This window comes from Trachypithecus francoisi, unplaced genomic scaffold (genome assembly GCF_009764315.1).
Source record: "Trachypithecus francoisi isolate TF-2019V2 unplaced genomic scaffold, Tfra_2.0 Lachesis_group21, whole genome shotgun sequence".
Classification (NCBI taxonomy): Eukaryota; Metazoa; Chordata; class Mammalia; order Primates; family Cercopithecidae; genus Trachypithecus; species Trachypithecus francoisi.
Window position 1 is genome coordinate 31,295,727 of NW_022681467.1, and position 572,803 is coordinate 31,868,529.

At 46.9% G+C, this 572,803-nt stretch overlaps 6 protein-coding genes, 1 long non-coding RNA gene, 3 other non-coding genes and 3 pseudogenes across 36 annotated transcripts; 8 read left to right on the plus strand and 5 right to left on the minus strand.

The window, feature by feature from the left end:
- Positions 1 to 11,590: 11,590 nt before the first annotated feature.
- Positions 11,591 to 11,679, minus strand: LOC117069211 (annotated as a pseudogene).
- Positions 11,680 to 13,815: 2,136 nt separating this feature from the next.
- PHF20 (PHD finger protein 20) lies at positions 13,816 to 199,674 on the plus strand. 3 transcript variants are annotated; one of them, XM_033186275.1, is made up of 18 exons: positions 13,816 to 13,935; positions 49,824 to 49,938; positions 84,562 to 84,733; positions 88,754 to 88,838; positions 101,254 to 101,333; positions 105,986 to 106,373; positions 112,350 to 112,463; positions 113,843 to 114,022; positions 114,538 to 114,717; positions 144,719 to 144,997; positions 157,767 to 157,865; positions 158,548 to 158,712; positions 162,317 to 162,495; positions 172,192 to 172,321; positions 175,704 to 175,899; positions 183,061 to 183,472; positions 185,201 to 185,384; positions 196,792 to 199,674. In XM_033186275.1, exons 2-18 carry the CDS (start codon positions 49,856 to 49,858, stop codon positions 196,932 to 196,934), a joined length of 3,069 nt encoding a protein of 1,022 aa, XP_033042166.1. In that variant the 5' UTR covers positions 13,816 to 13,935; positions 49,824 to 49,855; the 3' UTR covers positions 196,935 to 199,674. The 3 variants fall into 3 exon arrangements, with proteins under 3 accessions (XP_033042166.1, XP_033042167.1, XP_033042168.1); XM_033186276.1 differs by having other exon boundaries at positions 172,192 to 172,291; XM_033186277.1 differs by lacking the exons at positions 13,816 to 13,935; positions 49,824 to 49,938; positions 84,562 to 84,733; positions 88,754 to 88,838 and adding an exon at positions 90,918 to 91,238.
- Positions 119,024 to 124,033, plus strand: LOC117068719. The gene is made up of 2 exons (XR_004431217.1): positions 119,024 to 119,091; positions 123,908 to 124,033. It is a non-coding gene; the product is annotated as an uncharacterized LOC117068719 (long non-coding RNA).
- On the plus strand, positions 122,507 to 123,858 carry LOC117068717 (annotated as a pseudogene).
- On the plus strand, positions 132,605 to 132,747 carry LOC117069181. Its single transcript, XR_004431426.1, has one exon. It is a non-coding gene; the product is annotated as a U4 spliceosomal RNA (small nuclear RNA).
- Positions 172,993 to 173,098, minus strand: LOC117069190. The gene has a single exon (XR_004431435.1). It is a non-coding gene; the product is annotated as a U6 spliceosomal RNA (small nuclear RNA).
- A 3,477-nt stretch (positions 199,675 to 203,151) lies between the features above and the next one.
- On the minus strand, positions 203,152 to 204,140 carry SCAND1 (SCAN domain containing 1). Its single transcript, XM_033186283.1, is given in 3 exon segments — positions 203,152 to 203,870; positions 203,979 to 204,016; positions 204,018 to 204,140. Coding segments are annotated over 3 exon segments (729 nt in total). The 5' UTR covers positions 204,114 to 204,140; the 3' UTR covers positions 203,152 to 203,275.
- On the plus strand, positions 204,079 to 276,505 carry CNBD2 (cyclic nucleotide binding domain containing 2). Of its 4 annotated transcripts, XM_033186278.1 has the most exons (13): positions 204,079 to 204,237; positions 207,251 to 207,301; positions 217,869 to 218,006; positions 220,856 to 220,909; positions 225,682 to 225,845; positions 232,017 to 232,173; positions 232,669 to 232,820; positions 235,420 to 235,558; positions 244,023 to 244,137; positions 256,094 to 256,271; positions 258,601 to 258,721; positions 268,819 to 268,988; positions 276,163 to 276,505. In XM_033186278.1, exons 1-13 carry the CDS (start codon positions 204,112 to 204,114, stop codon positions 276,479 to 276,481), a joined length of 1,884 nt encoding a protein of 627 aa, XP_033042169.1. In that variant the 5' UTR covers positions 204,079 to 204,111; the 3' UTR covers positions 276,482 to 276,505. The 4 variants fall into 4 exon arrangements, with proteins under 4 accessions (XP_033042169.1, XP_033042171.1, XP_033042170.1 ...); XM_033186280.1 differs by lacking the exon at positions 217,869 to 218,006; XM_033186279.1 differs by lacking the exons at positions 204,079 to 204,237; positions 207,251 to 207,301 and adding an exon at positions 213,238 to 213,603.
- Positions 276,506 to 295,223: 18,718 nt separating this feature from the next.
- LOC117068722 lies at positions 295,224 to 296,429 on the minus strand. The gene has a single exon (XM_033186284.1). It carries the CDS (start codon positions 296,177 to 296,179, stop codon positions 295,844 to 295,846), a length of 336 nt encoding a protein of 111 aa, XP_033042175.1. The 5' UTR covers positions 296,180 to 296,429; the 3' UTR covers positions 295,224 to 295,843.
- Positions 296,430 to 322,434: 26,005 nt separating this feature from the next.
- On the minus strand, positions 322,435 to 323,096 carry LOC117068725 (annotated as a pseudogene).
- Positions 323,097 to 337,191: 14,095 nt separating this feature from the next.
- Positions 337,192 to 478,608, plus strand: EPB41L1 (erythrocyte membrane protein band 4.1 like 1). 21 transcript variants are annotated; one of them, XM_033186289.1, is made up of 25 exons: positions 337,193 to 337,837; positions 357,045 to 357,099; positions 418,333 to 418,523; positions 420,450 to 420,614; positions 422,834 to 422,938; positions 423,509 to 423,551; positions 427,107 to 427,182; positions 429,844 to 430,062; positions 432,390 to 432,477; positions 433,060 to 433,212; positions 435,307 to 435,404; positions 435,648 to 435,823; positions 439,448 to 439,593; positions 440,553 to 440,588; positions 443,102 to 443,284; positions 446,150 to 446,254; positions 450,888 to 452,831; positions 454,538 to 454,948; positions 457,341 to 457,445; positions 459,404 to 459,487; positions 463,918 to 464,004; positions 465,140 to 465,223; positions 467,241 to 467,321; positions 467,653 to 467,769; positions 475,149 to 478,608. In XM_033186289.1, exons 3-25 carry the CDS (start codon positions 418,347 to 418,349, stop codon positions 475,155 to 475,157), a joined length of 4,692 nt encoding a protein of 1,563 aa, XP_033042180.1. In that variant the 5' UTR covers positions 337,193 to 337,837; positions 357,045 to 357,099; positions 418,333 to 418,346; the 3' UTR covers positions 475,158 to 478,608. The 21 variants fall into 21 exon arrangements, with proteins under 21 accessions (XP_033042183.1, XP_033042180.1, XP_033042176.1 ...); XM_033186285.1 differs by having other exon boundaries at positions 337,194 to 337,837; positions 439,445 to 439,593; XM_033186288.1 differs by having other exon boundaries at positions 337,194 to 337,837; positions 439,445 to 439,593; positions 459,407 to 459,487.
- Positions 365,898 to 366,001, plus strand: LOC117069166. Its single transcript, XR_004431414.1, has one exon. It is a non-coding gene; the product is annotated as a small nucleolar RNA U13 (small nucleolar RNA).
- A 3,345-nt stretch (positions 478,609 to 481,953) lies between the features above and the next one.
- Positions 481,954 to 503,419, plus strand: AAR2 (AAR2 splicing factor). Of its 2 annotated transcripts, none has more exons than XM_033186308.1 (4): positions 481,954 to 481,986; positions 485,587 to 486,396; positions 490,442 to 490,671; positions 502,064 to 503,419. In XM_033186308.1, exons 2-4 carry the CDS (start codon positions 485,640 to 485,642, stop codon positions 502,229 to 502,231), a joined length of 1,155 nt encoding a protein of 384 aa, XP_033042199.1. In that variant the 5' UTR covers positions 481,954 to 481,986; positions 485,587 to 485,639; the 3' UTR covers positions 502,232 to 503,419. The 2 variants fall into 2 exon arrangements, with proteins under 2 accessions (XP_033042199.1, XP_033042200.1); XM_033186309.1 differs by lacking the exon at positions 481,954 to 481,986 and adding an exon at positions 482,087 to 482,281 and having other exon boundaries at positions 502,064 to 502,411.
- Positions 503,420 to 572,803: the final 69,384 nt, after the last annotated feature.

Genomic DNA, 572,803 nt, shown 5'->3' on the forward strand with positions numbered 1-572,803 from the left:
ATAATAATAGAATCTATTTTACAAAATTGTGGCAGAAGTCAAATGAGTTAATACAAGAAAAGCACATAAATCAAAGGCTGACAGTGTTTTATTATATGTATTTTAATTGTATTTATATATTGTGTATACTTCGTACTTTTCTTCATATTCTACAAATATTATTACCAATTATTTTTGCTACATATTCCAGTGTTTGTACTGATTGAAATAGGCCTATCAAGTTCATTGCAGAATTGTTTGATCAATCAACAGAATACCTAGTTTGTTGGTTATGGTTTTCTGATAATCAAGAGGTATAAAATTTTGGCAAACATTTTTCTTTTTCTTTTTTGAGACAGGGTCTGGCCTTGTCACTTAGGCTGAAGTGCAGTAGTGTGTTCACAGCTCACTGCAGCCTCAACCTCCTGGGCTCAAGTGATCCTTTTACCTCCTCCTCCCAAGTAGCTAGGACCACAAGTATACAGCACCATTCCTGGCTAATATTTTTATTTTTAATAGAAATGGGGTCTCACTATGTTGCCGAGGCTCAAACTCCTGGGCTCAAGTGATCTTCCAACCACATCTTCTCAAAGTGCTAGAATTACAGGTGTGAGCCGCCACCATACCCATCCAGACATTTCTTAAGATACTGATGTTGTATTTCCCCCGTGTTCATTATCTAGTCATAGATTTGACCACTTACGCATTGAAGATTTTGCTATAATGTAATGCAATAGAGTTTCCTAGTGTGGATTTTGCTAACACAGAGGAGACAATATCTCCATTCCAGGAGTCAGAAAGCCTTATCATCCCTCCCTCCCTTCCTTCCTATTTCTTTTTTTACACTCAAGGTCTCAGTTTGTCACCCAGGCTGGAGTGCACTGGTGTCGTGTAATCATAGCTAACTGCAGCCTTAAAATCCTGGACTCGAGTGATCCTCCTGCCACAGCCTCCCAAGTAGCTGGGAACACAGAAACATGCCTAAGTTTTTTTTTTTTTAGAGACAGTCTTGCTGTGTTGCCCCAGGCTGTTCTCAAACTCCTGGCTTCAAGAAAACTTTGGGCCTCAAATGATTCTACCACCTCAGCCCCACAAAAGTTGCTGGGATTACAGGTATGAGTCACTGCGTCAGGCTTCCCACCCAAATTTCTTATTCCATTCCAGATGTCTCAAATTGCCTCTGATCTTCCTGTCTAAAGAATATTATCCTTAAAGATGTTTATGTTTTACTTCCTCTGGGAAGTCAACCTTGATCCTGCTCACCTTGTTATACTCAATCAGTCTCTCATTATTGCTCTTGCTAGACTATAATTTGACTTATTTCTTTTTTTTTTTTTTTGAGATGGAGTCTCGCTCTGTCATCTAGGCTGGAGTGCAGTGACACAATCTCAGCTCACTGCAAGCTCCCCCTCCCGAGTTCATGCCATTCTCCCGCCTCAGCCTCCCGAGTAGCTGGGACTACAGGCACCTGCCACCAGGCCCGACCAACTTTTTGCATTTTTAGTAGAGACGAGGTTTCACCATGTTAGCCAGGATGGTCGCAAGCTCCTGACCTCGTGATGCACCCACCTCGGCCTCCCAAAGTGCTGCAATTACAGGCATGAGCCACTGCCTAATTTGATTTATTTTCTTAGACAACTGTATTTGCTATTACCATCAGATTGTGAACTTCTCTGGGAACATGAACTGCTTCTTGTTTATCTCGATCCCCCCAGCTCCTAGCATTTTGCCTAGAATGTGCTGGTTGTTTAACAACTATTTGTTGAATTGATTGGAGTTGCTTTGGAGATGCATCAGTGGAGAGCCAGAGGAAGGAAGGATGAAAGTATTTCCAGAAATAGAGCATGTTACTCGCTGAAAATAAAATATAGACAGGGGCATGCTTTTTTTTTCTATTTTCCTTTTTTTTAACATAGAGACAGGGTCTCCCTATGTGGCCCAGACTGATCTCAAACTCCTGGGCTCAAGCAGTTCTCCTGCCTCGGCCTCCCAAAATGCTGGGATTATAGGTGTGAACCACCACACCCAACCAAGGGCATTTTGTTTGTTTTTTTATTTTTATTTTATTTTATTTTTGAGACAGAGTCTCACTCTATTGCCCAGGCTGGAGTGCAGTGGCGAGGTCTCAGCTCACAGCAACTTCTGCCTCCTAGGTTCAAGCGATTCTCCTGCCTCAGCCTCCGGAGTAGCTGGGATTACAGGTGAGCACCACCACACCTGGCTAATTTTCATATTTTTAGTAGAGGCAGGGTTTCACCATTTTGGCCAGACTGGTTTCAAGTGATCTGTTGGCCTCAGTCTTATGAGCCACCGCACCTGGCTGGGCATGTTTTCATGCATACAGGAATTCTGTATGAAAGTGGGTTGCATGGGTGGGGTAGAGAGTTGAGCAGATTCCATTAGAATGGCAGATAAGAGGCGGGGCACGGTGACTGACACCTGTAATCCCAGCACTTTGGGAGGCCGAGGTGGGTGGATCATTGAGGTCAGGAGCTCGAGACCAGTCCGGCCAACATGGTGAAATCCCATCTTTACTAAAATACAAAAATTAGTTGGGTGTGGCCGGGCATGGTGGCTCACGCCTGTAATCCCAGCACTTTGGGAGACAGACGTGGACGAATCACGAGGTCAGGAGTTTGAGACCAGCCTGGCTAACATGGTGAAACCCCATGTCTACTAAAAGTACAAATATTAGCCTAGTGTGGTGGTGGTACATGCCTGTAATCCCAGGTACTCAGGAGGCTGAGGCAGGAGAATGGCTTGAACCCTGGAGGCAGAGGTTGTGGCAAGCCGAGATCGTGTCACTGCATCCCAGCCTGTGGGACAGAGCGAGACTCTGTCTCAAAAAAAGAAGAAAAAAGGAAAACAAAAATGGCAGATAAGAGCTAATCCGTGAAAGGACATGATGAAAGGATTTTTTTTTTTTTTTTTGACACGAAGTTTCGCTCTTTTTGCCCAAGCTGGAGTGCAATGGCATGACCTCGGCTCACTGCAACCTGTGCCTGCCTGGTTCAAGTGATTTGCCTGACTCAGTCTCTGAAGTAGCTGGGATTATAGGCACCTGCTACAACACCTGGCTAATTTTTAAATTATTTTATTTTATTTTATTTTTTATTTATTTATTTATTTTTTGAGACGGAGTCTCGCTCTGTCGCCCAGGCTGGAGTGCAGTGGCCGAATCTCAGCTCACTGCAAGCTCCGCCTCCCGGGTTCACGCCATTCTCCTGGCTCAGCCTCCCATGTAGCTGGGACTACAGGCGCCCGCCCGCCACCGCACCCAGCTAATTTTTTTTTTGTATTTTTAGTAGAGACAGGGTTTCACCGTGTTAGCCAGGATGGTCTCGATCTCCTGACCTCGTGATCCGCTCGTCTCGGCCTCCTAAAGTGCTGGGATTACAGGCTTGAGCCACCGCGCCCGGCTATTTTATTTTATTCGAGACACAGTTTCTCTCTTCTTGCCCAGGCTGGAGTGCAATGGTATGATCTTGGCTCACCACAACCTCCGCCTCCTGGGTTCAAGTGATTCCCCTGCCTTAGCCTCCGGAGTAGCTGGGATTACAGGCGTGTGCCACCATGCCCGGCTAATTTTGTATTTTTAGTAGAGATGTGGTTTTTCCACATGGGTCAGGCTGGTCTTGAACTCCTCACCTCAGGTGATCCACCTGCCTCAGCCTCCCAAAGTGCTGGAATTACAGGCATGAGCCACTGCGCCCAGACTGTGTTTTTTGTTTTTTGTTTTTTTAAAGAAATGTTGGCTGGGCGCAGTGGCTCACGCCTGTAATCCGAGCACTTTGGGAGGCCGAGGCGGGAGAATCACAAAGTCAAGAGATGGAGATCATCCTGGCCAACATGGTGAAACCCCATCTCTACTAAAAATACAAAAAGTAGCTGGGTGTGGTGGCGTGCGCCTGTAGTCCCAGCTACTCTCAGGAGGCTGAGGCAGGAGAATCACTTGAACCCTTGGAGGCGGAGGTTGCAGTGATCATGCCACTGCACTCCATCCTGGTGACAGAGCGAGACTCCATCAAAAAAAAAAAAAAAAGTAAGGTTTTGGTGTTTTTTAAATAAAATTTTATTTATTTATTTATTTATTTATTTTTTAATTATTATTTTTTTTTATTTTTATTTTTTTTTGTTGAGACGGAGTCTCGCTCTGTCGCCCAGGCTGGAGTGCAGTGGCCGGATCTCAGCTCACTGCAAGCTCCGCCTCCCGGGTTTACGCCATTCTCTCGCCTCAGCCTCCCGAGTAGCTGGGACTACAGGCGCCCGCCATCCCGCCCGGCTAATTTTTTGTATTTTTTTTTAGTAGAGACGGGGTTTCACCGTGTTAGCCAGGATGGTCTCGATCTCCTGACCTCGTGATCCGCCCGTCTCGGCCTCCCAAAGTGCTGGGATTACAGGCTTGAGCCACCGCGCCCGGCCTATTTATTTATTATTAATGAATGAATTAATTAATTTTTGAGACGGAGTTTCACTCTGTTGCCCAGGCTGGAGTGCAGTGGTGCGGTCTTGGCTCACTGCAACCTCCGTCTCCCGGGTTCATGTGATTCTCCTGCCTCCGCCTCTGGAGTAGCTGGGATTACAAGTATGCACTACCACATCTGGCTAATTTTTGTATTTTTAGTAGAGGTGGGGTTTCACCATGTTGGCCAGGCTAGTCTGGACTTCTGACCTCAGGTGATCTGCCTGCCTCGGTGTCCCAAAGTGCTGGGATTACAGGTGTGAGCCACTGCACCAGGCAGTACCTTTAATTTTTATTTTAGCCAGGTATTTGAAGATTTCTGCCTCTGGTTTACTTTCTCTAATAAATAGGCTCCCCCGAAAATGAAAGGAGATAGGGAGGAGGAGCAGGGGCAATGATGTAGCTTGTAGGATAAATAACTGTGAAAAGAATAAAGAATGAAGGCTGAATGCAGTGGCTCATGTTTCTAATCCCAGCACTTTGGGAGGACAAGGCAAGTGGATCACGAGGTCAGGAGTTTGAGACCAGCTTGGCCAACGTGGTGAAACCTCATCTCTACTAAAGATACAAAAAATTAGCCGGGCGTGGTGGTGGTGGTGCATGCCTGTAATTCCAGCTACTCGGGAGGCTGAGTCAGGAGCTTCTGCTTGAAGCCAGGAGGCAGAGGTTGCAGTGAGCCGAGATGTTGCCATTGCACTCCAGCCTGGGTGACAGGGCAAGACTCTGTCTCAAAAAAAAAAAAAAAAAAAAAGAATGAAGGCTGAAAAGTGTTTGGTGCTTGTGAAGTAGTCGTGGGTTGGGGTGAGGGGACAGGACAATGACATAGTCAAGGAAAGCAGGGAAAATTGAATAAGGCATGACAGTACCTGTCAGTGACTGTTTTTCCATAATTGTTCCTCCAGTGACTTTCTTTAGTGGTGCTATTTACAGCATGGAATTTGGAATTCAGATTGGACTTCAGATACATTTTTAGGGTCAAGGGAAGTATGGGCTAGGCTGGGGAGGGTGAAATGACGGAAGCAGATTTCAAACCTGTAGGGTGACAGTGAAGGGAGAGAGAGCCTTAGGGTCTTGGTGAGTCAGTAAGCAGACAAGAAGGGATTCACAGAGGTCCAGGTGGCAGAGCATTAATTATCAACATTTCCTTTTTTTTTTTTTTTTTTAGGCTGGAGTGCAATGGCACTATCTCAGCTCACCGCAATCTCCACCTTCCAGTTTTAAGCGATTCTCCTGCCTCAGCCTCCCAAGTAGCTGGAATTACAAGCATGCGCCACCATGCCCAGCTAATTTTATATTTTTACTAGAGACAGGGCTTCTCCATGTTGGTCAGGCTGGTCTCAAACTTTCGACCTCAGGTGATCCACCCTCCTCGGCCTCCCAAAGTGCTGGGATTACAGGCGTGAGCCATTGTGCCTGGCAATTATCAACATTTCTACCGTCCCCTTTTAAAAACCTCAAATGCACATAATTACACAGATACACTCAATCATGCTTTTGTTTCTTGGCACCCAATTCCCACTAAGCCAGAAACAGCCCCACTTTTTCTTTTTCCCTTTCTTTTTGGTTTTTGTCTTGTTTTTTGAATATAAAAAGATGTTTACTGAAGCATGGTTTTTAACAATGAAAAGGTTGTGATTGACCATCAGTAGGGGAATTATTTATTGCAACACTGTTTATAAACATTGGAAACAAAGTAAATGAGTGGCTCTTCTTTGTTACTTTTTTTTTTTTTTTTTTGAGACGGAGCCTCTCTCTGTTGCCCAGGCTGGAGTGCAGTGGCATCCTGCCTCAGCCTCCCCAGTAGCTGGGACTACAGGCACATTTCACCATGCCAGGCTAATTTTTTTTTTTTCTTTTTTTAAACGGAGTCACACTGTTTCACCAGGCTGGAGTGCAGTGGCGTAATCTTGGCTCACTGCAACCTCCGCCTCCCTCCTATCTCAGCCTCCTGAGTAGCTGGGAGTACAGGTGAATGCCACCATACGCAGCTAATTTTTGTATAGACACAGGGTTTCACCATATTTCACCATATTGGCCAGGATGGTCTAGATCTGTTGACCTTGTGATCCTCCTGCCTTGGCCTCCCAAAGTGCTGGGATTACAGACGTGAGTCACCATGCCCAGCCTGTTACTCTTTTTTTTTTTTTTTTTTTTTTTGAGGTGGAGTCTCGCTCTGTCACCCAGGCTGGAGTGCAGTGGCATGATCTGGGCTCACTGCAAACCCCGCCTCCCGGGTTCACGCCATTCTCCTGCCTCAGCCTCCCGAGTAGCTGGGACTACAGGCACCCGCCACCATGCCCGGCTAATTTTTTTTTTTTTTTTAGTAGAGACGGGGTTTCACCGTGTTAGTCAGGATGGTCTCGATCTCCTGACCTTGTGATCCTCCCGTCTCGGCCTCCCAAAGTGTTGGGATTACAGGTGTGAGCCACCGCGCCCGGCCTGTTACTCTTCTTTAGCTTCCATTCTGTCTCACTTCTGAGACTACCTATGTGTATATGTATATCCATGAATAAATATAAATATTTCATGTACTTGAATTTATAATATTTTCTTTAATGTCTTGTCCTTTTTATGTGTTCAGAATATTTTCCACACAAGATCATCACGATAATTTCCAAGACTTCTCTTTTTATTTTATGTATTTATTTAAAAGACAAAGTATGGCTTTTTAGCCCTAGCTGGAGTGCAGCGGCATGATCATAACTCACTGCAGCCTCAACCTTTCCTGCCCAAGCGATCCTCCCATCTCAGCCTCCCGAGTGGCTGGAACTACAGATGCACACCAATATGCCTGGCTAACTTTAATTTTTAAATTTTTAAATTATTTTTATTATTTAAAATGTTTATTTATTTACATATTTTTTGAGGTGGAGTCTTGCTTTGTTGCTCAGACTGGAGTGCTGTGGTGCGATCTTGGCTCACCGCAACCTCCATCTCCTGGGTTCAAGAGATCCTCCCATCTAAGCTTCCCAAGTAGCTGGGACTACAGGTGTGAGCCACCACATCTGGCTAATTTTTGTATTTTTTTTTGTGGACAAGGAGTTTCACCATGTTGGCCAGGCTGGTCTTGAACTGCTGGGCTCTAGTGATCTGCCTGCCTCAGCCTCCCAAAGTTCTGGGATTATAGGCATGAGACACCACACCTGGACTTTTTAATTTTTTTGTAGAAACAGGGTCTCAACATGTTGTCCATGCTGGTCTTGAACTCCTGGGCTCAAGTGATCCTCCAGCCTTGGCTTCCCAAACTGCTGAGCTCATAGGCAGAAAATTGAAAATCACCCACATGGCCATCAATAGGGGACAGATTAAGCAAATTATAGTATGTCCACACAAGGAATACTATGCAGCAGTAAAATAAAACAAAATAAAAAGGACATTATGTTTATTCCATTGTATAAAATATATTGTTGCGCTGGGCATGGTGTCTCATGCCTGTAATTCTAGCACTTTGGGAGGCCGAGGCAGGTGGTCAGGGGTTTGAGACCAGCCTGGTCAACATGGTGAAACCCCGTCTCTACTTAAAAAATACAAAAAAAAATTAGCTGGGTGTGGTGGCACACACCTGTAATCCCAGCTACTCAGGAGGCTAAAGCAGGAGAATCACTTGAACCCAGGATCCAGGGTTTGCAGTGAGCTGAGATCATGCCAGTACACTCTGGTTTCAGCAAGAGAGCAAGACTCTGCCTCAAAAAACAGACAAACAAAAATTTATGAAGTAGCCAGGTGTGATGGCAAGTGCCTGTAGTCCCAACTACTTGGGAAGCTGAGGTGGGAGAATTGCTTGAGTCCAGGAGTTTGAGGCTGCAGTGAGCCATGATTGTGCCCCTGCACTCCACTGGGTGACAGAGCCAGACTGTCTCAAAATAACTAAGTAACTAAATAAATATAAGAAAAGGTAGAGTATCTTTTTTTTTCTTTTGAGACAGAGTTTCTTTCCTGTTGCCCAGGCTGGAGTGCAATGGCGTGACCTCGGCTCACAGCAACCTCCACCCCTCCGATTCCAGCGATTCTCCTGCCTCAGCCTGTGGAGTAGCTGGGATTACAGGTATGCGCCACCATGCCCAGCTAATTTTGTATTTTTAGTAGAGATGAGGTTTTTCCATGTTGGTCAGGCTAGTCTTGAACTCCCAACCTCAGTTGATCTGCCCGCCTTGTCCTCCCAAAGCACTGGGATTACAGGCGTGAGCCACTGTGCCCAGCTTAGAGTACCTTAAAAGTTTTGTCCAATGAGGCCAGGCACAGTGGTTCACGCCTGTAATCCCAGCACTTTGGGAGGCTGAGGCAGGCGGATCACGAGGTCAGGAGATCAAGACCATCCCAGCTAATACAGTGAAACCCCGTCTCTACTAAAAATACAAAAATTAGCTGGGCGTGGTGGTGGGCACCTGTAGTCCCAGCTACTTGGGAGGCTGAGCCAGAAGAATGGCATGAACCCAGGAGGCGGATCACCCCACTGTACTCCAGCCTGGGCAACAGAGCGAGACTTTGTCTCTAAAAAAAAAAAGAAAAGTTTTGTTTAATGAAAAAAATAAGCTGAACAACAACATGAATAAGTGTTCCTTTTATGTTAAAGGATCGATATAAGAACTGTATTGAAGTTTGCTTATATATATGTAAAGAAATACTGATGGTGTGCACCTGTAGTCCCAGCTACTTGGGAGGCTGAGGCAGGAGAATGGTGTGAACACGGGAGGTGAAGCTTTGCAGTGAGCCGAGATCGCCCCACTGCACTCCAGCCTGGGCAACACAGCAAGATCCTGACACAAAGAATTCATTAAAAAAGTAAGTGTCATGTTTACCAATTGGAACTGGACCAATGAGGGACAAGAATTTCAGGGAGACTTTGTATTGTACAACGTTTATGTAATATCCGGTATTTGAACCATGTGACAGCATTAACCGTTTAAAATTAAATTACAAGAAGTTTGGAGACTGAAGTGGATTACCTGGATATTCCAAGACTGTTTGTTTAATTTACCTCTTTATAACCTCCATTCCCTTAGTCCCTGAGGCTAAAATCCTCCCCTTCTCCCTTTATCTCTAGGCTTGTAAGAATTTTAACCCATAAGAAATATTTATTAGGTATGTTTAAGTTACAGGTAACAGTGACTGGAGTGCAATGGCGCGATCCCAGCTCATTGCAACGTCTGCCTCCTGGGTTCAAGCGATTCTCCTGCCTCAGCCTCCTGAGTTGCTGGGATTACAGGATGTGCCACCACGCCTGGCAATTTTTGTATTTTAGTAGAGATAGGGTTTCACCATGTTGGCCAGGCTGGTCTCGAACTCCTATCCTCAGGTGATCTGCTGGCCTCGGCCTCCCAAAGTGCTGAAAGTACAGGAGTGAGCCACCAAGCCCGACCCCCTTTTTTTTTTTGAGACAGAGCCTGGCTCTGTCGCCCAGGCTAGAGTGCAGTGGCATGATGATCTCAGTTCACTACAACCTCTTCCTCCCGGGTTCAAGCAATTCTCCTGCCTCAGCCTCCCTAGTAGCTGGGATTACAGGCATGTACCACCACGCCCAGCTAATTTTTGTATTTAAGTAGAGATAGGGTTTCACCATTTTGGCCAGGCTGGTCTCGAACTCCTGCCCTCAAGTGATCCGGCTGCCTTGGCCTCTCAGAGTGCTGGGATTACAGGCGTGAGCTTCTGTGCCTGGCCTTATCAGCCTTTTTAGTGACTAGGACAAGAATACAAAATGCTTTCCTCTCCTTCCTACTGCTCCCTCCCTCCTTGTAATCTTGCAAAATGCCAGAAGTAATTTGGAATTCCTAGTTAATTCTCCTCCCCCTCACTTGGAGAGCAGTTAAGGCCTGAGGAGTTCAGCAACTTTCCATGGAGCCCAGACTGGAGAGACCTAAGGCCAGGGCCAAGACAACCTGCTTCCCTTGGGCCTCTGGTGCCTTGTTGAGGTCTTAGACCTTTCAGATGCTACTGTGACTGTGGTTTCCGGCTTCCTGAGTTCTCACACTCAGCTTGGTGCTGCAGAGATCACACCCCAGTTCCTGCTTTTGGGGACTGACATGCTCAAGTTTGGTGATAACTCAGTACATGGGGTCTGTGAGATCTAGAGGGCTTACTTTTCTGTTTAAGTTTCCCTCTTTTCCCTTAACAGGCTCACTGTAAGTGCTTGAGGGTTGCATAATGATAGAGTATAGAGGTTTGCTGGGTAGAGGTTGAGAAAGATCAGTTTCCTAATTGAATATTTCATCTCATGTTGGATCTTTAATTCTGCTTCTCTTTCTCTAGGAACATTTTGAATATGCTGAACCTAGTAAGAAAGAAAGTAGAAATGAATTTGTATAGAACTTTGTAGTTTAGTACATTTTCTCACATATTATTGAACTTAAACGTGACAATTCTGTGTTGGTAGATATACATTATCCCATTGAGTGAAAAAATTTCTGAAAATTTTTCCATCAGAAAGAGCTTAACTCCCAAGGTACTTTTTTCATATCTGTATTCAGTTATTTTTCCCTGATCAGTGTCAGTCTCCTTCCAACTCCCACTTCCCATCTTGGGGAGTACCCTTAGGAGCAGATCATTCCTCTCTTCTTTCCCTGGCAGGCTGAACTCATCCATGTGACCTGAGATTGGCCAATCGACAGTGGCTGCTGGCCAAGACTTTGCCTCTTGAGCGAGTGACTCAAAGACAAAGGGATACTAAGATTGAATCGCAGCAGTGGTGTGCAGTGCTGCTGGGGGCAGCAGCTGTCGCTCTTTCTTGGTGGAGCTGTCCTTGTGCCTGTTTGTTTTCCAAGCCTGCACTCCTGTTGTAGCTCAGGGGCCCTTGTAACGTATTTCTCTTTTGCTTGCCATGATTACTTCACTAGTCTGTGAGCTCCTTGAGAGCAGGGCCTAAGTCTCATTGTGCTCTGGGTGTTTGCTGCCCATCTTGAATTTGACTCTAAAGTAAATGCTGGTTGAATAAGTAAAGAAACATGCTATATGTATACGGGTCTACAGAGTCTGGAGTTCTTGGCATTATTGTGGTTGTGGGGCAAAAAGTTCTTTGTCTGCTACCATAGCCACTGACATCTGAGCAATTTCATATTAATAAACATAAACCCAGAGGATCTTGGGAAGGCCCTTCCTGTATGCGAGCACTTACTTGACTGAGTGGCACTGATTCTCAAATTGCTGATTTTTTAAAAAAGTATGAAATGTATCATGAATTTGCATGCTTATCCTTGTGCAGGGGTCATGTGAATCTTTTCTGTATTGTTGCAATTTTATTTTATTTTATTATTATTTTTTGAGATGGAATCTTGCTCTGTTGCCCATGCTTGAGTGCAGTGGTGCTATCTCTGCTCACTGCAACCTCTGCCTCCAGGGTTCAAGTCATTCTCCTGCCTCAGCCTCTCAAGTAGCCAGGACTACGGGCATGCAACACCACGCCTGGCTAATTTTCGTATTTTTAGTAGAGAGAGGGTTTCACCATGTTGGCTAGGCTGGTCTCGAACTCCTGACCTCAGGTAATCTGCCCGTCTTGGCCTCCCAAAGTGCTGGGATTACAGGCGTGAGCCACCATGCCCAGCCATGTTACAATTTTAATAGAAGACATGTATTGCCCTAGCAAGTATAGCTGAAGCTTTTGTTCCTGGTTCCACAGTATCTCTACCTAAGGGCTGCTCTTTGCCCTGACTACCTCCACTGAGGCAATACCCTCCTTAGTCTCCAGCCCTGGTTTAAAAAGCACTTCTCAAGCTGGATTTGCTGGCTGAGGCCTGTAATTCCAGCATTTCTGGAGGCTGAGGCAGGAGGATCACTTGAGCCAAGGAGTTTGAGACCAGCCTGGGCAACAAAGTGAAACCCTGTCTCTAAAACAAAAACAAAAACAAAAACAAAAAACTGGGTCGGGCGCGGTGGCTCACACCTGTAATCCCAGCACTTTAGGAGGCTGAGGTGGGCGGATTATGAGGTCAGGAGTTCAAAACCAGCCTGGCCAAGACGGTGAAACCCCGTCTCTACAAAAAAAAAAAAAAAAAAAAAAAAAAAAAAATTAGCTGGGTGTGGCAGCGTGCACCTATAATCCCAGCTACTCGTGAGGCTGAGGCAGAGAATTGCTTGAACCCGGGAGGCAGAGGTTGCAGTGAGCCAAGATTGTGCCACTGCACTCCAGCCTGGGCTACAGAGTGAGACTCCGTCTCAAAAAAAAAAAAAAAAAAAAAAAAAAAAAATTGGCTGAGCACGATGTTAATTCCAGCACTCTAGGAGGCTGAGGTGGGTGGACTGCTTGAGCCCAGGAATTCAAGACCAGCCTGGGCAACATGGTGAAAGTGCGTCTCTACAAAAAAATGCAAAAATTAGCCAGGCTTGGTGGTGCACACCCGTGGTCCCAGCTATCAGGGAGACTGAGGTGGGAGAATTGCTTGGGCCTAGGAGGTGGAGGTTATGATGAGCCGAGACTGAGCCACTGCACTCCAGCCTGGGTGACACAGTGAGACCGTGTCTAAAAAAAAAAAAAAAAATTAGCCAGGCATGGTGGCATAGGCCTGCAGTCCCAGCTACTCAGAAGGTTGAGCTGGGGCCATAGGTGCGCACGTTCACGCCTGGCTAATTGTTGTATTTCTTGGAGAGACATGGGGGGGGGTCTGGCTATGTTGCCCAGGCTGGACTTGAACTCGTGAGCTCAAGTGATCTACCCATCTCAGCCTCTCAAAGTGTTGGAATTACAGGCGTGAGCCACTGCTCCTGGCCTCATATTCTTTCGGGATGGCTTCAACTCCGACCTTCGTCCCCAGGCAAAATATAGCTCCTTATCCTTACCAGCAATTGGAAACCTTTCTAGGTGTTAATGATAAAGTGGGGGAGAAAAAGAGTGCAAAGGCTCTGAGGTGAGAAGAACCTGGATTGCTGGCGGAGTTGAAGGACGCTGAGAATGTGGGGGAGCTGGATGTGTGAGGACAAGAAAGCGGCAGGTCAGGTCCAGACTTTGAAGAGCCTGGTAGATAGTCTAGGTGAAGAGTTAGATCTTAATTCGGAGTAGGGAGGGAAACGGGCTTTGAGCAGGGGATGGCGTTTTGAAAAGACCTCTCTGCCCATGTACGAAGAATGGATTAGAACGGCGAAGAGTAATAGGGGGGAGACCAACATCAACTTGGAGAGATGGTGATCGCTTCGATGGAGAAGTGGGAAGCTTTGAGACACATTTAGGTGGCAAAATTAACGGGTGATGGATAGCGTCCATTCCCCGGCTTCCGAGATCTCAGTGATTACGAGTGAGTAGGGGCTTCGTGTTCCTGATAGGGCGCGGGCCTGTTTCCCGCGCGTCAGGGCAGTGGGCGTGGCCTGCGCAGGCGGTTGCCACGGTGATCGGGTGGACGGGGCAGGGGGCGGGGCCGCTGGGACCTTACGTCACTCGGTGGTGGCGATGATGCGTCTGTGTGGGGGGCGGGGGAAACGCTGGGCGCGTCCCGGGGGTCACGTGGTGTAGAGCACGCAGAGTCCTTCTGTCGGTTGGTCCTGGAGCGGCGCAGCCGGAGTGGGGCCGTGAGGTGAGCTCGCGGCGAGGCTCGGCGAGGCGAGGCCGGCTGGCAGGGGCCGGGTCGGGCCGGGCCCGCGCTGCGCGCGCGCCGTGCGGGCGGGGACGGCGACGGACGCCACGGCTGCTCCGGTCCCCTGCTCGGCCCCGCTCCCCGCCTGGCCCCGCTCGCCCAGCCTGGAGGGAGGCCCTGGGACTGCTGCTGAGAGCGTGGCGGGCGTGCGAGCGGTGCCCAATCCCCGGGGCTACCCGCAAGAGTGACGGCGGCTGCCGCCAATCAGCGCCGCCCGAGGGGGCTGGGCCGTGGGGTGCGGGCCCGGGGCGCGGAGCGGGCCGTGTTGGGGGTGAGGGTGAGCGCTAGGGATCAAGCCTGAGCTGTGTGGGCCCCTAGAGCCTCATCAGCAGCCTCTGCTGTTGCCCTGTGCTTTGGGAATACGTTTTTTAAAATTGGCTTTTTTATGCTATTCCGGGGAGCACATTCCTTTCTCAAGACCCCAAATATGGGAGTGTCCCTTTTCTCTCTAGTTTTGAAAACTGGGCGGCACACCCCCTTTCTTAAGCTCTAGCTCTGGAATTTTATCTAAATTTCTAAAGCCCCCCCGAATTGAGGGTGTACCCTCTTCCCTCAGCCCCCAAAGTGGAAGCACACTCCTTTTTTCGGGCCTCCAATCTGATTCTGCTTTTCCGTTCCAATTTAGAGGTTCACCCTGTTATCGGGTCTTCAGATCTGGGGTCCATTAGCCAAAGTTTTGGGATACTTTCTTGTATCCCCATCACTCCAAAGAAGAATCCCCCTTTTCCAGGTCCCAAATCTGACAGCATGGCTTCAGGAATTTCTTACATTTAGGGGCCACTTCCTTTCCTCAGCCCTTCAAATCTGAGGTTGGGCCGAAAACGATGTCCAAATTCTGAAGTTTATGGGTACTTATTTCCAGTTTCACAAATAAGGGAATTCACTGCCTTCTCCCGAGACTATATTCTTGGGATTACACACTTTTCACGTGTTCCCCAAAACAAACTACCTTATTTCCTGAGGGAGACTCATTTTCATATCTGGGAGTATATTTATTTATTGTGCCCCCCAAATGTACGAGTTAGTTCTACAACTCTCAGAGTGCAGCCACTTTCCAGATGCTTCTTAAATTTGGGGGGCACACCTTTTTCTGAGTCCTCTCATTTCCAGGTGGCGAATGGTCTGTGGTTTTGAGCATGGCTTCCTACCCTTTTTAGCTTTATCTGTCATCCAAGACATTTTCATTCCTCAGTTTCCTTCCATTTTTGGAGCCACATTCCCCTTGAGGTGCTCTCCCAGTCTGGTCAGCGTACCCATTTCCTCTTCCTTCCTCTGGCGAGTGCGTATCTTTGTTCAGCACGGCACTTTTCTCTCTGCTTCTGCGGCCTTTTTTTCAGAGCACACTTCCCAGAGTCAAGCCTCCTGAATTCTCCTCTCCCTCCAGGGAAGGATTCCTCTCCTAAAGGGCTACCTGCACATTGTTTTTCATAGGCCTATCTTTTATCTTTCCGCTAACAGGATCTCTTCTCTCTTGGCTTGCCCAATCCCCAAACATTTTTCTGGTTTCTGTCTTTCTCTGGAACTGTTCTGTTTATGTAGTGGCTATACAGATTTTCCTTGTGCTGGAGGTGGTCTCAAGTCTAGGACTGCCTCAGCCCCCAGCACTGGATTCAAAGTGGAAACCATTTCTTTGGTTAATCACAGGACTCTGAATCCTCCTGGTGGTTTACTTCATAGAAGACCTAAGGTTCTGTTTGGGTGCATACTGTTTTCTCCTTTGCTTTATCTCCTTGTGCTGGAAAACAAAAACAAACAAAACTCTCAGATTTTTCCAGCACTGCTTCTAGCCTATAAGCTTCTTCCCTACATTGGCTTTATTACTATCTTTTATGAAGAAAATATGTCATTTGGAGGAATTCCTTGGATACTCTTTTTGTTCTTGTCCCCAGGGTGTCGGTGGGGAAATGGATATTTTTCTCTCCCAATCATCCTCTTGTCAGTCTTCACCCGCAATCCTGACTTTAAAATCTGCAAATATCTGGGACCTCCTGTCTCTTAAGAGCCTCAATAGTTCTTTCTTTTGTGTTTCCCTCTGCCTTTACAGATCTTATTCAGGGCTTCTCAGCCTGAACCCCCAACCAGATTAATTTCTCCACAGCTGGAATTCCAAGTGCTTGGGGATAATGATACCTCTGACCTTTCTTCCTTTTGGGAAGTACTTGAGTGTGCAACTGCCTGAGGCCTCAGCAGGAGAGAGATTTTTAGGTCCAAGAAGCTATACCAGTAGGACAAGGCAGGAAAATACTACACTTTCAGGATCAAGCCCCTCTGACTCTCATTTGGAAACTGGATGTTTGCTAAGCACCTGCTTCTTAAGGATGCCGAGGGATTTAATGATATTCCCAGAAACCTGGAGAGATTAATGGGGCCTATGGAGAAGTGCTCTGAACTCAGTGTTGGGACTTGAATAAAATTAATCATTATCATGTTTTCAGAACAACTAAACTGTTTTATATTTCATGTGCATGAAAGCCCTAGAACTAAGTTGTGTTATTTCCAGAAATGAAATAGATCCCACAGTTAGATCATGTGACCATTAGTAAGTACCAAATTTATAAAAAACACTGGAGTTCTGTCTGAGCAGTAGCTAATAAAATATAGTATACTGAAAGTGAACAGGTACTTTGTCTCTTTCTTTGGCTGTTTGATACTTTATCTGTGTACTGCTGTACAGTGCACCCTTAAAGTATTCTATACCAGTGCTTCTCAAACTTGAATGTGCACATAAGTCACCCAGGGGTCTTGTTGAAATGCTGATTCTGATTTGGTAGATCTAGGATGGGACCTGGATGCATTTCTGATTTGCAGGTGATGCTGATGTTACTGAACTACACTTTTAGTAGTGAGGTTTCATACACAAAGACAAAGATTTCTCTGTGAAAATAGGAAGGTGGTGGTTAGCCTTATATATTTTTTTATTTTATCTTTATCCAGACACACATCCCTTAAAAGTTTGTACAAGGCCATAGTCCCCTCTATTAATTATACTCAATTAGTTATTCTAGCACATAGCTTTTTAAATAATGGCCAAAACTGGCTGGGTACAGTGGCTCATGCCTGTAATCCCAGCACTTTGGGAGCTGAGGCGGGCAGATCACGAGGTCAGGAATTCGAGACCAGTCTGGCCAACACAGTGAAACCCCGTCTCTACTAAAAATACAAAAATTAGCTGGGCGTGGTGGCAGGTGACTGTAATCCCAGCTACATGGGAGGCTGAGGCAGGAGACTAGCTTGAAGCCGGGAGGTGGAGGTTGCAGTGAGCCAAGATCATACCACTGCACTCTAGCCTGGGCCACAGAGCGAGATTCTGTCTCAAAAAAAAAAAAAAAAAAAAAAGGCTGAAACTTCTCCAGGAGTTTTGTTTCTGTATATAAATATATATTTTTTGGGTGGGGGTGAGGGCTGGGGACAGGGTCTCATTCTGTCACCCAAGCTGGAGTGCAGTGGTGTGATCACCGCTTACTGCAGCCTCAACCTTCTGAGCTCAAGCCATCCTCCCCTCAGCCTCTTGAGTTTCAGGGACCACAGGCACGTGCCATCACACCTGGCTAATTTTAAATGTTTTGTAGAGATGAGAGCTTGCCATTTTGCCCAGGTTGGTCTTGAACTTGTGGGATCAAACAGTCCTCCACCTTAGCCTCCCAATGTGTTGGGATTATAGGTGTGAGCTGCCATTCCTGGCTATTGCCAAATTTAAATGGTTATGTATTTCTTACTTGAACTTGAACATTATTATTGATATAGAATCATTCTAATAAATGCTGCATAGCCAGCTTGTCTCTCTGGTTCCTTACCTTTCATCCTACCATGAGTAGGGAGTCTGTGACACACTAGATCAGCAGGGTCACAGGTGTTGGAATTTCCAAAGAGTCCTTCTTGGTTTTCTGGGTTCTGGAAATGGGCCAGGAAAAGCCAGGATAAAGGTAGGTGCCCCAACCTTGAGTGGAAGCTTCTGGCTTTCTCTAAATGGGTGCTTTAGAAAGGCAAATGCTGGGGAGAAGATGATATTCTTTGATGGTGATCATGCTTTATGATGATCTTTCTCCTTTTGTACCCACATGTCTAATCTATTCTAAGTCTCAAGTGGGTTTTTCCTTTTTTCAAAAAAAAATTTTTTTGGAGACAAAGACTACCTCTGAAAGCGTTTTTCGTTTCTAAGTGTGTTGGAGCATCTGTACCTATTTCCCTGGCTGTCACCTGTCTGGCCCTCTTCCACATGATCCTGTTGCCAGCCCTAATCAGGGCAAACCTGAATGACTAGACTGTTTTGTGTCCCTGTCCTCCCCCAACCCCTATTCCTCACATGAATGTCAGATCCTATTCAGTAACGGATTTGATCTGGATTTGGCTCAAGTCCCGGCTCTTCCACTCACTGTGAGACCTCAGGCAAGTCACTTAATGCTATGGGCCTGCTCTTCCCCATGTGTAAAATGAGGGGCTGATGATCTGCAATGTCCACTCTGGCTGAATCTTGGTCACTACCTCGCTTAGAAACCCAGTTGCCTGTGGAAGCTTGTTGCAGCAGATCTGATTTCTTTCATGTGTTCCCTTGGGCAGCCTGCCAGTTAGTCCCTTGTCCGAGTCACTTCCACTATCTTTTTTCTAGCCGAGGCAGCCAGCTTGTTCTTAACCCAACTTCAACATTCTTCTTGCCTCCATGTCTTCTTCCAGTTCCATGCTGTATTTCATTCAAAACTACCTGAAGTCCTCAAAGAAATCTTCCTGAGTTCTCCATTCAATGTTAGTGACTTCCCTGCCTTACCAAGATGGAGTCTATACCTTAAATACCCCGTATTTACTTGTCAGTTCTCTTATCTAATGTATACTTAAAAAGGGACTTCATTTCCTCCATACCACAGCTTTGTTTTTTGGTTTGAATTAGCAGGGCAGGTGGCATGAAATTTAAAGAGGAAGCAAGCAGGTTGTTTGCCTTTGGCTGGGATTTGGGGAAAGTGAGATGTAATGTTTTTAGTCCTGTTCCCCAAGATCTCCTGTATCTGTGGGAATCAGTTGCCTGGTACATCTTCCTGGATTGTAAAGGTACTTAAACTCCCTTTCTGAAGTTTGAAAGTGTATCCTAAGTGCAAATACCATTTGACAATTACTTGTGGTTGGGTGGGTGCAGTGGCTTACGCCTGTAATCCCAACACTTTGGGAGGCCAAAGTGGGAGGATTGCTTGAATCCAGGAGTTCAAGACCAGCCTGGGCAACGAAGTGAGATTCCTGTCTCTACCAAAAAAGAAAAACAAAAAGTAGTCAGGCATGGTGGTGCGTGCTTGTAGTCCCAGCTCCTTGGGAGGCTGACCTGGGAGTTCAGAGGCTGCAGTGAGCTAGGATTGTACCACTGCACTACAGCTGGGTGAGAGCGCGAGACCCCGTTGCTTCCAAGTGCTCTTCTAGGAACACACAGCCACAAAACCCAGACAAAGAATTATTAAGGATAATGATAAGAAATCTGTATTTCAAATAACTTAACAAATGAATAAAACTAACAGTACTTTGAGAGCACCTGATTATTGCCAAAGACAGGTGCTGAGGGGGCTTGGAAGTCAGGATTTAAAGGTATATTTAACCTCTGGAGTTTTCTTCCTTCATCATCTTCCTAAGAAATAATAGAGAGGATGTTTACATTTTTCTTGATAAACAGTCTTTTTATTAATTTTATTTATCTATTTATTTTGAGACAGGGTCTTGCTGTGTCGCCCAGGCTGGAGTGTAGTGGCGCAGTCTCAGCTCACTGCAACCTCTGCATCCTGAATTCAAGCAATTCTTGTGCCTTAGCCTCCTGAGTAGCTGGGGTTATAGGTGTGCACCACCATGCCCAACTAATTTTTTGTAGTTTTAGTAGAGACATGGTTTCACTATGTTGGTTAAGCTGGGACATTTTTCTTGATAAACATTCTTTTTTTTTTTTTTGAGACGGAGTCTCTCTCTGTCGCCCAGGCTGGAGTGCAGTGACCGGATCTCAGCTCACTGCAAGCTCCGCCTCCTGGGTTTATGCCATTCTCCCGCCTCAGCCTCCTGAGTAGCTGGGACTACAGGCGCCCGCCACCTCGCCCGGCTAGTTTTTTGTATTTTTTAGTAGAGACGGGGTTTCACCGTGTTTGCCAGGATGGTCTCGATCTCCTGACCTCGTGATCTGCCCGTCTCGGCCTCCCAAAGTGCTGGGATTACAGGCTTGAGCCACCGCGCCCGGCCGATAAACATTCTTTAAACCAAAATGTATGCTTAGTCAAGCTCCTTCATTGGATTATGAGCCTAAAGAAAAGGAGGGTGATGTCTTTGTCTTATCCATCTTTGTCAGTGACTGCCCCTTACAGGCTATTGACTGTAGGGTAACCTAATGAAAATTGAGACGGGTGCTGTGGCTCATGCCTATAATCCCAGCACTTTGGGAGGCTAAGTTGGATAGATCACCTGAGGTCAGGAGTTCAAGACCAGCCTGGCCAAGACATGATGAAACTCTGTCTCTACTAAAAATACAAAAAATTAGCCAGGTGTGTGGCAGGTGCTTGTCATCCCAGCTACTCGGGAAGCTGAGGCAGGAGAATGACTTGAACCTGGGAGGCAGCGGTTGCAGTGAGCTAAGATCGCGCCACTGTGCTCCAGCCTGGGTAACGAGTGAAACTGTGTCTCAAAAAAAAAAAAAAATTAAAACTTTTGTAATAATGCTTTATTATTATAATAATTATTATAATGTAATAATTATTATATATTATATTATATATTTTATATATAATGCATAATTATTATAGTTATTTATTATTATAATGTAATAATTTGTAATGATGCTTTGACAATTTTGCTAGATCTTGGGCTAGGTCCTCCCTGGACCTTGCTCTCTTTTGCCAAATAATGGAACTAATGAGCTGGCAGAAATCCTGTACAATTTTAGAAGCCTAATACGAGTGACTAAATGTAAATAGAACGGTTTTAGGAAAGAGTGGTGGAGCTTGAATCAGTGCACTTTGGGGAATGAGCAAGAGGAGGGGCTGGGGATTTCAACAAAGGGTTTTTTTTTTTTTTTTTTGAAGTGGAGTCTCACTTTGTTGCCCAGGCTGGAGTGCAATAATGGCACAATCTTGGCTCACTGCAACCTCTGCCTCCCAGGTTCAAGTCATTCTCCTGCCTCAGCCTCCCGAGTAGCTGGGACTACAGGTGTGTGCCACCTCACCTGGCTAATTTTTTATATTTTTAGTAGAGACGGGCTTTCACCATATTGGCCAGGCTGGTCTCGAACTCCCGACCTCATGATCCACCCAGCAGGGACTCCAAAAGTACTGGGATTACAGGTGTGAGCCACTGCACCTGGCCTAAACCAAGGTTTTTATTCAATGACAGTTTATTCCATGTCAGGAGCATAATTCTAGGATTTTAAAGGCTGACTTCCAGGAATCTTAGATGGGTATTTGGGGTCTCTGTCCTAGTAGAGACCTGATTCTCAAGAGGTCTCTTTCTCATATGGAAAAAGTCCATGGCTGGTGGATTGACATTCCTTTCTTTCCTTTTTTTTGTTGTTGAGACAGAGTCTAGCTCTGTCGCCCAGGAGTGCAGTGGTACAATCTCGGCTCACTGCAACCTCCGCCTCCTGGGTTCAAGCAATTCTCCTGCCTCAGTCTCCTGAGTAGCTGGGATTACAGGTGCCTGTCACCATGCCTGGCTAATTTTTTGTATTTTTATTAGAGATGGAGTTTCACCACATTCGCCAGGCTAGTCTTGAACTCCTGACCTCAAGTGATGCACTTGCCTTGGCCTCCCAAAGTGCTGGGATTACAGGCATGAGCCACCATGCCCGGCCAATGCCTTTCTTGCTTCTACTGGTACACAGGTGTTGGGATTTCTAGGTTGTGGAAACTTGGTATGGAAATGTGGGCATTTTACAATAATGATAACTATTGCTAGCATTTTTGGAGCACTCTCTTTTTTTTTTTTTTTTGAGACAGAGTCTCGCTCTGTCGCCCAGGCTGGAGTGCAGTGGCGCGATCTTGGCTCACTGCAAACTCCGTCTCCCGGGTTTATGCCATTCTCCTGCCTCAGCCTCCCGAGTAGCTGGGACTACAGGCGTCCGCCACCTTGCCCGGCTAGTTTTTTGTATTTTTTTAGTAGAGACGGGGTTTCACCGTGTTCGCCAGGATGGTCTCGATCTCCTGACCTCGTGATCCGCCCGTCTCGGCCTCCCAAAGTGCTGGGATTACAGGCTTGAGCCACCACGCCCCGCCATGGAGCACTCTCTTAAATGTCATTGAATCCTTACATCTGACCTGCTATCCTCTCCTAACAGAGGAGGAAACTGAGATGAGTAATTTGTCCAAGGTCATTTGACTAATAAGCAGGTCTTGGATTGGAGTCCAGGTTTCTTTGCCTCCTGTCCCAGTGCTCTTACATCCCTCTGTCTGTAGCTATCGTGCTTTTCCCTCTAGAAGTTTGAATGAGTCATTTTAACTACAAATCAAACAGGTGGCAGCCTGCACTTTGCCACCCTCACCCGAGATTTCATTCTTTTTTTTTTTTTTTTTTTTGAGACAGAGTCTTGCACTTTCGCCCAGGCTGGAGTGCAGTGGTGCAATCTCAGCTCACTGCAAGCTCCTCCTCCCGGGTTCACACCATTCTCCTGCCTCAGCCTTCCGAGTAGCTGGGACTACAGGTGCCCTCCACGACGCCTGGCTAATTTTTTGTAGTTTTAGTAGAGATGGGGTTTCACCATGTTAGCCAGGATGGCCTCGATCTCCTAACCTCGTGGTCCACCCACCTCTGCCTCCCAAAGTGTTGGGATTACAGGCGTGAGTCACCATGCCCGGCCCATTTTTTTTTTTTTTTTTTGAGACAGAGTCTGACTCTGTCTCCCAGGCTGGAATTCTGTGACATGATCTTGGCTCACTGCAGCCTCCACCTCCCAAGTTCAAGTGATTCTCCTGACTCAGCCTTGTTTGTAGCTGGGATTACAGGCAAGCACTACCACACCAGGCTAATCTTTCATATTTTTAGTAGAGACAGGGTTTTACCATGTTGCCCAGGCTGGTCTTGAACTCCTGACCTCAGGTGATCCACCAGCCTCGGCCTCCCAAAGTGCTGGGATTACAGATGTGAGTCACTGGCACCCGGCCTTTTTTTTTTTTTTTTTGAGATGGAGTTTCGCTTTGTAACCCAGGGTGGAGTGCAATGGCTTGATCTTGGCTCACTGCAACCTCCCCCTCCCAAGTTCAAGTGATTCTTCTGCCTCAGCCTCCCAAGTAGCTGGGATTACAGGCATGTGCCAACATGCCTGTCTTATTTTCTGTTGTTAGTAGAGATGGAGTTTTACCATATTGGTTAGTCTGGTCTTGAACTCCTGACCGCAGGTGCTCCACCTACCTTGGCCTCCTAAAGTGCTGGGATTACAGGTGTGAGCAAGATTTTCTTCTTCTTCTTCTTCTTTTTTTTTTTTTTTGAGACGTCTTGCTCTGTCACCCAGGCCGGAGTGCAGTGGTGCGATCTCAGCTCACTGCAACCTCCTCCTCTGGGGTTCAAGCAATTCTCATGCCTCAGCCTCCTGAGTAGCTGGGATTATAGGTGTGCGCCACCACGTCTGGCTCATTTGCATGTTTTTTTTTTTTTTTGAGACGGAGTCTCGCTCTGTCGCCTAGGCTGGAGTGCAGTGGCCGGATCTCAGCTCACTGCAAGTTCTGCCTCCCGGGTTCACACCATTCTCCTGCCTCAGCCTCCCGAGCAGCTGGGACTACAGGCGCCCGCCACCTCGCCTGGCTAGTTTTTTGTATTTTTTAGTAGAGACGGGGTTTCACTGTGTTAGCCAGGATGGTCTCGATCTCCTGACCTCGTGATCCACCCGTCTCGGCCTCCCAAAGTGCTGGGATTACAGGCTTGAGCCACCGCGCCCGGCCTGCATGTTTTTAATAAAGATGGGTTTCACCACATTTCCAGGTTGGTCTCTGCCTGCTTTGGCCTCCCAAAGTGCTGGGATTACAGGCGTGAGCCACCATGCCTGGCCTTCATTCTTGACAATGCAAAACATCCTTTAATTTTAGAAGCCCAGTTCTCCCAGCTCAGGCTGCCTTTCTACGTTTTTCTTTCTTCTTCAATTTTTGTTGTTGTTGTTGTTGTGGTCAGATACACATAATATAAAATTTGCCATCTTAACCATTTTTAAATATATAGTTTACTGGTAATATAATATATATAATGTTGTGCAACCATCACCAGTATCCATCTCCGTAGCTCTTCAAAATTGAAACTCTGGGCTGGGTCCAGTAGCTCATGCCTGTAATCCCAGCACTTTGGGAGGCTGAGACGGGTAGATCACTTGAGGTCAGGAGTTCGAGGCCAGCCTGGCCAACATGGCAAAACCCCATCTCTACTAAAAATACGAAAATTAACTGGGCATGGTAGCACATGCCTGTAATCCCAGCCACTAGGGAGCCTGAAGCAGGAGAATTGTTTGAACCCGGGGGGCGGGTAGAGGTTGCACTGAGTCAGAATTGCTGCACTGCACTCCAACCTAGGTAACAGAGCAAGACTCCATCTCAAATAAATAAATAAATAAATAAAAATTGTAATTCTGTACCCATTAAACACTGACTCCCTCTTTCATGAACCTCCTCCCAGCCCCGGCAGCCACCATTCTACTTTCTGTCTCCATGTTTTTGAATACTTTTCTGCCTTTTTTGAGGCTCCTGGGCATGACTGGTTTGGGTTGCTTGACTGTCCATTGGTTCCATGGAGTATTGAATTCTGTCTAATGTGCTTTGATGAGTAGGAAATTGGTCATGCTGTGACCTATATGATAATTAGACATCTGCAGTTTTTAAAGGCAAGGTAATTAAAGAGGCCACTTTTCTTTTTCTTGGTTTTTTTTTTTTTTGGAGACAGAGTCTTGCTCTGTTGCCCAGGCTGGAGTGCAGTGGCCGGATCTCAGCTCACTGCAAGCTCCGCATCATGGGTTTACGCCATTCTCCTGCCTCAGTCTCCCAAGTAGCTGGGACTACAGGCGCCCGCTACCTCGCCCGGCTAGTTTTTTGTATTTTTTAGTAGAGATGGGGTTTCACCGTGTTAGCCAGGATGGTCACCATCTCCTGACCTTGTGATCTGCCCGTCTTGGCCTCCCAAAGTGCTGGGATTACAGGCTTGAGCCACCGCGCCCGGCCTCTTGTTTTTTTTTTTTTTTTTCTTTTCTTTTTGAGACATTCTCACTCTGTTGTCCAGGCTGGAATGCAGTGACATGATCTCAGGGTTGACTGCAACCTCTGCCTCCTGGGTTCATGCGATTCTCCTGCCTCACTCTCCCGAATAGCTAGGATTACAGGCGCGTGCCACCATGCCCGGCTAATTTTTGTATTTTTGGAAGAGATGGGTTTTCACTGTATTGGCCAAGCTGGTCTTGAACTCCTGACCTCAAGTGATCCACCCTCCTCAGCCTCCCAAAGTGCTAGGATTACAGGCCATTGCACCTGACTAAGAGGCTGCTTTTCATGTCCAGGCTGCATGGTATGTGGTGGTGAGGTTGCAGGATTTGGAGGTGGAATGCCTGAGTTTGAGTGCCTGTATTTGCCACTCTCTTGGGGCCACATGTAATTTGGGCATATGGCTTAAACCTTGTGAACTTTTCATTGTGTTATGCACATTGGAGGCAGAACTTTCCAGCTTAGCAAGTTACCCAACCTGTATGAGCCTGTTTCCTCACCTAAGTATTATCATAACTGTCTGACATCAGTCATTGGAAATATCAGTAAATGTTATCCTTTCCCACCATTTCCTAATCTATAAAGGAAATTAAAGAAACCTGGTTTGACTGGGCACAGTGGTTCATGCCTGCAATCTCAGCACTTTGGGAGGCCAAGGCAGGAGGATTGCTTAAAGCCAGGAGTTTGAGACCAGTCCTGGCCACACAGTGAAACCTCATCTCTAAAAAAAAGATTAAAAAACATATTAGTCTGGCATGGTGGTGCACGCCTTGTAGTCCCAGCTCCTTGGGAAGCTGAGGTGGAAGGATTGCTTGAACCCAGGAGTGCAAGGCTGCAGTGAGCTATGATCCTGCCACTACTCCAGCGTGGGTTACAGCGAGAGCCTATGTTAAAAAAAAAAAAGAAAAGAAAAGAAAACGAAAACATACTTTATAGAGTTTTCCTGGCTGGATGATCTATGAAGAGTTGAGTATATGTTACCATTATTACTTTTGTTTTATTCCTCTCAGAAAATGTGTGTAAAATTCCTCCATAGGCCCTTCAGTGGGCCTTGTTAGTTTGTATTTCATCTATAACTTTATCAGTAGTGTATGCCAAAGAAAAAGACACTTGCATTTTTTTCTTCTTTGTGAAGGAGTCTCACTCTATTGCCCAGGCTGGAGTGCGGTGGCACAATCACAGCTCTCTTGCAGCTTCAACCTCCTGGATTCAAGGGATCCTCCTGCCTCATCCTCCTGAGTAGTTGGGACTACAGGTGTATGCCACCATGCTTGGCTAATTTTTTTTTTATTATTATTATTTGTAGAGACGAGGTCTTGCTGTGTTGCCCAGACTGGTCTCAAACTCTTGGGCTCAAGTGATTCTCCTGCCTCGGCCTTCCAAAGTACTGGGATTGGCCGGTCATGGTGGCTCATGCCTGTAATCCCAGCATTTTGGGAGGCCGAGGCGGGCGGATCACTTGAGGTCAGAACTTCGAGACCAGCCTGACCAACATGGAGAAACCCCATCTCTACTAAAAATACAAAAAATTAGCTGGGCATGGTGGTACATGCCTGTAATCTCAGCTACTCTTGGGAGGCTGAGGCAGGAGAATCGCTTGAACCCAGGAGGCAGAGGTTGTGGTGAGCTGAGATCCTGCCATTGCACTGTAGCCTGGCCAACAAGAGTGAAACTCCGTCTCAAAACAAAACAAAACCAAAGTACTGGGATTATAGGCATGAGCCACTGTCCCACCCTTACTTTTTTTTTGAGACGAAGTATCGCTCTGTCTGCAAAACTGGAGTGCAGTGGTAAGATCTCAGCTTACTACAATCTCTGTCTCCAGGGTTCAAGCGATTCTCCTGATTCTTCTGCCTCAGCCTCCTGAGTAGCTGTGACTACAGGTGCCTGCCACCACGCCCGGCTAATTTTTGTATTTTTAGTAGAGACGGGGTTTCACCCTATTGGCCAGGCTGGTCTTGAACTCCTGACCTTGTGATCCGCCTGCCTTGGCCTCCCAAAGTGCTGGGATTACAGGCGTGAGTCACTGCGCCCAGCCACATTTTTTTTCCCTCATTTTCACACACACAAAACAGTAATCCCTTAACGTTATTAATGTTGAAATATCCCAAAGGCTTTGGGTTTTTTGTTTGTTTGTTTGTTTTTTGCTTTTTTTTTGAAATGGAGTTTCACTATGTCTACCAGGCTGGAGTGTAGTGGCATGATCCCTGCTTACTGCAACCTCCGCCTTCCGGGCTCAAGAGATTGTCCTGCGTCAGCCTGCCAATCCAGCTGGGAATACAGGTGCGTGCCACTGTGCCCAGCTAATTTTTGTGTTTTTAACAGAGACGGGGTTTCACCGTGTTGGCCAGGCTGGTCTTGAACTCCTGACCTCAGGTGGTCTGCCCACCTCAGCATCCCAAAGTATTGGGATTACAGGCATGAGCCACTGCACTCAGCCCCTTGTTTTTAAAAGTAATAAAGATTAGTGGGGGCCGGGCGCGGTGGCTCACACCTGTAATTCCAGCACTTTGGGAAGCTTAGGTGGGCAGATCACTTGAGCTGAGGAGTTCGAGACTAGCCTCGGCAACATGGCAAAACCCCGCCTCTATAAAAAGTACAAAAATGAGCAAGGTGTGGTGGCACGTTCCTGTAGTTCCAGCACTGGGAGAGCTGAGGTGGGGAGGATGATTTAAGCCTGGGAGGCAGAGGTTGCAGTGAGCCAGTATCATGCCACTGCATTCCAGCCTGGGCCACAGAGCCAGACACTGTCTTAAAAACAAAAAACAAAACAAAAAAAAAACGGTAGTGGGTTTTGGAGGAAGGAAGTCTTGCTTCTGAATTCCCAGCTCTTCTATCTAGCCAGGTGACTTTGGGCAAATTGTTTATTGCTCTAAGCCTCTTAATCCTCCTTTGTAAAATGGAATAATACTGCTGACTTCTCTGCATTGTTGGGAATGAGATGTTTGTCAAGGATTTGGCATGTGGTAATAAATCAGTAAATGTTAAGTATTTCCTGGTATTAATAATAAAGGCTAGGAATAAAAGTTAATATTTAAAGGATAAGGGAATTTTATTTATTTATTTATTTATTTATTTATTTATTTTTGAGACTGAGTTTTGCTCTTGTCACCCAGGTTGGAGTGCAGTGGCGCGATCTTGGCTCACTGCAACTTCTGCCTCCTGGGTTCAAGCGATTCTCCTGCCTTAGCCTCCTGAGTAGCTGGTACTATGGACTCCTGCGACCATGCCTGGTTAACTTTTGTATTTTTAGTAGAGATGGGGTTTCAACATGTTGGCCAGGCTGGTCTCGAACTCCTGACCTCAGGTGATCCTCCCACCTCAGCCTCCCAATGTGCTGGGATTACAGGTGTGAGCCACCATGCCCTGCCAGGATAAGGGAACTAACAAATTGTCTCATAAATAACTTAGGTATTTAAAACTCCATAGGCGTGAAAATGTCTCTCGAGGCCCTGTTGAGTAATAATTTCATCTCCAAATTATTTTCCTTCGTAATATAGTGATATTTCAATTAAGAAACTCTGTAAGAATAGGCTGGGCATGGTGGCTCACACTTGTAATCCCAGCACTTTGGGAGACCGAGACCAGCCTGGCCAACACAGTGAAATCCCGTCTCTACTAAAAATACAAAAAAACTAGCTGGGCATGGTGGCAGGTGCCTGTCATCCCAGCTACTTGGGAGGCTGAGGCAGGAGAATTGCTTGAACCCAGGAGGTGGACGTTGCAGTGAGCTGAGATTGCACCACTGCACTCCAGCCTGGGTGACACAGTGCAACTCCATCTCAAAAAAAAAAAAAAAAAGAAATCTTGTAAGGTTAGCTACTCAGGTGTGTTTAAAGAAAGATTTCCCAGCCGGTCGCAGTGGCTCACGCCTGTAATCCCAGCACTTTGGGAGGCCGAGGTGGGCGGATCATGAGGTCAGGAGATCAAGACCATCCTGGCCAACATGGTAGAACCCCCGTCTCTACTAAAAATACAAAAAAAATTAGCAGAGCATGGTGGTGCATGCCTGTAATCGCAGCTACTCGGGAGGCTGAGGCAGGAGAATCATCGCTTGAACTAGGGAGTTGGAGGTTCCAGTGAGCCAAGATTGCGCCACTGCATTCCAGCCTGGTGACAGAGCGCGACTCCGTCTCAATAAATAAATAAATAAATAAATAAATAAATAAATAAATAAGACTTCCCCTCGGCTGTGCGCAGTGGCTCACGCCTGTAATCCCAGCACTTTGGGAGGCTGAGGTGGGTGGTTCACAAGGCCAGGAGATCGAGACTATGCTGGCCAACATGGTGAAACCCCGTCTCTACTAAAATACAAAAAATTAGCCCAGTGTGTTGCTGCACGCCTGTAGTTTCAGCTACTCGGGAGGCTGAGGCAGGAGAATCGCTTGAACCAGGGAGGCGGAGGTTGCAGTGAGCCGAGATTGAGCCACTGCACTCTAGCTTGGCGACAGAGCAAGACTCCGTCTCAAAACTCACTCCAGAGCTATAGACTGTATCATTCAGAGAGTACAGAGTATTGATAGATTGGAGCCCTCAGTGCCTAAAGAAGTGGATACAACTTTTCTTAAGCCCCAGGGATAAAATTGTGGTCTGTCTTCAGTTACTTCATTCCGCGTGCTTTGCCTTCCTCTGTACGCAAGGAGTAGTAATAGTTTCTGTGTTTACCTGTGGATAACACCCTTCAAAGAACCTCCGTATGATTATCTCCTTGAATCTCTACACCCATTGAGATGGATGATATTGATCTCTTTCCTATTTTTTTTTTTTTTCTTTTGAGACAGGGTCTCTTGCTCTGTTGCCCAAGCTGGAGTATAGTGGTGTAGTCATAGTTCACTGTAGCCTTGAATCCCTGGGCTCAAGTGATTCTCCTGCCTCAGCGTCCTGAGTAGCTAGGACCACAGGCGTGTATCAACGTGCCTGGGTATTTGTTTATTTATTTGAGACAGAGTTTCACTCTTGTTGCCCAGGCTGGAGTCCAATGACGCGATCTCGGCTCACTGCAACCTCTGCCTCCCAGGTTCAAGCGATTCTCCTGCCTTAGCCTCCGGAGTAGCTGGGGTTACAGGGATGTACCACCATGCCCAGTTAATTTTGTATTTTTAGTCTAGATGAGGTTTCACCATGTTGGTCAGGCTGGTCTCTGACTCCCGATCTCAGGTGATCCGCCTGCCTCGGTCTGTCAAAATGCTAGGATTACAGCCGTGAGCCACCGTACCCAGCCTATTTTTGTATTTTTATTTTTACTTTTTGAGAGAGTTTTGCTCTGTCTCCCTGGCTGGAGTGCAGTGGTGCAATGTCTGCTCACTGCAACCTCCGCCTGGGTTCAAGTGATTCTCCTGCCTCCCTAGTAGTTGGGATTACAGGTGCTTGCCATCATACCTGGCTAATTTTTGTATTTTTAGTAGAGACAGGGTTTCATCATTTTGGCCAGGCTGGTCTCGAACTCCTGACTTTAAGTGATCCACCTGCCTTGGCCTCCCAAAGTGCTGGGATTACAGGCGTGAGCTACCTAGCGCAGCTCCATATTTTTATTTTTTGTAAAGATGAGATCTCACTATGTTGCCCAGGCTGGCTTCAAACTCCTGGCCTCACTCAAATGATCCTCTCACCTTGGCCTTCCAAAGTACTGGGATTACAGGTGTGAGCCATTGCACCTGGCCTCTTTTCTGTTTTTATTTCCATTTTGCCAGTGAGAAGGCTGAGGTTATCTCTTTTTTTTTTTTTTTTTTTTTTTTTTTTTGAGATGTAGTCTCTCTCTGTTGCCCAGGTGGGAGTGCAATGGCACAATCTCAGCTCACTGCCACCTCCACCTCTCGTGTTCAAGCCTTTCTCCTGCCTCAGCCTCCTGAGTAGCTGGGATTACCAGTGCACACCACCACGCCTGGCTAATTTTTGTATTTTTACTAGAGGTGGGGGTTTGCCATTTTGGCCAGGGTATTCTGGAATTGACCTCAGGTGATCCACTCACCTTGGCCTCCCAAAGTGCTGGGATTACTGGTGTGAACCGCCGCGCCTGGCCAGGTTGTATCATTTAACAAGCATTTGACCACCATATTAAGGGCACTGCTTGTTAGATGCTGGGGATGCCTATGAGGAGTTCATTGCCTTCTGGGAGAAATCTACTTAGATAGGCAGTTTCAGTGTAGAGTGATGAATGCTGTGACCCATAGGATAAGTTAGGTTGCCATGAGAGAATACAGGTGTGAAGGAGGTGCCAATGGCTAAGCCTGGTCATGAAGGATCAGGAAGAGAAAGCAGCTTATTTGGCTGGGTGCAGTGGCTCATGCCTATAATGCCAGCACTTTGGGAGGCTGAGGCGGGTAGATCACCTGAGGTCAGAAGTTCGAGACCACCCTGGCCAACATGGTGAAACCCCGTCACTAGTAAAACTATAAAAATTAGCCAGGTACGGTGGTGCGCTCTTATAATCCAAGCTACTCGGGAGGCTGAGGCAGGAGAATCGCTTGAACCTGGGAGACAGAAGTTGCAGTGAGCCAAGATCGTGCCATTGTACTGCAGCCTGGGTGACAGTGTAAGATTGTCAAAAAACAAAACAAAACAGAAAAACCAGCTTGTTTATACAAAGGCCCTGGAGGTTGGAACTGCAGGGAGTTTGGATGTGGCAGGAGTATGGGTAGTAAGAACAGTAATAACCTTTTTTTTCTCTTTCTTTTTCGTGTTTTTTTTTTTTTTTTTTTTTTTTTTTGTGACACAGTCTCATTCTGTCGCCCAGGCTGGAGTGCAGTGGTGGGATCTCGGCTCACTGCAACCTCCACCTGCCGGGTTCAAGCAATTCTCCTGCCGCAGCCTCCTGAGCAGCTAGAACTACAGGCGTGCACCAACATGCCCGGCTAATTTTTTGTATTTTTAGTAGAGACAGGGTTTCACCATGTTGGCTAGGCTGGTCTTGAACTCCTGACCTCGTGAACCACCCGCCTCTGCCTCCCAAAGTGGTGGGATTACAGGCGTGAGCCACGGCGCCCAGCATCCCCGCTTTTTTTTTTTTTTTTTTTTTTAAATATACACAGTTTTGCTCTTGTTGCCCAGTCTGGAGTGCAGTGGATTGATTTCAGCTCACTGCAAACTTCGCCTCCCGGGTTCAGGCAATTCTCCTGCCTCAGCCTCCTGAGTAGCTGGGATTACAGGCGTCTGCCACCATGCTCAGCTAATTTTTTGTGTTATTAGTAGAGATGGGTTTTCATCACATTGGCCAGGCTGGTCTCGAATTCCTGACATCAGATGATCCGCCCGCCTCTGCCTCCCAAAATGCTAGAATTACAGGTTTAAGCCACCATGCCCAGCAAGAACAGTAATAACCTTGCAAGCTTATTGTATGCCAGGCTCTGCTAAATAACTTTTTTTTTTTTTTTTTTGACGGAGTCTCGCTCTGTCATCCTGGCTGGAGTGCAATGGTGTGATCCCGGCTCACTGCAACCTCTGACTTTCGGGTTCAAGCGATTCTCCTTCCTCAGCCTTCCCTGTAGGTGGGATTACAGGTGCATGCCACCACGCCTGGCTAATTTTTGTATTTTTAGTAGAGGCAGGATTTCGTCATGTTGACAAGGCTGGTCTCAAACTCTTGACCTCAGGTGATCAGCCTGCCTTGGCCTCCCAAAGTGCTGAGATTACAGGTGTGAGCCACCAGGCCTGGCCTGTGCTAAGTAACTTTTATCTTCACAACACCTGTATGATGGTTTGAAGTGGGTGCTAGTGATATCCTTATTTTACAGATGGGGAGCCTGAAGCTCAAAGAGGAAATGACTTGTGCAAGTTTATCTGGAAAGTGGTGGTGCTGGGGTCCAAACTCAGGCACTCTTATTTCAGAGTTCTGGCTCATAACCACTGTGTCCCACAGCCCGTCTGCTAGAGCTTGCCTGCTTCTGTCCTTTTAAGCTCCGATCTTTAGAGTTTCTTTTGGCTTGGTTATAATGGCTAACTCATTAACGGCCCAAATGCTGCACTGAGTACCTTGATTATGGTTCTGTGGAGGAGCCACTGAACTGTTTTTTCTGTTTTTTGTTTTTGTTTTTTTTTTGAGATGGAGCCTTGCTCTATTGCCCCGGCTGGACTGCAGTGGCGTGATCTCGGCTCACTGCAACTCTGCCCCCTGGGTTTGAGTCATTCTCCTGCCTCAGTCTCCTGAGTAGCTGGAATTACAGGCATGGGCCACCATGCCCGGCTAATTTTTGTAATTTTTTTTTTTTTTTTAGACAGAGTCTTGCTCTGTCACCCAGGCTGGAGTGCAGTGGCCGGATCTCAGCTAACTACGGGCTCCGCCTCCTGGGTTTACGCCATTCTACTGCCTCAGCCTCACAAGTAGCTGGGACTATAGGTGCCCGCCACCTCGCCTGGCTAGTTTTTTGTATTTTTTTTTTTTGAGACAGAGTCTCGTTCTGTCGCCCAGGCTGGAGTGCAGTGGCCGGATCTCAGCTCACTGCAAGCTCCGCCTCCTGGGTTCACGCCATTCTCCTGCCTCAGCCTCCCGAGTAGCTGGGACTACAGGTGCCTGCCACCTCGCCTGGCTAGTTTTTTTTTTTTTTTTTGTATTTTTTAGTAGAGACAGGGTTTCACCATGTTAGCCAGGATGGAACCCGGCTAGTTTTTTGTATTTTTTAGTAGAGACGGAGTTTCACTGTGTTAGCCAGGATGGTCTCCATCTCCTGACCTCGTGATCCGCCCGTCTCCGCCTCCCAAAGTGCTGGGATTACAGGCCTGAGCCACCATGCCCAACTAATTTTTGTATTTTTAGTAGAGGTTAGGTTTCACCATGTTGGCCAGGCTGGTCTTGAACTCCTGACCTTGAGATCCGCCTGCCTCGGCCTCCCAAAGTGGTGGGATTGCAGGCGTGAGCCACCGTGCCCGGCCTGAACTGTTTTAAAATAGAAGTCTTAAGATCAGACTTAGATTTTAGAAATATCACTGTGGTAGCAGTGATGAAGATTAGCAGCAGTGTAGTTAACTGGAGTCAGCCTTACCTCGGTTCAATTCCTTGTCCCAATACCTGGCTAGCTTTGGTATTTGGGAAACTTACTTTGTGAACCTTAGTTTTCTCATCTGTAAAATGGGAATAATGCTCATTACAAATCTAAGAGGTAGACACTAAATGGGCTGATATATGTATCAGAATAGTATATATGTATCTTAGTAGATATAGACCTTAGAGTAGTATATATCTTAGAGTAGTATGTATATATGTGTGTGTGTGTATGTATATATATATATATCTCTATCTTAGAATAGTATTTGTCATAAAATAACCACTGAGAAGATGTCATCTCATGAGACAGTATTGATTTGGATCTGGGGAAGGTGTAGCTGGAGGCTTGGAGCTCTGTCAAGAGCTGTTGGAGTAATCAAGATTAGAACTGATGCAGGGCTGATACTGGGCATCCACTTGGCAATGGGCGAGACTTAGAAGCAGGTCCAACAAAATGGTGTCCAAGTGTGGGAGGGAGAAGGACGTAAGGGAAGTGCCCATGTTTCTAGTTTGTCACACTTGCCAATCTTGAGGCCTTAAACTTTGATGGGGACAAAAGGAGAAGGAACTTATAAGGGTAAGATGATTAGCTCAGTGAAATTGAGTAATATGCCAAAGGTCATACAACAGATACATTGTAGGGCCAACCGTGGCCCAGGCCCTTTCCATTGCTTCTGGGAAAATCCACTGATTTAATCAACTCATTCTCAGTAGTTTGGAATGAGTAAACTCAACTCATGTTTGCTGTCTCTTTGCATTTTAATTATGGAAGGAAATGCTTGACTCTTGGAGAAAGCATTTCAAGTATCTGGGAAGAGAGTGGGGAAGTTTTGAGGCCTATTTCTTTCTTTACTCTTTTATTTTGAGACAGAGTCTTGCTCTATCGCCGGCCTGGAGTGCAGTGGCTGGATCTCGGCTCACTGCAACCTCCATCTCCTGGGCTCAAGCAATTCTCCTGCCTCAGCCTCTTGAGTAACTGGGATTACAGGCACATGCCACCATGCCCGGCTAATTTTTTGTATTTTTAGTACAGGTGGAGTTTCACCATGTTGGCCAGACTGGTCTCAAACTACTGAACTCTGGTGATCTGCCCTCCTCGACTTCCCAAAGTGCTGGGATTACAGGCGTGAGCCATCGTGTCTGGCGTCTTCCCTCTTTTCATTCTTGCCTTCCCTTCCTTCCTTCCTTTATTTTTCTTCCTCCTTCCCTCTTCTGCCTTTCCTCCCTCCTTCCCTACCTTGTCAAGTAAAAGGAACTAATTCCCTTTCTTCTAATGTGACGTGGGAAGAGGTCCTACTTGAACCAATTTGTCACTTCCCTAGGACTAAAGATGTGCTCTTTATGCACTTTAATATATTGGATACTGTTTGTTAATTTTTAATAATGTTGACTATAATTCTTTGTGTCTTATGTCCTTTTTGCTAGTATATCACCATTGCCATCACCAGTACCATTTAGAGTTTGCTATGCTAAGCACTTGATATCCATTAGCTCACTTATTCTTCACAACGCTAGGAAATTGGGGCCGTTGATCCCATTTGATATCTGGGCAAACAGGCCCAGTGATTTTTCTTGTTGTTTCTCAGCCAACCATGACTGGAGCCACAATTGGTCAAAATCTGAGTCTAAAACCTGTCTGTGCAACCATCCCTAGGCACTCCCTGGCCTTCCTCCAAGGCAGAACTTTGGCAGAAAGTCTTCTTGAAGGCTTCTTCCTGGGAGACCTAGGTATCACTGGACCGGCTAAAATTGTTTATGTTTTCCTGGGACAGCAGCATGGGCTGCGGGAAGTCTCAACCTTCTAGGCTCAGGCTGTGTGTGGGAAAAGCTCGTTTCTCCCAGAGGCTCTTTGCCTCTAGTAGTTCCCTTTGCTTAGAAGTCACTTTCCTTAGATCATCACATGGCTGTCTCCTTCTTGTCACCTAGGTCTCTGCTTAGACCTCAGTTCCTCGCGGAGTCCTTTTTTTCCTTTTTCTTTTTTTCTTTTCTTTTTTTTTTTTTTGAGGCAGAGTCTTGCTTTGTCACCCAGACTGGAGATCTCGGCTCACTGCAACCTCCACCTCCTGGGTTCAAGTAATTCTGCCTCAGCCTCCTGAGTAGCTGGAACTATAGATGCCTGCCACCGTGCCCGGCTAATTTTTGTATTTTTAGTAGAGATGGGGTTTCACCATATTGGCTAGGCTGGTCTCGAACTCCTGACCTCAGGTGATCTGCCCGCCTCGGCCTCCCAAAGTGCTGGGATTACAGGTGTGAGCCACTGCACCCATCTTCGGAGAGTCCTTTCTAACAGCCGTATCTAAAATAGTCCTTTCCATGCCGCTGGTTCACATTATTTTGTTGTTTTTCCTGCAATTACTTATCTCTGTCAGAAATGATCTTTATATGCTCGCGTGGCGCAGTGGCTCATGCCTGTAATCCCAGCACTTTGGGAGGCCAAGGTGGGCGGATCACCAGAGATCAGGAGTTCGAGACCAGCTTGGGTAACATGGTGAAACCCTGTCTCTACTAAAAATACAAAGATTAGCCGGGCATGGTGGCGCACGCCTGTAATCCCAGCTACTGGGGAGGCTGAGGCAGGAGGATTGCTTGAACCTGGGAGGCGGAGGTTGCAGAGAGCCGAGATCACACGTTGTACTCCAGGCTGAGCGACAAGAGCTGTACTCTGTCTCAAAAAAAAAAAAAAAAAAAAGGCCAGGCGCGGTGGCTCACACCTGTAATCCCAGCACTTTGAGAGGCTGAGGTGGGTGGATCACCTGAGGTCAGGAGTTCGGGACCAGCCTGACCATCATGGAGACACTCTGTCTCTTCTAAAAATACAAAAATTAGCCGGGCGTGGTGGCGCATGCCTGTAATCCCAGCTACCGGGAGGCTGAGGCAGGAGAATTGCTTGAACCTGGGAGGTGGAGGTTGCAGTGAGCCGAGATTGCGCCACTGCACTCCAGCCTGGGCAGCAAGAGCGAAACTCCGCCTAAAAAAAGAAAAAAAAAAAAGACCATTATGTATGTGCTTATCTTGTTTCTTAGCTGCCTTCCTCACTAGAGAACGGGGTCTGGGGTGCCTTGTCCTCCCATTATCTATCTCCAGTACCTGGCACACAGCAGGCACTCAATATTTCTTGAATGAAGGGGGCATGAAGATTTAAGCTGGTCTTTCACCTGAAGTGTCCCTCAATTTAAAGTGGTTGTATTGAGTTAAAAGGCACTGTCACCCTTGAATGGAGGTTGAATCCAAGCCTTGTGGTAAGCACCATTAGATTATCCCAAAGCCTGTTCTGTAGTTTCTGGTGATTGGCATTTTATTACTTGAGAGTCCCAGAGATTTTTTTCCTTGAAAGTGCCAGAGTTTATTTCCCTCTACCCCTGTCCCAGAGCTGATTCACTGAAAGGTCTTGTTCCATACCCATCTATCACTTTTAATTCTTTGTTGTTCCTCTTTTCCCTGAGCACAAAGGGATTGCTGAGGGCAAGACTTCCAGTTACCATAGTGACAGTACTCTTTTGCCTCTCCCAAAATAAAACCCAGAGTCTTTGTCAGTACAACATTAACTGTAAATGTGATATGAATTCAGAAAATGTGGGCGTGGTGGCTCACGCCTGTAATCTCAGCACTTTGGGAGGCTGAGGCGGGCGAATCACTGAGGTCATGAGTTTGAGACCAGCCTGGCCAACATGGCAGTATCCCGTCTCCACTAAAAATACAAAAATTAGCTGGGTGTGGTGGTGCCTTCCTGTAATCCCAGCTACTTGGGACGCTGAGGCAGGAGAATTGCTTGAACCCAGGAGGAGGAGGTTGCAGTAAGCTGAGATTCCACCATTGCACTCCAGTCTGGGGACAGAGCGAGACTCCGTCTTAGAAAAAAGAAAAATCGGCCGGGCGCGGTGGCTCAAGCCTGTAATCCCAGCACTTTGGGAGGCCGAGACGGGCGGATCACGAGGTCAGGAGATCGAGACCATCCTGGCTAACACGGTGAAACCCCGTCTCTACTAAAAAATACAAAAAAAACTAGCCGGGCGAGGTGGCGGGCGCCTGTAGTCCCAGCTACTCGGGAGGCTGAGGCAGGAGAATGGCGTGAACCCGGGAGGCGGAGCTTGTAGTGAGCTGAGATCCGGCCACTGCACTCCAGCCTGGGCGACAGAGCGAGACTCCGTCTCAAAAAAAAAAAAAAAAAAAAAAAAAAAAAGAAAAAAGAAAAATCTACTACCATTTATTGAGTACCTACCTTCCCTCCCTTCCTTCCTTCCTTCCTCCCTCCCTCCCTCCCTCCCTCCCTCCTCCCTCCCTCCCTCCCTCCCTCCCTCCTCCCTCCCTTCCTTCCTTCCTTCCTTCTTTCTTTCTTTCTTCTTTCTCAAATCTCACTCTGATGCCTGAGGTGGAGTGCAGTGGCACCATCTTGGCTCACTGCAACCTTCATCTCTGGGTTCAAGCAATTCTTCTGCCTCACCCTCCTGAGTAGCTAGGATATAGGTGTGTGCCATGACACCTGGCTAATTTTTGTATTTTTTTAATAGAGACAAGGTTTTACCACATTGGCCAGGCTGGTCTCGAATTCCTGACCTCAAGTGATCTGCCCACTTTGCCCTCCCAAAGTGCTGGGATTATAGGTGTGAGCCACAGCACCCAGCTGACTACCTAGTTTGTGTTAGACATTTTAATAGGGGTTTTGCAGACCTTTCTCATTTAATTATCATAGCACCCATGATAGGGGCCATTATCCCCATATCATAAGTGAAGAAACAGAGTTCAACAATGTAGCTTGTAAATAAACTTGGGGTAAGAATCTGAACTCAGGAGCTACTGGGCTGAGGTTCGGATGCTGGCTTAGCTCCTTACTATATTAGTATCCTTAACTTTCTTTTTCCTCATTTTTATAATGGGGATTAATATAGTACTTCTGTGATTTTTGTAAGGATTAAATTAGTTAATACATGTAAGGTTAGTTATTATATATATATATATTTTTTGAGACACAGTCTCACTCTATTGCCCTGGCTGGAGTGCAGTCGTGCAATCTCAGCTCACTGCAACCTCCACCTCTCGGGTTCAAGCTATTGTTCTGCCTCAGCCTCCTGAGTAGCTGGGATTACAGGCACACACCACCGTGCCCAGCTAATTTTTGTATTTTTTAGTAGAGATGGGGTTTCACTATGTTTACCTGGATGGTCTCGATCTCTTGACCTCATGATCTGCCTGCCTTGGCCTGCCAAAGTGCTGGAATTGCAGGCGTGAGCCACCGTGCCCGGACTATAAATTTTTTTTTATGTGGGTCTCGTTAGTTTGCATAAGGGTATTTTATATCTACTCTCTTTTTGTAAGGTTAGTTTACATCTTTATCATAGTAGTAGCTTAATAGCATTCTTTATTTAATTTATTAGATATCTGTTGAGTTTATAATGTAGTCCTACTGTATTGAATTTTGATTAAATATTCTCTTGTTTTTTTTTTTCTTTTTTTTTTGAGACAGAGTCTCGCTCTGTCTCCCAGGCTGGAGTCCAGTGGCCGGATCTCAGCTCACTGCAAGCTCCGCCTCCCGGGCTTACGCCATTCTCCTGCCTCAGCCTCCCGAGTAGCTGGGACTACAGGCGCCCGCCACCTCGCCCGGCTAGTTTTTTGTATTTTTTAATAGAGACGGGGTTTCACCGTGTTAGCCAGGATGGTCTGGATCTCCTGACCTCGTGATCCGCCCGCCTCGGCCTCCCAAAGTGCTGGGATTACAGGCTTGAGCCACCGCGCCCGGCCTATTCTCTTGTTTTTTAATGGATGAACTACATCCAGCTTCCCCAGAATCTTATGTAAAGAGCTATTGGTTTTTCTCATTTTCACAAATGATTTATTTTTATCCTGGACTGTATTCTTCAGCTTGAAATGGCTGAATGAGTCTAAGAGTATAAGCAGTTTCACAGCTTGTTCTTTGTTCTTTGCTTCTAGATTGAGGTATAAAAAGATGGCTATAGTCAGGACCCCAGGAGGTGTTCTAGTGTACCTGTTTCCCCGTGTCTGGACCACTGTTAGGTTTTGTCTTTTCTAAAAAATTAAGTATTTCTGCTTGTTATATAATGGTGTGATAATTCTGACACAACATTTGAAAAGCACCCAGTTGCTTTATCTTCCTGTATTCAAGTTATGTTTATATCTAAAGACATGAATGTAAGCATAGCAACGACTTTGGTCAGAGAAAGAGGAAGGACCTTTGATAAGCAGTTTTTCTACTTCTGTAGACATCCTGTTACTTTTGATAAGAGGAAATTCTGCCTCAGAGGACCTTGAAATTTGCTAGCACCTCTGCATGTCAGTTTCCTCCCTGTAACTTAATTTTACTTCTATACCATGGTAACATTACATTAGTCCTAATTGTGTCATCTGGCAGTTGTGAAGATCTAGTAAATAGTAAAATAGTGTAAGAATTCTTGCATTTAAAAAATTTGCAGTTGTTTTTTTTTTTTTGTATTTTTTGTAGAGATGAGATTTCACCAAGTTGCCCAGGGTGGTCTTGAACTCCTAGACTCAAGCTATCTGTCCCTTGGCCTCCCAAAATGCTGGGATTACAGGCATGAGCCTATACTCAGCCTCCCAAAGTGCTGGGATTATAGGTGTGAGCCAGTGTACCTGGTGAAAAATTTGCATATTTAAATAACATTTTTAAAATGGGCTGGGCGTGGTGGCTTATGCCTGTAATCCCAGCACTTTGGGAGGCCAAGGTGGGTGGATCATTTGAGGTCAGGAGTTCAAGACCAACCTGGCCAACATGGTGAAACCCTGTCTCTACTAAAAATACAAAAAGTAGCTGGGCAATAGTGGCTTATGTCTGTAATCGTAGCTACTCAGGAGGCTGAGGCAGGATAATTGCTTGAGCCTAGGAGGTGAAGGTTACAGTGAGCTGAGATCGTACCACTGCATTCCAGTCTGGGTGACAGTGAGACCCTATCTCAAAAAAAAAAAAAAAAAAGAAAAATGAAGAAACATAAAGAAGCAACCCTACCACCAGAATAAAATAAAATCATACCATCTAGGTAATTCCTGCTGACAATTACTTCTTTGGTAGTTTTTTTTTTTTCAGATGGAATCTTGCTGTCACCCAGATTGGAGTGCAGTGGCATGATGTCAACTCACTGCAGCCTCTGCCTCCTGGTTCAAGCGATTCTCCTACCTCAGCCTCTTGAGTAGCTGGGATTACAGGCATGTGCCACCACGCCCGGCTAATTTTTGTATTTTTAGTAGAGATGGGGTTTCACCATGTTGCCCTGGCTGGTCTTGAACACCTGACCTCAGGTGATCCACCTGCCTCGGTCTCTCAAAGTGCTGGGATTACAGGTGTGAGCCACCACACTTGGCCTTTGTTTTTTTTTTTGAGACAGGTCTGGCTGTGTTGCCCCGGCTAGAGTGCTGTGGTACAATCTCCGCTCACTGCAACCTCTTCCTCCTGGGCTCAAACCATCCTCCTACCTTAGCCTCCCAAGTAGTTGGGACTACAGACACGCACTACCATGCCTGGCTAATTTTTTTGTATTTTTTGTAGAGATGGGATTTCACCATGTTGTCCAGGCTGATCTTGAACTCCTGAGCTCAAGCAATCCACCTACCATATCCTCCCAAAGTGCTGGGATTACAGGCGTGAGCCAGTGTTCCTGGCCCATTTTTCCTTTTAATAGCTGTAGTGGCGTGATTGTAGCTTATTGCAGCCTCAAACTCCTGGGCTAAAGCAATCCTCCCACCTCAGCCTCCTGAGTGGCTGAGACATAGTCCTCTTTTGATGTATGTTTTGGTTGCAGAAATTGCAAAGCTCTATTGATTATTGCTATGGATAATCTGATAGGCTTTGAGGGTATGTCTTCATTATAAGTTACTGGCCATGGGATTGTTGGGCAGAGATTATGTGTTTGTAGGTGGTGCCAAATTGCCTCTAGAAAGCTTTTCTAGTTAATGCTTTGGATAGAAGCATTTGAGCATGGTCTCTTCTCATCCCTGCTAACACTACCTTTAAATTTTTGCCAATTTGAGAAGTGAAATTTTGTTATTTTAATTTGCATTTCCTTTAATTTAGGGTGATGTTATGTGTATATATTATCACGTGTTCATTAGACCTTTGTATCTGTACTCGACCTCCAAATATGGCATTTCTTAGTGTTTGCGCATTTTGTTTTGTTTTGTTTTGTTTTTTTGAGATGGAGTCTCACTCTTGTTGCCCAGGCTGGAGGGCAATGGTATGGTGCAATCTCACCTCACTGCAACCTCCGCCTCCCGGATTCAAGTGATTCTCCTGCCTCAGCCTCCCTAGTAGCTGGGATTACAGGTGTGTGCCACCACGCCCGGCTAATTTTATATTTTTAGTAGTGACAGGGTTTCTACATGTTGGTCAGGCTGGTCTTGAACTCCTGACCTCAGGTGATCCACCCGCCTCAGCCTCCCAAACTGCTGGGATTACAGGCGTGAGCCATCGCACCTGGCCCACTTTGCACATTTTAAAGTAAGTTGTGACCAGGCATGGTGGCTCACGCCTGTAATTAGCCGGGCATGGTGGTGCACACCTGTAATCCCAGCTACTTGGGAGGCTGAGGCAGGAGAATCGCTTGAACCCAGTAGGCGGAGGTTGCAGTGAGCCGAGATCGTGCCATTGCACTCCAGCCTGGGCGACAGAGCAAGTTTCCGTCTCAAAAAAAAAAAAAGAGTAAGTTGTTTGAACTTTTTTGTCCTTGGTTTGTATGCACTCTTTTTTAATAATGGAAGTTAGCTCTTTGTCATATGAGTTGCAGTTATTTTCTTCCAGTTTGTCATTTGTGAAAGTGCCCTTTAAACTGTGCTACACAGTGTGCATTTAAAGCTTTCATTATCATTGATGCAGGGGACACTGACCGAATACTGTATTTAAGGAAATAAACTAGGCCCTGTGTCTCCTGTGTAGCAGTGAGTTCCCATTGTAGGGAAATTCGAATGTAAAGGAGTAATTTGAAATCCTGCCAAGGTCTTTTAAAATGGAATCCTATGTGAATACAGATTGCATGAGTTTTTAAAATTCTCTCCATGTCCATATTGAACATGTTCCCTTTTTCTCTTTTTCTGGAAGCTGGTGATTTTTGGAAGAAAAAGCTAAGGCCCTGAAGAGAAGTTAAAAGCTACAGAATCTTAGCCCTATTGCATCTTCAGAAAAATTGTGTTTAAAACTAAATGAAAGAAGTAAAAATGTACTACTTATGTAATTTTTTTGAAATTCCTGCTTCTCTATTGAACTCTTTGTTATTCTTTAGTAGATGTTGTCAATTTAAATAGATACTTTCAGATGATTTCCCCTCTGCCCCTCCCCTCACCCTTTGCTAGAACTCATTCATGCCTTCTCAGTGTTTGCGTTTGTCTTGCTGGGTGGACTAGAGCTGGGACTGAGTTGGATTCCTAATTTTCAGCATTTCCAGCATAGTGACTTACTGATAATACTTGGTGGTGGTTTGTTGGGTGAATTAATGTGAATTTAAAAACAAACTCTGCCACCTCAGAGGGGTGGAGGGGAAATTGGTAATGGGATGGGAAAGCCAGATTAGTTTTGTGTTCTGTGTGATACCAGAGAGTGAAACTTCAAACACGTGGGTCAGAGTTACAATGAAACAGGTTCATAAATAGCAGGAATTCTGAGGATTCAGCCTCAAGAGGAATTGGTTTTATTGAGCTTTTGGGAATAATTTGCTCATCTTCATTCATTCACTGCCTCCCTCCCTCACTCCTACATTTTAATGGAAGGCCTCCTGGGGTGCCTGGGGGACAGTAATGTGGTAGAAACAATTAATTCAGAAGTCAGGCCAACCTGGACTTTTGTTCTGGGGCCTGTCACTTAGCGCCTGAACTTTTTTTTTCTTTTTTGAGATGGAGTCTCGCTCTGTCGCCCAGGCTGGAGTGCAGTGGCCAGATCTCAGCTCACTGCAAGCTCCGCCTCCCGGGTTTACGCCATTCTCCTGTCTCAGCCTCCCGAGTAGCTGGGACTACAGGCGCCCGCCACCTCGCCCGGCTAGTTTTTTGTATTTTTTAGTAGAGACGTCGTTTCGCCGTGTTAGCCAGGATGGTCTGGATCTCCTGACCTCGTGATCCTCCCGTCTCAGCCTCCCAAAGTGCTGGGATTACAGGCTTGAGCCACCGCGCCCGGCCAAAAACTAACTTTTTTTTTTTTTTTTTGTGAGACGGAGTTGCTTTGCCGCCCAGGCTGGAGTGCAGTGGCCGGATCTCAGCTCACTGCAAGCTCCGCCTCCGGGTTTACGCCATCTCCTGCCTCAGCCTCCCGAGTAGCTGGGACTACAGGCGCCCGCCACCTCGCCCGGCTAGTTTTTTGTATTCTTTTTAGTAGAGACGAGGTTTCACCGTGTTAGCCAGGATGGTCTCGATCTCCTGACCTCGTGATCCGCCCGTCTCGGCCTCCCAAAGTGCTGGGATTACAGGCTTGAGCCACTGCGCCCGGCAGCGCCTGAACTTTAACCAAGTTACTTTAAACCGAATTTCCTCATTTGTGCTAACATAGTTATTAACAGCTACTAACTGTGTAGTTCTTACTTTGTGTCAGTCCTGAGCTCTTTAAATGGATTATATATTTTAATCCTTACATCCACTGCTTGGAGATATTATTATCACCATCCCTATTTTACAGAGAGGAAAATAATTTACACAAATTCATTCAGCTAATAAGGGGTTAAATAATTTATATTTAATTAACTGGGGATTCAAGGCCAAGCATTTAACCCCATTACATTAAATTCCGTTACTTTGGTAAAAGAAGACTGTTAGCCTACACAGAGCCTGACAAATAATAGCAGCTCAGTGAGTATTAAGTTTCATCCTGCCTTTCTGGTTGGACATCACCTTTTTATATAATCTAGGAGGGGAAATTAATAATCAGAATATTGCTTGGTATGAATTAAGTCAGAGAACAAGATAATTTGGTGTGGTATTTCAGGCAAGCCAAAATGAAGACCTTTCTACTGATTGGATTATACCTGTATGTCAGATTTTTTTTTTTTTTTTTTTTTTTTTGAGACAGTCTTGCTCTGTCACCCAGGCAGGAGTGCAGTGGCATGATCTCGGCTCACTGAAACCCCCACCTCCTGGGTTCAAGCAATTCTCATGCCTCAGCCTCCTGAGTATCTGGGATTACAGGCATGCACCACCATGCCCGGCTAATTTTTGTAATTTTAGTAGAGACAGGATTTTACCATGTTGGCCAGGCTGGTCTGGAACTCCTGACCTCGAGTGATCAGCCGCCTTGGCCTCCCAAAGTTCTGGCGTGAGCTACCATGCCCGTCCATGTGTATGTCAGATTTGATATCTCATTTTCTTAGAGAATGTTTGGTAAAGGCTGTCAAACCTCTGACACTTCTTTCCTAGGGTCCAAATAGTTAGAACCTCTTGCCAACACAGCTTTTCAGCTTAAGTTTCAACTTCTTTAATTACAGCTGTCAACCATTTCTGCCTTGGTTTGCTTTGCTTTATGTGTTTCCCAATATCAGCCCTTTGGAATTTGTTTTTTTTTTTTTTTTTTTTTTTTAGACGGAGTCTTACTCTGTTGCCAGGCTGGAATGCAGTGGTGCGATCTCGGCTCACTGCAACCTCTGCCTCCCAGGTTCAAGCGATTATCTTGCCTCAGCCTCCTGAGTAGCTGGGACTATAGGCACGCGCCACCACGCCCAGCTAAATTTTGTATTTTTAGTAGAGACGGGGTTTCACCATGTGGGCTAGGATTGTCTCGATCTCTTGACCTTGTGATCCTCCCTCCTCGGCCTCCCAAAGTTCTGGGATTACAGGCATGAGCCACTGTGCCCGGCCTGGAATGGGTTGTTTAATAGATAGCTTATTGTCCTTCACATGTATAATCCCTCACATTATGCACTTATGAAAAATTTTCATTGCAAAAAACTAAAATTTAGGAAATTATTTAAGAAAAAAGGAACAATCACCAATAATCTATAACTTATTTTTTTCTTACGGTCTTTACAAAAATAATCAGTGGCTGGGTACCATGGCTCATGTCTCTAATTCCAGCACTTTGGGAGGCCGAGTCAGGAGGATCACTTGAACCTGGGAGTTCGAGACCAGCCTAGACAAACATAACAAGACCCTGTCTCTACCGAAGAACAAATTAGCTGGGTGTGGTGGCTTGCACCTGTACTCCCAGGTGCTTGGGAGGCTGAGTAGGCAGGATCACATGAGCCGAGGAAGTCGAGGCTACAGTGATCCAGGTTTGTGCCACTGTAGACCAGCCTGAGTGACAGAGTGAGCAAGACCTTGTCTCCAAAAAAAAAAAATAATAATTAATGAGTTTCTTTTTTCTTTTTTTTTTTACCTTTTTCTTTGAGACACAGTTTCACTCTTGTTGCCCAGGCTGGAGTTTAATGGCGCGATCTTGGCTCACTGGAACCTCCACCTCCTGGGTTCAAGTGATTCTCCTGCCTCAGCCTCCCGAGTAGCTGGAATTACTGGCATGCGCCACCACACCTGGCTAATTTTGTATTTTTAGTAGAGGCAGGATTTCTCCATGTTGATTAGGCTGGTCTCAAACTCCCAACCTCAAGTGATCCAGCAGCCTCAGCCTCCCAAAGTTCTGGGATTATAGGCATGAGCCACTACGCCTGGCCTTTTTTTTTTTTTTTTTTTTTTTAAAGAGACAGGTTCTTGCTCTGTCACTTAGGCTGGAGTACAATGGCAGAATCATAGCTCACTGCAGTCTTGACCTCCTGGGCTCAAGTGATACTCCTGCCTCAGCCTTTTCAGTAGCTGGGATTATAAGCCTAAGCCACCTCATCTGGCTGTGTATGAGTTGTAATGTGAGCTCCATGTGGTACAATTTTGTATCCCGCCTTTTTATGTAATATATTGCAAGCAAATCTTCATAAAATGTGCTGCTATTACACATTAGATATGAGTATCGCTTCTGTGATTTTTTTCCATATTCATTTATTGCAAAGAAAATGTTCCTGGTAGGAGGCAGGCATTGCTGTGGCAGTGCTCTGGCATTGCTTGGGCAGTGTGGGCTGTCAAAAGCCAATGTATCAGGCTGGATGCAGTGGCTTGTGCCTGTAATCCTGTAATCCCAGTACTTTGGGAGGCCCAGGCAGGAGGATTGCTTGAACTCAGGAGTTTGAGACTAGCCTGGGTAATGTAAATGCTGTCTCTGCAAAAACAAAACAAAACAAAACAAAAACCTGGGTGTGCTGATGCATGCTTTTGATTCCAGCTACTCAGGAGGCTGAGGCAGGAGTATCGCATGAGCCCAGGAGTTTGAGGCTGTAGTGAGCTATGATAGCGCCACTGCATTCCAGCCTGGACAACAGAATGAGACCCTGTCTTAAAAATTTTTTAAAAAGTCCAGAGTTTAGTGGGAGGAAGGAGTTAGGCTGGAGTTAGTCTGCTGTAGGGAGGTGGTCTGTTCAAGTGCCCTTAGAGCTCAGAGTAGCTGCATGTCCATCAGAACCACCACTAGCTTCTCTGATAGTGTTTAGGACTCTGCATATTAGTAGATTAATTACCTCAGTGATGCCAAGAAGTGTTCTTCTTTTTTTTTTTTCTTTTTCAAGACGGAGTCTTGCTCTGTCACCTAGGCTGGAGTACAGTGGCGTGATCTCAGCTCACTCCAACCTCTGCCTCCCGGGTTCAAGCTATTCTCCTGCCTCAGCCTCCCAAGTAGCTGGAATTACAGGCACCCACCACCACACCCGGCTAATTTTGTATTTTAGTAGAGATGGGGTTTCACTATGTTGGCCAGGCTGGTCTCGAACTCCTGACCCCGTGATCCGCCCGCCTTGGCCTCCCAAAGTGTTGGGATTACAGGCGTGAGCCACCGTGCCTGGCCAGAAGTGTTCTTTCATGGGGGCCACTTTTCTTGTAAATGGCCTAATCCAGTACACCGTTTTTCCCCTCAAAAGGAAATTGGCTTTACTGTTTGATTCTCTGATCATAAATATACATTTTATTCTTTAGAGCACAAGTACACAAGACAGGATTGAGAAAGGAGAGATTCAAATTGTGACTTCAGATTCGAAGGCAATTAAAGGAATTAAACGATAATATTTTGTACTGTTTTATTGTTTTATGATAAAGAAAATCTGGGTAAGGGCCGGGCGCGGTGGCTCAAGCCTGTAATCCCAGCACTTTGGGAGGCCGAGATGGGCGGATCACGAGGTCAGGAGATCGAGACCATCCTGGCTAACACGTTGAAACCCCGTCTCTACTAAAAAAAAATACAAAAAACTAGCCAAACGACATGGCGGGCACCTGTAATCCCAGCTACCCAGGAGGCTGAGGCAGGAGAATGGCATAAATCCGGGAGGCGGAGCTTGCAGTGAGCTGAGATCCGGCCACTGCACTCCAGCCCGGGAAACAGAGCCAGACTCCGTCTCAAAAAATAAAAAAAAGAAAATCTGGGTAAAACTTATAGGAAAATACAAATGATCAGAAGGGACTCAAGAAGTAGGAAATATAGCTGGGCATGGTGGCAGGTGCCTGTAATCCCAGCTACTTGGGAGGCTGAGGCAGGAGAATCACTTAAACCCAAGAAGTGGAGGTTGCAGTGAGCCGAAATCGTGCCATTGCACTCTAGCCTGGGCGACAAGAGCGAGACTCCTTCTCAAAAAACAAACTAACAAACAAAAAAAGAAGTGAAAATATACATAGATCAAAGAAAGTATAAACAATTCCGGTCACAGTGGCTCATGCCTGTAATACCATCACTTTGGGAGGCTTATGTGGGTGGATCACTTGAGGTCAGGTGTTTGAGACCAGCCTGGCCAACATGGTGAAACCCCATCTCTGCTAAAAATACAAAAATAAGCTGGGCAGGGTGGCGTGCACCTGTAGTCCCAGCTACTCAGGAAGCCAAGGCTCCAGAATTGCTTGAACCTGGGAGGCAGAGGATGCAGTGAGCCGAGATGGTGCCACCACATTCAGCCTGGGTGACAGAGTATGACTCCGTCTCAAAAAAAAAAAAAAAAGAGAAGAAAATATAAACAGACCTTGTACAGCCTTCCAAAAGTAGGACCAAGTATTAGTATCTCAGCTTTTGTTTGCTTCCTTTGTTTTTTATTTGTTTTGTCTTTAAGAGGCGAGGGTTCGCTGTATTTCCCAGGCTGGTCTCGAACTCCCGGGCTCAAAGAAACAACCTGGTTCTGCCTTCCAAGTAGCTGGGACTATAGGCATATATTACTGTGCCTGGTGTTTGTTTGCTTCCTTTGTAACTCTTAAATTTCATTGCAATTACAGTTTGCAGTTATTTTATTCATCAGTTTACTGGCTAAATTTTTGTGTTTCCCTGGTAGACTGAAGGGTTCTTGAGGGCAGGAACTGTGTCTCTTTTGGTCTTGGCTGTTTCCTTAAATAGTCGCTGAGCAAATATTTGTTGAATAATGCATCAGCAGATGACTGAATTTAACTGCGAAAGCAGTTTTTTTTTGTAGTTCTGAGGGGTGGCCCTTGTAGGTGAGTCTTTGGTAAGCAGTGTTGAGGGAGGGTCTTCTCAGTTCCGGAAACCACAGGAAGCTGCACGATGGAGGAGTAGGAACCAGTAGAAGGCACACCTGTGTTAGAATGAGAGCACCAACAGGGTTTCATGGAGCTTTGTGTTTTGAATAATGTCTGTTTGTTTTTTATGTGTAGTGAATGATGCTACACTCTGGGCAGACTTTGCCTAAGTTTCATAAATATTTAATTGGCTTTTTCAGGAGAATAAAGGCAGCCCCGTTGATGACTGAAAATGACAAAGCATCCACCTAACAGACGAGGAATCAGCTTTGAAGTGGGAGCCCAGTTGGAAGCCCGGGACCGTTTAAAAAACTGGTACTTTTACATTTTTCTGTTAATTAAAGCCCTCCAGTAAAGGATTTTTGCCAGCACTGATAGAGTGGTAGCTTAGGGTTTTTTTGTGGTGTTTTTCTACTTCCTGACTCTTGGAAGATGGGAGGAAACTTCAGTCTTTTCTCTTTGGTGTAGGGATCCTGGTGTCAGGGTGACTGTCCTGTAATCCCCTGTTCGTATTTGTTTCCCCCTTTTGCCTGTTCATCTGAAAGAGTTCTGGGAAAAAGAAGCATGAATGGCTACAGGGAAGGGAAGGGTTAATAGTGGCAGCTCTCTTGCTCTTGGCTGTCTGTCTGAAAAAAGAGGAGAGAAAGATCAGGGATGGAATAGTGAAGAAAAAGGGGTTCGATTGGAGCAGCTCATGTGTTGTGAACACCCCATCCTGTTTTCTGGGCATGATGGCTGTATGTTGAAATAGAGTCATCACATAAGGGCACACTGTCAGGGTGATTAGGTTCAGAAGCTGAGGCGTTGTAGTCCCAGCTGTGTCATTGACTTGTGACCTCTGGCTGGTAATTAGCTGCTTTGTGCATTGGCTTATCTATAAATGTGGGTATTGGTAATATTGACCTCATAGGGTTATTCTGAGAATCAAATGATAGAATATGTAGGGAAAGACCTTATAGACTGTGAAGTGATTGTTGTGGTTGAGGGCATCCTGGAATTTGCTCGTTTGTTGGTGCTCAAGTCGGAACCTACACCTCTCTAAGGGATTTTTTTTTTTTTTTTTGAAACGGAGTCTCGCTCTGTCACCAGGCAGATCTTGGCTTACTGCAACCTCTGCCTCCCAGGTTCAAGCATTTCTCATGCCTATGCCTGCCGAGTAGTTGGTATTGCAGATGTGTGCCATCATGCCTTGCTAGTTCCTTTTTGAGTTAAAGAAGGAAGAGTTTAACCCTTTTTGAGATTCTTTCAAAATAGATTGACCAGCTCTTCAGGTGTAGGAAGATAAGACAGGAGAAGAGAGGAATGGAAGCAGTTGGTGCAGAAAACTGTCTTTGCTATTAGAATTAGGTACACTTGGCCGGGCATGGTGGCTCACGCTTGTAGTCTCAGCACTTTGGGAGGCTGAGGTGGGCGGATCATGAGGTCAGGAGTTCAAGACCAGCCTGGCCAACATAGTGAAACCCTGTCTTTACTAAAAATATAAAAATTAGCCGGGCATGGTGGCGCATGCATGTAGTCCTAGCTACTTGGGAGGCTGAAGCAAGAGAATCACTTGAACCTGGGAGGTGGAGGCTGCAGTGCGCCAAGATCACGCCACTGCACTCTAGCCTAGGTGGACTGAGCGAGACTCCATCTCAAAAAAAAGAAAAAATAATTAGGTAGTTAGGTACACTTTCAACACAGTTGTTTTTGGGCTATTTTTTTTTTTGTTCGAGACAAGAGTCTTGCTCTTTCATTCAGGCTGGAGTGCAGTGGTGTGATCTCGGCTCACTGCAGCCTTCGCCTCCTGGGTTCAAGCAATTCTCCTGCCTCAGCTTCCTGAGTAGCTGAGATTACAGGCGCGCACCACAACGCCCGGCCAATTTTTTGTATTTTTAGTAAAGACAGGGTTTCACCATGTTGGCCAGGCTGGTCTCCTTACCTCAGATGATTTGCCCACCTTGGCCTCCCAAAGTGCTGGGATTACAGGCGTGAGCCACCAAGCCTGGCCTGTTTTTGGGCTGTTTGTATTATCTATAATTAGTTCCTTTTTTGGTTTCAGTATATATGTATGTGTGTGTGTATATATATTATATACTGTGTGTATGTATATATTATGTAAGTAGTATCATACAGCTTGCTTTTTTTCTGTGTCTTTGTTTTTTATATTCAGTATATTTTTGTGATTTACCCATACTTAACTCCGCACCCACCCCCCCGACCCCTGAGATAGGGTCTTACTCTATTGCGCAAGCTGGAGTGTAATGGCACAATCATAGTTCACTGTGGCCTCCAACTTCTGGGCTCAAGTGATCCTCCTGCCTTAGCCCTCCATGTAGCTGGTATAGAGTTTTATTGTATGAATATACCACAGTTTGTTTATCTAGTCCTTTACTAATGGGTGTTTATCTGTTTGTTTATTTATTTATTTATTTATTTATGATGGAATCTAGCTCTGTCACCCAGGCTGGAGTGTGGTGGCACAGTCTTGGCTCATTGCAACATCCGCCTCCTGGGTTCAAGCAGTTCTCCTGCCTCAGCCTCCCAAGTAGCTGAGATTACAGGTGCCCACCACCTTGTCTGACTAATTTATGTATTTTTAGTAGAGACGGGGTTTCGCCATATTAGCCAGACTGGTCTCAAATTTGTGACCTCAGGTGATCCACCCACCTTGGCCTCCCAAAGTGCTGGGATTACAGGTGTGAGCCACTGCTCCTGGACCGTTTACTTATTTTTTATTTTTATTGTATTTTTTAAAATTTTAAATGGATGCTTAAATTCCAGTTTTTCACCTGAGACACAGTGCTGCTGTGAATGTCTCTTTGTGCCCATACACAGACTTTTACTTGGGCAGTGGCTTTTGACCACAACCTACAGTAAGAAATGTATTTTAAATCATGTTTGGTACTCACCCATATGTACATAAAAATTTATTTATTTTTTTATTATTTTTTTGAAACGGTGTTGAGATAGCATCTCACTTTGTTGCCCAGGCTGTAGTGCAGAGGTGTGATGTTTGCTCACTGCAAACTCCACCTCCCAGGTTCAAGTGATTCTTGTGCCTCAGCCTCCTGAGTATGTGGGATTACAGGTGTGCGCCACCATGCCTATTTTTTTTTTTTTTTTTTTTGAGGCAGAGTCTCGCTCTGTCGCTCGGACTGGAGTGCAGTGGCCGGATCTCAGCTCACTGCAAGCTCCACCTCCCGGGTTTACACCATTCTCCTGCCTCAGCCTCCCAAGTAGCTGGGACTACAGGTGCCCGCCACCTCGCCCGGCTAGTTTTTGTATTTTTTTTAGTAGAGACGGGGTTTCACCGTGTTAGCCAGGATGGTCTGGATCTCCTGACCTCGTGATCCGCCCGTCTCGGCCTCCCAAAGTGCTGGGATTACAGGCTTGAGCCACCGCGCCCGGCCTTTTTTTTTTTTTTTTTTGGTAGAGCCGGGGTTTCACCATGTTGGCCAAGGCTGGTCTTGAATTCCTGACCTCAGACGATCCGCCCAACTTGGCCTCCCAAAGTGCTGGGACCACAGACCAGAGCCACTGCGCCTGGCCTATTTTTATTTTTTGAGACAAGGTCTCACTCTGTTGCTCAGGTTGGAGTGTGGTCGTGGGAACACAGCTCATTGCAGCTTTGACCACCCTTGGCTTAAGCAGTCCTCCTGCTTCAACTGGGACCACAGGCACGTGCCACCATGCCTGATTAATTTTTAAATTTTTAGTAGAGATGAGGTCTCACTATGTTGCCAAGGCTAGTCTCGAATTCCTGGGCTCAGGTGATCTTCCTGGGGTTATAGGCATGAGTCACTATACCTGACCTATATACATTTAACTGAAATACAAAGTTTATGAAGTAGTATTTAACCTTAATACATGCATTATACTCTGGTATTTTTTTCTGTTCTTTTTTTTTTTTGGTTTGGGACGGAGTCTTGCTCTGTCGCCCAGTCTGGAGTGCAGTGGCTCACTGCACTCACTCACGATCTCGGCTCACTGCAACGTCTGCCTCCCGGGTTCAAGCAATTCTCTTGCCTCAGCCTCCCCAGTAACTGGGATTACAGGCGCCTGCCACCATACCAGCTAATTTTTGTATTTTTAGCAGAGATGGGGTTTCACTGTGTTGGCCAGGCTGGTCTCGAACTCCTGACCTTGTGATCTGCCCCCCTTGGCCCCCCAAAGTGCTGGGATTACAAGCGTGAGCCACCATGCCTGGCCTTTTTTTTTTTTTTTTTTTGATATAGTGTCTCACTCTGTTGCCTAGGCTGGAGTTTAGTGGTGCAGTTACAACTCATTGCAGCCTTGACTTCCAGGCTCAGGTGATCCTTTCACTTAGCCTTTGAACAGATGGGACTACCAGCACATACCATCATGCTAGGCTAATTTTTTGTATCTTTAGTAGAGATGAGGTTTCACTATGTTGGCCAAGCTGGTCTTGAATTCCTGACCTCAAGTGTTCCACCTGCCTTGGCTTCCCAAAGTGCTGGGATTACAAGCATGAGTCACCATGCCTGGCGCGTATTTAGGTTTTTAATCCACCTGGAATTCATTTTATGTATGGTATGAACTTGTATCTAATTATTATTTTTTAATTCAGTGAATAACCAGTTGTCCCAATATCATGTTTAGAATAGTCCATCCTTTCCCCACTGATCTGCAATATCACTTGTATGTATTAAGCTTCATATATACATAGGCCTGTTCTCAGCTCTTTAGTCTATTCCATTGATTTATGTTTACTCCTGTGCTTATAATAACACATTATTTAATTGGTATTGCTTTATCATTACTCTTGATATCTGGTAAGACAGGTTTTATTTTATTTGTTGTATTCTTAGACCTTTAATATGAATTTTTGTAGTATTGTTGAGTTTCTTGAAAAGTGTTTTTGGAGTTTTGAAATAAATTGTATTTAAGTGGTATCTTGATAAAAAGTTTTCATTCATGAAAATGTATCTTTATAGTTATTCATGTTTTACTTTATGAACTTTAGTGATGTTTTGTAACTGCCATAAAGATTTTGTATATTATCTGTTAGATTTATTCCTAAGTATTGTCTAGTTTTTGTTACTTCTATGAATGGATCTTTCTTTTTTTTTTTGAGATGGAGTCTTGCTTTGTTGCCCAGGCTGAAGTGCAGTAAAGCGATTTGGGCTCACTACAACCTCTGCCTCCCAAATTCAAGCAGTTCTCCCTGCCTCAGCCTCCCGAGTAGCTGGGATTACAGACACCTGCCACCACGCCTGGCTAATTTTTGTATGTTTTAGTAGAGACGGGGTTTCGCCATTTTGGCCAGGCTGGTCATGAACTCCCGACCTCAGATGATCTGCTCACCTCAGCCTCCCAAAGTGCTGGGATAACAGGCGTGAGCCGCTGCGCCCGGCCAGATCTTTTTGTATTATGTTTTTTCTCTTTGGTTATTGCTGGCCTGAAGGAATATTGTTGTTAATTCAGTGTTGAATTCAGTGTGTGGATTTTATACAGTTCGAAAACAAAAACAGACTGCTTAAAAAAGATTTATGACATTTATGAGATTGTTGAAAGTTTGATCATTGATTGGTTATTTGATATTAAAGAATCATTGTTAATATCATTAACATAATCATTGTTAACATTTTTTTTTTTTTTTTTTTGAGACGGAGTCTCGCTCTGTAGCCCAGGCTGGAGTGCAGTGGCCGGATCTCAGCTCACTGCAAGCTCCGCCCTCCGGGTTTACGCCATTCTCCTGCCTCAGCCTACCAAGTAGCTGGGACTACAGGCGCCCGCCATCTCGCCTGGCCAGTTTTTTGTATTTTTTTAGTAGAGACGGGGTTTCACCGTATTAGCCAGGATGGTCTCGATCTCCTGACCTCGTGATCCGCCTGTCTTGGCCTCCCAAAGTGCTGGGATTACAGGCTTGAGCCACTGCGCCCGGCCCATTGTTAACATTTTAGATGTGGAAATGATATTGTAATTTTGTGTTGTAAGAGTTCTTGTTTCTTAGAAATTATATACCTACATTTATGAATAAAATGATATGTTGTGATTTGCTTCAAGATAATATGAAGATTCTGGATTATATAGGCAATAGGAAGGAAAAGGAGATAATATGAAGGGAGAAAAGGGTGGGAAGATAGAGGAAGCAAAAGTGGCCAAGCAGCCATGTGTAATGGGTACATGAGTCTTTATCGCTATTGAGTCTTGTATCTGGTCTTACACAGAAATCTTTCTCCATTTTCATGTTCATCTTAATGGTTCTTTTGGATTTTCTACATAGACCATCATGTATCTGCAAACAACTATTTTGCCTCTTCCTTTCTAAGCCTCTGCTTCTCATTTCTTTTCCTTCCTTCCTTACTTTTTTTCTTTCCTTCCCATTTTCCCTTCTGTGTTCATTGACCAGGATCATAGCAGCAAGATGTTAAATGGTCGTGATGATAGCAGCTTTCCATAGTTTGTTGTTTGACTTTAACGGGAACACATCCGAGATTTCACCATTAAGTATGATGTTTATCATAGGATCATGGTAGATGTGTTTAATCAGATTAAAGAAGTTCCTGCCTAATCCTTGTTTGCTGGAAGTGTTTTGTTTTTTTTTTTTTTCAGCCTGAGTAATGTTGAATTTAATGCTTTCGGACATCTAATTAATTGACCATGCCTATTTTCTCCTTTAATCTTTATTATTATTATTGTTTTTATTTTATTTTTTTGAGGTGGGGCCTCACCCTGTCGCCCAGGCTGGAATGCAGTGGCGCATCTCAGCTCACTGCAAGCTCCGCCTCCCGGATTCAGGCCGTTCTCCTGCCATTCTCTTGCCTCAACCTCCCGAGTAGCTGGGACTACAGGCACCTGCCACCATGCCCAGCTAAGTTTTTCTATTTTTAGTAGAGATGGGATTTCACCGAGTTAGCCAGGATGGTCTCGATCTCCTGACCTCGTCATCCACCTGCCTCGGCCTCTCAAAGTGCTGGGACCATAGGCATGAGCTATGTGCCCGGCCTAATCTTTATTTTTTAAAATTTTGCTTCCCCTTTATTAGTATGATATATGACATTAACAGATTTTGTAATGTTGAACAATTCTTGCTTATGTTCCTGGATAAGCCTTTTAGGTCATTTATATAATAAATTATTAGATTTAATTTACTAATCTTTTATTTGGGATTTTGATATCCATGTTCATTATACTTTTGGTTTTTGATCTCTTCTTATGTAGTCTGTATTCAGTTTTAGTGTAGTATTATTATACTAGTCTTAGAAAATGAGGAGGGTGGTTTTTTCCATTATTTTCTGGAACACTTTCTTTTTTTCTTTTCTTTTTTTTTTTTTGATACAGAGTCTTGCTCTGTCGCCCAGGCTGGAGTGCAGTGGCATGATCTTGGCTCACTGCAACCTCTGTCTCCCGGGTTCAAGTGATTCTCCTGCCTCAGCCTCCCGAGTTGCTGGGACTACGAGGGCCTGCTGCCATGCCTGGCTAATTTTTATATTTGTAGTAGAGACGAGGTTTTACCATATTGGCCAGGCTGGTCTCGAACTCCTGACCTCAGGTAATCTGCCTGCCTCGGCCTCCCAAAGTGCTGGGATTACAGGTGTGAGCCAGTGTGCCTGGCCCAATTTTTTTTTTTTTTTTTGAGACGGAGTCTGGCTCTGTCGCCCAGGCTAGAGTACAGTGGCCGGATCTCAGCTCACTGCAAGCTCCGTCTCCCGGGTTTATGCCATTCTCCTGCCTCAGCCTCCCAAGTAGCTGGGACTACAGGCACCTGCCACCTCGCCTGGCTAGTTTTTTGTATTTTTTAGTAGAGACAGGATTTCACCAGGTTAGCCAGGGTGGTCTCGATCTCCTGACCTCGTGATCCGCCCGACTCGGCCTCCCAAAGTGCTGGGATTACAGGCTTGAGCCACCGCGCCCGGCCCCAATTTTTTTTTTTTTTTTTTCTTAACCATGTCTTTACTGGAAAAGAGGAAAACATTATGGACATCTTGTACAAATTTCTAGGAACAAATTTTAAACTTAACATTTGGCCAGATGTGGTGGCTCACACCTGGAATCCCAGCATTTTGGGAGGCCAAGTCGGGCGGATCACCTGAGGTCACGAGTTTGAGACCAAACTGGCCAACATGATGAAACCCCGTCTCCACTAAAAATACAAAAATTAGCCGGGTGTGGTGGCAGATGCCTGTAATCCCAGCTGCTTGGGAGGTTGAGGCAGGGAAATCGCTTGAATCAAAGGAGGCAGAGGTTGCAGTGAGCCGATCCAGGCTGGGTGACAGAGGGAGACTCCGGCCCCCGTCCCCCAAAAAATAATAAATAGTAAATAAATAGATGAAACAGAAATAACTAACAAATAGAATATGCGTGGTGTAACTATGCTAAATGAAACTCAAAATATGGCCAGGCGTGGTGACTCATGCCTATAATCCCGGCACTTTGAGAGGCTGAGGTGGGCAGATCATTTGAGGTCAGGAGTTGGAGACCAGCCTGGCCATTATGGCGAAACCACGTCTCTACTTAAAATACAAAAAATTAGCTGGACATGGTGGCATGTGCCTGTAATTCTTGTTTTCTTTTTATTTTTTTGAGATGGAGTCTTGCTGTGTCGCCCAGGCTGGAGTGTAGCGTGAGCGTTCTGAGGTCACTGCAACCTCCACTTTCCTGGTTCAAGCAATTCTCCTGCCTCAGCCTCCTGAGTAGCTGGGACTACAGGCACATGCTACCACGCCTGGCTAATTTTTTGTATTTTTAGTAGAGTCAGTGTTTCACTGTGTTAGCCAGGGTGGTCTCAATCTCCTGACCGAATGATCCGCCGGCCTTGGCCTCCCAAAGTGCTGAGATTACATGACAAAACTCCATCTCTACAAAAAATATAAAAATTATATTTTTATAATTAAAGTGTACATTTAATTATAATTAAATTACAGGCATGGTGCCTCACGCTTGTAATCCCAGCACTTTGGGAGGCCATAGTGGGCAGATCACTTGAGTTCCAGAGTTCGAGACCAGCCTGGCCAACATGGTGAAACTTCGTCTCTACTAAAATTACAAAAAAATTAGCCAGGCATGGTGGCGCACACCTGTAATCCTAGTTACTCAGGAGGTTGAGGTGGGAAGCTTGCTTGAACCCAGGAGGTGGAGGTTGCAGTGAGCTGAAATTGAGGCACTGCACTTTAGCCTGGGTGACAGAGCAAGACTCTGTCTCAAAAAACAAAATAAAAAATTAGCCGAGGTGGGAGGATTGCTTGAGCCTTAGAGGTTGAGGCTGCATCGAGCTGTGATCCTCCTACTTCAACCTCCTGAGTAGCTGGGACTACAGACATGTGCTACCACCCCGGCCAAGTTTTGTATTTTTTATAGAAATGGGGTTTTGCCATGTTGCCCAGGCTGGTCTTAAACTTCTGGGCTCAAGCAATGCACCCACCTCGTCCTCCCAAAGTGCTGGGATTACAGGCGCGTGGCCTAGCATTTTTGAGACAGAGTTTTGCTGTCACCTAGGCTGGAGCACAGTGGTGTGATCATAACTATAGCCTTGAACTCTTGGGCTCAAGTGATCCTCCCACCTCAGCCTCCTGAGTAGGCTGGGACTACAGGTGCATGCCACTGCACCTGGCTCATTTTCGTATTTGTTATAGAGACTGAGTCTCGCTGTGTTGCTCGGGCTGGTCTCAAACTCCGGGCTCAAGTGATATTCCTACCTTGGGCTCCCAAAGTGTTGGGATTACAGGCATAAGCCACTGCACCTGGCCTATATTCTAATTTTTAATCTACCACTTTGGATTACTGATTACAGGCATGCATCACTACACCCAGCTAATTTTTGTATTTTTAGTAGAGACGTGGTTTCACCATGTTGGACAGACTGGTCTTGAACTCCTGCCTTCCCTGTTTACTTCCTGGGTTTTATAGATGAACTAAAATCTAAGAGGCTGCAGTTTCCTAGTAGTAATGCTTGGTGGATAGAATAGAATCTGCTTGCTCTGCTGCCTTCGCCTTCTTCCTGTCATCTGTCAGGCATGTGCCATCTGTTCCAAGCAGTAGGCTGGCCTTCCCTGTTCTTGCTCCAAACACAATGAAAAAGCTCCTTCTGTCTGTTGCTTTCCTGACACTCTGGTACCTTTCCACTACTGTGTTTCTATTTAAGTTGATCATAGTTTACTTCCATGTCTTGTACAGAGGATTTAAAGATTTGAGTTTCATAATGTCCTTAAATCATTTTTTGTTTCTTTTTCATTAGGATTATTTGTACTGATCACACCTGAGTTTCTGGTTCATACCTCTTTACTTCTTACACCATCTCTGTGTGTGTGTGTGTGTGTGTGTTTTGAGACGGAGTCTTGCTCTGTCACCCAGGCTGGAGTGCAGCGGCGCAATCTTGGCTCACTGCAAGCTCAGCCTCCCAGGTTCACGTCATTCTCCTGCCTCAGCCTCCCGAGTAGCTGGTACTACAGGCGCCCGCCACCACACCCGGCTAATTTTTTTGTATTTTTAGTAGAGACGGGGTTTCTTTTTTTTTTTTTTTTTTTTTTTGAGACGGAGTCTCGCTCTGTCGCCCGGGCTGGAGCGCAGTGGCTGGATCTCAGCTCACTGCAAGCTCCGCCTCCTGGGTTCACGCCATTCTCCCGCCTCAGCCTCTGGAGTAGCTGGGACTACAGGCGCCCGCCACCTCGCCCGGCTAGATTTTTGTATTTTTTTAGTAGAGACGGGGTTTCACCGTGTTAGCCAGGATGGTCTCGATCTCCTGACCTCGTGATCCGCCCATCTCGGCCTCCCAAAGTGCTGGGATTACAGGCTTGAGCCACCGCGCCCGGCCTAGAGACGGGGTTTCACCGTGTTAGCCAGGATGGTCTCGATCTCCTGACCTCGTGATCTGCCCGCCTTGGCCTCCCAAAGTGCTGGGATTACAGGTGTGAGGCACCACACCCGGCTTGTGTGTGTGTGTATGTGTTTTTTTTTTTTTTTTTTGAGATGGAGTCTGGCTCTGTTGCCCAGGCTGGAGTGCAGTGGCCGGATCTCAGCTCACTGCAAGCTCCGCCTCCCGGGTTTACGCCATTCTCCTGCCTCAGCCTCCCGAGTAGCTGGGACTACAGGCGCCCGCCACCTCGCCCGGCTAGTTTTTTTGTATTTTTAGTAGAGACGGGGTTTCACTGTGTTAGCCAGGATGGTCTCGATCTCCTGACCTCGTGATCCGCCCGTCTCGGCCTCCCAAAGTGCTGGGATTACAGGCTTGAGCCACCGTGCCCGGCCGTGTGTGTTTTTTTTTTAAAGCAATCTTTTCTGAGCTTTCCACAAACACGTATTGAGTGCTGTGAGTCAGGTGGTACACTAGGTGCTGTGAAATGAAGAAAAATAAGTACTTCAAGATGTTTAGAGACGAGTCAAGTATTTGGCTTTGGTTTTTAGTATAGATAGTCAAGGGTCATTAATCATGTATTCTAACTCATATGTGTTTGCTAGTGACTCACATTTATTGAGTGATTACACTGTGCCAGGCACAAATCCAAAGGCTTTATATGTTATACCTCCTTTAATCCTCAAGATGCTATGAAGGGGCTACTTCTGTTATTTTTATTTTATATATGAGGGGATAGAAGCAGAAAGCAGTCAAGTTTCCCAGTGCTATGTAGCAGTTAATGGTGCATTTAGGATTTGAGTCGAGCTAGTCTGGCTTCTGAGCATGCTCGGGTGTGGCTTTGATCCCCATACATGTGTTCTGTACCTAGAATAAAGTCCCTGAAATTAAATATATTATGAGGAGATATTTACCCTGTACAAAGTTCATTTACAAAAACCCCTGGGGGAGAACAGCTAATTTCATATGTGGAAATTTCGGAAGGCTTCAGAAAGATGACTTTTGATGCCAAGTCATGCATTCAATGCTAGATGCTATAGAAATAGTGGTGATTAGGACAGACATTGTCCCTGATCTTTAGGAACTGTCATTCCAGTGGAGGTGGATAGAACATAAAGCAGCAGACTGATATATACAGATAATGTTAGGTGGTGATAAATGCTAGAAAGTGGAATAAATACTTTTTTTTTTTGCTAGAAAGTGGAATAAGTACTTTTTTTTTTTTTTTTTTTTTTTTTTTTGAGACGGAGTTTCGCTCTGTCGCCCAGGCTGGAGTGCAGTGGCCAGATCTCAGCTCACTGCAGCTCCGCCTCCCGGGTTTACGCCATTCTCCTGCCTCAGCCTCCCAAGTAGCTGGGACTACAGGCGCCCGCCACCTCGCCCGGCTAGTTTTTTGTATTTTTTAGTAGAGACGGGGTTTCACCGTGTTAGCCAGGATGGTCTCGATCTCCTGACCTTGTGATCCGCCCGACTCGGCCTCCCAAAGTGCTGGGATTACAGGCTTGAGCCACCGCGCCCGGCCTCCTTTATTTGTTTGTTTGTGAGACGGAGTCTTGCCCTGTCACTCAGGCTGGAGTGCAGTGGCACGATCTCGGCTCACTGCAAGCTCTGCTTCCTGGGTTCACGCCATTCTCCTGCCTCAGCCTCCCGAGTAGCTGCGACTACAGGTGCCTGCCACCACGCCCGGCTAATTTTTTGTTTTTTTTTTTTGAGACGGAGTCTGGCTCTGTTGCCCAGGCTGGAGTGCAGTGGCCGGATCTCAGCTCACTGCAAGTTCCACCTCCCGGGTTCATGCCATTCTCCTGCCTCAGCCCCGTTTTTTTTTTTTTTTTTTTTTTTGAGACAGAGTCTCACTCTGTCGCCCAGGCTGGAGTGCAGTGGCGCGATCTCGGCTCACTGCAAGCTCTGCCTCCCTGGTTCACGCCATTCTCCTGCCTCAGCCTCCTGAGTAGCTGGGACTACAGGCGCCGCCACCACGCCGGCTAATTTTTTTATTTTTAGTAGAGACGGGGTTTCACCATGGTCTCGATCTCCTGACCTTGTGATCCGCCCGTCTCAGCCTCCCAAAGTGCTGGGATTACAAGCGTGAGAATTTTTTGTATTTTTTAGTAGAGACGGGGTTTTACTGTGTTAGTCAGGATAGTCTCCATCTCCTGACCTCGTGATCCACCCGCCTTGGCCTCCCAGAGTGTTGGAATTACAGGCGTAAGCCACTGCGCCCGGCCGGAATAAGTACTTTCAAGTGGGTAGAGAGTGCCTCAGTGTGTGTATGTGTTTTGCTTTTTTAATATACAGCGTGAACAGAGGAGATCTCTCTGACGGGGAGACATTTAAATAGAGTCCTAAAGTAAGTGAGGAAGTGAGTCATGTTAGTATCCAGGGGAGCGAGGGTTGCAGACAGAGGCAGCCAAGGCACAAGCCCTGGCGTAGGAGCAAGCAGGGCATTTAAGCAATAATGGGTAGGAACATGTGGCTGGGAGGGTAGAGAGTGAGAGGCCAGAGGTAGGAGGTGAGCCCAGAAAGGTCAGCAGGGGCCAGATTGGCCATAATAAGGAGTTTGAACTTTATTCTAAATGTGATAGTAAGTCATTGAAAGGTCTTAAACAGGGAATCGATGTTATCTGATTTCAGGTATTAAAAGTGGCTGTGCGCCAGGTACAGTGGCTCACGCCTGTAATACCAGCAGTTTGGGAGGCCAAGGTGGGTGGATCGCTTGAGGCCAGGAGTTTGAGACCAGCCTGGCCAACATTGCAAGACCCTGTCTCTACAAAAGATAAAACAAATTAGCTGGAGTAGGGGGTGGCTTGCACATGTAGTGCTAGCTACTAGGGAAACTGAGGTGGGAGGATTGCATGAGCCCAGGAGTTTGAGGCTTCCGTGAGCCATAATCATGCCATTGCATTCCAACTTGGGTGACAGAGCAAGACCCTGCTTCTAAAACAAAAAAAAAAGAATGGACCGAGTTCCCATATTCCTATGTTCTCCCTCCAGCCTCCCCCACTTTCAACATCCTGCACCAGAGTGGTGTGTTACAGTTGATGAACCTATGTTGACACCTCAGTACCGTCCAAAGACCATAGTTCACATTAGGGTCTGCTGCTGGTGTTGTATTGTTTATGGATTTTGACAAATGTATAACGTACATACATTTGTCAAAATCCATAAAAGGTACAAAAGTACAAGAAAAGTACAAAATTCATAAAAAGACAACTTGATGCTCAAAAAGTTTTGGATTTTAGATGTTTGGATTTGAGATGCTCAACCCATAGTAAAATTCACTCTTTTCAGAATACAGTTGAGTTTTGCCAAATTCAACAGTTCACGCAAGCCCCACCACAATCCAGGTATAGGCCAGGAATGGTGACTCATGCCTATAATCCCAGCACTTGGGAGGCCAAGGTGGGAGGATTGCTTGAGCCAGGAGTTTAAGGCAAGCCTAGGCAACATAATGGGACTTCGTCTCTCAAAAAAAAAAAAAAAAAAAAAACCATAATAAAAAAATAATAATAGCTGGGTGTGGTGGTGTGTGTCTATAGTTTTAGGTACTCAGGAGGCTGGGGTGGGAGGAAGATTGCTTGAGTCCAGGAGGTCAAGGCTGCAGCAAGCTGTGATTGCACCACTGCACTCCAACTCCAACCTGTGTGATAGAGCGAGACCCTGTCTCAAAAAAAAAGAAGGGGGAAGAAAGAAAAGAAACAATATAAAGCACTTCTGCTACCCACAGAATTTTCTCATGTCCCTTTGTAATCAGCCTCTCCTGGCACCTCCAGCTCCTGTCACCCACTGATCTGTCCTTTGTCTATACAGTTTTGCCTTTTCCATACTGTGTTATAATGGAATTATTCAGTACATAGCCTTTTGGATTGGCTTCTTAACTTAGCATAATGCATTTGAAACTCACCCATATGTTTGCATGAGCAAAATACTTGCTCATGCAAGGTTGCTTTTAGAACCAAGTAGTAAGTATTCCATTGGATGGATATACCACAGCTTATCTGTTTACGTGTTCAAAGATTGTTTCCAGTTTTGGGTTAATATGAATAAACATTTGTATATAGGTTTTGTGAGAATATAAGTTATAATTTCTCTTGGATAAATACCAGTGAGTTGGATTGCTGGTCATATAAGTGTATGTTTAACCACGTGAAAAACTGCCAAACTTTTTCAGAGTTGCTGTACCATTTTGCATTTCCACCAGCAATGTATGAGAGTTCCAGTTGCTCTGCATTGTTGCCAGCACTTGGTGGGATTCTTTTTTTTCCCTCCTTTTTAAAAAATTAATTGTTTTTAAAAATTGAAATTGAAATATGGTTTACATATTATAAAATTCACCCTTTTAGGATGAGTGCGGTGGCTTATGCCTGTAATCGCAGCACTTGGGAGGCCAAGGTGGGAGGATTGCTTGAGCCCAGGAGTTTAAGGCAAGCCTAGGCAACATAATGGGACTTCGTCTCTCAAAAAAAAAAAAAAAAAAAAAACCATAATAAAAAAATAATAATAGCTGGGTGTGGTGGTGTGTGTCTATAGTTTTAGGTACTCAGGAGGCTGGGGTGGGAGGAAGATTGCTTGAGTCCAGGAGGTCAAGGCTGCAGCAAGCTGTGATTGCACCACTGCACTCCAACTCCAACCTGTGTGATAGAGCGAGACCCTGTCTCAAAAAAAAGAAGGGGAAGAAAGAAAAGAAACAATATAAAGCACTTCTGCTACCCACAGAATTTTCTCATGTCCCTTTGTAATCAGCCTCTCCTGGCACCTCCAGCTCCTGTCACCCACTGATCTGTCCTTTGTCTATACAGTTTTGCCTTTTCCATACTGTGTTATAATGGAATTATTCAGTACATAGCCTTTTGGATTTGGCTTCTTAAACTTAGCATAATGCATTTGAAACTCACCCATATGTTTGCATGAGCAAAATACTTGCTCATGCAAGGTTGCTTTTAGAACCAAGTAGTAAGTATTCCATTGGATGGATATACCACAGCTTATCTGTTTACGTGTTCAAAGATTGTTTCCAGTTTTGGGTTAATATGAATAAACATTTGTATATAGGTTTTGTGAGAATATAAGTTATAATTTCTCTTGGATAAATACCAGTGAGTTGGATTGCTGGGTCATATAAGTGTATGTTTAACCACGTGAAAAACTGCCAAACTTTTTCAGAGTTGCTGTACCATTTTGCATTTCCACCAGCAATGTATAAGAATTCCAGTTGCTCTGCATTGTTGCCAGCACTTGGTGGGATTCTTTTTTTTTCCCTCCTTTTTAAAAAATTAATTGTTTTTAAAAATTGAAATTGAAATATGGTTTACATATTATAAAATTCACCCTTTTAGGATGAGTGCGGTGGCTTATGCCTGTAATCGCAGCACTTTGGGAGGCTGAGGCAGTCAGATCACGAGGTCAAGAGATCAAGATCATCCTGGCCAACATGGTGAAACCCCATCTCTACTAAAAATACAACAATTAGCCGGGCATGGTGGCACTTGCTTGTAGTCCCAGCTACTTGGGAGGCTGAGGCAGGAGAATCGCTTGAACCCAGGAGGCAGAGGTTGCAGTGAGCCAAGATCGCGCCATTGCACTCCAACCTGGTGACAGAGTGAGACTCTGTCTCCAAAAAAAAAAAAAAAAAAATTAACATTTCAAAGCATACAATTCAATAATTCAATGGTTTTCAGTGTATTTACAAAGTTGTACAATTGTGACCACTATCTAATTCCAGAATTCTCATTATGCCAAAAAGAAACCTCATATACATTAGCAGTCAGACCTTATTTCCTCCCTACCCTTCCAGCCCTAGGCAAACACGAATTTACTTTCCCTCTCTATATATTCCTATTCTGGACATTTCATAGATATGGAGTCATACAGTAGGTGACTAGCTTCTTTCACTTAGGATGCTATTTTCAAGATTCACCTATGTTGTAGAACATATCAGTACTTTATTCCTTTTTGTGGATGAATAACTCCATTATATGAATATACCATATTTTGTTTTTCCATTCATCAGTTGATGGGTATTTACAATGTTTCCTCTTTTTTGGGTATTATGAGTACACATTAGTGTATAAGCTTTTTTGTGGACATATGATTTTACATTATATGTGTATATACCTAAGACAGAATTGTTGGATCATATGGTAATTCTGTTTAACCTTTTGAGGAACTGCTAAATTGCTTTTTGTAGTAGCTGCACCATTTTACACTCCAACCAGTAATGGGAATCCTGTTTGTTTGTATTTTGAAGAGATGGGAGTGTTGGTATTTGCCCAGACTGGATTCAAACTCCTGGGCTCAAGTGATTGTCCTGCTTCAGGCCTCCTGGGTAGTTGGGACTGCAGGTGCATACCACTGTGCCCAGCTATTTTTTACATTCAATAAGAAGTAAAATTCTCAGCTGATACTGAGATCAGGATGAGAAGGGCTTAGGTTTGAGGAAAGAAGATAAGGTATGAAATATTTAGGAGTTTGCACACCCTCCTCAGGCTATGCTCTACTCAGTAGCTAATGATAGGCCTCAAACTCCTGGTCTCAAGTTATCCTTCTGCCTCGGCCTCCCAAAGCATTGGGGTTACAGATGTAAGCTGCCATGCCTGGCTAAAAACTTTTTTGAAATTAATTTTTCTAGCTTCTTACAAATGTAGGACATTGAATTAAGAAGAGTGCAAAATTGCTACTCTACAATTAGGTTAATTATTTTTAGAGAGGGGGTCTTGCTTTGTTGCCCAGGCTGGAGAACAGTGGCTATTTACGAGTGCAATGAAAGCACACTATAGCCTTCAATTCTTTGGCTCAAGGAGCTCTCTTGCCTCAGCCTCCTGTGTAGTTGGGACTATAGGCATGCACTATAGCACCCAGTTCTTACACTTTTATTTTAAAAATATTTTTTATTGAGTTTTAATTTATAGTAGAGTGTATAAATCTTTTTTTTTCTTTTTTTTTTTTTGAGATGGAGTCTCGCTCTGTCGCCCAGGCTGGAGTGCAGTGGCGCCATCTCGGCTCACTGCAAGCTCTGCCTCCCGGGTTCACGCTATTCTCCTGCCTCAGCCTCCCAAGTAGCTGGAACCACAGATGCCCGCCACCACGCCCAGCTAATTTTTTTTTGTATTTTTAGTAGAGACGGGGTTTCACTGTGTTAGCCAGGATGGTCTTGATCTCCTGACCTCGTGATCCGCCCGCCTGGACCTCCCAAAATGCTGGGATTACAGGCGTGAGCCACCACGCCCGGCCAAGTGTATAAATCTTAAGTGTGTAGCTTGATGAACTTTTACACATGTATACACTTCTGTAACCACCACCCAAATCAAGAACATGAACCCTTATGGGTGCTCAAGAAGCTTTTTTGTCCCTCTCCTACCCCCAAAGACAATTACTATTTAATTCCTGTTTGCAGATATGCATTTTATGTATGTATGTATGTATGTTTGAGACAGACTTTTGCTCTTGTCCCCCACACTGGATGACAGTGGCACGATCTCGGCTCACTGCAACCTCCGCCTCCTGGGTTCAAGTGATTCTCCTTTCTCAGCCTCCTGAGTAGCTGGGATTACAGGTGCGATCTCGGCTCACTGCAACCTCCGCCTCCTGGGTTCAAGTGATTCTCCTTTCTCAGCCTCCTGAGTAGCTGGGATTACAGGTGCCCGCCACCACACTCGACTAATTTTTGTATTTTTGGTAGAGATGAGGTTTCGCCATGTTGGCCAGGCTGGTCTCGAACTCTTGACCACAGGTGATCCGCCTGCCTCAGCCTCCCAAAGTGCTGGGACTACAGGCGTGAGCCACTGCACCTGGCCTAGACATGCATTTAAAGTGAGACCCATCAGCATGTTGAGTTTTTTCTCTAGCCACATTTAGCTGTCTGGGTACAGAAATGGAGAATGTGCAGTTATGATGAGGAAGACAGTTGCCAGTAATTTGAGGGCATATGCAAGGAAGTGAAATTAGAGAATGAGAAGATTTCCAGGAAGAGAGTGGCAGGGGAAGAAGGCAGAAGGAATAACATCAGCAAAAATATTTAGGGCTTGAAAGAACTTGGTGTGTTCTGAGAATCCAGAGAGAGAACAGGAGTGGTGGGAGATTGAACTAATGAGTGAGAATTTAAGCAGGGGAGAGACATGTTTTGATCCTTCTTAGTAACAGAAAAGTGGCAGTGTTCATTCTGTCATAAGATATTTGCTGAGTGGCTCTGTGTCAGACATTCTGCTGGGTTCTGATAGAGGGGTTTAGGGGTCATTTGTATATACTGACTGTTCAGTTGTTGCTGGTAAGAAATGATTGAGATAGAGAGGAAAGATGCATTTAAGACCTTTTATCAGATGTTGATTAATGGAAGTGGTGAAGGAGTAGGGAAAGAGTTAAGGCATTCAAAACAGCAGTTTTTCTGCAGTTTAATAGTCAGTCTTTTGTTTTTTACTAAATATATCTTCCATCCCCATCTCCTCTCCAGCAAAGGCTGGTGATGGCTTAAAATGTTACTTTTGTGCATAGAAGTATTTTGCTTCCGGTGTGTGCCCTAGGCCAGGAATAGAGGCAAGCTCTGATTTTTTTTTTTTTTTTTTTTTTGAGACAGAGTTTTGCTCTTGTCGCCCAGGCGGGAGTGCAATGGTACAATTTTGGCTCACCGCAACCTCTGCCTCCTGGGTTCAAGCGATTCTCCTGCCTCAGCCTCCCAAGTAACTGGGATTACAGGCATGTATCATGTCTGAGTAATTTTCTGATTCTTGAAGTAAAATGAGTGCTGTATGTCTGCAGACACACTGTTTATATAGCAAAGAATCTGGAAGCAGTCTGAATGCTCAACCTCTGGGGGAAAGTTTAGTCAAACTCTGGGCTAGCCACCAGTTAGGTAGACTATTAGGTGGCTAAGACAAAAGACACCCATGTGGATGTGGTCACTACAGGAATGTTTACATGTGGAGTCCAGTTAAGAGCAGAAGGCTCATAGTCCGGCACAGTGGCTTGCGCCTGTAATCCCAGCACTTTGGGAGGCTGAGTTGGGCGGTTCATGAGGTCAGGAGATCGAGACCATCCTGGCTAACACGGTGAAACCCCGTCTCTACTAAAAATACAAAAAATTAGCCAGGCGCGGTGGTGGGCACCTGTAGTCCAGCTACTTGGGAGGCTGAGGCAGGAGAATGGTGTGAACCTGGGAGGTGGAGCTTGCAGTGAGCCGAGATCACGCCACTGCACTCCATCCTGGGCGACAGAGCTAGACTCCGTCTCAGAAAAAAGAGCAGAAGGTTCTTCACTGGGTTTAGAGTTAGATGTAGATATTGATCTTGACCGTGCCTCTTCCTAGTCACTCTCTTTGAGGCTCCATTTCCACAAATGTAAAAAGGGGGCAGTAATAATAATGACTCCTTAAGTCTTCATGGCATAATCAAGTGAGATACCTTAGATAAAGGTAGTTTACAAACCCTAGAGTAAGCTGCACTCATTAGTTTTATTTATTTATTTATTTATATTTTATTTCTGAGACAGAGTTTTGCTCTTGTTGCCCAGGCTGGAGTGCAATGGCATGATCTCGGCCCACTGCAACCTCCACCTCCTAGGTTCAAGCAATTCTCCTGCCTCAGCCTCCCGAGTAGCTGGGATTACAGGCATGCGCCACCACGCCCGGCTAATTTTGTTTTTTTGTTTTTTGTTTTGTTTTTTTTTTGTTGTTGTTGAGATGGGGTCTCACTCTGTCGCCCAGGCTGGAGTGCAGTGGCCAGATCTCAGCTCACTGCTAGCTCCGCCTCCCGGGTTTACGCCATTCTCCTGCCTCAGCCTCCCGAGTAGCTGGGACTACAGGTGCCCGCCACCTTGCCCGGCTAGTTTTTTTTTTTTTTTTTTTTTTTTAGTAGAGACGGGGTTTCACCGTGTTAGCCAGGATGGTCTCGATCTGCTGACCTCGTGATCCGCCCGTCTCGGCCTCCCAAAGTTCTGGGATTACAGGCTTGAGCCACCGCGCCCGGCCAATTTTGTATTTCTAGTAGAGACGGGGTTTCTCCATGTTTGTCAGGCTGGTCTCAAACTCCAGGCTTCAGGTGATCCACCCGCCTCGGCCTCTCAAAGTGCTGGGATTACAGGCGTGAGCCACTGCACCCAACCTCATTAGTTATTAATAGCTATGTGGATGAACGCTGATGAGTTGTAGTGGGAATTCAGAAGGAAATTGTCATCCTTTCGTTTTTTTTCTCCCCTGCCCCATGATGTTTCTTTAGTTAGTATTTCTGGTATGTAGCAGGGAACAAAACAGATTCCTGCCAAGCACTGTCTGGCTGCTCTAGTTTAAGCACCTGCACGGTGTGTAGTATAAGGCAGCTTAATTTTACACAGATTCAGCAAGACTCTGAGCGGCAAGCCTTCCTGGGGCTTAAGGTCATATAGTGCAGGCATGTCAACACTGTTTCCCTGAATTAGACCTACACTGTTCTCTGCTTCTGGCCATGCACATGGGGTCATGCCACCAGTGGCAGTGCTTTACTGTCTTACAGCCCTCTCCTTCCCTTGGTGGAGCCCTAGGACATATTGGCTTATCTTGTAGCTTAGAGCAGTGTTTCTCAAACCTGAAAACATGAGGACTGGCACCTCTAACCTATAAACTATTGATAGACTCCATTTCTAGACACCAAAGCAGTGTAGCAAAATGCTACTTTGTTAGCTACTTAGTGCTGTGTAACACATTTTCTCAACATTTAGTTGGTGGCCTAAAACAATAAACATTTATTATTCTCTAGATGTCTGTGGGCCAGAAATTCAGGAGCGGTGGAATGGGGGGTCAGAGGGGCTTCTGGCCCAGGGTCTCATAAAGGCTGCATCCAAGGGGGCTCACTCACGAGGCTGACAAGTTGATGCTTGTTCCTGACAGGTGGCTTCAGTTCCTTGTCATGTGAACCTCCCCATAGACATCTAGAATGTTCTCATGATGTAGCACTTGACTTACCCTAGAACAGGGAATCTGAGAGTGTGAGGCAGAAGCAGCAGTGCTTTGTGTATATATACTTGTGGTAAAAATACATATAACATAAGATTTAGTATTTTAATCATTTTTAGGTGTACAGTACAGTTCTGTAGCATTAAATACATTCACACTGTTCTGCAACCGTTACTACCATCCTTCTCCAAAACATTTTCTTTCTTTCTTTTTTTGGTGACAGGTTCTCACTCTGTTGCCAGGCTGGAGTGCAGTGGTGTGATCTCGGCTCACTGCAACTTCTGCCTCCCGGCGAAGTTGCCTCAGCCTCCTGAGTAGCTGGGATTATAGGCTTGTGCCACCACGCCTGGCTAATTTTTGTATTTTTAGTAGAGATGATGTTTCACCGTGTTGGCCATGGCTGGTCTCAAACTTCTGACCTCAGGTGATCTGCCGGCCTCAGCCTCCCAAAGTGCTGGGATTACAGGCATGAGCCACTGAGCCCAACCTAAAATTTTTCATAGTGAGAGAAAGTCTCACTATGTTATGTTGGTCTCAGACTCCTGGCCTTAGCCATGCGCCATGGCTCATGCCTATAATCCCAGCACTTTGGGAGGCTGAGGCAGGCATATTGCATGAGCCCAGGAGTTTGAGACCAGCCTGGGTAACATGGTGAAACCCTGTCTCTCCTGACCTCAAGCAGTCTTCCTCCCTTGGCCTCTCAAAGTATTGGGATTACAGGTGTAAGCCACCATGCCCAGCCCAAGATTTTTTCTTTTTTTCTTTTTTTTTTGAGACGGAGTCTCGCTCTGTCACCTAGGCTGGAGTGCAGTGGCGTGATCTCAGCTCACTGCAACCTCCGCCTCCTGGGTTCAAGCAATTCTCCTGCCTCAGCCTCCTGAGTAGCTGGGACTACAGGCGCACGCTGCCATGCCCGGCTAACTTTTTGTGTTTTAATAGAGACGGAGTTTCACTGTGTTGCCCAGGCTGGTCTCGAACTCCTGAGTTCAGGCAGTCCACCTGCCTCTGCCTCCCAGAATGCTGGGATTACAGGTGTGAGCCACCGTGCCTGGCCCAATTTTTTCATCTCTCCAAACTGAAACCCTGTATCTATTAATCAACAACTGCCCCCTCCCTTTTCCCCTTAGCTCCTGGTAACCTCTATTCTGCTTTCATTAATCTGGCTACTCTACATAGCTCATATGAATGGAATCATGCAGTATTTGTCCTTCAAATGGCTTATTTCACTTAGTATAAGTCCTCAAGGTTCATCTGTGTTGTAGCATGTATTAGAGTTTTATTCCTTTTTAAGGGTGAATACTATTCCATTATATGGATATACCACATTTTATCTATTCATATGTTAGACACTTGGGTGGCTTTTTGACTATTGGGATGTCTTTTGACTATTGTGAATAATGCTGTGTGGATTCTGGAGTACAGACATCTGTTTGAGTCCTTGTGTTCAGTGTTTTTGGATATATACCCAGAAGTGGAATGGCTGCATTGCTTTTTTTCTTTTTCACATCAACTTTGTAGTTAGATAATCCATCACTTTATTAATTCAAAAGATTGCTTTTTTTTTTTTTTGCCTTCCACTTTATTTTAAGTTCTGGGTTACATGTGCGAGATTTGCAGGTTTGTTACATAGGTAAATGTGTGCCACGGTAGTTTACTGCACAGATCATCCCATCACCTAGGTATTAAGCCCAGCATCCATTAGCTCTTCTTCCTGATATTCTCTCTCCCCCGTCCTGCTGCAGTGCTTTTTATAACCCAGCTTTGGAAGTCCCACACTATCAGTTTTGCCACATTCTGCTTGTTAGAAATGAGGCCATATTCAAGGATAAAACAATTAAAACCTACCTTTTGAAGGAATGAGTGCCAAATTTGCAGACATGTAAAGTTGTTCTAGCTACTATTTGGGAGTGATTTTATAATGCCAGGTTAGTTACAAATATACACACTAAAGTTATTCCCTCCCTCCCTCCCTCTCTTCTTTCCTCCCTCCCTCCCTCCCTCCCTTCCTTCCTTCCTTCCCATTTATTTATTTTGGGTCTCACTGTATCACCCAGGGTGGAGTTCAGTAGTGTGATCATGGCTCACCACAGCCTCAACCTTCTGGGCTCCAGTGATCCTCTCACCTCAGCCTCTTGAGTAGCTGGGACTACAGGCGAGCATCACCACATCCGGCTAAGTAAAAATTCTTTTTTTGTCCAGAGAGATGGGGTCTCCCTATGTTTCCCATGCTGATCTCAAACTCCTGGGCTCAGGGGATCCTCCTCCTTCAGCCATCCAAAGTGCTGGGATTATAGGCATAAGCTATTGTGCTGGGCTGATTAAATTTTTTTAAAAATAAGGTCTCACTCTCTTGCCCAGGCTGGAGTGCAGTGGTGTTGTGATCATAGCTCACTGCAGCCTCTCACTCCTGGGCTCAAGTGATTCCCCAACTCCAGCCTCTTAAGTAGCTAGGACTACAGGCCTGGCTAATTTTAAAATATATTTTTGTAGAGACAGGGTCTTCCTCCGTTGCCCAGGCTGGTCTTGAACTCCTGGCCTCCTGCCTTGGTCTCGGAAAGCACTGGGATTACAAGAATGGGCCACTGCGTCCAGCCTCACACACTAAAATTTTCTAGTAGTTCTTGATTATATAGTGGTTTTCTGGCATCTCAACGTTCTTCATGTCATTGCCTACTGGTAACCCATTTGTGGTACCTCAGCTGGGAAGCTTTGATAAAGAGGGTCCAGATTACTGAAAAGCACAATATAATATTCTTCATTCCTCATGGAGACCTTGTGGACCAGCAGCTCTGTGTTCACCAGCACGGAGTTGGTGTGTTGGTTGCCACACGTGGACTGCTCTTGGCAAACCTTCATTTAGGGCTCAGCAGTCCATCCATAAGATCCTCCATGGCCCCTCAAACGGAGTTGTTGTTTCCTCCATCCCCTTGAATTTCCTTGTCCTCTTTTTTGCTTTCTTTCCTCTGTACTGTGCTGGTTTACTCCTATTACATCCTCTCCCAGAAACTCTCCCCAGCTTCACTGCCTCCTTGATCAGCTGGAAAATGCCTACTCATCTTTCAGAATAGAGATCAAGTGCCTCCTTTTCCCCAGGGTTGTCTTGGGCCCTCCTCTCACTCGATCCCCTTCCTCTCCCTCTCCCCTTTTGCTCCTCTGTATCTTACTCTACCTTAAGGAGTCGTCTGTTGTTGCACCTGGTATACTTTGTTACAATTATTTGTACCTATAGACATACTTACATACTTTTATTCCCCCAGATGATACTGTAGTGATTAAGAGACAGATGCCTCTAGCAGTGCCTGTTGTCTCTTGGCGAAGCAGGCCATAAACACAAACAAATGAAATAATAATGGATTGGGGTAAATGCTATGAAGGAAACATTTAGGAAACTGACACAGACTGGAAGGAAATGGGGGCTGCTTGAGGTAGTGTAGTCAGAGATTCTGAGGCTATAGGAGGATAAGGATATTCCCTGGGAAGAGTGGTCAGGGGTTGTTGTTTCAGGTAAAGAGAGTATACTTGGTATGGGAAGGTGTGTGGTGTGTCTGAGGAATTGAAAGTCTACTGTGTCTTGTAACATAGGGCCTGTCATCCTCTGCCAGTTGCTGTGATCACACATCTTAATAGATTTGGTTCTGGCCAGACGTGGTGGCTCATACCTGTAATCTCAGCACTTTGGGAGGCCGAGGCGGGTGGATCACGAGGTCAGGAGTTCGAGACCAGCCTGGCCAATATAGTGAAACCCTGTCTCTACTAAAAATACAAAAAATGTTAGCTAGGCGTGGTGGTGGGTACCTGTAGTCCCAGCTACTTGGGAGGCTGAGGCAGGAGAAACACTTGAACCCGGGAGGTGGAGGTTGTGGTGAGCTGAGATTGCACCACTGTACTCCAGCCTGGGTAACAGAGTGAGACTCCGTCTCAAAAAAGAAAAAAATTTTGGTTCTGTATTTCTAAACCCTAGTATACTTCCTGGCCCAGAGTAGGTACTCAGAAAATGTTTGTGGAATTATCGTTTAATGAATTTTTCTTCTGCTAATTTCTGTTCATTCTCCTTGTCCTTTTCCATTTGACATTGGCTATACTGGTCTTCTGTGGCTTCTTGGTTGGCTTAGTGACTAGTTATACAACTTGCTTAAATTAAGCTCATTATGGTAACCTTGTTTATTATGAAGTTTTGCTTATCTGTCCTTTCCAAGTTGAATTTTAGATAAGAGTTTTTGATACTTTTTGGCCTTTGGAAAACAGTTTTGTGACTAATTTTGTCATGGTGACCACCATGTGCATATATCCCCTCCAAATTAACAGTTCCCATGCTGGGATATGTTTGTCCTCCTGACATCTACAACATGGATATCATTGGTTTATTTTGATGATTCATCTTGGTTTGTTTATATATTCCTATTGCTGTTTTGTGGCTCCAAATCTTTTTAAAAAGTACATCTGGTGGACCTTTATTGAAAGTCTAATATATGCAGGATACCCTGCAGATTCAGACTCGATCTCTGAAGGTTTGATCCAAAGGCTAATTCTTCTCTGAAACCTTTCCCAACCCTCTAGTTAGAAAAAATGGGACTCTGATGAAAAAGTTTATTGTGGGCTCTAGAATGAAGAGTTTAAAAAAAATAAAAAAATAGTCCCGGTTCAGTGGCTCACGCCTGTAATCCCAGCACTTGGGAGGCTGAGGCGGGCAGATCACGAAGTCAGGAGTTCAAGACCAGCCTGGCCAACATGCAAAAAGATCAGGGACACTCTGGATCTCAGGAAGAAAGGAGAGAAAAAGAAGCATAGTTGGCCAGGTGCAGTGGCTCATACCTGTAATCCCAGCACTTTGGGAGGCCGAGGCGGGCAGATCACCCAAGGTTGGAAGTTCGAGACCAGCCTGACCAACATGGAGAAACCCCCATCTCTACTAAAAATGCAAAATTAGCTGGGTGTGGTGGCACATGCCTGTAATCCCAGCTACTCAGGAGGCTGAGGCAGGAGACTTGCTTGAACCGGGGAGGCAGAGGTTGCAGTGAGCCGAGATCGCACCACTGCACTCCAGCCTGGGTGACAGAGTGAGACTCCGTCTCAAAAAAAATAAAAATAAAAATAAAAATAAAAAGAGGGGAGGGTTTATTCAAGTGCTTTAGAAGGGGGCAGTGAAGAGCAGCAGAAACCCAGACTGTCCAGCCTGGGCTGGACATGGAGGAGAGATAATGCCTCTCTTTCCTCTAGTCCTGGTTATGGGATATAGGCAGCCTGGTTCATTCTAGAGCTATGCTTCTTTTTTTGTTTGTTTGTTTTTTGTTTTTTTACATGGAGTTTTGCTCTTGTTGCCTAGGCTGGAGTGCAATGGTGTGATCTCGGCTCACCACAACCTCCACCTCCCGGGTAAAGTGATTCTCCTGCCTCAGCCTCTCAAGTAGCTGGGATTACAGGCATGTGCCACCACACCCAGCTAATTTTGTATTTTTAGTAGAGATGGGGGTTTCTCCATGTTGGTCAGGCTGGTCTCGAACTTCCAACCTTGGGTGATCTGCCCGCCTCGGCCTCGGCCTCCCAAAGTGCTGGGATTACAGGTATGAGCCACTGCGCCTGGCCAGCTATGCTTCTTTTTCTCTCCTTTCTTCCTGAGATCCAGAGTGTTCCTGATCTTTTTGCTTGTGGAGAGGAATGGGAAATCCCATGGGCTTACCAAATTTCTCTTTGGGCTCTTGCCACCCTAGGGGCTCTGATGATTGGTCATCTATTCTGTGTCTCCAGGACCTAGCAGTTTGTTTGTCTCATAATACAAACTCAGGAGTGTTTGTTGAATAATGAAGTTCATAGGGCATAGTTCCTGCCCTGTAAAGTGCTTAGCAGCCTTGTGTTTGTATTAGCCATTTAAAAATCTTGTTTGTGACTTGAGTTTGAAACATTTCTGTTGACTCTTGAACTCTTTCTTCCAAGGAAAACTATTGATTTTTGAACATTTAAGTGGTACCTGATTATCATTTCAAACTCTCTTATCAGTGTAGGAAAAATTGACTCAAATTAACTCAAGAAGAGGTAGGAGGCTGGGTGCGATGGCTCATGCCTGTAATCCCAGCACTTTGGGAGGCTGAGGGAGATGGATCACTAGGTAAAGAGATCGAGATCATCCTGGCCAACATGCTGAAACCCTGTCTCTATTAAAAATATAAAAATTAGCAGGGCATGGTGGCGGGCGCCTGTAATCCCAGCTACTCGGGAGGCTGAGGCGGGATAATCACTTGAACCCAGGAGGCGGAGGTTGCAGTGAGCTGAGATCGAGCTACTGCCCTCCAGCCTGAGCGACAGAGCAAGATGCTGTCTCAAAAAAAAAAAAGAGGTAGGAAACTTGATCAGACTAGTGACCATAGAAGTGATGGGAAAGGTAAAGAACTACCTTCTGGGAAGGCCCTCAGAGTAGGTGGTTTCATAGAAAATGAAATAAAGCATTCTAGTTTGTCTGTGATATTATCATAACCTAATAAACTGGGCAGGAAGGGCATAATACAAGGAAACTTGGACAGATCGCATTTATAAAAGAGGTACAATTCTTGTCAATAAAATCCTGAAACACCAAGTAGAGACTTATTAAATGAATGTGCATGAAACCAAATATGATTTATTCTAGCAGAGTAATGATAACTTAAATTTAAGAAATCTATGAGTTCATTATATTTACAGAATAGAAGAGGCTGGGTGCAGTGGCTCACACCTGTAATCCCAGCACTTTGAGAAGCCGAGGCAGGTAGATCACTTGAGGTCAGGAGTTTGAGACCAGCCTGGCCACCATGATGAAACCTACCTCTACTAAAAATACAAAAAATTAGCAGGTGTGGTGGCATGCGCCTGTAGTCCCAGCTACTTGGGAGGCTGAGGTGGGAGAATCACTGGAACTTGGGAGGCAGAGGTTGCAGTGAGCCGAGATCACACCACTGCACTCCAGCCTGGGCGACAGTGTGAGACTTCATCTCAAAAAAAAAAAAGATAAAATAGAAAAGTTTCATAATCTTCTTGACAAAGGCTGAAAATTCTAAAAATGTATTATTATTATCTGTTTTTTAGATGGGGTTGCACTCTGTCCCCAGGGTAGAGTGCAGTGGCACAATTATAGCTCACTGCAGCTTTGAACTCTTGGGCTCAAGTGATCCTCCCACCTCAGCCTTCTGAGTGGCTGGCACGCACCCCTACTCCTCGCGAATTTTTTTTAAACTTTTTTTTTTTTAAGAGATGAGGTCTTGCTGTGTTGCTCAGGCTGGTCTCAAACTCCTGGCTTCAAAGTGATCCTCTCATCTTGGCCTCCCAAAGTACTGGGATTATAGACATGAGCCACCATGTCCAGCCAATATTCTTATTTTCCTCTTCTATAACACAAAAGATGTCATAAGATACACACTATTCTGTAATCTGTTTTTGAAAAACTTAATGTGTCATGGAAATCTTTCCATATCAGTTCATAGAGTGTGTCTTCATTCTTTCTTATGGCTGTATAATATGCCATTTTGTGGGTATGCCATAGCGGTACATAAACATAATATTCATGAAGCTATCGGTTGATGTCTTTAAAAAAGTTTTTTAAACTTTTAATTTAAAAGTATTTATTTTTGGCTGGGTGCTGTGGCTCACACCTGTAATCCTAGCACTTTCAGAGGCCAAGGCCAGTGATCACTTGAGGCCAAGAATTCGAGACCAGCCTGAGCAACATGGCAAAACCCCGTCTCTACAAAAAATACCAAAAAAGTAACTTAGCCAAGCGTAGTGTCATGAGCCTGTAGTTCCAGTTACTCAGGAGGCTGAGGTGGATCACCTGAGCGTGGTAGGTCAAGGCTGCAGTGAGTGGAGATTGCACCACTGTACTCCATCCTGGGTGACAGAGTAAGACCCTGTCTCAAAAACAAAACAAAAACCAAACAAACAAAAAACAAAACCCAAAACCCCAAAAAGTACTTAATTTAACTAAATTTTTAAAAAAATTCACACTAAAGCAAAAATCTCTTGGCTATTCCTAATCCCTGTCCCCTCCTAAGAGCTAATTTTTGTTATTAATTTGATTATCTGCCCCTTTCTGGCTAATATTCCCATTGATTGGAAATGTAACTCCCAGCTGCAATGTTAGTTTGGAAACTAGAGTCTCATCAATGGCTCTTAGTTACACATGGAAGCTAGAAATTCTCTCTTCCTTTTTCTGTCTGTACAAATTCCATTCATATCTCTTTTGTTAACTTTGTCTCATCATCTTCAGCCTGCTTTATGGTTGTCCAAATATTTAGATTGAACCAGATAAAATTGCTATTTTGGTAGGTAAAAAGCAGTTGATTATCAGCAATTAAATGTGGTTCAACCTAATAGTTTTAAAGTCTAATCCATTTAAGTGTCTAGTTCTCCTCAAGGGCAGGGGCCAGAACACATGTTTGTATAATCCCTTTCAAGACCTAGAATTGTCAGATCAAAAGCACTTAGTAAATTCCTGTTGACTGATGAAGCTAAGCTGTCCCCAAGGCAGGCAGAGTTGTGATCTACTAAGTCTTACCAGGTTGTTCTCTAAGATGGTTTTTGTAGCCTCCCTCTTCTCTGAAATGTAATTGGGTCCCCACCACCATAAATGACTTGCATCTTGGTCACACTTTAGGGAAGTGGGGAGGACCACTTAATCTTTGGAAAATTTTGCCCCTTGGCTACTATTGAGCCTCTTGGAGGGGTTTGTTTAGGTCTGCAGAGAGTGCGATACGTGTGCCCAGTAAAGTTTTTTTGAATGAGGGAGAAGCTTTATATTAGCCGAGGACACAAAGACCCTTCAGAGCAAGTGGAGTTGGTGGCCTAGGAGTTCACACTTGATTCTATGAATCCTGACTTCCAACCAGTGCATATCCAAAATAATTTAAGATTTGCCCTGAGGTTGCCAACTTTTAATTTTGCCAAATAAGTACATTTAAAATAAGTATGTAATTATGTACTTTTAATAGTTAATATGTGTTCATGGTACAGTATTTAAAATGTCCAAAAGGATATACAGCAAATGAAATGAGTCTCATACTTCCTCTCTAGTTGCTTAAAACTATTCAGTTCCCCTTCCAGGAGGCAAACCGGGTTACTTGATCCTCCTTCCCGAGATAGAGATAGCTCACGCATTTAAAAACAGGTATGACTGTATTGGCTCTCTCCCTTCCCCCACATAAATGGTAGTGCATTCAAATACTGTTTGACATCTTGAGTTTACTCCTACATTTCTTAGAGATCTTTAAAAATCAATACATTAAAAAAATTAAAATCAATACATAAAGCTGCCTTCTTCTTTTTGAAGGCTGTGTAATATTAGGAAGGGTATTAAAAACAAACAGTTGTTACCGGTTTAACTTAAAAGGTATATTTAAATAGTAAAAGAAAGAATGCGATTTCAAGCGGGGCGTGGTGGCTCATGCTTGTAATCCCAGCAATTTGAGAGGCTGAGGCAGGAGGATACTTGAGCCCAGGTGTTCAAGACCAGCGTGGGCAACATAGTGAGACTCCACCTCTACAAAAAAAATGACAAAAGATTAGCTGGGCCTGGTGGTATGAGCCTGCAGTCCCAGCAACTCTGGTGGCTGAGGTGAGGGATCACTTGAGGTAAGGAGTTCAAAGCTGTAGTGTGCCATGGTGGTACCACCGTACTCCAGCCTGGGCAACAGAGCGAGGCCCTGTCTCAAAAAAAAAAAAAAAAAGTGATTTCCGTGTAAAGAAGATTTCCTGCCTTAGTCCAAGGACCCTGTGTGAGAAAACTGTTGCTAGAGATAGTAAACCATTAAAGAAAGTGGTTTAAGGCCAGGCGCAGTGGCTCACGCCTGTAATCCCAGCACTTTGGGAGGCCGAGGTGGGCAGATCACGAGGTCAGGAGATCGAGATCATCCTGGCTAACACGGTGAAACCCCGTCTTTACTAAAAATACAAAAAAATTAGCCGGGCATGGTGGTGGGCGCCTGTGGGCCTAGCTACTTGGGAGGCTGAGGCAGGAGAATGGCATGAACCCAGGAGGCGGAGCTTGCAGTGAGCTGAGATCAGGCCACTGCACTTCATCCTGGGCGACAGAGCGAGACTCCGTCTCAAAAAAAAAGTGGTTTGAATAGGAATGTGTTAGGACAGATTGTGTTGTTTTAGAGAGGTTTACTAGCTTCAGGTAGGCTGAATGAATGAGAGGGTAAGAGATACATAATTGCCATATTGATATCCTTCTCCCCATTTTGCAGAGAGAAGTGGATTTAGGGAATCCTCACTTGTCTCCTACAGTTGTACTATTTCATTTGTCAGATCAGACAATTAGCCAGTCTGCTGTCAAGATGTCTTGTATTTATAGCAGCTGTCAGTTGGATTGGAGTAGGAAGACTAGTTCCAGGGCTGTTTATGTCTTTTGTTAATATTTTTGAGCAATTAAGGTATGCATAGTAGCAATTAGGAATTATGGAAAACATACCTTTCCAGTCCTCTGTGAGGAATACACACATGAAGTGATGGGGGCCTGAACTTGAGGAGTGAAATTGGAATAGGTTGCTGAAGTCTGAGAATGTTGGAATTAAAAAACTGACAGAATACATGACCTTTGGGAAGAATAAGAAGAGTGGAATTCATTTGCTAAACATTTATTGAGTACCTAGTATGTGCAAAGTACTGTGATACATTACTAACGCCAAGCAAACTGCCTTAGAGGGTGCTAGTGTAGGGCTGAAAAGTACACAGTATACAGACACAAGAAAGCAGGCCTGTTCATTTAGGTAGCATGTGTTTATTAGGACAGCACTGTACTAGGTGCTGGCTATAAGAAAGGAAGGAAATGGTACAAACCAGGTTGCAGGGAGAAAATACGGATAGATTGTAAACTTTGTCAGTCTCGAATAGCTATTTGATTAATATAAGTGTTTTCAGAGAAAAACTCCATATAATATTTTTATTTATTTTTAACCATTTATTTTTTGGAATGAGCAGTACCTTTATATAGTTGAAATAAAAAAGTATTATAAGGTATACTGCAAAAAGTCTCCCTCCTATTTTTGCCCCTCCCCGCCTCTTATCCAGATATCTCTCTTGTATCAGGAATAAATGCTGGAAAAATAAACCAGCCTGAGTATTTTAACCACAGAAGGATTTAAGGTAGGGAATTGGGTACTATGTTGCTGGAAGGGCTAGAAGAGTGGGACTCAAGGAGGCTGCCCTTAGGGTATCATCTTGAAAGGCCCACAATTGTAGCTGTGATCTGGAGGTCAGGAAATCACTACTGGCACTGCCATCTGCACCACTGCTGCCTGACATGCATGAAGCTGATGATTAGACATTAGGCTCTGACTATTGCAGAGCAGCAGCAGCAGCAGCAGCAGCAGCAGCAACAACAACAACATCTGGGAGCTTGTGAGAGCTCTTAGGCCCCAGCTTGGCATATTGAATCAGAATCTTCATTTCAACAAGATACCCTGATGATTTACATGTATGTGGAAGCTTGATAGGCCTTGTGCTGGACCTGGCCACTAACCCAAGGGTTTTTACGACCTTGGCCACCAGTTGTAAGGAAGTCAGGGAAATGTAGTTGTTGATTTTCCCAACTCTCAGTCTAGAAAGAAGGTTAAATGGAGGTTGAAAGAAACCATCTACTGAGCTGGCCACACTTTTCCACAAGCAACCTTTGTTGTTTCTTGGGCATCCTTCCAAATACTTTATGCATATATAAGCATATGTGAATACATATCCTTCTTTCTCTTCTTTAAAAAAATAAGTCAGGTGTGGTGCTCATGCCTATAATTCCAGCATTTGGGGAGGCTGAAGTGGGCAGATAGCTTGAGCCCAGGAGTTTGAGACCAGCCTGGGCAACATAACAGAACTCCATCTCTACAATAAATACAAAAATTAGCCCTGTATGGTGGTGTGTGCCTGTAGTTTCAACTACTTGGGAGGCTAAGGCTGGAGGGACACTTGAGCTGGGGAGAGGGAGGTTGCAGTGAGCTGAGATCATGCCACTGCACATCAGCCTGGGTGACAGAGTGAGACCCTGTCTCAATCAATCAATCAATCAATCAATCAATAAAACAAAGCAATAGCTTAGCATATACAGTGTTCTGCATCATATAACTGTATATCTTAGAAGAGCTTTCCATATCTTGACAGACAAAATCATCTTGTTCTTTTTAATAACTGTGTAGTATAAGGCCAGGCGCGGTGGCTCATGCCTGTAATGCTAGCGCTTTGGGAGGCTGAGGTGGGCAGATCATGAGGTCAAGAGATCGAGACCATCCTGGCCAACATGTCTACCCCATCTACTAAAAATATAAAAATTAGCCAGGCGTGGTGGCGGGCGCCTGTAATCCCAGATACTCGGGAAGCTGAAGCAGGAGAATCTCTTGAACCAGGGAAGTGGAGGTTGCAGTGAGCGGAGATCACGCCACTGTACTCCAGCCTAGCGACAGAGCGAGACCCTGTCTCAAACAAACAAACAAAAAAACCCCTGCATAGTATTCCATTATATTGCTTACAAAATGCTTAAAATTGAGACTGTCTGATACAGTCTGGGTTGCATGGTCATTCTGATTTATTGGCACACGTAAAATCTGATCTAGTTGTTAAATGTTTTCTTCTTGCCTCTTGTGTGCTCATGTCTTTTGTGTATGTCATCTTGTTTAATCCACACTACAACCCAGTGTGCTTCTTCCACTTTATATGAGGGAACTCAGGCTCTGAAAGTTTAATTTAATAGTTTATAAACTGGCCGGGCATGGTGGTTCACCATTGTAATCTCAGCATTTTGGGAGGCTAAGGTGGGCAGATCACCTAAGGCCAGGAGTTTGAGACCAGCCTGGTCAACATGGTGAAACTCCATCTCTACTAAACATACAAAAATTAGCCGGGCATGGTGGCAGGCGCCTATAATCCCCGCTACCCAGAAGGCTGAGGCAGGGAGAGTCACTTGAACCCAGGAGGTTACAGTGAGCCAAGATCACACCACTGCATTCTAGCCAGGGTGACAGAGCGAGACTCTGTCTCAAAAATAAAATAAAATAAAATAGTTCATAAAATAAGGAATATGCAGGTTGGGATTTGGAGCTCAGGTCTATTACCCTCCCTAATTTGTGATTTGACCCAATTACACGGAGTCTCTAAACGGTAGGCCTGGTAACCTTCTCCTTTGGGAATAGGTTTGGAAATGTACCATTATGGATATTTGGATATTTGGGGTGGGTATTAAAGGAATGCCAATTTTTTTTTTTTTTTTTTTTTTCTGACTCAGGTATCCAGCTCACATAGAAGACATTGACTACGAGGAAGGAAAAGTACTCATCCATTTCAAGCGCTGGAACCATCGTTATGATGAGTGGTTCTGCTGGGACAGTCCTTATTTACGCCCTTTAGAGAAAATACAGCTGAGGAAAGAGGGCTTGCATGAAGAGGATGGATCTTCTGTGAGTAAGAAATCTGGGAAGTTCTGTAGTATGCAAGGTCAGCCATTGGGCTGTTTGTGTTTCAATCTTTGATGTTCAGTAGCAGCTGGGGACCAGTTCTTATTTAGGCCTATAGTTATAACCCTGAGATCTCAATGACACCTGGGGCTCTTGAAGAATCCCAATTTTTTTGTTTGTTTGTCTGTTTGTTTTTGGAGACAGAGTCTCGCTCTGTTGCCCAGGCTAGAGTGTAGTGGTGCAATCTCTGCTCACTGCAACCTCCACCTCTTGGGTTCAAGCGATTCTCATGCTTCAGCCTCCCTAGTAGCTGGGATTACAGGTGCCCACCATGGCTAATTTTTGTATTTTTAGTAGATACAAAAATATCTACTAACCCAAGGGTTTTTACTACATTGGGTTTTGCTACATTGGCCAGGCTGGTCTCAAACTCCTGACCAATTTTACAGCACTGTATCCCTAACTTCTAGAACACCGCCTGGCACATAGTAGATCTTCTGATCTTTTGTTAAGCTGTCTGATCTTTTGTTAAGTGATCATTTCGGCCAGGTGCGGTGGCTCATACCTGTAATCCCAGCACTTTGGGAGGCGGAGGCGGAGGCGGGTGAATCACAAGATCAGGAGTTTGAGACCAGCCTGGCCAACATGGTGAAACCCCGCCTCTACTAAAAACATGAAAAATTAGCTGGGTGTAGTGGAGGGTGCCTGTAATCCCAGCTACTCGGGAGGCTGAGGCAGGAGAATCGCTTGAACCCAGTAGGCAGAGATTGCAGTGAGCCAAGATGATCACGCCACTGCACTGCAGCCCAGGTGACAGAGTGAGACTCCATCTCAAAAAGAAAAGAAAGTGATCATTCCATGTAGAGCATTATGCTAGTCTCATATGCAAGGTCTTTCTTTTTCTTTTGAGACAGGGTCTTGCTCTGTTGCCCAGACTGGAATGCAGTGGTGCAATCATGGCTCACTGCAGCCTCAATCTCAGGCTGAAGCGATCTTTCCACTTCACCTTCCCGAGTAGCTGGGACCATAGGCCCACCGCACCCGGCTAATTTTTAAATTTTTTTATACAGACAGTGTCTCACATTGTTGCCCAGGCTGGTCTTGAACTCCTGGGCTCAAGCAGTCCTCCCACCTTGGTCTCCCAAAGTGCTGGGATTATAGGGGTAAGCTCGTCATGCAAAGTCTTTTATAAGCCCTCAAAGGACTTGGAATTGATTGGACTGTATTCCATTTTTCTCAATTTTATCTCTATGCCTGGAGCTTTTACTGACTTCAAAACGCAGTATGAAGTATTAGTTTTAAGATTTTTTTGTTTTGTTTTGTTTTAAGCAATGAAAACACACATTTACTGAAATGAAAGTACACTCCATAGAGTGGGAGCGGGCTCGAGTAAGTAGCTCAAGAGCCATGTTTTTGTTTGTTTTTGAGACGGAGTCTTGCTCTGTCGCTCAGGCTGGAGTGCAGTGGCTCGATCTCAGCTCACTGCAACCTCCATCTCCTGGGTTTAAGCGATTCCCCTGCCTCAGCCTCCCGAATAGCTGGGACTACAGGTGCGTGCCAGCATACCTGGCTAATTTTTTGTAGTTTTAGTAGAGACAGGTTTCATTGTTAGCTACGATGGTCTTGATCTCCTGACCTCATGATCTGCCTGCCTCGGCCTCCCAAAGTACTGGGATTACAGGTGTGATCCACTGTGCCTGGCCTGTTTTTTTGTTTTTTTAAAGAGACGTTTTCTTGCTCTGTCGCCCAGTCTGTAGTGCAGTGGTGCAGTCTTTGCTCAATGTAGCCTTGACCTCTTGGGCTCAAGCAATCCTCCTTCCTCAGCCTCCTGAATACCTGGGACTATAGGCATGTACCACTATGCCTGGCTAATTAAATTTTTTTTTTTTTGTAGAGACAAGGTCTTATTATGTTGCCCAGGCTAGTCTTGAACTCCTGGCCTTAAGGGATTTTTCTGTCAAAGAAGGAAGATCCTTTGTACCTCCCAAAGTCCTGGGATTTTAGGCACGTGCCCTTGTGCTTGGCCAGTTTTAAGGTTTTTTTGTTGTTGTTGTTGAGACGGAGTCTCGCTCTGTCACCCAGGCTGGAGTGCAGTGGCCTGATCGCAGCTCACTGCAAGCTCCGCCTCCCGGGTTTACGCCATTCTCCTGCCTCAGCCTCCCGAGTAGCTGGGACTACAGGCGCCCGCCACCTCGCCCAGCTAGTTTTTTGTATTTTTAGTAGAGACGGGGTTTCAGCATGTTAGCCAGGATGGTCTCGATCTCCTGACCTCGTGATCCGCCCGTCTCGGCCTCCCAAAGTGCTGGGATTACAGGCTTGAGCCACCGCGCCCGGCCAGTTTTAAGGTTTTTAAACAGGCATTGAGACATCTATAATGGTCCTGCCACTTTTAGATCTGACTCAGCCCTGCCTTCTATTTTCTTTTTCTTATCTTTTTTTTTTTTGAGACAGTCTCACTCTATTGCCAAGGCTAGAGTGCAGTGGCATGATCTTGGCTCACTGCAACCTCTGTCTTCCAGGTTCAAGCGATTCTCGAGTCTTAGCCTTCTGAGTAGCTGGGACTACAGGTTCATCCAACCACACCTGGCTAATTTTTGTATTTTTAGTGGAGGTGGGATTTCATCATGTTGGCCAGACTCCTGACCTCAGGTGATCCACCTGCCCCAGCCTCCCAAAGTGCTGGGATTATAGGCACAAGCCACTGTGTCTGGCTTATTTTCTATTTTAACCCTATTAGGGAACTTGAACTCTTGCTGGCCTTTTTTTTCTTTTTCCCAATTAAGGATTATTCAGTATTGTTCCATTTTACTTTTCAGTGTTCATTCTACAATTTTTTTTTTTTTTTTTTTTTGAGACAGAGTCTCACTGTGTTACCCAGCCTGGAGTGCAATGGCATGATCTCAGCTCACTGCAACCTCTACCTCCTGGGTTCAAGTGATTCTCCTACCTCAGCCTTCTGAGAAGCTGGGATTACAGGCAGCTGCCACCACACCGGCTAATTTTTGTATTTTTGGTAGAGAAGGGATTTCACCATGTTGGCCAGGCTGTTCTCTACCTCCTGATCTCAGGTGATCCGCCCACCTCGACCTCCCAGAGTGCTGGGATTACAGGTGTGAGCCACTGTGCCTGGCCCATTGTGCAAAATTTATCAGTGCAAACTGTGTGCTGGGAAAAGTGTATAAAATATTAAAGGTGAATGGTTGCTTTCCTTGGCTAAAGTCCCTTTAGAAGTGTAGGTGGCATTACATGCTGCTTCCCTGAGTATGAAGTAGCCTCATAATCTTCTAACTCCTATACTGGATGTATATCCTAGTAGTCCTGGCCTCTTAGACTCATTTTCAGAATGTATGTTGATTAGGGTGGAATTATCATCAGTGCTGGGCCGTGCCTGCCCAGACCTCTTGGGCTTATTGAGGTCTTGTGTCCCAGCCCTTTTGTTTTGACTCTTGTCTTAGTCTTTTTTGTGTTGCTATAATAGAATATCTGAGACTAGGTAATTTATAAAGAAAAGAGGTTTGTTTAGTTCACAATTCTGCAGGCCGGGAAGTACAAGTGCATGTTACTGTCTTCTAGCATTGGCTTTCATGCTGTGTCATACATGGTGGAAGGTCAAAGAGAGAGACAAGTGTGAAGAGAGGGACCAAACAGGGGGAGGAGCCTTGCTTTATAACAACTTGCTTTCTTGGGAATGAATCCATTCCCAGGAGAGCGAGAAGTCACTCCTGTGAGACAGCATTAATCTGTTCATGAGGGATTTGCCACCATGACCCAAACACCTCTCATAGGCCCCATCTCCAACTCTGCTGCCCTGAAAACATTAACTTTCAGCAAGGACAAATGACACTGAAATTATAGCAACTCCTGGTGTTGAACAACAGAAATGTCTTCCTCCATCCCAATAGCTACTTTCCTTTCTCACTCTCTTATCAATCCCAGCCTCTTTTATGAGATCTGGTACAGTGTATGTCCTGTGAAATTAGGTTGGTAACAGGATTTTTTTTTTTTTTTTTTTATGTTTTTTAGGAATTTCAAATAAATGAGCAGGTCCTTGCTTGCTGGTCTGATTGTCGTTTTTACCCGGCCAAAGTCACTGCTGTTAACAAGGATGGTAAGGCATTTGAGTTGTAGTTGTTTTTACTCATGACTTAGGTGGTGGTGGGGGGGGGGGGATGTTTGTAATGTTAGAGCTTGATAGTATATTTTCAGTGTTTCTTTACTGCCTAGGTATCTGCTTTATTCAAGTTAATCACTATGTCAGGAGTTGGGAAGAAATTATAAGTGTAAAGAAAACTGGACAAAAAAGGTAGTTTGACTTTTTACCCCCTAATTTTCAGTCATTGTTTTCTAAAACAGTCACAGTTCATCTATCACTCTTCCTGGAAGTATGCAGGTACTTGCTGTCTAGGAGTTCCTAATATAATTGATGAGATAGCCCTGAATATTTGTGAATAGCCTAGAAATTAAATGAACACTAACAAACTTTTAAAAATGTGCTTTCTTGATGCAAGGTGATTGAGGTGGTCTGTAACATTGGAGTTGGCTAGTGGAAACTGGGATGCCGGAAGTTAGAGCACTGAGTTGGTTTTCTTTTGCCAGAGCTCTGAGTTGGTTTTCTTTTGAACGTGTGAAGAGACAGAATGGGAAACTTGACTAATAGAGGCTCATTTTGCTAGTAAAAGGGCAGGCAAAGAGTTTTGAGGATAATATATATGGTCAGAATCCTGGCACCTGGAGAATAGAGTCTAGGTCCCAGTGATACCATTGTAAGCACATTCCACCAGGGTATGTGTGGTCTCCATGATCTCTGAAGTGAATGTTTAGGGAAGTCAGGCCTCTTGATGCCACTGTAGGGTTGACTCTTAGGCCAGTCTGAATTTTCATTTGATGAAGTTATTCAGGTATTTATTGATATTCTGCTAACTGCTGGGCCTCAGGCTGACCAAGTTTTGTCTGAGAATTTTTTTTTCTTGTTCTTTTTTGAGACAGGGTCTTGCTCTGTTGCCCAGGCTGGAGTGCAGTGGTGCCAGCTCAGCTGACTGCAGCCTCCATCTCCTGGGTTCAAGCAGTTCTTGAAAAAGGATCTTCCTGCCTCAGCCTCCCGAGTAGCTGGGATTACCGATGTACACCATGGTCAGCTAAATTTTGTATCTTTAGTAGAGACGGGGTTTTGCTAGGTTGCCCAGGCTGGTCTCATGTGATCTACCCACCTCAGCCTCCAAAGTATTGGGATTATAGGTGTGAGCCACCATATCCAGCCGCAACTTTTTTTTTTTTTTTTTTTTTTTTTTTTTTGAGACGGAGTCTCGCTCTGTCGCCCAGGCTGGAGTGCAGTGGCGGATCTCAGCTCACTGCAAGCTCCGCCTCCGGGTTTACGCCATTCTCTCGCCTCAGCCTCCGGAGTAGCTGGGACTACAGGCGCCCGCCATCTCGCCCGGCTAATTTTTTGTATATTTTAGTAGAGACGGGGTTTCACCGTGTTAGCCAGGATGGTCTCGATCTCCTGACCTCGTGATCCGCCCGTCTCGGCCTCCCAAAGTGCTGGGATTACAGGCTTGAGCCACCGCGCCCGGCCTCAGCCGCAACTTTTTAGAGAAGTATTTTTCAGGCCAAACACCATGGCTCGTGCCTGTAATCCCAGCAGTTTGGGAGGCTGTGGTGGGAGGATCAGTTGAGGCCAGGAATTTGAGACCAGCCTGGGCAACACAGTGAGACCTCATCTCACTATGAAAAAATTAGATGAGGGTGGTGGCATGTTCCTGTAGTCCTAGCTACTTGCATGGCTGAGGTGGGAAGATCCTTTGAGCCCAGGAGTTTGAGGCTGCAGCAGGCTATGAGAGTGTCATTGTACTCCAGCCTGGGCAGCAGAATGAGACTGTCTCTTTAAAAAAAAAAAAAAAAAAGTATTTTCAGTTGTGCTTCCTCCATAAGCTAAAATTATAGGAGGGAGAGTCTCGAGGCTATGGTAGTTCCTAAAATGGTCATTTGCAATGCTAATATATTATTTCTGAGGCTCCATATTCTGTCCAGTGAAATTTAGTTAATTGAAGGACATGAAAATGAATGGAAATTTTTGCCAAAACCTGTTTTCCTGAGGTTCTTGGGTCTGAAGTCCTGTATTACGCTGACACACTGCCTGGTTTTTGGGACTAACTGGAAGAGGGAGGAGAGGATATGGGAGAGGGGCAATCCTGAAACAGGAAGTTAGTGGGACAGGCCGGGTGGTACTATTGGCCACCCAGATTGTGAAGGAAAGCTAGCCTTTGTAGGAGCTCAGATCTATGTCTGATTTGGAGATGAAGATAATTAATGCCTCTAAGAGGGGTGGGAAGATGTGTTGGTGGAGGCAATGAAGGCTTAGTAATCTACTGTTTAGATCTAATACCTACAGAGCCCAGAGCTTGGCATCATGGAGTAAAACAAAAGAAGACCTGCTTCAAGGTAGAATGAAGTAGGTGCTGAAATAGAGCTACCAGGAGAAGGCAGGGCAGGATGGTGCAGGTTAATCATGGTAGGCACCTGTCTCTATAAGGTTTTGTGTGTGTGTGGGATGGGTCAGAAACCCTTTGAAATAATTATTTCAAAAATGTTAGGTTTGGATTAGTGCTAATGATCAGTTTCTGCTTCATCACAATTCACTGTGGGATTACTTATGGGATTGGGAGCGACAATGCTAGTCTCTCTTTTCTCTCTTTCCCTGGTCTTTTCTGCTGTGCCACAGGTTCATCCGTAGCAGTGACCACCAGCTTAATGGCTCTGTGAGGAGCTGCTCTGCTGGCAAGGCAGCAAGTTTATTTCCTGTAAATGTCACTTATGTCTTGTTGGTGCTGCCAGGAGGAGGCAGGGGATATAGTGAAGTCACGCCTTGTAGATTTATGTTTAGAAGGCTTGGTGTGATTTTCTTGCCACTCTTAATCTCCTTGGATGTTTTGCTAAGGCTGATTGTTGATCTGGCTGGTGGGTGGGGACTAGCCAGAGTGGAAGTGGCAGCTGCTGGCACTGAGGAGTCTGGCATGATTGAATCAGAACTAAATAACAACTTTAGTTTCTTAAGGGAGTCTGTTAGCACTTGGAAAATAGGGCATTTAATGCCATATTATTTAGCTTTTTTCACTTGGAATGGTTCTTCAGCAGTGGAGATTAAGCATTATTTAGTGTGAAGGCAGTGGCAGTTGGTAGTCTTGTTAGACTCTCAGTCTATGTTGTTGTAAAAGACAGTAAAAGATGGGTTTCTACTTTCAGGGAATCTTTGTTTGGAAGCCATCTCTGGTGAGCTGACCTCACCTCTTTGCTGGGGCTGCTTAGCTTCCCCCTCCCTTTTTTTTTTTGTTTGTGACAGAATCTTGCTCTGTTGCCCAGGCTGGAGTGCAGTGGCGCAATCTCTGCTCACCGCAACCTCTGCCTCCTGGGTTCAGGCGATTCTTCTGCCTCAGCCTCCTGAGCATCTGGGACTACAGGCACACGCCACACCACACTTGGCTAATTTATGTGCATTTAAGGTTTCAAATGTACTTTATTTCTTCAGTAATGGCATATCTTAATGGGTACAAGTGCTTTAACTTGGCATCAATTATGAGCTGCTGTTTGAACAATTCATTATTACACCAGCTGGTGTGATTACTGTTCTCTCCATTTTGGGGGGTGACTCTGCCAACAGGGGACAGGCTCCATTCTATTCTGATTTGTGTTGTTACATATGTCCATAGAGCAATACAGAAAGTGGCTCCACTAGCTAATACAGTATTACCATATTTGTCATGAAAATCAGGTGTACGTTTCTGGTGGCTCTGCTATCATTGTTTGCTGAATGCTTCGAACTTGGAGACGACTTAGTTTGTTTTTGACCAAGGGAAACGTCCTGAAGGTGAAGATAGAACTGCAGCAATGAAGCTGCTGCTTTAAATTTTGCATTTTTAGTAGAGACGAAGTTTCACCATATTGGCCAGGCTGGTCTGGAACTCCTGACCTCAAATGATCCACCTGCTTCAGCCTCCCGAAGCTCCCCTTTTTTTCACAGGGGGAATAGCAGAGTCAATTGTCTGTCAGGGCTTTCTGCTCCCAGTAGTGTACAACTCTGCTCTGTAAGTGATTTTCTTTAAGGAAACTACTTTTTAGGTTAGCATTTATGACAAAATGGGGAATTGTTCCTTTCTGTTGATCTGTGGTTCTTTAATTTGAAAGAGCAGGTAAATCAGTTCCTTCTTCCTAAAAACTATGCATATTTTTGGGTCATGTCCCCTACCTACCCCACCAGTTCAGTCTCTGGGGCAGTGACTGAAGTCTGCATTTATAACAGGAGATGCTATGGAAATGATCTTGTTTCTAGAGTCTCTGGCTGAAGCAGCTCTTATTTTTTGTTTTCTTCATGCTGTAACTGATTCTACATTTGAAATGTGGGGAGGTTGATACTATGTGAACAGCTTTGTAGAAAGAGAAAAGGAAGATTTAGGCCCACACATGCAGGTGCTAACTTGGCTGTTTTCTTTTTCTGGGGGAAGAGGGATTGTGCTTCCTGCCCCCCGCCCCCCCCTTTTCCCCCGCCCCCCCCTTTTCCCCCGCCCCCCCCTTTTTTTTTTTTTTGCCTAGATAGCCTTTAAAGATGTCAATGTCTGGCCAGGCGCAGTGGCTCATGCCTGTAATCCCAGCACTTTGTGGGGCCAGGGCAGTGGATCACCTGAGGTCAGGAGTTGGAGACCAGCCTGGCCAACATGGTGAAACCTAATTTCTACTAAAAATACGAAAATTAGCCAGGCGTGGTGACACACGCCTGTAGTCCTAGCTACTCAGGAGGCTGAGACAGGAGAATCACTTGAACTTAGGAGGCGGAAGTTCCAGTGAGCCGAGATAGCGCTATACTGCACTCTAGCTTGGGCAACAGAGCGAGACTTGTCTCCAAACAAAAAAGAAAAAAAAAGGTTGTCAATGTGCTGTGCTTCCCTTTTAAGGTGACTTGGTGGTATTGATCCCTTGGTCTGTGACAGGCCCTGTGCTAGGTTATTTCCGTATCTTATCATATTTAGTCTTTACACAAACATAGAAAGGTTATTGCCATTAACCCCATTCTTTTTTTTTTTTTGAGGCGGAGTCTCGCTCTGTCGCCCGGGCTGGAGTGCAGTGGCCGGATCTCAGCTCACTGCAAGCTCCGCCTCCTGGGTTTATGCCATTCTCCTGCCTCAGCCTCCCGAGTAGCTGGGACTACAGGCGCCCGCCAACTCACCCGGCTAGTTTTTTGTATTTTTTAGTAGAGACGGGGTTTCACCGTGTTAGCCAGGATGGTCTTGATCTCCTGACCTCGTGATCCACCCGTCTCGGCCTCCCAAAGTGCTGGGATTACAGGCTTGAGCCACCGCACCCGGCCCAACCCCATTCTTATTTTGCAGATGAGGAACTAAGCTCACAGGGGGAAACTGCTTTAGGTTATAAAGCACTTGGATGGTAGAGCTGAGATCTGCATGGAGGTCTGTGGTTCTCCAGAGTCCCTAAACTGTGGTTCCCACGGTACCAGGCTGCCTCTTTGGAGCAGGGTTGGCCTAAGAGGGCAGGTGTTGTCAATTAGGTCCAAGTGTTCCCTGATAGAATGTGAGAGTGGATGTAGTGGTCTGCACTTTCTGGAGCCTAGTGTTGTCTTGAGAACCATGGTTAGGAGACAGGGTCTGGTCCCAGTTCCTGCTCAGTGATTATGGGTGTTCACTGCCTTTGCTCTGGACTCTTTTGAGCAGTTAGAAGTCAAAGAGGGAATGGAAATAGATGAGTGTTGTGTTGGCCACAGAACCTAAACCCAATATGTAAAATTGCTAAGAAGAAAATACTTAGAGGGAGGGGAAGGCGTGCCCGCAGACATATGCACATCCTCAGTCCTCAACAATCTGTGGAAGCCTAAGGACTTCAAGAAAATTTTTGTTGTTGTTGTTGTTTTCTGAGATGGAGTCTCGCTGTGTCACCCAGGCTGGAGTACAGTGGCTTGATCTCAGCTCACTGCAACCTCTGCCTCCTGGGTTCAAGTGATTCTCCTGCCCTAGCCTCCCGAGTAGCTGGGATTACAGGTGCATGCCACCACGCCTGGCTGATTTTTATATTTTTAGTAGAGCTGGGGTTTCATCATGTTGGTCAGGCTGGTCTTGAACTCCTGACCTCATGATCTGCCTACCTCAGCCTCCCAAAGTGTTGGGATTACAGGCATGAGCCACTGTACCCGACCTGACTAGTTTTTTTTTTTAAAGGGCCGATCTGGGCGTGGTGGCTGATGCCTGTAATCCTAGCACTTTGGGAGGTCGAGGCGGGTGGATCACCTGAGGTCAGGAGTTCAAGACCAGTCTGACCAACATGGTGAAAGCTATCTCTACTAAAAATACAAAAAATTAGCCAGGCGAGGTGGTGTGCACCTGTAATCCCAGCTACTCGGGAGGCTGAGGCAGGAGAATCACTTGAACCCAGGAGGTGGAGATTGCAGTGAGCCGAAATCATGCCACTGCCAACTGGACTCCAGCCTGGGTGACAGAGTGAGACTCATCTCCAAAAAAAAAAAAAGACTAGTCAAAAGCAGTCGTGAGGAGGAGGGAAAGAGTAGAATAAGAAGTTTGATCTGTAACTGACTGTGAACAATCAATTGAGATAACTCACTACTTTCAGACCAGCCTGAGAAAACATGTTTGAAAACCCTGTTTTCCTTCCGTGGCATTCTGGAATAATCTGACTTCCGAAGAGTGAATGAGATAGAAAAGAAGCCCTGGACGCTGGGCATGATGGCTCACATCTGTAATTCCAGTGCTTTTGGAAGTCGAGGTGGCAGGATTGTTTGAGGCCAGGAGTTTGAGACCAGCCTGGGTAACATAGACCCCCATGCCCTGCTATCTCTACTAAAAATTAAAAAATAAAAAATTGGCTGGACATGTTGGTGCATGCCTATAGTCCCAGCCACTTGTGAGGCAGAGACAGTAGGATTGCTTGAGCCCAGGAGTTTGAGGCTGCAGTGAGCTAGGATCATACCACTACACTTCAGATGGGTGACGAAGACCCTGTCTTTTTTTTTTTTTTTTTGAGACAGTCTTGCTCTGTCGCCCAGGCTGGAGTACAGTGGCACAATCTTGGCTCACTACAACCTTTGCCTCCCAGGTTCAAGTGATTCTCCTGCCTCAGCCTCTCGAGTAGCTGGGATTACAGGCACCCACCATCATGCCCGGCTAATTTTTATATTTTTGTAGAGATGGATTTCACCACATTGGCCAGGCTGGTCTTGAACTCCTGACCTCAGGTGATCCACCGGCCTTGGCCTCCCAAAGTGCTGGGATTACAGGCGTGAGCCACCACGCCCGGCCAATGAAGACCCTGTTTCTAAGAAAAAAAGTGGCCCTGGAATATTAGTTGTGGTAGATTTCACGAGCAACAGAAATCTGTCCAATCCAAAATCACCCTTGTATTATCCCTATGTCTTTGGTCCTAGAGAACATGAGCTTGTTATGCATCTCTAGTTTTGTTCTTAGAACCCTCTACTATTACTGACTGCTATAGGATTGTCTGCAATGCTGAGTCCTTAACCCTCAGAGGGGCAAGGCCAGGAAGCTTTGTTTCATCTTAAAGTCTAAGGACAAAAGCTTCTCAAGGGAATCTGAGGCAGGTAGCCCTTCTGTCAAGTTAGAGCAGATAGAACAGCATACACTTACTTTGAGTTCCTTCATTTACATGTTTGTTAGGTAGTGTTTGTGGTCACAGGAGAACAACTAGTCACCTATGGGAGGATTCCATGGGAAGACAATCTTTTAGTAATATACCTGAAACCATTAAAGCAAAATTTTGCCCTCTTTGTTGTTCATTATTGTCTCTGAATTATTGAAGCCCAAGTTGGGCTGTGTTTAGCATGATTAAAGGGGAAAGTTTCAAGGTGATCCTTGGTAATCCTTTGGAAGTTAAAAGGATCAAAGACCGAGATATAGCTAAGGATAGTCGTCCCTAGCACCTTTGGCCGTAGTTTGGGTCATTTCAGAGTGGCTGGTGCTACTCTGGGTCTGTGGTTTGGAATTAGGTTGAGGAGCCTGAGCAACAGGCAGTGTGGGGTGCTGGGAAAAAATTGGTCAGAGGTCAGTAGACAGGCTTGGATTCCAATGATAGCTGTCTCAGACTTAATCGTGGAACTCAGGTTCCTTTTATGTAAGTCCTCCTTCTGGAATCTGCCATCAGGAGTAAGCTTCAAAATTAACTCCAAATAGCTGAAAATGTTGGACTGTTAGGTAACGTTACTTAATATTGACTTTCGGATGTTGGAAATGCCTGTAAAAACGACAATTTTCATTTTGATGTAACTGATGCTGAACTAACTTTGTTAATAAAATAGTTGAAAATATAGTCTTGGGTGACTTGTCGGCACACATAATATTTAAGATTTCAAGATAACCGGAGTCTTAAAACTCCCATCCCCCCATCTCTGTCCCCGGACTTGCGAGAGTTGCACCATGGTTGAGAAGGGTCTGTTTAGAATTCCATAGCATTGTTTATCATAACTCCTTTGCTTGCCAACACCCTCACAATATAGGCAGGGAAAAACAGGAACCCAGACCTTTGTTGTAAGTACTTGTAAGTCATTGCTGAGCTGCCTGTGTAGATAATTGTTTATGCTCTTATCCTTTTATGCTCTAATCCTTTTATCATAGCCTGTTCATCTAATTGGTGGTGTCATGTAATTGCTGATGTTTTAACCCAACCAGGCATAACTATATATCCTTTTATCTTGTTTGCTAGCCAGTTTCTTTTTTTATATGTTTTTAATTTTTTTAATTTTTAATTTTTGTGGGTACATAAGTAGGTGTATGTATTTATGAGTTACATGAGATATCTTGATACAGGTATGCAATGTGTAATAATCACATCAGGGTAAGTGGGAGTATATATCACTCCAAGCATTTATCCTTTGTTATGAACAATCCAATTATGTAGTTATTTTATTTTTATTTTTTATTTTTTTTAGACAGAGTTTCCCTCTGTCACCCAGGCTGGAGTGCAGTGGTATGATCTTGGCTCACTGCAACCTCCACTTCCTGGGTTCAGGCGATTCTCTTGCCTCAGCCTCCTGAGTAGCTGGGATAACAGGTGCCCACTACCGTACCTGCCTGATGTTTTTTGCATTTTTTCAGTAGAGACAGGGTTTCACCATATTGGACAGAGTGGTCTTGAACTCCTGACCTCAAGTGATCCACCTGCCTCGGCTTCCCAAAATGCTGGGATTACAGGTGTGAGCCACCACGCCTGGCCAAGTTATTTTAAAATGTACAATTATTTTTTACTATAGTCACCTTGTTGTGCTAGCAACCTAGGTCTTATTCATTCTTTCTAACATTTTTGTACCCCTTAACCATCGACATTTTCCCCCACCCCTACCTACTACCTTTCCTAGCCTCTGGTAACCATCCTTCTACTGTCTATTTCCATGAGTTCAATTGTTTTAATTTTTAGCTCCTACAAATAAGTGAGAACATCGAATTTTGTCTATGTCTTGCTAGTTTCTTTATGTATTGGTGACACCTGTGACAAATAATCACCTTTATTTTGTAATTACCAGGAATAAAGGTCAGTAGGTAATTACTAATTGTCTATGGCAGTGGTTCTCAGACTTTGGTGTACATCAGAATCACCTGGAGGACTTGTTAAAAACGCGTATTCCTGTCCCCCGTTCCCAGTTGCTGATTCAGTGTATCTGAGATGGGACTGGTAACTTGCATTTCTAATGAGTTCCCAGGAGTTACTCATGCTTCTGCTGTGGGACCACACTTTGAGAAGCACTGGTCTACTCTGAGGCAGGTACTGTGTGTGGAAGAAAGTGGTCTAAGATGTGGTCTCTGGCCTTGAAAAGCCTGCTTTTGAGTTGCGATCTGTACTTATATGAAGGTAGACCTAAGTTTGAAGCTCTGTAGGCTGGTGCCAAATGAGCCTAAGAAGTTCAGATCAGGAGGTAATCATTAGTAGCTGAAAAGCCAGGAAGCTGTTACAGAACTGTTGTGGGTATTTGAGCCGGGCACTTAAAGATCACGGAATGGCACATTCCCAGAAGGAAAACAGTTTAATACAGATATGGAGATAGAAGTGTCACTGGCAGTTTCAGTGGGTAGCTTGTCACTTTGAGTTGGTGGGTATTGGATGGTGGTAATGAGAAATAAGGTTTGGAAAATTATTGGGCTCAGATTGTGTTGGACATTGAATACTTTTGGACTTCATTTGGTACCCGTGATTAGCCATTGACTAGGCCCTGTTGAGGACTGGCGGTGGAGGGATGTGGGAAGAGAATGTACCAGAAGGAGAAAACCAGGCCTTAACTTTGTTGTTGCATTCTTTGGCTCCCAGACCTCAGGGCTTTTTGCAGGGGTTGGGGGAATTGGTTCTAAACAGAGAAAAACCTGTTTACTAGTGGAAACCATTATGTGATTACCAATGGTTTACTGAATCTTGACAAGATTAACTGTGATTATTATTTTAAATCCCTGGGGCAAAAATGGGTGGGGCATGAATTGGTTCTAAGATGCAAAATTTGAAAGTGTTGTTTGGGTGTGACTAATGAGAACTTCTGTAGTTGGACACCTTATTTGGGAAGATAAGATTATTTGGGTTTCTAGCTTAAGGTTTTTAGCAGGGAGGGATCTTTATTGAATAATTTTTTTTCTATTGGGAAAAAACTAACAGTGTAACAAAAAAAAACTAACAATGTAGCAGCAAGCATTTTGTGTTTTGGCCAAGTCTCTATTTTTTTTTTTTTGAGACGGAGTCTCGCTCTGTCACCCAGGCTGGAGTGCAGTGGCCGGATCTCAGCTCACTGCAAGCTCCGCCTCCCGGGTTCACGCCATTCTCCTGCTTCAGCCTCCCGAGTAGCTGGGACTACAGGCGCCCGCCACCTCGCCCGGCTAGTTTTTGTATTTTTAGTAGAGACGGGGTTTCACTGTGTTAGCCAGGATGGTCTCGATCTCCTGACCTCATGATCCGCCCGTCTCAGCCTCCCAAAGTGCTGGGATTACAGGCTTGAGCCACCGTGCCCGGCCCCAAGTCTCTATTTTAAAACATTGTATCATGAAGATAATTCAAATGGATTTTGAGATGTGGAAATAGAACACATCTCTAGAAACACAATACCTTTAGCAGAATGATGTGGCTTTTTTTGTTGTTGTTGGAGACGGAGTCTTGCTCTGTTGTCCAGGCTGGAGTGCAATGGCAGGATCTCGGCTCACCACAACCTCTGCCTCCCCGGTTCAAGTGAATCTCCTGCCTTAGCCTCCCAAGTAGCTGGGATTACAGGCGCCTGCCACCAAGCGTGACTAATTTTTGGGGTTTTTTTTTGTTTTTTTTTTGAGACGGAGTCTCGCTCTGTTGCCCAGGCTGGAGTACAGTGGCGCGATCTTGGCTCACTGCAAGCTCCGCCTCCTGGGTTTACGCCATTCTCCTGCCTCAGCCTCCCGAGTAGCTGGGACTACAGGCGCCCGCCATCGTGCCCGGCTAGTTTTTTGTATTTTTTAGTAGAGATGGGGTTTCACCGTGTAGGCCAGGATGGTCTCGAGCTCCTGACCTCGTGATCCACCCATCTCGGCCTCCCAAATTGCTGGGATTACAGGCTTGAGCCACTGCGCCCGGCCATTTTTTGTATTTTTAGTAGAGACAGGTTTCACTATGTTGGCCAGGCTGGTCTTGAACTCCTGACCTCGTGATCCGCCTGCCTCAGCCTCCAAAGTGCTGGGATTACAGGTGTGAGCCATGATGTTCCTTTTGAAACTTAAGAGCTGTTACTGCCCCCGATCCCAGAACATAAAGATTAAATTATAAAAGTGAAAAATTCACCAAGGAATAAGTCTGCATTTTCCTCACATTCTTAATTGTTTTACTGCTCTTTGTTCTTCACTTAAATTCAGTGCAATTTTTTTTTATTTTTTATTTTTTATTTATTTTTATTATTTTATTTTATTTTATTTTATTTTATTTATTTTATTTTTTTTATTTTTTTTGAGACGGAGTCTCACTCTGTCACCCAGGCTGGAGTGCTGTGGCCGGATCTCAGCTCACTGCAAGCTCCACCTCCCGGGTTTACGCCATTCTCCTGCCTCAGCCTCCCGAGTAGCTGGGACTACAGGCGCCGCCACCTCACCCGACTAGTTTTTTGTAGTTTTTTTAGTAGAGACGGGGTTTCACCGTGTTAGCCAGGATGGTCTCGATCTCCTGACCTCGTGATCCGCCCGTCTCGGCCTCCCAAAGTGCTGGGATTACAGGCTTGAGCCACCGCGCCCGGCAATTTTTTTTTTATTTTAATGAAGCATCTAAAAGTGAGTTTATTTTTTCTGATGGATTTCAATTTACATAGGTAGAAAACTGTGTAATCTTAACTAAGAAATGAAGACAAGCATACTGTTATCTTGGACATAAGTAAGACTGAATATGATTCTTAAACAGTTTTAAATGCCTATGAGATTAATGTAGTTGGAGATCCCTTGTGTTTATACTTTGAAAAGTTACCACTTTCATGAAATTGTGAGTTAAAATCATGATATCTTCTTGAATTTTAGGTACTTACACTGTGAAATTTTATGATGGAGTAGTTCAGACTGTCAAACATATTCATGTCAAAGCTTTTTCCAAAGATCAGGTGAGAAATGTGATTTTGTGCTTTGTGTTATGAATAATGCTAACATTGTAGTTTTGTTTCCTCAAATAAAGACATTACATTTGTTTATGATGGCAAGTGTTTATTTCCTCCATCTGACACAATTTCACCAGAAAATAATACACAGGTTTTCAGAAGTTGTAAATATTTGTCTCTTTGCTGTTTCCTATTTATTTATTTAGAGACAGAGTCCCGTTCTGTCACCCAGGCTGGAGTACAATGGTGCAATCTTGGTTCACTGCAACCTCCACCTCCTGGGTTCAAGCAATTCTCCTGTCTCAACTTCCTGAGTTGCTGGGATTATAGGCACATGCCACCAGGCCTGGCTGAATTTTTTTGTATTTTTAGTAGAGACGGGGTTTCACCATATTGGTCAGGCTGGTCTCGAACTCTTGACCTCAGGTGATCCACCCACCTCAGCCTCCCAAAGTGCTGGGATTACAGATGTGAGCCACTGTGTCCGGCCACTGTTTCCTTTTAACAGAGATTTTTTTTCAAAAGTGCCAAATACTTGGATACCATTGCCTATATTCTGTTTTCGTCATCTTTTTTCAACAGTGTCTAGTTATTCTTATCTTCTCTCTGTGCCCTGCCCCGCACAAGAGCTGTTAGCCATCACAGGGAACTTGTTGAATTGCTTGAGATAGACCTCCAGTATGTTTTCTCTCCATCTAGCTCTGTCTTTTAGCTTAGGACCATTACTTGGTTGTTTACAGAGCTATCATTTGGCACAGATTGGGCACTTGTGCTAGATGTGCCTGGTTTGTGAATTTGGTATCCTATCGTTCCAGTCACCATGCATGTATTTGCCTGAGCATGGGGCCTCAGTTTTGATACTGGAAATATGGTTTGCATAAATATGGGCCATCTAGAAGTGTTGCCTACTTTCTTCATGATTTTTCCCCTTTTGTCTTTTTTGTGTTTATGTATTAATAGTTGAGGAGAAAATAGAGATCAAAATTTGGATACTGGTGTTTTTAAAAATCCTGATTATTACTAATTTCAGCTGTTGAGACAGCTAATTTAGCAATTTAGTAAAAGATTTTACCACTGAGGCATCGTAACTGGTTACTCATCTGCTTGGATGGCAGTTGATGTGACAATATTTGATGATGCTATAACCTGTTGTGTCTTTGGTTTTTTTTTTTTTTTTTTTGAGACAGAGTCTTGTTCTGTCGCCCAGGCTGGAGTGCAGTGGTGCAATCTTGGCCTAGTGCAACTTCCCCGCCTCCCCAGTTCAAGTGATTCTGCTGCCTCAGCCTCCCAAATAACAGAGACTAGGTGCGTGCTACCATGCCCAGTTCATTTTTTGTATTTTAGTAGAGACAGAATTTCACCATGTTGTCCAGGCTGGTCTCAAACTCTTGAGCTCAGGCAATCTGCCCCCCTCGGCCTCCCAAAAGGCTAGGATTACAGGCGTGAGCCATTGCGCCTGGCCCTCTGTTGTGTCTTTGTGATGATGAAATGATTCTACTTATCACAGATTCTTAATGAATTCTTCTGTATGTATATTTGTAAGTTTTTTTTTTTTTTTTTTGAGACTGAGTCTCCCTCTGTCACCCAGGCTGGAGTGCAGTGGCCTGATCTCCACTCAGTGCAAACTCCGCCTCCCAAGTTAAAGTGATTCTCCAGTCTAAGCCTCTCAATTTGCTGGGATTACAGGCGTGTGCCCCCACACTTGGCTAATGTTTGTATTTTTAGTAGACGGGGTTTCACTGTGTTGGCCAGGCTGGTCCTGAACTCCTGACCTCAAGTGATCCGCCCACCTTGGATTCCCAAAGTGCTGGGATTACAGACATGAGCCTCTGTGCCCAGCCTAATCGTAAGTTTCTAAAGATTTTTTTTTGAGATGCAGTCTTGCTCTGTCACCCAGGCTGGAGTACAGTGGTGCAGTCTAGGCTCACTGTAACCTCCACCTCTCGGGTTCAAGTAATTCTCCTTCCTCAGCCTCCCGAGTAGCTGGGACTACAGGCATGTGCCACCATGCCCAGCTAATTTTTGTATTTTTAATAGAGACGGGGGTTTCACCATGTTGGCCAGGCTGGTCTTGAACTCCTCACCTCAGGCGATCTGCCTACCTTGGCCTCCCAAAGTGCTGAGATTACAGGGCATGAGCCACCATGCCTAGCTGCTTCAAAGGATTTTGATACATGATACCTTTGAGGTAACCTCAAAAGTTACCTTTTGCTGATTTGCCTTTTGCTGATTTTCCTCTTCAGAAAATTAACAACATTATTACATAAAGCTTTGGCCCTGATAATGCTTTTTCTTTGATCACTTGCCTCTCAGGCATGTAAGGAGCCATACAGTAGTCTAAAACATTATTTTGGTCTTAAATTTGGCAATATTTGTGTTAGGTTTGTGGAACGAGTTAATAGAGAGGACATAATTATAAACTTGTCCAGAATTGGCAGATTATATCCAGAACCTTCCCAAGTGGAAGTCCAGGGCTCCAGATAACAGTTGTTCATCTATTTACTCTGTGTTCTCAATAAATTGATGGAGAGCGTTCACAGTGCTTTGGCCTGGAGGTGGTGCCTTACCTGGTGAGGATTTTTGGGTGCCATGCTTCATTTCTCATTTCCCAGTGGCCTCTGAGTGTCTGACCTTAGCCCAGTAGGCCCTTAAGCACAGGCCCATGGCTCCTGGACTTGGCTTCTTTTCCAAGAGAGTACAGTGGTTTGGCTATAGTAATCTGTCATGGGCAATTTCAAAGGTTTTTTCATGGAGTTTTTTTTTTTTTTTTCTGTAGGACTGCACTGTCTTATAAATGTTTTGATAGTCTCTATATTAGTAACACTTATGTTTTTAGCTTACTGTAGAAAATTAGAAAAGTACAAAGCACAAAGAAAATAAAAACTCTATTATTCCATCAAACAGATATAATTGTTCTTAACGCTTTGGTGTATAACATGGCTTAACAATTTGGTGTATATATCTTTCTGTGTTTTTTATTAAACATATATATGTGTGTGTATCTATTTCTTTTCAAAATTGAAGTTGTGGTACATTAATATAGTACTGTTCTTTTAACTAACATTTCCTCAAGTTCCTTAATATCCTGAGAATATGATTTTTCACAGCTATGTAGTGTTCTGTAATATGTGTGGAACTGTACTTTGTGTAACCAATTCCCAAATGGTCATTAAGGATATTTGTCAACCAGGTACACAAGTCTGATTATTCTTTTAGCTAACTTTATTTATAGGGGTTTATTCTAGTTCAAAGGTATAACCTTTTTAGTTTTGACTCAAATTGCCAACTCCTCCCTGAACCCCCAACAAGAAGGGCAATTTCAATTTATATTTCTGCTGACCATTACCGGAATGCCTGTTCTCAAACCTGGCTGCTTTCAGAATAATTTGGGGGACTTGAAAAAATATTTCCTTGTTTATTATTTTTCCCTGTAGAACAAATTAAACTTTTATTTGTTGAGTATTTAGGTACTGCTTCCTGCTTCCAGTCAAAACCTATGTGCCTAGTGTGTGCTAGGTGCTGGGGATCCCATATGAACATAGTATGGTGGTCTCTGCTCTTTTGAGGTCCTAGAAGAGAGATATGTACACAAATAAACTTAATTATAGTTTTGGAATCTCTAGAGCTTTCAGACCTGGCATTATTATGAAACAGTCACAGTAGAGGACCCTAGATTTTTAGTGTGAATTTTAAAGAATGTAATGTAGGGAGAACGTAACTAAGAAGCAGTATTTCCTACCAATAGACAAAAACTCCAAGTAGCTCAGGAACCTGGTAGATGGTTTATTGAACTGAGAACAGCCTTTACCTGGTAGAGGAAGCAGAGACCCTGGTTCTGGGTTGGATAATCTTTATAGTTTTCCTGTTCAGCTTCCAGTTATCAGTTTTGTTATTTCTCTAAACAAGACATCAGCACATGCTGGCAAACTGATCAGTTTTGTTATTTCTCTACACAAGACATCAGCACATGCTGGCAAACTGAACCAGGCCTCTGAAAAGCTCTGGGTTAGTATAGTCATGCTGGGGATAAGGAGAGAGCATGAAGGCATTTTCTTCGAACACCTTTGTCAGAAAGATTGCTTTCCAGAATTTTAAGGCCAGGCATGGTGGCTCATGCCTACAATCCCAATACTTTAGGAGGCTGAGGCAGGAGGATTGCTTGTGCCCGGGAGTTTGAGACCAGCCTGGGCAACATAGGGAGACCCTATTGCTACAAAAAATAACAATAAAAAACTTAGCTGGGCATGGTGAAACATGCCTGTGGTCCCAGCTACTCAGAAGGCTGAGATGGGAGGATCACTTGGGCCTGGGAGGTCGAGGCTGCATGAACCATGATTGTGCCACTGCACTCCAGCGTGGGCAACAGAGAGAGACTCTGTCTCAGAAACAAAAACAAACAAAAGCCCAGAATTTTATTTTCTAGTGACTTATTCGTCATAATAAGGGAGATTGCACTGTCTCCAGAATAATTGAATTATTTTAAGGATTGGTTCTCAACTCTTAGTACAGGTGGATATTGTCAGTGGTGCTTTGTGTATGTGACCTGGCATATGTCCTGTTTTAATTTCTTTGTTTGTCTTCATACGTTTGTAAGAAATTCCTAATTTTGTATTTACAAGTAATCACGAAGTGTTTCATTGCTATTTTGCTCATTTTAGAATATTGTGGGTAATGCTAGGCCTAAAGAAACAGATCACAAAAGTCTTTCATCATCTCCTGATAAACGAGAAAAGTTTAAAGAACAGAGAAAAGCCACAGTGAATGTGAAGAAAGACAAAGAAGATAAACCCTTAAAGACAGAAAAGCGACCCAAGCAACCTGATAAAGAAGGAAAGTTAATCTGTTCTGAAAAGGGGAAAGTGTCAGAGAAAAGTCTTCCCAAGAACGAGAAGGAAGACAAGGAAAACATTTCAGAAAACGACAGGGAGTATTCTGGAGATGCCCAAGTGGATAAGAAACCTGAAAATGACATTGTGAAGAGTCCACAAGAAAACGTGAGGGAACCCAAAAGAAAACGAGGCAGACCCCCTTCCATAGCTCCTACTGGTGAGTTTTTCAAGTGGGCTCTGCAGTGGGCAATGCCAGAGTATTCTTCTGTGGCCCTTTGTGGTTCTTTGTAACTTGTATACTTCAATCCTTTGTTTTTGTGACTGATTTTGAGTTTTCTTATGATCTGGAAACAAGTTGTGTTCATGAAGCTGAATTTAAGTGAGGCAGATATCCAAGTGAATCTAAGTTGGGAAGTGTGTTCGTAACTGAGCTTCCTAAAGTAGTGGTTAACTGTTGACTGGATACTTCAGCTTATATGATAAACCTGATAAACCAAGGACTTTTGCTTGTGCTTTTTCAAATGATCTCAGTTTGAGTCAGCTTAATAGAACCTGGAATCAGGAAATAGAGTTCTAATGAGACAGACGTGAAAGAAAAGTAGTAAAAAGGTATGGGCTTCTGAAGGGGACGAGGACAAAGGAACACTGGAACTAGAAAAGCATGGGTGCATTTTGAAATTGAGCTCTTTGGAGAGTGATTATTGATTAGAAATTTTCACAGTCTAAATAAAAAGCCGAGATAGCTAATTTGTAAGAGTCAAGGTTAGAGGGTATAGATTTAGGGAAGAATGAAGTTATTAAAAAACTTAAAATTTGGACTTCTTCTAGAATAACCAAGAATGAAACAAGCCCTGATTCCTTCCTAAGTCAAACACTCGTTCTCCAAATCAATTCAGTGGCATGAAGAGTCCCCTGGGTCTCTAGACTGAGTGTGCCGTTGATTAAATATGTGCAGTGATCCTCAGACATTCTTGATTGTGTATTCTTTGTGTGTTCTGTTGAAACTGTGAATCCCCTAGCACGTTTTAAAGCAGTATTTATCTTTTTCTCACAAGTTTAAATAGCTGTAGTGGATATATTTAAAATACAAAACATGAAGGCTGAGTGCGTTGGTGCATGTTTGTTGTCCCAGCTACTCAGGAGGCTGAAGTGGGAGGATTGCTTGAGCCCGAGAATTTCAAACCAGCCTGGGCAATGTAGTGACACCCCATTTCAAAACACACACACACACACACACACACACACACACACACATATTTTCATCAAAACTGTGGAACTACAGATCAAGCCTTTTCATTATTCCCCAATGATGTAGAGAATGCAAAGCCACTCTTCCCTATCAAATCAGACTATCAGACTTAATTTCTGTGGAAAAAATTTTAACTTACGTCACATAAGGGTATTAGTACTCATTGTAAGATAGGAAATTATATAATAGGTTGCTTTGTCTGCATATGAAATAAGGGATCTTCCTCTCTAGTGCTTGTAACTGGGTTTTGCCCTCAAGAGCTGAGAGTGCTGCAACTGTCCCTAGGCCTAACTAGGGCCTATACCTCTGCTGTCTAGTATGGTAGCCACTAGCCGCATGGGGCTATTGACTACTTGAAATGTAACTAGTCTGAATTGAGATGTGCTGTAAGTATAAGTAAATGCTAGATTTCAAATAGTACAAAAAAGAATGTAACATACCTCAATTTTAAAATATTGATTATAGCCAGGCCTGTAATCCCAGCAGTTTGGGAGGTCGAGGCGGCTGGATTACTTGAGGTCAGGAGTTTGAGACTAGCCTAGCCAACATGGTGAAACCCCGTCTCTATTGAAAAATACAAGGAAAAATTAACCAGGCTTGGTGGTGGGTGTCTATAATCCCAGCTACTCAGGAGGCTGAGGCAAGAGAATTGCTTGAAACTCAGGAGGTGGAGGTTGCAGTGACTGAGATTGGGCCACTGCACTCCAGCTTGGGCAACAAAACAAACAAAAAAAATTGATTCCATGTTGAAATGTTTTTAGAAGCTGAAGCTGAGTGCAGTGCCTCATCCCTGTAATCATGCCAGCACTTTGGGAGGCTGTTGAGGGAGGATCACTTGAGCCCAGGAGTTCGAGACTAGCCTTGGCAACATAGTGAGACCTCATCTCTACAAAAAATGAAAAAATTGTCTGAGAGTGGTGGCACGTGCTTGTAGTCCCAGCTATTCCAGAGGCTGAGGCAGGAAGATTGCTGAGCCCAGTTTAAAAAAAAAAAAGAAAAAACAAATTTAGGAAAGGTATTGGATTAAATAAAATAGTATTTAAATTAACTTTTTAAGTTTTTTTTGACAGGGTCTCACTCTGTTACGTAGGCTGGAGTGCAGTGGCGTGATTGTGGCTAACTCCATTCTCCACCTCCTGGGCTCAAGTGATGCTCCTGTCTCAGCCTCCTGAGTAGCTGGGACTATAGGCACATGCCACAATGCCTGGCTAATTTATTTTTTGTAGAGTCAGAGTTTCACTATGTTGCTCAGGTTTGTCTAAATCTCCGGGCCTCAAGCAATCCTCCTGCCTTGGCCTCTGAAAGTGGTGAGATTACAGGCATGAGCCACCATGCCTGGCACTTAAAAACCAAACCCTCTTATGTGATGAGTAAAAAATTTAAAATTCGCTAGGCACGGTGGCTCAGAAATTTGAGACCAGGCTGGCCAACATGGTGAAACCCCATCTCTACTAAAAATACAAAAATTGGCTGGGCATGGTGGTTCAGGCCTGTAATCCCAGCATTCTGGGAGACCAAGGTGGGCGGATCACCTGAGGTCAGGAGTTCAAGACCAGCCTGGCCAACATGGTGAAACCCCATCTCTACTAAAAACACAAAAATTAGATGAGCCTGTAATCCCACCCACTTGGGAGGCTGAGGCAGGAGAATCTCTTGAACCCAGGAGGCAGAGGTTGCAGTGAGCCAAGATCACACCACTGCACTCCAGCTTGGGTGATGAAGTGAGACTCCATCTCAAAGAAAAAAGAAAATTGCATGTGGCTTGCACTCTTAGCATATTTCTGTTGGACAGCACTGGCTTTATGTTCACTGGCTTTCTCAACTGAGTTCTGGGAGAGAAGCCACAATACCCAAGGCATCCTTGATCTGTGATGGATTGACCTTAGTGCATTGAGAATGGTAATAGCTGTATACCACCCTTACAAAAACAGAGAAAATGTATCTCTGTTCAGATGAGGAAACCCAGTTGAGAAAATCTGGAAATTTTAAACCTCCAGGCAGAGCACCATGTTAAGATGTGGGATGAGTGAGAGGCAGGCCCTTTTATGTAAAGTGGGAGAAGGGTAGTTAAAGGCAGTTATTATACAAGGAGGGGTGGAAAATGTAAACTGGCAGAAATCTGACATGTCCTTAACTCAGTTTAGGAAAGAGTATGTGTGAGAACTGAGTGTTTTGAAACTGATTCTCCTTTAGCTATTCATGCCCTGGCTTTTACCCTCCAGAAAGTATGTACAGGAGTAGTTGTACCCCAATAAGCAGACTACTCCTTTGAAGCCACATGACTCCATTGAGATAAGAAAAAGGACATTGGGTTTTTATATTTTTATAAGTGTAGGATTTCATAACGAGTAGGATAAATTTAATATAGAAAGGATGTTTTCCAAGTTTACGGTTAATCCTTGCCCAAGGCATTTGTAAAAACAGATTCCAGCCATGTCTCAGTTCTTTCCCAGTCAGACTGTCTGGATGGGAACCTGGGAATATGAGTTGTTAACAAGCTTCCCATATGACTTATACTGTAAGAAGAGTTTGGGAAACACTCAAGTTCTGTGTAGTCAGCCCGTGTTTATATACAGTATCAAAGGGAAGAAGACTTGCCAAATATCCTATATATTGTTCAAATCCCCTTAAAACATTACTTGGAATAAGTTCATTGATTTGTAGAGCCTTCCTTGAGCACCCTAGATTGTATAGCCTTGATTGGGAACAGGATCTGAGCTATTTAGAGAGGATTGTTTGTATTTTTTTTTTTTTAATTTTTATGTTTTTGAGATGGAGTCTCTGTCTCCCAGGCTGGAGTACAGTGGCACAATCCTGGCTAACTGTAACCACTGCCTCCTGGGTTCAAGTGATTCTTGTGCCTCAGCCTCCCGAGTAGCTGGGGCTACAGAAGCGTGCCACCATGCCTGGCTAATTTTTTGTATGTTTAGTAGAGACAAGGTTTCACCATGTTGGCTATGCTGGTCTTGAACTCCTGAGCTCAGGTGATCTGCCTGCCTCCGCCTCCCAAAGTGCTGGGATTACAGGCACGAGCCACCACACCCAGCTGGCCTGTTTGTATTTATGTTTAATGTGGAATGTGTGGGATTTCCAAGTTCTGTCAGCTGGAACAAAATAATACTGGCACATTGAGAAGCTTGAACACAGGAAGAACCTTGGAGTTCAATGGTCTTCTGGTTTGCTTCCTCACACTTCAGGGCTGTGTCTTGTTGAGCCATTTGACCTACCTGAAGCTACAGGTCTTAGATGAGTCTTTTCTGTCCCTCTTCCCCCTTCTCATCTTTCTCCCTTCCCTTCCTCTTTTCCTCCCATTTACTTCTCTTCCTCCATCTTCCTTTCCTCCTTGCTCTTCTCTCTCCTCCTTTTACTCTTCCTGAGACCCCTTAGCCTTGCCTTCCTGCCCAACTTCCCAGTTCCTTCTGCCTGCCTTTTAAATTCTCATCTTTTCTGATTTGGGGAGAGCTTCTTAAGTGGTAGGTTTAAAACTAAATAGTAAGGGCCAGGCTCAGTGGCTCACGCCTGTAATCCCAGCACTTTGGGAGGCCGAGGTGGGCAGATCACCTGAGGTCAGGAGTTTGAGACCAACCTGACCAACATGGAGTAACCCTGTCTCTACTAAAAATACAAAATTAGCCAGGCGTGGTGGTGCATGCCTGTAAACCCAGCTACTTGGGAGGCTGAGGCAGGAGAATCACTTGAACCTGGGAGGCAGAGGTTGCAGTGAGCTGAGATCGCGCCATTGCAGTCTAGCCTGGGCAATGAGAGCGAAACTCCATCTCAAAAAAAAAATTAATAGTAAGTACTATGCCGGGCAGGTGGCTCATGCCTGTAATCTAAGCACTTTGGGAGGCCAAGGTGGGCAGATCACTTGAGGTCAAGAGTTCAAGACCAGCCTGGCGAACATGGTGAAACCCCATCTCTATTAAAAATACCAAAAAAAAAAAATTTGCCAGGTGTGCCAGGCACCTGTAATCCCAGCTACAGGGAAGGCTGAGGCAGGAGAATCACTTGAACTCAGGAAGCAGAGGTAGCATGGAAGCAGAGGTAGCATTGAGCCAAGATCGCACCACTGCACTCTAGCCTGGGCAGCGGACCAAGACTTCATCTCAAAAAAACAAGCAAGCAAGCAAACAAACAAACAAACAGAAAACTAAATAGTAAGTACTCTTCAAAGGCTTAGCGTCTGTACTGCTCAATTATGTCAGAGCTGGGTTTGCTGGGGACCAGCAGGCTTGCCTGGAACATTGACTATTAAGTAGCATAGTCTCCCAATAATTTTTTTAGGATTGTGTTTAAGAAAATACAGATTCTCGGCTGGATCTCATGGCTCATGCCTGTAATCCCAGAACTTCGGGAGGCCGAGGTGGCTGGATCACTTGAGGTCAAGAATTTGAGACCAGCCTGACCAACATGGGGAAACCGTGACTCTACTAAAATTACAAAAATTAGCCAGGTGTGGTGTTGGGTGCCTGTAATCCCAGCTACTCTGGAGGCTGAGGCAGGAGAATCGCTTGCACCTGGGAGGCGGAGGTTGCAGTGAGCAGAGAGCGCACCACTGCACTCCAGCTTGGGGGACAGAGCAAGACTCCGTCTCAAAAGAAAAAAAAACAAAACCAAATTCTCTTAGACATTTTTCTTGTACCCTCAAAACTAGGCCCAATGCTAAGGTAATTAATGTAGCAAGTAGAGGTTGAAAACTGGAGCTGGATCATAGATTCAGGAGGTCAATTTGCACGATAGATAGATAAGATACTTCCTTATCTCCTGTAAGGAAGTAATTTCTCACTCATTTTACTTTTTTTCTTTTATATTAAGTAAGAATGACATTTTGATGGTCCATTTATAATGCAGTGATTTCTGCATATATATGTTTTATTTGTATATAAAAATGACAGACACTAAGAAATTACGTATCTTTTTTGTGTGGTTTTATAAACATGGTAGCTGTGGATTCAAACTCTCAAACTTTGCAACCAATAACGTTGGAATTGAGAAGACGGAAAATATCAAAAGGATGTGAAGTCCCATTAAAACGTCCTCGGCTTGACAAACATTCATGTGAGTCTCCAGTTTGTTTATGTGTGGCTAGAATTTGACATTGTTTGGGCCAACCTCCTCTATATTCATCCTGTCCCCCATTCCCTATAGGCTCTAATGTTTGTCTCTGGTCACATGAGGTAATGTGAGTGGGACGCAGTTGGATCAGAAGGAGTTTTTGTTAGAAGAAAAATAAATCCCAAAGCACAAACTGTACTAATGCTGGGTTCTGTGGTATCATCTCCATATCCATAAATCACATTTGATTTGGATGCCACTGGAAATTTAATGGCTTAGGAAGGGATGGGTTTCTATGTAGAGTGAAACTTTAAAATTACTACTTATTGGCCGGGCGCAGTGGCTCATGCCTGTAATCCCAGTAGTTTGGGAGGCTGAGGTGGGTGGATCATCTGAGGTTAGGAGTTTGAGACCAGCCTGGCCAACATGGTGAAACCCTGTCTTTACTAAAAATATAAAAATTAGCTGGGTGTGGCTGGGCACGATGGCTCACACTTGTAATCCCAGCACTTTGGGAGGTGGAGGTGGGCAGATCATGAGGTAAGGAGATGGAGACCGTCTTGGCTAACACGGTCAAACCCTGTCTCTACTAAAAAATACAAAAAATTAGCCGGGCGTGTTGGCGGGTGCCTGTAGTCCCAGCTACTCGGGAGGCTGAGGCAGGAGAATGGTGTGAACCCAGGAGGCAGAGCTTGCAGTGAGCCGAGATCGCGCCACCACACTCCAGCCTGGGTGACAGCGAGACTCCGTCTCAAAAAAAGAAAAAAAAAAAAATTAGCCGGGTGTGGTGGCAGGTACCTGTAATCCCAGCTACTTGGGAGGCTGAGGCAGGAGAATTGTTTGAACCTAGGAGGCCGAGATTGTAGTGAGCCAAGGCTGTGCCACTGTCCTCCAGCCTGGGTGATAGAGTGAGACTCTGTCTTACAAAAAATAAAAATACAAAATAAAATACTATTTATTTATTTAAAAAAATACCCTCTGGAGTGAGTTGGCTCAAATATTTAAATAAATTAAAAAAAAAAGTATCCTGTTGGCTCCAAAAAGGATTTGTGATAGCTCGAAGTAAGGCTCTTATAAACCTTATTGACTTTGGAAGTTAGTACATTTGGGAAGCCCCAAAATAGAGCATAGTTGTCAAGATTGGGACATGACCTGGTACATGTTTTCAGACCATGAATCCTTAAAGAAGTGAAATTCTATCCTGGCAGGGATGCTTTGCCCTTACTTAAAACTGTAAAATTTGGTTTTATCACTATTCTAACATTCCAGGAGTCTCTCTGTAAAGTCCTTTTAGAGACATCCAGCCCAGAAATCTGTAGTATATTGCACAGTTATTTCTTCTTGTTGGTCTCTTGACTACAACTCTCTTAATGGTTTAATAGCCCAGGAAAAGTCAAAAAACTACTCGGAAAACACTGACAAAGACTTATCGAGGAGACGTTCCTCCAGGCTATCCACTAATGGGACCCATGAGATCCTAGATCCTGACTTGGTTGTATCAGATTTGGTTGATACGGATCCTTTGCAAGACACGTTGTCTAGTACCAAGGAATCTGAAGAAGGTAAGTCAGTCTGTTCAGGAATTGTCTTGCCAACCTGGTGCCTATTTAGTGAGAATCAATCTAAATCATTGTGTTCTGCCTTCCACAAGTATTAAATTGTCTTGAAATCAAACTATTGAATGGGCTGCAGTGTTTTTATAATGTATTGCTCTTCACTGATGATTTATTCAATAGACATACTTTCTGGATGCATTTGTGGTTGGTTTTGCTTATTTACCACTCAATGTTGGCCTGGAGGTACACTGTTTGAAGAGCCCTGCTTCTCTCTCTCTGCTGCCATCTCATTAGTGCCTTTGTGTTTATACTTCCAGCAATTTCTCCTTTCACTTTAACCTCTTTCTTTGAGAAGCTCACAGGCCAGCCTGTATGTACTGGAACCTGTGAATGTATACTTTTTTGTTTTAAATTAATTCCTTCCTCTAAAAAGTCCCTGGCTTTCTTAGACTGTTGTAGGACTTTCGGTTTCAGAATTGCATACATGTATATTTCCCCCAAACTTTCTTTTTTTCTTCTAGGTCAGTTGAAGTCTACTTTGGAAGCTGGCCAGGTCTCATCTGCACTGACTTGCCACTCCTTTGGGGATGGATCCGGGGCTGCAGGCTTGGAGTTGAACTGCCCGTCAATGGGAGAAAACACCATGAAAACAGAAACGACTTCTCCCCTTGTGGAATTACAAGAGATTTCGACTGTGGAAGGTTCATATTTAGAGTTAAATTAATCCTCTTTTTATATACACTTTTGCTTATGCTTTGTGAACTAAAAAAAAAAAAATGACTTTTCTGTTGATGATTTTCACCTTTTATTAATATTCCCTTATTTTAATGTTATGCTCTTTTCATTTCTGGTTTTCATAATTTGTGTTCCCTCTCTTAGTATGGCTAGGGCTCTATCTATTTTGTTTTCAAATAACTGAGCTTTTACTTCAATTTTCTCTATTGTTTATTTTTTAAAATATCATTGATTTCTGTTTTGATCTTGCTTTCTTCCTTCAGCTTTTTGTAGAACTTTACCTAATTGATTTTAGATCATGCTTCCTTTTTTTTTTTTCATTACCTGGTGAAAAGATCTTTCTTCCTAATATGAGCATTTAAAGTTATAAATTTCCGGCTGGGTGTGGTGGCTCATAATGCCAGCACTTTGGGAGGCCGAGGTGGGTGGATTGCCTGAGGTCGAGAGTTCGAGACCACCCTGCCCAGCATGGTGAAACCCCAACCCTACCAAAAATACAAAAATTAGCTGGGCATGGTGGCAGGCACCTGTAATCCCAGCTACTCAGGAAGCTGAGGAAGGAGAATTGCTTGAACCTAGGAGGTGGAGGTTGCGGTGAGCTAAGATCCCGCCATTGCACTCCAGCCTGGGCAACAGAGTGAGACTCAGTCTAAAAAATAAATAAATAAATAAATAAACAAATAAATAATAAAGTCATACATTTCCTACTGAGCACTGCTTTTGCAGCATCTTACAAATTTTGATAAATTGTGTTTCTATTTTTGTTCAATTTAATATATCTTGTGATTTATTTGTTGACCATGGGTTTCTTAGAAGTATGCTGTTTTAGTTTGAAGTATTTTATGTTTTTGTAGATACCTTATTGCTGTTGATTTCTAATATAGTTTTACTGTGGTCAGAGAACATACTTCGTAGGATTTCAATCTTTTTACATTTGTTGAGATTTAATCTGTGGTCCAGCATATGGTCTGTCCTGGTGAATGTTTCTTTTTTTTTTTTTTTTTTTTTTTTTTTTTTTTTTTTTTTTTGAGGCGGAGTCTCGCTCTGTCGCCCGGACTGGAGTGCAGTGGCCGGATCTCAGCTCACTGCAAGCTCCGCCTCCCGGGTTTACGCCATTCTCCTGCCTCAGCCTCCCGAGTAGCTGGGACTACAGGCGCCCGCCACCTCGCCCGGCTAGTTTTTGTATTTTTAGTAGAGACGGGGTTTCACCGTGTTAGCCAGGATGGTCTCGATCTCCTGACCTCGTGATCCGCCCGTCTCGGCCTCCCAAAGTGCTGGGATTACAGGCTTGAGCCACCGCGCCCGGCCCTGGTGAATGTTTCATATGCACTTGAGAACGTGTATTTTACCGTTGTTGTGTGTTTGTTCTAGATCTGTCAGTTAGATCAAGGTAGTTGATGGTGTTTCTCTGACACATTGATTTTTGTGTTTTTTTTTCCTTTTGGGCTAGTTCTGTCAATTTCTAAGAAAGTGTTGTTAAAATCTCTGTTATTGTAGATTTGTTAATTTCTCCCTTTAATTTTTTCTTTTTTTTTCTTTTTTTTTGAGGTGGAGTCTCGCTCTGTCGCTCAGGCTAGAGTGCAGTGGTGCGATCTCGGCTCACTTCAGGCTCCACCTCCCGGGTTCACACCACTCTCCTGTCTCAGCCTCCTGAGTAGCTGGGACTACAGGCACCCGCCACCACGCCCAGCTAATTTTTTTTGTATTTTTAGTAGAGACAGGGTTTCACCGTGTTAGCCAGGATGGTCTCGATCTCCTGACCTCGTGATCCGCCCGCCTTGGCCTCCCAAAGTGTTGGGATTACAGGCGTGAGCCACCACAACCGGCCTAATTTTGTCATTTTTGCTTTGTGTATTTTGAAGATCTTTTAGATGCATACACATTTATAATTTTTTTTTTTTTTTGGAGACAGAATCTTGCTTTGTCACCCAGGCTGGAGTGCAGTGGTGCAATCTCCATTCACTTCAACCTCTGCCTCCTGGGTTCAAGCAATTCTCATGTCTCAGCCTCCCGAGTAGCTAGGATTACAGGCATGTGCCACCACGTCCGGCTGATTTTTGTATTTTTAGTAGAGACAGGGTTTCTCCATATTGGCCAGGTTGGTCTTGAACTCCTGACTACAGATGATCTGCCCACCTTGGTTTCCCAAAGTACTGGGATTACAGATGTGAGCCACCGTGCCTGGCCTAAATGTAATTGTTGATATGGTTGGGTGTTGGTCTAACATTTGACTCTGTTTTGCCTTTTTTTTTTTTTTTTTAAAGACAGAGTCTTGCTCTATTGCCCAGGCTGGAGTGCAGTGGCACGATTTCTGCTCACTGCAACCTCTGCTTCCTGGGTTGAAGCGATTCACCTGCCTCAGCCTCCTGAGTAGCTGGGATTACAGGCACCTGCCACCACAATCGGCTAATTTTTGTATTTTTTAGTAGAGATGGGGTTTCACCATGTTGGCCAGGCTGGTTGTCTGTTTATCTTATTTGTGTTTTGTTCTTTTGTTTCTTGTTTTTTAGGTTAACTGATTTTTTAAGAATTTCATTTTAATTCATCTGTTAGCTTTTAGATGTATTTCTAGCATTTTTAAAGAAGTTACTCTATGGATTATGGTATGCATCCTTAACTTTTCACAGTTCACTTTAGAGTTAATATTGAACCACTTTATGTAAAAATGTTCCATTAACCTCCCCCATGTTGTAGTTGTCACATGAATTATATCTACATATCCTATAAATTCCTTTTTAAAAAAAGTTTTATTTATTTTTTTGAGATGGAGTTTCACTCTTGTTGCCCAGGTAGAGTGCAATGGCGTGATCTTGGCTCACTGCAACCTCCGCCTCCCGGATTCAAGCAATTCTCCTGCCTCAGCCTCCCAAGTAGCTGGGATTACAGGCATGTGCCACACGCCTGGCTAATTTTTTTTTTGTATTTTTAGTAGAGATGGAGTTTCACCATGTTGGTCAAGCTGGTCTGGAACTCCTGACTTCAAGTGATCTACCTGCCTTGGCCTCCCCAAAGTCCTGTGATTATAGGCATTAGCCACCACGCCTGGCCTATTATAAATTTCATAATGTAGTATTATAATTTTTGCTTTACACAATTATGTATGTTAAAGACAATAAGACAAAAGCAACAGTCGTATTTACACATGCCTATTTCCAATGTTCTTTATTTCTTCGAATATTTCTTTTAAGCATGAAGAATTTCCTTCAGATTTTCTTATAGGTTCCTGATGACAAATTCTTCTGGTTTTTGTTTAAACTTGAATTTTTTTTTTTAAAGATAGAGTCTCACTGTTTCCCAGGCTGGAGTGCGGTGGCACAATCACAGCTCAGAGTAGCCGGGACCGCCTGGACTCAAGTGATCCTCCTGCCTCAGTCACTTGAGTAGCTGGGTCTACAGGCATGTGCCATTATGCCCAGCTAATTTTTTTTCTTAACTTTTAGTTAAAAAACAAATAAGACTATGTGTCTTTAGAATTGCCTACTTTTTATTTGGATAACTTAAAAAAATATGTTTTGTTTTTGTTTTGAGATGGAGTCTCACTCTGTCGCCCAGGCTGGAGTGCAGTGGCCGGATCTCAGCTCACTGCAAGTTCCGCCTCCTGGGTTTACGCCATTCTCCCGCCTCAGCCTCCCGAGTAGCTGGGACTACAGGTGTCTGCTGCCACGCCCGGCTAGCTTTTTGTATTTTTTTAGTAGAGACGAGGTTTCACCGTGTTAGCCAGGATGGTCTCGATCTCCTGACCTCGTGATCCGCCCATCTCGGCCTCCCAAAGTGCTGAGATTACAGGCTTGAGCCACCGCACCCGGACTAAAAAAATTTTTGAATAGTTTTTTTTTTTTTCCCTTGGCCAGATGCTATATAGTTAACATAAATGTAGTCGAGCAGCTGTTTGAAAATAGTGAATCTCAGTACTCTGGGAGGTCGAGACGGGAGGATCACTTGAGGCCAGGAGTTCAAAACTCGCTATATTGAAGGTCTTGCATCAACATAGTGAGACCCTCTCTCTTCAAAAAATAAAAAAATTAGCCTGGCATGATGCTTCATGCCTATAGTCCCAGCTACTTGGGAGGCTAAGGTGGGAGGATCACTTAAACTGGGGAGGTCGAGGCTGCCGTGAGCTGCAATTGTACCACTGCCAGCCTGGGTGACAGAACAAGACTCTTAAAATTTTTTTAAAAATTGGCCGGGCGTGGTGGCTCACGCCTATAATCCCAGCACTCTCGGATGCCTAGGCGGGCAGATCACTTGAGGTCAGGAATTCGAGACCAGCCTGGCCAACATGGTGAAACCCCGTCTCTACTAAAAATACAAAAATTCACTGGGTGTGGTGGCGCGTGCCTGTAGTCCCAGCTACTCTGGAGATTGAGGCAGGAGAATCGCTTAAACCCAGAAGGCAGAGGTTGCAGTGAGCTGAGATCGCACCACTGTACTACTCCAGCCTGGGTGACAGAGTGAGATTCCGTCTCAAAAAAAAAAAAAAATTAAAAAATTAGAAGAGTACTGAAGTATTCATTCCTGGCTCATCTCTGCTGCTGTTCTGTTAGTCCTGTGTCTAGCTGAGTCCATAGTGTTGTGCTTCAGCCTTGAGGGCTTGTCAGGGCAAGGGATCTTCCTTTTTTTGCTCATCCTCCTCTCAGTGTTGGGGCTCTTCCCAGCCTGCTCTTCTGACAGGTGGGGCAAATTATTAAAGTTCATATATAAATGAGGTGGAAATTTAATCTTGGAATTTAGTTGTCTGTCGTGGCAGGGAGAGCTGTAGATGATCAGCCACATCCCTTGTGACTCAGCAGACTAAGCTTTTAATTATGTTGTCTTAAGGGTAGTGTTATGTTAGACATCACTTGAAATTTGTAGTTAATTGTTCCTATACCACTAGGAAATACGCCATGCATATAAGTGAGGAGACTAGATTGGAAGCTAACTCCAGTGCCTTTTGTAAAGTTTACATATTTTATGGGGTCTTGGGCTCTATTTTTTCCCAAAATATACACATACATAATTTCTGGCTTGCGTTAGCTAACTTAGCTATGTTTCTGGATTGTGGAGAGCACAGAATCAAGTATAGTTAAGGATGGGACGGGTAAGTCTAGGGGAAAGGATGATGGTGAGATTTCACGTTGTCTTTTGCATCCTTACAAAGGTCCTTTGTAAGGGAATAATTTTGAAACTATTGCAACGGATTGAAACACTTATCTATTTTCCAAGAGGGTTAATAGTAAGGGTGGAGGTCAAATTACTTTGAGCTTGAGCCAAGAGGAATAAATATAGCATGGAACCCATTACTGTATTTTTTTCTTTTTTTTTGAATGAGGTATTTGCTTTTTGCTTTAGTGACTTAAAAGCCAGAGTAGATGGCTGGGTCTGGTGGCTCATGCCTGTAATCTCAGCACTTTGGGGGGGTCGAGGTGGACAGATCACTTGAGGTCAGGAGTTCAAGACCAGCCTGGGCCGGGCGTGGTGGCTCAAGCCTGTAATCCCAGCACTTTGGGAGGCCGAGACGGGCGGATCATGAGGTCAGGAGATCGAGACCATCCTGGCTAACACGGTGAAACCCTGTCTCTACTAAAAAAAATACAAAAATCTAGCCGGGCGAGGTGGTGGGCACCTGTAGTCCCAACTACTCTGGAGGCTGAGGCAGGAGAATGGCGTAAACCCGGGAGGCGGAGCTTGCAGTGAGCTGAGATCCGGCCACTGCACTCCAGCCCGGGCGACAGAGTGAGACTCCGTCTCAAAAAAAAAAAAAAAAAAAAAAAAGACCAGCCTGGCCAACATGGTGACACCCCATCTCTATCAAAAATACAAAAATTAGCCAGGTATGGTGGCAGGCGCCTGTAATCCTAGCTACTCGGGAGGCTGAGGTGGGAGAGTTGCTTGAACCTGGGAGGTGGAGGTTGCGGTGAGCCGAGATCGTGCCACTGTACTCCAGCTTAGGCGACAGAGTGAGACTCTATCTCAAAAATAACAAAATAAAAAAGCCAGAGGAGAATGCAGTTGTGACTGTTGTAATTGGGCAAGCATTCATTTATGCAGTAAAACAGAAGTTAGTAATTCCCCTAGAAGTTTAGAGGTCTCGGGCTGGGTGCGGTGGCTCATTCCTGTAATCCCAGCACTTTGGGAGGCCAAGGTGGGCAGATCACCTGACATTAGGAGTTAGAGACCAGCCTGGCCAACGTGGTGAAACCTCATCTCTACTAAAGATACAAAAATTTGGCCCGGTGCGGTGGCTCACGCCTGTAATCCCAGCACTTTGGGAGGCTGAGGCGGGCGGATCACGAGGTCAGGAGATCAAGACCATCCTGGCTATCACAGTGAAACCCTGTCTCTACTAAAAATACAAAAAAATTAGCCGGGCATGGTGGCAGGCGCCTGTAGTCCCAGCTACTCGGGAGGCTGAGCCAGGAGAATGGCATGAACCTGGGAGGTGGAACTTGCAGTGAGCCAAGATTGTGCCACTGCACCCCAGCCTGGGTGACAGAACGAGACTCCGTCTCAAAAAAAAAAAAAAGATACAAAAATTTGCTGGGCATGGTGGTGGGCGCCTGCCCAGATACTTGAGAGGCTGAGACAGGAGAAGTGCTTGAACCTGGGAGGGAGAGGTTGCAGTTTGCCGAGATTGTGCCACTGCACTCCAGCCTGAGAGACAGCGTGAGACTCCATCTCAAAAAATAATAAAAAAAAAAAAGAAGTTTAGAGGTCATATTATTCTCTGAAAATGGGCTGCTGCAAATATTTAGCAAGTGCCTGGTAAGTGCCAGTGCCAGACCCTATTCTTTTCTTTCTTCTTTTTTTTTTTTTCGAGACAGAGTCTCACTGTGTTCCCCAGGCTGGAGTGCAGTGGTGCGATCTCGGCTCACTGCAACCTCCGCCTCCCAGGTTCAAGCAATTCCCCTGCCTCAGCCTCCCGCTTTCTTGTTTTGAAGGTGGGGTCTGACTCTTTCGCCCACGCTGTAGTGCAGTGGTATGATCTTAGATCACTGCAGCCTCTAACTCCTGTGCTCAAGTGATCCTCCTGCTTCAGCCTCAGACCCTATTCTAAGCTGTCTTATTGGTTAATATTCTACAAGAAGCATAGAATAAACAAGAAAGAAAACCAAATAGAAGTACAGGTCCATTCAGTTAAGTTATTTTTAGTAAATACTTGGTAGAAGTGGGACACTTTGCCACAGGATCCAGATCAGTGATTCTAACCCATGAAATCTTGCTGTGTTTGTTGTTAGTTATAAAATGAATGAATTGTCATTGAAGTATAAAAAATTAACAAATGACTTACGTCTAAATTAACTAGTTACGATTTAGCATGATGACTAAAATATTTTTTGCAAATGATTTACTTTTAAATTAACCGGTTGAGATTTAGTGTAATTCCTATAGTATTTCAGCTTTAATGAATCTGTGTTCTCTATGGTTTCTTGAGCAGGAGAGTCATAGATCTACAGCCATTTTAGTTTGGGAAGTTGTGGGTGTCTGTGGTTTTTCATATCATCAATTATGTATTGTGATGGAAAACTGATAGATAATTCATTATTCTGGGGGTTAGAGAGATGAATGTGACATCTGGTCTAGGCCCTTCCAGGTCTTTCTGTCCAGAGGAATGGATGAGACTTCAGATACCTATGGTACAAGAAAGATGATGTCATGACAAACTTAGAATAAAACTACAAGAATAGAGAGAAGAATGACAGTGATAATGTGTGCTACATAGAAATTGACCTCTTCGGGTTGGCCTGTGAGAGGTTTTCTTGCTCTAGGGAGATTCTTTAAGCAATCACTATGTCAACAAACACAGATGTTTCCCTTTCTGAATTCATATGATGAAGATCAGGGATCCAAACTTATTCAAAAAGCTAAAGAGGCACTATTCGTACCTGTTGGAATAGAAGGTTTTGCAGCAATTGTTGCATATTGGTTATGCAAATTGAAGAGCAGGGGAAATACTAAAATGTCCCTTCATCTGATCCACATGTGTGTGGCAGCCCAAGGCTTTGTTGTAGGATCAGTTACTGTTGTTATGGGCTATTCCATGTATCGAGAATTCTGGGCAAAACCTAAGCCTTAGAAGAAGAGATGCTGTCTTGGTCTTGTTGGAGGAGCTTGCTTTAGTTAGACATCTCATTATTGAAGTTATGTATTATCGTTAAAAATAAGCTAATTTGTATGGGTTTAGATGGTAACATGGCATTTTGAATATTGTCTTACTTTCTTACAGGCTTGATTTGCCTGGTGACCAAATTACTAGTGACTAGTTTACTAACTAGGTCATTCAAGGAAGTCAAGTTAACTTAAAAGAAACATGTCACCTAAATGCAGTTGATGGTGTCAAAATGTCCACCTTCTTAAATTGTTAAGATGAACTTAGTTCTAAAGAAGATAACGGGCCAACCCTGAAGTACTCCCAGTTTGCTGCAGAGTCTCATGTATTTTGGATGTTATAGAAGAGTCCTATTTGCCTCAGTTAATTTAACTATTTTTCTGCCTGTTTTGTGGGCTGGCTGGCTCTTTTAGAACTCTGTCCAAAAAGTGCTTGGAATATAACTTGTAAAGCTTCCCACAACTGACAATATGTATATGTGCGTATGTTTAAACCAAATCTAGAAAACTTATAGTAGAGCTGCATAATAGCAGTATTTATTAAAGAATCACAGCTGTAAACGTGAGAATAACTTATGGATTCTAGTTTATTTCTTTAGTAATGGCAAATTATATTTTTGCTGCTGTTTAATATTTTTTAAATGTCATCTTGAAATAGAAATAAGTATTTTAAGCACTCATGCAAAGGTAAATGAACACTTTTTAAATGTGTGCATTTCTTATTTTTTCCATAAGAATTATATACATTAAACTGAACAAATTACCTATAATGGTTTTGATTAATGGCTTAAGAGCAATCTGGTTAGGCCAGACAGTATACCCAAACTTTTATATACCATAGAATGTTATTACGCTTGTGAAATTCTCTTATCTAACTGAATTTACATTCCATGGTGGTAACATGGTATATGTATTGTTATTAAAGTGACCCATGTCAAAAAAAAAAAGAAAGAAACTGACCTTTCAAGACCAGCCTGGGCAACATGGTGAAACCCCATGTCTCCAGAAAAAAAAAAAAACCCAAAACAAAACCCCAAAAAACAAATTAGCCGGGTGTGGTGGCATGAGCCTGTAATCCCAGCTACTTGTGAGGCTGAGGTGGGAGGATTGATTGAGCCCTGGAGGTCAAAGCTGTAATAAGCCATGATCATGGCAACACTGTGCTCCAGAGCCGTGACAGAGTGAGACCGTGTGAAAGAAGGGAAGAAAGAGAGAAAGAGAAAGAAGAGAGAGAGAGAGAGAGAAAGAAATTAATTGACTTCAACTCACTTACTGAGCCTTTAACATATGCCTAGGACTGCTAACTGTTGAGTATGCAAAGATGACTGGGCACTCTTGGTCTTAGTGTTCATTAACTGCTATTTGGATTTGCTATTTGCCTCTTGGGGAGAGGTTGGTGCTTTAGGGGCAGGGATGGAAGAAGGTGGTACTTGCACAGGACCTTGAAGAATGGGTAGCAGTTAGGCATTTGAAGATGTAGGCAGAGCAGCTAGCATGGCATGACCACAGGGCCATTTCTGAGACTGTCAGGTATGTGTTTTGACTTGATTGCAGACTTCCTGAAGTGGATTAAGGTGGGGTAAGTTGCTGCCAAACTGAGGTTGGTTGCTTTGAGGAATTTATTGAGAAGCTGAAAAATGCTTCATTTTCAGGATAGGGAGATAGACTGTGTTAACAGGGTTGCTTTCCTTCCATTTAGCTATTTTGTGGCCATATGGTATTTTTTTCTGCATATATTTTAAAGAAGTTTTTATTTTGAAATAATTTGTTATTAAAAATGTTGTCAAAAATGGTACAAAGAATATACCTTTAACCAAATTCCCCGATTGCCAGCAATTTACCATATTTGCTTTATTATTCTATTTTTTTTCTTTTTTCTGAGACGGAGTCTTGCTCAGTCACCTAGGCTGGAGTGCAGTGACACAATCTTGGTTCACTGCAAGCTCCACCTCCCGGGTTCACGCCGTTCTGCTGCCTCAGCCTCCCGAGTAGCTAGGACTACAGGTGCCCACCAACATGCCTGGCTAATTTAAAAAATATTTTTAGTAGAGATGGGGTTTCACCATATTAGCCAGGATGGTCTTGATCTCCTGACCTCGTGATCCACCCGCCTCGGCCTCCCAAAGTGCTGGGATTACAGGAGTGAGCCACTGCGCCCGGCTCGGTAAAAAAATAGAATATTTTTTAAAAATAAAAATATACTATTTTTCAAAGTACTTTTTCTAGATGGGATGCAGTGGCTCACGCCTGTAATTCCAGCACTTTGGGAGCCTGAGGCGGGCAGATCACTTGAGGTCAGGAGTTTGAGACCAGCCTGGCCAACATAGTGAAACCCTGTCTCTACAAAAATAAAAAAATTAGTTGGGCATGATGGCACATGCTTGTAGTCCTAACTACTTGAGAGGCTGAGGCAGGAGAATCTCTTGAACTTGGGAGGTGGAGATTGCAGTGAGCCAAGATCGTGCCACTGTACTCCAGCCTAGATGACAGAGTGAGACTCTGTCTCAAAGAAAATAAAAATTTTTAATTTTTTTTAGAAAGTATTTTTTCTGAATTGTTTAAAAATAAGTTCCAGGCCGGGCGCGGTGGCTCAAGCCTGTAATCCCAGCACTTTGGGAGGCCGAGACGGGCGGATCACGAGGTCAGGAGATCGAGACCATCCTGGCTAATACGCTGAAACCCCGTCTCTACTAAAAATACAAAAACTAGCCGGGCGAGGTGGCTGGCGCCTGTAGTCCCAGCTACTTGGGAGGCTGAGGCAGGAGAATGGCATAAACCCAGGAGGCAGAGCTTGCAGTGAGCTGAGATCTGGCCACTGCACTCCAGTCCGGGCGACAGAGCAAGACTCCGTCTCAAAAAAAAAAAAAAAAAAAAAAAATAAGTTCCAGACCTTTATCCCTAAATACTTTTTTTTTTTTTTTTTGAGACAGAGTTTCTCGCTCTTGTCACCCAGGCTGGAATATAGTAGTGCGATTTCTACTCACTGCAACCTCTGCCTCCTGGGTTCAGGAGATTCTCTTGCCTCAGCTTCCCAAGTAGCTTGGATTACAGGCGCACGCTACCATGCCCGACTAATTTTTGTATGTTTAGTAGAGACTGGGTTTCACCATGTTGGCCAGGCTGGTCTTGAACTCCTGACCTCAGGTGATCCACCGACCTCAGCCTTGCAAAGTGCTGGGATTATAGGTGTGAGCCACCACCGCACCCGGCCTCCCTAAGTACTTTTTAGAAAATCCCCTATTTAATTAGCCAGGCGTGGTGGTGTGCACCTGTAATCCCAGCTACTCGGGAGGCTGAGGTCGGAGAATTGCTTGAACCCAGGAGGCGGAGGTTGCAGTGAGCCAAGATAGCACCACTGCACTCCAGCCTGGGTGACAGAGCAAGACTCTGTCAAAAAAAAGAAAATATGAAAAAGAAAAAAAAAATCCGTATTTCCTAAAGACAAGGACATTCTTCTACATTACCACAATATAATTTTCAAAATCAGGACTTTCTTCAGACTTTATCAGTCTGTGCCTTTCACCCCATTTATGGCAGTCATCTTGTCTTTATTCCGTATGCTTTTTCTGGGCAATTGAAAAAAATATTCGTAAATTTGAAAAGAACTCCAGAAATATACAAGGATAATTCAACTAACATTCTTGTCTCCCATAGTCCCATGGCCCACTACTGTTAGTATTTGGTCATGAGGGCCTCAGGACCATACACTGGCCTGCAGGGCCCAGCTTCTTCTGGCCACCTGTTGCCTCACCTTCCTGTTGATTCTGCTGCAGCCACATGGCCTCCTTGCTATGCTGCAGGTAGAGCAGATACACTCCTACCTCTGGGCCTTGTTCAAGCACACTTTTATTGAATACTTTTTATTCCCAGCCAGAGCAAGTAGGTCCATGGGGAAACATATCAGTAATGTGATGGTTAATATTTATTTATGTATTCATTCATTCATTTATTTGTTTGAGAAGGGTTTTGCTCTGTCATCCAGGCTGGAGTGTAGTGGCATGATCATAGCTCACTGCAGCCTCGACCTCCTGGGCTTAAGCCATCTTTCTGTATCAGCCTCCTGAGTAGCTAGGACTACAGACATGTGGCACCAAGCTTGGCTAATTTTTAAATTTTTTGTGGAGACAGGGTCTTGATTTATTGCCCATGCTGGTCTTGAACTCTGGGACCCCACCTTGGCCTCCCAAAGTGGTGGGATTGGAGGTGTGAGTCACTATGCCCAGCCCTATCTCCTTTCACAATTACATGTAATTAGGCCGGGCACAGTGGCTCAAGTCTGTAATCCCAGCACTTTGGGAGGCCAAGGCAGGCAGATCACCTGAGGTCAGGAGTTAAAGACCAGCTTGGACAACATGGCAAAACCCTGTTTCTACTAAAAATACAAAAATTTAGCCAGGTGCGGTGGTGTGTGCCTGTAGTCCCAGCTACTCTGGAGGCTGAGAGAGGAGAATTGCTTGAGCGTGGGAGGTGGAGGTTGCAGTGAGCCGAGATCACATTATTGCACTCCAGCCTGGGTGACAGAACGACACTCTGTCTCAAAAAAAAAGAAAAGGAAAAAAATGAAAAGAATATAATTAGCTAGGCATTGTGGCACACGGCTGTAGTCCCAGGTACTCGGGAGGCTGACGTGGGAGGATCGCTCTAAGCCCAGGCATTCAGTGTTGCAGTAAGCTATGATCCTACCACTGCACTCCAGCCTTGACAACAGAGTGAGACCCTGTCTCTGGAAAAACAGAAACAAAAACAATTACGTATAATTTATTTCATTGTATGGATGTTCCATAATTTATTTACCTAGCCCCTGCTGAAAGACGTTTAAGTTCTTTCTAACTTTTCCCTATTAATTCTCCTTGTTTTACAGACAAAGAGCCTAATATTTGGCATGAAGGAGTGACTTAGCTAGATTGGCACACTTCCTAATGGTCGGTATTGTAGAGGTTGGTAAAATTAAATTAAATTTTTGTTTGAGACAGGATCTCATTCTGTCATCCAGGCTGGAATGCAGTGGCACTGTCACGGCTCACTGCAGTCTTGACTTCCAGAACTTCAGTGATCCTCCCACTGTTCAGCCTCCTGAATCATTCTGACTGCAGGCACTCTCCATCACTCCTGGCTAATTTTTGTATTTTTTGTAGAGACAGGGTTTTGCCATTTTGCCCAGACAGGTCTCGAACTCCAGAGCTCAAGCAATCCACTTGCCTCGGCTTCCCAAAGTGCTGAAATTACAGGTGTGAGCCAGTGTGCCTTGGCCCAGAGTCTATAACTGTTGTTTTCCTGCTGAGTGCCTAATTCCATCTGATAAGATGCTGGGTGCTGTATAAATCAAGTGAAATGAACAGAGTCCCTGCCTTTAGGGGCATTGCACAGTATGTGATGCAAACTTCAGCTCTCGGGGCACTCATTAAAGCAGTGTGTACACTCAGAGTAAGAGACTTAGTAGGGTGGCTAGGTTTGGAGCGTAGTGTGTGGTACAAGTGATGTCAGTACTCCAGGACTGGATGGTGCCTTTTGAATTCTTTGAGTTGTGGAAGATGTCTTGATCTGGAAACTGAATGGTGTTTCTGGTGTTTCTTTTGGAACATAGGTTTAGTGGTATGAGTACAGAATGATCCAGAAAGATTGCTGGGTGAAAGGGAGGTTGTTGAGAACTCATTCACCAGGAATGTATTACGTAAGTAAGTAGGAAATAGGGCGGGACTATGACCATCTTCAGAAGCATCCAGCCAGGCCCCTGGAAGCTGGGATGCTGCGGTAGTCACTGTTTAGTGATTGCTGTCCTGAGCTGGTGCCACAGTCTTGCGTTTTTAAACTGAGATGGAGTCACAATCTGATAAATTGGTGTGAAGGGGGCTCGTGGGCAGCAGGAGGAGGAGGAGCTGGGAGGGCAACACATCTAGTCCAGAGCTAACTGTTCCAACCTAATTCTGGCACTTGGGGCAGCTCTGCCACCTTGTGGAATGAGTGCTCAGCGATTTTTGTGGGGGCTGAGTGCATACGTATGCATTCCAGGGGCCAGCCTTGAAATGTTCACCAGGACTGTATGTGGGTGTGGTTCCTTTCCTTCCACTTAGGTATTTATGGCTTCAAAGTATTCTTCCTATGTATATAGATGCATATTTTTTCCTGAATATATATTTTAGGAAGTTTTTATTTTGAAATAATTTAGATTTATACACCTATGTATTGTGGGTTAAAAAAATGACAAAAAATAATTTCAGATTTATAAAAAAGTTACAAAAATAGCAAAAAGATTTCCCTTATACCCTTCCCTATGTTGGAAAATATAGATTCCCCAATTGCTAGCAATTTACCATGTTAGCTTTATTATTCTCTCCCAGATTTTATTTTATTTTTTGAGATGGAGTCTTACTCGGTTGCCCAAGCTAGAGTACAGTGGCGAGATCTTGGCTCACTGCAACCTCAGCCTCCTGGGTTCAAGCAATTCTCCTGTCTCCGCCTCCCGAGTAGCTGAAATTACAGGCACACGCCGCCATGCTTGGCTAATTTTTTTTGTATTTTTAGTAGAGATGGAGTTTCACCATGTTGGTCAAGCTGGTCTTGAACTCCTGACCTCAAGTGATCTACCCACCTTGGCCTCCGAAAATGCTGGGATTACAGGCGTGAGCCACTGTGCCCAGCCCGCTCCCAGATTTTTTAATGTAGTTTTTTGAATTGTTTGAAAATAAATTGCCAACCTTTAGCTCTGAATATTTCAGTGTGTATTTCCTGAAAACAAGGACGTTCTCTTTCGTTCACACAATATAATCAAAATCAAGACCTTTTAAAAACTTTGCCATTTGTTCTAATAATGTTCTTTGTGGCAAAAATGGGGGTGAATTTTTTTTATTTCTGGTCAAGATCCAATCCAGGAACACATGTTGAATTCAGCTGTCATGTTTCTTTTGTCTCCTTTAATCTGAAACAGACCTTCAGTCTTCTACTTTTTTTTTTTTACTGGAGTGAGGGACAGGGGAATAAACTTTTTTTTTTTTTTTTTACTTTTTAAAAATGAGATCTTCAGTTTTTGTCTTTTATGACCTTCACATTACATTTTTGAAGAATATGATGTCCCTCAATTTGGGTTTTTCTGATGTATCTTCATAATTTGATTTGGGTTATTCACTTTTCACAGAAATACCACATAAGTGATGTGTCCTTTTCAGGTGCATTCTATCAGGAAGCACATGAAAACCTCTTTGTCCCACTTACTGGTGACATTAACTTTTGTCACTTACCTAAGGTAGTATCTACCAGCTTTTTCTACTATAAGGCTGTTATTACCCCTATATAATGAATACATTTCTTGTGAGAGAAACTTTGAGACTATGTAAATATCTTATTTCTTCATCAAACTTTCACCCATTATTTTAGCATCTACTGATATTTCTTTCCTGAAACCGTTTTTACTGTGATGGCTGCCAAATGGTGATATCTAACTTTCATCATTCCTTCAACAGGTATGAGTTTATATTCTGTCTTAGGGGGCTGTATCTCCCTTCTTTCCTTCCTTTCCTTGTTTGTTTATCCGCATGGGCTCATGGATTCTTATGTCGTTCTATGGGTTGTACTCTGTTTCTATCATTATTTTAATGCCAAAAAAATTATAATCTTGAGATCATATCAGTAAATACTTTTTTTTTTTTTTGAGACAGAGTCTCACTCTGTTGTCTAGGCTGAAGTGCAGTGATGAGATCTCTGCTCACTGCAACTTCCACCTCCTGGGATCAAGTGATTCTCCTGCCTCAGCCTCCCGAGTAGCTGGGATTATGGGTGCCCACCACCACACCCAGCCTTTTTTTTTTTTTTTTTTTTGTAGCTTTAGTAGACACTGATCCAGGCTGGTCTCAAACTCTTGACCTCAAGTGATCCACCCGCCTCACCCTCCCAAAGTGTTGGGATTACAGGTGTGAGCCACTGTGCCTGGCCTCAGCTAATCCTTTGATTGCTTTTTGATGCTTCAAGCTGAAAAAGTTATTCCTTCACAGACATGAACAATATTTTGTTCTTTATATTATGTTAAATATATATCAAAAAGGTATCAAACTCCTGGGCCACATGATGTCATTGCCGACAAGAATACCAACTGTGTTGGGCCTTGGTCCTGAGGGAACACATGACAATGAGAAGTGACTCTTTTCCCCTGGCTGGAGAAGTGACAAATAACAGGATCCAGGAGCAGATGTTAAGTGCTGATGATGAGGTACAGCAGATAGTCATTTCTGGCAGGAGTTGATGGAGTGTGGTCCCTGAGAGCCAGGGCCATCTGGATGTCTTCCTGTTTGTGGAGTGAGCTGGGTCTGGATGGAAGTGAAGACTTGGCTGAGCCAGGGAGGAATGGCAGGAAGAGGGCACAGGCCAAGCAGGGGTGTGAACTGCGAGAGCATGAAGCAGTTGTTGGAGTAGGAGCTGAGGCCTCCTTGTGGATGAATGGGAGGTACGTTTGGAAGCAAGATGCTGCTTGGGGTGACGTGGGCCTTGAATGCCAGACTGAGCATTGCCTGCCAGACTGAATATCACCATCATCGTAATCTAATCATAGTCATCCAGTTGTGAGGTCATCTGATGCTGGCAATGGGCATACAAAATATTACATAGGATATTTCTTTCTTTTTTTTTTTTTTTTTGAGACGGAGTCTCGCTCTGTCACCCAGCCTGGAGTGCAGTGGCCAGATCTCAGCTCACTACAAGCTCCGCCTCCCGGGTTTACACCATTCTCCTGCCTCAGCCTCCCGAGTAGCTGGGACTACAGGCGCCCGCCACCTCGCCCGGCTAGTTTTTTGTATTTTTTAATAGAGATGGGGTTTCACCGTATTAGCCAGGATGGTCTCGATCTCTTGACCTCGTGATCCGCCTGTCTCGGCCTCCCAAAGTGCTGGAATTACAGGCTTGAGCCACCGCGCCCGGCCTGGGATATTCATTTCTAAGCCAAGTTTCAGAAAACAATTTACAAACTTTTTTTAGTATAAACATAGTGTATGCTTACTATAAAAGGTAAAGTATATAACTACTCAAGTATATATAGATCCCACTCTATATTATCTGTTGCTGTGTGACAGTATTACCACAAATATAGTAGCTGAAACAACACATTTGTTTTCTCACAGTTTCTGTGGGTGAGGAGTTCAAGCATAGCTTAGCCAGGTCCTCTGCAAGCTTATAATCCAAGGGTTGGCTCGGGCTATATTCTCATCTGAGCACTCTACTGGGGAGGGTTCCAGGCTTACCTGATGGTTGGTGGCATTCAGTCCTTGTAGACTGTCAGACTGAGGGCCTTGGTTTTTTTTTTTTTTTTTTGAGACGGAGTCTCGCTCTGTCACCCAGGCTGGAGTGCAGTGGCCGGATCTCAGCTCACTGCAAGCTCCGCCTCCCGGGTTCACGCCATTCTCCTGTCTCAGCCTCCCGAGTAGCTGGGACTACAGGCGCCCGCCACGTCGCCCGGCTAGTTTTTTGTATTTTTAGTAGAGACGGGGTTTCACCATGTTAGCCAGGATGGTCTCGATCTCCTGACCTCGTGATCCGCCCGTCTCGGCCTCCCAAAGTGCTGGGATTACAGGCTTGAGCCACCGCGCCCGGCCGAGGGCCTTGGTTTTTGCTGGTGCACTCAGTTCCTTGCCTCATGTAGAGCAGCTCACAACGTAGCAGGTTGTCTCACTAAGACAGCGAGGAGGAGTGTTTCCTAGTAAGACAGACACTGTAGTCTTACCTAATACAATCATAAAAGTGACATACTGTCTCCTTTGCCATATTCTGTTAGAGACAGGTTACAGCTTTGCCCAGTGGCAGTATCCTAGCCAATGAGGTTTATCCGAGGTGTGATTATTAAAATAATTGAAAACTTTTCCCAATACACTGCAGTGACAACTTGCAGCATAGGTTGGCAATGGCAATTTTTGACATCTCTATGGAGACTGAATTAAAATAAAAAAAAAAAAAGAAGTTATAGGTTGTGCCCACACTCAAGAAGAAGAGATTATATAGGGCATGAATACCAGAAGGCAGGGATTATTAAGAAACATCTTAGGGTTTAACTCCATACCCTCCCTCGAAAATAGATAACGAAAACACTGCTTAGGGTTACCTTTTTTTTTTTTTTTGAGACAGAGTTTCGTTCTTGTTGCCCAGGCTGGAGTGCAATGGCATGATCTCGACTTACTGCAACCTCTGCCTCCCGGGTTCAAGCAAATCTCCTGCCTCCATCTCCTGAGTAGCTGGGATTACAGGCTTGCACCACCACGCCTGGCTAATTTTGTATTTTTTAGTAGAGATGGGGTTTCTCCATGTTGGTCAGGCTGGTCTCCAACTCCCGACCTCAGGTGATCCACCTACCTTGACCTCCCAAAGTGTTGGGATTACAGGCATGAGCCACCACACCTGGCCTAGGGTTACCATTATTAAAAGCAAAATTTGTGGACCATTTTTCTCTGCACATACCAAAGTATAGTAGTAATTTAGGAGCAACAAGAGCAAAGGGTGACTCTTGAGATTTTGAGCCTGGATGCCCAGGAGAGAGCTCTGTGCTTTTTCTTGATTCCTCCAAACAATAATTTGTTAAACAGGAGGGAGAGGACAGAGCATGTAAATGATGATGCCAGTAACTACTTGGAAATAGTGATTTTCATACTGCTTTTAGAAGAGGAATAAATTAGTTTCAGTAGATGACCTTACCCCAAGAGTAATTGAGTTCCCCCTCACATTTGAACCAGAACCTTTGAGGATTTAATTTACAATATTTTCTTCCAGGCATGGTGACTTATGCCTGTAATCCCAGCACTCTGGGAGGCTGAGGCAGGAGGATCACTACTTGAGCCAAGGAGTTAGAGATCAGCCCTGGGCAACATAGGGAGACCCTCATTGCGCTCTTTTTTTTTTTTTTTAATAATAATTTACATGTCTTCTGCCCTCTGTCTTTGAGTAACTGCTTCCATGTTGACAAGAACCGTGTTAATACGCTAAGAGTGGATGATGTCACTTAGCTGGCGTTACCAACTCCTGCCATGTATATTCTAAATGAACTGTCCTCCCATAGGGGAATACACACCTGTGTGTGTAGACTCTGCCCCAGCAGGCCCATTTGACAACCAGTGGCTCTCTTAGTTTCTTCTTTCTGTTTGTTTTTTTGAAATGGAGTCTCACTGTGTCACCTGGGCTGGAGTGCCCTGGCACAATCTCGGCTCACTACAACCTCTGCCTCTGGGCTCAAGCGATTCTCCTGCCTCAGCCTCCTGAGTAGCTGGGATTATAGGTGCACACCACTATGCCCAGCTAACTTTTGTATTTTTAGTAGAGACGGGGTTTCGCCATGTTAGCCAGGCTAGTCTCAAACTCCTGACCTCGTGATCTGCCCATCTCGTCCTTCCAGAGTGCTGAGATTATAGGCGTGAGCCACCATGCCCGGCCCTATACATAATTTTCTATTTTGCTGATAATATTTTGAGTTTTATTTTTTATTTTGAGAGAATCTCACTCTGTCACCCAGGCTGGAGTGCTGTGGCACAATCTCAGCTCACGGCAACCTCCACCTCCTGGGTTCAAGCAATTTTCGTGCCTCAGGCTCCTGAGTAGCTGGGACAACAGACACGCACCACCACGCCCGGATAAATTTTTGGATTTTTAGTAGAGACAGAGTTTCACCATGTTGGCCAGGCTGGTCTTCAACTCCTGACCTCAAGTGATCTGCCCGCCTCAGCCTCCCAGACTGCTGAAATTACACACATGAGCCACTGTGCTTGGCCATATTTTGAGTTTTATTTCACATAGTTATACCACACATATTCTGTTTCTTAATTTTTAAAATTTATTATTATTTTTTAATTATTTTTGAGACAGGGTCTCACTGTTGCTTAGGCTCTAGTCTCAGTGGTGCAATCTCGGCTCACTGCAACCTCCGTCCCCAGGTTCAAGTGATTCTCCCACCTCAGCCTCCTGAGTAGCTGGGACTACAAGCATTCACCACCATGCCTGGCTGATTTTTGTATTTTTTGGTAGAGACAGGCTTTCCTCATGTTGTCCAGGCTGGTCTTGAACTCCTGACCTCAAGTGATCCACCCACCTTGGCCTCCCAAAGTGCTGGGATTACAGGCATGAACCACCACCCCCAGCACTATTTATTTATTTTTTGAGACAGGTTCTGTCTCATGCTGTTGCCCAAGCTGGAGTGCAGTGGTGGGATCACGGCTTACTGCAGCATCGACCTTCTGGGTTCAGTCTATCCTTCTGCCTCAGTCTCCTGAGTAGCCGAGACTATGAGTACGTGCCACCACACCCAGCTACTTTTTATATTTTTTTGTAGAGATGGGGTCTCACTATGTTGCTCAGGCTGGTCTTGAACTCCTGGGCTCTAGTTATCCACCCACCTTGGCCTCCCAAAGTGCTGGAATTACAGGTGCGAGCCACTACGCCTGGTCTATTTTAAAATGTAGAATATTTTTGCTGAATGCATAATTTCAATGTTCCTATTGTGATTTTGTTAATTACCACTAATCCTTCATTGTTTGGTTAATAAAGTAGGGCAATTAGATGTTAGAATTTTGCAGATTATACCAGTGACACATGGCCCCTTGGCTAGGATTATGCATAACTTATGATTGTTTTGAGCAAAGAACTATGAGGTCAGTGACAACAATAATGACAAGTAATATTCAAGTAACCTCTTGCTGTTAATACTGGCTTTTGTGGCCAGGCACGGTGGCTCATGCCTTGTAATCCCAACACTTTGGGAAGCTGAAGTGGCGGATCACCTGGGGTCAGGAGTTCAAGACCAGCCTGGCCAAAAGGGTGAAACCCTGTCTCTACTAAAAATACAAAATAGGCCGGGCGCAGTGGCTCAAGCCTGTAATCCCAGCACTTTGGGAGGCCGAGTCAGGTGGATCACGAGGTCAGGAGATCGAGACCATCCTGCCTAACACGGTGAAACCCTGTCTCTATTAAAAAATACAAAAAACTCGCCGGGCAAGGTGGCGGGCGCCTCTAGTCCCAGCTACTTGGGAGGCTGAGGCAGGAGAATGGCGTGAACCCGGGAGGCGGAGCTTGCAGTGAGCTGAGATCTGGCCACTGCACCCCAGCCTGGGCAACAGAGCAAGACTCCATCTCAAAAAAAAAAAAACAACAAAATAATTAGCTGGGCATGGTGGCACACGCCTCTAATCGTAGCTACTCGGGAGGCTGAGGTAGGAGTATCGCTTGAACCCTGGAGGTGGAGGTTGCAGTGACCCAAGATTGCTCCACTGCACTTCAGCCTGGGTGACAGAGTGAGACTCTGTCTCAAAAACAAAACAAACAAACAACAGCAAAACAAAACTGGGTTTTGTCTTTGACTGCCTCATGGAAACATAAGAGACTTGTGAAATAAGTATTCTTATTTCCATTTAACAATGAGGAAACAGTCTTGGAGAGGCTAGCTCCCACGTTTGATGTGACAGTACACTAACATAAGTAAGAGAAGTAAAGAATGCAACACATTCCAGGCCAGGCACAGTGGCTCATGCTTGTAATCCCAGCACTTTGGGAGGCCAAGGTGGGTGGGTCACCTGCAGTCAGGAATTTGAGACCAGCCTGTCCTAAATGACGAAACCCGGTCTGTACTAAAAATACAAAAATTAGCTGGGTGTGATGGCAGACACCTGTAATCCCAGCTACTTGGGAGGCTGAGGCAGAAGAATCACTTGAACCCAGGAGGCGGAGGTTGCAGTGAGCTGAGATCATGCCACTGCACTCCAGCCCGGGCGACAGAGAGAGACTCCGTGTCAAAAAAAAAAAAAAAAAAAAAAAGCAGCACATTGGTTATTTCAATATTTTAGAAAAAGGAATGAACAAAACCAACTGTTATACAAATAGAAAGGGAAGGACTACAGGATCCATAAAGTACTTACAGGAATTCTTCAAGGCAGGACAGAATCTTTTCTGCTGAGAGACCGGGGTGAAGGCATTGTGCAAGGAGGTGGTATTTGAAGGATGAGCAAGACTTGGTTTGCAAGTGGGAACAACATGCCAAATAGAGGGAACCACATGGTCTAGACTGGCTGAACTGGCGGCCTTTATTGTGCATACAGAGGGCTCCTTTTGGCTGTAGTGTGCAAAAATTAGGATAAGGTTGTGAAGTCTGGAAAATATAATTTTTCATATCTCTAAAAATTTGGGTTCAAAAGTAAAATAGTCCACTTTGCAAAACCTTCATGAGAAAGGGACGATTGCTTAAGTCTTGGTGTTTATGTGTCTTTTTTGTTGTTCTATTTTTTAATATTATTTATTTATTTATTTACTGTTTGAGACAAAGTTTGTCACTTTGTTGCCCAGGCTGGAGTGCAATGGTGTAATCTCAGCCCACTGCAACCTCCGCCTACCAGGTTCAAGCGATTCACCTGCCTCAGCCTCCTGAGAAGCTGAGATTACAGGCATCCAGCTAATTTTTTTCTATTTTTTGTTTGTTTGTTTGTTTTTGGCAGTGGAGGGGGGCAGTCTCGCTCTCTTGCCCAGTCTCGAGTACAGTGGTGCGATCTCAGTTCACTGCAACCTTTGCTTCCCAGGTTCAAGCGATTCTCCTGCCTCGGCCTCCCAGGTAGCTGGGACTACAGGCATGCACCACCATGCCCAGCTGATTTTTTTTTTTTTTATTTTTAGTAGAGACAGGGTTTCACCATGTTGGCCAGGCTGGTCTCGAATTCCCGATCTCAAATGATCCGCCCGCCTCAGCCTCCCAAAGTGCTGGGATTCCAGGCGTGAGCCACCGGGCCCGGCCAATTTTGTATTTTTAGTAGAGACGGGGTTTCACCATGTTGGTCAGGCTGGTCTCGAACTCCTGACCTCAGGTGATCCACCCGCCTCAGCCTCCCGAAGCGCTGGGATTACAGGCATGAGCCACCACATCTGGCCTTTTTTGTTGTATTATAATTTAACATATCCTAAATATTTTCTCATCATTAAAAAGCATAAACATTTTATTCCTATATAATATTTTTATCTACTTTTTTTTCTTTAGAGCTCTATTTCTGGAAGAATCTACTTTTTGATTTGTGGTTCTGAAATTATAGCAAATTGTGTAATTTATCAGATTTTGTCACAGGCTATAATACATAACTGATTCATACCCTGTTTGCAGCTTTTCTCACTCTGATGCTTGTGTTGTTTTTTCCAGCAGTGCAGGGTAGATTATCAACTGGCTTATAATCAGAAGAGTTTGCTTGTATCACAGTGAGTTATACTTCACTGATTTCACTGGGAAATCTTACTTCCTGAGCTTCCATGGTTAAATATTTGTAATGCTCGAATCTTCTTTGATGTTTATTCCATCAGAGAAAAAGCAGCAACTACTTTGTCTTAGTGTTGCCAAATTGAAAAGAGCCTTTGGTTTGGCCAGGGTCTTTGTGATGGTGACACCTGGCAGTATCTTCCCTCCTGAGGAGCATCCCTGCTCACCTGAGCCTCTCTGATCCTAATACTGCCTGTCAGATGCAGCTGGTCCACCCGAGTGCCAAGCTTGCACTCCTTTGGAGTTTCAGCTGTACTAACTTTTGCTTAGCTGTGAGGAATCAAGGATTTTGCTTTTGTGGGGGGAGGAGTTTTTATCCTGTAAACTGAACTTGCTTCCTTTGAAGGGTTTACTGGATTGGCAGATTATTAGTCCAGTCATATCTATCTTTCAACATAGTTTGGCCATGTCTTTTTTTTTTTTTTTTTTTTTTGAGATGGAGTTTCGCTCTTGTCACCCAAGCTGGAGGTCAATGGTGTGATCTCGCCTCACTGCAACCTTTGCCTCCTGGGTTCAAGCAGTTCTCCTGCCTCAGCCTCCCAGGTAGCTGGAATTACAGGCACGCACCACCACACCTAGCTAATTTTTGTATTTTTAGTAGAGACGGGGTTTTGCCGTATTGGCCAGGTTTGTCTTGAACTCCTGACCTCAATTGATTCACCCACCTTGGTCTCCCAAAGTGCGGGGATTACAGGCGTGAGCCACCATTCCTGGCCAGCCATGTCTTTTTCTTTTTTCCTTTTGTTTTTGACAGAGTTTGGCTCTTGTTGCCCAGGCTGCAGTGCAGTGGTATCATTGCAGCTCATTGCAACCTCCGCCTAGCAGGTTCAAGCGATTCTCCTGCCTCAGCCCCCTGAGTAGCTGGGATTACAGGCACCTGCCACCACACCTGGCTAATTTTTTGTATTTTTTTTTTAGTAGAGATGGGGTTTCACCATGTTGGCCAGGCTGGTCTTGAACTCCTGACCTCAGGTGATCTGCCTGCCTTGGCCTCCCAAAATGCTGGGATTACAGGCGTGAGCCACCATGCCCCACCAACATGTACTGTTATTTATGTTTTAAAAAGATAAAACAATGTTCAGGATTTTGGTGGAACAAGCTTGGTACTATCCTGCATTATATAAAGTGAGTATTAAAAATGAAAATCTTTAGGTGTCATAGTAAAAGATGTCCCAAAAGGTGGAGATAATAATCCCACTGATATGTGAATAGTCATACTAGGAACCTTATAGTTGGTTTTGAATTTCACACTTTTCAGGAGGACGTAGACAAAATGAGGTGCTTACAGGGTGATATGTGTTCCAGCCAGGGCATATGAAGACTGGTTGAAGAAATATTTCACACTTGGTTGATAATTATAATAGCTGTCTCCAGCCATGTTCCAGAAATAACATAAGCCTGCTTATGATATATTTTATATTTGAAATGATAATGGCTTCCATGTGTTGATCACCTACTTTGTGCCAAGTATATACATTATCCATAACCTTTTCTCCAACTCTTTGAAATAGGTTGTATTCTTCCCTTAAGAATCTGGATAATTAGACTAGCTTGCACAGCTAATTTATGCTGCTAATGAAAGACCTGGGATTTAACGTTGTGCTTTTTGTATTATACCATACTGCCTCTGGCAGGAGCATGCAGTCAGGCTGTGGGTGGTGGGCACTTCCCCTCTTCTGCTTATGATTAGGTTAATTCCTGAAATTTAAAATGACATTGAATAGTCGTAGTAGATAGTATTAATTGAGCATTTATTATGTGCTCCTTTCTAGGCTCTTTGCATGTAATTTATTTAATTCTCACAACTCAGCGAAGTTGTTACCATTATCGTCTCCATCCTGCACATGAGGAAACTGAGTCTAGGGGTGTAGGTGGAAGAACTTGGGTTTGAAATAGGCTGTCCAGCTGCAGAACCCACACTTAGCCCCTGTGCTGTTTGCTTTATGTAGATGACCATTGTGTGTACACATGAGTGCAAAGTTTTTGTTTTTGAGACGGAGTGTCGCTCTTGTCACCCAGGCTAGAGTGCAATGGTACGATCTCGGCTCACTGCAGTCTCCACCTCCGGGTTCAAGTGAGTCTCCTGCCTCGATCTCCTGAGTAGCTGGGTCTACAGGTGTGCACCACCATGCCCAGCTAATTTTTCTTTTTGTTTTTTTTTGAGACAGAGTCTCACTCTGTTGCCCAGGCTGGGGTACAGTGGCGTGATCTTGACCCACTGCAACCTCTGCCTCCTGGGTTCAAGCAATTCTTCCACCTCAGCCTCCCAAGTAGCTGGGACTACAGGCACGTGCCACCATGCCTGGCTAATTTTTATATTTTTAGTAGAGACGGGGTTTTACCATGTTGGCCAGGCTGGTCTTGAACTCCGGACCGCAAGTGGTCTGCCTGCTTCAGCTTCCAAAAGTGCTGGAATTATAGTTGTGAGCCGCTGCACAGGGTTCCAGCCTTAGTCTTTTGTGACGTACAAAATGGCAAGTTTATATGATTTAACTTAATATGGATCAAGAGAAGGATATTCCAAATAAACTATTTTTTTGTTTTAGGAAACAATTGGATGTATTAAAGGTTTGTGTTTTGAACTTCTCCACTGACATACTTTTCCTGTCCAATTATTTGTCTGAGAAGTGTGTATTCTATTTCACATTGTGTCACTTTTGCTTCTCCCTTTTTTTTTTTTGAGACAGAGTTTCGCTCTTGTTGCCCAAGCCAAAATGCAATGGCGCGATCTCAGCTACTGCAACCTTTGCCTCCCGGGTTCAAGCGATTCTCTTGCCTCAGCCTCCCGAGTTGCTGGGATTATAGACACACACCACCACGCCCGACTAATTTTTTGTATTTTTAGTAGAAATGGGGTTTCACCATGTTAGCCAGGCTGGTCTGGAACTCCTGACCTCATATGATCCGCCCGCCTTGGTCTCCCAAAGTTCTGGGATTACAGGCGTGAGCCACCGCGCCTGGCCAACTTTTTCTTCTCTTACCTGCAGCTAACTGATCAGGCATCTTTTATATCTCTTGTTATAGGTAGAAAGTGATTTTAAGGTATTCTGCTTTGTGATGTGTGTGTATAGGTTTTTGTTGGTTTAAATTGGCTCTCTAATAGCATCCTTCAGACCACCAAACCTAATTTTGAAATGTAGAGTATAATTTAGATCAAATTTAAGAATTTTAAAATTACTTCTGATTATGGGATGACACTTGAAAAAATAATCATAATACTTACCAAAGGTTTAACAGGCTACCTGCTTTCAGTGGAAATTGTGTGACTATGTTTAAGAAAAATTTGATTAACTCAAGAAAGGTCCATTCATTGCACATGGAATTCTTAATTTTTTAAAAAAAGGTCCATTTGATATATTCTTGGGTGACCAAATCTGTAGCATAGGAGTGACTTAAGGTGATTGTTTTCGTTGGTGGGAAGACATTCTAAAGGCAGTCTTCAATAAACTGCATTTCTAACACACAAGAGGTTCTTGTGGCCCATGGGTGGTGACTCACACCTGTAATTCCAGCACTCTGGGAGGCCGAGGCAGGCGGATCACTTGAAGTCAGGCATTCGAGACCAACCTGGACCAGTCTCTCCTAAAGCAACAAACAAAACAAAACAAAACAAAAAAGGTGGACGTGGTGGTGGTGGGCGACTGTAATCCCATCTACTTGGGCGGCTGAGGCTGGAGAATCACTTGAACTGGGGAGGTAGAGGTTGCAGTGAGCTGAGATCTCACCATTGCATTCCAGCCTGGGAGACAAGAGTGAGATTCCGTCTCAAGGAAAAAAAAAAAAAAAAAAAAAAAGTCCTTGTGATGGGTTTAGTTTTTGTCATTGGTACCTGACTGACTATTGCCTTCTGCTTATTTGTTTTTTAGGGTCATGCTTTTATTGTCTCTTTGAAATTGATCATTGAGTCCTATGAGTCCTCCTTATGCCTTCTACCTCCATTTAGTTAGCTGGTTTTTCTTGTAGTCTCTGGGTCCTTTTTGTTGTTGTTTATTTTGCATTTATTATTATTATTGTTATTTTATTTATTCATTCTTGACACAGGATCTTGCTTTGTTGCCTAGGCTGAAGTGCAGTTGTGCAGTCATGGCTCACTGCAGCCTGAACCTGCTGAGCTCAAGGGATCCTCCCACCTGAGCCTCATGGGCAGCTGGGACTATATCATGCCTGGCTAATTAAAAAAAAATTATTTTGGCCGGGCGCGGTGGCTCAAGCCTGTAATCCCAGCACTTTGGGAGGCCGAGACGGGCGGATCACGAGGTCAGGAGATCGAGACCATCCTGGCTAACATGGTGAAACCCCGTCTCTACTAAAAAATACAAAAAAAACTAGCCGGGCGACATGGCAGGCGCCTGTAGTCCCAGCTGCTTGGGAGGCTGAGGCAGGAGAATGGCGTAAACCCAGGAGGCGGAGCTTGCAGTGAGCTGAGACCCGGCCACTGCACTCCAGCCTGGGCGGCAGAGCAAGACTCCGTCTCAAAAAAAAAAAAAAAAAAAAAAAAAAAAAAAAAAAAATTATTTTTGTAGAGATGAGGTCTTGCTGAGTTGCCTACACTGATCTTGAGGATCCTGGCCTCGAGTGATCCTCTTGCCTTGGCCTCATTTATTGTTATTTTTAATTGACATGTAATAATTTTACATATTCATGTGGTACACATTTCCTTACATGTATACAATGTATAATGATTAAATCAGGATAATTAGCAAATCCATCACCTTGAACATTTATTTCTTTGTGTTCAGAACATTCAAAATCTGCTTTTCTAGCTATTTGAAAATATATAATAAATTATTATTAACTATAGTCCCCCTATAGTGCTGTAGAATACTAGAACTTATTTCTCCTATTCTGGATCCTTTTTTTTTGAGGCAGAGTCTTGCTCTGTCGCCCAGGCTCAAGTGCAGTGGCACTGCAAACTCTGCCTCCCAGGTTCAAGCCATTCTCCTGCCTCAGCCTCCCGGGTAGCTGGAACTACAGGCGCCTGCCACCACGCCCAGCTAATTTTTTTGTATTTTTAGTAGAGACGGGGTTTCACCGTGTTAGCCAGGATGGTCTCGATCTCCTGACCTTGTGATCCACTCACCTTGGCCTCCCAAAGTGCTGGGATTACAGGCATGAGCCACCACGCCCGGCCTTTCTTTTTTTTTGAGACAGAGTCTTACTCTGTCACCCAAGCTGTAGTGCGGTGGTGTGATCTTGGCTTACTGCAACCTCCGCCTCCCAGGTTCAAGCAATTCTTCTGCCTCAGCCTCCTGAGTAGCTGGGATTACAGGCATGTGCTACCATGCCTAGCTAATTTTTGTATTTTTAGTAGAGACGGGGTTTCACCATGTTGTCCAGGCTGGTCTCGAACTCGTTACCTCAGGTGATCCACCCACCTCGGCCTCCCAAAGTGCTGGGATTACAGGTGTGAACCACTGCACCTGGCCAATTCTGGATCCCTTTGATCAGACAAAGTATATCATAAAACAAAGTACGTGTTGAAATCTCAAAGACTCAGTACTAAAACCTTTGTAACTGTTACACTTCCCTTGCACAAAAACTGGCGTAAAATCTCTTAGGTTTCACAGAGAGATACTGAGGAATATTCCCTATTTCCGTCCACAAGGATTGGTACCAGGATGGTAGTGAATGTAAGTCTGGTCCAACTCATAAGTACCAGCTTGAGATCCTTGATTTTTTAAATTTTTATTTTATTTTATTTATTTTATTATTATTATTATTTGAGACAGAGTCTGGCTCTGTTGCCCAGGGTGGCATGATCTCAGCTCACTGCAACTTCTGCCTTCGGGTTCAAGCAATTATCATGCCTCAGCCTCCTGAATAGCTAGAATTACAGGTGTGCTCCGCGATGCCTGGCTAATTTGTTTGTTTGTTTGTTTTTTGTTTGAGTCAAAGTCTTGCTCTTGTCTCCCAGGCTGGAGTGCAATGGCATGATCTTGACTCACTGCAGCCTCCGCCTCCCAGATTCAAACAATTCTCCTGCCTCAGCCTCCCAAGTGGCTGGGATTACAGGCACCTGCCACCCTGCCTGGCTAATTTTTGTATTTTTAGTAGAGACGGGGTTTCACCATATTGGCCAGGCTGGTCTCGAACTCCTGACCTCAGGTGATCCACCTCCCTTGGCCTCCCAGAGTGCTGGGATTACAGGTGTGAGCCACCATGCCCAGCCCATTTTTTTGTATTTTTAATAAAGATGGGGTTTCACCATGTTGGTCAGGCTGGTCATGAACTCCTGATCTCGAGTGATCCACCTGCCTTGGCCTCCCAAAGTGCTGGGATTACAAGTGTGAGCCGCTCTGCCTGGCCTGAGATCCTTGATGTTTTGTTTTGTTTTGTTTTGTTTTGTTTTTTAAGGATTTTTCCTTAAAGTATGTGAAACCCTGAAAACTTGTACGACTGTTGAAAATAAACATGTTGATTTCTTCTTCCTAAAGATGAATCACAGTTGAGTCTTATTTGACCTGAAGTTGTTTTCATTCTCTCTAAACAGTAATTTGAGGAGGTAATGGCAGTCTGATATCTCAGGCTACATATGCACGCTAGTCTTTCACCTTCAGTTGTCATGTGTTAGTGCATGTTTTGTAATAATTGGGATAAATACAAGGAACCTTTGCTTTTGTTTTTATTTTTTTCAGTAACAAATACTTTTAAGAAAACAGATGATTTTGTGTCATCTAATGCACCAGCTGTCGACCTAGACCATAAGTTTAGATGCAAGGTTGTGGACTGTTTAAAATTTTTCCGCAAAGCCAAACTGTTGCACTATCACATGAAGTATTTCCATGGAATGGAGAAGTCACTGGAGCCAGAGGAGAGCCCGGGAAAGAGGCATGTCCAAACCAGGGGCCCTTCAGCTTCAGACAAGCCCAGCCAGGAGACCCTGACCAGGAAGCGGGTCTCTGCCAGTTCCCCAAGTAAGTATCTTCATTCTTCATTGTGTCATGGATGGCTCGGTTGCTTGGCCACAGTGCTTGTGTTTTCTGACACACAATGCAGGCATTAGGTTTGTTCCAGTTGAATCCCACAGGATTAAACATACTAAGTGATCCTCCGGGCTGTACCATGGAGCTGTGGCCTTCCTGCAGGCCACAGTCGCTTAGCCTCTGAAGGCCTTGCTGCTTCCAGTATGAGTGGGGACAGTCAAGCAAAGGGACCTCATTCAGAAGCCAGCAGGAGAACTCGTGCTCAGAGCAGCATGGGTGCCATCGTGCCACTCTCCCAAACCTGTGTGTTTTCCTTGCCAGCAGTACAAAAGAGCACGATAACCAAAAGGTGATATGTGATTCTACTGCCAGGTCCAAATGTGAATACTGTTTCATCTTAAGTGCAACTGAAGATATTTATAATAGCACTGTTTATTTTGCATAGAAACCATAATAGTAGTAGTAGGGGTTACCATAAAATCTCATTTTATAACTTATTACAGAGAACCTTTTAGGAAATATCTTCTAAAGCTTACAGAAATTGAAAAATTACATGTTTCCAGGGGAATTTCAGAAGAATTAATGGATTTCCAATAAATTCTATAATCTTCCCAGCTTTTTACTTGCTATTGTAATATCACTATCTACTTCTTGGCTTAAAGGTTTTCTATTAAAACATGTAGGTATTAAATGGTGTATGGAACTCCTAGGACATCTGACAGTGTTCCCAGTAGAGTATACAATCAGGTTTCAGGATGGGCAGAGCCATGCAGACTAAGGTGAACTCTGACCCTCCGAGGGGTCAGCCTTCATTTATGCTGTCAAGACTTTGTATGTGCTGTATTATCCATTAGAAATATAATGTGAGGCCAAGCACAGTATCTCATGCCTATAATTCCAGTACTTTGGGAGTCCAAGGCGGGGGATCACCTGAGGTCAGGAGTTCGAGACCAGCCATACTAACATGGTGAAACCCTGTCTCTACTAAAAATACAAAAAAATTAGCTGGGCTTAGTGGTGCGTGCCTATAATCCCAGCTACTCTGGAGGTTGAGGCAGCAGAATCGCTTGAAGCCGGGAGGCAGAGGTTGCAGTGAACTGAGATTGTGCCACTGCACTCCAGCCTGGGCAACTGAGTGAGACTCCATCTCAAAACAACAACCAAATAAGCTAGCATAAACTGATACAGATTATATGGTTCTGCTTATATAAAGTTCAAAAATGAGTAAGAACTAATTTGTGGTATTTGAGGTCAGAACAGTAGTTACCTTTTGGAGGAGGTAGATAGGACTGGAAACTGGGCAGGAGGGAGACTTCTAGGGCTCCGGAAATGTTCTGTTTCCTGATCTGCATGGTGACTATACGGGTGTGTTCATTTATGAAAAAGTATTGACTTATATGTTTATTTGTTTTTTTTTTTTTTTTTTTTTTTGAGGCGGAGTCTCGCTCTGTCGCCCGGACTGGAGTGCAGTGGCCAGATCTCAGCTCACTGCAAGCTCCGCCTCCCGGGTTCCCGCCATTCTCCTGCCTCAGCCTCCCGAGTAGCTGGGACTACAGGCGCCCGCCACCTCGCCCGGCTAGTTTTTGTATTTTTAGTAGAGACGGGGTTTCACCGTATTAGCCAGGATGGTCTCGATCTCCTGACCTCGTGATCCGCCCGTCTCGGCCTCCCAAAGTGCTGGGATTTATATGTTTATTTGTGTATACTTTTCTGTGTATGTTTTATGCTTCAATAAAAAGCATGCTTAGGCGGGCATGGTGTTTCCTTTTATCTATTTGTTTCCTTTTATCTGACTTACCTCCAAATTAATCTTCTCCTTTTCAGTCCCATGGCACTAATCCAGGTTTCCCCTCTTGCCCTGGTTGTTGTGGTCATTTCTTAACCAGTTTTCCTCCCATCATTCTTTACTCACTGTGATTATCCATCATTTTGCCGTCAGATCAATCTTTGAAAGTACAAACCTGATTATATCACTGTCTTGCTAAATAATATGTAAGGACAGGATGATGCTTCTGAAAGCATAAGTTTTGGAGCTGGGCACAAGGGTTGTGAATCCCATCTGTTCCCTCAGTCACTGTTGGACTCTCTTCAGGTCTCCAGACCTCACTCTCTTTCTGAGTGTAAACCTGAGTTCTTGTAATTAGTTTGTGAGCTAATCTTTTTCATGAGCCTATTTCAAGGCCTGGTGTGGGGAAGTGGATTTCCTTCTTCTCCTTGCTTTCCATAATTTCATCCTTCTTATCCAGCCATATGTGGCTGAGGTGGGTGCATTTGTGTGAGCTCTCTAGCTGGATTCTGAGTGCTGTTGGGGAGGAATTATGTTGAGTCATCTTGAGTCACTGCAGTATCCCATGGGCTCTGAAGCGCTGTGGAAACAACCAGCACTGAAGGCTGGAGATTATGTTGAGTAAATGGAGATCATTGAGGTGTCAGAAGCCAGTAGAAATAGCAGGCACTGGATATCTTAATGGAGTGACATCTGGGCAGGATGAGGGTACAACACTGGAAGTAGGGTGCAGCCTACCCCAGACAGCACAAAGCTACCAGAGTCAGATTGTTCCAAAGACTAAGGCTTGACAGGCAAGAGGCCACTGAGGGACCCAGGGAAGTCCTGCTTGCCTGATCATCATGATGTGTGCTGTCTATGCTAGGACATAATGCCTCTCCCTCTCCCTGTTCATGGTAATTGTCTGAGGAGGGACTTTGCCCAGCATAATGCACCTCGGTGTAGGGCAGGTATCCCTGGCCAGATGCTGATCCACCACCTGGCTTTGGGATTCTTGGTTAACTGTACTTGCATGACTTGGTTTATGTTGAGTAATATGTGTCAGCTCACCTGAGTTTGAATACAGGCTCTACCACTTGCTTGCTCCAGGACCTTGGGCAGAGAACTTGCTAAACTTCAATTTTCCTATCTGTGAAATAGAGATAATAGTACTACCTACCTCATAACTTTGTTACAGTAAATGACCCAAGGGGAAATGCTTTGTAAAATGTCCGGCCTATCGTAAACTCTGAATATATAGTCTCTCTTTATCTCAGTGAAAGCATTTACCCAAGTAGTCAGAGATCTGAGTTCTGAACTCAGCCAACTACTGATGAGCTACGAAACCAGTAGACAAGACATTACCATTTTGGTATAATTAAGAAGCCTGAGTGATTGATTTTCTTTTATTTCGTCTTTCTTTTTTTTTTTTTTTGAGTAATTGATTTTCTACTTTCATGTCTCTCTCTTGGATCTCATGCATTATACTGACCTGGGATTTTAATCTCCTTAATACTGAAGGATCCTTTTCAATGGGATTTGGAAATTTCTTGGTGAACTGGAGATTTCTGTTTACCAGTTTTTAAAAATAAGACCTGCTGTATACTCACTAGACTAGTAGGGTAGACAATTATAAAATGCTTTAAGGGAAACCAGAGTCTTTTAAATCCCTATGCTTTAACTTGTTGCCAAAAGGTTTTTAAATCTTTATGTTTTAATTTATTTAAAGTGTTTCTTTGTAAAATTGATCAATTTGGCAGCAGAATGTGCCGCACAGACCACTCACCCACTGTCTGATCATTTCTGTACCCTCTCAGTGAGGGCACAGCCTGATCATATTTGTACCCTCTCAGTGAGGGCAGGATTTGTGCAGCCAGGAAGGAATGTACCCCCACCCACATGTCAGGTGGACACAGCCTCCTAGACAACATGGCGATTACCCAAATGTATCTCCCATGCCTCATTGCTGATACGTTTAGCAGTTACCAGATCGAAGGAACTAGACCATCCATCTTGCTATGATCTAGATGGAAAATTGAAAGCCTGGCCACCAGCCCTGACTGTGCCACTAACCAGCAAGAGCCTCGGTATTATCATATCTGGATGGGGCTCAGTAGACATGTTCAGCCTTTATCACGTAGCTGGCTATCAGTGAGAGTGAACATAGCAGTGTATGCTGAAGATTCTGTAGTGTGGCTGCCTCATTCTGCCCCAGCTCTCCAGAAGGCACCCCTCTTCCAGGCATCACCCCTTACCTTTCTCCCATCAAAGCCTTGCCCCAGTTTATCAGGGTTTTACTGGATACTTGACTAATCTGATAACTAAAAATTTGAAAGAATAGAACTAACTTAATAGTATCCTGGTTTCACCTCAGGCTTCTGAGAAAGCCCTTATCTCTAGAGTGGAATTTCAGACAGTGTGGGGAGTTTAGTTGGGGAGACGTTTCAGAGTGAGGCTCTGATACCAGGCAGCCTATGTTTTAGTTTACAGGCAGTGTGAACTTGACATTCTGCCTAAGTGAAAAACAGAATATTATAGGATTTGTGCTGCGTGTTGATAGTAACTGTAAAAAAGTACCCCCTTTATGCTGAATGCTCCGATTTTTTTTTTTAGACAGAATCTCACTGTGTTGCCCAACCTGGAGTGCAGTGGCATGATCTTGGCTCACTGCAACCTCCGCCTTCAGGGTTCATGCAGTTCTCCTGCCTCAGCCTCCCAAGTAGCTGGGATTACAGGCATGCACCACCACACCCAGCTAATTTTTGTATTTTTAATACAGATGGGGTTTTGCCATATTATCCAGGCTGGTCTTGAACTCTGGGCCTCAAGTGGTCCCAAACTTGGGTTCTAATGGATTTCTCTGATGAAGATTCCTGGGGCTTCTAGCAGAACCATTGGGACTCGAAAGTACCCTGCAGAAATTTCTTGGTTTTGGACTCCTCAATTTCTGGGCCAGTAAGTTTGAGCAGAAGTAGTAGTTTTGGTCTGAGAGCCCGTAGACTGATCTTAGTAGCAACCTGCCACTGTTCCCTTTGTGATCTCAGGCAGGTCTCTTCACAGATCTGATCTCCTCATTTCTTTTCTTTCTTTTTTTTTTCGCTCTTGTTGCCCAGGTTGGAGTGCAATAGTGCGATCTTGGCTCACTGCACTGCAACCTCCGCCTCCCGGGTTCAAGCGATTCTCCTGCCTCAGCCTCCCGAGTAGCCAGGATTACAGGCATGCACCACCATGCCTGGCTAATTTTGTGTTTTTAGTAGAGACGGGGTTTCTCCATGTTGGTCAGGCTGGTCTCAAACTCCTGACCTCAGGTCATCCGCCTGCCTTGGCCTCCCCAATTGCTGGGATTACAGGCGTGAGCCACCGTGCCTGGCTGATCTCCTCATTTCTAAAGTGATGATGTAGAATTAGGTGTGCCTGAGACCAGGCCCTTTCATGTGGGGAGAAAAGCTCATAAACAACATGAGAAGGCTAAGTTCTGTGTTAGGAACATCTAAAGTGCTGTGGGAACACAGATTCAGATTTTGCCTGTAGGGTAGGAGCTGGACTGTTGAGAGGAGAAAGACATTTGAGTTAGGCCTTGCTGTGAATTGAATTGTGTCCTGCCTTCCTCCCTAAAATTCATCTGTTGAAGTCCTAACCCTCAGTGTGATGGTATTTGGCAATAATTAAGTTTAAATGATGTCATGAGTGTGGAGCCTTCATGGTGGGATTAAGAGAACAGAAAGCTCCCCCTAGCCCCCCATATGAAGATGCAGCAAGAAGACAGCTCTCTGCAAGCTGGGAAAAGGGGCCTCACTGGGAACCAAATAGGCTGGCACCTTGATCTTGTACTTTCCAGCCTCCAGAACTGTGAGAAAGAAATATCTGTTGTTTAAGCCACCCAGTCTGTAATGTTTTGTTATGACAGCTTGAGCAGACTAACCCATGCCTTAAGGAGTGAGGCTAGATAGGAGTTGGACTAGAAGCCGGGGAAGAGGAAAAGCATCCCTGTGCCAGGAATAGGCATAGCAGGATTCAGAGGCATCAAGGGGAATAAACCAATCATCTGTCCCTAAGGTGTCCCTTCTGATGCCAGCCTTCTGTAATCCTGTCACTCATATGGTTCTTCTGCCCTCAGCCAAGCCTTTAGTTGTAAAGTGAATTTAGAAGGTCAGTTTAGATTTGCTTTTCCAAATGAGGTTTCTCAGTATACCAGCGTCACTTAATAAATTCTCTTCCAGGAGCCAGCTCAGGCTCCCTTGGATTTCTTTCTATTTAGGTGAGTTCAGTCCTGAATACAGGTTAGACTCAGAAAGAATTTTCTAGTGTCAAAGAGGGCCTCTTCTGTGCTTATTATTACTTATTGCTACATCTGTTTGGGTCATGTTCTCACCCTGGGTAAATCTGTTTTAGGCCAAAGTGAACCTCTCATGGGACTACACTGGCCTTATCGCAGGAACATGTCCTCCTCCCCTTAAACAAAGAGAGCAGTGTGAGCTTAATTAGAATATGGCTTATGGTGCCATAACAGAGATAACAACATAGCTGGCTAAAATCAGAGAAATTTATTTTCCTCTCAGGATGAACTGCAAGTTACCCATGGTGGCCCTGCTCAGACTCTGAAGGCTCCTGGGCCTTGCTTTCTCCCCATCGTTCCACCAGGCCCCAGGTGCTGCTCTTCTTTGGGGTCTAAAATGGCTCCCCCCGTTTGCTTATCTTTCAGCTGCTGGGAAGGGAAAGTATGCTCCTTTCTTTTAAGGGCACAACCCAGAAGTGCCACACATCGCTTCTTATATCCCATAGGCAGAACATCTGCCACCCCTCTCTCAAGGGAACCCGGAACATGAACTCTTCCTATGGAAGAAGTGGAGAAATGGTGTTGGGGAGGGCATTGCAACGTCTACCACATGAGCTAAGAAAAATGCAGGGCCTGGCCGGGTGCGGTGGCTCAAGCCTGTAATCCCAGCACTTTGGGAGGCCGAGACGGGCGGATCACGAGGTCAGGAGATCGAGACCATCCTGGCTAACACCGTGAAACCCCGTCTCTACTAAAAAATACAAAAAAAAAAAAAAAAAAACTAGCCGGGCGAGATGGCAGGCGTCTGTGGTCCCAGCTACTCGGGAGGCTGAGGCAGGAGAATGGCGTAAACCCGGGAGGTGGAGCTTGCAGTGAGCTGAGATCTGGCCACTGCACTCCAGCCTGGGCGACAGAGTGAGACTCCGTCTCAAAAAAAAAAAAAAAGTAAAAGAAAAATACAGGGCTTGAGGAGGGAGGGGTTATTGGAGGGTCGTCCTGGGTTGGTGTCTGGGTGGCACCCATGGTAGGGGACTGGTAGGAGATGAGGTTGGGAAGGTAGACATGGTGAAATGACACTGGCAGGCCCTGAGTACCGCTTCTCTGACAGGCAGAGAGAACCCCTCTAAGCCCATATCTGCTTCTGTTCTGCCCTTGAGCTGCCACCCCCTTGTGCAGATCAGAACATGCTCTGGTCATTGCTTGTCCCAGCCTCGTGGCTGAGCTCTGCTCTGTGGTGTACAAGCAGTTACCCCATAAGTAGTGGTGATGTTATTCTTTTCCCTCCTGGAAGCAGCGGTCTGATGACCGTTGTCCCTCTGCTCTCATAAGTCAGTGATTGGATGGAATACTCAAGAGTCAGCTGTATGGAAGAGCAAGAAGGCCTCTGGTATTTCTCCTGATGGACACCTGCAGCTTGGGGAGAGGACAAGTGGCCACCCTGGAGGAAAGTCTCGCCCTGCTTAGGCGACAAGCTGCTCTCCGATCCAGAGCCCTGGCAGGAAGTCACTCTTTGTCCAACCCAGTCAGGGCAGCCGGGAGGAAGCTGTACAGCCAGTACATGCTCTGTGGGTCATGGAACAATTGGTAAAGCTGTCCAGATAGAGAGCAGACAGCAGACCAGCGACCAGCACTGCTTTCCAGGGAAAGAGTATTGCAAGCAATATAATAACAACTGACATTTGAGTACCTCATGTGCTGGGCGCTGTTCCAAGTTCGTTACTTGTATTGTCTTGTTTAGTCATCAGAACTAAACCCTATGAGGTGGGTGCTGTTATGCCTAATTTATGCTGTTATTCCACTGTGGTCTGAGAGTATGGTTGATATGATTTCAGTGATTTGAATTCATTGATACTTGGTTTATGGCCAAGCACGTGGTCAATTTTAGGTTATTTGCCATTTGCAGATGGGTGGAATGTATAGTTTGTCGTTGCTGGATGGAGTACTCTGTAGATGTCTATTACATTCAGTTGGTCATGTGTAAAATTTAAGTCCAGTGTTTCTTTGTTTTTTGCCTCGATGATCTTTCTAATGCTGTGTCAGTGGGGTGTTGAAGTCCCCCACTAAAATTACGTGGCTAAGTATTTCTTTAGGTCTAGAAGTACTTGTTTTAAGAATTTGGATACTCTAATGTTGGCATATTAGGCATCTATAATGCCTAATTTATAGATTAGAAACTAAAGTGCAGATGAGATGGATTAATTTGAACCAGTATTTACCGCTCTAGCAGGTGGTGGAGCTATGATTTGAATCTGTTGTGAAGCCCATACTCCCACCTTGAGGCTCTGCTGTCTTTTATGATTCCAGGGAAGAGTGCCTGTCCCAGGCCCTGGAGTGGGAAATAGGAGTGCCTCCCTGCAGGAGACTTCCTGTGCACATGGCAGTCTAGGGATTTCTGCCTGTTGTCACCTTGTCTACCCTTGTTCCTCAGGGACTCGCCTGGCTTAGCTCAGTCCTTGCTGGGCAATTCTGTTTCTTCTCCAGGGCCTACAAGTTGTGCCACTGGAGTTTACAAATGACCACCATCTTTAGCCAGATAACCAGGCATGCCCTAGCATTGGGCAGTTTTCTTCTACATCTTGCCCTCTCTGTCTCAAGGATTTAGGACCTCGATTATGTTGCTGCTTCAGGCAGTTCTCCTACTGACAGGATAAATTCTGTTAGCATTTCACTAAGCTGATGGGTATAATTACTTTAGTTGGAGGTCACTAAAACCTGAATTTACAAATAAAAACTGGATCAGTGAGCAGTTTGTGTGTGTGTGGTGGGGGGTTGGGGGTGAAGGTACAACAGATAATATCCCTCCTTTGCTGAGATCCTCCAGTGGCTCCCTAAATCACTCATAGTAAAAGCCAACTTCCTCACAGGGCCCTTCATCATGATCTGCTTCTAGCCTCCATCTGCTTCTTTCCCTCACTCAACCTAATTCTAATTTCAATTCCTTTGGAGCCATACAGATCTCCTTGCTATTTCTTGATTTCAAATTCCAGTTGTTCATTGCTGGCATATAGAAAAGCAATAGGTTGTTGTATATTAACCTTGTATCTTGTAACCTTGCTATAAGTGCTGTTCTGGCAATTTTTGTTTTGATCAATTCTTTGGGATATTCTACATAGACAGTCAGATCATCTGCAAACAAAGATAGTGTTATTTCTTCCATTTCAGTCTGTAGAGCTTTTATTTCCTTTTCTGGCTTATTCCACTAGCTAAGATTTCCAGTAAAAGGAGTAGTGAGAGACGCATCTTGCTTTGTTCCTGATCTTAAGGGGAAAACATCCAATTTCTTACCATTAAGTATGAAGTTGGCTGGAAAGAAGTTCTTTATCCAGTTAAGGAAATTCCCTCTTATCCATAGTTTGCTGCCCCATCAGCTTTTTAGGTTGGTGCAAAAGTAATTGTGGTTTTTGCTCTGATTTTCAGTGGCAAAGACAGCAATTACTTTTGCACCAACTGAATAGAATATAGCTCTGTGAGGGACAGGGGGTGTCATCTGTCTTTGTTCATTGCCGTATCCCTCCTCCCTAGCATGTGCCTGGAACATAGTATATGCGTGGTATCTGTTGACTAAATGAATTGAAACCATGGCTAATAATACGGTGGTAGCCAAGAAACTGTAAAAATGAGTTTTGTTTTTATGTTTGGGGAAGACCCTGTTCCCAGGATCAATGAAAAGTAAAAATTATTGATAGCTTTTTTGAAATTCAGGAGGCATCTGACCATGTTTTACCCATCTACTTTCTTTGGGCCTTGGTTTCTTGGTTTTAAAAATGAGTGCTTTTACAAATTGGTCTAAGTTCTCTCCTAGCTTTCATGTTTGTTGACTTTCTTCTCTAGTTGCAGGGTATTTTAACAGTTAAGGAGCTCAAATACCCTTAAGTCCTATGTTCTCTAGCCAGTACATCAACTCTGCCTATAGCTTCCAGGCTTGCCAGTCAATAGGCACAGCCCACTGTTCCTTTCTGATGGTTCCCAAGTGCTCATTTGGGAGAGGGGCCTGGTTGCAGTGCAGACATGGTGCTGGAGAGTCACACCAATTTGCTTTTAAATACTTATGTGATGTCAGGTGGATGATTTCACCTCTCTGAGCTTCAGTTTCCCTGACTGTAAAATGGGAATGATATACACACCAATTAAAAGAGATATTTGTGATTTCCTTGCACACAAGTGCTTAGTTAAAATGGAATCTGATTGCCTACCCTGCCCCACACCTGCTTTGTGGAGATCTTGATTCCGTATCAGAATCACTTGGAAAGTGTTTTAAAAATCCTGATATTCTTGAAAAAATTATGCTAAATGAAAGAAACCAGACACAAAAGGTAATGTATTGTATGGTTCCATATTTATGAAATATCCAGAGTAGATAAACCCATGGAGTCAGATGCAGGTTGGTGGGGCTGAGGGGAGGAGTTTAGGGGAGGAGAAATATTGCTTAATGGTAAAGGGTTTTACTTTGGAGTGATGGAAGTGTTCTTAGAACTGTATCAAAGTGGTTATACAACATTGTGAATGTACTAAATGCAACTGAATTGATTGTTTTTCTTTATAGCTTTATTGAGACTTAATTGTACAATGAACTGCACATATTTAAATGGTATAATTGGTGAGATTTAACATATGTTTATACCCAACTATCACCACAATCAAGATAGTAAACATATTCCACTTCCTCCCAAACTTTCCTCATGCCCCTTTTTAGTTCCTCCTTCCCACCTCTCCCCTCCACCTGAGCTCCAGGCAACCACTATTCTGCTTACTGTTACTTATGGTTTGTTTTCTCTTTTTTTTTTTTTCCGAGACAGAGTTGCTGTGTCACCCAGGCTGGAGTGAAGTGGCGTGATCTCAGCTCACTACAACCTTCACCTCCTGGGCTCAAGCGATTCTCCTGCCTCAGCCTCCCAAGTAACTGGGGTTACAGGCGTGAGCCACCACACCCGGCTAATTTTTATATTTTTAGTAGGGACGGGGTTTTATCATGTTGGCCGTGCTAGTCTTGAGCTCCTGACCTCAGCTGATCTGCCTACCTTGGCCGCCCAAAGTGCTGGGATTACAGGTGTGAGCCACCCCAGCCGGTTTTTTTTCATTTTGTAGACTATTATAGAAATGGAATCCTGCAGTGTGCACTTGTTTTGTCTGGCTCCTTTCACTCAGCATACTTTGAGATTCACTTATGTTGCTGTTTGTACCTTTATTGCTGATAAGTTTTCCATTGTATGGATACATCATGAATTATTTGCACATTCACTTGTTGATGGACATTTGGGCAGTTTTCAGTGTGGGGCGATTACAACTAAAACTCTTTGTGTGGACATAAGTGATGCTTTCTCTTGAATGAAGATGTTGTAGTGGATGGCAAGGTCATAGGATACATGTACGTGTAAACTCATGTTGACATCTAAAAAGTAAGGCATGGTGAATTACTTGAAATCCTACAAGTATATTTGGTAAGAGAAGAAGAAACAACTGGATTTTTTTTGTTTGTTTTGGAGACAGATTTTCACTCTGTCGCCCAGGCTGGAGTGCAATGGTGCGATCTGGGCTCACTGCAACCTCTGCCTCCCAGGTTCGAGCAATTCTCCTGCCTCAGCCTCCCAAGTAGCTGAGATTACAGGTGTCTAGCACCACGCCTGACTAATTTTTATATTTTTAGTAGAGATGGGGTTTTGCCGTGTTGGCCAGGCTGATCTCAAACTCCTGACCTCAGGTGATTCGCCTGCATTGGCCTTGCAAAGTGCTGGGATTACAGGCATGAGCCACCATGCCTGGCTACGACTGGATTTTTCAATGGTGAGGCTATTAACTTTGAAAACTGATCTCAGTAGAGTGGTAGGTGGGAAGCTTTTTAGATTGTGATTAGGAAATACCCTGAAGGGAGAAGTTTGGACAGGGAGGATTGACATCTTAAGGAGTTTTGTTGTAGAGCAGAGAGGATGACGTTTTGGTATTTGGAAGGCATGAACTGTTCGTTTAAAAATAACTTTATGTTATATGAATGGTACCTCGATTTTTAAAAAAAGAGTGAAACAAGCAACAGAATCCTGGCTGGACGCGGTGGCTCACACCTATAATCCCAGCACTTTGGGAAGCTGAGGCGGCTGAATCACCTGAGGTCGGGAGTTCAAGACCAGTCTGGCCAACATAGTAAAACCCTGTCTCTACTAAAAATACAAAATTTAGCCAGGTGTGGTGGCATGTGTCTGTAGTCCCAGCTACCCTGGAGGCTGAGGCAGGAGAATCACTTGAACCCAGGAGGCGGAGGTTGCAGTGAGCTGAGATTGTGCCACTGGGTGACATGGCGACGAAAACAACAACAAAAAAATCAGATCCCCAGGTGATTCCAGTATGTAGCCAGGGTTGAGGAGCAGTGATCTAAGTAGAGTTTTGCAAACTTGTCTGTAAAGGGCCAGATAATAAATATTTTCAACCTTGGGGACCATAAGCTCTCTGTCCTCACTACTCAGCTCTGCTGTTGAAGTGTGAAAGACACGTAACCAGTGAGCATGGTGTGTTTCACTGAAATCCGTTTACAGTGACAGGCACTGGGCCAGAGTGTGCTGAGCTGGACTGAAAGGCTAAGTGATGGAGGCGTGGCTCTGCCACGGGCAGTCGGCTCCAGACTTCCCAGGTAGAACCAGGCCCCCTGGACATGCTTACTTGGGAAAATAATAAGCACCCCAGCATTGAAAACAAAATGTTAAAATGCCAACATTTGTGTTTAATTCTAGCTACAAAAGACAAGGAAAAGAATAAAGAGAAGAAATTCAAAGAGTTTGTGAGAGTGAAGCCAAAGAAGAAAAAGAAAAAGAAAAAGAAAACCAAACCTGGTAATTTTTTTTCCTGAGGGCTTCACTTAGGTTTCCTTACTATGAGTGGGGAGCGGTTGCTTTCTCCCATTATGGCCTCTGAACCTGTGCTGAGCAGAGGAAGGACCAATAGTCCCTTACCAGGGCTGTGGGCTCAATCTAGTATGGGCCCTGGAAGGGGAGGCACCCAGTCATCCAGGTGTTTCAAAGTCCTGCTGGCATTGAAAAGCCTTCTCACTTGCTGCATTGGCCAGTGTGCTCTGCTTCAGGATGGTACAGATGAAGGCATCGAAGTGTAAGCGGATGTGCAGGTGAATGACGGTATTTGTTCACACACACGACTCTGAAAACACATCTTTGAGCCCTCTTGAGAAAGGATTCCCTTCTTAAAAACTGTGTCTAGCCTTCACAAAAATGTTTAGAAAAATCTGTATTCTGACTTTGGGACTTAAAGGATGCCACGTTTTATTCTCAGTGTATCTTCTAGCTTAGAAAAACAATCTTATCAGGAAAAGAGGAGAGGGGCAATGCTGAAGGGGGGCGTTTGGGCCCCTGCATCTGCTCTCTACACCTCTTTTTGGTTGAATTGTCCCTGAGCCTTTGTGCTGCTTGAAAAGGAGACTTGTTGGTTGGATGAGATTGATTCTGGAATGCACCACTGTTATCTAGGGTTGTTCATTCTTTCCTGATCCTGTTCTTCCAGAATGCCCCTGCAGTGAGGAGATCAGTGACACCTCCCAGGAACCTTCTCCACCCAAGGCATTTGCCGTTACCAGGTGTGGGTCCTCACACAAGCCAGGGGTCCATATGAGCCCGCAGCTTCATGGCCCAGAATCTGGACACCACAAAGGGAAAGGGAAAGCACTGGGTAAGGAGGCTCTTCTGGCCTGATCATTTGCTGATCATTTATTGGAAAATACAAGCATACCTGGGAGATATTACCAGTTTGGTTCTAGGCCACTACAATAAAACAAATAAAACTAGTCACACATAATTTTTATTTTCCCAGTGTTTACAAAAGTTATGTTTATACTATATTGTAGTCTGTTAAGTATTCAGTAGCATATGTCTAAAACAATGCATATACCTTAATTGAAAAATATTGCTGTGCTGAAAAATGTCAAGTTTTTTGGAGTAAGTCCTCAAAAGCATAGACAACAAATACAGAAATGGACAAGTGGGATTGCATCAAGCTGAAAAGCTTATGCACAGCAAACTAAACGATTATTAGAGTGAACCGAAAACCTACTAAACGAAAGAAAATATTTGTAAACTATTCATTAACAAGAGATTAATAACCAGAATATATAAGAACTCAGCTCAATAGAAAAATTATTCAATGTAAAAATTGGTGGCCAGGCGCGGTGGTTCACGCCTGTAATCCCAGCACTTTGTGAGGTGAGGCTGGTAGGTCACTTGAGCCCAGAAGTTCGAGACCAGCCTGGCCAACATGGTGAAACCCCATCTCTACAAAAATACAAAAAATTAGCAGACGTGGTGGTGTCTGCCTTGTAATCCCAGCTACTTGGGAGGTTGAGGCAGGAGAATCACTTGAACCCGGGAGGCTGAGGTTGCAGTGAGCCGAGATCATGCCACTTCACTCCAGCCTGGGCGACAAAGCCAGACTCTGTCTCAAAAACAAAAACAAAACAAAACAGTAAAATATGTTATATATATACACACACACACATATATATAATGTATATATGTACAAAATCAGTAAAATGTTATATATATACATATATATACACACACACACATATACATATGTGCTCAACCTAATATGGGCCCTGGAAGGGGAGGCGCCCACTCACCCAGGTGTTACAAAGTCCTGCTGGCATTGAAAAGCCTTCTCACTTGCTGCATTGGCTGTTGTGCCCTGCTACATGATGGTACAGATGAAGGCATCGAAGTGTAAGTGAATATGCACATGAATGACGGTATTTGTTCACACACACGACTCTGAAAACATATCTTTGAGCCCTCTCGAGAAAGGCTTTATATATATAATACACACACACACACACACACACATATATATATATAGTTTTGTTTTGTTTTTGTTTTTGAGACAGAGTCTCTCTCTGTTGCCCAGGCTGGAGTGCAGTGGAGTGATCTCGGCTCACTGCAACCTCTGCCTCCCAGATTCAAGCGATTCTCCTGCCTCAACCTCCCAAGTAGCTGGGATTACAGGCGTGCGCCATCACACCTGACTAATTTTTTTGTATTTTTAGTACAGACAGTTTCACCATGTTGGTCAGGCTGATCTTGAACTCCTGACCTTGTGATCCACCCACCTCGAACTCCCAAAGTGCCGGGATTACAGGCATGAGCCACCGTTCCTGGCCTGTTACATTTCTTAAAACTTTCTTTGAGATAAAATTAGTTTAGCCGGGCGTGGTGGCTCAAGCCTGTAATCCCAGCACTTTGGGAGGCCGAGACGGGCGGATCACGACGTCAGGAGATCGAGACCATCCTGGCTAACACTGTGAAACCCCGTCTCTACTAAAAACACACACACAAAAAAAAAACTAGCCGGGCGAGGTGGCGGGCGCCTGTAGTGCCAGCTACTCGGGAGGCTGAGGCAGGAGAATGGCGTCAACCCGGGAGGCGGAGCTTGCAGTGAGCTGAGATCCAGCCACTGCACTCCAGTCCGGGCGACAGAGCGAGACTCCGCCTCAAAAAAAAAAAAAAAAGAGATAAAATTAGTTTAGTTCTTCCATATGTTCTGGGAAATGTGACATATGTGTTCATTAGATCAATCTTGTTTTGATGTAATGTTCAAAAATTTGAACTAGCAATACATTTCATTATGTTAACTGACAATGTAAAAAATGAAAGCTGCGTGCGGTGTCCACACCTGTAATCCCAACACTTTGGGAGGCTGAGGCGGGTGGATTGCTTGACCCCAGGAGTTCAAGACCAGCCTGGGCAACATGGCAAACCTTGTCTCTACAAAAAAATACAAAAAAAGTTAGCCGGGTGTTGTGGCATGCACCTGTAATCCCAGCTACTTGGGAGGCTGAGGTGGGAGGAACACCTGAGCCCAGGAGGTCAAGGCTGCAGTGAGCTGTGATCATGCCACTGCACTCTGGCACGGGTGACAGAATGAGACCCTGTCTCAAAAATAAATAAATAAAATATAATAAAAAATAAAAAAATATTTTATTGCTTAAAAATGCTGACAGACACAAAGTGAGTATTTGCTTTTGGAATAATGGTGTCAATAGACTTTCAGGGTTGCTGCCACACACCTTCAGTTTGTAAAAAAAATACATTATCTGTGAAGTGCAATAAAATATTAATAGTTATACCTGACTTAGAACAGTGTCTGGTTCAGAACAAGCGCTTAGTAAAAGTTAGCTGTGATTATAACTAATCAGGCCTCAAATGATTCTACCTCTGATTATCCCTGTAATCTTCCCCTTCCTCATTCCTCACTGTCTATAGAGTTTTTGTTTTTTATTTTTGTTTTTGAGACAGAGTCTCACTCTGTCACCCAAGCCAGAGTGCAGTGGCATGATCTTGGCTCACTGCAACCTCTGCCTCCTGGTTCAAGTGATTCTCCTGCCTCAGCCTCCCCAGTAGCTGGGATTACAGGCGCACCACCACATCTGGCTAATTTTTTGTATTTTTAGTAGAGACAGGGTTTCACCATGTTGACCAGGCTGGTCTCAAACTCCTGGGCTCAAGTGATCTGCCCACCTTGGCCTCCTAAAGTGCTGGGATTACAGGCATGAGCCACTGTGCCCAGCCTGTTTGTCTTTTGAGACAAAGTCTCATGCTGTCACCTAGGATGGAGTGCGGTGATGTGATCATAGCTCACTGCAGCCTCAAACTCGCAGGCTCAAGGGATCCTCCTGCCTCAGCCTCCTGAGTAGCTGGGACTATAGACATGCATCGCCGTGGCCAGCTAATTTTTTTTTTTCTTTTAGTGGAGACGGGGTTTTACCGTGTTGCCCAGGCTTAACTTGACCTCTTGAGCACAAGCAATCCTCCTCCTTCAGCCTCCCAAAATGATGGTATTAGAGGCATGAACCACCATGCTCAGCCTTTGTTTACAGAGTTTTAAAGGTAGCTCTGGATACAGACAGACTGTAAGCCAGGTCCTGACTGGATGGGGTGAAGCTGAAGAACATGTTAGAGTTGTCAGGGATGGTGGTCTGTGTGGTTCATGGGGAGTTGTAGCTCCTCTGCCACTGAGTTCTATGATCTTGAGTAGCCACTACCCTTGGGCTTCATTCTCTCAGTGAAATGTGGAAGTGGAGTTGAGTTCACTGCCTGGCATCATGCCTCCTTTGGGCTGTTACTAAATGACAGATCCAAGTACAGATCAGCATCCTCGTTTCCTTGCCCTATGAATATTCTTGCTTGGAGGAGTGGAACTATAAGGTCATTTTTCATTCTTGACAATCAAAGGGTTTTAATTTTATAACCTAAAATAATAGCTATTGTTTTCCCTTTCCTTGTAGAGGAGGATAATTTGAGTGAGTCCTCTTCTGAGAGCTTTCTCTGGAGCGATGATGAGTACGGCCAAGATGTGGATGTGACCACCAACCCAGACGAGGAACTTGATGGGGATGACCGCTATGACTTTGAGGTGGTCCGTTGCATCTGTGAGGTCCAGGAGGAAAATGACTTCATGATTCAGGTAGGGAGAACTTCCAGGAAACAGGTCTAGAGAAGCACAAACTGGTCCTTGGAGGGAATTTTGAGGCCAGCAACAATGGCAAGTCATACCAGAGCCCCAGATAGACAGCATGAACAGCAGCAGACTGAGCTTTGCTTTTTGGTTTGGCTTCCTCAGAGTTCCAGGCTGCCATACATAGTCCACTGATGGAGTAAGAGAGGACTTTAGGGATCACTGAGTCTAAACCTCTCATGCTCTGCTTGAAGCAGCTGGGACCCGCAAATGGGAAGGGCCTTGCCTGTGGTCACAAAGTGAGGAGTTGAGCAGCAGGGACTGAAATCTTTGGAGTGGCAGTTTAATCTTCCCATGGACTCTTATCTTCTCTTTGAGGTAAATTGTCTTTGTGATCATGCAGGCTGGCTTTATAACTTCTATGTTTCTTTTTCTTTATTTTCCTGACATTTGAGTCTGTCATCTCCATCTCTCAGATGTGCCTGTGGTGGGCGGGACCTCCTTACTTGCTTGGGGAAACCATGCCTGGCCAGCACCTGCCTGCCCTGGCCCTTGTCTATAAATCGCAGTTCTGGGAGAGGTGGCGCTGGCTGGCTGGCTCCTAAGGGTGTCACAGGTTCCCTGGGTGTCTTGACAGCTGCCCAACTGGCTTGGAAACCTGAATTTTTAAAAGTCATGGTTATATTGGTTAGGGTATTTTTTAGGGGCAAGTACAAATATCGTTGGGAAATAGACTGGGTCCCAGGACTCAGAGGCAGGGCTGCCTTCAGGCTCAGAACCTGGAATTCCATCTTGAGGGCCTTGGTCTGCCTTGTTTCCTGCTGCTCTGGAGTCCTTTTGGTTATTTTTGATTTTATTCCTTGCTTATTTTCTTGGAAAATGCAAAATGGTCACTTTTGGCCTTGCCCCAATTTTATATTTTTGTGTTCAAGAGACTAGGTAGACCAAGGTCAGAATCTTAGTCCCAATTCTAAATTTCTGAGTAAGGAATTCCAGCCAAATTTAGATCAGATATTAGTTTTTGGAACAGTCACCTGTGGCCAGAGGGGAAAGAGTTTGTTATGGGTCAAATGCTCTCCCCTGGTCTAGTTATCTGGTCTGATGGTAGTAGAGCTTACAGATTATTGACAGGGGTAAAAAGACTGCCTGGGGCCCCCCTGTGTTATATTATAACACGAATGGGGGTTCAGGGGTTGTTCCCAGTAAAGAGGGTGGCTGCCCATCGTCCAATAAGAATCTATATAGCCTACTGAGATTATGAGAAACAGGCCCAGCCCCTTTGGCTTGCTTTCTGTGATAGAATATTATTTCCTTGCCCTTTCAGTACTGTAGGTTGGCATGGCATGGATTTTTTTTTTTTGAGACGGAGTTTCGCTCTTGTTTCCCAGGCCGGAGTGCAATGGCGCGATCTCAGCTCACCACAACCTCTGCCTACCAGGTTCAAGTGATTCTCCTGCCTCTGCCACCCAAGTAGCTGGGATTACAGACATGCGCCACCTCTTCCAGCTAATTTTTGTATTTTCAGTAGAGAAGGGGTTTCTCCGTGTTGGTCAGGCTTGTCTGGAACTCCCAACGTCAGGTGATCCACTTGCCTTGGCCTCCCAAAGTGCTGGGATTACAGGCGTGAGCCACTGCGCCTGGCAAAATATTTTTGTTATGATAATTTTTTTTTTTTTTGAGACAAGTCTTGCTCTATCACCCAGGCTGGAGTGCAATGGCGCAATCTCGGCTCACTGCAACTTCCGCCTCCTGGGTTCAAGTGATTCTCCTGCCTCAGCCCCCTGAGTAGCTGGGACTACAGGTGCCTGCCACCACGCCCGACTAATTTTTGTATTTTTAGTAGAGACAGTGTTTCACCATATTGGCTAGGCTGGTCTCGAACTCCTGACCTTGTGATCTGCATGGCATGGAGTTTTGAAATTCACTTTTGGACCTTGACTTAATATACAGTTGCATTTTTTCCTCTCATTCTTTGAATTTGTTGTCTTTGTACTCAACAGTCCCCTTTCCTTTTATTTCTTGAAACATTGGGACTTTGCCATAGCTCTTTAAACTTTCAGAACAACTAGAGCTGAGTAGATGTATTTGCTTTTTTTTCTTTCATTTTCCTAGGGCTTTTAGAAAACACTTATTTTGAAATAATCATAGATTCACAGGCAGTTGCAAAGAAATGTACAGGAAAGTCCCATGAATTCCTCTGCTGGTCTTCCTCCCATGCCAACAGCCCATAAACCCACAGTAGGATATCGAAACTACAAAACCAGTTGACATTGGCACAATCACTAGAGCTTATTCAGATTTTACCAGTGATATACACGTACTCATTTGTGTGTGCATATAGCTCTGTGTGCTTTCATTACAAGTATAGCCTTATGTAATCACTCCCACAATCAAGGTACTCAGGTATACTAAGACCATGAGATTCCCTCCTGGTACCCTTTATAGCCATACTTATCCCTAACCCTGGAAACACTAAACTGTTTTAACTGTCTATATGTAATTTATGACTCTTGGTTAATGGAATCACATGGTATGTATCTTTCTCAGAGAGGCCCTTTTTACTCTGTGTAATATCCTTGAGATTCATCCATGTTGTTGTGTGTTTCAGTGGTCATTTATTCCTATTGTCCAGTAGTATTCCATGCTATGGATGTACCACAGTCGTGCTCTTTTTGTTAACAGAACTAAAGCAACTCTATGGAGCTAAGGTAACTGTGTCCAGCTGAGTAGTGATTTAAAGTTTCTGGAGTGTTTTCAGAAATACCATCGCACCTCTAACAACGCTATCTCAAGTCACTTGTTTGGGAAAACAAAATTACAAGATATGATTTTGTTCATCATTGTAGAACCATTAAATAAGTCATCAGATTATGATTTGAACCCAGGGCACCCAGTCAAGTGCTTTTTCCCTAAGGGGCCTTAGCTATGGGGATTTACATTTACAGTTGAGAAGTGAAACAAGAACAATTTGTTTTTGAAACATAATAGTACCATCTAGACTGGCTGACCAACCCTTCCGCAGCACCACCAGTGCACACACGCATATACATACACACATACATACACACACTTTAGGCTGAGGGAGAGTCTTGTCTTTTTGAATAGCCTTCATAGTCACCTCTGGGATTCAAGGGTACCTGATATTTAAGACCTTTAGTATACTTTCGTTCAGTGGTTTTCAAACATTTTTGAATATCAGAACCCCTTTTCAGAACCCCTTTTCCTAATGGACTGTTTCATAGAACCCCAAAATATGTAACAGGTAACAGCAATAGTTTTGAAAGTTCAAAATGGATGATCTTTACTTGTGAGGTCGGAGATGTGAATGGTGGGCATATTCCCATGATTCTGATGTGCTGTCAGAGCTCTGAGTGACAGACAGTTGCTGACTTGGAGCACTTCAATGGCTCATTTGTTTTTCTCCATTTGGTTACACAACAGGGAGACAAGCGTGATGCACATGGCCATTGTCAGGGTGACTTTTCCTGAACAGCATGCTGTGTAGTTACTTTGATTAATCAGAGATGGGAGGACAAGCTCCGTTTTGAGGTCAACATAATACTGAGCTATCCTAGCAATACAAAATTGTGTGTGGTGGCGGGCTTCATTGTCTTAACATTTGACTTGGAACATGTTTGAGTGCGCATCTTTTTTTTTTTTTTTTATTGTCCTATCTTAAAAACACACACATTTTGCAGACTCTCTGAAGCCCTGTGGACTACTATTAGATAATTGTTGGCTGGGCATGGTGTAATCCCAGCATTTTGGGAGGCTGAGGCGGGAGGATTGCTTGAGCCCAGGAGTTTGAGACTGCCCTGGAAACACAGCAAGACCCTATCTCTACAAAAAATAAAAAATAAAAAAACTAGATGAGTATGGTGATGCATGCCTGCAGACCCAACTACTCCGGAGGCTGAAGTGGGATGATCACTTGAGTCTGGGAGTTCAAGGCTGCAGCAAGTCCTGGTCGTTCTGTTGCACTCCAGCCTGGGTGACAGAATGAGACCCTGTCCCCCTCCCAAAAAAAGAAAAGAAAAGAAAAGAAAAGTTATATAACTCACACTATTATTTTTTAGTAGATTTTTTTTTTAAGTTTGTTTTTAAAAGGACGTTAAAGATCTTTAGTTTCTACTCTGTCATCCTTGAGCATATGCTCAGTTCTAGGCCTTGTTAGCCTGACAGATTTGCCCTTTATCTGCCTGTTAAAATCTTCAGTGGGTGAGGAATGAATGTCCCTCCTGGCAAGGCTATTCTGCCTAACGGTATGTAACCCATTTCTGATCCACTCTGGTACTTTCTCCATTGACTTTTCTATAAGTAGCAAGGATCTTGGGGTGTTTGAGGGTAGAGGTTAATGTGCCGTTATGTGCTATATGAAGAAACTAATTTCGGGGCAATCAGGGCCACCAGGAGCATGGCGGAGTCAGGAGCCAACTTGATCTCCCACTTCCCAGGCTCCACAAGACCTTGTGTCTCGAGCTCACTTCAGAGCTTCTTGGCTTTTGTTCCAGAGGACTTTTCTGTGCTGTCCACCTGAACCAAGAGTGTCCATCTGGCTTTGTGTTAAGGAGAGACAGTTTCTGACTGTCCTGTCACTGAGAGCAACGTATCTTTTCCACTCAATAACTTTAGCAAAAGGCATAAATTTAGAGGGAGCTAGCTAGAACAAACACAATTTAAACTTTTAAAATGTATTCACCATCTAATTAGGAAGACATGAATAAATTTTTCTTAAATCTTTACCTTAAATTGATATTTTGAATAACCCTAGAATACATTTAGAGTGTGTTTTCTAGAAGTGCATGTATTACTATAGAGAAATAACTTTTTGGATCATTTTCATTATATGAGTAGTATCAACATCGTTCTTCGTATTATCGCTATTTGATCTTATTTACCAGTGCTAATTTAAATCACTGGAAGGTTAAAATCCTACTTAATAATCATGGTATTTGAGGAATCTGGCTACCACATAAAAATGAACATCAGGAAATACATTTGATATTTAAATTATTTTAATTGCCGTAGAGCAGGTTTTGTTAAGCTTTTCCTTAAACGGCTAGATAATAAATTTTTAGGTCTTGTTGCACCTAATGGATTCTTCTTCGAGCAGCTGTAGGCAATATGTAAAACAAATTTTCACCTGTATGGTTGGGTGCAGTGGCTCACATCTGTAATACCAGCCCTTTGGGAGGCCGAGGTGGGCAGATCACTTTAGGCCAGGAGTTCAAGACCAGCCTGGGCAACATGGCAAACCCTGTCTCTACAAAAAATACAAAAATTAGTTAACTGTGATGGTACACACTTGTCGTCCCAGCTTCTCAGGAGGTGGGTGGACCACCTGAGCCTGGGCAGTCAAGGCTGCAGGGAGACGAGATTGTACCACTGCACTATAGCCTGGGGAATAGAGTGAGACCCTGTCTCATAAAACAAACAAACAAAAACTCCTAAACAAATGAGTATGGTTGTGTTCACGAAATACTTTATTTACAAAACAAGTCAAGCTGGCATTGGCACATGGGCTGTAGTTTGCTGACCTTTGCCCTACAACAACAAGTATTAATATGTATTAAGTGCCCAACTCCAGTAAAGATTATGTAGCAGTTTTAAAAAGAAGCCCATTTTAATGACCTAGCACTGTGGCTCACACCCATAATCCTAGCACTTTGGAAGGCTGAAGCGGAAGGATCGCTTGAGTCCAGGAGTTCAAAACCAGCCTGGGCAACATAGAGAGACCTTGTTTCTACAAGAAATTAAATAAAAATTAAGTAAATAAAAATTTAAACAAAGAAGCCCATTTGAAAGTTTTGGTTATTTTAAAATTCATATTATTTGTTGGTACCTAATGCACTGACATAATTCAAAGTCCAGAAAGCACACAGAGAAATAACTTATCACCAGAGAAATACCTTGTCACCAACTACCCATTCCCTAGAGTCAGCCCTTATCAGTTTCTTGTATATCCTTTCAGAAACATTCTATGGCTAAACAAACAATAGCAAATGTGTTTTCTCCTTTTAAAAATTTTTCGGTAAAATACACATAACATTAAAAGTTACCCTTTTTATTTTTATATTTTTCTTTTTTGAGACAGGGTCTTGCTTTGTCACCCAGGCTGGAGTACAGAGGCACAATCACAGCTCATGGCAGCCTCCAGCTCCTGGGCTCAAGTGATTGTCCCACCTCAGCCTCCTGAGTAGCTGGGACTACCTGCACACACCATCACACCTTCTAATTTCTTTAATTTTTTTTGTAGAGATGGAATCTCACTATGTTCCTCAGGCTGGTCTCAAACTCCTGGCCTCAAATGATCCTTCCTCCTGAGCCTCCTAAAGTGCTAGGATTACAGGTGTGAGCCACCCTGCCCTGCCTAAAAGTTACCATTATAACCATTTTTAAGCATATAAGTCAGTGATATTAAGTACGTTCACATTGCTTTGCAACCATCTCTTTTTTATCTAAATGCAAATGTTCGCATTTTATGTGTAGTATTTTATTTTATTTTATTTATTTATTTATTTTTTTTGAGACAGAGTTTTGCTCTTGTCGCCCAGGCTGGTATCCAATGGCGTGATCTCGGCTCACCGCAACCTCCACCTCCCGGGTTCAAGTGATTCTCCTGCCTCAGCCTTGCGAGTAGCTGGGGTTACAGGCATACACCACCATACTTGGCTAATTTTGTATTTTTAGTAGAGATGGGGGGGGTTTCACCACGTTAGTCAGGCTGGTCTTGAACTCCCAACCTCAGGTGATCCACCCGCCTTGGCCTCCCGAAGTTCTGGGATTACAGGCGTGAGTCACCGTGCCCGGCCACATGTATAGTATTTTTAACATCTTTTTTTATTTAGCAATATGTAAGTTAAAAACCATTTTATTTTCTGCATAATGGTTGAATCATACTTTATTTTATTTTATTTTATTTTTTTGACAGAGCCTCACTCTGTCACCCAGGCTGGACTGCAGTGGCATGATCTTGGCTCACTGCAACCTTCCTCTCCTGGGTTCAAGTGATCCTCCTGCCTCAGCCTCCTGTGTAGCTGGGACTACAGGTGTGTACCACCAGGCCTGGCTAATTTTTTGTGTTTTTAGTAGAGATGAGGTCTCACCATGTTGGCCAGGGTAACTTCAGGTGACCAACTCCTGACTTTAGGAGATCCTCCCGCCTCAGCCTCCCAAAGTGCGGGGATTATAGGCAAGAGCCACTGCGCCTGGCCCTTTTTTTTTTTTTTAAGTTATATAAATATTTGATCTACCTGCAATTTTGCCAGGTAATTAGTGAGAACTATAGCTCCCCATTGTACTAATATCATACCTCACTGTTTGAAATACCACCTTTATTTACTTCATTTCTAAATGTATTTGAATCTTTTTCTGGTTCTCTCTTCCATCGATTCATCTGTATATTTGCTCATACAATTCTATTTTAATTATTGTACCTTTATAATATTTTAAAAATATCTGGTATGGCTAGTGTCTCCTTATTGCTCTTTTTTCTAGTTCCAAAGCTATTAATTTATTATTTTATTGAGACTTTTTTTTTGAGATGGAGCCTCGCTCTGTCGCCCAGGCTGGAGTGTAGTAGCGTGATCTCGGCTCACTGCAACCTCCGCCTCCCAGGTTCACGAGATTCTGAACCTGCCTTAACCTCCCAAGTAGCTGGGATTACAGGCGCCTGCCACCATGCCTCCCTAGTTTTTGTATTTTTAGTGGAGACGGGGTTTCAAAAATATTGGCCAGGCTGGTCTTGAACTTCTGACCTCACGTGATCCACCCGCCTCGGCCTCCCAAAGTGCTGGGATTACAGGCATGAGCCTCTGCACCTGGCCAGGACTACATTCTTTTTATAAATTAACCCAAGGATAATTGATATCCATATGTTAACTCTTGCTGTCCAGGAACAGGGTGCACTGTACCATTGACTTATGTCTCTGTGTTCTTCAAGTAGTATTTATGTTTTTTGTTTTTTAGAGAGGGCTTACATGCTTATGGTTATTCTTAGGTATTTTATCTTTTAGTTTGTTTATTATTCTCATTCATTTCTTAATTTAAAGGAATAACGTGTTTTAGTTACATGCACATGAAAAAAGTTATCATTGGCCAGGCGTGGTGGCTCACGCCTATAATCCCAGCGATTTGGGAGGCTGAGGCAGGCGGATCATGAGGTGAGATCGAGAACATCCTGGCTAACACAGTAAAACCCCACGTCTACTAAAAATACAAAAAATTAGCTGGGCATGGTGGCATGCACCTATAGTCCTAGCCACTCAGGAGGCGGAGGCAGGAGAATGGCTTGAACCTGGGAGGCAGAGGTTGCAGTGAGCCAAGATTGTCCCACTGCACTCCAGCTTGGGTGACAGAGGGAGACTCCGTCTCAAAAAAAAAAAAAAGTTATCATTTGAAACTGAACTGTATTTGATTCATTTTTGGTGAATCCTGGTTTTCAAAACACAAAATCATTGGTGAGATAGACTTTCATTTTTAATTGTTAGTTTGTTTTCTGCTACTGACCGCCTTTTTGTCACTTTATATTTCTTCTCTGAGCCTTAGTTTCCTCATCTGTAAATTGAAGAATCTAAAACAGGTATCTAAAGCCTGTCTTTGCGCTCTGCCCACGTTGATTCTGATATGATTAACTTCCTAGAGACCTTATATCTGCTCAGGGAAGCCCTCTTGATGCTGGGACCTATGTGACTGCCAGTGGTTGAGGACCATCTTGAGCTCTGGATTTCTAGTCCCTTGTGGCCAGGCTGGTGGACCACCATCAAGGTCATGTCAGGAAGCTCACTGTCCACCTTCTAGGGCTAATTTGTTTGGTTGGGTAGTTAAAGGTTTAGGGTCCTGGTTTGGAATTGCTTGAAGTGGCCTGGTATCTCCTGGAGAGTTCGCCTTTCCTTTTCATTCCCTCCTCTGGACCCTTAGCTCTCAGACCTACTATCCTCAGGCTGTCCATATGTCTCCCAGTGCCACCCTCATTGTTAACTCCTTCCTTTCCCTCTCTGCCTTCTGGCCCTCTCCCCCATCCCCTCAATACTCAAAGAAGGAAGTAGAGCCTTGGGTTGAAAGAATTGGCTTAGCAACAAGCCAGGTTTATGTTCTCATCCACCTTTGCCTTTCAATAGCTGTGTGATCTTTGGTAAGGTTTAGAGAGAATAAATGCCAAGTACCAACCCATGATTACCCCAGCAGGGGTCTTGGGGAATTGACTTGCTCATTAGTGGTTAATAGTATTAATAGTAGCGTATTACATAAACCTGTGTGCTGGGCTCTATAATAGGAGCGTTTATAAATGACCCATTGAATCTTCACAAACAGCCCCAGGAGGAGGGTAGGAATTATGTGTCCCGTTTTGCAGATGGGGAAAATAAAGCCCAGGAGAACTGACCTATGCAAAGTCACACAGCTAATGAGTGTTTGGGCCATAATTCCAACTCAGCTTTAAGATGTCACTCATGGGACTGAGGAACTGAATTTTTAGCTTACCATATTAATTTCAATGTAGAGCCACATGTGGCTAGTGGCTACCATATTGGACAGTGCAGTTCCAGATGTGTGGCAGCAGCTCAGTTCCACGTTAGTCAGGAGGGAGTGCTCCTTCCTCCCCTCTCCTTCTATCTTCCCACGCCCCTCCCCTCAGCAGGTGGGTCTTACTTTTGGATGGAGAACACCTTCTGAGTTTAATTTTTGTTGCTTCTTTAATTCTAACAGTGTGAAGAGTGCCAGTGCTGGCAGCATGGGGTCTGCATGGGATTACTGGAAGAAAATGTGCCCGAGAAATACACCTGTTATGTTTGCCAAGACCCTCCAGGTAGAGATTTCTGGAGTCAGGGATATAACAGTATGTAGCCTTTTCCTTGGCACAGCTGGCTGTGTATGACACATTTTAAATGTCTGTGGTCTTGAGACTCATTTCTTCAGCATCGGCTAGACTCCAACTCCTCCTCGCCTCTGTTGCTATCCCGCCTGGTGGCCAGCTGTCCTGAACGTAGCAATAAGAGCACATGTGTGAAGGGGCCCACCTAGTGGAAGGCCTGGCCTTGAGCTAGAACTATTCCTTTTCTTTAATTATGGTTTTGAAAAAATGCATGAGGTTGGGCGCAGTGGCTCATGCCTGTAATCCCAACACTTTGGGAGGCTAAGGCTTGTGGATCAACTGAGATCAGGAGTTCGAGACCAGCCTGGCCAATGTGGTAAAACTCCATCTCTACTAAAAATACAAAAATTAGCTGGGCGTGGTGACAGGTGCCTGTAATCCCAGCTACTTGGGAGGCTGAGGCAGGAGAATCGCTTGAACCCAGGAGGTGGAGGTTGCAGTGAGCTGAGATTGTGCCATTGCACTCCAGCCTGGGCGACAAGAGCGAAACTTTGTCTCCAAAAAAAAAAAAAAACATGAGATCTACCCTCAACAAATTTTTAAGTGTACAATACAGTATTGTTGTTAATAACTGTAAGTACAATGTTGTACAGCAGATCTCTAGAACTTTCATCCTGTGTGATTGAAGCTCTGTAAAAAAATGTAGAAACTTCCCAAGTTTGAGTGTCATCCTTGTGTAGGGGCCATGCTAATCTTCTCTTTATTGTTCCTGTTTCAGTGCATGTGCTGCTGAAGTGGCACCTTTTCCTTTTCTTGAGGACTCATGAGGATGGGCATGTGGGCTCTGTCTTTGGCTTTTGGGGGTTGTTGGAGGGTTAGAAACCTGCCTTTGCCCCCTGTGGCAACATCTGCCCTTCATCACATCACTGCCGTCTTGAAGGGAGAAATGCCCTTGAGGGGAAGGAGGAAGGCATGGTTGGGTAGAGCCTGTTGCCACCCTGAGCAGTGACTTAATTCCTTAGCAGGATCAGTTAGTTCCATGGCTATAGAGGTCACCTGTGGCTGTTGGTTGCTCCTTTCTAGAAGGAATGGATTGTAAATATGCAGTTCATTGTCTTAGTTTCCATGGGATGGTGACATTGTCTCCCATTACCACCTGTAAGGTTCTCCCTCAGCTCTAGTCCCCTGATTCCTTTAGAGCTAGACAATGCTTGAGAGCCTCTGCTTCGGTTACTCCTTTCTGTCCGATGAGGTGGGCCTGGTTCTCCTACACCCAGTTTTGCTTATGAGGAAGAAATTGATCCTTGAGGATACAGTTGACTTTCCTCATAAAGCAAATTGGAATTAGAACTGGTTTGCAGAGCCAGGTCTGATTTTGTTGGTTGTCTAGGGAGGGACTGGCCACCAGTTCATTTAACAGCAAGCAGGTCCCCTCTGGGCCTGAAGGCCTCTGTTGTGACACTGTCTCCTTGTATTAAATGAGTCCATAGACCTAGAAACATCTGCCTCCACTTGTCCCTTTATCCGAAGGAAAGAATGTAGTCAGAAGATTTGACAGGTGAACAAACACAAATCCAGAAGGGACATGACTGGCCCAAGATCACACCACCAGCCAATGCCAGACAGGCGATGAGAACCAGTTATCTCATATCTTTGTCTTGTAAAACAGGTAGTGCAGCTCTGAATCCTGCTGCTCTAGGCACCGCCTGCAGCAGCTGCCTCTGAGCTTCCCCCATATAATCCTGAAGGCTCCTTAGCATACCTTTTAAAAATCTTTTTTTCCCTACCGTGTCTGTCTCTACTTTTCCTTCTTTAGAAGTCACACACACCCTCTTCATCAAATCCTGTGCACTCACTGAACTTCTATGACTTTAATCGCCAAGACTGTGAATAGACTCTTCCTTGAACTGAGCACAGCATGTCTGCCACAGGGTCTACATGTATAGACTGACTCTGCAGTGGGTTGGACCAAAAGTTTAACAGATTCAATTTTTAAAGGCTACTTAAAAATATTTTTAACAGAATCAAGGTGTATCCCTACCATGTATATTAGTAAAGCCAGAAGTAACTCAAAGACCTTAATAGGAATCACCTGGGTTTTTCGGGTTTTTATAGATATTGACAGTTTACAACAGTCTGGTTGAAAGCTTTTCTCTGGGACTTTGGAGCAGGTCGTGTTGATAAGTCACATGTGCTTATGTTTTCAGTCCTTCCTGAGGAGTCCTGTAACAAATAGGATGGCTAAAGCCATCCAGTTCCTATGTTGTTCTAATGAATGGGTAACAGGTGCAGAGAAGGGAAGGGGCCTGATCATCTGTTGAGTTAGGTGGTAGATGGTACATTTGCAGGGGGCCTCGAGGCATCTTTCCATTGATTTGGTAAGTCCATTCAAGATGCCTTTTGCCAGGCACTGGGGATACAACCATGAACAAGATCGTTCCTACTCTTTTGGCTCTTAGCCGGGTTGGGAGCCAGAAACAGAAGTTAGAACAAGTTAAGTAAATAAGACTGTGTAAGGTAGTGATGAATGCCATGACGGGAAAATTGATAAGATGACTATGAGGCACTGAGGATGCTCTCAATTTTGAGAAGTAGCAGAAGGCCGCAATCCTGGGCAACATGGCAACACCCCATCAAGAAAAAAAGAGAGAGAGAGAGAGAGAAAGAAAAATTAGCTAGGCATGGTGGTGCACACCTGTAGTCCCAAATACTTTTGGGAGGCTGAGGTGGGAAGATCACCTGAGCCCAGGGAGGTCGAAGCTGCAGTGAGCCATGATCATGCCTAACTAAACTAACTGTAGCCTGGACAAAAGAGTGAGACCCTGTCAACAAAAAAGGAAAAAAAAATAAAAGACTTCCTGAGGAGGTGGTAAGGAGCCAACCCTGCAAAGGCTTAGGGAATAGTGCTGCAGACAGAAGGGATGCGCAAGTGAAGGTCTTGAGGCTGCAAAGAGTTTGATGTGTTTCAGAAACTGAAACGAGGCCAGTGTAAGGGTATGGAGGGGAAGGCAGGAAGGAACTGGGTCCTGTGGGCCTCAGTAAGCCAGAGTTAGAGAGTTAGGGCTTTGGGTATTCTCCTTTGAGCAGTAGGAGGCAATGGAAGGTTTTAAGTAGGGGAGAGAATATTATGATTTAAATTTAGAGATAATCCAGGTGCCCAGCTTACCTCTGGCCAGTTCCAGGAAATCAGGAAGTACAGGCCTTATTCACTACCTTGTCCCCACTACCTAATAGAGAGCCCAGCATACTGTAGGTGCCAAGAAAAGGTACACTGGATGAATCAATGAACAAAATGAATATACTAATCTATTCTTCCAGTAGTTTGTACGATAATTGTATGATAGTGATGAAACGGCCTGGGTTTCCTTCAGGCCATGTTTTAACCCTCTTGTTGTCACTGCTGTAGGTCAGAGGCCTGGCTTCAAGTACTGGTATGACAAGGAGTGGCTGAGCAGGGGACATATGCATGGCCTGGCATTTCTAGAAGAGAACTACTCCCATCAGAATGCCAAGAAGATCGTGGCCACCCACCAGCTTCTTGGTGATGTGCAGAGAGTGATTGAGGTTCTGCATGGCCTGCAGCTCAAGATGAGCATCTTGCAGTAAGTGTGGCACCTGCAGTGTTGGGAGCAGTCTGGTTTGGCATGGTCTGGGGGCTGGGTCAATCTGAGAAACTGGAAAGCTACCAAAGCAATCAAATCATAAAACTGACTTTGAGACATTTACTAAAAATTACCAATTATGCGATAAACATTCTTAAAAAAAAAACTTTATTGAGTAATATCTTACGTATAATTAAGTTCATCCATTTTAAGAGTTCATTGAATTTTGACATTGTATGCAGCCATGAAGCCACCACCAGAATCAAGACATGGTGTGTGTATTTTGATTTGTTTTTTGTTTTGGTGTACAGTTCTGAGTTTTTGTTTTTGTTTTTGTTTTTTTAAATGGAGTCTCACTCTGTCACCCAGGCTGGAGTGCAGTGGCAAGATCTCAGCTCACCGCAGCCTCCACCTCCTGGGTTCAAGCGATTCTCCCACTTCAGCTTCCTGAGTAGTTGAGACTACAGGTACCTGCCACCACGCCTGGCTAGTTTTTTGTATTTTCTGTAGAGATGGGGTTTTACCATGTTGGCCAGGCTGGTCTTGGAACTCCTGACCTCAAGTGATCCACCCACCTCGGGCTCCCAAAGTGCTGGGATTACAGGCATGAGCCACTGCACCTGGCTGAGTTATTTGTTTTTAATTGCTGCAAGATATACATAATATAAAATTTACCATCTTAACCTTTTTTTTTTTTTTTTTTTGAGACAGTGTCTCGCTCTGTTGCCCAGGCTGGAGTGCAGTGGTGCGATCTTGGCTCACTGCAACTTCCGCCTCCCAGATTCAAGTGATTCTCCTGCCTCAGCCTCCTGAGTAACTGGAACTACAGGTGCATACCACCACACCTGGCTAATTTTTGTATTTTTAGTAGAGACAGGGTTTCACCATGTTGGCCAGGTTGGTCTTGAACTCCTGACCTCAGGTGATCCGCCCACCTTGGTCTCCCAGAGTTCTGGGATTCCAGGTGTGAGCCACTGCACCCAGCCCCATGTTAACCATTTTTAAGTGTACAGTTCTGCACAGTTGTCATTCACGTTGCTTTACAACCAGTCTCTAAAACCCTTGTGAAATTGAAGTTCTATACCCTTTAGCAACAGCTGTCCATTTCCCTTTCCCAAAAGCCCCTGGCAACCACTATCCTACTCTCTGCCTCTCTGAATTTGACTTCTCTAGAGACCTCATGTAAGTGGAGTCATATAGTGTTTGTCTTTTTGTGACTAGCTTATTTCACTTAGAATAGTGTCCTCAAAGTTCTTCCATGTTATAGCATATGTAAGAATTTCCTCCTGAGTAATAACTCATTTTATGTGTATGCCATATTTTGTTTATCCCTTTTATGCCAAATATTCTTTTTCTTTTTTTAATGACATGGGGTCTTGCTTTATTTCCCGGACTGGAGTGCAGTGGCTATTCACAGGTGTGATCATCTGCAGCCTCAAACTCCTGGGCTCAAGCAACTCAGCTCATTCTTTTTTTTTTTTTTCTGAGACAGAGCCTTGCTCTGTCACCCAGGCTGGAGTGCAGTGGCGTGATCTTGGCTCACTGCAACCTCTACCTCCTGGGTTCAAGCGATTCTCCCACCTCAGCCTCCTGGGTAGCTGAGATTACAAGTGCCCGCCACCATCCCCGGCTAATTTTTGTATTTTAAGTAGAGACGGGGTTTCACCATGTTGGCCAGGTGACCTCAAGTGATCCGCCCATCTTGGCCTCTCTAAGTGCTGGGATTACAGTCATGAGCCACCGTGCCCAGGCTTGCCTCAGCTCATTCTAAACGTTCTTGATTGGTAAGGAAGGTAAAATTGAAAAAGCTGCTAGAACAGATATTGTTGGCAGGCCTAAGCACAACGGTTGCTCAGTAAAAATGTCTCTTGGTGGTTTGCTGACACAGAAAAGCTTTAAACATTTGGAGCTGGCGTTTTGGCTTTTAGTGGCCAGAGAATGAAATTTAGTGTGAATTTCCTCCTGTGGTTGCATTCTGTATGTCAGATGACCCAATTTCACGTAAGCTGTGATAAACACATGTGGCTTTTATTGGGGTCTGTTGGCTTTTTGTTGTTGTTGTTGTTGAGACAGAGTCTCACTCAGTCACCCAGGTTGGAATGCAGTGGCATGATCTTGGCTCACTGCTACCTCCACCTCCTGGGTTCAAGCGATTCATCTGCCTCAAACTCCCGAGTAGCTGGGATTACAGGCACATGCCACCACACCTGGCTAATTTTTGTATAATTTTTGTATTTTTAGTAGAGATAGAGTTTCACCATGTTGGCCAGGCTGGTCCTGAACTCCTGGCCTCAAGTGATCCGCCCACCTTGGCCTCCCAAAGTGCTGGGATTACAGGCTTGAGCCACTGCGTCCGGCCAGTCTCTTGGCTTTTATAACCTACCCTACTTTACCCCATACAGCAACAGGGCCTTGAGTGGGGTAGTGCCTCTTCCATGGTTTCCATGGGTGGAGCCTGGACTAGAATCCAAATCCAGGCTCTGTCAGGTACTTTTCTAACTGTCTCTCTATGTGATACTGCATGACCTTGTGAGCTTTTTTTTTGGTTTTAGTATAGTCTGTGTCAGGGACTGCTTTTATTTAAGTTGTAAACAGTGACAGACTAGTCCCATGAGTGAGTTAAGACTTGATAGGCTGCTCCTGGGTAGGATTTCCTTTGTGCTGGTTAGTCCTAGAGGAGGCCTGGTGTCAGGCAGAGTGGAGCATCAGGGCCCTGAGATGGCGAGATGGGAATCTGCTTCCTCTTGTGCTCTCTGGCATACAGAGGCCTGGCTTCAAGATCTGTGTGACAAAGGTGGTTGAGGAGGGAATGTTCAACAAGGGTCTGCGTTGGTTTGGGTAAAAGCTGAGCTGCTATAACAAGGACCCCCCAAAAAGAGGCTCAAACAAAACAAGTTTCTTTCTCATATAAATGAATGGTTCAAGGCTAGGCAGGGATCTAGGCTAGGTAAGTGGCCTTTCTCCAGGATTCCATCTGTGGGGTTGGGAACTTTGTTTCCTTCTGTCTTATGGCTCCAGCATTCTCTTAGGGTTCCCCTTATCTTAGGTTCCTTTTGTCTTACTGTTCTGGCATTCTCTTGGGATTACCTCCATTTGCATGGTTGAAGCAGTTTCACCTGCACCTCAGCCTGCCCCAGTCCCCAGTAGGGGGAAAAGAGAAAAAGAAGAGGGAGGGCAAATAGTTTCTTGGACAGGCCTAATGGCAGGGCAGGCTAGGCAGGTGGCCATAGGCCCTGCTTATACTTAGGAGTAGGGGTGGGGGTAGGGATAAAAGGAAAAGGAGAGGTTGGATGCTGGGGCAATTAGCAGTTGCTGTGACAAAATCTGTTGAAGTAAACTGAATCAAATGACAGCTCTAGATAGGATGTCAGAGACAAGCTATTTCCTCACATTTCATAAAATAGGAAAACTTAACCCCATATAAACCAAATGAGTTTGTTTTTAATGAGATGGCAGCAATTAAATGAAGTAGGTGGATGGTGGTCCACGTGAGTGCCTGGGAAACCTTGGGCTACTCCTGATTGTAAACTTTGTTATATTTCTTTAAAAAAAAATGTGTGTGGTTTTTTTTTTTTTTTTTTTTTAGAGATGGGGTCTTGCTGTGTTGCCCAGGCTGGTCAAGTGATCTACCTGCCTTGCCCTCCCAACGTGCTAGGGTTATAGGTGTGAGCCACTGTGTCTGGCTCATATTTCTTTTATTTTTATTATTTTCTTTTCGACAGTCTTAATAGGGCTGAACTTTTTAAAAATAATAATTGATATCCTCCCACCTTAGCTTCCTGAGTAGCTGGGCCTACAGGCGCCTGCATTTCTTTTCATTTGAGGGTTCTGTCAGATGCTGTTCTCTTTTTTCCTTACTGAAATGTCAGTGTTCCTGGCCTTGGCCCGTATTCTGGAGGCTTGCCCCTTCTTTTGTTTTTGAGACAAGAATCTCACTCTGTCACCCAGGCTAGAGTGCAGTGGTACAATCTCGACTCACTGAAACTTCTGCCTCCCTAGTTCAAGTGATTCTTATGCCTCAGCCTCTCCAGTAGCTGGGATTATAGGCATGTACCACCATGCCTGGCTAGTTTTCATATTTTTAGTAGAGACTGAGTTTTGCCATGTTGCCCAGGCTGGTCTCAAACTCCTGGGCTCAAGTGCTTTGCCTGCCTCGGCCTCCTAAAGCGCTGGGATTACAGGTGTGAGCCACTGCACCCAGCCCCTTGTCCCTTCTGAATCCTTATCTAGATCCTCCATCTTTATAGAAATGGCTTTGTTTGTAGTAGAATTAAATCTGTCTTCTAGCAATTCAGAAGAAGGCATAGGAAGATCTTGGTACTTATTATGAATGGAGAAAAGATCCTGGGAAAGGGGAAGGTGGCCCCAGTGTGTCTCTATATTCATGGATGGTCTCCGTTGTCACGGGCTCTGGGTTTTTATTCTCAGAAATACTGTTCCCCAGTGACCCGGTGAATTTATTTTCAAAGACAAACAATAAAACTGGGACTAACTTCAGAGCATCTGTCACCATAAAGAACATGGCCTGGATGGCTGTGCTTACCTTCTTCATGATTGACAGGGCTTGCAGGGTCATGCTTGTGAGGAGTAGCACCTTCAGATCTCAGCTGGAACAATGAAAATTGTAGGTGGGGGGAAGCAAAGACTTTAATGGATTTTTTAATAAAGAGCAGGTCTGTACTCTGGCTTGTGTGTTCCATGTTAACCTGAAAAGTTAACCATGGACCTGAAAGTTAACCATGACTCCCATTTCCCCTGAGCAATTGTGATTTCAGTGGTATGTCTGGGTCCTGAGTAGGTTCCTGGGACAGGCTGATAACCTGTCTGGAGGTGTCCCAAATAATTGATGCCAATTGTTTCCCCCTCTTCCTCAGTGGCTAGCAGTGGTATGGGATTGCTGGAGTGGGAGAGCTGAGACGGGATAGTTGCAGGCCCTTGGGAGCAGAATTTTAGTTCTATAACATCACTCTGTGCCTTCATGTATATGGCCACTTCCACTTTCACAGGAAGGTACAGGGAGGCATCCACAACATTTTATGTGCACATACATGGAGGCACAGCTTTCAGTAGATGCTCACAGGAGTCTGTGGCCCTAAAAAGGGTAAGAATCTCTGTTCTTTTCTTCAATAACAAACTTCTTTCTTTGGAATGGTGAAAACAAAGTTTCAGAATAATTTTTAGAAGCTTTATCATTAATGGCCTATACATAAATGACAGTTGATTTTATTTTTTTAACCCCTGGGTAATCATTGCATTTTTGTAATTGAATGCCATTACATGCTGGGATCATTGTGACTGTTCATTAATAAGTTAAGCTTATTTTTAGTAAGTCACATTTGAAGAGCACTTTAGGCCACCATTAATTCATTTAATTGTTATGAAACTCAGTTGGCAAAAAGAGTCAAATTCTGTAAAATACTTAAAGAGATTTATTCTGAGCCAAATATGAGGACTTTGACTTGTGAGACAGCCTCAGGAGGTCCTGAGAACATGAGCCCAAGGTGGTCAGGCTACATACAGGCTACATACATTTTAGGGAGACATAAGACATCAATACATATAAGAAGTACATTGGATGGGTCCAGAAAGGCAGGACAACTTGAGGGGTGGGTTAGAGGTAGATTCAAAGATTTTCTGATTGGCAATTGATTGAAAGAATTAAGTTATTATCTAAAGGCCTGTCGTCAGGTGCAGTGGCTCATGCCTTTGGGCTCCCAGAACTTTGGGAGACTGAGGTGGATGGATCACCTGAGGTCGGGAGTTCGAGACCAACATGGAGAAACCACATCTCTACTAAAAATACAAAATTAGTTGGGCATGGTGGCGCATGCCTGTAATCCCAGCTACTTGGGAGACTGAGGCAGGAGAATTGCTTGAACCTGGAGGCAGAGGTTGCAGTGAGCCGAGATTGCACCATTGCACTCCAGCCTGGGTAACAAGAGCGAAACTCTGTCAAAAAAAAAAAAAAGAAGAAGAAGAAAGAGAGAGAGAGAAAAGGAAGGAAGGAAGGAAAAAGAAGAAAGAAAGAAAGAAGGAGGGAAGAGAGAGAAAGTGAAGGAAGGGGAGGGTAGGGAGAAAGAGAAAAGGAAGGGAAGGGAGGAAGAGAAAAGGAAGGGAAGAAAGGGGAAGGAAGGAAGAGAAAAGAAAGGGAAAGAATGAAGACAAAAGGAAGGAAGACAAAAGGAAGGAAAGGAAGGAAGAAAGAGAAAAGGAAGGAAGAAAGAAAGAGAAAGAAAGAAAAGAAAGGAAGGAAAGCAAGAAAACAAAGAAAAGAAAGAAAGGAAGGAAGAAAGGAAGAAAGGAGTGTCTGGGTTAAAATAAGGGGTCGTGGAGACCAGAGTTCTTACTATGTAGATGAAGCCTCCAGGTAGCAGGCTTCAGAGAGAATAGATGGTAAATGTTTCTTATCAGACCTAAAAAGGTGCCAGACTCTTACTTAGTTTTCTCCTGGCACAGGAAAAGACCTGGAAAGGAAAGGGGATTTCTATAGAATGTAGATTTCCCCACAAGAGACAGCTTTGCAGGGCTAGTTCAAAATATGTCAAAGAAATATATTTCGGGGTAAAATACTTTGATTAATTACAGTACCTGCTATCTGTTATTTGGTATCTTATTGCTACAAACAGTCTGTTTTGTCAGTCTTAGGGTCTCTGTTTTAATGTTAATGCTGGTCAGTTGTGCATGAGTTCCAAAGGTAGGAGGCTTGTCTGACTCCCTTCCCATCATGGCCTGAACTAGTTTTTCAGGTTAATGTTGGAATGCTCTTGGCTAAGAGGGGTCCATTCAAGTTGTTTGAGGGTCTTAGAATTTTATTTTTAGTTTACAGTAGCAGACAGATCAGACAGATAATTAGCCCAGTTTCACAGAGGAGGAAGTAGGAATGAGGCTGGTTGAGTGAGTTGTCCCAGAGTTGAAATCCATTCAGGTCTTCTGAGTGAGAGTCCAGTCCCACTCACTGCGTGTGACCACAGTGGGAGCTCACTAAGGAGTGGTCTCCTAGGAGACCACAGATTCACATTCCTTCTTGTTTAGCACATGGTAGTGTGTGGTCAGATGGTCTAGGTGGAGCTGCTGTCCCTACTGGGAGAGTATTTAGGAATTGGGAACCCCTGCAATCATCCAGTTACTCCAAAACCCATGCCCTCTTTGTCCTCTCAACAGAAGCCGGGAGCATCCTGATCTGCCACTGTGGTGCCAGCCTTGGAAACAGCACTCAGGGGAGGGGAGATCTCAATTCAAAAACATCCCTGTCACTGACACCAGGAACAAGGAGGAAGCCCCAAGCTATAGAACTTTGAACGGGGCAGTGGAGAAGCCCAGGCCCCTGGCCCTGCCCCTGCCGCGTTCTGTGGAGGAGTCCTATATCACCAGTGAGCACTGCTACCAGAAGCCCCGTGCCTACTACCCTGCCGTGGAGCAGAAGCTGGTGGTGGAGACGAGGGGCTCTGCCCTCGACGATGCGGTCAACCCCCTCCACGAGAACGGCGATGATTCCCTCTCCCCGCGCCTGGGCTGGCCTCTAGACCAAGACAGGAGCAAGGGGGACAGTGACCCCAAACCCAGCTCCCCAAAGGTATGTGGCTGGCTTGTACTTGTTCTTCATTCATTGCGTGAGTGCTTGTAAGTTCTCCTCCTAGGTTTGAATGTTCTATGGAAGATATTTATTAATAAAACTGTATTTAAATTTGCTTACCATAGATATTTTTTGGTTTGCCAAAATGGGTGCACAGTCAGGAGAGCCCACTTAAGCCAAAGATCCTAGGTTCCAGGAAGCACCCACATAATGGCATAGTCAAGAGTGGCGGGTCGTGGGGGCATGGGTGCAGAGGAAGGGAGAGGTGGGAAGTAGCAAGGAGAATTGGGTGAGGAAAACTCACTTTTTCTTTAAGGCAATTTGCATTATAATTGCACCTAGATGTTAATTCTTAGTATGAGCAAACAATGAGTCAAATGTTTTGTTAGGCAAAATTTTTTCAATCCAGTTGTATGATAGCTTTATTTTGACTTTTAACTTTGAAGCCCTGTGGTAAAAATGGTACACTTTGTCAAAATATTGCTGGTTTCATCAGTTTTCCCAAGGGCCACTTCTGGTGTTTTTGTTATTCAAGTCACTGTCTTCTAGAACCCCCTTGTGTCACCTCATTGCCAGTGTTTTCATCTCTAACTGCTCACTAGGCTCATTGTGCCCTGTCCTCAGTTGTCAGTGAGGCTTTGTATGATTTGAGAGTTCCTCTGCCTCATCATCCTTACTTCCCAGACTTTCTCCTGCAGGTTGGTGTCACCAGCGTTAAATACGTTGCTGCATAGTGCCAAGGGGATCCTAGATTACAAGCCCCTCAAGGGAGGGGATTGTACCTCATTCATCCTTGTGCCCTTGACTGTGTCTAAACAGTGTTGGGCAAGGTGGTAAGGACACAGTCTTGAGACAGACGCAGTTTCAGTTCTGGGCTCAGCCTCTTACTGTGATTCTGAGCGGGTTACTTCACCTTCCTGACCAGACCTGTTTTCTTGCCTGTAGAATGGGGCCAGTGAAGCCCCTCAGTTACTATGGAACGTATTTGTGAAAATCCCTCAGCACATTGTTTTGCACATAGTAAGTACTAAATAAATATTGGCTAGAATCTATTTCATTTCAAATGGATGAATGAAAGGATGACCAAATCCTAGAAAAGGTTTGTGGTCCTGTGGATCAGGCAGGTTTCCTAGAGGTATCTGGCACATAAAACAAAGTCAGGAAATACTGGGCCGCAGCAAAGCAACCAGGGTTAACAGTCTCTTGCATTGACGGTAAGCTGACCTTGCTTTTATGTGTCTTACCCTATATCATCCTTGTGAACCTTCCAAATAGGTTTTACTACCCCCATCCTTCCACCGAGGGAGCAGAGGCTCAGGGACATGAAGTAGTCCATATAGACTCGCACATTCAGCAGGAGATGGAGCTGAGACTTGAAACTCGTTGGTGTGACTCCCGTGTACTAACCCTCGTCTGCACTAGCCCTGCTCTAATCAGCTCTCAGGGCTCTGGAAGCCATTCTGTGAGGCTTACCATAGGCTAGGACATTGGCCCAGTCAGTAGGAAGCAGCTGTGGGTCCCCAAGCTAGAGTGCTACCTTGAGGTCGTTGGAATTGGTACAGTGGGCAAGCTTCTGCCCAGTTCCGAAGTAGGAAATAGGAAAGGGAGGTAGGGATTTGGAGTATTGAAACTGCAGCTAGTATTTCAGATGGCTGCAAACGCTGGCTGGTTGAAAAATGGGCCAGGGGTTATCTCCATTCAGTAATTTCCATGTCATTGCATCCCCAGGTGAAGGAATATGTCTCCAAAAAGGCCCTACCAGAGGAAGCCCCTGCTCGGAAGCTGCTGGACAGAGGCGGAGAGGGGCTGCTGAGCTCCCAGCACCAGTGGCAGTTTAACCTGCTGACCCACGTGGAATCTCTTCAGGATGAAGTGACGCACAGGATGGACTCCATTGAGAAGGAGCTGGATGGTAGGGCTCCCTCCTTGGCCCCCTGTGCATTGGCATGCACTCTGAGCACCCCCAGACGAGCTGCTTTCTGAACCCCCTAATCTGAGTTTACAGGGACCACTGTACTCTTTGCTTCTCTTCTTTTCAGCCTCTCCCCACCTCCATTCTCCCCTCAGGATGGACAAGCCTTACTTTTAGTATTTATCAGGTGCAAGATCTGCATGATGTTGGGTCCTGCCTCGCTTGTCTGCCTGACCCCTTCTGTGAAGTTGAGTATGCAGAGAGAGGGCAACTGGCAGTCCTGCTTGCAGGAAATGTGTGATCTAAGCGCATCTTTACAAACAAGTTCTGTGAGAAATTAAAATTTTGACTTGAGTTTTAGGGTATCTGAGGATTTAATCTGAAAAACCTTATTTCAATCTTTGATAAAATCTAAAATGAAGCTTTCTGCTCGTAAGCCAATAGAGATTTGAGAATTTGCCTGAGTCATTTGTGTAGCCCCAGGTATTCTTCCCAGATATTGGTGGTCACGGACAGGCCTGGAGGATCAAACCTGTAATGATGAACACGATCAAGTTCAGTCTCTCTCCAGGAAGTTGACGGGTTGGGTTGTTGAAATATTCCCTAATTATTTGTTTTCATGTTAAAAATGGAGCTGAGTTAAGAAAGAAATGTTTGAGGATTCTGGGTACAGTCCAGCTATGATTTTTTACTGTAACTGGGAATATAAAACATACATGAAATAACTCAGAAGAAAATGCCATCTGTTATACAAGTGAGGGCCATGAGGTGTGGCCAGGACACATGTGGCTGATGCCATGCCAGGGGAGGAGAGTGCTAACAGGAGGGCTTCCTAAAACTGCTGAGACTGAAGTTGAGCTTTAAGGAGAGTGATGGTTTTTCCTACTGGAGAGGACTCAGGGTAGATGATCTGGCTCGACTGGAGAAAAGGTTGCCCTGTTGGAGGACAGTGAGAGAGACAGCAAGACCTAGGCTGGGTGGGGTGGCTCACACCTATAATCTCAGTACTTTGGGAGGTCAAGGTGGGAGGATTGCTTCAGGCCAGCCTAGGCATCACAGTCTCTACAAAAAATAAAATTAGTCAAGTGCAGGGGTGGAGTCCCAGCTACTTGGGAGGCTGAGGTGGGAGGACTGCTTGAGTCCAGGAGTTGGAGGCTATAGTGAGCTGTGATTATGCCACTGTACTCCAGCCTGTGTAACACAGACCCTGTCTCTAAAAAAATAAACTAAAAAAAGGAATTGTAACTGATGCCACTGTCTGTGAAAAACATATTATTAGAGAGCTGAAGGAGGATATAACGCTAGACAAAAAAGTGTAGCTCTTGAGAGAATAGCAGTAGGAGTGGCTCCGAGCCCCTGAAAAAATAGGATTATCACCATGGAAACAGGGTGAATGTTCGGTTGTTGCCACAGGGACCTTCCCTGAGGGGAGAAGTTAAAGTCTACTCACATCTTACCTCCTTAATCCTCTCTTCAGCCAGGTTCAGCCTCTCTAGCCCTGGATGTGCCGAATGGGCAGTGTGGCAAGGATGGTAGGCCTGAACGCCCTTCTTTGGCCTCTTGTATGTCTCGCTGACTCAGAGTCACATATTCTGTACATTTCTAAGACTCTAGGCCCTGAGAGAGATACTAAGAAAGCATTAAAATAAATGATAAAGCTTAAAGATTTTATTTAGGTAAACAGACTTTTGCATAGTATTTAAGAGTAATCAGAATCCCTTTTTAGGGAATCAACTCTTTATTTAAACACCAAGATAAACTAAGCTTTCATAACCAAGTTTTTAAATAGGAATTTGGACGTAACATTCCTTTTTTAAAAAGCTGGCCTGCTTAGCCAGGTGTGGTGGTGCACAACTGTAATCCTAGCTACTCGGGAGGCTGAAGCAGGAGAATTACTTGAACCTAGGAGGCAGAGGTTGCAGTGAGCTGAGATCATATCACTGCACTCCAGACTGGGCAACAGAGCAAGACTTAGTCTAAAAAATAAAAAATTAAAAAAAATTTAAAAGCTGGCTTGGCGTGGTGGCTCACCCTTGTAATCCCAGTGCTTTGGGAGGCCAAGGCAAGAGGATCACTTGAGGCCAGGAGTTCAAGGTTACAGTGAGCTATGATCGTGTCACCGTACTCCAGCGTGGGTGACAGAGCAAGACCGCATTTCTTTAAAAAAAAAAAAAAAAAAGCCTAGTAAGCTATTAGATGAAATGTATATGTGTGTATATATATATATGCCATTGTTTTACAATTGGCCATTATTTAATTATTTATGTAGTTATGTGAACAGTACTTTATTTTGTAGCAGGATGAGTGGCAGACAAAACTCCTCAGACACCGAGTTAAAGAAGGAAGGGGTTTATTCGGCCCGGGGCATCAGCAAGACTTTTGTCTCAAGAGCCGAGCTCCCCGAGTGAGCAATTCCAGTCCCTTTTAAGGGCTCACAACTCTAAGGGGGTGCATGTGAGAGGGTCATGACTGATTGAGCAAGCAGGGGGTACATGACTGGAGGCTGCATGCACCGGTAATTAGATCGGAACAAAACAGGATAGGGATTTTCACAGTGCATTTCTATACAATGTCTGTAATCTATAGATAACAGAACCAATTAGGTTGGGGTCGATCTTTAACTACCAGGCCCAGGGTGCGGCGCCGGGCTGTCTGCCTGTGGATTTAATTTCTGCCTTTTAGTTTTTACTTCTTCTTTCTTTGGAAGCAGAAATTGGGCATAAGGCGATGTGAGGGGTAGTCTCCTCCCTTATTCCCCCCTTTTGAGACTCTCACTCATTTTATTAGTGGGAGTTCTCACTTGCATTTTCCCTACTCATGTCTTCTTGCAAGACAGATTGATAGTGATTCATATAGCACACTTATGCATTATGGTGAACTAAGGTAGCGATGAAACTTTTTATCATTCGAAGAAGTACAGGTAGCAAACAAGGGAGCAGTAGGTAGGTTCCTATTACTATTATAACTCTTATTATAAAGGTTTTAAATCCTTCTAGTGCTGGGAGTCATTTTCTAAACATGGCCCTAGAATCAAATCTATGCCACACTTGCACAGGCACATGTGCCAGTTTTGTCATATCTCTAACAATGTCTTGAACTACTTGCCCTTGATTATCTATGTGTAGGCAGCAATTAGTAAGGTTAAATTTCCTGGCTGGGCGCGGTGGTTCAAGCCTGTAATCCCAGCACTTGGGGAGGCTGAGGCGGGCGGATCACGAGGTCAGGAGATCGAGACCATCCTGGCTAACACAGTGAAACCCCGTCTCTACTAAAAAACTACAAAAAACTAGCCGGGCAAGGTGGCGGGCGCCTGTAGTCCCAGCTACTTGGGAGGCTGAGGCAGGAGAATGGCGTAAACCCGGGAGGCGGAGCTTACAGTGAGCTGAGATCCTGGGCAACAGAGCGAGACTCTGTCTCAACCAAAAAAAAAAAATTTCCTACAGATACCTCCTTCAGCTGCTAGCAAGCAGTCGAGAGCTAATCTATTTTGATAGATAGCATTTCTCATCTGAGTTTCTTTCCAGGCCAGAATAGTCAAGGCTCTGCGGTTTTATTAGTGATTATTTTTAAGACAGCTTGTAACCGTATGATTTGGTTGATCATGTAAATGGGGGTCTGGTATCCCCACGATCCATCTTGTGCCTAAGTAGCAGGCCTATAATATTGTATGATTCTCTCAGGGGGCCATTTATCTTTTTTTTGTTTTTTTCCCCAATTTCTTATAGCTATGCTTCTCTTTTCCCGGGAAGCATAGACAGGGAAGCTCAGGAGTTTGCCTCTTTTTAATGGGCAGTAGGAAGAAAGATCGTTTAATAGTGCCAATAACACAACTACCTGCCCACTGGTCAGGTAATTTGGTGTAAGCTCTATGCCCACATATCCAATATAATCCAATGGGGACTGTCCAGTCCCCGTGGGACTCTGGGTGGGTCCACATGGTTTGCAGTTTTGGGAATTATGACTGTTTTTGTGGTACCGTTGTATAGTTTCTGTCTCAGACAACTAAGTCGTCCTACGGGGTGAGTGAATTCTTTTCTTTCTCTAGCTATGCAATATTGTCCAATAATTGAGGCTTTTAGGACCCAGAAACTATTCAGGGTGATTCTTTTGAGCTGGGAATTCATCAGGATCTGGGTCTGTAGGTACTAATTCTTGGGCTTCCCATGGCTATTGATCTCTTATTACAGTTCCTCCACATACATAACATGAAGTGACATTGAGAGACTGTGCTGCATGCTTGGCTAATTGCAAAAACAAATTTCTTGTTTTTCCTGGAATTTCTGGTACTGGCACATTTAGTTCATCATAGAAAGTTCAAAACACTGGCTCAGGAGAGCATTTGTAAACTTCTCCTCAAACCAAGTCCACCCCTTTTTCCCCTTTTTTTTTTTTTTTTTTGAGACGGAGTCTCGCTTTGTCGCCCAGGCTGTAGTGCAGTGGCGCGATCTCGGCTCACTACAAGCTCCGCCTCCCGGGTTCACGCCATTCTCCTGCCTCAGCCTCCTAGTAGCTGGGACTACAGGTGCGCACCTCCACGCCCGGCTAATTTTTTGTATTTTTAGTAGAGACGGGGTTTCACCGTGTTAGCCAGGATGGTCTCGATCTCCTGACCTCGTGATCTGCCCGCCTCGGCCTCCCAAAGTGCTGGGATTACAGGCGTGAGCCACCGTGCCCGGCCCTTTTTTTTTTTTTTTTTTGGAAGATGATAACCATCCTTTTCCAAAGTGAACCTTTTTTTTTTTTTTTTTTGAGACAGAGTCTCGCTCTGTTGCCCGGGCTGGAGTGCAGTGGCCGGATCTCAGCTCACTGCAAGCTCCGCCTCCCGGGTTTATGCCATTCTCCTGCCTCAGCCTCCCTAGTAGCTGGGACTACAGGCACCTGCTACCTCGCCCGGCTAGTTTTTTTTTTTGTATTTTTTTGTATTTTTTTGGTAGAGACGGGGTTTCACCGTGTTCGCCAGGATGGTCTCGATCTCCTGACCTTGTGATCCGCCCATCTCGGCCTCCCAAAGTGCTGGGATTACAGGCTTGAGCCACCGCGCCCGGCCGCGAACCTTTTTTTATGTCTGTGGACTAGACTGTCTAAGGCTACAAGAATAGTATTACTATAATACATGTTACACTGTTAACTTTTAGCAAACTTTACTTTTGTTGAAAACCTTGTAAGTTTGGGATTTTAATTATCCTTTACTATTAATAAGACCTTGTTTTGTCCAAATTAGAATTGGTATAATGGCTTTTAAAGGAATAGGGTACACTTATTTTTTTTTTCTTAACTACTTGTATATCCTTATCTTTCTTTCTCTCTTTGACTTTATCCCTCTCTCTTTGACTTTCCTTTTGCCTCTGTCTCTTCCTCTCTCTCTCTGCCTCTGTCGTTCTCTCTCTCTCTCTCCTTGACTCCCTGTCTGTCTCTTCCTCTCCGTCTCTTTTTCTCTCTCTCTTTGCCTCTGCCAGCTGCTTATGCTGCTGTTCTCTCAACGACTGTGTGTTGGGGGCGGGGGAATCTAAAACAAGCTGGTCTGGGTTTCCTGGCTTACAGGTTACCTTGTGCCATACCTTTGAAACAAGGGACCTGTCCACGCTTCCTTCTAATGGCCAACCTACCTCTAATGCTGGCCAGTCTTATCTTACATAAAGTTTTAAATTTTCCTGGTGTCATAGTAGTCCATAGTCTCCCTTAAATCCTTTTTTTGAAAATTTTCAACATAGCTCCTAGTGGGGTGGGCTTACTTTGTGACTCACCCATGTTTCCTCTAGACAAAACACCACGCCCACACCACACGCACACCACAAAACAAAGAATGGGTAAAAAGGGCACACACACACTTTTGTAGTTTACACCAAACCAAAATCAAAACCAAAATCAGAGTATCCAGAAATCCAAGCCAGGTCAAAACTAAAACCAAAGTATCAAGCAATCCAAGCCAAGTCAAAAACAAAAACCAAAGTGCCAGTACAGGCACACCGTGGGTGATTAGGCCACGCTTCCACGCAAATGGAGTAGGCAAGTTCCCAAGACCAATCCTGTCAAGCAATTCAAACCAAGTCAACACCAAAACCAAAGTGCCGATAAAGGCACGCCGTGGGTGATCAGGCCACGCTTCCACTCAAATGGAGTGGGCAAGTTCCCAAGACCGGTCCTGTCAAGCAATTCAAACCAAATCAAAACCAAAACCAAAGTGCCGATAAAGGCACGCCGTGGGTGATAAGGCCACGCTTCCACTCAAACGGAGTGGGCAAATTTCAAAGACTAGTCTTACTAAGTTTTAGATGTCCAGACTCCAAGTGCCCGTTCCTTCCTGGTGTTCAGCCACTGCGTTGATCCTCCACTGGGGCCTGCCACACACTGCTCTGGCGAGGCGTCCCACCGGGGCAAATGCCTACCCGGGAGCGCTCTCAGGATCGGCTCAGGATGGGCGTCGCTCGGGCTGGTCGGAGTGCCCCACAGGGATATTCCACAGGGTAGGCTTAGGCCGCCTAAAGAGCTGCTTTGACCATCCACCATTCACCTCGCTTCCCAGTCAGGGAACCAAGAAATGTAGCAGGACGAGTGGCAGACAAAACTCCTCAGACACCGAGTTAAAGAAGGAAGGGGTTTCTTCGACCGGGGGCATCGGCAAGACTTTTGTCTCAAGAGCCGAGCTCCCCGAGTGAGCAATTCCTGTCCCTTTTAAGGGCTCACAACTCTAAGGGGGTGCATGTGAGAGGATCATGATTGATTGAGCAAGCAGGGGGTATGTGACTGGGGGCTGCATGCACCGGTAATTAGATCGGAACAAAACAGGATAGGGATTTTCACAGTGCATTTCTATACAATGTCTGTAATCTATAGATAACAGAACCAATTAGGTCGGGGTCCATCTTTAACTACCAGGCCCAGGGTGCGGCGCCGGGCTGTCTGCCTGTGGATTTCATTTCTGCCTTTTAGTTTTTGCTTCTTCTTTCTTTGGAGGCAGAAATTGGGCATAAGACAATATGGGGGTGGTCTCCTCCCTTATTTAATTAATTAATTAATTTTTGAGACGGAGTCTCAGTCTGCTGCCCAGGCTGGAGTGCAGTGGCATGATCTCAGCTCACCATAACCTCCACCTCCTGGTTCAAGCAGTTCTCCTGCCTCAGTCTCCCAAGTAACTGGGATTACAGGCGCATGCTGCCATGCCTGGCTAATTTTTGTAGTTTTAGTAGAGATAGGGTTTCACTATGTCGACCAGGCTTGTCTTGAAGTCCTGACCTCGTGATCCGCCTGCCTCGGCTTCCCAAAGTGCTGGGATTACAGGCGTGAGCCACTGCGCCCGGCCTGAACAGTACTTTAAAAGACAAAGGATATTTAATGACCATTAAAAGTAAAAAAGTCTTTTGGCATTAGAGATATTATTTTCTTAAATAAAAAATATTGCCTTGATGAGCAGTGGTATCTATACAGATGATCTTAGTGTATTTGAACAGAAATTTTTCCTCTGTAACCTTCTGTCTTGCTAGCAACCAGTATACTAGTTGGAGGCTGTTCTGCATCTTTAAAAGAGACACTTGGGATGGTGCAGCACATGGTGTGGACAGGCTGGCCTGCTGGATGCGGGGGTCCAGAGGAGATGCTGTTGACTTCCCACAGTCCTGGCTTTGTTCTTCAGCCCAGCAGACCTAGACAGACAGCTTCCATCCTAGGAATTCCACACACTCTTGTTAACCAAGCTCAGGCACTACTGAGTGACTTAGACTCTTCCAGTCTGAGCGTTGGTGCGCCTTCATACTGTGCATGCCTCCTGGGCCACTGTAGTATCGGGATGTCTTTGGTGAGCCTGGAACTAGATCTGAGGTAGTTAGGGTGACCTTAAGAGGGGCCTCTCAGCAACTGTAGGATCATAGGATCATCTTGCAGAAGATTGACTGACTCTCTTTGCTGTTGGAATGACCCATCCAGTCTTGACTGCCTTTTTTCCATTCATTTATTTATTTATTTACTTATTTATTTATTTAGACATGGGGTCTCACTCTTTCTCACCCAGGCAGGAGTACAGTGGCATCATCTTGGCTTACTGAAGCCTCTGCCTCCCAGGTTCAAGCAATTCTCCCTTCCTCAGTCTCCCAAATAGCAGGCAGATGCCTGCCACCACACCCGGCTAATTTTGTATTTTAAATAGAGACGGGTTTCACCATGTTGGGTAGGCTGGTCTTGAATTCCTGACCTCAGGTGATCCACCTCCCTCGACCTCCCAAAGTGTTGGGATTACAGGTGTGAGCCACCGCGCCTGGCCTCTCCATTTATTCTTGTGCCTGTTTGCTGAGCAGTCCCCTGTCTCCTTCTAGTTTTGTTTTTTTTTTTTTTTTTTTTTTTTTTTGAGACGGAGTCTCGCTCTGCCTCCCAGGCTGGAGTGCTGTGGCCAGATCTCAGCTCACTGCAAGCTCCGCCTCCCGGTTCACGCCATTCTCCTGCCTCAGCCTCCCGAGTAGCTGGGACTACAGGCGCCCGCCACCTCGCCCAGCTAATTTTTTTGTATTTTTTAGTAGAGACGGGGTTTCACCGTGTTAGCCAGGATGGTCTCGATCTCTTGACCTCGTGATCCGCCCGTCTCGGCCTCCCAAAGTGCTGGGATTACAGGCTGTTTTGTTTTTTTTTAAAGACTTACTGGTGTTCTGAAACTGGTCACTATGCAGTTTTCTTGCTCAGGAGGCCACTAGTTCCTCTCACGTGACTGATCTTTTACTCTTGGTTTTCAAGCTTAAGTCTGAGGAGGCAGTCTTATTTTTCTTATTTCCCAAGTCCTTGTACTTGCTGGAATTAGGAAGAGAGAGGGTTCCTCCTTCTTGGAACCCCCAAATACCAACAAGAAATATGATGGAGGAGGATAAGCTACACAGGGCCCAGAGCAATGGGTGGGGCATTTTGCTGGACCACACATTCCTTCTCTCGCTGTGTTTGTTGCAGGCTTGCCATGTTTCAGACACAGGTGAGTGTTAGGGACATAGTGGCAAGCAAGGCAGACTCAGCCTTTGCCCTCATGGAACTTGATCTAGTGGAAGAGACAGATATTAATCAAATCATCCCATTACCTGTAATTACAAACCATAGTAAATGCTCAAAGGAGAACACATGATACCATAGCACCTGTAACACAAGGACCAGATTCAGGGTATGGGGTTGGGGAAGGCTTCCCTAAAGAATAGCTCACAGGAAACAGAGGATTTAGAAAGGTGGAGAGGAAGGTAGGGCTGAGTCTTGAGGACAGGAGAGGATTGTGCAGTAGGTTGCAGGCTGCTTGATGAAGAAGTACTGGATGGGCCTTCCTTTTGCTGCACTCCAGGGTCCAGAAGGTGCTCAGTACAGGTTGGTGCATGGACTAGAAAGGCTTTAGGCAGGCTGGGAAAGCACAAGGGCTATCTGCAGGGGGTGGTTCTTGTCAAAGGTGCAGGGTTCCCATATGGTCTCTCCCGAAATGCCAGAGCTTTAGGGGGTAGCTTGGGGAAGAACAAACATCTTTCTTTTTTTTTTTTTTTTCCGAGACGGAGTCTCGCTCTGTCGCCCAGGCTGGAGTGCAGTGGCCGGATCTCAGCTCACTGCAAGCTCCGCCTCCCGGGTTCACGCCATTCTCCTGCCTCAGCCTCCCGAGTAGCTGGGACTACAGGCGCCCGCCACCTCGCCCGGCTAGTTTTTTGTATTTTTAGTAGAGACGGGGTTTCACCATGTTAGCCAGGATGGTCTTGATCTCCTGACCTCGTGATCCGCCCGTCTCGGCCTCCCAAAGTGCTGGGATTACAGGCTTGAGCCACCGCGCCCGGCCGAACAAACATCTTTCTGTAGAGAAATACGTGTTCTCGCAAGCGAGACAGCTTTCTAGATATTGAATCAATAATGATAATGTTAATTAATACCTGAAATCTTACATTAAATATTTAAAGGGGCTGGGCATGGTGGCTCATGCCTATAATGCTAGCACTTTAAGAGGCCAGGTGGGTGGATCACCTGAGGTCAGGAGTTTGAGACCAGCCTGGCCAACATGACGAAACCCCGTCTCTAATAAAAATACAAAAATTAGCCAGGCATGGTGGCCTGTGCCTATAATACCAGCTACTCAGGAGGCTGAGGCAGGAGAATCCAGGAGGTGAAGGTTGCAGTGAGTCAAGATCATGACATTGTACTCCAGCCCAGGCAACAAGAGCGAACGCTGTCTCAAAAGAGAAAAAAAAAGGCCATGCCTGTTCATGCCTGTAATCCTAGCACTTTGGGAGGCCAAAGTGGGTGGATCACCTGAGGTCGGGAGTTTGAGACCAAAATACAGAAATTCGCTGGGCGTGGTGGCACATGCCTGTAATCCCACCTACTCGGGAGGCTGAGGCAGGATAATCTCTTGAACCTAGGAGGCAGAGATTGCAGTGAACTGAGATTGCGCCACTGCACTCCAGCCTGGGTGACACAGTGAGACTCCATCTCAAAAAAAGAAAAAAAAATTAAAGGGAGAAAATAATATCAGAGTATTCTGTGCCACTGATGATTATGTATCAATCAGGAATTAATATGAAGCAAATCAGAGTTTATGATGATACAAATAGACCTTTTCAAGACCCTGTAGATTTTCATTTTTCTTGACAGGATGCTAAAACACCAGCCTCTCTGATTTTCAGCATGGGAAAGCTTTTTATTTTTTATTTTATTTATTTATTTATTTTTATTTTTTATTTTTTTGAGATGGAGTCTCGCTTTGTTGCCAGGCTGGAGTGCAGTGGCGTGATCTCGGCTCACTGCAACCTCTGCCTCCTGGGTTCAAGCAATTCTCCTGCCTCAGCCTCCCGAGTAGCTGGGACTACAGGCACGCGCCACCATGCCTGGCTAATTTTTGTATTTTTATTGGAGATGGGGTTTCACCACGTTGGCCAAGATACTCTTGATCTCTTGACCTTGTGATCTGCCCGCCTTGACCTCCCAAAGTGCTGGGATTATAGGCACGTGCCACCGCGCCCGACTGGGAAAGCTTTTTAAAGAGTGAGTAGTAACACTCAGAAAGGTGCTTCCTTCCGAGACTCCTAGACTCTGGTAACAGTGGCCTCTGGCAATGTGTGGCTGTTTAACCAAAATTGAATAAAATTTAAAATTCAGTTCCTCAGTTGCACTAGCAATTTTCCAGCGCTCAATAGCTGCATATGGCTAGTGGCTACTATATTGGATGACACAGACTTGCACCATTTCCATCATTGCAGAAAGTTCTTTTGGACTGTGTTGCTCTAAAGCATTTGAGTTTTGTCCTGGGAGTACCACTTTGTAGAGCAGGTGTTGACACAGTCTTGGCTGAAATGGCCCTTCCTCCCTTGCCCATGAATGGTCTGATGGAATAAGGTGCTGAAACGCTTGCTGATGTTCTTGCAAATCAAGTGTTGGGAGCTCACTGGGTCTCATTTCTCTCTTCTGCCGACAGTGTTGGAGAGCTGGCTGGACTACACTGGGGAACTGGAGCCCCCTGAGCCACTGGCCAGGCTTCCGCAGCTCAAGCATTGTATCAAGCAGCTGCTGACGGACCTGGGCAAGGTGCAGCAGATCGCCCTCTGTTGCTCAACATGAAACTGGGCACCCAAAACTCATGGGAGCACAATCCTGGGGCACCTGCAGGAGGAGCTTCGCATATTTAAATAAATAAACCTAGCATGCTGAATGCACGTGACACCGACTGACTTCAGGGATCTGGGCCAGGAGTGTGATGGACATTGGACAAAGAGGCCATTTTGGCTGTGGGAGGACACTCTGATCTCGAAGCCTACCATAAAGGTAGCAAATAGACTCGGGATTCCCTTCTTCTGTGCACATCATTGAATGAAGGGAGTCTTTTTGCACAAACTTCACTTGAAATCGTGCCACTGATGATAAATGGAATGAGAGCCAAAAAAGTTTAGTTGGAGACAGTTGTAAATTCAATTTGCAGTTTATTTAATTGACTTTTCTGTCAGGTTGGGGCACATGCCAACTCCCTGGTTTCTTCCTGGCATGGTGTTTGGGCAGCAGACATCATTTTCCTTTTCTAGCTTCATGGGAATGTTGTGAGCTCACCACGCTGTGGAGGTTGGGAAGGAGCAGAGTCTTGGCTGCCCTGCTTTCTCCTTAGGACTCTTCACTTTTCTCACCACATCTCTTGCATGACTTCATGGTACTGGGGACAAGTTTGTATGCTTTCACCCCAGAGCTGGCTGGGTCATGGCTTTTGTAGCAGAGCCCATACAGCCTATGGAAGAACTAGAATCTCACAGTAATAAGAATCTAGGAGGAATTCCAAACTGAAGCAGGCAGGGTCTGGAACCCAAAGGACAGCATTTTCTACCCATTTCTTAATATTGACAGCTTCCCCGTTCTATTTAATGTCCAAAAATTTTTCCCAAAATTTCAAACTCTTTCACTGTAAAGATTTGTTACAAAGAATGTGGTTTGGGGAATTACCTTATTTTATATTGTTGTAAACAAACTTTAAATTATACATGTGCCGCTTTTCTCCTTCCTGAAGGGTATGTTCAGTAGTCAGCGTTTTCAGAATTATTTTGTTACTATACTTTAACATTTTAAATTTCCTGTTTGTATTATTTTGTGAGATCAAGGTGATTATGCTGCTTACGGTCCAGGTACAACCTATTTGTACCTTTTGAGACAATATTTGTGTTACTTTTGCAAGTTACGGTTCCACATGTAATTGCTATATTTTGTTTTGTTTTTCCTTACTAGGCAAAGTTAAAATGTTCCATGCTTTGAGGAGTGACCCATTTCACTACTTTGTTTTCTTATCACTTATCACTAAAGGCAAAAATCAAAGCACAGTTGTCCATTAACTCTTATAATTATGGGTTTATGAGTCTGTAATGTTATATGCTGCAAACATTTACTATGTAAACGTGAAGTAGCCAGTGTAATATCTCAATAGTAGTAACAGTATCTTTAGCGACCTTTGGAATAGTTAAGCACAGGTCATTGTGGACATGAATTCAGGCCTCTGTACTAAAATCTATTTCAGGGAATGTTCTGTCTAGTGATTTGCTCACCATTTGATATATAATGAATTATAGGACAAGTATAAGCTGATCTGCTATAGCTGATCCATCAGAGAAAATACATGTGGCTATAACATCTATAACTGACGATTCCTCTACAAGAGGCTGTTTCTCACTGCTAACGTTGGTATTTCTGGCGTGGGAAGAAATGCACAGGCATGCATGGCATGTATGTTCAGACAGCTGCACTGTAAGAGTTCTGTTATGCAGTCTGAAAAGGGAAGAAACAGGATGGCTTTCTGTAGCCACAACTGTGAGGTGTGATGATTGTTGTATTATTAGATTACTGATATTTCTTTTCTGAAAATACATTTGAGTTTTAATCACATCTGTGGAAGCTGTAACTTTTAATGTAGTCAATTTCATGTCTTGTTCAACAATGGAAGCAGAAACTGAATTGCCCTAATTTTGCCGACTGGCCATTATTGGGTTTATTGTTTAAGTTTTTGGTAAAGGAAGTAATCTCATTTCATTCGTTGTGACTTTTGTTCTTAGGGAAGCAGAGAAGATTCCCCAAGTTCTTGTAACCTCAGTGTGCTTCCCTAATTTAAAGCCATGTTAAGGGGCTCCATTCCCAATTCCTGGGTCAAGGTGAATTAATCCTAAGTTGGAGCACTGGAAACCATTATTTGCAAACATTGCTGTTACCATTTAGAAATATGTGCACTACCAGCCGGGTGCGGTGGCTCACGCCTGTAATCCCAGCACTTTGGGAGGCCGAGGTGGGTGGATCACTTGAGGTCAGGAGTTTGAGACCAGCCTGGCCAACAGGGTGAAACCCCGTCTCTACTAAAAATACAAAAATTAGCCGGGCGTGGTGGCGGGCGCCTGTAATCTCAGCTACTCGGGAGGCTGAAGCAGGAGAACTGCTGGAACCTGGGAGGCGGAGGTTGCAGTGAGCCGCCGAGATCGTGCCTTTGCACTCCAGCCCGGGTGACAACTACAAGACTCCGTCTCAAAAAAAAAAAAAAGAAAAAGAAAAAAAAGAAGTATGTGCACTACCTAAGTTTTGTCTTTTGAGAAAAACTATCCACCTATAAAAAATTACCTTGACAAAAATAGTTCCGCTTTGACTAATCATTTTGAAGTGGTAAGTATATGCAAGGTGGATCCTTGATGAGCCAACATTGCACTGTGGATACATACCTATGTTTACGCGCTATTAGAACAGAAGGCGCTGTATATAGAAATGTTGCTTTGAAGCAATATTTGCAAAACACGCAAACTTCTGTATCTGTATTTGGAAAAAATAAAACAGGTTCTTGTTGCTATGTTTCAGTTACATATTGTTGAGTTACAGTCGTGCATCACATAATGTTTCTGTCAACCATGGACCCCATACACAGGGTGGTCCCATAAGATTATAATGGAGCCGAAAAATTCCTATCACTTAGTGATGTCCTGATGGTCCTACTGCATAGGCCTCGGCTAATGTGTGGATTTGTCTTAGTGTTTAACAAAAATCTAAAAAGTAAAATATATATTTAAAAAATTAAACTAGAAAAAAACTCACAGAATAAGGATATAAAGAAAATATATTTGTATAGTTGTACCATGTGTGTAAACACAAAGTGTTATTACAGAAGTCAAAGTTAAAATTTAAAAGCTTACAAAGTAAAAAAGTTGGTCACGCAGGGTGCCTCAGCTGTAATCCTACCACTTAGGGAGGCTGAGGCTGGAGACCCTGTCTCTTTTTTTTTTTTTTTTTTTTTTTTTTTTTTTTTTTTGAGGCGGAGTCTCGCTCTGTCGCCCGGACTGGAGTGCAGTGGCCGGATCTCAGCTCACTGCAAGCTCCGCCTCCCGGGTTTTACACCATTCTCCTGCCTCAGCCTCCCGAGTAGCTGGGACTACAGGCGCCCGCCACCTCGCCCGGCTAGTTTTTGTATTTTTAGTAGAGACGGGGTTTCACCGTGTTAGCCAGGATGGTCTCGATCTCCTGACCTCGTGATCCGCCCGTCTCGGCCTCCCAAAGTGCTGGGATTACAGGCTTGAGCCACCGCGCCCGGCCGAGACCCTGTCTCTAAATAAAAGGCTGGGTGCTGTCGCTCACGCTTGTAACCCCAGCACTTTGGGAGGCCAAGGTGGCCAGATCACCTGCGGTCAGGAGTTCAAGACTGGCCTGGCCAACATAGCAAAACCCCATCTCTACTAAGAATACAAAAATTAGCATGGTGGCGCATGCCTGTAGTCCCAGCTACTCGGGAGGCTGAGGTAGGAGAATCGCTTGAACCTGGGAGGAGGAGGTTGCAGTGAGCCGAGATCCTACCACTGCACTCCAGCCTGGGCAACAGAGTGAAACTCTGTCTCAACAAAACGAAAAACAAAAAGTTATCATGAACTAAGGCTAATTTATTATTGTAGAAAGAAAGTTTAAAAAAATCAGTTTAGTAGTGACCAGCCTGGGCAACATGGTGAAACCCCATCTCTACAAAAATTAGCTGGGCATGGTGGCAGGCGCCTGTATTCCTAGGTACTTGGGAGTCTGAGGCAGGAGGATCACCTGGGCCTGGGAGCCAGAAGTCACAATGAACCTAGATTGTGCCTCTGTACTCCAGCCTGGGCAACAAAGTGAGATCCTGTCTCAAAAAAAAAAAAAAAAATTTAGTCACTGTGTTCGGTGTTTATATAAATTCTGGAGTAGCATACAGTAACGTCCTAGATCTTCACATTCACTCATCACTTACCCAGCCAGAACAACGTCCAGTCCCGCAATCTCTACATACATACATATATATATACATATACACACACACACACACACACATTTTTTTTTGAGACGGAGCCTCACCTGTTGCCTAGACTGGTGTGCAATGGCGCGATCTCAGCTCACTGCAACCTTCGCCTCCCAGGTTCAAACAATTCTCCTGCCTCAGCCTCCCGAGTAGCTAGAATTACAGGTGCCCGCAACCACGCCCAGCTAATTTTTGTATTTTTAGTAGAGACGTGGTTTCACCATGATGGCCATGCTGGTCTCAAACTCCTGACCTTGTGATCCGCTCACCTCGGTCTCCCAAAGTGCTGGGATTACAGGCGTGAGCCACCGCGCCCAGCCTATTATATATTTTTACTGAAACTTTTCTATATATAGATACACAAATACCATTGTTACAACTGCCTATAGTGTTCAGTACAGTCACATGCTGTACATGCTTGTAGCCTAGGAGCAGCAGGCTCTATCACAATGCCTAGGTGTGTATAGGTTATACCATCTAGTTTACATAAGTGCACTCTATGAGGCTCACACAGTAAAACTGCCTAAGGGCTCATCTTTCAGAATGCATCCCCATTAAGGGACGCATGACTGTATAAAGTTCTTCATCTTTTTTTTTTTTTTTTTTTGAGATGGAGTTTCACTCTTGTTGCCCAGGCTGCAGTGCAATGGCACGATCACCGCTCACTGCAACCTCCGCCTCCCAGTTTCGAGTGATTCTCCTGCCCCAGCCTCCCAAGTAGCTGGGATTATAGGCATGTACCACCATGCCCGGCTAATTTTGTATTTTTAGTAGAGATGGGGGTTTCACCATGTTGGTCAGGCTGGTCTCAAGCTCCTGACCTCAAGTGATCCGCCCACCTTGGCCTCCCAAAGTGCTGGGATTACAGGCATGTGCCACTACACCCAGATAATTTTGTATTTTTAGTAGAGATGGGGGTTTCACTGTTGTTCAAGCTGGTCTCGAACTCCTGACCTCAAGTGATCCACCACCTCTGCCTTCCACAGTGCTGGGATTATAGGCGTGAGTCACCGCACTTGTCCTTCACCTATTCTTAATCTTCTTTAAACATTACCTTTTAAAGAAGCCTGTTCTTACCTTCTGAACAACTATCTTTTTCCAGGGAGGCAGGTGCAAACTCTGCCAAGAAATCCCAAGAATGCAAAGATACTTCTCAATTTGTCTTTAATATGCAAAAGCAAAATGCCCCTCACCAACTTGCCAGCCCAGTCTCACTCATGCTTTCTGGTGTAAACTACAGGCTGATTTTGATTGAGAGCAGTGCAAGGAAGACAAGTCTGGCCTTCCTTATATTAACAAATGGCACTCACTGCAATAGGACCTATCTGGGACCAATCCAAGCTGTCCATGGACCCCAACTAGCTCCTTCCTGGTTGGGCAGAAGCCTCTACAAACAGTAGGTTTAAGATTTCAGAACAGGTCCTCATTATTTGCCAAATTCTTTCTTTTGTAAACAATTATGCTAGTTTAAAAACCAAAAGGGAGCCAGCATTAAAATGAGTAGCTTCAGTAATGTAAATAATCCATTATTTCAACTAGTTCTGCTTAATTCCTACCACAGGCCTAAAATTTGGCAAGGAAGTTGAGCAAGTCTGGCGGCATAAGCCGGAGCTCACAGAAACTAGCCTATCTCTGTGAAGGTTTGCAGTAAACACTTCACATTAAAATGGCTCGGTAACTTGGACATTTTGGGAAGCCTGTACCCAAAGGGCAGGTGCAAGTTGGTGCCCATATTGGCATAGAGGTAGCCAGTTAAGTGAGCATTTAATAAAGCCAGCTATTTTGCGTGTAAGAAACCCAAGTGGGTCCTTGGGAGCCCAGGTGAAAAACTTCCCATATGTGGTAGAGGGAATAACCCAGTTTCAGACAACATCAAAAGATCCCACTATAGCCAACGAAGGCCTTATTGTTAGGGACTCCCAACTTCGTTTCGGCACCAGCCAGAAAGGCGGTGGTAAATAGGCTTGGTAAAATAAACCCAATAAAGAACGAATGAAAGAGACACACCAGACCACAGGCGCTGCCAAAACTCATTTTTCATTAACATGGCCAAGTGGGCTCCCAGGCTCAGGCCTCCGGACCCGATCATGGCCCTAGTCTACACAGAGCGCCCGGCCCTGGCCGCCCGCAGTTCCACCGCTCAACCAGTGATGCGCACATCCGTGCGGCGACGGATCCGCCGGGCCCGAGCCGCCTCGGGCAGGATGGCGAGCAGCTGCTCTTGCACCAGCATCTCCACGATCTGCTCCTTGGTGCGGATGTCAGGCCGCAGCCACTGACGGGACAGCTCCCGCAGCTGCCGGAAAGCCTCCCGGGGACCCGCCGCGTCCTGGTAGCGGAACTGCCGGAAACGCTGGCGGAACGTCTCGGGGCCGAGTCTAGAACCGCCTAGGCCTGGTGGGGAGCGCGCTTCGGCTTCGGCCTGAGGCGCGACGCTCACGGGTGCTGGCCCGAGGGGCAACTCCCGGGCCGCGGAGGCCGCAGCCCGGGGCGTAGGGATGGCTTCGGGGACCGCGGCGTTGGGGCTGGAGGGCTCCGGGGCAGGCGGTGAGGCCTTCGACAGCGAGGAGCCCACAGAGTTAAGCTCAGAGTCTGAGCTCGAACCCGCTCCTTCCGGTTTCTCCGGTGGCACCGCCGCGGGACTCCCAGTGGCCCCCAAGATCGGCTCCGTCGCCGCCATAACTCCAGCTCTGGGCGTCACTCTTTGTCCGGTAGCTGTGGGCTCAGCACTGCGTCTGCGCGCGGGCGGGGTGAGCAGGGAGACGTTTCCGGTTAAAGGGCAGAGCTCGCGCCACCCGCGAGGGAGGCAGACTCGGGACCGGCAGAGAGTGCGCGGAGCTTACCTGCACCAGCGAAGCGCCTGCGGCAGCCGGAAACGAAAAGTCTCTGGCTTCTTTGCGTCCAGGTCGGCGCGCGAGCCCCCGGAAGCCGCTTGCGGGCTCTCGGAAGCGGCGCCCTCTAGCGTTCTCGAGTCGCATGAGGCGGCTGCTGCCCTCGCAGTGCAGGAGGGCGAGCGGCGCGTGGCTTCGGCTCCTTGCGAATGGTGGCGTCTCTGAGCGCAAGTTCGAGGAGGAGTCGGAGGAGGAGCCTGAATGTTTCGAGGTAAACTTCAAGTTCCGGAACTTATTCTTGAGCCGCTTCGGCTTGCAGGTGACCTTTCCGTGCGCGCGCCCCTCCTGATTGACCCTGATGGGCTGTAACTGTGACGGCCCCTCCTTCGGGAATGATTAGGGTGACAGCTGGCCGGCGCTCGTCCTGGTGGCGCCCGGCGGTGATCCGAACAGGGGAGCGGGACGGCGTTCGTTCTCTCGGGAAGGGCCCGGCTGGAGAAAGTCCTATCGCTTGGTCAAACTAGGAGGGCGATAGCACCCGCCTTACTGCGAGGATGACAAACTACAACACACCGTCTGGCGCAAAGGAAATGCTCCAGAACTCTTTGCTATTGTTATTTTTCGCGTGTCCTCCGAAACCAAGGGAAGGGAGGCTCTGTGGGTTCTGTTAACTTCAGGATTTAATAAGTGAACTGTAAATGCGTTGCCCTTTATGGTGGCCGCTGGCCGCCTGAGTTGACTGAGCTCTTGCAACGGAGCTAGTTGATAACCCTCGAAATATAGCGAATTGAGATGTGCTTAACTGTAAAATACGGGACTTAATACCAAAAAACTAATGTAAAATGTCTCAATACTTTTTAATACTGATTACATGTTGTAATATGTTTTGCATACACTGGGTCAAATAAAATGTTATTAATTTCACCTGTTTTTACTTTTTAAATGCAGCTACTAAAAAACATTTAAATTGCATGTGCGGTTTACGTTATATTTCTGTTGAGCAGCCTTGGGTTAGAGGATTGGAGTGAGACTGCCTTTTGCCTTGGTGGAATCCCCTTTGATGGTACCCACCTCAGAGTTGCTGGGAGGATTAAATAAGTTAAGCCCTTGGAGAGAAAGGGCTTTTAAGAAGTTTGCTCTTGTTTTTATTAGGTAAACTGCTTGCTATCTCTGAGCTACTGTTTTCTTAACAGTAAAATGTGGATGTAACAGAACTTACCTCTCAGAGGTCATTGAGAATTCAATGAGATGATGCAGGTAGAAGCATGTGGCCCTGACAGCCCTCGGCCAGGTGGTTTTCTGTCTGATAGCTGACTCACACATAGTTGTTGTTGCTTTTTTCTTTTTTTTTGAGACTGAGTCCTCTGCCTACCGGGTTCAAGTGATTCTTCTGCCTCAGCCTCCCAAGTAGCTGGGATTACAGGCGCCCACCACCACACCCGGCTAATATTTTGTATTTTTGGTAGAGATGGGGGTTCACCATGTTGGCCAGGCTGGTCTCGAACTCTTGACCTCAGGTGATTCACCCGCCTCAGCCTCCCAAAGTGCTTGGGATTACAGGCGTGAGCCACCGCGCCTGGCCACAAATAGGGTTTGTATCCTCATTTTACAGAAGGGGAAACTGAGGCCCTGAAAGGCCAGGGGCCTCATATGAAAGGTTTTGTATGACACTTGTAGTCCTTTTGAGCTCTGTGCAGGATGGAGGAGCATGTTTAACAACCATTAACACGCCGTTAGCCCTGATTGTCCCTATCATAGGATGTTTCCTTTGGATGGGTAGAAGTGGACCCTCATGAAATCATTTCCATAGCCTGAAAACCTTGAAAGTCATTGCAATGGGCCTTTAATGCTTTTTAGTTGCTGACATGTAAAAATTGGGAGATTTCACATGCAAATCTGGTTTTTCCTGAAAAAATGGAAGAGCTGGCCACACTGGACTCAAATTCCTGCCAGTCAGTAATCAACTGACACTGAGTAGAGAAGACTTCCTTTAGATAAGATACTCTGTCCCATTTGGTCTCAATCTCCACCATTCCCTATGGTTCTCTGAAATAGAATGTTGTTTGCATTTACTGTTGCTCTCAGGTTGTTGCTTTATTTAGAGCTGATATTTTTCTCTATTTTCTATTTAGAGGTGAGAAAGCAGGGCCCTAGTGTTTGTTATGCCTACTGGCTTCAAACCTTGACTTCTGTCTGGCGCCTTGGTAGTTGGGTTTGTGCTCAGAGTGGCCAACAGTGCTATTACCTGTGTGGCAACAGGTACTCAGTTTCCAGGGCTAAAGGAGCACACTAAACCCTTCTGTGGAGGCAGGAGGTGCTAGAAGTCTTCACTGGGGAGGGGACTTCAAGCTGAGACTCAAGAAGAAAATGGGTGGGGCTCAGGGACATTCCAGGTAGAAGGTACTGCCTGTACAAAGGCACATAGTGAGTAGGAGCAAAACTGTAGAAACTGCAGGCTATATGGGAAGGTGATTGGGATCTGGAGAAGGGGTGAGAGAGGTTGGAACACTGGTGGAGTTTAAATCATAAATGTCCTAGAATTCCATGTTTAAAATTTAGTTCTTCTCATGAAAGGAAATGAACTTTTGTGGCACCTGGAATATCATGAAATGTTATGTTAGATCTCTAGTTTATTTCTTCCATCCCTATTGAAATCGTGAATTATTAGAGGTGGAAGGAGGGACCTGAGAGATCTATTAGAATCATTGAATGTTAGACTGGAAGGGGACTTAGAAATTGAATTTTAAAATCCAGCCCTTTATGGGCCAGTAAGCCTGCTTTAAAGTAATTCAGCAGTAAATAATAAATAATGTGGAGGGAATAAATGAAACAAGATTGGCTCAGTAGTTGGCCGGGTGCAGTGGCTCATGCCTGTAATCCCAGCACTTTGGGAGACCTAGGTAGGTGGATCACCTGAGCTCAGGAGTTCAAGACCAGCCTGGGCAACATGATGAAACCCCGTCTCTACTAAAAATACAAAAAAATTAGCCGGGCTTGGTGGCTCATGCCTGTAATCTCAGCACTTTGGAAGGCTGAAGTGGGCGGATCACTTGAAAGATTGGCAATATGTACACTCTACTTTTGTATGTGCTTGAAAATGTCCATGACAAAAGTTAAAACATTCAGATTCTCAGAGTCTGAAAAAAAAATATGTAATGCCTCTTCTTCGAAAAGGGATGCAGTTATCTACTTTCATGTGATTTACATATATCCTTGAACCCTCCCAGGGGTCCCAGATTAAGTTTAAAATATACATTTATATTTCATTCTTTTGAATTTTACAGATTGAGAGGCCAAGATGCCAGAAGATGGATTGGTCCAAAATAAGAAAGCTAGTAAGTGATTCCATGAGGACAGAAATCTTTTGACTTTTAGCCCAGATTCTTATTATGCCTTTTTATCCCTAGATTGGGTGTTCACTTGGGAAGGGATCATAACTCATTCATCTCCTATCACTTAGCTTCCAATACAAGGCCTGACTCCTAGCCAGCCTCAGTGTTGGTTAAAGGAAAGAGGACAAATGTGGATTGCAGACCATCCCTGGGAAGGCAGAGCTCTCATATGAGTCCCAGACTCTTTCAGAGACCTCAGTGCCTTTTGATGGCACTTTGTTGTTGAGGGTTGTGGAAAAGAAGCTTGAATACTTATTTTCTTCTTTATCAGAGCCATCGTACTGGAGAATACATCTTTTAAAAAGCTTTTTATTGGCCAAGCACAATGGTTCACGCCTGTAATCCCAGCACTTTGGGAGGCCAAGGCAGGTGGATCACGAGGTCAGGAGTTTGAGACCAGCCTGGCCAATATAGTGAAATCCCATCTCTACTGAAAATACAAAAAATTAGCTGTGCGTGGTGGCGGGTGCCTGTAATCCCAGCTACTTTGGAGGCTGAGGCAGGAGACTCACTTGAACCCGGGAGGCAGAGGTTGCAGTGAGCTGAGACCACGCCACTACACTCCAGCCCGGGTGGCAGTATGAGACTCCATCTCAAAAAAATAATAAGTTTTTTATTTGGAAATAATTACAGATTCATAGAAGGTTGCAAAAGTAGTTCAGAGAGGTTTCATGTACCCTTCACTCAGTTTTCTGTAATGGTAACATCTTGCATAGCTATAGTACAATATCAAAACCAGGAAATTGACATTGGTACAATCCACAGACTTTATTCACATTTTCCCAGTTTTACATACATGCATTTGTGTGTGTATGTGTGTGTGTAGGTCTATGCAATTTTATCATGTATGGATTCGTGCAACTACTACCACAATAGCTAGAACTGTCTGATCACCACAAAAAAATCCCTCGTGCTGTCTCTTTAGAATTGCATCCATTCATCTTCCCTTCCCCTATCCCTAACCACAGGCAACCACTGATCTATTCTCCATGCCTATAACTCTGTTATTTCAAAAATGTTACATACTTGGAATCATATAGTGTGTAATCATTTGGGCTTGGCTCTTTCCACTTGGCACAATTCCCTGGAGATTCACCCAAGTAGTTGCTTGTGTCAATAGTTTGTCCTTTTTATTGCTGAGTAGTAATCCATGGTATAGATGTACCATGGTATATTTAACCATCCGTTGAAGGACATTTGGGTTGTTTGCACCTTTGAGCTGTTACAAATAGAACTGCTATGAGTTATTTTATGATGTGGCCTTGGGTAATCATCTTTCTGAGCCTGGAAATAGTAACTACCACACAGGATGGCTCTGAAGAGTCGATGAGGAGAAATATATGCAAGGGAACTGGTGCAGGGTTTGGCACAGAGTATATACTTAGTATTTTTTTTAAAACAATGGTTATGAAGAGATAATACTTCCTTGAATGTGTAAGTTCTAGTATGTAGTATTTTTAAAAGGCATAAGCATTGATATTATTATTAGTGTAGTAGTCTGTTCTCACGCTGCTAATAAAGACATACCCAAGACTGGGTAATTTATGAAGGAAAAAGGTTTAATGAACTCACAGCTCCACATGGCTAGGGAGGCCTCACAATCATGGTGGAAGACAAGGAGGAGCAAGTCACATCTTACATGGATGGCGGCAGGCAGAGAGAATGAGAACAAAGTGAAAGGGGTTTCCCCTTATAAAACCATCAGATCTTGTGAGACTTATTTACTACCATGAGAACAGTATGAGGGAACCGCCCCCATGATTGAATTATCTTCCACTGGGTCCTTCCCACAACACGTGGAAATTATGAGAGCTACAATTCAAGATGAGATTTGGGTTCGGATACAGCCAAACCGTGTCAGTTAGTCATTCTTGAACATCTGTGTATGTGTGATACTTTATTTACAGATGAGAAATTAAGGTCTAGAGAGATTAATTAACTTTCCTAGGTTCAGCCAGTCCATGGCAAGATTGGGATTCAAACCCACGTTTAACATAGACAGTAGGAACCATGGAAGGACTTAAAGCAGGGGAGGGATGTGATCAGATTTGTGTTTTAGGAGACTTAGTCTGGATGCACTGTAAAGAATATTGCTTTATTGCTGAACACTTAGAGTATTTCTGATTTTTCATTAAAATAATATGATAATCATATAGTGCTTAAAGCTTTTTCTGATTTCGAATTTTAAGTGTCTTATTACTATCAAATCTATTTGGTTTCTGAGTTTGAAAAGGAAGCATTCTGATAGCAAGAGTTTGGATGGTAAGGGATACCAGTACTTCCTTAAGCTATAATCCCAGTAGAGGACTGATTGAAATATTTTGCTACATATTGCCACCTTTGTTTCTATAAATGTGTGTTTGATTCATAGAACCTTAGGACAACCCCTTTAGTTCACAGATTGGCAAACTAAAGTTCAGAAAGTAGAAGTACTAGCCAGGGTAGAATCCAGGGCCCAGCAATGAATGAGAGTTGTAGTTGCTCTACATCCTCACCAGCACTTAGTATTTCATTTGACAGAGGCTGTCACCCAGGCTCAATGTCATTAGTTATTCAGAAAATTCAGTGCAGTGTTGCAATCCTAGCTCACTGCAGCTTCAAACTCCTGGGTTCAAACTGTCCTGCCTCAGCTTCATGAGTAGCTGGGATGACAGGCACGTGCCACCATGCCTCACTAATTTTTTTTGTGTGTGTTTTCTTGTAGATACAGGGTCTCGCTATGTTGCCCAGGCTGGCCTCAAACTGCTGGGCCCAAACAATCCTCCTGCCTTAGCCACCCAAAGTGCTGGGATTACAGGTGTGAGCCGCCGTGCCTGGCCCTACCTCTCACTTTCTCTGTCTCTACACTGCCATATGCCTCTTCCCTTTCCTTCTTTTCCCTTCTCTTCCCTTCTCTTCCCTCCTCTTCCCTCCTCTTCCCTTCTATCTTCTCCTCTCCCCTCCCCTCCCCTCCCTTCCCCTTCCCGCCTCCCCTCCCTTCCCCTTCCCGCCTCCCCTCCCTTCCCCTTCTCCTCTCCCCTCCCCCACCTCCTCTCCGTCCCCCTCCCCTCCCCTTTTTCTTTCATCTTGCTCTGTCACCACCACCCCCGTTTTCTTTCCTCTTGCTCTGTCACCCAGCTGGAGTGTGGTGGCATGATCTTGGTTCACTGCAACCTCTGCCTCCCAGGTTCAAGCTATTCTCTTGCCTCAGCCTCTTGAGTAGCTGGGATTACAGGCGCCTGCCACCATACCTGGTTAATTTTTTGTATTTTTAGTAGAGACGGATTTTCACCATGTTGGCCAGGCTTGTCTCAAACTCCTGACCTCAGGTGATCCACCTGCCTCAGCCTCCCAATATGCTGGGATTACAGACATGAGCCACCATGCCTGGCCTCTTGGCTCTTTTTAAATCATTCCCAACTTCTTCATTTGCTTTTTGCAGTCCTATCTTCTGTTCTCAGCAAGACTAGCTTTTTGATGTTTCTGGAATGACCTTCCCTTCTGAGATGGTTATTTTTAAAATCCCTTCTTTCCTAAGCTCTGCCAGTGTCTTCTCTGGCTGTCTTGAGTGTCTTTTCTTTGAACGATTACATCTTTGCTTTGATTGCTTGTTTTAAATTCATTAAGCCCTTTGACTTCTTTGTTCATGATTATCATCTGTTTCGTGTTAGCTTTTTTTCTTTTTCTTTTTCTTTCTTTCTTTTTTTTTTTTTTTTGGTGATTGTCTTTCATCTGCCGTTTGTTTTTCCTGTTTCCTGCCTCCCTCTCCTGCTTTTTCGATAACATATTTGTATAAGTCTGGTGCTATTTCTTTTTTTTTTTTTTTTTTTTTTTTTTGAGGCGGAGTCTCGCTCTGTTGCCCGGACTGGAGTGCAGTGCCGGATCTCAGCTCACTGCAAGCTCCGCCTCCGGGTTTACGCCATTCTCCTGCCTCAGCCTCCCGAGTAGCTGGGACTGCAGGCGCCCGCCACCTCGCCCGGCTAGTTTTTGTATTTTTAGTAGAGACGGGGTTTCACTGTGTTAGCCAGGATGGTCTCGATCTCCTGACCTCGTGATCCGCCCGTCTCGCCTCCCAAAGTGCTGGGATTACAGGCTTGAGCCACCGCGCCCGGCCGAGTGGATATAATTTCAAGCGTATTGATTCATCTTGGGCCCTTTCAAAGCTCTCTAAACTTCCTGCCTCTTCTTCCCCAAAGCTGATCTGATTCCTAGAGAAATTGTACAACCACAGCTGGCAAGAGGTGAGGTTGGCAGTAACCATTTTCGGAGTCTCATCAGGTCTTAACTGGCATCATCTGAGGCCTCTTGTGAGCCTGGATACTTTCCTTTTCACTCTTGGATCCTCAGGCAGTTCAGAGGACTGACGGGACACCCCTCCTGCCTATAGCCATCTCCTACCATCTCTCTTGCCTTCTCCAGGTCCAGTTGTTTCTTTCAGAAGCCCCCTAAACTTTTGAAGGGGATCTTCTTATATTTCCTTCCTTAAAACTAGGTCTGCAGTGGGGGAGGCAAAAACTCCATACCTCATCTCTCTCTCTCTTTTTCTAAAACTTTCTCTTCTTTCTCTCCCTAAATTCTTTACCTCTTTTCTCAGGGTATGGGGAAAAACCCGTTCTGTCCCTTCTCACCTCTGTGTGTGATTACTGCCCCACCCCAAGAGTGGCCTTTGTCTTTCTTCTCAGTTGACCAGCTGTCTTTGCTGCACTCAGTGCCTTTCTGTCTACCTATCAGTTGGAAGAGGGTTGACAGATACACCCCACGAGATAGGAATGGCAGAGCAGGTGATGCTGGGAATCAAGAGTTTTCAGGCTGGGTGCAGTGGCTCACGCCTGTAAACCCAGCACTTTGGAAGGTCAAGGCAGGTGGATCACGAGGTCGGGAGATCGAGACCATCCTGGCTAACACGGTGAAATCCTGTCTCTACTAAAAATACAAAAAAAAATTAGCTGGGTGTGGTGGCGGGCGCCTGTAGTGCCAGCTACTCGGGAGGCCGAGGCAGGAGAATGGTGTGAACCCAGGAGGCGGAGCTTGCAGTGAGCTGAGATGGCGCCACTGCACTCCCGCCTGGGCAACAGAGCGAGACTCCATCTCAAAAACTGAAAAAAAAAAAAAAAAAAAGAAATCACAGTTTTCTACGGAGGATCCTGGTGAAAGAGCAAATTGAGATACTTGATTGTCATCTTTAATAGAAAAAACTGCTTTAGAGCCTATATTTTTCTGTACCTTTAGAAAGACCCCAGAGATTTGAGTTGTAGTCACCAAATTCCATTCAATATTTGATACTTGATTTGGGTGAGGTCTTCTGTTTTGCTGAGTTTTTTTAATTGTCCTGATTTAACCAGACTTATGGGGCAGTACTTTGCACTCACATTCCATGGCCTCCAAGTTGTAAGTCTCAGAGTGGTCACTGGCCTAAGGTGCTGGATGAATGAACCTACTCCCAGCCTAGAAGCCTCCCACTGTAACCAAGTACACCCATTTTTCTATGAGAGAGAGAATGAGTTATCTTTTTAAATCAACTTTTTCCTCTTCTTTCTCTTCATCTTTTTCTTCTGTTCCCCACTTCCTACTTAGCTGATTAGAAATGCAGTTATAGGCCGGGCGCAGTGGCTCAAGCCTGTAATCCCAGCACTTTGGGAGGCCGAGACGGGCGGATCATGAGGTCAGGAGATCGAGACCATCCTGGCTAACATGGTGAAACCCCGTCTCTACTAGAAAAATACAGAAAAAACTAGCCGGGCGAGGTGGCGGGCGCCTGTAGTCCCAGCTACTCGGGAGGCTGAGGCAGGAGAATGGCATAAACCCGGGAGGCGGGGCTTGCAGTGAGCTGAGATCCGGCTACTGCACTCCAGCCTGGGCGACAGAGCGAGACTCCGTCTAAAAAAAAAAAAAAAAAAAGTTTGGGTGGTTGTGAGGATTAGCTGAGATAATGCCTGTGAGTATCCAATAAATGTTAGACCCCCACATTCCAATCCCTGTGCCCCCTGCCAGGCTCCAGAATCTTTCATTGTGACCTTAGGAGATTCTAAGAATGATATTCTCAGAGCAGGGCTTCCAGCAGCTGATGGTATGGTGGGAGGAGTGGAGTGCAGCTCTTGCCTTGTGACTAAGGAAATCTATTTGTTTCTAGTATTATTGGATTCTTGGGGAAGATTTTGTACTCCTCCCCTTGAAAGGCAAATGGGCTAGTTGTGCCATTTGCCCTCCCAGGAACCATGAGGAGATACATGGTAACTTATGCCTGGCAGCTCCTGAAGAAGGAACTGGTGAGGAGGGGCAAGGGCCCTGGGAGGGAAGAGCAGAAAATTGAACAGACAGGTGTTTTGAGGAAGGTAGATGCAGGTATAGGAGGGGGTCTTGGATAAATGGTGGTTATCCTGTACCTTTTGGAGTCACAGCATGGCACAAAGGAGGGACTGGACCCCTGTCCTGTAGCCTACCAGCCCCCAACACTGAGCAAGCCATAGGCCACACTCAGAGCCACTGAGTCCTGTTCTGTGCCCACTCTTCCTGCTATTATGAGATCCAGAGAGAACAAGGCAGGGTAGCAACATAGAGTCGTAGGTTAAGCTTGTGAACTCTGGAGCCAGACCACCTGGGTTTAAATCCCCATCACCTATTAGTCATGTGACCCTAGGCAAGTTGCTTGGTTTGCTGTGCCTTTATTTTCTCCTCTAAAGTGAGATGATAATATTAGTACCTACTGCGTACATTGACTGATTAAATGATTTACATATTAGAATAATGCTTTGGATAATGCCTGACAATAGTAAATTGTACTCAATAAGTATTAATTTTATTCATAAAGTACCTTTCCCCATATTTCCATAGATACCTAATTTTTAAGAAATACAACATTACAGGTGCAGGGAAAGCTCTTTACCATCCCATGCCCCTTTATTTCTCTTTACTAGTAACCACTTTCCTGAAGTTGGTGTCACCCTATTTATATTTTTATATATTATCACATGTGTATATATCCATAAGCAATATGTAGTATGTGGCACACTTTTAAAAATGATAGCATAATAGCATCATAGTTCTTTTTTCCCCACTCAAATTCATTTCAGTTTTATCCACATTGACACACACAGACTTAGTGCTATGTTCAATTCTGTGGCTGTACCATAATGTATTGATCCCTTCAATCCCTACTAATGGACACTTGTTTTTAGCCATTCATTGTTACACACAATGTTGCCGTGATTACCCTCATGGCTATCCCCTTGTACATGTATGTTTCTCTGAAGAGGACACATAAAGTACATACAATTCCTCCATTGTGAAGTACACACGTCCTGAACTTTATGTAATGTTGCCAAATTGCTCTTCAACATGGTTGTACCATGTTTTCCAGTTCCCAGTGATAAGTGCAAAATAGTACCTTGTTATTACTCTAATTTCCATTTCCATTATTTCTAGCAGTGTTAAGAATGGTTTCACAATTTGGCTGGGGCATGGAGGCTCGCCTGTAATCCCAGCACTTTGGGAGGCTGAGGTGGAAGGATCACTTGAAGCCAGAGTTGGAAACCAGCCTGAGCAACAAAGTGAAATCCCCTTTTTACAAAAAATATAAATATAAATACAAATGAATAAAAACAATCTTTTCACAATTTATAGGTAATTTGAACTTTCCCTTTGAATTACCTTTGCTCATTTTGCTATTGGGTTATTTGTATTTTTCTTTTGATTTGTAGGATTACAAAAAATAGATTTTGGATCGTAATCCGTTGTTGATTATGCACATAGCAAGTATATTTTTCCAGTCTTCAGTTTGTCATCTCACTTTGTTTATGATATACTTTAAAAAGAATATTCTGTTTTTTCCTTTTTTTGTTTTTATTTATTTTTTATTTTATTTAGTTTTTTGAGACAGAGTCTCAATCTGTTGCCCAGGCTGGAGTGCAGTGGCACAATTTCAGCTCACTGCAACTTCCACCTCCCAGGTTCAAGCGATTCTGGTGCCTCAGCCTCCTGAGTAGCTGGGATTACAGGCACCCACCAGCACACCTGGCTAATTTTTGTTTTTTTAGTACAGATGGGATTTCACCATGTTGGCCAGGCTAGTCTCAAACTCCTGGTCTCAAGCGATCAGTCTACCTTGGCCTCCCAAAGTGCTAGGATTACAGGCATGAGCCATGGTGCCAGAGCTGGTTTTTTTGTTTTTTGTTTCTTTTTGTTGTTGTTGTTGTTGTTGTTGTAGGGTCTTGCTCTGTTACCCAGGCTGGAGTGCAGTGGTGCAATCATAGCTCATTGCAACCTTAAACTCCTGGGCTCAAGTAATCCTCCTGCCTCAGCCTCCCGAGTAGCTGGGATTACAGGGACCCACCACCACACCTGGCTAATTTTTGTTTTTTTTAGTACAGATGGGATTTTACCATGCTGGCCAGGCTAGTCTCAAACTCCTGATCTTAAGTGATCAGCCCACCTTGGCCTCCCAAAGTGCTGGGATTACAGGCATGAGCCATGGTGCCAGAGCTGTTTTTTTTGTTTTTTGTTTCTTTTTTGTTGTTGTTGTTGCAGGGTCTTGCTCTGTTACCCAGGCTGGAGTGCAGTGGCGCGATCATAGCTCATTGCAACCTTGAACTCCTGGGCTCAAGCAATCCTCCTGCCTCAGTCTCCCGAGTAGCTCTGACTACAGGCGAGTGCCGCTGTGCCTAGTTAACGATGTACTTTTCAACAGAAGTTAGTAAACAGAGACTTTTATGTATTTTTTGCATTTTTTTCTAACCCCTCCCCAAACTAAAGTTTTTGCACATTTTATTGGAAAATTTTCAAACATAAAAGTTGAAATATTTTACATATATATGTATATGTATCATCCTCTAGATCTGTCATTCACCATTTTGCTGTATTGGCTTTATGTATTTTTTTTTCTTTTTTTTTTTGTGGGGGGGCTCTTGTTGCCCGGGCTGGAGTGCAATGGCGTGATCTCAGCTCACTGCAACCTCCGCCTCCTGGGTTCAAGCGATTCTGCCACAGCCTCCCTGGTAGCTGGGATTACAGGCATGTGCCACCACACCTGGCTAATTTTTTATTTTTAGTGGAGGCGGGGTTTCTCCGTGTTGGTCAGGCTGGTCTCGAACTCCCAGCCTCAGGTGATCTGCCCACTTTGGCCTCCCAAAGTGCTGGGATTACAGGCATGAGTCACTGCGCCCGGCCTGGCTTTATGTATTTGTATATGTGTTTGCTGAATTGTTTGAAAGTAAGCTGTATACTTTATGACATATCTTTCTTAAAGATAATGACATTATCCATATAACCAAATACCACTATTATACTAAGAAAATCAGCACTGATTTCCTAATATTACCTAATGTGCAGTCATATTCAATTTCTTTATTTGTCCCTAGAGTGCCTTTGCTCTGTCACCTAGGCTGGAGTGCAGTGGCGCGATCTCAGCTCACTGCAACCTCCACCTTCCAGGTTCAAGCGATTCTCCTGCCTCAGCCTCCCAAGTAGCTGGGACTACAGGCACGTACCACCATGCCAGGCTAATTTTTGTATTTTTAGGAGAGACAGGGTTTCACTATGTTGGTCATGCTGGTCTCAAACTCCTGACCTCAAGTGATTCACCCGCCTTGGCCTCCCAAAATGCTGGGATTACAGGCGTGAGCCGCTGCACCTGGCCTAGAGTGCCTTTTATAGCTTGTTGTCATGAATCAGTATCTAGTCAAGAAGCATACCGTTGGTATATCTCTTGAATCTTTATTAATCTAGAGCAGCCCCCATGTCTTGTTTTTTCATCATTAAATTGACTTTTTGAAGAAACTGGGTTCATTGATTTATAGATTGTTCTACATCCTGGATTTTTCCCTATCCTCTGTATTCACTTGTTCGCAGTCCCAATTCCAAATTCCTGGGGAAAAGATAGGATGGCCCATCTTGGATTAGGTGTTTTGTTAATTTTCTATGGCTGCCATAACAAATTACCACAATTTCATGGCTTAAAACAGAGCAGATTTATTATATTACAGTACTGTAAGTGAGAAGTCTGACACAGATGTTCTTGTTCTAAAATCAAGGTGTGAGCATTCCTTTCTCAAGGCTCACAGCCTTTTCTGCTTCTAAAATCTACCCACATTCCTTGGCTTGTGGGCCCTTCATCTTGACAGCCAACTTGTTGCATTCCCTTACCATTATTCCCTCAGATCTATCTGGTTCTAAAATTCAGGCTTTGTACATCGTACCTATACTGCCTGCAATTAGTTGTGCCACTTACTTTGTGGATGGAAGTGAAGGATTTGACATTTAATTGGTTTGCTGGTACATAACGACTGGCTTCTGGGGAGAGGAGATGCCCTGACTAGTAGCTGCCAATTTCTGTAGCGTAAGTACTCCTACCGTGGCCAGTGTCAAGCTACCAACTTAATTTCAGGGGGCTTGCAAACTTCCTGAAAATGTAACCATCACTCCAGTACACTACTGCATTTAATCCTGGTAAATTTTACCTTGTTCAGCGCCATCCAGCCTGCTGTTGACTGTTGAGAACAGATTGTTTCTATTGATCTTGTTTGCTTTGTTTCCATAGGGACTGTACCAGTTTGCCACGGATATCATCATAATGATCCGAGTGTGTAAAATGTTCCGCCAAGGCCTCAGGGGATTCCGGGAATATCAAATCATTGAGAGTGCTCACTGGAAGCACCCTATCTTCTCCTTCTGGGATGTAAGCAGCTGGGCTCAGCAGGATTACGAGGGCTTAAAGAGGCCCAATAAATTTCACCCCACTTCCTGGCCCAAGCTCAGAACTGAGAAAGAAGACAAAAGGAAAAGCAGATGAGAGACCCAATGGTCACTTTTATTAATGACCAGACTTCTGTTGGAGAGGGTGACTTATATCATCAACCAAGAGGTTTATCTAATACTGAACCCCAGATTTAGACAGCCTTACATGCCTAGCCACAGGCAACGCTGGACCAAGGCAGTCGCCACTGCAACAGCAGGCCTGCTGCCGAAACTCATAGCAGGGAAAGGTGGAGCAAAATATGGGCTCAGAGGGAAGGAGACAATCATGCCTAGTTTTTCTTTTTCCAGATTCATCAAAGAGTTTAAGTCACTCCTCAGTGTAGAAGGAGAGAGGCCAGTAGTGTTCTACTAATACACCTCCCTCCATGTGGAAAGAAACCTTGGGAGTGGAGAAGTGGTCTCCATTTCAACAGTGATCAAAAGAGCCAGAAGCAATTCAGGAGTCACAATAACCAGGGTTTTCTGAATGCCCACATGCTGACTCTGTTCGTGTCTCTACTCTCTTTCCTACAGCCCTACTTTGGTGCAGGGGGCATTTTCAGGGCCTTGTTCACTGTGGTGACCGTGTTTCTTTTCTTTTTTTGAGACAGTCTTGCTCTGTCACCCAGGCTGGAGTGCAGTGGTGCATCTTGGCGCACTGCAAGATCCATCTCCCGGGTTCACGCCATGCTCCTGCCTCAGCCTCCCTAGTAGCTAGGACTACAGGTGCCCACCACCACGCCCGGCTAATTTTGTGTATTTTTAGTAGAGACGGGGTTTCACCTTGTTAGCCAGGATGGTCTCGATCTCCTGACCTCGTGATCCGCCCGCCTCGGCCTCCCAAAGTGCTGGTATTACAGGCGTGAGCCACCGCGCCCGGCCTGGTGATCATGTTTCTAGATTTTCTAAAAGGCCCCAATTTAAAATATTTTATCCCAGTGGTAGATCATGTGCCCTTCTTTAGCTCAGAAAAGTTGGTCACCCTTCTGCTAACTTGTTCTGGTTCCCCAGAGGTGTCTTCGTTGCTACTGGGTATGTTGCTCAGGGCTTCAGAGTTGCCCCAGCAATCACCTGGACAGATCCAGCCCATTTTTCTGTTGTTTCAGGAGTGACTGGAGCCGGTCCCCACCCCTTTTGTATCTAGTGATTCACTCCAAGAAATTTCCCTAAAGGGCTTCTGACAGATGGTAGCCAAAGAAAGGGGGATACGGGGCTGGTGATGGGGGAAGGTTAGGCAGCCTTAGAGTGGTTTCTAAGAGGCCAGCAGGTAATGTAACTTGTGTGTATGTAGCTGAGTTTAAGATAGATCAGGCCAGCTGGAGAGGAAAGATATGCCTCATCTAAAGACATTCAGATACAAAGACTGTATTTTAAGACCTTGTGCCGGCCAAACCAAACAAGGCTGCAGCCCTGTGGTTGGGCTGAGATGAAAAACGAATGGAGTAGAAGAACTGTAACCAAGAGACTCAGGTTAGCTCTCAGGAAGGACCTCCTGACTCTCAGGGTGGCATGCAGTGGTGACCCAATGGTCCCTGGAGATCAGAGGACTTTGGTTACTAGAAGATGTGGCCTGATGCTTGGGGCATTTGGAAGCTAAGATGCAGAGTCACTTGTCGGGGGAGTGGGAGGCTAAGCCTAACCACATTGGCAGCCAGAGTGGCTTGAGCAGAGCAGAAGCCTCTCAAGGGCAGCCTATAAGGGTCATAGGGTTGTCAGGTGGAGCACTGGGCAGCTGGAGTGCAGGATCAGGTGGGGAGCCCCAGACTGCTTCAGTAGATGTGTGAATCTGGATGTTTCTGAGCACTGCCTCTTTCCTTCAGTAGCCTCCCTGAGAAGCACCACATGGCTTTGCAAAAGATAAACAGGTGGTAGGGGTGAGACACGGGTCTGAGGGGCTCCAAGGAACAAATGACATGTGGCTTGAGGCCACACTCCAGACATGGCACTGGGTTTGCTGAAAGCCTTGAGTTGGGGTCTCAGCTGGACCATGACTTACTGTGTGATCCTTGGGCAAGTTCCTTCACAACCTCTGTCCCTCATGGGGCTTAGTAAGACCTGCTTTGTCCTGATGACTAAATGGAGTGACAGGGAAGATACACCGTGCTTGGCTCATTAAAGACACTTAACGAAGGCTGGCTTCATTGTTCCTTTTTTTTTTTTTTTTTTTGAGACGGAGTCTCGCTGTGTCGCCCAGGCTGGAGTGCAGTGGCGCCATCTCGGCTCACTGCAAGCTCCGCCTCCCGGGTTCCCGCCATTCTCCTGCCTCAGCCTCCCGAGCAGCTGGGACTACAGGCGCCCACCACCGCGCCCGGCTAGTTTTTTGTATTTTTAGTAGAGACGGGGTTTCACCGTGTTAGCCAGGATGGTCTCGATCTCCTGACCTCGTGATCTGCCTGCCTCGGCCTCCCAAAGTGCTGGGATTACAGGCATGAGCCACCGCGCCCGGCCTGTTTCTTTCTTTTTATCCTTCCTTTTCTTCCTTCTCTATACTTGTTTGTTTGCTGCTTTTTCCCCTTCCTTCTCTCCTTTCCTATTTCCTCTTTATCCTCCTTTCCTTCTCCCTGCCCCCATAGTTCTTTGCCTTCACCATCTATTGTCAATGCTGGACCCAAGCCTAGTGCTGAGTTGGGGCTTCCAAGCAGAGGCAGGCCTGAAAGGGCTAGCTGCAAGGAAGTTTCCCATGGCTTCCTGCCCACCATGGTGGTCCAGGTACACAGAAGGGCTCTAGATGCAAAGTTCTAGGGGCAGTCTTGCTGATTCTCCCTCTTCTCCCTGCCCTCTTTCTTTCAGAAAAAGATGCAAAGCCGAGTCACATTTGATACCATGGACTTCATTGCAGAGGAGGTATGCATAGCTTGAACCTTGCTGTCGGGGAGTTTTCTTTCTGCACCCTGGCTTGGAAGAAACCCTGGCTGGGCGTCAGCAGAGCTGGTTTCAGTCTAGGCTCTGCCACCAACTCAGCTTGTTACCCTGAGTTGGCCACTTCGTTTCTTCATTAATAAAGTGGCTGATCTCAGTGATTCCTTCCATCCCTGAAGCTCCAAGACTGAGCATCTAGGAACCAGCTGTCACTGCATAGTTGAGCAGAACCAGTGGGAGAGAGTCCCTGGGCTTGGACCCATGGGAAAACAGCAGGAAAAGAAAAAGCAGAGGATGTGAGAGTCCCAGAGAGAGGAAGAATTCGAGTGGTGGGAAAGGGCTGACTTGTGTGAATTCTGGTTCTGCGCTGAATTCTCTGAGAGATGCTGGGCACACCTCTCACACCTGGGTGTCAGATACCCTTCAAGAGTCTTATTCAGGTGCAGCACACCTGTTGACACTCGGAAGGCTGACATGGGAGGATCACTTGAGGCCAGGAGTTCAAGACTACAGTGAGCTATGGTCATATCACTGCATTCCAGTCTGGGTGAGAGAGCGAGGCCCCCTCTCTAAAAAAGAGTCCTCTCATTTTGATGAGGGAATGGTTTTATATCTGTGGGAGTTTTAGACTGTGTGACTTGTTCCCTGAATTTCAATCTCATCATTGTTATCTTCTTGGCTTCTCTCCATGATATCGTGGGTGTTAAATATTAAAGTCCAATTTAAAATTTAAAAGAGTCTACCTATTTATAGGGAAGATCTGAAATTCTCACCAGTGCAGACCTGACTTGACCCTGGCTTGAAGGAGCCATGTTGTTTTTTTTCCTCAGGGAAAGGGGAAAGAACAGAACTTTATAATGGGTATCAGGGCCACCTGTGCCCATCTCCTGCCCCTCCTCTTTCTCTTCTTGGAGCCCAGGTATGGCTTCTGTTGCCTGCCTCTCCTGGGCAGAGCCTTATTTTTTCGCGCACCCTTGTGTATGAAGCATACTCAGTTAAGTCATCCAAGCTCTGTGACTCTTTAGCTCTTCAGGCTGGCTAGTGTGTGACACTGGGTACTGAAGGTTAATCAGGCTCTATCCTTCAGGCAGGAGAAACTAGGGGCCTACGTGAGAGCCACAGCACTCTAGATATGAGGGCAAGTCTGTGCACCGCAGTAGAGGGAGGGAAGAGGCACAAAGGGAAAATTCTTTCTTATGGGCAAGGCCTATAGGTGGTCCTCAAATAAATCATGCCTGACTCTGGTTCCAACATAGAGAAGAGTAGAGAGCCAATTTATCCTCCCATCTCACCCTTCTGAGTAGCTGGCATTACAGGTGTGCACTACTGAGCCCAGCTGGAGACTCAATTTAAAAACCAGCCCTTTGGCCAGATGTGCTGGCTCACACTTGTAATCCCAGCACTTTGGGTGGCCTAGGCAGGAAGATTACCTGAGCCTAGGAGTTTTAGACTAATCTGAGCAACATACTGAGACCCTGTCTCTACTAAAAATCAAAAAATAAAAATAATCAGCTGGGCATGGTGGCTCACACCTGTAATCCCAGAATTTTGGGAGGCTGAAGTGGGAGGATTGGTTGAGCCTGGGAAATGGAGGTTGCAGTGAGCTATGACTGTGCCACTGCACTGCAGTCTGGGTGACAGAGTGAGAGTGTCCCCCCGCCCCCACCCCACCCCCAAAAAACAATGAGCCCAGCCCTTTGAGTGATGCTAATGAGTATGGGGTTTCTCTGGGGTGATGAAAAGCTTCCAAAATAGTGTGGTGATTGTTGTACAACTCTGTGAATACATTTAACACTGAATTGTACACTTTAAGTGGTGACTTACAGGGCATGTGAATTATATCTAAGTAAAAATTATATATAATATATAGTACACACACATACATAGTTATATAACCTGCCCCTCAGCACAGCATTTGGATTCTGATGGAAAACTAAGCCTCAGTATAGTCCATGTTGAGCCTCTAATAATGCTGAACTTCTCATAGAGAACCCTTAGTATTAGAGAGGCTTAGAATCATAGACTCAATTATTGCAGCAACTGTCAGACAGTGGAAACAATGGATACATTTTTAAAACATTGTTTAGAAAAACACTGAAGAAAGCAAGTTGCCCAAGTGATGTCTACAGTCTCACATTTATGTAAATTTTTTATTTTAGTTTTTGAGACAGAGTCTCGCTCTGTCATCCAGGCTGAAGTACAGTGATGCAATCACAGCTCACTGCAACCTCAACCTCTCTGGGCTCAAGCGGTCCTCCCATTTTAGTGCCCCTCAGTAGCTAGGACTACAGGTATGTGCCACTATGCCTGGCTAATTTTTTTTTTTTTTTTTTTGAGACAGAGTCTTGCTCTGTCACCCAGGCTGGAGTGCAGTGGAGTGATCTGGGCTCACTACAAGCGCCGCCTTCCGGGTTCACGCCATTCTCCTGCCTCAGCCTCCCGAGTAGGTGGGACTAAAGGTGCCCGCCACCACGACTGGCTAATGTTTTGTATTTTTAGTAGAGATGGGGCTTCACCGTGTTAGCCAGGGTAGTCTTGATCTCCTGACCTTGTGATCTGCCCGCCTCGGCCTCCCAAAGTGCTGGGATTACAGGCGTGAGCCACCGCGCCCAGCCCAATGCCCAGCTAATTTTTAAATTTTTTGTAGAGATGAGGGTCTTGCCATGTTGCCCAGGCTGGTTTCGAACTCTTGGGCTCAAGTGATCCTCCTGCCTTAGCCTCCCAAAGCACTGGGATTACGGGCATGAGCCACTATGCCCAGCAGTAAATTTTAAAATACAAAATAGTCTTATGTATTCTGTGGGTACATATATATGCCTACATAAAAGTGATAAACTCAGATGGTGGGGAGCAGATCTGGATTGGGGTGGTGTATATATTTAAGAGGATTTTAACTATCTGTGTTGTTCTGATTTCTAATGGAAAATATGTGTTATTTCCAAAAATTTTACTTATACCTAAGAAACAAGGAGGAAGTTAGTATACCAGATGTTAATGGCTAATTTTGGGTAGTGGGATTAAGGTCAGTCATTCTTTCTTGATCCTTCCTGTCTGCTGGAGGAACACAGTAGGGGTATGGCTGGCCTGCAGTGAGTGAAGGGAAAATGGTGAGAAATGGTGTCTGAGAAGCAGACAGGGGCCAAGTCTCCTAGGCCCTATTTGAAGTGTATTCCCTTTTCCCCATCCCAGACATTTTTTTGGCTCCTAAGGTAGGCCTAGGTCTGTGTGTGGTTGTGAGGAATACTAGGTTGTGTATTAGCTCCTCCTCCCATTGAGGAGCTAATTAGGAGTTATGATGAAACTTAACTAGTAAGTTACCCACTTTCGTGGTAATTACATTAATCAGTTCATTAAGGCAGAGTCCTCGTCAACTAACTACCTTTTTTTTTTTTTTTTTTTTTTTTTGAGACGGAGTCTTGCTCTGCCGCCCAGGCTGGAGTGCTGTGGCCGGATCTCAGCTCACTGGAAGCTCCACCTCCCGGGTTTACGCCATTCTCCTGCCTCAGCCTCCCGAGTTGCTGGGACTACAGGCGCCCGCCACCTTGCCCGGCTAATTTTTTGTATTTTTTTTTTAGTAGAGACGGGGTTTCACTGTGTTAGCCAGGATGGTCTCGATCTCCTGACCTCGTGATCCTCCCGTCTCGGCCTCCCAAAGTGCTGGGATTACAGGCTTGAGCCACTGCGCCCGGCCAGCTAACTACCTCTTAAATGTCCCACTTTTACAATTTTTTTATAGAAACAAGGTCTTGCTATGTTGCCTAGGCTGGTCTCAAACTCCTGGCCTCAAGTGATCCCCCTGCTTTGGCCTCCCAAGTGCTGGGATTATAGGCATGAGCCACTGTGCCCAGCATCCACTTCTTAATAATGTCAGAATGGCAATTATATTTCGACGCAAGTTTTGGAGGGGACGTTCACTCTTATAGCAAGAGCCTACTGAAGAAGGGGCTACTCTTTTAGCTAAGATGACCCAGTGGGGACTCACTGAGGGTGTGGCAGCATCTGAGCTGAGACCAGAATGATGAGTCAGCCATGTCCACGAGAAAACCCAGGGAGCAAATATTCCAGGCAGAAAAAACAGCCCAGGCAGATACCTCAAGACAGAGCCAAGCTTAGCATGTGCCAGGGACAAGTAGAAAATTCCAGAGTAGAGAACAAAGGGAAGAGGTAGGAGATGAGGTTAGAGAGAAGCCATTGAGGGGTTTTCACAACTCGCAGTGCCACTTCCTCAGCAGGTGGGAGTGGTAGGTGAATGTGCTGGTCCATGAGGCCTGGTTCACTGGAGAAGAAAAGGTTTAGCTAATAGTCTCTGGAAGGTTCTCTTTGCTCATTAGTCTCCTACAGCACGCTGAGGTCTGGGATGGGACACAGGCGAAGTTCTCCCCTGACTGCTCTGTGTGTGTGCTGAGCAGACTCTGCAGGACCACTGGAGCCCAGGGAAGCCTGTATTGCCTGGGAAGGTCAATGAATAACACAGGTCGGGGGATGTCAGCATTGATATGTGTCAGATCTATTCCTAATCCTGCCTGAGTTTCTTCATCTGTCAAATGGAATAACAGTTATTGGGCTGGCGAGGATGCAGTGAGATGGGCATGTAAAATGTTTATCCCAGTGCCTGACAGACAGTAAGCACTCATCACATATCAGCCACTGTGGTACAGGGAACGGGAAAGTGTACGAGCAGGACTATGGGGTGTTGCCCGCTGGCCCATGGGTGAAACTGCTGGGTCCCCTGTGTCACTCTGGTCCTCTCTCCCCAGGGTCACTTTCCTCCAAAGGCCATTCAGATCATGCAGAAGAAGCCTTCCTGGAGAACAGAGGATGAGATCCAGGCCGTCTGTAACATCTTGCAGGTTCTGGATAGCTATCGGAACTACGCGGAGCCCCTTCAGCTGCTCCTGGCCAAAGTCATGCGCTTTGAACGGTCAGTGAGGGGCATAGCCCTTGGCCACCGAGCTGAGGCTGAACTGAGCAAAAGAGCCTGGCCGAGAAGGTGTGGCAGGTCCTGCCCACCCCTCTGTATAGTGTTAGCCGTGAATGAAGTCTTCTGCCCATTCACTTTAGCACCCACTGCTATAGTTGCAGCACCCTTTATCTCACTCACTTATTGAGACTCTTAGAGAAGTAAAGGGCCATTAAATCTGGAGAGGATCTAGTAGGAACCTCAGAGAGGATCTGGTCCAATTCCCTCATTTTTCAGATGAGGAAACTGAGGCTCTGTGGGGGAAAATGCCTCCTCCTAGGTCACCCAGACCATAAGAAGCAGCACTGAAACTGGAATCTAGGCTCTAAAAGTCAGAATGGATCACAGTTGATTGTACCATATCTAGATAGGCACTAGCACAGGGTCTGTCAACCTGAATGAGAAATGTCTCTATTTTCATTAACCTCTAGATGAAATTTATTATTTCCTTCAATCATGAATATAGGCAACAAACCGCTATCATATTAGCCATCCCTGTGACTTTTTCACTGAAAGAAATCACGGATATTTTCACATCATATTCGAGTTGTTGCAGATTTCTCAAAAAATTTATGTTCATCACATCTTCAAAATAATGGTAGTTATTAGATCTGCTGCTAGATCTTGTTATTCAATGTCCTAATAAAGATACAAATATATTGCTTTATCACAAATTTGGTTTACAAAAATTTGTTAACTGTAATTATGTTGGATTTTATTTTATACACTTAAAACATTATTTAGATTAGCTGGGTGTGGTGGTGGGCGCCTGTAGTCCCAGCTACTCGGGAGACTGAGGCAGGATAATCGCTTGAACCCGGGAGCAGAGGTTGCAGTGAGCCGAGATTGTGCCACTATACTCCAGCCTGGGTGACAGAGTGAGATCCCGTCTCCAAAAAACAAAAAAACAAAACAAAACAAAGGAAAACATTCTGTGAATACTTTACCAGATTGTCTAAGGGTCCATAATACAAGAAGTGCCCTGTCCTAGAAAAGTCTAAGAGGTACATGTGGAAATACTGCCATTTCCAGGCCATCTCAGTGGCTTCAAGTGGATCAGCCTAGCAGAATATTTGGGTAAGGCTTGTCTTGAAAATACAAGATATGGCTGGGCACAGTGGCTCATTCCTATAATCCCAGCACTTAGAGAGGCCAAAGCAGGAGGATCCCTTGAGCCCAGGAATTTGACCAGCCTTGGCAACATGGTGAGACCCCATCACTACACAAAAAATATTTTAAAAAATAGGTGGGCATGGTGGTGGTGGCATGCATCTGTAATCCCAGCTACTTGGGAAGCTGAGGCTGGATTACTTGAGCCTGGGAGATTAAGGCTGCAGCGAGCTGTGATTGCAGCCTGGGCAACAGAGCAAGACTCTGCCTCAAAAAGAAAAAGAAAAAAAGGAAATCTAGAATTTAAATTGACCATAGATTTGTACCCTAATATTTTCCTCCATGGGAGTCATAGTCTAAGGAGTAAGCTCTGACTTGATTGTGGCTTGCTGTGACAACTAACTGCAGATTGAGACCCTTTGTGATCAGTGCAGATGCTCCAGGGGGAGATTATTACCCTTCAGCTGGCTTGGTCAAGAGTTTCCCAGAAGTTGTGTTTGAACAGGTAGCTTTGACAGGTGGAAGTGTAGATGAGGCAGAGAGGACCATTTGCTTTGTTCTAACCCAGTCAAGAAGAGTGTGTCACCACTGTCTATAAAGTAAGATTCTATGCCAGGCAGAGTGGTGTCATGGAAAGGAAAATAACTGTGGCACTGGAAGCTCTGGAATTTTTGTTGTCGACAGAGGGTCTCGCTTTGTTGCCCAGGCTGGAGTGCAGGGGCGCGATCAAAGCTCACTGCAGCCTGGACCTCCCAGGCGCAAGCCTCCTGCTTTAGCCTCCAGAGTAGCTGGGACTACAGGCACACCACACCCAGTTATTTCTTTTAAATGTGTGGTTTTTGTTTTTTTTTTTTTTTTGAGACGGAGTCTCGCTCTGTCGCCCAGGCTGGAGTACAGTGGTGCGATCTTGGCTCACTGCAAGCTCCGCCCCCCAGGTTCACGCCATTCTCCTGTCTCAGCCTCCTGAGTAGCTGTGACTATAGGTGCCTGCCACAACGTCTGGCTAATTTTTGTATTTTTTAGTAGAGATGGGGTTTCACAATGTTAGCCAGGATGGCCTCGATCTCCTGACTTCGTGATCCGCCTGCCTCGGCCTCCAAAGTGCTGGGATTACAGGTGTGAGCCACTGTGCCCAGCCTTAAATTTGTTTTTAGTGGAGATGAGTTCTTGCTATATTGCTCAGGTTGGCCTCAAACTCTTGAGTTCAAGCTATCCTCCTCTCTCAGCCTCCCAAAGTGCTGGGATTAATAGGTGTGAGCCACTGTGTCCAGCTGAAGCTCTGTAATTTAATGCCTCATATGCCCCATGTGACTTCAGGCAAGCCACTTAACCTTTCTGAACTTCAGTATCTTCATCAGTGAAATAAGGATAATAATATAGATTTTATGGATTTTATTAAGGATAATAATAAGATTTGGGGGAAGATCAATTGAGGTGTTATTGTGAAAGACCTCTGCTAGTTGTGGTTTATTTCTGGGACTGGGAATTAGCAGCTTAGACAGGATTCTTCTAGTTGCCAGTATCTGAAAGCCCAGCTCAAGGGAACGTGTTCATGGCTCATGTATCTGGTAAGTCCTGGGATAGTTCTCCAGCTTCATGCTGGCAGGAATTCAGGGATGTTGTTCATATAAGCGTCATTCTCCGCCAAACTCTCCCCTCATACTGGTGAGATGGCTGCTGCAGTCTCAGCTCCAAACTCATCTGTTTAGTTTTAATCTGATGGAAAGAAAGAAAAGCTCTTTTCAGTCACTCACATCAGAGCTTGGGATGAATTCTTTCTGAAGCAGCTTGGCTTTGCTTGAATTACCACTGAGGTCAGTGATGCTCTGATGGAGTGTTGAGAAAGGGTAGTTTCCTCAAAGGAGAATCAGGGTGTGATTGGTGGAAAAATATGATCAGATGCTTGACAGCAAAAGCGACAGATGTCTGCTTTTGGAGATTCGGGTTCTAACTCTGACTTTATTGTGGCTTACTGTGACCTTCAGCAAGCTGTGGGTTCTGTGGGTCCCCCTTTCCCCTTCCCAAAAATGTTGGTTGAGCTTCACGGTCTCTGAGGGTCTTTCTGACTATAGCTATAGACATCTTTACTCCAGTGAACAGTGCCTGTGCTCCCTCATCTTCAAAATCCCATTTCCCAGCTGAATATTCCTGCCGTCTCCTAGCTAGTCATTATCACCTGGGCCATCTCCTCTTTCTTTTTTCTTTTTATTATTATTATTTTTGGAAATGGGTCTCGTCCTGTCAACCATGCTGGAGTGCAGTGGCACCATCACAGCTCACTGAAGCCTCTACCTCCTAGGCTCATGTGAGCCTTCCACCTCGGCCTCCTTTGTAGCTGGGACAAGAGGTAGGCGTCACCATTCCTGGCTAATTTTTTTTTTTTGAGACGGATTCTCGCTCTATCGCCCAGGCTGGAGTGCTGTGGCGCGATCTCCGCTCACTGCAAGCTCCGTCGCCTCCCGGGTTCACACCATTCTCTTGCCTCAGCCTCCCGAGAAGCTGGGACTACAGGGGCCCCCCACCATTCCCAGCTAATTTTTTGTTTGTTTGTTTGTTTGTTTGTTTTAGTAGAGACAGGGTTTCACCGTGTTCGCCAGGATGGTCTCGATCTCCTGACCTCGTGATCCGTCCGCCTTGGCCTCCTAAAGTGCTGGGATTACAGGCGTGAGCCACTGTGCCCGGCCTTTGTATTTTTTTGTAGAGACAAAGGCTCACTATGTTGCTCAGGCTGGTCTTGAACTCCTGAGCTCAAGTGATTCTTCCACATCAGCCTCCCAGAATGCTGGGATTACAGACGTGTACCACCGTGCCTGGCCTGCCTCTTTCCTACATTGATAAAGATTCCGGGTTCATACTGGTTTGTAGCTCATGAAGCCCATAGCCACAATGGAGCCGAGCCTGGGCAGTAGTGACTCCAGCCTGGTGTAGTCCTCTGTCCGTCCTCTGATGCCTGCCCTCAGGAGTTTGCCACAGAATCACGAGGCCAGTGAGTACTCTCTGAGAGGTCAAAAGAGGAGATGCTGCTGGGGGCTGGGTCAGGGAAGGCTTCCTGGAGGAAGTAGGACCTGAGTTCCTGAAAGGATCTGAATAGTGGAGAAGAGAGGGAAGGCTAATCCAGGCAGGGGAGCAACATGGACAAACTGATGGAACAAAGTGGGCATCTTCTGCCCTGAGCAGGGTGTTGGTTCCCCTGCTGCTGGTCAAGCCAGCGAGTCAGGAAGGAACAGAAGGTGGCAGTGTGGAGTAGGAGGAAGCTGAGGGCAGGGCCATGAGCTCAGAGCTGGGGGCAATGGCCCTGCCATAGGGGCACTTCCACAATGGCTGCTCATCAGTCCTGACAGAGACTAAAGGGCAGACTTTTTTTTACCCATTGTCTTCTGGGTAAAATTCAAACTTAGCTGAGCTTTGGAGGCCGTTTATGGTGGGACCAGTTGAATTTCTCTCCCACCACTCCCCTGACCTTGCCTTCTCCCATTTTCCTTTCCCATGAAGTGCACATTATCTATGAAGTACATGTTATCCCTTGAATGTGCTGTGCTTCCGGCCACCTGTGCACCTTTGGTCATGGTGGTCCCTGTGCCTGGGACCCTCTTCCGTCTCTTTGTCCACCTGGGTGACTCACTTCAAGCACCATACTAGAACCTTGTCTGACCTTCCTAAGGCCCCTTCTCTGTGCTCCTCAATTAGCCTGCACTGAAATCTCTTAAAGCATTTTTAAACCTCGTTTACATCCTGTATGTGACCATAATTTTGAAAACAAAGTCTATGTTGTTCATTGTGCCAATTTTTTTTTTTTTTTTTTTTTTTTGAGACAGAGTCACCCAGGCCAGAGTGCAGTGGTGTGATCATAGCTCACCATAGCCTTAAACTCCCAGGCTCAGGTGATCTTCCCACCTCACCCTTCCAGGCAGCTGGGACTATAGGCGTGCTTTGTGTTTTTTGTAGAGATAGGGTTTTACCTTGTTGCCCAGCCAGGAGTTCAAGACCAGCCTGGGCAACATAACAAGACTCTGTCTCTACAAATAATAGAACAATTAGCTGGATGTGGCAACTTCAGGTCTCAGCTCAAATATCCCTTCCTTATTGATAGTAATAGTAAGAATAGCTAACACGGGACTGGGCACAGTGGCTTACTCCTGTAATCCCAATACTTTGGGAGGCCAAGGTGGGAGGATCCTTGAACCCAGGAGTTAAAGACCAGCCTAGGCAACATAGTGAGACCCTGTCCCTGTCTCAAACTCCTAGGCTCAAACAATCCCCCCACCTTGGCCTCCCAAAGTGCTGGGATTATAGGCATGTGCCACCACACCTGGCCTCACGGTGCCTAATAGACACCACTGATACTTAACTTATTGAATGAATGAAGGAAATGAATAAGTATTGAAAGAATTGAGATTTGGACTTGCATACAAAATACAGAAAGTTCCTTCTGAGTTTAAGAACTCCTTGTTTGCTCTGGGCCTGGTCACCTCTACCCTAAGGGTGCCCAGTTGGGTAGTGGGCTGCTGGTAATTATGATAAGACCATTATCTGTGTCTCATTCTGGGCATACTCATCTGTATTTTACAGACAAGAGAAACCAAGGATCAGAGAGGGGATATCCATTGCTCAGTGTCACACAGCTAAGAGCAGAACCAGGATTTGGATCCTGGGCTAACGCTAAAGCCAGTCCTCCTAATCATTTAGTGACTCTACTAACCCATTCATTGCTTTCAGCATGTGTTCACTCATTTATTCCACTACATTCAATGAGCATTCACTGTGCCCAAGCACACGCAGCAGTGACCCAGACTGGCAAAGGCTCTGCTCTCAGGAAGCTTCAGTCCAGCCGAGGCAGGCAATGGGATAGGTGTTAGTGAAAGGCTCCAGCTTGACTGGCAGGGCTGGGCTGTCCTGAAGGCCCTTCTGGTCCATCTGTGCTCTTATATCCTAGAGCAAAGAGCACAACCAGTCCAGAGCTCCTCGCAGCATGGACCTGCCCCTGTGTCACTACCCAATCAACTAGCAATGGTCTTTTCCCAGGTTTGGTCGCAGGCGTGTGATCATCAAGAAGGGGCAGAAGAGCAATAGCTTTTATTTCATCTACCTGGGCACAGTTGCAATAACCAACGACGAGGATGGCAGCAGTGCCTTCCTAGATCCCCACCCGAAATTGCTGCACAAGGGTAGCTGTTTTGGGGTAAGCCTAGGGGAAGGACCCAGTTTCCTGGGGTGGAGTGCGTGGAGGTGACAGGACTTCTGCTAGAACCTCTCAGCCAGGCCCAGTCCTGCCTAGTACTCTGTACAAGTCACTGTCCCGTGTGGGCCCCAGTGCCCTTACCTGTCAAATGCTAATTGAGTTGGACCAAGATCAGCCTCTTCATCTGTGATGTTTAAGAAGTATGTTCCTGATTCAGCCCTTTAGAGATGCAGTGACTCCACAGCGAGGACTGTCCAGCTTCTTCCCCTCTGGCCTGTTCAGGCCTGTTGCCTCTTTTTCCATAAGCAGCAGATTAAGAAGAAGAGGAGTGGGCCACAGTGGGAGAATGTGCAGGAAAATAGAGAGGGCCGAGGAACACGCAGTCTGGTGAGGAGAGAATTGAGGGAGAAGCTGGAGGCAGGGAAGATGTGTGTAAGGCTGAGGACAGGAAGTGGAGGTGGCCTCACACTTGCCCTTGCACTGTCCACCCAACAGGAAACGGACATTCTGCATGCTTCATTGAGGAGGTCCACCATCGTCTGTATGGAAGAAACAGAGTTCCTGGTTGTTGACCGGGAGGACTTCTTTGCTAATAAACTGGACCAGGAAGTTCAGAAGGATGCTCAATATCGGTTTGAATTTTTTAGGTGACTCTGCCTTCATTCAACATTTTTTTCCCCTTGTGTGTTTATTAGCTGTCTGACTTTGTGTGTCCTAGGCCTGATGGGAAACATACTCTTTGCTGTTCTCTCTGTCTGGGATGCTCTGAAGTCCCACCTCCTACCCACCTTCTCTCTCTGCAAACTCCTACTATACCTTCAGGTCTTAGCTCAAATATCCCTTCCCTATTGATAGTAATAGTAAGAATAGCTAACATGGGACTGGGCACAGTGACTCACTCCTCTAATCCAAGCACTTTGGGAGGCCAAGGTGGGAGGATCGTTGAGCCCAGGAGTTCAAGACCAGCCTGGGCAACATAGTGAAACCCTGTCCCTACAAAATACAAAATTAAAAAAATTAGCTGGGTGTGGTGGCACATACCTATAGTTTCAGCTACTTGGGAGGCTGAGGTGGGAGGATCACTTGGGCCCAGGAGTTCGAGGCTGTGGTGAGTTGTGATCACACACCACTGCACTACAGCCTGGATGACAGAGCACAGTCCTAGTAGCTAGGACTATAGGTGTGCTGCCACATCCAACTAATTGTTCTATTATTTGTAAAGATGGAGTCTTGTTATGTTGCCCAGGCTGATCTTGAACTCCTGGTCTCAAGTGATCCTGCCACTTTGGCCTCCTAAAGTGCTGGAATTACAGACATGAGCCCCTGTGCTCAGCCCAAACTATAATTCTTTTTTTGTTTTTTGAGACAGGGTCTCACTCTGTTGCCCAGGCTGGAGTGCAGTGGCATGATCTCATCTCACTGCAACCTCCGCCTCCTGGGTTCAAGCAATTCTCCTGCCTCAGCCTCCCACGTAGCTGGAATTACAGGCATGCGCCATCACTTCCAGCTAATTTTTTTGTATTTTTAGTAGAGATGGGGTTTCACTATGTTGGCCAGGGTGGTGTTGAACTCCTGGCCTCAAGTGATCTGCCTGCCTTGGCTTCCCGAAGTGCTGGTATTACAGGCGTAAGCCACTGTGCCTGGCCCAAGCTATAATTCTTGATTGCGTAGTAATTTCTTTACAGTTTATATGCCCCCTCAGACAGTAAGCAATATGGTGATGGGGACCAGATATGTCTTTGTCACTACTATAATCCTTATGTTGTCACACTGCCAGACACATGCAGGTGCTCAACAAATAAATATTGAGTAAGGTGAATAACAGGATATAAATAATTACAACCACATGTGAGTCAGAAAGTAAGCACCATAACTGGGTATCATATTTAACCTAAAAGCAGAACTCACACATGGCAAAAGATTTTTGGTTTTTGAATACTCACGTAAATGAAAGGCCACATAAGGATATACAAGTGAAATCTCATTTAATTGCTCTTCAGTTATTTGCCTTTATGTAAAAGGAGTAAAAATCCAATGAAGTATCTGCACTGGCCCTGAAAATTCAGGTTGTAGGGCTGCACAGCTACACAGAAGTGTGATGGCTGAGGGGTCTGGTTCCTCTGGCTGGAGCTGAGAGAGGTAGCTTCCTCCATTGGAAAAGGGGGGATTTAGTCCTTAAGGGAGGAGCTGTCATTTTTTTTCTTTTTTCTTTTTTTCATACTGTGGAAAAATAGGTCTGACTCCAATCTCAGCTCTTAGGTTGTCAGTGATGTGACCCTGGGTAGGTCCTCCTGCTCTGTAAAATGGGGATTAGGATACCCTTCTCCCAAGGTCATGGTAAGGATGGAAGGGGATGGTCGTGGAAGTGTATGGCCCAGGGCTTGGCGCATGGTCGGTACTTCTTCTATGGCGGCCCTACTTTTCTGCTGGTGTCTCCAGACCTTCGTCCCTGACATGGCACTGAGCACGTTCACCTCTGGTGCCCTGACCTTAACTCAGTGCACACATTGAGGCCTGAGTCACCTTGAGTTAACCTGATTCAATGAACTCAGTCCACCTGAGTCAGTTAAGTTCCAAGCCCTTAACCTGTTGGAGGCGAGAAACTCTGAGATGATTGTTGGCAGCCCTTGGAGCCGCATATGAAGGCGGGCAAGCCTGTGAAGGTGGTGGTCAAGGTCAGGAGAAGGGGCAGTCACTGCAGGGTGGGTTCACCCACAGGAAGCAACAGGCAGAAAGAGGGGAGTCCAGACATGTCCCACTCCCCAGGCCCAGAGCTGAGTATTTGAAGCCAACAGGCCAGGGGGACATGGGGGGTTGGATGAACTGCCCAAAGCAAAGGTAGGGCCAGAACTGCTGAGCTGGGGGACAGAACAGCTGTGAGCTGGAGTGGGGACTAGCTTCATGAGCCACGGTGGGGAGGGATGGCAGGGCTGGAGGAGGAGAAGGTTCTTGGAAGGAGGAGCAGAGGTGAGAAAAGCACAGAGGCTGGATCACCCAGGGGCATCTGAGCAGCAGCAAAGAGGGGAGCTTGACTGGAAGGGAGGACCTTGGGAAAAGGTGGAGGGAGCCAAGGTGATAGCAAGTAGGAGAGTAACTATAGGCAAGGCCAGGTGATTGGGCAGGTAGCAGTGAAATCTTCCACCCAGGCATCTTCCACAGGAGAAGAACAGGTGCCCTCTGCAGATTGCTAATGTCTGGGCACCTTGTGTGATGGGGGTAATGAATTCTAACAGGCTCTTCCCACAGGAAGATGGATCTGTTTGCATCATGGTCTGATGAGAAGCTCTGGCAGCTTGTAAACATGTCGAAGATAGAGAGGTTCTCGTATGGGCAGCTGATCTCAAAAGACTTTGGAGAGTCATCCTTCATCATGTTTATCAGCAAGGTGAAAAGTCTTGGGGTTGGGATGAGGGTGAACCTCTGAGGAGCATGCCTAAGATCATGTCCTGTGGCCTGATGGTCAGTTTGAGACCCTTTCAGAAAACTGTGCAATTTACTTCCTTTTCAGAGTTTCCATGTCCCAGCTGTAAGAGGCCTGCCTCTCTCCGAGCGTGGCTGGAGACATTAAGATATATGGCTATTGTGTTAGAAAGAGGACCAAGGGATTCTCTGGCCTTGAGCTCCTAAGCATGCTTATTTACATATAGATGCATATTTAAATTATACATTTGGCTATTGAATCTTAGTGGTGCCAGATCACTTTTAAAATTATTTGTTTGTTTATTTGTTTATTTAGAGACAGTCTCGCTGTTGTCAGCCCGGGCTGGAGTGCAATGGCACAATCTTGGCTCACTGAAACCTCTGCCTCCTGGGTTTCAGCAATTCTTCTGCCTCACCCTCCCAAGTAGCTGAGATTACAGGTGTCCACCACCACGCCTGGCTAATTTTTGTATTTTTAGTAGAGATGGGGTTTCACTATGTTGGCCAGGCTGGTCTTGAACTCCTGACCTCAGGTGATCTGTCCACCTTGACCTCCCAAAGTGTTGGAATTACAGGCGTGAGCCACCAGGCCCAGCCTATTTATTTATTTTTGAGACAGAGTCTTGCTCACTCTGTGGCCCAAACTGGAGTGCAGTGATGCAATCTTGACTCACTGCAACCTCTGCCTCCCGGGTTCAAGTGATTCTCCTGCCTCAGCCTCCTGAGTAGTTGGGACTAACAGGTATGTGCCACCTTGCCTGGCTAATTTTTTTTGTATTTTGAGTAGAGATGGGATTTCGTCATACTGGCCAGGCTGGTTTCAAGCTCACGGCCTCAAGTGATCCACCTGCCTCAGCCTCCCAAAGTGCTGGGATTACAGACGTGAGCCACCAAACCCCACCTTAAATTATCTTTAAATTGTAAAAGTGATATGACCACATTAGGAGACTTTCTGGAAAAAGGGAAGAAATCATCTGTAAGCCCATCATCTCAGAGTAGAGTTTCAAAAGTGGAATTTCTTGGTATCATAATTTTGTTTTGCAAGGCAGACTTTATTCAAAGGGGCCATAGCCATAGGTATAGGGACCACTGCAGTGGAGTCTTGCAGCCAGAGAGAGAGATTGGACTCAACTCTCAGCATCATAATTTTTATGGCTCCTGCAACAAATTGCATTCCAAAAGGAGAGACCCACCTTATCTAGTGTCCAGGTTGTCCATTTTTGTTGGTACTACCACAGCTCTGCCAGCCTTGCACGTCATTTTTTCAGAAATTTTCTAGTTTATTAGGTTGCAATTGCTACCATACTGAGGATTTGATATTTTTTCTGACTACTAGTGAGATTTATCATGTTTGTTTATGATCTGCATTTTATCTTTTGCAAATTGCTTTATGTCCTTTGCCACCTTCTCTGCTGGTTGATAATGAAAAGAAAATCTCCCATTTCTCAAGTGCTTACTGTATGCTAGGTTCTGTGTTTCACATGCTTCATCTCATTTTAGTCTCTATAGCCCAAAGGAGGTTGGTATTGTTATTATTCCCATTTACAGAGGAGGAAACTGAGGCACAGTATGGTGAAGTGGTTATCCAAGGTCACACAGCTGATGAGGTGCACAGGCAGGGTTCAACCCAAGTCTCTCTGACTCCAAAGCTCTTTTCAAGAACTTGGATTTAGAATTTGGGCTGACCTGTCTGTCTGTTTCTTACAGGTTAAGACACCACAGGCATTTGCTGAGTTTTTGCCAAGGTCATGACACATTGGTCCAGGCTCTGGAGGGATACAAAGATGAAAAAAACTGGTTTTCTCTATAGCTCTCCTCCACCAGATTCCACATATAGACAAAGAAAAGTGTCAATGCTGAGTACCAAGTGATTGGTGCAAACTCTGCAAATTACAAGAATTCAGGAGAAGGAACTCTCTAAAGGCTGGAGGCTTTAAGAAGGACTTCCTGGAGGAGGTGAGGTGGGAGATGAGCCCTGACATATTTAACCATTAGACAAAAGGAGGAAGCAAGATTGGTTGTGTGCTGGCACTGGCTTGTACCTGCCTGTGAGAGCTCATTGTTAAATTTTCAGGAATTTTGCTAAACCTAGTAATTATTAAAAATTAGATGCTATAAACCTACAATTAAATAAGTTATATGGAAAATTAGGAGCTGGGCACGGTGGCTGATGCCCATAGTCTCAACAACTCAGGAGATTCATGCAGGAAGATCATTTGAGCCCAGGAGTTTGAATCCAGCCTGGGCAACATAGCAAGACCCTATCTCTAAGAAAAAGACGAGAGAGAGAGAAGAGGGAAGGGCAGGAGAGGGGAGGGGGAAGGAAGGAAGGCGCGAGCAAGCACGAGAGAGAAAGAAAGAAAGAAAACAAGAGTAATATATACTGAAAACTCATTTCCTACTGATGTTACTGTACTTTTACTAGTTTTTCTCTTCAGGTTACGTCTATTGTGTCTCTATAGTAGAAATACTATGCAGTTGTGAGCATCTCTTCCCAACTCCACATTCAGTGACCTCATGTTGGTAGCTTACAATCAGCCATGGTTGGATAATTTATACAATGGAATCAGCAAACACCCTAAGTCAGATCTTGGTTTAGGGCTTTGCTGATTGTCTTAGGAAAGTGATAAAAGAAAATGCTTATAATGCAGATTAAATTTAAAAGTGGCCTGAGTCTATAGCTGCTACACTGCAAAGAGAATGAAGTCGTCTAACAATATTTAAAAGCTATCATCTCTCCAGGTGCGGTGGCTCACATCTGTAATCCTAGCACTTTGGGAGGCTGAGGAGGGTGGATCACTTGAGGTCAGGAGTTCGAGTCTAGCCTGGCCAACATGGTGAAACCTTATGTCTACTAAAAATATAAAAATTAGCTGGACGTGGGGGCGTATGCCTAATCCCAGCTACTTAGGAGGCTGAGGCAGGAGAATTGGTTGAACCTAGGAGGTGGAGGCTGCAGTGAGCTGAGATCTCACCATTGTACTCCAGCCTGGGCAACAGAGTAAGACTCCATCTCAAAAACATAAATAAAAACAAATAAAAGCTGTTATCTGGCTGGGTGCGGTGGCTCACGCCTGTAATCCCAGCATTTTGGGAGGCCAGGGCGGGTGGATCACTTGAGCCCGGGGGTTTGAGACCAGCCTGGCCAACATGGTAAAACCTCGTCTCTACTAAAAATACAAAAATTAGCCAGGCGTGGTGGTGTGCACCTGTAGTCCCAGCTTACTCGGGAGGCTGAGGCAGGAGAATCGCTTGAACCTGGGAGGTGGAGGTTGCAGTGAGCTGAGATCACGCCACTGCACTCCAGCCTGGGTGACAGAGTGAAACTGTGTCTCAAAAAAAAAAATTAATTAATTTTAAAGAGCTATTATCTCATTCATCATAGAAGTTATACCATTGAACAAGTGAAATTCTGACATACATAGTGCTAAAGCTAAAAAAACTTTTCAGTTTAATAAATATAATTTATGTGAGGGTGAGAAATAGAACAGTGTATCACAAGTCAGGTTTAATAACATTGAATTTATTGGGAAGAGAATGGATTGGGATGCAACTTCATTTGTCCAATCATGGTTGAGTTGCAACTATAAACTGGCCATGGATACAAGAGTTCAGCCAAAACCCACAAAAGAATTCTGTGAGAGCTGATTGGCTGTATGGAATTTCCTGTGTGGTATATTTTATTATTTTCTTGTATGGTATATTTTATTGTTTATAAATTGTGTATAACACATTCTTTATAACAGTAAGGTTTATATACATACGTATGTTTTTCAGGAAAGCTGGTTGTTAAACTTAGCAGCACCACTAGGGGAGTGGTGTGTGTGTTGTTATTCTTGGCTCAGTCCCAGAGAACAGAATCAAGTCTAGTTAATATAAGTAGCAAAAGATTTATTGCTGGATGTCAATTGGCAGTTCCTTCTCCTCCTTGATATTTGCTTCCTCTGTGCTAAAATTTTGAGGTATCCTGACCTCGTGATCCACCCGCCTCGGCCTCCCAAAGTGCTGGGATTACAGGCTTGAGCTACCGTGCCCGGCTTGTTTGTTTTCTGCCATATCTCTCCAAATTTAGCTCTAAGCTCTTTGATACTATATAGCCAGGAAAGATGAGGGGATGTGTGGTGAGGGATAGAAATCCTTTACAATATTTTCTTTAATCAGCATAATGATTACATTCTGACTAGCAGAAAGTGGGGGGTGGTTCTTCATCTGTTTTGCCTCCATTGCTTCATCTGTTAAATGGAACCACTCACCCTGTAAAGTCTGGTAAGGATGAGAATCAGTTTAGCACATGCTTACTCAGTGAGCATTCTTCCCACAGTCCAATGGTTCTCAAAGTGCAGTGGCTGGACCAGCAGCACTGGGAACTAATTTCTGTTTCTTCTTCTTCTTCTTTCTTCTTCTTCTCTTTCTTCTTTCTTCTTTCTTCTTCTTTCTTGTTTCTTGTTTCTTCTTCTTCTTATTTCTTCCTTCTTCCTTCTTCCTTCTTCCTTCTTCCCTCCTCCTCCTCCTCCTCCTCCTCCTCCTTCTTCTTCTTCTTCTTCTTCTTCTCTTCCTTCTTCTTCCTTCTTCTTCTTTCTTCTTCTTTCTTCCTTCTTCTTTCCTCCTCCTACTCTTCCTCCTCCTCCTCTCCTCCTCCTCCTCCTCCTCCTCCTCTCCTCCTCCTTCTTCTTCTTCTTCTTCTTCTTCTTCTCTTCTTCTCTTCCTTCTCTCTTTCTTCTTCTTTCTTCCTTCTTCTTTCCTCCTCCTACTCTTCCTCCTCCTCCTCCTCTCCTCCTCCTCCTCCTCCTCCTTCTTCTTCTTCTTCTTCTTCTTCTTCTTAATCTCCATCTCCTCCTTTGTCCCCTCCTCTGTCCCCTCCCCCTTCCCCCCTTCCCCTCCCCCTCCTCTTCTTCTTTCTTCTTCTTCTCCCTCTCCCTCCCCCTCCCTCCTCCTTCTCCTTCTTCCTTCTCCTTCTCCTTCTTCTTCTTTTTTTGAGACAGAGTTTCACTCTTGTCATCCAGGCTGGAGTGTAATGGCACGATCCCGCCTCACTGCAACCTCCACCTCCTGGGTTCAAGTGATTCTCCTGTGTCAGCCTCCTGAGTAGCTGGGATTACAGGTGCCTGCCACCACGCCTGGCTAATTTTTGTATTTTTAGTAGAGACGGGATTTCACCATGTTGGCCAGGCTGGTCTCAAACTCCTGACCTCAGGTATTCTGCCTGCCTCGGCCTCTCAGTGCTGGGATTACAGGCGTGAGCCACTGCGTCTGGCAGGGAACTCATTTCAAAATGCAAATTCTTAGGCCCACCCAAGAGTTACTCAATCCAAAACTCTAGAGGAAGGGCTCAGTGATCTGTATTTTAACAGGGCTTCGAGATGATTCCAAGGCACACTGATGTAGGAGAAGCCCTGACCTAAGGGAGGAATTTTTAAATTTTGGTAAGCATACGAACATGTAGGGTGCTTCCTAAGGGAGGAATTCTAAAATTTTTGTAAGCATACAAACACGTAGGGTGCTTTTTAAAAAGGCAGATTGCTGTCTCACCCCAGAGATTGATTCATTAACTCTGGAATCCGCATTTGAGTAAGTGCTGTAGGAGATTCTAATGCAGGGGTGCTGAGACTTCATTCTGAGAAAAATAATGTGGAAGTCATTAAAGGACAGCAAGGTCGGGAGCTCTTGGCCAGTAGATGAGTCTGGTTTGTTCCTTACAGTGTTTTATTAAAATCTGATTTAATCATCAATGTGAAGATTTTACATAAAAATTCTGATTTCTGGCTTTTGAGAATTAAGAGGATCAGGCAACACCAAGCCATATTTTGTTACAGCACCCCCTCCCCCGCCCCCCAACCCTAGCTGGAAATGAAAAGCACCAGCCCCCTCCAAAGGACTGCTCTTTTCTCTCTCTTTTTTTTCCTGCCTGGCCAGCGTTTTGAGTGTTCATCTCTGAGAGACCAAGCTGTCCCGACTCCTGTAGTTTACTCATATTGCCACTAGAGGGCGAAATCAGCTGCGGGTGGCTGGACACCCTTGGGACCTCAGAAAGCTAGAGAAGATTTCCTGATGGCATCGAAAACTTAATGCCCACTATCAATGCATTTCTAACAGTTTATCACTGGGGGACACATAGTGAAACTGTTCTCTCCATAGATGCAATTAAAGACCCACTAAATACTTGAGGAAACCGGGTACATGTTGTTTCTCTGGCACCTGCAGTTCCCCTGTATCTAAAAAAACAGGCCGGGCGCGGTGGCTCAAGCCTGTAATCCCAGCACTTTGGGAGGCCGAGGCGGGCAGATCACGAGGTCAGGAGATCGAGACCATCCTGGCTAACACGAGGAAACCCCGTCTCTACTAAAAAATACAAAGAACTAGCCGGGCGTGGTAGCGGGCGCCTGTAGTCCCAGCTACTCGGGAGGCTGAGACGGGAGACTGGCGTAAACCCGGGAGGCGGAGCTTGCAGTGAGCTGAGATCCGGCCACTGCACTCCAGCCTGGGCGGCAGAGCGAAACTCCGTCTCAAAAAATAAATAAATAAATAAAATAAAAATAAAAACAAAAAGTATGCAGTAAAGATTTCAAATCTAAACTTTACAGCTTCATAAATTTTTATATATGTATACACATGTGTGATCATTACCCAAATCAAGATAAAAAACATTTCCAGTACTCCACAAGGCTCTCTTGTGCACCTTCCTAGAGAAAATCCCTCCACAAAGCCTAGCACTGTTACGACTTATGTCACCACAGGTTACTTTTGCATGTTTTTGAACTTCGTATAAATGGAATAATACAGTGTGTATTCTTTGTGTCTGACTTCTTTTGCTCAACTGAATATTTGTTATTTTTAGTTTTATAAACTATGGTGTGCATAGAATAATATGTAACCATTAAACATGGTACTGTAGAACCATATTGTTTGGCATGAAAGAGGTCTTTGATATATTATTGAGTTTCTAAAAAAGTTACAAGAGTCAGTTTTACGTAAATGAATTCATTGATGAAAAATTGTAGATATACATCTTATACGTTCATAGAGAAAAGTTTGAAATAATATTCACTAATATGTTACTACTAGTTATTTCTGGGTGTCAGGATTAATGTAGTTTTTATCTCTATGTTTTTCTGTCTGGTTTGAATATTTTTAAACTTTTAATTTTGGAATAATTTTAAATTCATAGAAAAATTATAAGAATAGTACAGAGAACTCCTGTAACTGGGACTACAGGCATGCACCACCATGCCCAGCTAATTCAGCTAATTTTTTTTTTTTTTTTTTGAGACAGAGTTTTGCTCTTATTGTCCAGGCTGGAGCGCAGTGGCGTGATCTTGGCTCACTGCAACCTCCACCTCCTGGGTTCAAGCGATTCTCCTGCCTCATCCTCCTGAGTAGCTAGATTACAGGCATGCACCACCGCACCCAGCTAATTTTGTGTGTTAAGTAGGGAGGGGTTTTCTCCATGTTGGTCAGGCTGGTCTCGAACTCTCTACCTCAGGTGATCCACCCGCCTCGGCCTCCCAAAGTGCTGGGATTACAGGCGTGATCCACCACACCCAGCAGTTTTGTAGTTTTAGTAGAGACAGGGTTTCTCCATGTTGGTCAGGCTGGTCTCGACCTCCCGACCTCAGGTGATCTTCCTGCCTCAGCCTCCCAAAGTGCTAGGATTACAGGCGTGAGCCACCACACCAGATTAATTTTTGTATTTTTAGTAGAGACAAAATAATTTTGTGTTTTTGCCATGTTGGCCAGGCTGGTCTTGAACTCCTGGGCTCAAGTGATATTCCCACTTCAGCCTCCCAAAGTACTGGGATTATAGGCCGTGAGCCACTGTGCCTGGCTTATATTTAGTTCTTATGCTTCTTCAGTTACTTGAACTTCTTATGGTGAGTAAATAACATTTTCATTAAAAAGAAAGAAGAAGAAGGAAGGAAGGAAGAAGGAAGGAAGGAGGAAGGAAGGAAGGAAGAAGGAAGGAAGGAAGGAAGGAAGGAAGGAAGGAAGGAAGGAACTAGACTGGGCGTGGTGGCTCACACCTGTGATCCCAGCACTTTGGGAGGTCGAGGCAGGTGGATCGCTTGAGATCAGGAATTTGAGACCAGCCTGGCCAACATGGTGAAACCCCATATCTACTAAAAATACAAAAATTAGCCAGGCGTGGTGGCACGTGTCTAGAATCCCAGCTACTCAGGAGGCTGAGGCAAGAGAATCGCTTGAACTCAGGAGGCAGAGGTTGCAGTGGGCCGAGATTGCCCCATTGTATTCCAGCTTGGGTAACAAAGTGAGACTCCATCTCAAAACAAAAACAAACAAACAAAAATCCTGAAACCACTTGCATTAAGCAAATAAAATGGGATAAGATGCAATTCAGAGAGATTTTCTTCAAAGCCTGGCCTGCCTGGAGCCTTAGGGGTTAACCCTTTTGCTGGGTCTCTTGCTGTGTTCAGGGCAGCTGTGAAGTCCTGCGGCTGTTGGACCTTGGGGCCTCCCCTTCCTACCACAGATGGATCTGGCAGCACCTGGAGCTGATAGATGACAGGCCTCTGAAGACCCACCTGAGGGGTAAGCTGCCTGGCCCGTCTTACACCAGGGGGCACCTGGGCCCGTCCTGTTTCCAGTTCCCAGCCCATAGAGCCTTAGAAATCTAGAGCCAGCCAGCCTGACAGCGTATCTCATCTGCGCCCTTCTTCTACCAGTGGTGGCAACCTGGTCTGCAAGGCCCTGCCCTCCTTTCCAGCCCCCCCCCTTTTTTTTTTTGAGCCTTTTCCCTTTTGCTTTTCAGGTTCTCCCACATGACCATCAACTCCTTGCCTCACATATCCCCCACCTGTTTTTTCACCCAGCTCTCTTCTGCTTTTTAAAATTTACTTATTCTGTCTCTGGATTTGCCTATGATGGACTTTTCATATAAATAGCGTCATACATTATGTGGCTTTTTGTGTCTGACTTCCTTCACTGAGCACCGTGTTTTCGAGGTCCATTTATGTCGTAGCAGATATCATTTCTTCATTCTGTTTTATGGCTGAATAATATTCTAATGTATGCATATACCACATTTTTTGGTCCACTTATCAGTTGGTGAACATTTGGATTGTTTTCACTTTTTGACTGTTTTGAATAATGTTGCTATGAACGTTTGTATACAAGTTTTTGTGTGAACATATTTTTTAGTTCTCTTGGGTATTACCTATATGCCTAGGAGTGGAATTTCTGGGTCATATGGTATCTTAGTCAGTTTTCTATTTCTATAGCTGAATATCTGAGACTGGGTAACTATTATAAAGAAAAGAAATTTATTTCTTATAGTTCTGGAGGCTAGGGAGTCTGAGGTCGAGGGGTTGCATCTGGTGAAGGACTTCTTGCTGGTGGGGACTCTTCAGAGACCCTGGGCAGCAAAGGGCATCACATGGAGAGGGAGCGCTTCTGTCTTTGAGATCTCAGACTACACATCCTTCCTTGAAGAAGTCTTCCTGATTTCTCATGCTGGACCAGATCTTCCATCCTCTGCTATATCCCATTCAAGTAACCTTCAAATACCATTCAAGTACCCTTCAAGTACCATTCAAGTACTCTTCCATGTTATATAACCCCACTGAAATCGTACAACTGAGTCTGAAATGCTTATTAAACATCTGTTTCCCTTGCTAGAATATAAGCTCTATGAGGGCTTTGTATTCCCAGGACCTCGTATCATGCCTGGCATCTAGTAGGTGCTCAGAAGCAAATTATAGGGTTAATGGATGAACATATTTCAGCTGCTGTGTGTGGTGTGGATACATCCCAGGCTGTGAATGTGTGTGCACTCTCCACAGCCTTATCCACATTCATGTATCTAGTAACTAGTATGAATAACAGTGATCATTTATTGAATTCTAATTGTGTGTGTATTGTATTGGGCTTGACTGTTTATACATATTGCGTAACTCACATAATAGCTCTCTTTCTGTTTTTTTTTGTTTGTTTGTTTTTTGTTTTTTTTTTGAGACAAAGTCTCACTCTGTTGCCCAGGCTAGAGTGCAGTGGTGCAGTCTCAGCTCACTGCAACCTCTGCCTCCCAGGTTCAGGCAATTCTCCTGCCTCAGTTTCCTGAGCAGCTGGGATTACAGGCACACACCACCACGCCCAGCCAAATTTTGTATTTTTAGTACAGATGGAGTTTCACTATGTTGGCCAGGCTGGTCTCGAACTCCTGACCTTAAGTGATCTGACTGCCTCGGCCTCCCAAAGTGTTGGGATTACAGGCATGAGCCACCACACCTGGCCTAATAACTCTTTAAGAAGGTATGATTGTACCATTTGACACATGAGGAAACTGGCTCATAGGGCAAATAAGTAGCAATGTGGGACTCTAGAGTTGGGATTCTAACCCAGGCACAACTGCTTCCAGAGCCCAGACTTTTTTGTCTTCATAAACATCTCCAGCCTTCTTCATTCTCCATTTCCTGTTGTTGGACATAGACATTGTCAAGTAACAGCCTCTAGAACTGGCCAGGGTGATAACCAGGCTTCCTGATTCTAGGGTAGTATTGTTTCCATTCACAGCTCTGTGATGGCATTTTTATTTTTTTCCCCTTCCATCCTCTGCAGATCTTTTTGTGTCACCCACTTGGGTCAAGAACCCCAGCCCTCAACAGATATTTGCAGTGACTCAGGTGTCTTATCTCTTACCTCATGCTCAGTACTGGCATGCTTCTCCCCACATCCCTTGAGATTGTAATCTATGTATCCTGGGCCCTTCTCCCCAAGGTCTGCCTTATAGATACAGCCAGTCCTCCTGAGATTAGAACTGAGGCCAACACAGGGAGGCAGAGGAGAAGGGTGGAAAAAGGAGAGGTTGGAGCTGAACAGAGCTCGATTTGAGTCCCACTTATTAGCTGGGTAACTTTGGTGAGTACTCAAAGTCTCTGGGCCCGGTTTCTTCATATCTACCTTGGGTAGTGTCATGGTTGGGAGCATAGACTCAGAGTCCACTGCTTCTGCTTGAATACAGGGTCCTTCTCTTATTAGTGATGTGATACTGGGCAAGTGACTCTATGTCCACGTGCATCAGTGCCCTCAAAGTCTGTAAAATGTAAATAATGGTCCCTATCTCATAGGATTGTAATCACGTTGAGCAAATTAATATATAAAAGCTCTTAGAACACTACCTGGCTGCATAGGCAGATGGCAGATGTTTGTTATCATTACCACACAGGCTACTAGGAAGGCCGAGTGAGATGATGTATGCATGAGGCCTTGTAAGTACTCAGTAAATGTTTCTTCTCACATCAGTTCTTGTTTGTCGCTTTTCCACTGTCAATCCATCAGAGAAAAAGCTGCATCCCACAAATTTTGATATGTTGTATTTTCAGTGTTACTCAGTTGAAAATACCTTTAAATTTCTCTTTTGATTTCTTTTTTGACCCATGGACTATTTAGAAGAGTGTTTCCAAACATTTGAGGGATTATCCAGCTATCTTTCTGTTATTGATTTCTTTTTTCTTTTTCTTTTCTTTTTTTTGAGAGGGAGTCTCGCTCTGTCACCCAGGCTGGAGTGCAGTGGTGCAGTCTTGGCTCACTTCATGCTCCACCCTCTGGGTTCAAGCAATTCTCCTGTCTCAGCCTCCCGAGTACCTGGGATTACAGGCACATGCCACTAAACCCGGCTAATTTTTGTATTTTTAGTAGAGACGGGGTTTCAGCCTGTTGGCCAAGCTGGGCTTGAACTCCTGACTTCTGGTGATCTGCCTGCCTCGGCCTCCCAAAGTGCTGGGCATGGTGGCACATGCCTGTAGTCCCAGCTACTTGGGAAGCTGAGGCAGGAGAATTGCTTGAACCTGGGAGGCAGAAGTTGCAGTAAGCCAAGATCACGCCACTGCACTCCAGTCTGAATGACAGAGCAAGACTCTGTCTCACAAAAAAAAAAAAAATTATTGATAGAGTTGTTAAAATCTCCAGCCATAATTATAGATACATTTTTCTCCTTGTATTTCTGTCTGTTTTGCCTCATATATTTTGAAGCTCTTTTTTTTTTTTTTTTGAGACGGAGTCTCGCTCTGTCACCCAGGCTGGAGTGCTGTGGCCAGATCTCAGCTCACTGCAAGCTCCGCCTCCCGGGTTCATGCCATTCTCCTGCCTCAGCCTCCCGGGTAGCTGGGACTACAGGCACTGCCACCTCGCCCGGCTAGTTTTTTGTAGTTTTTAGTAGAGACGGGGTTTCACCATGTTAGCCAGGATGGTCTCGATCTCCTGACCTCGTGATCCGCCCGTCTCGGCCTCCCAAAGTGCTGGGATTACAGGCTTGAGCTGAAGCTCTTTTATTATATGCATAGATGTTTGGGATTGAACTCTTAATCATTATGAAATGAATTTATTTGTCCCTGGTAATATTCTTTGCTCTAAAACCTACTTTTTCTGATATAAATTCAACCACTTCTTTTGATTTAATGTAGCTTCCTTTTGGTTAATATTAGTTTGGTATATCTTTTTCCATCCTTTTGTGTTTAACCTATTTTTGTCTTTATATGTAAAAGTGAATTTCTTAAAGGCAGCATATAGTTGGGTCTTGCTTAAAAAAAATCCTATCTGACAATCTGCCTTTTTATTGAGATGTCTAAATCATTGACATTTAATGTTAATATTGATTATGTTTGGATTTAACTCTACCATCTTGCTATTTTTTTTTTCTATTTGTCACACCTATTCCCTTTTTATTCTGTTTTTCCTTGCCTTTTGGATTATGTATTTTGTATAATTCAATCTTATTTTCTTTGTTGGCTTATTAGCTGTTTGTGGTATTATTTTCACGGTTGCTTTATGATCATTGTATATACTCTTAACTTATCACAATCTACCTTTAAGTGATATTATGCCACTTCATGTATAGAATCAGAACCTTACAATATATTTCCATTTTCTCCTCCTGGATATTATGCTATTGTGATATATTCTACTTTCTTGTATATTAAAAACCTTACCATACATGGTTATTACTTTTGCTTTAAACAAGTATCTTTTTTTTTTTTTTTTTTGAGATGGAGTTTTGCTCCTGTTGCCCAGGCTGGAGTGCAATGGCACGATCTTGGCTCACTGCAACCTCCACCTCCTGGGTTCAAGTGATTCTCTTGCCTCAGCCTCCCTAGTAGCTGGGATTACAGGTGCTCGCCACCATGCCCAGCTAATTTTTTGTATTTTTAGTAGAGACATGGTTTCATTATGTACGTTGGCCAGACTGGTCTTGAACTCCTGACCTCAGGTGATCCACCCACCTCAGCCTCCCTAAAGGCTGGGATTACAGGCGTCAACCACTGCACCCAGCTTAAACAAGTATCTTTTAAGTATATCTAAAAAATAATAAGAAAAGACTCTGACATTAACCTACATAGTTACTATTTCTGATGTTCTTTGTTCCTTTATATAGATCCAGATTTCTACCTCATACCATTTCCTTCTGCCTGAAGTACTTCCTTTAACATTTCTTGTGTTTCACGTCTGTTAGTGATGAATTATTTCAGTTTTTCTATGTCTGAAAACTATTTTATCTTCATTTTTGAAAGAAATTTTTGCTGGATATAAAATTCTAGGTTGACAGGTTTTTTTCTTTCACTAGTTTAAAGATGTTGCATTAAGGCCTGTTTTTTGGCTTACATTGTTTTCAACAAGTCCATTCACATTTTTATTTATTTGAGACATTTTCTGGCTTGCATTGTTTTCAACAAGAAGTCCATTAACATTTTTATTTATTTATTTATTGAGACAGAGTCTCACTCTGTTACACAGGCTGGAGTGCAATAGTGTGATCTTGGCCCACTGCAACCTTTACCTCCCCGGTTCAAGCGATTATTCTGCCTCAGCCTCTTGAATAGCTGGACTAGAGGCATGCGCTACCATACTTGGCTAATTTTTGTATTTGTTATTGTTGTTTGTTTCTGAGATGGAGTCTTGCTCTTGTTGCCCAGGCTGGAGTACAACGGCACAACCTCGGCTAGCTGCAACCTCCGCCTCCCAGGTTCAAGTGATTCTTGTGCCTCAGCCTCACAAGTAGCTGGGATTATAGGTGCCCGCCACCACACCTAGCTAATTTTTGTATTTTTAGTAGAGATGGGGTTTCGCCATGTTGGCCAGGCTGGTCTCAAACTCCTGACCTCAAGTGATCCACCTGTCTTGGCTTCCCAAAGTGCTGGGATTACAGGCATGAGCCACTGCACCTGGCCAACATTTTTATTTTTGTATGCCCTCTTTGTATAACCTTGTATATTTTCTGTACACAGTGTACCTTTTTGCTTTGGCTGATTTTGAATTTTTTTTGTCAATAGTTTTAAGCAATTTGATTATGTTGTGCCTTGGTATAATTTTTGTCATGTTTCTGTGCTTGAGGTTCATTTAGTTTCTTGCATTCCTGGGTTTGTATTTTTTAAATCAGATTTGGAATATTTTGACCATTATGTTTTCAAAAAAGTTATTTGTCTTTCCCTCTCCTCCACTTTGAGAACTCCAATTACATGTATATTGGATTGCTACATGTGTATTGGATTGCTGTGTTTCACAGCTCACTGATGTTCTGTTCATTTTTTTTAATTCTTTTTTTTTTCTTTGTGACATTTTGGATAGTTTCTATTACTATGTCTTCAAGTTTTCTAATCCTCCTTCTGCATAGTCTAATCTGCTGTTAATCCCACCTAGTGTACTTTTCATTTTAGACATTTTAATTTTTATATCTCAAAGTTTGATTTGGGTCTTTTTATAATTTCCACAACTCTACTTAATATACACAATATTTTTTCCTTGGAATATAATTACAATAGCTGTTTCAATGCCCTTATGTACTAATTCCATCATATGTGTCACTTCTGAGTCAGTTTCAATTCATTTTTTTCCTCTTCATATGGTTTATATTTTCCTATTTCTTTGCATCCTTCATGATTTTTTAATAAGATGCTAGAAAATGTGGATTTTGGGTACTGCATATTTGTTATTCCTGTAAATATTTCTGAACTTTGAGATGTAGTCACTTGGAAGTATTTTGATCTTTTCAAGACTAGCTTTTAAATTTGTTATGCGGGGTCAGAACAGTGTTTAATCTAGAGCTAATTTTCTCCCATTCATGAAGTAAAACCATTTTGTGTATTTCAGAATGCCCCATGACTTGAGAGGTTTTCTATTCTAGTTATTGGGAACAGGACTATTTCTGGTCCTGTTTGAGCTCTGATGATTTATCCCTCTAATCATTTGGGGTGATTCTTTCCCCAGCCTTGAGTAGTATACTATGTAATAAATTGCCCCAAAACTTAGCAACTTAAAATAACAGACATTTACTTCTCCCAATTTCTGTGAGTCAGAAATTTGGGCATAGCTTAGTTTGGTGCTTCTGACTCAAGATCTCTTATGACCCAGCTACTTGGGAGGCTGAGGCAGGAGGATTATTTGACTCCAGGAATTCAAGACCAGCTTGGAAAACAGCAGGACTCCATCTAAAAAAAAAAAAAAAAAAAAAAAAAAAAAAAGGCCAGGCGTGGTGGCTCACACCTGTAATCCCAGCACTTTGGGAGGCCGAGGTGGGTGGATCACAAGGTCAGGAGATCAAGACCATCCTGGCTAACATGGTGAAACCCCGGCTCTACTAAAAATACAAAAAAATTAGCTGGGCCTGGTGGCAGGTGCCTGTAGTCCCAGCTGCTCAGGAGGCTGAGGCAGGAGAATGACGTGAACCCGGGAGGTGGAGCTTGCAGTGAGTGGAGATTGTGCCACTGTACTTCAGCCTGGGCGACAGAGTGAGACTCCATCTCAAGAAAAGAAAAAAAAAAAATCTCTTGGGGTTGCCATTGTCAGCCAGGGTTGTGGTTTCATCTGAAGGCTCCTCTCAGAGGGACCAACTTCCAAGCTAACTCACATGGCTATTGGCCAAGTGTCTGGCCTCATGGGTGTCTCTACAGGGCTGTTTCATGACATGGTAGCTTGCTTCTCCAAGAATGAGAGAGAGCAACAGAGAACATGCCCAAGATGGAAGCCACAGTCTTTTTATAACTTAATCTCAGAAATAAAATCTCATCACTTCTGCTGTATCCTGTTTTAAGTGAGCCCAACCTACACTTAATGGGAGGGTATTACACAAGTGTGTGACTAGTAGGAGGTGGGGGTCACTGGCAGCCATCTCAGAGGCTGCCTACCACTGGTAGTTTCCCATTACACTCTCAGCTGTACTTCAAGGGAAACTCTCTGCAGATCTTTGGAGTTCTGTCTTTATGCAGCTCTCTTCTCTCTGGTTCCATGCTCTGTGGACTCTAGCTGCCTTGTCCTCCCCTATGTCTTCTGTCTCATCAATTCAAGGAGATTGCTCGGCTCCATCTGAATTACCCTCCCTGCCCTATGGCCCAGAAAATCTTTAGGCAACAAGCTGAGGCAGTAGTAGTGCTCACTTCATTTGTTTTCTGTCTTGTGTGGATGTTTGTCCTTTATTGTCTGATGTTCAATGTCTTTTTTTTTTTTTTTTTTTGGGACAGGGTCTCACTCTGTCACCTAGGCTGGAGTGCAGTGACCCAGTCATAGCTAATTGCAGCCCTGACCTCCTGGGCTCAGGCAGTCCTCCTGCCTCTCCTGAGTAGCTGCGACTATAGGTGTGAGCCACCACGCCCACCTAATTTTTCATTTTTTTTGTAGAGATAGAGTCTCACCTTGTTGCTTAGGCTGGTGTTGAACTCCTGGCCTCAAGGGATCCTCCTACCTCAGCCTCCCAAAATGCTGAGATTACAGGTGTGAGCCACCACACCCATCTTTCAATGTCTTTAAAACAATTTTTTTCATAAATGTTGTCCAATATTTTCAAGTAGAAGAGAAAATTTAGTCCCTGTTATTCCATCTTGGCTGGAAGCAAAAGCAGAAGTCTAGATCTGTGTTTTTAATAGTTGAGTTTTATTGTATTATATGCATATATGATAATTAATTTAATTACCTTTTACAGATATTTTGAATTCTTTTTCAAATGTTTACCTTACTGTGGCAAATTTCCTGGTGTGTTTATCTTTGCATCTGTGTGCAAGGAAACGTGTTAGACAAATTCTGAGAATTACTGGATCAAATAGTTCAACAGTCCCCAGCCTTTTTGGCACCAGAGACTAGTTTTGTGGAAGACAATTTTTTCACAGATAGGGGCAGGTGGTGACGGTTTTGGGATGAAACTGTTCCACCTCTGATCATCAGACATTAGATGGAGCACACAACCTAGATCCCTCTCATGCACAGTTCTCAGTAGGGTTTGTGCTCCTATGAGACTCTAATGCCGCCACTGATCTGATAGGAGGTGGAGCTCAGGTGGTAATGCTCATGCACTCACCACTCATCTCCTGCTGTGCAGCCTCATTCCCTTTTTTTTTTTTTTTTTTTTTTGAGACGGAGTCTCGCTCTGTCGCCCAGGCTGGAGTGCAGTGGCCGGATCTCAGCTCACTGCAAGCTCCACCTCCCAGGTTTATGCCATTCTCCTGCCTCAGCCTCCCGAGTAGCTGGGACTACAGGCGCCTGCCACCTCGCCCGGCTAATTTTTTTTATTTTTTAGTAGAGACGGGGTTTCACCGGGTTAGCCAGGATGGTCTCGATCTCCTGACCCCGTGATCTGCCTGTCTCGGCCTCCCAAAGTGCTGGGATTACAGGCTTGAGCCACTGCGCCCGGCCAACAGCCTCATTCCTAACAGGCCATGGACCTGTACCAGTCCATGGCCAGGGGATTGGGGACCCCTGAAATAGTTAATACGGTGCATACTGGCTATGTACATTTAAAACGCTGATAGATATTGTTGAAGTGCCTTTCCGAAAGATCATTCTCAGGGCTTTTTATGTGTTTTGTTAAGCCAGATCTACTCCTTGTGGAATTTGGATTTATTCCCATTAACATTAATTTGAGGGGCCAGGCATGGTGGCTCACGCCTGTAATCCCAGCACTTTGGGAGGCCAAGGTAGACGGATCACAAGGTCAGGAGGTTGAGATCATCCTGGCTATAACACCATGAAACCCTGTCTTTACTAGAAATACAAAAAAATTAGCCAGGCGTGGTGGCAGGTGCCTGTTGTCCCAGCTACTTGGGAGGCTGAGACAGGGGAATGGTGTGAACCTGGGAGGTGGAGCTTGCAGTGAGCCGAGATCGAGCCACTGCACTCCAGCCTGAGCAACACAGCAAGACTCCATCTCAAAAACAAAAAAACAAAAACAAAACAAAACAAACAAACAAAAAACATTAATTTGAAGAGTTGATTCTCATACTGGAGATTTTTTTTTTTTTTTGCTTTTTCTTTGAGATACAGTCTTGCCCTGTCACCCAGGCTGGAGTGCAATGGCACAATCTTGGCTCACTGCAACCTCTGCCTCCCGTGTTCAAACAATTCTCTTGCCTCAGCCTCTCAAGTAGCTGGGATTACAGGCATGCGCCACCATGCCCAGCTAATTTTTTGTATCTTTAGTAGAGATGGGATTTCACCATGTTGGCCAGGCTGGTCTCAAACTCCTGACCTCGTGATCTGCCCACCTCGGCCTCCCAAAGTGCTGCAATTATAGGCATGTGCCACCACACCCGGCTGGCGATCTCTTTTTTAATCAATGTTATTGATATATAATTTTTATATAATAGAGTACACATATTTTAATGTGTGTAGTTAAATGACAAATTAGAAAAAAAATTCTTTTTGAAACAAGGTTTCACTTTGTCACCCAGTCTGGAGTGCAGTGGCATGAACACGGCTCAGTACAACCTTGACCTCCCAGGCTCAAGTAATCCTCCCACCTCAGCCTCTTGAGTAGCTGGGACTTCAGGCATGTGCCACCACACCCTGCTAATTTTTGTATGTTTTATAGAGACGGGGCTTTGCCATGTTGCCCAGACTGGTCTCAAACTCCTGAGCTCAAGCGATCCTCCTGCCTTGGCCTTCCAAAGCATGGGATTACAGTGGCGTGAGCCACTGCACCCAGCCATAGTTCCATGACAAATTTATACCTCTACAGTCAAGTTATAGAACATTTCCATCACCCCAAAAAGTCCCCTTGTGCCCCCTCCCAGTCAATCTCTACCCCTCACCCCTGCCCTAGGCAACCACTGATTTGTTTTCTGTCATTATGGGTTAGATTTGTCTTCCTATGGTTTCATATAAATGAGATCATACAGTATGGACTCTTGTATCTGGCTTCTTTTACTTAGCATGCTGAGTAGTTTATTCCTTTTTATTTCTGAATTATATTTCCTTTGAGTTTTATTTTATTTTATTTTAAGAGATTAGGTCTTTCTATGTTGTCCAGGCTGAACTTGAGCTCCTAGGTTCAAGCAATCCTCCTACCTCAGCCTCCTGAGTAGCTAGAACTCAGGTATGCACCACTGCAACTGGCTCTTGGTGATCTTTTAAAATAACTCTCATGGAGGGCCTATTATATGCTGGCACTGTGTTAGGCATATCACATTCTTTATCTGCAATTCTTTTTTTTTTTTTGAGGCAAAGTCTTACTGTTGCCCAGATTGGAACACAGTGTCGTGAACACAGCTCACTACAGCCTCAACTTCCTGGGCTCACGCAATCCTTCCATCTCAGTGTCCCCAGTAGCTAAGGCTACAGGTGTGCACCAGCATGCCTGGTTAATTCTTTAATTTTTTGTAGGGATGAAGTCTTGCCATGTTGCCTAGGCTGCTCTTGAACTCCTGGGCTCAAGTGATCACCTACTTCGGCCTCCCAAAGTGCTGGGATTACAAATGTGAACTACCATGCCCGGGCCTATAATTCTTACAATAGTTCTATGAGGGCTGTAATGATTATATGACTTGTCTAAGGTTCCATGACCAGTCATCCATTTATCTTTTATTGCTGACCCTGCCCCAATTTGAAAGCCCAGTTTGAATGCCAGGATAAATATGGTCTGTTAATGGAATGATATGAGCTTTGAATCCAAGAGACCTGAGTTCAAATCCAAGCTTTAACCTTTTTCTGGGTGACTTGAGCTCTGTGCTGTTCATCTTATCTCTTAAAGTATGTTAATCACCCTTCTCCAGATGTAATGGATGTAAAGGCTCTAGCAGAGGGCCTGCCACCCAGGGACATTGCATGGAGGCCACAGTGTTTTATCTTTGTTTTTTAAAAAAAAATTTCCAGCTGGGCACGGTGGCTCAAGCCTGTAATCCCAGCACTTTGGGAGGCTGAGGCGGGCGGATCACGAGGTCAGGAGATCGAGACCATCTTGGCTAACACGGTGAAACCCCGTCTCTACTAAAAAATACAAAAAACTAGCCGGGCAAGGTGGCGGGCGCCTGTAGTCCCAGCTACTTGGGAGGCTGAGGCAGGAGAATGGCGTGAACCTGGGAGGCGGAGCTTGCAGTGAGCTGAGGTCTGGCCACAGCACTCCAGCCTGGGCGACAGAGCAAGACTCCATCTCAAAAAGAAAAAACAAAACAAAAAAAAACATTTCCGCATGTGCTAGACCATCCAGGTTCCTGTGATAAGCTTCAACTACTACCACCATAACCGTCATATATGCAAAGATCCATAGTATCTTTTCCTGTGCTTTCTCTAACAGAATACTCTCCTATGGAAAGATTTAAGGAATTCCAGATCAAGTCATATCCTCTACAAGACTTTAGCTCCTTGAAACTTCTGCATCTCAAAGAAGCCTGGGGGTTACAGGGGACAAGCTTCAGCAGGAAGATCAGAACGTCAGGAGACACTCTTCCCAAGATGCTGGGCCCAAAGATCCAGTAAGCTCAGCCCTTGGCAGATAGATGGGTCCAGACTGTGGTTGCAAAGAGAGATAATACTTATATGGCAGAATGTCGGGGATGCTGGAGAGGGGGCAAAGGTGGAGGACACAGGTCAATCCCAAAGGGTTGTGCATGAGGCAGCCTAGAGATGTCCTGGTTCTGAGAGCCAGGACCTGCATTCTCCACCTGTAACTCACAAGGCTACTTCAGGCATTCAGCCATGTCTTTTCTCAGGGCCTCAGTACCCCATTTAAGGAAGAAGGGACTGGACAGATCTTCCGGCTCTGACATTCTGTTGGTCTGTGTGTTTCTGGGCCCTTTTGATTCTGAGCTGCTTCAGAAAATTGTGTCCATCTAAGGAAGGCAGTTATAGCACAGTAGATAAGAGCCTGTGTTTGGAATTAATCCTGGCTTGGCCACTTATTTTAGCTCTGTGTCCCCAGGCAAGGGACTTGACCTCTCTAAGCTGTATTTCTTGGTAGATAATAGCATCTAAGTCTTGGGGTTGTTACAAGTCAGCAGTTACTTGAGATACTGATAATTATAGTTAACACTTACAGAATACTTTTTGTAGCTGGGCATAGTGGCACATACCTGTAATCCTAGCTGCTCAGGAGGCTGACACAGGAGGATCGCTTGAGCCTAGGAAGTTGAGGCTGCAGTGAGCTGTGATCATGTCACTGTACCCCAGCCTGGGCAACAGAGCAAGACCCTGTCTCTTAAAAAAAAAAAGGAAAGAAAACAGGCTGGGCGTGGTGGCTCATGCCTGTAATCCCAGCACTTTGGGAGGCTGAGGCGGGCAGATCACCTGAGGTCAAGAGTTCGAGACCAGCCTGGCCAACATGGTGAAACCCCATCTCCACTAAAAATACAAAAATTAGCTGGGTGTGATGGCAGGCGCCTGTAGTTCCAGCTACTTGGGAGGCTGAGGCACAAGAATCACTTGAACCCAGGAGGCGGAGGTTGCAGTGAGCCGCAATCATGCCACCGTACTTCAGCCTGGGCAACAGAGCGAGACTTCATCTCAAAACAAAACCCCTTTTCGGTGCCTAGTACTGAATTATCTAATTTAATCTCCATAACAACTCTACGAGTACTATTATAATCATTCCCATTTTTCAGGTGAGAAAACCAAGGTATGGAGAGAGGTTAAGTTGCTTGTTTCAGGTTGCGCAGGTAGAAAGTGGCAGAGCCAGGACTCAAACCTGAGTGGCTCAGTGTTGTTATCGGTGCGATATGAGGCGGTATGCAAACTGGTGTGAGGTGGATGCAAACTGGGTGCTGTGCTTTTGTTTTTTCTGGTGAGAATGAAGAGCAGAAGAGGAGACTCAGTGGGGACCAGCCTAGAAGCGGCTCACTGCTGGGCCCAGAGGAGCACAGCCCCCTCCCCCTGCTACTTTTGAAATTGAAGTGTCATAATGAGACTAACAATGGCACCAGTGTCAAAATCCCTGCATTCCTGCAAGGGCCACTTCATGCGAGTCCTTTGCCTGTTAACATTTCCAAGCTGCTGGCCTCCATAACGAGCACCCTGTCACTTTTGAGCTGTGATGGATAATCCTTCCGAAGAATCTAGGTTGCAGTGAGCCAAGATTGTGCCACTGCACTCCAGCCTGGGCAACAAGAGCAAAACTCCATCTCAAAAAAAAAAAGAAAAGAAATTCCTTCTTGACTGGGCGCAGTAGTTCATGCCTATAATCCCAGCACTCTGGGAGGCCAAAGCGGGCAGATCACTTGAGGCCAGAAGTTTGAGACCAGCCTGGGCAACATGGTGAAACCCTGTCTCTGCTAAAAATTAGCCGGGCATGGTGGTAGGCACCTGTAGTCCCAGCTACTTGGGAGGTTGAGGCAAGAGTATCACTTGAACCCCAGAAGTGGAGATTTCAGTGGGCAGAGATCCCATCAGTGCACTCGAGCCTGGTGACAGAGTGAGACTGTCTCAAAGGAAAAAAAAGAAAGAAAAAAGAAAGAAATTCTTTCCTCATGCTGAGCATGAGAGGGCTAGCCGGGACTTCCCACCCAGTAGGCCTGGCTTGGCTGCATGGGATCATCAGCCCCTGCCTCCAGGAGAACAGCCCTCAGGTGTTTAAGGGGAGGGCCTGTATCACCTTCCTCTCCCAAGTCTCCTCTTTTGCACCCTCCAATTCCTGACAATGGGAGTCAGTCTCTTCCAGGGCTTGATTTTGAGTTTTCTCACCTTCTGGGGAGTTGTGAATTCCCCAGGGAGGGGAGTCCTCCATGTGCAGAAGAGTGAGAGCTGATTAGCCAGGGCCTCAGGAGCAGACTGTGTTACAGATGAGCTCTCTAACAAGCTGTCACATTTTAGATCCAGGCCTGTTCAGTCGATCAAATGTGCCATGATCAATACCAAGCTTGGTGAGCTCCCCAAGGAGGCTGCAGTAGGGGCCTACATGAAGGTGCACACTGTGGAGCAGGGAGAAATTTTGGTGAGTATGCCAAGAGCTTTGTTCACCACGGAGTATGTAACACAAATGGGCTGGAATGTTAAGTAATGACAGTAAAGGTTTAAAAACACTTCCCTCCATATTTGATGATGTCAAGGAATTGTGTTGATTTGTAAAAATGTGATAAGAATAGGCCCGGCACGGTGGCTCACACCTGTAATCCCAGCGCTATGGGAGGCCGAGGTGGGCAGATCACAAGGTCAGGAGTTCGAGACCAGCCTGGCCAACATGGTGAAACCCCGTGTCTACTAAAAATACAAAAACTAGCCGGGCATGGTGCACCTGTGATCCCAGCTGAATCCAGGAACAAGGCAAAGATGTTCCCTCTTACCACTCCTATTCAACACTGTACTGAAAGCCCTAGCTAGTCCATTCAAGAAAAGGAAATAAAAGGCATACAGATTGGGAAGGAAGAAATAAAACTATCTTTGTTTGCAGATAACATTATTGTCTGTAGATAATTCCAAACAATTTTTTTAAAAAGAAAAACCTCCTGAAACTAATGAGACTATATAGCAAAGTCACAGGATACAAGATTAATATACGAGAGTCCATTGCTTTACTTATACCAGCAATGAACAATTGGAATTTGACATTAAAAAACACAATACCAGCTGGGCACAGTAGCCCCAGCGCTTTGGGAGGCTGAAGGCAGGTGGATCACTTGAGGTCAGGAGTTCAAGACCAGCCTGGCCAACATGGTGAAATCTCGTCTCTGCTAAAAATACAAAAATTAGCTGGGGCCAGGCATGGTGGCTCACACCTGTAATCCCAGCACTTTGGGACGCTGAGGCAGATTGAATCACTTGAGGTCAGGAGTTCAAGACCAGCCTGGCCAACATGGTGAAACCCCATCTCTACTAATAATACAAAAATTAGCCAGGCATGGTGGTGCACACTTGTAATCCCAGCTGCTTGGGAGGCTGAAGCAGGAGAATCACTTGAACCTGGGAGGCGTAGGTTGCAGTGAGCTGAGATCGTGCCATTGCACTAAAGCCTGGGCGACAAGAGTGAAACTCCGTCTCCAAAAAAAAAAAACCACCCAAACCAAAAAGCCAGGTGTGGTGGCGGGCACCTGAAATCCCACCTATTTGGGAGACTGAGGCACAAGAATTGCTTGAACTCGGGAGGCGGAGGTTGAAGTGAGCCGAGATTGTGCCACTGCACTCCGCTTGGGTGACAAGAGCAAAACCCCATCTCAAAAAAAAAAAAAAAATTAATAACGAATCCATAAATTACCTAATATTTTTACAGAATCTAATTTCTAAAGAATTCAATTTCTAGGCCAGGCGCAGTGGCTCATGCCTGTAATCCCAACACTTTGGGGGGCCAATGTGGGTGGATCACCTGAGGTTGGGAGTTCAAGACCAGCCTGACCAACATGGAGAAACCCCGTCTCTACTAAAAACGCAAAATTAGCCAGTCGTGGTGGACACCTGCAATCCCAGCTGTTTGGGAGGCTGAGTCAGGAGAACTGCTTGAACCCAGGAGGTGGAGGTTGCGATGAGCCGAGATCGTGCCATTGCACTCCAGCCTGGGCAACAATAGCGAAACTCCGTCTCAAAAAAAAAAACAAAAAAACCCACAATTTCTAAGGAATTCATTATGAAAAGGCTAAATATTGCATGATTCCAATTCTATGACATTCTGGACAAGAAAAACACTATAGAGATAGTAAAATTATCAGTGGTTGCAAGAGGTTTGGAGTTCAGGAGATGGGATGAATAGGTGAAGCACAGGGGACTTTTAGGGCAGTAAAATTATTCTCTATGGTACTGTAAATGGTGGATACAAAAGCATTTGTCAAAACCCATTTAATTTTACAGCACAAAAAGTGAATCTTAATGTATGCAATTTGTTAAAGAAAAAAATCAGCCAGGCGTGGTGGCTCACACCTATAATCCCAGCACTTTGGGAGGCCAAGGCAGGCAGATCACGAGGTCATCAAGATCATCCTGGCTAACACGGTGAAACCCCATCTCTACTAAAATTACAAAAAATTAGCCGGGCATGGTGGCAGTCGCCTGTGGTCCCAGCTACTCTTGAGGCTGAGGCAGGAGAATGACGTGAACCCAGGAAGCAGAGCTTGCAGTGAGCAGAGATCACGCCACTGCATTCCAACCTGGGTGACAGAGCGAGACTCCGTCTCAAAAAAAAGAAAAAAGAAAAAAATCATCTAGGAGGTCAGTGGATCCTAGGAAGGAAAACAAACTATGACAAGATAATCTAACCATTACAGATGTATGAAACAATCTCTGTGAAGGAGTTGGGGGAAAAGATGCTGACTTAAGTAACTTTGGAAATGAGTGGAGTTGGTAAGACTAAAGCAAAAGGAACTGTGTCTGAGCACTGTGCCCTAGTGATAAAGCTGTTTCTCATGAAGGTGTGGGTTAACAATACTTCTACTACTATACATGTACACAGTGTTAACACTGAAATAAAATAGTTCAGTAAATGGATGGCAGAGGGTGGGAGCCAAGTTTTTCACAATTTAAGCAGGAATGTCTAGAAAGCAGGGGGAACCTAGAATGCTCCATGTAGTAATGGATTAGAGTTGAAAACATCAGTAGACACTCAAATTTAGCTCAATATATACTTACAGATAATTATGTATAGAAATATATGTGTAGGTAGGTCAGGCATGGTGGCTCACGCCTGTAATCCCAGCACTTTGGGAGGCTGAGATGGGCAGATCATGAGGTCAGGAGATTGAGACCATCCTGGCTAACACGGTGAAACCCCGTCTCTACTAAAAATACAAAAAAATTAGCTTGGCATGGTGGCGGGCGCCTATAGTCCCAGCTACTCAGGAGGCTGAGGCGGGAGAATGGCAGGAACCCGGGAGGTGGAGCTTGCAGTGAGTGGAGATTGTGCCACTGCACTCCAGCCTGGGTGACAGAGCGAGACTCCATCTCGGAAAAAAAAAAAAGAAATATGTATGGTATGGTTAGAAACATACAACTGTTTTGCTCTGTCAGATCATAGGGCCTAAAAGAAATGATACCCTTCCAGCAATGAGCACACTTAGCACTTGGATCTTGGTTGGTTGGTTGGTTGGTTTCTTTCTTTCTTCTTTCTTTTTTTTTGTTTTTTGAGACAGAGTCTTGCTCTGTCACCCAGGCTGGAGTGCAGTGGCACCATCTTGGCTCACTGCAACCTCTGCCTCCTGGGTTCAAGTGATTCTCCTGCCTCAGCCTCCCGAGTAGCTGGGATTACAGGTGCCTGCCACTATGCCTGGCTACTTTTTTGTATTTTTAGTACAGATGGGGTTTCACCATGTTGGCTGGGTTGGTCTCGAACTCCTGACCTCGTGATCCACCCACCTCAGCCTACCAAAGTGCTGGAAATACAGGCGTGAACCACTGTGCCCGGCCTCTTTTATTCTTTTTAAGAGACAAGGTCTTGCTCTGTCACTCAGGTTGGAGTGCAGTGGCAAGTGATCATGGGTCACTGCAGCCTTGAACTCCTGGACCCAACCAATGCTCTCACCTGAGTATTGTGAATAGCTGAGACTGCAGGTGTGTGCTGCCATGCCCAACTAATTTTTTAATTTTTTGTTGGAGACAGAGTCTCACTATGTTGCCCAGGCTGGTCTGGAACTCCTGGCCTCAAGCGACACTCCCACCTTGGCCTCCCAAAGGGCTGAGATTACAGGCGTGGACCATCATGCCTGGCCTCCATACTGTTTTTCATAAAGGCTGTCCTCATTTATATTCCCACCAATAGTGTTTGAGGGTTCCCTTTTTTCCAAATCTTTGCCAACATTTGTCATATTTTGTCTTTTTGATAGTAACCATTTTAACAGGTATAACTCAATATCTCATTGGATTTTCACTTTGCATTTCCATGATAATCAGTGATGTTGAGCATTTTTTTCATATACCTGTTGGTCATTTGTATGTCTTCCTTTGAGAAATGTCTATTCAGAGTTTTTGCCCACTTCTTAACCAGGCTATTTGATTTCTTGAGACTGTGTTGTTTAAGTTCATTATACATTTTAGATATTATCCCCTTATCAGATGTACAGCTTGCAAATATTTTCTATCATTCTTTAGGTTGTCTTTTTACTTTGTTGGTTGTTTCCTTTGCTGTGCAGAAGCTTTTTAGTTTAATGCAATCTCATTTGTCTATTTTTGCTTTTGTTGCCTGTGTTTTGGGGTCATACCCAAAAAAACCATTGCCCAGGCCAATGTCAAGAAACCAGATTATGATTTCTAATACAATTTCCCAATAAAAGGAACAAGTGCTCTTTGGAAGAATGGTTGAATCTAGGACTAGGGCAGGAAATACACAGGATGAGTCTAGAACATATTGTAATGCCAGAAAGTAAGGAAGAGCTGGGGGAGGGGCAGGAACTACTTTAATATGGGAGCATGTCCAAGGACACGGGGGCCACCTAAAATATCTCCCAGTGGCCAAAGCTGAAACAATTTGAAAAACAAAATAAAGCAGTGTTGGATTATAACCAAAAGTACAAAATAAACATTCATGAGTGCATATTGATATAAATGAATTAATAATGAATTAATAAATGGAGGAGAAGAGACAAATCTCCCTGCAGAATAAATTTCAAGCAATTTATGTAGCTACACTGTCTTAAAGGAAAGAGAGCCTAACTCTCTACTCCTTAAATGTGGGCCATGCATAGGACTTCCTTCCAAAGAATACAGTATGGCAAGGGGGGAATGAAGTAACTTTACAGTGGAAAAAATCTGAAAAATACAGCCAGATCATCAAGGCCAACATCAATAGTAAAACATCATGTTAATAGTATTGTTCCTTGATAGGATGTGATGAAAATATCACTTAACTTCTGTGGCCATCCTCTCAATATCTTGTAACTCCAGTCTAATCATGAGACATGATTAGAGGGAAAACATGAGACAAATTCTAACAGTGGCATCCCACAAAATACTCAGTGAGTACCCTCAAAACTGCCAAGATAATAAAAAATGGCCTGAGAAAATGCCACAGCCGAGAGGAGCCTAAAGAGCCCTATTATTAAACGTAATGTTGTATCCTGGATAAGATAGTGAACTAGAAAAAGGGCATTAGGTGAAACAGGAAATCTAAGCAACTCATTGACTTTAGCTAACAATAATGTAGCAGTAGAAGTTCACTAACTGTAACAAAGACTTACCAATGTAAGATGTGGGAAACTGGGCACTTTCTGTACTATCTTCTCAATTTTTCTGTAAATCTAAAACTGTTTTAAAAAATAAGACCACCAGGCCGGGCGCGGTGGCTCACGCCTGTAATCCCAGATGCTTTGGGAGGCCGAGGCGGGCGGATCACCTGAGGTTGGGAGTTTGAGACTAGCCTGGCCAACATGGTGAAACCCCATTTCTACTAAAAATACAAAATTAGCCAGGCATGATGGCACACACCTGTAACCCCAGCTACTCGGGAAGCTGAGGCAGGAGAATCGCTTGAACCCGGAAGGTGGAGGTTGCAGTGAGCCAGGATTGCACCACTGCACTCCAGCCTGAGTGACAGAATAAAACTCTGTCTCAAAAAAAAAAAAAAGGAATCCAAGGCTGGGCACAGTGGCTCACACTTGCTGAAGCCCAGGAGTTTGAGACCAGCTTGGGCAACAAAGCGAGACCCTGTCTCTACAAAAAATTAAAAAGTTAGCTGGGCATGGTGACATTTGCCTATGATCCCAGCTACTTGGGAGGGTGAGGTGGGAGGATTGCTTGAGCCTGTGAAATCGAGGCTGCAGTGAGCCATGATTGTGTTACTGTACTTCAATCTGAACAACAGAATGAGAGCCTGTCTCAAAAAAAAAAAAAAAAAAAAATGCAGTAGTGGTAGCAAGGGCAGTATGGATGACCATGCTTGGCTATGAGCTGATCACTATGGAAGCTGGGTGGCAGGTGCCAGAGCTGAATGAGAGGAGGAGGAGCAGTGTGCGGGTGCAGAGGTGGGGCAGGAGAAGGGCTTTCCAGGAGAAGAAATGGGACTCAGCCCGCCTGTGCCTGCAGAGGGCTGTCTCCTGAAGCCTCATATGTGGTCATTTGGCATCTGGGAAACTGTTCCCTCACCAAGCCCTCTCCTCTGTTCCTCTGTCACTATCTCCAAGGTTGTCCTTACACCATTCTCACCCTGTGTTATGGTGGACTGTGCATGCTCCTTCTCTCCACTCACACCAGCCTGTATGTCCTCAGGGCTGGGAAGGTCAGTCCAGTACTGTCTGAGAGGTCCAGTCCCTAGCACAGTCCAGTGGACAAAGGTCCAGTCCCTTTGTCAATGCTGATTATTTTTTAGCTCTTAGAAATGTCTTCCTTTTGTTTAGTAAAACATTGCCTCCTACAGCTTTAAACTAGCTCCTCTCCTCTCCCTGCCCTATCCCCCAAAACAGAAGGAATCTACTTCCTTAGCATGTGATGCCCTTAGGTATTTAAAGAATGCTGTTTTGTTTTTCATTCAACATTTATGTAGCCAGGCACAGTGCCAGTGTTCCGTTAATTATTTTCATATTCACACAGAGTGGCCTCCATTCCTTCGGTCATTCTTCAAGGAGCGTAGTTTCCAGCCTTCCAGCCCATTGCTCCTCCTGGAAAGTCCTTCTGCCTGCCCCACCTCTGTGCCCACATACCTCTCCTCCTGCCACTCAGCTCTGTCACCCGCCTCCCAGCCTCCACAGTGATCAGCTCACAGCCAAGCGTGGTCACCCACACTCCCCCTGCCCCCACTACTGGATTCATTGTTTTAGTGGTCTTATTTTTTAGAACAGTTTTAGATTTACAGAAAAATTGAGAATAGAGTACAGAGAGTCCCCATATGGCCCTCTCCCAGTTTCCCTGTGATGAACATCTTACATTAATACGTCTTTGTTAGAGTTAATGAAGGTGGTGTCTGCTTCGCTTCCATTTGTTACTGTTTCAGAGTAAGGTGCTCAGAGCTGAACACAGGGCCCCACGGGACACTGAGGCCTGGGCAGGATGGAGGCATGAGGACGGAAAAGGCCTTGCTCAGTTTGGTAGGCAGTGACAGGAGGGGAGGTTGTGTCAGGAACAGGAACAACAGGGTCTGTTTTGTCCAGGCCCTGCAATGCTGGAACAGCGAGTAAGGCCTTTATTTCCTAGAAGTCCTAGAAGGCTTTGGGTGGGGACTTAGCAAAAGGACCTGGCTGCTGCTTCCCACATAGGGCCAGCACATAGAAGGCCTTCAACAAATATTTGTTAACGTGACCCCTTTGAAGAAAATGTCTGCGGATGCCTCCGTGAGGTGCCTGTGATAGGACTCTGAGCTCTCTGTGTTGAGGCCCTGACTTCAGCTGTAGGAGAATGGGAGTGGTAACTGCTTGACTGAACCCGCCCCCTGGAAGGTGGGTCACATTGTCCTCACCCTTGGGAGTAGCAGTGTGGAGCTGGGTCAGCCCTGGGAACAGCAGAGGGTGGGGCCTAGGGTAGAGGGACCCAGGTTTTGAGCCAGGAGATATAGGAAGTCCAACTTCTCCATGGAACAGGCAGGCTGAGGCCTCTGAGGTGGTCAAGACTGGGCGGGCCAGAGCCATGGGCATCGCAGAAGAGAGGTGGCAAGCAGCACTTCTTACTCTCTTTTTTTTTTTTTTTTTGAGACGGAGTCTTGCTCTGTCGCCCAGGCTGGAGTGCAGTGGCCGGATCTCAGCTCACTGCAAGCTCCGCCTCCCGGGTTCACTCCATTCTCCTGCCTCAGCCTCCTGAGTAGCTGGGACTACAGGCGCCTGCCACCACGCCCGGCTAGTTTTTTGTACTTTTTAGTAGAGACGGGGTTTCACCGTGTTAGCCAGGATGGTCTCGATCTCCTGACCTCATGATCCGCCCGTCTCGGCCTCCCAAAGTGCTGGGATTATAGGCTTGAGCCACCGCGCCCGGCCAGCACTTCTTATTCTCATTTTGCTTCTAATAGTTAGCTGTGTGGCCACGGGCAAATCACTTTCCCTTTCTGAGTCTGTGTCATGAGAAAATGAGGACAGTCATCTGGGTGAGCTGCCACCTCTAAAGTTGTGTGACTCCATTTGGGTCACTCATTCAGCAGATATTCCTTGAGCACCTACCATGCTCCAAGCATGGCACAAAGTGCCAGTGTGGCTGAGTAAACTGACATAATTCCTGCCCTCATGGGGCTTGTGATCTAGTCAGGACAGACAAGAGGTAGCTAGTAAATACATAGAAAATTACAAATTGCTGTTAGGAATGGAATGGAAAGCAGGGTAGGTGGAGGTTCTTAAATGGGGTGGCTAAGGGAAGGCTGCTCTGAGGAGGTGATGTTTAAGCTGAGACCAGAATGATGAAAAGAATAAGCTATGGGGCTGGGCACAGTGGCTCACACCTGTAATCCCAGCACTTTGAGAGGCCAAGGAAGGAGAATTGCTGAGGCCAGGAGTTCGAGACCAGCCTGGACAACATGGTGAAACCCCGTCTCTACCAAAAACAAAAATTAGCTGAATGTGGTGGTGCACACCTGTAGTCCCAGCTACTCAGGAGGCTGAGGCAGGAGGATCTCTTGAGCCCAGGAAGTTGAGGTTGTAGTGAGCTGAAATCATCCAACTGCACTCCAGGCTGGGGACAGAGTGAGACTTTGTCTCAAAACAAAACAAAACAAAACAAAAAAGAAGCGATGGAACAACCTGGCAGAAAAGTGTTCCAGACAGAAGTGGCAAGTTCAAGGTTCAAGGCAGGAGGGAGGAGGCGTGTTGAGGGGATTGGAAGGGAGGGCAGGGTGGCTGGAACAGACTAAGCAAGGCAGCAGTACACGAGGCTGAGATGGAGGGCCTGGAAGGGTGAGACAGCCCAGGCCTTAGGAGGCATGAGGAGATATATTTGATCCCAGGTGCTTTGGGAGGCTATTTGAAGCATCTAGCCAGAGAAGCAACTGACTCCAGCTGTGTGCCTGCAGCATGTGGGTTGGAGGTAGCTGAGAGAGTAAGCAGGACAGCACTGCTCCTAAGTGGATCCCTGGTTCAAGGTTGGGCTCTGCCACTTTGTCTCGTTACCTTGGGCAAGCTACTTAACCTCTTTGTGCCTCAGTTTCCTCATTGTAGTTGCTGAAAGCACAGACTCTGAAGACAGACCACCTGGTTCAAAGTCTAGGTTTATTGCTTTCCTGATGTGTGATGTTGGACAATTTTCTTTTCTTTCTTTTTTTTTTTTTTGAGACGGAGTCTTCCCTGTCTCGCCCAGGCTGGAGTGCAGTGGCGTGATCTCGGCTCATTGCAACCTCCACTTCTTGGGCTCAAGAAATCCTCCCACCTCAGCCTGGGACTACAGGCATGCACTATCACACCTGGCTAACTTTTGTAATTTGTGTAGATGTGTGGTTTCACCATGTTGCCCAGGCTGGTTAAAATTCCTGGGCTCAAGTGATCTACCTACCTGGGACTCCCAAAGTGCTGGCATTACAGGTGTGAGCCACTACACCTGGCGCCTGTTTGATTTTTATCGTAAGTCCTAAGGAAGAGAAAACAGATTTACTCAACAAAAAAAAAAGAGAGAGCTGTAATTAGACATTGGGGAAATCTTGAGAGCAATAGTGGCAGTGAGATTGCTGGAGTGGGACAGTGGGTAATCTGATTTAGGTGCGCTTCTAATTCCAGGGTCAGAGGAATTCCATGTCATGTAGCAAAAAGGGCCCAGGATTTCTCCTGCTGGTCATTTGCTCAGTGATCCCAGATAAATTCACCTCCTGTTTGAGGCCTTCTTTTTCCCATCTAGAAAATCTGCTGGTAGGCCAGGCACGGTGGCTCATGCCTGTAATCCCAGCACTTTGGAAGGCCAAGGCGGTGGATCACCTGAGGTCAGGAGTTCGAGACCAGCCTGAGCAACATGGAGAAATCCCATCTCTACTCAAAATACAAAATTAGCCGGGAGTGGTAGTGCGTGCCTGTAATCCCAGCTACTTGGGAGCCTGAGGCAGGAGAATCGTTTGAACCTGGGAGGCAGAGGTTGCAGTGCGCTGAGACTGGGCCACTGCACTCCAGCCTGGGCAACAAGATCGAAACTCCGTCTCAAAAAAAATAAAAATAAAAATAAAAGAAAATCTGCGGGCAGACCTGGCTAGTCTCTGAGGTCTAACTTTCTGTGACTTCTCCCAAGGGTCTTCACCAGGCCTTCCTTCCAGAGGGTGAATGTGACATACGACCCTTGATCCTGATGAGCCTGGGAAATGAGTTGATACGGATAAGGAAGGAAATATTTTATGAACTGATTGACAATGATGACGAGATGATAAAAAAGTTGTTAAAGCTCAATATTGCATTCCCCAGGTCAGTACTGGAAATGTGCGTAAGTCCCATCAGGTGAAATGAACATTTTTTCACCTGTTATTTTAGTAAAAGAAGGAAAAATGTAATACCTATTGCTGACAAGGGTGAAATGAAATGGGAGTTGTTGGTACACTCTAGATAGGCTCAATCCTTTTGATGATAATTTTAGCATTACATTTCAAATGCTATAAAACTGTCCTGACACTTTGAGACAGAGATTCATCTATGAATTTATAGAGTCAAAATATGGAGAAAGCCCCTGTATTAAGATGTTCATTGCAGGGTCTGGCGCGGTGGCTCACGCCTATAATCCCAGCAGTTTGGGAAGTCGAGGCAGGCAGATCACTTGAGGTCAGGAGTTTGAGACCAACCTGGCCAATGTAGTGAAACCCCAATTCTACTAAAAACACAAAATTAGCCAGGCGCAGTGGCACATGCCTGTAATCCCAACTACTCAGGAGGCTGAGGTAGGAGAATTGCCTGAACCTGGGAGACAGAGGTTGCAGTGAGCTGAGATGGCACCACTGCACTTCAGCCTGGGTGACAGAGTGAAACTCTGTGTTAAAAAATAATAAGGCTGGGCGCGGTGGCTCACGCCTGTAATCCCAGCACTTTGGGAGGCTTAGGTGGGTGGATCACCTGAGGTCAGGAGTTTGAGACCAGCCTGGCAAACATGGTGAAACCCTGTCTCTACTAAAAATGCAAAAATTAGCTGGGCGTGGTGGCAGGCACCTGTAATCCCAGCTACTCCGAAGGCTGAGGCAGGAGAATCACTCGAACCCAGAAGGCAGAGGTTGTAGAGCCGAGATGGCACCATTGCACTCCAGCCCAGGCAATAAGAGCAAAACTCCATCTCAAAAAAAAAAAAAATAATAATAATAATAATAATAAGTCCGGGAGGAGTGGCTCATGCCTGTAATCCCAGCACTTTGGGAGGCCGAGGCAAGTGGATCACCTGAGGTCAGGAGTTTGAGACCAGACTGGCCAACATGGTGAAACCCTGCCCCTACTAAAAATACAAAAATTAGCCGGGCATGGTAGTGGGCCCCTGTAATCCCAGCTACTCAGGAGGCTGAGGCAGGAGAATCACTTGAACCCGGGAGGCAGAGGTTGAAGTGAGCCAAGATTACGCCATTGCACTCCAGCCTGGGTGACAGAGCGAGATTCCATTCAATAATAATAATAATAATAATAATAGGCTGGGCATGGTGGCTCACGCCTGTAATCCCAGCACTTTGGGAGGCCGAGGCAGGTGGATCACCTGAGGTCAGGAGTTTAAGACCAGCTGGCCAACATGGTGAAACCCCGTCTCTACTAAATGTATAAAAAATTAGCCGGGTGTGGTGGTGGCCATCTTTAATCCCAGCTACTCAGGAGGCTGAGGCAGGAGAATCACTTGAACCTGGGAGGCAAAGGTTGCAGTGAGCCAAGGTTGCGCCATTGCACTCCAGCCTGGGCAACAAGGGCGAAACTCTGTCTCAAACAAACAAAAATAATAATAGTAAATAAATAAAGTAAGAGGTTCATAGCAGCATAGAACATAGAGGTTCGTATTCATAATAGAAAAACAATGACAACAACATTCATGTGTGCCACACTCTAGGGATAGTTTACAAAATTGTGGTATTTTCTCTTGATAGAACATAATTGTTTTATCTAAAAAATGGTAAGCTTAATGGCTCTGTAACAGCAGGGTAAAATGGGTGATATAATGATACTGGAAAAGGGCGGTACAGAATTGTACAGGTGCCATGACTATGCCTTTGTCAAACACTTACCCAAGAGAAACCTAGAAGGAAATAAGCGAAAATGACAATGCCTGTGGTAAGAGTCGTTTTCTCCGGGAGGTGAGACTAAAGGAACTTTCTGGTTATATATTCCTCTCATATTTGTTCTTGCAATGCATATATATTGCTTTTATTTTATTTTATTTTTATTATTTTTTTTGAGACAGGTTCTCACTCTGTTCCCCGGGCTGGAGTGCAGTGGCACAATCATGGCTCACTGTAGCCTTGACCTCCTGGGCTCAAATGATCCTCCCAGCTCAGTCTCCCGAGTAGCTGGAACTATAGACATGTACTACAATGCTCAGCTAATTGAAAATTTTTTTGTAGAGATGGAAGTCTCACTATGTTGCCCAGGCTGGTCTTGAACTCCTGGACTTAAATAGTCCTCCTGCTTGGTCTTCCAAAGTGCTGAGATTTACTTTTATAATTATTAAAAATAAGTATGTATCTTGAAAGATTAGATACATTTTTTCTTTTTACTTTTTCATAGTGTCCAAATTTTCTAGAGTGAATGTTAATGCTTTTATAATGAGAACAAATAGCTTTATTTAAATGTAAAAATTAATTTATTGCCCAGACCAGTGGTCTCAAAACTATTTTCATCTCACGTTGGTATTACAAAAAGTGTTCAAGCATGTGCTCCCTGGTATGTATATGTAATATAAATAACATCTGTTGATTTGTTTTTATTATATCCACATATAGTATTACTGTACCAATATATATTATAAGCATATGAAAATCGATCTTTTAAAAGAATAAGAGAAAGATAAATATAAATGAAATCTTACTATTCACATACTCTAGTGGATCTTGTACATCTCCCTGGGTGACATGTCTCTCCACCCCAACTTTGTTTCCTGTGTGTGTGTGAGAGACGGGGTCTCACTCTGTCATCCAGGCTGGCATGCTGTGGCTCAATCTCAACTCACTGCAACCTCCACCTCCCAGGCTCAAGTGATCCTCCCACCTCAGCCTTCCCACTAGCTGGGACAACAGGCAGGCGCCACCATGCCTCGCTAATTTTTTTGTATTTTTTGGTAGAGGCAGGGTTTTGCCATGTTGCCCAGGCTGGTCTCAAACTCCTGAGCTCAAAGGATCCACCCACCTTGGCCTCCCAAAGTGCTGGAATTGCATGAGCCACCGTGCCTGGCCTCCACCCTCACTTCGGGACCCACCAAGCTAGATTCCTGCAAGAGTCTTATCACGGGTTCCTCCCTTTAGTCTCTTCCCTGCCGGATTCTTTCTGCACACTGTGTTCTTGTTAAAACCCTAATCTAGTTGTGTTAAACTCCTGCTTGAAACCTCTCAATGGTATCTCACTGCCTATAGGATAAAGTCCAAACTCAGTGCTACCGCAATGACCCACTGCAATCTGACCCCCTGCTCAAGCCCCCTGCAGCATCTCCTGCCACCTCCAACTCACTCCAGCAACCCAGGCGGGTTGCCTGCTATATGCTGCACATACCTTGCCTTTGCCAATGCTGGCCCTTTTGCCTGAAATGCTGATCCCAGTCCTGCCTTCATCCTTTGTGTGATAAATTCCTGCTCATTCTGTAAGATTCATCTTCTGCAGCAAACCTCCTCAGACTAACCCGTTTGGGATAAGTACCCCCTTTCTGCACACTCATAATATTCTCTACGCAGCTCTGTCATTGACCATGTTGTGTTGACATATAGTTACCTGTTTGCACAGCTCTTTCCCTTCCACCTGATCAAGTGCTTCAGGAAGGCAGGGCTGTGCTGTATCCGCCTTTGGTCTCTAGCACCTGTACGGTGCCCAGAATGCAGAAGGTACTTAATAAATGTTGACTAAATGTGAATGGGCCATACTCATTGCAGAAAATTGAAAAACACTGAACAGCGAAAAAGACAAAACCCAAAACATTTGCAATCCTCCAGCAATCCCAGTTCACATCTTCTGTGTTTCCTTTTAATGTTTTTTTCACTTCATGGATATGTGCCAAATACGCATTTATCATCGTGCTCCATTTTCATAATGGAGCTCATACTTCTTACACAATTTTGCATCCTCTCTCTTTTCTTTACTTGCGGTAATATTGTGATCAGACACGGTTTTGGCAGCAGGTGTAGGAAACGAGTGATTCCAATGATAGAGAAAGGGGGTATGAAGGCAGACAGAGCTGCAGGTGATTCCAGCCCTGGCCAGTAAGCACACAAAAGGCTCTGATGTGAGATCTTCATGACCTTGAGCAATGTGAGGTCTTCATGACCTTCTCTAGGCTTCCAACTCCAATCAGCAGAACAAGAAAATTAGAGTAGATCAGTAGTTTTTAAAGTATGGAACATATTCCACAGGAGGGTTACAGGATGATTTTAGGTGGCTCACAGATTGACATTTTTAGTTTTAACAGTTATGTATTTATTTGTGTGAATTAGAAAAAGCAACATGACTAGCTTACTAACCATGTGATCTGACAGATCTTGTTGCTTAAGACAAAGTTAAAGTAAATATTTAAGTAAAAGAAACTGAACAGACTGAAGGAAAATCATTAGTATTTTTAGACAGAGTCTTGCTTTGTTGCCCAGGCTGGAGTGCAGTGGCATGATCTTGGCTCACTGCAACCTCCGCCTCCTGGGTTCAAGTGATTCTCCTGCCTCAGTCTCCCAAGTAGCTGGGATTACAGGCGCTGCCACTACACCTGGCTAATTTTAGTAGAGACGAGGTTTCACCATGTTGGCCAGGCTGGTCTCGAACTCCCAACTTGAGGTGATCTGCCCGCCTCAGCCTCACCTGGCGTTACAGGTGTGAGCCACCACACCCAGCCTGGAAAATCATTAGTAAATTTAAAGAGCAGATGATATGTAAATAAGGCCAACACTGGGGCAGTCTTGTGAGAAAAACAAGCTGAGAAATACTGGTGGTTCCTTCTGGTTCAAGGATGCCACACTTCTCTGATTCCTGGGTACTACCAATATAGGAAATAGCCATTTAGACCTGCCACTCAAAAAAGGGTTTAAGCAGCCTTAGCTCATTGCATAATGCCTGGTATGTGATGGGGATTGGTTAATATCTGTTGAATGGAAATTCAGAAAAGGTTTACATAGACTTGTGGGTGGTAGGGGAGCAGATGGAACATTCAGCATCCGCCCTGCTCAGTCAGCATTTGCGGCCCTCATCTAGAATGCTGACTTACAGAATTCTTATTCATTAATTGTTGAACTCATGCCTTTCTAGACTGCTAAAACAGGCGAAAACATATCCATTATCTGGCTCAGATCCCTCATGTTTTAACCAAAGACTCTGAGGTCCTGAAGATCATAGAGCCAGTGGCAGAGGTACCTGTCCTGTGAATAGTGCAGGCTGGATATCCTGAAAATCACCCCTACAGAGCACAGCGGGGCCCATGCGGGGTAGAATGCATGGCTGCGTACACAAGAAAGTCAGGAAATCTCCCAAGGCCAAAGTGAAGAGAATCACCCAAAACAGACCGATAGTATGAACTAATAATGCTGGGGATTGCCCAGGAGGGCTTAAGGGCATCATGGGCTGATTTTTTTTTTTTCTTTTTTTTTTGAGGCGGAGTCTCACTCTATCACCCGAGCTGGAGTGCAATGGCGTGATCTCAGCTCACTGCAATGTCTGCCCACTGGGTTCAAGTGATTCTTGTGGCTCAGCCTCCTGAGTAGCTGGGATTACAGGTGTGTGCCACCACACCTGGCTAATTTTTATATTTTTAGTAGAGACAGGGGTCTCTACTAAATGTCAAGTAGAGACAAGCTGAATACTTCACTAACAAGTCAGAACATTCTTCCAGCCAGATTATGCTGACAAAGATAAAGTCAACTTTGATCCGTAGAGATTGGCTTAAGAAAAAACCCAGAGGTCAGCATGGCTACAAGCTAGTCCTGTAGCGTCAGCAATATGGCTGTAGAGACATCTTGGCCAGGCTGGTCTCGAACTCCTGATCTGAAGTGATCTGCCGCCTGGTCTCCCAAAGTGCTGGGATTACAGGCATGAGCCACTGCACCCGGCCATGGGTTGATTTTTTTAAGCCTGAAAGGACAGATGCAGCTTTCAGTTCAAGTGAGACAGGGGATTGGAACTGAGACCGCTGTGTGAAGCCGACGCTACCCTGTTCAGTGAAAAAGTAGACTAGAAATCAATGTGAACATCAACATCAGGAAGTGACATGGAGTCTTGTCTGTCTTAGCTTAGAATCTAGGTTTTTAAAAAAATTATCCCTTAAGAATTAGTCATCACATGCTAGCCCCCTCCTAGGTTTTGGTGAATTCCTTAGTCTCACCCCAATTTCTATGGTTGTGAAACGGGGTGATTGTGAAAATTAAATGAGTTCACAAATGTAAAGTGCTTGACACATGGTAAGTCCTAAGTCAGAGTGAGATGTTGTTGTTATTTATTGTGTAAGAAATTGGGAGTTAATGGAACTTTTCAACTGAGGACTACCCAGTAGTGTGCTCGGTGGATGTTTAACAACCAGCTCTCCAAGATGCAGGAGGAGGACCCTAGCTTGCAGTGTTTGCTGATTTCTGTGGTGTAAATACTCCCACCATGGCCAGTTTCAAACTACCAACCTGCTGCCACAAGCATGGAGTTGAGAAGAGGTGCACATGCCCAGCTTTCATGAGCGGGGGGAAGCTGGCTTTGCCATATTGCTGATGCTACAGGACTAGCTTGTAGCCATGCTGACCTCTGGGTTTTTTCTTAAGCCAATCTCTACGGATCAAAGTTGACTTTATCTTTGTCAATATAATCTGGCTGGAAGAATGTTCTGACTTGTTAGTGAAGTATTCAGCTTGTCTGCTCAGGTAAGAGAGTACAGGTGAGTTAATTGAAGTTTAACACCCCCTTGCCTTGATGTGGTCTCAGGAGGCTCCAGTCCTTCTTCCACCTTCCTCAGCCTCACTTGCTATGAGGGAAGGGGGCAGGGTGGAGCCAGAGCACCATGGCCAGTCCACGGCAGCCACCAATCTATTTCCTGTCTCTACAGACCTGCCTATTCTGGACATCTTACATAAACAGAATCATGCAATATGTATATATCACACTCATGCAATATGTATATCCATTTATCAATATAAAATGATTAATGAGCTATTTTACATTCTTTTGTTATTCTAAGTCTGTGAAATCTGGTGTGTATTTTATACTCACAGCACATCTCTATTTCAGACTGGCTGGATTTCAGGTACTCAGTAGCTACATGTGGCCCATTGCTACTACATGAGACAGCACAGGCCTAAGGGAAGAAAACTGTGGAAAGGGAAAGGGTGCAGAGGGAGAGTCTGGGAGGGTCAGAGAAGCAGGATGAAGCGCCACAGGCTTAGGGAGGGAGAGTGGCAGGAGGCAAGGCTGGCGGGGCGGGACTGGCATGAGAACCTCGGCTTTTGTGCCTGCCCTTTAGTGATGAAGATATGTGCCAGAAGTTCCTCCAGGAGAACAGCTGGAATATCTTTCGGAAGGACCTGTTGCGGCTGCTTGTGGAGCCTCGCCATAGTCCCCCATTCCCTCCAATCCAGCCGAAGAAGAAAGAGATCTACAACCCTAAGTCTGTGGTCCTGGATTTGTGCAGCATCAACAAGACGACTAAACCTCGTTATCCCATTTTTATGGCGCCCCAGAAATACCTCCCCCCATTGAGGATTGTCCAAGCCATCAAAGCACCTCGGTACAAAATCCAAGAACTCTTGCCTCAGTATAAGAGTGCAGGGGTCCTTATTTAGGACAAATAAAGGATGGTGGATTGGCTGCCATGCTTTCTGAATGACCACCATGGGAGTTGTGGGACTTAGAGGAGGGGGCCCTGGAGGGCTGAGCTGTGGGTCGAGAGAGGTGTTTGGGGGACAGCAATGGGGGCACAGTCTCCCTTGACGCTCGAGGGCTGGGCTGAGTGAATGGATGGTCAGAGGCTGTGTGTAGATGGGTTAATCACTGTGCATGGTCTCAGGATAGGATGGTCTTATCTCATGAGCTGGATGTGGGGAAGGCTCAAATCAAAGTGGTCGAGACTAGGGTTGCGAATGCCTTCCAAGGTCAGACAGGTCATCTAAAGGAGCGCAGCAGCAGGGCTGGGAAGGCAACAGGGAATGGTGGAGCTGCTGGGGCCCGCTGTATGAATTCCCCATCCAGATGGCGCAGCTGTCCCTTAGCCCAGTCAGTTGCTGTCCTGCCAGAAAATAATTCAGGCCTCATATTGTCAGTCTGTAGATTCTTCAAGAGAATCAAGAAATTCAATATTTTAGATGATTCCTACCAGTTTTTAAACACAAGCAACTAATTCAGATTGTTTTCAAATAGTGTCAAACAAAACACATACGGGCCCACAGGTGGTGGGCTGGGCGCCTGTCAGGGACAAGCGAGGCCACGACTAGATGGGAGGAGGGTACAGGAGCCAGAGAGATGCTGATGGGACAGCATGACAGTGAGCAGCTGTGATAGAGGAGGTGGAGACAAGGAGGCTGCAGAGTTGGAACTAAAGAGGGCTCCTCACTCTCTCTGCTGGGTCCTTAATCTGGAGCTACCCATCACTGATCTGGGCCTAGAACTCAGGGTTCCTGTCTCCAGCAGCCTCAGCACCACAGACCAAGCTCCAGATACCTGTTTCCCTTCGAGAGCCCCATAGGTTAGCTTGAGAGCACTGAGGAGCCTGGCGGAGGCCATGGCGACACAGGAGCCTGCCCACTTCCAAGTCACCCGCCCTGTCCCTGGCAAGGCATAGACTCTGAGGAATGCCTGGGTGTCAAGCTGGGCACCAGGAGCTCTGGCAGTCCCAGGTGTGCTTCTGTCTCACTGGACCCTCTTGAGCACTTTGATTCATTTATCTATACCTCCGTTTCCCCAGTGGTGAAATGAGTAAGTTGGATAAAATCAATGGCTTTCATGAATGGGGGTGAGTCTAGTTTGAAAAGCATATTCAACATTACACTTTTGTTTGTTTAATTTATTTTTTATTTTTGAGACAGGATCTTGCTCTGTTGCCCAGACTGGAGTACAGTGGCACGATCATAGCTCACTGCAGCCTCGAACTCTTGGGCTCAAGCAATCCTCCTGCCTTAGCCTCCAAAGTAGCTGGGTGTACAGGTGTGCACCACCACGTAGGGCTAATTAAAAAATTTTTTTGTAGGGACAGGGTCTTACTGTATTGCTCAGGCTGGTCTCAAACTCCCGACCTAAAGGGATCCTCTCACCTTGGCCTCCCAAAGTGCTGAGATTATGGGTATGAGCCTGATACGGTTTGGCTGTGTCCCCACCCAAAGTCTTATCTTGAATTGTAATAATCCCAATGTGTGAAGGGCAGGACCAGGTGGAGATAATTGAATCATGGGGGCAGTTTCCCCTATACTGTTCTCATGATAGTGAATGAGTTCTCGTGAGATCTGATGGTTTTGTAAGGGGCTTTCCCCTTCACACACTCTCATTCTCTCTCCTGCTGCCATGTGAAGAAGGATGTGTTTGCTTCCCCTTCTGCCGTGATTCTGAGTTTCCTGAGGCCTCCCCAGCCATGCGAAACTGTGAGTCAATTAAACCTCTTTTCTTTATAAACTACCCAGTCTCAGGTATGTCTTTATTAGCAATGTGAGGACAAGCTCATACAGAGCCACTACACTGGAACTCTGTTGAGTTTAAAAGAAAACTGTTTTCATGTTGCATATCAGAAAAGAAGCAGCATGAAATTTTTCTCTCTGAAGGGGGTGTGGACATAAAGGGTAAAGAAGCAGTGGACTTACAGATCTTCACTTCCCTGATAGCTCCAGAGGCAAGGAGTCAGGGATGTCTGCAGCAGTCCCGGAAAGGTCGACTGTGACCTACAAGAACAAAGGGTCGCTGTTCTGGGACAAAGTAAGTAGGGGTGTCTGATCATATTTAGGTATCTTTTTGCATTTAGGGCTGTGGCTCCAAGATGATTGGTGTGGGCTTCTTATTCATCCATTTGAAATTTATTTATTTATTTTTGGAGAGACTCTTGCTTTGTCGCCTGGGCTGCAGTGCAGTGATGCAATCTCAGCTCACTGCAACCTTCCGGATTCAAGCGATTCTCGTGTCTCAGCCTCCCGAGTAGGTAGGACTACAGGTGTGTGACACCATGCCTGGCTACACACCTGGCTAATTTTTTGTATTTTTAGTAGATATGGAGTTTTGTTGTGTTGCCCAGGCTGGTCTCAAACTCCTGACCTCAGGCAATCCACCTGTCTTGGTACTTCCAAAGTGCTAGGATTACAGGCATGAGCCACCATGCCCGGCCTTGAAATTTATTTATTGAGCACTGCAGAGAATCAAAGGGAGGATAAGATGCATTTTCTGTTGCCTTTTATTTTTTAGGCTAGGGGTCACCAAACTCCTTTTAAATTTTATGTTTTTAAATTTATTTTTGAGACAGGGTCGCTCTCTGTCACCCAGGCTAGAGTGCAATGGCATGATCATAGCTCACTACAGCCTCAAACTCCTGGGCTCAAGCGATCATCCTGCTTCAGCCTCTCAAGTAGCTGGGATTACAGGTACGCACTACCATGCCTGACTAACTTTTTTTTCTTTTTTTTTTTTGTAGAGACAGTCTCGCTGTGCTGTCCAGATTGGTATCAAACTCCTGGCCTCAAGTGATCCTCCTGTCTCAGCCTCCCAAAATGCTAGGATTACAGGTGTGAACCACTATGCCCAGCCCAAACACTTTATGTAAGGGGTCACATGTTGAGCACTTATTACATGGCAGTCACCTTGCTGAGCATCTGACTGTGGAGTTCAGTGACCTGTTGAGTCCTGCAGCTCTGCCACTTAATGGCTGTTGAGGATTAAGAGAGGTGGTATGTGTATAACAAGGTGGAAGATTTTTTTCACCAAGATCTCGGGATCCTGCTTCCTGGGAAATAAGAAAATGCTTCCAGAATAACAGGCAGAACATGTTTTCTAGGGCAGTAATGGGTGAGAAAATAGCCTGGAAGAGCAACTGAGGGTGAGGGTACTGAGAAGGGAGAGAGACTCTGGGCTGGGCTTCAGGAGGTCTTGAGGGGAGCTGAGGAAGAGCAGAGTTCCTGCAGCCACTATTGACAAAAGAACTTGAGAAGGAGAAATGTCTGAAGAGGACTTCAAGGAGTCCTCTGTGCTTTTCTGTGCATTGAGAATGTGTCCCTCTTTGGCATTTGTTTGAGAAACCAAGTGAACATTTGTATAGAATTATAGAATTAGGCAGTACTGCTGTATCTTTGAATCCAGTAACCAAGCAGGGAGTTGGCAGCAAGAGGTGCTTGTTATATTTAGTGTTTGGTGTGAAGTCCCCGGCACAGTAAGTGCTCAGCACTCGCTAAGTGTTATTCACGTCTTTTGGACCAAGGTCAATTTGATCATCTAGAAACTCTCTTCCCCTTCAGTGGAATAGGAAACTAAGACTTTGGAAGGCTGAGCCCTCATAATCAGTGATAAAGGCCATCACTGAGTGGATTGGGGTAGGAGGAGCCCAACCCCCACACTCTTCTCTAGGTGAAGGAGCTCACAGGAACATGAATGGACAGCCTCTCAGGGGAGAGTGGAGACAGGGCAGCAAACCATACCAAGCACTGTGTGCGGAGGGTACTGTTTGGAAAAAGAATGATTGGGACAGTCTGAAGAAGGTAGGGCGGGGGGAGTGGGACTTGTGTGTAAGCACCGCCTAGCTTCCAGGCTGTGAGCTGCAGAATGAGCGCTGGTTCTCAAGGCTCCTTTCCCCCAGCACACACACGCACACACACACACACACATATATATACATACATACACATGTACACACACCATATACACATACATACATACACATACACACATATACATAAATACACGTATACACACTACACACACATACACATGCGTATATACATACATACACAAGCAACAACATGGGATCAGATTCAGGCAGGAGACTGGGTGTGGTGGCTCATCACGCCTATAATCCTAGCACTTTGGGAGCCTGAGGCAGGAGTTCAAGACCAGCCTGGGAAACATAGTGAGACCCTGTCTCTACAAAAAATACAAAAATTAGCCAGCCATGGTGGTGCATGCCTGTAGTCCAAGCTACTTAAGAGGGCTGAGGTAGGAGGATTACTTGAGCCTAAGAGGTTAAGGCTGCAGTGAACCATGATCATGCCACTGCTACACTCCAGCCTGGGTGACAGAGTGAAACTCTCTCTCAAAAAAAGAAAAAAAGAAAGAAAAAAGGAAAAGAGTCAGGCAGGGGAAGACATGACACGGCATTTACCTGGGAGAGGAGCTCATTCAGAAGGAGTAAATACGATACCCCCTGGTACAAGTGTTTGGAACAAATTACATTTTCAGTGCTCCAGAGATCCTCACTGCCACCTAGGCACAGATCCAAGGGTCCTGGAAGCCCAGGGTGATCTGCCATGCCTAAGAAGCCAGGGAGAAGGCCCAGGCTCAAGTATGGAGTACCCAGTGTGTGCCAGGCATTATATGAGGCACTCTACAGAAGCCATCACTTACTCTGAAACTATTTCCTGGCAGCTAACTGGATGGCAGCATCCATTTGATAGTTGAGGAGCCTGAGGCCCCGAAGGCAAAGCTCACTCAGCTACCAGGTGCTGGTTCCAGAAAATCCAGGAAAATCACAGCCCAGCACCCTCCTAGTTAATCAGCATTGAAGTGTGTGGACAGTTACACTGCCATTACTCATCTATCCCAAATGAGCCACCTATTTTCAAAAAAGGAAGTCTGTACACACAGCCGTGAAACTGTGCTGGGGAGAATATAATTGCCCTCTGGAATTATTTTCCATATGTAAATAAGCATAGTCATACTTGGAGAGGGCACGCCCAGGCTGCTCGAGCCAAAAATATAGCACCTAGTGCTAAAAGCTTCCACTGTTTGGGGGAAAAATTTTAAAAACCCACTTGAAAAATAAATACAGGGCACATTACAGTGTTTGTTACAGGTAGTGTTTAAGGTCCCATCCTGGGGTTGGAAGAAAGGCATTGTTCAAATTTTCTATTCTGGTGGGGCGCGGTGGCTCACGCCTGTAATCCCAGCACTTTGGGAGGCTGAGGCGGGCAGATCACGAGGTCAGGAGTGCGAGACCAGCCTGGCCAACATGGTGAAACCCCATCTCTACTAAAAATACAAAAAAAAAATTAGCTGGGTGTGGTGGTGGACACCTGTAATCCCAGCTACTCATGGGGGCTGAGGCAGGAGAATCGCTTGAACCCAGGAGGCGGAGGTTGCAGTGAGCCAAGATTGCGCCACTGCACTCCAGCCTGGGCGACGAGCAAGACTGTCTAAAAAAAAAAAAAAAAACAATTCTATTCCTTTCATATAACTCCTAGGAAAATCTTACAGTTAAGGGATGAAATGGGTCACTTTGCTCATCTGCAAGGCTACGTCATAGTGAAATACTTTCAGGGCAGTACACATACAGGTCATTTTACCATGATGCCTTTCTACTGCTGGGGATTTAGGAGGCTTAACTGCAAGGGTGCTGAGTTGCCGAATTTGTAATCACTGGTTCAGAGCAAACAATGAGGATGAGTAGCAGTTTCTAGGTGGCTGATAAGCAGGATCAAAGCAGAAACAAAAGTTTTTCATGGCTGCTGCCAAACTGTGGGCTGTGGGGACAGACACTCGAGGGCTGGGGCAGTGAGAGGTGGCAGAGTTCAGATGTGTGCTTTGTGACTCTCCGCCAGGCTCCATCGCTTTCCTGAGCTTCATGCCTAGCATCTGTGCAATTCGAGGGGTCCAGCGGCTGTTCTGCACGCATAGCCCCCACCCCAGGGGCTGAGCAGGGCCCCACCCCCTCTCTTTTGTTTTGTCCTCACCTGTCTGTTACTTCCGAAACCACCCGCCCCCAATAGAAAGTCAGGATCAAGAAAATGGATTATTGAACCCCACGGTGACATGTGAAAATGAACTGTGGGTGAGATAATAGTATTTATTTATTTTTTTCCAAGATAGGATCTCACTCTGTCGCCTACTCTGGAGTGCAGTGGTGTAATCACAGTTCACTACAGCCTTGACTTCCTGGACTTAAGGGATCCTTCCACTTCAGTCTTCTGAGTAGCTGGGACTGCAGGCGTGTGCCACAATGCCTGGCTAATTTCTTTTTTTTATTATTTGTAGAGACAGGGTTTCACCATGTTGCCCAGGCTGGTCTTGAACTCCTGGGCTTAAGAGATCTGCCTGCCTCAGCCTACTAAAGTGTTGGAATTACAGGTGTGAGCCACCGTATCCGGCCGTAATTGTATTTCTTGATGTCTCTAATTGTACTGTTATGTAAGAGAATCTCCTTGTGGTTAGGAAATATACACTGCAGTACTTGGCAGTTAAGAGAGAGAATTTCTTCAATTTACTTTCCAAATTATTTAGAAAATTGTAATATGTACATTTAGAGAGAGAATGGCAAAGAAAATATAGTCAAATGATGACAACTGGCAAATCTGGGTGAAGTGTACTTAGGAATTGTTTTTAAAAAAAAATTTTTTTTAACAAAGGTGGGGTCTCACTGTGTTGCCCAGGCCTGTCTCAAACTCCTGGGCTCAAGTGATCCTTCCACCTCAGCCTCTTTTTTTTTTTTTTTTTTTTTTGAGACAGAGTTTCACTCTTGTTGCCCAGACTAGAGTGCAGTGGCGGATCTTGGCTCACTGCAACCTCTCCCTCCTGGGTTCAAGAGCTTCTCCTGCCTCAGCCTCCTGAGTAGCTGGGATTACAGGCGTGAGCCACTACACCCGGCTAATTTTGTATTTTTAGTAGACATGGGGTTTCACCATGTTGGTCAGGCTGGTCTCAAACTCCTGACCTCAGGTGATCCAACCACTTTGGCCTCCCAAAGTGCTGGGATTACAGGTGTGAGCCACCACGCCCAGCCACTGTCTCAGCCTCTTAAAGTACTGTAAGCCATTGCCTGGCCTTAGGAGTTCTTTGAACCATCCTTGTAATTAAAAACATATTTTTAAATGTGATAAAATACTGCATAAAAATGTATCATCTTAATCATTTTTAAGTGTACAGTTGAGTGACATTAAGTATTCTCATTGTTACGCAACCATCACCACCATCCATCTCCAGAACTCTTTCCATCTTGGAAAAATGAAACTCTGTACCCGTTAAACAATGACTCCCCATTACCCCTTCCCCCCAGTCCCTGGCAACTACCCCTCTACTTTCTGTCTCTATGAATTTGACTACTGTAGGTACCTATATAAGTGGAATCTTACAATATTTGTCTTTCTGGGGCTGGTTCATTTACTTAGCATGTTGTCCTCAACGTTCATCTATGTTGTAGCATGTGTCAGAATTTCATTCCTTTCTAAGGCTAAACAGTATTCCATTTTATGTGTGTATACCATATTTTGTTTACCCATTCATCCACCGATGGGCACCTGGGTTGCTTCTGCTCTTTGGCTATTGTGAATAATGTTGTTATGAACATCAGTGCAAATACATCTTCAAGACCACTGCTTTCAATTCTTTCGGTTATACATCCAAAAGTGGGATTGCTAGATCCTATGGTAATTACATTTTTAATTTTTGAGAAACTGCCATATTTTTCATAGTGGCATTATCATTCTTGCAATTTTAAGTATGAAATTATTTTAAAATAAAAATGACAACTGAAAAAAGAAAGTAAAGGAAGCTAATATGGATATGCATAAATATTGGATTTAGTTGACTTACTAATTAGATAAAAATTGATTTTTAAATTTGTTGAGGCAGGGCGTGGTGGCTCACACCTGTAATCCCAGCCCTTTTGGAGGCTGAGGCGAGCAGACTGCTTGAGCTCAGAAGTTCAAGACCAACCTGGGCAACATGGTGAAACCCTGCCTCTACAAAGAAATTCAAAAATTAGCCAGATGTGGTGGTGTGTACCTGTAGTCCCAGCTACTCAAGAGGCTGAGGAGGGAGGATCGCTTGAGCCTGGGAGGCGGAAGTTGCAGTGAACTGAGATTGCAGTGAGCCTGGGTGACAGAGCCAGACCGTCTCAAAGAAAAACAAAAAATGGTTGATAAGCTCCGTGATATTCAGGATAAAAAGAGAAACATATTATTCATTAGAAATTAGACAATTAAGACCAAGAAGAAAATGGAGGAAGTCACTATGGGTTTGTATAAGCATTAGCCATGATAATTACAAAACCAGGCTTTCACACGCCTATTAGAATAGCCAAAATCCAGAACACTGACACCACCAAATGCTGGCAAGGATGTGGACCAAGAACCATCATTCATTGCTGGTGGGAGTACAAAATGGTACCGTTGCTTTGGAAGACAGTTCAGTGGTTTCTTACAAAATTAAACATTCTCCTACCACACAAGGAGTTGAAAACATATCCATATGAAAACCCGTATATAAATGTTTATGGCAACTTTATTTGTAGTTGCTGAGACTTGGAAGCAACCAAGATGTCTTTCAGTAGGTGAATGAATAAATAAACTGTGGTATGTCCAGACAATGGGATATTATTCAGCACTAAAAGGAAATGGGCTATCAACCCATGAAAATACATGGAGCAACCTTGAATGCCTATTACTAAGTGAAAGGAGCCAGTCTGAAAAGGCTACAAACTGTATGTATGTCCAGTTAGATGACACTATGGAAAGGCAAAAACTATGGCGTTTACTTCAAAATTAGTCGTTGCCAAGGGTTGAGGAGAGGGAAGGATGAATGGATATAGCACCGACGATTCTTAACAGCAGTGAAACCACACCCGGTAATACTACTAATAATGGTAAAGCCATGTCATCATACATTGGTCCAAACCCATAGAATGTAAACTGCCCAGAGTGAACCCTGTTGTAAACTCTGACCCTGGGTGATAACAGTGTGTCAGTATTGGTTCCTCAATTGTAACAGATGTACCACTCTGGTCGGGGACATTGATAATCAGAGGGCCGTGCATGTGTCGGGAACAGGGAGTATATGAGAAATCCCTGTATTTTCCACTCAGTTTTGCGTGAACCTAAAACTGCAATAGAAAATAGAGCCTGTTGGCCGGACGCAGTGGCTCATGCCTGTAATCCCAGCACTTTGGGAGGCCGAGGCAGGCGGATCATGAGGTCAGGAGATCGAGACCATCCTGGCTAACATGGTGAAACCCCATCTCTACTAAAAATACAAAAAATTAGCCAGGCGTGGTGGCAGGCACCTGTAGTCCCAGCTACTTGGGAGGCTGAGGCGGGAGAATGGTGTGAACCCAGGGGGCGAAGCTTGCAGTGAGCCAAGATCACACCACTGCACTCCAACCAGGGTGACACAGCAAGACTCCATCTCAAGAAAAAAAAAAAAAAAGAAAAAAGAAAATAGAGCCTGTTAAAAAACAAAACAAAACAACTGGCTTTGAGCTCTCTGATGGCTCAACATGGTGAAACCCTGTCTCTACTAAAATACAAAAATTAGCCGAGCATGATGGCAGGTGCCTATAATCCCAGCTACTCAGGAGGCTGAGACAGGAGAATCGCTTGAACCTGGGAGGTGGAGGTTGCAGTGAGCCGAGATTGTGCCATTGCGCTCCAGCCTGGGCAACAGACAGAGGGAGACTCCATCTCAAAAAAAAAAAGTTCTCACCAGCGATCATTCTGCACTCCCACATTGATTGCTCCATTATCCACATCCTCAGCTTCGATGATCACCAGCTCATGGGGTTTGCCCCCTCTGAGAGAAGCATCCTGGAGCCTATTGGCTGCTACCTGCTCCCCTCCCTCCAACCAGCGCTTGTCTTCTGTCCATCTCAGTCCCCTCGCCTTCAGGCTCCTGGGCATCTCCATGAGACAGGGAGGCCTAGGAGAGCTGGCAGCACTGAATCTAAAACCTAGAAGAATCCAACCAGCACACATGCCCTGGGGAGAGGAGCTGGCCTAGGTTTAGAAAGACAGCACCAAACCAAAAGGAACAAAGTCCCTGGCCTCTAGGAGCTTATGTTCTGGACTGATGATGAGCACAGCAAGTGCACAATAAAAATCAGGGTAGGTAGGGGGTGGAGGTGGGTTGGAGACTACTACTTTGTGAAGGGTCATTAGAGAACACTTTATCAAGAATATGACATTGGTGAGTACACCAGTGAGGGAATGAGCCCTGTAGATATCGAGGCCAAGAATGTTCCAGGCAGAGGAATGCTCCATGCTTGGCATGGCTAGGTGACAGCAAGGAGGACAGTGTGTCCAGAATAGAGTCAAAGAAGAAACAAATTGCAAGAAGGGGGTTGGAGGCCAGATCATGACCATGTGAAGGGAGCTTTTGGAAGGTTCTGTGCAGAGATCTAGGATCTAGAATCTGGCTACAGACTTGGGCAAGCACCAGCATGGAAGGGGTCGGGGAGGAAGGCACTGCAGTGATCCAAGTAGGAGATGATGGAGGCTTGGATCCGAGTGGTTGTGGTGGAGATGTTGAGATGGGACCAATCCTGGCCATATCTTGACAGCAGAACTGAGAGGGTTTGCTGTTGGACTCAATGTGAGGAATGGCAGAGAATCAAGAATGACTCCAGAAATGTTTTTTGAGCAAGTGGAAGGACTAGCTGCTTCCTGAGGTAAGGAGGGCTGTGAGGGAAGCACAGTTGGGGGTGGATTTCAGGAGTGTGGTTTTAAACAGTTTACAGCAAAAGGATTTAAAGATGAAGTGACTTAATATACATTAAAAACTTAGGACAGGACAGGCACAGTGGCTCACGCCTGTAATCCCAGCACTTTGGGAGGCTGAGGCAGGAGGATCCCTTGGGGTCAGGAGTTCGAGACCAGCCTGGCCAACATGGCAAAGCCCTGTTTCTACTACAAATACAAAAATTAGCTGGGCTTGGTGGCAGGCACCTTTAATCCCAGTTATTCAGGAGGCTGAGGCAGGAGAGTCACTTGAACCCAGGAGGTGGAGGTTGCAGTGAGCTGAGATCATGCCACTGTACTCCAGCCTGGACAACAGAGAACAGAGTGAGACTCTGTCTAAAACAAAACAAAGCAAAACAAAACAAAAAGAAAAAAACTTAGGACAGTATTTCATACTTCGTAACACACATGCATGTAAGGTTGACATTTATCTCCATTTTAAAAATAAGATTGAAGTCTCAAGGAATAAGCAACTTGTGTGCTGGATCTCTCTGAGACCCTGCTTTCAATCCTTTTGGATATGCAGTTGACCCTTGAACAACATGAGTTTGAACTGGGTGGACCCCACTTATTCGTGGCTTTTTTTCTTTTTTTTTTTTTTTTTTGAGGCGGAGTCTCGCTCTGTCGCCCAGGCTGGAGTGCAGTGGCCAGATCTCAGCTCACTGCAAGCTCCGCCTCCCGGGTTTACGCCATTCTCCTGCCTCAGCCTCCCGAGTAGCTGGGACTACAGGCGCCCGCCACCTCGCCCGGCTAGTTTTTGTATTTTTAGTAGAGACGGGGTTTCACCGTGTTAGCCAGGATGGTCTCGATCTCCCGACCTCGTGATCCGCCCGTCTCGGCCTCCCAAAGTGCTGGGATTACAGGCTTGAGCCACCGCGCCCGGCCATTCGTGGCTTTTTTTCAATCAAATGCAGTAGTGGGATGCCAAACTGCGGACAAGGAGAGCCAATTTTTCATATATACAGGTTCTGCAGCGGGACTTGAGCATGTATGGATTTGGATATACCCAGGGGTTCTGGAGCCAGTCCCCCATGTATATCAAGGTATAACTCAAAAGTGGCATTGCTGGATCATACAGTAGTTCTATTTTTAATGTTCTGAGGAACTGTCACACTGTTTTCCATTGTAGTTGCACCATTTTACAATCCCACTAACAGTGCATAAGGGTCCCAGTTTATTCACGTCCTTGTCAGCACTTGTCTTTATTTTTGTTTTCCTTCCTTCTTTCTTTCTTTTCTTTTCTTTTCTTTCTTTTTTCTTTTTATTGAGACAGGGTCTTGCTCTGTCGCCCAGGCTGGAGTGCAGTGGCGCAATCTCAGCTCACTGCAACTTCCGCCTCCTGGGTTCAAACAATTCTTGTGCCTCAGCCCTCCCTAGTAGCTGAGATTACAGGAGCCCACCACCAGACCCAGCTCATTTTTGTATTTTTAGTAGAGACGGGGTTTTACCATGTTGGGCAGGCTGGTCTTGAACTCCTGACCTCAAGTGATTCACCCATTTCAGCCTCCCCAAGTGTTGGGATTACAGGTCTGAGCCACTGTGCCTGACCTGGTTTTTGTTTTCTAGAGTCTCACTCTATTGCCCAGGTTGAAGTACAGTTTTGACCTTCTGGGTTCAAGTGATCCTCCCACCAAAGCCTCCAGAATAGCTGGGAATACAGGCCATTTCTTTATTTCTATCAGAATTGGACTCATGGCTTCCTGTTTTATTCAGTGTGCTATCATCTGCATTATACAAGTCATTCTACATTTTGATGCTCAAATTATGACAGATTTGGCCAATGGAAGCCACTTCAAGCTGGCTTCTGTGTCCTTTTGATATGTCCCCATCATTCTTGGAGCACTTTCTTGATTCCTGCCGTAAGGGGATATTTTAAGATGATCTTGTACTTTCTTTGCTGCAGCCCTGGAATTAACCATTTCTCCAAGGCCCATGGTTCCTTTTAGTAAAGAACCATAGCTTCTGGCCCTGGCTTTACCCCTGATGAAACTCATGGCTTTGAAAGGCCCAGCATCTGATCTGAAGAGGCAGAACAAACCATTCATTTTACTGAGGAGCCTGAGGCCTAGATGTGGTCAACTGGCCGAAGTCCCCAGCCAGTGACAGAGCTTAGACACGATCTGAGGCCCCTGACCTCCTGTCCAGTGCTCTCTGCCTGGCAATACCTATTGCTAGCCAAGAGGTCTGCTCCCAGCAGGGCATAGCCCTCTCTGGACCTCACTTTCCTCTTTGGCCACTGAGGGTTATCTTTGCCCTGGGGGTCCAGGACTGCCTGAGAGCTGACCTTAGCTCCTGGCTCTTTATGTGTCTTACCTGCCTGGAGACTTTTATGGGTGAGTCCACCTTAAATTACGGAAGAGGTCCTGCTTCAGCTTTTGTCTCCAGCTCTCGTGGATTTGGAGCTCACAAACCAATCCCAGCCTGAAATGACTTGTGGAAGTGCATGGACCTGGGGGGACATGTGGTTTGTTCCCTCCAGGCCAGGGATTCAAGGAATATGTGCCTCCCTGAAGCCCATCTTGGTCAGCTAAGACCTGTCTCATAGAGGAGCATCAACAGGAAAGATTGGGTCCAGGCCTGATAATGTATTGGGAAGGCAATTGGAAAGGCCTCAGCTACCTGTGCTGAGGCTCCCAACCCACCCAGGTTACACCATCAGCATCTCGGGAAACAAAGACACTACCTTCCCATATCTGGAGGCCAGTGTCTCACTAGCCTCACATCGAAGTTGAGAGTAAGAACCCCTCTACAGTCATGTTCTCTATATGCCATTAGAGAATGTTTGCTGTGCCTGATTTGGGAATAGGTTATGCTGCATCTGACTGATACCCTCTGGTTTGGTCAGCCACGATAGAAACTTCCAGCCTGGAAATCCTTGATTATTCAATCAGTGCCCTTACTAGCGATGTCACCCCAAGCAGCAGTCTGAAAGGCTTTCGTCTGCTGTATTCAACAGACAAAGCACGTGCTATGTGTCAGGTGTTATGTTGCACCCTGATGTTGCAGAAACTATTTAAACCTTAGCTCAATCCAAGTAGGCTTTCAGGTAACAATTATGATGCAAGTGGGATCCATCCATGTACAAGAGGAACAAGGAGGGGCAGCAAAAGAAAGGCTGTATCGGCCGGGCGTGGTGGCTCACACCTGTAATCCCAGCACTTTGGGAGGCTGAGGTGGGTGGATCACTTGAGGTCAGGAGTTTGAGACTAGCCTGGCCAACATGGTGAAACCCAGTCTCTACTAAAAAATACAAAAAATTAGCTGGGCGTGGTGGCGCATGCTTGTAATCCCAGCTACTTGAGAGGCAGAGGTTGCAGTGAGCCAAGATGGCACCACTGCACTCCAGCCTGAGTGACACAGTGTGACTCTGTCTCAAAAAAAAAAAAAAAAAAAGGCCCTATCTTCTGACGTTCGCTTCTGGCACTCTGGAGTGTCAGGTTCCTATAGGCAAGACTTTGTGGGATACTGGAATTTAAGCTGGGCTCTGAAGAATGATTTTGCCAAGTGAAATTGTGGAAAGGGCATTATAGGCAGAAGGAATGGCTTCAGCAAACCACAGAACTTTTGAAGTGCAAGGTTATCCTGAACAGCACAGCACCTGGGTGGCAGCAGCTAACACCCAGGCAATGGAGGGAGGAGTCAAAGACGAGAAATTCCAGATACCTCAAGAGTCCAAGCATGAAGGGGCATGAACCTGTGCTTCTGTAGAGTATAGTGACTCTATTCTACAAGCAACGAGGGCTTAATACAGGCTTTTAAAATAACCTTTATTTTTTAAAAGTTAATATGTGCATTACAGGAAACTGAAAAGCACAAGAAGCAAAGAACAAAGTCATTCAAAATCACAAGCAGTTTATAGTTTGACATGTTCTTCTAGATCGTGTGTGTAGGCACAACATCCAATTTTGTGGGACTGAGATTGTACAGTATGTATCATGATTTTTCACACATCATGAATATTTACCAATTCAAAATCCCAAAACTATATGAGTATTTTGATAACCAAGAATACACTACACCAACTCAAACTGCTAAAAAAAAAAAAAAAAAAATGTAATCCTGCCTTTCTTGGGACAAAAATTTCATATAAGACAAAAATGGCAACACGCCTCTAGATAAAAGCATTGGCAGAGTTCCGATTTAAATGCTGCATTCCCTTAATGCTCAATTTAAAATGAAACACACAGCAACAGAATATACTAAGTATAACGTTTTTAAGAGAATTCATTAGCAGATCTATACCATTAAAATATTAGCAAAGTATATTTCCATTGAATTACTTAATGTACTTCTATAGTACAGCCAAGAGATGCATACATCAATGGCTATCAAAATGTAAATATGGACATACATGGACCCATCTGCATACACTTCTTCCTGTATACTTCCTTCTGCCCCTCTGCTGCCAACCTAATGAACAAGTAAGTCCTGACATACACTGCTCAGAGGTGGCTTAACAATTCCATGTCCAAGATGCATCTTTCTATCAATTATAACAAAGGTATTTACAAATTGGCTAATTCACTAGCTTAGTTTTTATCATAAGTTGTCACCCCATTCATAAAGCTTAATGTTACAAAATAATGAATTTTGTCCACAATGAACACAGGCACTTTACTAAAAACGCTCATATAGACCTGTGGTTATCATCTAAAACCATCGTCTAGATACGAAGATACTAGCAAAGAGCCCTTCCCTTCACCCTTCCTCGTCTCCCTCTTCCACCATCCCAGTGACTAAGTATAGGATGTCTAGCTCCAAGAGGTGAACTCATAAAGGTCACTCCCAGAACACAGGCCTTCCTAAAATATAACAAAAGGACATTCACAAAGGGACTGGTTTACTACATCTATTTTTAACATACTTGGAGCATTAAGACTTATCCTTTACTACACAATATTAACTAAAATGCACATATAGAACAATAGTTAGACATCTTAACTAATCTCAGGAGCACAGAACCCTTCTCCCTGCATACTTCCTCCCTCCCTCCCCCCTCAACCACACAGTGAAGTCTGCATTCGCTCCTAAACATCAAGTTTTAACAATTTCATTCCCAAATGCAACCACTCCTAGGAAGTACTGAAAACAAATGTTTAGAGGGGTGTTACTTAAGCCCTCTACTTTTAACCTATATTGTGCACCTTTTTTTGAAACGGAGTCTTGCTCTGTCACCAGGTTGGAGTGCAGTGGTGCGATCTCGGCTCACTGCAACCTCCGCCTCCCAAGTTCAAGCGATTCTCCTGCCTCAGCTTCCCGAGTAGCTGGGATTACAGGTGCACACCACCACAACCAGCTAATTTTTGTATTTTCAGTAGTGACGTGGTTTCACCATGTTGGCCAAGATGGTCTTGATCTCTTGACCTCATGATCTGCCTGCCTCGGCCTCCCAAAGTGCTGGGATTACAGGCATGAGCCACTGTGCCAGGCCGTTGTGCACTTTTAAACACCTAGAAAGACTAGATGTTTCAAACTGGACTTAAGTTTTCCATTATATACACAGTAGCATTGAATAAATGGTGTACATACATAACACAGACTATAATTTGAGTGTCTTCTAAATAGGAACATTCTGGCCTAGAACCCCTCCCTTTCCCACCTCTACCAACCCGGTGGACAACTATAAGCCATCTGTAATGCTTAGGGGGGGATTTTAACAATTTCCCTTCTGTTTTTAAGAAGTCTTCCCTGTGAATTTTAACACAAAGTACTCGATGTATTAGTTTACTAATTCTACTTTTGTCATACACTGGCAACCTCTTTAACATCGACTAGATGTAAATTAGGACTCCTATGTCCACTTATATACACTATATACACAGCACACTAAATGAAAATGCAGACACAAGGGACAATGGTCAATGTGCCTCCTCTTAAACACACTGGACACTGGTAGAAAGCCCTTTGCACTTTGTGCTCCTCCTTCCCCCTGAACCAGCACAAATATCTCAAAATGTATACTGCTCAGAGAATTGATCAGTTTCCAAGACAATATTTCTTATCAAAGGGATAGCTACAAAATGTGTTATTTACTACCTCTACTTTTAACATACTTTGTGCACTTCTAAACATCTAGAAAGACTAGATGTTTCAAATAAGGACTTAAGTTTGTCCGCTATATACACAGTAGTGTTGAATAAACTACACACAGGTAACAATGGTTGTATCTCAAAATGTCTTCTAAATAGGAATATTCTGGCCTAGAACCCTTCATTCCTTCCAACTCCTCTCCACCACCAACCTGGTGGATATAGGCACGTGTCACTTAGAGCCGATGTTATCATTTCACTTCCAAAAGTCCTTTTCAGAAGACAGCCTTTCTACAAATTTTAACAAAGTGTACAAAATGTGTTAGTTTACTAACTCTACTTCTGTCATACATTGGCAACCTCTTTAATATCTAGAGACTAGATATTACAAAATCGGGACTCATTCGTCCAGTATATACACAATAGATACAGTATAGCAAAGTTAAATGAAATGCATGTAACATATAGGCAATGGATTAAGCTGACATTTTCTAATAAACAATGGCAAAACACCTTTTGCAGTTTTTTCCCTCCCACCTCCCAGGTGGTTCAACAATTCCACTTCCAAACAGCATTTCCCATCAGTTTTTAAAAGCTATTTACAAAAAGTATTATTCTACTACCACTTTTAAATACATCAAGCACTTCCTTCCAAATATCTAGAAAGACTAGATATTTCATATAACTTGTTCACCACGTACACAGCACTGTTAAATAAAATTGCACACATACAACAATGGTTATCATCTGAGGTATCTTCTAAATGTGGCCATTTTGGCCTTGAATCATTCCCTCCTCTCTTCCTTCCTTGTCTTCAATCCAGTGGACAAGTACAGGAAAGTGTAATGCTCAGAGATGGTTGAACAAATTCCTATGCAAAAGTCATTTACAGAAGACAAGTTTTCCTAGAATTTCAACACAAAGCGTACAAAATATGCTAATTTTACTACTTTGTCATACACTGGCAACCTCTTTAACATCTAGAGACTAGATGTTGAAAAATTAGGACTATTTGTCCATTATATACACTATATACAGAGCAAAACAAAATGCACAAAACATACAGAAAAATGTCTGAAAATGTCCAAGTATGAACACACTAGTATATTACCTTTTGCAATTTCTTCCCTCCCACCTTCTCTAAACCATTGAACAAGTATAGACATTACTATACTGCTCACAAAGGTGGCTTTACAATTCAATTTCCAAAAGTATTTCCTATGAATTTTAGCAAAAAGATATTTACAAAGTGGTATTTTACTACCTCTACATTTAACATACATCGGGCACTTCTAAACATCTAGATAGACTAGATGCTTCAAGTAAGGAGTTAATTTGTCCACTATATACACAGCAGTCTTGAATAAACTGCAAACATGTGACAACGCTTATAATTTAAGTCTTCCAAATGTGAACATTCTGGCCTAGAACCCTTCCCATCTCCATCAACCCAGAAGACATCAAATTTTCAGAAGACAATCTTTCCTAGGACTTGTAAAACAAAATGTACAAAATATATTAGTTTAAACTCTACTTTTGTCATACACTGGCAACCTCTTTAACATCCAGAAAGACTAGATGTTGTCAATTAGGACTCGTCTGTCGTTTATGTACACTATATACACAGATAAGTAAAACAAAATGCACAGAGATAATGATTCATCTTGCCTCGCTGCAAGCAGGATGGCATAGAGCTCTCTGCACCTCCTCCTCTTCTCTCCTCCCCTGAACCGCTGCACAAACACAATGAGTATTACTCAACAGGTGATTTGGCCATTCCCCCCAAAAAACATTTCCTATGAATTATAACAAAAAGATATTTACAAAATGTTATTTTGCTACCTCTAATTTTAACATACATCAGGCACTTCAGAACATCTAAAAATAGACATTTCAAAAAAGCTTAGCATTGTCAACTACATACACAGTAGTGAGGAATAAAATGCACAATGGATAGAATATGAAAATGTCTTCTAAATATGACCAGTCTAGCATTAAACCTTCTCTTCCTTCTCACGTCTTCCAGCTCCATGTCATCTAACCCACTTAACGTGGACATATCGCTTCCAGAGGCCGTCTAACAACTTCATTTCCAAAAGTCACGTCTCCAGAAGATCTTCATCTCCAGAAGACACGTATTTTCTATGATTTCTTTTAAACAAATGAGAATTTACAAGATGTGTGACTTTCTAACTTTATCATACGTCGGCAACCTCTTTCCAACTAAAAGGGCTAGATGTGACAAATGTTTTCTATTAAAAGGTTGGGGTGGAGTTGAGAGCAGCTTTTTCATATTATATACACAGGCCTTCCAAAATCGGCCAGTAAATCTTCCCAGAGGGTGGCGGGCATTTCCAACGGGTCAAACGTGGCCTGTCATTCTACCATTTCTCTCTGCCGACAGCAAAGTCTGGTAGAACGAAGACCAACTGCCCGATGGCCGCTAATCGTTCCACCCGTCGTCGTTCGGGACTTCGCTCACCTCCCAGGCCCCTTAAGGCCTTTGTCCGTTGTCGTCAGGACTAAGTAGGTTTCGCCCAATGGCGACAGAGTGGTCACCCGGGAACCGGATCTGCGCGACTCCGTGGCCTAAAGAGGCAGCCGAGCCTGCCTGCGTTCCTAGGCCGCCTTCCTGGGCCCTACACGCCCTAATGGCCTCCGCCGCGCGGCGTTCGAGCGGCCGCCATGCTTCCCGGCCCGCCACGCCCGCCGCCGCCCAAAGGCGCTGCGTCCCGGCCGCTCTGCGGGCGTTTCGTTGAGGCCTGGCAGGCTTGGGCCGGGAGACCCGGCGGCCGGCCGGGTCCGGGCTGGGAGAGGCCGCCGCCGCCATCAGTCACCGAGGTGAGGTGGGGAAGAGAGGTTCGCTGCGGCTTCACGGCCTGGGCACAGCCAGTGGGCAGCCGCAGCAGAGGCCTCCGGTATCTGCATGGCACAGGGCTCGGCCTGTCCCGGGGCCCCCCACTTCACCCGCCGGCCCGGGGCCGGAGGGCCTGGAGGGCCCCGAAGGAGCGGGCCGCGTTCTGCGTCTCTCCGCGATCTCTGCCGACCGGAACTGACTTGGCAGTTCTCTGAGCTGGCGAGAGAGGAGCAGTACCGGAAGTGCCCTTGCGCTGGGAGCCCGCGAGCCATGGTTCCGGGTCTGCAATGTTCCGGCGTGGGAGTGGGGAATAGGGTGTGGTCACGTGGGGGTTAGGACGCCCTCCTGGCTTGCTCTTCTCAACGATAATTGCTACTGGCCTCAGAATTCCCTCAGCAAACGTTACTTCTCGATTTCCTTACTCCTCCACTGCTGGTTAAGAAGACTCCAATTTTTTTTTTTTGAGATGGAGTCTCGCTCTCGCCCAGGCTGGAGTGCAGTGGCGCGATCTCGGCTCACTGCAAACTCCTTCTCCCGGGTTCACACCATTCTCCTGCCTCACCCTCCCGCGTAGCTGGGACTACAGGCGCCTGCCACCACGCCCGGCTAATTTTTTGTATTTTAGTAGAGACGAGGTTTCACCGTGTTAGCCAGAATGGTCTCGATCTCCTGACCTCATGATTCGCCCGCCTCGGCCTCCCAATCCTCCCTGGGATTACAGGTGTGAGCCACCGCGCCCGGCCAGTCTCCAATCTTGCATTTATTCACTCATTTACCACCTGTTTACCGAGCACCTATGTGCCCCTAAGCACAGGGGAGTGCAGCAGTAAAGAAAAAAAAAAAAAACAGGAAAATTTCTGCTCTCCTAAAATTTACATTCTAGTAAGGGAAACAACAATAAACAAGATCCTTAAAATGCACAAAAGGGCAGATAGCGAAAGTGCTTTGGAAAAATAAAAATGAAAGAGGACTATGAAGTGCGGGTGTGGAATGCTTTATAGCACGGCCAGGTAACTCTGGAGCAGAGACCCGAAGGAGGCGAGGGGATGAGCCATGCTTGGAGATATCTGTAGCGGGACAGCTTATGCACAGGCCACAAAGCCGAAGCATGTGGGCCAGGGTTGTTCCAGGAACAGCAAAGAGGCTAGGGAAGAGAGGAGAGAGAAATGGGACCGTGGGAGGGCGTTGAACTGTAGTAGGGAAGAGAGCGGAAGTAGGGGCAGGGGCAGAAGCAGGGAGACCTGATAATTGACTGTTGAAGTCAAGCAGCTGAGATATGACAGGGGCTTATGCCAGGGTGATGACAGCAAAGGGGGCAAAAAGTGGTTGAATTCAGGGGCTGACATAAGGTCAAGTCTACAAGACTTGCTGATGGACCAGATGTGAAGTGTGAAAGCGAGAACTGAAAGATGACTCCACACTTTTTGGCCTGAGCAAATGAAAAGGCAGCTGCTTTAACTGAGATGGAAGAAACCATGGGAGGAGCAAGCTTTGGGGAGAACACCAGGAGCTGAGTTTTAGGCGTGTTAAGTTTGAGATGTCTGTTTGACATTCAAGTGGGAATGTCAAGCAGACAGTTGGATTTATAAGTCTGGCATTCAGGGGAAGGTCTGAACTGGAGATGAACCTTTGGGAGTCGTCAGCATATAGATGTCTTTAAAACTTTGAGGCTGCATGAGGGAACCAAGAGAGGGACAAGGTTTGAGGTCTGATCCCTGGGTAATGTTTACAGGTCAGGGGATGAGAAGGAACCAGCAAAGGAGACTGAGAAGTGACCAGAGAGGTAGGAGAACAACCAGGGAGTGTGGTGTCCTGGAAGTAAATAAGTAAATGAGGAAAGTGTTTCAAGGGGAATTTATCAACGGTATCAAACGCTGCTGCTATGTCAATTAAGATAAGATTGGAAATTACACTTCAGCTTTTTTTTTTTTTTTTTGAGAGGGAGTCTTGCTCTGTCACCCAGGCTGGAGTGCAGTGGCTCAATCTAGGCTCACTGCAAGCTCCGCCTCCCGGGTTCTTGCCACTCTCCTGCCTCAGCCTCCTGAGTAGCTGGGACTACAGGTTCCTGCCACCACGCCTGGCTGATTTTTTGTATTTTTTTAGTAGAGACGGGGTTTCACCGTGTTAGCCAGGATGATCTCTATCTCCTGACCCCGTGATCCGCCTGACTCGGCCTCCCAAAGTGCTGGGATTACAGGCGTGAGCCACTGTGCCCGGCCACTTGCAGCTTTTAGAATTAATGCTGTGATGAACCTTCTCGTGAATTTTCAAGTTTTGTGTAGACTTCTGAGTTCCTTTGGGTTTTTTTGTTTTGTTTTTTTGAGACGAAGTTTTGCTCTGTCACCTAGTCTAGAGTACAGTGGTGTGATCTCCGCTCGCTACAGCCTCCACCTCCCAGGTTCAAGTGATTCTCCTGCCTCAGCCTCTCGAGTAGCTGGGATTACAGGCACCCACCATCACGCCCAGCGAATTTTTGTAATTTTTAGTAGAGATGGGGGTTTCACCACATTGGCCAGGCTAGTCTTGAACTCCTGACCTCATGATCCACCTGCCTTGGCCTCCCAAAGTGCTGGGATTACAGGCGTGAGCCACCACCCCCGGCCTCTGAGTTCCTTTGTTTGTATTTGTATTTGTATTTATTTTTTTTGAGGCCGAGTCTCGCTCTGTTGCTCAGGCTGGAGTGAAATGGCGCCATCTTGGCTCACTGCAACCTCTGCCTCCTGGGTTCAAGTGATTCTCCTGCCTCAGCCTCCCGAGTATCTGGGATTACAGGCACCTGCCACCAGGCCGGGCTAATTTTTTGTATTTTTAGTGGAGACAGGGTTTTACCATGTTTGTCAGGCTGGTCTCAAACTCATGACCTCAGGTGATCCACCCGCCTCGGCCTCCCAAAGTGCTGGGATTACAAGTGTGAGCCACTGTGCCTGGCCTGTATTATTATTATTATTTTTTTTTTTTTTTTTTGAGACAGGATTTTGCTCTGTCATCCAGACTGGAGTGCAATGGATCCATCTCGGCTCACTCCAATTCCCAAATTCAAGTGATTCTCCTGCTCCAACCTTTCAAGTAGCTGGGACTACAGGCATGTGCCACCATGCCCAGCTAATTTTTGTGTTTTTAGTATAGATGGTCTCGAACTCCTGACCTCAGGTGTTCCACTTGCCTCCGCCTCCCAAAGTGCTGGGATTACAAGCATGAGCCACAACTACTCTACTTGAATGTTCCAACAGTGTCTGAAACTCCCCTTGTGCAAAACAAAGCTCTTGGTATCTCCCCAAAGCCTGCTCTTCCTTATCAGTAAATGGCAGTATAATCCACCTATTTCCCAAGTGACATGGTTTGGCTGTGTCTCCACCCAAATCTCATCTTGAATCGTACTCCCATAATTCCCACGTGTTATGGGAGGGACCCAGTGGGAGATAATTTGAATAATGGGGGCAATTTCCCCCATACTGTTGTCATGGTAGTGAGTAAGTCTCACGAGATCTAATGGTTTTATCAGGGGTTTCTGCTTTTGCATCCTCCTCATTTTCTCTTGCTGCTGCCTTTCGCCTCCTGCCATGATTCCGAGACCTTCCCAGCCATATGGAACTGTAAGTCCAATTAAACCTCTTTTTCTTCCCAGTCTTGGGTATGTCTTTATCAGCAGCGTGAAAATGGATTAATACACCAAGTAATTCTCGATCTTCCTTGATTCTGCATTCTCTCATTTCCCACACCCCAACCATCCCCAGTCCTATCTGCCTCCTGAATACATTTCAAATACAGCCAATTCCCAGTGCTGTCCATTACAGTAGCCACTAGCTACATGTGGCTATTTAAATAGTAATTCATTAGAATGACATGAAATTAAAAATTCAATTCTTCAGTCACACTACCCTTATTCCAAATGCTCAAGAGTCACAGGGAACTAGGAGCCAGTGGCTACCATATGAGCACAGGTGGAGAATGTTCCCACTATCCCAGGAAGTCTGTATCCAAGTCCAAACTAGCAACGTCTTTCATTTGGATGACTCTAATAGCCCCTTAATTGTTGTTCTGGCCGGGCGCGGTGGCTCACACCTGTAATCCCAGCACTTTGGGAGGCCGAGACGGGCGGATCACGAGGTCAGGAGATCGAGACCATCCTGGCTAACACAGTGAAACCCCATCTCTACTAAAAATACAAAAAAAAAATTAGCCGGGCGTAGCGGCGGGCGCCTGTAGTCCCAGCTACTCGGGAGGCTGAGGCAGGAGAATGGCGGGAACCCGGGAGGAGGAGCTTGCAGTGAGCCGAGATCGCGCCACTGCACTCCAGCCTGGGGGCAGAGCGAGACTCCGTCTCCAAAAATAAAAATAAAAATAAATTGTTGTTCTGGTTTCTACTGCTCCCCCTTTCTAATCCGTTCTCCCTACAGAAGCCAGAATGAACTTTTAATCAAAAATCAGATCTTATAACTCTCCTGTTTAAGCCTTCAGTGGCTTTTCATCACACTTAGAACCACTGCCCTCCATGACCTGCCCTTTGACCTGCCCTTTGTGTCCCTCGTGCCTCATCTTTGTTTTTTTGTTTTTGTTTTTGTTTGAGAAGAATCTCACTCTGTCACCCAGGCTGCAGTGCAGTGGTGTGATTATGGCTCACTATAGCCTCGACCTCCCTGGGCTCAGGTGATCCTCCTGCCTCAGCCTCCCAAGTAGCTAGGACTACAGACACACGCCACCATGCCCAGCTAATTTTTGTATTTCTTGTAGAGACAGGGTTTTGCCATGTTGCCCAGGCTAGTCTTGAACTGGGCTCAAGCCATCCACCCTCCCCAGCCCGCCCCAGCCTCCCAAAGTGCTGGGACTTTAGTCATGAGCCACTGTCCCCAGCTTCATGCCCCATCTTGAGCCACTTTCTCCCTGTCTCATTACATCCCAACCACGCTAGTCTCCTTGCTGTTCCTTCTACTCTCTGAGCTCTTCTCTGCCTCAAGGCCTTTCCACATGCTGTCTACCTGGAAGGCTCTTCACTGGCTCTTGGCAAGGCTAAGTTTCTTCTCATCCTATAGGTCTCAGCTCCAGTGTTATTTCTTTGGACAGCTTTTCCTCACCTCCCTTTCTCCAGAAGGTCTCTTCCAGTTATCATCACATTGCCCTGCTTATTTCCTTCCTTCATTTATCAAAAATCTCATTATTTTATTAATAGTAATGAACATTTCTGCTCATTTCTTATATGTGAGGCACTGTACTGAGGACTTAGCTTTATATGCTTCGCTCTATTTATTTATTTATTTTGAGATGGAGTCCCACTGTGTCACCTAGGCTGGAGTGTAGTCGCATAATCTCAGCTCACTGCAAGCTCTGCCTCCTGGGTTCAAGCGATGCTCCTGCCTCAGCCTCCTTAGTATCTGGGATTACAGGTATGCACCACCACGCCTGGCTAATTTTTGTATTTTTAGTAGAAACGAGGTTTTGCCATGTTGGCCAGGCTGGTCTTGAACTCCTGGCCTCAAGTGATCCTCTTGCCTTGGGCCCCCAAAGTGCTGAGATTACAGGTGTGAGCCACCATGGATGACCTGCTTTATCTATTTTTAGTTTAATTAATTTAATTTTGAGACAGGGTTTCACCCTTTAGCCCAGGCTGGAGTGCAGTGATAACGATTGTAACTCTCTACAGTCTCGAATTCCCGAGCTTGGGGACTACAGGAGTGCATCACCAAAAAAAAAAACTTGGTTTTGTTATTGTTGTTGTTGTTGTTGAGACAGAGTTTCACTTTGTTGCCCAGGTTGGTCTCAAACACCTGGCTCTAAGCAATCCTCCCACCTCAGCCCCCCAAAGTGCTGGGATTACGAGCATGAGCCACCACGCCCTGCCTGTCTATTAATTTACTAGTTTATTTTCTGTTCTGGTTTTCCCCTATGTCCCTGGCACTCAGCACAGTGCCTGATATGCAGTAGGCATTAATAATTGTAAAGAAATTAATTAATTGAGCACATACTGTGGGCCAGTCACTGTGCTAAGCACTGTACATATATTGTCTTATTTAACCTGCACAGCAATCCTGTGAAGTACCACTACTCTCCTCCTTTTACAGAGCAGAAGCTATGTAACTTATCTAGTTCTCAGAAAAAACTAGGATTTTAATCCAACTCATCTGACTCCCAAGCTCCCTGGGAAGGCACGATAGGGGATTTAGAAGTCTGAGTACACACACAGCCTGAAACCACCCACAGCTCAGACTAGAAGCGGGGAAACTAAAGGATTCCTTTCTTGAAGGGCTTTCTATTTCAGATCAGGCCACAGATTCTGGTGTGTCACTGCTCAATCAGGAGGCAGATTCAGGCCTGGATCAGGGCTCAGGCTTGGACAGAGTCAAGAAAGCTAAATGGCTGGGTGCCGTGGCTCACGCCTGTAATCCCAGCACTTTGGGAGGCCGAGGAGGGCAGATTGCTTGAGGCCAGGAGTCTGAGACCAGCCAGGCCAACATGGCAAAACCTCATCTCTACTAAAAATACAAAAATGAAGCTGGGCACAGTGGCTCACGCCTGTGATCCCACCACTTTGGGAGGCCAACGCAGGCAGATCACTTAAGGTCAACAGTTTGAGACCAGCCTGGTCAACATAGTGAAACCCCGTCTCTACTAAAAATACAAAAATTAGCCTGGAGTGATGGCTGGCGCCTGTAATCCTAGCTACTCGGGAGGCTGAGGCAGGAGAATCGCTTGAGCCTGGGAAGCGGAGGTTACAGTGAGCCAAGATCATGGCACTGCACTCCAGCCTGGGCACTGAGAAAGACTCTATTTCAGAAAAAACCAAAAACAAAAACAAAAATGAGCCAGTGTGATGGCGTACACCTGTAATCCCAGCTACTTGGGAGTCTGAGGCAGGGAGGCGGAAGCTGCAGTGAGCTGAGATCGCATCACTGCACTCCAGCGTGGTCAACAGAGGGAGATTCTGTCTCAAAATAGTAATAATAATGGCTGGGCACGGTGGCTAATGCCTGTAATCCCAGCATTTTGGGAGGCCGAGGCAGGCGGATCACCTGAGGTCAAGAGTTTGAGACCAGCCTGGCCAACATGGTGAAACCCCATCTCTACTAAAAATACAAAAATTAGCAGGACGTGGTAGTGTGTGCCTGTAATCCCAGCAATTTGGGAGGCTACAGCAGGAGAAGCACTTGAACCTGGGAGGTGGAGGTCGCAGTGAGCCGATATCGTGCCACTGCACTCCAGCCTGGGCGACAGAGTGAGATCCGTCTCAAAAACTAACTAACTAGGGGCCGGGCGCGGTGGCTCAAGCCTGTAATCCCAGCACTTTGGGAGGCCGAGACGGGCGGATCACGAGGTCAGGAGATCGAGACCATCCTGGCTAATAGTGAAACCCTGTCTCTACTTAAAAATACAAAAAAAAAAAAAAAAACTAGCCGGGCGACGAGGCGGGCGCCTGTAGTCCCAGCTACTCGGGAGGCTGAGGCAGGAGAATGGCGTGAACTCGGAAGGCGGAGCTTGCAGTGAGCTGAGATCCGGCCACAGCACTCCAGCCTGGGTGGCAGAGCAAGACTCCGTCTCAAAAAAAAAAAAAAAAAAAAAAAAACTAACTAACTAACTAAATAATAATAATAAATAAAATAAAATAATGTTAAAAAAAAAAAAGCGAAACGCTCCAGTTCAATTCTAAGCATCCTCAGCAAGGATGGGGGTGTGAGCCCAGAGACCCCAGACAAGACCTGGAACCAGGGGTGCACCTAGTCTGATTGCTGAATCCACTATGTATTCTGTTTGTCTCAGATTAAGGATGAAACAGGGATACAAAAGTGAAAAAAAGGCCGGACGCGGTGGCACACGCCTGTAATCCCAGCACTTTGGGAGGCCGAGGTGGGCGGATCTTGAGGTCAGGAGATTGAGACCATCCTGGCTAACGTGGTGAAACCCTGTCTCTACTAAAAATACAAAAAATTAGCCGGGTGTGGTAGCTGGCGCCTGTAGTCCCAGCTACTTGGGAGGCTGAGGCAGGAGAATGGTGTGAACCTGGGAGGCAGAGCTTGCAGTAAGCCGAAATCGCGCCACTGCACTCCAGCCTGGGAGACAGCGAGACTCTGTCTCAAAAAAAAAAAAAAAAAAGAGCCTCCCTAGCACTCCTTGGGAAATATCATATGTCAGGCCTGTGACAGAATGGTGTTTATTAGGCCAAAGGCTCCAGGCTCATTAGCAGGAAGGGTGCTAAGCTGCAAGCCACAGCACAGCTCGTTTGGGAAGCAAAGGCAATGCAACATCTGTACCCTCCCAGGCCTGGGCATACAGTCCCACCATTATTGCTGTTAACACTTGTCTGCACTGAGGCAGATCTAATTGTCATCAGGGCTCTGGAAAACCGGTGGTGTGGGGGGGATGTCCCATAGAGTCCACTTAGGATCATCATTTTTTAAAATTTATTTATTTATTTATTTATTTTATTTTGAGAAGGAGTCTTGCTCTGTTACCCAGGCTGGAGTGCAGTGGCACAATCTCGGCTCACTGCAAGCTCCTCCTCCCGGGTTCACGCCATCCTCCTGCCTCAGCCTCCTGAGTAGCTGGGACTACAGGAGCCCGCCACCACGCCTGGCTAATTTTTTTGTATTTTTAGTAGAGACAGGGTTTCACCGTGTTAGCCAGGATGGTCTCGATCTCCTGACCTCGTGATCCACCTGCCTCAGCCTCCCAAAGTGCTGGGATTACAGGCGTGAGCCACCGTGCCCAGCCAGGATCATCATTATTATCATTACTTGAATTTAGGTCTGGTTTTGCCCTACTACAGAGTTTCTCAAACTTGAATCGTTTCTAAATCAGCTTAACAACTTCCTTCATACCTATGTACCACAATGTCTCAGTCCATTCAGGCTGTTAGAACAAAATACCATCAATTGAGTGGCTTATGAACAACAGAAATTTATTCCTTACAGTTCTGGAGGCTGGGAAGTCTAAGATCAAGGAAATGGCAGATTCTGTGTCTGGTGAAGGCCCAATTTTTTTTTTTTTTTTGAGACGGAGTCTCACTCTGCCACCCAGGCTGGAGTGCAGTGGCGCGATCTCAGCTCATTGCAACCTCTACCTCCCGGGTTCAAGCAATTCTCCTGCCTCAGCCTCCTGAGTAGCTGGAATCACAGATGCCTGCCACCATGCCCAGCTAATTTTTGTATTTTTAGTAGAGACAGGATTTCCTTCCTTCCTTCCTTCCTTCCTTCCTTCCTTCCTTCCTTCCTCCTTCCTTCCTTCCAGACAGAGTTTCACTCTTCTTGCCCAGACTGGAGTGGAATGGCACGATCTGGGCTCACTGCAACCTCTGCCTCCCGGTTTCCAGTGATTCTCCTGCCTCAGCTTCCCGAGTAGCTAGGATTACAGGCGCCTGCTACCACGCCCGGCTGATTTTTGTATTTTTAGTAGAGACCGGATTTCACCATGTTGGCCAGGCTGGTCCTGAACTCCCAACCTCAGGTGATCCAACCACCTCGGCCTCCCAAAGGGCTGGAATTACAGGCGTGAGCCACTGCGCCTGGCCTGGCCTCTTTTATAACATTGATCCCATTCATAAAAGCTCTTCTGCCCTGATCTAATCACCTCCTAAGGGCCCCACCGTGGGGGTTAGGATTTCAACATAGGAATTAGAAGGTGAGGAGTCACAAACATTCAGACTATAGCACACCAGTACCAGTTTCTACTTAATACCCCTCTATGAATTGACTAATTTAGCCCAGCTGTTGCTACATTAACCTTGTCCTCAGCAGTGTTTGTGAAATCATCAAGTTGACATGCTGGTTATATGTTTTTCTAACATATATTAAAGTAAATATATAACTCTTTGAAAAATGTTCTTCTGGGTTGCACTTGAAATCATCTCAGTGCAACCAATGGAACCCAAACCACACTCGGCAAAGCAATTAGTGTCAAAAGGACACAGGCAACAGCCTAAAAAGCTCCTGGCCAGGCACAGTGGTTTGCACCTGTAATCCCAGCATTTTGGGAGGCTAAGGCAGGTGGATCTCCTAAGGTCAACAGTTCGAGACCAGCCTGGCCAACATGGTGAAACCCCCATCTCTACTAAAAATACAAAAAGTATCCAGGCATGGTGGAGCGTGCCTGTAATCCCAGCTACTCAGGAGGCTGAGGCAGGAGAATCGCTTGAACCCCGGAGGCGGAGGTTGCAGTGAGCCGAGATCGTGCCACTGCACTCCAGCCTGGGCAACAGAGCAGGATTCCATCTAAAAAAAAAAAAAAAAGCTCCCAATGGCCAAAGCTGGAACAATTTGAGCAGCAAAATAACATGGTATTGTGATAAATCTCAAAGTATAAACCAAATATCCATGAGTCCATACTGTTATAAATGATTAAATAAATAAATGGGGAAGGGCTGGGCATAGTGGCTCACACCTGTAATCCCAACACTTTGGGAGGCTGAAGCAGGCGGATCACCTGAGGTCGGGAGTTCGAGACCAGCCTGAACAACATGGAGAAACCCTGTCTCTACTAAAAATACAAAATTAGCCAGGCATGATGGCACATGCCTGTAATCCCAGCTACTCGGGAAGGCTGAGACAGGAGGATCTCTTAAACCCGGGAGGCAGAGGTTGTGGTGACCCAGTATTGTGCCATTGCACTCCAGCCTGGGCAACAAGAGCAAAACTCCATCTAAATAAATAAATAAATGGGAGAGAAGAGACAAATGATCGTTAAAGAAGAATTCTAGATAATGTAGGTAGATACACCCTCTTCAGGATGTGGAGCTTAATTCTCCCATTGAGTGTGGGCTGCACTTAGTGACTTGCGGAAAGGGAGCAAAAACAAGCAACTTCACAGGGGGAAACTGGACAGACACTCGTCTGGCCAGATAATCAAGTCATGTTGCTAACATGCACCCTGATGAAGTCATGTCGCTAACATGTACCCTGATGAGGTCATGTCGCTAACATGTACCCTGATGAGGTCATGTCACTAATATGTACCTGTGATTTGATAAGAAGAGCACTTTACCTCTGTGATATGTCTCCCCAAACTCATAACCCCAATATAACTATGAGAAAAGCATCAGATGAACTCAAATTGAGGGGCACTCTGTAACATACCTGTCCAGTACTCCTCAAAGCTGCCAAGGTCTTAAAAACCAAGAAACACCTGAGTAATTCTTACAGGAAACTAAAGGGACACGATGACTAAATGTAGTATGGTGTCCTGGAAGGGACTCCGGAGCAGAAAACGGTGGAATTTAGTTCATAGGAATGTACCAGTGTTGGTTTCTTGGTTGTGACAAATGCCATAGTAATGTAAGGTGTTAATAATAGGGGAAACAGGGTGAGGGCTATTCAGGAACTCTCTGTACTTTTGAGTATGATGGTTAAGTTCATGTGTCAACATGGAGCGTGGTTTTGGATGAGATTAGCATTTAAATGGTTGAACTTGGGGTAAAGCCACCTCCGGGGTGTGGGCGGGCCTCATTTGATCAGTCGAAGGCCTGAATAAAACAGAAAGACTGGCCTCCCTGAGCAAGATGGAATTCTCCAGCAGGCTGCCTTCAAACTGCACCATTGGCTCTCCTGGGTCATCAGCCTGCGGGCCCACACTGTGGGATTCGGGCTTGCTGGCCATCATAATTAGGTAAGCCAATTCTTTATAATATCTTTTATGCGCGCACACACACACACACACACACACCCCTTATTGGTTCTGTTTCTCTGGTGAGCCCTGACTAACACAATGGGAAATTTCTGTACTCTAAATCAAAGACCTACAATTTTTTTCTGTAAATGTAAAATTATTTTAATATAATAAGTTTATTTTAAAAAGAGAGAAGGCTGGGCATGTAGAAGGCTGGCTCATGCCTGTAATCCCAGTACTTTGGGAGGCAAGGTGGGTGGATCACCTGAGGTTGGGAGTTCGAGGCCAACATGGTGAAACTCCATCTCTACTAAAAATACAAAAATTAGCCAGGTGTTGTGGCACATGCCTGTAATCCCAGCTACTTGGAAGGCTGAGGCATGAGAACTGCTTGAATCCATGAGGCAGAGGTTGCAGTGAGCCGAGATCGCATCACTGCACTCCAGCCTGTGTGACAGAGCAAGACTCTGTCTCAAAATAAATAAATAAATAATAAAAAGAGAAAAAAAAGAGGCATGAATTTTGAAGTCATGTAGATCCATTTATTTGTTTCCTGTGGGTGCCAAAACAAATTACTACAAGCCTGGTAGCTTAAAACAACAGAAATTTATTCTCTCATAGTTCTGGAGGCCATAAATTCAACATGAGTTTCACTGGGCTGAAGTCAATGTGTTGGCAGGGCTGTATTCCCTCCAGATGCTCTAGGGAAGAATCCGTCTGCCTCTTCCAACTTTTGGTGGCTGCCAACAATCCTTGGCTTGTGGCCACATCAATCTCTGCCTCCACGGTCACATTGCTTCCTCTTCTGTGTGTGTTGGTCTAATCTTCCTTTCCCTCTCTCTTATAAGGATATGTGTGATGGTATTTAGGACCCACTTGGCTAATCCTCAATGATATCCTCATCTCAACATTCTTAATCACATCTGCAAAAATTATTTTCTCAAATAATGTTTACAGTTTCCAGAGATTAGGACTTGATATATTTGGGTGGCCATTATTCAGCCTACTACACCCTGGCTGTGTGAAATGCAGGACTTTCATAGTATGAGTAAGCCGGCTCTATAATTGAAAGTAAAAACTATAACCTATTTTTTAAAAATGTTCATCTGGGTTCCACCTGAAGTCATCTTAGTATGACCACTAGTGAGGTAGGAGGCAGGACTCGACTCTGGAGGTGGAGTTCAGACACTGGACCAAATTGAGGACTAGCTAAAGCAGGGATGGGGTAGAAGAAGCTTTCCATAAGACACACCCATCATTGTGCCATGTCAGTTTACCATTGCCATGGTAACCCTCAGAGGTTACTGCCCTTTCCATGGTAGTGACCCAAGACCAAGAAGTTACCACTTTTTTCCTAGAAATTTCTGCATAATCTGTCCCTGAATTTGCATGTAAATAAAAGTGGGTATAAGTATGACTGCAGAACTGCGTTTGAGCTGCTACTCTGGGCACACTGCCTGTAGGGTAGCCCTGCTCCACAAGGAGCAGTACATCTGCTGCTGCTGAACACTGCCACTTCAATAAAAGTTACTGTCTGACACCACTGGCTTCCCTTGAATTCTTTCAAGTCAAGAACCCTCCTGGGCTAAGCCCCAATTGGGATCACCTGCTCTGCATTGGTGGGACCCAAGCCACACTTTGCCAAACAGTGTAAGAGACTGGTCTTAGAGGTCAGAGAGTTCTACATTCTAACTCTGGCAAGCTTGTGACTTCGGTTAAGTCAACATATTCCTTGAAGGTTATCTCTTCATCTATACAAGAGGACACTAGCCCTGACTCAGAGGAGTGCTGTCAGAATTCCTGCAGACTGTGAAACAGATGCACAACAAATGATCAGTCACATTCTCCTCCCCCTCCATTTTATAGTTTGTTACACTTCACAAAATATTTTCTACATACAATAACGTTTGATCCCCATAAAATGTGTGAGATAAAGCCAAACGTTTCCTTCTCAGATGGAGAAACTGAGACTTGATGTCAACTGACTTAGCCAACTTTGCCTAACTAGAAGACTAGAGGCAGTGGGTGTCTGAGAGCACAGTCAGCAGAAGCAGAGAGGCAGATGCCCCCCAGAGATGGGGCAGGTTTGCTGACCTGGCATTTGACTTTTTTTTTTCTTTTTTTTTTTTTTTGAGAGGGAGTTTCACTCTGTTGCCCAGGCTGGAGTGCAGTGGCGCAATTGCAACCCACTGCAACCTCTGCCTCCTAGGCTCAAGGTGATTCTCCTGCCTTGGCCTCCTGAGTAGCTGGGATTTCAGGCACCCGCCAGTATACCTGGCTGGTTTTTGTATTTTTAGTAGAGATGGGCTTTCACCATGTTGGCCAGGCTGGTCTTGAACTCTGACCTCAAATGATCCACCCACCTCGGCCTCCCAAAGTGCTGAGATTACAGGCGTGAGCCACTGCACCCAGCCTGATTTTTTTTTTCCATGATTTTCATTTTCCTTTCTGTCCCTGGTAGGCATTTGAGTTTATGATCCATGATGTTCCTAACTCTGGTTCACACTGCTAGAACTTGATCATAGACTTTTGGACTTGAAGCTGTAATACTCCTGGGGTTCCCCGGTGACAGCCCACACAGTTTTCCAGTGGCTTCTTGGCCCTGGCTTCTCTGATCTCACAGTCTTCCCCTTCTTCTAAATGCTGCAAGGCAAACCCATTGTTTGTCTTCTGGTTTGACCAGGTTCTTGGTTCTGATAGCCCCTTATTCTGAGCCTTCCAGGAAGAGACTCCTACAGGACCCTCCCGCCTCAGGACCCAGCACAGGGCTGTGTGTCCTGAAGGTCTGCTGAAGGGAACTCGTGCTGAGCCTTCGGGAGGTCACAAGGAGAGAACAGAGGATGGGTTGAGGGTCCACATGCCAACATATCAGGAGTTGGACTGCTTGGGTTCCAATCCGGCTCCCGCACCTCACTGCCCCGGATCCTGGGCAAATCACCAAACCCTTGGTGATTGGTTTCCTCATCTGTAAAAAGAGAATCATCATAGAACCCCAAAGCAAAATTATGAGGCTCGGGTGAAATACTGTATATAAACCTCTCATAACAGGGCTGGGCACAAGGTGAGTGCTCGCCTTGACATTGTTGAGCCAGATTCTCCTAATCACATCACTGCATGGCTGTTCTCTCCTCACCTGACCCTGCTGGGTCTGGGTCTCTGTCACTTTTTGCTGCGTCGCCTTCCGTAAGTCCTTCCCAGCCCCCTAATCATGCCCGCCTGAGCAAGAGGATGAGAAAGTGCCGACCCCGCAGCGGGGACTCTGCTGCTGTGCGGGGCGCAGTTCGCCGAACCCACTGGCCGCTTCTAGAAAGTCGGCCCCAGGGCCAGGACCTCCACTTGGCAGGCGCTGGGGCGCCCAGGGGCAGGGCCATCGCGGGAAGGGCCCCGAGTCCTTGGACCCGCCGGCAGTCTGGAATTGGGCCGCGGCTGCCATGGCAACGCCCGGAGGGTGCTGGTAGGGGAGGCAGGCCCAGCCGGGACAAGACCCCGCCTCCAGCCAACGCTCCGCCCAGAACGAAGCCCCGCCCCGAAACGAGCCCCGGACGAAGCCACGCCCCCAGCAACCCTCTGCCCCAAGAGAGGCCCTGCACTGGCCCTCGGTGCCCGACGTGTCGCCTCTGACCCAGCGACTGTTCCTGACTGACCACAGGTGCCGCCACCGCCTAATACGAGTGTGTCTGGTTCCGTCTGACTGAACGCAGATTTCATGGGTGCCTGACAGACCAAGACTGCTGGATCTGTCAGCCTAACCGCAGCTGGCTGGCTGGCTGGCTGGCTGACTGACTGACTGACTGACTGGCTGACTGGCTGACTGGCTGGTTGACTGGCTGGTTGACTAGCTGGTTGACTGGCTGGCTGGTTGGTTGCTCTTGCCCGGCCACCGACACCTGGGCCTGACGGGCTGCGTCTGACCGGGGCGGCCTAACTGCCTCTGCCTGACTGGCCTCCATCTGTGCTTGGCAAGCTGTGTGACCGGCCACGACGGTCTGTGTCTGACGGAGCACAAGGTTCCTGCGGCCCGTCAGCTGCTTGACCCCATCTCTGCTGAGCCGGCGGACACCGACGGATTGACTCTGGCAACGCCTGGCCCGAGTGGTGCGACCGGCTTCCAGAGACTTCCTGACCCCTGCCGAGGTTGCACCGCTCGGCGCTGCCCTGTGAGGCGCTGACTGTGGCTGCAGCTGAGTCCAGCTGCCCCTCACAGACAGGGCGTGCATAAGGACAGTCGCCTGGCTGTCCCTCCCTGGGCGCCCCTGGCTGGCTCGGCTTGCCCGGCAGCGTCTGTGTCTGAGGGACGTGTTGGTGGCCGCCGCTGGCCGCATCTGTCCCCCCGCAGGTGGGCATCAGGTTGTCCCCCTGAAGTGCAGCTGGGGCCGAACCTGGCTGAGGGACGGCCACCTCCTCTCCAGCTATCCAGCGAGGGCTTCTGAGGTGGTGCCCTCTGGGACTCTGGGGCCTGGATCTCTCCAGTCACAGAGCCTTAGGGGATCCCAAGCAAGGGCATTCACAGGGAAGGGAGCCTAGGAAAGAGGCCAAGGGACAGGCAGGCAGCAGGGGTGGGACTTGGAGCCAGGCGAGGAACAGCTGGAAGAAGCTCTAGGGCTGGGAGGAGGCGCGGTACCTTGAGGTGCCCGAGTTTAGGGATCCGATTCTGTAAGGGAGGCAGCACCTTGAGGAGTTGGGTTGATGTGTGGTGTCCTCAGGACACGATCCCTGACTTTGAAAACCTTTTTTTTTGTGGGTTTTGGGGAAATCTCTGTCAGTGCCTTGCTGCTCTGCGGAAGGGTCATCCCGCAGACCTCAGATCTCTTCCCGAACTAATTAATTAATTAATTTTTTTTTTGAGATGGAATCTTGCTCCATTGTCCAGCCTGGAGTGCAGTGGCCCAATCTTGGCTCACTGCAACCTCCACCTCCCAGGTTCAAGCGATTCTCGTGCCTCAGTTTCCCAGGTAGCTGGGATTACAGGTGTGTGCCACCTTGCCTGGCTAATTTGTGTATTTTAGCTGGGGGTTTGTAGAGATAGGGTTTTGCCATATTGCCTAGGCTGATCTCGAACTCCTGGCCTCAAGTGATCTGTCCACCCTGGCCTCCCAAAATGCTGGGGTTACAGGCATAAGCCCCTGCGCCCAGCCTCTTCCTGAATTTAAATCTCTCCCAGCCTGTGTGTGTGTGTGTATGTGCCAGTCACACCAACCACATGCAATGGCTTCCCCTCTGGAAAGAGTTGTTTTGTACCAAAATAAGGGGGAAGGAAATACTGGTCAGAGGGAGTTTTTTTTCTTAAAGCAAGCATGGGTGTGCTATGAGTTATTGCTATTAATAATAATACAATGAAAGCATCAGACTAGTTTATCTCGAACTAGCTCTAGCATGCTAAGATGTTGTCTCTCCATTAATAACAGGGCCCTGGCTGCCTCATTGATTTCATTATAGGCCATGGGAGGAATGGGAGGAAATGAACAGCTTCACTCCCAAGGGCTTTCATGGCATGGATTTGGATCTCAGCCAGTGTGGGCAGTGGGGTTTCCCAGGGGCAGGGGACTCCTGGGGTGCTGGGAAAAAGAGTCAGCAACAAGTTGCATGGAGCATTTGTACCTCATTTATTTATTCATTTATTCAACAAATATATTTTGAGTACCATGTGCCAGGCACTGTGCCAGACTCTCATTCTGTCCTCAAGGAGGATGGCCTTATGGGATCCAGGAAACCTCTCCAGTGCCTCTCAACTCTAGTCCTGTCAAAGCCATATGCTGGGTACCAACTTCTTTCTTTCGGAGCTATCTACACAGCTAAAGTGGGAGAGCTAGTCGAGTACAGTGGTTCTCAAAGTGTGGTCCTTGGACAATCAGTATCTGGACCACCTGGGAACTTAGTAAAATACAAATTCTCAGGCCCCACCATAGATGGACTGAATCAGAAACTATTTTAGTGTAGGGCACAGTGATCTATGTTTTAACAAGCTTCCAGGTCATGCTGATGTGTGCTAAAGTCTGAGAACCACTGGTGGAATAATTAATTGTGTTGACTCTAGTATCACACTGTCCATATCAGAACCTCAATGCTACTACATAAGAGCTGTGTGACTTTGACCAAGTTATTGAATCTTTTTGTGCCTTAATTTTCTCATTTGCATAATTGATACAATTATGATTACCTTAAACCATTGTTGTACATATTACATCATATAAAAAGGTTAGCGCACAATTTCAATTCTAGGAACATATCCTGTGGGCATATTTCTTTCCTTTTTTCTTTTTTTTGAGACAGAGTTTCGCTCTTTTCAGCCAGGCGGGAGTGCAATGGTGCAGTCTCGGCTCACTGCAACCTCTGCCTCCTGGGCTCAAGCGATTCTCCTGTTTCAGCTTCCCAAGTAGCTGGGATTACAAGCACCCTTCACCACACCTGGCTAATTTTGTATTTTTAGTAGAGACGGGGGTTTCACCATGTTGGCCAGGCTGGTCTTGAACTCCTGACCTCAGGTGATCCACCTGCCTCGGCCTCCCAAAGTACTGGGATTGTAGGCATGAGCCACTGTGCCCGGCCCTATGGACATATTTCTGCATATGCTGAAAGACAAATGTAAGGGATATTCATTAATGTGTTGTTTATGATAGAAAAGAAACACACTATTTATTTATTTATTTTTGAGATGGAGTCTCGCTCTTTTGCCCAGGATGGAGTGCAATGGTAGATCTTGGCTCATTGTAACCTCTGCTTCCTGGGTTCAAGCAATTCTTCTGCTTCAGCCTCCCAAGTAACTGGGATTACAGGCGTGCACCAAGGCACCCAGCTAATTTTTGTATTTTTAGTAGAGACGGGGTTTTGCCATGTTGGCCAGGCTGTTTTCAAACTCCTGACCTCAGATAATCCACCTGCCTTGGCCTCTCAAAGTGTTGGGATTATAGGCGTGAGCCACTGTGCCCAACCGACGCACTCATTTCTGTCAAAAAAAAAGAATCTTTATAAAATCTTTATACAGGTATAAGCTCATATACATCTGAAAGGATACTAAAGGAACTGGTAACTGTGGAAGAAGAAATGGATGGCTGGAAATAGGAGAAGGGAAACATTTTTACCATATATATATCCTTTTATGACTTTTAGATTTTGCAGTATGTGCATGCATTTTCTATTCACAAAAAATGAAATTTTTTTAAAAAGGGCGCAGTACTTAGCACAATGCCCAACAGTGGTGGTGGTAGCCTTTCTGTAGCTCTGGGCAGATGATTCACTACAGAAATGCAGCCCGGAGATATCTAGAGGCTGGCCATAGCCTCCAGACTGTTCTCCTAGCCTCTCAGTCTCCCTTCTTCATTCTATATGATCCATGTTTCCCCATCGGAGAATCTTTGCATTTTAGAGATGTAAGCGGGCTTCAGATTTTCTAGTGCAACTGTTTTAACGATGAAGAAACTAAGCCCCTAAAAGATGCCATAACCAGTCCAAGGTTATCAAGGGGGTTCAATCTAGGGCCTCTTTCACACCATCCTAAATTTTCTAAAATTCTGCTTTCATCCCATCACTGCTCTGTCGGTGACACCTCAACCTGGCTATTAAGACTAGCTGTGGTCTAGGCCAAGCACGGTGGATCACGCCTGTAATCCCAACACTCTGTGAGGCCAAGGTGGGCAGATCACTTGAGGTCAGGAGTTTGAGACCAGCCTGACCAACATGGTAAAATCCCGTCTCTACTAAAAATACAAAAATTAGCTGCATGTGGTAGTGCACATCTATAATCCCAGCTACTCGGAAGGCTGGGGCACGAAAATCACTTAGGCGGAGGTTGCAGTGAGCTCAGATGGTGCCACTGCCCTCCAACCTGGGTGACAGAGCGAGACTCTGTCTCAAAAAAAAAAAAAAAAAAAAAAAAAAGCTAGCTGTGGTTTAACTCCCAACCAAATTTCCAGCCTATTTGCCACCCTTTTCTATGTGAATCCTCTACCTTAGCCAGATCGATCTCTTTATTGACCCCAAATGCTCCTGCTTTTCAAATGCCATACCTTGTCAGTGCTATGCTGTCTGCCTGGAATGCCTTTCTCTTTCCTGTCCATTTATTGTGGAGATTCTACCTAAACATGGAAGCTAAGCTTAAATCATATTTCCCTAAGCTTAAGTAATCTTCCCTGATTACTTCAGCTCACAGAGCTGTCTCCCTCTGAACTAATTAAAAACATGGCAAAATGCCATCTCTACTAAAAAAAAAATACAAAAATTAGCTGGGTGTGGTGGTGTGCGCCTGTAGTCCCAGCCACTCGGGAGGCTGAGGAAGGAGAATTGCTTGAACCTGGGAGGCAGAGTTTTCAGTGAGCTGAGATCATACCACTGCACTCCAGCCTGGGTGACAGAGTGAGACTCCATCTCAAAAAAAAAGTTATAAAAAACTCCTCTCCTTAAGAGGGACATAGGATGTTTGTCTGCTCCTTGGGTAATGCGAAATGAACTTGGATAGAGCCCGTTCCTCATTCTCTATTTCTGCAGCTATAAAATTAGGCCAATGACCTTAGCCCTCCTTATTGTCTCAGGAAAGCCCTGGGTGAGGATGCCACTGAGCCCGCCTGAAGCCAGGAGCTGGTCTGCAGAAACTGCTGGGCCTCTTTCTACTCTGATGTTTACTTGGCCTGGAGGCCCAGTGTGATGAAACCCGGCCCTGTTGCCGAGCACCTTAGGAGGCCTCCCTCCAGGGTCCCTCTGTGCTCAGACAGTGGCCCTTTGTGGAGTGGAGGAGCAGACTGAAAGCAGAGCTGCTGGAAACCCTTTCCTCCCCCCTGCCTCGAGCAACCTCCTCCGGCAGCCACGGACCATCCTGTGCCTGGGTGGCCTCTGCTTTAAGTCTGCGGCTGGCGGGGTAAGATAGGGTCTCTAGGCAGTCTGCTAGGCTGGAAGGGTGAGGAGGGGTCCTGGCAGGATGGCCCGCTGAAACACAGCATCCCTTAACTCAATACAGACCGCTTATAATAGGGCTTTCCAAAGAGGAGACTGGCCCCTTACAGGCAAGACTGACATTTCACCATCCCCTGACACTACCAAATAAGCCCCTAAGATTGAGGCTAGAACTGATGTGGTTTGTCCCTTCTGTCCCTACTTCACTGGCCTCTATACTCACTAGGCAGGGATTGGGAATCCTTAGACGTAATCCCAAACCTGGTGGAGTAGTAGTTTAGTAAGTGGGGAGGAACTAGGGACAAGAGGAAATAAGGTTTAAGAGTGTTATATAGGCTAGGCACGGAAGCTCACACTTGTAATCCCAGCACTTTGGGAGGCTGAGGCGAGCGGATCACTTGAGGTCAGGAGTTTGAGACCAGCCTGGCCAGCATGGTGAAACCCCGTATCTACTAAAAATACAAAAATTAGCCGGGCGTGGTGGCAGGCCACTTGTAATCCCAGCTCCTCAGGAGGCTAAGGCAAGAGAATTGCTTGAACCTGGAAGGCAGAGGTTGCAGTGAGCCGAGATGGCGCCATTTGACTCCAGCCTGGGCAACAAGAGTGAGACTCCATCTCAAAAAAAGTGTAGTATAGGTTAAAGGACACTTACTGGTCTAGGGGGCAGGGAGCCTGGGATTCCAGTTTCTGCTGAGCTACTGACTTGCTGGGTGACATTAGCTAGTTGCTTCCCTTTTCTATGCCTCAGTTTCCCAGCAGGGAAACCATGGAGGTGGAGTAAATAAATGTTGAGGATTTTTGCAGTTCTAATTTTTCCCAATTATTTGATTAGAAGGAGGAAAGGAAAGCTGGGGGTGGGTTGGAGGTAAATAACTGGCAGGATGCCTTCCATAGACTCACTTGCAGTCCCCAGGCAGTTTCTTCTCTGCTACCAAGATCTCTTTCCCTTCCGTTTCTCCCCCTCTTCTTTCCGCCCCACTCTGAGGGCTTCTTGTGATGAGATCTAAAATCTGTCTTACTTATAATTGTCTTATCCTATTTTTGCCCCCAAAGGGAGGAGCCTGTGCACAATCATGGAGGAAACTGACAAGTCTGGTGGAGAGGGAAGGAAGTCAGGAAATAAACGAGAGAGGAAAATTAAGAGGTAAGGATGTGATGGAGGGAAGTATTGAAAGAAAGCTCGGGGAGAGTGAAAAGGAAGGAAAAGGGGAGGGAGAGGAGGTAAAAGTGAAGGAAAAAGGTTGAATGCAATCATTATTCCTGTAATCCCAGTACTTTGGGAGGCCGAGGCAAGTGGATCACTGGAGGCCAGGAGTTCAAGACCAGCCAGGGCAACATGACAAAACCCCGTCTCTACAAAAAATACAAAAATTAGCAGGACATGGTGGTGCATGCCTGTAGTCCCAGCTACTTGGGAGCCTGAGGTGGGAGGATCACTTAAGCCCGGGAGGTCGAGGCTGCAGTGAGCCCTGATGGTGCCATTGCACTCCAGCCAGGGTGACAAAGCGAGATCCTGTCTCAAAAAAAGAAAAGAAAAGAAAGAGTTGAATGAAATGGAGAATAAGGAAGGTAGAAATGGGAGAGAAAAACAGCAAAAGAACCCGTGGGAGAAGACCAGAGCCTGGGCAAACAAACATGCAAGTGGAGACAGTGTTTTCTGCAACAACAGTTTAGTTTGGCTAGAGCCAACAATGTGGTAGGTAGACAAAATTAGAATCAGATTGTAAAAGGTCTTGGGATGCCAGGTTAATGATTCTGAATTTTATATTTTTTATTTTTTCTGCTCAAATCCCCTATGATAAGTTGTTTTATTTTGTTTAGAGTGGGTACCAGGCAGATTTCTGGGTGAGGCCCAGAGGAGCATTTTTTATTCATCCATTCATTCAACAAGGGACTGTGTCTTATCCAACTTGTACCCCTAGAGCATAACACAATGTCTGCACGTAAGAGAGAAGGTAAGTGCTTGTTAAAATTGAGCATTTTGGCCGGTTGTGATGGCTCACATGTGTAATCCCAGCACTTTGGGAGGCCGAGGTTGGGGGATCACCTGAGGTCAGGAGTTTGAGACCAGCCTGGCCAACATGGTAAAACTGCCTCTACTAAAAATACAAAAATTAGCCGGGCATGGTGGTGCACACCTGTAATCCCAGCTACTAGGGAGGCTGAGGCAGGAGACTTGCTAGAATCCAAGGGGCGGAGATGCAGTGAGCCAAGATGGCGCCACTGTACTCCAGCCTGGACAACAGAGTGAGACTCTGTCTCAAAAAAAAAAAAAAGAAAAAAAATTGAGCATTTGGAGAAAGCAGTAGTTGAGACAGTCATACAGAGAATATAAGAATAATCATATTGGCCGGGCGCGGTGGCTCAAGCCTGTAATCCCAGCACTTTGGGAGGCCGAGACGGGCGGATCACGAGGTCAGGAGATCGAGACCATCCTGGCTAATACGGTGAAACCCTGTCTCTACTACAAAATACAAAAAACTAGCCGGTCGACGAGGCGGGCGCCTGTAGTCCCAGCGACTCGGGAGGCTGAGACAGGAGAATGGCCTGAACCCGGGAGGCGGAGCTTGCAGTGAGCTGAGAGCCGGCCACTGCACTCCAGCCCGGGCGGCAGAGCAAGACTCCGTCTCAAAAAAAAAAAAAAAAAAAAAAGAATAATCATATTAAAAGGTAAAAAGTGCTAGGCGCCCAGAGAGAGGCCCAGATAAGGGAGATCAGAGGAGAGACAGCCTTCCTGCTACCTTTAGCAGAAAAGTCCCAAAGAAGATTATAATTGGGCAGTCTTGGCACTTGAATTAATCCTTGTGACCTGAAAGATACAGTCTGTTGGAGGATATAGGGTTTTGTCTATCTTCTAAGTGAAGGGCAAAGAGTTCTCCAAAGAAAAGGGAGGGATTGGCCGGGCGCAGTGGCTCACGCCTGTAATCCCAGCACTTTGGGACGCCAAGGCGGGCGGATCACGAGGTCAGGAGATCGAGACGACGGTGAAACCCCGTCTCTACTAAAAATACAAAAAATTAGCTGGGCGCGGTGGCGGGCGCCTGTAGTCCCAGCTACTCGGGAGGCTGAGGCAGGAGAATGGCGGGAACCCGGGAGGCGGAGCTTGTAGTGAGCCGAGATCGCGCCACTGCCCTCCAGCCAGGGAGACAGAGCGAGACTCCGTCTCAAAAAAAAAAAAAAGAAAGAAAGAAAAGGGAGGGATTATTACTGGAAGAAGGGAAATTGGAACTGGCATGTCTGCCACAGTCTGCTGTAGTAGAACAAGGTAAGGCACGTATAGGGAACAGTGAGAAGGATTAGGAGCTGTTCAAGAGTGATAACAGTTAAAAATAGAGCTACAGGCCAGGTGCAGTGGCTCATGCCTATAATCCCAGCACTTTGGGAGGCTGAGGTGGGAGGATTGCTTGAGCCCAAGAGTCTGAGACCAGCCTGGGCAACATAGTGAAAACCCGTCTCTACACAAAATAAAAAATTAGCCAGGGTGGCTGAGCGTAGTGACTCACTCCTGTAATCCCAGGCCGAGGTGGGTGGATCACCTGAGGTCAGGAGTTTGAGACCAGCCTGATTAACATGGTGAAACCCTCTCTCTACTAAAAATAAAAAATTAGCCACGCGTGGTGGCATATGCCTGTAATCCCAGCTACTTGGGAGGCTGAGGCAGGAGAATCACTTGAACCTGGGAGGCAGAGGTTGCAGTGAGCCAAGATTGCGCCATTGCACTCCAGCCTGGTCAACAAGAGTGAAACTCTGTCTCAAAAAAAAAAAAAAAGAGAGAGAGAGAGAGAGAGGTGCACCACGGAGGGCCTCAAATACCAAGCTGTGGAGTTTGAACTTGTCTCTTGAACTGAGAGGGCGCTTGTTGAAGTTGTGCTTTGGGAGTACTAAGCAGGCACCAAGGTATGGAATGGACTGGAGGCCAGAAGACCAGGACTGCTGGGAAATTGTTCTGGCATGCCCTCTGGTAAAACCTAAGCACGAGATCCTTCACCCAAATCAATGTGTTTTCCATTATAACTTGGTCTGGTTTTTTTTTGTTGTTGTTGTTCCCATTCTAGGTCAGAGGACTCAAAAGGATGAAAGGTCACACCTCTGTCAAAGGGTGCTGTCCTTTCCTGGCCAAGTCTCTTTTGTTCTCTTAGGGCTGCAACCTCTTCACCTGGGAAATGAATTGTCCTGTGATTTACAAGGACAGGTAAGCACCTGCCAAGGGCTTTGAAGATTGATGGGCAGAATTTCCAGCTCAATTTCTGGGGAGCGGCAGTATCAGCAGCACCCTGTCCCTGGCTCTGACATAACGATGGCAGAAGCAGCTCCAAGGCATCCTGCTTTTTTTTTTTTTTTTGAGACAGAGTCTCGTTCTGTTGCCCAGGCTGGAGTGCAGTGGCGCGATCTTGGCTCACTACAACCTCTGCCTCCCGGGTTCAGATGATTCTACTGCCTCAGCCTCCTGAGTAGCTGCGATTACAGGTGCGTGCCACCGCGCCCGACTAATTTTTGTATTTTTAGTAGAGATGGGGTTTCACTGTGTTTGTCAGGCTGGTCTCAAACCCCTGACCTCGTGATCCTCCCTCCTCAGCCTCCCAAAGTGCTGGGATTGCAGGCGTGAGCCCCTGTGCCCGGCCAGCATCCTGCTTTTGAACAGGAGGTGGCCCGGGCCATAGCCCAGAGTCGACTCTCTCCTCATCCCAAATATCTCCACAAAGGAAGACTCTGTAGCAGCAGGGAGCATAAAACTTTGAAGTCTGACATCCCAGGCCTTGGTCGTCAGTTGTGCTTCTTCCTAGCTCTGGTATTTTGAATAAGTTATGTAAGTTACCTGAGCCTATTTCCTTGTATATAAAATGGGGGTTGTAATGCTAATTTCCTGGACTTGTGAGAGCAGACTAAGCTAAAGCTAAAAAAGCACTTGGCACAGTGCTGCACAAGCCACAGGCACTCGGCAAGTGTGAATTCCTATTCATTTTTTAAGAAACAGAATCATGTGCTGTTAGAGGTAGAGAGGTGTTGATATTCCTGATCTAATCCTTTCATTCTACAGTGGTAAAAGGACTTCCAGGAAGGTTTCCTCTTAACCAATCTAATTCTCTTCTGTCACAATATCTGCTGATTCTGTCCTCAACTGGAAGCAAAGAACTGAGCTCCTCCTTCTATACTTAGCTACATAAATCCTATGTGAGTTCTATACCTCTTCAAAAAAGGGTATTTTGGTTCCTCCATTTTTTTTTCCCCAAGAACATTTGCCTATCATTTACTCTTTGCTCTGCTAAAGGTGAAGACAATTAGTGTACCATACTCAAAGTGATCACGAATATGTGGGAAGATCATGAGCAACACAGTACAGGTGAATCCTAAGTAAATCCAGCAATCTTGGAATATCTGAAGGAATTTGCTCCCAATTATTCTTAGATAAGCTAAGAAATAAATACAACTGTTAGTTATTGTGTTTGTGTTTTTGTTTTCACTCTGCTTCTGCTTAATTTTTTAACATTTTTATTTATTTCTATAATTATAGAGATGGGGGGGGTCTCACTATGCTGCCCAGGCAGGTCCCAACTCCTGGGCTCACATGGTCTTCTTGCCTTGACCTCCAAAGTGCTGGGATTACAGGTGTGAGCCACTGTGCCCAGCTTCTGCTTAATTTTTATTTACCAGTTGGCAGGGGCTCCTTAATTCTCTAGCTTTACTTTTTTATTGGATAAAATATACATAGCATAAAATTTATCATTTTAACTATTTTTTTGAACAGATAAACAGTTTCTTTATTCCTCCTCCTCCTCCTCTTCTTCATCTTCCTCTTCCATCTTTTTCCCGGCAACTTTAGCAAGACTCTTTGCACCATCAAACTCTCCTTTTGCCTTATAGTTAGCAACATCCTTTTCATTCTTCTTCAGCTTTGCCACCTTAGTGATGTAAGGCTGCTTTTCATTGTCATTTAAGCTATTCCACATTTCACCCAGCTTTTTTTTTTTTTTTCTTTTGCCACATCAACAGAGATGCCTGGGTTTGTGGATTTGATCTCAGGGCGGAATTCTGAACAGAACAGGAAGAATCCAGACGGTAGCCTTTTGGGGCATTAGGATCCTTCTTCTTGCCTTCCTTAGCTGGTACGTAATGCTTCAATTCCCGATCATAGTGTACTTTATCCGCCTTTGCCATTCCATCAAATTTAGACCTCTCTTTCCCAGACATGGTCTTCTACCTCTCAGAGTACTTCTTGGAAAATTTTGCAAAATTGACAAGGACCTCTGAGTTTTTCTTCTTATGTTCTTCTCTGCACAACTGCACAAAGAAGGCATAAGCAGACATCTTTCCCTTTGGTTTCTTGCGGTCACCTTTAGCCATCCTGACTGAATTTCTTCTTCCTTCCTGGCCGCCTAGCATGAGGGAAGGCGGAGGGGACTGAAGGGCGTGGGGAGGAGAGGGAGGGCCCTCGGAGGCGAGGCAGCGGAAGGCGGTGGCGTGTCCCGAAGTTTCTGCAGGCGCTGCGGTGGCAGCCCCATTTTAACTTAAAAAAAATTTTTTTTTTGAGACAGACCCTCTGTCACCAGGCTGGAGTGCAGTGGCACAATCTCGGCTCACCGCAACCTCTGCCTCCCGATTTCTTTTTTTTTTTTTTGAGACAGAGTCTCGCTCTGTCGCCCAGGCTGGAGTGTAGTGGCCAGATCTCCGCTCACTGCAAGCTCCGCCTCCCGGGTTCACGCCATTCTCCTGCCTCAGCCTCCCGAGTAGCTGGGACTATAGGCGCCCGCCACCTCGCCCGGCTAGTTTTTTGTATTTTTTTTCGTTGAGACGGGGTTTCACCGTGTTAGCCAGGATGGTCTCCATCTCCTGACCTCGTGATCCGCCCTTCTCGGCCTCCCAAAGTGCTGGGATTACAGGCTTGAGCCACCGCGCCCGGCCTGCCTCCCGATTTCAAGCGATTTTCCTGCCTCAGCCTCCCTAGTAGCTGGGATTACGGGCACGCACCGCCATGCCCAGCTAATTTTTGTATTTTTAGTACAGACGGGGTATCGCCATGTTGGGCAGGCTGTCTCGAACTCCCGACCTCAGGTTATCTGCCAGCCTTGGCCTCCCAAAGTGCTGGGATTACAGGCGTGAGCCACCACACTGGGCCCATTGTAGCTATTTTTAAGTATACAATTCAGTGACATTAAGTACATTCACAAAGTAGTGTAATCCAGAACTTTTTCATCATCCCAAACAGAAACTCTGTACTCATTAAACAACATTCCCCATTTTCCCCTTCCCTCAGCCTCTGATAACCTCTATTTATTTTAATTTCTGTCTCTATGAATTTACCTATTCTAGATACTTCATATAAGTGGAATCATACAACCTTTGTGTTTATTTTTGTTTGTTTGTTTGTTTGAGACAGAGTCTTGCTTTGTCGCCCAAGACAGAGTACAGTGTTGGGATCATAACTCATGCAGCCTCAACCTCCCAGGCTCAAGTGATCCTCCCACCTCAGTCTCCTGAGTAGCCAGGACTACAAGCACATACCACCACACTTGGTTAATATTTAAAAATTTTTTGTAGAGACGGTGAAACAGGAACCCTCGGAGGGTGTGCAATGGGGGTGTGGCTCGCTTCTTCAGTGCCCTGCTGCTCAAACTTCTAGAGGAGCATATGGATGGGCAGGCTGTGGAGCTCCGACCCCACATCAGTGTCTAGGGGGTGAATGTTTACAGCTCAAGCTCCAATGGGCATGTGTTATAGGGTGCTCTTTTAAGTTGACGTCTATAGGTGGCTTGTGTTAACCAGCTCAATTAAACCCCCTTCCTTATCACAAGGACAGAGGGATTTCTGTATCCTGGGGTTTCTTGCCTTGGTGTACCTGGAAGAACCGGATCACATGTGGGCTTGGAGGATGAGTGAAAGGTTTTATTGAGTAGAAGTAGCTCTCAGCAGATGGGGGAGCTGGGGAGCCAGAAGGGAAATGGTTTTCCCCTAGAAATGTTCTTATCAATGTTCACCAATATGGTGAAACCCTGTCTCTACTGAAAATATTTTAAAAATTAGCTGGGCATGGTGTTGTGCACCTGTAATCCCGGCTACTCAGGAGGCTGAGGCTGGAGAATCACTTGAACCGGGGAGGCAGAGGTTGCAGTGAGCAGAGATCAAGCCACTGCACTCCAGCCTGAGTGACAAAGCAAGACTCCGTTTCAAAAAAAAAATGTTAATGGCCGGGCGCAGTGGCTCAAGCCTGTAATCCCAGCACTTTGGGAGGCCGAGGCGGGCGGATCACGAGGTCAGGAGATCGAGACCATCTTGGCTAACATGGTGAAACCCCGTCTCTACTAAAAATACAAAAAATTAGCCGGGCGTGGTGGCGGGCGCCTGTAGTCCCAGCTACTCGGAGGCTGAGGCGGGAGAATGGCATGAACCCGGGAGGCGGAGCTTGCAGTGAGCCGAGATCGCGCCACTGCACTCCAGCCTGGGCGACACAGCCAGACTCTGTCTCAAAAAAAAAAAATGTTAATAAGGATGTAGAGAAATTGAACCCTCATATACTGCTGGGGGACTATCAAATAGTATCGCTGCTTTGAAGTTCTTCAAAAAGGAAAACAAAGAGTTACCACGTGACCCAGCAATTCCACTACTACGCATATATCCAAGAGAAATGAAAATGTATGTCTATAGGCTGGGCACAGTGGCTCATGCTTGTAATCCCAGCACTTTGGGAAGCAGAGTTGGGCAGATCACTTGAGGTCAGGAGTTCCAGACCAGCCTGGCCAACAAGGTGAAACCCTGTCTCTACCAAAAATACAAAAATTAACTGGGTGTGGTGGTGGGCACCTGCAATCCCAGCTATTCGGGAGGCTGAGGCAGAAGAATCACTTGAACCCAGGAGGTGGAGGTTGCAGTGAGTTCAGGTAATGCCATTGAACTCCAGCCTGGGCGACAGAGCGAGACTCCATATCAAAACAAAAGCAAAAACAAAAGCTATAAACCATTAAGTTTCTCCCAAAGTTAGTTCAGTCTATGCCTAGGAATGAACAAGGACAGCTTGGAGGTTAGAAGCAAGATGGAGTTGATTAAGTTAGATTTATTTCACTGTCTCAGTCATAATTTTGCAAAGGCTGTTTCAATAGGCATGGGATTTCTTTTTGGGGATGATGAAATGTTCTGGAATTAGAGAGTGGTGACAGTTTCACAACTTTGTGGATATACTAAAAACCAACTATACTGTACACTTTAAAATGATTAATTTTACATGTTAATTATATCTCAAGAAAAAGTATGGTATATAATAGTAGGCACCCATGTACATACTACCTAATTCAAGAAAAAAACTGTTACAAATACAATTGCAATATCCTATGTATTGTTCTTCCATCCCATTCCCCTCCCTCTCTACCCAGAAGTGGCCACTACCCTGAAGTTGGTGTTTATCATGGCAATTGTCTTCGTTTATTTGGGCTGCTATCACAAAACACTTTAGACTGAGTATCTTATAAGCAACAGAAACTTATTTCTCACAGTTCTGGAGGTTGGGAAGGCCAAGATCAATGGGGTGGTGGTTTCTGGTGAGGGCTTACTTTCTCACAGACTTCACCTTGTACGGTGTCCTCACATGGTGGAAGGGGCCAGGTAGCTCTCTTAAGTCTCTTTTATAAGGGCGGTAATCCCATTCATGAGGGTACCCAATCATCTCCTAAAGGCCTCATCTTCTAACACTGTCACATTTGGGATTACATTTCAATGTATGACTCTTGGGGACATACAAACATTCAGAGCATAGCAGTAATACATATCTTTATAACTTTTAACAAACATATGAATATCCCTAAACAATATATAGCATTGCTTTGTGTGTTTTTAAGCTTAGTATAAATCACATAAGTTGCATCCTCTGCAATATTCTTTTTTCCTACCAACATTATGTTTTTGAGAATTATCCATATTCTCTTTTTTTTTGAGACAGTCTGGCTCTGTTGCCCAGGCTGGGGTGCAGGGTGTGATCTCGGCTCACTGCAACCTCTGCCTCCCAGGATCAAGTGATTCTCCTGCCTCAGCCTCCCGAGCAGCTGCGATTACAGGTGCCCACCACCACACCCAGCTAATTTTTGTATTTTTTGTAGAGACAGAGTTTCACCATGTTGTTCAGGCTGGTCTCCCGACCTCAAGTGATCTACCTGCCTTGGCTTCCCAAAGTGCTGGGATTACAGGCGTGAGCCACCGCACCCGTGAAGTATCCATATTCCTACCTCTCTCTGCTATGTAGTATTTTACTATATGACTACACTATAATTTATTTTCTACATTTACCTATTGGTGGATATTTAGATTGTTTCTAATTTTTCAATATTTCAAACAATGCTTCAGAGAACATCTCCAACAGTTTTCCTTTTGTGCATGTTCATTTCCCTGGGTTTTCTATTCAGGAGTAGGATTGCCAAGTCAAAGGCCTACACATCTTCTACTTGGTTAGCTATTGCCACAAGTCCATGACCAGTTAGGTGGAGCGTTTTCATGTTTATTGGCCATTTGTATTTCTTCAGTGGCTCTATGTTCACATCCTTTGTCCATTCACCTAATATATATTTTTTAGGAATTCTTTATATATTTTTGAATTCTCATCCCTTGCCAGCCAAAACATTGCAGAGATTTTCTCCCATTTAGTAGTTTATCTTTTTTCCCTTTATGACATCTTTTGGTGCACAGAATTTCTACATTTAATCTGGTTGACTATACCAAGTTTTTTCATTTTTGATTTGTGTGATGATTAATTTTACGTGTCAATTTGACTGGGTCGTGGCATGCCCAGATATTTGGTTAAACATTATTCTGGGTGTGTCTGAGAAGGTGTTTGTAGATGAGATTAACTTTTGAATCTGTAGACTGAGTAAAGCAGATTGCCCTTCCCAAGTGGGTGGGCCTCATTCAATCCATTGAAGGCCTGAATAGAACAAAAAGGTGGAGTAAGAGAATTATGTCTCCCTGACTGCTCATGCTGGTACTTTGGTCGTCTCCTGCCTTTGGACTTTTTTTTTTGAGACAGTCTCTCGCTGTCACCCACGCTGGAGTGCAGCGGCGGGATACCGGCTCACTGCAACCTCTGCCTCCTGGGTTAAAGCGATTCTCTTGCCTCAGTCTCCTGAGTTGCTGGGATTACAGAGTCCCGCCGCCATGCCCGGCTAATTTTTTTGTATTTTTAGTAGAGATGGGATTTCACTGTGTTGGCCAGGCTGGTCCCGAACTCCTGACCTCAAGTGATCTGCCTGCCTTGGCCTCCCAAAGTGCTGGGATTATAGGCATGAACCACTGCGCCCAGCCTGCCTTTAGACTCTTATTTGGACCATTGACTCTCTTGGTTCTCAGGCCTTTGGACTCAGACTAGAACTAAACCATTAGCTCTCCTGTGTCTCCAGCTTGCTGACTCCAAATCTTGGGGATTAGCTTCTATAACCGTATGACCTAATTTTTTATAATAATCTCTCTCTATTCTGTTGGTTCTGTCAGAGGCGTTTGAACCAGTGCAACTCCATCTTGAGTAGGTGCTAGGTAAAATAAGGCTAAGACCTGCTAGGCTGCATTCCTAGCTGGTTAGGCATTCTAAGTTACAGGATGAGATAGGAGGGCACAAGACACAGGTCATAAAGACCTTGCTGATAAAACAGGTTTGCAGTAAAGAAGCCAGCTAAAACCCACCAAAACCAAGATAGCAACAAGACCGACCTCTGGTCGTCCTCACTGCTACACTCCCACCAGCACCATGACAGTTTACAAATGCCATGGTAATGTCAGGAAGTTATCCTATATGATCTAAAAGGGGAGGCATGAATAAACCACCCCTTGTTTAGCATATAATCAAGAAATAACCATAAAAATGGGCAACCAGCAGCCCTGGGGGTTGCTCTGTCTAAGGAGTAGCTATTCTTTTATTCCTCTACTTTCTTAATAAACTTGTTTTTGCTGGGCATGGTGGCTTACGCCTGTAATCCCAACACTTTGGGAGGCCGAGGCGGGTGACCTGAGGTCAGGAGTTCAAGACCAGCCTGGCCAACATGGTGAAACCCCGTCTCTACTAAAAATTCAAAAATTAGCCAGGCATGGTGGTAGGTGCCTGTAATCCCAGCTACTTGGGAGGCTAAGGCAGGAGAATTGCTTGAGCCTGGGAGGCGGAGATTGCAGTGAGCTGAGATCACGCCACTGCACTCCAGCCTGGGCAACAGACTCTATGCCCCCACCCCCACCCCAAAAACAAAAACACAACTTGCTTTCACTTTACCCTATGGACTTGCCCTGAATTCTTTCTGACATAACGTCCAAGAACCCTCTCTTGGGGTCTGGATCCGGACTCCTTTCCAGTAACACTTCTGTTTTTCTGGAGCACTCAGAGTAATAACAGTTTGTGATGTTTTGCGTCTTGTTAAGGAACTATTTCCCTACCCTGAGGTCCTGAAGATGATTTTCTTTAGTTTCTAAAGATCGTAAAGTTTTGCGTTTCAAATTCAGGTATTTAATCTAACTGGGGGTTATTTTCATGTATGCTACAAGGTAGGAAGCCATTTTATTTTTTTCCCAAATGATTAACCAGTTTTTCAGTGTTATTTTTAAACAATCCATCTATATTAGTTTCCCAAGACTGTCATAACAAATTACCACAAGCTGGGTGGCTTAAAACAACAGCAATTTATTTTCTCACAGTTCAGAAGGCCAGAAGTCTGAAATTAAGGTGTCAGCAGCACTGGTTCCTTCTGAAGATTCTGAGGGAGGAAACCTCCCATGCCTCTCTCTTAGCCTTGGTGGTTGCCAGCAATCCTTGGCATTCCTTGGCTTGTGGACACATCACTAATCTTTCTCTCCATCTTCACATCGTCTTATTTTCTGTGTTTCCCTGTGTCTTCTCCTCTTCTTTTTTTTTTTTTTTTTTTTTTTTTTTGAGAAGGAGTTTTGGTCTGTCGCCCAGGCTGGAGTGCAGTGGCCGGATCTCAGCTCACTGCAAGCTCCGCCTCCCGGGTTCACGGCAATCTCCTGCCTCAGCCTCCCAAGTAGCTGGGACTACAGGTGCCCGCCACCTTGCCCGACTAGTTTTTTGTATTTTTTTAGTAGAGACGGGGTTTCACTGTGTTAGCCAGGATGGTCTTGATCTCCTGACCTCGTGATCCGCCCGTCTCGGCCTCCCAAAGTGCTGGGATTACAGGCTTGAGCCACCGCGCCCAGCCTGTCTTCTCCTCTTCTTATAAGGATACCAGTCATTGGATTTAGGGCCCACCCTAAAACCAGGATGAGTTATTCTTGAAATCCTGAACTAATTACATCTGGAAAGATTCCATTTCCAAATAAGTTAATATTCTGAGGTTCTGAGGGGACATGAATTTTGGGGGGTACGCTATTCAGCCCACTATATAGCATCATCTTTTGTTACTGTTTTGTAAATTCTATTTCTGTTGTTTGTCAAGTGTCCATTTATGTGTGGGCAGAGTGGTCACTTTATAATGTAAATCTCTGATGAAATGGTGATACATTTTTCATGAGATAATCTTATTTAATCCTCACAACAGGCCATGAGGTAGGTGCTGCTAAAATCACCTACTGTTAAGGGGTGTGTCAGTCAGCATTTGCTAAGTATGACGTGATAACAAACAACCCCAAACTCTCAGTGACTTACAAAGCTTTCTTCATCACATTACACATCACAACTGTAGATTGACTGCAGCTTTGCTCTGTGTCTTTTCATTCCAGGGTCCAGACTGAAGGCACAGGCCCTATCCAAGACACAACATTTCCAGTGGCAGAGATAAAAAAGTAAGATTTTAGACTCAGACATGCAATGGCACTCCAGGTTTCTGCTTCGAACTGGCATATATCTCTCTAGCTCACATTTCACTGGCCAAAGGAAGTCTTGTGGTTAAGCTTGACAATGGGCTGGGGAAGTGCACTTCTTCCTCTGGAAGGTACATAAGTCACATGGCAACTGGCTAGGATGGATAATTCTCTTACTGGCCAAGGGAAGGGCAAATAATGGAGAAAAATAATACATCAACCACAAGGGTTGAGTAACTTTCCCAAGATCAAACTACTGGGAAGGGACAGAGTCAGGATTCAAACTCAACAGTCTGTCTCCAAAGCCATAGTGAACTCCGTGACTCCCTACTGCCTGTTAGATGGAATCCAAATATATTTAAGCTTTAGGGCATTCCTGCAGCCTGGAGGGCCCTTCTATGTAATTTGTGTGCTGAATTCACTCTTTAAGACTCCACCCTAATCTCACCTCCTTGGATTCACTCTTACTTGTCATGTGTTCCCTCTGCTCTAAGGCCCTTGTACAATGTTCCCAAATGTTTGCAGTATTTTGGGATGAAAGGAGTGAGGAGCACAAGCTGCAACTGGACTGTGCTCCTAAGGAGGAGAACACTTGGCCTACTTTTCCGCCCCTCTAAACTAAGCTTAGCACCTTGTGCTTGGGTGACTCTGACAGGTCAGCCCCACATGACTCACTCTGTAAGCCTTCAGCGCCATCACCACAAGGTCCTGGGCTAGGGTGTGTGAGTTGGTGGTTGGTGGGGGGAGGTGGAAATTAACTTTCACCTTTCAGGAACCTTTCCCTTCCCCAGGAGAAGGACAAGTGTAAGTCCTTCCCTGAAACAATCTGGGCAAGTCTCTACTCATCACTTCTAGGAGGACTGGGGAGGCCCTGGAAGGTGCAGAGGAGGCAGCTCTGAGAAGTAGAAAGAGCACCAAACTGCACCATGGAAGACTTTACTAATTTGTCCAAGTGATTGAATTTACCTTCTCTGAGCTTCAGTTTTCCCAGCTATAAAGTGGCAAAAACACTGATCTTGCCCTCTTCCTTAAGTTGCTGCAAAAAGACATCGTAAAAATCTTTAGGGTGCCGGGCTGGGTGGCTCATGCCTGTAGCAGATCACCTGAGATTAAGAGTTCGAGACCAGCCTGGCCAACATAGTGAAACCTCATCTCTACTAAAAATACAAAAATTAGTCAGGCATGGTGGTAGGCACCTGTAATCCCAGCTATTCAGGAGGCTGAGACATGAGAATTGCTTGAACCTGGGAAGTGGAGGTTGCAGTGAGCAAAGATAGTGCTACTGCACTCCAGCCAGGGCAATGGAGCAAGACTCCATCTCAAAAAAAAAAAAAAAAATCTTTAAGAATGCAACCTGAAATCACACAGACTTGTACTGGAATCCTTCTCATAAGCTATGTGATGAGAAAGTTATAAATCCCCGTGAGCCATTACAGCTACCTCCCAGGGTGAGAAAATTATGTAAGTAACTTTCATAGCATATACTAAGTACTCAATAATGTTGGCTATTCCTATATGAGATGATGATACTTATTATTATTTAGGGAAAGGCCCAGACTAGGACCCATCTATGAACATTGAAAGGAGGGAGTACAGAGGCTAACTTTTCTTTGAATTGGTTGCTTCTTTTAGCCAAGTATAAGGTGTGGCTCAAAGGAATGAGGAAGCAGTTAATGAAGTGACAGGGCACAGAATACTGTTTGTCTTCACAGATCTTGTGGGAGGGATAGAGTGGTTAGCTGACCTTCCCAAAAGATCAGAGATCCTGATCTCTTGTCCACCCACAGATGCAGGCCACTTGACTCTGTCCCGTCCCCTCCTACCAGTCCAGTCACCACGTCCTGGTGAGGGTGCCTTTGACATAATAATAACAATGGTACCTGTACTAATGATATTGTTACTTTGAAGTGTACGAAGGTTTTCTAATACATTATCCCAGTTATCCTTTATTATCTCTCTCCCATTCATAGCATCCAGAGTTAGGAAGGATATTGCAGATCATTCTGCATTTTATAGATGGGAACTCTGACATTTGAATAAAGGAAGGGATCTATCTACTCAAGGGCTGGGATTTCCCTCAGACTACACAATAGGTTAATAGTAGGGGCAGGACTAGAACCTGCAGCTCCTGACCACCAGCCTAGTGCCAGTGCCTCTTTCAAGTCACATTTGCGTTGGCTTTCCATTCCCATGGCCTCCCAGTCTATTATCTTATCTCCTGGGCCACTACAGTGGTTCCTACTGGTCCTGCCTGCCTCTGATCCCTCCCCACCCATTTCTTCTATACATACAGTCACATAATTGTCTGGAAGCACAGCTTTGATCTTGTCTTTTCCTTCCTAATAGAACTTGCCCATTTTTTCAACTTGAGAGGTCACCAGGATCCAGTTCAGTTTTCCAGTGAAGACTTAATCCTTCCTTGAATACATATATTGACAAGGAGTTCATCACTCCCAAGGTGGTCCATTCCATTCTTGGGTAGCTCCAGCTGTTAGGGAGTTCTTTATAGTGAGCTGAAATTATCTTCCTGGATATCCCCCACACTGGAACTGATGGAATTCTCTCTCTCTCTCTCTTTTTTTTTGAGACCGAGTCTCATCACTCTGTTGCCCAGGCTATACTGCAGTGGTGCAATCTCAGCTCACTGCAACCTCTACCTCCTAGGTTCAAGCAATTCTTATGTCTCAGCCTCCCAAGTAGCTGGGACTATAAGCATGAGCCACCAAGCCTGGTGTATTTTTTGTATTTTTAGTAGAGACATGGTTTCACCATGTTGGCCAGGCTGGTCTCAAACTCCTGGCCTCAGGTGATCTGCCCACCTCGGCCTCCCAAAGTGCTGGGATTACAGGTGTGAGCCATCACACTCGGCCCTTTTTTTTTTTTTTTTTGAGACAGAGTCTTGCTCTGTCGCCCAGGCTGGAGTGCAGTGGCCGGATCTCAGCTCACAGCAAGCTCCACCTCCCGGGTTTATGCCATTCTCCTGCCTCAGCCTCCCGAGTAGCTGGGACTACAGGCGCCTGCCACCTCGCCCAGCTAGTTTTTTTTTTTTTTGTATTTTTTAGTAGAGACAGGGTTTCACCGTGTTCGCCAGGATGGTCTCGATCTCCTGACCTCGTGGTGATCCGCCCGTCTCGGCCTCCCAAAGTGCTGGGGTTACAGGCTTGAGCCACCGCGCCCGGCCTTTTTTTTTTTTTTTAAAGACAGAGTTTCACTCTTGTTGCCCAGGCTGGAGTGCAGTGGTGTGATCTCAGCTCACTGGTTGTTCAAGACATTCAACCTCCCAAATAGCTGGGATTACAGGCATGTGCCACCACACCCAGCTAATTTTGTATTTTAGTAGAGATGGAGTTTTACCATATTGGCAAGGCTGATCTTGAACTCCTGACCTCAGATGATCCACCTGCTTGGCCTTCCAAATGTTGGGATTACAGGCATGAACCACAGCACCTGGCCAATGGAATTCTTTCATATCCATTCCAGCAGCAAATCTGTAGTCACTGTTTCATATGAACCAGGTCCTGGATGGACTAGGTGCTGAGGAGAACAGCATATAAAATTGATATGGATCCTTCCCTCAGAGAGGATGGCCTAGGATTTTGCTAATGCAAAATTTTTTGTTTTGTTTATTAGATCTAAACGAAAGGAAACAAATCAAATCCCCTTTCTGTATGATAGCCCTTTAGAGGTGTGGAGATAGTCACCACGTCTCCCCTGTGCTTTCCCTTCTCCAAGCTATTTAAATCATTTATCATACAGCATGGCATCCAGGTCCTCTATGTTCCGGTCTCCTCTAGACATGCTCCAGTCCTCCTGAGAGTATGGGGCTCACAAATGAGCTCAGTGGTCCAGCTGTGATCCATCTAGGGCAGAGCTGGCCCAACTCTGGTTTCTTTTTTTTTTGTTTGTTTTTTTGAGACGGGGTCCCACTGTTGTCACTTATGCTGGAGTGCAGTGATGTGATTTCGGCTCACTGCAACCTCCGCCTCCCAGAGTCAAGGGATTCTCCTCTCTCCCAAGTAGCTGGGATTACAGGAGTGTGCCACTATGCCTGGCTAATATTGTATTTTTTTTTTTTTTTGAGACGGAGTCTCACCCTGTTGCCCAGGCTGGAATGCAATGGCATGGCAATGGCACGATCTTGGCTCACTGCAACCTCCACCTCCTGGGTTCAAGCAATTCTCCTGCCTCAGCCTCCTGAATAGCCATGATTACAGGCACGTGCCACCACACTCGGCTAATTTTTTTTTTGTGTGTGTGTGTGTGTGTGTGTCTTTAGTAGAGACAGGGTTTCACCATGTTGGCCAGGCTGGTCTCGAACTCCTGATCTCATGATCTGCCCACCTCGGCCTCCCAAAGTGCTGGGATTGCAGGCATGAGCCACTATGCCCGGCCTCAACTCTGGTTTCCATTGATACAATATTCATATTCACTTTCTCCTCCTTCCTTTCTTCCCTTTCTCTTTCCTCCTTCTCTTTGTTCCCTCCTCCCTCCCTCCCTCTCTCTCTTCCTTATTCCTTTTCTCTGTTCCTTTCTTTCTTTTTGGCAGCACGTTGCATTGTTGAGCTTGAGGTCAACTAAAACCTTTAAATCACTTTCACTGTAACTACTCTTGATCTAGATTCTTTCTACACTGTATTTGGGGCACTTGCTCATTTGGAAGGGCACTGTCCAATATGGCAGCCATTGTGGGCTTTCAAATTTAAATTACTTAAATAAAATTATTATTTTGCATTTCCTCAGTTGGACTAACCACACTTCAAGTGCTCAATAGCCACAGAGGGCTAGTAGCCACCATATCAGACAGCAAAGATTCAGGATATTTCCATTATCATGGAAAGTTCTGTGGGACTGCTCTGGTTTGGACCTAAGTGCAGGAGTTTATACTTACTTTGAGGCATGTCATCTTGAGTTCCAGCTCGGCCTCCAAGGCTGCTGAGAGCTTTAAGAAACTGATTCTGGTTTCCAGAGTGTTCACTTTCCCTCCCAACCTCATGACAACAGTAGATTTGATCAATGTTTCATACCTTCCTTTGCTTCATCTAAAACCAACTGATAAAAATCCCCAGCAGAACAGAGAGGCTTGCAACCGAGCCCGCTATGTGGCACCCTGCTCTCCAGCCCCATGCGGCAGTTGTGCAGTCATTTAACAAATTAGACCTATATCCTAGGTATTGTGCTGGGTACCAGGTACCTACAAGGAACACGGAAGACATCAAAAAAAAAAAAAAAAAAAAAGAAAAAAGAGTCCTGCTGAGTTGGGTGGTCTAGTAGTTCAAATGTCTTTGCCTCCCATTCAAGGCTGCTTCTTCTGTCTGTTTTGTGGTTGTTAAAAGTGGAAGCTTGGGGCTGGGCACAGTGGCTCACACCTGTAATCCCAGCACTTTGGGAGGCGGAGGTGGGCGGATCACTTGAGTCCAGGAGTTTGAGACCAGCCTGACCAACATGGTGAAACCCTGTCTGTACTAAAAATACAAAAATTAGCTGGACGTGGTGGTATATGCCTGTAATCCCAGCTACTCGGGAGGCTGAGGCAGGAGAATCACTTGAACCCAGGAGGTGGAGGTTGCAGTGAGCCAAGATTGTACTACTGCACTACAGCCTGGGTGACAGAGTGAAAGTCTGTCTCAAAAAGAAAAAAAACAAAAACAAAAACAAAAAACAAACAAACAAAAAAAACGGAAGCTTGGGAGTCAGCTTCCCAAGTTTGGATCCTGGCTCTGACACTTTAGAAGCTATGTGATGTCTTTTGTGTTTCTGTTTCAGCATGCATAATGTGGGAAGAAGAATAACCTCTAATGTTATTGTGAGAATTAAATGAGTTAATGCAAATAAAGCTCTTAGAACAATAAATACAGTAAGTGTTCCTAACAAGTGAGTTATTATCAGTTCTTATTGTTAATCATAATCTTCTTTCCTGGACAAGCCATGTTCAGTTCTGCTTTGGGGCCTCAGTTCCTTTAGTGGTGCCCTCCCTTAGTTTGTGTAAGTCCTTGGAGGCCCAAACCCTGCCTCTCCTTCCTGCTTTCTTATGTTCTCTGCTGCTCACTTTGCACCTGCTCTTAGTATCCTGTACTTGAGGCGTGGACCACAGTGAAGAACCAGAATTGTTGGGCTTCATCTTGGCTCTGTGCTTCCTGGAGGGGAGACCTAGGATAGGCTCCTGATCTGCAAAATGGGATAATCCCAGCTGCCACGTAAGTGAGACAAGTAGGTGAAAGCTACTTAGTAGGCCTTTGCATATGTCCTGACTTCCAGTAAAACCCTGGCAAGTGAGTGACATTTGCTTCTTCCTTCTGTTTCTTCCTTTAGCATCTAACAAAGGAGGCCCAGGCTCATTATTCCGGGCACTTCTGGAGGGCCTGGCCCTGCCCCAGGAGCCCTAGGGCAGGAATTCCTCTCTTTATCTGTAGAAGGCAGACACTTTATCCCTGCCCCATCTTCTTCCAGATGCTATCTTGGGCTCGCTGAACACGGGTTAGTTCCTCCTCTCTCCTAGCCTCAGTGTGTACTCCAAGCAGTACCTAAAGGAGTGCCTATAAGGTGGTTATAACGCTAATTTAGAAAAGCCCATACTTTGGGGATGTTTGGGCTTGTGGAGGGTGGGCGTCGGGATCCCAGAGCCAGGGACTCGGCCTTGGAGAGCCCCCAGAGTCCAGAGGTTGCCACCTGCGAGGGGCTAGAACGCGCTGGGCGATCCTCCGCGAGCCCTGGCCGCGGGAACAATGGGAGCGCGGCGTGGAGGAGGGTGGGCGTGGGCCAGGTCCCGGTTGGAGGTAGACGAGGTCGGCGAGCTGGGCGCGGGGCCGCGGGGTTACCCCGGGGCACCGGGCACACAGCCGAGAAGTCTAAGCCAGTGAAAACCGAGGTCGGCGCTGGCGGGAACCCGGGAGGAGGTGGGGGCCCCGGGTGGGGTCTGCTCCTCTTCTTCGCCGGGCCTCTGAGCCCACTGGCTCAGGTTCTCGCCGGGCCCACGTGGGGAAGCCAGCGGCGAGCCCCCAGCGCCGGGAGGGTTCGCAGGGCTCAGCCCCTTCCTCTGCTGCCCTCCCCGGGACCGGCGCGCGGCCACAGCTCCGGCGGCTCCGGCGCTCCCCTGGTGTTGGCTGCTCGCCGCCGCTGCTTGCTTGTTCGCTCGCCCGCCCGCTGCTGCTTGGGGGGCCGTGATCGCCGCCGCCTCCTTCGGGGGAGCCGGCCGGGGCGGGGCGGAGCAGGGAGAGGAGGTGTGGGGGGCGGGCGAGGAGGGGGCTGAGCGCCGTGGGAGGGAGAGCAGGAGCGAGCGCGCGAGCGAGTGGGGCATTTCTGCGCAGCTCTAGCGCGCCTCGGAGCCCGCCGGGGCAGCCGCCGGACACCAGGACCTCGAGCCAGACCGCCCGGAAGCTGCGCCGCCGCCGCCAGGTTAGCTGTCCCCGCCGTCCCCCTCCGCGTCCCCGGGACCCCGACGCGTCGGGTCCCGCGTGTGCGTGTGGGGCGGCCGCCGAGGGCGGCGGGCTCAATCCCCGATCTTCGGGCACTGACAGGCCGGCGGGCCGGCTCTGGGAGCCGCGGGTTTCGGTTCGTGCGTGTCGGGACTGGAGCGGGTTTGTGTATCGGGGCTCCAGTCTCTGGGTGTGTGTTAGGTGTGAGCGCGCGTGTGCCCGTGGATCCGTGCGAGCGGCTGCTGGGTGTGCGCGTGCGTGTGTGCATCTGTGTGTGCGTGTGTGAGGGTGTGTGCCTTGCGTGTCTTCGCGCGTCTGGACTGAGTGGTGCGTGCGTATCTGGGTGAGGGTGCGTGTGTCTGCGTGTGTCTGTCGATGAATGTGTCTGTGAGAGGGTGTGTCCGAATGTGTAGCAGTGTGTACACCTCTGGGTGAGGGCGTGTGCCAGTGGCTTCGCTTGTGGCTGGAGCCTGTGGCGGGTGTGTGTGTGTCGCTGTGTGCGCGCCAGTGTGACTCCCGTGTGTACGCGTGTGAGGGCGGGTGTGCGCCCGCGTAGCCCCGTGTAGCCCCCGTGTGCGTGTGCGCGGCTTTGTCTTCGCACTGCCGGGAGGAAGGGGTGGGGGCGGCGGTCCAGGCGCTGCCGTCGCTGGGAGCTGGCCTGGGCGGTGGGTGGCGGCGGCGGGGGTGTCCCTTCCCGTCGGGCGGAGACTCCCTGCTGGCAGGTGGGCGGCCACACCCCGGGGGCCGGGGGTAACTGGGCTAACAGCGGAGCCCGCGTTCTGACCTGAGCTGGAGCGGAGGGCGTGTCCTGCTTGAAGCCCGTGTGCGTGTGTGCGTGTGTGTATGTGTATGCGTGCGCGCGCGCTCGTGTGTGGATGTGGGTGGGTGCGGGGTGGTGGTGGTAGCAACAGCAGTTTCCAGACTGATAACCAGCCAGTTCAGGGATTCATTTCCTGTTGTGGCCAGGGGACCTGTTCCCTCTGGCCTCCCCCTAGTCCCCCACCAGACCTAGCTTGTGCGCCCAGTCTCACCCGTGCAGGGCTGTGGGTGGGTGGGAAGGTAGGTGGGTAGAAGCTCAGGTGCCCTGAAAGGACTAGGAGGGAGAATCACTCTCTTAAAGGGCCAGCTCCTCACTCCAAGGAATCCCTCCTCAGGAGACCTCCCTACTTTGAAAGAGATGTCTCTGGGTATGTCCCTACCCCTTTCTTCAAATACTGGTGCGTGCAAGCATTTCTAGATCTATAGTCTGTGTGCATGTGTCCTCCCTGTGTACTTCTTGTACATTTGGGTGTATAGTGAACAGTGAATGTGTATCTCATGATGTATATGTGTGTGTGTGTGTTTATAAGTTCTGGTATATTTGTTTTTATGTATGTGTAGTTGTTTGTATATTAGTCTGTGCATGTGGATTTGCAGAGAAGTGGCATTTTGCTGCCAACTGGAATAGGATAGAAACATTCTGTCCAGGGCCACGCTATTTTTGAAAAACTGTGTGAAAAGGAAGTTTGGGAATTTAGTCTGTGGCTTTGTGGGTTTCAGACACCGGTACTGAAATGTAGGTAGGTTGGATTTTGACTGTGATACAAGGGTAGAGAAAAGTAGAGTCTTATGGGAGGAAGAAATTGTTCAGAGAGAAGGATATCCAAATGCAAGAATTCTTCCATTAGTTCCAGTTCTTCCCGGTAATGTCACCTCCCCCTTTGCTGCTTGGCTTGCCAGGATACAGGACACAGGATTCAGAGTGGAAAGGGAGGGAGCTGGGAGTGTAAAAGGGAGGAAGGTGGATGGGTGATAGGACTGGAAGCCAGCAGTAGATTTCTGCAATTCTTAAAAATGTTTCCCTGCCAAAGGCAGCAGAGGCTGGGGAAAGCTGAGCTTGCTGTCCCCTCCTTGAATCCCAGAATCCCAGGACTTGGGAAAAGCTGGACTGGAGTTCATGAGCTCTGGAGTCTGGGCCAGAGATCTTTTGCCTTGTTCTGTCACCCAGACTGGAGTGCAGACAGTGTCACAATCTCAGCACACTGCAGCCTCCACCTCCTGGGTTCAAGTGATTTTCCTGCCTCAGTCACCTCAATAGCTGAGACTACAGGCATGAGCCACCACGCCCAGCTAATTTTTTTTTCTTGTTGCCTAGGCTGGAGTGCAATGTCATGATCTCGGCTCACTTCAACCTCCTTCTCCTGGGTTCAAGCAATTCTTCTTCCTCAGCCTCCTGAGTAGCTGGGATTATAGGCGCCCACCACCACACCCGGCTAATTTTTGTATTTTTAGTAGAGACGGGGTTTTGCCACGTTGGCCAAGCTGGCTTTGAACTCCTGACCTCAGGTGATCCAACCGCCTCGGCTTCCCATCGCCTCGGCTTCCCAAACTGCTGGGATTACAGGCATGAGCCACTGTGCTCGGCCTAATTTTTGTGTTTTTAGTAGAGACAGGGTTTCACCATGTTGGTCAGGCTGGTCCCAAACTCCTGACCTCAAGGGATCTGCCTGCCTCCGCCTCCCAAAGTGTTGGGATTACAGGCATGAGCTGCTATGCCCAGCCTGGGATCTTCTTTTGACTTTAGCCAACCCCTTCATGTGTTTATCTCTTCACCCGACACTTTTTATTAAGCTTCTTTACGTGAAAGAGACTAAACTCCCTAAGCCTTGGTTTCCCTGGCTAGGCAGCTAGTGAGCTAGATTTTGGGGTTTGATGACCCTTCCCTTTCTCAGATTGCTAGAGTTTGTCTCGTTGTTACCCAGGTTCAGGAATCCACCCTTCTAGTCCCCAGAGACCCTGTCTACTGTCCTCACTACTCATCTCCCCACTGATATACTCTAGTCTAGAGCTGTGGTTTTTTCACCTCATCAACAGCAGCAGGGTCACCTGGGAGTTTGTTAGCAATTTCTTGGCCGGGCATGGTGGCTCACACCTGTAATCCCAGCACTTTGGGAGGCAAGGCAGATGGATCACCTGAGGTCAGAAGTTCAAGACCAGCCTGGCCAACATGGTGAAACCCCCATCTCTACTAAAAATACAAAAATTAGCCGGGCGTGGTGGTGCGTGCCTGTAATCCCAGCTATTCAGGAGGCTGAGGCAGGAGAATCACTTGAACCCAGGAGGCAGAGGTTGCAGTGGGCAGAGATCGCGTCACTGCACTCCAGCCTGGGTGACAGAGCGAGACTCCATCTCAAAAAAAAAAAAAAAAATACAATTTCTTGGTTCTCACGCAAGACCTAGGAATTGATAATTCTGGAGGTATAGCCCAGCAATCTATGTTTTAACAAACACAGGTAATTCTTATTTACTCTGAAGCTCAAGAGAGGTGGAGACAGGGAGCCAGGAAACATCTATTTTTTTTTTTGAGACGGAGTTTCACTCCTGTTGCCCAGGCTGGAGTGCAATGTCACGATCTCGGCTCACCGCAACCTCTCCCTCCCAGGTTCAAGCAATTCTCCTGCCTCAGCCTCTGTAGTGGCTGGGATTATAGGCATGTGCCACCACACCTGGCTAATTCTGTATTTTTAGTAGAGACCAGGTTTCTCCATGTTGGTCAGGCTGGTCTCGAACTCCCGACTTCAGGTGATCCACCCGGCTCGGCCTCCCAAAGTGCTGGGATTACAGGTGTGAGCCACTGCACCCAGCTGGAAACATCTATTAATTGAAACACTTGGAAAGTCTCCCCGACCCTCACATAGGTGTCTGAAATAGCCCTCAGGCCCCACCTGGTAGGTAGGAATTCTGCTTTCAAGTCCCAGGTCTTGTGATCTTGGACAAGTCTCTCCTTCAGTGACTAATGCAATGACTCTTTGACAGTGTGCTGTGGACCAGGTTCTGAGCGAGGGGTTTCCCTAATCTGCTCAGTTTCTCCAATTCTTACTTTGATCTCTGAGGCCCTTCAGCATCCAGTTCCTGCCCGCTTCTCTGGACAACAGCCACTTTGGCCTTTTAGTTCATCTAGGCACCATGAGCTCTTTTGCTTCTGGGATTTTGCACATCCTATTCCCTTTGTCTAGCACACTCTTCCCCTGCTTCTCATCTTGATTAACTCCCACTCTTCATATTTCAGCTCAGTAGTCACTTTCTCGGGGGGCCTTTGCCAACTCTCTAGGCCAAGTGAGTTTTCCCTGTTACACATTCTTAGAGCTCTCTGTGTCTCATAGGGCTTGTGAGAATTTGTATTTGTTGTTTGAGTGTCCCTTTACTAGACTGTAAATGCCATGTGGGCAGGAACTTGCTTACTAGTCTTCTTAGTGTCCCACACAGTGCCTGACTTATGATTTGTGTTCAATAAGCTTGTCAAACTGAATTAATTTATAAAATGGCAGATGGCACTAAATGATACTCAAAGTTTCGTTTCAAGCCCAGACAATCTATAATCCAAGCAGGCCTTTTCTTAAGTTGATTTACCTTTTTCACTGCTGCATCTCCAATCTTATGGCCGTAGATTTGAGCACTCACAGTGGGTCTAGGCCCATGCTAGGCTCTGCTCTAGTGGAGGCAGGTAGAAGCTCCTCAGGAGACACAGCCTAGCTTGGGTTCTGTGTCCTCCTGGATTAGGATTGTACTGGAATGAGAAGAGGAAAAATATTGGAAGAGGAATCCAAATATCTGGGTCCATGCCTTGTTATGTGACTGAGGGCCAATCACTTTCCCCTTTTGTCACGTGTCCTCCTCTGTAAAATGAAGGTATTGGGATGGATGGCATACTTGGTAGTGGTTACTAGCACTGGCTCTGGAGTCATTCGGGGTTCGCCGTGTACTAGCTGGGGGGACTAGGGCAAGTGATTCCATCTCCTCATTTCCTTACTTGTAAAACAGGACCAGTACTAGTATCTGTTTCATAGGATTGTTTTGAGAATTAAATGAGATAACATCCTTGGAATGCTTAGCATAATGTGATTGCATAAGAAACATTTGATAAATGTCAACTATTATGACCATTATTGCTACTCCACAATTCAGCTCAACATTCTTGAAGGCCTTTGTATTGGGCCCTAGGCCTACAAAAACAGAAATGAATCTAGCAGTATTCACAGGCTGGGGGTGGGAGCAGATATGTAAAGATGCAATACCACTGCAAGGACAGTGTACAAGCTGCCAGGGTGTGGCTGCTTATGGAGGAAAAGGCTTCCTGGAGGAGAGAGATGGTGTTTGGGCTGGATTTTACCATCTGGGTGTTTGGAATAGTATGTGCAAAGGCAGAATGGCTTCTTAGGGGAACCCCAAATAGTTCCACATAGTTAGAATAGGAGGTGGTGAGTGGTGGGGATGAGGGTGGAGGAGTGAATGTCTGGAGATAAAGCTGAGAGGAAGATTGGGGGCAGATCTAGCGTAGGTCAAAGAACCTGACCAAGTCCTACAGATGGCAGGGAGCTAGGGAAGAGGAGTAAGTCAACCAAGAAGGATCAGATTTGCATTTCAAAAACACAGCTCTCCAGGTGGTGACAGAGGATGGTTGATCTGGGAGGAAGGGGAGGACTGTTGACCTGGAGACCTGGACACACAGGCTGCTAAACAAGCTCAATGAGAGACCCCACTGGGGTGGATAGAGACCTAGAAGAGGCTGTTCTAGGAAGCTTTTTCCTCTGTAAGCCTATCTTCAGCCTGTTTTCAGGACAGCCTGGCCCTGGAAGGTACGGGAGAGGTGAGAGTGACTTCTCATGAGGAGCCTCCGGGTCCTCTTTAACCTCTAAAGCTGCCTAATGAGTGGAAATCTGGAAAACAGAGTTTGAGGATCCTAGGTCTGCTACTCAAAGGATGCACAGTATATTAACTTCCTAGGGGTGCTGTCATGAAGCACACAAACCAGATACCTTTGAAGCACAGACATTTACTCCCCCACTTGTGGAGGCTAGAAGTCTGAAATCCAGGTGTCAGCAAGGTTGGCTCCTTCTGGAGGCTCTGGGGCAATCTGTTTCCTGCCTTTCTCGTAGCTTCTGGTGGTTGCCAGCAATCTTTGGCATTTCTTGGCTTGCAGCTGCATCTGCCTCTGTCGTCACATGGCTTTCTCTCGGTTTCATTTCCTCTTATAAGGACACCAGTCATATGGGATTTAGAACCCACCCTAGTCCAGTATGACCTCATTTGAACTTGAGTAATTGCATCTGCAAAGACCCTATTTCCAAATATGGTCACATTATGAAGTTTTAGGTAGACATAAATTTGGGAAGGGAGGGGACACTGTTCAACCCAGTACATGCAGGAAGATGGGGAGGAGTGCAGACCTTTTAGTTCCAGAAGGCTATGTCCAAATTTAGGCTTTGCAGTGGAGCCTCTATGAAATGGGGACAGTAAGCCGGGCATGGTGGCTTATGCCTGTAATCCCAGCACTTTGGGAGGCCAAGATGGGCGGATCACCTGATCAGATTTGCATTTCAAATTTGAGTGATCTGAGGCAGATCATTCCTGAGGTCAGGAGTTCGAGACCAACCTGGCCAACATGGTGAAACCCCGTCTCTACTAAAAATACAAAAATTAGCCAGTCGTGGTGGCGGGCACCTGTAATACCAGCTACTCAGGAGGCTGAGGCAGAAGAATCACTTGAACCTGGGAGGTGGACATTGCAATGAGCCGAGATTATGCCACTGCACTCCAGCCTGGGCGACAGAGCAAGACTCCATCTCAAAAAAAAGAAAAAAAGAAATGAGGACAGTAGCACCTACAGTAGTGTCATGATCGTGAGACTTGATCAAAATAACAGATATGAGCATGCCTAATGAGGTAGTACACAGTAGGCACTCAATAACTACTTCTTTTCCAGCTCTCCCTTCTTTGTACTTAGGAGCTTAGACAAGTCACCTAATCTTCTTCACTTTCCTCATCTATCAAATGTGAATAATCATCATCTAGCCCTGCCTACTTCACCAAATTGCGATCCCAGGAGATAATGAGAAAGCTCTTTGTAAATTGCTTAAGGGCTTGTAGCTGTGATTTTTAATTATAATAATCATCATCATAATAACCCTTGGCCATTGCCATATCCGCTGCATTCTCCTCAGAGCCCAGCCCAGTCTGCTCTTCTCCTGAGACAGGTCCTCTTTGCCTGTTTGTGCTCAGAGGCGTCCCATGAAGTGTCGCCTCTGTCCGAGTTGGGAGGACCTTAGAGATGGTCCTTGCCATTGCCCTCATTAGCCTGAGGAGGGAAACTGATGCTCAGGGAGAAAAAGTGACACCCGCAAAGTCACACAGCTGGTCAGTGGCAATTGGAACACCTTATCTGTGGCTCCGGTCTTCAGTCTGAACAGTGCTTTTTCCCTAGTTGCAACTTTAAGCCCAGAAGCAGGAGCTCAGGGCAGATAGAGGCCTGGAGTGGGCTCTGCACATGTTCAGGAGGTGAGGATGCAACAGGAGAGTGTTCTGCTAAGTCAGAATTAGAACCCCAAGAAAGGGGTCCCTGGGCTCTGAGTGAGCAGGCTGAATGGGTGGGTTGTTCTGTTATCATTCTGGCTATGGCTATCTCTGCCTACTCTGGTGGGAGGGCCACCATGCAGGGCTCTGGAGTCTAGATGTAACCCAAGGCTTCAATGTCCCTATTGACAGCCAGGGTGGCATTTCTCCGCAGGTCCTGTCCCTCTAAGCCTTGCCTTGGTGGGTTTAGGGAAGGCTCTGGAAAAGAGAGAGGGCTTATACTGTCCTGGCAGTTTCTGGCAAGTCATCTTCCTTTCCCCCCACACTGGGGAAGCCAGGCCCCTCCTTGGCCCCTTGATTCTTCTTTCCTTTCCTCCCTCTTCTCAGTTTGCTCTCTTCCTTCTGTCTGCTTTCTCCTCTTCCCTCTCCCCACCTTGTCTCCAGATTAGAGGTCTAAAGATAGTCTCCAGGCCCACTTTAGGTGGGTGGTTTTGGGTTTGCTTGAGGCCACCTAGAATTAGAAAGTCTAGAGTCTTCCTCATAAGAGGCTCACTGTGGTGACTTATATGTTTATTGGCTTACTATGTGCCAGGCCGTGTGCTAAGCACTTTACATGCCTTATGTCTTAATCCTTACAACTACCAAGCGAGGCAGAGATGATGATCCCCATCGTATTACAGGAGGCTAAATAACTTGCCCAAGGCCTACATAGTCCTCAGCCAGCAAGTGGCACAGCTGGGATTTCAATCTAGATCTGTCCGAAGCCCACCGGTACTCTTGAGTCTTTCCTATACTGCCTGTGATGGGGCCTGCAGGAGCATTTAGGGGTCACAGAGGGGCATGCATTTGCTCAAATTAGGAGAACAAATTCTTTACTCTGAGAGCATGACTTCCAATCCAGGAATCTTCCCTCCCAGGCCTGCACTCTGCCAGCACCTCCGGGACTGGCCTTTCTACAGCATCAGCCTTGGGACCCGCCAGGGTTCTGAGCCCATCTGGTTCTAGGCAGCTGCCCACCTGTAGGAGAGACACTGCATCAGTGCCAGGGGTGGTGACAGGGTCCATCTGAAGGTATTTGCCTTTTTTCCTAGTTACTGTTTTGTCACCGGCCACCTCAATTTTTCATTGAATCAAGTCTTCCACTTAAAGAAGCATATCATCTGCAAAGAGCATTACTTTTGTCTCCTCAGAAGGGTGCTTGGGAGCTTGGATATGCTGCAGGCTCAGTGACGGGTGGAACTCTGGAAGAAGTGGGGAGGGAGGTAGAGACTGGAGCCAGGAGACCTAGGTTCAGAGGCATACATCTACCAGAAGAGAAAAAGAAGTAGCTGGCCTGAGGGCCAGAGGGAGGCGGCCTGGAGAGAGGGAGGAATAGGAAACCTGCTCTCACTCTAAGTGCAGCCCAGGAGTCCAGACTCCCTCCCAAGCAGGGCTGCTGGTCTCAGAGTGTCACTCAGGAATCTAGGCAACTGCAGTCAGCTTGCTGAGCCTCCACCCACCCCAACTGAGACCATTATGTTGGTCAGCCTGGCCCAGCCCAGCCACCTGCCTGCGTGAGCAGGTGGCTCAGTCAGAAGGGACCTTAGTGAAGGAGTGGTGGCTTTGAAACTTCTATCCGCAGAGCCACTCTTCATAGGCAAGGAAGCAGAAGTTCAATTTGTGAAACAGCTAAAAGGTGGAGCGGCTTAGCACCCCACTCCAACCCCTCCCTTCTAGGGTTCCCTAAGGCTGGGCTTCTCAAACTTTGTTCCCCCTGAGAGCAACAAAGGTGAGCATGCTAAAAAACAAAACAAAACCCGGGTGCCATGGCTCATGCCTGTAATCCCAGCACTTTGGGAGGCTGAGGCAGGTGGATCACCTGAGGTCAGGGGTTCGAGACCAGCCTGACATGGTGAAACCCCATCTCTACTAAACATACAAAAATTAGCTGGGCATGGCGGCATGCACCTGTAATTCCAGCTACTAGGGAGGATGAAGCAGGAGAATCGCTTGAACCTGGGAGGTGGAGGGTGCAGTAAACTGAGATAAGACAGAGTGAGACTGTCTCAAAACAAAACAACAACAACAACAACAACAACAACAACAAAAGCCAACACTCTTTTTCCAGGACTCACCCAAGAGATTCAAACCCAGCTGCTCCATGTGCTGGCGGGTTGGGGGGTGGTCAGATCTGAGGTGGGGCCCCGGAAGCAGCCTGCTGTAACAGACTCCCCATCGAGATGATTGGGACACAGATGGTTCTCAGATTGCCCTTGTAGAAGGCTGGTCTCAGATGTTCATGAACTTCTGAAATGGCATGCACAATGTTAAGAGTGTGCATTGTCCCCAGGAGAGGATCCACAGGCACCATCTGTCTTGGAGTCACAACCCGTAAAACTTTAGAACTGCTGTCTTCAGGGTTGTTTTATGGAGTTGGAGCCTAATGTCTACAGAAAGGTCACCAGGGAGCCAATGGCAGAGCTGGGTGGAGAGGGCTGGTCTCTCATGCCTCTCAGCACATTGCTGGCTTTGCTGTGAAGGTGGTCGGGGGCTATAGACCTGTCCCTCTGTCTGGGCCTCAGTTTTCCCAGCTACAAGATGGGGGTTGGACAGGATAATCCCAAGGTTTCATGCAGCTTTGATCTGTGGTTCTGGAAGTCAGGTCTCCTGCTGCCTAGTCTAAGTTCTTTGTCCTTTTCCTTGCTCCTCCCTGGCTTCACCCACCACTGGGGGGACCTTCCCCTTAAGCATCTTCCACCTTCAGAGATTCTGGACATAGCCTGCATTCTGGCCCCTTGAATCCCTTCTGTCCGACCACATGCCCAAATGCTCAAGCCCTTTCTCCCTTTCCGTCTCCACTCACCATAAGTGAGCAAGGTGCCTTTGAATCTGGGAAAGCTCAAGGTGGCCTCTGTTCAGAGCTGGACATGTGGGTCAGTGCCAAGGGGAGGGCTGCGAGAACTAATTTCCTGAGGCTCCTGGGACATGCCCAGTGCTTCCTATGTCTTTGCCCCAGCTCCCTCTGTTCCTCCCTGCCAAGAATGCCACCCCCATCATTCCCCAATCACTGTTGAAATCCTGTCTGCCTTTTCAAGGCTCAGCTCAGATGCCAGCCTATGTCCTACAAAACCTTGTAAGCCCTCCCCCTCACCCCAAGATGAAATTTGTCTTTAACTCCTCTGTACTCCCTTAGTACCTTATCTGTTCCCCTCTGGGGGATGAGTTCTATTTGGTCTTAGCTTTATCCAGGGAGGTGGCTATTTTCTTCCATCAGGTTGTCAGCACTGGGATGTCTTATGTCTTGTTCTTTGCTTCCCAGCACTTAGCATGGGGCTGTGCACAGAACAAATGCTTAATTGAGGCTTACTAAGTTTGCAGAATCTGCATCCAGCTCTGGACTGAGCTGGCCTCTCTACAGCCCCTATGGCCCATGTCACTGGCAGGCCATGGTTTCTCACATGGCCCCTCCCTCTATTTGTGGATTGAAGGGAGGCCAAGTAGGGCAATGAGTAAGAACTTAAATTCCAATCTTGATTCTGCCATTTCTGGGCTGTGTAACCTTAAGCAGATCATTTCCCCTCTCTGAGCCTTAATTTTCTCAGTTTAAAACAAAGAGGTAGGGATGACAAGTCTACTGGGGGCTTGGGAGAATTAACTGAAGTGCTTTGTGTAAAATGCTGATAAAAGCATGGGAAAGAACAAATAGCTAATAAATGATTATGATTTATTATTTTTTGGTTAATAGTTATTACCATTGTTTCAACAAACATCTACTACGTTCTGAGCATTGTGCTGCGGGGGCCAAGGTGAGAGATAAAAAAATAATAATAATGACAGGAGTTCCTTGTCTCCAGGGTCTTAAGGTCAAATGAGGCAGTACGACTCTAGTACAAGAAGTCAGTGTCTGGCAGAGATGTGGCTGAGTGAGTTGAGGGGTGAGTCATTAGTGTAGATGCCAGGCTAGAGGTGACATTTGAGCCAGAAGGGCATGAAGCAGGAAGGGCAATGACAGTCTGGGAGGAGGCCCATATTCCCTGTGGAGAATGGGGAAGTGGGGTGCATATTTGGAGAGTTTTAGGAAGGATGTGGGAAACAGCAGAGCAGAAGCAGTTAGAATCTCCCTGCAGAAGGGGCATAGGGTCGGCACCCCGGATGGAGCAGGAGCTTCAAGCTTTGTTTTGCCAAGAAGAATTTGGGGGAGTGATGACTCATGATGCTGCCATTGAGAGTGAGAGAGAGACTGCGGGAAGGTAGGGTAGAAGAGTGAGGCTTTATGGCAGAGGGAGTGGGGACCAGGGAGGTGGGGGGACATTGTCCCTCTGCCCAGGCTTGTGCTAAGAATGGTGAGGTGGGCTTCAGTTCTGGGCTTCTGCAGGGCTGCCTGTTTATCTGGCCAAGATTGGGATTTGAACATTGATGTCTGAAGTTAAAGCACAAAATGACTCCAGAAATGTCAGAATCTCTCTATGTCAGAGCCCACTAGCAGAAGTGATCTCTGAATCCACTTCCCTCATGCCACACTATGCAGGTGGGAAGCAGAGGCCTGGGAGGAGGAGATGGCACCCAAGAACACCTAGTGAACTGGCCCCGCGCACTCTGGATGGACTGTGGACCTAGGCCTGTGTTAGGGTGAGGAGGGGGCCAGAGAACCCATGAAAGATGTACGTGACAAGCAAACGTCAAGCTGGGAGCAGTCTGTTGCTAGGGTGTGTGCGTGATCCCAGGTGAGTGGGATGTGAGTGGGCCGGAGCCGTCATCATTCCAGGCTTTCCTTCCGGAAAAGGAGAAAGGGCCACATAGGTAGGAGCCAGGGGAATATTGGGATGTGGGGGAAATCAGGGGGTGGCTTAAGAAGAGGAGGCTGTTGCCAAGCAGCAAGAGATATGACTATATGAGAACAGAAGAGGCACCCTAGCATCTGTGGGCCTGGCTCTGTACAGCCCTGGACTGTAGAGGTATCGCCTGCATTGCAGGGGAAGAAACTAGGACTCCCAAGGTCAGAGCTAGGAAGAATGGAGTCAGGAGTGGCATCCAGGGCTGGAGGACTTCAAAGCCATGTCTCTGGCATGCCCTGGGTGGCAACCATTCCAGTTCTTGTGAGATCCTGGGGTCAAAGGGGTCAAGGAAGTACTCAGCCCAGGGCAAGTCATCTTTCACTTCCTTTCACTTCCCCTCCATCAATCTGCCCATGGAGCGGGACTGTTTTCTTCTACTTTACCCACCCCGCTTAATTTGTTGATGAAAAATATTTATTGAGCACCACTATGTGCCAGGCACTGCCCTTGATTTCATGGAACTTATGCCATCACTCCTTGGCACAGAGGGCTATCCTACATTGCCAGGGAAGGATGGGAAGGAGGAGGGGAGGGGGCCACTGGCTACTTCTCTCTCCCTTTACATGAGTCACTCCCTCTTCTCAGCTTCTATCCCCTTGCAAATGCCCCAGCCCCAGATGGTTCTTGTTGGAACTACCTCCTGCCGAAATGAAAACCAGTCAGAGTTAATTGTTAAACCTAATAGCTGGTGATAGTTTCACTCTGCTGGGCTGGTGGGAGTGGGGCTGCACCCTAGGGGAGGGGTGGAGTCACCCAGCTTTTTCTGGCTGGTACCTGCCACCTTTTCCCTACTCTGGAATCTGCTTCCAGGGCCCTCTCCTCCCCTCCTCCCCAGGGGGCAGGCTGCCATCTAGCCCTTTCCCCTGCCTCCAGCTAAGGTGTCCCTGGGAGGTGAGCACTGGCTCTGGCCTTAGTCCAAGGGCCTCTGGGTGAGTGCTCTTAGGGGAGGTGTGGGGGAGGGCAGGGTGTCTAGCCCTGGAGACCTGCCCAGAGGCCAGGCAGCCAGTGGACCTTGCTGGCTTTGCCTCCTGCTGCGTGTGGGTGGGGGAGCTAAGGATGGTGTCACAGTGGCCTAAGCCCTACACACAGGACCACTGCCCATGCAGCCCATGCTATGCCATTGTCCTACTCTCCTTCCCTTTTGTCCTCTTCATTGAGTTTCTTATTCTGGGCCATTCTCTGCCAACAGACTGGGAGATACGGGCATCCTGAGAATAGTGGCAAAGGCTTATTCCTTCTTCTAGGAGACTGAGCCTCAGGGTAGGCCCCTGCCAAAGTTTAGGGACAGAGCTCAGGTTTCTGAGTCAGCGGGCCTAGTCAAAGCTGGGTGACTTTGTGCAGGTGACTTACCTCTGTGAGCCACAGCCTCATCCTCTGAACACTACAGGAGTTCCTATTTGGGGAGGTTTGAGGAGTCAGTGAAGGACACTGGGTACTCAGATCCCATTGTCACCATCACTGTGTAGGCACCAGAGGTAAATATTAATATTAGGTTCGGTAAGGTTTTGTTGAATGAGTAGATGCCATTCTATTCAGAGGTAAGCTCACAGTCAACTTTACCTCCGAGGCTTAGCTCTGGGCCAGGGCCAAGGAGGCCATCAGCCCAGGCCCTCAAGGACTTGACTGCAGAGTTGCAGCTGCCCCATACAGCAGCCATTAGTCACATGTGGCTAGTGGACGTGTAAAATGTGGCTGGGCCACCGAGGAACTGAACTTTTTGAACTCTATCGCCCAGGCTGGAGTGTAGTGGCACAATCTTGGCTCATTATGATGTCCACCTCCCAGGCTGAAGTGATTCTCCTGCCTCAGCCTCCAGAGTAGTTGGGACTACAGGTATGCCCCACCATGCCTGGCTAATTTTTCGTATTTTTAGTAGAGACGGGGTTCCACCATGTTTTCTGGGCTGGTCTCAAACTCCTGAGCTTGGGAAAAGTAATCCCAAAGGATTACAGGCATGAGCCACCATGCCCAGCTGAATTTTAAATTTCATTTAATATTTAATTTTATTTGATTTTAGCTAATTTAACATTTTAAAAGAATGCTCCATTTATTTATTGACAAACTATACATGTTTGGAAACTTAGATTTGTGAATATACCTTTTTTTTTTTTCCCCGAGACAGAGTCTTGCTCAGTCGCCTAGGCTGGAGTGCAGTGGCACGATCTCAGCTTACTGCAAGCTCTGCCTCACGGGTTCATGCCATTCTCTTGCCTCAGCCTCCTGAGTAGCTGGGACTACAGGCGCCCGTCACCATGCCCAGCTAATTTTTTTTTATTTTTAGTAGGGATGAGGTTTCACCATATTAGCCAGGATGGTCTCGATCTCCTGACCTTGTGATACACCCACCTTGGCCTCCCAGAGTGCTGGGGTTACAGGCGTGAGCCATCGCACCTGGCACCTTTTTTTTTTTTTTTTTTTTAAATCATAAAGGTGGCTGGGCGCGGTGGCTCACGCCTGTAATCCCAGCACTTTAGGAGGCCAAGGTAGGCAGATCACTTGAGGTCAGGAGTTCGAGACCAGCCTGGCCAACATGGTGAACCCTCATCTCTACTAAAAATACAAAATTTAGCCAGGTGTGGTGGCGCACACCTGTAATTCCAGCTACTCAGGAGGCTGAGGCAGGAGAATCGCTGGAACCCAGGAGGCAGAGATTGCAGTGAGCTGAGATCATACCATTGCACTCTAGCCTGGGTGACAGAGTGAGACTCCATCTCAAAAAAAAAATAAATAAATAAAATAAAATAAAAAAATTGTAAAGGCAAGGAGAATCTAAATATCTTATGAATATTTAGCACCTGAATCAAGATGTATTGTAAGTATAAAATACATATTGGATTTAGAAGAGGATATATTAAAAAGTAAAATATCTCTGTAGTCTTTTTCATTTTAGTTTTAATTTTTTTTTTAGAGACAGATTCTCACTCTGTTGCACAGGCTGAAGTGAGTGGCACGATTGTAGCTCACTGCAACCCCTGAACTCCTGGACTTAAGGGATCCTCCCACTTCAGCTAGTAGCGGGGACTATAGGCATGTGTCACCTCACCCAACTAAATTTTTTTATTTTTTGTAGAGACAAGGCCTTGCTATGTTGGCCAGGCTGTTCTTGAACTCCTGGTCTCAAGAGATCCTTCCGCCTTAGCCTCCCAAAGTGTGGGGATTACAGGCTTAAACCACCCAGCCAGGCCTATAGTATATTTTACATTGATTACATGTTGAGATAGATATATTGGGTTAAATGAATATATTATGAAAATTAATTTCCCTCATTCCTTTGCACTTTTTAAAATGTAGCTACTAAGGCCAGGCACGATGGCTCACACCTGTAAACCCAGCACTTTGGGAGGCCGAGGCAGGTGGATCGCTTGAGACCAGGAGTTCGAGACCAGCGTGGGCAACATGGAGAAACCCTGTCTCTACTGAAATTACAAAAATTAGCCAAGCATGGAGGTGCGTGCTTGTAACCCCAGCTATTTGGGAAGCTGAGGCATGAGAATTGCTGGAATGCGGGAGGTGGAGGCTGCAGTGAGCCAAGATTGTGCGTCTCCACTCCAGCCTGGGTGACAGAGCGAGATTCTGACTCAAAAAATAAAATAAAATAAAATAAAATGTAGCTACTATAAACTTTTAAATTACATATGTGGCTTGCATTATATTTCTATTTGACAACACTATTGTAGACGGAGTTGAGCTGGACATGTTCGATTAATAATAGAAGACTACATAAAGACTAGTTATTTGGGGAAGGTTGGGAGGCCAATGAAGGATGGATATTCCCCACCTCACCCCAGCCCGGGCCTTGCCCCTTGGTAGGAATGTTACCTTGGACAACCCCATAGCCTTGAGTATGAGATCAGGGCTTCTGATGGCAAATGAAAAACCTTGGTCTGGGTCCTCATCCTGGCCATGCCCTTCACTTGCTGTGTGTGTGACCTTGGGCACTTCTCTTTGCTGAACCTGAGCCTTTCATCTGCAAACTGAGACTAATGGTGGTTGAGGGGATGGCCTGAGAAATAATCTGAGTGAGTATTTAGCACAGTGCCTGGCATGCCCAAGCAGTCAAATATTTGCTGTTTGGTGGTTGCTACTATTGTTAGTGTGGGGGCTGTTGCCACGACACTACTGTTGCATCCAGCAGCTCATATTCAGTTATTCCATGTGTCTCAAGGGACATTGGCCAGAGGGGAAGAAGTTAAAATAGCTTGAGGGTGGGGGTTGGGATGGGGATTTGTATGATACCTCATCTCATACCTTTGTATGATACCTCAAGAGATTGCTTGGTTTTCGGGTAGCTCCTTGGATATTCCTTTCTGCAAGTGATCAGGCAAAGATAAATTCCCATTTTACAGATGAGGAAACTGAGGCCTGTGAAGGGAAAGTGACCTGGCTACACAGCCGGAACCTGAATGCAGGACATCCTGCCCCTGTTGTGGTGGTATTGGTGTCAGCTGATGCCACCATTCGAGGTTGTAGGAGCAGCACCTGACCAGAAATCCAGACCTTGTAAGTAATAGTTATTATTAGTCTTCTGTAACTGGAAAGGATCTTGACATTGTTTAGTACAATAGTCTCATTCTGAAGTCAAAGAAACAGAGATGAGAAAGATAGAGTGAGAGAGAGAGAGAGAGAAACTACTGATCACATAGCAAGTTGGTGGCCAAGCTGGAACTGATTCTGTTTGCTTAGATCCAACCTTCAGCTCAGCCCCAGCAGGATGGACGGCCCTGCTTGTCAGCGCCCTTCTCTCCTGCCCAGTCCCCAGAGAGGGCTTCTGAGAAAGAGGCTTTTGTTTCATCAGCTCCTCCTGGTTTCCTCTCAAGGTAGCTGCACACACATGCACACACACACTCACACCCATTGGCCCCAGTTTGCATTTGTTACACACACACACTCTCACATCCCATTGGCCTCAGTTTGCATTACACACACACACACACATACACACACACACACACACACACACACCCCATTGGCCTCAATTTGCATTTGTCTCTATTCCAGGTTTAAAGGGCCCTGAAATTTGAAGCCTATCCACACATACCTACTTTCTGGGTATCCCCGGAAAGACCATGAGCTTTTACATCAACGATGCCTGAGTTCAAATCCTTCTTCTATCTCTGATTCTCTCTGTGACCTTGGGCAAGTCACTTGTTCTTTTTTTGACCTCAACTTCCTCGTCTGAAAAGCAGGAATAGGAATGGTATATGTATAACCTAGTGGTTTAGCTGGGCTCCAGATCCCAGCCGCCAGTGTAGGGGTCTCAGCTCTGCCACTTATTCACTGCCTCGTCTTCAGTGAGTCATTTCATCCTTCTAGGTCTCAGTTTCCCCATCTTTGAATGGCACTGCTACCTCTTGGACAGTTGTGATAAGGCACCTTGCTGAGCTGTTCACAGGTGTCATCTCATTTAGTCCCCACTATTAGCCCTGGAAGCAGACACTATTATTCCTATTTTCCAAATGAGGAAGTAAAATGACTTGCCCTGGGCCACATAGCTAGTAAGTGTTAGAACCAGAATTCAAACCAGGTCTGAGTGACTCCAGAGCCTAAGCTCATAAACCACTGTACGTTCTTCCTGTTCACCTGATTTTCATATTCTACATGAAGTAGGAACACCTCATCCCACCTGGAGACTGACTGTTCTGAGTGTGTGAGCCTGTAGCTTCTCCCTCCAAGTCTCCTGCTCTATTGCATACTAAGCCTGACCTGTGGTTGGAGCTCAAAGAGGATTGAAAATGTACTTATATACTCTGAGTGAATTACACCAGAATAGGGTGTGAATGCTAAAAAGACCCCGAGGGAGGCCGGGCATGGTAGCTCATGCCTGTAATCCTAGCACTTTGGGAGGCCAAGGTGGGTGGATCACTTGAGGTCAGGAGTTTGAAACCAGCTTGACCAACATGGTGAAACCTCGTCTCTACTAAAAATACAAAAAAAATTAGCTGGGCATGGTGGCGCATGCCTGTAATCCCAGCTACTTGGAAGGCTGAGACAGGAGAGTTGTTTGAACCTGGTATACGGAGGTTGCAGTGAGCCAAGATCGCGCCATTGCACTCCAGCCTGGGCGACAGAGCGAGACTCCATCTCAAAAAAAAAAAAAGAAAAGGAAAGACCCCGAGGGATCACTGATTCCAACCATATTTATTTCACAGACAGGGAGACTAAGGCGAGGAAAGGCCAAGTGGACAGCAGGGGGTATAACCATGGCACCTGAGGAGGAACCTGGAGATTGGGGCCCCCACTCTCCTTCCTCCCCATACATCTAGTCCACCAGCAAGTTCTGGGGATACCACCTCTTTTTTTTTTTTTTTTTTTTTTTGAGACGGAGTCTCGCTCTGTCGCCCAGGCTGGAGTACAGTGGCCGGATTTCAGCTTGCTGCAAGCTCCGCCTCCCGGGTTTACACCATTCTCCTGCCTCAGCCTCCCGAGTAGCTGGGACTACAGGCGCCCACCACCTCGCCCGGCTAGTGGTTTTTTTTTGGTATTTTTTAGTAGAGACGGGGTTTCACCATATTAGGCAGGATGGTCTGGATCTCCTGACCTCGTGATCCGCCCGTCTTGGCCTCCCAAAGTGCTGGGATTACAGGCTTGAGCCACCGCGCCCGGCCTGATACCACCTCTTAAATACCTCTTGAGTCCGTCCACCTCTTTCTATCTCTTCTGCAACCACCCTAGCCTAGGCCCTCGTCATATCTCCCCTGGATAATCACAACAACCTCCTAACTGGTGTTCCTACAGCTTCCCCTGCCCCTCTTCCATCCAGCCTCTACCCTGCAAGCCAGTGGTTTCTCTTTGCTCTTACAATAAAGAGCGAATCTTCACCTTGGCCTCCAAACTCCTTGGCTGCCTGGCCCCTGCCGCCGCTTCAGGTGCATATTTGTTACTTTCTATTTTGCTTTCCGCCTTGTCACAAGGCCTTTTTGTTTAACAGGTTCAGCAACTTCCCTAAGGTGCCTCAGAGAGTCAAATGCCAGCCTGTCAATTTCCAGCACATGCTGGGCTCATGAACTCCTGTTCTGAGGAGCTAACGCTGTTTCCTCTCTCTAGGTGCCTGACTGACAGAAGTTCTTGCCCCTGGGGAGCTGGTGTGGACAGAGGAGGGGTGAGTGTTCTAGAGGCATAGCCTTATTATTCTCCTGCTGAGGTTGGACAAAGAGGTCTTCTAGGCCCTTGGGCTCTCAATTTTGACATATTTGACTGCTGGGGAAGTGTGAGGCTTTGTCTAGGCCACCTGTTTCTGGTGGCATTGAAAACGGGGGCAGTGCTGGGGGCCCTCCCTGGTTTTGGCTTGTTTTGGGGTAGGGGCTGAAATGCATATTCATCAAGCTCTGTATTCAACAACAGGCTTTGCCTCTATTGCTCATCCATGCCACCATGGCTGGTGAAGGACGGTGCTGGGCCTGGAAGCTGGCCCCATGGCCCCTGCCTGCCTTTGCTTCACCACTCCTAGGTCGTAGACTAGATTCAGGAGAGAGTGTTTTCATCCTGGCCCTGCCCGTTGACTACTATATGACCTTCCTTTCTATTGGCCTTAGGGTTGCATCAACATTGTTGGGTCAGGGGATAGGGGAAAGTAGGGTCAGACTAAATGATTTGTTTTCAAACTTTCCAGAGGGAACTCTCCTTTTCCATTGCACCCCAAAGAATCTCAATGTACAAAACAGCTAAAGGGGTTGCAGTGTGTGTTGGAATTGGCATGGGGTTGGCCAATTCGTCAACCCCCAGAAGCCCCCAGACAATGCAACTGACCTTTTCTTGGCTTTATGGAAGACACTTTGGAAACCACTGACCTGGGGCGTGTCAAAGCTTCTTCCCAGCTTGGAGGTGCTGTGACTCTGGCAGGGCGAGGGAGTAGAGAGGGAACTCAGCCAATGGAGTTACATTGATTGGGAAATTTCGAAGTAACATGCAAATGTCACTGTGATGTTACTAGTAAGGCACAACTGCCAGGGCTGTGATGTTACCATTCTGGAGTCCTCTGGTTTTTAATTTTGGTTCGATGTGAAGTATCTTTGTACCCCTAGGGAAACTTTCCATTTGTGTGTGTGTGTGTGTGTGTGTGTGTGTGTACACATGTGTGTGCACCTGTAGGGAGCAGGAACTGTGGGGAATGAAGTGTGGCCGAGCCAGGCTGGGACAGGTAGAATGAATGGTGGGCAGAGCTGGGAGCATGTTGCTCCTGGGGGTGGTGGGGGTAGGGGGTGGCTTTAGCTCAGTTAAAAGGAGCGATTTGGCTCCTTCCTACAGGGGCCCCATGGAGATCTCTGGGCAGGAAGCACCGGGAACAAGGAATCCTCTGTCCGCAGCCACAGCACAGCCAGGACAGAGGAGGTGGATTAGGAGTTCCTGGGAGGGAGCTTGCCCAGCCTTTCCCTGACATTTGGGCAAACTTGTGGGGAGATGCGGAGCTCAAGGTATGTGCGCATAGGGAAGGTGGGGCTCCGTTAAGGGGAGGTTGAGATCAGCTCATGCATTTATTCCACACATTCCTCAAGCTTCCTGAAGCCTTTCAAGGAGCCAAGCTCAGAGGCAGACAATTCTGTAGGAGTCAGAGCCAAGAAAGATGAGACTCTAGGTATTAACCACCATCAGTTTACTGAAGGAGACAGGAAATGTGAGAGATAATAGACTTTCACAGGCAGCTGGGTGCAGTCGGAGCTATTTGGTCTGTGTGTCTAGAGCCCCACATTCAAATTCTTGCTCTACAGTAATGGTCTCATGACTTCCCCTTTCTGAGCCCTCGTTTCTCCTTCCATAGAATTCAGATGAACACATCAGCCCTAGCTACTTCTCAATGCTTTTCTAAGTGTCAATTAGAATGGAGTTTTTCAAATCTTTTTGGACAGCAGAAACCCAATACTGTAAGCATTTATAGCAGAACTTGTCTGGTTCTAGGGCAGTTTACCCAGAATTTTGCCCTCCTCATGGCTCTTAGTTTCCTGTGTGCTTTTGGAGATACCTCTGCAAATTCCCAGGGCTCTAGGAAGCAGGGTCTAAAGACACTGGGTCAGGGTATTCTTGAGAACATGCTTTGAAAACTGCCCACTGCAACCCAGATGATAGGGGTGGTGCCACGTACACAAGAGTCGTTATAATACTGGCTTCTGCTTGGCCCTGCCCGTGGCCAGCACTGACCTTATCTTAGTTAGGGTCTATACAATTGGGCATGGCTTTTTTCCAGAAACCAGTGACAAAAACTCAACTCAAAGTGGCTTTAAACCAAAAACGACTTTAATGGATCCTGGGGCAGTTCAAGGGTCTGAAGAATGAGGAATCAGGTTGACACTCTCTCTGCCATCACTGTTTATCTGTCCCTTTTAAGCTGTCCTTTGCCCCAGCTTAGCAATCCAAACAGAAAAGGGAGACTCTTTTTCTTCTAGAATCTGTATGTCAATCCAAGGGAAGGACTCTGAGTGTTTCAGTCACTGTTGCTGGGAGGATAGGAATATTCTGAGTGGCCAGGTGTGGGTCAGGTGCCTACCCATGTAGCTAATGTAGGGGCACAGCTAGCACCAGACATAGGGGGAGTAGAAGACTGTTGGCAGACCACGAGAACATGCTAGGATATTAGTGGAACCCTAGGTTGTAACAGCTCATAGGCCTGCAAGGGGCTATAACTCCCCTCTTCAGTTATAGTAATGCAAATGCCAACAATAATAACAATAGCGAATGTGCATTGAATTACTCTCTCTGTGCCAGGCATGTTCTATTGCTTTATGTGTATTCTTTCATTTAACTCTCATGACAGTCTTTGGGTAGGTCCTATTGTTACTATTATTTCCCCATATTATCGATGAGGAAACTGAGGCCCTGTTAAGTTAAGGCCACACTTTGAGTAAGTAAGGGAGCTGGGTTTCAAGCCCAAGGTGTCTGGCTTCAGAGACCATGCTCTGACTACTGCATCTCCAGCCTCTGTTTAGTAGGCCAAGTGGCCATCTTGCTTTTGCTTGTATGCACAGAGCTCATGACCTACAGAGGCAGCCCAGGCCCAGGTTGCACTGCTCTGCCTGTTGAAAAGGGCTTCCCTATGCAGTGCACATGTCTACCTCCGTACAAATCCATCCAGACAGCATATGGCTCTGTGTTAGGTGTTGCAGGAGATATCAAGAAAAAAATCATCCATGAACCTGCCTGAACGGTCACCATCACAATAAGTCACATTACTGACATTGTGCCAGGCTCCATGCTGAACTCTTTATGTGCATTATCTCATTTAATTGCAACAGCAGGCCAGGTGCAGTGGCTCACACCTGTAATCCCAGCACTTTGGGAGGCCGAAGCGGGTGGATCAGTTGAGGTCGGGAGTTTGAGACCAGCCTGACCAACATGGTGAAACCCCATCTCTACTAAAAATACAAAAATTAGCCAGGCGTGGTGGTGCACGCCTGTAATCCCAGCCATTTGGGAGGCTGAGACAGGAGAATCACTTGAACTCAGGAGGTGGAGGTTGCAGTGAGCTGCGATCGTATGACTGCATTCCAGCCTGGGCGACAGAACAAGACTGTCTCAAAAATATAATAATAATAATAATTGCAGCAACAACTCCAGAGAGTAGGTTCTGTTATTGTCCCCATTTTCCAGGGGAAACTGAGGCTCAGAGGGAATAAGTGACTAAGAAACTACAAAACTGGTATTTGAGTTCAGGTCTGCCAAACTCCAGAGCTTGTACTAGAACCCACTGCATTCAGCTGTGTCCCCTAGAGGGGGGATACATGTGTGCAGATGTGATTGTGACACAGTCAGCATGCAAATTGCCACTGAGAGGGACAGGAAAAATGCAACTGAAGTTCAGAGGAGAGAGGTGAGGGAAAGGGGGAGAAGGGGACATTTGATCTAAGTTGAAGGGAACTAGGATTTGGACATTCAATTCAGGGAGGGATCTCTAGGAAGGGTTGGAAGAGAGAAGCAGGGGTAGTGAAGCTTGGGGAGAATGAAAGAGCTGAGGTGGGGGTGAGGATGGGGGGTGTTGTGGCCAGCTGTGCTTTCAGGCCCCACAGAAGGTGCCTCCTTCTTCCAGACTGTTCTCTTCATAGATGTGAAGAGGGTTGATCTTCTCCAGGAGAGCTCAACACAGGTGCTCAGTTCCTTCCTTTCCTCCTGATGTGAGGTGGACAGGCCCTATCTGGAGGGTAGACAAGGCACCTGGGCACCAACGGCTGTCAGTGCTTCATTCCCTTCTTCCTGGTGGTGAATGGAGGGAAGAATGGTCCATTCTCCAGGGACCAGCACTTTCTCCAGACAGCACAGTGCTCCAGGCACCAGAATGGCTGGACTGGACATTCAGGAGGGTTCTCCATGTCCTCCCTGGATAACAGGCTGAAGCATGTGCCTCTCACCCATGGAGGGGCTCCTTTCTCCTGTGCCCTCCCTTAGCTAATCTCATCCATTTGTCAGAAGGTGGATTGCCCCCCAGAGGCCTGGGCTCTGTTCCTAAAGTGCCTTTGGATTTTTCTCCAAACAACACAGGTGGGAAATTGGGAGAAGAGTATGATGTAGTGCTAGGAGCTCTCTTGGTTTCAAAGGGTAGAATAGCAGTTATTTTTCCTGAGCTGGATTCACAGTGAGTCAGGGGTTTTATCATCCCATTTTGCAGATGAGGAAGTTGAGGTTCAGAGGAGGAAAATGATGCAAATGCAGTTGTCACATGAAATGTGAATGATTGTGCCTTTGTCTCCTGAAGGAAGGACATAAACCTAGAGACTCAACATGGAAAACTGCCCCTTCCCTCCCCTGCTCTTGCCCATCAATTCCTCCTCCTGCGGCAGTGGCTCTGAAATGCTGACTCTGGCTACCCTGGCTGCTCTCCATTCTCTCCTCTACATGGTAACAGATCATTCCTCCGGGATTGCTGCCTGCCTGAGAGCTAGAGGGTTGTCTCTGGGGGACCCAGGCCTCAGGAATGTTGCCCACGTAAGGTCCAGACATCCATTATTTCTTCTGTGACTCTTATGGTCTCTGGAGTCCCTGGATTTCTCCAATCCTTCTTGAAGGAATTCTAGCATTTCTGTAATGGGAAAAGAGGCAGAGAAGGACAGAAGAATTCTTTCATTAGGGTCCTTCAACCCCATGGTCCTTATCACCTGGCTCACACTAGAACTAGAATCAAAGTCCTTTATATTTTTTTCTACAAAGGGCTTTTTATTTGTTTGTTTGTTTTGTTTTTGTTTTTTTTAGGGCTTTTCAATTTTTCATCTCATCTGATTTTCCTTGTAATCCTGAGAAATAAGGCAGGAAGGGTATAATTATCCCATTTTGTGGGTGGGTTAACTGAGGCTCAGAGAAGGTAAGTGACTTATCCAAGGTTGCATAAAAGATAGTGGCAGAGCAGGGCTAGAAGACAGAAGCCAGTGTCCAGGAATCCTGACCTTTCTTCTCAGTGCCCAGTGCTAACAACTACTGGGACAGCCTGTGGCTGGCCTCTTAGTCCCTCTCCACCTCCATCCAGGACTCCCTCTCTGGTTCAGCCCAGTGTGGGGGAGGGGTCATGTCCCCAGTTTGGACCTTCCCAGGCTTCCTAAGGCCTCCAGAGTAAAGCCTGACTCACCAGTTCTGTATCTGAGAGTTCCCCAAATTCAGCCCCAACCTACGACTCTTGCCAATCTCAGCTAACATAACAGGCTAGTCTTTTCCTTCTGACAAGATGGACAAGATTAGTCATTTGTTAGGGGGCATCCCTCTGTGGGATGTTGGAGGAATGGGTTTCAGCCTGCTTGCTGCTCAGGGAGTAGATAGGGAAACTGAGGCAAGTGTCAGCACAATCACTACATTCAGGACAGCTTAGAGAGGCAAGGCTAGGAAAAGACTTGGACTTGACTAATATGATGGGCCTTTCCCCAGGAAAATCTACTGCTTTGTTTCATTAAATGAAACACAGATGGCGCATGCCTATAATCCCAGCTACTTCAGAGGCTGAGGCAGGAGAATTGCTTGAACTGGGACCTGGGAGGTAGAGGTTGCAGTGAGCCAAAATCAAGCCACTGCACTCCAGCCTGGACTACAAGAGCAAGACTCCATCTCAAAACAAACAAACAAACAAACAAAAAACACAGAGTGTACTGAGTGCCTATCTTTTGCTCTACTTCTATCCCAGAGAAATTCTTCCAAGGGGCACCCTGAGCTTTATCAGAAAAGTAGCACCTAGGCCAAACCAGAACCAGAGACTCAGGTTCTTAAGGAGCATTGGAGATTATAGCTCAGCACTTGCCAGAACAACTGGGATTCTGGAATTACTGATGATGACTGCACAACTCCATATGTAAATATACTCAAGAGGAGTGAATTGTGTGCTGTAAAGTGGTACATTTTATGGCATATGAATTATATCTCAATTTTTTAAAAAAAAGAATACCTGGGATTATATTAGATTATGCCCTGCATTTGTAGGTGCTTAATAGATATTTGTTGAATGAATGCATTAATGAGTATAACATGTATTATTCATTTTACTTAAAAATTTTTTTTGATATAAGAACATCTTTTTTTTTTTTTTTTTTTTTTTTTTTTGAGACGGAGTCTCGCTCTGTTGCCCGGGCTGGAGTGCAGTGGCCGGATCTCAGCTCATCGCAAGCTCCGCCTCCCGGGTTTACGCCATTCTCCTGCCTCAGCCTCCGAGTAGCTGGGACTACAGGCGCCAGCCACCTCGCCGGCTAGCTTTTTTTGTATTTTTTAGTAGAGACGGGGTTTCACCGTGTTAGCCAGGATGGTCTCGAACTCCTGACCTCGTGATCCGCCCGTCTCGGCCTCCCAAAGTGCTGGGATTACAGGCTTGAGCCACCGCGCCCGGCCTGATATAAGAACATCTTATAAAGTACATTTGTTTGATCCTCACAGCAGCTGTGAGGAGGAGGCAAGGCAAGAATAATGATCCCCATTTAACAGATTAAGAAACAGAGGCCTAGAAAGATTAAATGACTTACCCAGGGCAATTGAATTAAAGTTTTAGAGAGTTGAAATAAGTTTTTATGCTATCTCCTCCAGCCCCTGATTCATGAAGCAAACCTTAACCAAGCACTTCTATAACTGAGCTATCCCTGAGGATGCTGAGATACTGATATCGACATGCCAAGACCTCTCTCATTCTCAGTAGTCAAGAGGGAGACTCAGATGAAGAACCAAGCCCTGACAATATGTTGTGATTAGTACTGAAGGGAGGTGGGCTCAGGGGCTGCAATGCCTGAAGGGGCTCTGACCAGCCCTGGGGATAGCAGGGTGACTGCCCTGGAGTCTGACAACTGACTGGACCAGGAAGGATCAGAAAGATGGCCAAAAGAAAGGGCAAGGTGTGGCCGGGTGTGGTGGCTCATGCCTGTAATCCCAGGACTTTGGGAGGCTGAGGTGGGCAGATCGCTGGAGGTCAGTAGTTGGAGAACAGCCTGGCCAAGATGTGAAACCCCATCTCCACTAAAAATACAAAAATTAGCCAGGCATGGTGGTGCATGCTTGTAATCCCAGCTACTTGGGAGGCTGAGGCAGGAGAATCGCTTGAACCTGGGAGGGTTGCAGAGTCAAGATTGAGCCACTGCACTCCAGCCTGGGTGACAGAGCGAGACTCCATCTTGAAAGAAAGTAAGAAAGAAGGAAGGGAAGGGGAGGGAAGGGGAGGGGAGGAGAGGGGAGGGGAGGAGAGGGGAGGGGAGGGGAGGGAAAGGTGGGCAGGGAAGGGAAGGGAAGGGTGGGCAGGGTAGGGTGTCTTCATGTCAGTCCAGGGTGCCCTTGAATCCTGTGATGAGATTAGGGCTGGCTTTGATTCAGAAGAGCAGGAGGAGTCACTGATGAATTTTAAGCAGGCGAGGAACAATGCTAGATTTCCCTCTGCCCTCCATCCAGGGCAAGCCCATTTCAGCCCATTCTTCAATACCACTCTTCCTGCCTGTCCTCCTTCTCTGTACCCTCTGCACTGGTCACACGGTGAGCCTGATAGAGGTGAACTTGAGCCCAGGGGTCCTCTCTCTCAGACCAAGCTAGTCCTTGCTTCATCACTCCAAGTAGCCCTCCTCAGTTTGAGTCCACCCCTGACATTGCTGTTCTGGCCTTCAACTGATCACAGCTAGAAACTGTCGGTAACATTATCACTAAGGGCTAATAACCATTAAAACAGATTACCATTTATCAAGCCCCTACTCTAAGCCAGACATGGTTATAAGTGATTCATTTCTGTGTCACTTAAAATCATTTAATCCTCATCCTAAGAAATAGGTTATAGTATAGTCCCTAGTTGGCAGATCAGGAAACTGAGGCACAGAAAGGTGTCATAATTTGCCTAAGTGTTGGTGAAGGTGGGATTCAAAACCAGAGGCTGTGCTGAGTCTTATCCACTGGACTGTAGAACACACAGGAGGAAAAGGACAGTCAGTCCAGCTGAAGACTGAGTGAGCAAAGAAGGACTGGTCCGGTGAACTTGGCAAGCCACAGAAGCACACACAGGCCTTGAAGTCCATACATTCAGTGTGATGGGCAATCTGCCTTTTGCCTTTGAATCTAGGATTTCTGAAGCTCTAGGCCGACTGTGTCCCTGTCTGTTTTATGTAGCCTGGCTGGAGCCTGAGCCCTGGACAGCCAGATTCATATTTTCTCTCTCATCTGTTTCTCTTTCTCCTACCCACCACCCCAGTGCTTGGGCCTAGAAATGGATTCTGCCTCCAGCTGCTTCTCCATTGAGTCCTGATTTAGTCAGCACATTGTTATTAAAAACTCCAATTTGTCCTGTGTACTGGGATACAGAGGCCAACATGGCAGGTAAACACATGCTGTGGTCTGGATGTTTGTGTCCCCCTATAATTTATTTGTTGAGATCCTAACCACCAAGATAATGGTATTAGGAGGTGGGGCCTTTGGGAGGTGATGAGGTCATGAGGGCTCCACTTTCATGAATGGGATTAATGTCCCTATAAAAGATCCCAGAGCCTTTGGTAGTTAATGAGCATGATGATTGGGTATTCACGCACGTGTGTGAAATGTGCCACCTTCAAACCTTGTTACAACATCAACGCATTACCTGTCTGACATGGAAAAAAAAAAGAGCGATCTCAGAGAGCTAGATTTCCCTTCTACCATACGATGACAAGCTAGAAGGAGCCATCTCTGAACCAGAAAGCAGCCCTCTGTAGACACGGAATCTGCTGGCACCCTGATCTTTGACTTCTCACAAAAATGTGAGAAACAAATGTTTGTTGTTTATGAGCCACCCAGTTGATGGTGTTTTGTTATAGCAGCCCGAAAGCAGAACTTCATACCATTCTCTGGCATTTCCCAAGAGGTAGTGACAAAGATGTCTCTTGGTTCCTCCATGGGATGCATGATTTCGAATTTGGAAAAATACCTCTGTTGGGGGAGGTAGCATGTGCTGGGGGCCCTTGTGCTGGGGGTCAGGCTTGGGCTGTGATGCTGCCTCGTCTGTTGCCATGCTGGGTGACCTTAGGCTGGTCCTTGCCTCTCTCTGGTCCTCTTCCTCCCCATCTACCAAAGGAGGGGATTGGCTGGAATATGAGAACAATCCCTGGCATTTGTAGGGCATTTGCCTGGTCTATGTGTCATGTGCTCACAGGAGCCCAGGCTGATTCCAAGGTCCCTTCCTGCCTGGCAGTTGGCTCCTGGGTCTCACAGGCCCTGGAAGTGACCTCTGGGCTGGGTAGCTCATCAGCTTCCCCACACTCTAGCCTGTGGGGTCTCCTGTGGCTTCTCAGAGCTGACAGAACAGGTTCCAGCAACACAGCCCCTGACACAGAAGCCAGACCTGTCCAGCAGGGACCCCACGCACTGGTGGGTGTAACCTCTTATTCTTACCTTTGGGCAGGAAGTGGAGAAGGTTAGAGTGGGGATGGAGTGAGAGCAGACCTTCAAGGCCCCTGAAACTATGCAGTTAACCTAGTCCTGCCTCAGGAAGGGTGGTGAAACCAAAGCCCTAGAAGAGCAGCTTTCCCCAAGACTTTGCCAAGTGTCACCAAACTATGCTGGAACCCAGATCTACTGACCCCTCCCTGCACAAGTGCGTCATGTGCTCAGCTGTTCCTGGGCCTTGCTCACGGAGTAGGGGAGGGCAAAGGATAGAGCCTGTGTGCACCTGGCCAGGTGGAGAGTGACCACATTTTATCCTGATGCTTATGGTTGGTGGGGGAGAAGTGTCTCCATGTAATTTGTCATGTTTCCCTGCCTCCTGTCATGTGTCTTAGATAAGTTCCTGGGTCTCTTGCCCAATTGATTCAAACAGCCTATAGGTTGAGTGTCCAGAGGAGGGGGCGATGCAGAGGGCGAGCCTTTGTGCCAAATGGGGACAGGAGGCCTGGTGAGCCTGCTGTGCACCGTTCCTGGTGGTGGAGCTGCTCAGCTGTGAGTGCCCATCCTTTCTCCTGGCCGTGGCCATGTGGCCTAGGCTAGCAGGCCCTGGAAGAGCCTCTCTGTGTCCTTCCTGGTTCTTGGTGTCTACAGCCTCACCCACAACCCTGAAGCTCTGGGCTCTGCTGCTCAGCTCTGGCACAGAGACTGGTTTGGCAGGTTTAGCCACACCCGTGAGCAGTGTGAGGGCTGGGAGCTGGGGTGGGGCACGGCTGAGGAGGCAGTACTGCCCTGTCCTTCCCCCCATACCCCCAAATCCCAGCCTCACTTCTGCTGCCTTTTCTACCTTTCTCAAGGGAGGCTTCCTGGCAAGCTGGAAGGCAGAAGCCACGCAGACTTCTAGTCCTGGTTCCACTACTTACTCGGTATGTGGCCCTCGGCCAGCCCCTTTCCCTTCTTGGACCTCAGTTTCAGCACCTGTACAATGGGGCTTTGGGCTCAGTGATCCTCAGACAGCCACGTTGTATGATTCTAGTTGGGGCTCTGCCATTTTCTCTCCATCCCTGAACAAATGATAGAGCACTGACTGCCGCAGGTTCTGGCTTGGTAAAATGAGTGCCTCGACCCTTGCTCGCTTCCTGGGGATGTCGATAGGATCAGCAACGTCCTAGCAAGCATCCAGTCTCCATGGGAAAGTTTTCTTTCTATAGTTTGGCCTGCCCTTATCTGGTTCAAGCAGGAGAGAGGATACCTAGAGATGGGGCTTTCTCTAGGCTCCCTCCCACGCTCCACTTACCCTGAGACCATAATTGACTGAGAACCAGGCTTTCTGGACGGCTCTGTGATTAAGGGGAGGGACAGAGGTAGAGAACAAGAACACAGAGGAAAGGCCCTCGCACTTGCTGCCTCTCGTTCCTCCCGACCTTCATATCAGCCCAGGGTTTGGGGGAAGAGGGGAAGGCAGGAAAGTTCCACCGCTGCTACAGGTCCCCTCTGTGACACTGGGAAAATTGTGTACTCTCGCTGGACCTCAGTTTCCCTATCTAACCAGGAAGACACATGTCTTCCAGATCACATGTCCTCAGAAAATTTAAGTTCTGTTGCTTTTTTTTGTTTGTTTGTTTGTTTTTGAGACAGAATCTCGCTCTGTTGCCCAGGCTAGATTGCAGTGGCACAGTCTTGGCTCGCTGCAACCTCCGCCTCCCGGGTTCAAGCGATTCTCCTGCCTCAGCTTCCCAAGTAGCTGGTATTACAGGCAACCACCACCATGCCTGGCTAATTTTTGTATTTTTAGTAGAGACAGGGTTTTGCCATGTTGGCCAGGCTGTTGTCAAACGCCTGGCCTCAGGTGATCAAAGACCTCAGGTGATCCACCAACTTGGCCTCCCAAAGTGCTGGGATTACAGGAGTGAGCCACTGCACCTGGGCAGAAAATTTAAGTTCTGACAATGTATAGATCAGAAGAAGGAATGGGAGTTAGGTGAAGAGGACATTCCCAGTCTGAGATGGGAGATAGAGAGAGAAGAAAAAGGGAATTAACATTCATTGAGCACCTATGTGCCAGTGCTATGCCAATTACTTTGCATATAATACATACATCGTCTACATTCCCAAGTCTCCTTTCCAAGTGGCAGCCAGAGTGAACTTTGCAAAATAAAAATTTGACTGGGTGCAGTGGCTCACACCTGTAAATTTTGGGAGGCTGAGGCAGGAGAATGGAACCCGGGGTGTGGAGCTTGCAGTGAGCCGAGATCACGCCACTGCACTCCAGCCTAGGCGACAGAGCAAGACTCCGTCTCAAAACAAACAAACAAAAACAAAAACACAAATCTGACCATGTCACTCAGTGCCTTTCCTCTGCCCTTAGAATAAAATCTAAACTCCTTACCATGGTATACAGAGCCCTGAGTGAGCCGGTCCCTGCTTCCCCTTCCAGACATCTACCTCTACTGGTCTCTATTGGTCATTGGAAATGATTCTATTGGTAATTTCTGTCAGCCACAGGAGTCTTCTCTTTATTCATTTAGCAAATTCATTCCAGCCTCAAGACCTTTACACATGCTTAGGTTCCCTCTGCTTAGAATTCTTTTCCTGGCTCTTTGCCGCCTTGGCTCTTTCTTATCCTTTACATCTCAGTTTAATTTAGTCCTCCCACCCCCTGCACTGCTTTTTTCACCACCTCTTGATTCCTTCATAATGCTTATCACAAATTTGTAGCTATTTGTCTTTTTCTTTTAATGTAATGTTCACTCTGGATTCCACATGGCATGGTGCACAGTAGGTATTCAATAAGTATTTGTTGGATGAATGAATGAATGAATGAGTTGTAAGGAAATGAGAGAGTGCTGGTTGAGTGCCTGGCATAGGGTATGGCTCTTAGGAGGTGCTCATAAATGGCAGCTTTTAGTGAAAACTGACATGGCAGAGATAATAAATACCCACCGATAGATTGCATACATGGTGGGTAGGGGATGCAGCGGGCGATGAAGGTTGGAAAGTGATGCGCTCGTGCCAGATCTTGGGGGTCCCTGATGCTCGGCCAAAGAGTTTAGACTTCCTGAAAGACAGTAGCTGGAAGTCATTGCTGGGCCATTAATGTAACTATAAAGCCCTACTTCTGAGATGTGGGCTCAGGCACTTTGCGTTCTCAAGGGGCTGTGCTGTATGGTGGTGGGGGTGCAGGGTGGTGGACAAACTCAGAGAGAGACAGGCTGGGAACCTTTCTGGTGTCATTCTCTGAGACAGGCTCTTCCTACAGGCCCAGAAGGAGGGGACACAGTTAGGAGCATGCTGTGTTTTCTGATTCCACGTGGCCATTACACTGTTTCTGGGGAGTGGAGGTTAGGGGTGACCTAAGAGTCAGATGCTTGAATTTCTATTTGAGCCCCTCCCCTTATCAACCGTGTGACTTCTGCTAGGCTCATTCGAATCTCTGATTCTGTTTCTTCGTCTGTAAACAGGCTGCTGTTCGTACCTGTCTCATAGTTTTCTTGGGGAGGATCAATGAGGTAGAACCTGCAAAGGGCTTAGCAGAGAGCCTAGCACCTACTGAGCGCTCAGTAAAGGTGAGCTATTATCTTCCATTCAACAGTGGGGGATTCAGAAAGGTAGATTCAGCCACAAGTGCACAGAGGCATGAAACAGGAGGGTGCTTTGGAATGACAGGAGTATCCTGTGTGTGTTGTGGATGGCAAGGAGGCAAGTGGAGTAGCAGGTGGGTCCAGCTCCTGCAGCCCGTGTATACTGGCCAGGAGCTGACACTTTATCTGGAAAGCGATGAAGACACTGCAGGGTATTAGGCTGAGAATGATGTGATCCGATTTCTAGCAGTGGGAGGATGAACTGGAAGGGTAAGGCTGGAGACCAGGAGACGGATGGTAGGCTGTTGGTGTGGCCTGGTGAGAAGTGATGGACTTCATCTCAGGCTTGTGGAAGTATAGAAGAGGGAACAGATCCCAGAGTGAGTAGAGACTGAGAATGGACAGAGTGTGGGGCCTGATGGGTCTCCAGGAGGGGAGGGGGGAGAAAGGAACTTGTTTTGGATGGCTGCAGGCTTTCTCAATGGGGTGGCTGACGAGATTATAAAGCTGAAAGTATGGACAGTGCATGTGGGTTTTGATGCCTGTAGTTTGACTTTTCTGGGAATTCAGTAGCTCCCTGAGAAACCTCTCTTTCATCTGACTCTCCGTGTAGAAAATCTTTCTAAAATCTCTGAATGATGACTCCTCCATTAGGGATGAGGAGGGCCTCCTGTGGGGACACTGTGCATACTTCCTACGGAGGGGTGGCAGCTTGGCCTCCTTTGGTGGTAACAAAGCTGGGGATTTTATTTGGAAGCTGTATTTCAGAGTCTATCAGTTTTCTTGTGATTTTCTTCAAAGCATGTACAAAGAGGCAGTTCCAGTTAGTGGAATATGTGTGTGTGTATATATATATATAATATATATATATATATATATATATATATTGAGACGGAGTTTCTCTCTTGTGGCCCAGGCTGGAGTGCAATGGTGCGATCTTGGCTTACTGCAACCTCTGCCTCCTAGGTTCAACTGATTCTCCTGCCTCAGCCTCCCGAATAGCTGGGATTACAGGTGGCATGCGCCACCATGCCCGGCTAATTTTTAGTAGAGACGGGTTTTTATTTTTATTTTTATTTTTAGTAGAGACGGGTTTTCTCCATGTTGGTCAGACTGGTCTCAAACTCCCGACCTCAGGCGATCCACCTGCCTCAGCCTCCCAAAGTGCTGGGATTACAGGTGTGAGCCACCACGCCTGGCCAGAGGAATGTTTTGTGTATTTATTCCACTGCTCTGGGCCAAGACTAGGCAACTTTTCAAGAGTGGTGAAAGGTACGCTCCTGCGTGCTCCCTCTCCCTATTATTTTCTTGATGGGTGTGGACTGGAAGCTCACATTCCAGAGAAACTTAGGTCTTAGATTATCCATCTAATTTTCCTTATGGATGGGAACAAGAGAAGGTGCATGCAAATTGCTCATTATTGTGAATAATGCCACAGCTGGGCTTGGCCCAGGCACCTCATTGCCAGCTACAGGCTTTCCCATGGCATGCAGCTGGCACTGCCTCTGGAGAGGAGGATAGGGGTGATGAACTCATGAACATCAGCACAGCCCCCGGCCCATCTCAGAGGCACACACCTAGTGGCAGCAGGAGGGCCCCCGCAGACTGGAGAGGACTCAGCTATTGTCCTAAGCCTCCGACAGTGAGGCTCATCCATACCCTGCCTCCCATCTGAGATGAGCTCAGAGATATGACTGAAGTTTCAGGGCTAAAACCAAAGGGATTGGGTTGGTACCCCCTCCTTATGAGAAAAGCAGAGGAGAGCCCTGTCTGGGTCTGGTGGAATACAGTCTGCATCCCCACCCAAGCTGATTGCAGTGATGAGGAGATGCCTTTGTCTGAGTTGCCAGGGGAACCGAAGTTTCTGCCTTCTTCTGAGGCCCTGATTGGCTCCTGCTGGAGCTTAAGCTTTGGTGAATGGAAGGGCCTCTCTTCTGCCTACACCTTCCCTGAGGTGAGAGACAAGCAAAGCTGGAGTCCCCATGGATGCACTGTGTTGGTGTCTCTGTCCTACCTCCTTAGCTGGGGGTGCTGGATGCCCTTGCTTATTTGTCTTTCACTAATCCCGGGCAGCATCTGCTCCAGGCCTTTCATCCTTCTAGGTCCAGGAAAACTAGCCTAAGAATCAGGAAACCTATACACCAATCCTGACATAGCCAGACTCACTCTTGGCCTTGGGCAGGTCCCTTCTCCCTGGGCCTCAGTTTCCCTACATGGAAAAATGAAGGCATTGGGCTAAACTCTGGTCCCTCCAGCTCTGACTTCCCTGACCACACAGCCCACATCCCCTCCTCTCTGACCTTCCGTGGCCCTTCACGTGCCTCTGACCGCATTCTCTCTCGTATGTTCCCTTGTAAGATGCAGGTCAGAATAGGGGGTTGCAACCAGCCTTGAGAATTGTTTTGGTTCTCCATAGGAAAAATTGTGCTCCCTGAAGCCTGTCCTAGAAGCCTCACATCCTGCAACCCCCCTTGTTCTCATCTGTCTCACCTGGACCGAGCCCCAGGGTCAGAAGCCAGGAGGAACAAATGATGGGTGCTCATGTCTGTTGCAGGATGGGGCTAGGCAGTGTGCAGAAAGGAGCATGCGGGGGTGGGTGGGGGCAGCTGGAAGAGCCCTGGAGCTCAGCAGTCCTGGGTTCCAGGCCTAACTTGTCTACCTGCTGGCTAGGTGACCTTGGGAGGGTGGCTTAGTTGCAGTCTCCCCATCTATCACACAGGAATAATAATGCCACCTCACAGGGCTTGTTGCCAAGATGATGTGTCTGCCATACAGGAGACACCAAGTTCCCTTCCCTGCTCTCTCTTCTAAACAAGGCAGGGAGATGGGGAAAGTTCAGATTGAGGAGGGGCCCTAGGCTACAGGACCTGAGGTGCCCCAGGCGGGGCCTTAGATGCTGCTCATTCCTGGCAGTACCAAAAAGCAGGGAGAAAAAAGTATTGCCTTGGGCGGATGGGGGAGGCTGTGTGTCAGAGCTAATGTTTGAATAACACTTTTAAGATCCTCCAGGGACCTCAAATGAGGACTTTTCAGATGAGCTGAAAATGGAGCAAAGTAATGAGACTGAGCTCACTGGCAGGAAAGGGAGCAACCTTAATTGGTACTGGCCCTGCCTTGGCCCAGCGACACTCATTACCACAGGCTGCCCAGGAGGATGACCCGTGCATTTGGGCTGTAAGCAATGTCAATTTCTTAGCATGGGGTGTGATGGGGTTGCATCTGGTAGTGACTCAGCCCTGCTTCTTGTCAACTTACCAGGTTGAGGGTTAGAGGGGTCTTCTTAGACCCTCAGAGCCTGGTTTAGTTTTTGGCTTTGTGACCTAGCCTCTCTCCACCTCTGGGGTCTAGAGGCAGCAGCCCAGACCTGGCCACTGTCTGTCACAGGTGTGGTGGGAGGCAGGGATGGGATGTTGAAGTCAGGCATGAGTTGCTGGGGGACCTTCCCTCCTTTGCTGAGGTTTGCCTGGGGTCCTGGATGACATGGGTGGAGAGAGGGAGGAAGGGGCATTCTCAGAAGAAAAAAGACTGGTGGGTGTGTGGGTGGGTGAATTTGTCCCAGTGAGATGTGACTGTCTGGGCAAGCTTGTTTTTGTGTAGCTTACATGGAGGAGGCACAGAATGTAAGGGACGTGTCTCAAAGAGGCTGAGGGATGGATGGGCCTAAGAAGCCAGCATGGGCGGGGGTAAGGGGTGGGTCCTGGGGGTGGACTCCTGGGGGAGTCCCTGAGGAAACACAGGTGGTAGAACTGGTATGGACCGAGAGAGTCCTATTCTGAAGACACCAGAAAATTCTCACCAGGCTCTTGTACGTGAGGCCTCTCCTGTTTTGCTTGGGCTGGACTGGGGGGTGAATGGCCGTGGGTGTGTGCGCTTCTCCTGGGAGCCTGGTTTGCATTGTAAATACTGCTCCTGGAGCCGCTGGTCATGGTGGGGGTACTTTTTCAGACGCCTTCCTGGGGAATGTGTGAAGGCTGATTATTAGATCATTCTTGGCACCTGGTTTGCGTTATGAATGCAATTGGGGGGCATAAGGGCAAGTGTCAGGTCACTAGCGTGTCCCAGGCCACCCTGACCCCAGGCTCACTGCTCCTGAAGCACTCCCTCTCCTTGGTCTCCTGGGACAGCACATGCCACTTTCTGGCTTTCTCACTCCCTCTCTGGCCTGCCTTCATTTGCCTGTTCCTGCTCCTCTCCTTAACCGTTCAGTGTGTGGGTTCCTCAGGGTTGCATTGCAGTTATTGTCTTTAAAATAATACCGTTTTTTAATTTAAAAAATTCAATTTATTCATTTATTTTAAAAAATACAAAGGAGAGCTCACTATGTTGGCCAGGCTGGAGTGCAGTGGCAACTCACAGGTGCAGTCACAGCCTCAAACTCTGGGACTCAAGGGCTCCTCCCACTTCAGCCTCCAGAGTAGCTGGGATTACAGGAGTGTGCCACTGCACTCGACAGTTTTTTTTGTTTTTTGTTTTTTGTTTTTGAGATGGAGTCTTGCTCTGTCACTCAGGCTGGAGTGCAATGGCACGATCTCAGCTCACTGTAACCTCCACCCCCCAGGTTCAGGTGATTCTCATGCCTCAGCCTCTCGAGTAGCTGGGATTACAGGCACCTGCCATCATGCCCAGTTAATTTTTCTATTTTTAGTAGAGATGGGATTTCTCCATATTGGCCAGGCTGATTTCGACCTCCTGACCTCAAGTGATCTGCCCGCCTTGGCCTCCCAAAGTGCTGGGATTACAGGCATGAGCCACCTTGCCCGGCAGTTTTTTTTTTTTTTTTTTTTTGAGACAGAGTTTTGCTCTTGTTGCCCAGTCTGGAGTGCAATGGCGCAATCTTAGCTCACTGCAACCTCTGTCTCCTGGGTTCAAGTGATTCTTCTGCCTCAGCCTCCGGAGTAGCTGCGCCACCACGCCCAGCTAATTTTGCATTTTTAGTAGAGATGGGGTTTCTCCATGTTGGTCAGGCTGGTCTTGAACTCCTGGCCTCAGGTGATCTGCCCACCTCGGCCTCCCAAAGTGCTGGGATTACAGGCGTGAGCCACCATACCCAGCCTGTTTTTTAATTTCTCTTGGGTCTGAAGAGCCCGTTCCTTGTGTTCAGGGACTGCTCCCAACTGTCCTCTGTCCATGCATTCATTCACCCTAAGGCGGGAGGCAGAATAGGGCTGTGGAGTTAGGCTGCCTGGGTTCAAGCCAGCCTCCCCTCTTAACCACCTTGAGTCCACTTCCTTAGCTGTAAAGCGAGCATCATGACAGGGAGCCACCTCACAGGGTGTCTGTGAGGCTTTCTATGCATAAAAGCATGGAAGACACTTGATATACAGTAAGCCATGATGACAATGGTCAGGCCTAGAAAGAGGAAGGAGTTGGTCTCTCACCACCTGGTGACGCAGGGGCAGAGCTGAGGCCAGAATCAGGCTTCCTGCCTCCAGTGCTCTCTTTCCCTGATGTCAGGCTACTGCTGTGGATGGTGTGGTTTATGGGGTAGGTGGCCCTCTGTTTGAGAATATGTGGGAAGGGTGGAGTCCCTGGATGGAGCTATAAAGTGGAGTCTCTCCCTTTCTTCCCAGAGCCATCACCTTCTTTCTGGGGTACTTTCCCACACAAAGTTATCTCTCTAGGTTAGAGCTTGGGGCCCCAGCTCAGGCCTGTTCCCCAGAGGTATATCCAGGGGACATCTGGCCCCAAGGAGTCTCCCTGGCTAGCCCTTGAGGAGGGCGTTTTGGTCTGGAGGTAAAGGTGAGTTCTGAGGACCCCTCCCTAGGTGACTGTGTCAGTTTCCTAATGCTGACCTAACAAATGACCACATACTTAAAACAACACAAATGGGTGACCCTAGACTTCTAGAGGTCAAAATCTGAAAATGGACCATATGGGGCTGAAGTCAGGGCGTTGGCAGAGCTGCTAGGGGAGCATCCTTACCTGACCTTTTCCAGCTCTCCAGGCCACTCACATGCCTTGGTTCATGGCCCCTTCTAGTAGCTGCGTCCCTCCCACCTCTGCCTCCGTCATCACATCTCCTCTGACTCTGACTCCCCCAAATCCCCTTTTGACTTACAAGAAGCCTTGTGGTTACATTGAGCCCATTCAGATAATCTAGGACCATTCTCCATCTCAAAACTCTTTACCTCATCACCTGTGCAAGGTCCCTTTTGCCATGTGAGGTAACATATTCACCTGATTCTGGGGATGAAGACATGAACATCTTTGTGGGTGGGGGGCACCCACGGCAGCCAGTACCAAAGATCTCTCGGGATTACTGGGCCCCCAGGTCCTGCTGGAATTGTACCACTAGCCTCCAAGATGGAGGGAGGGCGTGGGGGTCCAGGCCTGATATGCTGTGGCCAGGGAGGGGTATGAGAGATTCTCCATGATGGGGGGCCTGGAAGGAAGGCAGTACACCTGTGATAGTGTGGTAAATGTGTTCAGTGAGGCAGACAATGGGAAATGTCACCCCTGGCCTTCAGAGGTAGGCCTGGTAGGTGTGGGACCCGCTGTGAGGCACTGCCACAGAAAGCTAAGCACCCGCTCCACACGCCGCCATCACTGCTGTGTGTGTACATGTGCTTGTGTGTGTGTGCACTCATCTGTGTCTCTACATGAATACTCTTGGGAGGGCGAAGGAACAACTCTTGAAAAAGGTCCTTTCTGCTCTTGTTCTAAGAAAAATAATTACACAAGTGACTAATTTTATCCCTAATCCCATAATTACTTTATTACGTAGCTGGTGAGAGGACCTGAGCTGTGTCTTTGGCGCCACTCTGGCTGCTAGCCCAGTTGGCCTGGTCCACCAGCCTGGAGCCCCGCCTTGCTTCTGGCCTGGGACTGCCATGAGCGCAAGATGAGTTCCATTCTGGCTGAGATCCTGCTACCCTTTGGTATTTGGGGTCTGAAAGACCACCATTTCTTCCCACCAAGCCCATGCACAAAGTAAGAGCTTGTGTTTAGGGAATTAAGTCAGTAGATTTAAGAGGATCTGGGTTCTAGTTCACCCCTCTCATTAACTTGCTCCCTGACCTTGAGCATGCCATTTCCCTCTGGATCTCAGTTCTGTTGTCTGTGATACACGGCCCTGGCCAGCTTAACACTCCATGATTCCATGAGGAGAAATAGGAGAACTAGAGCTTTGAGATGGAGGTACCTTCTTGCTACCTGCTGAAAGCACACCCCAATCATAGAATTAAAGATAATATTAATAGCACCTGGGTGCAGTGACTCACGCCTATAATGCCAGCACTTTGGGAGGCTGATGCAGGCGTATAGCTTGAGCTCAGGAGTTTGAGACCAGCCTGGGCAATATGCAAACCCTGTCTCTACAAAAAATACAAAAATTACCTGGGCGTGGTGGCATGTGCCTGTGGTCCCAACTACTCAGGAGGCTGAGGTGGGAGAATCGCTTGAGCCTGGGAAGTTGAGGCTTGCGGTGAGCCGAGATCATGCTACATGATCATGCTGCATTCCAGCCTGAGCAACAGAGTGAGACCCTGTCAAAAAAAAAATAAATAAATAAATAAACCCAGTAATATCCATCATTACTTCATAGCAAACCTTGTACCCGATTCTTCATTTATATTTTTCTCATTCTATACTCGGATGACTAGGTGAGGCAGGTTTTACGGAAGAGGAAGCTGAACCAGCAGTTGATAAAGTGACTCACCCGTCATGAAATGGTAGAGCTAGGACTGTAGCCTATGCTTTTAGCCTCTGCCTGCGTTGTCTTTTTTTACTGTATAAATAAATGATGGGCCACTCAGCTAGGAAGTGGTGGGGCTGGGATTTGAACCCAGGTCTGTCTGTCTCCAAAGTTCTTGCCACCTCCCAGAATTAGGCTTGCAGGGGTGATTGTACTCTTGAACTTCAAATATGTAAACTTAAGCTTGACACAACAAGAAACAGCGATGGTGAAATAAATTGGAAACTCCAGTAGACCAGAGAGTTGGTAGCCCAAGGTTGTGTTCTAGCTTTGCCACTGGCTCATGATGTGAACTTAAGCAGATCCCTACTAATTCCTAGGCCTCAGTGTTCCCATGTGCATGAGAGGTGGGATTCGATGGTATCCAAAGGCCTTCCTGGTATTGATGGTTTGACATTCTAGGCCATCTGGTCCCAGAAGATACTGTGAGGCAGAAAACCAGCCCATGGTGGAGACCAAAGGGTGGGTGAGTTGGCAGCCCTAGTTGTTTCTATTACATTTATTCCCATGAGAACAGAGATTGCTTGGATTGTGTCCCACTGAACATTTGCAGAACAACTTACCCAGGCCATGGAGTTGAGAACAAAGAGTGGAGGAGGTAGTTTCCAGGCTATCCCTGCAAGGTTACTGCCCAGCCTGGGCCATTAGCTCCTCAGGGGTCCAGATCTGGCATCTACTTTGCTCCAAAGGCTGCATTGGCCTCAGGTAGGCAGAAGCAATGGCTGCACGTCTGTCTGTGGGAGTCCATGAGGGGTGCCTAAGCATAATAAATAAGAACACTATTTTGTGTTTTCTCTGTCTTTTTTTTTTTTTTTTTTGAGCCAGGGTCCCACTCTGTTGCCCAGGCTGGAGTGCAGTGGCTTGATCACGGCTCACTGCATGCAACCTCCACATCCTGGGATCAAGTGATTCTCCTGCCTCAGCCTCCCGAGTAGCTGGGACTACAGGTGCACGCCACCATATCTGGCTATTTTTGTATTTTTAGTAGAGACAGGGTTTTGCATGTTGGTCAGGATGGTCTTGAACTCCTGGCCTCAAGTGATCCGCCTGCCTCCGCCTCCCAAAGTGCTGGGATTACAGGCATGAGCAACCATGCCCAGCCTACTTTGTACTGTCTGTTATCACGGCCTGCAATCCACTTTCATTGAAATACTACATTTAATTCTCTTAAAACCATACGAGGTAGGCGTATGGTCATTCCCATTTTACAGTTGAAGAAACTAAGACTCAAAAGGTTAAGTAATTTCTTTCAGATCACACAACCAGTGAGTGGATAGAGTGGGATTTGGGATTCTGCCTCCAGAGCCCACGGTCTTGGCCTTAGGGACTGATACCACATGGGCTGAAGCAATAAGCATGAGGTCAGGAGTCAGCTGATTTGGAATCCCCCCTCCACTCACCATCTGTGTTTCCTTTATCTGTTGCTTTATCTGTCTGGATTTCTGTTTCTCTCTGCATAAAATGGGTATATTAACACCTGCTGGTTGGGATTGATTTAAAGGTCACTGAGATGATGGGAAGTGCAGTGTCTAGCCTGTGGCCTTTCGCCTCTTGCCCCTGCCTCCTTCCTGCTTCCCTCTACATATCTGAGGCCCCTGCCGCCCTGGAGGTCTCCCATGCATAGCTCATAGCTCAGACCTTCACATAAGCTGCTCTTCTGCCTGGAAGTTGCTATCTCAGCCTGTTGTTGTAAAGATAGACTTCCTTCACATCTAGACTTCGATCCTTTACTGTTTCCTTGAGGATTCTGGAAAGGGGAAGCGGGTGAGGTAGGTTCTCCCACAAGCCTGTTCAGTGATTATCAGAACAACCCCTCGGTAGGGGCAGAATTGAGGGTAGCGGGTAGTGTCCTGAACACCCTGGAAATATAAATCCCTCCAGAAAATTTCCTCCCTTTATACTTGACAGCTTAGGAAGGGCGTGCATGTGAGGTGAGTGTTTCCTCTTTGGATCATTAACCTTCCTATTACTGTGGTCTCACTTTTTCAGTTCCCCCTATTTCTCTGGCATCATCTCATGACCTTTTACTTGCTTGTTTGGTTTTCTTGCTAGAACTTACAAAAAATTTTTCAAATTTGTGGTAAAATATACAGAACCTAAAATTTACCATCTTGGCCACTTGTTTTTTGAGGGAGGGTCTCGCTGTGTTGCCCAGGCTGGAGTGCAGTGGTGTGATCTTGGCTCACTGCAACCTCTGCCTCCCAAGCTCAAGCGATCCTCCTGCCTCAGCCTCCTGAGTAGCTGGGACTACAGGCACATGCAACTGTGCCCGGCTAATTTTTTTTTTTTTTTGGAGAGACAGGGTTTGACCGTGTTGCCCAGGCTGATTTGGAACTCCTGGCCTCAAGTGATCCATCCACCTCAGCCTTCCACAGTGCTGAGATTATAGGTGTGAGCCACCGTGCCTGGTCCATCTTAACCATTTTTAGGTACGTGTACAGTTCAGTAGTGTTGGGTAAGTTCATATTGTGCAACACCATCACTACCATCCATTTTCAGAACTTTTAAATCTTTTTTATTTCTTTTTTTTTTTTTTTTAGAGACAGTGTCTCGCTCTGTTGCCTAGGCCTGAGTTCACAGGTGCAATCATAGCTCACTCCATCCTTGAACTCCTGAACTTAAGCAGTCCTCCTGCCTCAGCCTCCCGAGTAGCTGGGGCTGCAGGTGCATACTGTGGTACCCGACTAATTTTTTTTTTCTTTTTTTTTTTAAAAATGGGGTTCTTCCTTTGTTGCCCAGGCTGATCTTGAATTCTTGGCTTCAAGTAATCCTCCTGCCCCGGCCTCCCAAAGTAACCGGATTACAGGTGTAAGCCTGAATTTTTTAATTTTTTAAATTAATTTTTCCAAGGCAGAGTCTTGTTCTGTTGCCTAGACAGAAGTGCACTGGCACGATCACTGCAGCCCCAACCTCCCAGGCTCAGATGATCCTCCCATCTCAGCCTCCCAAGTAGCTGGGACTACACATGCATGCCATCATACCTGGCTCATTTTTTCTTTTCTTTTCTTTCCTTTTTTTTTTTTTTTTTGGAGACAGAGTCTCGCTCTGTTGCCCAGGCTAGAGTGCAGTGGCTCAATCTCGGTTCACTGCAACCTCTGCCTCCTGGGCTCAAGGGATATTCTCCCCTCAGCCTCCCAAGTAGCTGGACTACAGGCATGCACCATCACACCTGGCTATTTTTAAATTTTTTTTAGAGACAGGGTTTCATCATGTTGCCCTGGCTGGTCTCAAACTCCTGACCTCAAGTGACTCATATGCCTCAGCCTCCCAAACTGCTGGGACTATAGGTATGAGCCACTGTGCTTGGGCAGCTAATTAAAAAAAATTTTTTTTTGGATAGAGATTGGGTCTCACTATGTTGCCCAGGCTGGTCTCAAACTCCTGGGCTCAAGTGATCCTCCTGCCTCAGCTTCCCAAAGTGCTGAGATTATAGGCATGAGTCACCACACCCAGCCTGAAAATATATATATATATATATATTTTTTTTTCCCTTGAGACTGTGTTCTGCTCTTGTTGCCCAGGCTGGAGTGCAATGGTGTGATCTCGGCTCATGGCAACCTCCGCCTCCTGGGTTCAAGCGATTCTCCTGCCTCAGCCTCCCGAGTAGCTGGGATTACAGGCATGCACCACCATGCCCGTCTAATTTTGTATTTTTAGTAGAGACGGGGTTTCGCCATGTTGGTCAGGCTGGTCCCAAACTCCTTACCTCAGGTGATCTGCCCACCTCGGCCTCACAAAGTGCTGGGATTACAGGCGTGAGCCACCACGCGCAGCCAAATTTTTTAATATTAAAAAAAATGAAACTCTATATCCACTGAACAAAAGCTCCCATTTCCTCCTCCCCCAACCTGTGGCAGCTGCCATTCTCCTTTCTGTAACTGTAAATTGGACTAGATACCTCAGATAAGTGGAATCATACAGTGTTTGTCTTTTTGTGACTGGCTTATGTCACTTAGTATAATGTCTTCAAGTTCACCCATGTTGTCACGTGTGTCAGAATTCCCTTCCTTTCTTTTTTTTTTTTTTTTTTGAGGCGGAGTCTCGCTGTGTTGCCCGGACTGGAGTGCAGTGGCCAGATCTCAGCTCACTGCAAGCTCCGCCTCCCGGGTTTACGCCATTCTCCTGCCTCAGCCTCCCGAGTAGCTGGGACTACAGGCGCCCGCTACCTCGCCCGGCTAGTTTTTTTTGTATTCTTTTTTAGTCGAGACGAGGTTTCACCGTGTTAGCCAGGATGGTCTCGATCTCCTGACCTCGTGATCCGCCCGTCTCGGCCTCCCAAAGTGCTAGGATTACAGGCTTGAGCTACCGCGCCCGGCCGGTCAGAATTCCCTTCCTTTCTAAGGCTGAATAGTATTCCATTGTATGTATGTACAACATTTTGGTTATCCACTCATCTGTCGATGGACACTTGTTGCTTCCACCTCTTGACTATGTGAATAATGCTGCTGTGGCCTTGGCTGTACAGAGATCTCTTTGACACCTTGCTTTCAATTATTTTGGATATAACCTCAGAAGTGGAATTGCTGGGTCGTATGGTTAGCACTTTTGTGTGTGTGGTGTGTGTGTGTGTGTGTGACAAGAGTCTCGCTCTGTCGGCCAGGCTGGAGTGCAGTGGCACGATCTCGGGCTTACTGCAGCCTCTGCCTCCCAGGTTCAAGCAATTCTCCTGCCTTAGCCTCCGGAGTAGCTGGGATTACAGGTGTGTGCCACCACGCCCAGCTAATTTTTGCATTTTTAGTAGAGACAGGGTTTTACCATGTTGGCCAGGCTGGTCTCAACTCCCAGCCTCAGGTGATCTGCCCGCTTCAGCCTCCCAAAGTGCTGGGATTACAGGTGTGAGCCACCATGCCAGGCCAGCACATTTTTTAAAGCCACTATTTATTGCATGCTTAATATGTGCCAGGAACTGGGTTAATTATTTGACGTATATTGCCTCACTCAATCCATATGTTCACTCTGAGTAGTAGGAAGAATTATCCCCAGTTTGCAGCTGAGAAAATAGACTCAGAGTGGTTAAGTTATTTGCTCAAAGTGTCACAGCTAGGAAGCTTTGGAACAAGCACTGGAACTTTGACCTTCTGCCAAAGCCTTGCTTTTAACTATTGTGACATGCTGCCTCCCAGTGGCCTCTCTCTCCACCTGTCTATAGAATTTTCTGCCTTTGTTGTGTCCCATTGTTTTTTCTCTCTTGCCTTGTGTGTTTTCACTCTCTCTGGAAACTTTGAGCAACTTGAGTAAAGGCCCTTTGACTGCCAAGAAGTTTTTGTGAGTTGGAAACTTAGAGTGGGAGGCCTGTAATTTGTTTTCTAATCATAGTCCTCTGGATTTATAGCTGCCTGTCTCCCAGTGACTGACAGGCTCTCATTCAGCCTCTTGTGGTGATTGGCTTGTGGATCCATAGAAAGCCGGCCCAAGAGGGCCAGCTTCCTGGGTACAGGGATGCTGTGCTCTCAGAGAGGCAGTGTGGGAAGGGAGAGGGCCTGGCTAGGCCAATGAGGATTCTTTTGGCTCACTGATTTCCTAGCAACAACAGAGGCAGAAAATTTTACAGAAAGATGGGAAAAGAAAGGCTTTGAAGTAAGTTCTAGTACAATTGCCTTTTTCTGATTTTCAAAACTATCAGAGCAAAAATATTCCTAAATTTGGTTCGAGTTTTATAAGTTCAAGCCAGACTTAAGGTTTGCGTGATAGTCAGTTATCTTTCTGTCATCGTTTAAAAAAATTTTTTTTGTTATGTAGAATTTCGAACATACATAAAACTAAAGAGTATAGTGGAATGTACTTCTGTGAACCCATTGCCTAGGTTTAGCAATGATTAATATGTAGAGTCACAGCTTGTCTGTCCAATAACACAGAAGTTTAAATCTTTCCTCATTCACAGCACTAGCTCAGTACATCAGACCTAGTTTTTGCTCAGTAAATAAATAGATGTTGATTGATTACAAAGCCCTTCCCCTCTCTGGGTCTCGGTTTTCCCATCTGTGCAGTAAAGGGATAGGATTAGGTTCTTTCTTCTTCTTCTTTTTTCTTTTTTCAAGATGGAGTTTCACTCTTGTTGCCCAGGCTAAAGTGCAATGGCGCGATCTCGGCTCACCACAATCTCCACCTCCTGGGTTCAAGCGATTCTCCTACCTCAGCCTCCTGAGTAGCTGGGATTACAGGCATGTGCCAACATGCCCGGCTAATTTTGTATTTTTAGTAGAGATGGAGTTTCTCCATGTTGGTCAGCTGGTCTCGAACGCCTGACCTCAGGTGATCCACCCACCTTGGCCTTCCAAAGTGCTGGGATTGCAGGCATGAGCCACCATGCCCAGCCTAGGTGTTTTTGCTGTAGTTGTTGTTGTTTGTTTTTGAGACAGAGTCGCACTCTGTCACCCAGGCTGGAGTGCAGAAGCACAATCTCTGCTCACTGAACCTCTGCCTCCCAGGTTCAAGTGATTCTCGTGCCTCAGCCTCCTGAGTAGCAGGGACTACAGGTATGCGCCACCACACCTGGCTACTTTTTTTTTTTTTTTTTTTTTAGTAGGGATGGGGTTTTGCCATGTTGGCCACGCTGGTCTTGAACTCCTGGCCTCAAGTGATCCATCCACCTTGGCCTCCCAAAGTGCTGGGATTACAGGCATGAGCCACTGCACCCAACCAGGATTAGGTGCTTTCTAAGAGACATGGTAGTCAAAGTATACACTTGGATGTCAGACACAATTGTTTTTCCGTTTATTAGCTAGGTATCTTCAGGCAAGCTGGGTCTCGGTTTTCTTATCTGTAAAGTGGGGATATGACTTCTCAAGGGTGGTTGTAAGCACTGAATAAAGTAGCTGTTTTCTTGCTAATACTTTTATTATTGCTATTTTGAATATTAATATTCTGGTTGGAAGAATCCATGTATTTCAGAAATGCAAAAAGAAATTGGAATGGACTAGAATTCATGCCCTAGGATTTGGCTTCTTTTTTTGTCCCAGTCAGCAGATAATCAGAAGCCTAAAAGATGAATAGTGCAAAAGCAGGCCCAGAGTGAGGGCCATCCAGGCTGATTTCATCTCCCCTCTGCCCCTGCCATGTATGAGTGTCACAGCCCCCACCCCCATGAGAGAGCCCGACCAGCCGCCCCCTCCCCTAATGAGACAGGCCCGAGATGGAAGAGCCCAGAGGTGGAGCGGGTAGCGCTGCAGGATGTCTCGTTGCTAGGATTTCTGAGGAGTCAGCAAGAGCCTGTTTCCAGAGCTGGGAGGGAATGATGGGCTGGTGTGTAGATGTATGGCATGTGGCCCCAGATGGGGTTTTGTGGGATTCTGGGCAGGGGACAGCAGCTGGGAGAAAGCACTGGGAGCAGGAGGAGGGGCTTTGTAGAATATGGCCCCTTTCATAGACTGTGGGCTCACGATTATCTGTTCATTTCTTCCATTTACCTCCTTATATGTCAATATCAGACCTGCATTTGAATCCTGACTCACTCTATGACCTTTGGCAAGTGTTGTGCTGCTATACTTGCTGGCCCTCAGTTTTCTCACCAATGGGAGGGCTAAGTGAAACATGTATAATAAAGTGCTCTGTAAAAAGGAAGACAAAGTAGAAATGTGAAGGTTCACTACAACTGTTATGTTTATTATTATAATTATTTTTTCTTTTACTGTCAGATGAGGGAATTGGACTCTGTTTGGTTTCTATGCATGAATAGAGAGCCCTGGAGGGTACTGCCACTGTGAGGGCCTGCGTCAGGACTGTGGGAATTGGCTAGATGGGCTCCATTAGTGAAATTCCAGGGAACAACTGAAGAGGGCAGCAAAGTTCAAAGCCAGAGAGGCAGCCTGAGGCGGGCTGTGGTTGCTGAAAAGGGGGGGCTCTAGTGAGATTCCAGGAAGAACTTTCAATGGTTCAGGCCAGAAGCTTTGAGTGAGGTGAAGGTAACAGACCTTTCTTATATAAATATGTTTACACATATATACCAGAAAGTAAGCAACAAAACAAAACCCAAAAGTACACAAAAGAAATAATTCCACTATCATAAAACCACCTCTGATAACATGTTTTAAAATATTTCCTTCCAGTTTGCTTTTTGCTAGGCATGTACACATACATACATATTTTATAGAAATTGGGGCCCGGCACGGTGGCTCACGCCTGTAATCCCAACATTTTGGGAGGCTGAGGTGAGCAGATCACTTGAGGTCAGGAGTTCGAGACCAGCCTGGCCAACATGGTAAAACCCTGTCTCTACTAAAAATACAAAAATTAACCAGGTATGGTTGCGGGCGCCTACAATCCCAGTTACTCGGGAGGCTGAGATGGAAGAATTGCTTGAACCCAGGAGGTGGAGGTTGCAGTGAGCCGAGATCGTGCCACTACACTCTAGTCTGGGCAACAGAGCAAAAACTCCATCTCAAAAAAAAAAAAAAAAAAAGAACAAAAGAACAAAAAACATATTTTATAGAAATTGGATAATTTGTTACATACCCTTTTGTCTCTGCTTTTTTACTGGTATTGTGAACATGATTACATAGCCACATACAGATCCACAACATTATTTTGTAGTAGCTGCGTAGTATTTCAGCATATGTATGTATCACTATTTATATAACGTAGCCACTATTGTTGGACATATATATTAACTCCAATATTGTACTTCACTTTTGTATACAGTGCTTAGACAAATGTTCTTATAGCCACATCTTTGTGTCTTTCCTTGTTCCCTAAGGATCAAGTCCTAAAAAAGAATTTCTGCGTTAAATGGTATGCACACTTTTAAGGCTTATGTGCTTTTTCAAAGTGCCCTCCAGAAAGATGAAACCAGTTGATAGCTGCATTGACACTTTCTGAATCTGCCCAATTTATTGGAGGCTCATTGTCTTAATAACCCAGCAGTGGTAGCTTAGAGGGTGGGAGGCTGACTTGCATGGATTGGGTGGAGGGAGGCATCAATAGCCACTCTAAAGGGACTTTGCAGAGAGAGACCCCTGGGTGGCCCAGTGGGGCTGGACTGGACTGTGTTGAAGGGGCTTACCTGCACAGGCTGTGCTGTGCCGGGTTGTGTTGGCCTGACTGTATTGGTTATGGGAGGCAGTGCTGGGCGGTTGGTCTGGGTTGGCTGCAGTGGCTCAGGCCTGGCAGTCTTGTCCCTGGTGTGATCCTGGGCTCAGCCTGGTGTGATCAGCGTGGTCACCAATCCAAGACATTCATTCTAGAAGGTGGCGTGGCCTCCCTGGCCATGCTGACAGACTTGTCCATTCACGTAGTGGAGAGTGATTCATCAGAGCTGGTGGTGGCAGCAGTAACTCTGACAGAGTGGAACTGCTCTCACCATCCTGTCACTTGGCCTCTAAAAATAACTCTTGCCTCTTCCGAGTGACCGCACTGCCAGGTGTCTGGAGGTGCAGTCCTGTGGTTGTGGCTATGTGAGGGAGGGTGTGTGTGTGTATGTGTTGGGGATAGAGGTGCCATCTGGGGCCTCTTGATTGGTTGACCTCTGAGCCAGGGCTTTGGGGTGGGGGTATGAGAGGCAGACCAGATTCTCTCTTTTCTACCCTCTCATAGCTGGGGACAGAGACAGCTAGTGGGGGTAGGGGTATCTTTCAGGACCGCATGCTCACTGCCTGCTGAAAAAGGTGGAGAGAGTGGAATGGAGAGGGTGACTTCAGAGGCAATATGACAAGGGTGAGACAGGCTCTGAGGAGGCACAGCATTTAGCCCATCAACATTTATGTCCCACAAAAGCCCATGTAAAAGCTCATCTTCTTAGTGAAGTCTTTAATGTAGGGTTCCTTTAAATTAGATACAAAATACAATATACACAGAAATACAGGTAATTTCTTATCGTGGCTGATTAGAGATCATCTAGCCCAAGTCTTAACCAAGTGTCCATGGATTCAGGGGGTGATCTACGCATGGGCTTCATGAGGTCTCTTGATGCCTGAAAGATAATAAAGGTGGTGGTGGTGTGTGTGTGTGTGTGTGTGTGTGGTGCATGAGTGTGAGTGTGACTTTGTGTGTGTGTGTGTGTGCATGTGCATACCCATGTACATTTTTCTGGGAGAAGCTCTGCAGTTTTCATTGCATTTTCAAAGGAAAGCGCAACCCATAAAATATTTTTTTTTCTTTTCTTTTTTTTTTTTTTTTGTTTTTTTTTTGAGATGGAGTCGCCCAGGCTGGAGTGCAGTGTTGCCCAGGCTGTGTCGCCCAGGCTGGAGTGCAGTGGCGCAATCTCGGCTCACTGCAAGCTCCGCCTCCCGGGTTCACGCCATTCTCCCACCTCAGCCTCCGAGTAGCTGGACTACAGGCGCCCGCCACCGTGCCCGGCTAGTTTTTTGTATTTTTAGTAGAGACGGGGTTTCACCATGTTAGCCAGGATGGTCTCGATCTCCTGACCTCGTGATCCACCCCCCTTGGCCTCCCAAAGTGCTGGGATTACAGGCTTGAGCCACCGCGCCCAGCCTTTCTTTTCTTTTTTTGAGACAGTGTCTTGCTCTGTCGCCCAGGCTGGAGTGCAGTTGCGCGATTTCGGCTCACTGCAACCTCTGCTTGCAGGTTCAAGTGATTCTCCTGTCTCAGCCTCCCAAGTAGCAGAGAATACAGGCGCACACCACCATCCCCGGCTAATTTTTGTATTTTTAGTAGAGATGGGGTTTCACCATGTTGGCCAGGCTGGTCTCAAACTCCTGACCTCAGGTGATCTGCCCGCCTCGGCCTCCCAAAGTGCAGGAATTACAGGTGTGAACCACTGTACCCAGAACCCTAAAAGGTTTAGAACTACGCTAGTCCAACACTCTCACATTACAGGTAAGGAAATTGAATCCAGAGAGGAAAATGACTGCCCAAGATCTCACAGCAAAGGTCAAATCAAGGTTTCTAGCACCCTCTGCCACACAGGACGCCATCCTCCTCTGCCTGGTTCCTTGAGCCAGGGTCTAGCTACCTACAGTAGGCAGGATCACAGTACCATTTTCCATAACCTCTTGGCTAGCATGGATCCAACTGAACAGGCTTGAGGCTTTCAATCACAGGGGGCAGCTGAGCACTCACCTCCAGACCTTCCCACTCCCAGGGGAAAACCCATGGGGCATTTCCTGACTCATTCCTTTAGAGGGCATCTTTGCCCAGGACAGTTAAATCTGTCTGTTGACATTCTCATCATGGTGGGACACTCCCTGATACAGGAAGTGCCTCTGCCTTGTGGGAAAGGAACTGACTATTGGGTCCTGGAGGACAGGAAATGGAATGGGTGAGTGGGCCTGGGAATATTATATGTTGGAAAGGCAGGAGGTCATAGCTAGTGGCAAGAGACAGATGCTGTCTCATTGTATATGGGAGGAATTAAACTGCCATAGGAATGAATAATAGGACTGATAAGTAACATTTATTGAATACTTACTATAAGTTAGACACTCTTCTAAGATATGTACATGTATTACCTCCATTAATCCTTAAAATAACTCCATATGGTTATTATAAGGAAACTGAGGCACAAATAAATTAAGCACAGCTAGGAGACAGCTGAGCCAGGATATGAAGTCAGGTCCTCTGACTCCAGAGTATACATCATTCTGGAGCCAAAGTGTATGTAGGCTCCTAGCCTCTCTGCCGGCAGACCTGAAACTCCAGTGTGTGTTAGAATAACAGGAGGGCTGATGAAAGCACTGTTGCTGTTCCAAACCTCCTAGTTTCTGACTCAATAGGTCTGTGTGGGGCCTGAGGATTTGTGTACTTAAGAGTTCCCAGATAATGGCCAGGCGCGGTGGCTCACACTTGTAGTTGCAGCACTTTGGGAGGCCGAGGCGGATGGATCACGAGGTCAGGAGTTCAAGACCAGCCTGGACAAGATGGTGAAACCCTCCATCTCTACTAAAAATACAAAAAAATTAGCTGGTTCTGGTGGTGGGTGCCTGTAATCCCAGCTACTTGGGAGGCTGAAGCAGATAATTGCTTGAACCTGGGAGGCAAAGGCTGCAGTGAGCTGAGATTGTGATCCCACCTCTGCACTCCAGCCTGGGCAACAGAGCGAGACTCCATCTCAAAAAAAAAAAAAAAAAAAGGAGTTCCCAGATATTGCTGGTGTTCCAGGGACCACACTTTGAGAATCATCCCTATTTCCTGATAGGAAGAGATGAACAGAGGGAAAAGAAGTGGTGACTGATCTCACCTGGATTATTGCAATGTCCCACTGTGGTTCTAGGCTTCTCCTATACTCTGGTCACTGACTCTTCATCAGGAGCAAATTAATTTTCCTAAAGCCCAGATCTGATTATGGCTCTGCTCAAAGCTCTCTGGATCCTCTTGACACTGTCTGCAGTGATGAAATGTTCTATATCTGCACTATCCAGTATGGTAACCACTAACCACATGCGGCTATGAATTTTACATTTTGTTCCATTAAATTTAAACTTAAATAGTCACATGTGGCTAGTTGCTAGACAGTGCAGTGCACTTGGTTTGTCATTCAAGGCTCTGCTTGGCACCAGCTCCTTTCTATCTCCTCAGGGATAGCCTCAACCCTCAGTATCCCAGGCTCCAGGCCATATGCAGCGTTTCCTGAGTCTACCTTGTAATTTCCAGCCACTGTGGCTTGTGTTATGCTCTCTCCTCAGTCTACATTGTCCTTCTGCCCTGCCTTTAATGCCCAACCCACATGTGACCTCTTCCTCGAAACCTTCTTTGACACCTGCTGCTCTCTAATCTTTTTCTCTTCAGAACTCCCCAACACTCTGTCCTCTTCTTATAACTTTTAGTGCTTTCTGTTTTACATTGCAGTTGGCTGGTGTGGGTATTTTCTCTTACTAAGCTGTGAGCTTTTGGAGGATGTGACTGTTTTCTGTAGAGAGCTCTTGCTTCCTACTGCAAGTCCCTCCAGGTACACAGAGGAGTTTGATAAATCCCACAAACCTTTGCACTGGCACACCGAGGATACAGAGATTGGTACCATAACTTCCCTGTCCTCAAGCTGCTCATAGGCTTCTACGAGAGTCTGATTCATGCCCAGAGAACCATTGAAGCCAATGGTTATTTTGGGCAGGGAGATAAAAGCCACAGAGGGCCCAGTTGGCGAGGGGAGTCCGGCAGGAGCTGCCTAAGCAGAAGGCTGTGTTTACACACACAGACAACTTCTCTGCCCAGCCTGGCCTGGTGCGGGGAGATGGGAACATTCAGGCGTCGCTGCCTGGCTGCCTCGTGAAGTTGGGGATTAACCAGTGATGCAGCGGCTGGTCTAGCCGTCTGGTCCCTGCAGATGGATGGATGAAGAGAGGGTTGAAAAGACAGCAGAGCAGTGCCAGCTTCTGGAAGTGAAGTGCTGGCTGGGTGGAGTGGGCACCTGGACTGGGAATGTGAGTGCAAGCAAATGTTTGTGATCTGACAGCAGACAGCAGGTGAAATTCTGCTGGGTCTGGCTTGGGGGTTTATGAGGTCTTCATAACAGTCCCTGTTTGAAATGGAAAAACTGTTGAAGAGAGAGAGAGAGAAAAAAAAAAAAAGGAGGTCAGGTGCAGTGGTTCACTCCTGTTATCCCAGCACTTTGGGAGGCCAACGTGTGTAGAACACTTGAGCTCAGGAGTTTGAGACCAGCCTAGGCAACATGGCAAAACCCCATCTCTACAAAAATATAAAAATTAGCAGTGCATGATGGCGTACACCTGTAGTCCCAGCTACTTAAGGGGCTGAGGTAGGAGGATTACCTGAGCCCAGGGAAGTTAAGGCTGCAGTGAACCATGATCATCCCACTGCACTCCAGCATAGGCGACAGAGTGAGACCCTGTCTCAAAACAACAACAACAACAAAACAGAGGAAAAAAGATAGAAACAGCTTTCTAGCTTTAGACTCTAATCCTAAGAGTATTTTACACCCTGAAAATCTCTAGCACATATTCATCTCTGGGACAAAAACATTAAAAAAAGGAAACTTTATTGATGTTATAACATAAACACAGAAAAGTGCATAGATCATAAGTTTACACGTACTTGTGTAACTACCCCCCAGACATGAACAGAATATGTCAGTATCTCCAGAGTAAACCTGTGTGAAGCCTAATGTGTGTAAGAGTAATGATAGAACAAACACAGGCCCTGGAGTCAGGCATGCCTGGGGTTGAATCCTGGGCCCCTCCACCTACTAGCAGTGTGACCTTGGATGAGCGATTTAACTTCAGTTTCTTCCCCTATAAAATCAAGGTTGATCTATAATTTCTGCCTTACAGGGAAGTAGGAGATTTAAAACTGAAAATATAGGCAAGTTGCTAGGCATAGTGCCAGCAAGTAAGTGGGGACTCAGATGCTCCCTGTAATAGCAATGTTAATTGATGGTGATGCTGCAGCACCTTGTGGCACCCAGGACCAGGGACACACGCACAGCTTTTCTCCTGTTGCCTCTCACTGCTCCCAGCCTCTGTATGATACTCTCCAGCTCTCTTCTGACTGCAAGGAATTAGAGATGCTGTGATGATGCAAACCTCAGCTGACACTTCAGGCACCCGATGGGAGGCTGGGTGGACATCTGTATCTAGTGGGAACATGGCCAGATTTTTCATGTTCTGGTCTCAGGAATGTGGCTCCTAGAGGGGCTGATTTCCTAAGGAGCAGCTGGAAGCATGGGGACCTATTAAGAAACAGCCGAGGTGGAGATAAGGCAGATCTCAGTCTCAGGAGTGTCCTAGCATCCTGGGTGCTGACTCCTACTTGCTCCCTGGCCTCTGGCTCACAGTGTGAAGATGGCCAACACATACTATGCACATATTGTGAACTGGGCACTGATGTGGGCCTTCAGGGGTGTGTGTGGGTGAGGGGGAAGGGAGTATGATGAAAAGTGGCCCTTATCCTACAGCTCATAGTACAGTGGAAGTTTAGGTCACATGACCCTGAACTTGAGGTGGCAGGAGGGAGAGAGAGGGGCCAAGAGGTTATTTCTAGCCAGAGGAGTTGGGGCAAAGAGGAAGGGTTCAGAAAGTACTTCCTGGAGAATGCCTAGAAGAATAACTATGGGAAATGGGAAGAGGGTCTCCCAGGCAGAGAAGAGGGCAGAGCCACTGTGCCCTGGGGACCTGGAACCAGTCAGTGTGACAAAGCTCATCACATGGAATCTGAGAATGAGGCTAAAGAGCCAGGTGAGACCAGGCTGTGGAAGGTCTTGAGAGTTGGGCTGAGGTGTTTGAGTTGCTTCATCAGAGAATGAGGAGCCACTGAAGCTTCTTCCATTGAGGAAGCAAAGCAAGACAAGATCCTCTTACTGTGCTCTGTGGAGACCAGTATTGTCTTTAGCCAAAGATGGCAGTCAGTTGTCCAAGCCACTGGAGTGGGCTGTGAGAGCCTCTGGGATGCCCAGACATGTACAGGGGGCTTGGCTGTGGGTAAAGAAGAGGAGGAAGGGCAAGGACGAGAACTAAGGTTCCCAGCTTTGAGAAATGCCAGTCTTACTGGATACATTGGAGAGCCTCATGACATCTGAGCCCCAAATTCAGAACTAGAGGCAAGGATGAGATGAGTGTCCAGTAGGCAGAGAAGAAGAGACTGCCTCAGGGAACATGCCGGGAGGAGACAGGGCTGGGCTTTCTGGAGGGGAGGCAACCTTGAGAATGGGCAGGCTTTGGTGACACTGAAGGTACTGCAGGGGCACCCTAGTGGGGTCCATCTGAGGTGCGGAAGGGAGCTTGGAGCATGCCAGCACCATACAGAGCCTTTGTGGGCATTCTTGCATGTCATTCTCATAGCTCTGGAAGATGGTGCTGACATTATCCCCATTGTACAGATGGGGCAACTGAGGCTCAGAGAGGCTAAGGCCTTGCTCAAGGTCATGCAGCTCCTGTGCTAATAAATGTCCCCCATCCCTGCCCCAGCCCCCTTGCCAGATGTGACCACTTCCCTTAGGCTCTTCAGCAACACTACACTAGACACATATGGAAAAGTGCTTTGTACACTGTGACCTGCTATGCAGTTTACAGGCATCCTCATCATTCCACGCTAGAATAAGGCTTAACGCAGAAGAGTGTGGTTCCCACCGTCTGGACTGGATAGAAGGTTACAGGAAGGGTAAGGTCTCTGGGAACTGCAGTGCTTTGAGAGGCTTCTTAGAGGAGACGGAGAAGAGGAAGTAGGGGGCAGCTGAAGCGGGGAGGTCCCTGCAAGGTGGGCACTGCCACACCCTGCCTACTTCCTCCACCTAGACACAGCTGCCCTGTGCTGCCCTCCGCAGAGTGCCAACCTCAGTGAAACAGCCTGCCAGGCAGCACTTCCCAGGCTGGTGGGTCGTGCTGCTCTGATAAGTTTGGCTTCGGTAGCTCCCTCCCTCTGGCCCAGCTCCCAGTGGCCTGGGGCTGTTGCTGGGCCCAGCTGCCCTCCGGGGCAGGAGCCAGAAGCCCTGCAGTGCTCTCGTCCTGGAATACCCTCCTCCCCATGACCTCACCTTTAACCCAGCTTGGCTTGGTGTCTTCTCCCTCAGGAAGCCTTTTCTGATCCCTATGGGCTAAGTTAGGACCCCAGAGTATCTAAACCTGTACTAACCAAAAGAAATATAATGTGAGCCACACGTGCAAGCCACATGCAATTTTAAATTTTCTAGTAGCTACATTTTTAAAAAAAGTCAAAAGAGGCCGGGCGCAGTGGCTCAAGCCTGTAATCCCAGCACTTTGGGAGGCCGAGACGGGCGGATCACGAGGTCAGGAGATCGAGACCATCCTGGCTAACACGGTGAAACCCCGTCTCTACTAAAAAATACAAAAACTAGCCGGGCAAGGTGGCGGGCGCCTGTAGTCCCAGCTACTCGGGAGGCTGAGGCAGGAGAATGGCGTGAACCTGGGAGGCGGAGCTTGCAGTGAGCTGAGATCTGGCCACTGTACTCCAGTCCGGGCGACAGAGCGAGACTCCGCCTCAAAAAAAAAGAAGTCAAAAGAAACATATGTAATTATTCAAATGATTTGTTTTATTTAACCCAATACATTCATAAGGTTTTTGTTTGTTTGTTTTTTGTCTTGATTTTTGTTTTTTTTTGAGATGGAGTTTCCCTCTTGTCCCCCAGGCTGGAGTGCAATAGCGCAATCTCAGCTTACTACAACCTCCGCCTCTTGGGTTCAAGCAATTATTCTCCTGCCTCAGCCTCTGGAGTAGCTGGGATTATAGGCACATGCCACCATGCCTGTCTAATTTTTGTATTTTTAGTAGAGATGGGGTTTTACCATGTTGGCCAGGTTGGCCTCGAACTCCTGACCTCAGGTAATCCACCCACCTCGGCCTCCCAAAGTGCTGGGATTACAGGTGTGAGCCATGCCCGGCCATAATGTATTTCAATATAAAAATTATTAATGAGACATATTACATTCTTTTTGGTATGAAATCTTCAAAATCTGATTTTTATATTTACAGTACATTTTGATTTCCACAAGCCACATTTCAAGTGCTCCATAGCCACATGTGGCTAGTAGCTACCATATTGGTTAGCACAGATCTAAAAACAGGGAGTTTATAAGGGTTGAAGCTCAGAGTTTGGCACCAGATATACCTGGCAGTCATATTCTGGCTCTGCCATTTATTAGCTGCATGAACTTTGGGAAGTTGCTAACCCTTCTGAGCCTCAGTTACTTCAGCTGTGAAGGGGATTAATAATTTCAGTGTCAGAGAATTGCTTTGAGGGTTAAACAAATGAATGTGTGTCCAGTGCCAGGCACAGAGGAGGTGCTCAGAAAATGGTGGTGATTCATCTTCTAGTACCCTCTGATGTGCTCGGGTACGTGCCTCCACTAGATTGATTGTGAATTCAAGGGCAGAGGCTGTATTCAATTCTTCCCGCCTTCCCCAGTGTCCAGGGCCTGACTTGGTGTGAGCATTACTGCTTGCTGAATGAAAGATTAAATCCTTGGGCTGGGAGTGCTCCCCACCCCACCCTGCTTGCCCAGGAGTCAAGGGCCCTGGTGGCTGGGAGTCAGGAGACCACTACCTGTGGGTGACCTTGGCAAGTCACTGCTTTGCTGAGGACCTTGGTTGCCTCCTTTGAAAGATAAAAGGAAGATAGGAGGGGCCCTGCCTGAAGTGTTTGGTTGAATCTCTGCCCTGCAGTGACCTTGGGGGGCTGTGGCTGACTCTGTGCCCCTTGCTTTCCCAGCCAGTGGAGCAAATCACTTCCGTTCTCCTCTGGCTTTCCTGTATCCTGGACTTGTGCACCATTAAGTTCCCTCCAGTTAAAATTTAAGAGGAAAGAATTTCTCCTGTCTCCTAGACAGAGCAGAGAGGGGATGAAGGGTCCTGTCCCTTCTCTTCTGCCAGCATCTGCTGACCTCCCATCACAGCAGCCCAGTGACAGACACGGGGCAGGGATTCTCCCATTTTATAGGTGAGAAAATTGAGGCTCAGAGATGTCAGATAACCTGCCTAAGTAATACAAAAAGAAATGGTAAAGCTAGGGCTGGAAGCAAAATTTGCAGCTAAGGGAACTGAGGAGCCCCTTTGTTGGATGGGCTCCTCTTCCTTTCTTTCTCCATGAGACTTGGTCCTGGGTTGAATCCTGTCCCTGTGCCTCAGTTTCCTTGCCTGGGGAATGAAAACAGTCAGGTAACTCGAGTAGTAATTGCAACTGATGCCTATAGGGGCCATGTATTCTTAAGTGTCTCTCCTGCTTCCTCCAGCCTGATTTTTCTGGAAAGGGTTATTGTTGGGTAAAGTGGAAAGTATCTAGTCCAGGGAGCCAGTGTAACTGTGCAAGTGTAACTTGGACAAGTCACTCCCACTCTTAGCCTCAGCCTGCCTATTTATAAGATGAGGGATGATATTATTTCACAAGATACTGTGCAGATGACACACAAAAGTATTTTGCAAACTGGAAAGTGCTAATAGAAATGTTAGTGAATAATAATAATAATCAAAATAATGAAAATAGCTGAAGTCTCATTTTCTGTGTGGTCTCAATGACCTGAAGTGAATTGAGCCCTTTGGGTATACATGCAGGATGATGTCTGGGAACATCCTGCCTCGGTCTTTGGAGTGTAGCCTGGATTCTCCTGGGAAAGTGAGAGGCTCCATCTGGTTGAGGAGGGTGGGAAAGTGGCCCTGCCCCAGGGGAGGAGTGGGGAGGGCTTCAGCCTGGGGGAAGGAAGGGAAGGGAGAGGGCCAGGGAAGGAGAGTTGAACTAAGAGGAACAGAGAAGCCTTGGCCGTGCAGCCCAGAGCCTCCTGCCCACGGGAGCCCATGATTGGGAAGGCTCAGCCAGCAGTGGAGACCGAGCCTATTTGGAATAAAAATACTTGAAGGCAGGCAGTCAAGAATCTCTTAGCAGCTGTGCATCTGAAACAATAAATTCATCTGGTATAACTCCTGAGTTTTATCGGTCCTTTCACTCATTCATTTAAATAAATGTGTGGTGAGCTAAACTCAAACAGAGCACCTTGTGTGGCAAAGTGACTTGCCCAAGGCCACAGCCTCAGGGGCATGTGTGACACTCCCTTGGGAGCTCCTGGGAAGAAGTGAATTTGAAAGGCCTGGGGATGAGGAGTCCAAAGGCAAAGGACAGGATTTCTATAGAAGACTGCCAAGCAGGACACTGGTCCTTCTGTCAGTCGGTCTGGGCAGATTTGTCTGTCTTCCCACCTTCTGTCTGGAAGGCAGGCCTGTTCTGTAGGACTGGGAGGAGCTGGCTTCATTCTGCTCTCTGCTCTTCATCCACTCCTGAACCTGGTGAGCAGGGGGAGTGAAGGCACCAGAAGCTGTATCTAAAGACACCTGATGAAGGAGGTTTAAGTTAGAGAAGAGAAGGCTTGCTTTGGACATGGTACAAAGGGACACAGTTGTATCTTGAGTTCTCTAAAGGGTGCTGAGGAGAGAGCATAGCCTCATTCTCTGGAGTCGCTAGAGTGCATATGAGGACCCAGGGTAGAAGGTCACCATGATGGAACAGCACACTGGGAGGGAGGAGTTGGGGGAGGGAAGTGCCTGGCTCTATAGTGTGTGACAAGCAGAGATGGAGAGCCCACTGGTGAGGCTGATACTGAGGGAATCGCAGCAGGGAAGGATGGAAGGCTCAGTTCACATCGAGACTGCTTCTCAGCGTGGGGCCTCTGTGCTTCCCAGAGCAGTGGATTCTGTGATAAAAACCATGGCCAGCACATGGTAGGTACTCAGGAATGATGTGAAGAATGAATGAATAGTTGTGTATGCCTGGGGGTGGGGTTGGTGACTGGGGTGGGTCGCAGTCATATGGGTTGCAGTAGACCCATGGACAGAAATCTTTGGAGATCATGCTGCGGTTACCCACCATTCTCTCTATGGCTTCCCCAAGAACTAGGGGCCCTAGAGATAGGAACGTCCAGCCCTTTCATCATTTGCAAATGAGGCCCAGAGCATGGAGCAGCTTGCCCGAGGGTACTTGCTGAGCCAGTGGCAGAGCTGGACTGGAACCCAGGCCCTCTACCTCCCAGAGCCCTCTGTGGCTTGAGGTCCCCACCTTTGGATTATATGAGATGGAGGTGCTGCAGTGGTTGGACTGGTTTTTTGAGTGGGTAACACTGCTCCTGGAGGGGAGGAGCAGGGCTAAGCTTGGTTTTGAGCCATGGTCTCTGCCACTAGCCGCTTGGCCAGCCCCTGCCCCTTCCTGGAGCTCAGGTGCACACTCAGCCTATGCTCACACACGTACAGCAAGTGCGCCTGTACACAGGCCTCATCCCCAATAGGTCCCTGGGTTCACTGTTACGCTTACTGTCATCGTCACCAAGGCACATGTGGACAAATGTGGACACCCTCTAGACACACTCAGAGGCACAGAGGATTCCCAGGAGACAGTTGGCAATACCTCCTCTTGGTAGGGGAGGACGCCGAGTCCTAGGCGGGTTCTGCCCTGTTGCTGTGCTGCAGGGGTGGTGAGGGGATCCGGCTCCGGTGGGATGGGAGGCCCACTGAGGCTGAGTCACCCCTTCTGAGTCAGGGATCCATCCCCCTCTTCTCTCCTCCCCCTCCCTCTCTCGCTGCTGAGCCCCCAAGAGGGCTTGGCGAGAGCGAGAAGGCCCGGGGCTGGCTAGGACCAGGGTGGGGGCAGCCGGGGTGCTCGAGAGGGCCCGCTGCTGCACAGTCCCGCAGTGGTCTGGGAACTGCCCGTGTGGCAGGGACCGGGAAGAGGTGGCCTGGGAGCCTGAGAGAGAGGGCGGGGCGGGGTGGGTGGTGGTAGAGGAGACAGGCAGAGAGGAGGCGGAGGCAGGGGCAGGGCCGCCGCGAGCTGGGAGGCAGGCGCGAGCGGCGGCCGCCCCTGGGCTGGGCTCCGAGGCCGGGGCGGGGGCGGGGGCTGGCCGCGCGTCGGGCGCCAGGCCCGGGGCTGTGGGCACCGTGCCCAGCCCCCGGCGCACGCCGAGCCGCCGCCGCCGCCGCTGCTGCAGTCGGCATCCATCAGCGGGCGGGGGTGTCGCCGAACAGGCTGCTCCGCAGAGCCCGCCGCGACCCCGCGCCGCCCCGCCCCGCGGCCTGCCTGCCAGAGGAGCCGAGGGGGCCGCCCCTCGCCCAACCTGCCCGACATGGGGACCCCCGGGCCCAGGTAGGCACACGGGGGATCAGGTGGCTCTGGGGCCAGGGGCTTGCAACATCGAGGCCCAGCCTCCAGCCCTGGGGAGGAACGGGGGCGAGGCCGAGAACTGAGTTTTCAGGCTGTTGGTCCCCTGGCCAGTGTGGGGGAGGGTCTCGCTGTTCCTCCCCACCTACCGGTCTGCAGCCTCCTCCAAGGCCTGGAGAGAGGATCCGGAGGCTGGGGGGTGGGGGAGTTTGGTCCTGCTGTAGGATGAGCGGTGGGTGGGCGCTGGGCTCCCACCGGTTGGCCCACTCTCTTTTCCGAGAGCACTCCTGCTGCCGCCTCCGGAGGCCAAGGGCTCTCTGGATTTCTCCTGCTTCGGACGCTGCAGGAGGAGCTCTTGGCTGGAGCCTGGGGTGCTGGCGAGCTCTTGCCCTCATCTCTCCTCACTCTGGTTAGGGACCCTTCCCCGCTCTGGGCACGGACCCTTCCCCGCTCTGGGCTTGCCTCCCCTCTCGTCTCCCTTACAAGTACCTCAGAGCTGCTAGCAGGGATCTTAGCCCTAGGACTTCTGCGGCTCCGGCCTGGCATTGCCCTCGCCAGTGACTGTCCCCTAATCAGAGGGAGAGGGCTTGTGTGTCCCACTTGTGTCTGGCACCTTCATACTTGGGGAGGTCCAAGGGCCTGAGAGGCTGGGGTCTCAGGGATAGACATGGGGGGGGCCAATGTCTACAGCCACTGGGCTACTTACTGGGCGCAGAGGCCACTGATTGGCAGAACTATATGGCTCAAAGTGGTCCATGGAGACCTTGAAGGCTGGACAGAGACCAAGAGGGAGTTCTGGGGATGCTGATCTCTCCCTCAGCTGCCAGCCATGGTCGTTGCTTTTCCCTCGGAGCTCTGAGGATGCATTGGTGGGGGAGAGAGCACCACGTGTTCCCACATTCACTTCTGGATCCGCATAGCACCTCCTCTGCACCCAAAGGTGGGAATGTGAGACGGCCAGATTTAGGACCTCACCAAGGCTGTGCGGGGTCCAGCGACTTGGCTCCATTCCCACCCCGTCCCCCAACTCCCAGCATTAGGAGCCTTCCAGAATCAGTGGCAGTTGGGCCAGGTCGAGATCTGGGGCCTGGATGGTGCCCTCCGCAGCTCCTGGAAGACTCAGTGCCTCCTGTCCCGGGCAAGGGTGTGAAGAATAGAGGCAGCTGTGTGCCTGCCTGCCCACCCATTCCTCCAGATGGAGCCTGCGGCAGAGGCAGCCTGTGCCAGCCTCCTCTGTGAGCCACCGTGGCCCAGGGAGGCTCTGCCAGCTCTGTGCAGGGATGGAGCTGGCTTCTCCTGGCCAGCCTGAGGTCATGCCTGCCTGGCAACCCAGGCACAGTATTTGTGGCATGCAGAGCACAGTCCCTGGGATTTCAGTGGCACCTCAAGGCAATCCTGGAGATCAGTGCAGAGGGCATTGTTCCTATTAAAGTCCTTCCTGGGCTATGTGACAGTCCCCCTGGGCTCAGCCCTGTGAGCTTCTTGAAGAGCTTCTTCCATAGAACCCTGCATGAAAACAATGCTTGGTCAGGTAGTCCTCACTCAGTCGATATTGAAAGGTTAAATGGGGCCTAGAGAGTAAGAGTGACTTAGCCAAGGTCACAAAACAGCTGAGCGGGGGAGTCAGCACTAATGTGCCCAGGTCTTCCACCTCTTGTTCTGGGGCTCTTGCAGCTCAGATGCCGGCTTCCCTGCTGCGGTGGCTGTGCTATAGACAGGCCTCTGCCAGGGGCTAGGCATTGTAGCCTGGAGCCTGAGGCTACCTGATCCCTTAGGAGGGGCGTTATGTTGGCCTCCCAGCCCTTGCCCTCAGTAGGTGAGCAGGAGAGGCCAGGGCTGAGAGAAAGGGCCGCCAGTGGCCCTGGACCCTCTTGGAAGTGCATAGAGCTGAGAGGATGCCAGGTGCCTAGGGATGTTCTGGCCTGAGCCTCCAGGGGGCAACAGAGAGAGTTTTCTGACTTCAGGCTGTGGTGGGAAGTGCTCTTTAGCCCCTTCAGGGACTTCCCTAAGGGCCCCTTTCTGGGCTTCTCTGTTCCATTTGTTTGTTAAAAGGGGATGATCATCTTGGCTGGGCGCGGTGGTGCACGCCTGTAATCCCAGCACTTTGGGAGGCTGAGGCGGGCGGATCACAAGTTTAAGAGATCAAGACCATCCTGGCCAACATGGTGAAACCCCGTCTCTACTAAAAATACAAAAATTAGCTGGGCATGGTGGCGCGCACCTGTAGTCCCAGCTAATCGGTAGGCCGAGGCAGGAGAATCACTTGAATGCAGGAGGCGGAGGTTGCAGTGAGCCGAGATCGTGCCATTGCACTCCAGCCTGGAGACAAAGCGAGACTCCATCTCAAAGCGGAAAAAGGTGGGGATGACCATCTCTGCCTGGAGATAAATACCAATGATTACACAATCAAAATGATGGTATTTATTGAACACTTACTGTATACCATGTACTGCAAGAAGTGCTTTGAGTCATTTCACAGTAACCCTATCAGATAGGTACGATTAATTATCCACTTTTTACAGAGGAGAAACTGAGGCTCAGAGAGGTTATGTCACCGGCCTAAAGTTACACAGCTGGAAAGTGTGGGTGGTCTGAGTCTAGAGCCCTTCTTTCTACCATGACATTTACTGGGGGCGATGTCTGGAAGTACCAGATTGGTGTCCAGCGGAGCCTGGCAATTCATTGGTAGGCCAGGGCCGGTCCAGGTGGAGAGGTGTGTGAGGTGTGTTTGTGTATGTATCTCTGGCGAGGCGGGGGGGGCTTTGTGGACTGAATATTACTATGGTCCTAAGGGGTAGGGGTAGGTAGGTACTGACTAAGAGCTCTCAGAGAAGGATCAGCCTTGGCCTTCTGCTTTCTGGCCAGCATCCCCCAGAAGTGGGGAAACACCAGACTCCCTGCTCCCATTGGCTTTTAGGGAAGATGGGCTGGCCCTGGACACATCCTGAGGCCCCAGTGGGGACTGGGCTGAGGAGGCCCTGTGGGCAGGGAGCTGAACCTGGGTGGATGGGTGGGGGTGGAGCAGGCTGGCACTGCTTCCTTTGTGGGCTGGAGGCTTGTGGATCAGAATAGTAACAGCTAACATTTATTGAGCATTTATTACGTGCCAGGCCCAGTTTTAACGGCTTCCATGTACAACTCACATTCTTCACAAAGCCCTGTGAGATGTAGATGAGGTATAGGAGTTATTATTCTTCCCATTTTACAGATTGAGGGAGCTGTGGCTTAGACAGTTGTTCAAGGTCAAACAATTAGGTTGTGGGGGAGTCAGAATTCAAACCTAGGCAATATGGGTCAGAGCCATGTTCCTGAAGGCCATGCAAGGCAGCCTATAGTTTCTCAGAGGCCATACTCCGTTTTGTTCAAGGTGAAATAGTCACTCAGTCAGATGCATCCCTCTCCTCAAAGACCTCCCAGTCTAGCTGGGAGAGATGCAGACATGACACACTAAAAGTAAAGAGTGTACTATTGCATAGGCTCAGCATGGATTCCTATTTTGGTGCTCAGGGAAGGCTTCAAGAAGACGGGGACCTTTGAGCTGGGCACTGAAGGCCAAGTCGGATTTCGATGGTTGAAGGGGGAAGGGCACCCACTTCCCCAGGTCAGAGGGGAAGGAAATAGTAATGCCTTTGAAGCAGAGTGGGTGGTCTGGTGTGCGTGGAACAGATAGTGTGTGTGGCGGAGTGTGAGCTGGAAGGTGACTCAGAAAGTCAGCTTGTGTTTGGGTTTTTGATGGAGCTCTGGAATCCTCCAGACGTAGGCTCTAGTCACAGCACTGCATTGTATTAGCCATGTGGCCTTGGGCACATCACTCAGCTGGCCCGAACCTCAGTTTCCTCATTTGTAAAATGTAGATAAACATGCTTGTCTCATAGGGACCATGTTGTGGTTGTTACATAAAGCACCTAGTATAATGCTAACACATTGCAGGAACTCAGTAAACATTACTTCTCTCCCCCTTCTGTCTCTCTTAAATGTCAGGCCAAGGTGTTTCGACTTGACATGAGCCAGGATGCTCTAGGAACCTTTGCAGGATTTTAGTCTGCTGAGGAGCATGACAGAACTGTGTTTTGGGAAGGTCCCTTTGGCAAACGTATGATCCACAGGAGAGGACATGACCTCATAGGAGAAACCTTAACTATGGGGACTCGGAGGGCTGGGGAGGGAGCAAGATTGACACTCACTAAGGTGTCCCTCCGGTAGTGGGTGGCTCGCCAGGTTGGAGAAGGAGGAGCTTGGAGTGGGTAAGGCCACAGGGTCAGGAATTCCGTTTGAGGCCTGGTGAGTTTGAGAAGGGCTAGTCTCCATTTAGTCATTTGGAAGATTGGACAGCATCTTTTTTGCGCCTCTGGCTTGTTTTTCCTTTGAATTATTTCTTTTGAATAAATCCCCATCAGAGCTTCCTCTATAATAGCAGTAAATTGGGACTAAGTGTCCAACAATAGGAAGATGATTGGGTAAGCTTTGGAACATCCACTGGATAAAATAATATGCAGTGGTGAACACCCACAGAAAAACTGCTTGCAGTGGATGGAGCTGTGCAATTGCAAAGCTCTTTTGCATCCTTGATTATTTTGTGCTTATGACTGCCCTGCGACAGAAGTGGGGCCGGGGCTAGATCCTTTCTGTGTTTGAAGAGAATGATGCTAGACTCCAGTCTGTCTCCTTGAAGGCAGAGTTCACATTTTATTCATTGTTTTGTCACAGTGTGTTGCTCAGTGGTTTGCAAATACTTGTCCGATGAAAGAATGAGTGAACTAATCAAGAGGGGAAGTGACTTGATCAAGGTCACTCAAGTTGAAAGACATAGTGCCTGCCATATTCTTGCTATTCCCTGCTTGCCACATTCTTCTCACTCACCACTCACTGTCTTCGAGGGGAGTAGGACAGAGAGGTTCCCAGTGAGGACTTGGCACTTGCATAGAACAGGGCTTCAGTCTTCTTTCTGTTTTTACTAGCTGTGAGGCATTGGCAAGTTAATTAATCTTTCAAAGCCCCAATTTACCCAGCTGTAATGTGGATAGTTCAAGTACCTGGTTTTAAGGTTGTCATCAAGATGAAATAAATTAAGGCATGTAAAAATCTTGGCATGGTAACTAGCACATAGTGAAGTATCCATGAACGTTAGTGGAGATGATGATGATGTCATGATGTGATGTCATTCATGGTCTGATACAATTAATGTTAAATAGGAAAGAAGACTCCTAAGATTATCAGTATTCATATTACAGTGGTATAAAATTGGGTGTGAACATAGATACGGATTGGAAGAAAACAGGCGGAAAATGGAGTTCCAGCAAGCATATGGGAAGTAAATAAAACAGAAAAACAAATCTTTCTTTACTATTTATTTTTCTTTAGTTTTAATTACAAAAACAATTTCTGAAAAATCCAATAATTCAGAAGTGTAGACCGGGCACGATTATAGGTTCACACCTATAATCCCAGCACTCTGGGAGGCTGAGGTGGGTGGATCACCTGAGGTCAGGAGTTCGAGACCAGCCTGGCCAACAGGGTGAAACCCCGTTTCTACTAAAAATACAAAAAATTAGCCAGGCATGGTGGCTGGCACCTGTAATCCCAGCTACTCAGGAGGCTGAGGCAAGAGAATCTCTTGAACCTGGAAGGTGGAGGTTGCGGTGCAGTGAGCTGAGATTGCGCCATTGCACTCCAGCTTGGGTGACAGAGCGAGACTCCGTCACAAAAAAAAAAAAAAAAAAAGTGTATTCTCCCCGTAGATTCCCAAACAAATCCTACTCTTCAGTCATAGCTAATAACAGCATGTTGTGTATCCTTCCAGGATATTTTCTATACCAACATAAACATACAAACCAGAATGGGATCATACATTGCATTATTGTTTTACAACTTGCATTTTTCATGTAACTACACATTGACATCTTTTCATGTCAGTAGATATAAAATCTATCCCAAAAATTTTTGCAATACGTATGTTATACTTTCATAATTAAGTTTTAATGGATAAACCCTAGCTAATTTGGCCAGCCCCCCTGTTGATTGACATTTGAAGTTGTTTCCAATTTTACAGTATTCTAAGTAACACTAACTGAATTCTAACAGTGTTTAGACAATGAAAATCAAGTGAGAGAAAGAGTCAGAAACCATGAGACCGTGATAGTTGCTCTCAGAGGTCTGCTGCTTCTCCCTTCTCCTGTTCCCTCCTCTCCTCACTGGAACCTGAGGGGACTGGTCTTGGAGGAGGCCATCTCTCTGTCACCCTTAAAAGGTGGTGATGTCACAGGGAGACCCTTTCTTTCACCCACCCAGTATGGAGCTCTCCTAGGAAATGTTCACATTCTTTTAGGATGCTATAAGCTGCTGCTTGGACTATGCTGCTGCCCATACCCAGACTGTCCTTGGACAAGCTTTTTACCTTCTCTGTACCTCAGTTTGTCCATCTGTCTGGTGGTGATCTGAGCCTTTGCTGCCACTGAGTATCTACTATATGTCAAATACTGTGCTAGAGCAAGCTTCATGTGCTTTATCTATTTTTTCTTTTCTTTCTTTTACTATTATTATTATTATTTATTTATTTATTATTTTTTTTAGATGGAATCTCACTCTGTTGCCCAGGCTGGAGTACAGTGGCAGGATCTCAGCTCACTGCAACCTCCACCTCCCTGGTTGAAGCAATTCTCCTGCCTCGGCCTCCCAAGTAGCTGGAATTACAGGCACGTGCCACCTGTCTGGCTAATTTTTGTATTTTTAGTAGAGACAGGGTTTCACTGTGTTGGCCAGGCTGGTCTCGAACTGCTGACCTCAGGTGATCTGCCTGCCTCAGACTCCCAAAGTGCTGGGATTACAGGCGTGAACCACCACACCCGGCCATTATTCTTGTTTTTTTAAAGCGTGACAGCGTCTCACTCTGTCACCCAGGCTGGAGTGCAGTGGCATAGTCACAGCTCACTGTGACCTCAAACTCCCAGGTTCTAGTGATCCTCCTGCCTCAGCCTCTTGAGTAGCTGGGACTACAGGTGCACCCCACCTGGCTAATTTGTGGGGGCACAGGGTAAAGACAGTGTCTCGCTGTGTTGCCCAGACTGCTCTCAAACTCCTGGGCTCAAGCAATCCTCCCACCTTGGCCTTCCAAAGTGCTGAGATTACAGGCCACCACACCCTGCCTATCTCGTTTAATTCTCACTATATACCTTGGAGGTGCAGGAGATAGTCTTTTCAATAGAGGTTAAGTAACCTGCCCGAGGTCACCAAGCCTGTGGCATCAGGATTCCAGCTCTGGCTCCTAAGCCCATGTCCGTAACTACTGTTTCCTGACCACTCTCAACGATGACTAATTGGTGAGGTCCAAGCGAAATGGTTATAAAAAGATCCTTTAAATTGTAAAGTGCCCTGCATGTGGGGGGGATTGATACTGCCGTTATTATTTCTACATCCAGAGGAACAGTAGCTTTGGTTGTATGGTCTACAGCAAGTTGGAGGTCGTGGGATGTAGCAGCATTGAGTGGGGAGAGCACTGGACTGTGAGCCAGCAAACTTGAGTCCTAGTCCTGGCTCTCCTTGGAACTGACTAGCCATGTGGCCTTGGCTGCTAAGCTGCCTGGGAAACAAGCTCACCTACTCCGTGTGGCCCTTATGCAGCTCAAATGAGATAAAGCCCAGAAGACAGCCAGCACGTTGCCCGGCTCTCAGAGGATACCCTGCTAGTGGGAGGTCTCGCTCTGCCTTCTGCATCATCATCAGGATGGGCCAGGTGGGATGCATTTCTCCGTTTTGATGCTGTTACTCTGCAGTTCTGTGCTGTCACGTGGTCCCCAGCTCACCACTGCACATCAGCCTGAGGCTCCCCGGTGGCCCGTGAAGCTTTTGGGCAAGAAGCCAAGGCTGATGGGTGGTGGCCTCTTCACATTGTTTGGTTTAAAGTGGTGTCTGTGGGTACTGCAAGCCTCTGACAAATTGCCATCTCCCCACTGCCATGTACAAACCCGAGCACCAGACAGCATGACTACAGACCCAGCTCTGTTTTTGATCCTTCTGGTCTGGCTGTGAAGGTGGCCTGAGGTCTCAGAGACAGCTCTCTCAGCCTGTACCCTCCATCCTTTCATTCATGTCCATGTAGACATTATCACTCAAGAAAGTGAGTGTTCCATACTGGGGAAATCCCCTTGGGAAGTCACATCATCTCCAGCAAGTGAGAGAAATAATAAGCCCTGATAGGCACTCTTTCTTTTTTTTTTTTCTTGTAATTCTTCTTTTTTCTTTTCTGACTCCAAAAGTAATACATGCTTATAGTAGAAAATTGAAAAACACAGACGAAAAGGCCCATATTTCCTTCTCCAAGGGAAGGCTATTATTAACATTTTAGTCTTTGGACTTAACTGGAGAGTATCTAATATTTTTGGAGCAAATATTTCTAATATTCTGGTACGTGTCTAGTGTTTTATAGGCATGATCTGATCTCATTTTCATAGTAAGCCTGTGAGGTATGCAAGATTATAATCATGACTTTACAGATGAACAAACTGAGGCACAAAGAGATTAAGGGACTTGCTTACGGTTCCATTGCCTTCCTTGACTTCTTAGCCTATTCTGCCTGTTCTCAGGCTCCCCTCATCCTAAATGAGCATCAGGTGGTGGATCAGTCTGATTCTGACAGGAAACAGAATTCCACTCAGATGCTTCCCCTGAGGAGATGTTAATAAAGGTGTGAGCAGGGTGAGGGGAACCCACATGGGATGCTGAGGCACCCACAAACTAACAGGGACAGAAGGCGTTACCAGCTCTCGGCCTGAATAAGCAGGAGGGAGCGGTGTTACCTGAGTTCGGTGACCGGTAGAGGGGGGCAGGGAGCTGTCGCAGAGGGGCTCAGCCACTGCCGGGACCACAGAGAGAGAAATTGGGGAAGATACACCCAGGATCTTTCTCCTTCCACCTTCTGACTTCCTGCCAACACCTTCTTCTTTATTTTTTCTTTAAGACAGAGTCTCTCTCTGTCATCCAGGCTGGAGTGCAGTAGCATCATCTCTGCTCACTGCAACCTCCACCTCCCAGGTCTGCCTCAGCCTCCCTGGTAGCTGGAACTACAGGCACCTGCCACCACACCCAGTTAATTTTTGTATTTTTGGTAGAGACAGGGTTTCATCTTGTTGGCCAGGCTGGTCTCAAACTCCTGACCCTAAGTCATTGCCCACCTTGGCCTCCCAAAGTGCTGGGATTACAGGCATGAGCCACTGTGCCCGGCCCCTGCCAGTGCCTTCTATTGGCCAAATGGAACCAGAAGCCAGGAGACAAGGGAGCTCAAGGGACAGTCCAATGGGCCAGCCTCCTGCTTCTTCAAGCAGGCCATGGATCTGGGTGTGCAAATGGAGACTAACAACCCAGGCGGCGTGGTTGTAGGGAGATGGAAGAGACGTGTCCCCTGACTTCCCGGAAAGAAAGAGTTGTCTTAGTAACTGATTATTAAAAACATCATTCAAAACAAAAGACTTTTTTCTGCCTGGCAGTCTCTTGGTGTTTTGGTGTCTCCTCCCTTCCCCTGCCTCCCCATTTCCTCTCTCACCTGGTTCAGAATTCCCAAGAACACCTGGGCAACAGTCTTTGGTATCATCAGTGTGCAGGGTTTAGAAGAGACAGCTTTGTTTGCGCCATACACGTGGCTGTGTGTGTTCTCATGTTGTTTCACTGCTGTGCTTATGCATACCACCATGCCTGGCCCAGGACATTATTAACTTTTGTATCTCAAAGCCCTTCCATTCTCTGTAATAGCCTTGATCTCCATGGCCTTCCTCTGATGTGGAGGACAGGGTCTCTCATCCCCGTTTGACATATGAGGAAACTGATGCTCAGAAAGAGGAAGTGGCCAGGTGTGGTGGCTCACGCCTGTAATCCCAGCACTTTGGGAGGCCAAGGCGGGTGGATCACCTGAGATCAGGAGTTCAAGACCAGCTTGGCCAACATGGTGAAACCCCGTCTCTACTAAAAATACAAAAATTAGCTGGGTGTGTGGTGGCATGCACCTGTAATCTTAGCTACTTGGGAGGCTGAGGCAGGAGAATCGCTTGAACCAGGGAGGCAGAGGTTGCAGTGAGCCAAGACTGTGTCACTGCATTCTAGCCTCGGCGACAGAGTGAGATTCCATCTCAAAAAGGAAAAAAAGAAAGAGGAAGTGACCTGCCCAAAGCTGATCAGATCGGAAGTGGAAGCACTGAAGCAGCAATGGTCCTGATTCTGAGTTCAGCTCTTCCCAGTATGTTTCATTTTCAATCTTGGGAAGTCTTTCTTTAGCCAGCCCCAACCCTGGGAGAAGTCAGTACAGCTTGAGCCCCCTGAGGTTGCTGGAATGCCATATAGTGGGAAGAACTCTGGAATCAGAGATACCTGGCACAGCCTTATGACCTTGGACAAATCCATTTGCCTCTTTGAGCGTGTGCATCCTCATTAGTAAAATAATGAGAATAGTATCAGGACTTTGGATGGAAACATCAGGTGTTGAGATAAACTAAATCATCAGGAGAGGAGGCTGGCTGGTAGCCACAAAGGCTCACAAGGTGAATGCAGCCCGGGTCTCTATCCTCAGTTGGGTAGACTAGAGGTTGTCTCTTTGTGTTCTATCCATCAGTCATCCATGTGTTCAACCATTTATCCATCTACCCCTCCATCTGATGCCAGATCTGCTGAATGTGAATTCTGGCACTGCCGTTTACTAGCTGTGTGACCTGGGGCAAGTTCCTTAACTTCTCTGCTTCGGTTTCTTCTTTTGTAAAACAGGGATAATAAGAGTACTTATTACTCATTATAGGTTATTGTGAAGATGAAGTGAGTTCATTGATGTAAAGTACTCAGATTAGTGCCTAGCAAATAGCAGACTACAAATGATAACGTTGTTGTTATTTATCAGGAACTGCGCTGAGCCCTGGGAACAATGGCTAATGAGACAAAATTCTTATCTTTTTTTTTTTTTTTTTTTTGAGACGGAGTCTCGCTCTGCCACCCAGGCTGGAGTGCAGTGGCCGGATCACAGCTCACTGCAAGCTCCGCCTCCCGGTTTACGCCATTCTCCTGCCTCAGCCTCCCGAGTAGCTGGGACTACAGCCGCCACTCGCCCGGCTAGTTTTTTGTATTTTTTAGTAGAGACGGGGTTTCACCGTGTTAGCCAGGATGGTCTCGATCTCCTGACCTCGTGATCGCCCGTCTCAGCCTCCCAAAGTGCTGGGATTACAGGCTTGAGCCACCGCGCCCGGCAAAAATTCTTATCTTTATGGAGTTTATTTTAAAGGAGGGATAAAAACAAATAAGTAAATCAATCAATGATAGAAGATCAGTTTGTGATAATTACTATGAAAACCAACCACCCAGCTGGGCGTGGTGGCTCATGCCTGTAATCCTAGCACTTCGGGAGGCCAAGCCAAGCGGATTGGCTGAGCTCAGGAATTCGAGACCATCCTGGTCAACACAGTGAAACCCAATCTCTACTAAAATACAAAATAATTAGCTGGGCAAGGCTGTGTGCACCGGTAATCCTAGCTACTGGGGAGGCTGAGGCAGGAGAATTGCTTGAACCTGGGAGTCAGAGGTTGCAGTGAGTCGAGATCATGCCACTGCACTCCAGTCTGGACAAGAGAACGAGATTGTCTCCAAAAAAAAAGAAAAAGAGAAAGAAAACCAACCACTCAACCCAGCATGCTTGCTTAATGAATTTGAAGTTTCTGTTTGGGGTGATAAGAATTTTTGGAAATAGATAGTGGTGATTTTTGTACAACATTGTGAATGTAATTAATGCCTCTGAATTGTTACCCTTGACAATGGTTAACATGGCAAAATGAAACAAAAACAAAACAATCTAGCATGCTGTAACCAAAAAACAGGGGAAAGGACCTAAATAAATTAGACAGGGTGGTCAAGGGGCACACAGATTCACAATCTGAAGGTGGGAGCTGCCAAGCTGTCCATGCAGAGGGAATATTACAGTCATTAAGGACAAAGCCCCAAAGCCTGGCACAGCCGAAGAACAGACGGAAAGCCAATGTGACAGGCTCATGGTGATGGTGGCGGTGTGGGGAGGCAGTAGGGGACCAGTAGTGGTGGGAGCTGATGCTGAAAAGATGGGCGACAGTCATATACAGAGGTCTGTAGCTTTGAAAAGGAGTTTGTGTTTTATTTTAATGGGAGGCCCTCGGGGGTTTTAAAGAGGGCATCTGGCTGGGCGCAGTGGGTCACGCCTGTAATTCCAGCATTTTGGGAGGCCGAGGCGGGCCTGAGCTCAGGAGTTCAAGACCACCCTGGGCAACATGGTGAAACCTCATCTCTACTAAAAATACAAAAATTAGCTGGGCGTGGTGGCAGGTGCCTATAGTCCCAGCTTCACGGGAGGCTGAGGCAGGAGATTTGCTTGAATCCAGGAGGTGGAGGTTACAGTGAGCTGAAATCATGCCACTGCATTCCAGCCTGGGCCACAGAGTGAGACACCATCTCTAAAAATAATAATAATAACAATAATAATAAATTAAAAAAGAGGGTGTCCACTGAGAGTTTTGGAAAGATTCTTATGGCTGCTTTGTGGATAATAAACTCTAGGAGGACCCGAGTGGTCACAGGGAGACCATGGGGCAGGCTGGGGCAGCTCTCCTGGAACAAGCTGATAGTGGCTTAGATTTAGGCAGTTGCAATGGTGATGGAGAAAAAGAGCAAATCCAAGTTACTGGACTCAGAGATGCTGACTCATGCTAACCCTGGTTAGAGGGCCTGATGTATAAACCAGATACCAGTTGATTCATTTTTAAGGAGTGGTTTCACTGCCGGGCTGAGTGGATATTGCCTCATCTGGGCTAGGACACCCTCTCCCTCCAGGCCACCCGGATAAAGATCCACAGCTGAGAAGGCTGCTGAGTGCCCCTGGAAGGTGAGCTAGAGGAGCCAGAGGGTGGTTAGGATGTTGAAGAGCATCAGATGCTGACAGTCTGCTGTGCCAGCCCCAGCCCAGGCAAGCATCCCTGGCCTCACTGGGTTCTTTTCCCCCAGACAGGGCAAGTACGGGCACTGTCAGCATTTATTTCTCTGGCTGACCTTTCTCTTTTCTAATCCTGTGCATTAGGCCTTTCATATGTTAGTGTCATCAGTCTGGTCCTGCTGGCTGTCTCTTAGAAACATCTCTTTCTCCATGTCTCCATTTGTTGTGGGTGGACACTTCTGAACTCCCGTTCTCAGGCCCCTCCTCACTGCAGCTTCCCATTACTGCTGGTAATTATAGACCCTATGTCTCAGGCTTGTTTTATTGGGTGTATACCATGCTAAGTGCTTTTTTTTTTTTTTTTTTAGGTGGAGTCTTGCTCTGTTGCCAGGCTGGAGCAGTGGTGCGATCTCGGCTCACTGCAACCTCTGACTCCCTGGTTCAAGCCATTCTCCTGCCTCAGCCTCCCAAGTAGCTGGGGCTACAGACACATGCCACCACACCCAGCTAATTTTTGTATTTTTTGGTAGAGACAGGGTTTCACCATGTTGGCCAGGATGGTCTCCATCTCCTGACCTTGTGATCTGCCCGCCTCGGCCTCCCAAAGTGCTGGGATTACAGGCGTTAGCCACCACACCTGGCCGCTAAGAGCTTTCTCTGTGTTATTTTCCTAAATCTCCTTCACCATCCTGAGAGGGAGGGAGGAGTATCTCAGTTTTATAAAACAGGCAACTCAGAGCCAGGCATGGTGGCTCATGCCTGCAATCCTAGCACTTTGGGAGACCAAGGCGAGTGGATCACAAGGTCAGGAGTTCGAGACCAGCCTGGCCAAGATGGTGAAACCCCGTCTCTACTAAAAATACAAAAACTAGCCGGCTGTGGGCACCTGTAATCCCAGTTACTAGGGAGGCTGAGGCAGGCGAAATCACTTGAATCCAGGAGGCGCAGGTTGCAGTAAGCTGAGATTGCTACACTCTAGCCTGGGTGACAGAGCAAGACTCTGTCTCAAAAAAACAAAACAAAAAAACAGTGGCAACTCAGGCTCAGAAAAGTGAAGTCACTTGTCCAAGGTCACAGAGTGAGCAGGCATTGGCACTAGGCTTTGGATCTGGGTGTGCCTGACTCCAAAGCCTGTGCTGTGAACCACTGAGTCACAGGGCCACCTGCTCTACCTCCATTCAAGAGGTCCATGAATGACCGTGTGAAGTCTCTAGCCCTGGGCCTGGCTGGCAGCAGCGCTTAGCGATGGGAGCCCTGTCCTTCTCCTGCACGGAGATGCTTCGACTCTCGCAAGGCTGCCTGTACCCTCCCAGCCCCGTCACTCCTCCCAAGCTCCAACCAGTCCCTCCCTCCAGGCTGTTTGGTGCTCACCTTTATAGGCTTCTCACTCTGAAGTGCCAGAACGTCAAGGTCTCCTCTCCATCCCCTGCCAGCCCCCTTCTTTCCATCTCTGGACATTTGCCCACATGGTGACTCAGCTCAAATGCTCTCTCTGCATCTTCTGTCTAAATGGCTCCCTTGGCCGGGCGCAATGGCTCAAGCCTGTAATCCCAGCACTTTGGGAGGCCGAGACGGGCAGATCACAAAGTCAGGAGATTGAGACCATCCTGGCTAACACGGTGAAACCCCGTCTCTACTAAAAAATACAAAAAACTAGCCAGGCGAGGTGGCGGCACCTGTAGTCCCAGCTACTCGGGAGGCTGAGGCAGGAGAATGGCGTAAACCCGGGAGGCGAAGCTTGCAGTGAGCTGAGATCCAGCCACTGCACTCCAGCCTGGGCGACAGAGGGAGACTCCGTCTCAAAATAGATAAATAAATAAATAAATAAATAGCTCCCTTTTTTCAACACCTAATTCCACCTTCACCCCCCACCTACCCTAGAAACTTCCTTTGGGAACTCCAGGCTACAGTCCAGATCACCAGGTCCCCAGACTCTGCTGAGAGGCTGAAACATAAATGGCAAATCTAAATCACCTCCTGCCTAAGTGTTTAGCAATTTCCTGGGTGAGCATCCTCCTCCCACGTTGCAGCCAGCTCCTCGGGGACCAGCACGTGCTTCCCTCTAGGGGCCACTACGGTGCCTGGCCTGGCCTAGCCGCACAGCAAGCTCCATCAGTCTGTGCTCACCTGGGCCTGGGCAGAACCATGCCTACGTGGCAGGCTATGTCAGAAGCCAGGGCCAGGCCCTCGGCTCCCTTTCCGTGGCCTAGTGAGAGAACCATGCTCTTATCCTTGGATATGTGAAATAAAGATTTCATCATATATTTTTTTAAAAGATGTTATTTTTGATTTATAAATTTTTAAAAGATTTAAACAGATTTTATCTCCTTCTCATACTGCCATACCAAGCCATGTGCATCAGAAAAATTTCTTTTTTGACCTCTAACTTAAACTCATTCAAGGAATCTCCAAGTATAGTAGCAAAACCAAAAACTACAGTTAAACAGAAGAAAAAATGATCTGTCTTCCTGCCACCCAGAAATAACTATAGTTAATACTTTGCTGAATTTTCGATATCTGTGCATGTGTATTCATTAACATAGAGTTAATCTGTACAAACTGTTATGTATCATGCTTTTATACTCAAATCTTTTCCATGATTTTTTACATTTTTTTCTTTAACTCTCTAGAGTGAATGAGCCATCATTTCTCTCAGTAGCCCCGGCCATGGAATGCAGAGGTGGCTCCTGCCACGTCCTTGGTGTTCAGCTTGAGCCTGAGTACTTTCTCCTTTGCGGGGTTCTGTTGGGGTTTGCTTGAGGCAGCCAAGTACAGTGGAGAGAAGGCAGACCTAGAGTTAGGATCTGGGGAGTCTGGAGGCTGGGGAGGGAGGAGAGTGGGCGGAGGAACCAGGGAAATCTGGTTTCTGAGGAAATGACTGTCAGTCGTCCTTTTTGCTCACAGAGTCTCACCTGTAAAGGAAGAGGAGTAGATTGAATTATCTCAAAAATTATCTCAAAAGGCATCCAGCTCCTCTCCTCTGTGGTTCTGGGAACGCCGGGCATTTGCTGCCAGCGGGCTCTGCTGGAGACCCAGCCAGAGGAAGACTGGGATATTTATTTAAGGTTGCTTTCCTGGCTATTTCAAGAAACCTCAGACCCAGGAAAAGTTCCGAGAGTATGAACTGAAATCAGATTGAGGCCATTGGAGAGGGAGGAGTGGAAGTGTCTCTTCCACTGCCCGGGCCCACAAGGGGTCATGTGGATTCTGCATCTCACAGCAGAAAACACACAGATGAGTCTGTGGTTTCTTTTTTTTCTTCTTTTTCTTTTTAAGCAAAATTAAGCAGGCAGTTATTTTAAGAGTTCTTGCCTATAGGCCTTATCTGGCATTATGACCAGTATCCTTAAGTGCAGGCTCAGAAAAGATCCTGAGCCTAGCACACAGGTATCATGTGGACCCTTCCAAGGCTGTGGGCTCCCCTAGAGCAGCTGTCATTGCTTTGTATCCTGGCCTGGAGTCAGCACTCATTGTCCTGTAAGTGACAGAGAGCCTTTATTTAACTGTGGCTTTAAGTTATACCCATAAAGCACAGAGTAGTGGCTTGAGTGGAAAGCATTTCTGTGTGGGGAGGAGGTGATGGGGACCCAGGCCTTCCCTTCCTCCTCATCTTCCTTCTTAATAGTTCCTTCTTAACAAACCCTCTCATTTGTACTACACGCCTCCACATACAAAGCCTTTCCCCCGTTATCCACTCTGTGGGGGACTGAGGATGTTCAGGGTCCCAGAGCTCTCCTGTGCCTGAGTGGGGTGCTCAGGGTCCCTGGCTTTCTGTCCAGTGCTCTTGGCTTTAGGCTAGGCTGATGCTCACTGAGATGCCGGGAGAAAAACTGAAAAATGAAAAGGAAGTGTGGAGCAGGGGACCTGGAGCACGTGGCTAGCCCAGGGTGGTTGCTGTGTCTGTCTGTCTTTCTGTCTGTCTGTCTGTCTATCAGAGGCCTCCCACGATGGATGGTGCAGGGGAGAGGGCCTGCCAGGTCTAGCTTGAATCTCTCTCATGTAATATGATAGATTTAGAGGAAGGGCCTGGACTCAGGGGTGAGGGTTCCTGCTCATTTCTCTATTTCCCTGATTTTAGCTTCAAAGCTTTTTTTTGAGGATCTGTTGATTGGGGGCAGGAATGGTTGCATCTGATGTCCCTCCCCTCCCCTACATTTTAAAAAAGCCAACTCGTACGTTTAAAAAAGTACATCCGTATATTTTATTTATTTATTTATTTATTTATTATTTTTGAGATGGAGTCTTGCTCTATCACCCAGGCTGGAGTGCAGTGGCTCACTGAAACCTCTGCCTCCTGGGTTCAAGCGATTCTCCTGCTTCAGCCTCTTGAGTAGCTGGGATTACAGGCATGCATCACCACACCCAGCTAATTTTTGTATTTTTAGTAGAGATGAGGTTTCACCATGTTGGCCAGGCTGGTCTCGAACTCCTGACCTCAGGTGATTCACCCGCCTTGGCTTCCCAAAGTGCTGGGATTACAGACATGAGCCACTGCTCCCAGCCTACATATGTATATTTTAAAAGATAAAAGTAGTTCCACAGCATATAAAGTGAAAAGTGAAGTTTTCTCTCTTATGTCACCCTGTTCCCAGGGATCTCTTTCATTTTCCTCTACCCACTTCTGCCTTACCAACCTCTCTTAACAATTTGGTGAGTATCCTTTCAGACCTTTTACTAAATGCGTGCAAACACAAACATATGTTGTTGAGGTTACTGTTTTGTTTTTCTTTTTCTTTTTTTTTTTGTTGGAGAAGGAGTCTCGCTCTGTTGCCCAGGCTGGAGTGCAGTGGTGCAATCTCAGCTCACTGCAACCTCTGCCTCCCAGGTTCAAGTGATTCTCCTGCTTCAGCCTCCTGAGTAGCTGGGATTATAGACGTGCGCCACCACACCAGGCTACCTTTTGTATTTTTGGTGGAGATGAGGTTTCACCATGTTGGCCAGGTTATCTCGAACTGCCAGCCTCAGGTGATCCGGCCTCCCAAAGTGCTGAGATTACAGACATGAGCCACTGCACCTGGCCTGTTTTGTTTTTCAAATATAAAAATGAGACCATGCCATTCTCTCTCTTTCTCTCTCTGTAACTTGCTTATTCCAGCAGAATAGCTGGGCAATGGGTCCTTGACTCTCTGAAATCTCCTCATTTACTGCTGAAAGGGGAAAATGACAAGAATCGTTTATCCCAGAGAGCATTTCTCTACGTTGCTCATGTTTTGGATGAGTCCCAGAGAGGTGAAGTGACTGCCACATTTGTGGCCGACCTGGGAACTGAGCCTATTCTTTTGACTTTTACATCGTCAAGGCTGCACGTTTTTTGTTTTTTTTTTTCCCTAAGTTTCTTCCTGTCATTCTCTTTTTGGATCTATTCTGTGAAGTTAGCAGGGCAGGAATTATTGAAGCTTGGGGCATGAAGAGGTGTGTCCAGCTTCAGCACTGGAAGTGTCTGGAACCCAGGGCTCTTTTGGTTAAATTCTGTGAATCCAGCTTTGCTGAGGGGCTACCAAGCGCCAGGTGAGGTGGCTGGAGAGACAGCCCGGTTTGAGCCCTGCCTAGAGGCGGTCACTGGTGGCCTCATGTGCTCCTGGCAGAGCAGGGCTCCTGGAAGGACTCATCATCCCTACGAAAGGCCCAGAGATTAGAGTCCCTGAAGAGCTGCAGACACAGGGTGGGAGGGGTGCCTGTGACCTCAGCCACTAACCCCTCACCTCCCATGACCCTCCCTCCTCCCCACTTCCTCTGTCTCTCCCTCCCTCCTCCCTTTGCCCTGTGACTCTTTGTCCGTTTGCCTCCATCTGTCTCTCTCCGCGTGTGGTTCCTGCCCCTCTCGCTGTTACACCATTGCTGTCCCTCCCTGTCACATGATCTCCTTCATGCCAATGCAGGCGTGCTGGTCACCATGACAACAGAGACAGGCCCCGACTCTGAGGTGAAGAAAGCTCAGGAGGAGGCCCCGCAGCAGCCCGAGGCCGCCGCCGCTGTGACCACTCCTGTGACCCCTGCAGGCCACGGCCACCCAGAGGCCAACTCCAATGAGAAGCATCCACCCCAGCAGGACACGCGGCCTGCTGAACAGGTGTGTGCACGAGAGCATGGGCATCCCTTTCCTGCCCAGACCGTCCTCCAGGTCCAGTTCTTAGGGCCCCAGTATTTTTTCAGGAGGGAGGAAAGAAGGAAACTAAGATTTATTAGTGACCCGTTACATGCCAAGCACTGTGCTGGGAGCATTGTAGTTATTTTATTTTCTTTTTGAGGCAGGTCTCACTCTGTTGCCCAGGCTGGAGTGCAGCCTCAATCTCCCAGGCTCAAGCAGTCCTCCCGCCTCAGCCTCCTGAGTAGCAGGGACAACAGGTGTGCATCACCACACCTGGCTAATTGTTTTCACTTTCTCTCTTTTTTTTTGATTTGGAGTCTCGCCCTGTCACCCAGGCTGGAATGCAGTGGTGCCACTGCACTCTTGGTTCACTGCGACCTCTGCTGCCCAGGTTCAAGCAATCCTCCTGCCTCAGCCTCCTTAGTAACTGGGATTACAGACATGCACCACCACGCCTGGCTAATTTTTGTATTTTTAGTAGAGATAGGTTCTCACCATATGGGCCAGGCTGGTCTCAAACTCCTGAGCTCAGGTGATCCACCTGCCTTGGCCTCCCAAAGTGCTGGGATTACAGGTGTGATCCACTGCGCCTGGCCATAATTTTTTTTTTTTTTTTTTTTTTTAACTTTCAGTAGAGATGAGGTCTTGCTATGCTGCCTAGGCTGGTCTCGAACTCCTGGGCTCAAGTGATCCTCCCACCTTGGCCTCCCAAAGTGCTGGGATTATAGGTGTGAGCCACCACGCTTGGCCCATTGTGATCATTTTTTTTTTTTTTTTTTTTTTTTTTTTGTTGAGACGGAGTCTCGCTCTGTCGCCCAGGCTGGAGTGCAGTGGCCGGATCTCAGCTCACTGCAAGCTCCGCCTCCCGGGTTTACGCCATTCTCTCGCCTCAGCCTCCCGAGTAGCTGGGACTACAGGCGCCCGCCATCTCGCCCGGCTAATTTTTTGTATTTTTTTTTTTTAGTAGAGACGGGGTTTCACCGTGTTAGCCAGGATGGTCTCGATCTCCTGACCTCGTGATCCGCCCGTCTCGGCCTCCCAAAGTGCTGGGATTACAGGCTTGAGCCACCGCGCCCGGCCTGTGATCATTTTTAAATTTTATTCTCTGAAACTAAAGAGGGTAGCTACTAACTCCCCCATTTTACACTTGGGGAAACTGAGCACCAGCAAGATAAAGTGAGTTATCCAAAGTCACATTGCCATAAAGTAACAGAGGTGAAGTCAAATCTAGATCTGATTTTGAAGCCTGAGTTCTTTCCATTTATTTTCCTACCCCTGAACCTGTCTGTTCTAGCTTGGCTAGCCCCATGTTCTAGCTTGGCCAGCCCCTAAAGCTACAACAGATTCACCTCATCATCTAATTAACACCTTCCTTAATTCACGATAGGCCTGGAGGGGGCAGGGACTTGGCCAAGATCACTGAGGGCATCAGCAGTGGAGTTAGGGCCCGGGGCAGGGGGCGGGGCAGAGGCGGGTCTCTGGCCTTTCTCCTCTCCTTTAACTCAGTCCACAGCTCCCAGACTCCTGCTAGATCCAGTGACAGACAAAAAGAAGGAGACCAGATGGATGCTATGCTGAGTCACGCGCTGCTCTAGGGAGACAGGGCAGCTCTGGCCACTGGCTTTGGTTTCATGGGATGCTTCTGCCTCAGAGGATGCCTATGGCAGCAGTAGCCTGCCGGGAAGATGGGGACCCCTCACACGAGGCCACCCATTGTGCATGGAAGCCCTGGCTCTCCTTCTGCACACACCAGCCGTAGACCCTAGTTGCCCTGTGGGTCTCAGACGGCAGCGACTCTCATTCTGGGGTTTGTCTTGGCCCCAGATGCCTCCATATTGCTTCTTCCTTATATGAAAGGCCATGGCTTAAAACTCACTGAGCAAACTGTTACTTTGCTTGGTCTTGCAGAGCCTAGACATGGAGGAGAAGGACTACAGTGAGGCCGATGGCCTGTCGGAGAGGACCACGCCCAGCAAGGCCCAGAAGTCACCCCAGAAGATTGCCAAGAAATACAAGAGTGCCATCTGCCGGGTCACTCTGCTTGATGCCTCGGAGTATGAGTGTGAGGTGGAGGTAGGGGAGCACTGAGTGCCATATGTCCTGTCCCCGGTTGGCCAGCCTCAGGTCCAGGGCAGGCTCCTGTGTGTACCCAGCCTGGGCCAAACCAGAGGAGTCCTGGACCGGCCACAGCGTCCAGAGAGATGACCTGGCTCGGAGCTCCTTTGTACAGATGGTGGCACCAAAGCCTGGAGAGAGTGGTTATGGTTGCAAATAGAATTAGACGAGGTACAGGGCTGGCACCACGGGAAGATTTTACAGGGTGACTATACCTTGGCAAGGATGCCACCATGTAAGGGCTGATCTACAAATAGTAGACCTGGGAACTGGGCTCCCCTATTCACCCAGGAGAGACTGACATTTAAATTAAATCATTTTTATATACTGGGTGGAGAGAGGGCTCCTCCTTTCCTAGTGAATATCCCTGTCCAGGGTACCATCTCAAGTCTCCAGGACAAACTAGTCACCTGAGGGTTCTACGGCAAGCCCATCACCCCATCACAGGGAGGCGGCTCACTGGGAGGATGTCACCCAGGCCGTGTAGAAACCCTGCCCCATGGTGGTGACTCAGCAGATGCCTCCATCTGGGGTTGGCCCTCCTGGCCTCACATTTAGGTCTCCTTTTCCTGTATAGGTTCTGACTCCTGCCCTAATTCTGAGCTCTCACTTGCCCCCTCTGTGAGCCCTTAGAGGTTCTACCCCTGCCTAGGCAGCATTACTGGCCCTTCTCCGCATGTGTCAAAGAGCTCAGAGGGTGTCCTTGCTACTAAGATTTATAGGAGCTGCCCCCTTTTCTCCCCCATGCCCTGGTTTTAGGGATGTGACTTACTCCTGAGTCCTGGGAGGCTGAGTCCCTCTTCTCTACAGGGTTTTGTTTTGTTTTTATGTGTATGTATTTTTTCTTTTTTCTTTTTTTTTCTTTTTTTTCTTTTTTTGTTGAGACAGAGTCTTGCTCTGTTGCCCAGGCTGGAGTGCAGTGATGCAGTCTCGGCTCACTGCGACCTCCACCTCCCAGATTCAAGCAGTTCTCCTGCTTCAGCCTCCTGAATAGCTGGGATTACAGGTGCCCACCACCACACCCAGCTAATCTTTGTATTTTTAATAGAGACAGGGTTTCACCATGTTGCCCAGGCTGGTCTCAAACTCCTGGCCTCAAGTGGTCTGCCTGCCTTGGCCTCCCAAAGTGCTGGGATTACAGGCATGAGCCACTGCACCTGACTGTGTATGTATTTTGTCTATAGAAAGATTTCACCTTCCCTGCTCCTGGGACAAAGGAAAGGGCTATCTTCTATGTCCTCTCTCCTACCGTGATGGGCCCCAAGATGCCATTTCTGCCTGTCCTAGAAGTGCATAAAGCGTTTGACTGAGGCCAGGTCCTCTCTCTCTGATGATCTCCAGGTTCAGGAATTCCTTGTCAGGCTTGGTCCTGAGGGCCCAGCCAGACCTTACAGGGGCCTCACTCCCTCTCTAGAGTCCCTGCTTCTTTGGGTGGTGACTGCCTCCTGTTCCCCTGCCCTGTGATCCCCTTATTGGTGCTCATCTTTACCCCTGTGGGTTTGGAGTGCACCCAGTCAGGTTCTTGGCTTCGTCATTTTGAATGGTGTTTCAGAGAGGCCCAAGCCTAGTTCTACAGGAGTGGGAGGAACCTATCTGGCCCTAACAATGGTTCTTCCAGCAGAAGCTGATGGAGGCCCCATGAGCCTCTGTGAAACCTCACTGGCTGTGGGGAAGGGAGTGGTGGGCTAGCCTGGGCTGCCCTGGATTTCACTCAGGGAAGGGAGGGTCACACTGTGACCCTGAGTCCCAAGCCCTCCCCTTCACCCACTGCCCGCTTCTGTCATATTCCAGGGGCTTCTTCTCTTCCTCTCACACCTAAAGCTTAGGACTTGGTTTTCTGCTCCTTCAGTCTAAGTTAGCCTCCTTCTCTTAATCACTAAAAAGGAAGGAGAAGGCTGTCACTTCCTATGCCTTCCACTTCAGCTTCTCCCCAAGCAAGGTCAAGGTCCAGAAACCCCCACCAGAACTTGGAAGAAGGCCGTCAAGGAGCTGGCCATTGTTGTTACCCGCTTAGGACTCAGAGGGCAGAGCCAGGTGGGTGGCAGGAGTGCTGCATTCCTGTCCAGATGCCAAAAGGCCCTTGGGGTTTTTGAGTTGTCCTGGTGGAGCCTAGGGTATCTCCCAGCCTCGCCCTGGGGTATACTTCAGCCTCACAGCTGTTCTGCTTCCCTCCTCAGAAACATGGCCGGGGTCAGGTGCTGTTTGACCTGGTCTGTGAACACCTCAACCTCCTAGAGAAGGACTACTTCGGCCTGACCTTCTGTGATGCCGACAGTCAGAAGGTACCTGGACTAGGGAGCAGGGTGGGACCTGCACTTCCGTTAGGCCCCTATAATCCTGGCCACCCTGCATGGCTTCCATTAGTGCTCAGATCACTAAGCATCTTCTGTTTGCATGTCCCCAAGGTTCAACCAGCCCTATCTACCCGCGGTTCCCTGTCTCAGCCATTTGTTGGTGACATACAGGTCAACCCCAGGTGGGAATTTAAAGAGCCCTGGTCTGGCTGCTAGAGTTGCTGGGGGAGCTTAGGAGCTCCCTGCCAGAGCCTCTCCCCCATCCTTGGGAGACTCTGAATTTCCTCCTTCCTGCCAGTCCCATTGCAGCTGTATCACCTGCTCACTGGAACTGCCTCAGGGCAGTGGCAGCTCCGGGACACTGGGTCCAAGCCTGGTAGTGAATCCTGGCCCCATTCCCCTCACCCCTTAGACCCAAGAAAAAGGGACCAGGAGGCTTAGCCAAGGAAGGGCGTTGCCCACAAGGGGCTGCTGACCGGCCATTTCAAGATATTTCTCCCAGCCAAGTCAGGTTCTTTCCTGCATATTCCCTCTGAAGATCTCTGTCTTTTCTTTCAGAACTGGCTGGACCCCTCCAAGGAGATCAAGAAGCAGATCCGGAGTGAGTGGCTTGCTGTGGTTGGGGAGGTGAATGGGTGAGGGGATTCCAGGCCATGAGAACCTCCCTTGTACTGCTCTCTCCTCCTTTAGAAAGTGCATTCAGGCTGGGCGCCGTGGTTCACGCCTGTAATCCCAGCGCTTTGGGAGGCTGAGGCGGGCAGATCACTTGAGGTGAGGAGTTTGAGACCATCCTGGCCAACATAGGAAAAGCCTGTCTCTACTAAAAAAAATACAAAAATTAGCTGGGCTTGGTGGTGAGTGCTTGTAATCCCAGCTACTTGGGAGGCTGAGGCACTGGGACTGCCTCAAGCGATTCTCTTGAACCCGGGAGGCAGAGGTTGCAGTGAGCTGAGATCACACCCACTGCACTCCAGCCTGGGCAACAGAGCAAAACTTCATCTCAAAAAAAGAAAGCAAAAAAAAAGAAAAGAAAGTGCATTCAGATCCATGAGTCCCTGTACTCCACATGGCAGATCTTGGGAGAAGCCAGAGCGGGAAGGACAAGTCTAAGGCCCAGAGAAGAGAAACGACTGTGCAGAGTCACACAACAAGTTAGCAGAGGAATCATAAATACATTCAGGATGTCAGCTCTAGAAGGGACCTGCAGAGCTGTCTAGGACAAAGGACAAGCAGATGGGCTGGAAACAGCCACCCTTCTGTCCAGGAATGGTGTAGATTTCAGTAAGCAATGACCCTTTTCTCAGAGGCCCAGAGAGAGGCAGTTATTACCTAAGGTCACAGAGCCAAATGTTGGCTGAGCCAGGTCTTGAGTCCTGGTCTTCCAACACCATCCTGTGCTATTTTCAAGGCCTGGGGTGAAGGTAGATGAGCAGGCCAACAACCTGTCCTTTCTGGCCTAGAGAAAGCATGTTGGGAGGGATGGGGCGGCTCCCAAATGGCAGAAGGGGGAGGTAGGGGGCCTCAGCAAGGCAGCCTGAGCAGTTGGAGACGTGGGACCTCGAGGCAGAGATGCCTCCACCCAGGGCCCGTCCCCCTTGGCTGTGGTTGGTCTCTCCTGAACTCCCTGGTCCCCTGGCTGGAAAGCTGTAGCTGAGCCTGTTGCCATGACAGCGGGCAGCTGGGCCTTGGGATGCCAGCTGACTCTGCAGGAGGGGGCTCGAGGAATTCTTCCTGTAGGTTCTGTCAGTTGGAGACAAAGAGGCAGGCAAACAGACAGAGCGCGCTCCTCGGGGGGCTGACAGATCCTCCACCTGGGCTTCAGGCTGTCCCCCAGGGGCTGGGAGGCCTGTGTCTCATGACTAAAGAGATTGGAACAGATAGATACAGGCAGCTGAGCGTGTGGTGTTTGGTCAGGACCAGGAGCTTGGGAATGACAGGCGGCTGGACCAAATGGTCAGGTCTCAGCATCACTCCCAAAGGTGGCCTGCAGCTCCTGCCAGCACAGCCCAGGCCTGGTGGATGTCACTCCTTGTAGCCATCCCAAGTCATCGAGTAATAGTCTTGATCCCTACCTAGCAAGCGCCTTATCCAGGAGAGCCACAGTCTCTGCCTCTACCCCTGTAACTTCCAGCCATTCATCCTCATCCTACCTTCTGGTGCCCCAGTAGAGCAATGTTTTGCCCTCTGTGACAGCACCTCAGCCTTCTGAAGGTGGTGCCATTGGTCCTTCTGGCCTGGGCTTCAGAATTGGGTGTATCTCCTCCCAAACCTCAGTGCACCTGGGGCGAGGTAGGGCAAAGTAGGGTACCTGGGGCAAGCTCTCCACCTCTCTGGGTCCCTGCTTCTCCTTGGCCAGTGGATTAGTAGTTCCTGCCTCATGAAGTAGGGGTGACAGTTCAATGACATATGTATGGACAGCACCAAGCACACAGTAGGTGCTCAGTAGCTGTTTTCTTCTTGCTTCCCTGAGGCAATCTGGTGTGATGGTTAAGCAAACAGACACTGAGGCCAGACTGCCTGGATTTGAATGTTAACTCTATCTGCTTCTGGTGTTGACTGTGCCTCGGTTTCCTCCTCTGTAAAGCAGGGTAATGCTAGTACTTATATTTACGTTGTGAGGATTAAATGAGTATTACATGTAGAATGGTACCTGCACACAGTAGCACCCAGTATGCATTAGCCATTATTATTTATTATTATGATTGATTATTACCATTATTATTCCTGAGGTAGGAATTCCTGAGACTATTATTATTCCTTGAAGCTGCTTTTTCCAAGGAGTCGGTGTGGTCAGGTGCCTGGGCTCTGGGGCCAGATGGCCAGAGTTAGGATCCCCATTTTCTACCACTGACTAGCTGAGTGACCCTGAGAGAGTGACTTAACCTCTCAGAATTCATCTATAAAAAAGAAAGTCAACTTCAGGATGATTATGAAGATTGAACCCCATACATGTGCATAAAGTTCTTAGCAAGCGCAGTGACTGGCATCTAGTAAAAGTTTGAGATGTGACATCTGTATGGTGCAGATAGTGGTTACTGCAGAGACAAGGATGGTAGTGGCGATGTGACCTCCAGCGGTCCATGACCACAGCCCTGCCCTGGATGGGCCTCACTTTCTCACTTTGTCAGGGGCCGTTTTGAGCCTGAAACCTGAAATTCCCAGGGGTGGTCTGACCATTGTTGTGGATATGTCGACTTTCGCTAATTTTGTCCAGTACCTCACACCTACTTGCCTTCATCCCCTCTCAAGTGACTACCCCTTCTCTGGGCTTGCAGAGCTTGCTTCCAGCTATAACCTCAGCCTTTATTCCCCTGTGTATCTTCTTAGATGTGTACCATTGGTTTTTCACATCTAAGTGTGGAGGTTAGCATTTATCCCCCTAAAATATCCCTTTGTTACATTTAGCTCATTATATTTGCCTTTTGGGTCTTATTTATAATTCAATCCTGTCATCTGAGATGGAGTCAACATGATACAGGGCAGAGTTTTCCAACATGTGTTCTGAGAAACATTAATCTTGCAGGATGCTCTGTAAAAAATGGATACAACAGATCAAACAATTTTTGGAAATTCTTGAATGCATGTTCCCCTCAGAGAGCTGCAATGCACAGTAGCAGGGCGAGGGCTCTGACAAGTCCAAATTTAAGAAACCTGTTTAATGTGGTATTATTTAGACTTTTTTCTTATCATTGACATACGATGACCCAGACTAGGGTATAGACCAAGGAGCCAGATGGCCTGGGTTTGAACCCCAGCATTGCCGCTTCCAAGTGGGGTGACCTTGGGCTGACTGCTTTACTGCCTGGGCCTCAGTATCTTCATCTATAAAATGGAGCTAATCATAGGACTTACTTATGGGGTTGTGGTGAGGTTTACTGAAGTAATGTTTGTAAAGTAATTAACAGTGTGTCTGGCATGCAGTGTCAGTTTTCTTTCTTTCTTTCTACCTTCCTTCCTACTGCTAGCTTAGAAGTCTCTTAACCTGGGCCTCAGTTTGCTAATCTGTCAAATGGGAGTAATGTTCCAGCCTTCCTGATTGGATTGTCCTGAGATTACAGATAGGAGAAGACTTTGAAAATCTGCCCATAGGATGGTGCATCTGGACCACCCAATGGGGTGATAGGGCCTCGCTGATCTCTCTCCCATCTCCTCTCAGGTAGCCCCTGGAATTTTGCCTTCACAGTCAAGTTCTACCCACCTGATCCTGCCCAGCTGACAGAAGACATCACAAGGTGAGGGCTGTGGAGGGAGAGGCAGGTGTGCTGGCTGTGTGGGACTACGGATGAGGGCTCCTGGCCCTGGGGACACAGGCAGTATGTGATAGCAGCTGCAAATGCAGTCTCCTACCAAGGTCATGCAGACAGCATCAACACAGGAAGCCGACTCATTGTAAGAAACACAGTGATGCAAACACAGTGGTCAGTGGCAGCTGACCCTTGATGTCAGAGGAAGAGGTATCACAGGGAGCTGTGGGGCCCCTTGTAGAGAGGACAGAAGCCACCTAAAACAGTTGCTGTTCCCCTCCGGGCCATCACTGTCATGTAGGAATTGGGCCTGATTGTTGGAATGAACCTAGAGATTAAAGCATAAAAACCACAGTTTCTAAATGTTGGCAACAAATGCAAACTTTAAAATAACATAGCATGGGCCATCTATGCATGGGACATACCAAACCCATGTGAAGGCTGCTGTGCTGGGTGAGCCACCAGTTTGCAGCATTGGGAATATGGAGGGAGTAGAATGGGATGTCTTTGAACGTGGGACTTTGGTCTGCATGCTACTCTGTGCACACGTCAGGCACATGGAAGTCAAGTGGGGCTTGGGACTCCCCACAGTGAAATGAGTGCAAAGCATCCTTCGGAATGGGAGCTTCTGTGGGGTTACCCATTTCTGGAAACCAGAACAGGGGGAAACCCTTCTCTGAAGCCCTTTCCAAAGAGATAGTCTTACTTCATGATATCCTGGGGCTGTGTCATCCAGGTGATGGGCCTTTTACTCCCAACAGAAGATATGGGCTTGGAGTTCCCCTATAGCAGGGGAGGGGCTCCTAAGCCAGCCCCTCTCTCCCATTGGGTCCCTCCTTCACTTTCATGTCGATTGCCTATTTGCCAGGCCATCGACCAAGGTCAGGAGGCTGACTCTGGCCTTGGGAGATAAGACAGATGTTCCTGGAACAGATCAGGCCTGGGCTTTGGCGTCATTAGTCCTAGTTCTGAGCCCTGAGGTCAGGTGTGGGCTAATGTGGCAGCATCAGGATCTGAAACTCCATTCCCAAGTGGACTGTGTGGGTTAGGCCAGCATAGCTTCCATCCCCCTGGTCTTACCTACTGATACTTCTCCTGTTTGTGCCAGACCCTGGGCACTGTGCTTCCAGGGACACCAGGAAGGAAGTTAGGCCTGCCTAGCACAGATGGCCCTAGGAGATGGGTGCTATAGCAGCTGATTTCGCCAAAAATAGTTAGGCCCAAAATAAACTGGTCAAAACGACAAATTGATTGAAATGAAAGATTGGTCAGAATATTTGGCAGTGATTTCTGAATTTTGAGACTTTTGAATAGAATGCCCATAAGCCTGTACTTGGTGCCAGTGATGTTTGAGCTGCTACTGATTCTGAGTCTATGCCTTGGCCCTGAGCGCACACTGAGGTTGCACATACTTTTTGCCAGGACTTCAGTTCTGACTGAAATAATGTCACAGAGTAGTAAGAATTATATTAAGTAAAAGGCACTTAAAAGAAAAAAGGCCAGATGTGGTGGCTCACACCTGTAATCCCAGCACTTTGGGAAACAATGGCAGGAAGATTGCTTGAGACCAGAGTTTGAGACCAGTCTGGGCAACATGGCGAAACCCTGTCTCCACCAAAAATACAAAAATTAGCTGGGCGTGGGGCACGTGGCTGTAATCCCAGCTACTCAGGAGGCTGAGGCAGGAGAATCGCTTGAACCTGGGAGGCGGAGGTTGCAGCGAGCTGAGATCACGCCACCGCACTCCAGCCTGGGTGACAGAGTGAGACTCCATCTCAAAAAAAGAAAAAGAAAAAAGAAGTAGGCAATTGAAAAAAAATGGTGAAACATAACAAAAATGGACAGGGAGGCATCATTGGCTAAAAATGAAACATTTTTTTTTTTAATAGTAACCAAAAAGCAATAAAAATGGTTTTAAATGGTTCTAAAATTGTAAAATCGTCCAAGTGTGCATAAAAGTTATGGCCTGGTAGTTGGAAATGTTCCTTTAAACCAATTTGTTTTCAGACAATTTACTTAGAGCTGGAGGCAAAATAAGAAAGTTTTGGGAAAGCATTGGCAAGCAGGTTCATCCGGGCAATGGAATACAGTGTGGAAGTTAAAATGAATGGGGCAGAGTTACATGTGCTGACATGGGAGGGCTCTAAGGCCTGGGTATGAAAAAGTGAGCTGTTAGAATCAGAGGCAGCATTTGATGCCATTTACAGGTAAGAAACACCCATAAATCAAAACCACATGCATTTCTGGTCATCAAGAGGAAATTTAGAGTCACCTCTAAAGTGTGCATTTTTCCCCTCAATATGAATACAGTATATTACTTGTATAATTAAAACTACATGACATTTTGTAATGGCCAAACCAGCAAAGTAGTCCTATTTAGCTTGAAATTGAGTTAGAAATTGAAAATGCTCTCATAATAGAAAACAAATCCCTCAAATTTAGAAATGCATAAAAATGCTTAAAGTCATGTGAAATGTTGCAAAACCATCTCACGAGACATACCCAGATTGTCAACATATGAAGCGCCAGTGTCTACAAACATCCTTTTCTGCTGAGCTGTGTTCTGTTTGGTTCTGATGGACAGCTGTGTTTGGGGGATCTAGGAAGGAGTAGGGCCCTGTGCCCATGCTGGCTCTCTCCTATCTCCAGATACTACCTGTGCCTGCAGCTGCGGGCAGACATCATCACGGGCCGGCTGCCCTGCTCCTTTGTCACGCATGCCCTACTGGGCTCCTACGCCGTGCAGGCCGAACTGGGCGACTATGATGCTGAGGAGCATGTGGGCAACTATGTCAGCGAGCTCCGCTTCGCCCCTAACCAGACCCGGGAGCTGGAGGAGAGGATCATGGAGCTGCATAAGACATACAGGTAAGAGGGTGCCAGCCAGGGCCTTCTGTGGCTCCTTGGCCAGTGGGAGCCTTCCTTGCAGGCCTGAATGTCCTAGGCCGCCGCATACTGTGCTGTTTGTACCCCACCTGGCTCTGCCCCTAACTTGAGGTATACCTGAGAGCAAATCATCTCTGTAAATAGGAACGATAGTGACTGGCTGTATGGCCTTGATGACCTTTTGGGACCCAAGTTTCTTAAACTCCTCTATAGGTGTGATAATTCCCTGTCCTTGGCCTCTGAGAATCAGTTTATCTGCCAGCTAGAGATAATAATCGCTACTGTGTCTCTAAGTAAGTGTCCTGGTGTCTAGATCTTGGTATAGAGTTCAAAAGTTTGGACCCAAAAGCCAGCCTGCTAGGGTTCCTATACTGGCTCTGCCACTTTCTAACCAGGGGATCTCAGGAAGGTCATTTCACTTCCTATGCTTTGGTTTCCTCATCTGTTCAAGGTGGATGCTGTTAAACCCACCTTGTAGGATTGTTCGGAAGCCTAAATAGCACATATTAAAGGCACACTGCATGTTGGCTGTTAGTGTTGCTGTCTGTGGATTGAGGAGTTGAATAGTTGATTGTGCAGGGGAAAGTACCTTGTTTCAGCAGTTGGATGATAATTAACTAGTGTGACTATAGGCTGGTTATTTAACCTCTCTAAGCCCAATTTTTCACCTGCATATGCACGAAGTTAGATTATCAGTGTCTCTCAACTATTGGCATTTGGGGCAGGAGAATTCATTGTGCAGAATGTTCAGCATCCCTGGGACCCGGTAAATGCCCGTAACACCTTCTCAGTCATTGTAACAACCCAGATACTCCACTTCGCCATTGCTTCTGTACAGGTTCCCCTGGAGAGGAACCCTCAGAATGAAATGATTTGTAGGGTCCTTTTAAGCTGGAAGTATTCGGGACTGTAAGTCCAGGATTGTTATGGGGACTCAGTATAATTAATAATGTGAAGGTTCATTATAAACTGTAAAGTGCTGCACCCAGGGAAAGGAGTATGGTGATATTGTCTCATTACTATTGAGGATGGAGGGAATTAGGAGGCTCTTGTTCTGTGGACTTCATCTGGAGAGGAGGGCCAGGGCCAGATGTGGAGTGATCGTGTACGTGGGGAAGAGCCTGCTGGGGTGTGATGAATGCTAGGTCAAGGGTGGCAAATGCTGTCTCTGAGAATCGCACACTAACTCTGCTTGGTTAATAGTGACTGCTGTGATGTTGTGTTGAGTAGGACACTGATTCCTTACAATGCCCAGGTTAGCAATGTCCACCTGGGCATAGGAACAGGGAGTAGTGGCCTGCCTGCCATCTATTTGTCATCCCTGTCCTAGAGAGCAAGACATCTTAGGATTTGCAAGAGTCATAATAATTCAGAGAACGATGTTCAGATCGATGTGGGCTGGAGAAATACTAACGGCTGTGCCTACAGCTCTTTGGACCTAAAGCACACTGACATCTCATGTCCAGGTATCCCACACAGCAGCCCAGAAGTAGACAGGTCACAGGAAACTGAGGCCTGGAGGATATACAAGCCCTGTAATGAAGTGATTAGGAGCATAAACTCTGAAGTCACACAAATCCTGACTCTCCCTTCATAGCAGTGTGGCCTTGGACAAGTTACTTAATGTCTCTGTGCCGGTTTTCTGATCTGTAAAATGAGAATAATAATAATACCTATCTTACAGAGTTGTTACGAGGATTCAGTGAGTTAATATGTGTAAAGTGCTTAGAACAGTAACCAGCACATAGTACTCAATAAATGTTTGCTCTAAGTATAAAATGTAGTCCAAGTTTCCTGGCAGCCAAAGCAAAGAAGGAACTTGATTAATTACATAACTCTTCTTTTTGGAAAGGATAATGTGCACCTGTTCCTTAGGAGAGATTAAGTGGCTTCTGATACTAAATTCTGCAAGAAATATCCCATGTGGGTAATAATTTAGGAGCCCTTGGGTGGTTATAATGAACAATGTCCTTAACAATGGTTTTATGGTCATGGAAAAGTAGAATTTATAGCTCACAGTCAATTCAGTGGCAGAATGAGGCAAAAATCCTGACTCCCAGCTCAGCCCTTGTATGCTCCCTGGACTAACAAGACTGGACTTGAGCTTTGGCAGAAGATGGGGGTTGGGTGGGCTGAAGTGGGAGTTGGGGTATACCCTCCTGCTCTGAGGACAGAGGGAAAGGATTAGGGTGGGGCTCAGCATATTTGACTTCACAGAATCATGGGTTCTGATGGTGGCCACCTTTGGCCAGCAGGACTCAAGCCTGGGCCTTTCCCTTGGTCACCTGTGATCACTTTCTTTCCCTAAGGGGGATGACCCCAGGAGAAGCAGAAATCCACTTCTTAGAGAACGCCAAGAAGCTTTCCATGTATGGAGTAGACCTGCACCATGCCAAGGTACCACCGGCTTCCTGGGTTCCCCTAGTGTCTGGGTGGTGCCCCCAAAGAACTATCAGGCTTTTCCCTAGGGCTTGGTGTGCCAGACCCTGTGTTACCTCCAACTTGAAACCTTTTCTTTTCTCATTCTCATTCCTCGAAGTTCCATAACCTTTTATTTTCTCATGATCTGTATCCTTTTCTCCATGTATTTTATTTATGAACCTGTTTGAGCCCCCGCTAGATTGGGAGCATTGTGAGGGAAAGACGTAGGCCTTAGTTTCTTTCTGTATTCCTAGCACCTGGCACATAGCCTGGCACCAAGTATGTGCCACTACATGTTTGCTGGGTGAATGTGTGATTGAGTGATTGACAGAGCAAATGATCAGACAAGTGAGTGGGTGAATAAATACCTAAGTGGAAGAGTGAATGACTGAATGACTATGGGAGGGATTGGTCAGTGGGACTCCATCATGGAGGCTCTAACCCTGCTCCTGAGAGCTCATTACAAGCAGCGCACAGGGCGGTGTGTTCGGGGTGGGTGGTAGGCTGTCCCCAGGCATGGACCCCGGGCCTTCCATTCCATGGTCTCTTCTCATGCAGGACTCTGAGGGCATCGACATTATGTTAGGCGTCTGTGCCAATGGCCTGCTTATCTACCGGGACCGGCTGAGAATCAACCGCTTTGCCTGGCCCAAGATCCTCAAGATCTCCTACAAAAGGAGTAACTTCTATATCAAGATCCGGCCTGGGGAGGTGAGCCTGCCTTGGGAAACCCTCCTCCTCACCAGAATCAACTAGAAAGGAGTGAACCCCAGCAGCCGGGCCTGGGCTGCCAACACACACACACACATACACACATACACACACACACACACACACATACACACACACACACACACACAGAGAGAGAGAGAGAGAGAGAGAGAAGAGCCTAAATAAAAGTATAACTGGCCGGGCGTGGTGGCTTACACCTGTAATCCCAAAACTTTGGGAGGCCGAGATGGGCAGATCACAAGTTCAGGAGATCAAGACCACCCTGGTTAATATGGTGAAACCCCATCTCTACTAAAAAATTAAAAAAAATTAGCCGGGCGTGCTGGCGGGCACGTGTAGTCCCAGCTACTTGGTAGGCTGAGGCAGGAGAATGGCATGAACCCGGGAGGCAGAGCTTGCAGTGGGCTGAGATTGCGCCACTGCACTCCAGCCTGGGTGACAGAGTGAGACTCTGTCTCAAAAAATAAATAAATAAATAAAAATAAAAAATAAAAGTATTACCACATACAGCCAGGTGCGGTGGCTCACACCTGTAATCCCAGCACTTTAGAAGGTCGAGGTGGGTGGATCACATGAAGTCAGAAGTTCGAGACCAGCCTGGCCAACATGGTGAAACCCCATCTCTACTAAAAATACAAAATTAGCTGGCACTGTACTCCAGCCTGGGCGAGCAAGACTCTGTCTCAAAAAAAAAAAAAAAAAAAAGAGAGAGGGAAAAATAAAAACAGAAGAAGAAGTATAACCACATATATTCAGGTCACACAGATAAATGCATATATATCTGTGTAAAGTTCATGTATTTACTTACATGTAAGTATGGAAGTTTGTACACATTCTAAGATACACAGACTCGACTATACATACAACACACACAAATGCAAACATGTATATGTCTGCACCTCTTTTCCTTCAATTCCCCACATCTCACCCATCAAAAGGCCCATTTGGTCGTAACGTCTGCTTCTCTTCCTCTCTGTCACACCCACCTCCAGCAGCCCCCGTCTTTCACCTGTGCCTATGAGGGCCTTCTCACTGCCCTCTGCCCTCCCTCGCCCCTGGTGCTCATCAGGCCATTTTCCTCATAGCTGTCAGAGAGATCTTAAAACATCCCTTAAATCAGATCATGGCAAGCCCACTCCCCCTTCCCACCCACACCCTTGCTTACACCCTTCAGGAACTCTCTTTAATTCTTGAGCTAAACTCCAAACTCCTTCCATGGCCACCTATCTCTCCCACCTATCCCTTGCCACACTGCCCCACACCCAAGGTGCTTTAGCCTCTTTGGCCTTGAGATCTTTGAATAAGTCAAGCTCTTTCCTGACTGGGTGCTTCGCATTTGATGTTTCCTGTACCTGAAAGTGTCTCCCTGTCTTGCTTCTCACATAGCTGGTTCCTTCCCATTCTTCAAATGTCAGCTCAAGATCACCTAAATCTAGGTCTAGAGGGGATCCCCTGCTCTTCCTTAGACGGCAGAAGCCCCCATGCCTTCCCAGTTCTGCCATACCACATATCTCCCTTCATTTCCCCTGATCAGTGTCTGCAATTATCTTGTTTGCTTATTTATTATTAGAGGCCCCCTACCCCCACTAGAATCTTCTGCCTTGATCTCCATGTATCTCTAGTGTTTAGCGCTGGACCCATCACAGAGTTAGGGCTCTGTCACCCTTATTGATTCAGTGAATGAACAGGCCAAAGTCGCAAATGCCTGAGAAGAGTTCAGAAAGGATGACTCACGTCTATAATCCCAGCATTTTGGGAGGCTGAGGTGGGAGGATTGCTTGAGCCCAGGAGTTGGAGACCAGTCTAGGCAACATAATGAGACCCATTCTCTACAAAAAATTAGCCGGTGTGGTGTCTGACTGTAGTCCCAGCTACTTGGGAGGCTGAGCAGGAGGATCTCTTGAGTTCAAGGTTACAGTGAGCTATGATTGGCCACCGCACTCCACCCTGGGCAAATGATCGAGACCCCGTGTCTCAAGAACATTAAACAAATAAAATAAAAACACTAAGAATGGTCTAGTGGCGAGAGTGAGCTCAGGCCCTGCCTCTAACCTGCCCTTCTTGGTTTTCCAGTATGAGCAATTTGAGAGCACAATTGGCTTTAAACTCCCAAACCACCGGTCAGCCAAGAGACTGTGGAAGGTCTGCATCGAGCATCACACATTCTTCCGGTGAGCCTGACCTTGGATGGGGTAATGGGGATGCGGCAGAGACCATGTGTATGGAGGGGAGCGGGGGAGGAGTTAGTGAGAACGCTAGGAATGTCCTCCTCCCTTTCCCTAAGTCCCTCCCTTCCTGGGCCACTTTGAATTGTCGTAGTTGGTGGGGTAGTGGGATGAAAGGCCAGCTGTGGTCTAACCTTGGGCCTGGCAGTACAGGTTTGATTCCCCCTCCCCTGCATCCCTCTGCTGCAGGCTGGTGTCCCCTGAGCCCCCACCCAAGGGCTTCCTGGTGATGGGCTCCAAGTTCCGGTACAGTGGGAGGACCCAGGCACAGACCCGCCAGGCCAGCGCCCTCATTGATCGGCCTGCACCCTTCTTTGAGCGTTCTTCCAGCAAACGGTACACCATGTCCCGCAGCCTTGATGGAGGTATGGCCCAAACTGGAGGGCTGGGGGGAATGGTCTTTAGAGGGAAGTGGGGGAGTGGGCATGCCGGGTTCTGCAGAATGAGCAGGAAAATGGTAGACGCATCCCAAGTTCATCTGCACCAGGCTGGCCCCTCAAGACCAGTGCTGTCCCTGGGCAGCTCTTGGTGGCTTAGTCCCAACCTAGAGCTCACTTCCACTTGAGATGTGACACTACCACTCTCTGGATTTCCCACAACTTCCCTGAGTTGTGGTCTTTTGGGGTCCCAGGTTCAGCCATATGATTTGGGCCACCTACCCAAGAAGCTTAGCGATCCACCGGTCATCATCATACTAGGGGAATGGTGTCTTGTGACTGTAGTATGGAGCTGATGATGCCTTGTCTGCTGGGAGGCCAGGGCATTGTTCTTGGTCATTCTTTTGGTTTTACTGGCCTCTGGGCTGATTGACAATCTGACCACATGGCACTCTCCACTGTCTCCATTTCTGTTGGGCTGATAGGTGCCCTTAACATCAATGAAAACTGGCCCTATATAGTCCTGTAGCAAGCAGACAGGGCTTAAAATGTGGTGCACAAACCACGTCTCGTCAGAGTCGCCTGTGAGATTGTCAAACACAAAAATTCCCAGGTTCTGCCCCAGACCTACTAAATCAGCATCCTTCAGGTCCCAAGTCTCTCCCCAGGATGTACACACTCGAGTTGTATGTGATGTTCAGAAGTCACATGGGCCACTGGGGAAATTCAGAATTATGCAGATCTGAGTTTAAATCTCGGCCTTGACAGTCACTGTGGGCTGTTCTGTGAACACTGGAAGTGGTTCATAAATATCTGAATGAATGGATGGGTGACCTTAAGCAACTTATGTAACTCCCTGAGCCTGTTTCCTCTTCTACAAAATAAATATTACCTATTTTGCTGTGTTCTAGGGAAAACTAAATGAGATCATGCCTAGAAAATATTCTGGCCGGGCGCGGTGGCTCAAGCCTGTAATCCCAGCACTTTGGGAGGCCGAGACGGGCGGATCATGAGGTCAGCAGATCGAGACCATCCTGGCTAACACTGTGAAACCCCGTCTCTACTAAAAAAAATACAAAAAACTAGCCGGGCGACGTGGCGGGCGCCTATAGTCCCAGCTACTCGGGAGGCTGAGGCAGGAGAATGGCGAGAACCCGGAAGGCGGAGCTTGCAGTGAGCTGAGATCCGGCCACTGCACTCCAGCCCGGGCGACAGAGCGAGACTCCGCCTCAAAAAAAAAAAAAAAAAAAAAAAAAAAAAAAAAAGAAAATATTCTGTGGCATATAGTAGCACCTTAAGAAATTGTACCCATTTTTATTGTTTTTAGGTTTGTAGAGAGTGGCTTAAATGTGGGAAGTGGGGGCTGAGCGTGGTGGCTCATGCCTGTAATCCCAGCACTTTGGGAGGCCAAGGTGGGCAGATCACCTGAGGTCAGGAGTTCGAGACCAGCCTAACCAATATGATGAAACCCCTGTCTCTACTAAAAATACAAAAATTAGCCGGGCGTGGTGGCATGCGCCAGTAATCTCAGCTACTCAGGAGGCTGAAATAGGAGAATTGCTTGGACCCCAGAGGAGGAGGTTGCAGTAAGCTGAGATCACACTATTACACTCCAGCCTGGGCAACAAAGCGAGACTCCATCTCAAAAAAAAAAAAAAAAGGCCAGGCACAGTGGCTCACTCCTGTAATCCCAACACTTCGGGAGGCCAAGGGGGGTGGATCATGAGGTCAAGAGATCAAGACCATCTAGGCCAACATGGTGAAACCCCATCTGCACTAAAAATGCAAAGATTAGCTGGGTATGGTGGCAGGCGCCTGTAGTCTCAGCTACTCGGGAGGCTGAGGCAGGAGAATCACTTGAACCTGGGAGGTGGAGGTTGCAGTGAGCCGAGATTGTACCACTGCACTCTAGCCTGGCGATAGAGCGAGACTCCATCTCAAAAAAAAAAAAAAAAAAAGTGGGAAGTAGGGACTTGGATGGGGAAACCGTAGATGCTCCCAGAACACCTTGGAGCAGGCCTCCAGGCAAGTTAGTTCTACTTATATTTTCTGAGTATTATATGTGTGTCAGGCCTTGTGTTGGGTCCTGGGTATAGTATTTAGAGTGAATAGGTTTGGCGCTTCCCTTTGAGGAGCTCGTAGAATAGCAGGTTTGTAAGCATTTGTTGTGGTTCAAGCAATGGGAGAAGCATGTGTAGAATGTAGAGCAGCTGTGAGGAGGGAGGAATTAAGTTTAGAAGGGGCAGAAAGGGCTCTGTAGAAAGGGTGCTAACTGGGCAGGGTTTTGAAGGATACCTAGGAGTTTGCCAGGTGATCAAGAAAGTCTGATACTTTTTCTGGTATATGAAAGTGAGACCTGTCTCAGGACTCCTGTGCACGTTTGAAAGATGTGTAGTTCTGCTAGGGTTTGTCAGAGGCTGAAGAAGCTCCTTCTTCTCCTTGGGTAGACAGAGGACAGAAAACTGGGGTTTATGCAAAGGGAAAGGTCCCTCCCCTGTAGCTTCCATTACTATGTCAGGGGCCAAACAAAGCCCAGATTCTGGCAGGCAGCAGAGGTTAGCCTGGAGCTAGTGAAGCTCATCAGAGAGGAACAGAAGCATGGAGTCTAAGCCAGGAGGCCTCAGTCCCTATCCTAACTCACCAAAAGGTCACCAGTGGGATATTTCCCCACTTGACGTCTCTAGTCATCCTCTGTAAAATGGGGATAAGTCAGTCCCATTCCAGCCATCAACATAGGGTATTGTGTAAATCAAATGAAATACATGCATAAATGTGTACTTTGCAAAGTGAGTGTATATGAATAGAAAGGATAATTATCCTCTTTTTAAAATCTAGGCCAACCCCAAGGATAATCTGAGCTCTGGTTATTTTAAACCCGTGTTTTTCAGCCTATTTTCCACCAAGACACAATCCATGGGCATAGTCAGATTATGCCCAATGCCTGATGCAAAGTCTAGTTCCACCCCTTCCTTTCCTATTCAGAAAAGCATTCTGGAATACCAGTGAGTGAGAAAGGTGTTATTGCAGGGATCTCCCTGAATTCTCCCTAATTTATAAAGAAGGTAAATTAGTTGCAAACTTAAGACTTTAGCTTTCACTAGTAAAGCTAATCTCACAATATTTGTGTGTTGCTAAATAATGATCAGGTGAGTATTTAACCACAACCACCACAACCAAAACAGCAACATTTATGGGCTGCCATTGATGGAAGGCTCTCTCTGTGCTAGCCACTCTTCCATAAGTACTTATGTACATTAGCTTGTTCATTCTTCACCTCCTCTTTCTAAAGCAGGCACTGCTTCTAGATAAGGAAACCAAGACCCAGAAATATTGTGTAATTTACCCAAGGTCATACAGTCAAGAAGAGATGGATTTGAGATTTGAACCCAGGTTCTAGTGCTGTAGAAACCAGGAAGGAGTCCTGGGCTGGGAGGCAGGTCTGCCACTTACCGGCCACGTGACCAGAAGTCTACTTCACACCTCTGGGCAACGGGTGAGGGGTGTGGAAGAGTTGGCTCCACTCCAGGCGTGGTTGGGCAGGGCCAGGCTGGTTCTCTGTTCTCCGGGAGGGGTCTCACATGGTTGCCCGGCTGTCTCCACCCACTTCAGCAGAGTTCTCCCGCCCAGCCTCTGTCAGTGAGAACCACGATGCAGGGCCTGATGGTGACAAGCGGGAGGAGGATGGCGAGTCTGGGGGGCGACGGTCAGAGGCTGAGGAAGGAGAGGTCAGGACTCCAACCAAGATCAAGGAGCTAAAGGTAGGAGCCTGGCTTTCTCGTACCCTCTGCCCTGGGGATCAGGAGGCTGACCTGAGGTCTACCCTTGGCCTTGGCCTTCATATGCCCCCAGCTCTTGCCAAGCACCCTTGCTATGGAGTCCACCATGGGCAGGGCCTTGCCTTTGGGTCATCTCTCAATACCTGGCCCTTGCTGGGATGAGGTGGGCGTGGGGGTGGGCATGCTGCCTGCCCTGTACTCTCCCCAGCTTTGCCCTACTTTTCCAGAGGGCCACTCTGTCCCTTAAAGGACTCAGGCCTCCTTTTGCACACTCTTAATTTGCCCCTTTGACTGGGATCTGGATCTGCACTGCTCTCTTCCTTCTCAGAGCATGACCGGCTGTCACCAACAGCTCTCAGGAGTGTGAGGTTCAAGTCCAACTTCCCCATGCCCCACTCAGGTGCACACACACTCCCAGTATCTGTGTGTACATGCTCGTGCAGGAGTGCATGACCTCAGCCTCACACGCATTTAATAACATATGTATGCACCTGTCACCCTTAGATCCATGCACACCGATGTGTAAACAACATGCACACACACAGCTGTGTGCACGCACAGGCCAGGGAGAGCTTCCTCTTGGTGTAGTTGTTCAGCAGGTTTCTTTCCATCTCCCTTGTGAGCACAGGGCCTTGAACATGCTCCCACTGACAGCAAGAGACAGGAAACTCCTTTCTCATATCCCACCTGCCCAGTATGGCTCTGCCCACTTGGCCTCTAGTTGCCTTCTCTGCCTTCCTGGGACAGCGCCCTGCTTCACGCCTGCATCTTCTTCTGACTATCTCACTGCCCTGCTGGTGGCCCACCCAGCTGCCCTGGCCTCCACTTGGTCGAGTGTGAGTGCTCTGGGCTCCTTGCTGGACCAAGCCCATCGTGGCATCTCTAATCCATCTGCTCTACTGACCCTGCTGCTTTCTTTCCCTCCTACCACATCCCACTAGCCGGAGCAGGAAACCACGCCGAGACACAAGCAGGAGGTACTGCATGCAACCTGTCCCTCCCTACCCAGCCTTTCCTATCCCCAGCTCATTTGTCACCATCCCACAGTCCATCCCAGGCTCACTTCCGTGGCACCATCTCAGCTTCAACTACATCTCTGGTCCCCAGCCATTGCCCTCTGCAGCCGCCCTTGCTCCCCACTCCGCCATCCACTAAGCTTATCTCTCTAGCTCCCTTCTTAGACTCTCCTAGCCAATTGGCCATCTCTCCCTTCTTCCTCAGCCCTCCCACCCTCTCCCTAGCTCACCCGGTCCTCCATACTTGCAGCTTACCTGCTGACCATCCCACCTGCACCACCAGCTCTTTCAGGCCATTCTGTGCTTTCATATAGCTCATCTCCCCCCACCCACCCCTTCCCTAGATTCATCTCCTCCCCGACAGCACTGTTTGGTCTCGCCTCCATCTCATCTGTGTCCCCTGTGTCCTCACCCCAAGCTTCTTTTTGTATCTATTGGCAGCCAGATGTGGGAGTGGGGATTGCGGTGGGGAGGGAGGCACCTCAGAGCACATCTGCATCTGCCCCAACTCCAGTCCCACACCTCCCCCAGGCAGGGTTGACTACTGCTCAACTCTGGCAAAAACCTCCTCCTCTTCTCTTCCTTTCCTCGTCTTCTTCCCATTTGTTGCTTCCCCCAAATTATTCCTCCCATGTTAACCACTTCTTGTCTCTCACACAGTCACTAACTCTTTATCTGAACTTTAACTGCAAGAGAAGTTGGTTTATTCTTGGGCTGCCAAGGGAAAGGGCCAGGGACTGGGACATAAGAAGAGCCTTACCTTGGAGTCCTGAGATCTGGGTTTCAACCCCACTTCTGCCACCAACTCTTTGAAGGTCTTGGGAAATTCCCCTCAGACTCCAGTCCCCTGTCCCCTGTCTGCACACCAAAGCATTCAGACTAGGTTTCTCCAATGCCCTTAACCTTTAAGGATCCCAGGATCCCAGGATCCCACTGCTTCTTGTAGCCTTCAAGGACATGACACACCCATGGAGGCAGTGGGGCAGGTTTGGAATGGAAGATGACAAGCCACATCTCAGGTTGGGACTCACTACCCATTGCAGCCCAAACCCCCTCCCTGTGCAAATGCCATCAGGTTTGACTTCTCAGACAGCCATTGTCCCGCGGGCAGCTCAGCTTGGGAAGGGATGCCCAAGGAACAGACAGATGTCTGGGGGGAAAGCAGGAGCCTCACTGGGATTGGTTTCCTTCCTGAGATAGCTTAGGAGTCAGCCATAGTGGATCCTTGGGTACCAGAGATGAGCCCAGGGGAAGAGTCTAGCTTTGTCCAAGGGTAAGCTTACCTTCCAGCGGTTCTTCCAGAATTACCTGATCTGACTTTAATAAGCTGAGATTGTCCATTTCTTGTCCTGAATTGAGTTAACATGAATTTTTAAACAGTCTTACAGATAAGGATCCTTGGGCTGCCAGCCACCACTTTGCCCCAGAAGTAGCCAGATAAACAGCTTTGGCAGGTCCCTGCCAGCTCCTGCACAAAGCTCGTCCTCCCTTGACCTAAGGAGATGACTCTGTCATGCTGCACTAACTTGAGCACAGACTTGGTAGTTTAATGGGGAACACTACCTGTATAGTTAGAATCCTACAACTCCAGCTATACCTGGCTCAATTCTTATGTCCAGCCGTGGGACTTACCATTCTTCTTCCTGGTCTCTAATTCTCCTAATCTTCCCGAACACTCTACAGCCTTCTAGTTTCTCTATCTGGTTATATCTCACCCTGTCTGCTATTGGTGAGTCAGTACCTGAAAGTTATCTGGAAGGTCCAGGGTAGTTGGGGAAGGTAGTGGCCCATCACAGAGAAGACTAGACTGCCCCTGGTCTCTAGTGTGGGAGCTTGGCCATTCTTCTGGATGTCCCTGGCTTGAGGAGGATCTGTACTGTGGGCCTCCCCAGGGCCTGAGCAGTTGTGCATGTTGGGCTAGGAGGGGCCCAGACTGGACATCCTGCTAAGTATAGTGGCCCAAGTCTTGGCCAGAAAGTGGACACTGGGATCCAGGAGGGATCTAGGAGGCCCCTGAATGAGCCAGAGCAGCCCAGTGAACAGGATTAGTGAGTTATTATAGCTCTCTGGCAGTTGCTGCCTGCTATGCTGTGGTTGTAACCAGAGGGAAGTCACCTCTGTGACTAAGACTGGGCTTGTAGCACCAAAGGGAACTCACCCAGACCTGTGGGCTTTGGGTAGAGTTTGGCTGTTTAGAGGCTGTAGAGCCAGGCAAGGGAGAAGCAAAGGTGGCTTAACTAGACGTCTCCTCTTTTTCATCTTCAGTGCTCTGTGCCTTGGGATGTGCACCTGTTGGGGTAGTTCTCCTTGCCCTGGTTGGCCTCTGGGGCTGCCATGAGGGTGACACAGGTCAGAGTGGGAATCACATTGCTGGTGGAGGGTGGTGATGGTGACTGCTGCCATCATCCCTGCACCCTGCATCCCCCACTTGGAGCTGTTCCCCTAACACCACCACCCTCTCCATCTATCCCTAGTTCTTAGACAAGCCAGAGGACGTCTTGCTGAAGCACCAGGCCAGCATCAATGAGCTCAAGAGGACCCTGAAGGAGCCCAACAGCAAACTCATCCACCGGGATCGAGACTGGGAACGGGAGCGCAGGCTGCCCTCCTCCCCTGCCTCCCCCTCCCCCAAGGGCACCCCTGAGAAAGCCAATGAGGTAGGTGTCACCCTGAACCCCTCGATAGGGGCCTTGGGTAAAGAGGCATTGGGTTGCTACGTCTTGACTTACACTCATCCTCCACACCAGTATGCTTCCCCCATTGCTGCTTAGGGGCTGGTGGGGATGGAGAGGGTGGTAGGTTAGGCTGAGGGAGATGAATTCACTAAATCTTGGAATCCTGGGTCCTGGAGACTAACTTAAAACATGAAAAACTCAAGACTCATGGAAGCTTGGTGTACTTCCCTTCCATCAGCCCGAGTATAATGGGGAAGGGGTGCTGGTTAGAAATGCGGGTTTCAGGGCCCCAGCCCAGACCTACTGAATCAGATATTTGAACTCAGTGCTGGCATCAGCATTTGGACAAGTGCTGCCGAGGCTTTTCATGTGCACTACATTTTGAGAATCCCAATAGCTCTATCCAGAACTAGACCCTGTTGCACCTATTGTGAAAACACGGATTGGGGAGTGGTCCCTCCTGAAAGGGGCTTGAGAGCCCACTGGAGGGGAATGGGCCCGTCACAGAAATCAGACCTGCTTCTGAGGCTTCAGAAAAGGATCTCACATGACCTGCCTTTCTGAGTGGAAAGCGTGGGGTGTTTTCTCGATTGAAGAAGAGATGAAGTTAGGATTTGGGGAAGCCCTGCATTTAGACTCTCAAGTCCGTATTTTTAGCCCTTGCTAAATCTTGGCGATATTTACCCCAGTTTATACTTAGGTGTTTTCTCCCTGAAGCTATTGCTTACTGGCCTGAAATCCAATTGTGGTGTATACTTACACTGCCTGGGTTTAAATTCCGGCTCCGCTGCCTGCTAGCTGGATGACTTTGGGCTTGTTACTTAACCTCTCTGAGACTCGTTGGGTAGAAATAATAAAAGCACCTACTTCATGGGGATGTTGTAAGGATTAAACAAGATAACGCACGTAGAGGGAGTAGCAGAGTACCTCGATGTGCAGTGTGAGTTATTGTTTCACTTGAGAGTTCCAGACTTTTCCACAGAGGAGGGTAACTTCAAATCAGGATAAAGAAAGTATGTTTCAATCCAAAGTGTTAAAGTCAAGCATACTAATTTAACTGGAGGCATTCACAGATGACTTTTCTTTAACAAATAAAATTCCCCTTTCCTAAATAAAATAAAAGTTGAAAGGGCCCTGGAAACCTGATCAGAACCTTCATTTTACAGATAGGGGCACTGAGACCAGAAAGAGGAAGGACTTATTCAGTGTCATAGCTGATGGAAGAGGAGCCAGAACCCAATTTTCTTGTGACCCAGGCTATTGTATTTGCTATTAAATCACAGCTGCCTAGGAGCAAGACCAAATCACATAAAGACCAGGTAGAGAGTCAATTGTATGTGTGCTGCCTTCTAATGCTTCGAAAATTGGTGATGCACCCCTGATCTAATTAGCAGAGCATTTTATTGGATCAGTGCTACCCATGGCCTGAACCTGCCAGATAACAGACGGCTTTGTCTAGTAAGGCATAAGTCCAGAGAGAGCTACTGGGTTGGCTTTCTGGTTGGTGAGTCACAGAATTAGGGATGCTTTGGGGGCCTTTAAGGCTGGTGCCATGAAAGAATGGCAGACCTCTGCATCCACGAAGGGCCTCTGTTTGCCTCTGGCACAAGCAAGACCCTGGACTGGGTGGCGGGGGCTGGTCTAGTGAGCCAGTGAACAGCACCCCCTTCTGCCCTTCAGTGTGGCCTCTAATCAATCCTGATGTGGGCTGGCCAGGCTTAGCCTGGCTGTGGGTGAGGTGGAATGCAGAGGCTACTGAAAGAGTGAGTCTCCAGAAGAGAAGGGGAAGATGAGCCCTGGGAAGTGGGGTCTAGAGCTCTGGAGTGTCTCAGTGTAGCCTGGTGTAGGGTGTGCCCCACCTGCTGGTGATAGCTGGAACTGCTAGAAGATGGGTCTTACTAAAAGGTAGAATCTGCTCCACCTCCCAGCCCCGCTCAGCCCCAAGAAGTATAGTCCACTCTTGGAAAGAACTATGGTCCAGGAGCTCACCCTGGAGCTATGGACCATTCAGAACTGGCTTACAGGCTCCCTTGGCATTTAGGGGCCTTTGAAGATTTGGGAGATGGGGAGGTGCCATAGACAAGGATTGACTGGGTCCTTGGGTGAATAACTTCCCCTTTCTGAGCCTCATTGCCTAGTCCATTTTGGAGGACCAAAATTGTCATTCCATAGGGTAGTTGGGAAAGTGGAGTGAAATAATGAATATAAAAGCACTTTCTCAACTGGAAGGTGCTGGGCAGTCATGGGGCTATTGCTGATGGTGACTAGAATCCCTGATGCCAAAACCAGCTTTGTGGGGGGTATCCTGAAGATGCCCGTGTCATCCAGAATTCCTAGCAGCCTCCTCATATATTGTTGGGCCTCACCTGGGCCAAGGGGAAAACAGTGGGAACTTTAACTGTTTCCATTTGCCAAACCCAAGTTTCAATGTTTAAAGGGGGTTGTAATCCAAACTTTGGATTACAATCCTATGCAGGATTGAACCATAGCCTAAGCCAGAGACATCCAGGGAAGCCCTGGAGCCAGAGTCTAAAAGGTATGGCTCCAACATCTCTGAATGAGAATGGGCAGGGCATGGGGGAAGGGCACTGGGGCTGACTGTGGGCCTCCCTCCCTTAAGTAGCTCAGAAGGGCAGTCCCTCCCTAGCTCACCCCACAGAGTGGCTACTCCCTGACCTAATCCACAAATCCTAAAGATGTGGGACTTAAAAAGCTGGGCTATTTATGGACTTTGTGTGTGTGTGTATCTCTCTCTCCTACTTTTTCTCTCTCCCTCTCTTCCTGTCTCTGTCTCTCCTTCCCTTCCTCCCTCTTCCCCTTTCCTCTGGCTCTGGGCCTCCCCTGCAGTCCCAGAGGACCCAGGACATCTCTCAGCAGGACTTGGCACCTGAGCCTGGAGCAGCCGCAGGCTTGGAAGTGTTCACTCAGAAAAGCCTCGCAGCATCTCCTGAGGTTACTGTCTTCACCTTCCTGTGCCCCTTCCTCCTGCCCACCTAGAACCACCCTCTGTGGTCTTAAGAAAACCCTTTCTCTGGGGTGAGGGGAATGTACCAGATTCTGCCAAGCAGATGGAAGCAATGGGTAACCCATGCTGTCCCCATGCTGTGATAAGGAAATGTCCCCATCCCAGAGATCCATAAAGGGCCAGCCCCTCCCTCATCCCTTGTTTTTGAGGAGAGACAGGACTGCAACCATTCTGGGAAGACAGAACAGCCTGCATTGCCTTGGCCTTGAAGGAGAGGCAGGAATGATCTCCCTCTTTCAGGCCCTGGTAAGGCAGGCGACTCTAGAGGCAGGCTTTGACTTCTATGCTAAGATCAGGGGTCATGGCACCCAGATGCCTTCTGCCTGAAGGTCTTGTCTCTGTTCAGAAGCCTGAATAAAGTCTAGCAGTGGCTAGTTAGGGCATGACATTCCAGCCATCTCCTGCCTGCATCTTCTCTGAACTCCCCTGGAGCTTGGGCCCATCAAAGAGGCAGGCAAAAGTGGACATCTTTCTCTAAGGAGTATCCTTAGGGTTGTAAAGAGATTGGTCAGGCAAGTGTTTGAAATGAGGCGCCCATTGCTTCTATGCCCAGGGTGGCCGCAAGTGGAGGGCTCTTTGAAATTCCTGTGGCCCTGCGTGGATGCTAGGCATAGAATCCAGGCCCAGGCAGGAGGCTGCACTCCCTCCTCTGCTGGGATTTCATGGACTCTCAGGGTTGGAAGGTATTGAGTGATCATCTGGGCAGAACTGTCTTCCCCAATATCTGCCGCTCCTCTTTTGGCATATGCTCTCCTCTGAGGGCCTGTACCTTTCTCCGTTCTCAGAGAAAACTTCCGTGCTGCTGCAAACGTGCTGGAACTTTAAGAAAGACATAAATGAGCTACATAAGTGATAAAACATAAATCATACTTCTACTCTATGCATTTTTCTCAATCTAAAAATAAAAACAAAACTATCTGCGCACTCTCTTGAGGGAAATTGGACAGGATTCAACAGCATAACAAGAACAGGGCCAGAGAGATGTCCTGGACACAGAGATGCTCCTGTGACCAAGGACAGGTGCCTGTTTGGGGAGCAGAGCCCACAACCTGCACCCCACGCCCCCATCATTCTCCTGGTAATGTCCATCCAGCCTCTTCCATAGCGGGTACTTTTGCTGTCCTTGGCGGCAGCCCATTAACTATTGGGAAGTTTCTGTGTTGAATTAAAACCTGCCCTTTCAAATCAGCAGCCTGTAGGCCTCATTCTGCCTGCTGGTGCCCACTGCCGCTCTGCATCCTCCTCCAGGCCAGCCCTTCAGAGACTTGAACACCTCCCCTTCCCTAGAACACTCTCTTCGCAGTTTCTCCCAGGACATGGTTTCTGGAGGGCCCCTTATTCTGAACCCCCTCCTCTTATAAAAGGGCAGGCCTAGCTGGGCATGGTGGCTCACGCCTGTAATCCCAGCACTTTGGGAGACTGAGTTGGGCGGATCACCTGAGGTCAGGATTTCAAGACCTGCCTGGCCAAGATGGTGAAACCCCGTCTCTACTAAAAATACAAATAATAATAACAGTAACAATAATAATAATAAGCTGAGCATGGTGGTGCGTGCCTGTAATCCCAGCTACTGGGGAGGCTGAGGCAGGAGAATCACTTGAACCTGGGAGGTGGCTGTGTCAGTGAGTCAAGGTCACGCCACTGCACTCCAGCCTGGACGACAGAACAAAACTCCGGTCTCAAAAACAAAACAAAACAAAACAAAACAAAAATGTCAGGCCCCAAAATGTGACCCAGAGCTCCAGGAGGGGCCTGAACAGCCTGGAGTCAGGGGAACAGCCAGGCTGGAGAGTTTCTTGTCTGTGCCTTGAATGGCTGCAGGGCTGTGGCTACCTGGGGCTACTGTAACATTATCCCATCTTGTGATTCGGGTTAGAATGACTTTCACGCCAACCCCTCGGGCCAGGGGTGTGGCTCCACCCGTGCTTTCGTTCCGTGGAAGTTTTTCTCTTTTTGTTCAGTTTTCTTTTCCTCTTCAGGATCCTACGTTTTACTATGTCCCCCGCTGCTCAGTATGTGATCTTGTGCATGGCCTCTCCCCTCTGGGATACCGTTTCCTCTTCTGAAATAAGGATAACAATATCACAAGTTGCCATTTGGATTAAATTTAATAACTTAGACAAAGGGCTGGCATTGCCTGGCACATAGTAACTAACAATCACTATACGTTTCCCCTTTCTTCATGCAGTCTTATTTTTCATTCTCTGCCAGCACCTGCTCCACTCACTCTTGCTTATCTAGCCTAGTTGCTAGTTAGAATTGGGGCAGGAATGTCCCAGAAGGAGGCTCATTGACTAGCTTTGGCCATTATTACCAGGCAGATGATGTTAGTACAGCTGGAATGGAGGCAGCTGGAGGAACCTGCTTCTCAAGGAAATGAGCAAAGGGACCTAGCTTCCATAGGCTCTCAAAGCACGTCCCTTTGGGATGGTTCAGGAGCTGTGGTCCTGAAGGCTTAATGACCTGAAGTAAAATCTCAGAAACCCACCCCAGACTTTACCTAGACCTTTCCCCCTTCCTTTTATCTCGCTTTCCCATGGACAAGATTATTTTAATGGGTTCTGATTCCCTGACAGTCAGAGAGATTTTCTCAAAACACAGTGGGGAACACAGAGTTTATGATGCTCTCTTGGGCCTTCAAAATTTTTCAGATCTTATGGGATCTGACAGACTCCTCACCAAGTCATAACCTGAAAAGAAGCCCAAGGTCATATAAACCTTCACCCTCCTGCTGCCAGGAGCAGTTTTGGGCACGTCTCCCTGTGGAGGTGGTCATGGTAGGGTGGAGAGGACACACTTCACAGAACTTGGCGTCAGAGACTGAGTTCGAGGCCTGCCTTTCTACTTGCTCCCTGTATGGCCTTGGGCAAGATGCTTCTCCAGGTCTCAGTTTTCATATCTGTATCATGGAGGGGCTCTAGTTGGGGCAGTGATTTCAAAGGAGAGAGGTACCTCAGGGCACTAAGGCTGCCCACACCCCCAACTTTACCAGGGCAGCTCTGTATTTCTGTCACATAGCGGACTTCCATTAAAATTTTGTGGGAAGGATCCTGTGGCCACAAGATGAAAAACCCAGTTACCTTCCTGCTTTTCTAACCATCCTAGAAGTCCATCATCCCCTCCCAGGCATTGTTTGAAGAACTCTTGGCGGGAGGTAGAGGCTGTTGGGAGATGGCCTAACAGTGCTGTGATCTGGTGCTTTTTTTTTTTTTTTTGAGATGGAATTTTGTTCTTGTGGCCAGGCTGGAGTGCAATGGTGCAATCTTGGCTCACCGCAACCTCTGCCCCACAGATTCAACCAATTCTCCTGCCTCAGCCTCCCAAAGTGCTGGGATTACAGGCATAAGCCATTGCGCCCAGCCTTTTTTTTTTTTTTTAGACGGAGTCTCTGTCACCAGGCTGGAGTGCAGTGGCACATTCTCGGCTCACTGCAACCTCCGCCTCCTGGGTTCAAGCAATTCTCCTGTCTCAGCCTCCCAAGTTGCTGGGATTACAGGTGTGTGCCACCATGTCCAGCTAATTTTTTGTATTTTTAGTAGAGATAGGGTTTCACCATGTTGGCCAGAATGGTCTTGATCTCTTGATCTCATGATCCGCCAACCTCAACCTACCAAAGTGCTGGGATTATAGGCGTGAGCCACCACTCTGGCCTCTGGTGCTTTTGATGCACGATGATGCTTGGATCTTTGCCTTTCTCCCTTCCTTGATGCATTCTATTCAGTCCTTTTCTGCTCTTTATATGGGTTTTGTTAGAATTAGAATGGGCCCTGGTATTTGTTTCTTTTGAGTTGAACCCCACAGCGTTCAAGCTGTTTAAGCCATTGTGGTGCCTGGCACTAACCTGGCCATGTGGTATCTCCACGACTACTCTGCTTTCTTCCCAGAAGCCCTCGTAGAAAGGTTTGATTTCAGGCTGTGACCTGTGAAACTTAACGCATCCCTTCAACTTGCCGTTAGATCACAGTTGGCACCTATATTCCGTGGTTGTAAAATAAGTTAGCAAAGATCTCCAGCCTCAAAAATCAGGCTTTCTTTTCCTGACTCTATCCTCTACTAACAGTGACCTTGCACAAGTCACTGACCTTCTCTAGACCTGTTTCCTCATTTACACAATATGGAGATGAGACTGGATAACATCGTAAGAGTACTTTTGACTCTAACATTCAAAGATTCCATGTGATGGAAACAACTTTCCCTTCTGACGATGGCAGTTATGTTATTAAAAGAGGAAGAGGAAGGGTCCTGGCCCATCCATGGATCTCCGTTTCCCCATGGCTGACATGGGGGAGGGCATAAGACCCCATCCCATTTTATGAAGTTGGGAGCAGTGGTTGAGGAAAATTGGTCAATAATTTATCAAGCACCTGATGGGAAGAGGGACCTTGATGAGAATGGCTGGCACATCATGCTTTCCTCTCCCCAGCCAGTTCTGGGGATGTGCTGTCCCAAAGTCAAACATTTCAGTGGTAGATTGGTCCCCTCTTACAAAGGGAAAAACTCACCCATTCTTTAGGTGCCTGATATTTCATGTTAACTCTTCTTGCTCCAATTGAAACACAGGGTTCAGAGCATTGGGTATTTATAGAAAGACAGTACACTAGGCCAGAAGAGCTCGGTCTCCTAAAAGTGACCACCATGCATCAGGAAGAAAGGCAGACAGGCCTTGCTGGTATCCTTGCCGATGGCAGACTCTCCAAGGTAGACGTTTTGGTGGACAAGTTCAAAGTGGAAGTGGCCACAGAAGAAATGGTGGGAACCAGAAGAGCAAACACCCAGCAACGAGGAAAAATGATTGCAAGTCCTGAAGACTTTGAGTCAGTGGGAGAGGAAAGCCCCTGGATCAGGGAAAGCCCAGGAGGGGCTGCCCTGTCTTCCGGCGGCACATTGACAGAAAAGCTCCTCAAGGGCTCCAAGCTCAGGGCAGACACCAGAGAGGCAATCATCAGGAACCGCTGCATGTCACATGGTCAGCCGGAGGGCCAGACAGAGCTGAGGAAGGGGCTGGAGGAGCCCCACACTTGTGGGAGACCCACTGCTTCAGGGACCAGGCCAGCAGAGGTGGATGTCCTCTCTCCAGCCTCCGACAAGGGAGGGCTCCAGTCGTTTCTGTTGGATCCAGCCCACGCAGAAGCTAGAGCTGAGTCGAGTGATGAAACTGATACCTCCTTTGCAGAGAGGAGCTTCTATTTAAACTATGAAGAAAAAGACTCAGAAGACCAAGTCCTCCCTCCACCCCTGGAGGAGAGACAAGGGCGCCTGGATGCCCCTCCTGGAGGTGAGCCCAGGCCGGCGCTAAATTCCTCAGACCTGAGGGTTTCTGCTGCTGTTTCCAGCAGGAGCAAGGACGAAGCCCACATGGCTTCCCTAGAGGAAGGGGCAGAGACCCCCAAGAACCGTGGAGGACCTGGTGACCTGAAGGGACCTACTGCAGGGCAGGCATTTGCTGAAGGCTGGGAAGATGCCCAGTGGGGAGTGGAAGGAGAGTTTCCCCACCCAACAGCTAGCGCAACCCGAGAGGAAGGGGCCCCCGTGAGTGGAGATTTGCTGGGAAAGGCTGAGGAAAGTCCCACAGAGGAACTGAAGAAACACCCTCCTCACAGAGGATGCGGTGTGCGTCCCGAACCCCAGGCCTGCGCCCTCCCTCAGGCCATCCCTCTGTATGTCAGGAAGCCAGCCAAACCAGGCAGAGGCAGCTTCCCGCCCAAAGAGAGGGGAGTGGTTCCCATCCAGAAAGGAGGGGCTGAGCTGAAGGACCGTGAGGCCTCAGCATTTCTTCACATGGAGGTGATCATCCCCCTGCCGGCCTCCCCTGGTCACTCTGAGGACTTGGCAGCTCTGGAGGAAGCTTCTCCAAGCCCAACCTCCCATGGGTCAGGGGAGCCTTCGGAGCTCAGGGAGCCCTTTCTTAGACATGTCCATCTTTTGAAAGCCAGCCCAGAGCCCAAGGACCAAGTAGGGTTTGTGGTGTCCCCTGCCACAGGAAGTGAGCGCAGGCCTCCTTCCATCACCAACAGAAAGCCCAGAGTAGTCCCTGAAGAAGCTGAGGGGCGCATACCTCTGGGGTTGGGGTTCCCTCCAGTTCCCTCCCTCTCTGGAAAGAGGGAGATGACCTCTTTCCAGGCGGGGGTCCAAGAGGGCTCCATAGAAGATATTAGCAAGACCTCAGTGGCCAATAAAATTCGGATATTTGAGACCCATGGAGCTGAAACTCGCCGAACAAGCAAGGGTGAAGCAAGCGCCCTTCCAAATGACTTGTCTTCAGAGGCCCCCGTGGGACAGGCAGAGCAGCAGTGGAGTATGCTCTCAGACCTGGGCTTCACCCAACTCCAGCCCCCAGGGGACTTGGCTAGCCCCAAAGCCACACATTCTACAGTGATGCCTCTGGCTACCAGACACTTCAGGGAGGACACTTCTGCATCCTACCAGGAAGCACGCACAGAACTAGAGCCCGTGTCCCCCGATTCGGGCTGTGAAACCACACTGGCAGAAGCTACTGGAACTGGGGTAACTGGCTGCGTGAGCCCCCGCCCCCACCGCTGCTCCCCACCCGTGGGGGCTGGCCGCATGCTCTGTAGTTTTTAGAAGCATGTTTCAGTGGCCCCTCGTCATTACTGCAATCAGAGGCTGCTTATCCATCCCTGTGAGTTTTTTCCCAAATGGGCCTGGGTGTAGCTCAGGCTGAATGATGGGCTTCTCTGCTTGGCCCATGTTAGCTTGGCCACAAAGACCCTCAGCTTTTGGTGTGACCTGGTGCCCAGAGGGTCACACAACCCCCATGGAGAAGGTGGCGCCATCACCAGCAAATGACACACCTGCTTTGCCTTGCCGCTCCTACCCGCTGGGTTCCTGCCTACCTTGCTTGGCTTGTCCAGCGATCTTTCTTCATCCTTTCCCATCCCTGGTTCTCCCGCCTTGGGAAAACTGACAGTCCAGAGGTTTCCATCCTTCGCTTCTGGTTCCCTCTCAGTCCCAGTGCCAAGTTTCTTTCTGCCTCCTTAAGACTAACTGTCTTCTCTAATCCAGAACAAATCCGGAGATGCGGTCAGGGAAGAGAAGCACTCCACCAACTTAGCAGCCAACACCCCTGGGAAGGGGGGTCGCCTGAGATTCACCAGCCCCTTGGGCCCTCAGGTCTCTGCAGCCCCTCTGTGCCCTGATGACCCGGTCACCTTCACCTGGCCAGGATGCATCACCGCCTTAGGTTCCCACCTGATGTGGCAGCACCTCTTGTGCTGCTCAACTCTGGCTTGTCTGGAATGTCTCCTTCACACCTCTCAACCTTCCAGAAACTGGCTAAATGGAGGCTCGCTTAGCAAGTGAATGTCTAAGCCCACTGAATCCCTAGAACCAGAAGCCAAGTTCTTTACAAATCTTTCATGGGTATTAGGTTGGTCTTTAAAAAGGATGTCATGAACCAGCCAAAAATGTGTGTGTGGTGTTTAATCCCTGACAGGCCAGTTGAGAGGTATGTATGTCGGACAAGAGTTGCTGGTTCCCCAAGGCACTGCCTTGGCCCGCTGTTGTCAATTACACTGATAGGACCAGAGCCTCTACTCTCTGACCTGCCCGTGGTCTACTCATGGAGCTCAGGGTAGGGCCAGCATAGCACTCAGCTCCCAAGAAGCTCGTGCCCAAAAGGCCTGACCCCAAATTGCTCTTCTCTCTAGTAGATGCTGACCCCTCCCCCGGAGACTCAGTGGAATTGACAAACATGTTGGCTTCCTCTTTTGTTCCTCAAAGCTCTTGGCTCCAACCTCTCTGCCTTCCCTTCCTGGGTCTCCCTGAATCCCTGGATCTCCCTCCTTAGTTTCTGTTTCTCAACGCCCGCCTGCACGGATGGGCCTGGGGTCCGGGCTTCCATCCCTGCTGTTCGTGCAATGCTGCTTCCAATAAGCTCCCAGATCCAATACCCTTGGATGGAGCCTCCTGTCCAGGACTCACTGGCAGGACGTTTGCTTTGCACTTGCTTGTGCCATCAGTGTGAGACTCTCAGAAAGGGGCATCTCCACTCTTGAGTCGTTTTTGGTTTTTTTAAGCTTGTTATGATTTCAAGGAACCTTTCCTGGGGTGTTTTTCGTTTCCTGGTCTGCTCTTCCATTCGGGATGTCAACACAGCCCTGAGATTTCTCCTGACATTCACCATCTTGATTTCTCTTTCTCTCTCTCTCCCCACCCCACATCCCCATTCGTTTGATTTTATCTGGCCATAGAGAGCAGGGCTGAGGGAGGGCTCCGAGGAGAAAGTCAAACCACCACGTCCCCGGGCCCCAGAGAGTGACACAGGCGATGAGGACCAGGAGCAGGAGAGGGACACGGTGTTCCTGAAGGACAACCACCTGGCCATTGAGCGCAAGTGCTCCAGCATCACAGTCAGCTCTACGTCCAGCCTGGAGGCTGAGGTGGACTTCACGGTCATTGGTGACTACCACGGCAGCGCCTTCGAAGACTTCTCCCGCAGCCTGCCTGAGCTCGACCGGGACAAAAGCGACTCAGACACTGAGGGCCTGGTGTTCTCCCGGGATCTTAACAAGGGGGCCACCAGCCAGGATGATGAGTCTGGGGGCATTGAGGACAGCCCGGATCGAGGGGCCTGCTCCACTCCGGATATGCCCCAGTTTGAGGTACAGTGGAGCTTCCTCAAGAGCCAGGCCCGCTGGGCACCGCATGCTCACAGGGCCCAGGACTACCTGTGAGAAGACCGAGCACCCAGCCTGCAGCCTGAAGCTCTGTCTCGTGTTGCATGACTGCCCCTCCTCAGAACAGCATGGTTCTGTGCTCGCATGTTTGCCATCTCGGTTTACCCCTAACACGCGCTCCTTGGCATTTTAACCCTGTGACCCCATTGCTTGCTGAGGTCGAGCGATGACAGGTAGTCTGGTCTTACTTGACCCCCCCACCCCCACCTGTGTTGCATGGCACCTGCAGAGAGCATGCGTCTCTGGACTCTTGGGGGCTCCTGCAGCCTGGTCTGAAAGCTGAATGGTTTTTCCTGATCCAGGCCCAGGCTCGTCTCTCTGGAGTCTGGGCTTCCCAGGGAAGGGGAAGCAGTTTAAATCCATCTGGCCCTGGGGTCTCAGGGTGGTAATGGAAGCTCCTGGAAGAGAGGAAATGTGGTCATTGAGGAGGGACAGACTGTCTCTGGGCCTCTCTGTGGTCTCCTCTGCAGAGCTGTGAAGGGATTTCTCTAAGGCACATCTGCCCATATCATTCCTTTGCCCCCTCATCTCTTTTAGACCCAGGCTCCCTCCTACATTCTCCTTTCCTCAACGTTCCCAGCATTGACATACGAGCTTAGCCACTCCGGGCTCTCACTTCGTGCTATACTCTCTGAGCAGGTTTTTTTTCTCCCTTTCGGTGCCTTACAAACCTATCATGTTCCAGGTCCAAGTTCAAATGTCAGTTTCCCAGCAGGGGCTTGCTTTCCTGACCACCCTGGGCAGAAGTATTGCCCCCTTACCCCCTTGCCCTGTAATGCCTATGCTCCAGCACTATCCAAAGCGGTCAGGTCAGTGGCTGACGAGCCTGCTCTCCTACCAGGTGGCAGCTCCTCAAGGCCTGGCATATACTAGGCACTAATAGATGATTAACTGGATGAATGGCTGGGTTACAGGGTTGCAACCATCTATAAGAATCCCCTTCAGCCAGGCACGGTGGCTTGTGCCTGTAATCCCAGCTACTCAGGAGCTGAGGCAAGAAGGCAGGGGGGATCACTTGAGCCCAGGAGTTCGAGGCTACAATGAGCTTTGATCATGCCACTGCACTCCAGCCTGGATGACAGAGTGAGACCTTGTCTCTTAAAAACAAACAAGAAAAAAAAACAAAACCGGCCGGGCACGGTGGTTCACACCTGTAATCCCAGCACTTTGGAAGGCCAAGGCAGGTAGATCACCTGAGGTCAGGAGTTCCAGACCACCCTGACCAACATGGTGAAACCTTGTCTCTACTAAAAATACAAAAATTAGCTGGGTGTGGTGGCACCCACCTGTAATCCCAACTACTCGGGGGCAGGAGAATCACTTGAACTCGGGAGGCAGAGGTTGCAGTGAGCTGAGATTGCGCCATTGCACTCCAGCCTGAGCAACAGAGCAAGACTCCATCTCAAAAAAAAAATCAGACGCTCAAAGGTCATAGTCACAGCTGGCCATATCCAAATGGACTCCACATACTCTCTACTTCACCCCAGTCTTCAACAAACCCTCTTCACTCATTGACATCTCCTGCCTGGGTGTTGCAGGCCTCCAAGCATATGTGGTTCTTGCTCTAAAGAAGAGTTCAGGCCGGGTGCGGTGGATCACACCTGTAATCCCAGCAGTCTGGGAGGCTGAGGCAGGTGGATCACTTGAGGTCAGGGGTTCAAGAATAGCCTGGCCAACATAGTGAAACCCTGTCTCTACTAAAAATACAAAAATTAGCCGGGTGTGGTGGCGTGGGCCTGTAGTGCCAGCTACCTGGGAAGCTGAGGCAGGAGAATCACTTGAACCTGGGAGGCAGAGGTTACAGTGAGCCGAGATCGCACCATCGCACTCCAGCCTGGGCAACAAAGGGAGACTCCGTCTCAAAAAAAAAAAAAAAAAAAGAGAATAAAAAAGAAAAAAAAAGAGTTCGGCTGACGCGGCTGAGAGGTGGTGAGCTCACCAGTGAAGTCATTCAGGATTCGTTGACATTATGTATACAAGCAAAACATTTAGCCTGGGGCCTGGCATATAGTATGTTAATAAAATGGTAGATGTTCTAATAGTAGCCTAAAAAACAACTTATAGCCACCATGAGGGTGTGTGGCACAGGGGCGCAGGGCAGGCCTACCTGGTCCTGGTGATGGTCCTGGCTCTCCTCGCAGGCTATTTGTCTATGATATCACACCACGTCTCTTTTACCTGGACCTGAGTACCCTTCCAGAAATGTGGCCAGCTGTGGGGATAGGAGATAGCCTGCAGACCCCACACTGCAATTGCCTGTGAGCAAGGGTCATGCTAGGGTTTCAGTTACAGAGCATTCTCCCTCCTTTTCCTACAGCCCGTGAAAACGGAAACCATGACTGTCAGCAGTCTGGCCATTAGAAAGAAGATTGAGCCGGAGGCCGTACTGCAGACCAGAGTCTCCGCTATGGATAACACCCAGGTAACCTGTGCCTTCCAATGTACCCTAAGCACAGGTATTGGGCATTTGGTGGTAGGGTCCCCACTGCTGTGGCCAAACCCCTTGGCCAACCCTTTTAATCCCAGCTTCCCTGGAACCCACATTTTAATCCTGATGCTCTTCTGTGCCTCAGTGTCCTCCCTGAGCTCTGGGAAGGGGCGACAGGTAAAGCAGGTTCTTGTCCTGGGTAGACCATACCTCTTAAAGCCTCCATTTAGCCATCCATAAAATAGGAATGACCCTGTCTACCCCTTCCTCCTGGGCATATTGGGAGGACTGTACTGGCTAGTGGATTGGGACCTTGATGTTCACATTGCTTCAAGGAGTTGGAGAGGTTTCTTGAGGTATCCCAGGAGCTGCCTGGGGAGAGAAGAGGGAGAGATCCCAATTCAGCTTCAGTCAACAGCTCACCTTGGGTCATTTTTTATGCATTAGAGTTCCACATCAGATCAGTAAAATGAACAAAGTGAAAGAAGAAAACCAAAGATCATGTGTCTTGACAAGAAGCAGCACCCTGACCACCTGGAGAAAGCTATCAGGCATAGGCACAGGTCCACCACTTCCAATCCATTCCCTGCACACCTTCTGTGCTTTTTAGACTTAGGAAATTAAGATTGAGGGTCTGATAGATGCCCTCTTGGTTTTTCCTGGCCAGAAGAGCTACAATGCTAGGAGCTTTTTGGCTCTGAGGCTAACCTTTTTCTCAAGAACTGAAATAAGACCAGGCACAGTGGCTCACACCTGTAATCTCAGCACTTTGTGAGGCCAAGGCAGGCAGATCGTTTGAGCCGAGGAGTACAAGACCAGCCGGGGCAATATAGTGAGACCCCATCTCTACAAAAAATACGAAAATTAGCTGGGCGTGGTAGCACATGCCTGTAGTCCCAGCTACTCGGGAGGCTGATGTAGGAGGATCGCCTGAGCCCAGGAGGTCGAGGTTGCAGTGAACTATGAGCTAGGATTGCACCACTGCATTCCAGCTTGGGTGACCGGGAAAAAAAGAGAGACAAAGAGAAAACTGAAATAAGACATAAACCAATACAACATGGGCAATTCTTTTGTTTCCAGAATTTTTTCTCCCATTTTTATAATGATGGTAGGAGTTTATGAGGCTGCCTACTACAGGTCAGGACTCTTGAGTTCTGATGAGCTGTGTGACCTTGGGCAAGCTGCTTTCCCCCCTGACCTGTTTTGTTTTAGTAACACGTGTTTCTGTTATGTTTTCCCACAGAAAAGCATAAAGAAACTAAAATTGGCCCTTATCGACATAAAAACAAAACAACAAAAGAAAGTTTATAGTTATACAATTCAAGCAGAACAAAATGGGATTTTTCTTATATTACCACCCAGAAAAAAATATAAGCCTATTCCAACACAGATACCTACATCTCTATATACTTAACAATGTTTACACAGAAGCGATCATTTTCTTACACGTTACTTTTCTTCATAGTAATTATTTTGGAGATCACTCCTTGTTGGCCTACATAGACCCACCTTACTCTTGTTCATCTCACTTAGGAGGCAAATCTTGATTTACTTCACTGTCTCCCAATGGCGTGCCTTGTAGTTGTTTTTGTTTTGTGCAATTCATGATCAGCGCTGCCGTGAATTTCCTTGCTGGTACTTCTCGGCGAGCTTTTCAAAGGTTATATCCAAAGAGTCAGTTCCTAGAGATGGCTAGGTCAAAGATCACACTCATTGCAATTTGGATAGAATTTGCCAGATAGTCTGAAATTATTTTTTCTTTATCAGATACACTGGTTGAAATGTAATGAGGGCCTGTTGCACCTCTGTGATTTGGTCTGTGTGCAGCCCCCTGCCAGTGATGTTCACTCACACAGCCTGTCACTTTGTAACTGGGAGGCCGTGAGCCCAGGTGACAGATGCTGCAGGTGTACCCGGCTCTCCCCAGCTCTAACAACTCCTCCTCTGGTCAGCAGGTTGATGGGAGTGCCTCAGTGGGGAGGGAGTTCATAGCAACCACTCCCTCCATCACCACGGAGACCATATCGACCACCATGGTAAGTTGAACCCAGGAGGCTTCCCTCTCTGACCAGCCCCCTGCCCCGCCAAACAGCCAGCGAACAAGCTAATATCGCCTGGCTGATTCAGGAAGTTGTGAGCTACCCTTGCTGCATCAGGCATGGGACATAAGTCAGCTGTTTATTGTCTGGGGCTTTAGTTGCCACAGGACATAGAGACAGGCCTCAGTTTTCCAAAGGGAGTAATGTGGGTGGTGGAATCCCTGAGTGTCAGTTATCTAGACCATCTCAGCCGCGGCAGGGAGATAGAGAGGATGGTCCTCTTTGGTTATTGGCACCCACGAATCTCATCTTGCATTGATATTTCATTGGCTCATCTCACCTCCACTCTGAAGGTGAGGCTGGAGTCCTTCCTGTGGACCCATCCTGGTGGCTGCACATTGTCTCGTGTCTTAGACCACTTCCTTGCCTTGGTCAGTAGATGGCGTGCGGTGACCCTAAGTTGGAACAGGATTTTTGGAACCCCCCCCCCATTGAGAGACCTCATGGTTCTGCTACTTATTTGCTGTCTGACCCATGAAGGAAGACCCTTGGCCTCAGGTGTCCTCATCTGTAAAATGGCAGTAATCCCCATTCTACAGTTCTTAAGGGACCCTGGCAATACTAGATCCTTTCATGATTAAACAGAACAGATAGCATTTGGCACACAGGTTGTGGTTCCAGGCAATGTGCCGAGACTCCTGAGTGGATCATCTCAGTGGATGCTCTTCCCTCCACAACCTTTACAGATGAGGAAACTGAAGTTCAGAGAGGTAAAGCGACTTACCCAAGGTCACACAATTAATAAGTGGTAGTGCCAGGTTATCCACAGGCATTCTAACACCAGGAGCCCCACTTTCAACCCCAGCCACTCTGCTCTGCTCCCTTAATCCTGACCATTGTGAACATCCGCCACATGGGGCTGGGGCTGCGGTTGCGGCCGCTACTCGGGCTAGGAAAGGTAGCAGTGCTGGAGCCAGATCTATCTTGAGCCACTGAGAAGTTGTTTTCAAATGCTTTTTCTTGCCAACCCCCTGACATATACATAGGAAGGGAATTCCATTAATCTAGACTAGCCAGCAGGTAGGTTTTGAATACACAGAAATTTTAAGATCAATAAGTCCCAACTAGTTACCAGCTTGCACACCTTTCCCTGGTCACTCAGTTCCTCCTCTCCCCTCAGTCCTTCACCACGTGTCATTGGGATGCTTGTAGGGCTAAATTTAAATCCATGCGTATGGTGAGCAGGCACTTATACCATTCATTTACTCATCCATCCATCCATCCATTCATTCATTTGTTCCAAAAACATTTATTAGTCTCTACTATCTGCCTGGTATGGGGGATATAGTTGAAGAAACTATACTGCCTGCTGGGATTCATTCATTCAAATGACCGTCATGAGCACCTTTAATGTGCTGTGCCCATGTATTTAGGTTCTGGGCATACAGTGGAGAACAAGGCCCAGCTGTCCCACTTCCTGGCTGGATGACCTTGGGCAAGTCACCTGAACCTCTCCAAGCCTCGGTTTTCACTTCTGTAAAATGGGTGAGGGTAGAGGGCAGTAATAGCATGACCTCAAAAGGCTGATGTGAGGGGGAACCAAAGCAATCTGTGCAAAGCCCCGAGAACAGTGCCTGGCACATAGTAAGTGGTCTGAAGATGTGAGCTGCAGTTACTTCTTTCCTACCTTCATGGGATAGGGTAATAACACTCTCCTAGGGGCCACCAGGAAGGCAGCTATGGGGTGACAGCTCTGCCAGGAGGAGCCAGGAAAGGCTTTCTCTAGGCAGGGACATTTGAGTGAGCTATGCCTGAAGGATAAATTAAGGTACAGTCCTGGGGAAAGGCATTCTAGACAGTGGGAAAAGCAAGTGCAAAGGGCAGAAGGGAAGAAGCATAGCATTTGGGGGAGGGCCAGTGGTCAAGAAAGCCAGATGTCAAGCACATGGAGGAGGAGTCGGGGGTGAAGAGCTGGAAAGGAAGTCTAGACCAGAGCTTGATGGGCCTCAGATGTCATATACCAAATTCAAACTTCTGTCGTGCAGACAATGGGGAATCACTTAAATTTTTTACATTAGGGACATGATGTAATCAGATATGTGTTTCTGTGTTTTAGAAAGATTATTCTAGCAACCTCTGTGGATGAGGGACTTGAGCAAAAAATTCTTCCCTCCTTCTCTCTCTCTCCTTCCTTCCACAAGTGTTGATTGAACACCCATGATGTGTACAGTTCTGTACCAGCCACTGTGAATCCAGCTGAAGAAGGGAACATCCCTGAGGTCTGGGGCCCACATGCCACTGGGAGAGACAGAGAGAGAAGGCAGGGAACCAGCTTAGACGTTGGTGCCCAGGCTGGGTTGGGGCTGGAGTGCAAGGAGGTGGATGCAGAGAAGGGGTCAGAGTTAAAGGATGCCTGGAGGGAGGAAAGCCCAGGATTTGGTCGTTGGTAGGATGTTCAGGGGACAAGAGGAAAGATGAGCTCGTGACACTGTTCACTAACCAGTGGTTCTCAAAATGTGGTTCCAGGAACCTGTTAGCAAGGCAGGTCCTTTGGGCTCCTCCTTAGGCCTATTGACTCAGAAACTCTAGGGTGGGACCCAGCAGTGTGTGTTTTTCCAAGCCCTCCAGCTGATTCCTCTGCTGATATAAACAGAGCACTGGGGGAAAGTGCTCTTTAATGACAAGCATGTGTTGGAAGTGGAAGAAGCAGTGAATTCCGTTCGAGATCGGATGAATCTGAGGTGCCTGTGGAATGTTTCCAGGGGAAAATGTCTAGGACACAACCGGTTTTAAAGGCCTAGAGTCCAAGAAAGATCTGGGCTACAGGTGAAGGGATAGGGGACTTTGACTTCCATGAGGCAGCAGAAGCTGTTGAGTGGCCGAGGTGGCCCAGAGAGTGGGTGGCAAGTGAGGAGAGCCTGAATGTGGAGGGAGAGAGGGCTGAGTTTGCCTTGGTCAGGGAGAAGAACTGCTCCTCCTAGAGGCAGGTGATGGGACTGGCCAAGGATACAGGAGAGGAAAGGAGGAGCAGAGGGTGCCTTGTTTTGAATGACTGATGTCCCTAGTGGTGGCCTCTGTTTTCAGTGTGAAGGTGGAGGTGAGGCTTTGCCCTGGGAAAGACAGAACAATGAGAGAATAAGAGGCTTTAAGGAAGACCTTCCCAGAATGATGCTAGGATTCAGAGGGGTTAGTGTCTGTTAAGGGGAAAGGAAGCATTGAGCCCGGAAGCTGCCCTTGGAAAGCCTGCTGCTGGGCCACATTCTGGAACTGCAGGTGCATCTGGGAACGTGCCTTGTGGTACAGTACCAAAGAACCAGGCTGCTGGCAGCCTCAGCTGGATACAGGTGTGGGAGCGGCAGGGGAAAGTCAGTGAGTTTCTGTTCTCACCTGCCCCTTGGTAGGCAGAAGTCCAGATCTAGTACCATGCCCGGACCAGAACAAGAGGTCAGGCCACTGAGGACCTGCAGAATGGACACAGTTCTGGGTCTCTGGACAGACAAGGCTGAGCCCTGAGATGGTGCAGAAAGTAGGAGGTAGAAGCAGGCAGCTGGGCCCTGGCCAGATCAGGGGCAGTAAGTCTGGGGACAATTCCAAGAAGATCTAGCAGTTAGATTTTAAGGTAGGGCCAAGAGAGCTGTTTGAAGGGAAAGATTCCCAAGGGCAGAGTGGCGTGCAGAGTGTGTCAGACGTAGAGTCAGACAACATGGAGTTAAGTTCCAGCTCTACCACTAGCTTGCTGGGGGACTGAACACTTAAGTTTCTCTCACCCTCCAGTTTCTCATCTGCAAATCAGGAATATTAAAAATAATGTCCTACCGGTGTTATGAGAATTAAATGAGATAAGGCATGTAACATCCTTAAAACGATGCCTAGCACATAGCAAGCACTCAGAGAGTCATTATTATTATTATATTCTAAATAGCCAGCTTATGCCCCTATATTTATCCTATGTATTCTGGTTTGCAAAACCTTTTCTACTCCATTGGCTTCATAGGTTCTCTGTGGGATTGGGGCAAGGGTCCCTTTTTACAGATGAATCTGCAAGGCCCATAGAGAGGAAGTGGCTCTGCCCCAAGTCTCATGGCTCGAAGGTGGCAGAGCAGGACACGAACCTGAATCTGGCAACTCCTCTGCTAGTGCTTCTGGAGAACAATGCCATGTCTTGATCACTACAGTGTTCCTAACGCCAGACAGTCTGTAAATGTTGGTTGAATGAGTGACTGTGCAAGTGTGCGAGTGAACGAGTGTGTGCCTGAGTGAGCAAGGGATGAGTGAGAGGAGGCAGAACTGAACGATGCCTTCAGTCCTTTGCTTCTACTGTTTCTACTCAACCTTGTGGTCGTCATAGCTACGTGGCCACGTGCTCCGGCCATCCTGGGGGCCCACCCGGCTGAGAGCTGGCCATCTGAGCACTATTGTTTCCCCAGGAGAACAGTCTCAAGTCCGGGAAGGGGGCAGCTGCCATGATCCCAGGCCCACAGACGGTGGCCACGGAAATCCGTTCTCTTTCTCCGGTAAGTGGGCAAGGCCAGCTCAGGCTAGGGGACTCCACACTGAGAATATGGGCATGGACCCATGTATGGCTGGCAGGAAGTGCAGTGTTGAGCCCAGAAGGCACCCTTCTAGGTGCAAAGCCAGGAAACTGGACCCTTTTCAGTTGCCAACAGGGCTCCCTGGTGCCTGCTAGAATCTCATGAGTGGCCCTCTCCCCTCTGCCCACACATGTAAGTGGGGCATTGGTGGCTTGTGAGGGTGAAGCGGCCCCTCACCTTAGTGGTGCTGCTGATGGTTCTTTTGCATCTGCCCTCCCTACTAACCAGGAAGAGCAATGGACTGGGAGGCCAGAGGCTTGGATTCTGGACCTGCCTCTGTTGGTGCCTGCCCGGTGACCCTGAGTCTGTCACTGTAGGGTCTCTTTCAGCTCTTGCATTCTCCAAGTCTGTGGTTCTCACTGTTCAGCTCCGTAGAGAGCGTGCACCTGGCTATGACAGGTTGGGGCGTCAGAAGGGCTGTGTTTCCACCTTGGATCCCTTTGGTCATTCTTCCATGATGCCAGGATTCTTAAATTATAGGGTATTGTTAGGATTCTGGGCCTCAGGAATCTCAGCGTCTAGGAATCTCAGATTCTAGGGTTTGAGAATTTGTTGGGTCTAGGTTTCTGAAGATTCCAGTATTCTTGAAATCTTTTTTTTTTTTTTTTTTTTTTTTTGAGACAGAGTCTCTCTCTGTCGCCCAGGCTGGAGTGCACTGGCCAGATCTCAGCTCACTGCAAGCTCCGCCTCCCGGGTTCATGCCATTCTCCTGCCTCAGCCTCCCGAGTAGCTGGGACTACAGGCGCCCGCCACCGCGCCCGGCTAGTTGTTTTTTTGTTTTTTTTTTTTTTGTATTTTTTAGTAGAGACGGGGTTTCACCGTGTTAGTCAGGATGGTCTCAATCTCCTGACCTCGTGATCCACCCGTCTCGACCTCCCAAAGTGCTGGGATTACAGGCTTGCGCCACCGCGCCTGGCCTGTTCTTGAAATCTTAATGGCTCAAAGCATCTTGGCTTCGAAACGTCACCTTCACGGGGCCCTTTACCCCACCCTGCCCCCCCCCAGAGCCCAGTGTCCTTACCTGACACCTTGGGTGGGGGGTGGTTATATTCTGCAGATCATCGGGAAAGATGTCCTCACCAGCACCTACGGCGCCACTGCGGAAACCCTCTCAACCTCCACCACCACCCATGTCACCAAAGTGAGTAGCAGCAGGGTACCCCATGCCCCCAGCCAAGCTGCAGGCGAGAAGGTCATGACTGTTATTCAGCTTTGGCTTCGCCATCTATAAAGTGGGCAGAGAAAACCTGTAGTGTTTACCAGTTTCTAGAATACTGTGCACTTTGTCCTGTGCCACATGTTGTTCTAGGCACGGGCCCTTCCCACACGGCGTTGACAGCCAGGCTAGAGGGAACAATACTCTCCTCTTTGAAGTAACTGTGAACCATGGCGTGTGCACCTTGTAGATGGAAAATGCTGGAGGAATCTAGATGGGGTGACATATGAGAGGCCCTGCAAGAGTCAGGAAACATCTCCTAGAAGAAGTAGGGACTGAGTAGAGTCTTGGAAAGCCAGGCAGGACACCTGAGGGAGGAGAAGACAGATGCAGGTGTTCTAAGCAAAGCAGAAGAGGGAAGCAGAAATTGTGTGTTTGCTTATTTGTTTGTTCGTTGAGCAGATGTTAGTGAGTGTCAACTTTATTTGTGTTGGCCTCTGTGCCAGGGGCTGCTGGATGTAGCCATAAGTGAGGCATGGGACATGAGAAGCACCTGTAGGGGGTGTAACTGGGAAATTAGGTTGTACTGGCGACAGGGAGGTGGAATATAGAGCAAATAACAAATACCAGGACACATTTGACTCTGGAGGATCTGGGCCTCAGGGAGATTGGAAAGCCATGAAGATTTTTAGATTGGAGGGTAACCAGTGAAAATAGGTTTAAGGAGAGAATATCAGATCCACTAGGATGTGTAGATAGGTGGGAGAAAGAAGAGGGAGAAGTATGGAGAGAGATGGATAGTAAATAACTCAGGCCTGATGGGGAGGGCCTAGACCAGGGTGTGAGTCAGAGCCCAGGTGGGAAGAGGTAGGGACAAAGGAGGGAAGCCTTCCTGGGTGAACCAGCAATAAGGACAAGGGCTAGTTGGGAGGCAGGCAGGCTGATGCATCCATACCTATGTGGCCAGGAGGAAGGCAGGAGGGCACCTAGCCAGGGCTGGAGGCCTGGAGCAGCCAGGTTGATGAGCCATCAGAGGAGAACTCTGGTCAGTTGCACCGGGCCTTCGTGCACAGACTGTCCTGGCCTCTGCCTGCGCCTCTGCAGGATTCAGCACTTTCTCACATACCCCACAGAGAACCCACTCTCAATAAAAACATTACTGAGCAATGTTGACTTCTCTGAAAGCTTTATGGGAGGTTTTACATCCCACGCCCACAGCAGACAGTTCAGGAAACTCTTCTTCCCAAAGTCCCTGCCAACTGGGAGCCCCTTCTTCTTTCTATCCGCTCCTGACTCCAGCTGGGATTCCCCACAGACACCACCCTGCTTTAACATGCCAAACAATTAGGTCCCGCCTCAGCTATTACTTCGAAACGTGTCCAAATCCTGTGCCTTCAGAAAACAGCGGAGGTCATAAGTATCATCAATCTAATTTTCTCTTGTAGTATTGTTGGAAGTTGTTCAAGGCAGAACCTTGTCACCATTCACATTTCATTCATGTGTTCATTCAACAAATCTGCATTCAGCACTGCCCTGGTTCGACTGGGTGAGGGAGTGGGAGAGGAGGGGATACAGAGATGAACAAAATACAGACCCTGCCTTCAAGAACTGGCAGCCTGGTGAGGTGAACATGGCCACAGACACACATATGGTCGGCACCAGGCAGAGAAGTCCAGAACTGTGAGAGAGACAGACTCAGTGCTCAGGGAGTACCAAGGCAGGAAGGCAGAAGCATTGCCAACCAGGGTGTGAGAGGCAGCATTGGAGCTAGGCTTGGAAGACCTAGATGGGGTGGTTTGGTAGTTTTGGGGAGTGGTGGCAACCAGACAAGATCTGCAGTTCAAAGTCCAAAACCAGAAAAGAAAAAATCTGAGGAAGTCAGGAGAGAAGGTAACTGCTGGTTCTCAGCCCTGCCCTTGAGAGATGATTTGGGTAGGTCCCCTCTTGAGGCTGCTGCCCCAACAGGACCCAAGAGTGACCTCACCTCCCTCTCCCTCTGCAGACTGTGAAAGGAGGGTTTTCTGAGACAAGGATCGAGAAGCGAATCATCATTACTGGGGATGAAGATGTCGATCAAGACCAGGTATGGGGGTAGGGACAGTTCTTCCCAGTGCCACTGCCCAGTCCTCAATCCCTCCTATGTCGGGTTACCCATGGATGGCTACGCTCATGGGCAGAGAAGGTGTCCACTTCTTGCTGACCCTGTTCAGATAAGAAACCCCCAAGGAAAGGGCACTGGATGGGAGCCAGAAGGAGCCAGAAGAGCCGAGCTCTAGTCTCTCCCTTTAATGTTGACTTTGCCCCTCCCTGGCCCTCAGTTTCTCCAGCTGTGCACTAGAGGGCTTGCTGTTTTTCACAGTCTCTCTCATCTTGGATATTTCATGGTTCCTTCCTTTGCTGTTCTTTATCACCAGGCTCTGGCTTTGGCCATCAAGGAGGCCAAACTGCAGCATCCTGATATGCTGGTAACCAAAGCTGTCGTATACAGAGAAACAGACCCATCCCCGGAGGAGAGGGACAAGAAGCCACAGGTAAGGCTCCTGAGGCCCAGCAACCATGAGAGAGAGGAGGGATCAGTAGCAAGATCCTCTGAGGGCCATTTCCATCTGAGAACCCAGTGGCTTGACCCCTAGTGCAACTTTGACCCGCCCCCGCACCAGCCTTCCTGATTTGCTGATTTGGGCACCTCCCCGAGAGACAAGTCCGTGGGGAGAGGAAGGAAGACTGGTTCCTTGGCTTCTTTGGGGTTTCAGGCTCCAGATCCAGAAAAATAAATCCAGAAGTGGTTAAAAATTTTTTTAAAGGGAGGGAAATGGAGAGAGGAATGACATGGATATTGAGGTGGGACAAATGGAGGCCCTCATTATCTCCTTGGGCATTGCCTATAAACCAGAAGTCAGAAAAAGTCCTACTAGGCCCAGTGCCACATTCCTGGCCCTGAGTCTCTCTCTCTATTACAAGTCACTGAATGTTGTTAAGGGGACATGATGACCAGAGCCCTTGATCTCTTCTGTCTTGCTTGATTGCAGTTTTTTTTTTTTTCTTTTTGAGATGTGGAGTCTCTGTTGCCCAGGCTGGAGTGCAGTGGTGCAATCTTGACTCACTGCAACCTCCGGCTCCTGGGTTTGAGTGATTCTCCTGCCTCAGCCTCCCGAGTAACTGGGACTACACGTGTGCGCCACCTCACCTGGCTAATTTTTACATTTTTAGTACAGACGGGGTTTCACCTTGTTGGCCAGGCTGGTATCAAACTCCTGTCCTCAAGTGATCCACCTGCCTCAGCCTCCCAAAGTGCTGGGATTACAGGTGTGAACCACCACACCTGGCATGATTGCATCTTGACTTCTGAGACCTGCATGGGCCAAAATCCTAGGGAACCTATATTCTCCTGTTTAATTGTAGGCCATCAGTGCTTTGGTGAATAAGATAAATAAGATGATGTTGGGGCACATAGGGCTTTTAGCAGCCTAAATTAGGGGAGGGGTTCTTCTGGGCCCTCTGGAAATTTACCAGATCTTATCAGATCTATAAAACAAAATCCCATAGACATTGAGTTGGATAAAATAAGCCAGGCACAGAAAGTATAAACTGTATGATTCCATTCATAGGGAGTCCAAAAGCAAGCAAAACTAATCTACAATGTTGAAAATCAGAACATTTCTGATTCTCTGAGAAAAAAATCCTTCTGATTTTTCTGTTACTTCTGGGATGCAGTATTCACAAGGAAGAGGGAAGGGCCACAAAGGAATCTTCTAGGGTGCTGGAAGTGTCACTATTTTCAACTGGGTAGGTTACATGGGTGTATAGATATAAACACATTTATAAAATTCTTCTCTCACTTAGAGTTGTGCACCTCACACATTTCACGGGTTCTACCACAACGAAAAAAATCCATCTCAAAGACCCCACAAATATAATCACTGGTCTCGTTTTTGCCCTTTTTCTTGAATGAATGAAACCAGTCTTTTCTAGAAAGATACAAGAATGTTTCTTTTCCTTTGATTACCAGACCCCTTAATGTCAGAAGAAAAAGCACTGAAACATTTTCCTGCTGCTTTGAAAGGCTGCTAACCTCTGGTCTGAACTAGGGCTGTTCAACAGAACTTTCTGCAGTGATGGAAGTGTTCTTTCTGTGCTGTCTGGGATGGTAGTCGCTAGCTGCACGTGGCTACTGAGGACTTGAAATTGGCTAGTCTAAAAAAAAATGTGCTTTAAGGGTGAAATACGTGCAGGATTTTGAAGATTTAATATGAAAAAAAGAATGTAAATGATCTCAATAATTTTTACATTGGTTACATATTTAAATGATAAGGGATACATCAGGTTAGGTAAAATGTACTATTAAAATTAATTTCACCTGACTGGGCATGGTGGCTCACACCTGTAATCCCAGCACTTTAGGAGGCCGAGACAGGTGGATCACCTGAGGTCAGAAGTTTGAGATCAGCCTGACCAACATGGTGAAACCCTGTCTCTACTAAAATACAAAATAAGGAGTGGGGATTCGTGGGTGCCTGTAGTCCCAGCTACTAGGGAGGCTGAGGCAGGAGAATTGCTTGAACCCGGGAGGCGGAGGTTGCAGTGAGCCAAGATAGCACCATTGCTCTCCAGCCTAGGCAACAGAGCGAGACTCCATCTCAAAAATAAAAATAAAATAAAGTTAATTTCACCTGTTTCTCTTTAAATCATTTTGGATGTAAACTAAAAATGAGAACTTTGATTGTGAAATTAAAATTTTCCATTTATCTAGAAATATTTGGAAAGACAGAAATATATAGAAAATTTCAGAAATGTTATCTAGAAAATCTATTATCTAGGAAAAAAAATTTTTTTTTTTTGAGATGGAGTCTCACTCTGTCACCCAGGCTGGAGTGTGGTGGCACAATCTTGGCTCACTCCAGCCTCCACCTCCCAGATTCAAGTGCTTCTTGTGCCTCAGCCTCCCAAGTAGCTGGGAATACAGGCGTATGCTACCACACCCAACTAATTTTTGTATTTTTAGTAGAGATGGGGTTTCACCATGTTTGCCAGGCTGATCTCGAACTCCTGACCTCAAATGATCTGCCTGACTCAGCCTCCCAAAGTGCTGGGATTACAGGTGTGAGCCACTGCACCCGGGCCTATGTAGGAAAATTTTAAATTCCATGTGTAATCCACATTCTATTTCTACTGGACAGCACTGGTCTAGAAGTGTAGGTTGGCCATGGGTAGAGCCTACCTCCCAGCCTTCCTCAGACTTTCATACAAGTGATTGCCATTCCTATCCCCTCAGTTTTTCAATCATTCTTCCTTTATTCCTCCCAAATCTCAGAGTGGTAGAGTGTAGGCCACTTGCTAAGCTGGGTGTATCACCTGGGGAAGCCTGTTTAAAATACAGGCACTAGAGAACCCTCTCCATAAAGTCTGATTTAGAAAGACTGGACTGGGACCTGGGATCTGCATTGCCTGGGAATCTTCATTTCTACCTTGGTCCTTAGGGAGTCCCCATGCAGCCAGGTATAGGAGCCACTGATGCAAAGAACTCTGTACTGGGAATCCAGGGACCTGGCTCTAAAGCTATTCCACTGACTGGTGTGTGACAGTAGGTCCGTTTCTTCCCACATGGGGACTCGGTTTCCTCATTTGCAAAATGAAGAGGTGGAGCGAGCCCCCTTCCAATTATAGTCCTCTGCCTATTTGCTTTCCTGGAGTATCTGTTGTGTGTTTCTCATCTCTTCTCCATTCCCTCTTTCACGCCTCCTCATCTTTCCCAGGGCATTCAGAACCAGGCCCCCAGGCTCCTGCCTTCCCATTTCCCTAGCCATTCAGAGCTCTCATCCTGGCCTCCACATCCTGCCCCCTCTACCCCCACCTCAATGCAGTCTTTTCATATCTGCCCACCTCACTGCTCCCTTTGCTGTCTCATTCTCTCCTCCTCGCCTCTCTTTAGTTCTTTCTTTGCTGCCATTGCCCCACGCACCACCATGCACCATCTCTCTCTCTCTTCTGGGTTGTTCTGTAAAGGTCACCTTGTTTATGTTGCCCTGGCAAGCCAGAAGTTTCTCTCCTTTGCCTTTTCTGCCCACATGCTTTACCAGTAGTTATGGTCAAGTAGAACCCACGTCTGACTCTTAATACAGTCAGACTCATTAATTCTGGAAGAGGTCTCCTCTGAATTTGAAAACTCCTTTTTAAAGTGCTTGGAAACATTGGCTTAATGGATGGATGCCTCTTGGTACCCCAAGGAAGAGCGCTGCACTCCTGCAGAGTCTCAAGCCCTGCCCTTTATTAGCTGTGTGACCTTTTAGCAAATCATTTAAACTTTTCAGCCTGTTTCTTTGTCAGCCAAATGGCAGTGATCATCACAGTAATAACAATCGCTATAATTTATGGAAAGCTTACGCTGTGCCAGGCACCAGGCCGTGCACTCAACACAAGTACTGTTACCTGCTCATTCATTTTACAAATGAGGAAACTGAGGCTCAGAGATGTTAAGTGGCTTGCTCACAGTCATGAAGCTGTGAACATGATGGATTGATTACAGAGTGAAACCCAATCTGTTAGATTCCAAAACCCAATGGACTTGACCTCACCACACTCACTTTTCATAACATCTGTCTCCTAGGGCTACCAAGATCATCCATGCAGCATGGTAGTTAGCACAGTGCCTGGCACATAGTGAGTGCTTAATGAAAGTTCATTATGACTACTATTACTATTAACTTGAAGTAGGCTAACAAAATGCTGCACGCAGGGACTGTGCTGTGCTGTAATAAACCAAAAAGAATAAACCATAACACTGTGTTGTTTAGATGTCTTTGGTACTTCTGAAGTGTCTATGGGCTTATGAAGATATCCCACATACCCAGAATAATGATTACACTGACTTATAGGACAGCCACTTCATTAACTGATGCACAAACTTAAAGTGCAGCCTGTTACTATAAGGAAAAACAAAACAAAAACTAATGCCTGGTTAGGATGTAGCAAAATTGCGTAGAAAGAGTACTACTCAATTTTGACCAGGGGCCAGGCGTAGTGGCTCACACTTGGAATCCCAGCACTTTGGGAGGCTGAGGCAGGAGGATTTCTTGAGCCCAGGAGTTCAAGACCAGCCTGGCCATCATAATGAGACCTTCGTTTCTAGAAAAAGTTAAAAAGATTAACTGGGTGTGGTGGCTGGCACCTGTAGTTCCAGCTACTTGGGAAGTTGAAGCAGGAGGATTGCTTGAGTCCAGGAGGTCGAGGCTGCAATGAGCTATGATTGTGCCACTGCAATCCAGCCTGGCAATAGAGCAAGACCCTGGTAAAAAAAAAAAAAAAAAAAAAAGGAAGGAAGGAATAGATGGATACACCTAGGTTTTGGAGCTAGAAACACCTTGGTAGCTGTGTGTCCAGAGGAACCTCTCTGACCTCAGTTTCCTCACCTGCAAAATGTCATTAATGTAGAAATTGGGCCGGGCGCGGTGGCTCAAGCCTGTAATCCCAGCACTTTGGGAGGCCGAGACGGGCGGATCACGAGGTCAGGAGATCGAGACCATCCTGGCTAACACTCTGAAACCCCGTCTCTACTAAAAAAGACAAAAAAAAAAACTAGCCAGGCAAGGTGGCGGTCGCCTGTAGTCCCAGCTACTGCAGAGGCTGAGGCAGGAGAATGACGTGAACCCGGGAGGCGGAGCTTGCAGTGAGCTGAGATCCGGCCACTGCACTCCAGCCCCGGTGACAGAGTGAGACTCCGTCTCAAAAAAAAAAAAAAAAAATGTAGAAATTGGAGTTGCTGTAATAACTAAACAACACCTGTGATGTACTGGATCTGTGTCTTGCCTACAGAAGGGGCTCAGCAAAGTGAACCTGTTTCCTTGTCCCTCTGAGGTTTCTCCATGTTTAGAGGTTGATGAGAGCACTGAGAAAGTCAGACCATAATTGTCTACCACCAGCCTGGTGCCTGAGGCCCTGTCTCCATGAGAGTGTTTATCTTGCTGGTCTTAATCTTCTCTTCCCTCCCCAAATCCTCCAGAAACATCTGTCTCTCCCTGCTTCAGTTGACTCTTGGTCTTCCTTCTTAACATTCTTCTTTCTTGAAGTCTTGCTATGAGTGTGGAAAGTCACCCATCTCACACAGAACCTTTTCCCTTCTCTCCCTGCAACCTCGCAGGTCAGACGTCTGGTTTCTGCTCCATATTCTCCCACTGGCCCACTTCCTTCAAAGAACACCTGTCTCCCAAACACCACCAGCAAGAGGGCAGCACTTGCCCATCTTCCTGACCTTACAAAATTTAATGGGAAAAAATTGACCTGTTCCAAAACAGGAACCTTGGGCTCTAGTCTTAGTTTTGCCAACTTGCTAAGCCTGAAGCCTCTGGGCCTCAGTTTTCCTGTCTGTCAAATGAGCCAAGAAAGATCTGTTTTCTGGGCCGGGCGCGGTGGCTCAAGCCTGTAATCCCAGCACTTTGGGAGGCCGAGACGGGCGGATCACGAGGTCAGGAGATCGAGACCATCCTGGCTAACACGGTGAAACCCCGTCTCTACTAAAAATACAAAAAAACTAGCCGGGTGAGGTGGCGGGCGCCTGTAGTCCCAGCTACTAGGGAGGCTGAGGCAGGAGAATGGCGTAAACCCGGGAGGCGGAGCTTGCAGTGAGCTGAGATCCGGCCACTGCACTCCAGTCCGGGCGACAGAGCGAGACTCCGCCTCAAAAAAAAAAAAAAAAAAAAAAAAAGATCTGTTTTCTGATTCCATTAGCACTTGACTGTATGCAAGTAGCAGAAATGATGTTTCATCTGTTAAATGGTTTTGAGTAGTTGCTGTGTGCCAGGCACAGTGTTGGACACTGGAAAGACAAGAGTTAAAAGACAGCCTTTGCCCTCAAGGAGATCAGAGTAGTGTGTGGTTAAATTAACAACAGCAACAATCGTCATAATAAGAACAGCCAGTATTTATTCAGCACTTACTATATGCTGGGCCCTTGCTTTAATTCCTCCCTATAATGGGAGGCAGAACCCATTTTACAGAGGAAGCAATTGAGGCTTAAAGAAGTTAAGAAACTTGCCAGGCACTGTGGCATGCACCAGTAATCCCAGCTACTTGGGAGGCTGAGGCAGAAGGATCACTTGAGGCCAGGAATTCAAGGCTGTAATGTGCATTAATTATGCCTGTGAATAGCTATTGCCCTCCAGCCTGAGCAACATAGTAAGACTCATCTCTTAAAAATTTTTTTAAAGGAAAGGAAGTTAAGAAACTCACCCAAGATTACAGAGCTAGCTGGCCCATAGAGTGCAGAGCCTGCTCTCTTAAACACTGAGTTTTGGAGCCAAACCTGGAATTCAGGCTCCATTTCTTTATTTAAACACTGCTGTCTGTGGTTTAATCTCCAGGACACAGCAAGCCCAAGGACAACAGAAAGGAAAAACAAATGAAAAAAGAACATCTGCAATTGTGACTAAACATTTCTTAGAGCTGACAAAAGATAGGAAGAAAAAGTGAAATGATGATGATCTTAGCTTCTTGGTGTTAAAGGACATTTTAACACATTTTCAGGCCAAGGTAAAAGATTACCACCTCCCTGGAAACAAGCGAGCAAACACACATGGGCTCTGGAATCCGACAGATGTGGGTTCAGTTCTCTGCTGCCCCACATAAGCTATGTGGTCTTGGAGTGCAGTGGCCATTCACAGGCATGATCATTACACATTACAGCCTCCAGTTTCTCACCTCAAGAGATCCTTCCACCTCAGCCTCCCAAGTGGCTGGGATTACAGGTGCAAGTCACTCTACCTTGCTGAGTCACAATAAAGGGCATATGGTAAAGGGTAGCAAAAACAACCTCTTGCCATGTATTTAAAAACAAGTGACTGAAGTTGCTAACTTTCCTTGTCCTCTTCCTTTTCCCCCACTCCCCACCCCCATTCTACCCCATGCCTCTGGCTTCCAGGAATCCTGACCTCTGTGAAGAGATCCTGGCATTTCTGGTCCAACCCAAGCCAGAGAACCATTAAGAAGGGGCCTTCGTTCTGGATTCTCCGACGCAACACCGACGTCCCAGCTGCGACGTACTGTCACTGATGAGAGACTGGGAAGGGAAAAGCATATATATATATATAGATATATAGAGATATAGATATATATACAGGAAACACCGCGTCCTTGCACTGCTGCTGGGGCTGGCAGAGCAGTTGGCCGACGGCAACAACTGACATCTGAACACCTACATTTCCTTTGCAGACAAATTGAAGAACTGGTGGGTTTTTTCAAGAAAAAAAATTATATAATAACTATAATCCCTTGCTCACTCCTTTCCCCCGCCAAATAAGAAACGCAAGCCAGACCACAATGATTGTAGAAGTCCCTCCCACCCTGGTTCTGCACGTTACAGTTAGCAGACGAGCAATTCCATTTGTTCTTCTCCAGCATTTCTGAGGCCCACTTGAATGCAAAGGAAAACACTCGCGCAGCAAAGCAAGAGAAGTCGCAGCAGCAAGACACGCACAGTCAACCATTTTCCGAGAAAGAAAGAAAATTCCCCACTTGGAAAGAAAGAGGAAGAACACTGGATTCTTACTTTCTGGATCTTGACACTGGGCTGCAAAATTCACCTGCCTCTCTCCCACCTCCCCTCACCCTCAACTCTCAATGTCTTGCTGTCATTTTCTGTCTCGGCTCCCTCCTCCCCCTTCCCCTGCCCAACACCCCTCACCCTCTGTGTCTGGGTCCTGCTGAGGGCCACTGCAGATGACTCTCCTTTGAAATGAGAAAAAGAAAAGAAAGCAAGAACAGAAAACGAAGCCACAGGAAGGGAAGTAGACATTGTATGTTTATGGTTTCTCATTATGAAGGTGCAGCTTGTAGGAGGTTTGTACGGATGTGCTTTTAAGTTATGTATATTGCATATAACAGGAAAAAATATTAAAATAAACAGTGTTGGTAAGTATGAAGCTGACATTCTAAAATTATAATTATCTGACTGTGATTGATGTATCCTGAGGTTCCTAGATCTCACTGAACTGGCCCAGCTAAGGAGACCCGGACTCTGGGTGTGGGTTGGCTCACAGTAGGGGCTGACGGGTTCAGTGTAGTAATACTGTGTGTGGTGTTTGTAATTGGTTGATTGGTGGGGAGGGGTGGGGGCCCCTAATGGAGAGGTGTGGGTTTAGCAAGAAAGAAGCAACACAGATGTCGTCCCCAGAATGCCAGTTCGAGACATCTTCTCCCTGCCCCCCTGGTAGCAGCAGTCAGGACCTGGTCTGTGCTCAGGTACCGGGTCCCAATCTGGGACTCTGCTGCTGAAGTTGCCACAGTAGAGGTCCCTGGCTTAGTCCTTATCTCCCTACGGGGCTTGCCTTGGTTTTCAGTCTTCTCTCTCTCTCTCTCTTTTTTTTTTTTTTTTGCCACATCCTGCCCTTCCCTGACCCCATTGTAATAACCAACTCCATATCCAAAGGGAGGTGGTGCTCCCAGCCATTATAGAAGATGATGGCTTTAACCTGACTGTCTAAAAATTCCCAGCTCAGCCTTTTCCTCTACTTTCTTCCTTGTTCTGAATCATTTCTTCTTCTCGGGCCAAAGTAGCTATGGTAAGGAGGCTGCACAGGGCAGACCCTGAGAGATCAAAACTGCATTTGCAAAGGCCTCCCCTGTCCCAGGACAAAGTTGAGAGTGACGGGCAATGTTGCTCAAAGGCTCCACCCTTGGCTTGGAGACCTCCCTCTTAATCAACATCTGATCTCTGAGCTTGTGCCCAGAAATCGCTCCAAGACCGCAGGAGACCTTCAAGAAGCTCACATCAAAAGCTTGGCATTGCTCTCTGCCACATGTGGGCTTCCTCAGCTTGTCTGCCACAAGCTACTTCTCTGAGCTCAGAAAGTGCCCCTTGGTGAGGGAAAATGTCCCACTGCACTGCTAATTTCTCACTTCCATTTTACCTCCCAGTCCTCCTTTTAAACCAGTTAATAAATTCATTCCACAAGTATTTACTGATTACCTGCTTGTGCCAGGGACTATTCTCAGGCTGAAGAAGGTGGGAGGGGAGGGTGGAGCCTGAGAAGACACCTGAGCCAGCTTTATATTTCAACCATGGCTGGCCCATCTGAGAGCATCTCCCCACTCTCGCCAATCTATTGGGGCATTGCCCAGGGGTGCCCCCAGGCGGCCCAGGTTAGATGTGTCCCTTTGGCTCGCTTGTCAGTGATGACATACACCTTAGCTGCTTAGCTGGTGCTGGCCTGAGGCAGGGCAGGAAATCAGAATAGTATTTGCTTCTCTGGGCAAATGGGAAGTTCAGCGGGGCAGCAGAATCAGCGGCATCCCCCGGGTGCAGGCCGGTGGGCCCACTCCAACTCCCCCTGAGTGCAGCAGCACACTTTCCATACGCCAGGTTCTTTCTACAATCCTGGTGGAAAAGCCACAGAACCTTCTTCTTGCCCTTCTTAACTTGAGAGCTCCTACTCGTTCTGGGTCAAGAGCTGGAGTGGTGGCTCCAATCCTCTCTGGGCCACTTCGGTCTAGGAACTCATCTTTGCAGGAACCAGGAGTCCTGAGCACACTGGACACACCTCAGAGGGAGGATCCTTGTTCTGGATTTTGTGCCTGGCTTCAGGGCAGGGATGAAGTGACCAGGCTTAGCTTGTGGAGTTTGTGGGCCACCAGGGCTTGGGGAAGTTGCCATCCTGTGGATGTTCTGACCTCCCTTCTACAGAGACACAGGCAGTGCCACTAGGGAGGAGGGGACCTGCAAAGCTAGAATCTAGGGCACTGTTTCCTCCCCATCCTCCTCTTTGTAGAGAATAGAGATGTTTGTCTTGTCTGTCTTCAACCTACTTTTCCTTTTCTCTTTTTCGTTTCTCATCCTCTCTGTGCCGCCTCTCTACCCAGGAGGCCATGTAGCATAGTGAAAAAAGTCCCTAAGGGCGGTTAGGAGTTCTGGGTGACCATCCTGGCTCAGCTCCTAACTCACCATGTGACATCAGGCTATCCCTGTTCCCCCTCTTGGGCCTCAGTTTCCCGACTTGCAAAATAAGCAGAAAGAACCAGATGCTCTCCAGGGTCTTTTTCTACTCTGCCATCTCATGGGTCTTCATTTTCTCTTGTTTTGTTTTCTCTGGATCTTTTCCATCTGAGGGTACAGGAAGTGCCAGGACCTGTTTCAGTTTTTGAATCCTGCAAGCACATTCCAAGACTGGCCTGAAATTGCATGAGCAACATCACTCGAAATAATTTTTTTTTCAAAAGCACCTTAACAACCAATTGCGATGCTGTCCTGTTCCTTTTTACTCACACCCTTCTCTCCTCTCTCGTCCCCATGCTCCCCCACCTCAGTGCTCCGTGCTGTATGCGTGTGCTCTCTGTTCTTGTATACTCAATAAAAGTGAAATAAATGTGTTTGATGCTGAACCATACTTCCTTGGTATCTCTTCTCTCTCTCTCTCTCTCTCTCTCTCTCTCTCTCTCTCTCTCTCTCTCTCTCTCTCACTGTCTCTCTCTGACCTTGGCTACTGGTACAAATTGGCATTGTGGGAAGGGCTAAAACTGAAGTGGAGACATCCCAACTTAGAACATGTTTATTCAACAAATGTTTGGAACTCAAGGTGGTATAGGCCTTGGGTGACTCTCCAGGCACAACACAAACAAGACAAAAGTCCCTGCCCTTCATGAACTCAGGCTACTGAAGGAAACAGATGCCAACACAGGCAAACAGTCGGTTACAGAGCCATCATCACTAGGAAAGAAATACACAGGGAAAAGGGAAGGAGGGTCACTGAAGGAGACCCCTTTAAATATGGTGGCCAGGTAAGGCCTCCCTGAGGAGGCGATCTGTAAGCTGAATGAAGAGAAGGATCAATTGGCCGGGCGTGGTGGCTCACCCCTGTAATCCCAGCACTTTGGGAGGCCGAGGCGGGCGGATCACGAGGTCAGGAGATCAAGACCATCCTGGTTAACACGGTGAAACCCCGTCTCTACTAAAATAATACAAAAAAATTAGCCGGGCGTGGTGGCAGGCTCCTGTAGTCCCCGCTACTCAGGAGGCTGAGGCAGGAGAATGGCGTGAACCTGGAGGCGGGGCTTGCAGTGAGCCGAGATCGCGCCACTGCAATCCAGCCTGGGTGACAGAGCAAGACTCCATCTCAAAATAAATAAATATATATATATATATAATACATAAATATATATCCTGAGCATTTCCTTATACTTTCAAATACTAAATACTTCTTTTCTTTGGAAAGGTAATTCATTAATGATACAAAGACTATGCAGTGAAAAGTGATTCTTCAGCCTTCTCCAAATTTCTGTCTCTTGTCAGAGGCAACTGCTGCGAGGAACATTATGAATCCTTCCCTGAATTTTCCTTATAGGTCTCATTTAGCAATCTGTTATCCCTAGAGTTCTGGAATAGGACTTGGTTTATAAACAATGGGTTTTCATATGATTCCTCAGTACCCTGTACACCCTGATCCATATTTCTGTCTCCCATAAAGGACCATCCTCTCTGCTTTTGTGGAATAATCAAAGGTAAGTTCACCCAGATCAGTGTTTTTCAACTGCATTGAGAGTGGGGAAATGACCCCTCCTCCTTTGCCCCCAACCCCTGCCCCGGGGACATTTAGGAATGGTGGTCACAACTGAGGGGTGCTACTAGCGTCTAGTGGGTATAGGCCAGGGTTGCTGCTAAACATCCTACAATGCACAGGACAGCCACGTACAACAAACACCTATCTGGCCCCAAATGTCAATAGTGCCAACGTTGAGAAATTCTGATCTGAATGGACATGTAACCCACAAGGTGGGACTCCTAGGCCACCACCTACAGCTTCTACATCGATTGTTCAGTGTCCTGGAGTCTCGGAGAAGATGGTGAGCCCAACTGAAACAGGGAGCTTTGAGACCAGACCACAGAGCTCAGCGCTTAAGACTGGGAGTGGGGAGGGGTGGAGAGGGAGCTGAGTTTCTTCATGCAGGAAATGAAACTTGACAGGACAGGCTGAGATTGATAAGCATGACTGTGACTGATGGAGGCTGTCTCTGGTTAATCCTGAAGTAGCTCATTGTGATTAACCATGACTACAGGGCCCGGTCTAGTCTGCAACCCACTAAAAGATAAATTTTGACCGAGACAGATTGGCGTATCCAGCTGTCACTGAGGAAATGTGACAGACAAGCTAAGGAGCAGCAGCACAAGAGATAAGAACAGACAGCCGTTGGTTTGCATTCTAGCTCTGCCGTTCTCTGGCTGTGTAACATCTCTTTGAACCTCAGTTTTCTCTTCTGCAAACTGGGAATACACATACCTTACTAGGGTTAGTGCAAGGATTAGAAATACCCAAGGGGGCCGGGTGCGGTGGCTCATGCCTGTAATCCCAGTACTTTGAGAGGCCGGGTGGGGGGGTGCGGATCACCTGAGGTCAGGAGTTCGAAACCAGCCTGGCCAACAAGGTGAAACCTGGTCTCTACTAAAAATACAAAAATTAGCTGGGCATACTGGTGTGTGCCTGTAATCCCAGCTACTAGGGAGGCTGAGGCAGGAGAATAGCTTGAACCTGGGAGACAGAAGTTGCAGTGAGCTGAGATCGTACCACTGCGCTCCAGCCTGGGCAACAAGAGCAAGACTTCATCGCAAAACAAAAACAAAAAAGGCAGTCCAGGCGTGGTGGCTCACCTCTATAATCCTAGCACTTTGGGAGGCTGAGGCAGTGGATCACTTGAGGTCAGGAGTTCGAGACTACCCTGGCCAACATGGTGAAACCTCGTTTCTACTAAAAATAAAATAATTAGCTGGGCATAGTGGCAGGCGCCTGTAATCGGGAGGCTGAGGCAGGAGAATGGCTTGAACCCAGGAGGCAGAGGTTGCAGTGAGCCGAGATTGCGCCATTGCACTCCAGCCTGGGTGACGACGGAGTGAGACTGCATCTCAAAAAAAAAAAAAAAGAAGAAGAAGAAGAAAGAAAGAAAGACCCAAGTTGCCTGCCCTAAAATCACATAAGCCAATTCTTTGCAATAAATCACTTAATATACATCTCCTACTGGCTCTGCATCTTTGGTGGAACCCTGATTAATAGTGCAGGGCTAGACTCACAAACAGAAGTTATTTATTAATACCAAATTATCATCATTATTAATTAAATGCATAATAAATGTACTCAGCTGAGCTTTTGTGCCTGGCTTTGTGCTCGGTTCCAGGGAAACAGTGAGGAATAAGACAGGCAGCTTCCTTCCCTCGCGCGTTGATAGCCTGACTAAGATGTTAGGACTTGGCCTGCAGGAAGGACGCGGGGTCAGAGGGACTGAGGTGGTGACTGCTGCTGCTGCAGCAGCGGACGCTGACGCTGGTTCTCTTTGGGCTGGTGGCTGACTTTCTGAGGCTCTCCCTGAGGGCTGAGTGTGACTAGAAGCTGAGACACTGTGACCCGGATAAGACTGGCTGACAAAGACAGTGACCGAGCGCCTGACTGGCTACTACTGAATAGTAGCCATTGGTACAAGTCTTGGCTATGCTTTAGTGACCATGACTGCTTGAGCCCAAAGTAAGATGGCTGGTGTCTGTGTTTCTGGACGGGGATATAAAATGCAAAGGTTAATGAAAGTTGTTCACAGTTCAGAAGCTAAAACGAGAAACTAAGAATAGCAAAAGGCAACATTGTATCTGGCGGAACCTGCAGGTACGGGCCATTCTTCCTGCGACCCAGGGCTCGGCCGGACCGCTTTCCCCGTAGCTCCAGTCAGACGCCAAAGCGAGAGAACTTCCGGTGCGTTTCCGCGGTACCGGAACGTGGGACGAGGCGGTGAGTGTGGCCTCCTGGCCTTTTTTCCTTTTCTGATTCCTTGTGTATGTGTGGCCGGGCCGCCCCTCTTCTCGGCTCAGAGTCACGGAGTGCCTTGAACTAGGCCCACCTCTCTGGGGCGGCTGGTTCTCTGCCTGTGGGACGCTAGTGTCTCTGGAGACCCTTCCTGAGAAGCCGTCGCCAGGGCTTCCCGGGGAACACGGAGTTACTTCGCGTTTTTCTTAACTCCGGCCTGGGGGCCGGAGACCCTGATTGCACTCGACCTGGCTCTGCCCTACTCTCTGTGTGACTTCCACCAAGGTCTTTCCCCGAATTGAGCTTTTGTTTCTCGTTTATAAAATGGATATCATACTTGTATTAAATAAATACTTACTAAGCGTCGAATCTGTGCTAGGGATACAGCAGGACTCAAGTCTTGTGGCGATGACAGCCCTCAATCAAACATCCAAAACTGCAGTTGTGATCACTGAAACGGAATGGTACAAGGCACCCCAGGCTGTGTCACAGGAGACCTGAGCTAGCCCCAGGTCAAGGAACCTTTACTGAGGAGGTGAATATTGAGCTGAGATTTGACAGAGTGGGGAGGGAAGAGTTTCCTATCTGAAGAGAGCCTCCAATTTCAGTGTCTGAAAGAGGCCATTGTGGCTGGAACAGAGAGCTTGTGGGGGACCATGATGTGAAACAAGCTAAAGGGGTTGCCAGGGGTCAGACTGTGCAGGCTTTGTAGGTAATAGGAAGAATTTTGGTTTTTCAAGAACCAGGTGGGAAACCACTCAGAAACTGACATGGGTGGTGATGTGATTAGATTGGTATTTTGAAAAGGTTACTGTCTTGAATGGAGAATGGATTGAGGAGCAAGCACTCTGAGTGAGAGACGATGGTAGCCTGGATTAGGGAGGTGGTGGAGAGAAGTGGATGGATGTGACTTTAGGTGTTCCAGGACTGTGAGGAACTCACAGAGCTGTGACAGGGGTTGGTAGACGGCAGAGTTCTATGCATATTTAATAAACCTTTTCCTAGCATCTCCTCTGTGCCAGGCCCTGTGCCAGCTGCTGGAGATATAGTGAATAGAATTACAGACTGGTGAATTTAGAATGAAAGAAATGTCATTATCAAGGAGGAGCACACGATGTCACAAGGGAAATTGGCTAATTGATGAGCAGTTATTCTAAATGGATTATCTGTTCATTCAGCAAACATGAAATACTTTCTGAATTCGGGATTACAAATAGGAAGATGATACAAATTATTATTATTATTATTATTATTATTTTGAGATGGAATCTCGCTCTGTCCCCCAGGCTGGAGTGCAGTGATGTGATCTTGGCTCACTGCAACCTCCGCTTCCCAGGTTCAAGCGATTCTTCTGTCTCAGCCTCTCAAGTAGCTGGGACTACAGGCACGCACCACCATGCGCAGCTAATTTTTTTGTATTTTCAGTAGAGACAGGGTTTCACCATATTGGCCAGGCTGGTCTCAAACTCCTGACCTCGTTATCTGTCCACCTCGGCCTCCCAATGTGCTGGGATTGCATGCGTGAGCCACCGTGCCCAGCCCGTTGATATGAATTATTTAGAGCAGTGTCTTTCAAACCTTTATGACTATGACCTACAGTAACAAATACATTTTATGACACAACCAAGTGTACACACAAAGCTCCAGAAAACAGTACTTAGCTTTACTACTCTTGATGTATTGTGATATTTCAAAACTTCTGTTATTTTCTTTCTTTTTTTTTTTTTTTTTTTTTTGAGACGGAGTCTCGCTCTGTGGCCCAGGCTGGAGTGCAGTGGCCAGATCTCAGCTCACTGCAAGCTCCGCCTCCCGGGTTTACACCATTCTCCTGCCTCAGCCTCCCGAGTAGCTGGGACTACAGGCGCCCGCCACCTCGCCCGGCTAGTTTTTTTGTATTTTTTAGTAGAGACGGGGTTTCACTGTATTAGCCAGGATGGTCTCGATCTCCTGACCTCGTGATCCGCCCGTCTCGGCCTCCCAAAGTGCTGGGATTACAGGCTTGAGCCACCGCGCCCGGCCAACTTCTGTTATTTTCATTTAAAAAATAATGCTGGTTGAGACCTTTATATTGATTTCCTAATCCACAAATGGGTTGTGACTTGCAGTTTGGTGAAATACTTGCGGTGGTTCTGAGGTAACGATGATAAAATGTGCTCTTATTTTTGGAAAAGGATTGGTCTTCCTTTCTGCACTGTTTTATTTTGTTTTGTTTCAAGTAAAAGGGTAAACAGGGCTGGGCATGGTGGCTCACACCTGTAATCTCAGCACTTTGGGAGGCCGAGGCGGGCGGATCACTTGAGGTCAGGAGTTCCTGATAAGCCTGGGCAACATGGTGAAACCCTCTCTCTACTAAAAGTACAAAACTTAGCCAGGCATGGTGGTACATACCTGTAGTCTCAGCTACTTGGGAGGCTGAGGCACAGGAATCTCTTGAACCCGGGAGATGGAGGATATAGTGAGGCAAGATCACGCCACTGCACTCCAACCGGGGTGACAAAGCGAGACCCTGTCTCAAAAAAAAAAAAAAAAAAAAAAGTAAACAGAATTAAACAGGCAGCTGGTTTTTCTGTGTGTGAATTTTGGCATCTTGGCTAGATTGGAATTGCCTAGAGGGTAGTGACTGTCTTAATCTGTGATGTTTCTTTGGGGGCCTAGCAAAGATCCTGGCACAATGCAGGCACTCAGTGAGTATTTGTTAAATTAATCAGGTAGGTATCTTTGGACTAGAAGGTTAGATAATGGTTTGTTTACATTTGTTTGTGTTGATACCATGCTTGCCGATATCCCAGAGGCAATGTCTGGAATATTCAGAAGTAGGTAAAATAAGTGTACTAAGCTCTTTCTCTTCTGGCCTGCTTTCTCTTCCTAGGCCAGCTTTACCACCTGAATTCATTCTGGATGAATGGTCCAGAGCCACCGCTGATTGTGGGCTCTTTGGGAAGTTGTTTCACTCTCTGGAGTTTAGGTTTTTTATGAGTGAAAGAAGAGGGGAGATTTGTGGTTGAAACACTCTCTAGAGCTCAAATAAATTTTAGATGCTGAGCCTTCACTTTCTACCATCTGTCCGTTTCTGGGCCTTCCCTGAGGCTTGTGGGAAACTGGATATGTACTTGATTTAATCTTTCCAAATCTTTTGGGATAGTTTTTAGGCAGAATTGTAGTTTTAAATGATTTAGGCATAGTTATAGTTTAGAGTGAGCCATGCAAGCATTTTCCACCCTCACCCTCTCTTGTGAGAAAGAGATCTGAGACGATATTAAGAGTGGATGGTGGACAGAACACTGGCCTGCAGGCAGGGTACCCAGATTCTAATTTGGGTCCTGGTATAACCATGAGCATGTCACTTTTCTTTCACTGGTATCTTGTAGCTGTGAAGTGAGTGTCCTCGCATGTTAAACCAAAACACAAAAATCCTTTCTTTTTAATCCTCATTTTTCTCATCTGTAAACTCAATGCAGGGTTGTCATGAGGATTAAGGGAAATAATTATGTCAGGAGTCTAATTCAATATCTGGCATACAGAATGCTTAGCAAACGAAGCATCTTTCTCCACATTCTGATTAACTCTGATTTCTTTCTTTCTTAGCTGTTCTGGAAGACAAAGAAAAAGGGTTCTTTTGGTCACCTACCACTGGCCCCATGGCTGCCTTGCAGATGGATCCTGAGCTAGCCAAGCGCCTCTTCTTTGAAGGGGCCACTGTTGTCATCCTGAACATGCCCAAGGGAACAGAGTTTGGGATTGACTGTAACTCCTGGGAGGTGGGGCCCAAGTTCCGGGGCGTGAAGATGATCCCTCCAGGCATCCACTTCCTCCACTACAGTTCTGTGGACAAGACTAATCCGAAGGAAGTAGGCCCTCGTATGGGTTTCTTCCTTAGCCTGCACCAGCGGGGGCTGACAGTGCTGCGCTGGAGCACACTCAGGGAAGAGGTAGACCTGTCCCCAGCCCCAGAGTCTGAGGTGGAAGCCATGAGGGCCAACCTCCAGGAGCTGGACCAGTTCCTGGGGCCTTACCCATATGCCACCCTGAAGAAGTGGATCTCACTCACCAACTTCATCAGCGAAGCCGCAGTGGAGAAGCTGCAGCCTGAGAACCGGCAGATCTGTGCCTTCTCCGATGTGCTACCTGTGCTCTCCATGAAGCACACCAAGGACCGCGTGGGGCAGAATCTACCGCGCTGTGGCACTGAGTGCAAGAGCTACCAAGAGGGCCTGGCCCGGCTACCAGAGATGAAGCCCAGAGCCGGGACCGAGATCCGCTTCTCAGAGCTACCCACGCAGATGTTCCCAGCGGGTGCCACCCCAGCAGAGATAACCAAGCACAGCATGGACCTGAGCTATGCCCTGGAGACTATGCTCAACAAGCAGTTCCCCAGCAGCCCCCAGGATGTGCTTGGTGAGAAGGAACAAGGCTCTTTGGGAGTGGGCCAAGGGGAGGATATTAGCAGAGGTGTTTTAGAATAGGGAGTACATCTTGTGTTAGTCCAGCAGAAACTAAACCTGGCTAGGAGGCTGAAGATACAGGTGTATCTTTACCCTTAACCCTGGAGATTGTGATTCGAGAGATCTGGAGTGGGGCTCCAGCAGTTTCTGTCTGTCTGTCTTTCTGTCTAATAAACAAGCATCCTAGGTGAACCTAGTACAGATAATCTTCTGTTTGGGAACCACTGATAGAGCCCAGTCCTACAGAAGGAAAACTTTGGCCCACTGAGTGGCTGAACTGAGACCAGAACCCAGGACTCTTGGTTTCTGGGCCAGACTTTTGCTCACTGTAGCCTCTCACCTGCCTCCTCAGTTTGCTCCTGACCCTCAAGATGTTGGTCTCTCAACTGGCTTAGAACAGGACAGTGATTTTTTTTTTAATCATTACAGTTTTTATTGTTGCCTCCTCTTTTATTACAAAAATGATATTAATCATAGAAGAAAAACACAATTTACTTCAAATCTTCACTACTTAGAAATAACCATTTATACATTTTTGTATATTTATATTCCTTTTTTTTCTGTGTATTTCTGTGTATTTCATTTCAGTGTCTTCTCTGTTTATTTCTATGTACCTCCTCTCAGTCTTTTAAAAATTCAGTATATGGGCCGGGCGCGGTGGCTCAAGCCTGTAATCCCAGCACTTTGGGAGGCCAAGACGGGCGGATCACGAGGTCAGGAGATCGAGACCATCCTGGCTAACACAGTGAAACCCCATCTCTACTAAAAAAAATACAAAAAGCTAGCCGGGCGAGGTGGCGGGTGCCTGTAGTCCCGGCTACTCGGGAGGCTGAGGCAGGAGAATGGCGTGAACCCGGGAGGCGGAGCTTGCAGTGAGCTGAGATCATGCCATTGCACTCCAGCCTGGGCGACAGAGCGAGACTCTGTCTCAAAAAAAAAAAGAAAACTAAAATTCAGTATATGCATCTATGTATATATGAGTTTTTATAAAAACAAGATTGAAGTATATTATTACTTTGTAATCTGCCTTAATATAAACGTTTTTTCATGTCACTAACAGTCACTTTTTTAGTGGCTGTTTCATGTTCCATAGTTATTGGACCAGTTCTCTGTTATGGACCATTGAGATGTTCCCTATTTTCCCTGTTATAAATATCATCAAGTGGCCGGGTGTGGTGACTCACACCTGTAATCCCAGCACTTTGGGAGTCTGAGGCCGAGGGGCATCACCTGAGGTTAGGAGTTCAAGACCAGCCTGGCCAACATGGTGAAACCCCTACTAAAAATACACAATTAACTGCATGGTGTGCACCTGTAGTCCCAGCTACTCTGGAGGCTGAGGCAGGAGACTCACTTGAACCCAGGAGGCGGAGGTTGCAGTGAGCCAAGACCTCGCCATTGCACTCCAGCCTGGGCAACAAGAGCTGTCTCAAAAATATATATACATATATCATCTAGTGAACATTCTCGCGTGCACTTATGCATACATTTAGGGATAGAATTGCTGGGTCAGACTGTGCATGTTGCCAGGAGAAGGTTTTGCATCCTTGCTGGCTGGTAGGAAGCTATTGCCCCTCACCTTTGACAGCATTGGGCATGGCAGTTTAACAAAGGCCTCTTCCAATTGGATAGTTGAAAAATGGCACCTTATTTATATTTCTTAAATACTAGTGACAGCACATATGTGTCACATTTTGAACAGCTAATATATATTTACAAATTTTCCAGGTAATTTGCATATTTTCTTGTTGGAAGTTGAGCGAGAAATCTGAATGTAGAACTTTGTTTTTTTTTTTTTTTTTGAGACAGGGTTTTGCTCTGTCTCCCAGGCTGGAGTACAGTCACGCAATCATGTCTTACTGCCACCTCAACCTCTTGGGCCCAAGCCATCCTCCTGCCTTGGCTTCCCAAAGTGCTGGGATTACTGTGCCTAGACAGGACTTTTTATATCATTGGGTCAGTTGATGATATAATGTGTATTTTAACAAGTACATCTTAATGCATTGGTATTTTCATGTAATAAGTAACTTTTGAAAGTCTGGCTTAAAAATGAATAGAAATCCTGTCTTTCTACCTCTTAAACATTTCAATTCTTCAAAATATATCTTGTGAAAAGGTCTGTTACAGGAATAACTTTGTTGGGCTTTTTTTTTTTTTTTTTTTTTGGAGACAGGGCCTTACTTGGTGACATGGGCTGGAGTGCAGTGGCATGATCACAGCTCACTGCAGCTTCAACCTCCTGGGCTCAAGTGATCCTCCCACCTCAGCCTCCTAAGTAGCTGGGACCACAGGTGTGTGCCACCACGGCCAGCTAATTATTTTTGGTCGAGATAGGGTCTCCCTGTGTTGCCCAAGCTTGTCTCAAACTCCTGAACTCAAGTAATCCTCCTCCATTGACCTCTCAAAGGGCTAGGACTATCCCTGCCACCACACCTGTCCAGGGATAACTTTGAATCTACATCACAGCTCTTTGAAATTATTTTTGATGTAATAATTAAATTTTAGACAAGGTCAGAAATGCACAAATTTAAATAAATGTCCTAAATGCAAAGAATAGGCTAATATTTAGTTTCACAAACCAAGTAAAGCCAGCTGAAGAAGCAAATCATTAACGTATATTACACAAAGAAAATTTGACTGTATTTGAAGATACTGGTCAGAGATCCAAAATATCTCAACCAGGTAGCTATTCACATAAATCAAACTTAGTTCCATATGCTTAGGACAGGGAGCTCGTTTTTTCAGGTCTCTGGAAGTGGCAGAGACCAAACACTGTGCATTTAAATAGGTATTTGGTGTTGAGTGCATCTCTTCTTTTTATGGCCCACATGTACATATACCTCATTAAATTTCCAGCCACCTTTGAAGTAGAGAGAATGCCTGTGATGGGTGGCAGTAATTCTGCGGTAACCAGAGACCTAGGTACTTGCCCAGGGACAGTGGTGTCTGGATCATGAGGTCTCTTTGTTTGAGATGGGCATCTGATAGAAATTGGAAACATAATATTTTTTGAGTGCTACTTTGTGCCAGGTGTTATTCTAAATGCTTTACATGTACTGTATCCATTCATTTAATCTTTGCTGCAACCCTCAAATAAGGAAATCCAGGTCTTAATAGATTGAGTAACTTGCCCAAGGTCACACAGCTGCTAAGTGGCAGAGCTAAGATTTGAATCTAGGCAGTTTGGCTCCAGAGCCCATGCTCTTAGCCACCAAGTTGCTCATAGAGATTAAATCACAGAGCCCTGTGATTAAGCATACAAAAAATAATCTGGCTGGCATGCTGACCTTGGAATAAGTACTCAGGAATTTTTCTTTGGTGGGAGGTTCTAGAACTGTTCCCACCCAATAGAGAATCTGTTTTATCTTTCCATTGCCCACATTGTGAAGCATTGATGTGCGGCCTTGGGCAAGCCCTTGACCTCATCTATAAAATGAGGCAAATACCACCTTCCTGATTGCCTGTGGAGTTGGGCTGAGGGTTACATGGTGTAGTGCAGTATTTCTGTGACCCTGGAACAGACCATCCACATCAGAATCACCTGGGGAACTTGTTAGAGCTACAGATACGAAGGCCCCATCATCTCTCCTCAACCAGAACCTCTGAGGGGGAAGCTTGGGTAGCTTTACTTTTAACAGACTCTCAGTGATTCTGATGGGCAGCCAGGTTTGAGATCCACTTGGCATAATATCCATGAACACATTTTGTAAACTTAAAATGCCAGGCAAATACTGGGAATACCTCTTCTCTTGCAGTCTGACTTTACAGAAATCCAAAGCCACAGGTTGGTTTCCCATGGCTTGAATTCATAGCGGTTCAGCAAACATTTGTTGAGTACCTGTTAGGTGCAAAATCCCATGCCAGGCTCTGCAGGAGTGACAAGGATAAAAGGTAATCTGTTGCTGAGGTCCAGTGGAATTGATGGCCTTGTGAACAGTGATGGAGAGTGTCAGCTGGTTCTCCTCTCCCTCAGAATCACTTCTCTCTGCACCTTTCAGGTGAACTCCAGTTTGCTTTTGTGTGCTTCCTGCTGGGGAATGTATACGAGGCATTTGAGCATTGGAAGCAGCTCCTGAAGCTCCTGTGCCGGTCAGAAGCAGCCATGGTGAAGCACCACACTCTCTACATCAACCTCATCTCCATCCTGTACCACCAGCTTGGTGAGATCCCTGCTGACTTCTTCGTAGACATTGTCTCCCAAGACAACTTCCTCACCAGCACCTTACAGGTGAGCAGTCTTTCTGACTGAGCTGATGCACATGTGGGCCAGAATTGAGGCAACAGTATGTGTTTTGTTTCTTGCTATTCTTCCATGACCCAAAAATGTTTAAATTTCAGTTTCCTAGTCTTGGGATATTTCCTGGTTTTCTCTCTCTTACTCAATTGTAAGTGTCTCTATGCCAGAAATTTTCTCTCCGTACCACCCTCTCCCTATACCTCATCCCCAGAGTGCCTAACAGTGGGATACTTGGATTTGAATTCCTTCCACTGCTTTGGTTTACTCAGCTTAAAACAGCTTTTCTTTCTCCCTGTAGCCATGAATTGCTACAACCCAGTAAAGCAAAGTTTTGAAGTTTTTTATTCCCAGTGAAACATCTGCAGCTCCTTAGATCTCATTTAAGCATTAAAATAACTTTGATTTCCTGTTCAAACAAAATGTGCCAGTTTCTGCAGAGATTCTGTGACCGAAAAAGTGAAATTTGCTTTCAACTTGGCAATTAAATTTTCATTATGAGTGGTAATTAGGAAAGAAGCTTCAAACAACTTACAATCTTCATCCTATGCTATTTTCTCCCTTTGCAAACAGATTAGTTTCCTTTATGTACTTGGGACAGCCTCTGTCACTCACATGGTGTAACTTTCTCAAGAATAGAAGAGGCAGAAGCTGCCAACTATCAGTTTCCATACTTCCCCTCCCATGAGCTTCTTTCTTCTTCCTGTGTGTAGTACCCCCATGAGGCCTGCTCCATATAAGGCAGCTTTTCACCAACCTTCCAGTCCCACTCAGGGTAACAGAAGGGACGAATATTCATTAAATGTTGGGGCTGGGTGTGGTGGTTCATGATTGTAATCCCAACACTTTGGGAGATGAAGGCAGGAGGATCACTTGAGCCCAGGAATTAAAGACCAGCTTGGGCAATATAGTGAGACCCCGTCTCTACAAAAATTTAAAAAATTGGCTAAGTATGGTCATGCACATCTGTAGTCCTAGCTACTTGGGAGGCTGAGACAGGAGGATCACTTAGCCCAGGAGTTTGAGGCTATAGTGAGCAATGATCGTGATCGTGCCACTGCACTCCAGCCTGGGCAACAGAGTGAGACCCTGTTCACTCATTGAATCCCTTTGGAACCCTGTAAGATGGGGATATTATTCCCATTTTACAAATGAGAACACTGAGAACAGTTAAATCATTTACTTGAAGTCATACAGCTGGCAGATGGAGGTCAGGATTTGTACCCAGGCCTGAGTCTTGGTTTCCTGCCTGTGCTTATGCCCTTGTGTAGTGAATACAGTGAATCCCCCAGAAAGGATTCTTGATTGACATCAGTGAAGACTTCATCGAGGTCCTGTTTCTCAGAGGTACAGAACGCTTTTCTAAAGCCAACCTACTGTTGGACGAGTCCCTATGAGCAAGCATCTGACTTAAAGCTGGCAGTTGAAGGACATGTGTAAACCATGGCAATGAGTCAGTCAAGTGCATGGTTTAAGCCCGGTCTGTTCCACTCAGAAGAGCTGTAAAACTGTCCTTTTACTGGTTCTTCATGTAACAGAGAAATTAAACCCCTTTGTCCTTCCTCTGTGGGGAAAATTTTCCCCAAAGGTACTGGTTATGGGTTGTGAGGCAGTGTGAGGAGGCATTAGCCTGCTAACTTGCCTCTGGCAGTGGCTGCTTCCCTCCTGATGCATATTGATGCTGTCGCACAAACACAGGAGGGCCATGGTGTCGCTGGCTGTCGGGACCATTGTTAGCACAACCAACAGCTGAGCTCTATAATTGCCAGGCTTTGTTGCCAGCAATGATTTACAAAACAGAAAGTGCCCAGCTCGATTGCTGGATGCCCAGGTGGGTTGTGCAAAGCTGATGGTTGGAAACATTCAGTCTTTGGACTTTTCACCAAGAAAATTCGACGTCATTATTTGGAAAAATCCAGGGCTTGTCCCAAAAAAAAAAAAAGTCTGAGCATTCTTCATATATAACATTCTACTGAAAAGTGTTGAGGAATATATATATATATATATATGAGTTAGCCAGGGTTCCTGCCCTCAAGGGATTTGTTCATTGATTTAGCAGGTAATTGCTGAGCATCTGCTGTATAGAAGACTCTGTTCTAGAACTGGGAATATAGCTGTGAGCAAAACAGAGTCACTGTCTTGACTCTTGTATTTTGAGGGAGTTAACTAACTAAGTAACTCCAGATAGCAGTAAGTGTTTTAGAAGGCAGTCCTGCCCTAGTACCATTTCCCTAGCCCTGGCCTTTTGGTCTTACCTAGACTGCGTGAGAGTTTACCAGCCTCCATGCTTACCCATTACCCCATCTCTCTCCCACGCTGCCACTTGAGGTGCTGCTCCATAATGCAGCTGTGATCCTGCTTCTCTCTGGCTCCTCATTGCCTAGAAAATTAAAAGCCCAAACATTGTTCGCAAAGGCCATTCTGATCTGGCTTCTTTTTTTTTTTTTTTTTTTTTTTTGAGACGGAGTCTCTCTCTGTCACCCGGGCTGGAGTGCAGTGGCCGGAGCTCGGCTCACTGCAACCTCCGCCTCCCGGGTTTACGCCATTCTCCTGCCTCAGCCTCCGGAGCAGCTGGGACTACAGGCGCCCGCCACCACGCCCGGCTAATTTTTTGTATTTTTAGTAGAGACGGGGTTTCACCGTGTTAGCCAGGATGGTCTCAATCTCCTGCCCTCGTGATCCGCCCGCCTCGGCCTCCCAAAGTGCTGGGATTACAGGCTTGAGCCACCGCGCCCGGCCTGATCTGGCTTCTTATCCTGTTCTCCAGCTTCTCCTCCTTCTCTCTGTTTTCCCCCATCAACTCCAGCGACAGTGGTCTCTTTGCAGGTTCCCAGATAGGCTATGCTGTTTCATGCTTTTTAAAAAAAAAAAAAGTCATAAAAAACATGGCCGTTCCGTGGTGGTTCATGCCTGTAATCTCAGCACTTTGGCAGGCAGAGGCTGGAGGATCACTTGAGGTCAGGAGTTCGAGACCAGCCTGGCCAACATGGTGAAACCCCGTCTCTACTAAAAATACAAAAATTAGCCGGGCATGGTGGCGGGTGCCTCTAGTCCCAACTACTCAGGAGGCTGAGGCAGGAGAATCTTTTGAACTGGGGAAGCAGAGGTTGTGGTAACCGAGATTGTGCCACTACACTCCAGCCTGGGCAAAAAGAGTGAGACTCCATCTCAAAAAAATAAATAATAAAAATGAAATTGTGGTAAAAAACACAATTTAGCATGAGATATGCCCTCTTAACAGATTTTCAGTGTTCAGTACAGTATTGTTAACTATAAGCATCATGCCATCCAGCAGATCTCTAGAACTTCTTCATCCTACATAACTGAAACTTTATACCCATGTTTCATACCTTCTTGCCCGAACCTGATTTTCCCTCTCCCTGGTACATATTTGCTCATTCTACAACATGCCCTCCAGGCGTCCCTCCTCTCTCTCTCTCAATCTCTCTCTCAATCTCTCTCTCAATCTCTCTCTCAATCTCTCTCTCTCTCTCTCTCTCCTCTCTCTCTCTCTCTCTCTCTCTCTCTCTCTCTCTCTCTCTCTCTCTCTCTCTCTCTCTCTCCCCTTTCCCTACTCTTAGCCTACTTTGTACTTGTCACTATCATATTGCATGAGATTAATATATTGTCTGCCTGACTCCCACACTGAGTCATGGGCTCCTTTTACATGAGGCCTATTTTTTGTTCATCTGGTTATCTTCTTTTTTTTTTTTTTTTTTTTTTTGAGACATAGTCTTGGTCTGTCGCCCAGGCTGGAGTACAATTGTGTGATCTTGGCTCACTGTAACCTCTGCCTCCCGGGTTCAAGTGATTCTCTGGCCTCAGCCTCCCAAGTAGCTGGGATTACAGGTGCACACCACCACACCCAGCTATTTTTTGTGTGTATTTTTAGTAGAGACAAGGTTTTGCCATGTTGGCCAGGCTGGTGTTAAACTCCTGACCTCAGGTGATCCACCCAGCTCATATCTGGTTATCATCAATATGTTGTCAAGGCCTAACATTTATTTCTTTTTTTTTTTTTTTTTGAGACGGAGTCTCGCTCTGTCGCACGGGCTGGAGTGCAGTGGCTGGATCTCAGCTCACTGCAAGCTCCGCCTCCCGGGTTTACGCCATTCTCCTGCCTCAGCTTCCGAGTAGCTGGGACTACAGGCGCCCGCCACCTTGCCCGGCTAGTTTTTTGTATTTTTTAGTAGAGATGGGGTTTCACCGTGTTGGCCAGGATGGTCTCGATCTCCTGACCTCGTGATCCGCCCGCCTCGGCCTCCCAAAGTGCTGGGATTACAGGCGTGAGCCACCGCGCCCGGCCTAACATTTATTTCATTTCGTGTTATTGGGTGTTTTTAGGTGGATAGAGTTCATAATTATTTTGGCAATGTAAATATCATAGGCATAAACAGTGGAGTCTGATCAAAGGGCATTAGGAGCACCAAAGAGGGACTGGTTAATTCTGACTGGGGTTGAGATTTGACAGGATAAAGGACTAGGAATGGTTTTATGCAAGGGTGGAAGTGGGGGCATTTGACCATGCACTTGAGGGATGGCTGAGATTTCAAAAGGCACAATATGGAGAAGTATATTATAAAACTTTTTTTCTGTTTTAAGTGGAGAGTCACGTTGATGCTATGTTGGCAGTGAGAGTCCAGTTCTCCACACAGAGGCATTCACTCAGGGCATTTGTGACTGAATGAATCGGCCCATAAAAGGCTTCCTCAGCCAGCCGCCTACCCTCCCAGGTAGTCAAGTAAGTGGAACTGGCTTTCTTACTTAGGAGCTTAAATGGCTACTACCCATGGAGAGGGATTGGTGTTTGTGTGCGTGAGCACTTAAAAACAGCCACATTAGCATGGATAAAATCAGCCACGTAATGGAATGCTCTTAGCCATTAATTTTTTTTCGACTTTCTCATGTGAGGCCTTTTTGAGTAGAAGCCACTGGTTTTTACAAATCCCTTGGATTTCACTTGAATAAAAGTGATTTGTTTTACAAAAATAGATACAGTTTTTTCTTTTATTTAAAGCAACGTAAGTCATCATAATTCATTTAAAACCAATGAAAGGATAATCTGAATTTAATGATATGTTAGAAAGTGAGTTATGTACAAAATAAGGATTTTTATTGTTGATTGTGTAGTATTTAGGCATATAGTCATCTAACCTGTTTTTAAAAATACTTCTAGTTACAATAGGCCATATATGCTTTCCAACTTCCTTTTTTGCTAGTATTCTAAATATGCGTTCATCTTTAACTTGAGGGAAAACACCAACTCGACAATGAGGTCTGTGGTATTTTTATCACGATGCCCACTATGATAAATGTGCCTGCCTACTCCTACACTCTTGCCGTTAGCTATCTCTTTTGCGTGCTTAGTCTCACTGAGCCCTCACAACACTGCTAGAGGCTAGGTCTGTAATCCCATTGTACAGATGAGGAAGCAGGCTCAGGGAGGTCACATAATTTGCTCAAAATCCACAGAGCTAATGGAAGGCAAGGCTGAGCTTTACATTCTGCAGCCTGTGGTGGGCTTCCGTATATGATTAGAGCCCCAGATGAAACATCCCAGATTTTTCAAACTGACCTCAGGTGATCTCATTCGCGCTGCTTTTCACCTTCCTGGTCATCATTGTGAAACAATAGTCTTGGTTTTAATACCACTTTCTTCTGCTGCAAGTAGAAACAAAATCTTCTACCTATTGCTAGTTTCATTCTAAGTTGAATAATTATTTGGGAATTGAAAAATTTAGGAAATGTCATCTTTTTGGTCTAGCTAAAAAAATAGGATAAGATAGTGACATAGCTACCTACCTTGGTATTTTGAATTTCTCGAGGTGACCTAACTGAACTCAATTTATTTAACTTAGGTTTAAGAGAAGCTTTCACATGTATGACTAAAGTAATTTAGAATTTCATAATACACAGATTAAATGATTAAAGTGTTCATGCTTTATTTTATATTTGAAGAAAAACACCCAGTAGATGTGCTTTTTGTTTTAGATCAATGCGTTTGTTTGCAAAATATTATCCTATTTCAAAAGTATTTTTTAAATATTTAGTATTAATCTGCTGAGATTAAGGTGATTTATGTCCCAGTGATGTTAAAAAGTGTTGATTTGATTTTGTTTTAGTGAATAAAATAACTAGATCACTGTTAAGTTTCCTGAAGAAGGCATAAAATTAATCTGAAAGTAAAAGAATCGTTATTTCTTGGAAACTAAGTAGTATTTAAACATGTTCATTTCTGAATTGTGAGGAGTTTTTACAAATACCAAGTTTGTGAAAATGTGGTCAAAAATAGATGAGGGGATGCCAGGGGTTAGTGGTGAGGGAAGGGTTTGACTGCTAAGGGGCAGCATGAGGGAGCTGTTTGGAATGATGGGATGGTTCCATGTCCTGATTGGGGAGGTGGTTACACAATTTATATGCACCTTCAAACTCAGAACTGGATATCAAAAGCAAACACTGTGAACATATATCATATGGTGGTTGCATGGGGGTATATATATATTTGTCCAGAAGAACTGAGCATTTAAAATTGATGAATTTACTAACCTGGGCAACACAGTGAGAACCTGTCTCTATAAAAAATTAAAAAAAAAAAAAAAATCCAGGCGTGGTGGCTCATGCCTTTTTTTTTTTTTTTTTTTTGAGACAGAGTCTCGCTCTGTCGCCCAGGCTGGAGTGCAGTGGCCGGATCTCAGCTCACTGCAAGCTCCACTTCCCAGGTTTTCGCCATTCTCCTGCCTCAGCCTCCCGAGTAGCCGGGACTACAGGCGCCTGCCACCTCGCCCGGCTAGTTTTTTGCATTTTTTAGTAGAGACGGGGTTTCACCGGGTTAGCCAGGATGGTCTTGATCTCCTGACCTCGTGATCCTCCCGTCTCGGCCTCCCAAAGTACCGCTCCCGGCAGCTCATGCCTTTAATCCCAGCACTTTGGGAAGACAAGGTGAAAGGATCACTTGAGCCCAGGTGTTCCAGACCAGCCTGGACAACATGGCGAAACCCTGTCTCTACAGAAAATACAAAATTAGCTAGGCATGGTGGCATGCATCTATAGTCTCAACTAGTGAAGAGGCCGAGGTGGGTGGATCACTTGAGCACAGAGGTCAAGGCTGCATTGAGCTGTGATCATATCACTGTGCTCTAGCCTGGGTGACCCTGTCTCAAAAAAAAAAAAAAAATTATCTAGGTGTTGGTGGCATACCTGTAGTCCTAGCTGCTTGGGATGCTGAGCCCAGGAGTTCGAGGCTGCAGAGAGATATGATCACGCCACTGCACTTCAGCCTGGGTGACACAGCAAGACTCCGTCTCAAAAAAAAAACAAAAATAAAAATAAAAAATAATAATAAATAAATAAAATAAAATGAATAAAATTAATTGTGTGTAAGTTATACCACAATAAGGTTGATTTTTTGTTTATTTTTTTTAAAGTCAATCCAGACTATGCCCTGTGTCCTGGAGGTTGCAGAGGGGACAGTTCCAGAAGCACCTTGGTTCCCCACAAGGCAGTGCTAAAACTGAATATTAGGGATGGATTAAGCCTCTGTCAAGACAAAAGGTCTGGGTAGGGGAAGGATGAAGCAGAGATGCCTCTGCTTTGACAGGACTTTGCTCAGCATTCGTCACTGCGTGTTGCAGCACGCCTAGTGTCTTACCTCTATGGCGGGAATAGTCAGTTCCTGGGCTACCTCCCAGGCTGTGGTAAAGATCAAGTTGGTGAGTTCTTTAAAAAGGACGAAGCACTTTTCAAATTAGAAACCTTATTTGTTAGACTGAAGGTGTCTGTTTTACCTGCCTCTAGTGGAATTTATTCCCAGGCAGTGTTTGAGAGGTGCTTCAGGAGGATGGGTGATGAGCGTGAGCCCAGCTTGTTCCAGCCTGTCACTGCTGGCCATTGCCAAGTGCAGGGCAGTTCCTGGGTCTCATTAGGTCATTTGGGGAGTACCCTTTGGGCTCTAACTCTATACCTGGCCCTGGGCAATATGCTTTGTGAGACACATCGATAATTAGGACGCAGTCCCCACTTTTAGAGGGTGCAAATCACTGTGATACAAGCACAGTGTGAGGAATGCCATGAGGGAGGCTTGGGTACAGTGCTGGGGAACAGGGGTCCGAGCAGTTCATGTCACAAGGAGGTGGCTTGAGAGCCATGGCGTTCAGGGGCCTGGTAAAGAAGCTGCCTCCTCCCCAAGATGAGCCTTTCATTCTCCCCGGCATCACCACATCGTTATTGAACAGCTGTTTGGTGTTAGGCACTGTACAAAAGTGAACCAAAAATTGAACCTGTGGTTGTCTTCATTCTTCTGTTCACGAAACATCTAATGGGTTCTTTTTGTGTGTCGGGCGCTGTGCTGAGAGTGGAGCACAGTGTGAAAGAGCCGCTGCTATGAGGTTGCTCCTTGTCTGGTGGGCGAGATCAACAGCAAATGGCCTGTTACCTTACTGAGACTGATCAAGGTAGCCCTGGGGCTGAGGGAGCGCAGAGGAGCACCCGCTCCATCCTTGGTCTGGAAGACATCCTAAAGGAGGTGATGTCTGAGCCGAGCCTGAGTCTTTAGGAGAAATTCGTAGGTGAAGGAGGAGAAAGCAGGAGGTGGAAGGGTGTTAAGAGCAGAGGGAAAAGCGTGTGTGCAGAGAGGCACAGAGGAAGCAGTGGCACATGTTTGGGCGGCTGCTCAGTGGCTGAAGAGCAGGGACTGTGGAAAGTCATCCAATTCCCATGTAAGAAAGGGAAACTGGAAGAGACTTGGTAATTCAGCCCAGCAGGCTCCCCACAACCTCTGGGGATGGCGTCATGGGTGTGCAGGGCCTCCAGAGCTAAAACTGTTTGAGAGAAGGCTTCTGTGCTGTCCATACCAGGCCCCTCCCCAGAGTTCAGCCTTGCTCCAGGCAGGCTCCACTAGCTGCCTACAGACAGGCCGACCCCTGGCTTCCCCATGGCCCTCGCCACCAAGATCACACAGCCCCTCTAATTAGTTATTGATCTGGCATTTTGTTGTGGCTGTGCTTCCCACTCCTACGTATAGTCGATTCCCAAGTTAATGAAGCTGGATTCTGTACCGTCCCCCTTCCCCCGCATCACTTCTCCCTGGGCTCACACTGCTGCTACTCCAACGGAATGGCTCCAGACAAAGACCACTGAAAACGAGCCGCACTCCTGCTAACAGGAAGATGGCACAGAAGCGGGTGGGAGGAATATTGCCTCTGGAATCAGCTGCAGAATACGCCTGTTGCCTTTGTTGGGTCAGGTCTCCTGGGGCCCAGCATCTTTCCATGGTGGCCTGAAAGCCAACTGTGGCATGAGGGTGATGTCGATCAAAGAGCTTCTTCCACCGTCACACCCCTGTGTCTCTGGGTGGGCCTGTAGGGTAGCAGATGGTAGTCTGGGAAAAAACACTTCTTCCTTTCTGGGTAATTTGTATTCAGTCATTTAACTCCTCTCAGCTTCCATTTCCTTAAAATAGGCATTCTTTTGTATCTTCCCAGGGTGTTGGGAGGATCCAGTTGGATGCTCTGTGAAACTTCTTTGGAAACAGTATAAGAAGGAATCATGGGTTTGCTGTTACTCTTAGGAAGGGACTGGGATCCCGGACAATCTGGAATGGGGTTTCAGAAGATACACAATGGCCAATGTGCACGTGAAAACATACTCAATATCCACTGATCATTAGGGAAATGCAAATCAAAACTACAGTAAGATACTACCTCCCACCTATTAGAATGGCTATGATTTAAACACACAGAAAATAACAGGCGTTGGCCAGGATGTGGAGAAATGAGAACATTTGTGCATTGCTGGTGGGAATATCAAATGGTGCGGCCCCTGTGAAAACCAGCGTGGCAGCTCATCACAGTTTAAACAGGGAGTTCCCATCTGACCCAACAGCTCCACTCCTGGGTTTCTGTGCAAAAGAACTGAAAGCAGAGACCCTAAGAGATATGTGTACACCCATGTTCATAGCAGCATTATTCACAATAGCCAGAAGGTAAAAACAACACAAATGGACATTGACAGATGAATAGACAAACCAAATGTGGTATCTGCATACAACAGAATGTTATTCAGCCTTCAAAAGAAAGGAAATTCTGACACATGCTGCATCATTAATGAACCTTGAAGGATATTATGCTAAGTGAAATGAGCCAGTTGCAGAAGGACAAATGCTGTATGATTCCACTTAGATGAGGTGCCTACAGATTCATAGAGACGGAAAGTAGAATGTGGGTTGCCAGGGCCTGGTGGGAGGAGGGAAGGGGGATAGGGTAGTCGAATTCATAGAGATGGAAAGTAGGATGTGGGTTGCCAGGGCCTGGAGGGAGGAGGGAGGGGGAGTTGCTGTTCAATGGCTGCAGAGTTTTGGTTGGAGATGATGGGGTCATTCTGGAGATGGATGGTGGCGATGGTTGTACAGCAGTGTTAATGTACTTAATGCTACTCAACTGTACACTTAAAATGGCTAAAAGTAAATATGTATATTTTGCCACAATTTAAAAAAATATTTTAAAATGGTTGAAATGGTAGATCTTATGTACAGATGCTCCTCAGCTTCCCATGGGGTTATGTCTTAATAAACTGTAAAGTCAGATATACTGTAAGTCAAAAATGCATTGATTACACCTAATGTCCCTAACATTGCAGCTCAGCCTCGCCCACCTCAAACGTGCTCAGAACACTAACACTAGCCTACAGTTGTGCAAAACCATTTAACACAAAGCCTATTTTATAATGAAGTGTTGAATATCTCGTGTAATTTCTTTAATACTGTACTGAAAGAAACAATTCAGAGTGTGGCTTCTTCTGAATGTGTATCACTTTGCATCATCATAAAGTCGAAGTGTCGTAAATTGAACCATCGTTAAGTCAGGGTCCATCTGTATATTTTACCACAATAAAAAAAAAATCAAAGACAGCTTTTAAGGGGGATAGAAACCTCAAACTGGCAGCCTGTGGCCCATTTAGAAGATTAGAGCAGCAATTCAGTCTTATTGGCTTGGGGCCTAGGACTTTATGGGGTCCAGGGGCTTATAAGCACCCCCAAGCCTTTCTTAGGACCTTAGTACCGACTGGTGTAGCCACTACCTGTTCCTCTGGGATACTGCCCAGGTGTCCAGTAGAACCCCCCAGGGGGTGGGGCCAGGGTAATGGCCCCAGCCTTAACAGTGGGGCATCTCTGCCCAGATAGTAATTTTCCATTCTAGTCCTGCCCTAGCATCTCAGCTGGGTTTGGACCTTCTTTCTTGGTTTGGGGGGAGCACAGCAGGTGTCCTGGGCCTATGCCAGCAGCAGCTGATCTACCCGCCCCAGAGAGCCGAACACCATGAGGAAATTTCCACAGCTTTCTCGTGCTCGCCCCCCGTCTTCTCAGGAGTGACTTATCCTCTGTTCTCTGTAGGTTTTCTTTTCCTCTGCCTGCAGCATTGCCGTGGATGCCACCCTGAGGAAGAAAGCTGAAAAGTTCCAAGCTCACCTGACCAAGAAGTTCCGGTGGGACTTTGCTGCAGAACCTGAGGACTGTGCCCCTGTGGTGGTGGAGCTCCCTGAGGGCACCGAGATGGGCTAACTCGGGCAGCGCTCTCAGCTGCGGGGGGCCCCTTGCCACAGGGCTGCAGTCCTGGCCTCTCCATTTACTTCTTCCTATCCTGGGACCTGCCAGGGCAGCAATCTCTCCAGATCCCGCAAAGATGGAGCTAGAATTCCCTTTTTCACTGATAAATATGTTTCTTCATTGCCAAAGAGGCTGTACCCATCCTGAAGGCACATTTGTGGGTTCCCCATCAGCTGGGCCTTGGTGCTAACCTGGCTGAATTTCACACAGGCTCTTACAGAAGCTCCTAGGGGAGACCTGCCTACCCGGCAACCAGATTCCCTCTGAGTGAGAAGGAATTGAACCAGAAGTCCTAGAAAGAACTGATTGCTTGTTCCATAGTAGCTTAGAAAACAAGAAACCCTGGATTGCCCAGGGGGTCTGAGAGGTCGGTTGGTGACTTTTTTTGCAGTTAAATGGAGGGTGATGGGGAGATGAGCCTGCCTCTTGCTGAATGGGAGCAGAGGACTTGGGCCTGCGGCTTCTTGGAAGCCCTTGATTGGGAAGAGAGTGTCAAGGGAGGCAGCTGGATTCAATCTGGCAGGTGGTCAGCTTCAGCTTTCTCCATCAAAATCCCATTCTCATGTCCAGAGGCCCAGTGGGTCATCTCCCAAGGTGGGTGTAGCCCCTGGCCTCAGGGGCCTTGCTGGTGCTGTTACCTCCCACCTGCTCCATTCCGAGGCCTCACCCAGAAGTGGGACCCTCCCCTTCCTCACCAGAGCCACCATGACTGTTTCTCATGACCTGGAGCGTCAACAACAACCAGAAAGGTTTCTGCCCAGGGCAGGCTTCTTAAGGCCCTTATGAAGTTTTGTGCCTTCCAAGTGCTGAAGAAGACCTGGTCAGCCTAAATCTTCCCAGTCCTGCTGTGGAGCTGTCAGTCACTGGAATAATAAGCTCCTGGTTCCTTGGCAGTCCTGGGGGCACGCCTTTCGTGCTGTGTGGCAGGGTTCCTCTCTAGACAAGTACACAGGCCCTGCCACCCTGACATCAAACTGTTGTACTATGATCACAGTCCCTGTGCCATCCTTTTCCAAGGCTGGGGCTCACACCAGGTTTTTGAATGAGAATCCCTGCTGGTTAAGACTTTTGCTTCCACTTGTTTCCTTGGAGATGTTTTTCCAAGAGCATAATGTACATTAAAGTCTTCGAGTTGAGACAGAATCCCCTTGTGTGTGTGTCTCTTGCAGTTAATCTGCCTGATCTCCAGAGCAGCCAGGCTACTGTCCATAGACACACACCTCCCTCCAGTGTCTGGGAGACCTGCCCAACCTCTGTGGAGTCTGGAAGAGGCAGGCAGCCAGTGTTCCTCCTGTTCCTCTGAGGCCCCTCAGACAGGCACACAAGGAAGAAGGGATGAGGCCCCATGTCTCAATAATAACCCAAGATTCACCTCATGTGAATTGGCTCCTCTTTTTCTCCCAAAGCCCACTCATCAGAACTACCTGGGGAGCTTGTGAAAACTATCTTTAAAGGAGTGAAGTCCTGATACATGCTACAACATGGATGAACCTTGAGAACGTGCTAAGTCAAAGACAAGGACCACCTATTACATGATTTCATTCACGTGGCATGTCCACTATAGGCAAATCCACAGAGAGAGAGAGTCAATTAGTGGTTACCAGAGAATAAGAGACTGGAATGGGAGTGACTGCTGATGAGTCTGGGATTTCTTTTTGATGTGATGAAGATATTCTAGAATCAGATGGTGGTGATGGTTGTACAACCTTATGAATTTACTAAAAACCACTGGAAGTAAGCACTTGAAAATGATTAATTTTATGGTATGTAAATTACATCTCAATAATTTCTGAAAAGGGAGATTCCCAAGTCCCATCCTGCAGAGTTTCTGAGGCAGCAAATCCGGATGGGGCCTGAGTTCTGAGGCACACTCTTGTTTTGTTTTGTTTTGTTTTTTTGAGACGGAGTCTTGCTCTGTCACCCAGGCTGGAATGCAGTGGTGCGATGTTGGCTCATTGCAAACTCTGCCTCCTGGGTTCACGCCGTTCTCCTGCCTCAGCCTCCCGAGTAGCTGGGACTACAGGCGCCCACCACCACGCCCGACTGATTTTTTGTATTTTTAGTAGAGACGGGGTTTCACCGTGTTAGCCAGGATGGTCTCAATCTCCTGACCTCGGAGGCACACTCAGTTTTAAGTAACATTACCTGTAAGTGACAGCATTGCTATTAGTACCTGGAGCTCCCCTGGGACAGAATCTGTCTCCCATCAGGGCAATACCTGAAAGTTGGATCATGTAACCTTGTTCCCCAAGCATTCAGTCAGTATTCCTGTGTTTACACAGATGCACACCCCCTACACACACACACACACAACAGGTTAAACAAAACTAGCTACTATTTACCAAGGGCTCTGTTCTGTTACTTCACTGAAATCCTCAGCAATATGTGGTAAGTACTCCAATTATCCCCATTTTTTATTTTTTAAATTTTATTTATTTATTTATTTTATTATACTTTAAGTTCTAGGGTACATGTGCATAACGTGCAGGTTTGTTACATATGTATACTTGTGCCATGTTGGTGTGCTGCACCCATCAACTCGTCAGCACCCATCAATTCATCATTTATATCAGGTATAACTCCCAATGCAATCCCTCCCCCCTCCCCCCTCCCCATGATAGGCCCCGGTGTGTGATGTTCCCCTTCCCGAGTCCAAGTGATCTCATTGTTCAGTTCCCACCTATGAGTGAGAACATGCGGTGTTTGGTTTTCTGTTCTTGTGATAGTTTGCTAAGAATGATGGTTTCCAGCTGCATCCATGTTCCTACAAAGGACGCAAACTCATCCTTTTTTGTGGCTGCATAGTATTCCATGGTGTATATGTGCCACATTTTCTTAATCCAGTCTGTCACAGATGGACATTTGGGTTGATTCCAAGTCTTTGCTATTGTGAATAGTGCCGCAGTAAACATACGTGTGCATGTGTCTTTATAGCAGCATGATTTATAATCCCCATTTTGCTGATAGGAAAATGGGCTCAGCTGAAATCACTGCCAGGGTCACAGCCAGTGAGTACTGAGAACAAGAGTCAGCCCTCTGCCTCTGGTGTCCACAGTCCACTCTGCAGCTGCATTCACAGCTCCGATTTCCTTCCTTGCTGGCCCCACGTGTCCAGGGCAGCCTTCCCCTCCGCCCTGCTCCCAGCCTTGGCCCTGCTGCCATCCAGCTATGTGATCGTGAGCAGGCTGCTTATGTTCTCTGAGCCTCGGCTCCTTGCACGAAATAAGAGTTGGCTTGGGGCCGGGCATGGTGGCTCACGCCTGTAATCCCAGCAATTTGGAAGGCTGAGGCGGGCGGATCACAAGGTCAAGAGATTGAGACAATCCTGGCCAACATGGTGAAACCCCGTCTCTACTAAAAATACAAAAATTAGCTGGGTGTGGTGGCGTGCGCCTGTAGTCCCAGCTACTCAGGAGGCTGAGGCAGGAGAATCGCATGAACCCGGGAGGTGGAGGTTGCAGTGAGCTGAGATCTTGCCACTGCACTCCAGCCTGGCCACAGAGTGAGACTCCATCTCAAAAAAAAAAAGGCTTGGATTTAGGTTTCTGATAGAGAATCTGTGGGCTCCCATAGGTATTTAAAAGTTGACCCTTGTGTTATTTTAAATGTTTTAAAAACAGAAACTACATTTATACAGGATAATATGACCGGACTGACAAAAAAAAAAAAAATAGGTCTCTTTTGTTTGGGGCTGCAGTGACGTCCACTGTAGGTCTCCTGCTCATCCCAACGGGCAGTCCTCTGTGTGTCTTTGATGAATAAAAAATGTGAAAACAGATTAATTATTACTTAATACTTGCAGTATTTTTGGAAGGCGGATGCTTTGGGAACAGAACCAGTGGCACTGCCGATCTCCAAGCTCCCTTGCAGCTCTGACACCTCTACATGTGAAGCTATTGGCAGGACCTGGCCTGATTTAAAAACCCTCCCAAATGCAGGCCTCATGGGGTCTAGCTCTTATTTGCAAGGCTGGTTCATCCTATTAGCAGAATGAGCAGAGGTGGCGACTTTCTAACCCCCTTCCCCTGTCCACATGACAAACCCTCCCTGTTGTGAGCCTCTTTCCCATCGAATTTCTCACCACTTGAGCAGTGGAGGAGTTCCCCACTGTTGACTTCCTCCTACCATTGGTAATTATCTCCCCACCATCATACCCTTGTAAATATTACTTAATATTCCCAGCGCACTGGGACATGCTGGTGTCTCCAACTAATCAGACTTTGGCTTGACTGAGATGCTGTCCCCTGCTGACCTGGGGGCTGAAAATGCAGAGTGAATGCCACCGTCAAGGCCAGCACTGAGTCACGTCCGCCAGATTGAAAGCGGAACCATACTGCTTTCATGGGGAGGCTTACCTGAGCTCCCCTGTAATCCCGGGAGCCCGTGTGGTCCTGCAGCTCTGCAGACACTGCTTTTTTTTTCAGTCCCCCGCTGACTGTAGATGGCACTTCTTCATCTCATATTCACTGGATCTGTCCTGGACAGGCTTTGTCTGTTTCTGTTAGAGCCTTCTAGACCCTTCTATCTCCAGAGCATCCATGGTCTCTGGTACTGGCTTATTCTCCCACAACCCTGGGCTCCCGGACAGGCCTCCCTGCTGAGAGGTGGGCTGAGCGGGAAATGATGTCAGCTGCTCACTGCTAGGGGGCAGGTTGCACAGGCATTCATCTGGCACTCAGCTACTCCTGTCCCCTGCCCCACCGCCGCCTCACCCACCCCCAGCCTACCAGGCCTACTATCACGTGTCCTGGGTCTGTGTCAGCTCCCTCGATTTCTCTGGAGAACAGGAATCCTGAGCATTGTCAGGCTGACAGCTGCTTGGTGGGAGGAGGTAAAAAATATGGGCATCTCAGTTCATTGTCCAGTGTCAGGTGCCCCGCCCGAAAGAAACTCAACAGGTCCCTCTTCCTTGGATCTTTGTCTTGCTGCTTCTCTCTGCTGATTTCCCCCTCTTCCCTCTGTCCACTTCCAAAAATGTGCACCTGGCTAAGGTCTGGCCTCTCACTTCTAAGGGATGACAGATGGAGTTACATCTTCAGGAGAGCTTGCCTGCAGTGAGGAGCGCTGGAGAAAAATGTAGGACCTTCACCCAGGAACAGAGAGGTGGGAGGGCTGGCCTAAGGAGGAGGCCTTCACATACTTGAGGGTGTAGAGTGGGGAGCTCGGGAGAAGCCACAGGGCAGCTGAGGTCAGCTCCATGCCTGTGGCACTCAGAGACCACGCCCCTGCCCAGTGAGCTAACATCCTCGTGGGGGAGCCACAGAGTAAGCATGCTAAGTAGATGGCAGAGTGGGCCCATCCTGAGAAATGCCCTTGGGAAACAAAATAGAGCGGGGGAAGGGGAATGGAGAGTCCTGGCCGGGTGAGGGGAGATGCTGTATTTTTTTTTTTTTTTTGAGACGGAGTCTCGCTCTGTCACCCAGGCTGGAGTGCAGTGACGTGATCTCGGCTCACTAAAAGCTCCACCTCCTGACTTCATGCCATTCTCCTGCCTCAGCCTCCTGTGTAGCTGGGACTACAGGCGCCCGCCACCACACCCAGCTAATTTTTTTTTTTTTTTTTTTTTTTGAGACGGAGTCTTGCTCTGTTGCCCGGGCTGGAGTGCAGTGGCCGGATCTCAGCTCACGGCAAGCTCTGCCTCCCAGGTTTACACCATTCTGCCTCAGCCTCCCAAGTAGCTGGGACTACAGGCGCCCGCCATCACGCCCAGCTAGTTTTTTGTATTTTTTAGTAGAGATGTGGTTTCACCATGTTAGCCAGGATGGTCTTGATCTCCTGACCTCGTGATCCAGTCACTTCGGCCTCCCAAAGTGCTGGGATTACAGGCGTGAGCCACCGCACCTGGCCGAGATGCTGCAATTTAAAGGGAGTGGCATTTGAGCAAAGATTTAAAGGTGAGCAAGTGAGCCATGTAGGGGTCTGGAGAGTGTTCCAGTAGAACAAGCAGCAAAGGTAAAGACCCTGGGGCAGGAGCCTGTCTGGTGTATTGCAGGAGCATCAGGGGGTCAGGGTCAGTAGGCAGGAGTGGGGTGATCAAAGATGAGAATAGTAGGAGAGGAAACCAGAGAGTAACTTACAGAGGGACCGGGTTGTCCAGGGCCTATGGGCTGTTGTAAGACAGCGAAATGGGGACACATTTGAGGGTTTCAGGCAGAAAAGTGTCATGAGCTGACCCATCTTTTTGCTTTTCTTTTTTTTTTTTTTGAGACAGGGTCTCACTATGTTGCCCAGGCTGGGTGCAGTGGCTATTCACAGGTGCTGTCACAGCACCCTGCAGCCTCAAACTCTCAGAGTCAAGTGACCCACCTCAGCCTCCTCAGTAGCTGGGACTACAGGCATGAGCTACACCCGGCAGCTGACTTCTGTTTGTAACAGGATCCCAAGCTGCTGTGTCGGATATAGACTGCAGGGGGTAAGGGTGGAAATAGAAGGACCACTAAGGAGCTAGTGTGACAATCCCAGGGAGAGGTAATAGTGTCTCAGGTCACAGTGGTGTCAGGGGTGCAGGCTGTGCTGTACCATGATTCAAAAAAGGAATGGACAGGATGTCTTTGAAGGTCTCTTCTAGCCTGATAGCCTCCACTTCTTCAAGGCCACAGATCTGGGCAGAATGCCAACTTGTTGGGCCCGCTCCCCCAACAGGAGTTGCCTCTTGACTGTCCTATCATGGGGTACGTTGAGCCTTCCTATTCTCAGATGCCCATGGTACTTTTGGGGAGGTGGGGCAATGATGAAGAATTGGGAGGGCTGTCACGGGTGTTCCGGGTGCTGGGTGGCAGTGGAGGACTTGAAGTGGCTCTGCTGAGAGGCAGTGGGTGGGTCAGGGCCCCTGCTAGACTGTGGTCGCTCCACCAGTGCCTGTGTGGATGTTCCTGCTGCTGGTGGGCAGTGAGGAGAGTCCCTCTTACTGTTCCGGTGTCCATACGACTAAAAGGGAATTGAGGGCCAGCCGCCATGGCTCACACCTGTAATCCCAGCACGTTGGGAGGTTAAGGCGGGCAGCTTGCTTGAGCTCAGGAGTTCGAGACCAGCCTGGGCAACATGGCGAAACACCATCTCTACAAAAAATCGTAAAATTAGCCAGGCATGGTGGCACACACCTGTAGTCCCAGCTACTCAGGAGGCTGAGGCAGGAGAATTGTTTGAGCCCAGGAGGTTGAGGCTGTGTGAACTATGATCATGCCACTGCTCTCCAGCCTGGGTGAAAAAGCAAGACCCTGTCTCAAAAGAAAACCCCAAAAAACAGGAGTTGAGGGCATGTGAATTCTCTCTTGGTACTAATGGTTCTTGGTTGGAATCATTCATACACCCACTTCTGCCGCGGAAGTTCCTGGATGTAGAGGCAATTACTAAGAGCCGGAGTGTGTTGGGGGCTTCCCTCCTGGCTGCCGGGCACTGTGTCAGGCCCTTGCCTTCCTCAGTCTAGAGCACCAGCTCTCCAGGGAAGGCCTCATCCTTCCGCCTTGTCCAGACAAGGAAGAAGGAAGGCAAGGCCCCGCAAGGTGAAGGGACTTTCTGGAAAGCAGAGGCTGCTGAGCCCGGCTGGTGTTGGAGCCCAAGCCTGTGAGTCCCACCCTGCCCCTACCACCATGCAGCGCTCCTCAACAAAGACGGCTACTTAATCCAAGGTCATCATCAGTGGATCCCAGGCTGCAGCCTGGTGACTGGCAGTATCAGTAACAAGGGTGGCAGGCAGGCCCCACTGGCCTCTGGGGTCATGAGAGCTTGCTGAGTTTTCCACCCAGACCCTTTGTGTCTGTGTCTGGGCCTCTGGGGACACCGGACTGACCTGGCCCAGAGCAAGGTGGTAACTGCGGGTGGGGTTGCTTCCGATCTGGAAGGAGCCTGCCTCTGCCCTGCTTGGGAACAACGAGGGCCAGTGAGGGGCCACTCAGGGTGGAATGCCCGAGCAAAGGCCGCCTCCTCTCACCCATCCCTGTCCTACCACAGCTGCTGTTGATTTTTGCAAAAGGCATTTGCTTTAGAAAGAGATGCTACATACGGGTATGGTGGCTTATACGTGTAATCCCAGCACTTCGGGAGGCCGAGGTGGAAGGATCGCTTGAGCCCAGGAGTTTGAGACCAGCCTGGGCAACACGGTGAGATCCCTTCTCTAGAAAAAAAAAATTTTTTTTTAATTAAAAAACAAAACAAAAAAAAGATGCTGTGAAAGCGAAGCCCCTGAGGGGCTGACTCAGCGGCCGGCCGCCCTCTGGATAGGCCTCGCCTCAGCTGCCCACCCTGTGGGTCAATAAGCGAGACACCTCACTCGGAGTACAGCAGCCTGAAAGCAGCAGTGGGACAGGGCTAGTTAGAGGAGCTCTCTGTGGTCCGCTTGAGTGAGGAAGACAACACCATTGTTCATTTCCCTTTTGGAAAGGGTCTATCTATGTCCTTTGTCCCTTCTTCTGTTAGTGTCCTCACATGTTTTTGACACTGTATTTATCGTATTGCAAATATATTAGTATGATAAATATTTCCCCCAGTTTGCCATTTGCTTTTTTAATGTTTTGATTTTGAAATGTATGCTTTATTTTTTATGTTACATATGTCGAGATTTTTCTTTTTGATTTTTTTCCCATTGCTTTAATGCTTAAAAGTCCATTCTTATCTTGAGATGAAATGTAATTAATCTGCATTGTGTTCCAGTTTTTCCTAGTGTTATTCTTTGTTTTTTTTTTTGTTTTTTTTTTGAGGCGGAGTCTCGCTCTGTCGCCCAGACTGGAGTGCAATGGCACAATCTCGGCTCACTGCAAGCTCCGCCTCCCGGGTTCACGCCATTCTCCTGCCTCAGCCTCCCGAGTAGCTGGGACTACAGGCGCCTGCCACCTTGCCCGGCTAGTTTCTTTTTGTATTTTTAGTAGAGACGGGGTTTCACCATGTTAGCCAGGATGGTCTCGATCTCTCGACCTCGTGATCCGCCCGTCTCGGCCTCCCAAAGTGCTGGGATTACAGGCTTGAGCCACCGCGCCCGGCCTCTTTGTTTATTTTGTATTTTACCATAGTCAAAATCATGTTTCCTCAGCCCCACCTCCTCCAGCCCCACCTCCTCCAGCCCCACTGCCACCTTTCATGCCTCACATCTGTTTTCGATTTTTCCTCTCCTCTTGAGTCCTAGCACGCTGCCTCACGCCTCCATCCTCGTCCCCTCCTCAGACACCAAGGGCCTCTCACAAACCTTCCTGACCCCTCCTGGCATTTGCAGTCAGAAGAACCACACACGTGGCTGACTCCGGGTGTCTGAGTCTAGTGGAGCAGAATGCTTTTCTTGTTGCTTCTCAGGGACTAGAATCATCTGCTTAAGATTCTGCATGTCCATACTTGGAAGGTCATTTACATAAATAGGTCATTGATTGGAAGACTCCCCCCTCCTCTCTGTCCTTGAACTAAAGGCCCCTCGAATAGCTGGCGGTTGCTGTTGTTTTAGATGTCATAGCCCATTTCTGTTCACCTCTCTTCTAATGTCAGGTCTCCTTTGCTTTCAGGACGACGTTTTCTGCTCCCTGTCATCTTTGGTGGTAGTGCCAATCACAGTACCTCACCCTGTCCTTCCACTCACTGGGACAGACACACAACTCTAGCTAGGCCAACTGGCATCTTCCCTGGGATGCTTCTTCAAGAAGGCACAAAAGGACCCCACTTGCTTTTAGAGCTGTGGCTCTAGAGGACTCTCAGTTAGACCTACTGGGGTCATCATCCCTATCACAGAAAGCCCTTGTACCTGAAATGAGGGTGAGCCCAACACAGAAGGAAGCTGAGCTGAGAGACAAGAGCAAGAGAAGCCAAGAAAAATATCTGGAGCACCTGGATCCAGCCTCGCCTGCATCCCACAATCCTTGGGCTTCCTCCTACATGAGCCCATACAGTACCTTTTAATTTGAGCCCCTTTATGACAGGTTTTTGCTAAAGAATCCTGATTCACCCCTGCATTGTGATGCTTTGGACTTCATTGCCTGCCCACCTATAAAACTCCTAAGATGTCAAAGCTGAAAGGGGCTTTAGAGACCACAGTCTCATGCTACAGTTGGTGAAACGAGGGAAAGAACTTGTCCAAGGTCACGTGGTGCATCGTTTCCTGCTCAGCAGCAAGGAAAAGAGCTTGAACTCACTGCCCAGCAGCCCAGACGGCGCTGTGGCCTCTGTGATGGCATTGCAGTGCTTAGTGGCTATTGAGCTGTTGTTTTGGATGCGTTATCCAGACAGGATTGCCACTGCCACATGAGCGCATGTGCAGCCCAGGGAGAGCTCTAGGGCGGGGCCAGAGCGGGGGTGGGGAGGGCATCGTTGCTGCTGCTTCAGCCCCTGTCGGGAGAGAATGAGAAAATGGTGGTGAACAAGACCTTGCTGACACTCACTGTGGGCCATGCGCTGTGTTAAATGGGCGTAGTAGCTTTACATTCATTCTTCTCAGCCTTGCAGCGTCCCTGTGAAGCAGGTGCTATGGGAATCCCTGTTCTATCAGTGGGAAAACAGGAACTTCCTAGTGGTCACACTGCGATTGAGTCACACGCTTGGACTAACCGGGGTCAGCCTGACTCCAGAGCCTGACTCTTGCACCAAGGAGGGGCAAAAACAGGCAGGCCACATGGATGAGTAGAGGCCCACGTGAGGAGTGTGGGAGAGCGTGCCTCGGCTCCCCAGCTCTGGCCCAGGGCAGCCAATTCAAGGCAGACTTGTCAGAGCTTCCAGTTTTTCAAGAGAAGCCGGAAATCTGGACTTTTATGTGAAATGTCTCTATTTTTAAATGTTGGCAAAGAAATTCAGATTTAAAAAAAAGCACACACACACACTGTGCAAGGCAACCCAAACCACATTTGCAAGCCAGCGGATTGCAACTTTTCAACTTTACTATATTCTTTCTGTGGCTGAAGGAAGCTGTTCTAACCCACAGGACTCTGTCCATCACCTGGTAGGAGAGGGGACCTACCTGGATGTAGTTAGGATGCCACCCTGCCCTGCTCACACTCACTCATTTCTGAGTGTGTGTCAGAGGCCAGCCAATGCCAGAAGCAGGGATTGGGCGGGGCGGGTGGTGGGGCTCATGTGCTTGCCGGGGAGGGCCAGGAGCATAGAAGAAGCCTCCTTATCCAATGTTACAGGTGAGGAAATTGAGACCAAGTGAGGCCATATAAACAGCTGGGTCCCCGGCAACACATGGAAAGAGCTGCTGGAACCGGGTCCAAGGTCTTCCTGAACCATAAGTATGGTCCTCTAAGCACACACTACCCTGCTGTTGGCCTTTTGGCTGGTAGAGGAGACACCTGGATTCTGGGATGTGGCAGATCCCAGCCTTGCCCATGATAAGGATAATAAGGAAGTCACTGAAACTCTGTGAGCCCCAGTTTCTCCATCTGTAAAATGGGCATCTCCTCTGTAAAACAGAGGCATTGGCTCTGCCTCCATGCCCATGTAAAACTATGGCCCCCAGGCCCAGAAGGGTAGAGTGTGGCAGATTCCTCACCTCCAGGAGCAGGGCACTGAGCCAAAGATACCTGCAGCCCCCTCTGCGGTGCCTCTGGGGCTGGGACTGTTCTGGGCACGTGCTGAGTTATGGTGACACATCCAGAGCTGAGTCTGTCTCTCCCACCTGCCCAGTCCTCTGGGAAAGGAGTGGGGGTCAGGAAGGTGAGGGGGGCTTCATTTCCAGGTCACCATCCTCAGGCCTGGGCCTGACACAGAGGAGAACGAGCGGGAAGGTGGATGAACAGCATCCTAACAGTTCTTGTCCACACCCTGCACCCGTATGCCAAGCTCTTAGTTTACGCCATGCTTCATCCCAGCGGAGTCTTGTGCTGTGGGGGGAGCTGCAGCCCTGCCCTCATCCATTCACCATGCCTGCACCCCTTCTTTTCAGGAGGTAGCTCCCAACTCTCCCCAGGGCTCAGAGTTGCCCCTGAGACCCTGACCCAGGCCCAGCCAGGGCAGCCATCCCCAGATTTCCTTGGGACACTGGGTGTCAGCTGCCTCCCCCCATCCTTGGCCTGGTGGGACCTGGGGGCTCTCAGCTACCCAGCCAGGAGATCAGCCCCCAGCAAAACGGCCCTACCTCAGCCTCTCTGTGTCTTTGCGGGTCCTCAGCACTTCACCTGGCCTCAGAAACTACCTCTCAGCCTGAGAGTCCCCACAAGTGTTTGGACTGATGCCCCTGCCTCGGCTTGACTGATCGAGGTTGAGCCTCATGGCCCCCAGAGGACAGAGCTGAGACCCATAGGGTGAAGCCACAGGAGGCAGATGGAAAACCTTAGTGTGAGGTATAACTTACCATCAAAGCTGCCCACAATGGAATGGGCTCTTTTTAAGAGGTAAGTTTTCTGTTCCCAGAGATTTGAAAGTAAAACCTGGCCGGGCGTGGTGGCTCAAGCCTGTAATCCCAGCACTTTGGGAGGCCGAGGCGGGCAGATCACGAAGTCAGGAGATCGAGACCATCCTGGCTAACACGGTGAAACCCCGTCTCTACTAAAAATACAAAAAAAAGAAATAAGCTGGGCGTGGTGGCGGTCGCCTGTAGTCCCAGCTACTCCAGAGGCTGAGGCAGGAGAATGGCGTGAACCTGGGAAGCGGAGCTTGCAGTGAGCTGAGATGGCGCCACTGGGGGTGACAGAGCGAGACTCCGTCTCAAAAAAAAAAAAAAAGAAAAAGAAAGTAAAACCTGCAGCCGATGGGGCTAACACACATCTGCTAGGACAGTAGCCTCACTAAATGCCTGAGGTTCCCTTCCAGTTCTTAGACCACGAATCTCCTTTCTAGGGTTTTTCTCCCCAGTCCACCCCCTAAGACAGACACAGGCCTTCGCAGGCCTGATTCAGGATGGAGGAAGGGGAGTCCCAGCTTGAAGGCGAGTTGTTTGCAACCCACAGCTGGGCTCAGGAGCAGGGGCGCTGCAACCCAGCTGCTTTTCTGCAGGGCCTTCACCTGTCCTCCAAGGACCAAGGCCAAGGCTGCTATGAGCCCCCCATCTGACCCAAGAGGTTCCCACAATGGTCCTGGGTGGTGGGTCTGGCCACTGGGTAGGTGTGGGAGCTGGGGGTTGCAGGTTCAACTTGGCGAAATGTCAGTACACCCATGGGGTCAGGCTTTTCAGGGACCCAAGGCCATGAAGCTCCAAAGGAGGGCAGCAGGGAGCATGCAGAGAACTGTCCCCACCCAGCTCCCCTCCACAGGCTCCATGGATCACACTCTGTCTCTCTCACACGCTCCAGGAGAGACACGGCACACACACACAGGCAGACACAACCAGCACCCACATCCGAGCGCTCACACACATCAGACGCGTGCGCGTCGTGCAGAGACGCCCACGTGGAGACACAGATACACACCCTCCCGGAGCCACACAGACGACACCCACGTGCACGCGGGCACAAACACAGGCCCTGCCTACTTGCGAACCAACTCCACCTCCAGCATGGCCACCCTGGCTGGGGAAGGTAGGCTGGCCGGGTGGGTGCCCTGGATCAGCCTCCTTGCCCTGGGAGTCCTCATCATCTGGAAGCCATGGCCTGCCCTGCCCATTGGAGGTCTGCCCGGCCAGGGGCTGCCCAGAGGCAACACAGTAGTTCAGCAGCGCCCTGGGGTCAGCTGATCTGGGTCAGGTCTCAGCTTTCCCACCTTCTGGCTGTGTGACCTGGGCAAGTCACTGGACCTCGCTGAGCTTCAGCTTTCTCATCTGGAAAATGGGTATAACATAGTGCCAACCCTTGACTCCCATGATCTCTGCAGCCCCCAGGCTGGAATATCCTAGATGTTCAGTAAACAGAGACTGTTGCTGTCGCCCCAGGGCGGGGGCTCCATGGGCAAATGGCCACTCACCCATTGCAAACTGGCATTTGGTGAATGCACCATATTGGTGGGCTATTATTTTCATGTCTACTTCGGGGGGCTACCTGGGGTCTGAACTTCACTTGTGGGGACCCAGGATGTAGGCCTCCATGGCCAGACTGGCAAAGAGAACCCCATTCCCCTGGCAAAGACAGGGCTGAGCTAGGTAGTCTTAAACAATAAGCAGCCACTCAGCTAGAACTTCGACTGGAATATTCACAGTGTAATACCACAGCATTCCAGAACCACAGCTGCAAAAACCAGAGGCTCTTGCCAGTGTATTTTAGACTCTCGAAGATCTTGAAGCACAAATCTCAGAATGTCAGAGCTGTACAGAGGCCTGGGAGACATCTAGTTCAGCTGTCTTGTTCCTAAGATGGAATCCCAGAAGCATGGAGCCTCAAAGAACTTTTAGTCCATTCCAGACCAGTGTGACAGAAATTGGAAACTGAGGCCCAGAGAGGGTGAGCGACTGAGCAAAGCTGCACAGTGAGTTAGTGGAAGTGTCGAGACGAGACCCCTGGTCCTGGCTTTATAGCAAGTTTAGATTCAGCCCCTCTATGGAGACCTGGAGGAAGGAAGGCAGAAGAAGAAACATTTGGGCCAAAGTGAGGATATTCTGGAGAACTGTTTTTGAAAAATCAAACCAAAAAGAAAAATGGGAAAAAGGTGCTGGCTTCCCCTTATTTTCTGCCTGTCTTCCTCTGGGCACTCGCTCTCTGCAGCTCTCAGCCGGTTCCAGCTCTGCTCACAAGCTGCTTCCAGCCGCCCACGGGCTTCCTAAAATGGTCTCTGCAAGCTAATTCCAGAGGGTGAATGGCAGAGAGCAGGCCTGCAGGGAGGGGGCGGGGCGGAGGGGTGCACTTCCTTAGCCGTCGCAGGTGCAGACAGACTCCACATCAGTGTTGGACCGGCTGTCCCCAGCTCCAACCCCCTCCCCAGGTGCTTCCATGGCGCCCAGCTGCCGGGACCAGGGGGCCCAGCTTTCACCTCTCACTGCCTGACCTCTTGGAATAGGTTATTTTTCCTTCTTAAATAATTAATTTTTAAAATTTTGTAATAATACGTATTTATCATCAAATAATCATGAAAGTATAAAGAAGAAAATTAAGATCACCTGTAATCAGCTCCGCTAAATGAAACAACCATTAGCAATTAAGCATATATCCTTCCAGTCTTAGGACTCAGCACATATTACAGAGGGGCTGGTTCAGTACATAATGTTCTAAATCGTGTTCTTTTCTTCCAATCATATATTCACAAGCATCTTTCTAATCAACAGTTGCACTTCCACAGCATGATTTTTAGTGGCTGCATGGCACCTTGCACATGACTACACCACGCTTTACTCAACCAATCCCCAATGCCCAGCATTTTAGCTTGTGTCCATTTCTCCCCTAGGAGAAACAGTACATGGTTTATTCTTGTAGTTATATCTTTGTAATCAACCTAGTTATTTCCTTAGGACAACTTCCTGGAATTGGAATTACTGGCCAAAGGGTTTATACTTTTTAAAAAAGATAAAATGCAAAATTATAATACTATTCTGTCTTCCTATAATGAATGTGTAATAATGAGGTAATAAATAAAAATCAGAAAATATAGATAAGGAAAAATAAGAGAAAAAAATCATAACTTTCCCCAAATCTTACTACCAAGATATGGTCAAGAATGCTGCTGGAAAGCATCTAGACTTTTTTGTATGTGTGTGTACACATATAATGGGATGATACTATACATGCTGTTTTGTAAAACTGATCATTTGTTCATGTCAATACATAAATTTACATTCACAGTATCACTTTTTTTTTTTTTTTTTTTTTAGAGACAGGGTCTCGCTGTGTCACCCAGACTGAAGTGCAGTGATTAATCATAGCTCGCTGCAGCCTTGAACCCCTGGGCTCACACAATCCTCCCACCTCAGCCTCCAGAGTAGCTGGGACTACAGGAACACACCATCACACCTGGCTAACAACAACAACAACAAAATTGTAGAGATGGAGTCTTTCTATGTTGCCCAGGTTGGTCTTGAACTCCTAGCCTCAAGCAATCTCTCACTTTGGCCTCCCAGAATGTTGGCATTATAGGCGTGAGTCGCCACACCCGGCCCACGGCATCACTTTTATCTGCCACAGTGTATTTCATTCTGTGTTTATACCTTGGTATAACCACTGTCCTGTTTTGGGGAAGTAGGTTTCTGATTTTGCTCCAGTATAAATAGCTCTGTAATGAACATGCTTGGAAAGCAGCTTTGCTTCTTGTCCATATGCGTTCGTAGGCTCTGTAATAGTGGAATTGCTGGGTCAAGGGTTTTTGTTGTTGTTGGTTTGTTTGTTTTTTGTGTTTGTTTTTGCTGTTGATATCACATCGTTTCTGACTGGAAGTCTAAACAGCAAACCAGCACAGAGGCTCCACTGAGTTGCACGGACGTCTACGGGAAGGGCCCGGAATCTGTAGAACCAGGCAGGAGCTTGTGCTGCGTTTGCTCCTCTCCAGGCTGATTGCTTAGAGAAAGGCCTTGGCCTTGAATGGGGCCTTTGCCCAGGAAGGCTCCTCTGTGCCCAGGAAGCCCGCATCAAAACTAACCCCCCCCCCCACCTGAAGCCATGAGCACACAAGCCGGTTCCTGCTGGCTCTCCTCCGCCCACTTCCTGCAAACCCAATACCTCACGTGCCCTCTTCCTGTTTCCAGATCCCACTCACCTGAGACCATGCACAGCGGGAGAATGAATGTGACGTGTTACAAAGTCCTCATTGTTCTGAGGAGGGGAGAGATGCAGCCAGGGTAGACGGCCTCGAGACTGGGCAGGTGTGAGCCCCGGCGGTGAGTCTCAGAGGCACATGGAGGGTCCTCCTGGAGAGGACAGAATGCAGGACCAACCCGCAGGACGAGGCCCAGAGCAGGAAGGGCCTGGAGCCTGCAGAGGGCAACGAGGGGAACAGGCCCGGGGAAGGACAGGGAGGGCCTGCCCAGAGCTTCTGAGGGCGCTGACGGCCAGGCCGGCCCGGACACCGTCTCGTCTCTCTCCATCCTTCACTGTGCTGCTCTGCTCTCTGGGATCTCAGTTCATTCAGAGTTGGGAAAGGAAAGATCCATCTGAGGAAAAGGTGAGCTGAGAACTAACCAGAAAGACAGGGAGGGAGCGGGCGAGGAAGGGAGAGAGGGAGGTAGGAAGAAACAGAGAAGAGAGGAGAGGCCACCACCCTAAAGAGGAAGCCACACCATCCAGGCCTCCTGACTCCAGCACAGGTCTAAGTGAAGGCCTTCCCCTGTGGTCAGCTCAGCAGTGGCTGCAAGCCAGGCGCGGTGGCTCAGGTCTGTAATCCCAACACTTTGGGAGGCCAAGGCAAGCAGATTGCCTGAGGCCAGAAGTTTGAGACCAGCTTAGGCAACACAGTGAGACCCTGTCTCTACAAAAATATTTTTAAAAATTAGCCGGGTGTAGTGGTGCATACCTGTAGTTCCAGGTACTCGGGAGACTGAAGTGGGAGGATCGCCTGACCCTGGAGTTAAAGGTTGCAATGAGCCATGATCGCGCCACTGCACTCCAGCCTGCGTGACAGAGACCGAGTCTCAAAAATTAAAATAACAATAATAGTAAGAGACTGCAACAGACCTTCAAGCTGGGAGAGCAGGTTTTCGGGCAGCTCAGGACCACAATCCCAGTTCTAAAAAGTGCGTGCAGGCACGTCCAACGAAGCAGCCATGCAGGTCTGGGCGCCAGCTCAGAGAAGAGGGTCCTGCATTAGGCTCAGCCATTTCGGCTTCTTTCCACTCTTGCCCTGCATTGAATTCCTGTGTTTATTAATCCCCTCCAGAGCACAAGTGAACCCATCTTGTGAGATGAAGGAAAGCGTCAGGGCTGCCCGTTGCAAACCCAGTGTGGCGCAGTGCCCAGGTTGTGTGCTTCCATACTATGGGCAGCTGCCGAGGAGACATCTCTTGGAGCAAAGTTTCTCTGCTCGTCACCCCCCAACTTCCCTTTTTGTCACTTGATTCAGGTGGGGTTCACCTCTCCATGGCCTCTCCTCTCTTTTCTTCCCCACCTCTGCACTCTGGGCCTGCTGGGAACGGAGGAGAGATGGGTGGGCCGTGGTGTGCTTCACTCACAAACATCCACCCAGCGCCCAGGTGTGATTGGGGGAGGCTGGGTGGGCAATGACCTGTGAGCCTGTAGGCCACCCCCTTTCACCCAGGGGACAGCTTCTGGGAGCCTGAGGTCAGGGTTTTGGAGAAAGAACAGAAGCACCCCCTTAGCTCCTCCAGGTTGGGGGTGGGTGGAGTGGAGAGCGGGGCTTTTGCCTGAACGGTCAAATCATAAAACTGTGAAGAGCTGGCCAGGCATGGTGACTCACACCTGTACTCCCAGCACTGTGGGAGGCCGAGATGGGCAGATCACCTGAGGTCAGGAGTTCAAGACCAGCCTGGCCAACATGGCGAAACTCCGTCTCTACAAAAAATACAAAAATTAGCCAGGCGTGATGGCACACTCCTGTAATCCCAGCTCCTCAGGAGACTGGGGTAGGAGAATCACTTGAACCCGGGGGGTAGAGGTTGCAGTGAGCTGAGATTGTGCCACTGCCTTCTAGTCTGGGAGACAGCAAGATTCCATCTCAAACAAACAAACAAAAAAACAAAAAAAACACAAAATACTGTGATGAGCTGACATTTAAGCGTGCTCAGTACGTGCCTGGAACTGTCGAGTTAGTACGTTGCTTAGGTCATAGGAGGTGGGTACGGCCATCATCCCCACTTTTTAGATGGAGGAAACAAGGTGCAGAGGGTGAGTAACTGGCCCAAGATCTCACAACCAGCAGGTGGCAGAGCTGGATTTGGAGCCTGTGATTGTCCCACCCAGCCAAAGTCTAATCAGGCTTTCTGTCCTCCAAGCTCTGCGAAGCCATCCTTGGCTTCCCAGAACCTTTCTTTCCCTGGTCCGAGCTCCCAACCCACCCCCTGTCTGGGCTCGAGAGAGGAAGTCTGGAAGCCACCCAGTCTCCATCCAGTAAGAACATGCTCCTGCCCACTGTAGCCCCAGTGCCTACACAAGTGCCTGCAATATAGTAGCTGCTCAATAAAGATTTGCTGAACAAGGGCCAGGGTCAGTGGCATGTGCCTGTAATCCCAGCTACACAGGAGGCTGAGGCAGGAGGATCACTTGAGCCCAGAAGTTTGAGACCATACATTGAGACCCCATCTCAAAGGGGAAAAAAAAAAAAAGTTTGCTGAATGAGCTCTGCCCTGTGTAGCTGGTGCTGGGACTCACGATGGGCCTGCAGCAGTCAGGAGAGAGGCCTGGAGCTAGGCTGCCCTGTCCAGTCCCAGCTGTGTGATGCTGGGCGAGTCACCACATACCTCTGGGTTGCACGTCTCTGCCTGTAGAGAGAGAGATGCCCCAGTGCCTGCTTCCCTTTGTGGGGCCCTGAACAAATGCTCCGTGGAGACATAGCTGCTGTTATTATTGCTGCCATTATCCAGGGACACCATCTGTATTCGACCCTGGGGCTGGCAGAACGTGGTTCTCTCCCCCACTGCTCCTCTCCTGATGCTGATGGAAGCGTGCAGGGGTATGGGGAGCCTGGCCTGGCCCAAGTCCTCTCCTCACCCGTGTCAGGAAAGAGACCCTGTCTGCACCTGTCCCCAGCCCCAGCCCAGCTGCTATTCTTAGTCCCTCCCCATTTTCCTCATCTCCAGGCATTTTCCCTCCTAAACTTGCTCTGCGTTTCCATAGGAACCAGGGGAGGGTGGAGATGGGGAGGGGGCCCTCCCCCACGGAAGGGAACTTCATTTGGGGCTCTTTGGGAACGGCTGGCAGTGCCTGGTGGAACTTCCCCCACTGTGCCTCTCCCCTCCTCCCCAGACCCCTCCTTGAACAGCCTGTTCCTCCGACCGTTATTTTTAATGCATTTATCTTGCCGCTTAATTTATCCCGCATTGTGATCAGATTTAGCTGAGAGCGCTCCGCAGCCCGGCCTGCCTGCATATTCATGAGCCGGTTCATTCATGCCGCCCCCAGAATGCTGGGCAGTAGTGGGCAGCGCGCTGCCTGGTCCCTGGGTCCCGCCTGCCACAAGGGCAACCGGGGGTCAGAGGTCAAGGGCCCAGGCTGCAGCCAGAGTGTGGTGTAGGGTATAGCACCTGTGGGTAGGGGGTGGAGGGTGTCCCTGGGTGGAGGCTCTGGAGCCAAACTGTGCTAACATCTTTCTCTGCCATTGCCGATAAAATCACTTCACCTCTCAGTTTACTCATCTGCAAAAGGGGACAATAATGTCCCCTGCTCTGGGTCACTGGAAGATCGAATAAGAGAATACACAGAAATGATCACAGTGGGTATTCAGTGTAGTTCCTGCTGAGCAGTGATTCATTGTGGCTCTGGTTCCTGGATAAACGGGGTGGTGGGCTGGTGCACGGGTCTGCTCTGGCGATGAGGCTGTGGGCTATTTCTGTCCAGCCTTTGCTGACTGCTGATACGAGCTCCTCCCCTCAAGTGAGGGTCAGGAGGGCAGTTCCCAAAAGGCAGGTGGGGCCAGAGGATGCAGTCCGGTCTCTCAGGAAGGGCCCCTGGGATCGTCCAGGGTATGTAGCCCCCACCACGGGCCAGCAGGGAGGCTGGGGCTCTGGAAGGAGGCAGGGCTCTAGACTCCAGGTTCTTCTGGCCCTCGGGAATTTCTAGGTCGATTATTCCCTTCAGTTATTCATTGTGTTATTTTACTGTTGCCAAGCCCGTGCTGGGCGCTGGGGATATTGCCCTGTCCTCGGGTGGACTACATCCCATCAGAGAGGTGAATCAGGCTACAGAGTGGTCAGGGCCTTCAGATGAGGCCAGATCAATTGCCTGGGGGGTTCAGAAGGGGAGGAAATCATCCCAGCTGGGCATCCGGAAGGTTTCCTGTAGGAGGCAGCATTTAGGCTGAACCTTGAAAATGTGCCTATAACAAGATTGGAAGGAGTAAGATGGATACTTGAGGCCTAAGGGACAGCAAAGGCAAAGGCTGAGGATGGGAACACAGCTTGGGAGAGGCCAGCCAGGTGGAGGCTGGGAGACCCCTGAGCCCCAGGTGAGGGATCCCAACTTACATCAGCCGTCCCCCGAGGTGGGAGCCAGAGGGGCCTTACCTCTGACACCTCACATGCATGTGCACACAGGGGCCACATTGCAGCTTGTTGGGGAAAAGAGAGGAGCTTCTGCCTGGGTCTCCTGATTAATCTATAATTAAATCAGCACAGACGACACGGAACCATGTTGTCATTAGAGAGCTGGTGAGGGCAGACCGGGATTTCCTTGGGAACTGAGAGGCCTGCTGGTTGGCCACAGCCCACACCATGCACGGGTGGCCTTCAGGGGCAAGGGGCAGGCACGAGAGGCCAGAGCCTCAGCCACGAGTGAGAAAAACAGCAGCTCACTCTTGGCCATTTACAGTGTTCCCGACACTGTCTTGGTTAATCCTCATGACATGCCATGGGCTGGACCAAGCGGGGTATTATTATTTACTCGTATTTTACAGATGGAGAAACTGAGGTGTAGAGAGCCAAGGGATGAGCCAGCCTGGATCCATGGGTTTGGGAATCAGAAAATCGTGGGTACGAAATTCCGTTGCCAGCTGTGTGCTCTCGGGCAGATTGCTTACCTTCTCTGTGCCTTAGTTTCTCCATCTGTGCATTGGGGACAAGACCCTATCACTTCAGAGCATTGCTTAAGGATTGAATAGGACAACTCACACAAAGAACTTAGCACAGCGCCTGGTGCTTGGCAAATACTCATCAAATGCTGCTACTTACACTTCGCTGTAACTGCTTCTCTCTTGTCCATCTTTCTTGCCAGAATATGGGCTCCATGAGGATAGGGACTGTCTGTCTTGTTAATTTCGTAGTATGTGAGACAACCTTTGGTAAGCTGCAAAGTGCTAAAACCATTAGATACTATTTTCTCTATCTATGTTCTACCTTGCTCTAAAAAGGATCCAAGGAGACAAGTATTAATATTATTATCTTTGTTATTATCACTGTTATGTACCAACTCTGTTACTCAGAGGTGGTTCTTCCTTAAATTAATATAGGAAAAAATCTAGGCTGGGTGTGGTGGCTCATACTTGTAATCCCAGCACTTTGGGAGGCAGAGGCGGGCAGATCATTTAAGGCCAGGAGTTTGAGACCAGCCTGGGAAACATGGTGAAGCCCCATCTCTACTAAAAATACAAAACGTAGCCAGGTGTGGTGGTGCGTGCCTGTAATCCCAGTGCCGGTGGAGGCTGAGGCAGGAGAGTCACTTGAACCTGGGAGATGAAGGTTGCAGTGAGCTGAGATCACACCACTGTACTCCAGCCTGGGTGACAGAGCAAGACTCTGTCTCAAACAAACAAGAAAGAGAAAGAAAGAAGGAAGGAAGGGAGGGAGGGAGGGAGGGAGGGAAAGAAAGAAAAAAGGAAAGGAAAGCAAAGGAAAAATAAAAAAATCTAGAAATAGTCAAGGAGCCTCAATTAATAGGTGGCCGCAAGAAGGTGAGGCAGAGACCCGGCTTCTGGAGGGAACATCTAGAGGCAGCTGCAGAAACCTCTGGGCCAACCAAGGAGTTACAGCCTGGGAAGCCCTGGAAGAACTCCTTGCTCTTGTAATTTGGGAGGCTCTGGATTTTCAGCAAGACCAGAGGGGCTGGAGCCTATAGCCCACCTAAGAAGACTGGATCTAAGGAATCTGCCTTTGAAGAGTGAGAGGGCATTTGGGGATCATCATTATCTTCGTGGCACAGTGGTTTCCACCCTCTCCGCTGGGATCTGAGGTTTCTTACACAAATAACTGTTAAAGTCCCAGATTCTCCAAATGAGTTACTTTAAATACGATCAATTAGAGCGGATTCAAAGTTATCCCTGAGACAGGGTGGCCCCACGCACCTACATTTTTGAGTGGACAGTGAAGGACCAGAGCTGTCTGTTGTTCACAAAGCCTCTCTTGCCTGTGCCTCGAGCCCCTGAAGAATGATGACTGTTGGCTGTCCCTCACCTGTGGACATCACATTGTAGCACAGGCTGCTGTGTCCTGCCCGCATTCCCAGAGGTGCCAGCCGAGGGCTCCCTGTGACTCTCAGCCTGAGACTCTGCGCAGAGCCCACGCCTCTAGAAGTGCCAAGACTCGATTCCCCCGGAGCTGCTCTCGAGCAAAGGGCCTGGGGTCTGGCCAGGAAGGAATTCCTTGACCCTCAGTGGGACAGTCACCCACAGCGGCGGCTCATGTCTCCACTTCCCTCCCTTTCCTGGCTCGTTCCCCTTGTCCCAAGTAAACTACTAGCACCCAACTCCTCATCCCAGGATCTGCGCTTGAGGGAACGCAACCGCAGACACATTCCAAAATTACAGTTGCTTTATTGTCCTGCAGAAATTTCTGAGAGGTGTTCAAGTCTATGGATATTTCTGGGAGGGCATCCATCATGTGAGCTGTGAGGGCACCTGGGGCTTGGTTGGGCGGGGTTGGGGGAGCGGTGGTCAGTGGATGGTTCTGGTCAATAGAGGCTGATGATAAATCGAAAGCCTCACCTCAATGCCTGGCAGGAGCAGGTGCAGACCCTGAACTGAGGACTCTGCTGAAGCAGGGAGGCACCTGATTTGTTTGGTAGTCACCAATTAAGCACCTACTGTATGCTCAGGATGAAACAGGTGAATGAGATAGCAACCATCTTTGTCCCTGGGGAGCTCTGAGTCCATGGGGGAAGAGAGTCGTATCAATGCATGGATCAAGGTTAGAGACGAGTGAAGAAGAACTTCAGAGGCCTCTGGTAAAATTCGTCCATTCTTTTAAGGCATTTATTGAGTACTTATGGCTTATGAGGCACCATGTTAGGCCTTGTGGATGAAAGAGATAGGCTATCATCACTCTCTACTCAGAAAGGAGACAAGGTAATATCTGACATTTACTAAGCACCTACTACTGTGTGCCAGGCACTGAGTAGGGTGCTTTCCATAGTTTATCTCATTCCTTTTTGTTTGCTTGTTTTTGTTCTGTTTTGTTTGTTTGTTTGTTTATTTTGATCTCGCTCTGTCACCCAGGCTGGAGTGCAGTGGTGTGATCTCGGCTCACTGCAACCTCCACCTCCCAGGTTCAAGTGATTCTCATGCCTCAGTCTCCCAAGTAGCTGGGATTACAGATGTGTACCACCATACCTGGCTAATTTTTGTATTTTTAGTAGAGGTGGGGTTTCTCCATGTTGGCCAAGCTGGTCTTGAACTCCTGACCTCAGGTGGTCTGCCCACCTCAGCCTCCCAAAGTGCTGGGATTAGGTGTGAGCACCTGCGTCCAGCCTTGTTTTGTTTTTTTGGAGACAGGGTCTTGCTCTGTTGCCCAGGCTGGAGTGCAGTGGTGCAATCATAGCTCACTGTAGCCTCGATCTCCTGGGCTCAAGCTATCCTCTCACCTCAGCCTCTCAAGTAGCTGAAACTACAGGCACGCACCACCACGTCCAGCTAATTTTTGTATTTTTTGTAGAGACTGGTTTCACCATGTTGCTCAGGCTGGAATCTCATTTCTTATCACAACAAATCCATTATGGGGGTAGCTATTCTTATCTCCACACAGAGAAGAGGCCCTGAAAGGTGATGCAGCTCACAAGACCAAATGGCTGGGAAGTGGCAGAGCTGGGCTTCAACCTAGATCTGTCGAATTCCCAACCCCCCATACTATTTTTTCCCTCGCATCAGACCACAGTCTGTGGCTTTTGTCTTAAATACCCACTGAGTGAACCAGTTTTTAAAAGAACAAAACCTGGAAGCAAACCAGGCCAGGCTCAGATGGAGCTAGAACAAGCTTTTGCTGGGGTCAATCTCCCGCTCCGAGGCCCTGCCTCATCTACAGGGGACCCAAGCCTGGTCTGTGACCCCTGGCTGTAGGGAATCCAGGACACCTGGAAGCTGACCTCATTTCACCCTAAAGAGTCAGGGAAGGGAGGCTCCGGAGAGGCCCTGCTCCCTGTGCCCAGTGGGTCTCCCCTGTGGACTGATACATGGTTCAGCAAAGCCCAGACCCTCCCTGCCACCTCCCCAAAGGTAGTCAAGACAGGACCTGGCTGCTGATGGGAGGATGTTCCTGTTATTACTACAGGGGAAAAAAATCAGCCTAAATCTTAGTGGCCTAAACTAACAATTTTGTTACGTTTGCAGACTCTGTGGGTCAAGAATTTGGGCAAGGCACAGTGGGGGCGTGAGCTCCATGATGCCCGCTGTCTCACCTAGGAAGATTCAGTAGCTGGGGGCACCATGACAGCTGGCAGCTGGAATCATCTGAGGATCATCACCCACGTGTCTGACGGTTGATACTGGTTGTCAGGTAGGACTTCAGCTGGGCTGTCAGCTGCAACAGCTACCTGTGTGCTGTCTCTTCCTGTGGGCTAGTTTGGGCTTCCTCCCAGCATGGCGGCTGAGTTCTAAGGACACGTTGGGTTCTAAAGGCTCTCTTCCCAAAAGAGCCAAGTAGAAGCTGAATCTCTTTTATGACCTAACTTTGGAACTCACATAGCCTTATATCATTTCTGCAAGAGTCACAAGTCCACCCAAATTAAAGACAGGGGGACACAGACCTCACCTCGCAATGGGATAACATATGGAATTGGAGATACTGTTAAGGACATCTTTGGTCACATAATTTACTACCAAAGACAGTAGGGAGGAATTGGTTATCCAGGTGTGAGTGATTGCCTCAAGGGTGGAGGGGCAGCCAGCATTGAATGGGGGCCAGTCTGAATGGATGACAGGGAGAGCAGCTTGGATTGAGGTTGACTTCTGAGATCCAGGCAACAAGGCCAGAGATACCAAGGCAGAAGTTCAGCTGGATACAGAGGAACAAACATTGTTTTATTTATTTACCTATTACCGCGCCATTAGTCTGGCCACCTGGTCTCCCATCTGTCTATTCATCCATCCACACATCCATCTATCCATCCATCCATCCATCCACTCACCCACGCATCCATCCACCTATCCATCCATCCATCCATCCACTCACCCACGCATCCATCCACCTATCCATCCATCCTCCACCCACCCACCACCTATCCACCCACCTATCCATCCATCCATCCATCCACTCACCCACCTATCCACCCACCTATCCATCCATCCATCCATCCATCCACTCACCCACCTATCCACCTATCCATCCATCCTCCACCCACCCACCCACGCATCCATCCACCTATCCATCCATCCTCCACCCACCCACGCATCCATCCACCTATCCATCCATCTCCACCCACCCACGTATCCATCCACCTATCCATCCATCTCCATCCACCAACCCACCTATCCACCCACCTATCCATCCATCCATCTATCCATCACCCACCTATCCAACCACCTATCCATCCATCCTCCACCCACCAACCTATCCATCCATCCCCATCCACCCACCCACTATCCATCCATCCTCCACCCACCACGCATCCATCCACCTATCCATCCATCCTCCACCACCCACCCACTATCCACCACCTATCCATCCATCCTCCACCCACCCACGCATCCATCCACCTATCCATCCATCCTCCACCACCCACCCACTATCCACCCACCTATCCTCCATCCTCCACCCACCCACCTATCCACCCACCATCCATCCATCCATCTATCCACACCCACCTATCCACCCACCTATCCATCCACCTCCACCCACCCACGCATCCACCACCTATCCATCCATCCTCCATCCACCCACCCACCTATCCACCCACCTATCCATCCATCCTCCATCCACCCACCCACGCATCCATCCACCTATCCATCCATCCTCCATCCACCCACCTATCCACCCACCTATCCATCCATCCTCCACCCACCCACGCATCCATCCACCTATCCATCCATCCTCCATCCACCCACCCACCTATCCATCCATCCTCACCCACCCACGCATCCATCCACCTATCATCCATCCTCCATCCACCAACCCACCTATCCACCCACCATCCATCCATCCTCCACCCACCAACCTATCCACCCAACTATCCATCCATCCTCCATCCACCCACCCACCTATCCACCCACCTATCCATCCATCCCACCCACCCACCTATCCACCCACCTATCCATCCATCCATCCATCCACCCACCCACCTATCCACCCACCTATCCATCCATCCATCTATCCACTCACCCACCTATCCACCCACCTATCCATCCATCCTCCACCCACCCACCTATCCACCCACCTATCCATCCATCCTCCATCCACCCACCCACCTATCCACCCACCTATCCATCCATCCTCCACCCACCCACCTATCCACCCACCTATCCATCCATCCTCCATCCACCCACCCACCTATCCACCCACCTATCCATCCATCCTCCACCCACCCACGTATCCACCCACCTATCCATCCATCCATCCATCCACTCACCCACACATCCATCCACCTATCCATCCATCCTCCATCCACCCACCCACCTATCCACCCACCTGTCCATCCATCCTCCACCCACCCACGTATCCACCCACCTATCCATCCATCCTCCATCCACCCACCCACGCATCCATCCATTCATCTACCTATTCATCCATCACCCATCTATCCAATTTATCCATCGGTCTATCCTTTCATCCATCCATTTAGTCTACCCACCTATATACCTTATTCACTTTCACTATGACTCAGTTTCCTCATCTGTAAAATGGGGATCATAATATAAGCCTCATGGGATTGTTTGAGAATTCAATGAATTGATAAATGTAAAGTCCCCAGCACATATTAATAATTCGATAAATGTTATCTATTTTTATTAACATGAGTATGATTCTTACTTTTATTCAGGCATGTAGCCACATATAAATCTATCTTCCCATCCACTATCCCATTCATCTGGTTTTTCTTTTCATTTATTCAGTAGTACAGTTAACCATATGCACATTTAATTTATATGAGTTCAATTCTTAGCGATAAAGAAAGATGGAAAACGAATTTTAAAAGCACAGTTGACTTTTCATGCCATTTTGCACAATGGGTGTGTGGCCCAGAGGAAGTATGAGGTGAGCCATGTTACTAATTGTGGGGTTGGAGGTGAGAGCAAAACTACATAGCTGCATTTCTGGGGCAGTTTACTGGATTTTACAGGGTAATTTTAACTGTCCTTGGTTCATGCTGACTTTCCCACCTTTTAAATGGAGTAGGACCCACCTCTCTGTGATGTGCCCTGGCTGGCTCCCAGCAGCACAGATACAGCAGGACCTGGTCCCTGCCCTCAATATGCTCACAGTGCATGGCACGTTCAGTGGCACAGACACATAAACAGACCATGATGGTGTAGTATAAAAAGTTCAAGCTGGAGAAGCACTGTGGGCAAATGACTGCTGTGGGGAGGGCAGAAAGTTCAGCAGGGAGGCCTTTGTGAGCGTGTGACATTTAAACAAAATCTTAAAGCACATGAGCATAAATTCTCAAGACACTCAAGAAGGAGAAGGCGCACCAGGCGGAGGGAACGGCATGTTATACAGAGAGATGAAAGATCACAGGGTGTCGAGGGACACAAGTCTGGAGGTGTCATCAGGGCTGATCTGAACAGGCCTACGGTACCAGCCAGGGGAGTCTGGGCTTTATTCTGCAGGTGACGGGCAGCTGTGGGGAGGGTTGGTCAGAGGAGAGGTAGGGTCAGAGTTGTGATTTCAATAAATTGCTCCTGCTGCTGTGTGATGGATGAACAGGAAAAGAAAAGTCTGGAAGCACAGAGACCAGAGTGGGAGGCTGAGCCCCACCTAGTTTCCAGTGAGTTCTGGGAAGGTGGGGCTGCCACAGAGAAGGCCTGAAGACAGTGAACCAAGTGCCCTGTTATTGGGCAGATTTCCCACTTTGGTCTTGAGATTCCCCATATATGGTCTCCAAGTGTTTTAAGTCAAAGCAGCAGACCTCCCCTCAGGGTCAGCTAGAGGGCTCAGGTTCTGCGCCCCATAAAGTCTGCCTGGGGCTGGAAAGGCTCTTCACTGGATATATAGTGTCATTTTATTGTTTTTTGGGTTTTCTTTGGTTTTTGTTTTGTTTTGTTTTGTTTTGTTTTCCTTTTTGAGATGGAGTCTTGCTCTGTCGCCCAGGCTGGAGTGCAGTAGTGGCCTTGACTCACTGCAACCTCTGCTACTGAGGTTCAAGCAATTCTCCTGCCTCAGCCTCCTGAGTAGCTGGGGCTATAGGCATGTGCCACTACGCCTGGCTAATTTTTGTATTTTTTGTAGAGACAGGGTTTCACCATGTTGGCCAGGCTGGTCTCGAACTTCTGACCCAAGTGAAATGCCTGCCTCTGCCTCCCGAAGTGCTGGGATTATAGATGTGAGCCACTGTGTCCAACCTGTTGTTGTTTGTTTTTTAAATTTATCTCCCTTGGGGTTAATTTTGACTCCTGAATCTGAGGGTTCGTGTCTTTCGTCAGTTCTGGACAGTTCTGGAAAGCTACCTTTCCCCCATTTTCTCAATTATCTCTTCTTGGAACTCAAAGTAGAGGTTGTCAGACCTTTTTCATCTATCCTCTGTGTCTGTCTTAGTTTTCCCTCCATTTCTTTCTGCTGTTTTCTGGACAATTTCTTCAGATTCCAGATCACATTTTTTTTTCTCTTCAGCTGAGGTTAACAACCTGTGGTTTAACCCTCCTAAGAATTAAAAATTCTAATTATTGTATATTTTTTATTTCTCGAAGTTTGGCTTGGTTCTTTTTCAAACCTGCCTGTTCTTTCTGTAGCATCCCTCACTGCGTATTCATTGTTTCAAGCTCCTCTATTCTGTCTGTAAACACATGGAATGTAGTTACTGTATTTTACATTTTGAATCCTACAATACCAATATCTGAAGTCTTTGGGGATCTGACTTTGTTGTTTGCTGTTTCTTCTGTCTTGCTCAGGGTGGCATGTCTCTTGGATGCTTTGAATTTTATTTTTATTTTCAGTTGGACCTCTGGGAATTTCACTGAGGACCAGGCTGAAGGAGTTTACTTCCAGGGAGAGTGCAAAACATTTAAATTGAATTGTTATTGAGGGAACATACAATAGAGCGCATTAATTTTAAATGCACATTTTAAATAGATATACATCCCCATAACCACCATCCAGATCAAGATATAGAACATTCTCAGCACTGCAGAAAGTTTCCTCATCTCCCTTTCCAGTATACCTGCACCCCGAGAGGGAGCCCCATTCTAACTTCTGCCAAATCACTGATGAGTTGTGAAATGATATACAAATGAAACCATATAGTACTTTTTTTTCTTGTTTTCGAGACAAGGGCTCACTCTGTCACCTAGGCTGGAGTGCAGTGGCACAATCACAGTTCATTGTAGCTACAAACTCCTGGTCTCAAGCAATCCTCCCACCTCAGCCTCCCAAGTAGCTGGAACTATAGGTATGCACCACCACACTGGCTAATTTTTTTAAAAAATTTTTTTGTAGAGATGGGGTTTCCCTGTGTTGCCCAGCCTGGTCTCAAACTGCTGGCCTCAAGTGATCCTCTGGCCTCAGCTTCCAAGAGTGCTGGGATTACATGCATGAGCCACCTTACCTGACTGTAGTATTCTTTACCTTGATGTATATCTGTGAGATTCATTCATGTTATCCCATGTGGTGATACTGTCTTTATTTTCATTTCTGTATAGTATTCCATTGTATGAATATATCACAGCTGGGTTTTGCATTCTCCTGATGAGTTATCCAAGTTACATTTGGCTAATTTCCAGTTACGAACTATGATGAATAAAGTTTCCATGAGCATTCCTGTTTATTTCTTTTTTTTTTTTTTGAGACGGAGTCTCGCTCTGTCGCCCAGGCTGGAGTGCGGTGGCTGGATCTCAGCTCACTGCAAGCTCCGCCTCCCGGGTTTACGCCATTCTCCTGCCTCAGCCTCCCGAGTAGCTGGGACTACAGGCGCCCACCACCTCGCCCGGCTAGTTTTTTGTATTTTTTTAGTAGAGACGGGGTTTCACCGTGTTAGCCAGGATGGTCTCGATCTCCTGACCTTGTGATCCGCCCGTCTCGGCCTCCCAAAGTGCTGGGATTACAGGCTTGAGCCACCGCGCCCGGCCCTCCTGTTTATTTCTTTTGGTGAGCATTGCATTTATTTTTATAGGGTAAGTACCCCAGAGTGAGATTACTGGGTGATGGAATATATGGATGTTTGGCTTTAGTAGACCCTGCCGAAGTTTTCCAGGATGGTTGTGCCAATTTACTCTCCCACCATCTGTACATGAGGATTCTGATTACTCTACACCCCTCCCAGCACTTCGCATTGACAGTTTGCCATTGTGGTGGGAGTATAGTGGTATTTCACCGTGGTGTTAATTTTTATTTTCCCGATGATTAATGATGTAGAACACCTTTCCATGTTTATTGGCTATTTTGATCTATTTGAGGTAGTGTAGTCTGTTGCCTGTTTTTTTTTTTTTTTTTTTCTGAACTCAATTAAGTGGAATTCACTGGAAAGGTAAAGTGGCTTATATTCCAGGTTATATAACACCTCCAGCACAGTGTAGGGCAGTGATGTGCTGGCAAACCGGTTCTCAGGTTTTTTTTTTTTTTTTTTTGAGACGAGATCTTGCTCTGTCTTCCAGGCTGGAGTACAGTGACACAATCTCGGCTCTCTGCAGCCTCAAGCTCCTAGGCTCAAGCAATCCTCCCGCCTCAGCCTCCTGAGGAGTTGAGACTACAGGCGTGCACTGCCACACCCGGCTAATATTTGTATTTTTATAAATAGGGGGATTCGCCATGTTGCCCAGGCTGGTCTCAAACTCTTGGGCTCAAGTGATCCTCCCACCTCAGCCACCTGAAATGCTAGGATTATAGACGTGAGCCACCACGCCCAACCAGATTGGCCAGATTTTTTTTTAGTAGCTGATTTGTAGGTTTTTTGTTTGTTTGTTTGTTTTTTGTTTTTCTGTTTTTTTGAGACACAGACTCGTTTTGTCACCCAGGCTGGAGTGCAGTGGTGGGATCTTAGCTCACTGCAAGCTCTGCCTCCCTGGTTCACGCCATTCTCCTGCCTCAGCCTCCTGAGTAGCTGGGACTACAGGTACCCGCCACCATGCCCGGCTAATTTTTTGTGTTTTTAGTAGAGACAGGGTTTCACCCTGTTAGCCAGGACAGTCTCGATCTCCTGACCTTGTGATCCACCTGCCTTGGCCTCCCAAAGTGCTGGGATTACAGGCGTGAGCTACCGTGCCCGGCCGATTTGCAGTATTTTCTGATTTCCATGATATACATACTTTAACCATAGCCAATTTCAAGCTACTGAATGGCTCGCAAAACTCCTGAATATTTAACAAATGGCTCCCATGAGCCAGGATGGATTAGCTCCAGGATACCACTGTGTCTAGGGTAGCACCTCTAATAAAACTAATTGATATTTCTGCAGCAAACTGTGTAAATAGTCACACTAATTGGTATAAAACATCTTCATATCCATTGAGGTCAGATTTTTGCGTGCAAATGAGTCAACCATGAATTAACTGTAAAAGAAGGACTTTCAGTTGAGAAAGATCTTTGGATTTTCACATTGCACGTAAAAGTGGGTCTGTTTCCGCGTGGATTCCTCCGTCTGCAGGTTTGCTGATACTGTTGGGATCCTTCGGGAAATCCTGGTGACCTTTGTGAGCAGCAGTAAGCAATGATTTTGAGCTCAGTGGTCTCCAGGGTCCCTTCTAGTTCTAGAAGTCTATGGCTAAACATTTAAGAAATATTTCACTACCTGCCCATTTGGCTTTATTTCTGTTTTAGTACTACTGTGGGCTGGAGTCTTTCAAAACATGGTTTCTGGAGCCATGGATCGCTGGTTTCTGGTAAGCCCAGTGCCCTCGTGGTCCTTCTCACAGAAGGTTCTGGATTCAGGCTGCCTAGACTTAAATGTTGGCTCCACCACTGGCTTGCTTTTGGATTTGGGGCAAGTCCCGTGAAATCCCTCTGTGCCTTTGTTTCCTCACTGATAAAAACTGACGTGTGACAAAAGGTGTCCATCTCTGGGCTGCCCATGGGGGCCTTCCTCAGACACAGGACCCCAGATGGCATTGAGCATCTTGAGTCAGCCAGCGCTCACCAGTGGAGGGGGCAGTTTGCAGTGGCCACAAGAGAATCTTACTCCACACGACTTAATGCCTTGGTGTTTCCCCATCTTCCCTGAGGCAGCTTCTTAGTGAGCGGCGCTCAGGCTCAAGGCCTATCCCTTCCTCAGGACATCCTGCTCCTACTTGAGGAAATTTCCCATTGAAGGCCTCCCCCAACCCTGGCAACAGGTCGAAATCCACCACTGTGAGATATCTCATACTTGGTTTCTTCAGTCTTTTTCTTCCTGTAGGGCCTGTTGGGAGACCCTGATTTAGATCTCACCTCTCCCTTCCCCTCCCTGATTTAGCTCTCGCCTCTCCCCTCCCTCTAGGGGCAGTGGAAGCTGTGACCAGGCTCACGCTTTGTGTCCTGCACCGTCCAGGCCAAGGGAAGGCCACCTGCCAGAGGCAGGGCCAGTGGCCACTCTTGTCAGGTTCTCATCATTAAACAGTTGTTCTGATGTCTGTTTGTAAAATTGGGTTGTCTGTCTTGTTCCTATAGGTTCCTGGGAGCTCTTTCGTCTGGCTCTCAGCCATCAGTTGGGTATCTGTGTTGAAAACATAATGTCTCCTAGTCTGAGGCTTGCCTTTTACGTCTCCTAAATGAAGAGTTCAATATTAATGAAGTCTAATTTATCATTATTTTCTTTTATCATTAGTATTTCTTTGTTTGTTTGTTTTGTGAGACAGGGTCTTGCTCTGTTGCTCAGGCTGAGTGCCGTGGTATGATAACGGTTCACTGCAGCCTCAACCTCCCAGGCTCAAGTGATCCTCCCACCTCAGCCTCCCGAGTCGCTGGGACTACAGGTGCACACCACCATGCCCAGTTAATTTTTGTAATTTTGTAGAGATGGCATTTCACCATGTTGCCCTCGCTGGTCTTGAACTCTTGAGCTCAAGTGATCCTCCTGCCTCGGTCTTCCAAAGTGCTGAGATTACAAGTGTGAGCCACCGTGCTCAACCAGTGTTTCTTATATCTTTTAGGAAATGAAGATATTTATTCATATTTTCTTCTAGAATTTGTATTGTTTTTGTTTCCAAATACAGATCTATGAAATTGATCTATCTTGAAATTAATTATATCTTCAATTAATTTTTGGGTATGGTGCATGATAAGAGTCAAAATTCCTTTTTGTCATATGGATATCTAGTTTTGGTGGCATTATTTATTGAAAAGACCACCCTTTCCCCACTGAATTTCAGGATACGTCATGAGCCAGGTGACGGGGCATGAGTCCAGTTTTGGACTGTCTTCAGTACTTTCTATCTGTCTTTGCACTAATGCCACACTGTCTCGATTACTATAGCTTATTTTTATTTAATCTTTTTGTCTGGAGAGAATTGTAGATTTGCATACCATTGTAAGAAAGAATACAGAGAGATCCCACATTCCCTTTACCAGGTTTCTCCCAATGGTAACATCTTGTGAAAATGTAGTATAATATCACATCTAGAACACTGATATTGATGCGACCCTCTGGTCTAATTCAGATTTCCCCAGTTTTACCTGTATTCATTTGTGCATGAGTGTGTGTATGTTTAGTTCTGTATAATTTTATCACCTGTGTAGGTCTGCGTATCCATACACAGTGGAGCTTCAGAACATTTTCATCACCACCAGAATCTTGTGTTTCCCTTTTTTTTAGCCACACCCACCACGCTTCCACATTCTCTCTTCACCCCACTCCTAACCCTAATCCTTGACTAATTTGTTCTCCACTTCTGTGTTTTTATCCAGAAATGTTATATAAATGGAATCACACAATGTGTAACCTTTCGGGATTGGCTTCTTTCACGCAGCGTAAATTCCCTTGGGATGCACATGGTGGTTCTGTGTGTCAGTAATTTATTCCTTTTTATTGATGAGTGGTATTCCATGGTGTTATTGATGAGTGGTATTCCATGGTGTTATTGATGAGTGGTATTCCATGGTGTGGATGCACCAATTTGTTTGGCCATTCATCTGTTGAAGGATATCTGAGTTGTTTCCAGTTTGGGGTTACTATGAATAGAGTTGCTATAAACAATTATGTGAACATGATTTTTGTGCGAACATAAGTTTCTATTTCTCTTGGATAAATGCCCAAGAGTGCAATTTCTGGGGTGTATGGTAACTGTATGTTTAGGATGTTTTTTTCAATTGACTTTATTTGGTAGAGCCATCTTACATTTACAGAAAAAAAAATGAATGGAAGGTAGAGAGAGTTCTTATATGTCCCCAACCCTACGTACACAGAGCCTCCCCCACCTCGAAATCCCACCACCAGAGTGGTGCATTTGTTATCATCAATAAACCTAAAGTGACACATCATTATCACACAGAGACTATGGTTTACATTAGGGTTCACTCTGGTGTACATTCTATGGCTTTTGGCCAATGTAAAACGACGTATGTCCCTCATTACAGTGTCATTCAGATCATTTTCACTGCCCTGAAAATCCTCTATGTTCCACCCATTCATCTCTCTCTACCCCCAACCCCTGGCAACCACCTGATGCTTTTACTGTCTCCATAATTTTGCCTTCTCCAGAATGTCATATATGGCTGACACTTAAACAATGCAGGAGGCAGGGGTACTGACCCCTTGTGCAGTTGAAAGTCTGAGTATAACTTTTGACCCCCAAAACCTAACTACTAATAACTTACTGTTGACCAGAAGCCTTACTGATAACGAGCAGTTGATTAACACCTATGTTGTATATTATACGTATTATATACTGTATTCTTACAATCAAGTAAGCCAGGGAAAAGAAAATGTTATTACGAAAAATCATAAGAAAGAGAAAATACATTTACTATTCATTCAGTGGAAGTGGATAATCATAAAGGTCTTTACCCTTATCTTCACATTGTGTAGGCTGAGGAAGAGGAGCAATAGGAGGTGTTGGTCTTGCTGTCTCAGGGGTGGTGGTTCATCTGTGAATTTTTTCAAATTATTGCAAATTTCAAAGTTGCCATATATATATATATATATAATCCACATATAAGTGGACCTGTGTGATTAGAACCTGTGTTGTTCAAGGGTCAACTGCGGTCGAAATCATACAGTAGGTAGCGTTTTCAGATTGGCTCTTTTCTCTTAGTAATAGGCATTTAATATCTCTCTATGTCTTTTCATGGCTAGATAGCTCCTTTCTTTTCAGTGCTGAATAATATTTCACTGTCTGGATATAGCACAGTTTACTTGTCCACTAACCTACTGAAGGACATCTTGGTTGCTTCTGCATTTTGGCAATTATCAATAAAACTGAAATAGAATTTGAAGTGCAAGTTTTTATGTGATGTAAGTTTTCAACTCGTTTAGGCAAATACTAAGGAGCATGATTGCTGGATCGGATGGTTAGAGTATGTTTAATTCTGTAAGAAACCACCAAACCATCTTCCAAAGTGGCTGTACCATTTGCATTCCCACCAGCAGTGAATGAGAGTTCCTGTTGCTCCACATGCTCACCAGCGTTTGGTGTTGTCAGTGTTTTGGATTTTTGCCATTCTAATAGGTGTGTATGGAGTGGTATCTCATTGTTGTTTAAATTTGCAATTCTCCGATGACATATGATGTTGAACATTTTTCATATGTTTACTTGCTATCCGTATATCTTCTTTGGAGAGGTGTCTGTTAAGGTCCTTTGCCCAGTTTTAAGTCAGGTTGTTTGTTTTCTTATTGTTGAGTTTTAGGAGTTCTTTGTGTATTTTAGATAACAGTCCTTTACCAAGTATTTCTTTTACAAATACAGCATGCACCGCATAATAATGTTTCTGTCAATGACAAGCCACATATATGAAGGTGGTCCCATGGAATTATAATGGAGCTTTAAAAAAAGTCTAATTGCCTAGTGACATAATAGATGTCTTAATGTTCTAGGCTGACACATTCTTCATGTGTTTGTAGTAGCGCTGATGTAAACAAACCTACCGTGCCACCAGTAGTATAAACGTCTAACATATACAATTATGTACATTTGATAATGATAATAAACAGCTGTCACTGGTTGTGTATTTACTATATCACGTTTTTATTGTTATTTTAGAGTGTACTTCTACTAATAAAAAAAAGTTTACTTAAAACAGTATGCCATGGTATGCTGGCAGCAGCTCATGCGTCTCGTGTTTATTCTTGTACAGCTGTACAATGTGTTTGTGTTTTAAGCTAATTGTTATTACACAAGAGTCAAAAGTTTTTGTCATTGTTGTTTTGTTTTGTTTTTGAGATAGATTCTTGCTCTGTTGCCCAGGCTGGAGTGCAATGGCGCTATCTCGGCTTACTGCAACCTCTGCCTCCCAGGTTCAAGCAATTCTCCCTGCCTCAGCCTCCCAGGTAGCTGAGATTACAGGTGCCGGCCACCATGCCCAGCTAATGTTGTATTTTTAGTAGAGACAGGGTTTTGTCATGTAAGCCAGGCTGGTCTTGAACTCCTGACCTCAGGTGATCCATCCGCCTCGGTCTCCCAAAGTGCTGGGATTACAAGTGTGAGCTACCGTGCCCAGCCAAAAAGTATTTTTTAAGTTTAAAGTTTATAAAGTAAAAAAGGTACAGTAATCTGAGTTGAGTTCTTGTTGCATTTTGAGAGTTCCTTGAGAGTTCTAAGGTTAATTTATTATTGAAGAAAGAAAAATATTTTTTATAAATTTAGTGTATCCTAAGTATACAGTATTCATATACAGTATTCATAAATTCTATATTAGTGTATAGTAATGTCCTCAGCCCTCACACTCATTCACCCCTCACTCATTGACTTACCCAGAGCAACTCCCAGTCCTGCAAGCTCCACTGATGATAAATGCCCTATACAGGTGTACCATTTTAAAATCTTTTACACCATATTTTTACTGTACCTTTTCTGTTTAGATATGTTTAGATACACAAATATGTACCATTGTGTTACAGTTACCTACAGTATACGATACTGTACCATATTGTACAGGCTTATAGTCTAGGAGCAATAGGCTATACCATCCAGCTCAGGTGTGTAGTAGGCTATAGCACCTGGGTTGGTGCCAGTACACTCTATGATGTTCTTTGCACAGGGACAAATTCACCTAATGAAGCATTTCTCATAACATATCCCCATCATTAAGCAATGCCTGACTGTATTTCCTCCTAGTCTGTGGCTCATCTTCTCATTCTCTTGACATTGTCTTTTGCAGAGCAGAAGTTTTTAATTTTAATGAAACCCAGCTTATAAATTATTTCTTTTATGTCTCCTGTCTTTGGTGGTGTTTGTTAGTATCTAAAAAGTCATTACCATTCCTAAGGTCATGTAGGCTTTATCCTATGTTACCATCTAGGACTTTAATGGTTTTGTGTTTTACATTTATGTCTATGATCCATTTTGAGTTAATTTTTGTGAAAGGTATAAAGTCTGTGTTTAGACTCTTTTTTTTTGGCACGGGGATATCCAGTTTTTCCAGCACCATTTGTTGAAAAGACTCTCTTTGCTCCTCTGTGTTGCCTTTGCTTCTTTGTCAAATATCAGCTGACTATACTTACGTGGGTCTATTTCTGGGCTCTCTATTTTGTTCCATTGATCTGTTTGTCTTTTCGTTCACCAATGACCACGTTGTCTTGACAGTAATAGCTTTATAGTAAGTCTTGAAGCTGGGTAGTATCAGCCCTCCAACTTTATTAATCTTCAATGTTTAATTATCTATTCTTGGTCTTTTGCCTGTCTGTATAACTTTTAGAATCAGTTTGTCAATACCCTCAAATAACTTGTTGGGATTTTGATTGGGATTGCATTGACTATAAATCAAGTTGAAAAGAACTCACATCTTGAAAAGATTGAATCTTCTATCCATGAACATGGAATAACATTCCATTTTTTCTGTTCTTTGATTTCTTTAATCGGAATCTTATAGTTTTTCTCACGTAGATCTTATACATATTTTTGTTAGATTTATACCTATTTCATTTTGGGGATACTAATGTAAATGGTATCAGGTTTTTAATTCCAAATTCCACTTGTTTGTTGCTGGTGAAAGTAATTGATTTTTGTATATTAACTTTGTATCCTGCAACCTTGCTATAATTGCTTATTAATTCCCAGAGTTTATGTTTAATTTTATTTTTTAAAAACCTGTCAAACTGTTTTCTAGAGGGGCTGTACCACTTTACATTCCCACTAGCAACATATGAGTGATTCACTTTTTCTGCATTCTTGCAAAATCTGGTGTTGTCACTGTTTTTCACTTTAACAATTCTGATAGGTATATAACGCTATCTCATTGTGCTTTTAATTGGCATTTTCCTGATGGTTAATGATGATGAACATCTTTTTTTTTTTTTTTTTGAGACGGAGTCTCGCTTTATGGCCCAGGCTGGAGTGCAGTGGCCGGATCTCAGCTCACTGCAAGCTCCGCCTCCCGGGTTTACGCCATTCTCCTGCCTCAGCCTCCCGAGTAGCTGGGACTACAGGCGCCCGCCACCACGCCCGGCTAGTTTTTTTTATTTTTTATTTTTTTTAGTAGAGACGGGGTTTCACCGTGTTAGCCAGGATGGTCTCGATCTCCTGACCTCGTGATCCACCCGTCTCGGCCTCCCAAAGTGCTGGGATTACAGGCTTGAGCCACCGCGCCCGGCCGATGATGAACATCTTTTCATGGGCTTATATGCCATCAGTATGTCTTCTTTGGTGAAATGTCCACTAATGTGTTTTGCCCATTTTCTTATTGGATTGTTTGTTGTCTTTTTAAAAAAAATTACTGAGTTTTGAGAGTTCTTTTTATATCCTAGATACCAGCCCTTTGTTGTAAATATTTTCTCTCCAATTTATTTATAATATACCCTGAAATCTAGTAATATTAGTCCTATAGCTTCATGCTACTTCTTCGATACAGTCTCTGCAATTGAAAGTCCGTTGGATTTTCATATAAATTTTAGAATAAGCTTATCAAGTTCCCAAGAGGATGTTAATTGGGATTGGGATCTATAGATCCATGTGGGAAGAACTGTTATCTTTCAAATAGTGAAAAAGTGCTGGGATTACAGGAGTGAGCCATCGCCCCTGGTCATGTTGGTTGATTTTTTTTTTTTTTTTTGAAACAGATTCTCACTACGACCATGATATATCTCCCCATTTATTAGGGTTTTTTTTTTCATTTGTTTCTGCAGTGTTTTATGATTTTCAGTGTAAAAGTCTTACACATCTTTCATTAGAGAGATTTCTGGATATTTTATGGGTTTTGGTGATATTGTGTTGTCTATTTAAATTTTTTTGGTTGGTGCAGGCACGGTGGCTCATGCCTGTAATCCCAGCATTTTGGGAGGCCAAGGCAGGTGGATCACCTTAGGTCAGGAGTTCGAGACCAGCCTGGCCAACATGGTGAAACCCCATCTCTACTAAAAATACAGAAAAATTAGCCAGGTGTGGTGGTGTGCACCTGTAATCCCAGCTTCTCGGGAGGCCGAGGCAACAGAATTGCTTAAATCCAGGAGGTGGAGTTTGCAGTGGGCCAGGATCTCGCCACTGCACTCCAGCCTGTGCCATAGAGCTATAATCCGATTCAACTCACTCACTTCTTTTTTTTTTTTTTTTTTTTTTTTTTTGAGACAGAGTCTTGCTCTGTGGCCCAGGCTGGAGTGCAGTGGCCGGATCTCAGCTCACTGCAAACTCCGCCTCCCGGGTTTACACCATTCTCCTGCCTCAGCCTCCCGAGTAGCTGGGACTACAGGCACCCGCCACCTCGCCCAGCTAGTTTTTTGTATTTTTTAGTAGAGACGGGGTTTCACTGTGTTAGCCAGGATGGTCTTGATCTCCTGACCTCGTGATCCGCCCGTCTTGGCCTCCCAAAGTGCTGGGATTACAGGCTTGAGCCACTGCGCCCAGCCAACTCACTCACTTCTTAACTCTTAATAGTTTGTAGATTCTTTTGGATTTTCCACATTCACAAAATGTCATCTGTGAATAATGATATTTTCACTTCTTCAGTTCCAGTTTGTACATTTTTTCTCATCTTTTTGCACTGACTAGGATCTCTAATACAATGTTAAATAAAAATAATGACAGTAGACAGTTAATCTAAAGGGAAAAGCATTCTAAATGTTTTTCACCAATAAGTGTGATGTTAGCTATAGGGTTTTATAAGTGCCCATTATAAGGTAAGTGAAGACCTTTTCATTTTCTAGTATGGATAATTTTTATTTTGAATGGGTATTGAATTTACCAAATGTTTTCCACATTTTTTTATTTTTTTCCCACATTTTTTGAAATGATAGTGTTTTAGAACATTTTTTAAGTGGTGACCAGGCCCGGTGGCTCACGTCTGTAATCCCAGCACTTTGGGAGGCTGAGGTGGGCGGATCATGGGGTCAGAAGATCGAGACCATACTGGCTAACACAGTGAAACCCTGTCTCTACTAAAAAAAAATACAAAAAATTAGCCGGGCGCGGTGGTGGGCGCCCGTAGTCCCAGCTACTTGGGAGGCTGAGGCAGGAGAATGGCGTGAACCCAGGAGGCGGAGCTTGCAGTGAGCTGAGATCGCGCCACTGTGCTCCAGCCTGGGCTACAGAGAGAGACTCCATCTCAAAAATAAATAAATAAGTAAACAAACAAACAAACAGAACATTTTTTAAGTGGTGAATTATATTGATTTTTTTTGTGCAGTGGCAAGATCTCAGCTAACTACAACCTCCACCTCCCGGGTTCAAGCGATTCTCCATCTCAGCCTCCCAAGTACCTGGGACTACCGACATGCACCACCATGCCCAGCTAATTTTTGTATTTTTAGTAGAGATGGGGTTTTGCCATGTTGGCCAGGCTGGTCTCGAACTCCTGACCTCAAGTGATCCACCCACCTCAGCCTCCCAAAGTGCTGGGATTACAGGAGTGAGCCATTGCACCTGGCCATATTGATTGATTTTTTAAATCGGATTATAGCTCTATGGCCGAGGCTGGAGTGCAGTGGTGAGATCCTGGCCCACTGCAACCTCCACCTCCCAGGTTCAGGTGATTCTCCCACCTCAGTCTCCCCAGTTGCTGGGATTACAGGCGTGTGTCACCACGCCCGACTAATTTTTTGTATTTTTAGTAGAGATGGGGTTTCGCCATGTTGGTCAGGCTGGTCTTGAACTCCTGACCTCAAGTGATCTGCCCCCCTTGGCCTCCCACAGTGCTGGGATTACAGGTGTGAGCCACCATGCCCGGCCATATTGATTTTTTTTTTTTTTTTTTTAATTGGAGGTGGAGTCTCACTCTGTCACCTAGGCTGGAGTGCAGTGGCGCGATCTCGGCTCACTGAAATCTCTACCTCCCGGGTTCAAGCAATTCTTCCACCTCAGTCTCCCGAGTAGCTGGGACCACAGGTGCATGCCACCACGCCCAGCTAACGTTTTGTATTTTACTAGAGACAGGATTTCACTGTGTTGCCCAGGCTGGTCTTGAACTCCTGAGCTCAGGCAGTCCACCCTCCTCAACCTCTCAAAGTGCTAGGATTACAGATGTGAGCCACCGCACACAGCTGATTTTTTAATTTAAAAGCAACATTAAATTCATGAAATACATCACATTGGGTCATATTGTATTGTTCTTTTTATATAACACTAGATTTATTACGTTAATATTTGTTTAGTATTTTTGCATCTACATTTATGTAGATATTGGCTTATAATTTTTCTTTTTTGTAATGTAAAGTGAGTCAGGAAGTATTCCTAAATTGAGTCAGGAAATATTCCCTCCTTTACTATTCTCTAGAAGAATTTATAGGATTAATGTTCTTTATTCTCTAAATGGGAAAATTCACCAGTGAGACCATCTAGGCTTAGATAATTTTTGTGTGTGAGAAGGCTTTAAATTAGAGATTCAGTTTTTAAAAATAAGTATAGGGCTGTTCAAAATTTTTATTTCTTCTTGTATCCTTTTGGTAAGTAATGTTTTTCAAGGAATTTGTCCATTTCAATTAAATTATCCAAGTTTTGGCATAAAGATGTTTACAATATTTTCTTATTGCCTTTTAAATGTCTATAGTATCTATGGGTGCAGTGCTTTGGGAGGCTGAGGCATGCAGATCACTTGAGGTCAGGAGTTCAAGACCAGCCTGGCCAATATGGTGAAACCCCATCTCTACTAAAAATACAAAGATTAGCCAGGCATGGTGGTGTGCTCTTGTAGTCCCAGTTACTCGGGAGGCTGAAGCAGGAGAATTGGTTGAACCCAGGAGACAGAGGTTGCAGTGAGTCGAGATTGCACCACTGTACTCCAGTCTGGTGGACAGATTGAGACTCTGTATCAAAAATAAATAATAAATAAATAAATAAATAAGTCTATAGTATCTGTAGTGATGCCCTTTCTTCATTCTTGATGTTTATAACTTATGTTATCTCCCTGTCTCTCTCTTCATGATCTTTTTTCAAAGAACCAGCTTTTGGCTTTGTTAATTTTCCTATCCATTTAAAATGGAAATTCTGAGGCTAGGCGCAGTGACTCACGCCTGTATTCCCGGCACTTTGGGAGGCCAAGGTGGGTAGATCACCTGAGGTCAGGAGTTCGAGACCAGCCTGGCCAACATTAGTGAAACCGTGTCTCTACTAAAAATACAAAAATTAGCCAGGCGTGGTGGTATGCATCTGTAATCCCAGCTATTCGGAGGCTGAGGCAGGAGAATTGCTTGAATCGGGCAGGCAGAGGTGTCAGTGAACCAAGATTGCGTCACTGCACTCCAGCCTGGGTGACAAAGGGGGACTCTACCTCAAAAAAAGAAAGAAAGAGAGAGAGAGAGAGAGAGAGAGAGAGAAGGAAGGAAGGAGGAAGGAAGGAAGGAAGGAAGGAAGGAAGGAAGGAAGGAAGGAAGGAGAAATTCTGAGCTTGAATTTTTTGTATCACATAAATATTTAGAATTCAGGCCTTGAATCCATGTGAGGGCTGGTCAATATCCACAACTTCTCAGAAGTTACTCCTCTTTAATCCCACCCAGATCCAAAGCTGAGACATCATTTTCTTTGCTGTCTGTCTTCATGGGGCAGGATTAAAAAAAAAAAAAATCATGCCTTTCCTGAATCCATAATTTATGTAGGGTGATCGCTGACTCATTTGACTGTCTGTCCTGTATAGGTTGCAGGCTTTGTATTACCTGAGTTAGAGATGTCTGCATGGCATCCCACAACACCAGTGTAGGTTGATCTCTCAGGACTCATATTCCTGCTTTGTTTCTGGCACAAGAGAATTTCTCTACTTTCTTGAAGACTTATTCATTTATATATAATGTTTAAAATCTATAGCATTTGACAGTGGTGAGAGTGTAGTATCTCTCACCATAGGCTGTTTGTATTGCTGTTCCCTCCAGCTGGAATGCTTTTCACCGAGATATCTGCAGGGCTACCTCCTTTGCTCTGTTCCTCACGTCTTACCTTCTCAGTGAGTCCTACCTGACTTCCCTATTTAATCATCTTCATCAACTCTAGCACCCCCTATTCCCCTTACCTTCTCTGCTTTTCCTTTTTTGTATTTTTGTTTTTGTTTGATTTTTGAGACAGGGTCTTACTCTGTTGCCCAGGCTGGAGTGCAATCATAGCTCACTACAGCCTCCATCTCCTGCGCTCAGATGATCCTTCTGCTTCAGCCTCCTGAATAGCTGGGGCTGCAGGCATACCCCAGCATACTTGGCTAATTTTCCATTTTTTAGTAGAGATGAGATCTGGCTATGTTGCCCAGGCTGGTCTCAAACTCCTAGACTCAAGTGATGCTCTCACCTCGGCCTCCCAAAATGCTAGGATTATAGACACGAGCCACCGTGCCTGTCTCTTTCCTTTTTGTCATAGAACTTATAGCCATCTGTGTCATTTACTGATTTATTATGTTTTTTGTTTATTGACCAGTTCCTTTTGTTAGATGTAAGCTCCATGAAGGCAGGTTCTTTATGTTTTGTTTGCTCCAAATCCCTAGAACAGTGTCTGACACATAGCAGACTCTCAGTAAATATTCTTTTTTTTTTTTTTTGAGACAGAGTCTTGCTCTGTTGCCCAGGTTGAAGTACAGTGGTGTGATCTTGGCTCACTGCAACCTCCACCTCCTGGGTTCAAGTGATTCTCCTGCTTCAGCCTCCCGACTAGCTGAGACTACAGGCGCCCACCACCATGCCCAGCTAATTTTTTATATTTTTAGTAGAGACAGGGGTTCACCATGTTGGCCAGGCTGGTCTCGAACTCCTGATCTCAGGTGATCCACCTACTTCAGCCTCCCAAAGTGCTAGGATTACAGGCGTGAGCCACTGCACTTGGCCCAGTAAATATTCTTTTAAAAATGTCCAGAAACTGAGTCCTTTTATTGGACAGAGGGAAAAACAGGAGTGTAAAGAGGGAAAGGGATTTGTCTAAGGTCACCTGGAAAGATGGTGGCAGAGCTAGGACCAGAACAATTTCTCCTGGCCAGTTATGATGTACCCTATGTCTCCTCTGAGCCTCCCCACAGGACTCAGGTGTGAGTGGTGCAGAAGCAGCCTGCATCTCATAGCACTGTGGGCCACTTTCTCCTTCGGGAAGCACAGTCTGCCCTGACTTCTGTCACATGCCGCTCCCTGTTTTCCTTCTTACCTGCTCACATTCTTTTAGCCTCTTTTGCTTGACCCATGAAGTGGCTTTGTCCTGAGGCTCTGCCCGGAGGATTTTCCTGTCTCTCTCAAGGCCCTCTTATTGAATGACCTTGCTCACTCCACGCCTTCAGTCATTCCCTTTCCAGGCTCAGCCTCTCCCCTGAGTGCCCATTTTTCTGGACATCTCTTTTCAAGCCTCTGGATGCCTGGCAGGCTCCTTGTGTGCAAGAGAAAAGCCTTGGTCTTGAAGCAAAACACCCGGCCCCACAGTCACTCCGTGAATCCGTGGGTCAGTCCTCACCACCCTCTGAGCCTCCAGGTTTCCCTCTGAGAAAAAGCACGTCTTTTCTTTTCTTTTTTTTTTTTTTGAGGTGGAGTCTCGCTCTGTCACCCGGGCTGGAGTGCAGTGGCCGGATCTCAGCTCACTGCAAGCTCCTCCTCCCGGGTTCACGCCATTCTCCTGCCTCAGCCTCCCGAGGAGCTGGGACTACAGGCGCCCGCCACCTCGCCCGGCTAGTTTTTTTGTATTTTTTAGTAGAGACGGGGTTTCACCGTATTAGCCAGGATAGTCTCGATCTGCTGACCTCATGATCCGCCCGTCTCTGCCTCCCAAAGTGCTGGGATTACAGGCTTGAGCCACCGTGCCCGGCCAAAAGCACATCTTTTCATTCAACCCCCACAGGTTTGTTGGGAGGTTCCAGGGAGACTGTGGATTAACAGCTGTTTGCAAATTTAAAACATGGCGCCAAAGGAGGAACAGCACTCTGTGTCCCATAGACAGTGCACACAAGTCCCCAAGTGGGCCTTCCTCTTCCTGCCTCCCCCTGCCCTTTGCCCAGACCTCCTGTCTCCAGGGCAACCCTACCAGTCCCTCATACCAGATACTGGAGCCTGGTTTTGCCTCCTCCTCTCCCCTGTCCCCACTTTGGGATCCATCAGCAACAATGTCGGTTCTGCCTACTTGCTATGTCTTTCCACTGTCCCCTCCTCCCCCTCCTACACTCCAGCCTAGTCCAGGTCCCATCAGCTCTCCCCTGGACAGTTTCAGTGGCCTCCTTTCTGGTGTCCCTGGCTTCCTTCTGTTCGGAAAAAGCCTCTCTTCTCCTAGACTTCAGATGTGAGAGTTGCCTCTAAATCCAAGGTTTGGATTAGTAGGGTCAACAAGATGGGCTGCTTGGGTGGGGTCACCAGAGGATGCATGGGTTGATGGTTGACTAGATGTTCACTGGTGAGGCCTGTTTATGAGATGCTTTGAGTGGGATTTACTAGATGCTGACGCAGGCAGGGTTTGGTTGTCCCTCTACTTGGGTGAAGGTGTCAGATATCCAGGTGAGGTCAGGCCCAGAGCTGACGTGAGGGAGCTGAGACCAGAAAAGGGCTGAGACCCATCTGTCCACATCCCTCCATTTCTCCCTCTCCACCCAAGGGTCCTCGGGTTCCCAGCCACAGCCCCCCTCACCCCGCTTTGTATGGGTCTGTGGGGCAATTCCAGAAAGTCATCTTCTGCCCACTTCTGCCCAGCATAACCTGGGACTTTATCCCGGTTCCACCACTTTCTCCCTTGGAAAAATGCATTTACTTATTTGGGCTTCAGTTTCCCCTCTGAAAAGGGGGCTTTTAAATCCTCCCAGCTGACGTATCGGGAGAATCAGTTGAAAGCCCCTCTGAAGACTTTGGCGCGATGCTCAGGAAATACATGGCCAGGGGCCACTTTCTCTCTATCCTTCCACCCCTCCCACTTGTCCCACGCTCTGAGCATTCGAAGGGAGAAGACATTGTCTTGTTCCTGAGACACTCCTCCTACCCCGTGCCTGGCCCAGGGCCTGACATACAAAAGGTGCCCAGAAATGTTTTCTGAATTGAATCAAGGAAGGGAGAGGGTGTTGGGAAACAAGCAGTGCCCTGGCCAGGACGTTTGGACCTGGGGTAGGGACAGGACTCTTCCTCACAGTCCCAAACATAGCTTTCCATCCTGTCAACAAATTTTGACTTTCAAGTCCTGCAGACCTGGGTTCAAATCCCGGCCCGGCTCCGAGGCCTGGCGCAAATGATCTCAGGTCTGCAAGCCTCAGCTCCTTATCTGCAAAGGCCCTGGAGTGATCTCCAGATCACAGGGGTGCTGACACACAGTAGGTGCTCAGGAAATGGCACCCAGCCCATATTCCTCCTTCCCTTCCTCCTTTCTGCCTTTCCTTTCTTCCATGTGAGAGATGTCTCCAAGGAAACAGGAGGAATTATTTTAAGAAGAGCCGAGGACTTGGGTGGGAGCGGATGGTGGCTCGGGCATCTGGCAGGCAGAGGCAGGCTGTACTGGCCCTTCAAGTAGACAGTGAGACCCAGGTGCCTCCTCATCTCAGAGAGCACTAGGCAGGGCCTATGGCAAATCTATGTTGAGGGCAGAGGAAAAATGCTCCTGGCACCACAGAGCAGGGACAGAGCAATGGACTCTGCTCTGCATTTGCCTCACTTGGTGGCCCTGAAAAAGTCCCAGCCCTCCAGCCTTGTGGCCTGGGGGTGAGTGGGAGGTATTACTGCAAGGGAGGTGGGCAGGGAGAAGGTGGATTGGGGCTGATGAGTTCTGGGCTTAGGAGAGTATAAGTGAAGGTCTCAGGGTGCTCCTGAGCTGGGCAGAAATTCATTCATTCATTCATTCATTCACTCATTCAATCATTCACTCGTTCAACTCATATCTACTGAACTGAACACCTTCCTCCTCTCTGCCAGGCAATGAGCACACCTCATTTCACGTTTTCCTCAGAATATCCTTGCTGTGAGATTTTTGTCCCCATTGTGCAGATGAGGAAACCAAGGCTCCGAGAGGCAAAATGAATCACCCAAGTCCACAAAATCAAAGACTCAACTGGGCACGGTAGCGTGCACCTATAATCCCAGCTACTGGGGAGGCTGAGGTGGGAGGATCACTTGAGCCCAGGAGTTTGAGGCTGCGTTGAGCCATGATCATTACACTGCACTCCAGCCTGGGCTACAGAGCCAGACCCCATCTCCAAAAAAAAAAAAAGAAAAAAAAAAAAAGTCAACAGTTCTTTCCCAGCCTTTTCCTCATTTTCTATAGATCACTATCACCTTCAGTAGAAAGTCCTGATGCCTTGAGAGGACCTCATGGTCATGATGATCCAACCCCTGCCAACCTTTCTGGCTTCACCTTTGAGCTCTCGAGGCTTCCCTCTCAGTGAGCTGCCAGTAGTGGCTCAGATGTGCCCCGGCCTGGCCTCCAGGTCTCTGAGCAAGTCCTTATGCTGCAACGTCCCCTCTGTCTTCCCCCGTGTTCTTCAGGCTAAGTCCTGCACAGTTTAGGGGCCACCTCCTCCTGGAACCCTTCCCACCCTCTCCCAAGGCTCAGTTGGTCCCCTCCAGGAGTGGTGGGTTTTCTTGTGTCTCCTCTGTGGACAGCAAGCCCCTTGAGGCCAGTGATATTCCTCATGCAACTCTGCATCCCTGGTACCTAGCAGGGGCTGGACCTGGGTGGGTATCAGTGGGCATCAAGTGAGTGAATGAATAAGGAACAGTGTGGAATTGCTACTTCTAGCCTCAATCATTTTGTTCTCCAAACATTTCTCAGGCACCTCCTCCATGTCAGGCCTGATGCCATCCCCGGGAAAGACGATAACTCAGCCTTGCAATTCACTTTGTGGTTCACAACGTGCTTCCGTTATAAAAGTCCCAGCCACCCTGCAAAGTAGGTGTTTGTGTTGTTTTGGGCTGTGTCCATTTTTTGAATGTGGAAACTGAGACCCAGTGAGGTTGGGTAACTTGCTGGGTCACAGCCAGTGTGTGGCAGAGCCAAGATATGAATCTAGGGCTGCTCACTCCAGAGCCCACACTCCCTCCACACTGGGAAAACACAGCAAAACAGAGCAAAGGAATACATGACACTTAGAAATTTATTTTGGAACAAATTTGAACAATATAGAAAATTTGGAAAATATGGGGAAGGAGAAGAAAGGAGGTAATTCTGCATAGCTCCCCTCCCCTGGGATACATGTCATTAAGTGTCATTAAAAGTTTGAGAATCTTCTGCTTGTTTTGGCTGAGCCTGGCCAAGTTCATACAGATGCAAGCAGCATGTAGTATGAACCCAGATTGTCAAATGCTGCCTTTTTTTAATTTTATTTTTTGAGGCAGGGTCTCCCTCAGTCACCCAGGCTAGAGTGCAGTGGTGCAAACACGGCTCACTGCAGCCTTGACCTCCTAGGCTCAAGTGATTCTCCCACCTCAGCCTCCCACGTAGCTGGGACTACAGGCATGCACCACCACACCCAGCTAACTTTTTAATTTTGTAGGGATGGGGTCTCGCCATGTTGCCCAGGCTGGTCCTGAACTCCTGGCCTCAAGCAATCCTCCTGCCCCAGCCTCCCAAAACACTGGGATTACAGCCATAACCATGACAGGTCTCAAATACCACAATATGAGATTAATTTAATGTGGCCTGAACCCCAAGGAGCTACTTCCAGACTTGTGGGAGAGGTGGAAGTAACAAGTGTGCGTAAGTGTGGGTTTCCCCTAAGTAGACCCTGAAACAGGCACTTGAGTGCAGGTAGTTTATTTGGGAGGTGATCCTGGTCTGCAGGAGGGAGGCAGAGGAGGAGGGAAAGTCAGTCAAATGGGCATTTGCCAGCAGGGCACCACTGTGGGCCACTGGAGCTCCATCTTGCTGGGGACCTTCTGAAGAACGGTAGAAAGCATGCCTGAGACTGTCTCCCTGAAGGTTCGGAGGCTGCAGCATTTCCTTCGTGACTCTTTTCCCCAAGGGACTGAAGATTCTGCTGGGGGCCTTACTATCCTGCATTTCCAAGCCATCCTGTGCTTGGATGGGACAAGCTCTTGCAACTTCAGAAAATGCCATCAGGCAGAAAAGTGGAGAGACCTGGTGGGTGCTTGCAGCAGACCAGAGTTCAGGAGCTGTCCACCAAGGCTGCAGCAGAACTCAAGGCAGGCACCAGTAGCATTTGCTTTGAGACGTGGTGTGTCTTTGTCATCATAAAGTATTTTGAGGGTATAAAACCAGGAATGAGACATAGAAGTCAGGGGTGATTTCCCCAGAATAGGTGACATTTGAGTTGAATTTTGCAAGATGACTACAATGGGAGAAGAGGCATTTCAGATAAAGGCAGAGGTGTGAAACAGCTTGTTGTCTTCAGGAGAAACTGCAGAGCTTGTACCTGAGTCATGGGGTTTGGCCAAGATTGAGGTAGGAGCAGATGTGAAAGCCAATTGGCGAAGGGCTTTGAATACCAGACTCAGGAGGTCAAACTTTATCCCCAGGTACTAGGGAGCCAAGGCAGGCTTCTGAACAGGAGAGGGGCACAGTCAGATCCATATTATAGAAAGATCTCTCTGGGGCTGTTGTGGAAGATGGATTGGGAAGGGGCAGACTGCAGACTGGAGCCAGAGCCCTGGGAGGAGGATCCCTGCAGGGGTCCTGGGCCCAGGCTAGCCTGTGAGGCTCCTCCCTCCCCATTTCCCTGAGGGGTGGGCCCTGCCTGACATATGCTTGATGAACCCAGAGAACAGCACTGGAGTGGGCATTCCCCAGATCCATGTTGGCCGATCTGGACCTTATCTGGTTTGGTACAAGCTCAGTGTCATCATTAGCTAGATATGGTCATTATCTGGATTTAATCATTATCAAATTACAGACCTGGCTTATATTCCACTCTCACTCCATCTCTGTGGGCCTCTCCATCTCTTTTTCTGTCTTTGTCTCTGAGTTTCTCTCTCTCTTTTTAAAAATACATACTTCAGATACACACAAGTGAGTTAAACTGAGTCCTTGGTTCATGACATGCCTTCAGCATTGGTGCATCAAGTCCTACAATGTATATAATACAAGATAGTAGAAAACATAATCTAATATATGCACCTTGATCCACTGCTCACCCCAAGAACTAGAACAGAATAGTATCTGACATCCGCCTCTGTGCTGCACCCCATCCCATCCCCCTGCTCTCTGCTGGAGGTCACTAAGATTCTGAATTTTGAGTTTATCCTCTGCTAGTTTCCTTGTTTTTAGTATTCTTACATATATACATACCTAATTAATATGTAGTTTGTTTTTACTTGTTTATTAATTTTATGTTAAAAGTGCCATACTGTATATACTCTTGTCTTGTCTTTTTAACTCAATGCTGTTGATGAGAATGTCTCCAGGTTGTTGTATATAATCATGATTCATTTGTTTTGAAGGCTGTATGTGACTATACCATTATTTATTTATTTCTTTATTCTCCCTTCAATTGACAATCAGGTTGTCTTCCAGTCTTCTGCTATTGCAAACAGTGCTGTGTGGCTGTTCCTGTGCATAAATCCGAAAGCTCTGCAAAATGCGGTCTGGGCATTCTCAGCCTGGGCATCCCCTGGAAACTTGTTAGAAATGCAGAGTCTGGAGCCATGCCCTAGCCCCGCCAAAACTGAATCTGCATTTTAACAAGACCCCTGGGGGATTCACTGGCGTATTCACATTTGAGAAGCACTGGCCAAGTGAACCTCTGCATGGGATTCTAGTGGGCATACACATCAGGAGTGGAAGTGCTGGGTTGCAGTGGGTGGCCCAGATCACCCTCCTGGCAGCAACTTCGGAGCTGCCACTGAGCTACAGCTTCCCCAGCTCTTGGTATTGTCCCACGTTCTCATTGTTGCCAGTCGACTGGGTGTGCAGTGGCATCTCATCATGGTCTTGACTTACATTTCCCCCATGACTAACGAGGTCAGGCACCTCTTCGTATGTTTACTGGCCATATGTTTCCCCTTCTGTGAAACGCCTGTTCCTGTTTTTTGCTCTTTTTTCTTTTAGGCTCACTCAACTCAGTCCTGCCTTTGCATATGCTGTTCTTTCAATCAGAAACGACTTCCCCCTTCGCTGCCCTGTGCCAGTTCTTCCAGGAAGCCCTCCCTGATTGCTGCTCAGGTTGTGAGCCTCCTCAGCCTCACAGGCAGGAAAACTCTGTGTCATTATCCCTTCATTTCTTCTCCTGAAGTCTCTTCCTCACTGGAGAGACTGTGAACCTATATGGCTTGGTTTGCGTAGAGTTAACAATTTTTTCACTTTAGTTGCCATTATTTTCTGGGATTTTCTGAAGTTTTACATTTCAGAAAATCTCTTTTTTTTTTTTTTTTTTTTTTTTTTTTTTTTTTTTTTGAGACGGAGTCTCGCTCTGTCGCCCAGGCTGGAGTGCAGTGGCCGGATCTCAGCTCACTGCAAGCTCCGTCTCCCGGGTTTACGCCATTCTCCTGCCTCAGCCTCCCGAGTAGCTGGGACTACAGGCGCCCGCCACGTCGCCCGGCTAGTTTTTTGTATTTTTTAGTAGAGACGGGGTTTCACCAGGTTAGCCGGGATGGTCTCGATCTCCTGACCTCGTGATCCGCCCACCTCGGCCTCCCAAAGTGCTGGGATTACAGGCTTGAGCCACCGCGCCCGGCCCAGAAAATCTTAACTGCCAGTTACTCTTGAAAAAATAAGATATAGCTCCACTGTCTCCTTCCCTAGATGGCAAAATCAGCTGGTGCTGAGTAGGGGCTGCTCCTGCTGGACCACGTATCACAGTCCCCACAACTCCAGGCTCACAACTTGCTTAGACAACCTGTCCAAGCCCTGTGGGCATTTAGGTTTGTGACCCTTGCCTAAGCATGCCCAATGCTTATTCCTCTAAAACTTGCCCTTCCTTCCCCTCCTCCCCATAACCCCATCCTTGTTCCCACTCAGAGTTTTGCATCTCTCCCCTGTGCCATCACACTAGCCTCCTTGACCTTCCTTTCTCTAGTCTTGCCTCTTCCAGTCCACTGCCATGTCACACTCCTGCTCAAGAACCAGCAATGGCTCCCTATTGCCTTCCCAGGCACCACCTGACTTTCTACAAAACAAAAAAGTATTACAATAGGAATATTTTATGTCCAAAGAAAAGTCTAGAGAACAGCATGACAAACACCCATGTGCCCACCACCCCAGCTTAAGACATAAACCACTTCAAGTATATTTAAAGCCTTTATTACAACATTCCCTTCCCTCTCTCTCTCATGGTCACTACTCTCTTGAATTTGCTGTCTATCACTCCCATGCATGCTTTTACACTTGTATTACATATGTATGTGTCGCTAAACAATATATGGTATTGTGTTGTGTGTTTTCAAACTTTATATATCTGGCATGAAATTATATTTTCCATCTGCAACTTGCTTTTTCCATCCAACAATATATATTTTTATTTTAAAAATTGTATTGAAGTATAACATTCATACAAAGAGCACACAAATTATAAGTGTACAACCCTGGATTTTCACAAACTGAATCAACAGTGTGTTTTTGAGATTTAGCCTCAGGATGCATAAGCTTGCATTCACCTATTTTGAGGATTGTGGAGCAGAGACAGTTTTCCATTGTCTGAATGTGTTGCTATTTATCCAGTTTCCAGATGATGGACATTTAGGCTGTGTCCAGCTTTTCACTATTATAAACGATGCTGCTATGAGCATCCTTGTGCAAGTCTCCCGGGCCCCTGTGTGAGGTGTTCTCGAGAGCAAAGCCTGCTCATCTTCAACCTGATCATATATATACTGCCAGGTCGCTGTCCAGCCCCTGGCTCTCGCTGGCTCCCAGCTCATTCGCCAAGATCTTCCCACTGCTCCAGGGAGCCCACTATCCTTCTTGTTGACACCCTGCCCAAACATGCCACCTCTTTGCCTGCTGCATACAAATGTTAAACTCACCTCTCCATCCAGGCTTTACTAAAGCCCTGCCTCTTCCAGGAAGCCCTCTTGGGCAGCACTGGGCCTCAGGGTGTCATCTCCTCTGAGTGACTTCCTCTCACCCCAGTTGTTAGAGCCGGAGAAGATAGAGACAAACCCAGACCAGACACTGGGGTAAGGGGAATATGTTCTGGAGAAAGGAAACATGGGTAGACTAGTAGGGAGTGTGAGAAGCTGGGGTACGAAACAGATTGCTTTGGGCCTTGATGGATGAGTAGGAGTTTGTCAGGTAGAGAGGTGGGAGGGCATGGCAGGCACAGGGAAAGGCAGAGACTGGGCACTGAAACAGTCATCACTGGGTTGGGGATGTGAGCAGGATGGGTGGGTGGTGGAGGAGACTGGAATAGGGCTGTGAGGAGCCTTGCAGGCCACCCTTTCACCCATTCTGACCCTTCTGCATTCAGTTGGCATTCTCTGGAGATGGCTGTGTGTGGGAGCCGGGGAAGTCAGGCACATTCATTTGACACCTACTGAATGCCAGGCACTGGTAAAGAGCTTATACCCATTATCTCTTTGGTTTCTCACCCAAGTTGGCGATAGAGACTCATGGTGTCCCCATTTTACAGGTGGAGGAATGGGGCTCAAAGAGGGACAGTCTTTTGTCTGTAACCACAGAGCCCGGAGAGGTAGGGCCGGTACGCAGTTCAGGTCCATCCCACTTCAGAGACTGCATTTAACCCCCGTTCAGCCAGAGGCGAGAAGACACCTGGGAGAGGGTTCTGCGGAAGCAGGTCACCGGGAGGGGGCACCCATTCCCAGAGGCAGAAGTCCCGAGTTCTCGGGGGTGGGGTGGTTCCTGACTCGCGCGGTGTGACCGGGACCAGTCTTGTTTTCTCTGGGCCTCAGTTTCCCTCTTCCACGGGGCGGCGATGGTCAACACAGGTTCCTACCGGCCCGCCCCATAGCCTGGGGTTCCGGGGTCCCGTGCCACCGCGGCCTGCGCTGTGTGACCTTGTTCCAGTAGCCTGCCCTCTCTGGACTGACGGCCCCGGATTTCCAAGCGCTCTTCCGGCTAGCGACAGAGCGGTCTCCGGCTGCGGAGACCCTCCACCTTCCCCCGGGTTGCGGGGGCGCGGGTGGGGGTGGGGCGCCAGGAACTGCGCGGGCCCCCCCAAGGCCCCCCCAGCCCGGCGCCCGCGGCCAGATCCGCGCCTGGTTTTGGGCGCAGCCGCACGGCCCCCTCCCCCGCGCGCCTCTCCCCGCTCCCCGCCCCCTCCCCGCCGCTCTCGGGGAGCCGGGGCCGCGCGGCTCCTCCTCCCGCAGCCGCATCTGGGGCGCCGCGCCGGCCGGAGGAGAGGCATGGGGCGCCCGCGGGCCGGGGCCGGGGCGGGGGCCGGGGCCTAGGCGCACAGACCTGCGAGCGGACCCGAGAGGCGGCGGCGGCGCAGCGGAGCGGCCAGGCGGGCCGGAGGCAGCCGAAGTGCCCGGCGCAGGTGAGGGCGCGGGGGTGGCGCGCGGCGGCTCCTACCCCCTTCCCGGGCCGGCGCGCTCAGTCCCTCGTCTAGACCCCCAATCCGGTCTCCTCCCCGACAGACCTCCCTGAACCGGGGGGCGGCGCTGGCGCAGAAAAGCCCCTTCCCCTGCCAGTTCTGTCTTCCGAGCCCGGGTCCGAGGGGCCGGCTGTGCGGCTGGGAAGCGCCTTCTCCGGTTGGAATCGCCCCATCTACATCTCCCCGGACCCTCAAATCGGGGGCGGCGGCACTGGGGCCCGGAACCCCTGTCCGGGGCCGGACCCCCGTTCTGGCTCTTTTTCCCGCGGACTCCCCCGTACCCTGTATCAAGCGGCTGCCAAAGCCTGGAAGCCCCCTCCTCAGGCCCGCCCCCTAATCCTCAGGGCGGCCTGGGGGTCAGACGGACCCCTCCCGTGCCTGGCCAACCTTGGCGCCTGGGAGAGCAGGGCTATGCTAGCCAGGGCATTCCTCCATTCAACCCAGAGCCTCGGATCCCGCCTCGGTAGCCCCGGGAGCCGCCGGCTCCCCCCTTCCCGAGCTCTTTCCCGGACCTGGCATCTGGGGAGGGGGCGGGGGCAGCACCCCCCTCTCGCGCTACATAGCGCCCCCTCCCTGTTTGCGTCCCTGCGAGGGGCTGGGCTGACCCGGGCACCTGGGCTGGGGGGGCACTCACATGGCTACCGGAGGCCCCCACGTGCGGCGCCCCGCGGAGACAGGGGTTCACGTTCAGAGCCAGTGGCGGATGGACCAGGTGGCCGCGGGGACCAGCTGGGTCCAGATGTGCCGGGCCTGCTGGGAGGGGACATGTGCTACCTGGACGTGTGATGGCCCTTGGTCTCTTTTGGCCGAACCTGCCGCTCCAATCCCCCTCCATCCCTCCATCCCTCCATCCCTCTATCCCCCTGTCCCTTCTCCCCTTTTCCTCCGCTGCCTGTGTTAAAGAGACGGGCTGTCAGAGACTGTTGATGTGGGAAAAAATGAAATGGGGGAGGGGTTGTGATTGGCAAAGGCCAGTTCTGTGGGGGGGAGGGAGTGCGGTGGGTAGTGGAGGTGCCCTGAGGATGGGAAGCTCTAAGCTTGGAGGGCAGCGCTGATGGGGAGAAGGTTCCCGGCACCTCCACCTGCCTGGAAGTGGAAATGACATAGCGGGAGGGGGCTGCAGTTCCAGCCCCTGGGGAGACTGGCCTGCCCTGCCTCTACCTCCATTGCACCTCTTCTCCAAGACTAGTCCCCAGTGGGAAGGAGGGAGTCCTGGCTCTCTCTGCCTCTGAGCTCTCACTTGTGGGAGGGGGCTGTTTTATGCCAGCTGGAGGTGGTGGGAATCAGTTGTACAGGACCATCTCCGAGAACGCCTGTTGGAGGAGCCCTGTTTCTGTCCCTCCTTGGTGGCCACCTCTCCCTTGCCTTCTCTGCCAGAGGGCACTGGGCTGCCTGGTCCCAGGGTGGGGCCACAGAGCTGGTGCTCTGGCCTGGCTGATGGGTGGCTGGAGTGTTAAAGCCACCACCAGGCCCCAGAGCCGGCTGTTGGGGCCAGTCAGCGGCAGACTCCAAGTCTGTTACCAGCAGCTCGGGAGATGCTGGCTATGCACGTGGGGCTGGTGAGAGTGCCTGTCTCCCGCTGTGGCAGGGGTGGGCCAGGGATCCTGGGTCCTCCAGGAGCTGGGACAGCACAACTCAACTTCTGGGAGTCTGCCTGTGTGTGGTGTCCATGGCGACCCCGTACTTACCTGCCAGAGGCCTGGTGAGGCCTGTGCTGGGGTGCTGGGGAGTGCAATGGCTGACAGGGTCCCCACCTCCAGGAGCCTCTGTTTTGTGGGGGGAGGCAGCCTGTGTCAGGTATTGGAGACAGTGTCCATGCTGAAGAGAAACTGTGAGCTGGATAGGACCTGATGGCTGGGTTAAGTGGAACCCCAGGAAGCATCCGGCTGGTGCCAGCCTTGAGATGGAGCCGCAGGTCTGAGGGCTGTGCCCCGGGCATGAAGCTGCCTGGCAGCTGAGTTGGTGTTTTTGAAGGAAGGCTGTGCAGCACTTGGGAACTAGGAGAGAATGTGTGCTTTGGAGCTTTCAGGAGACGCTGACGTATCGGATGTATCGGGGCACCCACTGACATCTCATTAGGTTCTTGAGTGGTTTGTGAGCCACGGGCTTCGTAAATGCCAGCAGTTTCACATGATGGGGAGGCTCTGAGGAACTGTATCCTGGGCACTGTATGTGACAGAAGCAGGTGGTCCCTACCCTCCTATACTTCCGTGATGGGTATTCATTCATTCAGAAAAGCATTAGAAAATTGCATTCTCTGACATCAGTGCATTTGAACACTTTCATTAATCTTGAATGCAGGGTTTTTTTTTTTTTAATAGAAAGCACACAGTAGGTACTCAATAAATGCCATGGCTCGCAGGATGAAACCCAACCTCCCCCTCCCCCCAACTAGCTACTTTCTAGCCACGTCTTGCTCCCCACCCCCTCCCTCTTTGGCTCGGGTCCCCCTGGCCTGCCTTCAGTTCCTGGAACAGGCCACGTTCCCTCCAGCTTCAGGGTCTTCACATATGCTGGCTCCTCTGCCTGAACATCTCCAGCCCCCTTCCCCCATGTGCCTGTTCAACTACTGCTCATCACCCAAGCTTAAGCATCACTTCCAGAAGAAAGCCTTCCTCGATGCCCAGGCCAGGCTGTGTCACTGTCACCACATGCCCAGCCCCGTGGGCCTGTGCTTTATTACCCCATCCCCATCCTTCTTGGATGTCTCTGGGTGTGGTTGGTGCGGAGATGGGCAGGGTCCCGCCTGCCTCTTCACTCCATTCCCCTGGTGCTGAGAAGACGTCTTGGCTTAACGTGGGCACTTGTCCATTTCTCTTGACTTTTGACGACCTGGTCCATTCTGAGTGGAGGGCTGGGCTCTGGGGAATGGGGGGAGATTTGGCCAGGCCGTTGCCAACATGACTATCCATGTGCGTTCCCAGCCTCCAGCTGGGTCTGCATACACAGAGGCATTTAGCCAGAATCTGTGGGAGTTATAGGCCTGTAGCCTCTAAAATCCCAGCAGGTCTGTGGGACCCCCAAGGGCTCTACAAGAGGGCAAGGGGCCATGCTGGGGCAGACCCAGCATCTTTTTGGGTGTGCCCCTGGCCAGGCATTTCCCCCTGTGGCCATTAATTTGCTGACATCATCACCTGTCTACCTGTTCAGCCTTCCCTCACTTGCCAGGTCACTGGCCTGTTCACTCTTTCATTTCCTCGTCCTCTGTTCGTTCTTTGGGCTACTAGTGCTTCCTGAGGCCCACTCAGTGCCCAGCCCTGTGCCAGGCTTGGGGACACAGAGTCAGACCTGCGAGGACCCCACGCTGTAAACTGCAGCCATCCTGCCAGGTGCTTCCTAGTGATGGAGACTGGTGCTGTCCAAGGGCCAGAAGTGCTTCTTAAAGGACATGCACTTGAGCTGGGTTTTGGAGGCTTTGGGGATTTGGGTAGATGGAGAATAGTGGGGAAGGACACTGCTGGCTGTGAGGACTGCATGGATAAGGCACAGTGGCCCATGCTTATAATCCCAGTACTTTGGGAGGCCAAGGTGGGAGGATTCCTTGAGCCCAGGAGTTTGAGACCAGTCTAGGCAACATAGTGAGACCCTGTCTCTAAAAGAAGAAAAAAAAAAAAGAAAAGGAAAAAGAAAAATAAAAGAACTGCATCAATAAAGGCAGGAAGACAGCCACGTGCTGGGTGAGCCTGGGGATGCTGCGGGTTGTGTGTCCTTTTAAGCGGAGATGGCCACTCCTGAGTGGGCCACAGGGAGGCTGGTGGTGGAGGGAATAGGGTGCAGTCATGGTGGGCAGGGCAGCCACTCTTCTAGGAGCCCTGTTGCGAATTTGCTGTGTTTCTTTGGATGAGGCGTGTCCCCTCTCTGGGTGCCCTTGACAGAGTAAAGACTTGGACCTGGTGATCTCTGAGGGGCCTTCTGCCTTCCACTGTCCGAAGTCTGTGATCCTGAGAGCCCTGCATCTTGGGACATCTGGTGGGCTCTCCTCCTGTTTTCTGGACAAGGAAACTGAGCATTAGTTTAGTTTATTAGTAAGGTCTCCAAGGCTGCACAGCTAGTGAGGTGGAGGTGCCAGGGTTTGAATCCAGAGCAAGCCACTGGGTTTGCTGTAGTGAATTTGAAGGGCAGCTTTCGTGTGTAAGCTCCCAGGGCTGGCGTCAGCATGGGGCTGACGAGGCTTGGCAGTTTCTTCTAACAGATGACTCTGTTGGTTAAGGGAGTGAGGGGGTTGGAGAGCAAACTCCCTGGACATTTTTCTGAAAAGCTGTCACTGAGGAGTCCTGTGTGTTGTACCAAAGACAAGCCCACTTCCTACTTCATCAGAATATGGGGGGACGCTTTGAGACTCACATGACTAGACATTCTTTCGTTGTGACCTATTGGGGAGAGGGTTCCCTGTTCTGTTCCTATATCCCCTCCACAGCGTCTCCTGGCAACTCCTCCAGGGCCAGGACTGAAGCCTTTAGGGGTGTGCGGTACTCTACAGTTCGCAGAACCCATTTAATCACCCATCTTCTAGCCGCAGCGAGCGTTAGGAATGAAAAGGGATATTGTCTCCATTTGACAGATGAGGAAACTGAGGCTCAGAGTGGTTGGGTGGCTGCCCAAAGTCACTTGGAGGGTGGGGGGTGGACCCTCAAGCTGAGGCGCCCCTCTCACTGGGTCCTTGCAGGGAGGGCAGCGTGTAGGGGCCTCTCGCTTGCAGATCGCACATTATTTCCTGAACCGAGGAGCGGGGCCCAGGATCCTTCTGTGCTAGGTTTCGCAACGCCGCCTCCTCGCCACCGAGCTGTCTGACGTGGCCTTTTCAAAAACCCAAAATGAATGGAAGCACATTTTGTTTGGAGAATTTTGCTACACCCCTCACCAGGGCTGGTTGCAAAACCAGGCTTGGGGATCCCTGCTGATGTTGACGGTGATAATAATAATAATAACTGTATCATTGGCTAGCATTTCTTTTCATTCATTCATTCCTTCAACAAAGCATTTTAGACCATCTCCCAGGCCACGTGCACTGCTCAGCCCTCTGTTAGTGAGCACCATGCAGTACTTGATGCCTGGACTCTCTTTCAGCCTCCATCACACCCTGTTATGATTATCACCCCCATTTTATTGAACAGGAAACTGGGGCACAGAGAGCCAAGGCTGCACAGCCGGTGAAGTGGAGGTGCCAGGGTTTGGACGAAAGGCTCCCTCCCCATGACAGGGACTGGAAGACAGAGGCCAGGGTTTGGACGTAAGTCAGTTAGAGTTTAGAGGCTGGTCTTAGCCCCGTGTTCTGGGGATTCTGAAGTTCCTGTTTGTTCCACAGCAAGCGTTGAGTGAGGAGGGAATCAAGTACAGCAGTCCCAATTCCTGGCTTTGGGAAACCTGGACAGACACGCTGGGGGCAGAGCTGGGCCTGGTCTGGAGAGCAGCCTCGGGACCACCCTTGGACTCCGTGGCCGCTCTGCTGTCGGCGGCCACCACTCCCCCAGCCCCTCCAGGGGCCCCATCTGAACTGTGAGGTTCACGGGTACTGAGGGATGGGCATCAGAGAACTGTGGCCTCTCTCCCGACTCCTCTGCGCTTCCCCAGCACACAATTCTGGTTAAGCTAGCTCATCTCTCATGCTTCTCACAGGGCACGGGGAGTGATACGGGTGATAAGGAGTGACCATGACCGGCAGTCCATTGGTGAGGAAGAACAAGATATTTGGTTTCTGGGACTGTTCGTGGAAAGGGCAGAGCCCTCAATATGTGTGCACGTGCGCACACGCACGCGCGCGCGCACACACACACACACACACACAGTGCAGCCACCCCCCAGCCACAGTCACATTTGCACTCCTCTTCTTAGGTGAGAGAAGGACTGCGCAGGTCACCCACCTCTAGGAGTCTGCTTCAAAAGTGGCTAACGGAACATTTGGTGCGCAAGGGGGTCATCTTTAGAAAGCAGAGGATGTGGGCAGGTTCTGTCTTTGATGATGTAGAAATGAGGCAGGCATCCTGGTGTCTAAATGGAGCAAAAGACTTATTGAGGCACTTATGGAGTGCCTGCTGTGTACCTAGCACTGCACTGGGACTCCAGATGGGGGATTAGAACCACGTCCTGAAGAGGTGTCGTGCTGGTGGGGGCAGTGGGACTCTGCACCCCAGGTGCTGGGCTGGGAGTGAGCACTCGGCCTCTGGGTTCAGTGACATAAGCCTTCGGGGGCCGACAGAAGTGGGTCCAGGAGACTTTTTGTTGCAGCTTCCAGGACATGGGTGCTGGGTATTTGGGGGTTTGTAGTAAGAGGAACGAGCAGGTTTGCTGCTGCTGTGTGTCCCTAACTGATTGCCTGCACCTCTCTGGGCCTCCAGCTACTCGGTGGGAGTAGAGGTGGGAGTTTGGTTTCTGAGTCTTTCCCGGCTTAGCCCTCTGTGACTCCAGGGATGAAAGGAGTTGGGTTTCCCTCTGAGGGGTGTCAGGGAGTCCTCACTGTCCTCACCCCTGGCCTGCCCCCTGGCTTCCCCACCGCCCTCTGTCTTCCAGCTCCTTTCATGGGGAGGGAGCCTGTCCTTCCGCCTACTGTGGGCTGACTGCGTGCAGTGACGCAGCACCCGAGGACTCTGGAGTGCAGCTTGGAAACGGGAATCTGGGTTTGCTAGAGACAGGGGGAAAGGTTCTTCCCACCACCCCCAGCCGCCTGCCTGCCTCTCTCCCTCTGTGGCTGCCACCAAGCCCTGGCACCTCCTCAGCTCTGCCAGATCCACTTAGGGAGTGGGAGGCTCAAGGCTGGAGGCTCAGCTGAACAGGGCCCAAGTTAGAGTCTCAGCATGCCAAGGCCTTGCTGTGTGACCCTGGCATGCTTGCCTGCCTTTTCTGAACAATGTGTACTGTGAGGGCTGGGCTGTGAGATTCTGGGGCTGACCAGGCAGCTTTGCAGTGACAGCTCTGGGGGGTCACCTGCAATTGGGGAGGAGCTCCTGGCTGGACTTGGCCTGCTGCTGGGGGGACAGGGCCGTGGTCCGGAGACTGCTGGGTTGGAGATAGAGTCAGGACCCTCTGCCGCCTGTGTTTTCCATGGGCATACCCTGCAGCTGAGGGAGCAAGGTGCTGTGGTCATCCCTGTTTTACTTCTGGGGAACCGAGGCTGCACAGCTGTTGGGTAGTAGAGCTAGGATTTGAACCCAGGTGTGTGTGGTTCATGCACCCAGTTGAGAAGGTAGACCCCGGGCAAGAGGCCCACTGGGCAACTGCGCACCTCCTTGTGCCCTCTCTGGGACTCAGTTTCCGCAGCAAGAGTCAGGAGGTGATGTTGGGGTTGCCTTGCCCTTCCTGAGCCCCACCTGGTACTGCTGGAATTTTTCTGAGCCTCCCCACCTGACCTACAGCTCCTATCCTCAAAGCGAGTGTGGTGGCAGGCGAAGGGGTGTTGGCATCTGACACTTCCTCAGGGACCTGCCACCTCGGGGTGTGAGGGATTCCTGGAGGACTGGGAGTGCACGAGGCCTTCCAGGGACAGCATGCTGGGAGCAGAGGCGCGTGCAAAGGTGGGCGGCTCTGGGGGTCTTGACTAGACCAGCGGCCAGGCCCACCTCTGCCCATCTATGCATCCGACCCTCGTAGATCTGGTTCACAGGGGACTCTGGGAGAGTGCAGATGGGGACAGGGAGGGAGGGCCGCCCTCAGGGTCCTTCCCACTCCCTGTGTGTGTGCGTGTGTGTGCTGTATGTGTGTGTGTGGTGTGTGTGTGTGTGTAGGGAATGTGAAGGATGTGTGTGTGCATGCTGTTTGTGTGTATATGTAGTGTGTAGTGTGTGTATGGTGTGTGTATGTGTGTGTGGTATGTATGTGTGTGTGGTGTGTGTAGTGTGGTGTGTGTGTATGGTGTGTATGGTATGTGATGTGTGTGCTGTGTATGGTGTGTGTTCTGTGTAGGATATGTGGTGTGTATGGTGTGTGGTATGTGTGATGTGTATGTGGTGTGTGTGATGTATCTGTGGTGTGTGTGTGGGGTGTGTATGGTGTTTGTAGTGTGTGTGTGTCGTGTGTATGTGGTGTCTGTGTGCTGCGTGGCATATGCTGTGTGTGTGGTGTGTGCGTGGTGTGTAGGGGTGCATGGTATGTATGTATGGTGTGTGTGTATGTGGCATGTGTGTTGTACATGTGTGTGTGGTGTGTGTGTGGTGTGTGTGTGGCGTGTGTGGTGTGCATGATGTATGTATGGTGTGTGTGTGGTGTGTGTGGTGTGTGTGATGTGTGTGGGACTATGGTGTGTATGGTGTGTGTGTGGTGTGTGGTATGTTCATGTGAAGCATGTATGGTGTGTATGTGGTGTGTGCTGTGAGTGTGGACGTATGATATGTATGTATGGTGTGTGTGATATGTATGTGTGGTGTGTATGGTGTGTGGTGTGTATGTGTAGTGTCTGTGTGACATGTGTGTGGTGTGTGTGGCATGTATGTGATGTGTGGCATGTATGTGATATGTGTGGTGTGTTGTGGTATGTGGTGTGTGTGTGCTGTATGTGGTGTATGTTTGGTATCTGTTGTGTGTGGTGTGTGTGTAGTATGTATGCTGTGTGTGTGATGTGTGTGTGGTATGAGTTTGGTATCTGTTTGTGTGGTATGTATACTGTGTGGTATGTACACATGGTGTGTATGGTGTGTGTGGTATCTGTATCTGTGTGGTGTGTATGTGATTTGTGTGGTGTATGTGGTGTGTGTGTGTGACGTGTGGTGTGTGTGGTATCTGTATGGTGTTGTGGTATACATGTGGGGTGTGTGTGGTATGTATGTGAGGTGTGTGTGTGATGTGTGTGGTGTGTGTGAGGGGTATCTTTGTGGCATTTCTGTGATGTGTGTGGCATCTGTGTGGTGTGTGTGTGGTATGTATGGTGTGTGTGTTGTGTATGTGTTGTGTGTTTGGAAGTTCTGTGTGTGGTGTGTGTGGCATCTGTGTGGTTTGTGGTGTGTGTGGCATGTGTGTGGTGGCGTGTGTGGTGTGTATATGTTGTGTGTTTGGTGGTTGTGTGTGTGGTGTGTTTGTGTGTTACGGTGTGTGAGGTATCTGGCGTGTGTGGTGTGTGTGTGTGTGATGTCAGTGTGGCATGTGTGCTGTGTGTGGCATCTGTGCAGTGTGTGGGCTGTGTGTGGTATGTATGGTGTGTGTGTGTGTGTGTGGTGTGGTATTTGTGTGGCGTGTGTGTGGTGTGTTGTGTGTATGAAGTGTGATGTGTATGATGTGTTATGTATGGTATGTGTGGTGTGGGTGTGTGGTGTGTGATGTATGTGGTGTGTAGTGGTGTGTGTGTGTTTAGTGGTTGTGCTGTGTGCTGTGTGTTGTGTCTGTGCTATGTATGGTGTGTGTGGTGTGTGTGTTTATGTTATGTATGGTGTGGTGTGTGTGTGTGTGGTGTGTAGTGTGTGTGATGTGTGGTGTGGGGTGTGGGGTGTGGTATGATGTGTGGAGTGGGTTTGTGGTGTGATGGTGTGATGTGTGTGTGGGGTGTGTGTGGTGTGATGTGTGTGTGGTGTGGGTGTGTGGTGTGTGGTGTATGTTATGTATGTTGTGTGGTGTGTGTGCTATGTATGATGTGTGTGGTGTGTGTGTGGTGTGTGATGTGTTTGTGGTGTGTTATGTATGGTGTGTGGTGTGTGTGTGGTGTATGTGTTATGTATGTTGTATGTGGTGCATGTGTGGTATGTGCAGTATGTGGGATGTGTGTGGTGTGATGTGTGTGTGGTGTGTGTGGTGTGTGATGTGTGTTTGTGGTGTGTTATGTATGGTGTGTGGTGTTTGTGTGGTGTGTGTATGTGTTATGTATGGTGTGTGTGGTGTGTGTGATGTGTGGTGTGTGATGTGTGGTATGTGGTGTGGCGTGTGTGATGTGTGTGGTGTGATGTGTGTGTGGTGTGTATGAAGTGTGATGTGTATGATGTGTTATGTATGGTATGTGTGGTGTGGGTATGTGGTGTGTAATGTGTGTGATGTGTAGTGGTGTGTGTGTGTTTGCTTGTTGTGCTGTGTGCTGTGTGTTGTGTCTGTGCTATGTATGATGTGTGTGTGTGTTATGTATAGTGTGGTGTGTGTGTGTGGTGTGTAGTGTGTGTGATGTGTGGTGTGGGGTGTGGGTGTGTGGTATGATGTGTGTGGAGTGGGTTTGTGGTGTGATATGTGTGTGGTGTGGGTGTGTGGTGTGGTGTATGTTATGTATGTTGTGTGGTGTGTGTGCTATGTATGATGTGTGTGGTGTGTGTGTGGTGTGTGATGTGTGTTTGTGGTGTGTTATGTATGGTGTGTGGTGTGTGTGTTATGTATGTTGTATGTGGTGCATGTGTGGTATGTGCAGTATGTGGGATGTGTGTGGTGTGATGTGTGTGTGGTGTGTGGTGTGTGTGGTGTGTGATGTGTGGTATGTAGTGTGGTGTGTGTGATGTGTGGTGTGATGTTTGTGTGGTGTGTGTGATGTGGTGTGTGTGTGTGTGTGTGCTGTGTGGTGTGTGTTTGTGTGTGTTGTGTTACATCACTTCCCAGATGAATATAAACTCACAATAGTGACAGACACTGCGACCCAGGAGAGCTAAGAGGAGACTGTAGCCGTCTTGGGGTCCAGGAGCTGAGACCTGAGAGTGAGGAGGGGTGTGGTGGGGTGTGGGGGCAGCACGGAGAGCCGTGGGTCACAAGCCTGGAGAGAGCAGCCAGGAGCTTGGAATGAGGAACAGTCAGGGCTGGCTGCGTGGCCTTCTTGGACCGCATGGACTGGTGACAGGAGGAAACTGAGGCTCGGAGCCACGAAGCAGCCTGCCTAGGTAAGACTAGAAACTTGGTGAACATGGTTGGGTCCCTGGGGTTGCTGGATGGTCTGTCCCGGCCACAGCTAGCAGAGCCAGTGGCCATCACTGAGTCCAACTCAGGACATTTGAGCAACGTTCCTGAGGCCCTGCAGCAAATCAGAGGGGCTGGGCCTCCCCTTCCCAGCCTCTCAGCCTCCTCTTGTGTGGGTGCATCCCACTGAAAGGAACTAGGGAGCCACAGAAGGTTCCAGAGCAGGGCAGACCTACAGTGCTCTCCTGGCCGACCACTCCCCAGGCCTTCTCGGTACTTCCCGGTGTTGGCTGCCTGCCCGCTGCTGAGGCCAAGGCCGGAGGTGACTAACCTCTGCCATCTCAGTCTGTGGCCTCTCTCTGCTGACACTGGCCGGGCAGAGACAAAGGCAGTGGGCAGCCTGGGAGGGGGTGGTGTGGCCCACCAGCCCTGTGGCTTTCAGGAACCATTTGCAAGGCTGGGTTTGATAATGACAAGCCTGGTCCTGGAGGCCAGCGGGAAGGCAGCGTCTCATCCTGAGCCCTTGAGATGCGTCTGGGGGATCAGCCACAAAGCGGAAGTCGGGCTCCTTCCCCACTGACCTCCCCTTCTCAAGCATCTTTTGGCAACAGCCTTCATGGCCTCTGGCAAAGATGACCATCCCTGCCTCCTACCTGATTTCCTGCTGGTGCGTCCTCCACGCAGGTTAGGTAACCACGTCCAGTTGCTCATGGCCCAGAGCCCTGAATGAGGCCATTGCTGCCCCTGTCACCTGCCTCTGTGCACCTCAGCAGCCCCCTCCTGCTGTGCCCCCATCACACCCCACCCACAGCTCACCTGAATGCTGAATGACTGGGCAGCCCAGAACCTTCCATGTCCTCTGGCTTTCCTGCCTTTGTGCTTACTGTCCCTCTCCCTGGAAATCCTTCCCCACAGTCTTGGCTTGGTAACTCTGATTTGTTACTGATGGCTCAGCTCAGACCTCCCCTTTCCAGGAAACCTGCCTTTCCCAACCACATAGGTCACCCTACCCCCTCAGAGGACTAGACTGTGAGGGTCTCCCACCGGGCAGAGGCTGGGGCCTGGCACACAGCAGGGGCACAGCGTGTGAGTGTTACCTGAGCTTTTTTTTTTTTTTTTTTTTGAGACGGAGTCTTGCTTTGTCGCCCAGGCTAGGAGTGCAGTGGCACCGTCTTGGCTCACTGCAAGCTCTGCCTCCTGGATTCATGCCATTCTCCTGCCTCAGCCTCCGAGTAGCTGGGACTACAGGCACGCACCACCACGCCCGGCTAATTTTTTGTATTTTTAGTAGAGACGGGCTTTCACCGTGTTAGCCAGGGTGGTCTCGATCTCCTGACCTCGTGATCCGCCCGCCTCAGCCTCCCAAAGTGCTGGGATTACAGGCATGAGCCACCACTCCCGGCTACCTGAGCATTGTTGAGCCTGGTAGTCCAGGTGGGCCTGAGAACAGGTGGGGGTGGAAAGGCAGCTCAGCTCACCAGCCCATCCCCTTCAGCAGTGCTCCCCAGTGCCCCCTCACAGAGGAGCTGGGTCTCCCGGGGGTGCCTTGGACAGCAGCCCAGGCCAACCTGTCCCATTTCAGCCCATCACTCCTCTCCTCCCCAGCCTCTTCTCTGGGGGCCACCCCCTCACCTGGACCTGGCACTGAGGGAGTAACTGAGGCTGGGCAAACAGGGAGCTGGCTGACTGGCTGCCTGTTTGGCTTGGACACCTACCGGGGCTGGCTTTTCAACCGGGGAGAAGCTCAACTGTTTGAAAATCTTTCTCCAGGATAGGAATAAATTTCTTGTTCTTGAAGCCTCTGAAATTTTAGAGTCTATTTATTACTGTAACCTAGTCTACATTAATATGGGTATCTGTTATGTGCTAGAGACTATTCTGGGCACTGGGGATAATAATGTTAACCTCCAAGGAGGCTACTATGAAAATTTTCTTCCTTTCTCTCCTCTCCTCTCCTCTCTTTTCCTCTCTCTCTCTCTTTCTTTCTTTCCTCTCTCTTTCTGTCTCCTTCCTTCTTTCTTTTCTGTTCTTCTTCTCTTTTCTCCTCTCTTCTCCTCTCCTCTCCTCTCCTTTCCTCTCCTCTTTTCTCTTTTCTTTTCCTTCCTTTCCTCTTTTTTTTTTTTTTTTTTTTTTTTGACAGAGCTCTGTTGCCCAGGTCGGAGTACAGTGATATATGATCATAGCTCACTGCAGCCTTTAACTCCTGGGCTCAAACAATCTTCCTGCTTCAGCCTCTCAAGTAGCCAGGATTACAGTTGCATGCTGCCATGCCCAGCTACATTTAAAAAAAAAAAATTTAGAGATCGGGTCTTGCTATGTTGCCCAGGCTGGTCTTGAACTCCTGGCTCAAGCAATCCTTCTGTCCAGCCTCCTGAGTTGCTGGTATTGTGGGCATGAGTCACCGAGCCCAGCACTCTTGTGAGAATTTTCTGAAAACTGAGAGATGAGCACGTCTAACTGGGTGCTGCACATAGCTGCGTCAGATCCGTTCTTGAGTCCAACACAGTCATAAAGAGCAGCCACACAGGGCTGGCTGAGGTTGGCAGGGATGGTCCTCTGGACAGATCAGGGCCACTAAAGGAAAGAGCCCTGGGCGTGCCCAGCCTGGGAGCGTGGCCCAGCACAGGTTCTGAAGCCAGCCCTGATTCTCTCCAGCCTCAATTCTACCCTGAATCAAGGCTCATCTTCTATACTCGCTACGTATTACTGTGGAACAAATTACCCCAACCCTTAGCAGCTTAAAGCACTAATAAATGTGTGCTGTCACTCACACACACACACAGTCCACTCCAGGAGTGACTTTGAGGGCATCCAGTTTACCCTCATGATGGTCAGGTTAGGCAGTGATAAGGGCTGTTTCTGGGTGGCTTCTGGGTCACAGCTTGACACCAACTGTCTCTCCAATATGCCCTGGGACTCTAAGCAGAAGGCGCCACTGTCCTCACAGGAGAGGAGGCAAGGCACAGAGAGGAAGAGTGACACTCCTGAGGTCACTCATCCGGCAGCTGGTGGACCCAGAATTGTCTCCCTGTCTCCCAGGCTGAAAGATAGTAGTGCAGTCATGGCTCACTGCAGCCTCCCACTCCTGGGCACAAGCAATCCTCCCCACTCAGCCTCTCGAGTAGCTGGGACTACAGGGGTGTGCCACTGGACCTGGCTAATTTTTTAAATTTTTTGTAAAGAGGCATCTCGCTTTGCTGCCCAGGCTGGTCTTGAACTCCTGGCTTCAAGCAATCCTCCCGCCTCAACCTCCCAAAGTGCTGGGATTACAGATGTGCACCCAGCCCTTGCCCAGGATCTTAGTCACTGCACCCTCCTGCCTTGGGTGAGATGGACGAGGGCAGAGAGGCTCTGGCTGGGTGGGGTCTTCAGGCCTGTCTGGAAATGAGGTGTTCATAGCAGTGATTGTTGATGACGAGCTGTTCTAATGAGCAGGGTTTTTTCTGATTTTGTTTTCCATTACAAGAGCAAAACTGAGGCCAGGAGCAGTAGCTCACGCCTGTAGTCCTAGCACTTTGGGAGGCCGAGGTGGGCGGATCATGAGGTCAAGAGATGGAGACCATCCAGGCCAACAAGGTGAAACTCCATCTCTACTAAAAATACAAAAACTAACTGGGCATGGTGGTGCATGCCTGTAGTCCCAGCTACTCAGGAGGCTGAAGTAGGAGAATTGCTTGAACCCAGGAGGTGGAGGTTGCAGCAAGTCGAGATTGCGCCACTGCACTCCAGCCTGGCAACAGAGTGAGACTCTGTCTCAAAAAAAAAAAAAAGAACAAAACTGATTGGAAAGGTAGGCATCAGTCTCAGGTCTGGAGGGAGGGAGCTGCTGATTTTGAAGTGTGGCCCAAGTTTGACTCCCTGCTCTGATCACCGGCTGTGTGACTTTGAGCAGGTCACAGAAACCTCTCTCAGCCTCAGTTTCCCCCTCTGTCCTCAGAGGGATAACAGTGTCATTGCCTGTCTCAGAGGCTTGGTTTGAGGGTGAATTGAGGTCCTGTGTGTTCAAGTACTGAGGACAGAGCCTGGCATACAGCAAGTCCCCAAAATAAGGCAGCTGGTGTTGCTGTGCTCTCTCCTGACACCCGCACACCCCCCGGAACCTTCTGGCACTCCCT

What these genes read in the sequence shown, in the direction of transcription:
- LOC117068722 (XM_033186284.1), bottom strand. Translation starts at nt 296,179, where the DNA reads ATGGCGGCGGCGGCCTCTCCCAGCCCGGACCCGGCCGGCCGCCGGGTC.
- CNBD2 (XM_033186278.1), top strand. Translation starts at nt 204,112, where the DNA reads ATGAGGCGGCTGCTGCCCTCGCAGTGCAGGAGGGCGAGCGGCGCGTGG. An exon ending in TCATCATGTTTATCAGCAAG is followed by an intron (nt 235,559 to 244,022) that starts GTGAAAAGTCTT and finishes TGCTGTGTTCAG; the next exon opens with GGCAGCTGTGAAGTCCTGCG. An exon ending in ATGCTGGGCCCAAAGATCCA is followed by an intron (nt 256,272 to 258,600) that starts GTAAGCTCAGCC and finishes GTCACATTTTAG; the next exon opens with ATCCAGGCCTGTTCAGTCGA.
- EPB41L1 (XM_033186285.1), top strand. Translation starts at nt 418,347, where the DNA reads ATGACAACAGAGACAGGCCCCGACTCTGAGGTGAAGAAAGCTCAGGAG. An exon ending in CTGACAGAAGACATCACAAG is followed by an intron (nt 427,183 to 429,843) that starts GTGAGGGCTGTG and finishes TCCTATCTCCAG; the next exon opens with ATACTACCTGTGCCTGCAGC. An exon ending in GAGCTGCATAAGACATACAG is followed by an intron (nt 430,063 to 432,389) that starts GTAAGAGGGTGC and finishes TCTTTCCCTAAG; the next exon opens with GGGGATGACCCCAGGAGAAG.
- AAR2 (XM_033186308.1), top strand. Translation starts at nt 485,640, where the DNA reads ATGGCTGCCTTGCAGATGGATCCTGAGCTAGCCAAGCGCCTCTTCTTT. An exon ending in CAGCCCCCAGGATGTGCTTG is followed by an intron (nt 486,397 to 490,441) that starts GTGAGAAGGAAC and finishes TGCACCTTTCAG; the next exon opens with GTGAACTCCAGTTTGCTTTT. An exon ending in TCCTCACCAGCACCTTACAG is followed by an intron (nt 490,672 to 502,063) that starts GTGAGCAGTCTT and finishes TGTTCTCTGTAG; the next exon opens with GTTTTCTTTTCCTCTGCCTG.
- PHF20 (XM_033186275.1), top strand. Translation starts at nt 49,856, where the DNA reads ATGACAAAGCATCCACCTAACAGACGAGGAATCAGCTTTGAAGTGGGA. An exon ending in AAAATGACTTCATGATTCAG is followed by an intron (nt 162,496 to 172,191) that starts GTAGGGAGAACT and finishes TAATTCTAACAG; the next exon opens with TGTGAAGAGTGCCAGTGCTG. An exon ending in CTCAAGATGAGCATCTTGCA is followed by an intron (nt 175,900 to 183,060) that starts GTAAGTGTGGCA and finishes TCCTCTCAACAG; the next exon opens with AAGCCGGGAGCATCCTGATC.